The following is a 467,987-nucleotide window of genomic DNA, read 5'->3' as shown; positions in this document are numbered from 1 at the left end:
AAACCATTTATTGCTTTTCGCCCACTTCACGGTTCTTGATCATATTAAACTCCATTAATATTTGTGCTTTAATAGGCTAACAGGTGTGACGACCATCGCATCATACGAGTCATGTGATCAACAACCAGATGTTACCACCGGCAGAAAAGACGAAGAAGGAAACAGGAAGTAGTAGGAAGATGATGGTGCAGCATGTTTTTTAATGACGTATTGCATGAACAAACTTATTCACATGTGATTTTTATTGCATTGCTTCTTTAATGGGAACATCACAATTGCAAAATAGTGTCTTTTCAACATTAAGGGAATATTGACAAAGATTTGCACACATTTGCATTGGAAACGCAGCTTGTTTCCAATGCAAATTTAAATGCAGTTTGAAATTTAAGCATGTAGATTATTTCTACCAGCTCAATAGCTTCGTTTTTATTACAAATGTGCTCAAAACTTTGTTAATATTCCCCTAAAGTTGAAAAAACACAATTCTGCAATTGCAGTTTTACATTAGACAAGAAATGCAATTAAAATCACACGTTCATGTGATTAGTCATTAAAAAAAAAACAGGCAGCGCCATCATTCTCCTACTACTTCCTGTCTTCTTCGTCTTTTCCGCCAGTGGTAACATCTGGTTGTTGATCACATGACTTGTGTGTCACAAAAGAAGTCATCCAAGCAAAAACCATTTGAGATTTTTTATATTATTATTATTATTTTTAATTGATGTGTTTTCATTAAGCAAATTTAAGCAAATGTCAAATTGCTTTTAGTTTTAAGGTCAATGGAAACGCAGCTACTGAGTTCAGTCAAGTAAAAATTGCAGCTGCTTCACCATCACTGGCTGCTGTAGTTACTTTCCAACAATGACCACATGAAACCCAACGGAGTAAAAGCACATTTCCTGTAGAAGGTAAATGATATTTCTAAAACGCCTCCCATCACAGAGTTCAAAAGTATTTCAAATCATTCAATAGAAGAAGGAAATAATTTGTCAGTGCCAAGGCTGCACCTTTTTAATGTACTGATGGGATTTTTGATGAGAAAAGGCGGTGTGGGGACGATCCATAACGGACGCGTCTGATCTACATTTACATGTCAGCCATTTGGAGCAGAGCTGCCTTTTTCTAATTTAACTGACATGCTTCAATTTCCTCCTGCCCATCTGCACGTCCCCCACCACAACAACCCTGCAAGTCATTTCCATTTGACTTTTCTCTTATCTGCACAAAGAAAAAAAAAAGAAAAAAAAAAAGCATTTCCATCTCGTAGCCGGCGGGTGTTAATGTGAAAGCGGGGTTTAAATTTTATGTGGCAGGGCCACATTTAAACATTTGACCAGCGCTTGTTCTCCAGGCTGTGGATAGAAAACTGATGATAGATACGGGACCAAATGTCACTGAAGAAATGGCTTTTGCCATGAATGTTTTATTCAACCCTGCGTCGCACTGATCACATTTATACAATAGAAAATGTAAATGTTATGCACCGCGCTCAAAAACTCTATATATTTTATGACCTTCCACAAAGGAGGGTGAAATGATTTTCAATCTAAATATGTGTAAAGAAAAAAAATGGCGCACATGTTTAATGGGAGAGAAAGAAAAGGAGTGTGCGGCTCCTTCTGGAGGCAGAGGGTGATATTCACTTAACCTGGCGGCTGCGGGGGTTCAGCGGCTCCGTCCTGAACACATTTATATCCGTATGGTGGCGATGCCCGTCGGGGAACAAACGGAGCTTTCTCTGTGTCTGAAGCTACCTTCACACAGAAGGTCTAGGTCCTCAATTCCGATTTCCTTAACCCCGTGAAACCGGATTTTACAGTTAATCCTGCCAAACTCGAGCGCAACGAAACTTCTGTGCTAACGGCTAACGTCCCCAAAGCTAGCCGCATGCGCAGAAGAAGAAGAACGTTGACGTCATACAGCAGCGCTCCGTTTGTGAATCGGTTTTAAAATGTATTCAGCAATAAGAAGCGATAGAAATGTTACAAGATTATAAAAATACGAAGGAAGTTGATAAAAAAAAGCAGAACTACTAGCAGCGGCTTTTTGTTTAGAATTGACTGCAAATAGGAAATTCTGTTGGGATTCGTAGTTGTAACTACAGGAGCTGTTGCATTCAGCGGCATTTCCACTGACCAGCAAAACAACTCTACGGAAATCAATGTTCTTCATGGAAGCACGCCAATTTTGGGGAAGAAAAAAAAAACGTTTTTTGATTTTAAACAAAAACTTTTGCGTTAGGATGAGGTGTTTTTTTTTAGCTGCATCAAAATTAGTTTATTTTGCAAAACTGAAATGGAAGCACGTCACACAAGTCACGTGATCAACGACCTGTTGCCACTGGCGCAAACCACAAGAAGACGATGACGAGGAGGATGGTGGAGGTCATGTTTTTAATGACTTATCTATTGCGTGAACAAACTTATTAATGTGTGACTTTAATTGCATTTCTTATTTAATGAAAACACCAAAATTGTGAAATTGTGTTTTTTTCGAAATAAGAGGAATATTGACAAAGTTTTGTGCGCATTTGTAATAGGAACACAGCTAGCAACAGACATCTTTAATAATAATTTTTATAAATTGTTCACCTCCTGTTTCATCTCATCTAGCTTCTTCTGGTGCAGAATCATGATGCATGTTTCACAAAATGCGACTGTTCAGACTGCAGGCACTTTGAAGACAATCAGATTCGAAACTGCATTAGTTCCACATAAGGAATTGGCACAGATCGGATTTTTGGGGGGTTAAACAAATTCGAATTGTGTCGTTCAGATTGCTGTGAAAAAGGTTGCATGTGGAGAAAAAAAGCTGATTTTGGTTGCATTTGCCTGCTGTGTGAATGTATCTTGAGTGTCCCATCCTTACACAAACAGAGTTTGTTTGTTTTTTAAATGTTAATGTCATTCAGATTTATGGGAGGCAGAGAGGTGGAGGCTGAGCTGGATACTGTTTATGCCGGCAAGATACACACAAGCACAAGCAAAAACTGTTTGCCTCTGAGCTTCTGCTGCTGCTGTAGGCATGAAAAGTGTGGAGTACATCCAAGGAGTTTCTCTGATTTTGAACCTGAATATTTTTAACAAGTCGGATCTAGATGTGCTTTCATGCGATGGCCAGGAAGAGGAGAGGTTAGGCAGAAGAAAAGCTCTCTGGCATTAATTCTCCTCCCGTTCTCCTGCTGGGTTATGATGGACTCGGTAATATGCAGGCTCACTTTCTATGCCAAAGGCTAGACGAAGCCGGCCGGAGTCCGTCTCTTTCTGCTAAACGGTAAAAATAAAACAATCCCTTTACTTTCCCATGAGATGCAGCTTCACCCGCAACCCTTCAGCAAAATCTGTGCTTCTTAGCTTCCTCTCTTTCTCTTTCTGTGTGTGTTTCAGCATTTCTCACCATTTTCCAACAAATACTGTGTTGTGAGGACCCACTGCTTCCACAGGGGCACAAGAACACTGCACAACCCAAAATCGTACAAGTATTTTTGTCTAGTTTCTAGTGAAAATATCTTAGTACACTTGAAATAAGACAAACTAACTTGCAGGTAACAGCTTGTTTTAAGCCAATAATTCCTTAATATTGATGAAAAAGTTCTAGTTCCACTGGCAGATTATTTAACTTAAAATAAGACATTTTTCCAATATTATAAGTTAAATAATCTGCTGATGGAACTACTACATTTCAACTAGAAACTAGAGTAGTAACTGAAAATACTAGGGAATAATTTGTGTTTTTGAAGTGTATGTATAAGTTGTGTTCTTTCACTGGACTTGTAAAGCACAGAAACAGCTTTAAAACTTGTTTTCATTTTATGTTTAATGCATAAATTTACATCAATTCATCTCAAGGAAATAAATACAGGGAAACATGGCTGTCTAGTACTTTTTGACCAATTTTAAGGAATTATTGACTTACAACAAACTCTTATATCATGCTGAAAAGTTACCTAGTTTGTCTTATTGCAAGTGTACACATGTTTTCAGTAGAAACTAGACAAAAATACTCAGTACAATTTTGTGTTTTTGCAGTTTAACATGTGAATGGAGTTTAGGATAAGAATTAGGCTATAGAAATTAATTAAAAATGAATGGAAGTCAATGCCAAGTCCTTGTGTAGATAGAAAGACATGCTTGTATGTATGTGTGTGTGCGTGTGTGTGTGTGTTTAGCAGTCAGTGGTGTATAAATTAAGGAGACCACTAAGTCTGCCGTCCACGTATAGTGACTGTGTGTATTAAATCACGTTAATTGATTAGGCAGAGTTCACAGAAGGATGACTGCAGAGCTGCACTTGGTCCTGTTAGAGTAGTTCATGCTCCGCTACGGAGATGACATTAGCACCTACACTCTCAATTAATCCACGACGGGGTAATTGTCTTCATCACCTGCTTGCTTGGACTTTCAGGTGCAGCTGAAAGAGACTGGGGGAAAATTCATCCATCAGGTTATGACCTTAAGCTCTTTAGTTACGCAGCAGAACAAGGAACCAAAGTACACCAGCAAGTCCACCTACCTGCTGCCATGAACAGTTTAGGTCTGTGGCCTATACAAAACATGTTAATTACACTTTTTTACACAAAATCATTCTTAGATAATGAAATTTCAGTTCTGCTTATTTTGAGCTGTTTTAGGGCGTCTTATCACTTTAAATCCAAATAAGCTGCTGCTGGCCACGCCCCCCTACTCAATGTTTACACTCACAAATGAAAATGGCTGCAAACAGATGCAATTATACAACCGTACATCTTTGAAAAGCACAAGTGGAGCCTCCTGCACATCAACAACAATACAGCAAATGGTTTTTGGATGGTAAGACAACAACAAAACACTTGTCTTTTCCAGAAGCCATTGTACAGTGGATACAGCGGTAAAACCAGCTGACCAAACATAATGGAGCTCAGCTTGGGTTGCTTGGCCCTAGGCACTGGGCCGTTGCTAGGTAACGGCCCAGTGCCTGCTGATTTGTGACATTACATCCAGAAGGTTTTTGAAATGGCTTATTTTCCAGACACCAACAAACATTAACTTATTGCCAAAAATGGCTGGATAGTTTTCTTAAGTGCTCAGGGCGGTGATTAGAAGCGGTTGAGACCCAAATGGACGTAGAAAAACATGGGAAACTGGAGGTTACGGTACCAGCTTTTATTATGAAACCAAACATGAATACATAATTAGGACTGCAACTACTTATTATTTTAGAAACTGATTCTGTCAATTAATTGATCAACCATATAAAAAATGGGACATTCAACAGATTTTTCATTTAACCACTTCAGTCTTATGTATTCAATAATAGAGATGCATTAAGAGATGTAAATAAATAATTAAATTATTTTTTATACAAGAACACAAACTTTTTATTGCCTAAAATACAACATGCCATTCCTTTAGTAAATCCAAACCAGGCGAAACTAAAACTGATATTTGAAGAGTTTTGGCTAAAGCATATTTACATAAAAAGGTGTTTTTACCTTAAATGTAATATGTTTATATTATTTGTAAAGTCCTGGCTTAATTACTGCTCTGTACACTCTTGCTCGCGATTAATTGATTACTAACTTAGTTGACGGTTATTGCAACATTCGATTAATCACGATTACTCCAATTAATTGTTTCAGCGCTGTAAATATTCAGTGAAACAAATGTAAGTTGGGTTAAGAAGCTGTTTCTTTAGCTCTGTCCCTCCAGTGCTTGTTTCTGAAAATCAGTGAGAGTGGAAGGAGGAAATCGCAGTTGGATGAAAGGAAGTCATCGGGTCAGACGGAGAAGGCTGAACTTGCAAACACAGAGACTCACCCAGAAAAACAGAGCGACAGAACAAGGGCAGAGGCATTGGATCAAAGATGATGAGCTCGACAAGCTGGAGAGACGGAGGAGGAGAAGGAGCAGAGGGAAGAGGAGGCGCAGTGGAGCGACGAGGGAAGCAAAAATATGGATGAACAGATGAAATGGATCAGACGAAAGGAACAATCCACACTAAAATATTTAGATGCACACATTGGTTCAGTTTGTTCTTTTCAGTACATACACAGACAAACACACATTCCTTTTTTCAGCCGAAGAAAGCATTGGTCTGTCTTAGATTTGAGTAAATTACTAATTAATCAGTTTTTAGGCACCATAAATCTGGAACAAACTTCCACAAAACTGCAAAACAGCTGAAACACTGAGATCCTTTTAATGAAGACTAAAAGCCCACCTGTTCAGAAATGCTTTTAAAACATAATAAATTGAACATTAACCAACAGATTTCATGTGTAATGATGATTTTGGTGATGTCATTCATTAAAATGTAATGTTTTTTACTATTTTCTCAATTGTTGACTGAATGGTGCTTTTTAAGACTTTTTATTTTTGTGTTTTTATGATGTAAAGCACTTTGAACTGTCTTATTGCTGAGATGTGCTATACAAACAAACTCAATCGATTGACTAATTGAAGAGTTTTTTTCTTTCTGTATTTTGCTCACAATTCATCGCTGCATGTGACGTTTTTAATCAATTCGCGGGAATATAGCAACGTTCAGCGAGCAAACTGATTCTGTTGTGAAAAACATCTGTTATGGAAATAATTTTTGTTTCACTCTACTGTATATCCATGCATACTTTTAGATTTTGATCTGTATTTAACAAGTCATAACAAAACACATTTGAACAGCCAAATATCTCCTTCAGTGTCTTTGGAAAGCAAAAATATCTAAACTGTACATTTAAAATCGGTCGCTTCTTGTAGTTGTATTATCATTGTTAGTAGTTCAAATGCTAAAACAGCGACCAGTGCCGCCATTTTGGATGTCGCAGTTATGACGCAGTGGAGCAAGTCTTACTAAATCATCATTTACAAAATTAGTTAACAACTATTTGAATAAGTGCTTAATTACGATTAATCGTGATCACTCTGATTAATCGTTTCAGCCTGATTGTGTTTAACTACTAAATTAATTGACAATTTCAGTAATAAATTAATTACAATTAATCACAATAAAGCCGATAAATCATTTCAGTCAGATGAGTTTTAGTCAATTTATAGTTGATGATTATTTTAAAAATCAATAACAATTACTCACGATAAATCTGGTTAACTGTTTCAGCCTGGTGTTTGTTAGTCCAATTATAGTTCACGATTACTTAATCAATTAATTACAATTAATCACAATAGATTGTTTCAGCCTGATATGTTTTAGTCTATTAATAGTTGATGATTATTTCAGTAATCAATTAACTACGATTAATCACAATAAATCTGATTAATCATTTCAGCCCAAATGTTTTATGGGAAATGTTTTGCCTCAAAATGCAACATGACCATTTTTTTTTACATTTGGCAGACTATAGATCAGAGAAGTATGTCTTCTGTCTCACTTTGCTTTTTCTAATTAAGAGGAAAGTGACACAAAAAGTAAATTTAGCATCTCTGCAGAATATAAATGCTAAATATGTCTTCAGTAGTTTCTCGTCATCAATAATCTAAGTCTGATTTGTTGTTTCAAACCTCATCAGCGTTTGATGCTTTGACTTATACAAGCTCCTACATCTTCTTATGGGATGTGTGTGTGGGTGTGTGTGCGTGTGTGTGTGCCTGGTGCAGTAGTCTGGGATGCGTTTCATTGTCCTGCTCCCTGCTGTGAAAGTTGATGGGGTTTCCCACTGAGATCGTGTGAAATGATCCTGGCAAGTTATTTGTGTGTGAGACGGAGAGTCTGACTCGGTGTGTCGCCGCGGCCGCTATGTGTTGCACGCGTGCGTTTTCGTGAGGTAGGAAGCAACTGATTGAAAGCCCAGGCGATGAGGACTCACGCTGCGGCTCTTATTTTATCTCACAACTGCTTCAAAACCCATTTGATTGTTGCTGTGTGACTCGATTCGATGTCTGTCAATTTTTCTGCACTCTCCTACAGGTCAGATATCCCTCTCAACTACGCTGTGGAGCAGGGGCAGAAAACTGATTTTCATTTGGGGCAACATCAGGATCGTGGACGTACGGAAGGAGATTAGTGCCAAGAAGAAGAAAAAAAGAATTTAGGTTTTTTTAATCTTAGAATTCTCACTTTAATCTCAAAATTTTGACTTTACATTTACAATTCTGAGGTTATGATTGTAAAAAAATAAAAAAATTCAAGTCAGAATCCTGAAACTAAAGTTATAATTTTGAGATTAAATTCTCAAAAGTTTAAAACCTGAATTCTTAGATTACAGTTACAATTCTGAGATTAAAGTCAGAATTCTAAGATTAAAGTCAAACCTGTATGAATCACTAAAATTGGGCTGAAATTTGTGTTTTTTTAGAGGAATTTGAAGCTGTCTGTGCAACAGGAGGAATGAGGAGTCTTTCAACAGATGGTATGGCCCCCACTGAGGTCTGATCTCACCATCCTGGAGTCAGTCTGGGATTACACTGAGAGACAGAAACAAACCAGACAGAATAAACGGCTGCAGCGGCTCAGCTCTCTAAGCTCCCTCTCATACCGCAGTGATCTCACTTGATTTGGGAAGGAAGGGCCTTATTTCATATTCCTTAAACACACATGGCAACAAAAAGAAACACTGGGCAAACTGGTGCGCATTAATGATTTATATGCACTAAAAGCACATGAGGAGTTAAAGAGCGGATGACAGAGCCAGTTTGAAAGAAACCAAAGGGATCATTACCGCAGAAACAAAATGACTTTTATAGAGACAAAACTCCAGACCACCAGGCGCTCTCGGTATCTTTTGAGCTGGTTTTGGTTTCAAAAACGTTCAACACTTTTTCTGAAAGTCGCAGATTTTTATGCACAAATATATTTTGTACACTTCTTAAAAGGGGCCTATTCACTATTTGCAGGTTTTTATTCTTCCATTTTCTAGAAGCAGCCCCAAACCTGAAAAAAACACACCCAGCGGTTTTTGGCAATAAGACAAGGTTTTTTTGGTGTCTGTAAAATGACCCATTTAGAAATGAATAACACTGCACCGTTACCTAGCAACCCCAGCAGAGTCCAACCCTGTTACCTAGCAACACAAATGGAGTTCCAGAACATTTGGTCAGCGGATTTTACCACTATATGCGCTGTACAATGGCTGTTGAAGAAAAACAAGCGTTTTGTTGTTGACTTACCATACAGAAACCATTTGCTGCGTTCCTGTTGGTTGTGCAGGAGCCTCCTCTTCTGCTTTTCAAAGATGAACAGTTGAACAGTTTTATAATTGCGCATTTGTTTGCAGACATTTTCATGTACGAGTGTAAATGTTGAGTTGGGGGGGGCGTAGCCAGAAGCAGCTTATTTGAATTTAAAGTGACAGGATGCCCTAAATCAGCTCAAAATAGGCAGAACTGAGCAGACTACAATGAAAAAGTTCTTGTGTTGTATGTGAAACAATCTGCCAGTGGAACTGGAACTGTTTTGTATCAATATTAAGGGATTAATAATTAAAACAGACTCATATAGCATATTGCATCACTTCATGTCCGTACATCTCATGGAAAAAAAATAAACGGAAACATGGCTGTTTCAATATTACGGAATTACTGACCTAAATCAAGCACCTATATGTTAACAGTGACTTGTAAGTTAGTAGACTTGAATTAAAACCAAACTAAGATATAAACTAGACCAAAAATACTTTAGTGAGATATTTTCTTTCAATTAATTTTCTTCTGGTTTGTACTTTGTGTAACCTGACGTCTGTTTTGAGACGCTGGTTAAATAAACCCTGTGCGTCTGTGGAGGGAAGCGGATGGTGTTTTCATTAGGCTGGACGTCATTCGGGGCGTTTCATAGAGTGGATTGGCTGCAGAAGGAAGTAGGAGTTTAGAGCAGAGAGTCGGTGAATTCATGTTTTATCTTCTGTCATGGAGCTTTCAGTGCCCAGCTACGCCTTTCGCTGATTTACTGCCACGCTGTCGCCGCACTGAGGGACTTCTGGGCATGTGTGTGAAACTGCAGCAGCGAGTGTGAGAACATAAAGTATGCATGGTGAAAAAATTACCTCCTGAAATATTCAATTTATTTCAAATATTTCCCACTATTACCAATTCAGATTTGCAAAATGTAATTTTAGCCATGGAGTGAAGTTATGATACACTGAAGGACTTTAATGTGATTTTATGCTAACCTCAATGTCAGAAACTTGTCTTCTGTTTCATAACAGTGCATTTCAGTTATTGTACGATTAATGAGTTTCAACCAATCTTTTATTACAGTGAAGGACAGAGGGACAGACAGTAGCAATGATGTCACCCAGACAAAAAAATGCTACATGGCAAATAATAGGAAAGCTACAAGGGCGCAGTGACAGCCGCTGCAGTGGTTTTACTGGGATTAGCCCTCAAATAAAACTAACTGTGATGGAACAGAGGGGGGAGGTTTGGGTCAGGGTTTTATGAAATGTTCATTTTTCTATTTAGGCTTTCTGCCTCAAATGCTTCAGCTGCACAATATAGTTCACAATTCATGATTTTAATGTAGATCTCTAAACATTTTTCACCTCTACGCTGCAGAGTAAAAGTTCAAATCATTTACTCTGCAGTGAAAAGACATTTGTGTTTATGGAAGAGGGAAAAAATCTGACTGGTGACTTTTTCTTAGAATTTTTTTGTTTTGACATTTTTAATAAGAATTCAGTTTTTTTCTCAGACTTTTTTCTCTCAGTTTTTACTTTTTCTCAGAATTTCAATTTTTTAAATCAGAATTCTGAATTACATCTCTACAAAATTTCTCTGAAAAAATTTTTCTCAGATTTTTTTCTAACAAGTTTTACTTTTTTCAGAATTTTTCATTTTTTATCAAAATTCTACATCTACAACTCAAAAAATTGACTTTTTTCCTCAGAATTCTGACTTTCAATTAAATTTTTTTTACTTTGTCTCTCAAAGTTTTGGCTGAGTCAGTTTTTTTAATTGTATTAAGACATTCACACTAAAAAGTAGGCCAAAAATATTTGATAAGATTTTGTGTTTTTGCTATACGCAGTGCATGTAATTGACTGTGTAATTGAATCAATATTAAGGAATCATTGATTTAGAAGGAGCTCTGATGTCTTGCTCAATAGTCACTTCTTTGTTATTTTAGTAATTTTTCAAGTGTAGGAAGATATTTGCATGAGAAACTATACAATAATGCCTGGTAATATGTTGTAGTTTTGCAGTGTAATTTTAACAGGAACGATGCTTCAGGTTGGTTGTATTCCATATTTTACGCATTAAACTATATTTCTCATACCTGCTGCATTTAATTCAGTTTTTTTTGTTAGGTTTTTGCTTCCTGACTGCATCTCAGTGTAGCTTGCTCAGTCAACATTCGCTCTTCCTCTCTGGTTCCCAGTGAATCAGATTGACTGCCCAGCCCCCATGAAGAGATTACACAAATTTATGCAAAGCCTGTAAATGATTTATAGTGCGCAGAGCAACAAAGGCCGTTTTTTACAACACAGAGGACAAGACGAGGAGCGAAAAAGCAAGGGACGCTGCGACCAGCAGACGTCCGCCACCCAAATCCATCAGCACTGCAATGTTAGACATGCAAAAACATGCAACAGAGTTTAAAAACCCAAATATGAGGTAGTACTTTTATTGAAAATGAAAGGAAGGTGCCTGATTCTCTTTTTTCCTTCCATACAGGCAGCAGTGATGGAGCTCCATTCAAGAGCCACCGCACTCAATGCTGGCCTTGGGCTGCATTTACAGGGAGCTTTTAAGCACTAATGTCTTGAGTTCAGTGGAAAAAAAGAAAAGAAATCAGCGTACAGCGACTACATGTGCATGCAGATTTGTCATGTGTGTCTACAATCTGTTTGCATAAGTAGGAGTACTTTGTCGGAGGGAGGAGATAAAAGGCATAAATGTGTTTGAGCTCTTTACCACCTCCTGTGGCAGCGTCGCCCTTTCGCCCCCGAGGATCCAGCGTGTGGCTGGGTTTATGCACTATTCATAAAGTCGACTGTGTCACGGAGAAATGCTCTCATTATTCCCAGGCAATGATGGGATATATTTGCTTTGTGGGCATTGCAGTGATGGATGTGTGCAACATACAGTAGATAATGTGTTTAGGTGCTAACGGAAAGGATGGCGGAGTCAACTAGAGGTCAGGTGTTTTCCAACTGTTCATATAAGATGAATTAAATCATCTGTGTGATTGGGATAAATGTTTAAAGTGCTCAGATGTAATTCACCCTAACTCCCTAAACACACCATTTACTCATTTAAAAAGTGAGCTACATTTGTTTTTCAAAGGAGCAAATCCATCCAACACAGGCGACTGTAGCTGTGTTTCCATTACACATGCGCAAAACAACGTCAATATTCTGTCATGTAAAAAAAAGCAATTTCGCTGTTTCCATTAAATAAGAGATTAAATTAAAATCACGCGTGAATAAGTCATTAAAAACACACCACGCAATCATCTTCCAACTGCTTCCTGTCGTCTTCTTTGTATTTTCTGCCAGTAGTAACATCCTGTGGTTGATCACATAACTCGCGTGATATGAAAGAAGTGCTTACATTGCAGTTTTTCAATACAGCCGAAAAAGCCACCTCGTCCTAGTGGTTATTCTAAACTGCCGTGTTTCCATTGAGCAAATTTATGTTTGTAGTTCCAGTTTGTGCAAACTGGAACTACAAACAGCAGCTGCATTCAATGGAAATGCAGCTGCTGACAACAACACTCGCACATTAAAATGGCCGCAAACAAATGCGCAATTATACAACAGTACATCTTTGAAAAGCAGAGGTAGAGCCTCCTGCACATCAACAACAATGCAGCAAGAGGTTTCTGGATGGTAAGTCAAGAACAAAACACTCGTCTTTTCCAGCAGCCATTGTACAGTAAATACAGCAGTAAAACCAGCTGACCAAATGTTCTAGAGCTTGGGTTTGGGTTGCTAGGTAACGGGGCTGTGCCTGCTGATTTTGGAGGTTTTGAAACAGCTCATTTTCCAGACACCCAAAAACATGAACTTAATGCAAACACCCACCAGGTGTTTTATATTAAGCAGTCTGGGCTGTTTTTTTTAGAAGCAACTGAGACCCAAATGGAAGTTCAAAAATCTACAAAATGTGAATTTTGAATAATCCCCTTTACGACCCAAACAGACAACTGCTAAAACAACGACATGCACTGAAAACAGTCTGCATAATGCTACTCCTTTTGTCTATGGATGCAGAAAGTAAGTTAAAACATAACATAATGTCATCTGAGGTCAACGGTTGGGTGGAATATATCCAGGTTTTGAGGGAGTTTGTCCTCTGATTTCCCAGAAACCCCTGCTGACTATTGAATCAAAGCCTCAGGTCAGCAGTCGCCTCAGCTCCTGAAAACCACCATAGCTGACCAATGGACTGTAACCACCCTGCCTCTCCCCCAGCACGTCCACCTCAGATCCATGGAGCTACCAGGTGCTGCGTCGCCCCCTCCACTGTCCTCCCGGCCTGTCAACTCTTCTCCTGCATCCACCCCCTTTAACACTGGCCTTCAGACTGCATTGTCTGTGTGAACAATGGAGTCATTGTTACCTCAAGGTGGTGTATTGTGAAGGTTGCGCACCAGGGGCTGCAGAGGTGACCCTGACATTGTGACTCAGTCCGTCCGCGCCGAGCCTCGGAAACTCACTCGCACACGGTCAGTGATTCCCAAACTCTGCTGCTCCGTCACGGCTTCAGGTCACAAGGTGACGAGCAGAAAAACAATCTTACATCTCACAGTACCGACCCAAAGTTCACGCCGATGCCTGGACTATTCAAATAACATCCACTTAAAATCCACTTCTGTTCTGATGATAGTGATTTAATAAAATCTAGTTAACTGGAATGGTAGTTTAGTGGATGACGCTATCATAATCGGGTAGTTAGATTCACTCAACTACATTTACTTGAGTAACTTTTTTTTAAAATTACTTTTAGGAGTATTTTTACTACGCTGTACTTTGAGTAATTTTATTCTAAGAGTTGCTACTCTTGCTTGAATACATTTCTGGATTTTCTACCCACTGAATGAAAAACAAACATACTTCAACCAAAAATTCACCAGACACACACCTGCAGTTTATGTTAAAGTTTCATAAGTTTTTTATTGAAAGAAACTGATTTTCTTTTGCCTGATTTTGATATTTTTATAAATTATTGTCATTTTGATCCTTAAAATACCAAAATTTCCACTTAGCTATATTCTGATCAGTCTCATGGTGTATTTTTTAAATATTAAATGATTAGTAATTTAATGAGTTACTCAGGACTTGAGTAAACTTTTTACCGAATACTTTTTTACTCTTACTTGAGTAATTTCTTGGACAGACACTTCTTACTTTCACTTGAGTAAAAATATGTTAAAGTAGTGTTACTCTTAGTTGAGTATAGTTTTTGGATCCTGTAGATGTAAGAGGGCTGGGTGTTAAAATAAGCTCATATTTCTACCCACTCCTTTGAAAGTGTAACTTACTACTGTTCTTCTTTTGTTTAAAATTCATTTTCTATGTATATAACTTTCTTTATTGTGTTATTACACTATGTTCAATAAAGTCAAACTCAAAAACATTTGAATTTCAACTTAAGCTAAAGTTTTAAAGTTCCACCTTGTGAAAAAAAAATCTAAACATCATGTTTAGATTCAACAGAAATCAAAAGTTTATCAATATCTGTGACCCCTAAATTTAATATTTTAGAAAAAAAACAAACAAATAAAACCAAAAAATTGGGGATGTTACTGTGGACAAAACTTTTCTGTTTCTATCTTAACCCACTTTCTGCTAATCTGAACCAGAGAAGAACCTGATTGATTTTATTGGTGCAATCATGAATAAAGTGATGAAATAAACATGGCCGTATAAAGAAGCACGGCTCTCCTCCCAACTCTACTCCAGTGATCTAAAGGGAGTCACAGTCTCACCAAAAGCTGGGGCAGCTACATGTGCTCAGAATAAAACAGAAAACATAATAAAACGTGAGCAAAAGGTTTCCTCATTTCAAACAACGGCTTTCAATTTTGAAATATCTCATCTCAACAATTTGATATTTTCTTCAGTTCTTTTGTAAAATAAGCAAATCGCGAGATAATAGTAAATCCTTGAGATCTTTTGCTTTTAATTAAAAATATCTCACCTCTCACCCAGTTTTTAAAATCTGCATCTTTTATGCTCATTTAAAACTCCTAGCAGCAGGACAGAGAACTGTTTCCCCAAAGAAGCGTTAATCAATCTAATCCAGCTGCTGGTCTTGGCTGGTATCTCAGTCTGTAATGCTCGGGTGTCGATGGATAACCCATCTGCAAGACTACTGGGCGATCACCTTACAAACACAAACTGCATCTTTCTGTCAGACAGAAACAGATTCTTTGTTAGCCTTTATCCAACTGGTTTGTGAGAACCAGTGCAGACCCTGGCATTTAGCTTGTAAAAAATATCTATTTTTATTGCTTCCTAAGTTTCATGGCGTTAAAACCGAACTGAAAAAATGTCCAGCACAGCAATGCAAAATACAAATGAACTACTCAGCCTTTTAGGTCAAACCTTTGCACATAATTTACCATCACCTGCTCTGTCTCTCTGTCTGGTTTAGAAGCAACTGATAAGACAATGACATAAATGAGCCCATAAAGACAGCAGGTGCAAGCGAGTTGCATTCTTTTTGCATCAGGTTACAGTTGGTTTGATGCAATAAAAATAAGATTTTCCTTTTTAAAATGCAGAAGAAAAGAAAGTAGGAGATGGTTCATTGAACCATTAGTTTCTCCAAGCGAAATCGTGGAGAAAAACATTAAATTAATGTGGATTTCTGCCAAAATGTTAATCAACTTCAGTCAATTTTAAAAGAAAAACTGAAAAAAAGGCCGTTCAATGACATGGCTGAAACGATTAATCAAATTAATGGTGATTAATCAATTATTCAAATTTAGTAATCAATTAATTGCTACTTAAGTATATAGTCTCAAAAAAATGCTAATTACTGGGAAAAAAACATATCTGGAGCAATAATTAATCAAAATCTGTAAAAAAAAACAAAACAACAAACATGCATTTTGCATTTAAGATGAAGAAAACTCTTTTCTTCATCTTTGTCTGTGAATATGTTTTAGCTAAAACTCCAAAAATCCCCAAGTTCTAACAACTGACAGAATCTACAGAAACCCTTTACGGAGACAAAAGCTCAGAGTTTCTGTACTGGCCTGAATTTGAGCCAGGACTGAAACAATTAAGGATTCATCTTGATTAATCGATGGTTGAAATAATCGCCAACTAATTTAGTATTAATTGTTAACTAGAGTATACTGTCAAAAAAAGACATTTACTTGAGAAACCTACATACAGATCATTAACCTAAAACTGTTGAAAAATATATTCATTTTGCAACATAAAAACACTTTTGTCTGTAAATGTATTTTACCCTAAACTCCTTGAGTGTTCGTTTTAGATTCACCTGGCTCAGATTTACTAAAGGAATACTGTAATTGCATTTTTATTATTTAAAAAAGGAACTGAGTTATTTGTTTAGCTTTTAATGCATTTCTATGATTGGATAAAAAATAGTCAAGTGGTTTAGTGAAAATCTGTGGAATGTGCCCTTTTTTTCCCAATTAATCATCAGAATAATCGATAGAATAATCAGTTACTAAAACAATCATTAGTTGCAGACCTAGTTTTTCCCAGCAAAAGTTTGAATTTGTCTCAGTGACGGGAATCGAAAGGCGTTTAATCGCTGATGTTGGCACGTGAGCTCACCGCCGGGGCCGCTGAGGTCACACAGGGTGTAACGGATAAACTGGAAGGAGATGAGGTCAATAGCTAATTATAGCTCTAAAACAGTGGCCAGGTCAGCAAGGTCGAATGACATCACAAGGACACATTAGAGTATTGTGCTGAGACGTCTATTGAAGAGGACGGTGACCTCTGACCTGCAGTAAAACAGGTGATTAGCTGGTTTGGATCATCAATAAGTCACAACACAATTCTGTTGTTTTTGATCTCCATCAAATAGTCACAGCGATGGTCCTTGCATGTTTCAAATGTATAAACTCGTGTTTAAAAGGATTGTTTTAAGCTTTTGCAGAGTTTTACATTTTATGCAAAAAAGAAATATACAGTATGTATAAAACCAGTTGTGAAGTAAAAATCTGTAAAGACTATCACACTAGCAAAGGAAGTGGCGCTCCTGGATTGATTGGCTGCTTTGCAAATGCCAACTACTAGCGTGTCAAAAAGCAACAAACAATGCAAAACCTCTGAGAAACCTGTTCCCGTCCTCGCCTGTGGGGGCGCTGTACCAAGAACCACTGAAGAAAACAACAGGGAAATCTCTGAAGAAAACATAGAGCACAACTTCCTTCTTCAGCAAATGTAAAAAACAATGGAGTGGCGTCAGATTTTAGTGGTTAGTAGAAGGATTTCTGTCTTGTCTTTAGTAAAAGACCAAGAGTCATTTGTCCCAAATCGAACAGGACTATCAGGTGTGAGAACACCCTAAAAAACTTCACAGAATCATTCTTACAGGATGTATCTGAAAAACAGGAGAAATTAATAAAAAAGATATGCCTCTAGTTGGCTTAACTGGCAAAGTCCTTCAATCTCAAGTCCAGAGAGACATGGAGTTCCAGATGGGGACCCATCAGATGCCTGGATCACAGGATCTCTGGGACCTGCCAGGGACATATGGGTGCAGAAAGCCTCTGATAAAACCTTGTGCCTGTCTCTGAAGAGCTCTCCAAGTCAGAGAAAGAAGCTTAATTATAGGTTAATCCTACAAAAGACTGCCAATGTACTTTTCGAGTCATAGAGACAACCTACTGTCAGTTTGGAGCTAACTGGTTCAGACAAAATATAAATGTTAGCATAATCTCAAAAGATCAAATTCACTCCGGAAGATATTCATGCTACAAAGAAACTGCAAATGCCTCTGCAGAAAATGGTAATTTGAGATCAGGACCGTTGGGCACAGGAACAACGTGTTGACTGTGTCCTTCGTCTAACAGCCTCTCCTCTCCCCAGCATCAGCCCCCCAGGGGAATTTGAAGCCCATCTTTAGTTTGGAGCTCATTAAGCCGATTATACTCGTAATCTCTCTGATGGCAGCCAGAATAAAGAAGTGCACACTAATAATTGCCAGCTTACAAGTTGGTTTGTTTGGCCCTGTTGACTGCTGAGACGCTGGGTTATCTGTTCTACGGTAGGCAGGTGAGCGACTCTAAACATCATTAGCTCTTAAAAGCGTCGGGTTCAGGTGTTTAAGGGCGACTTATTATGCTTCTTTGAACAGGTTACAACATGTCTATGTACAAAATACATATATATAAAAAAAATATACAAAACATGTTCATTACATTTTGATCACAAAATCATTCTTAGAGAGATTTCAGTCTAAGTTCATAATGAGCTGTTTTAGGTCATCTTGTCTTTTTAAATCCAAATAAGCTGCTGCTGGCCACGCCCCCTAACTCAACGTTTACACTCACATGTGAAAATGGCTACAAACAGATTCGCTATTATATAACCATACATCGTTGAAAAGCAGGAGAGGAGCCTCCTGCACAACCAACAACAGTGCAGCAAGTGATTTCTGGATGGTAGTCAACAACAAAACAGTTGTCTTCTCCAGCAGCCGTTGTACAGCACAAACAGCAGTAAAATCAGCCGAGGAAATCTTTACCAAATCTGGTAAAATCAAGCCCTCGCTGTCTACAGCAACCCAGAAAAGGAATTAGAACAAACTTAGAATACAGAAAAAATTCCTCCAGAGCAATAACATTTAGTTTTTATTATTACTTAGAAACTGTGGAGTACTCATTACTTTTACAAACTTAGAGCATACTTAGAAAGTACAGAGAATACTTACTTATACTTATCTAGCAATCCAGAAGTCCAGAGGATACTTAGCAACCCTGAACAGGAGCACCTAGTTTACATACTTTAGCTCAACATTAGATTCTTTTTCTTCTTTTGCTCTTTCCTTTGTTTTGTTATATTGTTTGTATTTCCTTTTAATTCCTGTAAAGCACTTTGTATTGCTTTGTTGCTGAAAATGTGCTATATAAATAAAATTACCGTTACCTTTTTACCTTTACAATAGCTCACTGAAGACTTTGAATTAGTTACAAAAAATTTAATTTCCCTTTGAGATCAATAAAGTATTTTTGAATCTGAATTTGAAACGTGCTGGAACTCAGACAGTGTTGCTAGGTAACGGGGCTGGGCTTAGCTGGGGTTGCTAGGTAACGGTCAGCGCCTGCTGATTTGTGACGTTACATTCCAGAGGTTTTTGAAATGGCTCAATTTCCAGACACCAAAAAAACAAAGTTATTGCCAAAAATCTTTGGGATGGATTTTTTTAAGTACTTGGGTTGTTTTTGTTTTTAGAAGCAGTAGAAACACAAGTGGATGATTTCAGTACAAAAACCATGAAAATGTGAATTTTGCATGATGGGTCTCTTTTAATGAAAAAACACAAAATAAGACAACGGTAGAAACAGAAAATCTCACTCTTATCTCTTTATTTCCCGTCTTTCCTTCTCTCAGTCGCTTCTCATCACTATTCACACCACACACACACGCACACACACTCCTTTGTCTGTCTCTTGTCAGGAGGTTCGCAACATGACTGACAGCTCTGACACCGCCAATCAGTTGCAGCTCTGCAAGGTCACCCGCCATGTCTTGACCGTGATTGGCTGCAGTGCGTCTACCTGTCGCCTTTGTCTCCTTTGATCACTGCAAGTTGGTGGACATCTGTGTGTGTTGAGTTTATGTGTATACACTTGTAGAAATACCTACAGCATGCTCCTATCGCCTCACTTGGCAGCTTCCTTGATGTGTGTGTGTGGAGGGGCGGCGTGAGTGTGTGTGCGTGTGTGTGTGTGTGTGGTTGCAGGAGACATAATGGGGTTAAGTTGGGAGGGAAAGGAAGGTGGTGTAAATTCAAACTGAGACAGGCTGCTAATGAAGCTAATTAAATCAGAGGAAAGTCAATTAAAAATGTGTGTGTGTCTGCTGAACAGATTTGGTGAGGCTAAGTGGTAGAACAGAGGTGTCTTTGGGAATCATTTGATTTTTTTTTCATGTTTATTCTCCCACATACTGACACCACCAAGTCAAAATGTTGATTTAACTGACATTTAAATGTATTCACTCATATTTTCAAAGAATTTTTCAGCCTATTTATGTGCAAGACTTGTTTTTACCAAAAAAATCCAGCGTAAACAACTGTCACTGATCAGAAGACAGAGTTAACTTGATGATTTCAGTGTAAAACATTTTCAATCTACAAACTATTTGTTGTTGTGCTATGACTTGGATGAATGGAAAAAGATAAACATGAAGTTTTCCTCACAAGGTTGGTTTGTCAGTTCTGGTCAGATAAGATGAAAATGTAACTTTTTAGTCAACGTGGATTTATATGACAGAAAACACATCACACCATGAACACACATCCCTGTGGTGAAACATGGTGTTGGCTGCATCATGCCTTGGGAATACCTTTCAGCAGCGTCATGGGAATTGGTCAGAGGTGATGGATTGAGGTGTAGCTGTTATTTTATCTTCGACACTTGAAGATAAAATAACAGCTACAGTAGGACGGTTTGTATCAAAGCCCATTCATGCGTTAAGGCTTAAAAACTGATGTTCACAAATGGCTTCAGTCCCATTTAACTGAGACTAATTTGTACAGAAGAAGGTACAGACCTGCAAAAAAAAAAAAAAAAAAAGAAGGTATCATAATTTTTTTATTTGCAGCCTTCAAAGCGTCTTCAGTCAGCCATGGGACTCTTCAGAGCGATTCACTCCCCTGCCGCCAGATTCTCCCTGTGCCTCCACTGCTGCCTTGACCTATCTGACCCCGCTTGATGACCTTTGACCTCTCCCCACATGATAAGTGTCTGCGACCTTTGACCTGTTTGGATAATTAAAGAGGCATGACCTCTGGGAGACTGCATTGGAAATGTGTCGTTGATGATTAGTATGTCAGTATGAGGTAAGAGGGCGGAAATAAACTCTTTTCTTTCTTCTTTTGGTGCAAATGTTTATGTAATCCATACGGCGGTATGAATGCTTTTTATGTCGCTTGTTTACTTTATTATTTTTGCTACTTTAACCAGTTGAAAATGTTTGCTGTTTGGATCTGAAATGCGATCTGATCTGATCCACTGTGGTTTCTGTGCAGCCGTTCAGAATCCCCTGTGGGACTGATGACCTTTTCACATTTTATCCCCGGTTGTTAATGGTCAGAAACCCAATTACTTCAATACTACAACTTTTTAATGGCAATAAAATGCAAAAAGACAGATTCTGTGGTAAATAAAGACCAATAAATCTTAGCAGGAGAGGGAATTAACATGTTTTCTTTGATTCAACCTATATAGGTGAGGATATAATACTTCTAGAGACGATTTGTTGAGATTAAATGTTTTCAGAGTAAAACTTTGGTTTTGGGAAGATTTGCTTGGTTATACATAACTCCCTGTTTTCCTAGGGTCTTTGTAAGTATAATGTGGCATAGGGAAACTATTTTAATGACAATGAATCCTAAAATTGCAACCAGGTAATATCTACTCACCTAAACCTTTTAATATTTATACCTACATACTTGGATTTAGGAGACCCTAAAACATCTCATTCTGACTAAAATCTCATTATCTAAGAATAAATTTGTGCACAAAAAATGTAATGAACATTGTGTTGTTTTCTGAACTTGTTCAAGGAAGCATAATAAGTCACCTCTAAGAGGTGAACCTATTTGTTTTCCTCCAATTAGATTAAATCCGAGCTTCTTTGCTACAAACATTCTAAGCTAGCTATTTGCAAAATCCAGTGCACAAAGTAGCAAAAGCTATTTTCATAAAAGTTATTCGATGATGAAAAAATTACCTTAATTTATTTTGTAAAATTTTCTGTGTTATTTCAGATAATTAGCAGCAGTCAGACTCCTGCTCTGCCTCCATGCAGAGAGATCCTCTGCTGGACTCTTTAGCAGAACGTCATGGTGACAAATGGGGCAATTCAATTTAATTAAACAATTTCTGATACTGAAAACTGCTGTTCCACAAACTGACGTATTTAGATGCAGCATTCCTGATTTACACTAAATGCAGCTCTGATTTTATGCAGCTGGTCAGCACTGCCGCCTGACTAAAGGGTGAGGTTCAATCTTTGCAGAAGGAGATTCAGAAAACTGAAATTATCCAAATGAAAGGGATAATCATTATTTGATATGCATCAGACTGAGAAAAGAAAAGATCAAAAACATATTTTTTCAAAGACTGAAAGATAACTCTGGTCAAAGATGGTTAACAGTGAAGTCTCAATGTTTTCCAACATTAAAGAATTTAATCTGAGGCAGAGAAAGAAGAGCAGTAAAATCTCCAAAGATGAAAAAACACAGATCTTCAGGAGAAGGTTAACAAATCTGCTACCACTTTACTTTCATATCAGTAAAAATCTAAATGCTTCTGTTTATTAAACCATTAGGAACACGCTTTGTGATGTATATACAAGTTAGTACCTGCATATATCGTCATATATATATATACATATATATATAATGTATATATATAATCATCACAGGTACAGGTGCACCTCAGTAAATTAGTGAGATAATTATATTACTTGGATAATTTGATGTATCTGAATGTGATAAAGAAAAGTTGAGTGGAAAGAAAAAGTCTGATGGAAAATGTGCAAAAGGAGCAAAGATGGCAGCAGCGCTGAGATGAGTGAGACATTTTATTTGATGGACTCATTCTCAGTCAACATGTTTATTGCTGTTTCCAAATATCATGAATTTTGTTTCATCTAAATTTAGTGGTGATTTATTTTTTTTGTTCAAAGTTTGAGTTTTTCATCTGTTGTGACCGGCTCCCTGTTGTCTCCAGGACAGAAGATACTAGTATCATCTGCAAAAATAATGTATTTTAACAAATCTGACACTTTGAATATTTAATTTATATACAAATTAAAACATTTTGGGACTGAACACTCATCCCTGTGGCACCCCACAAGTTATTTTTAATAATGTTACCTATTTACAAACTGTTACTTTGTCCAGTGTAGCTTCTAAGCTAGTTTAATGGAACCCACTAATTCAATAGTGTCAAGCTTTTTTAAACACACTAAAATAGCATGTTTGATTCCCATCCACCAATCATGGTAGATCGATATCGACTGGTTTCACTGCAAAACTTTACCAAGTATTTTTGGTAAAGTTTCTAGTGCAAATATTTAAAATAACATAAAACTAACTTTTCAGCAAGATATACACTGAAAAAAGAAAACTAATCCAACGTTTAAAAAAATTGTGAATTTATTACAATTTGTCGTTAGTTAATTAAGTTATGTTAAACAAATGTAAATAAAGTAAGTTTTACAAATTTAACTGAATTACAAGGTAAGGTACTTTTATTAATGTAGAACATTTCAGTAACAAGGCAATTCAAAGTGCTTTACATGAATTAAAAGGAAATACAAACAAAATAACAAACCAAAGGAAAGAGCTAAAGAAGAAAAATAATCTAATAATGTTGATCCAAAGTGTATAAATTAAATACAAATTAAATGAACTCAGTTTTTTTTTCAGTTGGAGCTTCATTCTCTTTTTTCAGTGCAGTAGCTTGTTTTAAGCAAATAATTCATTAACAGTGTTTTTTTTTTTAAATACATAGTTCCACTGGCACTTGTAATAAGACATTTCTACCATTTTATAAGTGAAACTAATACTTTCTTTTAATAAATATTAAGGAATTATTTTCTTTAAATAAGCTTCTATTGGTTGCTGAGACATTTACACTAGACACTACACCAAAAATACTTGGTAAGATTTTATGTTTTTGCAGTGTTCACGACGTACATCAATTGCAAATGTCCCTTTTATCAATACTGTCTATGATTTCATCTCTTAACTGCATCAATGACGCTGATGTTAATCTATTTTCTCTGAAACCATGTTGACAGTTTTACTCCTGCAATAACACAATGTGATGTTTATTTTCCATCTTCTCTCATTAAAAGTTTATTGTTTCCCTTAAAAACTTCACCTCACCGGTTTGGCCGGATGGAAACGCGCGGACGGTTTCCAAGGGGAGGATCGCGTTGGAGACGGTAACCTCAGGTCACCAGGTTAACCTCACTAAGCTGTAATTCTTCTGACATTTTCACATGCGCTTAATTGCCGCTCATTCTATAATAGAGCACATTGTGCTCATAATGGCAGGAAATGTCAAGTCAGCTTTTAAAGGGGAGGATCTCTGCAAATTGCTTTGCTTTTAGATGAAAATATACACCTCGGTCCTCAGACGGGGCTCCCAGGCGGCTGTCGGCTGTGTTGACACGTGTGATTTTTCTACCTGATTCGTCGGAGCAGAGGTTGCGCATGCTGCAGCTTTATTCGCGACATTTCGCATGCACCTCTGTCAGCGCAAAACATATAATTTACCACACGCTCTCATTTAAAGGTGAGGGCCGCTGGCTGAGTTAGATTAACGGGAGTTTTATTATTTTCCACGTTGTCTGATGTTCTCTGCAACACTTGAAGTCACCTTTTGAAGCGTTTTTCAAACTTTTTGACACTTTGATTAATACGGAGAGTGATGCTAAAGATGGGAAAGGACAAAGAAATTATGATAATAAACACTTGGCCAACCTGCGCTCATGTTCTGTAAGAGATATAATTAAAGACTGCCTCTTTGTGAAGTAGAGTGACTCACGTCTGTTATAAAAGTTCTGCTTAATGCATTTCTTAGGTTTTTTTTAATACCTGTCTTAGGTGACAAGAAGCAAGAAGCAATACTTTCCATCTGGTTCAAAGAGCAACAAAAATGCTGTGACTTAAAGCAATCAAAATGCCTCAAAAACTGCTCAAAGATCACCTTGAAAGACAAGAAACAACCCAAGAAGCAACGAGTGGAACACAAAGAAATTATTAGGACTCTGAAAGGAAGAAAAGAGAGAAGAAAGGTGAAAAAGGAGGGGAGTAAATGACATTTGGGGGCCACCTTGGCCACCTGATTGTTCCAAAATGAGAGCAATGACCGACCCAAGAACGAAGAGAGAGAAAAATCAATACAGTGCAATTAAACACAAAGCAAGCCTCAGTGGAGTTGAAGGGAATTTGTTATTTATTAAATCCACTCCCCCACAAAAAAAAAAAAGCCCATAACTCCCCTCGGTCTGTAATGCATGAGCTAGCCCTTCGTCTTGTGTCCTCTCTCCAGGTAATCTGACCTTTCGCGGTTCAGACCGGACTGAAACGAGAGCGGGGAAGTCTGGAGTGTTCTCGCCTATTGATCCAAAAACTGAGAACTGAAACGTTTTCTAAACCTCAGTGGCCACATGCCAGGCTTTTTTCAAATCTAATTTTAAAAAAACAAACATGTAATTTATTTTTATTGTCTCCTAATTTAAAGTAAAAGTAAATAACTTTTACTCTTTGCATTTTTTCAAAGACATTTGCTGTTTAAGGAGCCAACACGACTCAAGGGAAGTAGATATTATAATGAGAAAAACTGAAATCAAAGCAGAAATACAGGAAACAAGAAACTAACTATACACAAAATGCAAAAACATCAAATTTTACCAAGTATTTTTGGTCAAGTTTCTAGTGTAAATATCTTAGTACATTTGAAATAAGACAAACTAAATTACAAGTGACTTTTCATCAAGATATGAGCTTGTTTTAAGTCAGTAATTCCTTAATATTGATGAAAAAGTTCCAGACTATTTTTCCAAGTATTGATGTCCTTGAGATGTATTGAAGTAAAAACTATTTGAACCTGAAATGAAAGTCAATTTCAAATCTGCTTCTACTTTTTACAAGTTCGATGTAAAAAACATTTCCAGAGAAAACCAATTTAATAACTTTCATACGTTTTATCTCTAAACTGTCAAAAAAAGAAGCACGCAGTATTAAAGTGTGGCTTAAAAAACAAAACAACAGATTTGGTTAAAGCCTGTACACTGCAAAAACACAAAATCTTACCTAGTATTGTTGTCTTGTTCTAGTGCAAATATCTTATCTTATCTTGAAATAAGACAAAACTAACTTACAAGTAACTTTTTAGCATGACATTAACAACAGTACATCTTTGAAAAGCAGAAGTGGAGCCTCCTGCACAACCAACAATAATGCAGCAAATGGTCTCTGGATGTTAAATCAACTACAAAACACTTTTCCAGCTGCCATTGTAGAGCACAGACAGCGGTAAAGCCAGCTGACCAAACATGCTGGAGATCTGCTTGTGTTGCAAGGTAACGGGTGTGGGCTGGGCTGGGGTTGCTAGGTAACGGGTGAGATATTTGTACTAGAATCTGAATAAAAAATACTAATTGTGTGTTTTTATTGATGTTTCACTGTGGAGTTGAACTACTGTGACAATTTTCAAACATGCTTCATCTGACCTGAATACTTTTCCTCTACATGTTTTCTATGTTTCCTGCAGAACTTGAGGCAAACTACTAACATGGCTTCCTCTGGTTTTCTTTCGAAATGACTTATTTTAAAAGCCGGATCTGTTGTCAGGTTTATATGGAGATTAAATTACATCTGGGTGGAATTAGTTGACTAATTATGTGGCTGAAAATAATCCATTGCACAGGATTTTATTCAGTAAAGGCACTAACTGCAAATATGTGCTACGGTTTTCAGATTTCTTAGTAAAAAAATATGAAAGTTCATGGTTGTAAAACTTGAAAAAGTTCAGAAGGTATTTATGTTTTTGAAGGAACCATTTCTGTATACTCTGGCTTCATACACGACCCTCCGTTCACAAAGAATATTCACAGTTTAGCTCTTTTTCCCTCCACACAAAGCACTTTGAATCTTGAATTTTCTCTCATCTGTCTGTATTTTGCAGCTGTCTTTGTGTCTGAGCAGAATGCATCTTCGAAGTGAAAAGCTATGAGAGAAATGTGGGAGTTTATGTGATGTGCAAACATTTCTAAGGATTATTAAGCTTCCAAAGTAAAGTGACATTGATAGAATGCCGCTTGTGCTTTGAAAGCTTCTTGTTTAGAGGACGTTTCATTCTCTACAGCTCAGTCCTATCAAACGGAGGCTGACTCTAACAAAGCCAACTCTATTTCTAAATGACAAGAAGAAGTCAGTTAAAAGGGTGAAAGTATTTCTTAAATGTTTTCATTAAGGAGGAATTCTTCAGATTAAAAGAAATTCCTGAAACGTCTGGAGAGGAGGAGGGGGAACCCAAGGTTGTTTCTGGCCGAACCAATGAAGGTTTAATCACTATCTGTCTTTGTTTTACCTCCCCAGTCAAGTTGCCTTGTTAAGCCCTCGTCCAGCAGTACAATGGATCACCTCTGCCTCTTCTCCCCCGTCAGTGGTGACCTTCGGTGGGTTTCTGATGCAGCGGGACGTCACGGAGCAGCAGTGGGGACCCTGTTCTTCAGCTGCCGCGCATTTATCACGCAAACAAACGGCTGCTTCCTTGAGCAGCGACGCGGGAATACATCAAACTCCAGCGTAGCAGCGGGTCACTGAGGCAGGTGTTCTGCCAAGTGCAGCAACAAAAGGTTGCTGATCTACACTGTGTCATGGATAGCACAACTTTCGCAAGAAAAGTTCAACAGAGACATGCACTTTATATTCACCAGAAAAGGCCCAAATTTCCTAGAGTTCAGCTTTTGTTGCCAAGTGTTAAAGGGGCAGATTTATGTGAAATAAAGTCATGTTTTAATGTGATTTCCTCATCAAAAACATACCTCGAGTGTTGCCTTGATTCTTTCATGCATGTTTGAGAAGTCCTTTAATCTCCCTGGCAACCATGCAACTGTGCAAAACGTCTGGTTGGACCTAGCCCCGCCTTCGAGACGCAGCCCAATTGGGTGTAAACCCACCCAATCTGGCAACCCAGCTAGGACCGCCCCTGCAGATATTATATAAGTGAAGTAAACATAAACGAGGTGGGATCCCTGACATTCCTCAGTCCTTGCGGTCTCTCAGTTAGCCTCACAACCCCTCAGTTCAGCCGGGGGTTGATAAACTTCCCATGATGCCTCGTATGATTAATGATGTTTAGCAGAATTGAATTAAGGTTAAGAGAGACATGGCTCCAGCGGGGGGGCGGTCAGAGGGGAGGGAAGGGGGCAGCATGGGGTTGAAGGTAGTAGCAAGTGAGGTAAATAACTTCTTTAGAGGAAATATACGACAGCCCCTCCTCTGCGCACTCGCCGCCATGCCAAGTAATTACTCGCCCCGGCCTCCTGTAATAATTCCTATTACAAGCAGAACGGAAGAGTCGGTAACTCAGCGCACGGGACAAGGTGAAGGCAAGGCCACAGAGCAGCAGATCAATATTTCATTTACTCACCCTGCCTCGCCATCCCGGCCGCGGATCAAATGCAGAGAGAGAGAGAAAGGGAGAGAGGGAGAAGAAGAAAAAGAGAGAGGGGAAACAGGGAAGGAGGAAGAGAAGAAACAAGGTTCCACTGAAAACAACCACACCAGGTTTCTGATTTCCTCTGGGTTTAGGGAGGTGGAGGGCAGGAGGTGGGCATGTGTGTGTGTGTGTGTGTGTGTGTGTGTGTGTGTGTGTGTGTGTGTGTGTGTGTGTGTGTGTGTGTGTGTGTGTGTGTGTGTGTGTGTGTGTGTGGAAATGTTTGAAGTTTCTCCCAAATCCCCGTCTACACAGACAAACTTACGTAAAGTAATTTAATTTCTTGTTTAACGCTGCGTTTGCCTTTTAATTTTGAAAGTTAGATTAGTTCTGTTAGCAGTGATGCTGCTATAAACAAGATGGCCGACCCTTCAGCTCAGGTATTGGAAAATAAATCTGAGCAAAAGGAAGAGGTCTGAAAACAGCATCCAACCATCTGTTCATCCATTCGTCCATCCATCTGTGTTTCTAAAAACATTGTGTGCTGGATTTTTATCTGTTTATAGACCAAAAAATGTGAAAATGTAACTAAATTGGGTTTTTACAGTGTTTCGGGAAAGTTGTGTTCCTTAATTGAACTTGTAAAAAGTAGCAGCAGCTTTAAAATTTGTATACATTTTATATTTAAATGCATTTTTATTGTTTTTCATCAGTGTAACACAGGACACAGTAATTGCCAATAATACATATCCAGGAAATAAACAAAAGGAAACATGTCTGTGTCTAAATATGGATTATGTGGGCAAATTTCCCCTTTTTATCCAGTTTCCAATGTATTTATGTCTCAGCAAATTATGTGTGTTTTTTTTCAGTTTAGCTTCATATTTCTGATCTTGAGGAGAGACTCGGTGTGTTCTCTGCTGTCGGGTCGGATCACCTCAGTGTTGGGTGTGTTGCTTGTTCTGACCTGTTTCTCCACCCCGGCACATTTGTAGCGAGTGGCAGTTTGAGCTACCGTGGACTTCCTGTCAGCCGCTGACCCCTCTCATCAGCGAGGCGTTTCCGTTCACTGAGCTGCCACTCTGCTTGGCTTTTGTTTGGCGTCAACTCCAGTGATTGTTGATCTGAAAATGCAAAAAACAAAAAACAAAAGTTTCAGAAACACTCAGAATAGCAGAGATGAGCCTAAATCTGAGCTGATGTTACTTTTATTTATACCATCTTTCTGGCTCGTTAGATGCAGTTGAAACTCCTGTAAAGCTTTTTTTTTAGACATTTTTCACATCCATCCGACACACAAACAAGTCCAAACAGTTCTGACCCCAAGCCTTTAAGTGTTACGTTAGAACGATGAAGACAAAGAGGAGTTTCATTTCGCAGCATCACAGAGCTATTATGCTTCCCTGAACAGGTTGGGAACAGTTTATGGGCGACACGAAACATGTTCATTACAGTTTTTACACAAAATCAATCTTACATAGTGAGATTTTAGTCTGTTTTAGGGCCCTTGTCACTTTAAATGCAAATAAGTTGCTGCTGGACACGTTCACAGTCACACGTGAAAATGGCTGCAAACAGACGCTTTGCAACAACCGTGCATCCTTGAAAAGTAGAAGTGGAGCCTACTGCACAATCCGCAAGAGGTTTCTGGATGGCAAGCCGACAACAATACACTTGTCTTTTCCAGCATCCATTGTACAGTGCATGCAGCGGTAAAACCAGCTGACCAAACATGCTGGAGCTCACCATGGATTGCTATTTAACAGGTGTAACTCTGCTGAGGTTGGAAGGAAATGAGCAGTGCCTGCTGATTTGTGACATTTCATCCTGGAGGTTTATGAAATGGCTCATTTTCCAGACACCAAACCCCCCCCCAAAAAACATCAAGTTATTGCCAAAAACTGGCGGGGTGTTTTTTTAAGTGCTTGGATTGTTTCCAGAAGTGGTTGAAACAAAAATGGAAAAACAAAAACATGAAAAATATAAATTTTGCATAATGAGTCGCCTTTAAACAAAGCTAAGCACACCATCACTTATTTTTCCTCGTGTTTTTGATGTCTGGTGACTGATTTGATCCCTAACGTTGTTTCTACACAAATCACAAACTGAAGATCTCAAAGAGATTCTCCGTCCAGACCCTGAGGACCCGGATGGAGCCTTTCCAAGCCGTCCGCCTCTAACAAGATCAGACCCAGCCCTTTTGAATTCTATTACCCCACCACTCTATTACATTACATCTCCATTTACGGACCTTAAGCAGCTCCGAGCACGGCTGGGGCTTCGACCTTGTCAAAGAGGAGAAACTCTGACAAGATCAAGTAAAGACAGAGGGAGGAGAAAATATGGAATAAAAAAAAATATTTGACAAAAAGGCCGAACTGTAGTAAGTGTTTGAGAAGACAGGGAGAGCTGAACGAGCAAAGAGAGAAGGGAAAGAAAGGGAAAATAGAAAATCAATAAGCCAGGAGAGTGGGAGGATGAAGATTGAAGGTTGATGTGGATGGGATTTGGAGGCTGGGGAGGAGGTGCCATTTAGGGGAGATTGGGAAAGAGCTCCGGGCTCAGATGCTGATGGCCGCTGCCGAATGTCTATTGATGAAAGGGACTTGAGATGTTGGGAAGAGAAAGGAGCTCTCAGAGGTGAACAGAAAAAAAAATCTCTCAGGTGACAGCTTTCATCTGAAACTGCTGCTGGTTTTGACCTCTATTGTTTTATTTCTTCTAAACTTGAGAGATTCTTCTTGAACAAACACTTATTTTTGTAATTGCTTGACATTCTTGACATTGACTTTTGCAACTTTGCAGGGGAACACACAAAACTCTCATGCAGGTCAGGTAAAAACCCTGAAATACACATTACTTTAACCCTGTCAGATCTTCGGCAGAACAAACCTACAGGAAAAACACGCAGATCTTAAAGCCGCAGTTTGTAACATTTATAGAAATAAAATGTTTTTTACACATTTGCTAAAACTGTCACCATGTTGTGATAATCTGTGAAAAAAATAAATCTCCACCTTCCTGAGCTACTATTAGTGTCTGAGGAAATTCATCGTTTCTGGTCAAAAATAACCAATCAGAGCCAGGAGGCGGGTCTTAGCGTTGTTAATCAAATCACAGATAAAATGTACAACAGGGTTTAAGACATTTATGTTACAAATAATTCATACACATGGCAGGATCATGTGTGTTTCCATTACAAATAAATGCAAAATTCTGTCAAAATTTTCACAATTGCGTTCTTTCCGTTTAATAAGAACATCATCCTCCTACCACTTCCTGTTGTCTTCTTTGTGGTTTTCGCCAGTAGTAACACCAGTTGTTGATCATGTGACTCATGAGATGCGAACAAAGTGAAATACAATAATTTCAATATGACCAAAAACCATCTCATCCTAAAAACTTTCTATAAAAAAAACGTATTTTTGAAATTGTCGTGTTGCCGTTAAGCAAATTTATTTTTGCAATTCTGATTTGCACATTTATATGGTAAATGGAAATGCAACTACTTATGCTGAAGTTAGTCAGAGCTGAATACAGCCAGACCTAGATTGAACAGAATGGCCTAGTTAAAGTTCATACTTAAATTCAATTGAGGAAGAGTTATTTTACAAGCACAGGTTCTGCAAACTACTGACTCCAGGGAGAGACAATACGAATGTGCAGCTAATTTTTAAGGCTTTTACTTGTAAAAAATATTTAACCTGACAATTGCGCACTTATCTCTGTTTCTTTATCCCGTAAAATCCCAATAAAATACTTTGAGATTTGTAGTTGTCATAAAAGTGCTTTAGCGAAGCGTTGTTTGGTAATGTTGCGGTTAAATCGTCAGTTTCTCTTCCTTCCCAAGACACTTTGATGTTGTAAACGATAATTTATTGGAGGAGTCGTAACGCAGCAGCTCTTTTTGTTGGTTCTCTGCTTGTCTGCAGGCCAGTAAAGAGACTCGTATGAATTACTCCCCATTTGTTGGAACGAGTTATTGTAAATGTATCAGTTTGTGATGATGATGCATTTCCCCTCCGTCAGTCCACGAAATGACTAGAACTCTCATTTGGCTCTCATATTACATCTCTGGAAAGCTTACCAGAGCTCAGGGCGTGCATTACTTACAAACTAATGTACCCACCAGGCCCAGATACGTTATCGCCGTGCCCTAATGTTCCCGGCTGCTCCATAACACGGCCATTATTTCCCAACTAACGGATGTTCTCTCATCATGTTTGGTAACAAAGGGATGTGCAGGCGAATAAACACCAACACAAATTGTTGATTTTCCATTCGACTCCGTCTCAGCCTCCATCCATCATTTGCCTCTCAGGCTTTCTACATTTCTGAGGGGGACCTAATGAATATTTCCCTTTGAGTAGGGGGAGCGTAAAACAAACATGAGCCTGGATCTCCCTTCCCTTTTCGTGTTTCCTCGGAGGCGAGAATGTGAGACGCATTTAAAGCCCTGTGAGACAGAAGCTCATCCAGCATTTTGGCATCAGCGATGCTTCTTCTCCCCCAACCAAATCCACTTCAGTCCTCCGATCATCACGGTAAACAGCAGTGGCAGAGACGCAGAGATGCTGGCTGTCGGTGGCACTTCGCCCCGAAGAGAGTGAGACTGCTTGTTTTATGTTCTGGGAGGAAAAAACAACTATTATAATTTTCTATTGACTCTTTGCAACTACGTCACTTAATCATTCGAGGAGCCATGACAGACGTCGGAAGTGAGGGACGGGAATATTGCGACTGAAATTGTTTTTCATAGTTGTTTATTCATGGCTTCTACTTGCTCGAGTAAAGCTATTTGTGAATGTAACAAGCTCCTGTTTCTTGGTGAAAAGTATTTTTTGTCTTATTTCAAGAGTATTAAGATATTTGCACTAGAAACTAGACTAAAAATACTTGGTAACATTGTGAGTTTTCGAGGTGTTGGCTCAAAATCTACAACTAAGTTCAAATCCCAACTAATGAGTTTCCCTTTGCTTTATACCAGGGGTGTCCAATGTGTGGCCCAGGGGCCATTTGTGGCCCTTGAACTGATGTTGTTTGGCCCCCAACTGCAGTTCAAGAATGGCACAAAATGTGTTTCTTGAACTTTTTATTTTTAATAAGGGTAAAATATTTCAGACATAATTTTCTTACAATGGAAACTATTGATTTTTTTATATTCAAGTTTATGAAATAAGTAGAACCATGATTATTTAGAGACTTTTACTGAAAAGCCCTGAAATCAACTTTTATGTAATTTATCAAACTTGGCAAACCTTTTGAAAGAAAGTGACCCAAATCCTACACTTATACTTAGATAAACTTGTTCAATCGAGCCCCTCAAAGTTTGAGAACTACATGCAATAGATCTGGAATGAATAACATTCCCTTCCTATAATAAACAAATAAACCAGACTACTTGACGTGCTTGATTTTTGTTTTCTTAATTTCTTGGCTCAGGACAACTTTTGATGTGATGATTTTTCCCACGTAACAAAAAGTTTGGACACTCCTGCATAATACTCTGCACAGAAAGAGCTTGTTTTCCAAAATGTTCTTCTTTTATTTCTTATTAAACTTGTAGCAGAACAAATGTTTTGCAGGACTAAAAGAATCAACAGTCAGTGGGTTATATGATAAACAATAATCTTATGTCAGTTTATTTCTATTTCAGGATGAAAAGCGCTGATATGTGTCCAGATATTCAGTCGACTTGCAGCTCAGCGTAAATCCAGCTCATGTTTACTCTCTGCTTCTCCCTTTGTTGGATCTTTGCGTTGGTTGCTGTCTCTCGTGGCGCAGCAACTCCGATCAAACGCGGGGGAGATTAACCGGGGGAGCGAGAACTTCATCCTGGGTTTCTGCCGGGCACAGATGGCACACGCAGCGAGGCCGGGAGCCCGAGGCTGGAGCTGGTGAGGAGAATCAGAGGGTTGCAGCCGCGCTGATGCGGCTGTCTGGGGAGAAGAGCCCCCTGGCCGCTGACGCTTCATCCAAATGGAGGCAATTTTACAACCCCTCCAGGGAACGGCTTGCAAATGTACCCGCTCCATCCTGCCTTACTTGCATGCCTCCGTCTCGCCCATGTGATGCATGAAGGAAGCCAAACGGGAACGAGTGCGAGGGGGTGGGGTTTGTTTGGTGGAGGCAATCTCTGTGTGTCCTTTGAAGCTTGTCTTATAGCATTTTTCTGTCAGGTTTTTCTCCAGGGACATGCAGCAGATCTGGTTCTGGAAGGCAGCCATACTCTCAAAAAAGAAAAAAAAACCTGGAGACGATCGGCATTACGATGTACCAGGCAACAACAGGGGAACATGACTTTACAGAGCGTAGCTAAAGTAAAAACCCATGTTCTCCGAGAAAGGAGTGGAAATAAATAAAAACATTTTCTCCCATTTTTGCTTTGACTTCATCAACTTTTTGTTGCATTGTTGAATTTATTTATTCAACTTTTTATATGCTGTTATTTTGTTCTTGCATGCATAACTTTTTGTTAGTTACTTAATTTGATCATTGCTGCAGCTTCCAAGCTTCTGCCTCACTCGGCTCCTTCAGACTAGCCAGCAGCAATTAGCAAACACCTGGTGGAGCTGCTGAACTCATAGGAGCTACTTCTCAGTGAAACGCTGGTAAAAACGTTGTTAAAGGGTTACTACAGGAGCAGTGCTGTGATGACTTTCTGAAGACAGAGCTTCAGAAAAAGTTTTTAAGGAGACAGAGGCCCAATCGCAAAGCGTTAAATTGCAACGTCAGATTTCTTTAGTCATATATACAGCAGTTTTATAACAACTCAAGGAAGCATAGTTACTTTATTGTGTTATAAAGTGGAATTGTGTGCCTGGAATATACATGATCTGCTTACATAAACAATTTTAAGATTTAACCTAAAACCTTTCAAGAAAATCTTCATCTGCCAAATGTAAGGTTGAGCTAACGCCAGTTTAGCTGATTTTTTTAAGGTAAGTTCAAAGAACTGGGCAAATAGGAGCTGAATTCCCAAAACAAATCTGTTATCAATCAGACAGAATCAGTGGGAACGTCTGCAGGACATTGGGTTTAAACTCTCCAAACAGCCTGCAGTATGTTTTTGTGCATTTCTGCACAGGTCTCCAGTCAAAAGCCTATCTTTAGCCTGCTGCGTGATTGTGGCAGAGCTCTGCAGGCCTTGTTTAGTCCCCCAGTGCAGAACTAATGTGCTTCAGATCAATAGCAGCTCAGAGGCTAGGCTGAGATCAAGTCTGGCCTTTGGGAACAGTAACACAGACACTGTGTTCCCTCTGCAGCAGAGACAACCTCGCTCTGGGTGTTGCTGCGCAGCTTAAAATGCCTCTGACATAAATGGAAATGCAGTGAATATAGCTGTTTTTGTGACATATTTTCTCTGCGCTGATTGTCTTTTCTTCTTTTATATTCCAAGAGGCAATTCATGTTCATATTCCTCAAGCTCGGTCAGCATTAAACAGCCTTATCTGCGGTTGCCGCGTGTTCGGCACGTCAGAGATGATTGTTTTCGGAGGACATCACAGGCAGATAGCCAGATACAGCCATATGCCGACGCCTTGTCACTCCTCAGAGTGGCAGCATATGCGTTCACTCTGTGTTATCAGGCGAGAGATTGATTTCTGCGTCCATCTTGTTTGCCCTTCCCTTTTGTGTTTCAGAGCTCAATTTGGAGAGCCGTGTGATGTATCGATGCACACCGCCTGAATTACCCTGCTAACAGATGCAAGTGCACAAAAAAACACATCTTGCAGATGTTTCAGAACCACAGACACTCAAGGTTCAACAAAAAACCGACACATTGGGCTTCTGTTTCCTCAGCTTTTATTTGCTTTCCTGCAGAAGACAATCAGGGTTGCCAGATCTGATTGACAGTTTCCAGCCCAAACACAACAGAAAACAAAAATACATATTTATATGTGTGGCACTAACATAGTGCCACACATATAAATATGTATATTAGGGCTGAAACAATTAATTGTGATTAATCGATTACTGAAATAACCATCAACTAATTTAATAACTGATTGTCAACTGAAGTATACAAACTCAACATTTATTTTCTCTCCTGCAAAAAACAATCAAGGTTGCCAGATCTTATTGACAGTTTCCAGTCCAAATACAATGATATTAATTGGATTAATCGTGATTAATCAAATAATTATAAACTAATTTTTATAATCAATTAATTGTTAACTGGAGTATACAGTCAAGAAAGGCCATTTGCTGAAAAAAAAGGATTTTCACAAAGGAATTAAGCCAAAACTGTGCAGAAAAATATAAATGTTGCATTTAAGATAAAAACCCATTTGTTTGTAAATATGTTTTACCCAAAACTCCTCAAGTGGAATAGTTTTAGCTTCACCAGGTTCAGCTTTACTAAAGAAATGATATGTAATGATATGTATACACCCTGTGCATGCAAAATGACAAAAAAAAGTCAGTCTACGTCTAAGTAATTGCATTTTTGGGCAATAAAATGTTTGTTTTCTTATTTAAATAAGAAACTGAGTAACTTTTTTATTTGCATCTTTTAACATAATTCTAGGTACGTTGTGACATTTGATTAACCAATGACTAATCATTGCTGGTATCACATTACCAGCAATGATTTAAATTAACCAGCAGTTAATTTATTTTGATAATAAATAAATTAACTCAAAATCAAAATAAATTTACTAATTTAATATGTGGCATAACACAACATTTTACAAAAGGTTTTGTGCTTTTCTGCCACACAATGACAATTATTTCAAAACTCATTTTCCTCTTAATACTTTATAAAAACCCACCAAATGTTCTGAAAAGTAGCCCAAATTTTAACCAGCCCAAAACTTTTTTTTTCTGCCAAATGCGTTCAAAAGTTGCCCAATTGAGCATAAACTCACCCACTGAAGACAATAAAACACACATCTACCGTCCTCTGGTTTTATGTGCACTTCTGGCTCCTACAGGTGCAAGAAAACAACTGTCAATAAGCAAAACATAACTGCAAACGAATAAATCAATAAACTAATAAATCATTGTATTGATGTTTTTGATTATTGCACTCGACAAAATGTGATGTTTGTTTTGAAACTGATGACTGTATGATGTAATTGTGACTTTTTGTTTTTGTGTTTTAACGATGTAAAGCACTTTGAACTGCCTTGTTGCTGAAATGTTATACAAATAAACTTGATCGAAAGCGCAATTACAGTAACCCGCCACAGGGGGGGGCTAGAAATGGCGCCCACTGAACACTAACGGGTAAATGTAAATATAAACGTCGTTAAGCGTTATATTTACGCCCAAAATTACTATCAAGTGTCACCGTAACATTTACGAATACATCGTGAACAATATCTACCCTAGTTTACAACAAAAAAATACATATATTTACAAAGAAAATACCGAAAAAGCACCAGCAGCGTTTCCAACGGATGTTATGTGAGGGAGAGGAAGTCACGCGTACGTGACACAAAACTGTGCCTTCAAAATAAAAGATCAAAAGATAAAATTCACAGATTTTAAGAAAGTAAAATAAATAAATAAACTTGTTATTTAACAAAGTGCATTTTAACTCTTACACGGGAGGGGGGGAGGTTCTGGTCTTCCTTTTGTGATGCCATCTGTTGCTGATCAGAGCACGTCTCGCTCAGATGCTAACGTTTGTCAACCAACTTCTGACTGCGACAGCACTAACTAGATCAAGCCACTGCAAAATAAGATGTCAATGGTGACTAATATGAAGAAAGTATTCGCCTTGTGGCGAGGCTTTTCGCCTTACAAACACATTCATCACAGCGCAACGCAATAAATGAACTAACGCCATCACTCCCGGCAGCAGAAGCCTGACGTCCCGATGAATACACCCACACAAACACACACACTCCATTTTCCCACTCTCCGTCCATAAACACAGGCCTTTATTTCATTACCTCAGCGGGCCGTTTGTAGGCCTCAATGCTGCACATCTAATTAAGAAACTTGCTTAATTAAAAAAGGAGCAATAAGCCCTTAATGGTGACTAAAAATAATGACTGTGTCAGCGAGGGAGCCTGTAATGACCAAATGAAAAACTTATGCATTGTACACAAAACCAAGCAACCTCCTTTCCCAGAGCCCTCAGTTGTTGTTTGGTCATGAGGACAAATGGGACAGTTAGTGGCAGTAATAGATGTGGCTGTAAAAGCCGGCGCGGCTGTATTAGCTCTGCTCTCTCAGCCATCAAGAGCCGAGCACAATATCAGCCACTAAAGGCCTTGAGGAGAGGAGACACGTCTCCAGCATACAGAGGAGCATCCAGATAAATGCCAGCGGGCCACAGTCAGTTATCTCCCCTGTAACGTCTTCTGACTATTATTATGCAAATCCGCCCCTCTGTGTTGTGCTGATCGGGGAGTTCAGCAGTGTCAGATGGGGGCTAATATTGTCAATTGTTGGGTTTTTGATGCTAATTGTCAAACATTTGACTCTGTCCCCTTGAAACTGAAGAAATAACTGAAAAACAAAAAGGACCTGAAAGTTTAATAGCAGCGTTTCAGAGATTACAGCCTAATGCAATTTCATTCTGATTATCCTAATTACATGTAAATCTATGTGGGGAACTTACGCAATGCCAGTAAAATCCTTGACCAATATGAACAATGCTGGTCATCTTTACTTTCTGACTTATCTGTTGACCTTCAAAGGGGATCTATTATGCAAAATGCATATTTTGTATGTATTTATACTTCCATTTGAGTATCTACTGCTTCTAAAAACTCCCCAAACTCTTAAAAATAACACTCAACAGGTTTTTGGCAAGAAGTTTATGTTTTTGGTGTGTAGAAAAAGAACCATTTCAAAAACCTCCTGAATGTAAGTCACAAATAAGCAGGCACTGACTGTTACCTAGCAACCCCAGTCAAGCCCAGCCCATTACCTAGCAACCCAAGCCGAGTCCCAGGACAGTTGGTGCAGTGTTTTGTTGACTTACCACTCAGAAACCATGTGCTGCATTCTGGTTGGTTTTGCAGGAGGCTCTACTACTGTTTTTCAATGATGTATCATTGTATAATTGTGAATTTGTTTGCAGCCATTTCCATGTACAAGCGTAAAGGTATAGTTGGCAGCGTGGCCAACAGCAGCTTACATGGATTTAAAGTTACAGTCGTCCTAAAAGCTCGTTCTGAAAGGAACTCAAAACAGGCAGAACTGAGCAGACTAAAGGCAAATTGAAAGTACATATATATATATATATATTTATACATAATTCCACAGAATAAAAACCAATAGTTATAAATTTAATGTCTAAATTGAGTCTTATTTTTGTGAGACCATATTTCTTCCATAAAAAATGTAAACACTCATCTTGACATTAGAGGTTATTAAAATATTTGATTCCTGGTTCAGACCCAAATATTCAACCAACAGCTACTGGTTGGTTAGAGGAAACGTGTTCAAATGTTTTAAGTTTAGCTTTGTCTCATTTTCTACATCTTAAAACCCTGGTATTTTAACAAATGTGTAAATCTTTTAAATCTATTTGTCTTCAAGTTTGTATGTAACAAGTTATCTACTTTATGCTAATTTGCAGCTAATAGCTCTTTGTGAATGGCTTAATTGAAGCCTAAATACTGTTTTAAATAATTTGTTATTATTGGTCAAAAAGTGTTAGTTTTTCATTTGTTACAAGACATTTTTCTGATATTACAAGTCAAATAATCTGCCAGTGGAACTAGTACTCTTTAATCAATAGTAAAGACTTATTTACTTAAATCAAACTCATATGTCTTGCTGAAAAGTTACTTGTCTTATTTCAGGTGTGCTAAGATATTTGCAGAAAAAATAGACCAGAGAAACTTGGCAACGCAACACACAACTTTATCTTTTTGGCTCTGTTTTAAATAAATGACATATACTTTAATTTTAAATAATCTATATGTCATAGATTGTTATAAAACAGATTATCCCCTGATACATAAAACCACTTAAACAAAATACGACATTTTAATTTTTCCAGAGAAAAAATTAAGATTATAGCCAAGAACTGGTCTTCACCCATTGAAGGAAAGCCATTATAACTTGGGAAGGTGCCATAACTTTTCTTTAAGCTGTGTGCAGTTTAACTACCAGGCATCTTGGCTCTGAAATGCATGTAAATACCTTCATGAATGCTAATAGCACATTTACAATACAAAGCAGCACAGTGAAGAGGATGAAGGAGCTCAAGCATCATGCGTTTGCTGCAGAGCAGATGGTTACACGGGGCTGTAAATTTTCCTCACACGAGGCCAGCGACGCTGCTACGATGTGACCCAGCAAGTGAGGAGAATTAGAGGAAGACGAGCTGGAACAAGATGAAGTCAAGGACGAGCGGAAACAACTCGCAGGTAAGGATGTAAACAGTTAATCGACTTATGATTAACTGTTGATTACTGATTTATTAGATTAAAATTATTTCCAATCGATTGACTAAGAACGTCCACTTAGACCTTCTTTTGTTGTTGTCATTTGGCCGCCATCCAGCAGAGGGCGACGCTCGTCTTCCTTAAGTGGAACCAGACAAATGGCGGCAGAGAAACGGTCCGAACAGTCTGGAGAAGGATAAAAAATTTATTTTATGCTGTACTGTAAACACTTGACAAACTCCTCAAGTTATCACTGTACTTCTGTTTGAATATCTCTCTGTTCATGGGGGATTAAATGTTTCACATATTTTATTCTTTTCGTCTGCTTTTTCCTACTCAGCAACATAAAAGGTTCTTGTTTTGCTATTTACCCCAGTAAATGTAATTGAGTAAATGTAACTAGTTACTATCCAACTCTGAAAATCTGTTGTGTGTCAAGAAACTAATCAACCTGAAGATGCCACCCAAACGGTAACACCTGGTGGCAGCATCATGCTAAAGTTGAAGGAAGATGGATGGCGAAAAAGAGACTTTAGAGTGTACCAGCAACTGATTAAAATATAAAACTAAGTAAATTAAACAGCAATCTTAGAAATTCCTGTTTCCAAGTTTTACTGTGAGGCAGGACTGGTAAAAATCTCTAAAGGAAAAGCTTGTAGAGGCGTTCTCCAAAGCTCTAATTAGATCAAACATTGCTCTGCAAAGTAAACGACACACAAATACATGCCGCACCGTTCAGATTTTATCAGTCAAACAAAACAGCAACAAAAAAATACATTTACAGCATCATTTATCTTCCACTTCACATTTATGTGCTATTTTATGTCTGAAAAGTTCCACTACATAAACATGTGACTGTATTGTGAGAAAAAAATGAAAAGTTGCAGAGTTAATGAATTTCCAGGACATTTGTGTGATTAAATTTGAATTACTCATTTTATTTGGGGATTTTGTTTCACTATTGGCCTTTATCTGACAGCAACCCAGCAGGAGGAGAATAAAAATAAAATAATAATAATTAAATGAGCATCAGAGGATGAGTAATGAGGGTTTCGAACAGAGTTGATTTCATTTAGAAGTAGGCATCTCAAATAGATTAATCACATATAATTTGACTTTCTGGACTTAAATGTGTTTTTTCCTTAGAATTAAACTATTTTCAAACTAATTTAATCAAGTTCTTCTATTTTTAGATATATTTTTATTGTCATTCAAAGACCAACTAAGTCTGTCTGAATTGTATAATAATTGAGTTAAATTGGAATCTTATTGTTTTGGATTGAACATAAACTAGCAAACTGAATTAAAATCTGAAAAAGATATTTTCAAATACAGATTTAAGTTCTGTAATGCAAGTGTCCCTCAATTTTTTTTGTCATTTTGTAATTTCCTTCTTGGAAGGGCACACAAAATCAGTCCACAGCCCAGAAATGGCTCCTGAGCCACAGTTTGAACCCCCCTGGTTAATTCGCTCAGATAATAAGCTTGTTTTTTTCATGGCTTCAGACACACTTTCATTCTTATCTCTAGAAAAAGGTTGTTTTGTGTTGTTAATTTTTGTGTATCACTTAAATATCTAATCCATAAATAATGAAACTGCAATTCTATAAAAACAAAAAGAAACAAATCCTAAATTAATTACGTCTTCTTCTGTACAAATAAAGAAAATCAGGGTTGAGAGCCAGAACCAGTAATGAGCAAAAAAAAAAAAAAAAAAAAACAAGTTCAGTAGATAAGCAACATTTCAGTGAGATAATTATTCTGAATCAAAGCTGAACCTGCTTTTTGTGAGCGTGTCACTGCCGGAGTAAATGAGCCAGAACAGATGACAGATCTGCAGCCGATGATAAAAAGAAACGGTCTGACCTTAACAAGGGGAAATAAAAAGAACAACAGCGCTAACGCATTGCATCTGTAAATTAAATGCTCACACCTTTCAGCTGAAATGTCCTGAACGGTTAAAACTCAGGGTTTCCCCACTGTGCTGGACATAAACGGAGTTAAAATTCACCTTTTATACATGTTTATTTTGTTCGTTTATCCTGTTGATAGCAAAGATATTTGACATCTGACAGGGTGAAGAAAATATGGGATTCAATAATTAATGTCCCATAAAATGGTTAAAAACCGCCAAATTAAAGAGATTTTCATTTTTATTTGCTTTCTTTCTTGTGACATGTTGTAGTTCTGACTTGGTTTTGGTGATTTACAGAACAACAGAAAAAAAAAAAAAAAAGAAAAACTCATTGCAGAATCAGGGAAAATAGGTTTAGCACTGAAAGCATATGGAATAAAATATAAACAATCATCAAATTAACAGAAGATGAGAGCAGGAACTAAACAGTCTGAGTTAATAACGAGGAATATATTTTCTTAGTACATTCTCTGGGTTATTTGGTATCAGCCAAATAATATTATTTGGTTATTCAGAAAATATGAACGAGAAGCCATCCAGTGGCTGAAATAAAGTACTACATCTAAAACACCTTAATAAAGAAAAACTAAACTACAGGGATGAAAACAAATAATTAAGTCTTTTGTACACCCTGGGACGCTGTGCGTTGTACTTCCCTACCATTAAGGCGACGATCACTTCCGGTTCAGACATGTGAGAAGTACGTATTAAATTTATATTCAAACATGGTATTTAACTGTAGTTTAACCCTCTGTCTTTACACACAAATGAATCTCCTGGCGCCATGTTTGATTCCAAACAGGAAGTCATGAATGTTTTAAAGGATTGTGATTGGCTGACAGGTTTTAGCTTAGCGTTGTACTGCCCCCTATTGGTTTGGCATGTTTAAAACAACAGGACAGGATGGCTCAGCCGCGAAATTCAGTGGGTGAACACTTCTCTTAAACTGATCATGTGTGGACAAGTTTATTTTATAAAATCAGATGTTTCAAAAAGTCCCTGCTATGTTTGGACTAGGCCTTACAGTCTAGAAAATACATTTCTACTCAAATGTAGAGTAGACAGGTGTACGGAGCCTGGTGCCAGAAGCCCATTAAAATGCATCTACATCGTTTTAAGCTGTGTGATTGTGAGCGTGAGTGGGAATAAAAATAGCAACAGATATTTTGTTCCATATAACACGGTAGGAGTGTAACAGGTAAACCTTCATGGATGCAAACTCGACTAAAAACCCACCTGCTTAGGATTGTATTTGAAACGTAATCAATTACAAATTTATTGATAGAACTTGACTTAATGTCGTGTTTTGATTATTGATTCTATGTTGCATTGTGTTTCTGTGTTTGTTATGATGTAAAGCACTTTGAAATGCCTTGCTGCTGAAATGTGCTATACAAATAAAATTTGATTGATTGATAGAAATGTTTTTTTTTACCCAACAGGAGCATTCGTGTTTTGCAGAAAACTGACTTTCCTCTGCAGGAAGTGTTTCACCATGTAGTCCACACTCCCACCAGTTAGTTATGCACATCAGTTTCTTGGAGTGATCAGTTTTAATTAAAAGAGCATCTAATCAGGAGCAGTAACAGGAGGGAGTCCGCGCTGACAGTCGGACAAAGGCAGCGTGAGGAGGCGAAGCCGCGGCGGGCAAGTTGTTTAAATGTGTGTGTTTTATTGTGTGCTTGCAGCTCCGCTTTCCCTCGCTTCAGACTTGTGGGCGTCTAATTAATATGGATGGAGCATTAAGCCTTTTGGACTGCGGTACCTCTCGTTTCATGACTATTAATGATTTTAATGAACTGGGCTAATAAGGCCGTTTTTCTCCGCTGAGCTCTGGAGGGGCTGTCCGACACACGCCGGGGTCAGGAGGACGAGCCCCCGCCGCCCCCCACATGGGAAATTAAACCGGCACTCGCAAACCTATTAACGCTGCGTTGTCCGAACACTCATCAGACACTCGAACAGTGAGAGCGCCGTGTGAAACTGTGGAGGGATAAAGATCTGACCAGCCGGTTAAGAGGCTGCAGGAAGGAAGGAAACTAAAGCTCATTTTAACTGGTTTGAATGGTCAGTTAATTTCTACTCACTGGTTTTTGAATGGCAGGTGGAAAAAGCCACACAACAAATGTTGATTTATTTATTTAGACGTATAAATACACCAAAAATAAAAGGATACAGACTAAGTAGTAAGAACACGGTAAAAACAAATAATCTTACCAAGAATTTTGGTCTAGTTTATAGTGCAAACATCTTATTACACAGAAATGAGACAAAACTAACTTACAAGTAACTTTTTAGCAAGAAATAGGAGCTTGTTTTAAGTCAATAGAAGCAGTATTACATGTTTTCCAGGCACATAGTACCATTTTACAGCTTAGTCCAGTAACTGTGTTAACTTCAGCTGTTTTAAAAATATTATGTACATTCAGTCTGACTTCAAATAAATACAGTACTACTTCATGATTTAACTTCTTGAAATTGGTTCTGTGTCTCTTTAAAAACTCCTGTTCTTTCTGAAGCTCCGCCTACAGGAAGTCATCCCAACATGGCTCCTCTATTAACCCTTTAACCTTTTTTTTACCAGCATTTCACTGAGAGGTAACGAACTCAGCAGCTCCACCAGGTGTTTGCTAATTGCTGCTGGCTAGTCGGAAGGAGCTGAGTGGCGGAGGAGCTGCGCCTCGAAGGAGGGGCTAAGTCCACCCAGGCGTTTTTTTTACAGCAGAATGGTTGCCATGGAGATGAAAGGATTTCTCAGACATGCATGAAAGAATCAAGGCAACGCTCCAGGTTTGTTTTAGAAGAGGGAACAACATTGTAACATGATGAAAAGCTCAAAAGAGTTTATTTTACACAATACTGCCCATTTAGTATTGATGACAAAGTATTAGTTCCTCTGGTAGATTATTTCACTGATCACATTTTCCCCTTGTTACATGTAGTAACAAAAATGTACGCTACATATCCATCTTAGCTAGCAGATAAAAGCTACATTAGCCAAGCTAATTTTACTAGTTCAGCAGTAAGTACTTCAGTAAATATCACCGATATTTACCTTAGTATTACACAGAGATGGGTAGAATACTCAAACAGTTTTAATGTATTTATTTTGTTTATATGTTAAATAGGAACAAGGAGAGAGCTGGTTCTAAGCTTGTGGGTTGTTTATTGTTGTCATAGCAACTCTATAGCAACTGCCTGCCAAGATGGCTGTCAAACTTCATGGAAGTGTGACGGTAAATTATGAATTAAAACGATTTTTATTTGTCATTATGTTACTGTAACATAAAACTGCAATATATTACCAAATATCTTTGGTCTAGTTCCTACTGCAAATATCTTATTACTCTTGAAATAAGACAAAACTAACTTACAAGTAACTTTTCAGCTTGTTTTATGTGAGTAATGCTTTAATGTTGAGGGAAAAGTGCTAGTTGAACTGGCAGATTATTTCACTTATAACATTTTTCCAGTGTTAGTGAAATAATCTGCCAATAGGAATTGTTTACTTAAAACAAGCTCTTGCCAAAAAGTTACCTGTAACTTAGTTTTGACTTATTTCAAGTGTACTAGTATATTTTTACTACAAACTAGATCAAAAATACTTGGGAATATTCTGCGTTTTTGCAGGACATTAGACATTTTTGTGCAGTAGTTGCCGTTTCCCCTTCATCTCCCTCTGTCCTCCCGGTCCTCTTCCTCTGGCTGTAATCCTCACCGGCCTGCCAGCGCACCGCGCTCCACAGCAGCTACAAGTTATGGTTTGTGGCTGCAGAGCTGACAGCGGTACAGCAGAGGGCGAGATAAGGCTGCGACCTCTCTGGCCGCAAACAATGAGATAAATACATTTACTCTGTGTGTGATGGGAGACCAGGGCTGCGAAGATGAGGAGCAGGAGATACGGCAGGCCGTTTTAACATAAAATCCCTCATGTCTGACTACACGCAATTACATTCTAGAAAAGTTGGGCAGTAGCTAGTTATTTAGTGGAGTAACTTTTTTTTAAAGTACTTTTAGGAGTATTTTTTACTTCTCTGCACTTTTTACTTTTACTTGAGTAATTTTATTATGAAGTATTTCTACTCTTACTTGAGTAAAGTTTCTGGACTTTTGATCCACTGAATGAAAAACAAAAATGTTTTAACCAAAAATTCACCAGAAAAAGACACACACTTTATTTTGCTTGATTTTGTTCGTTTTTGTTACTTATATGAATTATTGTCATTTTTGTCCTTAAAATACCAAATTTTCCACTGAACTTTATATTTCGGTCCATCTGATGATCTAATTTATAAATATTAAATTATTGATAAGTTGATCCGTTACTCTGTACTTGAGTAAACTTTTTTCCAAATACTGTTTTACTCCTGAGTAACTTCTTGTATGGACACTTTTTCCTATTACTTGAGTAAAAATATGTTGATGTAGTGCTACTTTTACTTAAGTACAGTTTTTGGGTACTCTGCCCACCTCTGGTAGCTACACTTACTCAATTACTTTTACTTGTGTAACTTTTTTTTAAAATGTACTTTTAGGAATATTTTACTATGCTGTACTTTGAGTAATTTTATTATAAAGTATCACTAATCTTACTTGAGTACAATTTGTTAAAGTTTCATAAGTTTTATATTTAAAGAAACTTTTCTTTTGCCAGATTTTGTTATTTTAGTTACATTTATGAATTATTGCCATTTTGGTCCTACAAATACCAAAATTTCCACTTAATTTTATATTTTGGTCTGTCTGATGATGTAATTTATAAAAATTAAATGACTGATCATTTGATCAGCTATCTGAAGTCATTTCTACTAATCAAAATATAATTATAGATATCTTAATCTACTAATACGTCTAGTCAAAACCCCTGGATCTCTGGAATCTGAGTGCGGTAGAATCGATTAAATGTTAAAACGGCTTGCCGGAGCCGAGTGCCGTCCCCTGGCGCCACGATGTGCTGCTTCTGGACCGAACAGCGTGGCTGCAGGGAGCGGGAAGAGGAACGGGAGCACAGCAGCGGGTGGAGGAGGGGAAATATAAATGAGAGAGGATCGTCTCCGCTTTTCCCCCAAGGCCTGATACTGGATGATATTCGAAAATCAAGGTCTGGAGCCACGAGGCCACAATTCATCACCTGAAGCAGATCTCAGTGTTTCTGTGCTCCACTGAAGCTCCTGCTCTTTTCTTACACTACATTAAGTCAGCTTCTTAACCAAACACGTCGTATATAATATGTTTTTAGGGTTATTTTCTTTATGGTCAACATTGTGTCTCCATGTTACTGAAAAAAACACCAAATCTTACCAAGCATTTTTGTTTAGTTCCTAGTGCCAATATCTTAATTCATTTGAAATAAGACAAAACTAACTTACAAGTAACTTTTAATCAAGATATAGATGCTATTTTAAGTCTGTAATTCCTTAATATTTATTTTTTTTAAAAGTACTAGTTGCACTGGCAGATTATTTCACTTTAACATGGAAACAATGTCTTGTTATAAGTTAATATATCTGACAGTGGAACTAGATCCTTTTTATCAATATTAAGGAATTATTGCCTTTCATATCTTACTAAAAGGTTACTTTAAGTTAGTTTTTCTTATTTAAAGTGTACTAAGATATTTGCACCAAAAATACTTTGAAAGATTTTGTGTTTTTGTGCCTCACACTGGAAATAAAAATAAATAAAATCTTTTCAAGTATTTTATGTCTAGTTTGTAGTACACCTGAAATCAGACAAAACTAAAACTTTTCAGAAAGAAATGGGAGCTTGTTTGAAGTCAATAATTCCTTAATATTGATGACAAATTTATATTTATACTGGCAGATTATTTCACTCATAACATCTGGAAAATGTCTTGTAATTTTTCATCAATATTAAGGAATTAAAACAAGCTGGAAAGTTACTTGTAAGTTAATTTTATCTTATTTCAGATGTTCCATGACCTTAGCAGTTTAAAGTGCTAATATGCTGGTATGATTTTGTGTTTTTGCAGTGTATTTTCACAGCAGCTCCACCAGTAATTCAGTAAAACAAACCAGTTTGTGAAGCAGAAACATGCAGAACCGCATCAGGCCGAGTCTTTTCATCCCGTCTCTTTGTGCGTTTCCACCAAGGGCATCATTTATCTACCGGCTCAGGGGCAAAAACAACCTGCTGCCAGTATTGATGGCTCCTCCTCCAGTACCGGTGTGGATTGGGGTCAGAGGTCAGCAGTCACAGGCAATCAGGAGTAAATGGAGCCTGTGTAATACCAGACAAATGGCTAGAACAAAGCCAAGGCCGCTGAGTGTGTGTGTGTGTTTCTATAACACACCCTTATTGCACTCAACCTTCGCCTCTGTAACTCGATTAATTCCTGTTTATTTCAGCCTGTTTGACCTTCCTTTATCCAAAAACAATCCGCATATCCGTTTTTTTCTTTTTTCCAGCTCTCCGACGACACATTTCCGATCCTTTTATCTCAGTGGTGAGAGGTTTAACACTTCTCATCCTCTGCCGCAGTCCGCAGGCTAATCCCGCACGGTTTTTATTGTCTTACAGACTCCGAAACGCGGAGATTCATGACAGCTAGTGGGAAGCAAGAGGCTGAGGAGGGGTTCAAACGCAGCTTTTTAACTCACTCTTACATCATCATAAAACATCATCCAATTTACGAGCACTTCCACACAGGAACCAGAACGCATTTGCATAATGCGGTGCCTCCGCTATGCTAATTCGGCCGTGTAAAAAGGACTCGTCTTTTGTGTTTAGACTTACTCCGTCCTTAGCGTGTGCGTGAGTGCATCACGCCATGCGAACATGTGGAGAGCTGTGAAGGATTATGGAGGTAAACGAGGCTCTCCGAAGCCCTTCCAGCTCTTCCTGATGGAAAGGCCGAGGGCTGTAAGCCGCACACAGGGTGGATATGAACGGAGGCTCGGCTTCTTTACCGTTCGCACTGACACGTATGGTTTCCTGTTCATTTTCAGAAGGTGTGAAATATGGAAGATGGTTTGATTAAATTTGTCCTCGGATGGATTCAGACGCCCCTTCAGCTCTGATATGACCTACAGGACAGGAGTCGAAGCATGAGGAGCTGCGATCAGTTTCACCTCCACAGATAATAGTCACTATTTCCATAAAGTCGCTTATAAAGTCTGAATACAAAGTTTTCATTCTTCCATTTCGGTTTCTACTGCTTCTAAAAACAGTTCAAGCATTAAAAAAAACACCCAGCAGTTTTTTGACAATAAGTTCATATTTTTTGGTGTCTGGAACATGAGCCATTAAAAAAACTCACGATTGTTAAGTCACATTCCATGGGCACGGCGCCGTTACCTAGCAACCCCAGAGTTCCACCCGTTACCTAGCAACCCCAGCACATTTGGCCAGCTGGTTTTACTGCTGTATGCTCCGTACTATGGCTGCTGGAAAACAGAAGTGTTTAGTTGATGACTTCAGCTTTAAGCTGGGACTCCATTTAGTAAATAAATTACTCCTCAGCGTTTGCTTTTTATAACTAAAAACTGTTTTGTTCAAATTTACAAACATTTCCCAGGTGCTAACTCTCTGTTTCGTGTCGACTCGAGGAATGACATGAGTTGATCTCTTATTTGTCTTATTTTCTAGTAATGGATGTACTTTGAGTTTCTCCAGTATTAAGTTCCTGCCCAAAATAACTTAGACATTTTTACAAAATGAAGGATTTCCTCTGTGTTTTTGCTCAACATCCACATTCAAATTCATTTTGTTTGTTGAACCTTGTAGTAAAAATAAAAGGTGAGAGTCAGACTTTGGTGTCAGTCTACTTTATGTCTGCTGACTGTCTTACGTTGTGATCCTTCAGTAAAACAAAACATCTGAGCCGTTCAGTTTGATCATCACCACCATTTGTTTGCAAACAGCGACACCTGGAGGCAAAAGGAGAAGCTGCGAGCTGCTGGTGGCGTTGGCCTGATTTAAAAAGGTTTAGAAGTTATTAGGAAACTGTTTATGGTCTGATTACTGATTACATGCGATAATTAATGAGAAAAGTGAACTGAAACGCTTTAGTGTCATATTTTCCAGGTTGGTGTTTCTCCTCACCTTTTCTTTCGGCAGGTTGTGACCAGGTGTGCCGGAGCTCGCAAAGCTGGTTCTACGGCGGCGCATGAGGGACGATGCACATATTGGGAGTGGAGGGGAGGGAGGGGGGGGAGGGGGTTCAACCAAAAAATTCAAAACTTTTGAGATAAATCTCAGCAACTTTCTGGAAAAGACAAGAAGACTGATTAACTTTTTTTTTTTCAGGTTAATTCTGAAGTTAAACTCAACATTTCTGAGGTTTTTTTTTTCTTGTGAATTTTTGACTTTCCAGTTTAGGAAATTTGAAGACGAATTTAAAAATTTCTGAGTTTTTCATAGCAAATTTTCCGACTTTTGAAACTCAAAAATTTGTGTTTTCTATAAAAATTCTGAGGTTAATCTCAAAATTGTATCTTTTTTCTATACAATTTTTGACTTAAAACTCAATAAATTTACAGTTCTTTCTAGAAAATTTGAGATTAAATAAAACAAATTCTGAGTTTTTTATGGCAACGTTTCGAATTTTCAAACTCAGAAATTTGCAAGTTTTTTCTATAAAAATTTTGAGTTTTTCCTAACAAGGTTTTCACTTTTCAATCTCATAAATGTCTTTGGAGGATTTTGTGTCGTTTCCTTCAATGAAAAAAAACCATGTGTCAATTTCACACAGTGAAATTAGTGAGGAGTAAATTACACAATATGATCCCAAAATGTGAGTTAATAAAGATAAATCTGAATATTTCTTAGTGAAACTCGCATCATTCTGACACAAACTCCAGTAAAGATTGATGAGATTATTCTAAACCTGCTGTGAAGGGAAAACATTTTAAAACATATCAATTATGATCAAATGTTAGTCTTTCAAATTTATTCGCTGCATCTGAAGGAGCAAAATGTGGAAAAGATGTGGAGAACTTCAACCCTGAAGAACTGCATCGCCATCTGCTGGACAATCCGCATCATTACAGCTGGACTGATTACAGTTTTCTGCTAATTTTGAGAGTTTTTACTGTTAATTTCTGCCTTTTTGCAGGAGAAGAGGCTAATTTATCTTCTCAGATTTATTTTAATCTTTCCACAGGAACTACAAACATAATTAAATGTGTAATTTCTGCTTATTCCAAATTTAATAACAAATTAAACATAACAAATTTCCTGCTCAAAAACTTGAGAAATGTGATGAACAATTTATAATTCAAAGACTGTTAAGTATTTAAAATCATATAAATCAAATTTTGCAACTTGAGCCATTTATATATATTTTACATGAATACTGTATAAAATCTTTGCTCCGTTTTTGTTACTGGACCACAAAGCGTGAACTAATCAGCTGTTTATGATCAGAAAAGCCTTTTCTCTTGTAAAATTTAAATGCACAAATGTAGATCTACTTTTTACATTTAACTCAAAATAATGAGCGGTCTGCTTATTTACAAGTACATGCCTCTTGAAGAATGTTATTTTGTAACATTTGGCTTGATTAGAATTATTTGGCATAAAAATAGATGTAACCCAGTACCCAGAATCTGTTTTTTAGTGTATTTTCTGGTCCAAAACCTTTTTCTGTTTTGCATAAATGCTCTTTTTTATGTCATAGCATATAAAAGATCACAAATTAAAGGAGTGTGGCTGATTTTTGTCCTGGTTGTATGTGTGAACAAATGATAAAGTTGGTCCATTTCTGGATGAAGAACTATACAGAATGTGTGGAAACCTTCAACAGATTGACTTTATGTTTTGGTAAAACTAGTTAACACGTTGGATAGATGGATACCTCGCCATTCTTTAATCCTGGAAATGATCTTCAGGTGACAGAAGGCCAACTTTGTAACTGTGCTTCTGTGAATCTGAAGGTTCTGGTCAGAGTTCATCACCACACCCTGATTTAATCCTTTGTTTCTGTTCAGTTGGAGAAAGTTGTTGATTTGCTTTAAGTAGGCCACCCAGGATAACAAGTCTTGCTGGATGATAAATTGTCCCTGAAGAAGTTATCGCGATTAATGATAATAATGCAAGAACACATTCTCAAAGATCAATAACTTTACATTCTAACAAACATTTAACACTGGAAGACATTTTAAATATCCAAAATAAGTAAACAAAACAAATAAAATGAATTATGAAGTCTCTGTAAACCAAATTGACCTTAAAAAAAGAGCTTGTTGGGACCAAAGAACCAGACTGAAGACTTTTACAATCCAGTTTTTGGTAGACAAAGAGATAAAAGTAACAAAAGAAAAATCATGCAAATGAAAATGATTGAGTTTGTTTTAAATTATCATGCAATTAATTGACTTATTGCAGCAGGCTTAGATCAGTGCATAGACATGTTCAGAGTCACCTGATGATAACGTAGAGCTGCGTATCATCTGCGTAGTTATGGTAGCTAATCTTATTTCTTGCTCAATGCTAATATCTAATATCTAGATTTTAAATAAGAGGAGCCCCATGATTGAGCCTTGGGGCACCTCATATATGATTTCTGTTACCTACTGAAACAATAAAATGTCTGTTCTTTATGTAAAATTCAAACCAGTTGCTTTGCTTCATAAAGACGTCAGTCAGTTACAGTTAAACTTTCTTTTCAATAACATCAGGAGAATCTTGGGTAAAACTTTGCAATAAGGCTCCTCTTATAGATGGTCGTTAAATAATTTATAGATCAATTAATCTTTAAAGACTTCACAAGTCATTAATAACTGCTCACTGTGCATTAATTAAGAGTGAGAGGAAAACTATATTTTAAAAAATTACATTTACAAAAGCTTATTGTGCTTACAAGGTCGTCTGAAATGTCCAGTATAACAACTCCAGGTAAAATATACAGGTGGATAAATTTGGCTCACAGTAGATTTTCTCTCTTCACCCTTAATTAATATTTTCAATGATTTATAAAGTATTTAGAGTCGAATTATAACAGGAGCCTTATTGCAAAGTGGAACCAATTTCTGCAGTTCTTTTAGAAAGTATCGTACAATACTTCATTTCTTTATCCTAAACCACTGAGGCTAAATTATTCCACTTATTATTCTTATTATTATAGATTAGGTTATGACTCACCTCCCTCTCCATTTCTGAGAAAATTAGAGGTCGTTTCCCCTTTAAAATATTTGTTTGGGGACTCGTTGACGCGGTTCCAGAGCAGACAGAGGAGGAGGAGGAGGGAGGAAGATGCTACAGAACGACACAGATGTTTGTAGACGGCGCTCTCCCTCTGCAGCAAACTGGGGCTTTTTCCATCATGCCAGCAGACAAACTGACGCAGGAACTGAGCTTTCTGGAGTCTGACTGCAAACACTGACTCATACGCTCTGGATTAGTCTGCAGAATTAAAAAAAGCCAAACGCAGGTAAGCTGCTCTCATCTCTGACGCAGATCTTTGATTTATTTTGCCTTCAGATGAACTTTGTGGCGTTTGATTTATGTAGGTTGTTGTGATATTTGGGTCAGAATCAGACCAGACCTTCTTCTGTCTTTCAGCACCAAGGACAGAATCTGCTGCGCATTTTAAACACCAGCCGCCTCGCTGCGTTTAACAGAGACTCATTAATGTGCAAATTTAATTCTGGTTCAGTAAAATCAGAAATAAAAAAACTTTATGGACTTCTCAAAGGAAAAACACTTTAAATCTGGACAAAATGCTCATCTAAAATCAGTTTTATGGTGTGTAAAAATCTAAAATATTTCCATGTTGTACTGTCTAGAAATCTGGATATTTACAAAAACAAACAAGGTTAATTTTCTCTATTAGAAGCTGAATGGTTGCAGTAAAACATCATGTGAATATTCACTGCAAAAACACAAAATCTTATTTTTGTCTAGTTTCTAGTGCAAATCTCTCAGTACACTTGACATAAGACAAAACTAACTTACTAATAACTTTTCATTAAAATATAGGAGCTAGTTTTAAGTAAATAATTCCTTAATATGGGTGAAAAAGTTCTAGTTATAACAGGAAAATGTCTTGTTATAAATGAAACAATCAGCCACTGGAACTATAACTTTTCCAACAATATTAAAGAATAATCAACTTACAAAAACTAATATATTTTGGTGAAAAGTTACTTCTTAGTTGGTTTTGTCTTATTTCAAGTGAACTGAGATATTTGCAAAACTAGAGCTAAAATATTTTGTTTTTCGCTTCAGATTAAATAATCTGATTAAACAGAATCTGCACCCTGCATGTCTTACGTATTGCTATTTCTATTACTCTGCCACACCTACTAGCAAATTAACTGGAAAAATATCTTTAAGAGTATAAACATCTTTCAAAGGCCTTGCTGTGAGAACGTGTATTTGTGTGTTTTTTAGTTAATGTAGTTCCTGCGTCGTGTTGTCTATCCCCTGATCTATTCCAGATGTCTCATTTCCCCTGATTATCTCCTGTGTATTTAATGTGTCCCCTGCTTGCTGACGGATTCTTGTCCTGAGTCTTTTGTTGTGTCATTGTTCCTCGCTGCCTTTTCCGTTTCATGCTGCTCCAGTGTCTAAGTTTCCTTGCCTCACTGCTGGATTTCTGTTCATTTTTGCCATCATCATTAAAACCATAATTTTTCACTATAACCTGAGTTATATCCTCACCATCAACAAACGTCCACTTATTCTGCTATTCATGACATTTACTTTGTGCATTTCTGAGCAAAACATCTGGTCTTCAGAAACTGATTCAAACCTACTAAAGTTATTAAAGTCAAAGGGGAATTATTATGTGGAATTAAATTGTTTTATGTTTTTTGTACTTCCATTTGGGTTTCTACTGCTTCTAAAAACAAACCAAGTCCTTAAAAAAACCACCCAACCTTTTCTGGCTATAAATTAAAGTTTTTTGGTGTCTGGAAAATAAGTTAGCACGTTACCTAGCAACCCAAGTTGAGTTCCAGCTCATTTGGTCAGCTGGTTTTATAGCTGTATGTGCTGTACAATGGCTGCTGGAAAAGACAAAGTGTTTTGCTGTTGACTAACATCCATAAACCATTTGCTGCATTCTTGTTGTTTGTACAGGAAGCTCTACTTCTACTTTTCCAAGATGTAAGGTTGTATAACTGCACATCTGTTGGCAGCCATTTTCACATGCGAGTGTAAACGTTGAGTTGGGGAGCGTGGCCAGCGGCTGTTTATGTGGATTTTAAGTGACAAGATGCCCTAAAACTGACCAAACTAAACTCTAATTATCCAAGAGTGATTTTTGTGCAAAAAATGTAATTAACATGTTTTGTTTTTAATATTTTTGATCCAGAGTAGTTTATTATGCCTTATTCCTTTAACTTGTACTACCTCACCTTTTATTTCAGTCAGATCTCTCTTACTGGGGAATGATGAATCAGTCTTAATTATTCTCTGCTGATTTACAGGAGCAGAAATGGCAGCAGCAGACATCCTCCCTTTTGCTCTGTGGGTCATCACATTCCTCTCGTCCGTCCTCTGCTGCCCTGAGTCTTGTACCTGCTCAGATAAATACGGGCGCCACTATGCTGAATGCTCCTACAGAGATTTAGCCAAAGTCCCAGAGGGTTTGCCTCCCAACGTGACGACCGTCAGTCTCTCCGCCAACCTGATCGCCATGATCCCACTCGGCAGCTTCGATAACGTCACCCAGGTGACCTCCCTGTGGATGGCCCGCAACGACATCTCCTCCATCGAGGAAGGGAGCCTCGTACCTTTGGTTCATCTTCGCAACTTCGACATTAGCCACAATAAGATGGTGGACTTCCCCTGGGGGGATTTGGTGAACCTGACAGCTCTGGAGATGCTGAAGATGAACCACAACGAGTTGGCCCACCTGCCCAGAGACGCTTTCACCAACCTCAAAAACCTGAGGTCACTCAGACTTAACAACAACAGGTTCGGGACCATAGCTGAGGGGACGTTTGACAACTTGGTGTCTTTGTCGCATTTGCAGATATTTAACAATCCTTTTGTGTGCACCTGCACTTTGGACTGGCTCAGAGACTGGATCTCCTCAACCATCGTCTCAGTTTCGGATCAGAGCTTGATCACTTGCGCATTTCCCAAGGAACTTAAAGGTGAAGTCATTTTAAAACTGCCAGAGTCCAAGTGTACAAGCCCAAATGTCACAGTACTGACTGAACCGCATGTTATCGACATGGTTTTCCACGAGAACTCTGAATTAATTTTGACCTGTGAGTTCAACGGAAACCCGAGACCTCTGGTGGTGTGGAATATTTCCAGCAAAGGCCAAAAACATGAGGTGGTTCTGTCTGTCACTGAGGACAACTCTGCAGAATCTAATGAAGGCTCTGACTCCTTTAAAGTGTTTAACAATGGCACGCTTCTCTTTTCAAGCCTCAGACAAGAGGATGATGGGAACTACAGCTGCTCTGCAACAAATGCGTTTGGCAGAGATGAAGATTCAGTGTCTGTTAAGGTGATTGCACGTCCAAAACCAACACCAATCAAAGTGATGACCACAGTGTTCACTTCTACTCACACCAACCCAACAGTTCACCCACAAACCAAGAGAAAATCAGTCTTTGGTTCTCTAAATCTTCCAGATTTAAAAAGAAAAGACCCAACAATCCCTCCAACTGCTCATATCAATCCTAAATTTTATGAAGACACAACAAGATACCTGATTCGTTCAAGCAAATGTGGCTTAACTGCGAACACAAAGAACATCTCCGGCCACATCCTGAACGCAAGCCTGGACGACGTAAAGCAGTACACCTTCGACTTTGGTGTCATTGCACTAGGAGTGTCAGAAACAGAGGTAACGGTGCGACTCAATCCCCTACTTATACCCCAAGACAGGAGCCCCAGCCGAGCCAAGAGCTTCCAGAGTGACAGCGAGGAAAACTCCGGCTTTCTGGATGTCCTGGAAAACTTCCAATCAAGCGGTTTGTATCTTTGCATTACTGCCGACAGCAAACACTCCGCCGTTCAGTGGTCACAGATCAAGGAAGGCGTCAACACCTACCTGTTCAGTGGCTTACGGCCTGGCACCAACTACTCTCTGTGTCTGACCTACAGAGGGGAGGACTGTGAAGTCCAGGTGCTCTTTGCCACCAGACGGAGGGTACCGAACCTCCTCATCATCATCTCCGTCAGCATCTGCCTGCTCACCGTGTCCACTGTGCCTCTGCTTGGCGCAACGTGCTTCCACCTGGTCTACAAGTACCGCAGTAAGACCTACCGTCTGATCCTGAAGGCCAAAGACCAGTACCACCTGGAGAGGAACCTGAGCATGCACGCTCCCATCACGGAGTCTCAGAGGAAGATAAACGAGTACGAAGTGGAGACGGAGAGCATAGACGACGGGGAGAAGGAGGCAGACACAGAGGAAAGCATCGTCACCGAGTCTTTCACTTGCAAGGGAAACGTAGACGACTGTGAGATGGGATCTGAGTACAGCGACAGGCTGCCTCTGGGGGCCGAAGCCGTCAATATTACCAGCAACTACAGATATCCTGATGACTAATCTGCAAACATGTTCTGACCCAAATCACTCTTATTTCTCGTTGGTTTGGTTTATTTTAAGTCCCAAAGAAGTTCTGCTCTCCTTCACATTGATCTGACATGGATGAAGCTAGATTTGCCTTAAAGCAGAACCAAAGCTGCCAATGTCTGTAGCAGCACTCGAGCTAGACCCAAACGTTTGAGTGAGAATGGGCCAAAACCTGGGATGCAAATGGTTGAGAAATGGGTTATTAGAATCAAATTTGTTTTAATCTATTAACTAATAATTTCCGATTAAACCTTTTTTCAGTGTCGTAGTTTGACCGCCAATACCGAAACAAAGATGGCCGCGCAGGTATCCCAGAACGGGAAAGAGAAATGGTCCAAACAGAGTCTGGTATGCGGTTCTGTTTAGAAATATAAACACTCAACAATAGAGGTGATTCTGCTGATGATGGAGCAGCATCGTCCGATTTACTACGAAGCTGAGAAGGATCTGATGACATAAACGTGAGGCAATAATGCAGAAAAATTGCAACATGACAGAAAAAGTCATGATGCCAATAAGAATGGTTGATTTTGAGGTTTGTCTAAGTTTAATACTGTAAGAAAACCACAATTTTCTATTTATTCAGTGAGTATTTAACACAGCTGATACAAAAATAGTTTAAATATAGCGATGTACTTCTTTTTTTAAGTTCAGCATATTATGAAAAATTTAGCCGGTCGGCCATCTTGAACTTTAGATTAAGTCATTATTTATAAATTTGCAATCCTAGACCAAAATGTTGCACCACAGCATCAAAGCAGTCAATGTCTGTCTTTATTTTATTTAATTGATTTGAAAAGCTGAAGCCGCTTTCATGCCTGATGAGAAACGATGCAGCCAGAATATCAACAAAGACTCAACAAACAACTTTAGAGATAATTTCACTGTCGTCTGTAGAAACACTGAAGATCTGCCTCATTTTCTGTGTTATAATACATTCTGTGTTTTTATGTATATCATGAAAAAAAAACAATCTCTTTAAATGTCAAGTCTTTAAAAACAACATTTGTTTGTACATTAAATGCTTTTTTTGCACAAAACGACGTTATCATATTTATTCTGAGAGAAAAGACTGAAAACGCTTTTTTTTTTAGATAGTTCACAGATTCAATAATTAAATTTGCAAAAGTATTAATAATATTAAAATGTTGTTTAATGTGTTCTTAGGTGATAGACTGACACAGACCAGTAAGGAAATGTGGATTGGAAGAAGTTTTTTTCTTTTTCTCTCAAATAAAAAGCTATAGCATGCATAGAATCAGCCTTCATAAGTCAGCGGCTTATAGAAGGACTTTTCATCATATTTTTGCTCTATTGGTTCTCTACTTTGACTAGGCCACTCTGATACATCCAAATGCCTTTATCTAAACCATCTCACTATTGCTTTGATTGTTGTCCTCTAGTCGTTCTCTATTTGTTCTCCAATAATGTTGGTTGGCCTCTTCCTGCCAAAGGAAAACATCCTCAAAGCATGATGCTGCCACCGCCGTGTTGTATGGTGTGTTCAGGGTATTCTGTGATGTGTTGTTTGTCCTACACACATGGTATTTTGATGTGGGTTACACAACATTTTAAAAAGGTATCAGAGTAAACAGACTAAAAAATAAATTACACTTAGTTAATATTTAGTTTTAGAATTATGCTCCATTTTATGTTGTTCTATCATAAAATCTTAACTAAATATATTTTAAAAAACTGCAAAAACACAAAAGCTTACCAATTATTTTTGGTCTAGTTTCTGCTGCAGATATCTTAGTGAAATTGAAATAAGACAAAATAAACCTATAATTTACTTATCACCACAACATAAGAGCTTTTTCTACATAAAAAATTCCTTAATATTATTTTTCTTATAACAAGATTTTACCCGTGTTACAGGTGGAACTACTAATTTTTTGTCATTGTTAGTTAATTATTCACTTAAAACAAGATCCTATATCTTTTTGAAAAGTTACTTTTAAGTTAATTTTGTCTTACTTTAAAAGTTCTAAGATATTTTCATTAAAAACTAGACAAAAATACTCTTTAAATTGTGTTTTTTCTGTAAAGTGTGAAGATGATTTTGGAGAAGGCTCTTCTGCAAGGCAAGGTAAACGTGAAGCAATTACTGCAATGAAATGTGGAGCTCTCTCTCTCTCTCTGGTGTTGACAAATTATAAACAAAGGTTCAACATCATAAACTGTTTATTTAGTAAATTATGTTTCTCTTTTACAGAACTCTTAGATTAAAATATACAAAAACGCCTGATAAGCTGGTTAAATCTGCTCTCTAGGATCACGATGGAAAAAGTGAAAAATGTTTTGGTCTTACAGTAAATTATAACGCTTAAAAAAACAGTTATATGTGAAAACATGTAATTTTCTGTTGTGATTTTTGTCTCATGAGGAAAACAGCTAAATCTCAGAAATCTAAATTCTGTTGCTCTAAAGGTAATCTGTTTGTCCTGTTTTAATGTCAGGATATTCTGTGAAATTACCAAAAATACTGTAAACTTGCTGTTGGTAGAAATGTATACAAACACTTCAGTATTATGTAATTATGTGTTTTGGGTCCTTCTCCAACGGGCTGCCGTTTTAGAGGCCCTGCATGCTGCCTGTGTTCTCGACTCAAAATTCAACTTTATTTCTGTGCCTCTTGTCTGTTTAACCCAAGTGATAAAGGAAGTTGTCTGTTTTCATACATTCCCATTTAACCCTCAATGTGCTTCAATAAAATGTAAAAAGTGGGATAACTAGCCATTGTTTATCTGTTTTTATTGAAATGTGTGGCTATTTTTTCTGCAAATGCTGGATAATAATCTATATAAAAACAAAACTTTATATATCTATGGGGTATTTTGTGAGATGTGTAAGTGAGAAAGATAAAAATGTTAGTTTAGTTTAACAAATAAAAGACAGAATTTGAATGATTTTAGATCAGAGCCAAACAAACATGGTAAGACTTTAAAAAAAATCTTGATAGTCTGCAAATCATCAGGGAACTGAGCACTAATGAGAGTCCAGTTGCTGTAAGCCGTCAGCGTATGATCGACCCTTCTCTGCTGACACAGATGCTAATATTGATTAGCACTGTCAGCCCGATTGTGGTGAACATCAATATGGAGTTAAAAACTAGCCTCTCAGAGCAGTTAGAGGCACAAAACATGATCCAGCTGAAGATAAATTTCAGCTTCAGCTTGCTGTTATTCATTTGTCTGTTTGCAAAATTCACATTTTGCACGTTTTTGTACTTCCATTTTGGTCTCAGCTGTTTCTAAAAACCACTGAAGCGCTTGAAAAAGAAAGAAAAAAAAACAACCAGACATTTTTTTGGCATCTGGAAAATGGGCCGTTTCAAAAACCTCCTGCTGCACCGTTACCTAGCAACCCCAGCCACGTCCAGCCCGGTTACCTAGCAACCCGAGTTGAGCTCCAGCATCTTTGGTCAGCTAGGCTGTTGACTTACAACAAAACACACAACTTGCTGCATCTTGTTGGTTGTGTAGGAGGCTCTACTGTTGCTTTTCAAAGATGTACGGTTATAGAATTGTAAACGTTGAGTTAGACAGCAGCTTATTTGGATTTAAAAAGTGACAAAAGTCCCTAAAACAGCTCATTCTGACTAAAATCTCGTTATCCAAGAATGATTCTGTGTAGAAATTGTAAAGAACATGTTTTGTATAGACCACAGACCAACAACCTGTTCAAGGAAGCATAACAGGTCACATTTAAATGTGCTGACATTTTAAATGTCTGGCAGATGGGGATTCACTGCCTTGCCACGATTACGTTCCCCTGTTTCTAGAGCAAAGGTCCTCAACTGTCTCCAGGGGGAAGACAAGAAACTGCCTCAGCGTTGGACCCATTTCTCTCTCCCCGTTTCAACCTCACAGAGTACAAACCTGACTGATGCTCCTCAGCAACCAAACGAGTGGAAGGAGGAGAGAGAAACCAGGTCCAGGTAACTTTGAGGTTAAAAGTGTCTTAACTTTAAACTCCATTCAATTGTGGACCAAAATTGCAACATTTGTTACATTTTCAGATGGTGTAGTTCGCTTTCACACAGCACTGAGTCAAACCAAAGAAACCTATTTACCTCAGCAACTCCTCATCTTTTAATACTAAGATGTATTTTGCAGTAAAATGAACTTTAAACACTTACTTTCTTTTTTGAATGCAAATTCCTTCTTCACAAATGTCAATAAAATGGAGAGGCGTCAGAGTTTAGGGATTATTGAATTTCTCTTTTGTCCTTGGTAAAAGACCACCAGCTATTTCTCCTGCTAGCACTAGCATGTTTGTGTTGGTTCCATTTACCCAGAATGCCTTGCGCCATCATCTGCTTCCTGCTTTTAGAGTCCTCTCCGGTCCGTTTGCCTTTGGTTCATTTCAACCTAACAAAGGTTCACATTTGACTTCGGTTACGAACAAATCGGACTTTCTAGACAAACGAGCCAGAGTTTGTTGACATAAATGTGAACATTAAATCCACACTTATTAACTCTGTATGAGTTTACTGACAGATACACAACTTGTATACATTTACTAAATCTAAAAAACGTATTATATTACCACTGTATAATATTCTGCGTAAATTAACATGATAATGATCGAGTCCTGTCAGAGTGTGGGATTTTCACAATAACGAACTTCATTTATTTCTCTTTCTGAACAACAAAAGTGAGGATACCTCGCATGTTTGTGGTCTGTAAACAGAAAATATACAAAGAAACTTATTTGTGTGAATTATTGCTTTCAAAATATCAATAAACAAAAATATTTAACAGCATTTGCCGTATTTATTCAGAATCACTGCACCAATATAATATATAAACGATGCCATCGGCCAAAACACGAACGTTAGCGTTAGCAACATTATGCTAATGGGCTTTTGTATAGTCAACAAGAATGCAGAACAATCATAACTATCAGCGGTTCGATTCATAGACAACACAAGACGTAAAATACAGTAAAATAAATTTTAAAACAACACTTACTTTCTTTTATGAACGCACAAACTCCAGTACGGTCGTGTGTTACATCTAAATAGGTCCGGGTGCAAATCAGGCACCTGATGTCAAAGCAACATTAGTAGGAGGTTCTGGTTCCGGTTGCATAAAGTTTAGAGCCTAAAACAGTTTTTACACAAAATACAGCGACTATAACGCGATGATTGTACTGATAACATCTGAGAATGAGGAGCAGACAGAGTGAGTCAGGGAAATTGTATAAAGGTAGTCGGCCCAAAACTGGTTCCTCATCAATTAATGAGCAACAAAGCTGATTTTATAACCACTACAACGTCTAGCTCTGCATTCAGTGCATTGCAATTTATTTTAGTTGGAGGAAACTGCAGACTCTGTTGTATACGGTGTCGTTTGTAAAGTTTCACAGTGAGAAGTTTATTTGGCTTATTTAGCCTGTCGGAGGAAAAAATATGTTCATTTTCATATTTTCACTTTGTCATTCATGCATTTCTAAAAGTCAGAGCTCCAAACTAAATATTTAATTGTTAGTATTCCATATTTAATTTGGAATATTATATATTATTATTATAGTTTGCTAAACATTCAGATTAAATATTTAGTACTTTAACTAAATATTTAGTTCCAAATTAGATGTTTAGTATGGAAAATAAATATTTTTATTTAGTTAGAAACTAAATACTAAGTTAGAAAAATATTTATTTGTGAACTAAATATTTTGAATGTAAGTTAAATATTTAGCTTCAAATTAAATATTTATTTTAGTTTGAAAATTAAATGTTTAATTTGGAAATTTTATGTTTTGTTGGAAAACAAATATTGAGTTCATAACTAAATATTTAGTTGAAGGATATTAAATTTAGCTCTAAATTAATATTTACTTGATAACTAAATATTTAATTTAGTGAATTAAATGTTTAATTTGGAACTCTGATATCTGTGAAATGTCTAACTTGGTGAAAATGTACCTGAAAATGATCCCAGCCATATCTTTTTCCTTACGACAGGCTAAGTAAACCAAACTCTTGCTGTTCATATTTTACTGTGTAACTTTACAAACTGTTGCACATGATAGCGCTCTCATTCAGTTTCATCTCGACTCGACGTGCCCTCAGAGGACGGGGCGGCCTCGGCTTCCGCCTTTTCCGCCTCCTTCTTGGAGCTGCGGTTGGGCGTGCCGTTCGGGACGCTCTCCGACGTCTGCAGGGTCTGGAAGTGTTTCCTGGAGCCCAGCAGGGACGGGTTGTTCACCAGCGTGTACAGCAGCTGCCAGCGAGCGCGAATCCTCCGACTGCTGGCCGCCTTGTTGGGTCGGTTCTCCTGGGCTCCTGAAAGCAACAAGGAGGAGCTGATCAGGTCAAAACGTTTTGATATACAGTTAGGATATTTAATTGAAGAGTTTTCATAACTTTATAGACTTTTTCTCTTGCACATTAGTGCAAAATAGCTCCTCATTTAGTTCACTGTGCAGATTTAATAGGCAACTATGGTGGAAAAAGGCCAAATTTGCTGCAAACACTTGAATAACGGCTAAATCCAAAACATAAATCCAACAGAAAAACACTGCAAAAAATGCTACAATCACAAAAATGCAAACTAAAAACTACAACTAAACAACTGCAGCAACCACATTAAACAGATTAGATTAGCAGAATAAAGATGCAATTTTAATGGAAGAATGTTTTTAAATTACAATAAAGTCGTTTCAATAAGAAAAAAGCTTCTAATTATTGAGATCATTACAAATTCTAACGTCATAAAATAAAGTTACATTTCATCTTACGAAGTTTTACTACATAATATCAATTTATTCAAAATGTTATGTAGTATAACTTCATAAAGTTTTACTTCATAACTTTATGAAGTAAAACTTTAGCTCCAAATTAAATATTTATTTTGTAACTAAATATTTAGTTCCCAATTAATCAAAATAATATAGTGTTTGTTGTGGAGGAGTTTTTTATAAAATTATTACTTCATTCTTCTGATGGTATGACTTTTATTCTCACTTTGTTTTGATTTTACTGTCAAATGATTGTATTTTCATATTATTACGACTGATTTATTGAAATATTCTAATTACAAAAATAAAAAATCTTAGTTTGACCCCCCAAAGCCTAAATAAACAGAAACTGTAAATAATGTTTGTCGAACAAGATGGCCGCCTTGGCCATGGTGACGTCACTGAACAACGAAAATCCAAGGAGAGAATCGGTGGGAAAAAAATCCAGATTTTCCAAAAATTCGATTAGTCGTTTGTAGGTCAGAATCTTCCTACCTTCTTCTGCATCTCGTGTTTTCTGTCCTCCTCTGCCGAACTCAACCATCACGTCCAGCAGGAGTCCGCAGAACGCCTTCAGCACCGGGTGGGACTGACTCACCTCCACCTTCAGGAACTGGGTGTAGTATCTGTAGGCTGGGTGGCGTCAAAAAAACCTCCAGATTAAAGCTTTAAAAAATCAAAATATTAGAGGAATGTGTTTACCTGGATCGTAGGACTCTGCGGTGCGATGGAGGAGACTGATGTCAATCCGACCGAAGTGGACAATGTTGAACAAGGCCGTTATCACAATTCTCCAAATACCAACAATCAGACCCACAACGACGTTCACCACAAACAGCAGGTAGGTCAGGAGGAAGAGGCTCTCTCTGAAATTTACCAAATCATTTATTTATTATTTTAATTCATTGTGGTATATAGTTTTTTTTATACTAATTCTCTAAAATCCTGCTGAGAAATTGGTGCTAATTATGTTTGAATGGAGGAAATTCAAAATTAGGTGGCAAAACTTTTGCTGAATTTTTTGCTAAAACTGCAAAATTGTTTTGAAACTTGCTAAGAAAACTGGTACCACATATTTTTGAATTAATGAAATTCTAAACTATAAAAAATAAAATAAAAGGACTAAATTAATAATTTTGAGAGAAAACAAACACGAGGCGCCATTCTCTTTAAGGTGCCATTTAATTTTTATTAAATATCTAAATGCTCTCCCAGGTTTAGCGCTTTAAAACATATATTTGAATAAATGCTATTCATAATAATAAGGTTTTCTTATAATAACCAATATTATTTTTTAGCAGTTTATCAGCTTTTAGATGTTTACTTTTTACATAATATTGTACTAACTGCTTTTTTCTTTGTACATAATGACGTATTTCTAAGTAAATCTCATAATATGAGTCTTAATGTGTACAAAAAAACGTATCTTGTCTTTTTTTTAACATCATTACAAAATTAAAGGCTTAATTTCATAAAGTTTATTTAAAAATTCAATACGTTTGCTATGATATGCAGATTATTTCGTCAAGTTTATGAATTGTTTCTAAATCTTTATAACTATACATGCATTAAGCAGAACCCAGCAAACAAACCTGTTGTTTAAATCCCTTGTACCAGAATCCTTTTTGACAAAGAAAAACTGAGCAGTCACATGTTGAAGCACTGTAACCAGTACGACTGTCACCCAAACCGGCCTGAAAAATCACCAGAATGAAAAAAGTTTATCTTCTGATCCAGTTTAGTTTAAAATGGAAAGATCTTAGTGACACACACTCACCATGATTTTCCTGCAACTTCAAAAACGATAATGTTACGGCCATAAAAAATAGGGATGATGATTAAAAACACCAGAAATAAGAAGCAGATGAAAAACACAAGGGTCTGGATGGCCATTCCTGCAGACACGACGGAAATTTAAGATCAATTTATATTTTCAGAAACACAATGCAATATGTCACTTTTATTTTGTAAATATTTACAAGGAAGGAATAGAACGGTTGCATAAATGCATAGTGGTGAAATATTTTAAATAAACTGCAGTTGTTAAGGAGTAGAACTAAATTAATTTGCATATGAACCCATTAATAACCTAAATAAATTGTATAAAACTGCTGAACTAAGCAAAGTTAGTTGCTAGCAACGCAGCTGCACTTTGTTTATGTTGAATAACAGAATACATACATATAAACATGATTTTATTTAGTAAATGTGAAATAATTTAATTCAAAGTACAGCTATAACTTTAACAGATGCAAGTTAAGGAAGCTAACGTTGTTAGCATCGATGCTAGTAGCGCTAGTGGTTCGTACCGCTAGAAGAAGTGCACAAAAATATTTGTATAAAACCATAGAAGATAAATAAATAAAGTAAATAAGCCACCATGGATTAAACAAACGATGCATATATTTATATTTCCTACATCAATTTAAGCTTGAGGACGTTGTTTATTATTGCCATGTTGTATTGTTTAAGGTTCAACGGATTATGTGCCAGAATTATGCTTCAATAAGTTCAAATACGTTCTGTTTTCCTAATTTATTTGATAATATTTAATAATCACCGAGGCAAACGATCGCAGCTTGATATCCGGTTAAACCCATCCAGCAGAAAACTCCACATCTGGACGGACTGATGGTCTTCTGGGTGTTGTAGTTCTTATACGCGTCTCCTTTATACAGCCCTTTCAGGTTCGATCTGAAATTAAGTTAAAGATTAATTAGATTCAGATATAAAACTATGACATGTTATGAGCTGAAAATGTTTCCAAAGAGAAATATTTTTCTACCTGTGAAGAACCATGGACCTCATTAGCATTATGAGACTGACCAAACAAGACAGCGTCATGGCACAGAGGTAGCACACTATTAAAAAGAAAAAACAAAACAAAACTCTTTTTTTAAAGACTTACAAGTTTTTTGAAAATACAAAAATATAATAATAATTTTCTCCACCAACCTTCCAGTAACCAGGTGTAGAAAGTCACGATTCTGACGACCTCCATCCTGTCTTCGGACAGAATAATCCCAAATCCCAGCAACAGGAAGGCGATGTTTTCATCTATTCCTGCGCGGACGATGTGTAGAGTTGGAACCACCAGGACAACCAACAGCAGCGCAGTCTATAAAGAGAAAAACACAAACACTTCCTCACATGTTCACCAACTAAACAGACAGAAAGATTAAATCATAGAGCCGTACGTGATAGATGGCCACACAGGTAACAAAAGACAACACAGCCAGCTTCACTGGGAACTGGAACACTGGAGGCAAAACAGAAAATTATTATTTATACAGGTCAAAGTTTTATGGCTTTAAATAAAATATCTGTATCAGTGTGAATAATCTCACCTTTTTCAGGTAAATAAATGTAATTTTTTGGCACCTCCAGTATTCTCTCCACCAGCGACGGTTTGTCTGTTTCTGAAGAGCTGCTGCACATTATTAACATTTAGTATTTTCACTGCAAAAAACACAGCATCTTACCAAGTGTAAGATGGTGTTTTTGGTCTAGTTTCTAATGCAAATATTATAATATGGAGGACCAACACTGACATAATTAAAAATAAAAGCAGAAATGCATTTATCTCTGTTATTTTGGAGATCAAGATCTGTTTTATAGATTCTTTATACAAATGAAAATGTGTGTGTAAGGAAAAGGAGAAACATTTTTTTGTATGAAGAAAAGAAAAAACAAAAAGCATATATTTCTGCTTTTACTTTTAATTATGTCAGTTTTGGTCCTCCATATATTAGTACACTTCAAATAAGAAAAATTATTTACATGTAATTTTTCAGCAACATATAGGAGCTTGTTTTAAGTAAATAATTACTTTATATTGATGAAAAATTACCAGTTATAAGTGAAATAATCCCCCAGTGGAAGAATTTTTCTCTCCAATATTATAAGTTATTATGTTTTGTTCCAGTCTCAGATTATTTCACTTAATCAGTATTAAGGAATTATTGTTAATCCTGCTGAAAAGTTACATGTAAGTTAGTTCTTTCTCATTTCAAGTGTACTAAGATGTCAGCAGTAGAAACTAGATAAAAAAAAATACGCAAAATGTATTTATCCTACTATTTATTTGTAGCTATTTATTAAAATATATTTTAAGCAGCAAAAACACAAAATCTTTATGAAATAGTGGAACATCACGCAGCCAAAAACACTGAACATTTGAACTTGTGTGTTTACTTGAGATGTTTTATTAAATCCATCAAACTAAGTCTCTGTTTTATCTCCACTCACCTAACGGCTGAAGACTTTTTCTTGAGGAGTGACTTAACGTAGTCGGTGTAGTAGCTGCTGTCAAGATCCTACAAGCAAGAACAGTTTGCTGTGATATCGGGTTTTACCCTTCTGATCAATATTTTTACTCTTTTTTTGCATATAGTGGCAATTCGTCCTTCTTACTTTGCAGCAGCAATTATCTAACAGACCTGTGTTCGAATTGATGTGGTTTCACACATTTATAGTATGAAACATTCTGTTTTTCTCATCTTTACGAGAAAAACTTAATTACTAATAAACCCGAATCCTCACCACGTCAGTCTTTGGTCCTTTCACAAACAGCACAGGAAACTGAACACAGAGATACGCCAGACAGGCCAGCTGGGGCAGACTGGCAAGGAGGGCATAGAACTTATAGATCTGCAAAATTAAAAGAAACAAACATATTTCTAACAAATACTCAACACAAATTATTCTCCAGGCTACGGAAAAAGATTAAGGCCACTAATTTAAAAAAAATCTGAATTTTTTTCTCAGAATTAAGACTTTAATCTTATAAAATAAAAAATCAGAATCCTGAAATTAAAGTCAAAATGCTGAGAAAAAAGTCAGAATTTAGAGAAAATATCAGAATTTCTTTTTATTCAATGGCACCGGTCATCTTCTGTAGTACGACGACATATTATGTTAGAAAAATTAAGATGAGTAAAGTTCTGCCAAAAACTTCTGAATTTTTTTTTTGAAAAAATTGTGAAAAGTTGAAAATTTGCTAGAAAAAAACTCAGGATTTTAAAAATTTATTTTAAGAATTTGTGAGACTAAAACACAGAAACTTCTGAGTTTCAAAAGTTGAAAAGGTTTTTTTTTTAAACTTTGAAATTTTGATGGGTTTTTAAAAGAAATTTTCTGAGAATAATCTAAAAATGTCCAAGTGTTTTTGCAAAAAGTTACTCTTCCTTTTTTGCTCTATGCACAAAGGCCCCAATATGCCTTTGTAGAACAGAGATTGACGTTTGATGCAAAATGCACTTCATGTAGTTCTTGTCATAAGTGAAATAATCTGCCAATAGAGCTAGGATTTCTTCATCAATATTGAGGAATTATTATTAAAACAAGCTCTTTTATACTGCTGAAAGTAGGTGTACTAAGATATTTCCACTAAAAACTAGACCAACAGTAATTGGTAGTATTTTGTTTTTGCAGTGTATAGTACCCTCCTAAAGAGGAAGGCTGTGTATTATGGGTTGCTTCACCTCTGGCGTCTTTGGACAGTCAAATTTCTGCCATACCAGGACCCCAAAGTGAGTGAAGGACAGCAGCGTCCCAAACACGTAACCCGCGTTGCGCTGCAGCGTGCCGCAGACCAGCAGAGGATAGTACAGGACCGGATAGTAGAAGATGGCAATTATCTTCATGTACTCTGCAAAAAAAATGAGAAAAATGTCATTGAGTTGCGCTTTGTGTGATTTAAATGAGTAAAAGTTTTGTTTCTGTCTGATCCGATGACACCTTTGATGTTTGCTGGAGTGTCTGTGATGAAGGGCAGCGGATCCGGGGCGATCATCAGCATGGCCAGCTTACTGAAGACCAGACCAAACACAGCCATGACCAGGCCCTTCTGCTGGGTCTGGTCCAGGAAGTTAGCTGGACTAAAGCAAAAACATGCACAAACTGTTGCATAATATTAGCATTAAAAACAGATAATTTATTCCATATGTTCTCATATTCACCTGAAAATGCTGGATGACCCTCGTGCGAACCCCTGGCACAGTTTGTTCTTCCGGGTGAGAGCTGCCATGATTAGCATCATCACAAACTAAAGGCAAAGAGGAAAATCTGCCACATTATTGCGATATAAAAACTGTATTTAATTCCACATCATGCGCATGAATAAAGAGATTTATTTGCAAATAAAAATCTGAAAAATATGGTTTTGATAGTTTGTTTGCCTAAAAGGTTCGGGTTTGTTTGGGGAGGTGCAAACCGCTCCAAAAGCAGGAAGTGAGTAAATACGACCAAAACAAACATATCAGCTTAGCGCTAGCATTAGAAATTACTCTTGGTTCTTTATGAAAGACAAAAGAAAAATCCTACAACCACTAAAATTTGAGGCTGCTACGTTTTTGTTTACATTTTGTGAAGAAGGAAGTTGTGTTCCGTGTCTTTTTCTGAGGTTTTCCTTCCATGGTGCAGCGCCCCCACAGGCGAGGGGGGGAACAGGGTTTTAAATTAGATTGACCCAAATCGAACCGAGTCTACCGGACTACCGGGAGGGAAAACATCCGGCTCGTTGTTCTGTGGGTAAGCAATCTTTTTGCCCATCTTTGAAGACATTTGTTGACCTCTAATGGGTTTTCTTCTGTCCTTTATTGAGTTTCATCCGTTTCCCAGTTGCTGCAAGAGAAACTTCCATGTTTCAGGGCCGGAACCGTGTTTGGTGTTGGGTTTCCTCTATAACATTTTGTATTTAATGAAATATTTTAATTCTAACCTCATTCAACCAGAACCCCTTCCTCCAAAGGTCTGTGAGATATTTAATGCTTTTATAACCTAATCGTACTTTAAACTTCTCCAAAACCTTCTTCCTGTCTGCTGTGTTTATTGGTCTCCATGATGCTGTTTGCTCGTTATTGTTCTCTCTAACCTCTGAGGCCTTTACTGAGCAGCCAATAGGCAATTTCTGAAAGTAACTGGTTGCGCAAACATTTGTTTTTGTTGTAACAGGGTAAAGGTTGCTTAATACAAAGGTATGCTGTGCTTTTAAACTCTTATTTGTACATAATTTCATATCACTGTTCTTCAACTTCACGATTATGCACTAATTTGTGGTTGTATGACAAATAATGACTCTTGACTGAAAGAGAAAGTTTGCTTTGGAGAAAAAAACCTTTTCAGGCCACAGAGTCTCATTATGTCTGAAGAGTAGAAAAAGTCCTTCTGCAGAAGCTTACATCAATTACAAAGAAAAAACAAGGTCAGGTCTGTAAAACAAAATGTTATCTGACCAAGTTTTTAAATGATTCACTTGTAAACAAATGCAGTCAAAAAACAAGAACCATTATAAACTAAAAGGTTTGACTCACAAAGTTTTACAGCAAAAATGTTATTAAGGCTGAAACGATTAGTCAGATTAATCGTGATCAACTAATTTAATCATCGATGAATTCCTTACAGAACCATGCAGACTCAAAACAAAAGCCAATTCCTGTAAGAACAAGACACTCATAATAACAATTAAGAGAAAAACTATACAAATATACATATATATATATATATATATACAATTTGAATTTAAGATGGAAAAAAACTCCTAAAGTTTTATGTTCAAACTGATTTAATAAGGGCTGAAACGATTAATCGGATTAATCACGATCAACTAATTTAATGATTACTTAATTAATTAATTACTAACAGCAGTATACAGATAAAAAAGAACTAATTGCTGCAAAAACATCATAATCAGACTAGCAATTATGCCAAAATATACAAAAATATATACATGTTGCATTTAAGATGAAAAAAAACTTCTAAAGGTTTAAGTCCAAAATGATGTAACGCTGAAACGATTAATCAGATTAATCGTGATCAACTGATTTTGCCATCCAATTATTCATTGCTTAACCCAAAATAAAACAATCAAATCAGTGCTACTCTGTTTTGATGTTGATTCAAGCTGAAAGGATGAGTTTTTCACATGTTATGAAATATTTTTAGCTGTAGATGCATCCTTTGCTATAAATGATTAAGCTTTCACTAAAACAAAGCTGTTGTTACATTTTAGGCAATAAAATGTTTATTTTCTTCTTTAATTTTTTAAAGAGGATTTCTGATATTGCTTTGCAAAGGCATGAATAAAAAATAGGCAATTTTAAAAATCTGATTAATCAATTAATCATCACAATAATAGATTAATTGATAACTAAAATAATAATAAGTTGAATTTCTAGTTAAAAGAGTTAAGCTACATCTCTCTACATCAACTCAAATATCCTAAAACCTACAGCTTTTCATTAATTAGCAGTTTCTGTCCAATTCCCCTTAACTTTGTACAAATGTTGTTTCTTGCATGTACTTACAGATATTGACAGGATGCATATGTGGAAATATTTCTCATCTGCAGTCGGATCACAGGGTAAAATGACTCTGAGAGAAAAAGGTGGTTAACATTATAAACAGCAAATGTCTGAAAATATTAACTGTGCCTGAAGGTTTTCGTCCTCACTCCTTCGGGGGTTTGGTCGGCTCCGGGTTGGAGTACCAGTCGGCGTAGTCGTAGTAGGAATACTGAAAAGGCTCGAACTCCGGCTTGCTCTGGTTCATCTCGGCTGTTTGACTGGAAGCAAACAGGTGAAGAATGGAAAACGAAGATTTTCCCCTCAGGAAGAAAATACACTGCTGGTGGTGAAACGTGCCTGAGAAAAGTTTGGCTTGTACAGCCTGACACAGCCCAGTGCCACTAAGAGCTCGATGCAACAGATTAACAGCAGAAAGAAAGGGAGGGCAAAACAAGAAAGACTTAAATGAACAGAAACAGAGAGAAGAAGAAGAAAATTATTTTCATTTGTTTTCTTTGTAATACTTCAAATAGCAGTCACTTTAGCTAAATACTGATTATTTTAAAGTACAATATAACCAATTTTAGCTTTAGGACAAACTTTTCTAGTTGCAAAAATACAATAAAACTATTTGTCACTTTTCAAATAAACTAATATTTTTATAATTTATCATAAAACTTTCATCCAATGAGCTGAAAACTAAAATAATTCAGTTTATTACAGTAGAAGCCATATATTTACATCCATTAAATCTTTCTAAACTCGTATTGTTTTGGGTTGGTTGGGATTACAAAGAACATATTTATAGACAAATGTTGTTATTTTTTTATCTTAAATGCAAAATGTAATTTTTTTCCCCAGTTATGGCTTATTTACTGCTTTAAATATGTTGTTGTTTTCAGCAAATTACCTTTTTTCCGACTGTATACTCCAGTTAACGATTAATTGATTACTGAAGTAACTGACCATTATTTTAACAATTGATTCATCAAGATTGATCACAAATAATAATTTCAGCTCTATTTATGTGCGAATATTATATTTTAAACATATCGTAAAAGATGATATTGTTGCTTTAAAACCTCTTGTGGATGATTTCTGCTTGTGTTTAAGGGCAGTATCTCAAATACACTAAAGACAGCTCCAGAAACTACAGCGCAGGGCATTCTGGGTAAACACAACCACAACAAACGCGCTAGCCTAGCGCTAGCGGGAGAAATGACTCGTTGTCTTTCACCAAAGACAAAAGAAAAATCCTACAACCGCTAAAATCTGACGCCACTCCGTTCGTGTTTACATTTCCTGAAGATGAACGTTTTTGCTCAGTTTCTTCTTCAGCGGTTTTCTTGTCGTTACCTTCAGTGATTCTTGGTGCAGCGCCCCCAGAGGCGAGAAGGGGGATAACTGTGTCCTGATAGGAATGCCCTAACATCTGCCAGTAATTTCAGAGATAAATAGATCATTTAAACTGATTGCATGTATATCGATGAATAAATGAAAGAATGTGCTTCATTTGATTCCATTTATTTTATACATTTGTGAAATGCGATATTATTATTACTCATTCCTTTGTTTGTTTTCATCTTGAAACACCAGATTGAGTGATTTCTTGTCTGGATTGTATTGTTATGCCATGCAGATTTTTCTGCAACTCGGCAGCAAAATATATTTGCTTATTGCCTGTTGCTTAAGAAACTAATCCTATAATAAGGTGAAAACCCCTTATTAAACAAAGGGAGGCTTTGTCTGAGTCAAGCTGAGGAAAGGTCAAAATTAGAGCACTGACACGTGAGGAACGGCTTTTCTCCTGTTAGACTAAGACTTTCTGGAAAAAAGACAGACTGTGAAAGGAGTTACACATCAAAATCACACAATCACACCAAGTAATTTTACTTTGGTTTCTAGTGTCAATATCTTAGTACACTTTAAATAATACATAAATACCTTACAAGTAGTTTTTCAGCAAGATTTAGGAGCTTGTTTGAGGTAAACAATTCCTTCAAATCTCAGAAAACGTTTTTGTTCCACTGGCAGAATATTTCACCTATAAAATTACATTTTTCCCATGTTGTAAATGAAATAATCTGCCAGTCAAGCTGATATGTTTTTCCATCAATATTAAGGAATTATTGACTTAAAACAAGCTCAGTATCTTTCTGAAAAGTTACTTAAAAGTTAGTTTTTTCTTATTTCAAGACATTACCTCTGGTAATTAGTTTTTGTCTTTTTGCAGTGTAAAGTTAGAGAAGTTATCTGGGAGATTTTGGTACTTTAAAACAAATCTTTAAAAAAGAGTTTTATGTCTCCCATACTCAGTGCATGAGCTCATTCATGTGACCAATCAGTTTTTAATCACCTGCTCTGGGATTTCTAATAAAAAAAAAAAGCTGCAGTTTATCCACTGGAAGCAACTTCCTGTCCTGAATTAGATTTTAATTACATCCTTGGACTGATAAACTGCAAATTTTTCATTTCTGCTTTTGAGTTTCAGATTCCAGCTCATAGCTCTGAATTTGGAGATGAAAACATGTTTGTTCTCATATCTGAATGTTTCATTCTGTTTAAAGAAGAAGAAGGAAAAGTGAGTGGCGGTTCTTATCAAGCTGACATTTAGCTGAAGTACGTCAGCCGTCACTTCAGTCGCTGTCTGGAGTCAAATCTTATTTGAAGCAGGAATCATTTGTAACCAGGCTGTTTCTGCAAGACATGATATGAAATTAAATTTTACTCTTTTCAAGTTCAAACTACTGTAAACCTCAGTGAAAAAGATTCTCGTTCATTTTAAAGGCAACGTATTTAAAACCACAAATATGTAGATATTAATCCATGCATGTATTTTTAAAATTATTTTATTGATTTTAAAGTTGTTGTTGTTTTCTCCGAAGAGTTTTTGCGACACTAGGCAGACAGGAAAGTGGGGGGAAGACATGCAGCAAAGGTCGCCGGGACTGGGAGTCGAACCTGCGACGTCGAGGACTAAGGCCTCCAAACGTGGGATGATTGATTTTAAAGTTGTTACAATTTAGATTAATGGAAGAAATTCAGACTGTTTTTGTCACATGTAGGCTACTTTCAAATTTACAAATGAATTAACCTTCCAACATGTGTCACCATGAGACCATGTTGGAATACACTGCAAAAACACAAAATATTGCCTAATATTTATTTGTCTTTTAGTGTAAATATCTTAATACACTTGAAATAAGACAAAACTAACTTACAGGTAAATTTTCAGCAAGATATGTTAGCTTGTTTCAAGTCAATAATGAAACAAGAAAAAAAAAAGTATTAGCAGATTATTTCACTTGTAACATGTGAAAAATGCCATGTATGGTGGGGTATCTGTGGTACTGTGGGTCATTTTTCTCTTCCAAAGCCCTCAATATGTATGCATCACATTAAAACCTGGTGTTAGAAACACAAAATGGATTATCACCTGGTCTCTGAAGACAATAAAGAACCAAAACACAATGTCAAAGCAAAAGAAAAGAGATCAGAGAAGTTAATGTTTAACGAAAAAGTTGGGAATGTTTTGGATGTAATTGTCCAATAAGTTAGAGATGCAGTAACTTTCAGTCTGATTATTGTTAGTAAGACATGGAAAATGACTTCTGCTTCTTCTCTAAATGTCTGTCATCCATAATGAACTCTTAAAATAGGCGAACAGAACTTATTATCCTAAACAAGATGCCGGTGAGGTCCAGGAATATACTGCAGTAAATCAGAAAGGACGTCAATCTGATTGTATCTCCCCTCGTTAGAAAGAGATAAAGCAACGGTTCAGGGTGTACACGCATCCTTGAGAAGTCTTAAATTCATGTATCTAACATTGAGGCCTTCAAATGTCTTAAATTATCTTTTTAAGTAAATTGACTTTTAATACGTTAATCATAGGTCTTAAATTTTTTCTTGGCAGGACTATTTAATGTTGTATATTCTATGGGTTTTGTTCTTGCTGGACTTTTCCTTCAGCAGAACAGTTAATAATATGTATCCTTCCAATGACTATTTGAACCGGCATTTTATTTTGAAACCAACTGTTATTTTTACTGCAATGATGGTGCTGAAACAGACCTATTATTCTTTCATTAAGTTCTCTGATGCGTTTTTGCAAGATGTTTTTAAATGGTTATAACCAACTATTTCTTAGCTGGGACAATTCTGTCAGAAAGACATTATTTTTGGTCTTTCTGCAAAAAAATAAACTACCTTTTGGTTAACTCTGTTACTAATCCTTGTAAAATCATACACAAATCCATTAAAAATATCTTAAGTTTTGTGTTTTTCTTATTGTGATTCCGTGCTATGTAAAAGCTATTAAAGTAATGATGAACCCTAATGCTAAGCGACTTCTCAACATTATTCAACAACATAATGTAGCAGTTTTGTAGTCCGAAGTCATCCCGTTTTCAGTGTTTTTAAAATTTATTTTCTCCTTTCTTTTTAGTTTATTGTCCTTTCTGCTCGTGTTTAATTTCATATTTATATTTGAATAAATATTTGGATTACTGCCTTGTTGTTCATACAAATCTGTCAATAATAATACTAACAATAAAGTTAAAAGTTACACTAAAAAAAGAGTCGAGACAGTTGAAGTAAAAAGCCGTCTGGTGGTTAGCTAGCTACTAACTAGCAAAGAATCTAGCTACGTAGTTAGCATCTAGCTTTACTGCGTCATGTGTAACAGCAAATTTATCGACGAAGTTTGTACAATTCTGTGGCGATGTACGTCTTAAATTATAGTCACAATGTTCTTAAAAGTATTTAATTTGAGATGGCGGAAACTGTGCTGTAATTTATCCTTTTCTTCTCGAGGTTTTATTTTATCCAGACAGCAGAGGGCGCTGTTGCTTAGCGTCTTTGAATAACTCACTTTTAATTCGCCATAATGTGGAGTGACGAAGTTAAGGACCAAACTTAGAGGGTTTTTCACTTTATCAACACACAAAAAACACAAACACGGGATTCCCATTAGCGACAAAAGATATAAACAGTTCATCTATGAACAAACGATAAAAGATCTGGGTCACATTTTCAGATAAACAAGGTTTGTCAGCATCTAAATATGATACAAACTGACAGAGGATGAGCTGCATTTTTATCATCCAGAACGACCCAATATGGAAGCAATTAGCCAACAATAAAAGGACATTTACAAAAAAATAAACAGCATGCATAATTATTAAATATTTATACAGAATGAAAAAAAAGCAAATATTGAGTCCAGTTAGGGAGAAATTAGATGACTCCATGAGTCCGATTAGTTTTTGAACATGTCGCACAGGAGTTTCTCCATGGGAGTGTTTCCGATTGTTCTGTGGAAAAACAGCAGCTCTATCCGCTCCGAGTTCACGAAACGCAGCGAGGGAAGGAGGAGAAGCAGCTTTCCGAACCTGAACAGTCAACAAATCATAAAAAAATCAGCATCAGAGGGAAACACAAACCAAATCATAATAAAATACCAACTACAACATCACAAAGCCTCTAAAATAATTATTATGTTAATTATATACGTAAGTCACTTTTATTCATGTTATTTTTATTATTCATATGTTTACTATTTATTTATATGTATTTATTTTATTTAAATATTTTTTTTCTTTATTTAATATTTTACTTTATTTAGACTTTGTGATTATTTGACATTATATAGTTCTTTATCTTTTTTTCTTTAATTTCTTACATTTTTAGTTTTGTAGTAAATAAATTGTTTGGTTGTTGGTTTCCAATAGATTTGCTGTTAAAGGTCACTAAAATTAACATCCACCTCTTTTGTATTTTTGAAAAGCTGTAAAAGAAAGAAAAACGTACCACAAAACTGTTTACCACACTAATTACATAGAATACAGTGATGTGCGCTGTTTAATGTATGACATAAAGCCCAAACTTCAGGCTACAGAACATTAAAATGACAAATACAAAACGAAGTTCTTTTGGGTTTTGGCGCCATCTAGTGGCCATAACGTGTAAAAACCTAAATTAGTGTAAACTATTATTAGTATTTTGATGAAAATATCTAAACATATTGGGTTTTGGGCTTTTCTGATTTAAAAAATGTGCTTTTATATGTATAGATCTTATATTTTTGGTTGCTATTGTTAAAAAGTGATATATTTTAGAGCTACATACAGGACCGAAACAGTTAATTATGATTAATCGATTATAGAAATAATTGTTAACTAATTTTGGAATAGATTAATCCTTAACTGGAGTATACAGGCTGTTTGCTAAAAGAACAGCTTACGAAGAGCAGCAATTAAGCCAAAACCCTACAAAAATATATATACTTCTTACATTTAAGATAAAAAAACATTTAAATGTAGAGGTTCTCTAAATATCTTGTACACAGAACTTTTCAAATGCCAGTTTTTTAACATAAAAAACTCCTATAAAACACCTTCTTCTTTCACTTATTAATCAGTTAATTAAATATTCAACAGATCAGTGCTACACTGTATTGATGTCGAGTCAATCAGAAAGCACTGATCTTTTCTCATGTTGATGTTAGAAATATTTTTATGGTGCAGATGCATCTTCTACCACAAATGATCAAGCATTCATTAAACTTTAGGTAATAAAATGTTTATTTTCTTATTTAAAAAGGAATTGAATTATTATTTGTGTTTTTAGAATCTATTTCAAAAAATGGTTAAACGTAAAGTTGCAGAATGTGACCGGGTTTTATTAATCGATTAATTGTCAGAATGGTAGATTAATCAATGACTGAAATAATCATTGCAGCTATACATTTAAATCAGAACAGTGAGGATTTTACCTGGCTGGTTGGGTCGGGTAATGTGAGCGGATGTGTTGTCCCAACATGACTTGGGACTGGTCCTGGAGGTTCTCCACCTGTTCTGGATCCTTTAAACCTCGAGTCTCTGTTTGCAAAGTTAAACCACATTATTAAATCATTAAAGTTTCACCCAGCTCTTCGTCTGAAAGGCTGATTTGGTTTGACGCTGACCTGGCTTGAACAGCACGATGGCCTTGAGGCAGGCGAACTCTGTGGGGTCGACAGCGAGGGCCTTGAAGCGGCTGAAGGCCTCCTGCAGGAGGCGCAGGTCCAGGGTGGTGTAGCTGGTTTTGCCCTGCATGCCAGGGCAAAGGTCAGGTAGGGAGAGCAGCGGGCAGCTCTCCAGAGGGAGAGACCACTGGATGGCGCAGAGCAGAAACAGCTCGCTCCACGCCTCCTCCAGCAGGATCACCTGAGCGATAAAAACAGGAAGAAAATCTTTAAAATGATCACTTATTAATTATTTTAAGCAGATTAGTTAGTATTGTGTGGAAACTGAAGCTTCCATTGTTGTTCTAATTGAATTAATATAAACTAATTAGTTCCAAAAGGTTCGAAATTTTCATTAAAAACAGAAAAAAAAAATTTGATTATTGTAGGAGTGAAACGATTAATCGGGTTAATCGTGATTAATTGATTAATGAGATAATAGTCAACTAATTTAGTAATAGAATAATTGTTTACTGGAGAATATAGACTAAAAAAAGTAATTTTGTTGATAGAACACAGTCAAAACTGTACAAAAATAAATACATTTCATTGCATTTTAGGCAAGAAAATATATATTTTCATATTTTAAAGAGAAATTGAATTGTTTGTTAATTTTCATATTTCATTGTATTTATGATATATTATTTTAAAAAAGCTTAAGTGGTAAAAAGACAAACCTGGAGAATGTGCAAAATTTATATCCAATTAATTGATTAATTGTAAAATTGATAGATTAATCGATTAATAAAGTATTCGATAGTTGCAGCCCTAAATTACTCTTTAAAAATATTTTATTCCCTATTTGCAAAAAATGTGTTGATCAAATTAACACATAACAGATATTACAATATAAATATGTTGAAAATAAATGTTTTTATATAAATTAAATAATATTAGTTTCATTAGTATTTTAAATATAGTCATATGCTAATAAGAATTTTTTTCTATAATTTAATAAAAAATAATAATTTAAATAGTATTTGGAATATAGTCATAAACTAGGCTTATGTATGCATTTATTTTCATTGGATGTTTTATTGCAATACAGTACAAATTTTATATACATATATTTTTTGACAATATTGGTCTTTGTGTGATGTTCTGCCCTATAAAAATTGCAATAAATTGAATATTTTAAGTAGATTTTTTTCCCCGTCTGCCTGAGAAACTTTAATTTATTTACAGTTTATGCTGTAAAGTTCGGCTTTTAAAACCTTCTACATGAATCTCACCTGGTCTCTGAAAGGAAGGTTGGAGAAAACCGGCAGGTTCTTGGCCCATTTCACCGACATGAAGAGCAGCCTGGCCGAGGTCTCGTAGACGTTTTCGGAGCTGGACGGGTACAGAGCCATGTGGTACTCCGAGGACGCCCTCTCCGGCTCGTTGCTCGTCACGTCAATATTTTCATCAACTGAAAACAAAAAGATGAGCTTTAGACAGAAAACCGGATTTATTTGGCTTATCCAAATAAACCAATCGCCTTTTGATTAATTGTTCACTAATGGTTTATTAGATTGAAATTAGTTTCAATTGATTAACTAATAAGGTACAGTTGGCCCTTATTTTAGTGGTGTAGTTTGGCCTCCATCCAGCACAGGGCGCCGCTGGTCATCCGGAGCCGTTTGAAAGAGAAACAAAGATGGCGCATGGCGCGTTTCTTAAAAGGGAATCGGTCCAAAGTGTCCATTGTGGGATGAAAACTGCTTTTTTTACGCCGGTATGTTCTGAAGTATAAACACTTGACAAGCTCCTTAAATGTTCATCTTAATATCGTTTCATTCAGCCGAGCAACATGACGGTGCAACGGCATCTTATCCAAAAATTACACTGAAGATACAAAGGTGAAGATATGACGACAGAAAAGTGGATCAGATAAAAAAAATTTTAAACATGTTCTAGAAAAAAAAAACCATGACGCCGAATAAGCACGGTTGATTTTGAGTTCACTCTGACTTTAATAAGGTGCGAAAACCACAGTTTCTATTTATCCACTCAGGACTGCAACTCACGATTATTCTGAGGATTAATCGGTTGAAAAATTGTCACATTCTGCATATTTTTCATTTAACCACTTCAGCCTTTTTGTACAATATCAGGAATACATTAAAAGATAAAAATAGACATTTTAGTTCCTTAAAATTCAATACCAGCATTCATTTAGTAACTGTAGAATATATATTTACAAAGAAGTTTTTTAAATTTTAGTATAGATTTGGCTTAATTATGGATAAGACTGTGTTGTTCTTCAGTAAAATGCCTTTTATGAGAGTGCATAAAGTTAATCGATCACTAAATTAGTTGACAATTATTTCAATAATCAGTAAATCACAATTACTGCATTAAAAGGTGCAAGTAAATAATGTAATTCCTTTTTAAAATAAGAAAATAAACATTTTGCTGCCTAAAATTAAGTAATTTATCATTCCTTCAGTGAGTTTGAACTGGATGAGTTTGAACTGGAAACATTTAGAAAAGGAAGTTTTTATCTTAAATGCACATTTTGTACAGTTTTGGCTTAATTACTGCTCTGAATCTGATTTTAAGCAAATGGTCTTTTTAAAAAATCTGTATACTCCAGTTAACAATTAATCGATTGTTAAATTAGTTGACGATTATTTGAATAATCGATTCATGGCAAGGTAATTGTTTCAGATCTAATTCAGTTGGTATTTGATGCAGTATGAAAAATTTTAGACTTTCATGTTACAGAGAAACAGTCAGCCTTCTTGACAAGAGAAAACTCAGGTTTTTAAGAAAATTGTCAATCATTATTGGATCGATAAGATTGCTTAACTTTAGATTAGACTGACTGAGTATTAAAGTAAAGAAGGATTTTTTCCCCCAGTAATATTACGGTAACGTGTTTCTCTTTGTCAGTATTTCTGCCGGGAACAGTTTCCTCCTCACCGTCCTCGGGCTCCAGCTTGGCGCAGGTCTCGGCCGTCATGAGGCTGGCCATGAAGCGGTGGTTGTTCTGGGGGCTGATGCAGCGCGGCGGCGCCACAGAGGAGCTGATGGACATGGAGGAGGTGATGTGGGGCCACGTGATGACAGAGCCGCTGGAGGCCGAGGAGGAGGAGGAAGAGGAGGACAAAGAGGAGGAGGGGGGCTCCCGTGTGGTGGCCAGGTGCTCCTTCTCAGGGTCGACGTCGATGGAGTCCAGACGGACCTGAGCGGTGCTGCGAGGCTGCCGCTCGTTCTGCACGGCTGCAGGTCAGAATCTGGTTACTTTAGGAGAAACTAAAGTTGTCCCACCTTTATTAAAGCTTATGGGGACGTACCATCCTTATTCATGCCCGCCTGCAGACACTTCTTTAGCCGACACGCCTGGCACTGGTTCCGATGGGCTTTGTCAACGGGACACATCCCAGTACCGGCCTGGCACCTGTTAACCCAGTCAGGCTTTTAAAAGGGAGGCAATGGTTTTTCATCCCCCTACTATGTTCATCACTTATTAATAAACAGCTTTAAAGGGGCGGAAGAGGATTAGGGCCACTGAAAAAAAAAAGAATCAGACTTTAATCTAAGAATTCTGACAGTAGAATTCTTTAGAATTCTGAATTCTGACTTTAAAATTCAAAAGAATTCTAAATTCTAAAGTCAGAATTCTGAGTTTAAGGTCGTTTTTCCAGTGGCCCTAATCTCTTTCTGTAGAAAGTGGTATTTCTACTCAGTTTAAATCAATAAGACTAGAAAGACTTTAGATGTAATATTTCTTTAGCTATTTTTATGTAGAAAAACAGCAGCGTCAATTAAGGTCAAATGTCAAATCCAACATCTTCTTATATTTACTGTAAAGACTTTAAACTGCTCCAAATTCAAAACAAATGTTTATAAGCCAGACAAATAAATGTTCAGTATGTTATTTACAGATGTTCATATTTTAAGTCATTATAGGGTTAATTAAAAAAATAAAAAAATAGTAAAGGCCCCTCTGCCCGCCCTTTGGGGCTGCCACTGAGGAATCAATGGAAAGTCTAAAGAATTTATATTTAAGACAATGATAAATCCACAATTTATAAATTAATGTAAAAATTAAACCATTTCACAATATTTTCTGTGAAGTACATTGAAAATGAGAATGTTTTTCTCAGTCAACTTAAAATAAATAAAAACAACTGTAGTTGCACTAATTGAAGTGTCAGGAATAAAATTAAATGTATTTTTATTTTTAAAATTGACTGAAAATACACAAAGGTTGACTTTAATTAGATTAAAGCAACTTTCAGGTTTTTCTAATTAGACTTTTTAACACCATGTTGAAAGTTTTCTGAATTTTATACATTTTCTGTAACCTGTTACACATTTAATGCGACTTTATGAGTTTTCTGCTGTAAAATTGTGAATCTGATAGGACTTGTTGGATAATTCGCCTTATTTTCCCAGCATTCACCAGCTGTATTTCACAGAAACCGTTTCTGATCCGTCCTTGCCTGTAGATGAGCCTCCTCCTCACGCTGCGCTTGAAGAAGCCGCTGCAGCCGTTGCAGGCGTAGATGCCGTAATGTTTGCCGCTGCTGGTGTCGCCGCACACTTTGCACACCAGCGCCGGACTCAGAGCTTTTCCTGGAGCTGGACTCTTGGCTGCGAGTCAAAAAGAAAACACACAAAGCCGCCGGTTCGTTATGGTGCCATTCATCCGCAGGCTGGGTATTGTTTCACACACGAGCCTACCATCTGCACCAACAGCTAGATAAAAACTTTCTGTGTGTCATCTATCATCTATCAGAAATTGAAGAATATTTTCTCCTTTTTTTGCAATAATCTTTCTCCAGGCTTCTCTGTACCTTTAATAATTGTTTAAATATATCATTTTCATAAGTTAATGTTTGATGCAAATGAAAGAGTTGAATTTTTATAAAAACGAAATGGCAGATCAACAACTGCTAATACAAATAAAATTGAATTTGTTTAAAAAGCTCACCTTAAACACTTTACTGTGACACCTTTGCTTTGAGTATTTGAAGTATTTTTAATAAACCTAGAAGATAATGATTAATTTAGTTTTGTTTTAGATGTGGATTTTTTTTTGCATGACAACAATATAAACTTGTGTTTATTTTCAATATTTCCCAAAGGGAAAATCCCAAAGAGATTAATAAAGTTGTTACCTGTCTGTCTATAGTTTCAGTATTTTATTCAAGCTGCAGCAAGGCCAAGCTCAATATTTTAACTGCAAAAAGTTTTTATTTTTCCTGACAGATAAACAACTGTAAACAAATGATGCGGGGTTGTAGAAAAATAGAACAATTAAATCTTTTAACATTAACTTAAAAACATCCAAAGCTTATTTAGACATGTTTTGATTTATATATATATATATATATATTTACTATGAATAAATTCATTATAATAATCTTTTTGGTGTATTAAAGATGTGGAATAAACACTTAAATGTAGGATAAACATGCAATTTTTCATTTTATTAGATGCAATAAAAAACAAAATCTTACACAAAAAACAGAAGTGAGTGGAGATAAAACTGGGACTTAATTTGACGGGTTTAATGAAACATAACAAGAAAGCACAAAGTTCAAATGTTCAGTATTTTCTTATCCTAATATCTTGTTGTATATAAAATTCTAACTCAGAGACGTCAGAAGTATTTATGCTGAGATAAAGTTGTGGCTATTTACTAAAATAGCCACAACGCTGCAAAAACACAAAATCTTACAGAGTATTTTTGGTCTAATTTCTTGTGCAAGTATCTTAATAATAAGATAAAATTAACTTACAGGTGACTTTTGAACTTATATGAACTTATTTTAAGTGAATAATTCCTGACTATAAATGAAAATGTGCAAGTTATTTTCATCTAGCACATGATGAAAATAGTATGCTAGATGAAATAATCTGCCACATTATACTGTAACTTATAATATGGGAAAAATATTTTGTTCTGCTGGATTATTTCACTTATAACTAAAACGTTTTCATCAATATTAAGGCATTACTGACTTACAACAAGTTCCTACATCTTGCTGAAAAGTTACTTATAAGTTAGTTTTGCCTTATTTCAAGGGTTCTAAAATATTTGCAGTACAAACTAAATAAAAAATACTTGGTAATATTTAGTTTTTGCTGCTGACTTCTGGCCTTCGTACCTCCTCTGCTGTCCTCCGTCCCGCCGCTGCCTGAAGATTCAGCTGGAGAAGCTGAAGGCATCATGGGGATCTTCGTCAGGTGATCCTCCATAATTAATCACCAATAAAGACGTTTTTCTCTCTTTTTTACTTTAAGATATAAAAATGAAGACTTCCTAAATTTCTGGGCCTTGTTTAAAGCAATGTGGAGTCAGAGGATCGTGAGTGGCTCCTTGTTGAGCATCAACAGGTCCGTGTGTCCTCCCTGCTGGGAACGCCGCCGCCGTCTGCGTGTCCGCCTCGGCAGCAGGTCCTCAAAAGGGACCCGAGGGGTGGAGGGGTGGAGGATTAAGCCCCAAGCGCTGTGTAAGCAGCATGCCTATTTGTCATCCTCTTAATCTTTACTGTTCATCTACTGGATCAATCAGTCACATTGGCAGAACGATGGTGCCGCTCAGACATGGATCTTTCTGAGGATTCCTGGAGCTGCAGGAGTTGTAACTTTAGACTAGCTCTCCTCGTGTCCTCATCAGTCAACGCTTCGCTGCTCTGTCTGTCATCGACCAGGACGATCACATGAGATTATTAAACATACCTGCCTCTTCAATTTGTCCCAGATTCCAGCTGCTGTATATTTGATCTGTGTGATTGCTTCCCGTTCATGAAGACCCCCAGTGTTTGCAGAGGAGCTGCCTATTAACTCACGTTTCCTCCACTTTTTCCCCTTCGACCTGGTCACGGAGGTAATAATGAAGTTCATTAACAGGCAGGGCCGGCCCAAAGCAGATGCAGGTTCACCAGCTGCTTAGAGCGCCGACACCACCAGGGGCCCCCAACAACACCAAGCTAACATGATAAAATATACAGTATATAGATATTTGAAATGACGTTGAATAATGTTGGACTGAAATGATTAATCGTGATGAATAGATTACTGAAATAATCAACTATAAATGAGTATAAGTTACTCAGATATTTCACCACCATGCCAGAATCTAAAAGCAGAACCAAATTATCCCTTTCAGCTGAAAAGAAGTTGGTTAAGGTCAGGGCTGAGACGATTAATTGTGATTAACCAATTATTGAAATAATCAAATTCAAATGAGTACAAGTTACTTAGATGCTTCACCATCATGCCAGCATCTAAAAGCCAAACCAATGAAAGAAAATTATTTTCCTTTCATTTCGGCTGAAAGGACGTCGGTTAGGGTCAGAGCTGAGACAATTAATCATGATTAATTGATTACTGAAAAAATAAACTGTACATCAGTACAAGTTACGCAAATGTTTCACCACGATGCCAGCATCTACAAACAGAATCAAATCATCCCTTTCAGCTGAAAGGAAGCCGGTTAGGATCAGGACTGAAACGATTAATCAATCATTCAAATAATTGTCAACTAATTTAGTAATCGATTACTCGTTAACAAGAGTATGCAAAAAAACACACCATTAGTTTAAAAGACAACATACTCAGAGCAGTAATTAAGTCAAAATAGTACAACAAATATTTATATATTTTACATTTAAAACTCCTTTGTCTATAAATGTGTTTCACCCAAAACTCTTCAAGTGGCATAGTTTTAGCTTCATCCATTTCAGAATCACTAAAGGAATGCTATATTACTGCCTTTTAGGCAATAAAATGCTTTTCTTCTTTAAAAGATAAATTATTTGTTTATTTGCACCTTTGAATGTATTTCTAATATTATACAAAAAGGCTTTTTTATACAATTAATTGTCACAATAATCAATTAAGATTTATCGATAACTAAAATAATCGTTAGTAACATCATGTTTTGGCTTTTACATAAGAAATTAAACCTATAAAACAAAATATTTCAGCTTTTTTTGAGCATTTTAGGTCTGAATTGCCTAAAACTAGGAGGTAAAACTGTCACTTTTATGTAGAACATATTTACAAAGATGCTTTTATCTTAAATGAAAAAAATTATATATTTTTGTACAGTTTTGGGTTAATTAACTATGTAGTTTCTTTTCATTAAACGGCCATTTTTAGTGTCTGCATATTCCAGTGAACGATTGATAACTGACTAAATTAGTTAACAAGTATTTCAAAAATTGATTAATCACAATTAATCTGATTAATCATTTCAGCCCTGTTTTAATTATTACATATATAGTTAAAATAAATTATTCTACATCTAATTCATCACAGATTTACACATCTGTCATCTTCATCGGTTTCATGCTCATTTAAATCAAAGCAGACCTTTTTATGCTTGTGGAGCATAATTAATGTTGATGTCAGCGTGTTTCAGACCCTCAACAAACAGATCCTCACCATAATTGGAAAAACAAAGTGGAAAGCAGTTAAGTAGATTAGAGTTTGACCACATTTTGTCTGCCGGGGGCCTCGGCCGCCGTCACCAGGAGTAGAAGGGGCGTACAATTAGCTCAAAAGATTAAAAGAGCAGTGAAGACACACAGCTAGCATCTTTAGCCATATGGTGGCTACTCTCTTCATCCTTGGTTGGGACACGGTTGACCTTTGTGAGATTTAACAGTTAATTAGTCGTCTGAGGTCAGCGGTCTGAAGGGGGGTTTGCACAAGGATTCACCCAATTAAACATTGATTGCTAATGTGAATGGTGACTTTGTTTTCTGAAGTAGATACAACTTTCTCTGCTTTAGTTCAAGTGTTATTACTTCTTTTTACCACATAAATAAAATATTTGGGGGCCAATTTCAGTGGTACATGAGTACAAATTCCTCAGATGTTTCACCATCATAACTATCATTTAAATATAGAAGCATAACATATATTTCGACTGAAAGAAAATTAACTGGAACACTGTTGAAAAGATTAATTGTGATTAATCAAATATTCAAAAAATCGTCAACTAATTTAGTAATTAATTAATTGTTAACTGGAGTATACAAACTTTAAAAAAAGGATATTTACTTAAAAGAAAAACATATTTAGAAATATCAAAAATAAAATCATCCTAACTGAATTTTTTATTTGAAAGCTAAATATTTAATATGCAAACTAAATACTTAGCTCGTAAACTGAATAGTTAGCAACAAGTTTTATAGGGAAAAAAAGCTAGTAAGGCGCCTGTCAAACTATGTTCTTAAGGCAAGATGCCAAAGAGTACCAAAGTAACTTTCCGTTTATATTGGACAATTAACATTTGTTATGCTGAAAAGTCCATGCCTGAAAAAATTCGAATGCTCGGTCGAGTGTATGATGTTTTTATGACATTTTTTATGACATTTTGGTTCTGCTTTGTTGCTGAAATGCGATAAAATAAACTTGAATGATTTAATACTGTTGTTACTTCACTAACTAAAACAGGACAACCAGAGTCACTTCTTACATCATTCATTCAGTAAGTTGTCCAGGTTTTCCCTAAGCCTGATTTTCCTGTTTTTCCTACACTCAAACATACCTTGAAGCTGCGTTGATCCAACATTTGCTGAAGGTAAAAGCTGATTGGCTGCACCCACTCTGCATGGACACCTGATTTACAGATAAGCGTTTCAGAAACTCACACAGTCACTGTGACTGAGAGCAGAAAAGGAGCAGAATCAGCTCGACCGAGAAACGTTCTCCTGTTTGATCTGTCTGGATCTACTGAAGGATCCGGTGACTACATCCTGTGGACACAGCTACTGTATGAACTGTATTAAAACCCACTGGGATGAAGAGGATTGCAAGAGGACCCACAGCTGCCATCAAGAAAACATTCAAACCGAGGCCTGTGCTAAAGAAGAACACCATGCTAGCAGCTTTAGTGGAGCAGCTGAAGAAGACTGGACTCCAAGCTGCTCCTGCTGACCACCGCTATGCTGGACATGAAGATGTGGCCTGTGATTTCTGCACTGGAAGAAAACTGAAAGCCATCAAGTCCTGCTTATTCTGTCTGGCCTCTTACTGCAGGAAACACCTTCAGCCTCATTATGATTCAGCTGCTTTTAAGAAACACAAGCTGGTGGAGCCGTCCAAGAACCTCCAGGAGAACATCTGCTCTAAGCATGATGAGGTGATGAAGATGTTCTGCCGCACTGATCAGAAGTGCGACTGCCTCATCTGTTTAATGGAGGAACATAAAGGTCATGACGTAGTGTCAGCTGCAGCAGAAAGGACTGAGAGGCAGAGAGAGCTGGAGGAGAGACGAGGAAACATCCAGCAGAGAATCCAGGACAGAGAGAAAGATGAGAAGCTGCTTCAACAGGAAGTTGAGGCCATCAATCGCTCTGCTGATAAAACAGTGGAGGACAGTAAGAAGATCTTCAGCGAGGACAACAGGAGCAACAAACTGACCTGAGTTAAAGTGGATTAAATTTAGCTTTAAGATCAAGTTCCCGGCCTGGAAAATGGTCCAGTCTGCACCTGGACGAGCTCATTTCAGCCTCCTGGTGGCGTTCAGTTGGTCTCCTGATCAATGATTGGTTGTGATCGACTGGTTGGGAAACCCTGTTTTAGACTAACCTGTACTAACCAACTTATAAGGGCATGTTTTCACTTCTTCTTCATGAATAATGAAACTTTAATTTAAATATAAAGCACTGGTGGCTCCTTTAAATATCTTATAAGCCAGAACTTTTATTGGTTTATTGTTTATTAACATCTGGTGTTTAAACAAAGATTCTCAATATTAAATGTGAGGTGTAATTACTAAACATCATGTGTGGATATTTGATTGGTCTAAATATTAATTTGAACTTCATAAATGTTCAATCTTTTGCTGTTTTGGATGATTTTGTGAAGGTTTTATATGTTCACTAAGGATCTGTTCCCTCCATCCAACATGAGGCTCTCCTCCTGATATTTATTGATGATTTGCAAACTGATTGTAAGGAACAATATTTTGTTGGACAGATGGGAGATTGGTGTGAGCGCTGGACCTCTGTGTTGTGTGATTTTGTGTGGTGATCAGATAAACCACAAGACACCAAGTCTGGATTTGGAGGCAGTTTCCGTTTATTCAACCTGACAATCGGGAGATATTAGCATTAGCGTGTAGCATGTGTTACAGATCTCTAGACTGATCTGGGCAAAATAATGTTAGCATCACTGCACATGGTGGTCATTAACAAAACCAAACTTTTAGCACCATCAGATGTTATAAAGGTGGAATAATGACTTAAGGGAAATTAAATGAAACCTGGAATTGCAGGCATTAGTAATTTAGTGCAGTGCCTCAAAACCACTGGTATTGTGTTTTCTTGCTCTCTGTGGAAATAAGATTAGCTACCATAACTATGCAGATGACACACAGCTCTACATTACAATGTCACCAGGTGGCTCAGAACCATCCAATCATGAACAGAAGCTGAGAACAGATAAATGTGTGGATGTGCCAAGACTTTCTCCAGCTGAACAGAAACAAAACTGAAGTTATTATCTTTGGACCTAAAGAGGAACGATCTAGAGTCAATGCACAGCTTCAGTTATTACAGATGGAAACTAGAAGTCAGGATGAACTCTGACCTGAACCTTCAGAGCCACATTAAGACAGTTACAAAGTCGGCCTTCTATCACCTGGAGAACATTTCCAGGATTAGAGGACTAATGTCTCAGCAGGATCCTGAGAAACTCATCCATGAGTTTATCTTTAGTCGCATCGATTACTGTAACTGTCTCCACAGGTCTGCCTAAAAAAACAATCCTCCAGCTGCAGCTGATCTAGAACGTTACTGTGGGAGTTCTGACTAAAACTAGGAAGATAGAGAACATCACCTAGATCTAAAGTCCTTCCAATGGCACCCATAGCTCAGAGAATAGACTTTAAAGTACTGATGTTAGTTTATAAATCACTGAACAACTTAGCACCACAATACATTAAGATCTGCTGCCGTTTTATCAACCTTCAAGACCTCTCAGGTCTTCTGGTTCTGGTTCTGCTCTGCATCCTCAGAACCAGAACCAAACATGGAGAAGCAGCATTCAGCTTCTATGTACCACAAATCTGGGACAAACCTCCAGAAAACTGCAAAACAGCCGAAACACTGAGTTCCTTCAAATCTAGACTAACAACCCACCGGGATAGAGTTAATTTTGATTAGTAGCAGATGAAACATTGATCAATTTAGTTGATGTGTTTTGATGATTTTGATGGTGGTACTTAACAAAATGTAATGCTTGTTACTGGTTTCACAATTGATGACTGTATAATAATTTAATATTTTTTAAAAATGATTTTATGATATAAAGCGTTTGAACTACCTTGAAATGTGCAATAAAAATAAACTTGATTGATTGATTGATTGCTGTTGTTACATCTCTAAAACAGGATAATCAGATTCCCTCCTTAAAACATTCATTCAGTTAATCATCTTCCAGACTTTCCCTAAGGCTGATTTTTCTGTTCTTCTTGCTCTTAAACACGCCTTAATGCTGAGTTGATCCAGCAGCTGCTGAAGGTGAAAGCTGATTGGCTGCAGCCCCTCTGCACTGACACGTGATTTACAGATAAAAGCTCAAACCTGTTTCTGTTGTCAGGAAGTGAAACTCACACAGTCACTGTGACTGAAACCAGAAATGGAGCAGAATCAGCTCGACCGAGAAACGTTCTCCTGTTTGATCTGTCTGGATCTACTGAAGGATCCGGTGACTACATCCTGTGGACACAGCTACTGTATGAACTGTATTAAAACCCACTGGGATGAAGAGGATCGCAAGAGGATCCACAGCTGCCCTCAGTGCAGGGAGACATTCATACCGAGGCCTGTGCTAAAGAAGAACACCATGCTAGCAGCTTTAGTGGAGCAGCTGAAGAAGACTGGACTCCAAGCTGCTCCTGCTGACCACTTCTTTGCTGGACATGAAGATGTGGCCTGTGATTCCTGTACTGGAAGAAAACTGAAAGCCATCAAGTCCTGTTTATTCTGTCTGGCCTCTTTCTGTGAGAAACACCTTCAGCCTCATTATGATTCAGCTGCTTTTAAGAAACACAAGCTGGTGGAGCCGTCCAAGAACCTCCAGGAGAACATCTGCTCTAAGCATGATGAGGTGATGAAGATGTTCTGCCGCACTGATCAGAAGTGCGTCTGTTATCTCTGCACCATGGATGAACATAAAGACCACAACACAGTCTCAGCTGCAGTAGAAAGGACTGAGAGACAGGGAGAGCTGGAGGAGAGACGAGGAAACATCCAGCAGAGAATCCAGGACAGAGAGGAAGATGTGAAGCTGCTTCAACAGGAGGTGGAGGCCATCAATCGCTCTGCTGATAAAACAGTGGAGGACAGTAAGAAGATCTTCACTGAGCTGATCCGTCTCCTACAGAAAAGAAGCTCTGATGTGAAGCAGCAGATCAGATCCCAGCAGAAAGCTGAAGTGAGTCGAGTCAAAGATTTTCAAGAGAAGCTGGAGCAGGAGGTCACTGAGCTGAAGAGGAAAGACGCTGAGCTGGAGCAGCTCTCACACACAGAGGATCACACCCAGTTTCTCCTCAACTACCCCTCACTGCCAGCACTCAGTGAGTCTACACACTCATCCAGGATCAACATCCGTCCTCTGAGACACTTTGAGGACGTGACAGCAGCTGTGTCAGAGCTCAGAGACAAACTACAGGACGTCCTGAGAGACTCATGGACAAACATGTCACTGATGGTCACTGAGGTGGATGATTTACAACCAGAACTAGAACCAAAGAGCAGAGCTGGATTCCTAAAATACTCATGTAAAATCACTCTGGATCTAAATACAGCAAACAAACGACTGGTACTATCAGAGGGGAACAGGAAGGTGACACGGATGAAGAAACGTCAGTCTTATTCTAGTCATCCAGACAGATTCACTAATAGGGTTCAGGTTCTAAGTAGAGAGAGTCTGACTGGACGTTGTTACTGGGAGGTGGAGTGGAGTGGGGATAAGGTTCGTGTAGCAGTCGCATACAAGAATATCAGCAGAGGAGAAAATATGAAGGAATGTTTTTTAGGATGTAATGACAAATCCTGGACATTGTTTTGTTCCCAAAACAGTTTTAAATTTGGTCACAAGGATATCTGGACCCCCATCTCAGGTCCAGTTTCCTCCAGAATCGGAGTGTACCTGGATCACAGAGCAGGTATTCTGTCCTTCTACAGCGTCTCTGAAACCATGACTCTCCTCCACAGAGTCCAGACCACATTCACTGAACCGCTACTGGCTGGAGTTTGGGTTGGTTGCACTGATGACTCTGCAGAGTTCTGGAAATCTAGATAGATTTTCACTTTGCTTATTGATCAAGGTTCATTGTTCTTGTTCTAATGTTTCTCTGCTCTGCTGTTCTGTTCTTCATTTTTTTGGTTTAAATGTAGATCTCTCTGTTCCAGAAGCCACAAAGGAAATCACTGCAGATGTTTTCTATCATTATTAAGTGACATAAATATTTCTCCACATGAAAATCTGAAATTCTTTGTTTTCTAATAGTTTTTGCTTTAATATTTATATTGATGTATTTGGATGTTCTGGCTTATTTTCCTTTGTTCTGCAGAACAAATATTCTTGCTTAAATCAGTTGATACTGAAATTAACTGAACTTCATTTCCTCTGTTTAGTGTTATAAATAGAGGAAAACTGCAAACAACATCAACTTAAAACTGATGCTGTTTTCTTCCATCAATGAATGATGTGCTGTAACGTTTTCCAGCTGAACAGAAACAAAACTGAAGTTATCTTTGAATCAAAAGAGGAACGATCTAGAGTCATCGCACAGCTTCAGTTATTAAAGCTGGAAACTAGAGATCAGGCTGAAATCTGGGTGTGGTGATGAACTCTGACCTGAACATAAAGAGCCACATAAAGATGGTTACAAAGTTGGCCTTCTATCAACTTTAGAACCAAACATGGAGAAGTAGCATTCAGCTTCCATGCACCATAAATATGGATCAAACTTCCAGAAAATTGCAAAACAGACAAAACATTTGTCTGTTTTGCAATTAGTTTCTTGAAAACTAGACTAAAACCCCCGCTATTTAGAGTTGCTTTTATAACCATAAGAAATGAAACATTGATAAACATGTTTATCAAAATGTAAGGTTTGTTAATGGTTTTCACAACTGTTGACTCTATATTGTGTTTATGATGTCTTTTATGTTTCCATAATGTAAAGCACTTTGAAATGTCTGATTGCTTGTTGCTGAAATGTGCTATACAAATTAACTTAACTAGCAAACTAAATGTCTGCGATTCTGTTTCTTAGGCTTTGTTCAATAAAACAACTTGACTACAAAGAAATCTGGAAAATTCTCTCTTCATTATTACAATAAATTGTGAGTTTCTGTAAAATACAGAAACATTTCTTTCAGAGGGTTTCATGTGATGCTGGAGAAAATCAGATACATAATGAACAGAAGCAACAAATCTGACTTTAGTTAAAGTGGATTACATTTAGCTTTAAGATCAAGTTTTCGTCCTAGAAAATGGTCCAGTTCGCCCCTGGAAGAGTTCGTCTCAACCTGCTGGTGGCGTTCAGTTGGTCTCCTGATCAATGATTGGTTGCGATCAACTGATTGGGAACCCCTGTTTTAAATTAAACTAGACTAACCAACTTATAACTGCATGTTTTTACTTCTAATGCACTGGTGGTTCATTTAAATATCTTATGAGCCAGAACGTTTATTGCTTTATTGTTTAACATCAGGTGTTTAAACAAAGATTCTCAATATTAAATGTGAGGTGTAATTACTAACCATCGTGTGTGGATATTTGATTGGTCTAAATGTTCATTTGAACTTCATAAATGTTGAATCTTCTGCTGTTTTGGATGATTTTGTGAAGGCTTTATATATTCACTAAGGATCAGGGCTCTCCTCTTTATGATAGTAATGATGGTCGAAATGACTGTAAAGAGCAATATTTTGTTGGATGGACAGAGGATTTGCAGAAAACAAAACTGACTGACAACATCTCCACTAGTGTATCAGACTTCAACAGAAAAAAACACACAAAAAACAATAACATTTCCCACACAAAAAACAGAAAATTTAGTCTGTTACCGTATTATGTTTTCAGGCTCGAAGCTCATTTTGTTATTATTATAGGCTGAATCCTCTAGGATCCCCACACAAGTCAAGCCAAGACAATCCAGCATGTTGAATCTCCCCTTCTTTGGATCGGAGAGATTCCGACATCCTTCTGAGCGAACCAGGCTACACCTAAGACACCACACAGACAATAGGAGCATCCTTAAGAGAGAGAAAATTGGGACAAAAGTAACTTTATATTATTATATATTATATTACTTTAAATTATATTTGACCATCACCTTTAATTTTATATTTAACATTATATTTGGACATCACATATTAACCATCAAACAAGTTATAGGATCCGTGCATTTTCAGGCAGTTTGTTTTTTCGTTTGAAATGGAAAATTAAAAAACAAAAATAGACTCGTTTTTCCTTTTTTTGTTTATTAAACCAAAATCGGAAATCGGATAATGGCTCAGCTCTGCTCATTATCCGATTTCCCATTTAGTGCACAAAACAACAATGGAAAAAACAGATAACGAGCGCTCAATTTCGATTTTCATGATTTAAATTTTGACAAGCGGTCTGACCCGGAAGTTCTCTGTGTCCAGCTTACACAGGGTCCATATCGAACATAGACATTATGCAGGCTGCAGACAGACGACCTGGTTCGTTTCAGGCTATATACGGTAGTATTTTCTGCCAGCCGCAAGTCAGTTTAAGTAATGCTCCTGTGAGAAACAAATAATACCGGACATCTCGCCACCGAGAAAAATGGTTAGTCTGAGTTTTGTAGTTTAGTTTTTTATTTTATTATATATATACATACATACAGCATATATATGCTATTCTTTATTTATATATACTGCTCAAAAAAATAAAGGGAACACTTTAAGTGTTAAACACCTGTTTAAGTGTTCCCTTTATTTTTTGAGCAGTGTATATAGATAAAGAATAATGTTTAAAGTAAGACACAAAAAGAGGGCAGGTGAAATAAGTTTGCTTCTGCCTGCCTCCTTTTCAAAACAATAGTTACGTAAATATATGTAATGTTATTTCTATTGTGAATGTGAACAACAATAACTAAACAAATTCTTAAGAAATTAAAACGGAGCCTGCCAAAGTGTGCCCGTCGGTTAGAACCCAGCCTTCCGATGCTAAAAATGAGGATAAATGCTACGGTTAATTGAAATAATAATATTAACAGCCTGTGGAGAATCACAAGCATGTTGACTAACATGGACTTACTCCAATATGTTAAAACTAGTGCAATCTGAAATTAGCCAAAATGCTAATGTTAGCATAAATCCTATCAATGGCATGTGGGGCATCATCTTGTCTTTCTTTAAATTGCTCCACGCAGTGTGCTAAACACACTGAATGAATCTACAGACTTCACAAGTGATTTCAATTCTCTCCTATGCATTGCTATGGCAGGTTCCAATAAATAAACTGAACCTAAAATCTTGCCGTGTGTATTAGGCGTTAGCTACAAGTGTTTTAAACGGTACAATAAAGGAAAGTGTAAAATTTCCAAAGGTTGTTGAATTGTTAAATAAGATTTACTGATCGTCGGAAACAACACGGCTATGTATAGAATAAAATGTATTTGGACTAAAAACACAAGCTTACGGATTGAGTTCAGTTCGACGTCCAACCAGACAACAACCTAGCTCGCGAGCCCGTTGCTATGGAGATGTAGCTGAAACTTGCAATTTGTCACGTACGCCAGGCTTTCGCACGTCAAGTTCCGTTATGTTGCTTGGTCATTTCTTTTAAAAATGTTAAACTCTTGTATTTGATTACATATTAGAGTTTAAACATAGCACAAAATTAAAAAAAAAAAACAGTTTTGCGTTAGGGTTGGAATAACATTCACAAATATAATTTGGATACACACACGAAAAAAAAGATGGCTAGATTAATGAGTCTAAATTATTGCTGTCAAAAATATTAATTATAATTTCTTAAATTATTTTTATAGGACTTCATCTAAGAATTGAGGTTATATCCTAAATTAATTGTAATCTCATCATGACTAAAATGATCAGAAACATTGCTATAATTTGGTGTGTTGCTAATTTTATGTCTCTGGAAATAAGAAAATTAGTCATACAGTCTTTAGTTCTTTGTTAACTTGAATACTGTTCCATTGTGCTTTTGGTCAAGTGCTTAATTGTTACTTTTATACTACTGCCTAGAACCAATGCTCTAAAAAAAAACTATTTCATACTGTTTTCCGCAATTACATTAAGTAATGATCATGTAAAGTTTAAAAACAATTTTAAGAAATTATAATAGATAATGAAATAATATTGAATTGATGGGATGGGTGACTTTATATGTGTGTTCAAAATTGTTTGTTTTTAATTTATCTTTGAAATTATCGACCCAGTTGAGTCCTACTTTTGTGTTTTGAGAAAACTAAAACTGTTGATGCACACCCTCTCAGCAAAATGTGTTGTAAATCACTTATTCTTCTATTGTGGAGCCACTTATTCCAGACTTCTGGCAAGGGAATGTCTGAAATGTGTGACGTAGTAAAACTGTCACCAGGAATTTTTACAGATTTCTGGGAAGATTTTCTTCAAATCAAAAGTTCCACTGTGCACCAGGTTTACCATACTTTATACTGTCTGTATTGTGTTAAAGTAATGCCATCATTGCAACTTGAGTCAGATCTGGACTCTGTATTCAGAAGAAGACTGTGTGACTGACTGCAGCCTGCAGGCATAGCCAATATTAACTGTTTACATAATAATTATAAGCTGTGGTACACAGTGATACCATCAAGTTTTAGGTGAAGACTTGCTTACATGAGCAGGCCATAGATTATGCCAAGACAAATAGATTAGCATGGGAGCAGCCTAATATTAGGATTCAAAGAATGATTAGAAGATCTGTGTTATGTAACGACGTTAATGAATCACTGATGAGACGTTCAGCACAGGTTCAGAGAGACCATATGCATCTCTGTTCATTACTACACCTCTGATAAAACCCTTTGCTTGGTGTTTTACGTATTCTAGAACCTACCTAATTCATTTTAAGTCAGCCATATAGTGAGACGATATTTTATTTTCAGATAAATCTACTTTCCAATCTGATGGTAAAGAGAAATGTCCAACAACGACAGAAAAGTCAAGACAGAACCAAACTTGTTGAATGAATTGAGAAGATCTTTAGTAAAACCAAAAATAGAGAACCAAACTGTTTCAAAAACAAGCTAAAACATAAAAGGAACCAACTGAACTAAAATCCCAGACATCTTGAAATCTTGCTGTTTGCCTTAACTGGAAGAAATGTTTCTGCAAAACTGAGCTGATTTGATTGTTCAGTTTATAATCTGAACCCACAGTTACTTCCATGTTTGTCACATGCTGTTGGATGTTTGATTAAGGCAACCAAAGTTACGTGTTACTAAAATAACCTATTTCTTAATTTCAGTGAAGCAAAACCAGAGGCTTTTCTTTGAATAGCAGTGGAATGTTTTCTAGATTGGACACCAAACAGAGAAAGTATAGAGGAAAAAAGAAGAGGACCAAGAACTGAGCCCTGAGGAACCCCATAGGGACAAAGGGTCCCTCAAAAAAACATAATTTAGTTGGATACAAATAATTTTCTTTAATATTTTTGAATGGACTGGTTCTAAATTTGTGCAAAGGGAGAGATAGTTATCAATGCATTTACAATTGCATGTCTAAAAACATCACTGGAGGCATTAGAGCAAAGCCTAATTTTCCAGTCAAAGCAGAAACCTCTTTAAAAACACATGCAGGGAGGATGTCAGTAGAACAACTTGAAGGTTTTTTAACTAACCACCTGTTTAAGAAATATAAATACAAATGTTTAAGAAGTAAAGGATGCTGGCATATTTTTGAGATTTTCTTCTCTTTTCAGGAAAACCCAGATCTGTAAGAGTTTATGAGACAGCTACAACCTTTACTGCCATACACATCAGCATTTGGGATGGAGACAGATTAAACCAGTAAAACCTTGCCTTGCACTGGTTGACCTTATAAGATTTGAAGATAATCCTCCTAACTGGTTTGAATTATGTTTTATGATTATGCTTCACATCTGCAAATGTCACTTACAGCCTCAGGACTGAGAATTAAAAGAGGTGTTGACGTAATTTTCAATAAATGTAATTACCCATTATGTGGCAAAGGCATCTAATGTATTAAGGCCAAATTTGTTACAATAAATAGCCACACCCGCCAACTCAATGTTTACACGTGCACAATGAAAATGGCTCCAAACAGATGCAATTATACTTTTGCTCTTTGAGAAGCAAAAGTGGAACCTCCTACACAACCAATAAGAAAGCAGCAATGGTAAGTCAGCAACAAAACACTTGTCTTTTCCATACAGTGATAAAAACAGCTGACCAAACGTGCTGGAGCTTCGCAGGGGTTGCTAGGTAACGGGTCGGGCTTTGCTTGTGTTGCTAAGTGACAGCAAACCGCCAGTGGAATGTGATGTCACATTCTGGAAGTTTCCAAAACGGCTCATTTTCCAGACACCAAAAATCACTAACTTATTGCCAAAAAATGGCAGGGTGTTTGTTTGTTGTTTGTTTTGTTTGTTTGTTAAGTGCTTGATGTTTCTGTTTGACCACACAGCTATGAAATAACTCTCATACCTCCTGTTATCACATCTATTGTTTACACATTACATCACCCTCCTCACACTCTGTAACCTCACCGGCCTCATATGAAAGAGGATAACACACACACACACACACATTTACAGGGGATTGTCGCCATGGATCATGAAGGAAACTCAAGGAGGAGTGAGGGGAGGGCTTGAAGGGGAGGTTAAATCTGATCTGGCCAGTGCTGACGATGGCAGTGTGGCTGCATCCTCACATCAGCCTCACATCAGTGTGAGTGTTATATAACAGTGTGATAAAGCTGCCTTTGGGATCTGACTGTGGCTGCTGAGCCTCTTACCTGTGCGTCAGGTGGAAAGATCTGGTGGTAGTTCTTTATCCTCATCATCATCATCACCATCTATGATAATGCTCAGTAGAATAATCTGTGAATAAACCTTTTGTTTCTGTGGCATAAGTATATAGCATAAATTTTAAGGGGGAACTATTATGCAAAATTCACATTTGCATATTTTTTGTACTTCCATTTAGGTCTCAACTGCTTCTGAAAACATACCAAGAGATAAAAAAAAAAAAAACACCCAGGGATTTTTTGGCAATAAACTCATGTTTTTGGTGTCTGGAAAATGAGCTGTTTCAAAAACCTCCGGAATATAATGTCACGTTCCACAGGCACTGTAATATTACCTGGCAACTCCAGCCAAACCTGGGGGGCGTGGCCAGCAGCAGTTAATTTTGATTTAAAGGGACAAGAGGCCCTAAAACAGAATGAAATCTCTTCATCTAAGAATAATTTTCTTTAAAAAATGTATTGAACAACTTATTCAAGGAAGCATAATATTTCATCTTTAAAGGAACATAAACATAATATGGAGATGGGCTCACCAATGCAGCAATAGATATACAGGATGTTTCTGGAGCAACCAGAGGGTCACCAGAAACAAAATGTGCATTCTTGATGCCATAAGAGAAAAATAAATGTACTTTACAAAGTTTTGAGGTTTTGGTAATTTGGGTTTGCATGAGGACAGATGGTTGTGTTTCAGATTATTTCCCTTATAACATGGGAGAAATGTTTTGATATAAGTGAAATAATCTGCCACTGGAACTAGTATTTTTTCAACTTATTGACTGTAAATTTGTTTTGTCTTATTTCTAGTGTACTAAGATATTTGCACTAGGAACCAGAGAAAAATAGTTGGCAAGAGTTTCATTCATGTGAACACAATGTTAGCATAGCCTGGCTCTCTGTACATCCACGTCTTTTTGTCTGTCCTGACCTAGATCTCTGACAGTAAACAGCTGCTTCCTAAAGCGACGTCGTGCTGCCATCAGCAGAATGGCCCGAAGAGATAAATGTCAGATTGGAGCTCAGCTGAGCCTCTTGATGCAGCTCAGGGCCTTACAGTTTGTTTAGGAGATCCACAAGCACTTAGCAGCCAACTGCTGCTGCTGCTACTAGTTTGTTCAGGGTGTTTATTGTTGTTTCGGCTTTAATTAGTCCAGCTTGAATTCAAACAATACACTTTTATTAAAGTGAGGGACTTATGTCTGCTTCAGTAAATATAAATTACTAGGGAAAATACATTTTTCGAATGTTAAATCTGGTGGATCATCTGGATTACTAATTTTGGATTTGCTGAAAACCTGGACAAAAAATTAATAAACTTCAAAAATTTACAAAAGCCCTGAATTTAGAAGAAGAATAAAAGAAGAAAAAAATGTAGAAAAATTACATGATTGCCCTTCACAACTTTAACAATAAAAAAATTAGTTAAGAAGAAAACATTTACAACTGTGTTGGTTGTTTGCTATAGAAATGACATATAATTTTTTTTGTCAAAATATTTAATAACACAACTGACCTAATTTTGTACATTGTATTTTTCTATTCACCCTTCCAGTAAAAACATCTGTAAATATTTGAATCTAGACTGTTCGTATACTCACACATGATGGCATAGATGGAAAAATGAATAAATTTACATCAAAAAGTTCGGAAATTGTTTAGATTGATCTCAGAGATTTTCTAGAAAAAACAAGAAAATTCTGAGCTTAAAAAGTCAAACATTTTCTAGAAAAAAACTCAGAAATTTTGAGATTAATCTCAGAAATGTTTTATTAAAAGGTTGGAAATGTCCAAAACTTGAAGGTTTTTGACTTTTCAATCTTAGAAATTTCCAGGTATTTTTCAAGAAAATTTCTGAGATTAATCTCCAAATTGTTTTGAGCAGAAACGTATTTCTCAGCTTTTTCTATCTGCAATGGCTCTAATATATAGTTGTAATATCTCAAACAGTTAATTTTCCAGTCTTGTTAATACAACCCACAACACACCTCTGCTGAGAATCAACTTAAAGAGATTTGGATAATCCTTTTCAATGTCAGCTATTGTCAAAGAGTAGGATTACAAGTTCTGGATATTTGTTACATATCACATATGCACATACTAAATCTTTAATGTAGTATAATATTCGTTAGATAAACATATTGAAAACACATTAACCCAAAAAAGGAAGATACAAAAACGTTAACATATTTTTTTAGCAATGCTTTATTAAGTTGAAGAAATGCAATCTAAGCAAACAGAATATCTTAAATAACAAAAATGAGACCAGGACAATAAATACCTCCAGCAGTTATGGGTAAGAATAAGAGTATGCCATAGATAAGTTACCAGTCCATAATACATTCACACAAATGAATTAATAAAGAAGATCCCTGGTGAAAAACACAGTGAATCCTAAATATGTTTCTAAACATTAATTGTTGATAAAAATAAATGGTTTCTCCATGATGTCGCAATTCCGGGCACTCATCTTGCAGCTTTCAATTTCATTGATTGCAGGTAAGAGAACTGTACAATGGGGTATTAGGACCATTGTAGATACAAAAAATGAGTACGTTTCCACCAAAAATCTGAGAAATTTCGAAATTAATTTCAGAAATTTTCTAGAAAAAAAAGGAAAATTTTGAGCTCCAAAAGTCAAAAATTTGCAAGTAAAAAACTCAAAATTTTAGACATTTTTAATGTTTGAAACTCAGAAGTTTCCAAGTTTTTTATATAGAAAATGTTTCAGATTAATATCAAAATGTCTGAGTTTTTTGGCAAAATTTTACTCTTTCTTTTATTTCTATCTATCTGGCCCTAATGTGCTGTCGTATTTACCTCCGAGTATGTCTTTTCGTTTCCGCATGACGTCACAGCCCTACATCCGGGGACTCTGTCGCCATCTTGGTTGTACGGCAGTAGCGTTCCATTTCCTTGGTCACAGGTAAGAGAACCGTGATTGTTGGATATTGTTGGATTCATAGGTGCAAAAACAAAATCGATTAAACAGTAAACATAAGTTGTAATTATATTCCGTGACGGTGAGCTAACTTTTAAACGTAACATCACGTTTCGTGCGACGGCAAGCTTGGCTGGATAATATCCAGAGGAAACACAAGCTGCTAGCTGTTAGCGGTAAGGACATTTTCAAATGTTTCTAAAAATAAACTGTTAGTCAATAGCGTTTTGAACAAATGGTTGTAAAAACAAAATGCTTTTATAGATTTGACAGATTCATTTACACAGAGTATGAAACGTAACTATTTCTCTCAGCAAACACAAATGTTGACTCTTTTCACAAGATATCCTATTGCTAGACGCTGAATTACTACAGTGTAGTACAGCCATTATAGATAGAAACTAGGAGTAAATTTCCACAAAAAACTCAGAAATTTTGAGCTTAATCTCAGAAAAAAATATATAACAAATACTTGGAAATTTTTGAGTTTGAAAAGTAAAAAAAAATTCAACTTTTGAAGCTTGGAAATTTTTTTTCTAGAAAAGTTTTGGGATTAATCTCAAGCTTTGGGTTCTCCAGCAAATGTTCAACTTTTGAAACTCAGAAATGTCAAAATTTTTATTCTAGACGATTTCTGAGATTAATCTTACATTTCTGAGTTTTTTTCTGGTGGAAATATTTTTTTGTGTGTGTCTATCTACAGTGGCCCTAATATGGCGTCATTCTTAACTGGTTCTCCCGAAGAGCAGGAAAAACCTTTAAAAAATGTTATGTAATGCTATTTACTGGTAGTTTATCAAAATTATGCTTTTCTGGGTTGACTTACTTCTAGTTCTGCCTTGTGGGAACTTTCTGTCGTTGTGATTTGATATACTAATATCAAATCTAGCCAGCCTTTATTAAAGAAAAGCTAGATGCAAATCTCTTTTTTCAGATCAAACTGAATTTCCATTGTAATCATTTATGTTTTTCTGGAGAGAAACTGATTGTTCTTTTGTGTAGATTAATTTTACACGTTAATTCATGTCATAAATGCATTTTTCCATCCAACATGCAGTCTATAATTTAGACTGGCCCCATATCTGATGCCTTACAGCAGTAGAAATATCTGGATTAAAAGTGAAGTTTTGTATTCACTTTCCAATAATTGACCAAAAGCTAACTCAGAACCTCTCATCTTCTCCTCACCTGTCTTGATTTCCTTTCAAGTAAATATGAACTAATTAATAGATGTGTCTGACAGATGGCTATCAGTCAAAAAACTAATTTGGCTCGACCGCCGCCGCTGTTGCTGCTACTGCTACTGGGGATTAGGTCAGATGACTTTAGATGAGATTAAACCCCCTGTAGAAACACAGAGGAAGCAAGAAGATTACAGCAAATGAGGTAACTGAAATGACTATTGTTTTATTTTTGTAAACTAAAACATAATCTAAGCATCTGCATGAATAGACATAGTGTTATACTTTCTGAATGGCCTGTTATTTAAAGCCGTAATCCAGTGGGCCCCAATACGTTCCGCCTCCAACCAACAGAATAACCGTGACAGAGATTTGCAGATATTCTCGGTTGAGTTAATTAAGCAACAGTTCAAAGACAACACAAACAGTCCCACCAGAAGGTTTTACTGACTGTTAACTGCTGTGAAATATCCTAACTATGAGTGTTTGAATTTGTTTTCTGGAGAATATCTCAAGACACCTCTTAGTGTTTCCATTAACCATAAAACACCAAATGTATGGAAGGTAAGGGATGACAAAATGGAATAAATGAATATACCATGAAGTACATGCGTGTAAATCTTCCACTAGTTAATTAAATCTATTATAAAACAATTAAAAACATCATTGATTAAATTTACCTCTAAATCATTAAAAAGACTTTAGTTTTGTATTTGCGCCCCCATGCCCTCTCCTACAGTAGTCTGTCATGATAAAAAATATTGCTGGACGATAAATTGTTGTTGCGACAAACACTAATATCGATGTTTTCAACAAATATAATGGTAATGGCATAATAAAGCAATTACACATTCTCAAATATCAATAAACTCTGAATTCTAATGAACTTTTAACACTGGAACTGGAAGACATTTTAAATATCCAAAATAAATAAACAAATCAACAACAGCAGCAAATAAGAAGAATAAATTATGAAGTCTCTGTAAACAAATTATTTATTTATTTATTTTTAATGGCAATTGAGACCAAAGCACCAGACTAAAGACTTTTGTCATCCAGTTATTGGTAAAAAGAGAACTTGTTTTAGGTAATCATGCGATTGATTTATTGAGATAAACCTATGCAAGGGAAGCTATTCCTGTTGGTAAGCGAAGTATGCTGGTTTGCGGTTGGTAGGGCTGTACAGTAACATTTTCCATCATGTTTACTGTATCTTTTCATTAACAATGGCGGTCGTTTAGCTGTAGCTGGGCTGTAATACCCCCCGCCGTTTACCCTCCTCTCACCATGGGGCTCATCTTCTGACTGCTGACACAGCCATTACTCACCAGTTTAAAGCAGCTCTTTGGCCGTGCAGCTTAGCTAGCTCGTTAAGATTTTGGTGAGGGTGTGTGGTGTGTTAGACGGGCAGGAGTTCAAAGGGTCAGTCCAGTGGGCAGCTGGGATTACCAGCAAACCCACCATCTGCCACCCAAAAGCTGTGATAATCAGAGTGAGGGAATCAATTGCCTGAGTAAATATCACAGACGTGTAGAGAACAGGCCTGTTTCTTACAAAGGACACTGAAGAAAGAAAACTTTTATCTTTAAGGCTTTTTTATGACTGGTACAGTACAAATATATAGATATTAGAGATTGGGAACAAACACCATCATAAACGCACCAAAAATCAAGTTCAAAGGATGGGTGGGTTATAAATGATTTACCAGTTTTACAACATCTCATAACTGCTAATCTACTTGGACTTTCACCTACATTGACAGGAAGGCACGGAAATTATAGTGCCACAAACACAAATACTTCTCTTGAAAACATTTGTAACAGGCTTGTTTAGGACACCAATCATATGAAGAAGTGTAATTTGTATCACTAAGCTGCACACACTAACATAATAATTTTTTTTCAGTTTTATTGATTATTGTTGAAACATTCAATGAAAAAAACAGTGGAGAAAAAAATAAAAATCCCAACAGTATAGACAGTTTGTGGGGATGTAATCCATTTTTATTTGGGTCAGCTTGTTTCTCCTGTTGTCCCAGTAAACATTGATGTGTCGTAATCTTCCTGAAAAGTTACTTCTAAGTTAGTTTTGTCTTATTTGAAGTGCACTAAGATATTTGCACTAAAAACTAGACCAAAAATACTTGGCAAGATTTTGTATTTTTGGAGCAAACATCAAAATACATCAATAAATATATTAAAGCACTGAGCCAAGACAAGTTCAGATTTTTATTTAGAAACATTTCTATATCACATAATAATGAAAGAAAACATCAGCAGTGGTTATCTTTATGGCTTCTGGAACACAAAGAAAAGAAAAGTTACTCGTAAGTTAGTTTAGTCTTTTTTTGAAGTGTAATAAGATATTAGCACTTTAAAGTAGACAAAATATTTGGTAAGATTTTAAGTTTGTGTAGTGAACATCCAAATACATCCATACAAATATTAAGGCAAAACTATTAAAGCCTAAGCAAATATAGATTTTCATGTGGAGAAATTTTTCAGTAATAGCAGAATTAAACAAAACATCAGCAGGTTTATAGGTTCTGGAACACAGGAAACTACATTTAAACCGGAAAAATAAAGAACAGCAGAGCCGAGAAATCAGAACAATGAACCCTGATCAGCAATGAGAGTGAAGAGAGGAAATCTATGGAAATCTATCTGAGTTTACAGAACTCCACAGAGTCTCTTATCATATGACCAACATAAACTCCAGCCAGTAGCGGTTCAGTGAATGTGGTCTGGACTCTGTGGAGGAGAGTCATGGTTTCAGTGACGCTGTAGAAGGACAGAATACCTGCTCTGTGGTCCAGGTACACTCCGATTCTGGAGGAAACTGGACCTGAGATGGAGGTCCAGATGTTGTTGTGACCAAATTTAAAACTGTTTTTGGAACACTCTAAAGCCCACGATTTGTTATTAAATCCAAATCCACATTCATTCCTCCATCCTGCTCTGCTGATATTCTTGTGTGCGACTGCTATACGAACCTGAAACCTGCTCCTCTTAACCTCCCAGTAACAACGTCCAGTCAGACTCTCCCTACTCAGAACCTGCCAACATCCAGTGAATCTGTCTGGGTGACTTGAATAAGACTGACGTTGATCCATCAGTGTCACCTTCCTGTTCCCCTCTGATAGTCCCAGCTCTGTGTGTACTGTGTTTGGATCCAAAGTGATTTCACATGAATATTTTAGGAATCCAGCTCTGCTCTTTGGTTCTGGTTCTGACAGTAGAACATCCACCTCAGTGACCATCAGTGACATGTTTGTCCATGAGTCTCTCAGGACGTTGTGTAGTTTATCTCTGAGCTCTGACACAGCTGCTGTCACGTCCTCAAAGTGTCTCAGAGGACGGATGTTGATCCTGGATGAGTGTGTAGACTCACTGAGTGCTGGCAGTGAGGGGTAGTTGAGGAGAAACTGGTTGTGATCCTCTGTGTGTGAGAGCTGCTCCAGCTCAGCGTCTTTCCTCTTCAACTCAGGGATCTCCTGCTCCAGCTTCTCCTGAAGCTCTTTGACTCGACTCACTTCAGTTTTCTGCTGGGATCTGATCTGCTGCTTCACATCAGAGCTTCGTTTCTGGAGGAGACGGATCAGCTCAGTGAAGATCTTCTCACTGTCCTCCACTGTTTTATCAGCAGAGTGATTGATGGCCTCCACCTCCTGTTGAAGCAGCTTCACATCTTCCTCTCTGTCCTGGATTCTCTGCTGGATTTTTCCTCGTCTCTCCTCCAGCTCTTTCTGCCTCTCAGTCCTTTCTGCTGCAGCAGAGACTGTGTCATGACCTTTATGTTCATCCATGGTGCAGAGATAACAGACACACTTCTGATCAGTGCGGCAGAAGATCTCCAATAACTTATCATGCTTAGAGCAAATGTTCTCCTGGAGGTTCTTGGACGGCTCCACCAGCTTGTGTTTCTTAAAAGCAGCTGAATCATAATGAGGCTGAAGGTGTTTCTCACAGAAAGAGGCCAGACAGAATAAACAGGACTTGATGGCTTTCAGTTTTCTTCCAGTGCAGAAATCACAGGCCACATCTTCATGTCCAGCATAGCGGTGGTCAGCAGGAGCAGCTTGGAGTCCAGTCTTCTTCAGCTGCTCCACTAAAGCTGCTAGCATGGTGTTCTTCTTTAGCACAGGCCTCGGTATGAATGTCTCCCTGCACTGAGGGCAGCTGTGGATCCTCTTCTGATCCTCTTCATCCCAGTGGGTTTTAATACAGTTCATACAGTAGCTGTGTCCACAGGATGTAGTCACCGGATCCTTCAGTAGATCCAGACAGATCAAACAGGAGAACGTTTCTCGGTCGAGCTGATTCTGCTCCATTTCTGCTCTCAGTCACAGTGACTGTGTGAGTTTCATTTCCTGACAACAGAAACAGATTCAAAGTTTGATCTTTGACTCTTGTCTCAGTGCAGAGAGGCTGCAGCCAATCAGCTTTCACCTTCAACAGATATTGGATCCGTCCAGCTTCAAGTGTGTTTAAGAGCAGGAACATCAGACTTAGGGAAAGTCTGGAAGATGATTAACCAAATGAAAAATACATCCAACAGTCCAGGTGTATTGGGTTTAGAACAAGATAAGAATACAAGTGATAAGAACGATTTATTACTTCTTTTTATATAACTTTGTATGGCTGTGATTGCACAACACAGCAGTCATAGCCCTACAAACACAAATACTGCTCTTGAAAAAATTTGTAACACACTTCTGTAGGACACCAATCACATAAATAAGTGTGATTTGTATCACTAAGCTTCACACACTAACTGAATTTAATTATATTTTTAACTTTATTGATAATTATTGATACTTTCAGTGAAACAAACGAGAAAATATTAAAACTATTAACCCCAACAACATGGACAGTTTGTAGTTATGAGGGACTAAATGTATTTCATTTTAACTCAGGTCAGATTGTTACTACTGTCATATATATTAGACACGTATCTGATTTTCTCCAGCATCATATAAGACCTTCTGAAGGAAATATTTCTGCAATTTTGATGATGAAACTAACAATTTATTGTAACAATGAAGAGAACATTTTCCAAATTGTTCTGTAATCAAGTTGTTTTATTGAAGAAAGTCAAAGAAGCAGATGTTTTATTGAAGAAAGTCAAAGAACCAGAACAGCAGACATTTAGTTTTGTGATCTAAATCCAAAGAATTGAGAAGAGAAACACATCAGTTCTGAGTTGATGTTGGTTCAACTTTTCTTCTCTGGATCACAATAAAGAAAACAGAATCAAGTTCAGTTCACTTCAATCTCAAATGATTTCAACAAAAACATTTGTTTTGCAGAACACTGGACGAAAAACCAGAAAACTGCAAAAACACAAAATCTTACCAAGTTTCCAATCAATAATTCCTTAATATTGATGAAAAAGCACAATTTATTTAACTTGTAATAAGACAAATGTCACAAGTGAAATAATCTACAAGAGGTACTAGTGCTTTTACCATCAATATTAAGGAATTATTGACTAAAAACAAGCTAATATAGCTTGCTTCAAGACTATATCTATGTTATTTTTTTTTTATTGTGCTAAGATATTTGCATTAGAAACTAGACCAACAATACTTGGTAAGATTTAGTGTTTTTGCAATGAACATCCAAATACACCAATGCAAATATTTAAAGCACAGCTATTAGAGCACAGACAAGTTAAGATTTTCTTATGAAGAAGTGTTGCTATGTAATAAAATAATGAATATTGCTAAAATATTAGCAATTATTTCTTTTATGGCTCCTGGAACACAGAAAATACATTTAAACCACTAAAACAGAAATATCAGAACTATGAACCCTGATCAACCATTAGAGAGAAAATCTACTTGGGTTTACAAAACTCAGCAGAACCTCCAATGGAACAAACCCAAACTCCAGCCAGTAGCGGTTCAGTGAATGTGGTCTGGACTCTGTGGAGGAGAGTCATGGTTTCAGAGACGCTGTAGAAGGACAGAATACCTGCTCTGTGGTCCAGGTACACTCCGACTCTGGAGGAAACTGGACCAGAGATGGGGGTCCAGATGTTGTTGTGACCAAAACTAAAACTGTTTTGGGAACACTCTAAAGCCCAAGACTTTTCATTATTTCCAAATCCACATTCATTTTTACCTCCTGCTCTGCTGATATTCTTGTACGCAACTGCTACATAAACTTGTGTTGCGCTCCTCTTAACCTCCCAGTAACAACGTCCAGTCAGACTCTCTCTACTCAGAACCTGCCACCATCCAGTGAATCTGTCTGGGTGACTAGAATAGGACTGGTGTCGACTCATCAGTTTCACGTTCCTGTTCCCCTCTGATAGTCCCAGTCGTGTGTTTGCTGTGTTTGGATCCAGACTGATTTCACGTGAATATTTTAAGAATCCAGCTCTGCTCTTTGGTTCTGACAGTAAAACATCCACATCATTAAGTCTATGTAAGATGTTTGTCCATGAGTCTCTCAGGACGTCGTGTAGTTTCTCTCTGAGCTCTGACACAGCTGCTGTCACGTCCTCTGAGACGGATCAACATCCGTCTCAGAGGACGGATGTTGATGCTGGATGAGTGTGTAGACTTACTGAGTGCTGGCAGTGAGGGGTAGTTGAGGAGAAACTGGGTGTGATCCTCTGTGTGTGAGAGCTGCTCCAGCTCAGCGTCTTTCCTCTTCAGCTCAGTGACCTCCTGCTCCAGCTTCTCCTGAACATCTTTGACTCGACTCACTTCAGTTTCCTGCTGGGATCTGATCTGCTGCGTCACATCAGAGCTTCGTTTCTGGAGGAGACGGATCCTCTCAGTGAAGATCTTCTCACTGTCCTCCACTTTTTTATCAGCAGAGTGATTGATGGCCTCCACTTCCTGTTGAAGCAGCTTCACATCTTCCTCTCTGTCCTGGATTCTCTGCTGGATGTTTCCTTGTCGCTCCTCCAGCTCTCTCTGCCTCTCAGTCCTTTCTACTGCAGCTGAGACTGTGATGTGGTTTTTATGTTCTTCCATGGTGCAGAGAAAACAAATACACTTCTGATCAGTGCGACAAAACATCTTCATCACCTCATCATGCTTAGAGCAGATGTTCTCCTGGAGGTTATTGGACGGCTCCACCAGCTTGTGTTTCTTAAAAGCAGCTGAATCATAATGAGGCTGAAGGTGTTTCTCACAGAAAGAGGCCAGACAGAATAAACAGGACTTGATGGCTTTCAGTTTTCTTCCAGTGCAGGAATCACAGGCCACATCTTCATGTCCAGCATAGCAGTGTTCAGCAGGAGCAGCTTGGAGTCCAGTCTTCTTCAGCTGCTCCACTAAAGCTGCTAGCATGGTGTTCTTCTTTAGCACAGGCCTCGGTATGAATGTCTCCCTGCACTGAGGGCAGCTGTGGATCCTCTTCTGATCCTCTTCATCCCAGTGGGTTTTAATACAGTTCATACAGTAGCTGTGTCCACAGGATGTAGTCACCGGATCCTTCAGTAGATCCATACAGATCAAACAGGAGAACGTTTCTCGGTCGAGCTGATTCTGCTCCATTTCTGCTCTCAGTCACAGTGACTGTGTGAGTTTCACTTCCTGACAACAGAAACAGGTTCAAAGTTTGAGCTTTTCCCTGTAAATCACGTGTCAGTGCAGAGAGGCTGCAGCCAATTGGCTTTCACCTTCAGCTGTTGGATAGAAGAAGGTAAGAATATGAGTAATGATAATGATTTATTACTTCTTTTTATTTAAAATTTGGTATGTAGGTGATTGATAGGTTTATTTTAATACCTAACTAGCAAAGATTCAACCGGAGGCAATTGTCTTTTCTGCAGAAAGGAGAGAATTGAAAGCAGACGCGAAGAATCGCTGTTAAACACTGTCTGGGATCAACTCTGCCAGATCTTTCTCTGCATTTGGCTTTATTAGAAAATACAAGGAAGGAGGTTGGGCCTTCTCACATAGTCACACAAAGAATTTGACCAATGACCTTTTTCTACAGGGTGCTCTGGAACCTTCTGTGGGCATGCCCTTAAAAGGGCATGGCTGACCACAACTAATCAGTTACACATGGAGCTGATAACACAGGAATGTGCAAAGTCTCTAGCCTCCAGGCAAACATCCTACAAATGGTTAATAGTATTTCACAGAAGAAAAGAAGTCAAGTAAACTACACACAATAAGGGAGTAATAATATGAAAACATAACCTTTCAAATAAACTCACAAGTAAATGAACTTAGATAATTTTTCTAACAGTGATTGCACAACAAAGCAATTGTGGCCCTACAACACAAATGCTGCTTTTGAAAAAAATTGCAAATGTGAGTGATGATTTTAGGCTGGTTGACCTCTGATGACCTCTCGAAACTTTTATTATCTTTAAAATGGTAGCGGCACAAAATATTATTTTTCCTGCAGAAATCAGTAAAACGTTTGACACCAATTTTGTTACATTTGAAGAAGGTGGAGAGGCAACTTCACTCAAATGGTGAACCTAGGTTGCATATTTTCACTAAACTTATCCAAGTTTTTCTTCATCATTGTTTGATCCAGTTTGATATTAGACTCAAACTGGACCCAAATCCTGCAACCCAGCTTGAGTTAAATTCAGTGACTAATAATTATGATGTTCTCTGTAATCTGACCAATAATGGTCAGATTTATTTCTGAATGACACAGATGCTGTTCTGAATGAGTAATGCAAACAAAATGCGGAGCTTACGGCTCAGTTCAAACAGATGCTTTTTCCTGCCTTTAATGCATCGCATTGTTGTCTAATCGGCTCAGCTGTAATTAAAGCAATAGCCACCTCCTCGTTTTTAATATCGTCAAATAGCAAAATCCCCAACTGCCATCATCCTGCAGCAGCATTAAAATCATAAAGAAACTTCACTGATGCTCCATGAGACAGTTAGCCAACACTGTATTAACTCAATAGTGAAGTCCAATGTTTTTCAAAGTGGGGCCTGCAGGGGGCGTCGTGAGGCCAAAAAAATCCTGTAGATTTTTTAATGTTTAATTTTTGTTTGCTTTTATTCAGTCTTTTTGTATTATTTTAAAAAAATTAAACATAAATTAAAGTAATTGATTTAATTGCTATATCTGATGCTCATCTTCTGATTGGCTGCCTGTGAAATTTATCAAACTGGTACTTTTCAAACAAGCAACAAATGTAAAAGTTTCTGACAAGAAAAAAGTCAAAGGACTCCTGCTGCTGCTGCAAAAGAAAAGGTCACACAATGACTAAAATAAAATTTGATGTGATTAATATTATATATGTTTTTACAATACAAAGAGGTGATTGTGATGAAAAATTGAAGTATTTACTAATAACATCAAAATATATAATCTGATCAGTTTCTCACCACAGATCTCATGGCCTACTAGAATAAGAAGATATGAAGCAGCATTTATGCTAAATCAGTTTAATAATTGTTGAAGTAAATAAAAAACATTCTAAAAGTTGATGTTTGTAGGCCTGTCACAATAAGCAATAAATCAATTAAAGATCAATTTAAAAAAATATTGTTAAATTAAAAATTTTATTATTTCCATTTGCATGATTTATTGTTTCTCTTGATGGGCTCCCTCCTTATCATGGTGGAGGGGTTTGAGTGACCCAGTGAATGTAGAAACTACTCTGTCTGGAGCTTCATGCCCTTGGTAGGGTCATCAAAGGCAGACAGGCCGTAGGTGAGGAACCAGAGTGCAGCCAGAAGACCCTTTATGATTAACCAAACAGCTGGAAGCAGTGTTCCCTTGCCCGGACGAGGGTCACCATGACCCCACTCTGGAGCCAGGCCTGGAGGTGGTGAACGTTGGCGAGCGCCTGGTGGCTGGGCTCAGACGAAGAGGAGACGTGGATCAACCACCTGTGGGAGGGATGGTGAAGGGTGGTGGCCGAGATCCGGCGATCCGATCCTTGGCTGCAGAAGTTGGCTCCTGGAACATTACCTCTGGTGTGGAAGGAGCCTGAATTACTGTGTGAGGTTGAGAGGTTATAGAAATACTCAGTCTTACCTAATGGATGGATGGATTTTTTCTCTTCAGTATTGTGCTTTTTTAAGGACTCCTTTGTTTATAGAAACTTCATAATTCATTTTATTTGTTGTTCCTGTTTGTTTGTTTATTTGGGATATTTAAAATGTCTTCCAGTTCCAGTGTTAAATTTTCAGTAGAATTTAAAGTTTATTGATCTTTGAGTTTGTGTTCTTGTATTACTATGCCATATGTTATCTGAAAATATTCTCAAAATAACAATATTATTGTTTATAGCAATAACTTCTGGGACAATTTATCGTCCCTCAGTATTTGTTATTGTAACAGGCCTAGATGTTTGTTTACATATTTTGTAGCATTGTCTGTACGTTTGCTAAGGGGGTTAATGCTCTTTAGGGGGAGAAGGCATGGAAAAGTTTGGGAAGCCCTGTCGTAGTAAACAAACATGGCCTCCAGAGGGAACGAGCCTGTCTGATCCGGTAAGGACCGGCAACCCTCTGAGGTCAGCACAGTGGTCATTTATTGTCCTGTTGTCCGGTGTGATGCTGCAGCGCAGCGTCAGTGGAGGATTAGCGAGCTCTGGCACATGTCAGGGAGTGAGAGTGAGGGCTGAGCGTGCCGGTCACACTGAGCCTCATGGGGCTCAGAGCCACCATCACAGGACTGAGCGCGCTCCACACATGGGAGAGGGCAGCACGTCTCCTATGACGCAGGTCAACACAATGTGTGAGGAGTTTCCACACGTGAGACTCACCTTCAGGATATGGTTTGAATAAAAAGTTTAATCCATCCATAATTCCTTAATTCTGAGTCTGACTTTTTCTGACTGAGATTTTTTTGGAGGATTTCTGAATGGCAGTAAAAAGTGTTTTAGTAGATTAGCTTGAATTATTTGGGGGGAAAAAACCAAGAAATGTCCAAATGTCTATGTAGTAAAAGCAAGATGTTTAAAAAACACATATGCAAAATCCATGTTTTTGTACTTCCATTTGGGTCTCTACTGTTTGTATAAGCAGTGCAGGGAACTTTAAAAAAAGTACTAATCTGTTTTTTGGCAATAAAGTAATGTTTTTTGGTGTCTGGAAAAGGAGCAGTTTCAAAAACCTCCCAATTTTTAAGTCGCATGTGCCGTTTCCTAGCAACCGCAGCAGAGTTTCGTCTGGCCAGCAGCAACTTATTTGGATTTAAAGTGACAAGATGCTCTAAAACGGCTCTTTCTGAAGGGAGATCAAAGTAGGCAGAACTGACTCAGTGTCTAAGAAGGATTTTATGAAGTTGAGACCCAAATTGACAGTGACGTGCGGTGAGGTTCATAGCTGGTGAGGCACTGACGTCATCACAATCAGATTTGCAAATAGATGCATAGATTGACAGCAGTTTACAGGTTATGTTTCACTTCTGCATCCTTACACATACAAACTGTAGCTCACAAAACACACATTTCCTTAAAAAACAAAATAAATGTTATTACTGTCTTACCTTTACTTATAAATGAAGTCCATGCGTCGCTCCTTCTGCACAAAAACATCCGTTACTTTGCGATAGAAGTCCTCCTTATCTTCCTTCAGTTTTAAAAGTCTCTCTGTCTCAATGGAGATCAATCTATCGCTGCACTTGACTTGCTTCCCGAATCGTTTAGCCTGGCTCGCTGTCACTTACTCGGCAGTTGAGGAGTGAACAAGACGAACGTCTGGGATCTTGAGCGCCCCCTGCCATGAGGCAAGAGAACTGCCTGCCTCACCTCGAACCTGTTCTCTACCGTTTATAATCGCTCATTACACGAAACACGTTACACAAACAGTTGGTGACAAAAAGCACTGTACATTATATACATAAGCTAAATTATTGGAAATAAGTTCACATATTAAATTTGTTTAAACCATTTTATTGACGCCGTACAGCAACATGCTCTCTCCGCTTAGCAGCCAGCGCAGAGCCAGGGGTTGCGCAATCCAAGGTGAGGCAGAGCTCGCTGCTGCCTCACCGGCATCGCTTCCAAGCATTTGAATGGGAAAATAAGAAAATTCAGCGATTTTGAACAAATAAAAATCAAAATTGGTGAAGCTACATGAAAAATAAATATTTTTTAGTACAAACCACCGGATGAATATAACAATTTAAATTACTTTATGATTATATATTTTCTTTCTTTCCATGATGGCTGGTGAGGCACTGCCTCACCTGCCTCCCCTGACCGCACGTCACTGCAAATTGAAGTATAAAAATGTGAATTTTGCACTATAGATTACCTTTAAAGCTTTTTGGACAATTTTACCTGAGATGGCAATCTTGATTTATTGTTCTCATTACAAAATCAAAAACTGACTTTAAGAGGCAAGCAGCTAAAACTTGGAGCTTACTGAGCTTTTTCCTTTCCTTTTCTTCACCTTGGAGTTGGTTGCTGCCATGTAATCAGGATGGGAACTCGAGCTGTGCTTCATTGGGTCTCAACCTGCCCACTCATTATCTTATCTCCCTTTGTTAACCGGCAGTAATTCCCCCTCTCTTGATAGATGATGTCTCTGTCCGATTACACCAAGACAAAACCCCTGGAAGATCGCCTTTCGCTCCTGTGGCCGACCCCACGAGGTACAACGACCTGCTGGGGATGTCGAGGTGATTTCACGCCAAGTTTGGATTATTTTTAGTGGCAAAATTCAACCAGTAAACAGGAAAATTAATTACAAATGTGTGCCATTGCAATAGAGTAGGGCTGCAAGACTTTTAGTAATCAGTTATTCTTATTATTCTGACAGTTAATCAGTTGGATAAAAAACTGGCAGATGCACGTTTTTAAACAATTTTATACACTTTTATAAATACATTAAAATATTCAAATAAACCAAGTTCAATTCCTTTTTAAATAGCAAAGTAAACATTTTATTGCCTAAAATGCTACAACATTGCATTCCTTTAGTGATTGTCTTATTTGTAGTAAAGAATACATCTGCAGCTAAAAAAATACTTTTATCATCATGTGAAAAACTCTTTCTGTTCTTTATTTCTTTCACTGTAAGAAAATAAAAATAGTTATGAGGATAAAGTTGCACAAGAATAAAGTTGACAAAAGAAATTAAAGAATAAAGTCATATTACTTTATTCTGGTTTTATTATTTTATTCTGAAAATATACATTTATGCTCATGTTATTACAGGTTTATTCTTGTATTGTTTTGACTTTATTCTTGTAATTTTAAGACTTTATTTTCTTATCGTGGCCCTAATACACCATCGTACAGTACAGTATAGGGCTGATAGATTTAGCATTTCTTGGATTAACTGATTAATTAATTGGATAGGAAAAGGTGATTTATTTTCTGTTTTAAATTTTTTCCACAGAATATGAGCCAGGGTTTCTTAAGCATTTCTTGGAATAACAAACTTGCAAACAAAGAAGGTTTTTCAGTCGTATCATTTTCATTGGCTGAAACACTGTGTTGTAGTTGAGTTCCTCATATTTGATTGATCTGTTTGTTAATTTCCTGGATGCACTTAAGGAGACACTGAGCGAAGTGTTCCTGCGCCGTGTGGAGCTCTGCAAACAGCCATAAGAAAGCCACGGTATAAAACATTTAGGCTCAAGGCTCCTCTGCTTCAGATCATATGCCTGGCCTGCCGTGGTCAAATCAGATAGATAACCTGTGCTCTTTTAAAGAGAGACAGTGAGCCTCATCTCGCTATGAGGCAGGTGGCGACAGATGCCTCATTATCCATGCTGCAGGGGACAAAACAGGCCCGGCACTGGAGGACCCCCTCACTGGCGTTTAGTTTCCAGTGAGCAGACACAAGGCAGCCACAGAGCGACACGGACAGCGCTCATCTCTGACCTTAGCGAGCGCAGGTCGCTCGCTGAGTCACATTAAACTTTCAGAGGACCCAAAGGTCCCCGTCAGGAGTGTTAACAGCGCCATTGTTCCTGTTCCCGCTGACTCAAAGGGCCAAGTGTAACAGGGCACCCCACTGCAGTCAGGGCCACCCCCCCCACTCCACTGCTGGAGTTACAGGGACAGCGACACCCTTCAAATCCGCCCGCAGCACATCCGAGTCTGACACCACAAAATTACACAAACTGAAATGACATAAATAAGTCTGCTTAATGGAATATTGAAGAAATTTACATTTTTCAATTAAGTTTTTGAGCCATGTTGAAATCGGTGTATTTCGCAGAACTGCAATGGAAACACTTCTCGCATCACATGGGTCACATGAGCAACAACCGGATGTTACTACTGGCGGAAATGACAAAGAAGACAACAGGATGTGGTTGGAGTCATGGCATGTTGTTTAACGAGTAATTACGTGAAAAGTCTTATTCTCTTGTGATTTTAATCTGTTTTTTTATTTATTGGAAACAAAGCAATTATGAAGTTGTTTATTTGACATTAGTGGAATATCGTCAAAGTTTCACGCACCTTTGTAATGGAAACGCAGATAATGACACCCTTCAAATCAGCTCACAGCTCATTGAAGTCTGTCAGACAGTAGCTGTTTCCTTTGATCAGAAAATTGATTAAACCAATAATATATTTTTTTATAATTAGGATTGTATTGTGTTTATCTGAATGTTATACAATATAATAAACTAAATCTGCAACTCTAGCATATTATCCGACTGCCAGAAACTGCTGCCCTGCCTGCTGTCTTTGGTCAAACAAATTGGCACAGAAATCACCAGTTGCATCTGCTTAGAGAAAAGCCTGTAAGATAATGAGTTTAACCTCCTACTGTTTCAATATGATCGTTTTATCTGGGGTTGTTGGATGTAATATTTGAAAAACAAAGTGCTTTGTGGTGGACAAAGAAAACACCTGCTTCAGATTTTATGACATCACTTCAACAAGCTGCGACTTGGCAGCCGGATGCAGCTGAAAATGCAGAGACATGAATAGAAACAATAGAGAGAGTGATTAAATGCTTATTGTTTTTTCAAATTAGGAATTTTAATGGGGGTGGAGTTGTTAGCTCTGCTTTTCTGCATCATGTTTTCATTATTCCCATTCAAAGAAAATCTACAATTCACAATAATTAACTGGCCGAATATGGACTTGATTGAACTAAAGATACAAAATGTTCAATTGTCAGAGACACTTGTTTTAGGAAAATATACCTAACAGGTCAACAAACAACTGCAACTAGCGATTATTTTAGTAATCAATTATTCTGACGATTAATTAATGGGATAAAAAAAAAAGCACATTCTACATATTTTTCATTCAACCACTTATACCTTTTCATCCAAAGATAGAAATGCATTAAAAGATGCAAAAAAATACTTCTTTTTTTTGGTGCCTAAAATCCAATAACAGATTTCCTTTAAATTCAAAATGTATGTATTTTCAATACAGTTTTGGGTTTATTACTGCACTGAATAAGTTTTTTTTTTCAATAAATTGCCTTTTTTGAGTTTGTATAGTCCAGTTAACAATTAATTGATCACTAAATTAGTTGACGATTACTTCAATAATCGATTTATCCCGATTAATCCGATTCATTGTTTCAGCCCTGCTCGTTTGCCAATAGAAAGTTGAAGCGATTATATTTCTCAGAAGTGAATTTACCGTGCTTAGACAGTTTACAGCAGTCAGAAACGTTTAAAATAATCAAAACTATCCTTGATCTTTATAATGCATAAATCCAAAAATAACCACACTGCTTCAGTGCTTAAAAAGTGTTTTTTAAACTTACATTTACAGCAGCCAAGAAATGCTATAAGCATCACTTCTTGTAGTTTGAAGTTATAATTGTGCAATACAATACTGCATTAAAATATAATTATTTTTAAAATACAAGATTTTTTTGCAAGTCTAAAGGTTAAAAAATTGGAATCCTCTTTGGAATCCACAGAACTTCAAACTTATCAATCTTTATGATCAACTTTTTGGGTTTGTTTAAAACCAAACATGACAAAAAAAATTAAAAAAATTTTTAAATCATGATTTTAAAAAAGCTGAGAATGAAAATGAAAATCTCTGAATAACAGAAACATCTTTGAATAATCCAGACATTTGGCTGCCATCTAGTGGTTTCCACCTGAACAACACAGTAATGAATTTAAATCTCGACTAACTGGAATGTAAAATTACAGCAGCATGTTGCAAACGACAAATAACATTTCTGTTCTCTAGTTCCATAAAAATATAGAATATAAAAATAAAATTGCCTGTTCATTCTTTCTGCCTCTCAGTTTTGCCGAGTTGTCTATATAGCAGGTAAACAAACACGACGATATTCACAAAAAACTCAATTAGACCTATGGAGGCGAGGCCGTAGTTCATGTACAGGAAACCGCCGATGGTCGGTCCGATTGTCCGGACCAGCGACTGAACGGAGGAGCACAGACCCAGCATCGTTCCTGGGAAACAAACAACAACAATCAGAAAGTCACTCAGAATCCCTGAAACATCATCAAAACCCACAGGCTGTTTAAAATCACACACCCAAACCTAATTTAGTTTTTTTCAGCAATTACAAACTTTACTTCAGTCTTCTTGGTAAAACTTGGTAGAATCCATTAGAAGTGTATAAACATCACAGCAGCTTTGCCTCACCACAATTATCTAGCATTGCATGTAAGCTTTTGTGAAACATAAGGATACAAACTTTTGGAAACAATAGATTAATTTAATTAATTGTGCAAAGACTGATGCACCTGAGGTAAATTAAAGCAAATCTTCAGAGATTTTAATGAAATAGTAACCAACGTTTTGCCTTTGGCACAGATTAGTACCAAAACTGGGAATTTAATTTATTTTATTTTTACTTACTGATTGTAATAAACTTATTTTTACATGAGTAAAATTACTTGTTTTTGATATTTTTTTAAAACATTTTTTAAAACAAATTATAATGAAACAATAATTGTTATGTATTTTTATATATGTTTTAAACACCAACATTTATTTTAATCCAGTAATATTATAACAGTAAGAAATTATATTTGGCCATATTTTTGAATACATTTTTATGCAATTATAATAGAAATAATATATATAAATATGCATCCAATTATAATTTAAAATATTTTTTTACTTTTTAAAAACTATTTATTTTTTTCATCCAATCATAATAAAACAATACCATTATTTATATTTTTAAATACTGCGATTTATTTTTTAACACAATGAAAGAAATTTCATATTTTTTTATGTTTTAAATATATACAGTATATAGCCCCATTATACAAAATACAAAAACATATATTTAAGTTTTCTTAAATACCTAGATTTGGTTTTTTTATCCAATTATAATAAATTATTTTTTAAATATAATTATAATAAAACAAGAAATTGCTATATTTGCCTCGAATTCAAGTGTATTTTTTAGAAATATAATGTAAATGAAATAAAAATTACAACAAATTTAGGCACATTTTCCTAAAAATAAACAAATTTTTAAAAAAATAATAAAACCACCAAAATATGTTCTAAATGTTTTTCTTGGCACTACCAGAGCTCCATATAATGTATTTTTGATGAAGGTTCCAGGTCACTGACATCTGTCCTGCTCAACTCAAATGTTGTTTTTTTTATCAGCGTCTAGCTAAGAGTCTGGCGTTTCCATGGATACCACAACAGGAGAGTCTGTATAAAGTCACCTGTGTCAGAGGACGGGACGCTTTTGGTGAGCATGCTGTCGGTGATGACGTTAAAAACGCTGAGAGAAAAGATCCAAGGAGTGACGGTGAGGCAGAGCTGGAAAACTGTCTGCATGTAGGCCTGGAAGGAAAGAAGAAACACAAATGCATAAAAAAACATTTCCATGCATCCTGAAGCATCATCTGGCGTCATCCTGCCAGCCTGTGTGAGTTTATGTTTACCTGAGCCAGACCCACACCTGCAGTAACTCCAATGGACAGAAGAAGAAGAGATTTCTCAGGAAATCTGGACGTGAGTCTACCGATCACTCCTCCCTGAACAACCTGGAGAAACACGCCGATTTCAACTATTAAGCTCCAAATCTGTGTCAGTGGGAATTTATACTGCATGTAGACACATAAAGACGGTTTTAAAGTCGGTCTTCTATCACCTGAAGAACATTTCCAGGATTAATGGACTAATGTCCAAGCAAGATCTTTATTCGCATTAATTACTGCAACCTTAGCTGTGTTTTCATTGACAATTAAATTCCACAAATCTAATTTATGAAAATAAATTTGCTTAATGGAAGCACACCAATTTTGAACTGTTTTTTTTCTGCAAGTTTTTGTATTGTTATAAAGTGGGGTGGTTTTTTGGCCGTATTTAAGTTGGAGTATTTCCAAAAATGCAATGGAAACACTTTTTTCGCATCACATAAGTCACATGATCAACAACTGGATGCTACTACTGGTGGAAACAAAGAAGAAGAAGAAGACAGGAAGTGGTTGGGGGCTGAAGGAGTGGCATGTTTTTTAATGGCTTGTTGCGTGAACAAACGTATTCACATGATTTTAATTGTGTTTCTTATTTAGTGGAAACACTGCAATTGCAAAATTATGGTTATGGTCGACATTAGTGGAAAACTGACTAAGTTTTGCACATTTATAATGGAAATGCAGCTAGTGGGCAGAGAATCCAGAAATTTTACTTGAGTAAGAATAGCGACACTTCATAATAAAATTACTCAAAAGTAGAAAGTTCAGTGCAGTAAAAATACTCCTAAAGGTACATTTAACCCAAAACGTTACTCAAGTAAATGTAACTAGTTACTACCCAAGTCTGAGTATTTAAATCTCACCATTTGAACGATGCCGAAGTACGCCATCAGGTAGCCATTCTGCTGAGCTTCAAGCTTGAAGAAATCCATTGCAATGATGGAGAACATCACCTGAAATATACCTAAGGAACACAAAATGAAATTTAAGGATTTTCCTGAGGAGAAATAAGCTACTATAATTGATTAAAAACCATTTACATATTTGAAATATAGCTCCTCCTAGCATTAAACGTGTAGGAAAATGAGGAATTTACTTCAATCCTTTGCTATTTTTATGCTAAATTTAGTTGGAAATATATATATATATATTATTATATGTGGTAAAATGTGCATTAATTGTATTGCAGATAATTCTTACCTGATGGCAAACCTGCGATGATTTTGATCAGAAAAATCCTCGTTACGCCGGGAAACTTCATCAGTCTTGTGATCTCTCCCAAACTGAACACCTTCTTGTTTTGGTTCTCAGCTGTAGGAAAGTCCAAGAAAACGTCATCAGTGCTTGCTTAATAAATAGTTTCCTTGTTATCAAATAACCACATAAAAATGCCCTGTTCAAAATCTTAAAAGAAATTAGAATAAAACAGATTTACAATAAAAACTCTCTTATAATAGGGCTGCAGCTAACAATTATTTTAATTGATTATTCTGACTATTAATCATGTTAAAAAATGGCAAATTCTGCAGATTTTTTTTTTTTTGCATTTAATCACTTAAGCCTTTTTTATATATTAGAAATATACTAGAGGATGGAAATTATTCATTCTGCATAAAGCTACAATCTATGGTCTGAAATTACAAATAAAACTTTTTTTAAAACCTATTTCAGCTTCTTTTTTTAAAAAACTCCCCTCAGATCTAGAAAGAACAATAACATTTCTGAGTTTAAAACTGGAAAACTCAAACTTTTAGTTTAATATCTAAAATTTTCTTCCAAAAAGGTCATTTATGCGTTTCAAAAGTTTAAAATTTGCTAGAAAAGTCCCAGATGTTTTTAATCTCAGAAATTTTCTGGAAGACGTGGAACGTTTTGAGTTTGAAAAATCAAACCTTTTCTAGAAAAAACATGGGATGAAACTCTCAGTTCAAAAGCACATTTTCAACTTTTCAAACTCAGAAAATTTCTAGAAATTTTGAGATAATTTAAAATGTTTTTCTGACAATTTTTTGATTTTTCAAACCTCCCAAAATTCTGAGATTACCGTAATCTGAAAATGTCAGATTTTTTTTTTTTTTAGCAAATTTCCAAGTTTGCAGACTCAAATATCCTTGTTTTTTTTTCTAGGAAATGTCTAAGATTAATCTCAAAATGTCCTTTATTGGCAGAAATGTGCTCATCTTTTCCATATCAATTGCTCTCACACACCGTTGTAGTGTGTTTGTGTATTTTGTTTTTTATTTATTTCCCTTTTCGATCAATAAAGTATTTTTGTAGTCGTTTTGATTTTCAGTGTTGGATATTTGACTCATTTTTTAAACATAAAAAACAAGCGTTTATCTGGTAGCAACTTGTTTATTGTTACATTTTCTTCCCAGTGATCAATAATTTGGGTTCCATGGAGGTCGCCACCTGCAGGGCATTTGCGGCAGTGCAGAGCCGAATCTGCCTTCACATGACATTTTCATCGCCTTGTTCCGTTTCATCGCCCAGTTCTTGAATTTATCCGTGAGCTTGTCCTTCTGGACGACCGTCATTTCGCACTGCATGCGCTCCATGTCGGTTTGGAAGGCGTTCCGCTGCGATATGGCGGCCCGCAGCTTTTCTTTGTGCAGTTTGAGCGCCGCTTGGCTCTGCTGGTACTGCAGAGACAGATGTTGGAGGTTTCTCTTCAGCTCTTCTCCCAACCTTTGACTCCTTCTCAGCTCTTTAGCCTGTTTGATGAGCTCCAGCTGCATATACTCTGGAGGCATTTGTTTGAGTTTCCACTTTGATTTCTGTTGGATTATTGATGTTCTTTCTGCTGCCATGTTTTCAAAAGAGCGTTGGCTCAAAGTTTTCTCCAGCTTCCTCCTCTCCGTCCACTGTTCCTCAAACCTCCGGACTTCCTGTTTCGTCTCCTCCACTTCATTAACAAGGAAGCTCCTCTCCCTCTCCAGCTTTTGGTTCTCCAGCCTCAGCAACTGGGTCTGGCGCTTCTCCTCCAAGTTTTCGTTCTTTTTCCGGGTCAGGTTTGATTGCTGGGAGTTGATCTTCCCACGCAGATCTGAACAGTCATTTTGGAGGTCGAGCAACTTGCCGCAAAGGATTTCTCTGTCTTTGATGAGGTGCTCCAGTTGGTCCCTCACGGTTTGCTGCTCGGCTCTCTGGTTGGCCGCTTGTTGTTTTACAAACTGCAACTCTTTCTTCAACGACTCCAGCTCTTGCTTGAGGACGTCATTTTTCCTGTGCTCCTTTTTCAAGTCGTTTCCTTGTAAATATATCTTCCTGGCCATCTCCTCCATCTGAATTTTGCACTGCGCCAGCTGGCCCCGGAGGAGCTCTCGGTTTTGGAGAACCTTGGCGGCTTTTTCCTGGTCGGTTTTCTGCGTGTTTGTGTCAATAATCAGATGCTCAACCTTTTTCAGCAGATCCTTCTTTTCCTTTTCCAGAGTTATGTTTTTGCTGCGCAGATGAACGAGTTCCCGATCCACTTCGGGAAGGATGTGTGACAAAACATGGTGCTGATAAGGCGAAAGGATGACTTCCTTTCTTATACGCTTGTCTCGAACTTTAACTTTCAGATTTTGTAAGACCTCCATTTTATATTTCTTTTGCTACCCGCCACCGACTTTCATAACTTTTAAATTCTCTCGTTGCCTCGGTAATCAGGGTTACGGTGACGTGACGTCACGTGGGCAAGATCCGCCAGTTCCGGTGGGTATTTTATATTATTTTTATTAGTGTATTCTGATATTTCTCATTGTGTTAAACACCTTCCATGTAATGTTATGTGTTCGAAATAAAGTAATACATTAAAAACAAACGAACAATCAAAAAAAATCTATCTACAGGTGTTACGCCATAATCTGTGACCACCGGATTTTGTGACCGTATGAGGCGGATGTAAACATATAAACGGTTTTCATCGCAGTCTGAACGGCCCAATCAATCAATGTTTAAACGGATCTGTAAAGGACGTACGAACTGTGAATAACAAGGTTCCGATGCCTGGCAGAGTAAGTACATGTAGTAACATACATATAGGCTACAAGCCCGTCTTAGCTAGCAGATAGAAGCTACATTAGCCAAGGTAATTTAGCTAGTTCGGCAGTAAGTACTACAGTAAAGATCACTGATATTTATCTTAGTTTTACACAGAGGTGGGTAAAGTACTCAAAGATTGTGAACGAGTTATCGTTGTAATGTACAATACTGGTTATAAGTCAGGAACGAGGCGAGAGCTGGTTCTAAGGTTGTGGTTTGTTTGTTGTCATAGCAACTGCCTGCCATGATGGCTGAGTTACAAATGTGACGTCACATGATAACTGCGTTCCTTATTCTCGCAAAGAATACTTAACACTGGAACTATGAGACATAAAGAAAACACAACAGCCAAAAATAATAAATAAAGCGAAAAAAAATAAGTTAATAAAATATAATATGTCTGTCAAAAATTATTAAACCTCAGAATGGAAATGATCAAACTCATTTTAATTCATCATGCGATTAATTGATTAATTGCTTATTGTGACAGGCTTAGTTAAGAATATATTGTTTTTGCCAATTGTTTTCATGCAGTGAACTTGAATGCAACACCATTTTACAGATTCAGATATGAGCAGAAAGTATTCTTTCTTACATTTAGTGGCGCTTCTAGGGGCCTCAGATTTAGTAGACTTTGGTATGAAGTTTAAAACCAGCAGCAAACTGAAGGCACTTCCTGCAGCACCAACACAGGCTGCAAACGTCTCCCTGAAGAAAACACAGAAACATTTCCAGAAATGATGCCAGCATCTACAGTATGTATAACACTCTAGCTGTGTTCACATTGGCCATATAATTACACAAGTTGACATTTCAAAAATAAAATTTGCCACATGGAAACATGCCAATTTCAAAAAACTTGTTTTTCTATGAAAATTTTTGCGCTAGGATGAAGTGGTTTTTTGGCCACATCAAAATAGATGGAGTTCACAAAACTGCATTGGAAACAATGTCTTCACATCACACTAGTCACATGATCAACAATCAAATGTTACTTCTGCTGGAAAAGACAAAGGAGACAACAGGAAGTAGTTGGAAGACAGCTCTTTTTTTATATCACTTGAACAAACGTATTCACGAGATTTTAGTTGTTTCTTAAGTAAATGAAACACCACAATTGCAAATTTGTGTTGTTTCGACAGCGGATGTTTTGAGTACATTTGTAATGAAAACGCAGCTTATGACGCATAGAGTAGTTGTGTTTCTATTAACCATAGAATTGAGCAAGTCGAAATCACCAAAATAATTTAGCTTAAAGGAAACACAGCAGTTTAGAAAAAATTCATGTTTTTTGATAGAGGTTTTATGCTGTGGTTTTTTCAGCCATATCAAAATGTATGCATTTCATAAAACTGCATTGGAAACTATTTTTTTTTCGCATCACACAAGTCACATGATCAACAACCGTTACTACTGCTAGAAAAGACAAAGAAGAAGACAACAGGAAGGAAGTTGAAGGGGATGATGACACTGCATGTTTTTGATGACATCATGTGAACAAATTTATTCACGTGTGATTTTAATTTCATGTCTTATTTAATGGAAACACTGCAATTGCAAAATTGTCTTCTTTCTTTCTTTTTTTTTACATTTGGGGAATACCGACAAGGATTTGCGCACACTTGTAACGGAAACACAGCTGGTGACACTCACCCGTAGCGCGTGCTTATGTTTCCCCCCAATGTGGATCCAGCGATCATCCCGATACCAAAACACAGACCCAGCTTGGACAAAGCTTCGGCCCGTTTCTCCGGCTCTGAGAGGTCTGTAACAACCATCTGGCATGCTGCAGACAGAATATGACAATTACAAGTCTAAAACAATTAATCGGTCTGTTTTATACCAGTTTTTTTGTAGCTAATTTGTGATGCTAACCAGGCAAGACATGCATAAATACTGTAGGTAGTTTGTGGACGAACAGCAGGACGGGATGGTTAGCGACGGCCAGAAGCAGAAAAGAAACTGTGGTTGCTGCACAAGCCAGAGACAAAGCCGCACGGGCCCCAAAAAGATCCCCGAACCTGCCGAAACAATAACAAATAAATTAAAAAATATGAAAAAATAGGCAGCCATTTATGTCATGTAATACTATAGACCTACCTCCCAAACATAGGGCCTCCAATTAGCTGAATCAACCCGACTGTAGTTTGCAAATAACCAAACCACAACGTGTCAAATCCAAGTTTCTTTGCTAAATACTGTGGAGATATAATGAGAGTGAAAACATAAAATATAGAAGATAAAAAAAGATATTCTGTTAGTACAACACATTTTCCTTTTGTCACCATAAACTTTAATATTTAATGTTTTCTTTTTTAACTTAATTTCTCAATTCTAAACCAAAGAGAAGAAAATTGTCTTTCTACATGAATGACAACAAGGTCTGTCACAACAACACATTTTGCTAGAGGATAAATTGTCCCAGTAATTATTGCATTAAACATAATATTGTTTTTTGACACCATATTCATTATTTATTGGTCTTTGAGACCAATAAACTCTTCGTAGAGCACACTTAACACTCAACTGGAAGATATTTTGTGAAAGACTGAATTTCGAGTTTCAGTTAAAATTAACAGAAATATGTCACTATTTGTGCAATCGGGTAAAAATACCAGAAAGAGTGAAAAAGCAGCCAAAGTCCAAAGTAATCTGCACAAATACAATGAAATCTGTCTAATCTGGAGATGAAAATAATATAATTTAAACTATTACGTAGTACTCTAAATTATTTTAAAGATTTGATTTAAGCAAACTACTTAATACTGTACAAAGGGACATGTAAAATGTACTTTTTGTACTTTTTCCAGTGACGGGAAATATATAATATAATACTTTTGTAAGCATTTCTATCAAATTAAATAAGATTAACTTGTAAAGTTACACTGTCTCTGTGACTCTTGTACCAGTTAAATAAAAATTTAAAGCTTTTTATGTAAGATTAACCAGCTCCGAGTCGTGCGCGTTTCAAGGAAATCACGGAAATGTGAGTTTCCCTTTTGGGTACAGTAGAAAAATACTTACTGGGGTAACAGAGAACTGTAAAAACATCCAGGTTACGTCCAAAGAAACAATTATGTACACGACGTAAATGACCCTCATTTTCTTTGATTGCTCTGCGGTGTTGGTCGTGGAGAAACCCGGAGTTCCGGACGGTTCCGCGGTGGTTTCACCTCCCCGTTTCATCCTTAAGGAAACTGTATTTAAACACCTCAGCTACAACTCCAGCAGATCGTCCTACAAATGTCTCAAACTGGAAGAAAGTCAAAGCTTTAGCAGCGTCTGCTTCTCGGTAAAAAATGTCCTTTCACCTGGCGAACTTTCACATAAAACTGGTTTTCTAATCTTCCGGGAGGGTTGCACTTTGTAACCGAGAGGCGGTACCGAACAGCACCGGGCAAACAGTTATGACAATCCAAACCGAAAAGGGTGAGGTTTCCGCTTTAACATGATCATGAACAGCTGAGATTATCCTTAAACTTCACCAGAGTGTTTAAGTTTAGACTTGTGATGTGTTCAAGAACCCCAGGTGTTTGCAGCTGCGGAGAATCTTGCTTGAATTTCCCTTCAGTTTAAATAATTGTAAATAAGAAAGTAAGAGTATTTGTCTTACTGATGAGAAAAAATACAGAATTTTACAGAAGTACTCAGATAATCTCAGAAATTAATAATCTAATTACACAACAGCGCTGTATTACATTTTAGACTTTTACTTGATAATAATCAACCATTTAAATGTATATAATATTAAAATTAAGAAGAAAAAAGAACCAAAAAGAAAGCCGAAAAACATGCTGTATATTCACAAAAGCACAAAAATTACAGAAAATCACACAAATTTATTAGCAGAAGATAAAATTCCCATTAAAATGTAGTTATTCATTAAACCCTATATAGAAACAAATGTATCAATTAGAAAATTTGGAAAAGATAAAATGACATATGGAAAAATATTTCCATTCATCTGTCCATTTTATGGAAGTAATGGTCATTTTTTGTGTCTCTATATTCATACTTTAAATATTTTTATTGCACTAATTTGAGTCCTGAAATTGAACATGAAATGTCTGGATATGAAGAGACAAAATGCCAATTAATTTTTATTTTTTTGTTGAACAATATGTCACACCTCCAATATACTGTAAACCAGAGATTCCTAAAGTCTGAGTTAAGAGGAAAATAAATAAACTAAACTGAAAATGATTGCTGCAGTGGTTGATAATCAAAAATATTTTAATTCAAATGTAACATCTCCGTCTTGTATATCTGATTCTGTAAAAATGACTGAAAATATTAAAATAAGTTAAAAATAAATAAATTTAAAAAACTGGGTGGAACGCTGCAATAACCTCGCAATTCCAGCAGGTGGCAGGAGTCCAACACGTTGACTGTGGGCAGCCGTTTAAAAGCCAAAGAGGAAGAAGACGCTTTTATTTTGAAGCTGCCCAAGTGTTATCTTACTTTGAAATGTGTCTAGGATTTGTTTTCGGAAGTCGATTCCCCCCATCTATCGCTCCGAGTCCTCGGTGAGGACTTCCATGGATCAGTCTGAATGAATTTTCTGCTTCTTCGTGGCGTGTAAATCACCAGTTATCGCAGCGTGGACATGCAGATCCTGACTCCGCAGGTTTTCTGGGCGCAGCGGCACGGAGAGATTTTTCTCCGGGTGGAACTGAGCGATGCTTCGGTGAGGCAGTCCGACCCAACACCCACTAGCTGGCGGTCAACTGGCGGTTAAAGTACCTGCTAAAACATACACATTAATAATTAAAATAATTAGGATTATTCACAGTTTTCTGTGCAATGTTGTTTTCCGTTGTCTTATAGTTCTTTTGTTAGCTAGTGTCCGTTTAGCTAGATTTAAAGAGTCCATGCGCATGACGTCAGCACGCTGAGCAGCAAAACGAGTGCCGACTAACCTGAGACCAAACGAGAGAGAAATAAATAAATGTGTTTTTAAAAACATAATGTGAGAGAAAGTTGAACTCTTAACATTCAGTTGTGGCGACTAAACTAAAACAAGCAATTAAATGTGATTCACGCCAATTTGGGATGTTTCTGAACACGTTGATTTCGACCAAAATGTTCTGGTATTTGAGATGAGGGCGACTGGACTTCTCTTGTTACCTACCTGCCCACAATTAGTCTCTAGTTTTCATCATGGAATGAAAGTTCCAGGTGTAAAACTAGAAGTGTTTTTTAAAAAAAAAAAATCAGGATTTACTTACCCTGAACTTGGAGCTTAATTACCCAGAACTCTGAGTTTTCTTACCCAGAGCTTTGGGTTTACTTACCCAGAGCTTGGAGGTTTACTTACCCAGAGCTTGGAGGTTTACTTACCCAGAGCTTGGAGGTTTACTTACCCAGACCTTGGAGGTTTACTTACCCAGACCTTGGAGGTTTACTTACCCAGACCTTGGAGGTTTACTTACCCAGACCTTGGAGGTTTACTTACCCAGACCTTGGAGGTTTACTTACCCAGAGCTTGGAGGTTTACTTACCCAGAGCTTGGAGGTTTACTTACCCAGAGCTTGGAGGTTTACTTACCCAGAGCTTTGGGTTTACTTACCCAGAGCTTTGGGTTTACTTAGCCAGACCTTGGAGGTTTACTTACCCAGACCTTGGAGGTTTACTTACCCAGACCTTGGAGGTTTACTTACCCAGACCTTGGAGGTTTACTTACCCAGACCTTGGAGGTTTACTTACCCAGAGCTTGGAGGTTTACTTACCCAGAGCTTGGAGGTTTACTTACCCAGACCTTGGAGGTTTACTTACCCAGACCTTGGAGGTTTACTTACCCAGAGCTTGGAGGTTTACTTACCCAGACCTTGGAGGTTTACTTACCCAGACCTTGGAGGTTTACTTACCCAGACCTTGGGGGTTTACTTACCCAGAGCTTGGAGGTTTACTTACCCAGAGCTTTGGGTTTACTTACCCAGAGCTTTGGGTTTACTTACCCAGAGCTTTGGGTTTACTTAGCCAGACCTTGGAGGTTTCTTATTAGGCAGTAATAAGCTGAAAAGTACCTGGTAAGTTCCAAAAATAAAACATAGGTTCTGGAGGAGTGCAGGTAGCGTTCTGTTGTACTAACCTGACTTTCATCAATTAAATGTAATAAAAACACTATACATGACATTGGTGTTTTTAAAGAGACCGTATCTGTGAATCCAACAAACACAGAAGGGAGTACAAACTTATTCTAACTAAAGGATCATATTTATCTGCAGTTTAGCTTAGCTAAGGTCCAGAAGATGTGGTTTTAAAATAAAGATTTCGTTCCTTGTCAATATTTTTTGATTGGCTCTTTGTTTGAATCTTGTGCTCTTCATACCCAGCTGCAGGTTAAAACCTTCTGATCCTGTATCATCTGTTGGATGGTAGGTTTATAAAAAATGCAGGACCTTTCATGGCAGTTCTGGATCTTGTTCAGTCTTTTTAGAGAATGGCTTAATTAAAGCTTAAACAGGCTTCCAGAAAACCTGCTGTCAGATTGCACACATCAGTCATTTACCTCAGTAACACAGTAAAATACAACCGCATGACACTTTCTGTAAGCCTGTAAAGATAAGAAATAACGTTCAACAGAAAAATAATCAAGTATAAAGTAAATATTTCTGTTTTTCCAATAAAATCTACTCTTTATCACCAATTAGTCAAGTCTGAAAAGTGATTTTTGTTTTTGTTGTAGGTTTGGTTAATAGAAAGTCACTTTGTTCTGTGAAATACTGAGACAGTTTAGAAAACAAAAGCTTAAATTTAAACTCCTCCCTGATATTTGGTCCATTTTCCTGGTTTTAATCTTCGGTTTTCTGTGTTTTCCAGGACGTTGATATCAGTTTGCAGGGGCACAACACCCTCCAGTTCAGAGGTTTGTGTCCTTCGTTCATAAATCTTCTGCTTCGGAGATAAATAATCTATAAATGGTTAAAATTTAGTTTCTGCTCCACAGCTCAGGGTCATGGAGCTAAAGGAGACAACCAGTATGAGTTCAACCTGGAGTTCCTGGAACCAGTTAAACCAGAGGTGCTGATACGTTGTTGCTCATTTATTTTGGTTTTGACTTTTTATTTATATCAGAATTAACACCAAAATTGTGTCAATTTATACTTTTAATTCCTTATATCCTTTGATTATAGATCTTAATTACCAGCTACATGTACAAACTTGTTGACTTTTAGTTCAAATATGTGCTTGAAATCTTTGAAAATGCTTGAGTTTCGATTAGATGTTTTCAAGGTTTATAAAATGCTTGATTTCTCTATACAGTTTTTAAAAATGCTTCATATTCAGACTGCATAGTTTTGTTATAAAGTTCAATCTAATGTTTGATTAAAAGTCTAAATTTGGAAAATGTTACTTATAGTTAAAACCTACGGTAGCACATTAGAGCCATAGTAGATAGAGGGGGAAAAGTAAATTTCCACCAAAAGAACTCAGAAAATTTTAGATTAATTTCTGAAAATGTCTAATTGTCTAAAATTTTCAACTTTTCAAACAGAAATTTTTTAGAAAAAACATGTACATTTCTGAGATTCAAAAGTCAAACATGTAGAATTTTAAAACACAGACGTTTGCACATTTTTTCCAGAAAAGTTTTTATTAATCTCAAAATTAGAAAAAAAAAGAAACGTGGAAATTTCCAAGCTGCTAAGGTCAACAATTGGCTAGAAGAAAAATCAAAAAGTATTTTAATATAAAAGATTTTCTAGAAAAAATTTGCAACATTTGAAATTCATTTTCAAGATTTCCCAAAAATTTTTAGATTAACCTCAAAATTTCTGTGCTTTTTGGCAGAAATGAACTTATTTTTAAAGATAATAAAAGGACACATGCACTCTTTTTTCCCCTCCTTGTCTGGAATTAAATCAGACCAAATTTCTCTTGTTTTAGAATCATCAAAATTATTTCCATTTGCTCAATTCCAGAAAATTTAGCAAGAAAATTTTGTCACCATAGTAAATTGAAACTCTTTTTACTTCATTTGTATTGTTTTTATTTGTAAATTTCCTTGAAAATGCAAGAAAGGTTCTTTAGTTTTTCCCTTTAAAGTGTATGAACCCTTTACATATATAACTTTAAAAAAGCAGTATTTAGAAAATACTGCTTTGTATGTTTTATTTTCTATATAGATGTTTTATTCTATTTAAGCTGCCCTGCATTTGTTTCCCAGTGAGGTGAAACTTTTGGTCCTTTCGGTTTGCTGTAGATCCACCAAAAGTTGACGCAGCGCCAGGTGGACATTAAGATCCGGAAGCGGGACGAGCGCTGGTGGGAGCGGCTGACGCTGCGGGAGAAGAAGCCGCTGTTTCTGGCTCCGGACTTCGACCGCTGGTTGGATGAGTCGGATGCCGAGATGGAGCTCCAGGCCAAGGCAAGAACCAGACAAACAACTCTGAGGGAGAAAAGAGGAAAAAATGAAAATCATGAAAGAGAATTCAGTGCTGACAACAACCATCCATCCATCCATCCATCCATCCATCCATCCATCCATCCATCCATCCAACCCTCCATCCATCCATCCATCCATCCAACCCTCCATCCATCCATCCATTCATCCATCCAACCCTCCATCCAACCCTCCATCCATCCAACCATCCATCCATTCATCCATCCAGCCCTCCATCCAACCCTCCATCCATCCATCCATCCATCCATCCATCCATCCATCCATCCAACCAACCAGTTATCCATCCATCCATCATCCATCCAACCAACCAGTTATCCATCCATCCAACCAACCAGTTATCCATCCATCCATCCATTCATCCATCCATCCATTCATCCAACCAACCAGTTATCCATCCATCCAACCAACCAGTTATCCATCCATCCAACCAACCAGTTATCCATCCATCCATCCATCCATCCATCCATCCATCCATCCATCCATCCATCCATCCAACCCTCCATCCATCCATCCATCCATTCATTAAACCAACCAACCAACCAACCAGTTATCCATCCATCCATCCATCCATCCATCCATCCATCCATCCATCCATCCATCCATCCATCCAACCCTCCATCCATCCATCCATCCATCCATCCATCCATCCAACCAACCAGTTATCCATCCATCCATCCATCCATCCATCCATCCATTCATCCAACCAACCAGTTATCCATCCATCCAACCAACCAGTTATCCATCCATTCATCCATCCATCCATTCATCCATCCAACCCTCCATCCATCCATCCAACCAACCAACCAACCAACCAACCAACCAACCAGTTATCCATCCATCCATCCAACCAACCAGTTATCCATCCATCCATCCAACCAACCAGTTATCCATCCATCCATCCATCCATCCATCCATCCAACCAACCAGTTATCCATCCATCCATCCATCCATCCAACCAACCAGTTATCCATCCATCCATCCATCCATCCATCCATCCATCCATCCATCCAACCAACCAGTTATCCGTCCATTCATTCATTCATTCATTTATGTTTATGCATTTGGCAGATGCCTTTATGAAGAGTTATCCCCTTTTTCATTCATTCATTTGTTTAAAATGGACCAAAAACACATTTTTAGAACTTTAATAGTGAATTCTATTAATAAATTGAAATGTACAGTAATTTTATTAATATAGCAGATTTTCACCAACAAACGGAAATACAAACAAAATAACAAACCAAAGGAGAGAGCAAAAGAAGAAAAAATAGACTAATAATGTTGATCTAAACAATGTAAACTAGATACTCCTGTTCAGGGTTGCTAGATAAGTATAAGTAAGTATTTTCTGGACTTTCTAAGTATGCTCTGAATTTGTAAAAGTAATGAGTACTCCATAGTTTCTAAGTAATAATAAAAACTAAATGTTCCTGTTCTGGAAGATTTTTTTTTGGATTCTAAGTTAATTCTAATTCCTTTTCTGGGTTGCAATTATAGGACTCTTTGCATAGTAATCTAAAAATTAATCTAAGAAGTATAATAATGGTCTTAGTAGTGAGTACGAACAGTTTCTAAAAATAAGCTAGAGTGACTAATATAATTCCTTTTCTGGGTTAAAAGTGAGCTCTCCATAGTGTCTACCAGGTAATAATCTAAATAATAACTGGTAAGTAGGATGAAAAGACACCATTGGGTAGGATATGGACATATAGCAAGACAAAAGCAACGACATGCTGGCAACGCGTTGAGATCAGGGAGCGTGTCTGTAACTATGACGTGTTTGCAGATTAGCCCATGTCTCTCACAGCCTGTTCTCCCAAATAAAGTCTCTGATAAAGGAGGAAATATCGAGAGCGAGTCCTTGAGAGTTCAGCCATAAGATGAGATTTTATTTACAGGGCTGTAATTCTTGAAAGCTAGTTCAAATCTACAGCAAGCCATGATTTTTTTATGTGAAATAAATTGACCAATGAGAAGTGTAAACATTGTAAATATGGAGCTCAATAACTTTCTGTTTTTGGAGGAGAAAATCAACAAGATCAGCGTGGAGTCGAGAGTTCGTAAAGATCGTGAGTCGTTTTAATTTCTACCATTGTGTTGCTACTGTTGACCTTTTCTGTCAACATGGACGTTTATTTTTTATTTATGGGTGACGGAAACTTTTCTCTGTCTGTTTCCTCAGCCTACATCAGCCTGAAGAAGGGATACTTGTTCATGTACAACCTGGTGCAGTTCCTGGGATTCTCCTGGATCTTCGTCAACATGACCGTTCGACTCTTCATCCTCGGTCAAGGTTTGTTAATTAAAGAAAAGAATCACACTAAATGCATGGATCGTCTTTCACTGGGCAAAAATCTAATTTAAATGCTTAGTATTCGATTGAAATCAGATGTTTTGGATTAAAAGACAGAACAATTTTTTTTTTCTCTGAGCATTTGATGTGATTCCAAATCGAGAGTCCGGTTTTTATTATTAACTTAATTTTCTAATTCACTATAAATATTAGTGGATCACCATAGTCTGAATTCTGGGGTGGAGGAAAAAAAAAAACTGAGAAAAGTCAAATTCTGAGATTGAAGTCAGAAAAAAACTGAACACCTGGGAAAAAGATGAAATTCTCAGAAAAAGATGAAATTTTGAGACAAAAAGTCGGAATTCTTATTTTTTTCCTCCAGTGGTCTTAATACTCTTGTGTCAAACTGTTATTTAAAAACATTTTTTACTGTCTATAAAAATATCTATAGGCAGAAAAAGGAAACAGGAATCACTTGCAGAGCGTTTGCACTCTTTATCTGCTTTTAAAATTTATGGGCCGCGTAATTAGATGCTGGACCGACATTTTGGTCGAGTGTCGGATCACAAAAACTGAAAGGAGAGCCAAACAATCAGGTTCACGCCGCGATGAAACAGAACAGGAGTCCGGCGGACGCAGCCGGACGCAGAGCCCTGCCGGCCGGGTTGGAGGAGCTTTTCACAAAACAAACTCATTTGAATAGAAGCAGGGACACAACAACGCTGCAGGGATTTGTTTTGCAAATGATCACCGTTATTTGTGGTGCAACGTGCCGCTTAGTCACGTTTGTTCTCGTGTCTCTCGGCCTCCGCAGACTCGTTCTACGACACCTTCCACACCACGGCGGACATGATGTATTTCTGCCAGATGATGGCCGTGCTGGAGGTCGTCAACCCCTTACTGGGTCTGGTTAAAACCGGATTCTTCCCTGCGATGATCCAGGTACTGAAACTAGAGGCTTGAGTTTTTTCTGCTTTTTCTGCAGTGCACTGCCTGTCCCCAGAAAAAGTCCCCACCTGGATTTAACTAAACAAACAGGTCCGACCCCAGTAGAGCTGAAACGATTAATCGATTAGTGAAATAATCAAATAATTAACTAATTGATTAATTATTAACTGGAATATATAGACTCAAAAACAGGGATTGTGTTGAAAGACCAGCACATTCAGAGCAGTAATTAACCCAAAACTCTACAAAATATAACCATTTTGCAATTCTTACTTAAAAAAGATTGTGGGTAAATATGTTATACCTGGTTCAGATTCTGTTAAAAAATCTTTTAAGGTATCTTTAACTATCCAATTGTTAACTAAGCTAATCCAGGAAATAATCAACAGCTCAGCCTCCCCTGTATTTATGCAGAAAGAACTGAGCTTTCCACATGTTGATGTTTGAAATACTTACTTTTTAGCTGAAATGAAACCTTTACTACAAACGATCAAACATTCACCAAAGGAAATGTTTATTTTCTTACTTAAAAACAAATTGAATTCTACATTTATTTGCATCTTTAATATTTTTCTAATGTTGCATAAAAAATCAGCAGAATGGGCCAATTTTTAAAATCCAATTAATCGTCAGAATAACCGATTAATCAATATCTAAAATAATTGTTAGTTGCATCTGTAGTTTTGAAATCTGTTATTAATCTAAAGTTTCTCTTATCATATTAATTAATCCTGATTCTGATAAAGGACAGAACATCCGGCAGATCAGGTTCCTATCATCAGCTAAATGTTTGCAAAACATTCATGTTTTAAAGCATTTTCGCATTTACTGTTGGTAGAAAGAGAAAAAGTGTGCAGCTCTATAGAGTGTGCAGCTCTATGGAACTAGAGCTGCACACTCTAGTATCTAGAGATACCTGTGTACCTCTAGATCCACCTACCAGAAGTTAACGGGTTGTGATTGCTGCTGAAACGATTCTCTGCTTTAGTTGAAGCTCCTTAAAGTGTTTTCTGATCTTCACTTTTCCTACATTCATTTGTATTTTTATATTTGGCCTTCTCTAGGTGGCGGGGAGGAACGTCATTTTGTTCGTCATCTTCGGCTGCCTGGACGAGATGCAGAACAAGGCCGTGGTGTTCTATGTCTTCTACCTGTGGAGCTCCATCGAGATCTTCAGGTGAGTTCGGATCGCCCGGGTTCTGGTTGCTCAGCGGGTCGTGTGTTTCAGCAGCGGCTCTTTCCGTGTCAGATATCCGTTCTACATGCTGGCCTGCATCGGCACAGACTGGAAGCCGCTGACGTGGCTCAGGTACAGCCTGTGGATCCCTCTGTACCCGCTGGGGGTCGTAGCTGAAGGTTTGTGACCTTCGACCTGTTGAAGCCGCCGTCAGCGGTGGGTTTTGGTGGTTTAGAGAGTTTGTTGTTGTTTGCAGCGGTGGCTGTGATCCAGTCCCTGCCCATCTTTGACGAGACGCGTCTGTTCAGCGTCCCGCTGCCCTCCGCGCTCGGACACTCGTTAAGTTTCTCCTACACGCTGCAGCTCTACCTGGTCGTCATGTTTCTGGGTGAGAAATGCATGTTTACCTGTGAAATACTGAAGAATCGCACGACTTCAACATATCTTTACTCAAGCAAGAGTAAAAGGTATTTGGTAAAAAGTCTACACAAGTCCTGAGTAACCTATCCAATTATCAATCATTTTAATATTTAAAAATTACATCATCAGATGCACCTAAATGTAAAGATAAATGGACCTTTTGGTATTTTAAGGACCAAAATGACAATAATTCACATAAGTAACACAAAAAAAATGAGGCAAAATAAAACTTTCCAAATCAGTTTCTTACAATAAAAACTTTTAAATCTTTAACAGAAACTGCAGGTGTGTGTCTGGTGAATCTTTGGTTAAAACGTGTTTATTTTTCATCCAGTGATAGAAAATCTAGAAATTTTACTCAAGTAAGAGCAGAAATACATCATAATACAATTACTCAAGTAAAAGTAAAAAGTACAGCGTAGTAAAAACTCCTAAAAGCGCATTTCTTCAAAGAAGTTACTCAAGTAAATGTAACTAGTTACTACCCAACTCTGCAAATAATCATCATTCTAGTTATCGATTAATCAATTATTTTGACGATTAATCAGTTAATCAGATACAAAAATTTGGCTCATCTGATTAATCATTTCAGTGGTAAAAAATTTTTTTAATTCTTTTGAAAGCTACAAAATATTCTCAAGTTTTCTGGCATTTAGCAAAGAGAAATAATTTTGGTGATTCAAACTGACTTAAAACAAGAAAAAAAAGTCTTTAGTCTGAAAAATGTCTCTTTACTATCTTTGAGCTTATGGTTTCAACTGTAATTAACTTTTCTAAATTAAATTTTGAGTTTTATTAAAAAATTTGAATGTACTTTATTACAAAACTGAACCGTTTGAATATCAAGCACTTTCCAAACCTTGAAAACACCTACACAAAATTCAAGCATTTTCCAGGATTTCCAGCGCCTGGATGGTAACAGACGTTGTCCTTGCCTGCAGGACTCTTCATTAACTTCAGACATCTGTACAAGCAGAGACAGAGACGCTACCGATCCAGGAAAAGGAAAGTCCACTAACGGATCCACTTCCTGTCTTTGTTCTCGCCTGACCTGATCGGGTTTGGTTTCGCTCTCAATGCCTTCTCTTCCCATCTTCCACTTCACACTTTATCTTGTGAAATCCTGCTTTCACTGATAAGTTGTGAATTTATTGGTTATTATTTATTTAAAGGAGCAAATGCTAAGTTTAAAACCCACTGATGGACATAATATAAGTTTTTATTTTAAATATGACAATCTGATTGTTTTAGGTTTTGACAAAAAAACTTTTTGTTAGAATCCGATCCGATGCATTCTGATTTCATAACACAAAAATATGAAAAATGAGAAATTTGTTTCATTAAAAACTAAGAAAAAAAATTGTTCCACAATAAACCAGACATGCAGTATTTTAATAAAACGCATTAGGTTGTCATTTTTCAGGGAAAAGTTTGTGTACACTGCAAAAACAAACTCTTACCAAGTGTTTGTGGTCTAGTTTCTAGTCCAAATATCTTCATATCATTGAATTAAAACAAACCTAAACCTGTGTTAAGTCAATAATTCCTTAATATTGATGGAAAAGGTTCTAGTTTACCGGTAGATTATTTCACTGTTAAGTGGAATAAGTGGAAGAAGCACTTTTTCATCAATATTAAGGAATTAGTTATTTAAAAATCTCCTATATATGCTGAAAAATTACTTATAAGTTAGTTTTGTTTGATTTCAAGTGAACTAAAATATTTCCACTAATAAATAGCCCAATAATACTTGGTAAAATGTTATTTTTGCAGTGAAAATCATCATAGAACCAAAACAAAAAGAATGTTGAAAGCTTGCCTTATTCAAAGAAACAAGTTTTTTCTCGTCTGTTTGGATCAACAGCGGGATTTGGATCAGTTTCTCTCTTTGACAAATTTAATAGATTAACTAGATTTGAACGAACCGAGATCTGCTTTTGGTAAAAGTTGCTGGATAAATTTTTTTTAAAAATTAAGGAACATAAAAGCATCAATACTTGCATTTTGAGATTTTAATATTTCAGTAATAATTTTGCTCTAATTGAAAAAAAGAAATTGCACTTTGGACACCCCTGATCTTACAAACGTTTGTTTTGCACAGCTTTAAAACATTTGTTACACATATATATATATATTTTAACTTCTGAGACATTCAAACTCTCAAACATAATTATTTGAATAAAAAAAACCCACAATTTGCACCACTGTTGAATAAATGGTATATATAAATAAAAAATGATTGAAGACAGACAAAAAGAATCAGATTTTAAAATAAAAAGCAGATAATTTATGCACAATAACGATGTTAATGACAATTTTAATAAGTAAAATTGGTTTTAGCTACTTTTTTGTAAGAAAAAAGTAGCTAAATAAGTAGCTCATTTACTGGTTTTATTTTGTTTTTATAACTTTTGTGCAGAAACTCATACAGTCTGGTTTAATTAAGGGCTTGGACTTTAACACATTAATTTTATTAATTAAATGTGGAAAAATAAACACATTTAATATGTTTGGTTGAAAAAAGTAAAGCCAGAACATCCCAAATGCTTTAATCCAAATTTTGTGTGCTTATTGATTAGAAAATACTTAAATATCAGTTTGTACTTTAACAAATGTTGGTATTTGATGGAAATGTGATTTACTGATTATTTTATTCTGCACGTATCTTTTATTTTGGATATAAATTATGGTTTCTGCATGGGAAAAGACCAATGCATGATTTTATTAGCTGTTCTTCTGCAGCACCATCAGTTCAGTAACAATCATGCCGATCTCTGTGGTGCGTTCAAAGACGCTGTGTTTTTGACAAGTCAGAACATTTTGTAATATTTAAAATAAAAAGAGTTGGGATAAAAGCAATGTTGAGATTTTTTTATGTAACGTTTATGAACCTCAACTTTTAGCTGCATCAATTTCTTCATCCTAATCTGTGATATTTATCATATTAATATCAATTCACCAAATTTACATGATTTTTTCAGCTAAAACAGAACCAGAGCATGAACATAAAACAGACTTAATCTAAAGGATAATGTTGATTATCTTTATTAATTAGTCAATATTAATTCTCAAACTACTAAAATCTTTGGGAAACAGCTCAACGAAGAGGTGAATTTTGCATTTTCTAGTTTCAGTGAAATTTTAACAAGCTGTTACTCCAGTTAGCTGGTTTAAAATTTCCTTTTTCGGGTCTGAAACTTGAACAAAACCGTAACAACTGGGTCATATTGGAGCAACTGTGGGCCATATTACTTTGGTCCACAGTATTATATTTTCATTAGAATATTAATTAAATCTAAAGCAAATGCCCATTTTGCTTTAAAAACTAGTAAGTGTAAAAGTTTTATTAGCAGCTGTTCTTTAGCTGTTGACATATATGAATACTTCACATTTTCAGCAATTAAAACCATTAAAAGAAACGCAACTGTGTTCCTAAACTTGCAGTTTGGACTTTCTCCGTTCCTGAGCTGAGTTGCGTATTTTATGACCAATAAAATACGCAATTAGCAACTGTTTGCTAATGGCTAAGTTTTTATTATTATTATGTTTTATCTCTAGGCACAATGTCTGCCATGCCACCCTGAAGAAAGAGCCATATGACCCATATTAATATACTTTTTATGCTTAAATACGCAGCTGCTTTTCTGCGTTCATTTTCTGCGCATCTTAGTCCATCAAAACGGCGCAAAAACACCGGTATCGCAGTTTAGCTCACCTGGAATCAGTGAAAGGAACAACGACGACGACAGAAACTCCGATCAGTTTAATGGCCGCACACATTCACGTAATAAAGCTAATTATTATGTCTCTAGCCGCTCAGACCGCCTCCATCTGCCGCAGTGCCTCTTTTATTTTTAAATCTCATTTTCGGAGATTCTTCCTCATCATCGGTCGCCATGTTTGCTGTTCCCGGTTAAATACTAGCTAACTCAGAGCTGCCCTCTAGTGGCTGCTTGGTTCCACAACAACTTGTTAAAAACAAAAGCATGAAGGCAGTGGCTCTTTAAAACGTTATATAAGGTCGGACCTATTTAGACGTTTTAAATAACTTTATAAAGAAGAATAAAAATAAAGTCATAAAATTACATGAATAAAGTTGAAATAACACAATAAAATCATAGTATTATGAGAATATTGCGTGTTTATTCTCATAATATTAAGACTTTATTCTCATTTTGACTTTATCGCGATTGTATTTTTTCCTTAGTGCTGCCTTAATACTCAAAGCATTTTCTGAGTGTCTCTATTTTTTCTCTCCTGTAAAATAGTGTTTATGAATTTTTGCTTTCCACACCCTTAAGTGATACGTCAATTTGAATGTTTCTGAATTCAGACAGTTTTTACTTTAAAAAGCAAAAACAGCAGAAGAAGAAGAGAACGTTTGAGTTTTATCCCGTCGCGGTGAAAACCTGCTTCTCAACACATTTTTACTGATTTTTAACTTATCAGTTTGTTCACCTGTATATTTTTTATTTTTATTTATAAATATAATCCTTATAGACTGATTGCTCTTCTGTGACTACTAAGATCTGTACTTTTGTGTTTTTCTTGGACTTTTATGCTGGAAGCTTTGGACCAATGGTGTGTCAGGCTTCTTAAAATAATGAAGAATATTTTCTCTTGTTCAGATTCCAAGTTTTCTTTTGTGTTTTGTCTTTCAAATGGTTACAAAGTTGTGATTTAGGCGCCAATCATGGCGCCAAGAACAGTGTGACGTTCGGTTGGGGAACCTTTAGCAACCGGATGAACTGAAATAAAAACTACTACTGAAAATGAAGCAGCAGAAGAGGAAAAAATATGTTTTACTTTTATTGTTTCTCTCAGATTACTTTGAGTGTTTTTAAAGTTTATTTTACAACATGAAAATGTTTGAGCTGTGAGCCTTTTCTGGACTGTTTTCTGATTTATTTTGTCTTTTCATCCAAGGCTGTTTTTTTATTTAATGTTCTCTGTGATATAACTTCAGCAGTGTAAAATAAAGACATTTGAATAATAAAATGTGTAGTTACATTTAATTAAATTTATTCTTTTTGTTATTTTATTGTATTAGACGCTGAAAGATATTGCTGAGGTTGTAGAGAAGCCATTTAATATAATATTTACGATTTTCAATGGAGATTTTAATTAAATATTATTTGCTTTTTTTGCAGGAAGCTTTAAACTTTTCATGTAAAAACTGATTCCTGGATGAGGTCATGAAATAAACTGACCCCCAAATATAGATTCGTCATCAGACTTCCATGTTGAATACCAAAATGGCTGCCAAACATTTTTACTAAATTATGGTGTTTAATAATTTATTACAGCTGCATTTATAACAAGATTAAATTACAGATTTACTTCTGAATGATGGATTTTATTTAAGGGTATCAGTTTAAAGTAGGATGAATACAAATGCACTATCAGCAAATATCGTACAATTAGAGAAGCATTATTTTAAATACAACTTTTAAAGCTTTTGTTGCATTTATTTTACTGCTTTCTATTAAGAACAAAAAGGTAATACATGCATTAATAAGTTCATATGCGTTCATAGCTAGTTGTAGAAGTTTGGGGTTTGAAATTTGATCATAGTGTGACATTTGGGCTACAAAACGATCTTTGTTATATTGTATTTGCAAAAACGTGACGGAGTGAACACTCTTATGAGCAAACTATCTTTGACGTTGTTTTTCTCCGGTAACCATGTCAACAAGAATTTAGGCAGATAGAAAATAAACGACTCGCGTTTGTAAGTATTTGTGTTTTGGAAGACACTTAAAACATGTTTTATTGAATTCTATTAATAAAATGTAGAGCGATGTACATAATATTTAATGTAGCATTAAAATGAGTGTATTGACATAAAGTAACATGTGTTACTATATGTTTTAGTATAGTCACATATAGTAATGTTATATTTCAGTTATGAGTTTAGCAGTATTACACAGTCACGCGTTGTGAGGACAGCACAATTATCTTATCCAACTTAAGTTGTTTTTATCCGGAGTCAAAATGTTGTTGTTTTTTCAAAACACAGTTTGTCATCTGTGCAGGTTTTATTCTATAAAACCAAAGCAATTTATTTTATAGTTTGTTTTTCTTTTCTCCATCTGGACCACCATAATTTACGACAAGACATTTAAATCAACAAATGTTAAGTCAAACAGTGTAGTCTTTATACTCACATGTTAAAATGCACCATAAGGGACATTTCTATACATTTTTGGCATCTAAATATGGTTCCTATTGAAAACTACCATACTTAACCCAGTCAAACCTTTTCTATAACTAAATGAAATATAATCATTTAAAACCGGTCACAATCTGTAAATTATAGCAATCAGAGCTAAAACAATTAATCGTGACAAAACGATAGTTGAAATAATTGTCGACTAATTTAGTAATCAATTAATCATTACCTGGAGTATGCATACCTAAGAAAAGCAATTTGCTTGAAAACTACATATTCAGAGGACTAATTAAGATAAAATTGCGCAGAAAATATAAACATTTTGCATTTGAGACAAAAAATTCCTTTATCTGTAAATTTTTTCTAGCCCGAACCTACGTTGGAGTTTTAGCGTCAAAAGAAAAAAAGTTATATTAAGCGGGTTTTGCATTAAATTATTAATAAATTAGACCAAGAAAATGATCAGATCAGCGCTACACTGCTGATGTTAAGTCCAACAGAACCGGTTGAACATTTCACATATTTAAGCTGCAGAAGCATAATTTGCTTAATGATCAAACATCCACTAAAGGACGTTACTGCATTTTAGGCAATAAAAATGTTCCTTTTTTTATTTAAAAAAATAAATTGGACTGTTTACATGCATTTTTATGTATTTTTAATATAGCATAAAAAGTTGTTTAAATTAAAAGTCTGCCGAATGTAATTTTTTTATCCGATTAATCGTAACAATAACGATAGATGCGATCTGCAGCAATAAGTACGTGTTTTAAAAAAAAAAATACATTCATAGTTTTACATGTTGAAAATGTCAGTTCTAATTATCTCACTGTAGCTTTTAAAAAAAAAACATCCTTCAAACTTTTACTCCACACACAAAAAAGAGATTTTAGCGTAACAGGAGTCTGTTACTTGTTTCTCCTGGCAGACCGGACAGAAATATGTTTTATCGTTTTGATATTAGACATCATTCAATGAGGCAACACCTGGTGACCACACCCAGCCCGACGCGCGGTCTCCTCCGGACCACCATTGCGCATCCAGCCGCCGCTGGCAGCGCATCCTCCTGAGGGAAGGGGAAGGTGAGAGGCGCTTCTCCTGATCTAATCCGCTTAGCGGCATTATGCTGAGCTCCGGCCAAGCCCCGACAGCCGCTGCGCCCTTGTAGCTGCCCAAAAGCCGGAGTCAGCATCTCTTGCGTCTGAGGCGCACAGCTGGAGGGGTCGGTCCGCGGCGGAGAGGAGGCCCAGCAGCCGGCGGTAGCTGCAGGTAAGCAGACACTTTCTCTCTGCGCAAAAAGCCGCTTCGTGCTGATTTTTAAACATTTTATTAAAGAAAAAAAATACCGATAAGAAGAATGGTGAGAAAAACTGCGTCATGATCCGCGATATTAAACCCGACTCTCTGCTCAGCTGTTCGGCTTTCATCACTTTCTGCACATGAAGTCTCCTGCTGTTGGCTGCAGCGCCGCAGAAACAAAAAACACCAATTTGAACTCCTTCTCCGTTATAAATGTGCTGTTTTAACACGCGGACCGCGTCCCACTGGGCTCATGTTTCGTGAGAATCCGCAACCTGAGTGATTATGTAGCCATAGCAACAGGTGGCTGTCTGCATCCTCCATCAACCCCACCAAAAAAAAAAAAAAAAATAACACTCACCCCTCTGCCTCAGATCGACACACAGAGAGGGGAACCCGCACATGCTGATGGTGGTTTCTCTGCTCTCAGTCCTTCCCCAGGTTGAAAAGATGAAACCCCCTCTCCTCCCTCCGTGGATTCTTCTCGCCACATAACGGCGCAGGAGCCGCCGCTGGGGGAGAGCAATGCACCTGACCTAACTTCCTGCAGGGACTCCGGACGCTGAAGCATGCAGTCGCCCCAGCGGAGGAGGCTGAAGCGCAGCCGCGTCCTCTTCTTCGTGTCGGGCGCGCTGCTGTGTTGCATCTATACTCTGAGTCTGAAGACCAGGCAGTCTCCAGCCCCCGGCAGGACTGATGCCGGGGGCGGCCACGGCGCCCTGGAGGTCAGACTTCGGGAGGTGAGGGCGTCCAATGAGTCGCTGGAGAGCACCATGCCTCCTCTGGTGATGGTCGTCAACAGGACGGATCTGGAGCAGTGCGTCTACGTGGATCCCCGACTTGCCAGAGCGCCTCCAACTCCCCCGCTGCTGACCACCACGGCCCCTCCTCCTCAAGACCCAACCCAGCCCCCGCAAAGTCAGGGGGACTACCCGGAAGACATCTTCTCAGTGGAGCAGAGGCGCCGAGGGTGGGTGGTCCTCCACATCATCGGGATGACCTACATGTTCGTTGCCCTGGCCATCGTCTGCGACGAGTTCTTCGTCCCCGCGTTGGAGGTCATCGCCGCCAAGCTGAAGATCTCCGACGACGTGGCCGGGGCCACCTTCATGGCGGCTGGCGGCTCCGCCCCGGAGCTCTTCACTTCCCTCATCGGGGTCTTCATCTCCCACAGCAACGTGGGCATCGGCACCATCGTGGGGTCTGCCGTCTTCAACATCCTGTTCGTGATTGGCATGTGCGCCATCTTTTCCCGGGAGATGTTGCACCTCACCTGGTGGCCGCTCTTCCGGGACGTGACCTTCTACATCCTGGACCTCATCATGCTCATCGTCTTCTTCCTGGACAACGTGATCTGGTGGTGGGAGAGCGCGCTGCTGGTGCTGGGCTACATGAGCTACGTAGTCTTCATGAAGTTCAACAGTCAGATTGAACAGACGTTCAAAAGCCAGCTCAGCAAACACGTGAGCATCGTCAAGGTGTGGAGCACAGCCGAGCCGGAGAAGGTGAGTGGGCGGCAACTTTCGATCAAATCTGGGTCGGAAGAGAAATTCGGGCTGGTTCTGTAACTGTGTTACCATAGAATTGTACAAATTGAAATCACAAAAAGGAAATTACTTAATGGAAACATGCCAATTAAACATATAAAGTTTTGTGTTAGGATGAGGTGGTTTTTGGAAGCTAATTGCACGTGATTGTTTACGTCCAAAGATTTCGCGCATGCGCACAACGCTGGAGGGCAAAAAGGATTCTTTTACATGTCATTCCGTGAACTAAATGAAACCTGGAGATGTAGGTATGATTAATTCAGTGCTCTGCTCCATACCGAAGGAAAAATAAACCATATGAACCGTGAAAGAAAAACTCAAAATCACTTCTTTTTTTTTCTCGCTCTCCGCATCGGCTGCGCTTCTCAGACTCGTTGCCATAGCAACTGATAACGCCAACGGGATTCAGTACCAAAAGATGCTCAAAACATTTCCCACACTAAGAACATTCAGTCCGTGGCAGTATTATGTTTTTAGGCCTGATGTTTATTTAGCGATTATTACCAAATGATTGCTGTGGTCGATTAGCTGCTATTATCTAATGTAAGAGTAGTTAGTTTAAACAGCTGATCTCCTGATTTTCTGTCAGAGTTGGTGTTTATGTCGCCTTTTGTATTTTTTTTAACTGAACACAGAATTTCACATTACATCTACATGTTAAGGTTGTCAGAGTCACGCAAGAATAATTGAACTGAACAGATAATCTGCATCGTTATCCAGATGAATCCATTTAACTTTTTCTCTGCAGTGAAGAAGTTTAGAAATCAGGTAACATTTCACCAACTGGAATGATGATAAGTCGGCAAGATTCTCTGAAAGTTACGTGTTAATTAAATTATACAAAACATTTTAGTCACTTTTGGCGTTTAACTGTGATCTTTAAGTTTAACATAAACCGGAAGCCGTCATGTTCGACTGAGCAAACCTGATTGCTTTGCTCAAAGCAAAACAACCGTAGCGCCAATAGGACCGGGCCGGACCAGGCCGGGACCTGCAGTGCATAAAGGTTCTTTGCACTTCTGGTCCATGACTAACGTCTGTCCATTCTGGCACATCCTGCATCAACCCAATCCCGTCATATCCCGTATCATCCAAGGGCCTGGCGAGTTTCGGATGCTTGGTGGGTTTTCTGATCCTGTGGAGTTGTTTCCTCTTTTCTGCTTTTCAAGATAGATGAGTCGTCTTTAACCCAAAGATTTTCAGAAGCTGATGTTTCTGACCCATCACAGCGATGGAGAATCATGCATTGTTGACAGCAATGTGAACTATTTGCCTAAATATGGTCAGGTACCAGCGGTGACCACTGAGGTGTGCTGCAGAGCATTCATCATGTCTGCCAAATCTACTCCTTCCATGTGAGTGCTGTACTCTGACACAAGCGTTAGCATGGCACCACTTCTTCCTGCTCCTCAGAGAAGCGTTGCACTTGGCCAACAGCGTTGACAGAAACATGGGGACTTGCATCGAGCTCAGCATCATTGTCCACACGGACAGAAGATCTTTGTGATCTTCCAGTTTGCATCCCATCAGCTGGTTCTTCCTTATGGTCCCAGATTTCTGAAACACATTGGTGCTTTCAGATGCAAAACATTAGTTAAAGTAGACAATATAGTCCGAGGGGTTTCTGCACAGCTGCAGAACAACATTTCCTCCTAAGCCAAACTCTTTGTCATCAGTTTGACAAACGCAGAACTCCCAGTGTGAACGATGAAGTCACAGATGCTCCTGCTCACACGAAGATTTTAAAACCTTGTTTCTTTAGGTCTGCTGGGCAGATACTACCTCAGACCATCATCCCATCAGTTTCAACATTTAAGCGTTTGCTTCTCGTGTCGTCAAGGACAGGCCTGACTTTTGCCAGTTGATCTTTACTGGAGATCATATTTTATTGGAAGTGAATCATTGACAAACATTTAAATCTTTTCAGTCTCTAATAACAACAGTAGCTACTATCAGTTCCCCAGTAATTCTCCACAGCTCGCATTCTTACCACACAGATGATGAGTCTCAGTCCAATCAATGCCTCAGTGCTCGCTCCTTCCTTCCTTCCTTCCTTCCTTCCTTCCTTCCTTCCTTCCTTCCTTCCTTCCTTCCTTCCTTCCTTCCTTCCTTCCTTCCTTCCTTCCTTCCTTCCTTCCTTCCTTCCTTCCTTCCTTCCTTCCTTCCTTCCTTCCTTCCTTCCTTCCTTCCTTCCTTCCTTCCTTCCTTCCTTCCTTCCTTCCTTCCTTCCTTCCTTCCCTTGCTCTGCCGAATTAAATCCCAACATGTCGCTTTCAGGTTTGTAACCTGACAAAATGCGGCACAACGGGAGTGAATACTTTTGCAAGGCGCCTCGATTGTTTCTGGACCAACTTCTGTCCTTTGTTGCTGGTGTGTTTTGCATCCTTTCATCTTCCGGACTCGGCCCACTCAGACCCACTGACCGCGTTTGTGTGAAACCCTTTGAAGCTGAAGGGACTCCAGGTGTTCCTGCCGCTGAAAATGTCACTCTGGTTTTGTTGCAGTTCCTGAAATACCTACAGGGGCCCAATCTGATGAATAACTATTCAACACAGTCCAGAACCATATCTGCTGCAGAACCAACATCAGAACCAACATGGAGGTTCTGCCTGAAGAAAAACACAAACCAAAACGAAGCGTTTTATTAGTTTAATGTTGAGCTTTATCTACAGAACTAATATATATATATATGTTTATCTCTCAATAACAAACAATTTAATTTAAAACTGCATTTTGTATAATTGTGAATTAGGGCCAAAAAAGACAGGAGAAAATTTCCACCAAAAGTCTTAAGTCGAAAATTTGCTAGAAAATTTTTAAAAAAATGTTCTTGTTTATTCTAGAAAACCTAAAACTTTCTGTTTTTTTCTAGCAAATTTTCACCTTTTCAAACTTAGAAATTTAAATTTTTCTTCTTGATTTCTGAAATGAATGTAAAAATCCGAGTTTTGTTCTAGGAAATTCTCAGCGATTCAAGCTCAGAAATTTTCATTTTTTAAAGAAAATTTATGCCTTTGAAAACTCAGAAGTTTCCTTGTTTTTTCTATTCTCAAAAATTCTGTTTCTTCTAACAAATTTGTGGCTTTTCAAATTCAAAAATGTTATTTTTGTTTCTAGAAAATTTCTTAGATTTATCAAGAAATTTCAAAAACATTTTCAAGCAAATTTAAAACAAAACAAAAAAATGTTGGGCGGAAATGTACTCGTCCCTTTTTCATCTACATTGGCACTAATGGGGCGTCGTAATTATGTGTCTACTTATCTTTACTTGACTAATATTTAAATAATGTGACAAACAGCAGCAAGAATAAGAAATCAGGAACAAGCGAACACTTTCACACCACTAAATTATTTACAGGCTGCTCGTTTGTTTCTCTTAAATATTTAACAAACCAAGCCAGTTAAATCTTAATGAATTCATGCAGAAGAAACACCATGGGATGCAGGAATCTAATTAGGAGGCTTCAGCAGTTTAGCCCTGGTGTTTTAATGCAAAACATTTTCACACACAACACTAATTGTTTAAGGAATATTCCTTTTGTCAATAGGTTGCAAACTGATGTCCTTTTTGTAAGAAATGTGTCTAAGTCTTGATGATTTAAGGTTCAGGTATTTTTCTAGGTGTAGAGAGAATTTTCTCCCCATAATGCATGAAATCATAATTTAAAAGCGGCTTTCTGTCTTCATTCAGATGTTTTTTTATCTGATATTGAAATCAGTTTGATCTAAAACAGCTTTCAGATCAGCGCTGTGTGTGTAACTGAAACTCTCTTTTCCAGGACAGTGAAGCCGCTCCTCCTCCTCCTCCTCCTCCTCTTCCTCCTCCTCCTGCTGCTCCTCTTCCTCCTCCTGCTGCTGATCCCCAAAAAATGGAAAACAAACCGAAACCTGAAGCTGCGCCGGCTGCAGCGGGAAGCCCTGAGCACAACAACCAGCAGCCAGAAACTCAAGAGGACAAAGATCGGCTCCGGGTAAAACTAATCCACACCCTGAATTCATTTTTTTATCATGTTTGGCCATAAATAAAGCATAAAAAAAACTAAAGTTAAGGCACAGATAAACACCTGTCCTTTACATTATACTTTTCCAATCTGTTTTCAGAAGGTAAATGAGGGAATAATGAAATCTGACTTCAAGGAACAGAGATTAATTCTGAATCTGCTGCACATCAGGCTGATTTCGTCTCGCAGGCCCTCACTGCTTCAGTGTTTCCTGAAAGTTTCGATTCTGACCACGTCTCTGCTGACCTGCAGGTGCGTCCAGTTTTACAGCGAGGCGGCAGCTCGGCGTCGCTCCACAACACGTCCCTGAGGAGCACCATCTTCCAGCTGATGATCCACACACTGGATCCGCTGGGAGAAGGTAGATCACGCTGGTTTCTGCTCGGTTTGAGACCGAAGTACCAACAAAAGTTTCTTCACTGCAGAAACACAAAATCTTAGTGTTTTTGTCTGTTACTGATGCAAATGTCTTAGAAAACTTGAACTTGTAACTTGGAAAAAATGTGTTAGAAGTGAAATAATCTGCCAGAGCAACTAGTTCTTTTTCCGTTAGGAAAAGGAATTATTGATGTGAAACAAGCTCCTATATCTTGCTGAAAAGTTGCTTGTAAGTTAGTTTTGTCTTATTTCAAGTATAAGATATTTGCACTAAAAATAAACCAAAAATACTTTGTAATATTTATTTTTTGCAGTGAAAGACAGAGACTTTGTTAGTTTTCAACAACTTCCTTCAGCTTTTTCCCCCAGAATACTTTTTGATTTTTTCCCCCTTGGATTAGCAAGTTTGTGTTTAATACTCAGAGTATAGAGTTATTACTATACTCTGACATCTAGTAATAAAACTTTACTATATGTCAGAGGTGTAAAACTCATTTTCATTTCGGGCCACATCAACGTCATGAAGGTTTTCAAAAGGCTCGTTATGGCAGAATGTGTTGATAAAACAATATTTAAAACTGTTAAAAGAGCATAATTTTCTCTATTCGATGAGTACTTCCTAAAATTAATCAGTATTTAAAGTAGATTTACTATGAAAAGTTTAGAAAAATGTTCTAAATTTACATTTTGTATGTTTTTGTACTTTGGTTCTCTAATGCTTCTAAAAACAACCACCAGCCGTTTCTTGGCCATAAGTTGATGTTTTTTAGTGTCTGGAAAATTAACCGTTTCAAAAACTGCCGGCATGTCCGTCATAAATCAGCAGGCACTGACCGTTACCTAGCAACCCCAGCAAAGCTCAGACCCGTTACCTAGCAACCGCAGTGGAACTCTGTTCCTCAGATTACTTCATTGATGAGAAAAAATGAGAAAAGTTTATTGTTATAAGTGAAATAATCTGCCAATGGATCTTTTTTCATCAATATTTAGGAGATATTTACTTAAAACAAACTCCTATATCTCGCTGAAAACGTTTCTTGTAAGTTAGTTTTATTTTATTTCAGTGTATGAAGATATTTGTACCAAAAATTAGACCAAAAATACTTGGTAAGACAGATTTTGTTCCTTTTCATCAAACTCCTCTTCTTTGCTTGGATTGCCAAGTTTGTCTTTAATACAATAAAACTTTAGGTGTATGTATATATTTACGGGCTTACATTGTGGGAAAACTTAATCAATAAATCTGAGCAGCAGTCACCGTTTAGGATCATCACAGAAAGAAAACAAACCCTTAAATTTGCTTCCTAACTGCAGCTCATCACGCTGCCGGTGACTCAGCTCTGACCGCGGCCAGATGAACCGGTGCGACCTTGAGCCTGTCCTTGGACTCGGCGTGCCGCTGTTCCCTGCTCCCGCTGCGCTGCGGCCACCGCTGATCCTTAATCAGCTTTCCAATACAGGCTAATAAAAGCTGGATAGGAGCCGGCGTGGCGGTAGCTGTAACTCTGGGGAACCAGCTGAGTCCAGCTCTCTGCAGCTGGACCGAGGAGTTTACTCTCCTGGATGAATAAAAACTGACCCTTCAAATTTGTAAATCTGTTTTGCTTTTAGAACTAAAAGTAAGCATACATTTAAAATTTGATTCTTTGTTTTCTTAAAGGTGACTTATTATGCTTCCTTTAACGGGTTAGGGTTGATGTATCGGTATACAAAACATGTTTGTTGCATTTTTCTGCACAAAATCATAATGGCTGCAAACAGATGGACAATAAAAGATTTGTACATTTTGAAAAGCAGAAGTAGAGCCTCCTGCACAACCAGCAAGAATGCAGCAAGTGGTTTCTGGGTGGTAAGTCAACAACAGAACACTTTTCCAGCAGCCATTGTACAGCGCACAGAGTATAAAAATAACAAAATCAAGAGAATTATGGACAAACCTGACCTTCCTCTTCATGAGACTATTTTGGTGAAACAAAGTGTCTTCAGTCAGAGGCTTCTTAACAATCTCTGTAATACAGACGTCTACAAGAGAATCCATCACAATCTACAATAACTCTTTGAAGACTCTTAATGAATTACAACAACATTTAATTTCCCTCTGGGATCAATAACTTTTGTTTTTGAATTTGAAAACCAGCTGACCAAACATTTTGGAGCTACCTAGTTGCTAGGTAACGGCATTGGGCTTTACTGGGGTTGCTAGATAACAGGCAGTACCTGGTGATTTATGATGATACATTCCAGAGGTTTTTGAAATGGCTCATTTTCCAGACACCAAAAAACTTGAACTTATTGCCAAAAAACGGCTGGATGTTTTTTAAGTGTTGGTCTGTTTTTAGAAGCAGTAGAAACTAAAACGGAAGTATAAAAACATGCGAAATGTAAATTTTGCATAATGGTTCTCCTTTAAACTAAAACCTTTTGGGTTGTTTATGCCGTGTCGTACCTGTGGTTCTTAGAAGCAGCCCTCCGGGGCGCCGCCAGAACCGGTCGGCCAAAGAAAATCACAGAAGGTAAGAGCGGCGAGACGCTACCTGGTTGTGCCGTTTCTCATCGTGTTTCTGTTGTGGTTGGCAACTTTTCACGCTCACTGCCGCTTCGTGTCGGGAGAACAGAGAGAGAATTTATTCAAACTAAAATAAACAAGATAAAAATGTACCACATGTCAGGGTTATGTTTGTAGTACTTTAGTAGTATTAATAGTAGTAGAAAATACACAGAAGTTCTGCTCATGTTTCTAATCTTTGGATTCTTGGTCCCAGCTTCATTTGTGTCCATTTTATGTCTGAAATGTATAAACTGAAAGTTGGAAGAGCAGCTTAAGTGGTTGATGATTTCGTCTATTTCTGCCAATCAGAAACGTCCTTTAATGGTGATGTCAAAGGGGAGGGGCTTGTGCAGAAGAAAGGTAAGCTGCAGAAATGTTGGCGGCATCTTTGTTTCCAAACTTGGTTCCATCATGTTTAGTCTGGTCTTTCTAAGCTCTTCATTGTGGGAAAGTTTTAACCGCCTCCTATTTCTTGATGCCTTCATCAGAGGTTCTCCAGACTTTTTGAAGGTTTCTCCTCATTTTCCTTTCACCTTTGGCTGCGTTTCCATTTTCTGTTATGCTTAACCTTAACGGACAGGTAAACTCCTGGTGACACTGTTGCTGTTGATCCTAAAATTTTTAGTTTGAAGCAAGCTTAGAGCTAAATGCTCCAAGTTAAATATTTAGTTTGAAGCTAAATATTTCACTTACTATCTAATTTTTACTTTATAGCTTCGTGCAGCTTATAAGCTAAATATTTATCTCCAAACTAAATATTTAGTTTTCTATTTAGTTTAGTTCCACACTAAATATTTAGTATGAAATTAAATATTTAGTATGGAATTAAATATTTAGCTTGCTAAAAATGTTTAGTTTGGAACTAAACAATTAGCTCCTCAATAAATATATAGTAAGAATATTTAAACTTTAGTTTGAAGCTAAATATTTAGTTTGAGGCTAAATGTAGCTGTAAGATGCATATTTAGCTCTAAACTAAATGATTAGTTAGCAAGTTAAATATTTAACTTTCTACTTTTGTGATTTAGAAACAGTGGCCTTTGTAAATGAATGAATAACATGATGAAAATATGACTTTGAAAAATCCCTCCTCATTTCCTTATTTTGTGACAGGATAAACAACCCAAATTATTGCTGTTAATTTTCACAGCAGTAACTTCATAAATGCCACCTCAAGCTTCCAGGACAAAAATCCTCTACAGCTGATCTACAGGCTGGGCCACAAGTTTCCATACAAAGAAAAAATAAACATTTGGGACTCTGTGTAATCGCTGCACGTCTTGGAACCACTTCATGGTTGATCTGCAACATTTCCAGTTTTCTGAAATAAATTTTGCCCAGTGTCGTGTCGTGTCTGATGCTCGTACCATGTTTTCTGTTAAAGCTTCGTGCAACCATGCAACTGCTTTCCATTAGTATAATTTCAATTCTCTGCTCTTTTGTCAAACGCAGCTTCTTGGGTATCTGAAATATTTCTTTTATATTTTACATTCTCCTTTGTATGGAAACTTATGGCCCACCGTGTAGAAGGTTTTAAAGGACCTGCAGGAAATCTGGAGAACTGCTTCTTTGGAATAATTAAATCAAATTAAAAGTGCTGCTGCTGTAAATAGTTGTGGTTTGCATGTTCCCGTGTTTGGCTTCGTGTTTTCTGTCCTGTGGATGCAGCTCTTCTTTTGCTTCGAGGCTGTCGTGTTCCTGAAGTTTACAAAAATGAACCTCAACTGCAACAACTTCACACGGCCGTTGCATAACTCCATTATTTGCTGGTTCTCGCATGCAGCTGGCAGACATGTGGGCGGATGACTCACTTTATCCGTAATGAATTCAGCACTCGTGTCTGATTGAGGCTCATTACTCTGGTTGCTGTGTGTCGAGGTCAAAGATTCGGTGAAGTGGTCACTCTGAGCAGCTAGAGGAGAAAGATGGGGGATCTTCGTCTCTCTTGTTAAGTTTGTATAAGTGACGGTTCTCTTAATTGCAGCAAAGAACAAAGTAAAACCTCTGGATGTCTCGGTGACAGAGAAACAGCAGAACAAGTCACATCACCAACGCGCTGAAGGTGAGTGAGGCGCCGCTGAAAATCTGACCGCTCTGTGGGAATAAAAACACAAAAAAACAGAGAATGAAAATCTGACATTTTATCTGACGGGCTGAACATCAGGGAATAACGTGCTAGCTGGCTGCTTGCTCAGGTCGCCCATATCAGAAACTGCCACTGGCCACTGCGGCGTTACCTAGCAACCAAAGCTGAGCTCCAGTATGTTTGGTCAGCTGGTTTTACCACTATATGTGCTGTACAATGGCAGTTGGAAAAGACAAGTGTTTTGTTGTTGACTTACCATCCAGAAACCTCTTACTGCATTTCTGTTGGCTGTGCAGGAGGCTCCACTTCTGCTTTTCAAAGATGTATGGTTGTATAGTTGTGCATCTGTTTGTAGCTATTTGGTCCTGTGAGCTTAAACGTTGCGTTGGGCGGCGTGGCCATTAGCAGCTTATTTGTTTTTAAAGTGACAAGACATCCTAAAACAACTCAAAATAGGCAGAACTGAGCAGACTGAAATCTCATTATCTAAAAATGATTTTGTGCAAAACGTGTAATGAACACACAGCAAAAACACAAAATCTTACCAAGTATTTCTGGTCCAGTTTATAGTGTAAATATCTTAGTTCAAGTAAAAGAAGATAAACAAACTTACATGTAACTTTTCAGCAAGATATAAGAGCTTGTTTAAGTAAATAATTCCTTAATATTGATTTTTAATAAAATACTAGTTACATTTGCAGATTATTTCACTTATATCAATATAGTTTGCATGCTATTAAAATAATCTGTCAGTGGAACTACTTTTTCATCAATATGGCGAAAGTATTGACAAAACAGGCTACTATATTATGCTGAAAAGATACTTGTAGTCTTATTTCAAGTGTACCAGAAACCAGACCAAAAATACTTGGTAAGATTTTGTGTTTTTGCAGTGTACGTTTTTAGGGCCCATAGACTGATAAGCTAACAGGTAATAACCCCTTTTAGTCCAAACACCGACAGGAAAAGTATTAAAGTCAGTTGATTGAAGAATGCAGTGAAATCCTTCCAGATATGACATCGGTTCTGTTATAAATTAAAATTTAAAATATTTCTGTGAGACACAGCTGAAGGAGGGCGTCCTCTACAATCAGCGCTGACTCTTAATCTCTGTGTTCCTGCATCACATTACGCACTAATGACCTGCTTCAGACTCAGAGCTGCGCGGCAAAGACGCTTTGAGAGGCCTCAACGAGGCCGAATCAATCAGCTCCCCGGGTTAACATGCAGATGGGAGGCTCCTTCAGAGGAGAGTGTTTATCTGCGAACACTCAAATCTCTCCCACTCCCACTCCGTCCAGCCCACGCAGCTCAACGCCACAAATACGGTCTGCTTTACATCAGAGGGAAGAGCAACTTTATCTCATCTGGTTCTCAAGACAACTGTTTAGGAGTTTTATTGACGTGAAACAGAGCTGCTATCAAACAGTGGAGGAGAAAGTTCCTCTTTTTTCAGCTTCATGTTTTGGTTGGCTGCATGTTGCTGATCAGTTTGCAGACGTTTAAAGTTTATTTTGTTTTGTCTTAACTATAATTTAATGCAGTTTATTTACATAGCGTCAATCCACAACAAATATTGCCTCTGGGAAAAAAAAGTTAATCCAGTCATACAGATTCCAAGTCAAACTGATTCTAGTTTTCTAACAATGCAGTTAAGTTCAGATTATTATTCAAGATCTTTGATCTAGGGAAAATTAATATTGATGAAAAAGTACTTGTTCCACTGGCTGATTATTTCACTTTTAACAAGACATTTTTCCCATTTTACAAGTGAAATAATTTGCAAGTGTAACTTTTTAATATTTTTTTTCAATTATTGACTTAAAATAAGCTCCCTAATCTTGCAGAAAAGTTACTTGTAAGTTTGTTTTGTTCCTTTTAATTGCGCCAGTTGACATTTTGTAAATAAATTTGCCTTTAGAACTGCTGCAATTTCAAAAAACCTTGTTTTTTGATTAAATGTTTTGCGCTAGGATGAGGTGGGTTTTCTGGCGGAATCAAAATGTATTAATTTTGTAAAACTCCAAATGAAACACTTCTTTCACATCACACAGGTCACATGATCAACAACAGGATGTTGCCGCTGGCAGAAACCACGATGAGAATAACAGGAAGTAGATGCAGGATGACGGAACAACTTTTCACTTATTCACGTGTGATTTTTAATTGCGTTTCTTATCTAATGGAAACACCTCAATTGCTAAACTTTTTCAACGTATTGATAAAGTTCTGCTCTCATTTTGTAATGGAAACTTATTTTGATGCAGCCAAAAAAACCCCACCTGATTCTAGCACCAAATCTTTTTTATCAACAAAACAAATGATTTATTTTTTAAATGTCAAATTGTGTCATTGTATGGTCAACAGAAATGCAGCTAGCTTCCTCTAGCAGAGAGACTTGGTTCAACACTGACAGACAGAGTCTGGGGTAATGTGTTGACAGCAGGAAGTCAGGGACTGTTTCCCTTTTGAGATGGCTTAAATGTTTGGAGGTATAGTCGGTTCACTTTCATTCCTGCAGAATCTGCAGTGTAATTTCTGGTACATGTGCAGCTCCTGGAAAGGTTTCACACTGCTCCAGCTTTTAGGTTAAACTGCCAAAATAGAGCCATGTAGATGACTGACGTTGTTTTTTTTTTTTTTTGTCTGCTTTTAAGATGCGGGTCACAAACAGAAGTCAGAGCAAATTGCTTCTGCTGGAACACCAGGGGGCGCCGCAGCTCAGCCGTCCACCTCGCAGCCTCCAGCAGAGGAGACTCCGCAGAAAACCTCAGAGGAGTCAAAGGCAAGACTTTTAAAATCTTCTGGTTCCTTTAGGTAAAACACTAAAGGGCGATTTAACACCATCACTTTTCACAGAGTTTTGCTCAAAAACTTAAATTTCTGTGGCGCTGTCTTTGTGCCACCAGTCTGAGTGCTCAGATAAGTTGTCTGAAATGTTAAATCACTAGAGCTGAGAATACTTTTTTATGGCTTAATCCTTCGTAGGTCAAAATTAATAAAACATTTCTTATAAAATGCTGAGGCGATGGATGAAAACTAAAACAGTCCTGACAAAAAATCCCTGAATTACCATCGAATAAACTGAAGAATTGTTATCAGGACTGCTTTAAAAGATTACTGTGTTAATTGGAAACAAACCAGAATAAAAAATTAGCAGAGAATGAATCAAAATATAAAACAGTCAGATTAACAGATGGAAGTTTTCGTAGCACATCCGTAATTTTTGGTTTAACAGTTGAAGGCTGAATGAGCGTTGTTACTGTGAAACCTAATGAGGTTGTCGAGTTTATATTATATTTTAAAAACAGAGCGGCATGAAGTGCTTTGTTCTCCCCAAAGCCCGAGTCTGTTTGGACTGTTTCGCCGCCATCTTTCTTTCTGTATCAGAAGGCTGCGCTAACAAGGATTACCAGCGGCGCCCTCTGCTGGACGGTTGCCAAACTACAACACTGAAAGAAGATCTCAGCGGCCATTATTGGTCAATCGATTGAAACTAATTTTAACCTAATGAGCCATTAATTGACAGTAAATCATAAGACTTATTGTTTGCATCCGTAGTCTGGTTTCTGAGAAGCAATCTTCTGTCTGCAGGCAGCAGAATCAGCTGGAGAAACTGGAGGATCGCAGGACAGCGTCCAGGAAGATGGCGGCGAAGACGAAAGCGGCGACTCTAGTGAGAGCGAGGAAGAAGAGGAAGAAAAGGAAAACAAAGAAGCAGAAGAACAAGAGAAGGAAGAGGAGAGCACGCCGTTGTCCTTGGGGTGGCCCGACATGCCGCGGAAACGGGCCACATACCTGTTCCTGCTGCCCATCGTGTTCCCGCTGTGGCTCACGCTGCCGGACGTCCGCAACCAGGTGATCAATTACTCTTCATTTCAATCATCACAACAGTTGAAACTTTCCTAAAGCTGGATTTCTGTTGGTTTTAATCTGAGTCCGTGACAGATTTTGTTCAGAGGCTTTAGGTTTTGAAAATGTTAACAAATGGTTTTCCAGGAGTCCAGAAGATTCTTTATCATCACGTTTATCGGCTCCATCTTCTGGATCGGCATCTTCTCCTACCTGATGGTGTGGTGGGCGCATCAGGTGGGTCCGTTTTTACTGAATATGAACAATAGTGCTGACCTTTAAAAATGATCAAGTGTTAATAATTGTTGGTGAGTCCTTCATATGCGAACAAGCAGCCCAATCTCAATTGGGTTTAAGTGAATACTTTGACTAGGTCTTTCTAAGCCTTCATGATGTTATTTTGAGCTATTCTCTATAGGTTCTTGTTTTTTTTGTGTGTGTGTGCTCTCAGGTAGGCGAGACTATCGGCATTTCTGAGGAGATCATGGGCCTGACCATCCTGGCGGCAGGGACGTCCATCCCAGACCTCATCACCAGCGTGATTGTAGCTCGGAAAGGTTTGGGAGACATGGCCGTCTCCAGCTCCGTGGGAAGCAACATCTTCGACATCACAGTTGGGTAAGAGATCCATTAACTGGAAGTTCAAAATAAAACTTTCCAGTAAACAACAGTGAATGACCTGGGCACTGAAAAATGTTTGGTTCTGTGAGGTGGACATTTCTGACTTTCAAAAGTCTCAAATTTTCAACTTTTCAAACCAGAAAATTTAACAGGTTTAACATTTAAACCAGATGGCATGTTTCTATTCTGGCTGTGATTTCTCAACAATAACTAGAATGAACATTAATTTCTGGTAAATAAAAGCATGAAATCGTTAATAATCAACTAAAGCGCTCCTGCCCTGTGTGGTTCCAGCCTGCCCGTCCCCTGGCTCATCTACACCGTCATCTACGGCAAGCCGGTGGCGGTCAGCTCCAACGGCCTGTTCTGCGCCATCGTGCTGCTCTTCCTCATGCTCCTCTTTGTCATCATCTCCATCGCCGCCTGCCGCTGGAAGATGAGCAAAAAGCTGGGCGTCACCATGTTCGCCCTGTACTTTGTGTTCCTCATCCTCAGTGTCCTGCTGGAGGACCGCATCCTCATCTGTCCCGTCTCAATCTGACGGCAGAGACTGCCTGGACCGGACTGGTTCTGAGGGATTTATGTTGGGTCAGAGGGTCTACAAGTTTGTGCAGAAATATATCAGTTATCCAGATTCCCTCATTATGTCTCAGTCCCACTCAGCAAGAATAAATATAATTGTTATATTTACAGTATTTATGATCTGATCCTTCAGAAAAGCAGCAGAACAATAATCTATAACTTTGCAGTTTCTAGATTTCATAGATATCGGCTTCTGTTTGTAAAGTTACAGTCTAATATTAACTGCAATAATTTGAGTTATTTAACCCATCAGAAGAAAAAAAGGGATTTAATTTTTGTCATTTCTCCATGTTTACACATTCAGAAATAAACTAAACATTTAGGTTGGAACTAAACATCTAGCTCCATACTAAATATTTAATTAGCAAGTGTGACAGTATGTTGAGGTCATTGTAGATAGAAAAAGGAAGACTTTTCTGGCAAAGAAAAAAAAACGTTTTAGATGAACAGAAGTTTGAGATTTTTTTTTTCAAAATTCAAAACATTTTGACTTTTGAAACACATTTTTTTAGATTATTCTCAAAATTGCTTTGTTTTTTGGCAGACATTTATTCCTTTTTATTAATTTACAGTGGCCCTAACACCTCCGTAGGCAAGCTAAATTTAGTTTGAGATTAAATTCTTAGCTTTCAACTACATCTTACGCTAGCAAGCTAAATATGTAGCTTACAAGCTACATATTCCTAAGCATTAGTTATTCACTATAGCTATCATAATAGCTAGAACATATATTACAACAATAGGTATTATAGTAAATATTTCTAAATATTAGCTATAGCAGGCAAAGTGCTAATTAGCTTGTCGATAGCCGGAAGTGGACTACCAAAATAAAGCTGGTATTTTCGAATCTTTAAACCTTTGCTGGCGTGACTAACTCGCTTTAATGTAATTCATGACACTTTTTCCCCTCTTGACATGTGCAACATTTCGCCTTAAACATAGGACGAGTCTTTTTAATGACTTCTTCTAGAAATGAGCAAAGCGCGAGCTCACATGCGGGTGTTAGAAAAAACGGAGCTTTTATTTTGACAGCTCACTTCCGGTACATGGTACTTGAAGTAGCATATTAGTTAAACATTTAGCAGAGATAAACGTAAATATTTGTAGTTTGGGTTTCACACTACAAATACTTAGCGTAGTAGCTAAATATTTAGCTTGCTAAATAAATGGTTAGTTCAAAACCGACTTTTTTCTATCGCGACAACAGGCTAAATAACGAATTATTGCAGTTAGTTTTTGACTCCATTCATAGCGCCTTAAAACTGCTGGTCTCCTAGAGTGTATTTTATCTACACTGCAGGTGCCAGTTTAATGTTATTTAGTTCAATAAAAACTCAAAAGTCTAAAAATAGCTACTTTCCTGCAGCAGGATCCAATGTTTGTTGGAATTTGGGTGGCACATGTAGAGAAATATAAAATAAAAACGGTACTTTTGACGCACCTTATCGACATCTCGGCTTGTAAAATATGTGGCACCAATACTTCTAGTAACGACCACAAGATGGCGCTCATTTACTGTTAGAAAGGCAGTTACATCGCCAGAGAAGGAAACTCTAGTCAGTAAATGTAGTTTTACTAATTACAGATCCTCATTTTCTTCCAAGGTAGCAGTATTCCACTTCCTGTCCTTTTATGGCATTTGAAGTGGGAGAAAATGTTTATTATTTACACATAATTGTTAAATGATTGGTAAAAGAGATGCAGAATAGCTTATTCTGACTCCTCCTCAGATTAATAAAACAAGATAATTTAGAGGAATTTCATGAACTCTGGTTTATTGGAGCTGTATTTTTTTTATTTTACCAGGATGAAAAGACGCTACAATAAAAAAATAATAATAAAAATGGTGCAGCAGTTTGAATATGTGTGGATTTTCTCTAATAGAAAACAATACAGTTAATGGTTAAGCTTCTATTAACAGTGAGCTGAAAAATTGTACAGGTTCTGCAACAATCATTTGAGATAAAACCAATAATTTTATGATTTATCAATGCAGAAAAATCTAATATTTATAGGAAACCCACCATAAATCCAAACTTTTGCACCTTTTTTTGTTGAATCGTTCCACACTTCAAAACATTTAGATTCTCTGTGGACTATTTCTGACCTCTAACTTCTGTTTGTTCCTGTTTTGATGTAGAAGGAAGAAAAGTCGTTACCTGTGCGTCAGATCGTCGTAGCTGTGAGGAAAAAGTCGAGCGTTTCCCTTTGTCCCGATACTGTCGTGTTAAACGCCGTTTTTGTTCTTTTTTTTATCAAAATGAATGCAAACATGGATCAATTTTAAAAAGTGTGAGATGGTAATTCCATGCTGCAATAAATTATTTTTTTTAAGAGTGACTGGTATATTGATGGGTCAAATGTGAGTTTTGGAAACATTTTTAAATCTGAACTCAACAACAAACTTTTGTGTCTTTAGGACAAAACCAAATATTTCTACAGTTTCTTATGTGATTATTTTAAATCGTGCTCTGCAAAACACTTCACTGACATTCACCAATTTTTATTTTCTGGTGAGTATGTGAAGGTAAAATCCAACACTTTAAAAGAAATTGATGGAAATGAATCATAATTTATTACATTTAACATAAAACTAAATTTTAGAACAAATTAAAATTGCACTTGAATAGATATCAGTAAAACATTAGGTAGCAATGAGCTGAGTTTTTACTTTTTGCACTGAGCGTTAAATATCATCACCTTCCTGAAATAATGGCCTACGTTATTTTTTGCCAAACGTGATTAAAAAGATAAATAAATAAAAAAATTTTTTGGTAAACAAAAAAATAAATAAAAAAAGCTATTATTTTATGAAGGTTTGATTTGCCTGATTTTTTTTTTTTTTTTACTGCATATCGCATTAAAGAGTGACTGATAAATTTAAAGCCAGAGTTTTATATTTTGAAATTTTAGCATAAATTAGATTTAATTCTTAAAGTTATAATGTTCTTGTTAAAACAGAATCTTGTATCAGTAAAATAATTGAGAAAAAAAAACATTTTAATTCCTAAGATTCACCAATTATGTTAATATTGAGTGGTAATTCTTCTACTTTAAAAAATAAAGACAAGTCAACAGTGAGTGTTAAATGGTTTTATTTACAGTTCCAGTAGCTGTACACAACCTTCTACACCGGTAAAAGAACCTGCTGCTAGAAAATGTGATTTTTTAATTCTTTGTTTTACAAATAAAACATTTATTGACTTGGTTCTGGAAAAACTTTTCTTTTCAAGCAGCAGAAATCCCGGTTCATCAGGTATTTGTTTTCTGGTAGGTTTAAAGTGCAACTTGTTCATTTTTTCCAGTTTTGGTCTCTTCCGCAACATTTGGTCGACGTTCATGAAACCCTCAAGCTTAAACTCGGGAGTCCTCCTTCAACCAAATCCACAAACAAACATTTATGTGACTCCAGGTCCAGAAGTGGGACCGGTACCGTTCATTAACAAACATAAGATAAAATAAAAACACTGATAAGGTGTTAGCATCAAGTTCTGTCCAGTTCGTTTGGTTCTTCCCAACAGAATCTCATTTAGTTTACAACTTCATTAAAGTAAAAATATCAGGAAAGTTCTGTATCAGAAATATTTAAACATCGTGCCTTAGCAGTGATCTTTATTTTTTTAGCCATTGATAGATTTTGGGCAAATTTCATGTTTTCTAGCAACGGCGACAGAAAATTTAGAGAAAATTAGTTTTTTTCTCTAAATATGAGCAAAGATCTCGTACAATCTAGAAAAATCTGGTGAGAAAAACCTGAAGAAGTTTGACTTCATTCACTGTAAAAACAAATATTACAAAGTGTCTTTGATCTGGTTTCTAGTGTAACTATCTTACAACACTTGAATTAAGACAAAAACTAACTTACAGGCAACTTTTCAGAATGATTTAAGTCAATAATTCCTTAACATGAAATAAAGGAAGTTCCACTGGTAGATTATTTCACTTATAACATGACATTTTTTTACATGAAATAATCTGCCAATGCAACTAATACTTCTTTAATCAATAAGGAATTATTGCCTATATTTCTCTGAAAAGTTTGTTGTAATTTATTTTTGTCTTATTTCAAGTGTGTGAAGATATTTGCACTAGAAGATGGACAAAATAATCAGATTTTTTATTTTTGCAGTATTCAATCTTTTAAAAATATCTGAAAATTACATTAAACATTGAAAGGATTTTAAGAACATTTTAATTCCACGTAAAGAATTAAAGTAGCCTTAAATAAAAAAAATCTGGATATTTAATTTTAGTGTCAGTCAAGTTAAACTTTTTGTGAAAATGACTGAAAATGTTGGAAATATACTGTAACTGTAGAGCAACATATTCTTTGAGAATTTACAACTTGGATGCAAATTTTAATAATTAACTCTTGCTGAATATCAAGAGTTTGTTGAGCTTTTAGAAAGTAGTTTTGACCAAAATTAAATTTTAAGTGCTTTTAAAAATAAACTGTATTTTAACCTACAGTCTACAAAAACTGGGTAACATCTGGAGTATTTTCATATTTTACGTATTTCTGCTCTATCTGCAAAAACACAAAAACTTACCAAGTATTATTTAGTGCAAATTTTTTAGTACACTTGAAATAAGACAAAACTAATTTACAAGTAACTTTTTAACAAGATATTGGAGCCTGTTTTCAGGAAATTATTACTTAATAATCATGAAAAAGTTCAAGTTTTTCTGCCATTATTTCACTTATTACATTTTTCCAATATAAAATAAATTCTTATGTTTTACTCAAAAGCTTCTTTTAAGGTAGTTTTCTCTCATTTCAAGTATAATGAGATTTTTGCAATAAAAACAAGACAAAAATATTTGGTAATATTTAGTTTTTGCAGTGTGTCACAATGTCTGTGTTGTACTTCCAGGTTTTATATTTAAACTCTGGACTTGAGAACTTTGAAAACCAGAAAAACCAGAGGAGTCCTGATGATGACGCTCCGTTCAGAAGGTGATTAACAAAAAAGGTTTTAAAACAAACCAAACAGAAACATCATCTGGTTATTATGGGAACATTTCAAGTTGTATATGAAAGTAAAATCTAGATTTATTGCTCCTCTCTCATCGAGTCAAGCAGCCGGTTTGCTAGGTCTCTTCTGAATAAAACAGAGAAGTCACTGAATGAAACATTTATGTCGATGTTAGGCATGAAATCGTTTTTAAAACAGCTGCTTGGTGAACAAGCACGGCTTTTAGTTACTTTTCTTTTTTGCTGTTTTGATGCAACACGAAGCGGGTTTCCGTCAGTCTGCAGGCGAGAGCGGTGAGTTGCAACAGGATGCAATAAATAAAGCTAACTTTGTACAAATAGAACTCAAGTTAAAATATTGCTGCAGTTAGTCTCCATGTGATTTATGATTACACAATATAAATGCTGGATTAAAAACCGGCGCTTATTTACAGGGTTTTTTTCTGTGTATTTTGGTTGGATTTCAACAGAAACAAGGTGAGGTGCTGGACGAAGCCGAGCGTTACCACGGCGACGGTCCAGTCCTGCTGCGGGTTCCTGAGCTGGAGGTGAAGCGGTGAGGAGGAGCAGGAGGAGGTGAAGGTGAGCGACTCACAGGTAAGGCTCTCCGAATGTCCGGCGGCACTCCATGACGCCGGCGCCCGGAGGACGGTCACAGTTATGGGTCAGCCTGACCAGCGGGGGCAGCAGGCGGTCGTACGCCAGCTTGTACTCACGATCGAAGGCGTCTGACAGGAAAAATAATTAAATTAGTAATGAATGAATGAATGAATGAATGAATGAATGGATGGATGGATGGATGGATGGATGAACAGATTGATAGATGAAATTAAATATCAATAACTGAATACTGTTTGGTTTTTTGATGGATTCCATTTTAATAATTTAATCAGATTTTTATTGCATTGTTTTGATCATGAATCGATTGGTGAATTCCAACTATTGATTATTGGCTCTTTGCCCAGAGAATCTGGATCAGTTAATGATTCCATCAAAAACATGATAAATTTAACATTCAGCTCAGAAACTGAAAAACTGAAGGTTAAACTCTGACTGACCGATATCGATGTTATCTTTTCCCAGCGCCACCAGGGACAGGAAGAGGATGTCTCTGTACAAACTCCTGACAAACCAAAACAAAACCCATCATTCATAACGTTACAGCATCACTGGAGTCCAGCGGTTTGCCTGACAGTGACCTTTGGCGTTTGACCCCCAGCATCCGGTCCAGCAGCTGCAGCAGCTGCGCCATCGGCCGGCCGACGTCGTTCCTCTGGATGCTGCGCACCACGCCCTGCAGCAGCTCATCCGTCAGAGGCTTCTCCTCATCCGGGACCGGCCGGGACAGAGGGTAGCCCACGTCTACACAGAGAGAGACAGAGAGATCAGGAGCTTCTTGCTGTAGTAATTAGTTACATTTACTCAATTACATTTGAGGAACATTTTTGAAAAAAAACATTTTTTTACTACGCTGTACATTTTACTTTTACTAAAGTAATTTTATTTTGAAGTATTTCTTCTCTTACTTGAGTAAAATTTCTGGATTTTCTACCCACTGAATAAAAAACAAACATATTTTAACCAAACATTCACCAGACACAGACCAGCAGCTCTGTTAAAGCTTCATCAGTTTTTATTGATGGAAACCAATTCGGAAAATTTTTCCTTTGCCTGATTTTGTTATTTTTTGTTACTTATATTAATTATTGTCATTTTCATCCATAATTTCTCCAAACTTTCCATCCATCCATTGTCTGTACAGCCATGTCCCTTAGAGGGGTCAGGAGGGTTGATGGTGTCTCTCCAGCTAACGTTCAGGGCAAGAGGCGGGATTCACCTAACCCTGACCCTGACCCTGACCCTACCCCTACCCCTACCCCTACCCTGACCCTGACCCTACCCCTACCCTGACCCTACCCCTACCCTGACCCTGACCCTACCCCTACCCTGACCCTACCCCTACCCTGACCCTGACCCTACCCCTACCCTGACCCTACCCTGACCCTACCCTGACCCTACCCTGACCCTACCCTGACCCTGACCATAACCCTACCCCTACCCTGACCCTGACCATAACCCTACCCCTACCCTGACCCTGACTCACCCTGGACAGGTCGCCAGTCTGTCGCAGCCAAAAATTCCACATAACTTTATATTTTGGTCCGATTGATGATATAATTTTAAAATATCAAATGATTAATAATTTGATCAGTTACTTGAGTAGACTTTTTCCCAAAGCCCTTCAATATATTTGTTTTGAGTAAATAAATAAGGTATTAAAAATAAGGTATTAAAAAACATCTTTAAAAACATAAGCTTTGCTAAAAATCAGAAAACTGGCAAAATATTTTTAATAAATCAAAGATTTAACGGAAATTCAAAAAATTGTGTATATATTATTACTTGTTCTAAATGTGGGAAACAATATGTGGGTGAAACTAGGAATTCATTGGCAACAAGAATATGGCAGCATAAATATAATATTATAAATAAAAAAGAAACGGAAACAGAATTGGTGAAACATTTCATAGATCACAATTGGAACTCATTAAAAATTTCGGGTCTTCAAAGCAATATTTTATGGAATGATAACGAGAGAAAAAAGTGGGAAAGACGCTGGATCTTTTGGCTAGATACAAAAACTCCACATGGTTTAAACCAAAAATGAGAGATGAAACAGTAAAATAATGAAACAAAAATATAAAACTAAATGAAAGAATAAAATTCTAATTAAAAAGATTTTTTATCCGTCTTTTGGAATTTGAACATTTTTATTCTTCTTTTCTATCCCTAACCTTGCCTAACCTTAACCCTTCCCCTCTTATTTAATCCTGACCTTTGACCCTTACCCTACCTTAACCTCCTGCTAGCCTTGCCCTTCCTTCCTAACCCTTACCTAAACCTTAACTTACCCTAACCTGACCCTTAACCTTTCCCTAACCCCAACCTTTAACCTTCACCTTTCCTAACCCTAACCTGACCCTTAACCTTTCCCTAACCCTAACCCTCCCTAACCTTTAACCTTACCCTTCACCTTTCCTAACCCTAACCTAACCCTTACCTTTATTTCCTCCCCCCTTCCTTCCTTAATCCTGACCTTTGCCCTTTCCCTAATCCTAACCTTTCCCTTTCTTTCCTTACCCTTACTTTGAAATCTATTTTTTAAAAAAAATTTTTTAATTTTTTAATTTTTATTTTTATTATCAACTTATTTTTTCTTTCTTTTTCTATTTAAAAGTGATAAACACAGAGAAAACAACAAAGAAAAAAATAAAAAAAGAAGAGAGTAAAAAGAAGAGACAGAGAACGAAGCTGAACGAAGAGGGAGGAGCCTCGGGAGGAGGAGGTGATAAATAGGAGGGAGCTCTCCTCCTCCTCATTCAGTTGTTGGAGAGCAGAGAGTTGAACACAACACAGAGAGAGAAAAGAGAGAAAAACAAAAGTGCCTGAAGAAGACGAAAAAAAAGTCGAAACGTCGCACATTTCATATAATTTCATTAGCTTAAAAATAAAAACAATCTTTTGATTCGGACTTTTTTATTTATTTTTTTATTTTTTTTATTTTTTGAATTAATTTTTTGGATTTATTTTCATTTTTTTTTAAAAAAACATTTCATTTGGCTTTCCATAAAAAATAAAAAATACAAAAAAATAATAAAAATACATAAAAAAAACACAAAAAAATTAAAAAACATACAAAAAAGTACAAAAAATTATAAACATATCTAACTAACATAAATAAATTAAATATAAACACCTATAACTACTAATAACCTAAACTAAATATATGATTATTGTTTAAGAAATAAAGCTGCCTGAGTAAAGAAGATTAAAAAATAATAATAAAAGACAAAAACTGAAACAACCAGATATAACACACAGGGATGTGGCCGGAAGATGAGTGGAAGGTGGTCCGCTATGGAAGGAGACGGCGAGAGCATCCCCCTGGTCCATCCAACAGATGGGAGGAAGGAACGTGGAGGAGGAAGGAGAGAGCACCTCCTGCTGCCTATAGGGGGCAGGCAAGAGCATTTGGCTCCAACTTACCTCTTCCTACCCCTACCCTGACCCTGACCATAACCCTACCCCTACCCTGACCCTGACTCACCCTGGACAGGTCGCCAGTCTGTCGCAGCCAAAAATTCCACATAACTTTATATTTTGGTCCGATTGATGATATAATTTTAAAATATCAAATGATTAATAATTTGATCAGTTACTTGAGTAGACTTTTTCCCAAAGCCCTTCAATATATTTGTTTTGAGTAAATAAATTTTTTTGTTTTTATCACATTATTAAACTTACACAGCCCTCAGACTCAACGGTGCTTATCGGCATCATGTCTTTTGTTTTTTATATAATGTTAGTTTTTCTGCTTTATCCCTTCTAGCTAATAGACCCTTTTCACAGTTACGTCAATTTCATACGAAGACGTTTTAACGTTGTTTGACTCGAAGCAATGTATCTTTACTTTGACGAATAAAGCGGACAGTCACAGGAGATGCAAACAGAAGCAGGAAGCGGGAATACGGTTCACCATCAAAACACTGAAACTATGACAGGAAGAGGCCGAGTCTGCACAGAAATCACAGCAGCGCATGGAGCAAAGCACACAGAGCAGAGGACGAGCAGGAGAACTCACTCTCTAACAACAGAGTGCAATTAAGCCCTGGAAGGAGAGAAGAGAGCAGGATTAACCGGCGGCCACTGCAGCGCTTCCTCTGTTAATTTCTCCACTCCTGTTTAAATCTTTATTTGCCAAAGTTTCAGAAGAAATGTTCCAGAAATCGTTCTACCAACTGGATCCAGGTTCTGTTCAGGATTAGAGTCACGTCAGGTTTATTTGTGTAGCACGTTCCAGCAACAGGCAGCGCTTTACAAAATCATGAAACAAGAAATAAACATTACATTTTGTCAAATGCCATCATAAAAATAATCACTTATGTTGATTAATTTTCCAGTTATTATGAATCAATAGCAATTCTAACCAGGTGGGTTTTTAGTCGAGACTTAAAGGAAGTCAGTGTTCCAGCTGTTTTTCAGTTTTCTGGAAGTTTGTTCCAGATTTGTGGTGCATAGAAACTGAATGCTGCTTCTCCTTGTTTGGTTCTGGTTCTGGGGATGCAGAGCAGAACCAGAACCAGAAGACCTGAGCGGTCTGAAAGGTTGCTATGACAACAGCAACAGATCTTTAATGTATTGTGGTGCTAAGCCATTCAGTGATTTGAAGTCTATTCTCTGTGAAGACACTGTTGCAGTAATCAATGCGACTAAAGATAAACTCATGGGTGATGACAGAAGGCCGACTTTGTAACAATCTTTATGTGGCTCTGAAGGTTCAGGTCAGAGTTCATCCCGATTTCTAGTTTCCAGCTGTAATAACTGAAGCTGTGCATCGACTCTGGATCGTTCCTCTTTAGGTCCAAAGATAATAACCTGAATTTTGTTTCTGTTCAGCTGGAGAAAGTTGTGGCACATTCATGCATTGTTCTAAGCATCTGTTCGGTGCCTGGATGTGGATCGTCTGCGTAGTTATGGTAGCTAATCGCATTTCTTCTTATAACCTGAGCTGGTGGGAGAATGTAGACATTTAGCAGAATGGGTCAAATATTTGTTTTAATTTTGTTACTTATATGAATTATTGTCATTTCCATCTTCAAAATACCAAAAAATTCCACTTAACTTTCTACTTTGGTTTGTCTGATGATGTAATTTTTAAATATTAAATGCTTGATAATTTGATCAGTTACTCGGTACTTGAGTAGACTTTTTACCAAAATACTTTTTTACTTTTACTTGAGTAAAAATATGTTGAATTATTTCTTCTTCTCTTATTTGAGTATGATTTCTCTGCCCCCTCTGGTTGCCCCACATCCAGGGAGAAGTTTCTTATTGACCCAAAGAAGTCCCTGTTGGCGTCGTGACTCACTGTATGTGTTCCAGAGGATGTACAGAGGCTGGACCGGGTCCTGATGCAGCTTCAGGTTGTCCCATAGGATCTGGATCAGAACATGTTTACTGTCCTCGGACATCCAGTGACGAGGGACCTGACGACGGACAAAAACACTCCTTTACTCTCTCGTCTGGGTCTTTGGGAGCCAAACGGAGGCGAGGAAACGTTTTGGACCTGGGAGTCTCTGTTGCAGTGCTCAGAGGTGAGGATGAGGCCCGGCAGGCTGCTGGGCAGGTCCAGCCGGCGGAAATACCACAGCAGGTTCCAGTAGATGATGGGGTGGTGGTCCACCATGTCGGCCTCGGCGATCACCGGGTCGCCCTCGTTCTCCAGCAGACTCTCCAGCTCCTTCCACAGAACCAGCGGGCTCAGGTACGGCACCGTCACGGGCTCCGGGTTGTGGAGCTGCCAGTCCATGCTGAGCGGGTCCTGGTGACGGATTTACAGGGATTCATCGCAATAAGCAATTAATCAATTAATCGAATGATAAATTAAAACAAACCCAATAATATCCTGAGGCGGGTAGTAACTAGTTACATTTACCTGATTACTTTTACTTGAGTAACGTTTTGGAAAAAATTGCTTGTAGGATTATTTTTACTACGCTGTACTTTCTACTTTTACTTGAGTATTTTTATTATGAAGTATTTCTCCTCTTACTTGAGTAAAATTTCTGGATTTTCTACCCACTGAATGAAAAACAAACATGTTTTTACCAAAAAATCACCAGACACACACACACCTGCAGTTTTGTTAAAGTTTGAGAAGTTTTTTTTATCGAAAGAAACTGATTTGGAAAAAAAAATATTTTGCCTGATTCTCTTATTTTTTGTTATTTATATGAATTTTTGTCATTTTTGTCCTTAAAATACCAAAATTTCCACTTAACTTTATAATTTGGTTTCTATGATGATGTAATTTCTAAATATTAAATGACTGATAGTTTGATCAGTTACTCAGTACTAGAGTTGACTTTTTACCAAATGCTTTTTTACTTTTACTTGAGTGAAAACATGCTGAAGTGGTGCTACTCTTAAGTACAGCTCTGATAATTCCCATTTACATTGTTTTTTATTTCTCTCTTTCTACCAAAACCTGGATGACAAAAGTCTTTGGTTTGGTGCTTTAGTCTCCACCAGCCTCTTTTTGAAGGTTAATCTCCATAATTCATTTTATTTGTTGTTTCTGTTCTGTTGTTTTGTTTATTTGCTTTGGATATTTTAAATGTCTTCCAGTTAAAGTGTTAAATGTCTCCTAGAATTTAAGGCTTATTTAGAATCTGTTCTCGCAATATTATGCAATTAATCAACAATCAAGTTTATTTGTATGGAAACATTTCAGCCACAAGGCAGTTCAAAGTGCTTTACATCATAAAGTTGTAGTTCTACTGCCAGATTCCTCATGTTTCACTTTCAACATGAAAACATTCACTTTCATGTTGAGGAAAAAATGTTAGAACTGAAGTAACTAGAGAAAGAACTAGAACTTCTTCATCAATACTAAGAAATTATTAACTTGAAAGTTACTTGTATGTTGGTTTTGTCTTATTCTAAGTGTTAGAAACTATACCAAAAATGCATAATAATATTTTCTGTTTTTGCAGTGTACATTGATAAAACTCTTTTCCTGCTCCCAGCATCCTCTGACCCCGATCTGCTCACGTCTAAACCGTTTCAGTCTTGCCTTTCTGTCTCGTATCATTTCTGTTTCCTGTCGGCGTTGAGACGCACCGCGGCTTCGTTCAGATGGCTCGGCAGGCTGCCGGACGTCGGCAGGTGGTGGCTGAGCTGAGATTCTTCCTCCATGGGGCTGAAGGCGCTGATGCTGCGGGTCATGGGTCCGCCGGAGGACAGCGCCCCCTGGCGGCGCTCTGTGGGGATGTTGATGCCTTGAGCTCTGCTGGGCCAAGTCCTGAGGAGACGCATCAAATCCAGAAAAAATCAACACTGCAACAGCCAGCATGAGTCCACTGGTTTAAAGGTGATCTAATATAGATCCTTGAACAGGTTAGGTCAGGTCTGTGGCCTATTCAAAACATATTCATCACATTTTTCACTCTGAATCATTCTTAGATAATGAGATTTCAGTTTGCTCAGTTCTGTATATTTTGTCCCTTTAAACCCAAATAATCTGCTGCTGCCCCCCAACCCAACGTTTACACATGAACAAGGAAAATGGCTGCCAACAGATGCGTAATTATATAACCTTACATCTTTGAAAAGCATTAGTGGAGCCTTATGAACAATCAACAAGAATGCAGCAAGTGGTTTCTGGATGGTAAATCAACAACAAAACTGTCGTCTTTTCCAGCAGCCATTGTAGGGTTAACCGTTGCTAGGTAACGGGCTGTGATTGGCTGGCATTGCTAGGTAACAACACAGTCCCCATGTACTGTGACTAAATCATTTTCCAGACGCCAGAAAACATGAACTCATTACCAAATGTTTTTTTAAGCATTGGGTTGTTTGTAGAAGCAGTTGAGACCCAAATGGAAGAATAAAAACATGCAAAATGTGAATTTTGCATTACAGGTTTAAACTAAAAATGCTTTGATATGTGAGGGATTTTCTTTGTTTTTAAGCACCTTGTTTCTTTGTGCTTTTCTAGTTATGTTTCGTAAAATCTGTTGATGTTTTAAAGTCTGATTTGGTTTCAGGTGTAACTGCTTTTTTTAAATTTAACTTGAAGTTTGAAAATATTTAGTTTAAACATAAATACGTGGATGAATCAGGGATGTACCTCCCAGGAGTTTCCTTTGCGGCTGCTGTGGGTGAGGGAGGGAACACGGCTGTGGTGGGACACGGCGTGGACAACGTGGACGTCCCCGTGTCCAGACCCGTGGAGGCGGAGTACGACGAGGTCATGGCGTCATCCATGGACGGGCTGCCCTTCAGGAAGAGCCTGAAACAGGACAGACCGCACGGGCTCATCCTTTACATCTAAATGATCAGGATAAAACTGCATAACAGTGAATATTCTGGTAGATTTTATCATTAAATGTTGAAAATCTTCACTTAATACTTGATTTGGAAAAATTGTCAACAATTAACCTTTAAAACAAATACAGTCCAACATTTTCCACTTCTTTCCTCTCTTTTCAACCTTCCTTCTTTTTATTTATGCTTCTTTACTTCACTTCCATCCCACTTCCTTACTCCACCTCATCTTATTTCTTTACTTTCTTTCTTCCTTCTTCCCAACCTCTTTCAGTTCTCCACTCCTGCCTTCCCCGCTTCTGTTTATGGTCATAAATTCAAAGTAAACTTTTCTATTCATTCCAAAACGGAAACTTGAGTCTGGAAAACGATGTAATTTTGACAGAAAGAGGGGAAGGATCCCTGCTAGTAAGTGTTCACCTCCCGGGTCCTCTCATGTCCCGGATCTCCACGTTGAGGAACGGCAGGAAGGGGTTTCCGCAGAAGGGGCAGGTGGTGTTGAGGTTGGAGTCGTCGGCCGTCCATCCAGCCATGATCTCCTCGTCGTAAACCAGGCAGTCGCAGGTTTTACAGCGAGAGCAGCTGGAGATCAGCAGCTGCAGAGAGAGAAAATAAATAGTTTAGAATTATTTTTAACTACGCTGTACTTTCTACCTTTACTGCAGTAATTTTACTATGAAGTATTTCTAATCTAACTTGAGTAATATTTCTGGATTTTCTACCCACTGAATGAAAAACAAACATGTTTTAACCAAACATTCACCAGACGCAGACCTGCAGTTTTTGTTAAAGTTTCAGAAGTTTTTTTTTTAATCAAAAGAAACTGGAAAACATTTTCTTTTGTCAGATTCTGTTACTTGTATGAATTATTGTCATTTTGCTCCTTAAAATACCAAACTTTCCACTTAACCTTACTTATCAATCTGATGATGTAATCTTTAAATATTAAATGATTGATACTTTGATCAATTACTCTGCACTTGAATAGACTTTTTATCAAATATGTTTTTATTCTTAGCTGAATAATTTCTTGGATACTTTTACTTTTACTTGAGTAAAAATAGGTTTTATTTCTACTCTCACTGTAGTTTCTGCCTCCTCTGGTCGTTATGTGTTTTACCTCCATAGCGTAGTTGTTGAAGATGCTGGTGTTGCTGGTGCAGCGTGACGATCCGAGGTCGGACTTGTCCGGCAGAGAGAACCCGGGCAGAGACAGAGGACAACCTGGAGACACGGGACAACCTGTCAGGGTCCGGGTCTGTTTCCATTTCGGATCAGCATCCAGACGGAGGTAGAGGAAGTTCTCACCAGGAGGAAGAGACGTGGGTCTGCCCAGGCTGCGTCCTGCAGTGGGACTGTCCACCCGGCTGTGGACGGGACTCCTGTGGGGACAGGAGGGACCGTTCTTCTGAGGGGAGACGCCGAGCTGCTCCGTCTCCCCGTACTCCCCTTCGTCCTGGATGGAGCCGTCTGGATCTCCGACGTTGAGGGAGGAAACGCTCAGACGGTCGCTGAAGCCATCCTGGACGGAGAGAGACGGAGAGAGACACAGAGAGAGATGTAGAGATGGATCAAATGTGTCCATCTCTCTCGCTCCCTGTTTTATAGCCGCAGACTTTCTGATGCCTTCAGGTTCACAGAAGAAACCAGCATGGAGACCATCAGTCCCAGTCTGCTTTACTGGTTTTAAACTATAATCACCAAACATAAAAAGGATGGGTGAATAAATAAATGGATGAATAGACACAAAGCTGAAATTCTTTAAAGGTTTGATGAAGGTCTAATTCTGATTAAGCTGATTTTATGAGATTCTGTACCTTTAATCATAAAAACTAAAGGTGAGCATTGAGGCTCTGTACCTTGGTTGGCGTGTTGGACGTGGCGAAACGCGAGTACCAGCGGCTGGCCCGCTCCGCCACGCCCTTCCCAGCAGAAACCACGCTGGTCTTGAAGACGTCGAGCGTCGGGGTGAGCAGGGCGTCCAGGGCGAAGGCGGAGGAGGACGGCGAGGCGAGGCGCTCCCTGAAGGGGCTGAGGCTGGGGCTGGTGCTGGAGCTGCGGCCCGACGGCGACGACACCAACCGCTGGCGGGACGCGGGCCGGGCCGGCGACGCCTGGTGGAAGGTGCGTGAGCGTGGCATTGCGCTGGTCCTGAGTGGAGCAGCGTGGGGCAAACTGGACCTCCGGAAAGCGGCGGCGGCGTGGGGGTGGAGCAGCAGCGGGCTGGCCGGGCCCTGCAGCTCGGAGCTGGACGTGCGGCTGCTCAGCGGCGTGTCCAGGTGGCTCATGTACAGCTCGATCTCCCGGGCCAGATTACGGCGGGCGCCCGGCGCTCCGGCCTCGTCGCCATCCGGGTACGTGGTGATCTGCGACTCGGCGGCCATCAGGGAGAGCGGGTCGAAGCCCGTTTCGATGCCGGTTCGAGTCACGGCTCCTCTGGGCGCCGCCGAGCTCATGCCGCCGTAGCTGGCGCTGCGCTCAACGGGCTTTTTCAGATGTCTGACCCCCAGAGCTGGCTTCTCCAAGTCCAGATCCTCAAAATCAAAAATAGCTTCCATGTTACTCTTATCTTCATCACTGTAGCTTTGTTCCTCCTCCTCCTCTTTGTGATTAAAGCCTCCTAAGTGACGCTTCTGGCTGTAGTTGGTAACGGACAGGATCTTGGCGTCGGCGCCTAGCAGCCCGGCGATCTTATGAGGGTCGGTCTCCGCCTGACTCATGCCGAGGCCGAGGACGGTGGCGCCGCTGCCCGTCGTGTCGCCGCTCACATGGCGGGCCCGCGCCGTCTGCCAGTCCACAATGGCGCTGCTGCCGGAGCTGCCCACCACCTCCTCCAGGGCGCTGCGGTGTCGCCGCAGCAGGCTGTTGGCGTGAACCTCGCCGATCTCATCCAGAGACGTGGTGAAGAGGAGGCCAGCGATGTGGCCTGGCAGACAGCAGGAGGAAAAGAGCTGCTGAAGCTAACAGAGTTATGATGTGACTAAAAAAATAACATTTAATTCAATTCATGGTGGACCAAAGTCGCAGCATTTGTTACATTTTCAGCTGCTGCGTTTCCTTTTACCTTCACTGTGTAAAACGATTTTACATGGTGCCCCTTTTCGGTGCAGCGCCCCCTCCTTGCCTGTGGAGGCGATGCACCAACAAACCACTGCAGGAAATCTCTGAAGAAGACACTGAGGGCAACTTCCTTCTTCAAGATATTTAAACAAAAATGGAGTGGCATCAGATTTTAGCGGTTGTAGGATTTCTCGTTTGTCTTTGGATAAAGACCACAAGCAAATTCCCTCTCTAGCACTACTCTCTCACATTTGTTTTGGTTTTATTTACCCAGAATTCTCTGCTCTGTAGTCCACTTCATGTTTTGGAGCAGACTCCACACTGCTTAGTATTCACATATGCATTCAAACCACAACAGAGATCACTTAAACCAAACCAAGCCCGAGGTTTGGCTACTGAACTCTGGTCCGGTTGGGGAGTCTTTGTCTTCATCCCTGTAGCTTTGTTCCTCCTCCTCCTCTTTTTGATTAAAGCCTCCTAAGTGACGCTACATCCAACTTCTGGATGTAGTTGGTACCAGACAGGATCTTGGCATCGACTCCCAGCAGTCCGGGGATCTTAAGAGGGTCGGTCTCAACCTGACTCATGCCGAGGCCGAGGCCGGTGGCGCCACAAATGAACCGGACATTCCAGACAAACGAACTGGAGTTTGATAAAGTGAACTAAACTGGTGTGAATGCTTGATGCTCTCATTCACACCAACAAAAGCGCCTATGAACCTGTGGTCCGCCAACAGATTTAGGTTTTAGTTCTGTTGAGGTGAACTCTGTTGTAAACACCAAGCGGGCTGAAGGCCGCTCCAAAACAGGAAGTGGAATTCAGAGCAGAGAATTCTGGGTAAATACAACCAAAGCAAACGTGCCTAGTGCTAGCAGGAGAAATAGCTCGTGGTCTTTTACCAGAGTCAAAAAAGAAATTCTTCAACTGCTAAAATCAGACGCCACGTCATTTTTGTTTACATTTTGTAAAGAAGAACATTGCACTCAGTGTCTTCTTCTGAGGCTTTTGTGTTGTTTCATTCAGTGGTTCTTGGTGCAGCGCCCCCACAGGCCAGGAGGAGAACAAGTTTTATCAACTAGTTTGGTTGGTTTGACAGTGCAGTGTGAACGAGAACCGCATCAGCTGAAAATTTAACAAACGTTGAAACTTCCCAAATCGAATCGAGTCTACCGGACTAAAAGGAAAACTCCTCCAAAATTGATTGAAAATGTCCCAAAATCGATTTTGAAAGTAGAAAAAATTGGCCTCTATTTTGTAACTATGTGTAAAAAACACCACAATAAGGAAGAAACTACAAAAATCAAAGAGAGTGATGTACCTGACTGAAATAATATTCGTTAGAGGTGTGCAGAAACAAAATGTCTGCACACATCGGTGATCTCAGTTTTATGTCCTGAATTCAAGAGCTTGTGCTTTCTTTCTTTTCCAAGTTTCTTTTCTGCAATAAAAAACTGAAATAAACCCAACGGAGTTACCTGCGCTGGTGGAGCTCCGGGGTTTCCGGGCAGAATCCCCGTACGGATAGCTGCTCCGAACGATTCCTCGAGGCTTGAAGGAGGAGCCGATCTCCAGGTCCAGCTGAGGCAGGCAGTCCTTGCTGCCCTTCACGCTTTCAGTCTCCGACACTGAACAAGGGAAAACCAGAGTCGGATCGGATGATTAAAAAAAACAAAACATAAAAAACCTCTGGAGGAAAGGAAGAATCATGTTTTAGTTTGAGAGATGCATCAGATGAACTACTGACAGGAGCTGCAGTCGCTCTCCTTCTTCTCGTCTTTGTCGGGGGGAGCGGCGTCGCCTCTACGAACTTCCTCCTTTGACAGAGAGTTGTAACCCAAATCCGACTGATCTCCTGGTAAACCAAAGGGAAAAACAACTGCAAGCTCAAATTTCTCAGAAAAAATAGAAATTTAGAAAAATAGAAAATATCTGGACCAACTATGGCTTTACTCTGTACCAAAAACCAAATCTAAAAATATTAAGAACAAAAAACAAAATTTCTTCCTCAATTTCCTCGTAAGAAAGACAAATAATCAGCCACAGCAAGGATCTACAACTTTCACAGTGGATCTTAATAACTTGGCTTAAAAAAAGCAGAATTTAGCTCTTTTATTTGTTTTTTCATTGAATTGTAATTCATCGTAATTCATCATTCTCTTGATTATTCTGACGATTAATCGGAAAAAAAACCTGCACATTATGCAGATTTTTCCTTTAATCCCTTAAGCTTACTATTAGAAATACATTAAAAGGTGCAAATAAATAATTTGATTTGTTTTTAAATAAGAAAATAAACTTTTAATTGCCTAAAATGTAAACATAATATTCCAATGGTAAATGCTTGATTATTTGTAGCTAAGGGGCTAAAATAAAAAACCATGTGAAATAGTTCAGCTCTTTCTGCTTGACTGATCAACACAGTGTAGAGAAAGTCATTAATTTTTGAATTAACCGATTAATAATTGATAGTAAAAAGTCTTTCACAAGGTTCAAAGCTAATACTGAATTCTAGCTAAAACATATTTACAGAAAAAAGTTTTTCATCTTAAAAACAATATTTGTGTTTTTTGTATAATTTTTGCATAATTGCTGCTCTGAATATGTTTTTCTTTTGGCAAACAGCATTTTTTTTTAGAGTTTGTATACTCCAATTAACTATTAATCAATTGCTAAATTATTTGACAATTACTTCAATAATCCAATTAATCACAATTAATCCAATTAATCGTTCCAGCCCTACACAGCATCAGTTATTTTTTCCTCATTATGTTGGAAACATGATTTTTATTTCCATCATTTCCCAACAATAGAAGAAAATGCATCAGTCCTCTTGTAAATGTTTTATGTTTTCCTTACTTGTAAAACCTAAAAACAGAAATAAAATGGTGATTCTTTTAAAATGACCAAATTTCCTGTAGTAGACGTCCATTAAAAATGTTTAGTTTTGTCACAGAAGCTTTTGTAACATTTGCGGCTCTAAACGGGGAAAAACGTGTCTTTGGTTTGTAAAGGTTGCAGATTCCTGAGGTGGAAGAAAAAACTGCAGATCGCTGAAGTTTCTGCAAGAAAATCATGTTCTTTATTCGGCTGCTGATGAATTCGACAGCAAAACCCTCTCTGGTTCCCAAGGCAACCGTCTGTCTGAGGATTTCATATCGTCAAATCTAAATTAACCATGAGGAGTCGCAGCTTCTATGTGATACAAGCAGGGCTGGGCGATTTGGATTGAAAATAAAATATCTTTTTTCATACCATATCCGATTTTAATTAATTTTTTGCTCATTTTATTTTCTAATACAGAAATGACACAAACATTTTTTCTTATTTCAATCTTCCCTTCTGTGACTATTAGAGCCAGCCTATGAGAAATTTTCTTTACTTAGGAGAATATGGTCGTAATTTTACCAGAAAAAACATCTGAAAATTATTAGAAAAAATGTTTTGAGGAAAAAAAGTGTAATAATCCAGATTAGAAGTGATCAGCTCTGTTTGTGTGGTTCTTTCTTCGACTCAGTCATTTTAAACCCTTAATAATTTGATGCTGATCTATTAAAAGATTCAGTATTTCTATTAAGTATTAACTCTAAAACTATATAGTCTACGTGCAAGTTAGTATAAATACTGTAAAACTAAAATATAACTTCACGAAATGTTCGACATGCCACATTTAAATTTTTTGGGGTACTGTATATTTTGTGTTGACGTTCTGATAAAATAATTACTTTATTCTAATATTATGACTTAATTAAAAAAAAATCTTAGCTTACATTTTGTCATAGAGTTGACTTGAATTCAAAGTCCAAATAAGTAAAACAAGATGGCCGCAACTCTGAAACCCATTTATATTTTGCATTGGTGAAAAAATATAAATTTTCCAAAAATTAAATATTCTAAAAACAAAAATTAGATTAATCAATAATATCTATCTATCACCCAGCCTTAGCTACAAATTAAAAAAACATATTTTCTGCTCTGAAGTAATAGGTGAGCTGCACATCCATCTTGTTTAGCCGTTTCTTCTTTGAGCCAGGCGGCCCGCAGAGACTCCATTATTAAAATGATAATCAAACAGAATATTCCTCTGGGCAATTACACGCCATAATTAACAAAGACAAAAACACTGACAGGGCTGAGAGTGAAGAGCGGGAGAGGAGCAGACGGATGAGTCGGAAAAAAGAATGACAGATCACACGACAAGCTGCGTTTCCATTACAAATGTGAGCAAAACTTTGTCTATATTCCACTAATGTGAAAAAACACAATTTCACAATTGTGGTGTTTCCATTAAATAAGAAATGTAACTAAAACGACACGTAAATATGTTTGTTCATGCAATAAATCGTTAAAAAACATGCAGCACCATTATCCTCCTACTACTTCCTGTTGTCTTCTTTGACGTTTCCACCAGTAGCAACTTGTCATGTGACTTGTGATTAAAAAAGTTTTTTTTTCCATTGCAGTTTTGTGAAACATGCTAATCTTTAAAAAATCCACCTCATCCTAACTTCTAAACTTTTTATTGGAAAACATGAGATTTTTCAAAATTGCCGTGTTTCCATTAAATGAATGTATTTTCATAATTTAACGTAATTTAAATGAAAAACTGATTTTTTGATAAAAAGTTTTGGTGCTAGGATGAGGTGGTTTTTTGGTCGTATCAAAATTGTTTTATTTCACAAAACTACAAGGGAAACACTTTTTTCGCATCACGAGTCAGGTGATCAACAACCGGATGTTGCTACTGGCGGAAACGTCAAAAAAGACAACAGGAAGTGTTAAGAGGATCACATCACACAGTTCATAAAAAGTTGTGTGTCATTTTAACATGTTGAAAATTTTGTTTTTTTTGAAATTGGCATGTTTCCATTGATTTCAATTTGTGCAATTTTATGATTAATAGAAACACAGCTAACAGCAATTCTATGGTTTCCATTAACTGTAGGATTGCGCAAACCGAAATTACAAAAATAAATTTGCTCAATGGAAACACAGCAATTTGGTTTTTCAATATAATGTTTTTGTACCAGGATATTTTTTTTGGCAGTATCAAAATTTGTGTATTTCACAAAACTGCAATGGAAAAACTTTTTTCACATCACACAGGTCATGTGGTCAACAATAGGATGTTACTACTGGCAGAAACGCTGAAGACAGTGGTCCAGCATATTTTTAAATGACTTATCGTGTGAACTATTGACAAAGATTTGCTCACAACTGTGATGGAAACGCAGTTAGTGACTTGGAAAAGAAGTGAGAAAACCCCCGACAGATGCAGAGGAGGATAAAGGAGGTGGGCTGGTTGAGAGGTTTACCTGGGTGGAGAGTGGCCTCTCTGAGCTCAGCGCCCACCCAGGGAGAGCGGGCCGCCACGGGCCTGGCCCCCACGCTGTCGCCCCCGCCGCCCACTGCATGCAACGGCAGCACAGGCAGGGCCAGAGTGAAGGGTTACGCACAGAGCAGAGCAGAAACCACAGCCGAGGAGGAGGGACAGACAAAACGAGCGCCAGAAGGAGGGATGGAGGGAAACCAAGAGGAAAACGAGTGGAGCGGAGTACAAAAGAAGGGAGGATTAACAAAAACATCAATGGGAGAAGAGGAAAGGAAAAAAAAAGATGTGAAACATGAGGACTGCCGGCGGCAGCGAGCGTCTGAGGTGTACCTGTGCTAGATCTATCGTCAGCGGGTTCTACTGGGCTCTGCTCGGCCGGGTTCGGGTCGGCAGAGCTGTCCAGACTGCCGTGACTCACTGCGTCCAGATCACTGCCATCTGCCCAGAAACAACAAGCCGGTGAACAAAGATGGCGCCGCCACCGATCCACGCGCCGGTTCTTTAAAAAACGCCTTCCTGGACTTCACCACATTTACCCAAAACAGAGAAATCAGAGTCGATTCCAGAACTTTGGACCGGATTAAACCAGCTGGGGATAAAAACATCACCAAGAATTTAAGGGAGGGAGGGATGGATGGGTGGACGGACGATGAATGGGTGGACGGACGTACAGTTGGTTGGTTGGATGGATGGATGGATGAACAGACGGTTGGATGTATTTTAAACTGTGCAGCTTTAATTATTTTCTATTATCCATAATTTTTGCTAATGGATTCAAGTCGTATTTATAGAAGATGTAAAGCAGATCATTAAGATTAAGGTTGGATGAAGTGGTTGGATGTAGTGGTTGGATGAAGCGGTTGGATGAAGCGGTTGGTTGAAGCGGTTGGTTGAAGCGGTTGATTGAAGCAGTTGGATGTAGTGGCTGGTTGAAGCGGTTGGTTGAAGCGGTTGGATGTAGTGGCTGGTTGAAGCGGTTGGTTGAAGCGGTTGGATGAAGCGGTTGGATGTAGCGGTTGGATGTAGCGGTTGGATGAAGCTGTCGTCTCTTCCAGTCGATCCTCCAGAACCCAGAGCAGGCCAGAAGCTCCAACACTTTCATGAAAATGTTTATAAATAAACTTTTAACCAGCAGCTCAGAATAACGAGGAGAATCTCAGTTTGGTGTTTAACTGGAGCAACTGGTTCTTTCTGAGTGGATCAGAACCGGACTCGGGTCAGGAACCCACAGCGCCGGCCGGTAACAGGGAGGATCTTAAAAAAGCAGGGATTAGCAGGCTGGGATTATCATGCAGAGGAACAACAGAGACGCTTCAGTTCAGCTAACATTACAGCAGGCTTTTAATTATATGTTGTTTAATTTATTTAACTTTTGTTATAAAGAATGTATATTTTTCAAATCTAAAAAAAATGATCTAAATTTATTTGTGTTTATTTTGACATGCTTAAGTAAAAAAGATACAAATAAAAAAAATTCACAATTAAAAATTCCCAAAAATATTTTAGATTATTTTAACATGCATTTATTTCTTATTTAATTAATTCAGTATATGAATTAGATATTTTTAAAATATAAAAAAGAAAAAGTCTTGAAGTTTATTTTATTAAAAAAATGAATGTCAGTTTATTTATAGTTTATTTTAACACGTAAAAAGACAAAAATCGCAACATCTTTTATAAAATGTTTTTGAAAAAATATATTGGATTATTTAACAAACATTTATGTTGCATTTATTGTATTCAATATTTAAATTAAATTAAACAAAAGAAGAATGCATATTAATTATTAGTTAAGTCTAACGGTAGGTTTTTAAAATAAAAATTTGTTAATTTATTAATTTACCATAATTAATTAAAAAAGCTAAAGAAAGGGGAACAAAAAACTAAATTAAATACAAATAAATTGCGTCTTAAATTACGCATCACACTCTAACAATATAACTTTCTAGGCTTATTATCTTGATTAAAATTTCCCAGAAATATGGAAAAAAATGAATAAATTTTCTCTAAGTTGATCAAAATTTTGTCTCAGATTTCGTTTCTTTTATCCAGACATTAAATGCCTCAAAATCTGAGAAATGCTGTTCAGAGTTACGTCACCGGTGAGAAATCCCAACCAGAAGGATAATTTACGCTTATAAAGTGTGGCTATGTGGAGTATTAATGAGCAGTCATCGTCTAAACTGCAACAGCAATCAGAGCGATTTCAGTTTGGAAAATCAGGAAGAAATTTTATCGGTGAAATCAAGCTAAAAGATAATCAAAGAGGCAGAGCGTTAATTTAAAAAGCAAAAATTCTAGATTTTTACAGTGCAATCTGAGCTGTTGAATATGTTTGGATTTTAATGACGATCAAATAGAAAATATTTTAGACAACTCAAATATTTAACCTGCTGGTCATTTGAAATGAAACTGTGTTTTTACTGTCTGGCCGGCGTTTTCCTGTGGATATGGTAACGGTTGCCGTTGGTAACGTTGACTGGTTGGTTAGTGATTACCTGACAGCGGGCTCTGGGTGAGCGGTCCGTGTCGGCGCAGAGCTCGTTTGAACTGAGCCACGCCCAGAATGACATTCCTCAGCTTCATCCACAGGAAGTATCCTCCTCTGGTGCTGGAGGGCCACGTGCTCTCCAGCACTGCCTGCACACAAAACAGAGGACCAGGAAAGTTTGGTGGAGGGAAAAAACAATGGATATGTTCTATGAGTCTATCAATGTAAAAAAAAAAAAATTGTTGTTTCCAGAGAAAAAAAAAATTTAAATTTAGATTTTTGAGAATTAATTTTACCATTAAATGTCACCACAACATTCTGAAGGATTTAAATTGGGCCTAATTTATTATTGACCCGAGTATGGCTGAAATGATTAATCAGATTAATCGTGATGAATTGATTATTGACATAATCAAATTATTTTTGGGCAGCAGAAAGAGCTGAGTTTTTTTTTAAGCTGCAGATTCATCCTTTGCTACACATGATCAAGAGTTCACTAAAGGAATGCTGTGGTTGAATTTTAGGAAACAAAATGTTTATTTTCCAATTTAAAAAAAAATATTTGTTTATTTTCATCTTCTACTGCCTTTCTAAAATTCTATGAAAATATAAATAATAAATCTGCAGAATGTTCTAAGATTTTTATCCGATTAATTGATAGAGTAAATGATTATTAAAGTAATCGTTAGTTGTTGCTATACTCCAGTAATTTGCAATAATGAAGGAAAAATTAACCAACTGAAGAAAACTTTCAATTTCCAGTTAAGATAAATAAAAATGTAAGTGAAACTGGACAGAAACATTTTAATAAACTCGCTGTTCTTAAATGAAAAATGTCGACTAATTCAAATATTCAACATTTAATTTTTAAATTAAATCTAAATGCTTTTCATGTAAAAATCTGCATCACATTGTAATTGTATTTCTCGTCTCTTGATGAGTTGCTGCAGCCGTTTGGACCGAACCGGGTTTGTCTGCAGAGTGTGATGAAGTTCTGGTGCTAAGATCTCACTGATTATCGCATCACAGCTACTTATTCTGCTAGCGCTAGCCTCATAATCAGGGGTCACCAGGGCTGGGCAGCTCCAGGCCTGGAGGGCCTAAAAGTCTCCTGCAGCCTTTAGATGTGTCTCTACTTCAACACACCTGAGTCAAATAATGAGGTCATTAGCAGGATTCTGGCGAACCTGACTGCACTTGGGAGGTGATTTAGCTGTTGGATTCCAGTGTGTTGGACCAGAGAGACATCTAAGAGTTGCGGGACACCGGCCCTCGAGGACCAGGATTACCCACCTCTGGGTCAAACGCATCACTAATCAACACATCCACACTTCAAAGGGGGCAGGAAGAGATGCAAGGAGACATTTCTGCAAATAAAATTAAGATACTAGGATGTTTGCTGTATAAACAAATCTCCATATTGTTCATTATTATGCAGCAGTTTATGCTAAATATGACTGATCCAACATTTGCTGCTGTGGCCTCGTCTTCCTGACGGATCGCAGAGGCGCGATTCATCTGGACATGAATGAGTGATGACACGATGCCGATCAACCTTGGAGGGAAACTGTGGTGCATTCTGGGTAACAAGGGTGGAGTGATTCAATAATCTGAACATGATTAATAATGAATAAACGATCAACATCAAGGCTGAAATCATCCCACTTCTGATTCCCGAGCTCAATGAGTTCAATCCATTACTCCTTTAATTTCTGCTTTTTATGAAGCAACATCTATTCCTGTCAAACTTTCAGACCTTCAGGTTTTCCCACACATTTCCAGACTCAAATTTACAAATTTTCAGTAAGGCTGAAACGATTAATTGGACTAATTGTGATTAATTGATTATTGAAATAATCTCCAACTGTAGTATATAGACAACAAAAATTCCATTTGAAGAAAGAAAAACATATTCAGAGCAGCAATTAAATCCAAACTGTAGAAAAATTCTGGATAAGATATAAAACACGTTGGTCCGTAAATATGTTTTAGCCAAAACGCCTCACTGTTAGTCTCAAGTTTAAAGAATTAAAAAAAGTCACTTAAATACACAAATAGCTTCACAAGTTTGATCAAACATGGAAAAACTATTTTAATTTGTTCAGTGAGTGAAATTAGGAGAATAACAACAAATTTAAAATAAATAATAAAGAAACAGACAAAAACTGTAGGTTGACTAATTTGGTCAAACAAAGAAATAAAGTTTATTTCAAAAGGTTCACAAAGTGCAATTAGGAACTAAATATAATATAAAATAAATAATAAATCATCAAAGCACAAAGCATAGAATTAAACTGAATAGATCTGCCTTTATTGTTTGGGAGTATTGTCACTGATACCCGATCTAATTTTTTTAAATATCGGGACCAATACAGATATTAATATCGGATCAGTGCATCACTAGTAGAAACCCAATTGGAAGCAAAAACATGCAAAATGTGAATCTTTACATTTGCATATTAGCATAAACTGCTGCATAATAATGAACAATATGGATATTTTAAAGTTGTTTGATCAGATCAGCTCTGTTCGGTGAACATACCTTGTTGTAGTATCCGTAGGTGATGGCGTTGGGGTGAACACCGGCCTTCTTCATCTCAAACAGGACTCTGACCGCCAGGACCGGCTGACCGTACTGCCCACACAGCTGCATCAGGACCCGGTAGCACACCTGCAGGAAAACCTGTGTGACTGCTTTGCTCCGACGCAGCCGATTGGCCGAACAGGAAACGGCTCGTCTACCTCGTCGGGCGGCTGCAGCTTCTTCGCCTGCATCTTCCTGAGGACGTCGTAGGCGGTGCGGAGCGCCCGCACCTTGGAGTGGCACACCTTGACGTACGCCGGCAGGCAGATGAACCACAGGCCGTAGCAGTGACGCAGCAGGCACTTGGACCACAGCTGGGGGATGGACGAATACTTCTTGGCGATCTTCTGCGCTGATTTGATCTCCTGGGGGTGAAAACCAGGAGAAGAAAGCATGAAGAGCTCTAAGCTGATCTGGTAGACGGTCGTGTTGCCTTCAGAACCAGCAGATGACTAAGCGACCCAACTGGCTGCTGTTCTCCCTATTGCTGGAGAACCTTCTCCTATCACACTTTTTCCTTCCACTCAACTTTCTATGAATATGGTGTAGTTTTTCCGTAATATTCAGATTATGTGGGACATCTATTTTAGATTTTCATTCACTGCACTGTAAAAACACAAAATCTTACCCAGTATTCTTGTCTGGTTTCTAGTGCAAATACCTTATTATTCTAGAAACTTTCTGAAATAAATGACACAAAAAAACAAATACTAATTTTTAGATGTATCTGAAAGAGATTTTACAAAATATAATCACAGCAAACACCTCTTCTTCCAGACTAAACCGTTTTTAGAGCAGGAAGTAGGTTACTGCCGCTCACCTGTTTGGTACGTCTGAACATGGGGGCGGGGCTTGTGGGGCAGCTGTGCCGGGCAGCGAGGCGGGAGGAGGGCGTCCGCAGGCCCTCCACCGGGTCGAACAGCTCCAGAGTTAACACCGGGAAACCATCATACCTGCAGGATGAACGCCACAACACGTTACGCCAAAAACGTTACGGAAACGACCCGTCAAAGAAAAAAACGGAGAGTTCATTTTCACCAAAAATCTCATCAGATTAATCTCAGAAATTTTCTAATGTTTTTTTTTAAATCTCTGATCTTTAAAATCAAACATTTTCTATAACAAATGTTCACTTTTGAAACTCAGAAAACTCAAAATTTTTCTACTTTTGAAACTCAGAAATGTAAATATTTTCTAGAATTTTTTTTAAATCAATCTCAAAATTTCTATAAATTTTCTCTAGCCAATTTTCAACATTTCATTCTCAAAAATGTCCAAATTTTTTGTAGAAAATATCTGAGATTAATCTAAAGCTTTGAGTTTTTTGGCAGAAATTTATTCCTGTTTTTCTATGTACAACGGCCCTAATACGCCTTCGTATCTTCAGGCTTTTAATCAAATGTTACATTGCACTTTATTACAAAATGGCAGTTTGAATATCAAGCACTTTCAAAAACTTTATATAGAAATAATAAAATTAAAGTATTTTCCAGAATTTCATGAGCGCTGTACCAAAGTGCCTTTTCCCCCATTTCATTTCCACACCTGACAGACGTTGCAAACCAACTAAAAACTGTCCAGAAAACGGGTGAGAAGGAGAAGAAAGTCCACAGAGACTCAGCCGGTACCTGTAGCAGAGCGGGTATTCCTCCCCGTCGGGCAGCGGCGGCAGCTCTGGAGGAGTGATGAACACCGTGTGCTCGCTGCGCTGCGACTCATCGATCTCGATCAGCCGCGTCTCATCCGGCCGCTCGCCGTCCACCTGCAGGCCGCAGCACACAAACATGGAGAGAGATTCCCGATTTACAGACTCTTTCATCAATCTCAGCTGGTGAGATGGTGATTTGTTTATTTACTTTATTCTAGAGATGGACGATATATTGGTACTAACATCGGTATCGGCTGATATTAGTCATTTTTTAACATATCGGTAAATAAAACCAGGTCGATATTAACGACCAACATTTGTTTTCATCTTGTTGCCATTTGTTTCTGGTTGTTTTCTTTCCAGTTGTGAAAGTAGTGTCTTCATTATTTCTATAATCATTTCATAGCAATAGCTAGCTTTACACTTGCTAGCTGCCTAGCTAGCAAGGGAATATTAGCTGCTTGTTAGCGGTAGCCGTAACCGCTTAGAGTCAAGATGTCTACTTGCAACGCAAAGTTTTGAGAAACAGTAAAATCCCGCAAGAAAAAAACAAAACTACATAGAATGTAATATTAAATTTAAGATCTCTGATTAACATATTTAAGGCAGACTTATATTTTTTCTATAAATTTAAGACGCTTTAAGGCTTTAATTTTAGATACATGAATTTTAAGACTTTTTAAAAATGCGCGCAGACCCTGTATTATGTATCTAATTCCTTCTCCTTTTTATTTCATGCTTTATTTTTAACTTTCTTTCTCATTTATGAACCATATAAACAAAAACACATTCTGTACTGCACAGATCTGGGTTCTATTTATGACATTTTCACACATTTTGTTTTGTTTTTGTGTTTGTTCATGTAAACGTAATGCCTTTATTTTATTTATTTACATCAAAATAAGCTAAAAACCTGATGGAAACAGGAATGTGGCCCTGAGCAGGTGAGTAGCATCCGTCTAAATCAGGATGTCACATGCATGGGTCAGTGTTTGGTGAACACACCAATTAAACTCTTGTACCCAAAAAAAAAAAAAAAAAAAAAAAAAAAACCTTCAGGGTAATTTAAGGCTGTGATGAAGATGAGAGAAGAGGGAGGGCGACAGTAGGTGACCTAGTTTTCTACCTCTGCAGCTTTCTCTGCAAACTGTGACACGCAAAACAAATGACATCCAAATGCAAAGTAAAGCTACAATAAACACATTCACATCCATTACAGAATTAATGATATCACCGGGAAAGAGCCAGCCAGAGAGAAACAGCCCCTAATGAAGACAGATAAAGCTCCTATAATAGGAAACAGGCAGGACAACCAGGCTAAGCTACATTTACAACGAGCTTCCTGCTGGACTGTCTCCATTTCATCCATGGAACAACAAATCATCCGCTGCGGTCAAACGTCGGGGTGACATTTTGCCGTTTTTATAGGTCAGCAGTAAACAGCAAGCAGTAAGCCGATGCGTAAGATCTCAGAGGTTTCATAACCAAAGGAAAAGTCTGATCACAGCTTATAGAAAAACGTCAGGAAAAAAACAGACCAGTCAAATAAAACTAATCTGTCGACGGCAAGAAAAGGACAGTGTTACCAAGACTTACAATCCTGCAGTTTTTGTGTAGGTTTTATTTATTTATTTATTGGCTAAAATTATCTTGGTTTTCAGAAAAAGTGTCTGAAATTTCTAAATAAATTCCAGGTTATGTTGGTAAGAATACATGTACTGGTGAAGTTCGCCTTTATGCAGATGACACTCTGCTTTATTTTAAGAAGAGTTTCCTATACCTCAGCTTTAGACACTGTGGTAAATAATTTGTAGGAATATGTCAGCTGTTAAAAGTTCACCTTTATGCAGATGACATCTTTATTTATTTAGATCATTTTACTTTGAGAAAAGCTGTGTAGGACCTTCAATCGCTCTGTGGCTGCTTCTGATTACTGCTTTCCTTGTCAGAGTGGATGAATAGTAATTTCTTGGCTCACCTTCTACCTTCTTGCTCAATCTATATATTTTTTTCCAGACAATGGATTAAACAATGCCTTGTGTTTCTTTATTTGTATAGCCCAATAAAATACATTGAGATCTGTGGTTACAATGTGACAAAAATGTGAAAAATTTGAAGAGATTTAAATATTTTAAGAGAGCAATATACATGTGAATTTATCTTAAAAGGTATAATTAGTGACCACATATGACACCAAAGCATCAAATCTCTAAAGATTATCAGTAGTGGCACTGAAGGAGAACATGTTTGTGCCTCAGAGATCCATCTTTTACATCTTGTTATAAATCTGGGATTCTGTCAGACGATGCGTTTCGTACAAGACATTTACAATCGCCTCAGCAGGAGCATTAAATACTATAAATTACTGTTTCCAACAGCGACTCTTGACACAAAAGATACAAGGTTACAATCACACACCAGGGGAAAAAGCAATGATCCTGTTTTATTTTCCTGAGCTGCTTAGATTTAATGAGATAACTGCTGCTACAGTGACTGGGGACAGATTGGAGATTTATGGTGGATCTAGGAAACAAGTCACAGTAGCAAGCAGAGTATACTGAAAAGTGCTTAATGAAAGGCTTTAGTTGTGCAGGCGCTGATTTATCCACCGACAGAACCGAGGCGAGGCCAGGTGGGTATTAAAGTTCATAATTTAGCCTGGTTAGCCTGAAGGTAATTAAAAGACTAATAACTAAATCAGTCGAGCTCAAAGTGAGGAAGAAATATTCTTTTTGCTCTTCTCCCTTCCTTGTTTTTATAGGTAGTCATTAAACAAAGCTGAAAATTTGCAATCAGGATTAAAATATATCACTAAAATAACCTTCTTCTCTTTTAGCATTCAGATAAAGTTTTCCGAGTCACTTTAGAAGCTGCAAAGTAATAAATATAATCTTTTTCTTATTGTAAGATTTTGGAAAGATTTGTGTCATCCCAGAATTTCCCTTTCAGTAAATTATTTCCAGAACTTCAGAAAATAGATAATCTGAATCAAATATTGATGCAAAATATCCTCCAGGCGGTAAACTGGCTGACTACTGATGATTAAGGATTAGCTTACAGATTTTCTGCAGCAGCTGTTTTGTACTTCCCAGAGTTATTTGTTTAATTCAATATGAATCAAAAAGAAAAATTTAAAACCCAATTTATTAATTACAATAAATGAACAAAACAACAGAAATAATAAATAAAATTAATTATGAAGTCTCTATAAACACAATTATCCTTAAAAAGTGGCTATTTGGGACTAAAGCGCCCGACTGGAAACGTTTATCATCCAGTTTTTGATAAAAAGAAAAACAATAAATCATGCAAATGGAAATTATTGAGTTTATTTTAATTCGTTGTGTAATTAATTGATTTATTGCTACAAAAAATCCTGATTGCTTCATTTGTCTAATCAAAATAGAAATACATTAGTTGAATATTACATATAGATATAACAAACTTTACCTGAATGATTGCAAATCATGTGCAGAAGGCATTCAGCTGCATTTGTGTTTTTAAAAAAAAATCTTTTCTGTGTTTATTATAAGGATTAATAATTACTAAAAAAAAACAATAGTCACAGAAATAGTGATATTTCTGTGACAAACCGTCTCTCCTTCAGGGATCAATGAACTTTAAGCTGATTTTCCTTCACTTGAGCGATCTCTGAGTGCTGAGAAATGACACAGCCAGAGCTAACAAAGACAAACTCAGGATTTAATCGTCTGTACAGGAGGAGCAGGAGGAGATCAGGACACCCAACTCACCTCACTGCAGCACAGAAAAAGCTCCATGATCATTTCCACTAAACCTAAATTACAGCAGGTCTGAAGCTGCTAAAACCAGTGACCCATAGAAGTGACTCAGGGAAAATGGCTGCTGAAACTGCAAACACATTAAGCTTAACCTTCAACTTACCAACATGAATTAAACTCTCCAAAATGCTGCACACAGAGCAAAAGAGACAAAACGGAAAAAAACCCCTGACTCTAAGGATGTTTTGTGAATTCTCACAACTCTTCAGCTCCACCACGTTTAGTGCAGAGTGCACTGCGGTGTTAAGAAAATATCAAGACCCTGCAAACATGACACATTCTGTTAGTCCATGCTGCACCGTTTATAATGGAGCCAGAAGGCTGGAGTCTGCACACACAGATGACCTAAAACTGTTCTTTCACACATACAAGAGAAACTGCAGAGGCAGCAGGAATAATGCATGCAGTGAATATCTAAATGAACATTAAAAATGCAGAACACCAAGCAGGCTGATGCTGCCTGAATGCAGCCATGTGAAAAAGGGAGGTGAAAATGAGGAAACTAAGGGTGTCTTCACACCTGATCGTCCAGTAGACTTGGACCAAAATTGCAACATTTGCTACATTTTCAGCTGCTGCGATTCTCAAACCAACCAAACCCTTTGGAAACCTGTTCCCCTCCTCGCCTGTGGGGGCGCTGCACCAAGAACCACTAATGGAAACGACTCTGAAGAAGACATGAGTGCAACTTCCTGCTTCACAAAATGTAAACAAAAATGGAGTAGCGACAGATTTTAGGGGTTGTAGGATTTCTCCCTTCACACGTTTGTGTTGGTTATATTTACCCAGACTGCTTTGAGATACATTTTGCTTATTGCTTTTGGTCTCTGGTTCACCGGGAGTCACATATCCAATCAAACTGCACCAGAGTTCACTTCAACCGAGCAAAGTAGTTATAGTTCCAATCGATTAACTAATAACATCTGTTTAGACTTTCTGTGTTGTAGTTTGACCTCCAGCCATCAGAGGGCACCGCTGGTGATCCTGAAGCGGAGTCCAGCTGATAAAGATGGCGGAGATATCCCGGAACGGGAAAGAGAACCGTCCAAACAAAGTCCAGTGTGGGATGAAAAATGCATTTTATGCGGTTTTGTTTTGAAAAATTGTATTTTTAAATTCAGCAACCTATTTTGTTACATTTTAGTTTAATAGCGTGAGCAAACCACAATTTTCTGTTTATTCAGTCAATATTTACCACAGCTGACAAAATATTTTTAATTTTTTTTTTATTTAGCTTTATGAAAATTTTAGCCCTTCATGTGATAGAAAGACAGTCGTCCCTCTTGACACAAGAAAAAACTCAGGTTTTTTAGAAAGTGGCCGCTTATCAATCAACCAACTTTAGATCAACTCAATCAATAAGTTGGATCTCTAGAGACAAGACGTAAGTTTTTAGATGGAGTTTTTTGGTCCACATCAGAGTTAAATTACACATTTGGACCAAATCTTCTACGCAAACAGAATAGAGTTTTATTAAAGTGACTAAACAAAGCTGGTGTGAATGCAGGATTAAATCAGTCCTGAAGGTTTTGAAGGTTTCCTAAAGCAAAACGCAGAAAAGATCAGAACTTCAGGTTAGCCATGCAATGCATTTTCACTCAAAATTATTTGGTTATTTTCGCAGGTAATGCACACCAGGAAGCAAGCAGAACAGGTGAAACGGCAGCTTCCTTACCTTCCCTCCTTTCTCTGCGCTCCGCTCCGAGTTGTAAAGCTGCTCGCAAGAGGAAGCAAGAGGAGACAGAGGAGAAAACTTAACTTGAAAGCAGAGAAAGTTACAGGAGGATCACTGAAACACTCCAACCCAAAGCAGAACCAGAAAGAGAAGGACGAGAAAAGATTGTTTTGTTTATTTTTAGGAAACCAAATTAAAATGTATGAAAACGTGGGAACTCACTTTGTCAACACAGTCGTCAAAGAACGCCAGGCTGGTGTCTTTGTCGCTGACGAACGAGCATTCCTCGATGAAGCGGATGAACATCTGGGTCTTGGTCATGAGCGAGTAAAACTTCTGGTGAGAGCGGTCGCGGCTCTTCAAGAATCCTGCAGATTTAAAACATCCAACTTTAAAAACTGAGCTAATTTCACCGAGAGATGACCGGCTGCGACAGCAGCAATTAACCGACTTCCTTCAAAGGTGTGCGACTTTGTGGCTAAAGACTCCATTATTCTGTAAAAGGCTGTAAAAATATTCTACAACCTCCATTTGTGTTGGTTTGGATAATGCATGGTGTTATTACTGTAATGGCCAATTTGGGATGTACGCGAACGTCGTGAAACGGCTCCATAATAGATGCTGAAAGCAGCTTAACTGGGTAATAAGCCTCGTCTGTTACGAGACGGAGAGCAGGAAGAGCGGCCGCTGGCACAACGCAGAGGTGAACGCAGAGTGTTTCCTGCAGATGATTAATATTTTATTTGTGACAGAGGCCACATGTAAGCAGTACCAGCAATTACTTTCTCAGGTTATACGCTGTGCAGTTTAATTTTTCTAATATAAAAACGCATTTTCTCTGTTATTTCAGTCTCTTTACCATCTGAAATACAAGAATCTACTAACAGCTTAACAAAACTATTCCATAGCAAAACAAAAATGGCAAACTAGCCAATCCTTAATGTGGAAAAATAAATTAGTGAGAAGTCTGTAAATTTATATGAAATTATTTTAAATTAATTGGTTGGAGGTAAAATGAATATTTTAGAATACGTTTTCATCTATAAAGTCAGCTCATCATCGTGTTCATACAAACATGATAGGTTTTCAAATATTTTTGCTGATGCAAAGAGAAAAAATATTTACAGAAAATTGTGGGAAAAACAAAACTGCTTATGTTGTTTTTGCCTAAAAAAAACAGTTTTTTTATTAATTACTAAAGTATTAAACTGCGTGATTAAGTTGCCTTTTAGAGAGCTTAAAGATAATTTTTTACAGCAGAATGTCACTCCATTAATTTGAAGGTTTTAAAAAGGAGAATCCCAGATTTAGGCCCCGTTTTGAATTATTAGTATGTCTACTGTTAAAGTTCGTCTTTATGCAGATGACACCATACTTTATTTTAAAAGGAGTTCCCCAGGGCTCAGATGCAGGCCTTGTTTTGAATTATTAGTAAGAGTTTGTCAGTAATAAAGTCCTAAAATCCTGGTGTTCCTCAAAGTATCAAACTCTCTTTCAGCAGCTGTAAGCTGCCAGTCAAATTTCAGTTTTTCAGAAATCACTTACAAATCTCAGACATTATTCTGCACCAGATAATGACCATATCAAAGTTATACCATCTTACAAATACTCAGACATTTGGCTTAATTTAGAGCGCATATTGACAATTTTGCAAGGAACATATTTTATTTTTAACATAAATAAAAGTAATAAAAACCTTACAGGGTGTTTCTATTATTATTGTGACATTCTACAAAATGTCACATTGTACTTATATTATGTATATGTTTCCTATTTTGGATTTAATCTCATACTTATTGTTGTAACTCTGTGAAGATGACCTTTTACATTTATTCTGTACACTTCTGGTCCTTGTATGTCTCCATGTTTTGGGCACCAGACTTGAATGTCACGTCTAACTGATCAAATCCCCAGAAAAAAAACCCATGAGTTTGATCATGTGAGAAATGAGAAGTTCAGAAGCAACCAAAATGTCACCTTCAGAGATACTGGAGTGGAAACGCTGCAGCTGCAGAATAATCAGAACTGACATTTTCAGCCTCAGAGAGAGAAACTCAAAATAATGTCATTACAGGCATCATTGTTTTTATGTTTTTGTTTTTTATAGTAGAACAAAAAGTGATTCACCCAAGTCAGACTGTATTCATGTCTCACATGTCATCAAACTTCTTTCTTCCCAATTTAACAAATCAATCCAACTTCCTCCCATTCAAGAATATTCTGACTTATTGGTTATTTCTCCAACTCATTCAGCATTTCCACATGACTAAAATTAGCTCTGATTGGATTTAATCTCTCCAAAATATATTTGTCTCCTATTTTATTCATAGTTTATCTTGTATTTAACCTATATTTTTATTTAGTTTGTCTAGTTTCTACTTTTTTTTACATTTCAAAATGTTATTTGTATATTATGCAACACTGTGCATGCAATTATCAGAGTTGGGCAAAAATTGTATTGAAGTAAGAGCTGCACTTCTTCAACATATTTTTACTCAAGTGTAAATAAAAAGCAGCCGTCCAAGAAATTACTCAAGAGTAAAAGTATTTGGTAAAAAGTCTAATCAAGTACTGAGTAACTGATCAAATTATCTATCATTTAATATTTAAACATTACATTACATCAAATGCATCAAAATATAAAGTCAAGTGGAAAGTTTAGTATTTTAAAACTTAGTATTTTAAAACAATAATTCATTCAAGTAACAAAGATAACAAAATCAGGCAAAAGAAAATTGTTCCAAATCAGTTTCGTCTGATTAAAATTTTATGAAACTTTAACAGAAACTGCAGCTGTGTGTGTGTCTGTGTCTGGTGGATTTTTGGCTAAAACATGTTTGTCATTCATTCAGTGGGTAGAAAATCCAGAAATTTTACTCAAGTAAGAGCAGAAATACTTCATAATAAAATTACTCAAGTAAAAAGTCCAGTGAAGTAAACTTTTTTTAAAGTTACTAAAGTAAATGTAATTTTGTAAATGTAACTTGGTATTACTCAGCTCTGGCCATCATTCAGCTTTACTCCTCACCTCCCAATAAAAGATGAAAGCAGTTTCATCTAAAGTGGTCGACTGTTTAAAGTCTAAAGGTTTAGGAAGAGAATAAATAACTGTGTTTCAGCATGCTGTTTTGTATTTTTTCCTCAGGTTTTGGAGCGCCATCAGAGGAAACGTGCCTCATTACTCTGTGTTGGACTTGTTAGGGTTTCTGTGTGAAGACTTTGAAGCAGCTGCATGGAAACAGTGGAGCCGGGTTAATGCATTCAGCCCGCTTCCTCTGGGAATGCGATGTCCGGCTTCACATGCAGCACTGGTTTTGAAGTCGTTTTGATCAGACGATTTCGGCGTGTTACCTTGTAAGTCGAAGAGCGAGCTGGCGTCAGTGGCCTTCTCCGACGGCGCCTGTGTGATGGGCCGCAGGAAGGAGCGGTACCCCTTTAAAATGGCCGCCATGAAGCGCAGGAAGGCTTCCTGGATCTCCAGCTCCAGCGTATGGAGGCTCTTCCCACAGCTCAACTCTTGTGAGTCGCTCATGCTGAGCTCCAGCAGCCCGTCGGAGCGGTACTGACCTGGTGACAGAGCCGTATGTTAGCACAGGGCTTCCCAAACGTTTCCACGCCATGGCGCCCAAACAGCATTAGCTGGACTCTGTTTGAAAACCAGCAAACAATGCTACAAAATATATAAAGAAACTAACTCCACCTCTACTTTCAATAATGATTTAATTCATTTAGCATAAATATTGTGTTGTAGCTTCTGATTTTAGCTGTCCATGCTATGCTAACTTAAGGAGCAAAGCAGCTATTTGACTGTTAGCCAATCAGAAACATGAGCATGTCAAACAGCTTTCCAATTAGACTGATGATAAATTTTTCTGACCCAGAAATTATTGAAATAAATGGTAATATTGTTGTTTTGAGACAATTTTCAAGCAATATAGTGGTAATGGCATAATAATGCAAGAACACATTTTCAAAGATCAATAAACTTTAAATTGTAATGAACATTGAATACTGGAAGACATTTTAAATATCCAAAATAAATAACACAAGAACAACAAATAAAATTAATTATGAAGTCTCTGTAAACAGAATTATCCATAAAAACGGCTGGTTGAGACCAAACCACCCGAGCTACAACCAATCAGATCCAGGAGGCGGGTCTTATCACTGTCAATCACTTAATGTACTCGCTACTAAATGTGTTAAGGGCAGAGAAACAACTTACTCTTAGAGAAAACCCATTTGTCTGTCATCATCAACAAGGTATGCTAACTGCTGCGTAGCAGATCACACACGGAGGGTGATGGACAACACTAAGACCCGCCTCCTGGCTCTGATTGGTTGTTTTTATTTAGCATTGGGAGGGCAGAGGAGCTTGATTATTTCACGTATTTCTCATTTCAAAGTGTCACAACATGGTGACAGTTGTAACAAATATGTAAAAAATATAATAAAAAATAAAAGTTCCCTCCTGCAGGTTTTAAAGTGATCATCTTTGACTCCTCAGCAGTTTAAAATCAGTTTTTCCAACATTGATTTTTCCTGTTGCGAAGCCAATGAGTTCTTCTTTATAAAAAGCGGTTTAGTTGTTCAGATGGCAACTTTATTAATAGATTTAATACCCAGAGAGAAATTAAAGTATTACTACATCAAACTGGATTAGCAATACATTTTTAAAACAATGAAGCTGAAGTTTATACCTGCTTCCCCCAAAAGGACATTAAACTCTCCGGAAAACTTCAAAATGCATATCAATTTCCAGACGTCTGGCAGCGGCAGAGGAGATTTTCAACTTCACTGAATCAGAAAATTCATTTATTCAATTACTGCAGCTGAATAAGCAGCTGTTTCTGCGGCTGAGCCGCTCAGAAAGTCGACAAGAACAGAACGAGACGCTGATTAGGATATTATCCCAGGAAGGATTATTTCTCACTTTCAGCTTGTTGAATGAAGAGGACAAGGAATGAGTGAAGAATAAAAGCTGCAAAAATATTAGAATAATAAAACAACTGGGGATGATTAAAGAAGCACATCAGTTTTTTATTACCCATAATTACCTAGAAAGCTTTAAAATTGCAGCTACAGGCGTAATGTGAGATTAAAGCGCCTTGACACTTTCTATTCATGAAACTTTAAAAACATGTAAAGGAAAACGCAGAGAGTACTCACCGTCAACCAGCTGCTGGTGGAGATTACTCAGCAGATTCATCAGGTTTTTACACGCTTTCTTTGGCAGGATCTTCCATGTCAGAGCGCGTTTATCGTCGTTGCTGCAAAAGCAGAGAAGCAATGAAAAGCTTGGCCAAAGTTCAGACCACCTGCCAAGCTTTCTGGTAGACAAGAAGGTCCACATGTTACAAGAATAACTGCTGACGAAATGTTGAGGAAACGTTTTAAGAAAAGTTCATTCTGGTGATTTTACAAGAAGTCTCTAAATTTAAAAACTCATAAAAAGAAGAAAAAACTGCAAAAAAAATTCACATTTTCTCAAAGTAAAATTCAAACACTTTCCAAACACTTTCAAGGTAAATTTTCAAACCACTTCTACACTTTAGAGACAAAAACAATACAAATTAACTTAAAAAAAGTTTCTACTCACTAATATATGGTATTATCCATTAGTTATTACTAATATCTTGTGATAGTATTTTACATTTTACAGCACGGACAAAAAAACCCTAAAATATAGCAAAAGTTTGTTTTAAAATATCTCTCTCTGCTTACTGGAAGATGGTGTTTGTGTCCAGGTCCACACAGTTCACGTCAGGCGGAGGGTCGTAGAGGTCAAAGTACCGGGAGTCGACGCCAACGATGAACGGACAGGGGGCGCTCAACACGTCGGCCAACGCCAGGGGGCAGAGCGGGATGTAGGGACACGGCCAGTGGAAGGGGAAGATCATCTGAGGTGGAGGAGAACCAAAACAAACGTCACGCTGGTGCTTGACGATTCAACACACAGAAAGTATTCAGACCCTTTGAGACACAAAAACATGTTTTTACATGTTTTAGTTTTACACTAAAACATGTAAAAACTCACATTTTAAAGCAACTTTTTTATGATGTTTTATAATTCTACAAATGCAAACAAATCTGTGAAAAACAAAAACCAACTCCCTAAAGGTGACCTATGACTTCCTTGAACAGGCTGGATAAGTCTAGTGCAGGGATGCCCAAAGCGTGGCCCGGGGGCCGTTTGCGGCCCTCAATCCCAGGTCAGCCTGTTGATGCAGATTTAAAGCTTTCACTGTTGGTAACATAAAGTACAACACAAAGTTTTCATCCAGGTTTTTACTTTAGATTTTATTTATTTTAACAGTAAAAGGAAACAAGAAAAAAACATACAGTGGCTTTAACTAAAGGCGGACCTGTGTTGTTAATAAGTTTGTCAAAATAAAGCCGGACCGGGCCATATTCTTGTCTCTAAAAATACACAAAAAAGTCCAGAAAAGGATGAAAAATTTTGTGTATGGTTTGCCTTTTTTTTTTTTAAGTCTTTATTTTAAATCTACTTCTGGCACATCTGTCGTCTGCAGAAATCTGATTACTTTGCTCCTTTCATTAAAGTATTTAATGTCTATTTGTATTTTTTTTTATCTAGAAAGTAAAAATAATATTAAAAAAATAAGTAGTTTTGCTATAAAAAACTTTTTGCCCTATGCCAAAAGTTTGGGCACCACTGGACTGTGATTTATACAAAACATGTTTGTTTCATTTTTGCACAACATCATTCTTACATAAAGACAGAGAAAGAGTTTAATAAGCTTGCATCATTGTCCAGGTTTCTGGTGTCAACTTACTGACACCAGCGCCTCTGTGACGCTGGTCAGCACCGCCGGCCGTAAAGAATGGACCAGGATTTTATGCTCGGTGACGGCGAACACCAGCAGGGTGACGGCGTTCTCCGGACCGAGGTTATGGAGCAGAGTGGAAAACCTTCCTCCGCTGCGGAAGACAAACGTAAAAATCTTATTTTATTTCTGGTTCCAACAGGAAAATTAAGTCAATAACATTGATAATAAAAAAAATTTAAATAAAAAACAACCACTGGTTCCACTGGCAGATTTTTCTCCACCTGTTTTTCCTGTTTTAAGTGAAATAATCTGTAATTTGTTCTCTATATTAAAGGATTATCGATTTAAAAAGCTGATTAATCTTGCTGAAAAGTGACTTTTAAGTTATTTTAAATGAACTAAGATATTTAAAATGAAAAGCAGACCAAAAATACTTGGTGATGTTTTATGTTTTTGCAGTGCAGCTCTGAATTATTTCAGAAACTGCAACGATCTACAACACAGACCTTAAATCAGAAATAAAATGAGTAAAATCAATAGAGCACTTTTGCCTAAATGGCCATTAAACAGGTGTAAGGTCAATAAGTTGAAGTTTATGTCAGAGGGAAAAGATTTAGATTGGTGAATAAACATTTAAGAGCAGCTGCTCTCACCTGAGCGGTAAGGGAGAACTCACTGGCTGGCTCAACATCAGGCTGTCATGAGGAGAAAGCTGCAAAAAACTGGAGAGTCAACCAACCAAAAACACAAAACACCTGCAATAAATCACTGAAACGTTCATTCATAATGAAGGAGCCGAACACAACCCAGCAGGCAACCAGAGAAATCTCACCAATTTCACTGCTGCAACTAAAGAGCTTACCTGCACCAGGATGCGAGGCCTTTGGGAGGAAGGGAAGGGAACTTTGTGCATGAAGTGAGAGATATGTCTGGGAAAAAAAAGAAGAAGAAGAAGAAGAAAAACGGGGGACGTGAGGCCAGAAATAACAGCAGTGGGTGGCAGAATAGTGTCTTTTATGTGCAGCAGAGGGGGACATAAAAAGTCTGTTTCACATTACCACAGCAGCAGAACTTCAGGAAAAAAAGATCCTTTCTTTCAGCAAAAAACATAAAAATTGCACTTTTTTGTTGTGTGGGGAGAAAATAGACTTATTAAAGTGAAAGAACGAAGGCAGCGCCATCCGAGTCTCTGATTAAGCCAGCAGAAAACTACAAGAAAATCATGGAAAAGTCGGGCTGCTGGGTAAAATATAGACAATATCTGATATATATATATATATATATCTCAAGTAGGCCAGTCATGATCAATTTACCTGGACGACAAATTGTCCCATAAACGATAATATTGTTGCTTTGAGTCCATTTTCAACTAATATAATGGTAATAAGGCAAGAACACATTCTCAAACATTAAATTCTAATGAACATTTAACACTGGCACTGTTTTATTTATTTATCCAAAATAAAAAAGTAAAACATCAGAAACGACAAATAAAAAGAATTTTGTCAGCCAGTTTATGTTACAAAGCCATTGTACAGCGCATACAGCAGTAAAACCAGCTGACCAAACATGTTTGAACTTTGCTTGGGTTGCTAGGTAACGGCACAGTGACAGTCAAATTTGACTTAACATTCAAGAGGTTTTTGAAACGGCTCATTTTCCAGACACCAAAATTGTTAACTTATTGCCAGGAAATGGCTGTTTTTTTAAGTGTTTGACCTGTTTTCAGAAACAGTTGAGAGTCAAAAGCCCTTCTCTTTTCCAAGCCAAACCTGCTGAAGCTGGGTTGCTAGGTAACCAGCTTGGCTGGGGTTGCTAGGTAACACCGCAGTGTGACTCAATAAACAGGAGGTTTTTGAAACGGCTCATTTTCCAGAAATCAAAAAACATTAACTTATTAATTCTTATTTTTAAAGCGGCTGAGTTGTTTTTAGAAGCAGTTGAGACCAAAATGGAAGCACAAAAATGTACAAAATGTTAATTTTTCCATGATGGGCCCCCTTTAAAGCGACAGAGCTTACTTCTCAATGGGCAGCGCGTGCGGGCCGGAGATGGAGTATCGATAGAGGAATGTGAGGAACTTGCGGAAAGCGTCGAAGAAGGGCCAGTGGGACAGCAGGCAGATGCACTTGTTGGTGTAGACTGAGCTGGTGTTGGCGGCGCCGTTTCCAGGATTGATGGCGGCGTCCGCTGCAGAGCTGGATGGAGAGGCGTTGCATTGTTCTGGGCTCAACAGGCCCAACTGGGAGAGCTGCGTATCAGTCAGGCACTCCTGTGGGTAGGGCTCATAAAACTGGATGGCAGCACCGTAAACCTGAAACAGGAGAAGGTGATAAATCACATCCATCTTTTCACGCTGCTGCTCACTGAGACGACCTCCATCAGGACCTCCTCACTGCACAACTCGGTAATTATCCGAGTGAATCCACTGCATATACGTTGAAGGTCCACCAGAGCTGCAACCAACAGTTATTTTAGTAACGATTAATCAGTTATGATGACAATTAATCAATTAATCAGAAAATTAATCAATTAATCAGAAAATTAATCAATTAATCAGGTTTTAAAAATGGCACATTCTGCAGATTTTTCATTTGCATTATTAGAAATATATTAAAAGATGCAAATAAACAACACAATTCCTTTTTAAATAATAAAATAAACATGTTATTGCCTCAAATGAAATAACGTGGCTGTGGAGGACAAGTTAATATATAAAATATACTATTAAAACATATTTGTTTAATTAGTAATTTAATAAGTGCATTTGTTGAGGTTTAGGTAGCATTATTATATTGCATGTAGCTAATTTCATAATGTTTTATTGTGAATAAGTGTTTTATTTTAAGTTTGTATGTTTATAGCTTAATTGGCCACTTTGCAATTTATGCAAATGAGGTGTGCTGCGCTGGAGCGTCAACGAAGGATAGATAGCAGAGCGAAGGGAAGGCGCTGCAAGTAAGATGGACAGAGCTACACGGTTTTTCAACCGTAGTTTGTTTTGTGTTTATCTAGGATTCAATTGCTCTTGTAAAGGATAACGCAAAAAAACTGTGGAATAAATTTTTGCTTTGCATCTTTACATCCGAGCACTGTGGAAGTTTTTATTTTCCTCTTCAAACACGCGAGTAAAATCAGCGAAATTAACCTTGTGGCAACACAATGGCATTCCTTCACATATCCTGACATCAACATGTGAACATCAATATGGTGCAGGGCTGTACTTCCCTTTGGGAAATACTCGCATTACTCTTAAAAGTAAACTTTTCAAAAAAAAAAAGTTACTGAAGAAAATTTAATTGGGTTAATGTATCTAGTTGCTACCCAACTTTGTAGTAACGTTTGTCCAACTCCACAAAAAATGTGTCTTCTTCCTAATAATTTATTTTTGTAACTTTTGTTGATTCAGTTTCATATCTACGCTGTTTGTCAGGTGATTCTCTTCAGGTAAACCGAGTCTTTCCGTCCTGCTGAGCCGAGTTAAAAGTCGAGTCACACACACCTCCAGCCTTTCTCCCAACATAAACACACACACGTACACACAGAGCCTCGACTCGGCAGCAGGTTTCGACACTATTTGAACTCCGACGCTGCTAAACCATCGCTGCACTGTGGAGGTTGTTTGTTTTTATCCCGATTGTGTTTCACCTCACGGTTCAGCGATACGGGTCGGCTCCGGCCTCGTCGCAGCAGGAACTCTTCACAAACCGAGAACCAGAGCGGTGAGGTCGCGTTGATGTTTACAGAGTCAAGAATGAGAGTCTCAGCGAATCATCAGAGAGAGATCTGAAAGCTAAGATGATCAACCGAACTGTGAAGGGCTCGCAGTCAAAACGTAAAAAAAATATTCCTGCTGATAAAACTGGAAAGATGTTTGTGCTACAAATAAATGCAAATCTATCTGTAATTTTCCTGATAACATTTTTATTAAATTAAAAAATTTGTTGCTTTTTCTTCAACTTTACAAATCAAAATTCCAAATATTTCCAAATGTTCAGATTTGAGTAGCAAATATTTCATAAATTTTGTTTTATTATCCAAAATTAACCATAATTCACTGTTTTTAGAGTATCTGGGAAAAAATGATCTCAGTTTGTTGAAAAATCTGCAAACTCAGATGTAAAATTTAAGAGGAATTTTTCTATATTAAATACAGATTTTATTCAGAGGCATCCTTATTTTATTTTCAACCTTATTTATATAGAACTTTAGATAATGAGTTGCACTAAAATGCTGCAAAACAACAATAGATAGAAGCTAAAAATGAAAAGTAAAATATACACCAAAAATAAATTCTAATTAATTAAAAATATTAGACAACATACTGTACTAAAAAGATTTTATTCAGTAGGATCTTTATTCTATTTTCAACTTTATTCATAGAGAACGTTCTGGCAAATGAGTTGCACTAAAATGATGCACAGCAACAAAAAATAAAACAATAGATGGAAGATTTTAATAAAAGTCAATAAAATGTATTTAATTTAAAAAATAAATAAAATATTGTACAAAAGTGTGAAAAATTACTCATAAATTATTAGGATTATGCATCATTTCTGACATCTAAAAAAATTAATTACTGAGCACACAACAGAAATGTTGGACTAATAACTGAAACATCTTTTTAATAATCTCTCTTGCATTTTTAGAGAAAAATAACTAAATGTCAAATATTAAATCTCCAGAAAAGGACAAAATTAAATGGAACCGGCTCACAGTTTTGATGTTTTATAGATTTACAATGAGATTCTTTTGCATAAATTAGAATTAAATAATGTCAACGTCAAAAAGTAGTGTGGGAAATATAAACACATGAGATATTTAATGTGTTGCAAGCGAGATGTTTGTGTTCTCTTTGAATTTGACATGTATTTGCAGAATTGTACCGACTGCAACATGCATGACCCAGTTTTCCTTTAGGGATGCAATACATTTGTGTTTTTTTTAGGTGTGTTTAGTCTGTAGATCCAACAGCTGCATATGTGACAGTTACAGACTTCCTGTCACCAGTGTTTTTTTATCTGATGCAGCAGTGTAGGTGTTTGTGAATAAAAATGAGCGTTGAATCACGTTTAACCAGCTTACCTTCTCTCCAGATGCGCCGGTGAGGACGAAGGTGGAGAAAACAGGCAGGGAGTACTTGGTGTTTGCTGGCCAGCTCTCGATTGTTGCCCCCATGGGAAGGCAGAAGAGAGGGACCGACTCCGGCAGAGGGAAAGACTCGTAGTCCTCCTCCGGATATCTGCTGAATAAACCTTAAAGGACAAAGAAAAACAAGAAAACAAGCTTTAAGGGATAGTGAGGTAAACTCCTCTCTGAAGCAGCAAATCAAAACTTCTTGTGGAGGTGAAATTACTTCTCCAATAGTGCTAAAACCGTCGTTATAACGCACCTCATTGAGTCAGTGCAGAAACCCTGGGCTCTGTAATAATCAATCAGTGCTTTGTAACAAGGCTGTAGAGTAATTAGTCTCTGTCAGCAGGACAGAAATAATGAAACCCTGACTTCATTTAATGAGCTGTTTAAACACCGAGCTGCCGCAAACTTTGGATAATGTACTTGTTCTGAACAATCCAACTTCCATGGGTCTTAAACAGGTTTTACTTTCTGAGCAAGACATCAGGCACATCACTCTGATGGTTTGAGCATTTAGCTGGGATTTATTTTACACAGAAAAAAGGGAGAAAGCTGATTTTTAGATGTTTTTTATTTATTTTCTCTACTGGAAAATAAATAAATGTTTCCCTTAAATTCTTTATGAAAACATGAATGGATGGACGGACGGACGGACAAACAGTCTGGTTGCTACAGTTGCTGTGGTTACTGCAGCTTCATGTGGAAACAAACTGCAGAAATCTGCAGCGTTTTTTTTGCTCTGACTCACTCAAATCGTCTGAGATAGAATCAGTTTCCTGCAGATTCACCAACATGTCGCCCACTGAAGGTAATAAAAACTCAATCTGCCAGAAAAATAATCAATTTGTCTTCTTAGCGTCCAAATCACACAGATGTTTCATGTGAAATAATAATAATAATAATGTCACCATAAAAAACACAGTTTTGATTTAAAGCAAACATAAATACTGACAGAACAGGAGTTTATCTCATCACTCAGGTTTCAACCCAACGCGCTTCAGCGAGTCTCAACCTGTTAGTAAGGATGCAGAGAAAGGGGCGTGCTGTGGTGGCGCAGGGGGTTAGCACGCCCCACGTTTGGAGGCCTTAGTCCTCGACGCAGACGTCGCGAGTTCGACTCCCGGTCCCGACGACCTTTACCGCATGTCTTCCCCCTCTCTCCTACCGTCGAAAAAATACGAGCTACTGCTGCAAAAACTCTTCGGAGAAAAAGATGGAAAAAAAAAAAGGATGCAGAGAAATGCAGGCAGAGCAATCTGCATCCCTGAAGACACAAGCATGCAGGAAAAACAAAAACAACTGAATTACATCGAATAAAATATCAAAATAAACCATGAAGAACCTTCAATAAATGTCGAGGCAAACCATCGGAGCGCTTTAAAGGGACAGTGTTTTCCAGACACACAGTGCCATTTTATAGCACAATCAAGTAAATATGTTACATTCAACTGTAAGGTAACATATTACAATTGTTATAAAAATGCCACATACATCAAATATGACTTTAAAAAAAATTTATTTTATATAACAACACGTTGAAATTGGGCCTCTGTCTCTTTAAGAATCTCCACCTTCAGGAAGTCATCCCAACACAGATCCTCTATTAACCCTTTAATGTTTTTACCAGCGTTGCACTGAGAAGTAGCTCCTATAAGTAGCTCAGCAGTTCCACCAGGTATTTGCTAATTGCTGCTGGCTAGTCTGAAGGAGCTGAGTGGCTGCTGCTTTGTGAAACAGCTCCTTAAAGGCGGAGTTAGTTCCCACCAGCCGTTTAACCAGATTAAAGGATTTCTCCAACATGCATGAAAGAACCAAGGTCAAACTCCAGGTATGTTTTAATGAGGGAAAAACATGATGTAAAGCTCAAAAAAGTCCATTTTAAATAATACCAGCCCTTTAAAATACCACTCAGAACTGGTTTCTCTTGTCTCTGATGTCACACGTTATGAAGGTTTACCTGCCAATGGCGAGAACTAAGAGACACATCTGGATCAGGAAAGCTCACCTGCTTTGTAGGCGATCACGTTGGTTTTGGCCACAGATTTCTTGTAGCACAGGTAAACGGAGGAGCCCCACTGCAGACAGGAACAGAGCAGGAGATTCAGCACAATCAGAGACAAGATCACAAAAAGGGAAGCAGGACAAGGTGAAATAACGTCAGCAGTAATCTATTCATAAAAAAAACAAAGTTATGAAAGCTGGGCTCGGCAATATGGCTTGAAAATAAAATCTATAATTTTTTTTTATATCAGTTCCAATTTCTGGTTCTAAATCTTTTATTTTCAAAAAAAGAGATCAAAAGTGACAGAAAATATATATTTAAAAAACTGCTTTTATTTCAACCATCCCTTTCTGAGACTAATTTTGAGAACAAAGTTAAAATATTAGCAGAATAAAGACACAACTTTACAAGAAAAGTGTCTAAAAATTATGTAAAAAACCCCAACAACTTTGTGATTGCGTTGTTTCCATTAAAGAAACACAATTAAAATCACACGTGAATTTGTTTGTTCACGCGATAAGTCATTGAAAACATGCAGCCATCTACTTCCTGTTGTCGTCATCTTTGTGGTTTGTGCCAGTAGTAACATCCAATTGTTGTTCATGAGACTCGTATAATGCAGAAAAAAAATTCCATTACAGTTTTGCAAAATAAACAAATTTCAATATGGCTGAAAAACCGCCTCCACTTAGCGCAATTATATGGTCAATTGCTACTCTTCCATTACAAATGTGCTAAAAACTGTTGATATTCTGCTAATGTCGAAAATAAAATATCCAATTTTTTGGAGACCGCAATTTTGCAATTGTTGTGTTTCCATTAAATGGGAGGCACAATTAAAATCACATATGAATAAGTCTGTTCACGCAATAAGTCATTAAAAAATACGCCATCATCCTCCAACTACTTTCTGTCGTCTTCTTCTTTGTGGTTTCTGTCAGTAGTAACATTAGGATGTTAGTCATGTGACTCATGTGATACAACAGAAGTGTTTCCATTGCAGTTTTGCTAAATAAATCAATTTCAACACGGCCAAAAAAAAGAAAAAGAAAAAATCTGATGCTAACACCAAAATAATAATATTCCTTTATTTAATCAGGTAAACCCCGTTGAGATCTAGATCTCATTTTCAAGAGGGACCTGAAACAAACTTCACTGCCCGTCGAAAAAAAACGAGGGTTTTTCTTAATTGATATGTTTCCATTAAGCAAATTTCTCCGAAATGTCAAATTGCTCAGTCAATGAAATGTTGTACATCAAAGAATCTTCAGGTGTTAGATTGGTCCAGTCAAAGTCTAGACCAAAATGAAATCATGAACCTGTGGAAAGACGATGCTTTCACCCAATCGGAGCTGAAACTGTTCTAAAAATATAAAATAATTCAGTGTTCTGTTTGAACAAATGACTTTGCATATAAATGACTAAAGTCTGAACCATGAAATCCCTTAAAGAATGAAAACCAGGAGTGTCTGAAAATGTGGGATAAAAGGGAAAATGTTTGGCTGCTGAGACATGCATGTGACCTCTGCAGCAACACAACACAAGGAATGTTGCCACCCAGATCGATACGACCACATGTTCCTCCTGCATTTCCTGCACTCAGAAACGTAACTGGAAACTGGAGTGTGAAAGAAAAAAGCCCTGCATGATTTCTGCTGGACAGAAAAACAAAAAAAGATGAATCCATGTTTCAGCTTTGTATAACAATGAAGAAAGCTTTCCACGCTTTTGATCAGCACAAACTATCTGTGATGGTGCAGCAGAGTGAGTGTCCTTCATCAGTCTGATGTTTTCTACTGGAAGTGTCTATTTGTGAAGAAATCTGGACAAAAACGGACACATTCACTGCAAAAACACAAAATCTTAAGTACTTTTAGTGCATTTTAGTGCAAATATCTTAGTATACTTGAAATAAGACAAACTTACAAGTTACTTTTCTGCAAAATATAAAAGCTTGTTTTTAATATTGATGAAAAAAGTACTAATTTCACTGGGAGATTATTTCACACATAAGATTGGAAAAATATTTTGTTATAAGTGAAATAATCTGCCAGTGGAGCCAATAGTTTTTCATCAATATTACTGACTTAAAACAAGCTCTTATATCTTTTAGAATCTGTATAATTCAGTTAATTAATCAATTGTTAAATTAGTTGATGACTAATATGATAGATTTAAGAGAGGAAAAGCATGACAGTGAATGAAAAAATCCCACCACTACTGGCGATAGCAGCAATGAATTCAGGCATTTCATGAAGCTACTGCTGCTTTACTTTCCTCCAGTTTCAAGGTTTTTCTATAAAAGCTGCATCAGAGAAGAAAGTCTGGAATACATGGGATGCCTTTCATCCACAAACAATAAGATGCATTTTTCTGCCCAGTGCCATAAACACAGAGAATTTACTGCTAAACTTTGATAGGTTTAATCTCTATTAGGAAATACTTGCTGAACAAACTGTAAAGTAACAATTATTTTTGGTAATCGATTATTCTGACGATTAACTGGTAATTCTGGTGATTAATAAAACATTCTAACTGGTAATCAAATAAAAAATGGCATATTCTATTGATTTTTCATTAAACCGCTTAAGCCTTTTTATACAATGTTAGAAATACATAAAAAGATGCAAATAAATAATTCAATTCAGGTTTTCAATAAGAGAATAAACATTTTATTACCTACAATGCAACAACATAGAATCCCTTCAGTAAATCTGAACCACCAAAGCTTCAGTTTGGTTTTGGTTGAAACATATTTACAGTTTTTATCTTAAAACTGGAGGCCCGAGGGCCATTTGTGGGCCCCTGGCCACAAGTGGTGAAAATTTGGCCAACAAAATAGAAAACAAAGGTTGACACCAAAAATTTGGAAATTGTCATTTTTGTTTTCTTTTAATGATGTAACAGTCCCAAAGCCATTTTTATGTTTTGAATCTTTAAATATTGATAGATTTCATAAAAACCAAACAGGGAAAACAATAAAATCATTTTTGCATTTTTAAAAATTAATTTTGTGGTTTAAGTTTTACAGTTTTGGCCTCAGAGGCAAAACATCTGGCCACCACTGTCATACATACAAAACGCATACATTTTATTCACATTTTATGCACAGATTTGACTTAAGAACTGCTCTGAGTTTTCAGCAAATGGCCTTTTGTTGAGTCTGTATACTCCAGTTAATGATTTATTATTAAATTAGTTGACAATCATTTCAATAATCCTTTAATCAGATTAATCAGATTAATCGTTTCAGTAGTGTTAAGTGTGCGGCGTCCTCACCATGCTGCTGTTGAGGTTCTTCTCCACCTTGCAGAAGGTGTGCGGCGGCGTCTCGCCTTTGCTCGGGATGATGATGCAGATGTCGGTGACGGCCAGGGAGGCGTGCGGCTGGCTGTCCGGCGCTCGCCGGTACGTGACGTAGATTCGCTGGGAGGAGTTGCCGCTGATGTTGGCGGGACGACCAGCGGGCGTGGTCTGGATGAGGTGGCAGCCCTGCTTCAACCTCTCCTTCCACTCATACAGGACTCTGCAGGGAGGGAAATAACATCACATGCAGGTGCAGATACCACAAAAAACACAATATTTTACTGGTTAAGGGATGGAGGAAGGGCTGGGAGATTCATTTATTTAATTTATTAATTCAATATTTGATTTTTGAAGATTTAATTAGTGAAAGATCTGGATTTTTTTCTCCAATTGTCTCCTTTGGTTTCCATAGTTCAGAGTGGCGGCCATCTTGTTTTACAGCTTCTATATCTACGACAGATTGTAAGGGTCAGGGTAAAATTTTCTATTTATGAAAATAAAGTTAATGTTACAAGAGCACAGGCGTAGTAATATAATAAAATCTTAATATTATGATCATAAAGCCATGACATGAGGAGAATGTAGTTGTATTTGTATGAGAATTCCAACACAAAATTAATTATCTAAGCTTTTTTCTTCATTAAAATTATTTTTTTCTTATAATTTTAAGACTTTCTGGTAAAATTGAGTCTTTATTCTGCTAATATTATGACTATATTCTCGTAATTAAAACATTTTGTAACTTGATCTCAATACTCCATTACATAACTCACTGAATGGAGGATTGAAAAAAAAACTTTTTAAAAATATTTCCTCTCATTAGTAATTAGAATCAGAAATCAGATTTTTTTTTAAGTCATGTCACCCAGTCCAGCTTTTGTGTGTAAAATTTGAGGAAAGAGATTTTAATACATTGGAGTAAAGCTGCCACATAACAAACAGTGAAGCTCTGTGAAAACGTTCTGGATTCACATGAGCAACACTTTTCAAACGATCTAAAGGAAAAGTTGCCAAGTCTTTCTGAAAGTTTTTCATTCTAAAATTAACTAGACAAACAAAAATACTTAAATTCAAGCTGTGAAACACTGTTGTCTCTACACATAACAGAAAATTTACCTATAATTAAATGTTATTTTAAAAGTTTTCTGTAAAAAACATGACAGGATTTTATTTCAGCTGTATTTTTTACAGGTCTACTACAGTTTTTGTCACTTTTTCTACAAATCTAGAAAACGTACACATGCCATCACAGTCAAGAATAAAGAAAAGACTTAATGTTAGAGCAATAAATGTTAGAATAAAAGCTTAGAAATAGTTTGAAAGCCTGAAGCCTGGTCAATCAGGACCACTTCACAAGAGAACAAAGCCTCAGTGAATGCATAATAGATAAAAACAAAAACTTTTCTTCTCTTACTCATAGCAGCTCATCCATATGGAAAACATTCAGTTTATTAGCAGCAATTTATGCAGAGAAATGGACAGCTCTGCTGCACTGGTGCATGCATATTTCAAACATCACAGGGATCGCAGTTTGATCTGCGTTCAAACCCAAACCAACAGCACGTTCTGGTTGCGGCAAAGAATTATTGAGAAAAGAAAAATTTTCATTCTTCTTTTGTTTGCGGTTTTGACACTGGAATACAGACTGGCATTGATTTGAACATGTGCATATAGTACAAAAGTGTCCTGAAAGACAATACATTTTTGTTTTTTCTTATAAACTCTCTTACTCCTCACTGACTCTTCTGATTGGTCATCAAATCACAACTCAAGCACACCAAGTAAAACTGTTCAAAAACTACACAAGGAGCTCACAGGAGGGTTTTAATGTATAAAAAGATCATTTTTGTACCTTTGTGGCACTAAGATGTCTAAGATTTCCCTCAATCAAACCTCGCAGAAGGCAAGAACTTAAAGTTAAAGCATAAAATTACAGTAATTTTCCCCAACTTATTCGCTTATCCTCCATTACTCTACAGGGATTTGGAAGGAGTATCTGAGAGCAAAGCAGAAAACAGATATTTGAGTGGAAAACTGTTAGATTCATAATTATTTTTCTGCAGGAGCCTTTTTAAGATGCATCAGACCAGAGCAGAACTCATCCATCCATTATTGACTAATGCAGCATTTCAGTCGAGTTTCAAACTGTGTGTTTGCTGAGCGAGGCCTTGAACAAACCCCTGAAAACATCTGATTGTGTAAGAAGGTCAAAGGTTTGAAAAGCATTTGCAGGAACTGCTCTTTATTTTCAGCACTTCTATTAGTTTATTTTTTACAGATCATGGAATCAGCTTTCATTTAGAGACAAAATCAGGCTCTTAGAAAACAGAATTAGGATTCAGGGATCGGCAATACGGCTTAAAATTAAAATAAAAAAAATTTTAAAAACTTTTTTACACCAAATTAAATTTCTGATTATAATAAAAACAAATTTCCATTTTTATCTTAGAAAAGAAAAAAAGACAGAAAATATTTTCAAAAACTGGCTTTCATTTCAATCATCCTCTCTGTGAGTTGACCTCATCTAAAGCGTGTTTTAGAAATGTAAAACACGCTTGTGAAACATGATGGCCGCCCTGGGAATTTGCAATGAATGAAGCTAAAGCTAACACATTTATAGATTTTTTTTTTTACTTTAATTGCAAAATATATATATTTTTGTACAGTTTTGGAATAAGTACAGCTCTGAGTGTGTTGTTCTTTAAGTAAATAGTCTTATTTGTGTCTGTATACTCCAGTTAGCGATTAATCAGTTACTAAATTTAAACAGATTCATGATGATTAATACAATGAATCATTTCAGCCCTACAAAAAATGTACGAGTTTGATATTTTAACTTTTAACTTAATGAAACGTTGAAGTATTTTTCTGATCTTTCTGTTCGTAAGAAACAGGAAAGCTGGGATATTTACTGCTCTGAGTGTGTTGGTCTTTAAGCAAAAAGCCTTATTTGTATACTCAAGTTAGCGATTAATTGATTACTAAATTTCAACAAATTCATCGTGATTAATCGTTTCAGCCCTACGAAAAAATTTACGCTTAATATTCTAACTTCAACTTACTGAGAAGTTGAAGCATCTATCTGCTATTTCTGTTCATAAACAACAGAAAAGCTCTTCATTAAAATAGAAACACCATCCATCCATCCATCTTCTTCCGCTTATCCGGGGTCGGGTCGCGGGGGTAGCAGCTTCAGAAGGGAGGCCCAGACTTCCCTCTCCCCAGCCACTTCTTCCAACTCCTCCGGGGGAATCCCGAGGCGTTCCCAGGCCAGCCGAGAGACATAGTCCCTCCAGCATGTCCTGGGTCTTCCCCGGAACACCTCACCAGGGAGGCGTCCAGGAGGCATCCTGACCAGATGCCCGAGCCACCTCAACTGGCTCCCCTCGATGTGAAGGAGCAGCGGCTCTACTCTGAGTCCCTCCCGGATGACTGAGCTTCTCACCCTATCTCTAAGGGAGAGCCCAGCCACCCTACGGAGAAAACCCATTTCGGCCGCTTGTATCCGCGATCTCGTTCTTTCGGTCATGACCCAAAGCTCATGACCATAGATGAGGGTGGGAACGTAGATCGACCGGTAAATCGAGAGCTTCGCTTTTTGGCTCAGCTCTCTCTTCACCACGACGGACCGGTACAGCGCCCGCTTGACGGCAGACGCTGCGCCAATCCGCCTGTCGATCTCCCGCTCCCTTCTTCCCCCATTTGTGAACAAGATCCCGAGATACTTGAACTCCTCCACCTGGGGCAGGACACCCCCCCTGACCCGGAGAAGGCACTCTACCCTTTTCTGGCTCAAGACCATTTGGAGGCACTGATCCTCATCCCGGCCGCTTCACACTCGGCTGCGAACCGCTCCAGCGAGAGCTGCAGATCACAACCTGATGAAGCCAAAAGGACCACATCCTTCCCAGAGATGAGATCCTAAGGCCACCAAATCGGATCCCCTCAACACCTTGGCTGCGCCTTGAAATTCTGTCCATGAAAGTGCTGAACAGAAACGGTGACAAAGGGCAGCCCTGGCGGAGTCCAACTCTCACCGGAAACGAGCCCGACTTACTGCCGGCAATGCGGACCAGACTCTGACACCGGTCACACAGGGACCTGACAGCCCGTATCAAAGGGCCCGGTACCCCATACTCCCGGAGAACCCCTCACAGGGCTCCCCGAGGGACACGGTCGAACGCCTTCTCCAAGTCCACAAAACACATGTAGACTGGTTGGGCGAACTCCCATGCACCCTCCAGGACCCTGCCGAGGGTGTAGAGCTGGTCCAGTGTTCCACGACCAGGACGAAAACCACACTGCTCTTCCTGAATCCGAGGTTCGACTATCCGACGGACCCTCCTCTCCAGGACGCCTCCATGGGCTGCCACCTTATCGTGGTGGAGGGGTTTGAGTGTCCCAATGATCCTAGGAGCTATGCTGTCTGGGGCTTCATGCCCCTGGTAGGGTCACCCAATGCAGACAGGTCCTAGGTGAGGGACCAGACAAAGCGCAGCCCGAAGACCCCAATGACGAAGGAAAACCTTGGACTTGGTGTTCCCTTGCCCGGACGTGGGTCACCGGGGCCCCACTCTGGAGCCAGGCCTGGAGGGGGGGCACGATGGCGAGCGCCTGGTGGCCGGGCTTTTACCCATGAAGCCCGGCTGGGCTCAGCCCGAAAGGGAAACATGGGCCCCCCCTCCCATGGGCCCACCACCCGTGAGAGGGGCCAAAGGGGTCGGGTGCATTGTGTGATGGGTGGCGGCCAAGGGAGGGGACCCTGGCGGTCCGATCCCCGGTTGCAGAAGCTGGCTCTTGGGAAAATAAAAACACCTTAAATTTAAAAGAACCTGAAACACCAGCTGTGCAGCTATTCGCCACTGTATGGAGCAACAGCTGAAGAAGCGTGTAAATGATGACAGCTCATTTAAACCCATTAGTCCTGTCAGGCTCACAGCAGCCAATGTGCTGATTGTGTCTGAGCAGAGTGGCTGCATCAGTGCCTGAAAAGCGCTGAACTCCGCAGCGTCGGGGAGAAGAATGAGTCCGTTTAGCGTCGTCACCACCTGCCTTAGGTGTGTGAAGATGGAGTATTGACTTCACATAATTCAGGTGATGCTGCTGGGGAGAGACCTGTAACAGTGCTTCCCTTTCACTTTTTACTGCGACAGAAAACGGCTGCTGGCAGAACTAAGCACTCCCTGGAAATAAGAAGACTTCAGCCTTTTAGATCAACTTTAAATGTCCTGAAGCTGTGAACTGGAAGAGCGAAGCAGCTACACTGATAGGAGCAGTGAATCATTTCCAGGAGGGAGACCGCCGGTTCTCAAAAACAGGAGGATATCTGCAGGGCAGGGCTGAAACGATTAATCACATTAATCGTGATTAATCGGTTATTGAAATAATTCTCAACTAATTTAGTAATCAATAGTAATCAACTTAACAAGGTGGTGCCGAAGTGATTAATCAAATTAATCACAATTAGTCAATTATTAAAATAATTGTCAACTAATTTAGTAATTGATAATGACACATGAGGGTAGGACTGACATGATTAACCAATTCATCATGATTAATCGATTATTCAAATGAACGTCAACAAATTTAGTAACTTATAGCACCTGATAGGGTAGGGCTGAAGCAAACAATCAAATAAATCGTGTTTAATCAATTACTGATATAATCATCAACCAATGGATAGTAATGGATAATGATACTGGAGGGCAGGGCTGAGGGGATTAATCAAATCAATCAGTGAAAAGTTACTCACCCCAGGTCGGTGAGCGGCGGTTTGTCGCGGCCTCGCCTGTAGCACAGGAAGATCTGCGGCGCCATGAGGCCGCCGTTGTTCAGATCGGCCAAGTGTCCGCTCGGCGTGGTCTCGATGCACGCGAACCCCGGAGGAACCTCCTCGCCCAGGGAGCGGATCACCACCGCCACGTCCGTGATGGGCGCTTTGGGCTTGGCCGTCTTGTGGCACACATCATCAAAGTGGATCTCCTGGTCCAACGGCTTGGACGGGTCCGTCAGACCGGCAACCACGAAGTAGTCGGCAACACGGGGACCTTTGTCCTCCATCATTTTCCATCCCCACCAGCTGTCCTCTGAGGGAAGAGACAAAAAGACGGAGAGCGAGAGACGCAAACGAATGATTAATTTTTGTCACAGAAGGAAGTGGGGCTTTTATGCTTGTTTTAGCAGTGATATAAAAAATATGACAGATATTAATCTTACTAAAAGGAGTTCAGATGAAGGGCAAATGGAAGGAAGTAAAAATGTGAGGAGGGAAGGAGACATTCTCAGGTAAGAGGCACATAGAGTTTAGGAAGTTAACTGATTTAAAGTCAAACATCTTTACTGAGGGACACAAAGGTCTCTGAGGATAAACCAAACTTCTGTTTACAGTTTTCTAGATCTTAGTGTGCAGTTCTCAAGTCAATATCCCAGAGTTTCCCAAACTCAAATGTTTGAGTCTGAATTCAGCCAAAATAAACACAACAAAAATCAAAATTTATGAGATAGAAAAAGAGAGATACAGAGAGAGGGAGACAAAGACAAATTGAGACAGAGAAAGAAACAAAGATAGAGAGAGAAACAAAAAAACTGAGGTAGAGAGCAAGAGAGAGAGAAAGACACAGAGACAGAGAGAGAAAAGACAGAGACAGAGATAGACAGAAAAACAAACAGATTCACAGAGAGAAAGTCAGAAAGACAGATGGCAAGAGGGAGACAGAAAGACTAAGAGTCAGGGAGAGACAGATGGAGAGAGAGAGAAAATCAGACAAAGAGAGACAGAGAAAGAGAGAGAGGAGAGAAAGAACATTGATGGAGGGAAGAATGGAAGAACATTTGTACGTATGGACAGACAGAAGGACAGGAAATGTTAACATGTTCCCAGATTCTTCCCGTTTCCAGTCTTTCCCAGACCTACAATTATACATTTCATATCTTTCAGACGACACAGAAAGCCTGTCTGGATATTGGAAAAACACGTCTGATTAAACTCAGCCTGGGATCCTCGTGATTTCATGAAGTTCCTTGGTCAGAAATCAACACGAAACCTTCAGAGCCTCATTAAGCCAGGAGCAGCAGGTCAGATATCGCTGCTTTGCTTCTGACCACTGCTAGCTGTGTCACCATACCAGAGGGTATTTCAGGAGGAAGTGGGACAAATGAGGTGGAAACGTGACACGAAACAGCTTCATTTGCATTTAGGAGGAAAATTAATGGGGTGAGGAGAAGCTGATGCAGGAGACGGTGTGTGTTGCTGCAGAGCTTGAACAAGCTGTTATCCTTCAGTTTTATGTTTTTAATCTACATCAATTAGGACTTTCACTAACGATTATCTTAGAAATTTATTAATCGATTAATCAGATAAAAAAACGGGCACATTCTATAAATTTTTCATTTAATCTCTTAAATTATACAATATTAGAGATAAATTAAAAGATGCAAATAAACAAATAATTTGATTCATTTTTAATGCTGCGTTTCTATTGCCTAAAATGAACATATTTACAGACAAAGGTTTTTTTTATCATCTTAATACATTTTTGTACAGTTTTGACTTAATTCCTGGTGTGAGTTTGTTCTATCATCAAATGGCCTTTTTTGAGTCTGCATACTCCAGTTACTGATTAATCGATTACTAAATTAGTTTAAGATTATGACAGCAATCAATTAATCATTTCAATCCTAAAAATAATAAAGCAAGCTTTACAAAAAACTTTCTTCCCCCCCATAAAATCTGTCCTCTGAAGGTATTTCACCCATTTTTCCCCCTCAGTCTTCCAGGGAAACCATGCTCTAAAGTAAACCCAAAATGATTATCCTCCTCCACTCTCTGCAGACTTGTAATTTTTGGGGCGGGTGTGGTGTTGTAATCTCCCAGCATGCCTCACTGTTCACTAACAGAAACCTTCAGGACATGAAGGAGTCTCAGTGGGCTGCAGCGAGCATTCATCCGTTGCCTGTATTCTCCTGGGATGAAGGATGCTGTAACCACAAAACACATTTGGATCATGACAGCTGTAGGATTAATTTGTTGCATCATTCTGAATAAAGCAAAACTTTGCAGAGTTAGTTTAAAATCAAAAAAGGCAAAAACGCAGGACTAGAGTTGCAACTAGCTATTACTTTGGTTGATTTTATCGTCAGAATAATCGATTATTCTGACGATAAAAATGGCACATTCTGCTAATTTTTTATGCAACCACTTAATCCATTTTTATACAATTTTAGAAATACATTAAAAGTTGCAAATAAACGAACTCCCAAATTAATTTTTTACTTAAGAAACATTTTTACTGCCTAAATAGAACATCTTTACAGACAAGATGTTTCGGCCTAAACGCAAAATGTGTGCATATATATGTGTGTGTGTGTGTGTGCATGTGTATATACATATATATTGTTTTGGATTAATTACTGCCATGAATTTGTTGTGCTTTCAACAAATTCTCCTTTTTTGAGCCTGTATACTCTAACGATTGATTAATAAATTATTTGAAATTATTTAATCACGATTAATTCTATTAATCGTTTCAGCCTTTAAACAGTTTATGTTTCACCAGTTGTAAAATGATTTTGGCATGTAAGCACCCAAAAATATTTCACCCTACGGTTAAAAAATGAACTCCAGGTCCAGATAAGTTTGTATCTTCTGTTTCTGGTTGATTCAGTCTAATCTGCATGCCATTCCTCTAATATAATGATTGTTTCTTTGCACACATTTTGTGAATAAAGTGTGTTTGTTGCCAAAATACAACAGTCCTTGCAGGAGTGTAGATTTAAACAGAGAACAATGTGTTTGCTGGCCTGGTTGCCGCTGCTGTGTTATTGACAGATGGTGAGAAAGCGCTGTTTCAGTGTGTTCTGGCTCTGGCGCTCAGATTACGAACACATCTTGCCTCATCATTTCCACACTCTGGGAACGTGACGAGAAAACAGCCACTGCTGATTTACTGCGCCAAGTGATTTTTATACAGCTGGGATAAAGCAGAAGGTATGGGTGTAAAGATTTACAGACATATTCTCCTATTAAATGTACAACCCCCTCTCCACTCCGCAGTTATTGGCACCACTGACCAAAAAAGCATCAAAAGTGCTGAAACACATTAAAATCTTTCAGTCTTAGACAGAAAGAAATGGAAAAATACAGCTTTTAAATTGATTACATTTATTCAGTGTTAAGAAATAATTGTTATTACCAGATTTCTGATGCCAAAATTATTGGCTGATTGATTATTGGCCTTTAAAAAAAATCCTATACCAGCTCATTTCTCATAGCCACTTTTCAAAATGGGAAAGATAGGAATACATATTATTCAAGTGTAGTAGAAGTGATTATAAGTCAGACAGTCTACAGAAAATTTTATTATGAGCCTACATTTGGCCTGATCTACAATCAGACCGTTTATTACAACAACTGGATTTGTGACAAAGTCTGATAAGTTTATCTTTGACGACGGAAAGTAAAGTAACATCTACAAAGCTTCCAGCTAACAGGAGCTTTGTTTCCATCCACTTGTCATGTGAATTTCAAGCAAATTTTTAAAATGTCACAAAAAAAAGCTAATTATGAGTTACCATCAACTGGCTACGAGGATATATGTGTAGAAAGTTAGTTTGAATTTGCCATTTCCATCAATCTTTTCTAATGCCATATTTCAAAATGTGGAAACTCAAAATTATGGAAACTCATTTTAGAGCACGTTGGTGTCACTAAGGCTCTAAAGCAACTACGATACACCATCTACATGCCAACTGGTTGTTTGGGAAAACATAAACACATTGAGCTCATTTAATTTTATTGGGAATTTTAGTACACCAGTGTGTGCTTTGGTCAGATGAGACTAAGTGTGTATTCACACCTGATAGTTTGGTATACTTGGTTTGATTTGGGACTGAAATTGTAACATTTATTAAATTTTCAGCTACTGGGTTTGTCTTTCACACTGCACTGCAACAAACAAACCAAACTAATGGTTTGGTTTATTCCCCTCCTCGCCCGTGGGGGTGCTGCACCAAGAACTGCTAAGGGAAACGTCACAAAAACCTCTGAAAAAGAGATTGACTGCAACTTCCTTCTTCAGGAAATGTTAACAAAAATGGAGTTTTGTTAGCATTTTGCTAAAATCTGCCAGATTTTAGCAAAAAATTTTAGCAAAAAAATTAGGATTTTTTTTTAGGATTTCTCTTTTGACTTTGGTAAGACTATGAACCGTTTCTCCCGCTACCATTAGACTCTTGCATTTGTTCAGGTTGTATTTACCCAGAATGCCCTGCGCTGTAGCTGCTTTTGGAGCGGACTCTGGTCTGCTTGGCATTCAAACAATGCCAGAGTTCACTTTAATCCAACTGAGACCAAGGTTCGTAGGAGGACAAGTGTTCGCTTTTTTGGTCTACATCAGAGTTTGATTGTGTATTTACATTTCCACAAACAAATTGGACTTTCAAGACAAATGGACTGGAGTTTGATTACAGGGTCTGAATTCACCCCAAGACTTATCTTTCTGGCCACAAAAAGTCCAGGTGGGTTTGACCAACTTTGCAAAATGTTGGCAAAAGTGGGGAGTCCAATTAGTTGAATTAAAACACATCTGTTAGGGACACCAAGTCCAAGACCACAGTCAGCGCTCCACTTCCTGTCTGAGCAATAGAAAAGGATTGCAACTGTTCCAAGATCGGAAAACATTGGTGTCAGAGGACGCGCTTTCCTCAGTAAGAAGGGAACAGAATAGAACATGAAATACCCACCAGGAGAGTAATTTACTTGTTAAAAATGTGAGCAAACCGAAGCATTGGAAAGTCCATCAGCTCTGCAACGGGAACAAATGCATGCAGAGAAAAGAGCCTGGCCACACATTCTCTGTTTTTCACTAATATAGCGCCAAGCAGAAATTATGACATACCCAAAAACATGTGGCTCTGTCGTAATGACTTAAAACAAAAAAAGCCATCCTGCAGTTAATCAGTTGAGAATCATATTCAAAGCTGAAGTATAAACTTGCTGGAATATCATTCCGTTCCCGGTTGAACTGGAGGGACTTTACATGAGACTCAGCTTACTATAAAATAGATTATGACCTAATTCATTTCAGTCTTACCGATGAGAGCAGCAGAGACCTCCCACAATATCACCTTTCGCCCCTCAGAGTCATATGACGGGCCTGGAGACTGGAACGCATCCTCGCCTGCTAAAAATATAAAGCCGCAGAAAGCAGGAATACTACGGCTCGTTACATAAGGACAAAGTGCGGCTATATGTGCCACATATATGGGACAGCCTGCTGAAGAACCAGCTCAGTCTGCAGAAATCAACAAGGGAGGACACTGTCGAGACACATGACAGAGAGGGATTTATAATAAATATGTAGGAACCAATCGTGACAAATCAATTATTGAAGTAATCGTCAACTAATGTAGTTATCGATTATCGTTAACTGGAGTATACAGGCTCACAGAGAAGGCCATTTGCTGGAAGAACAACATAGTTGGAGCAGTAATTAAGCCAAAACTTAAAAACATTTGCATTTAAGATAAAAACGACTGTCTGTAAATATGTTTTAGTCCTAAACTCCTAAACCAGCAGTTTTAGCTTCAGCTGGATCAGATTTACTAGATAAATAGAAATACATGATGCAAATGCAGCAACAGTATAAAAAAGGGTTAAGTGGTTACATAAAAATCTGAAGAATGTGCCACTATTTAACCCAATTAATTGTCAGAATTATCGATTAATCAATCAATTAATGAAATAATTGTCAGCTGCAGCCCTATAAATATGATTATGTCCCAGACTTTGAAACATGCACAATCTACAAAAAGATGATCAAGCCATCTTGAAATCATACTAGACTGTTTATGAACTGTTTTCTTGCAGATTTTTCTTCCTACAGGACACCATTTGCATCAAAATCCAAATAAAGGATATTTAGCGTCTCTCAAAAGTATTCAGATAAACTGAAGGTTATGTCATATAATAGTCACCAAATATTTCTCCATTTTGTTTTTATAAACTGGCTCAAAGTCAGTCAGTTTAAGCACAAACATCATCTTTTAAGTACTGTTACAAATTCTCAGACATGCAACGCAACAAGTTGAAAAATGTTCATCTTCTGTTGCTGCATAAAAAAATATACCCTTACTAGCTAGTTAGCTACCAAGGATATATTAGCAGCTAGTTAGGAGTAGCCTCAACTCTTCAGTTACAGAAGAACTTAAACTTTTGCTCAACAGAAAAGTCCCGCAAGAAAAGCAACTATGCAAGAATATGCGATTAAATAATCCTGTCGTGTAAATATTTAAGACCTGTGATTAATGTCAATTTAATTTAAGGACAACTTGAAGGATGCACAGAAACCCTGCATGAGTTCAGAGTTATGTAGAGTGATAGTTTCCTGCCACACATGGTGTTTTGTATGGAAATAATTGGATATCTGTGCCATCTGACCAGAACATTGGTTTCCTTGAGGATACTTTTTTTAATGCATTTGGTTACATAGGATTTTATTTAACAGCATTAGAGTACAAAAGAGCAACTGCATGCAACACTTTCAGATTTTCATTTATTACCACAGTTTGAAAACCATGCATCATTGTCCATTCACTTCTCAGTCTGTGTTGATTTATCGTCTAAAAACTTGACAAAATGCATTGAAGGTTGTGACTAATGGGAAAAATTTGGGGCACTAAACCTAAAACTCTCCTGTAGAGTGCTGCATAATCTCCCTTATTCTACACATGTAAATAATTATTGGGTTCCTCTAAAGGAGCTGCGCCCGCATGATGTAAAGCCGTGACTCACATCGCGTCTGACGTCCACAAATTAAAATCTGCTGCCAAATATTTGAATTTTCTGGCTAACTGCACTTTTCTGAATGCCAACTGACCAGAAACTCCAGGGGAACGCCCAGAGATCGAAGTCGAGCAGATTTCTTCTTTTCTTAATAAAAAGCAGGTATCTGATGAAACAATGAGCTATTCCTTCACACTGAATGAATTGTAATTCATGGATTGCCGAATAATAAATGTCGTAATCCACAAAACTGTGCAGACTGTTTATTCTTTTTTCTTCAGGATATATGAACATTTGGCAACAGTCTGACAAGATTTTAATTGGAGACTCAAACTTTAAACCTTGGCTCCACGACAACGCTTCCCTGCCTAAACTCTCTGACTTATATTCCCAGTTGGAGTTCTGGGAGGAGTGGGATAAGATGTCCAAGACCCTCAGGCCCTCAATCCACGTTCACAAGAGTTTTAGTTTGAGCCAAAGTGACAGGGGGAACGATTTCCAGCTGCCTCAGCTTCATAGAGAGAGAGGCCAATGAAAACCACCGAAGGGACTAAGGATGGAGGTTGTTGCGGGCCAGCCGGCCCGCTCTGCCGCAGCTGAATAGACATCCAGCACCCAGACAGCCGCAGCAGGGCAGACACGTGGAGGTGTGAAGGAATGCGCTCAAGAACATAAACATGAGCCGGTAGGAAGTCCAACATCTGCTTCTAGTTAGCAGAGAGCGGCAGGCCTTCAGTTCCTCTGTCTTCCTGCAACATCAAATCTTTACACATCACTTTTAATCAGATCTTTTTCCTTTTGAAGAAGTAATTTTGGGCTCAATCAACACCCAGAGATGCTGAAATGGATTAGATTCAAGTTCAGGGTAAAAAGTTAAAAGGGATAGAAAACGTCTTTTGAGACAGGCCAAAAAAAGCAACGCAGAAAAACTCATCCAGCTCCTCATGATTGTCTTCATCCCACCTATAATTACATCCATGCTGCATTCATTCAATCCTGCACAAGGGTTGCCAGATCTGGGGAACGAAATAAGCAACCAGGTCTACAAAATAAGCCCAAACGAAGCCAACATACTACACAACTCTGTAATATTCCTCCTGACTTTTCCTTCAAACATAGTCCATACATACATAGTCTTGTACATCTGTAAATAAATATTTATATCTCGTAGAGCACTTCTGGATAGATGCAAACTACATCTCGTTGCTTGTACTTGTGACAGTGCAATGACAATAAAGTTGAATTCTATTCTATTCTAAATTAAGAATAGTAATGTCTATTTAATGTCTGTAAATTTCCAGCAAAAATATCTGTGAAATCTTCTAGAAAAAAACAAGGAATTTCTGAGTTTATAAAGTAAAAAATTTGGTAGAAAAATCAGAATTTTGAGATTATTCTCAGAAATGTTCTAGAAAAAACAAGAAAATTAAAAAGTTTAAAAGGGTCAAATAGTTGCTAGAAAGAAACTCAGAAATTTTGAGATTAATCTTTGAAATTTTACGTTACAGATTCAGCTTTCAAGAGATATTGGAAGTTAAATTAGAAGCGGGTTGAGGGGACTGGTCAAAATTCAGCAGAGTTGCAGTGTTTAGCTGGTCAGAAAGGAAAGAAACACCGAAAACTTTAAGGTGATTGGTCAGATTTGTGGAAAAGCTGCGATGATTGGTGAAAACTGCTAGTCAAAATGTGTGAATTTTGAGTGAATTTGGATTAGTAGTTGCAACATTGCAGCTTCCTGCTGAGTGCAACAGGAGGTCTTCCCATCCCAGTTGTGTGTCCAGTATTAGCCTGGAGGAAATGCAGAGATCTGGGGACATTAAACACAAAGTCTCCATGAAACTCGATCTCACAGTCCAGCCTCGTGGTCTCTAGCTTGATCTTTTAATCTCCCGGCTGCCAGAAACCAGGACTGTAGCATCAATTGAGCCAGTTATTTATGCAAATACAGAAATTAGCTGCCAGCATTGCCTTTCCTTTCTTTTCCCTGAATCACTAGAATTTAACAGCAGGGAATTAAGCTTCATGCTTACAAACACCAGCAGAGGAATACAGACTTGATCACTGAAGAATCCAATAAAGCTCATAAATCCTTCCTCCAAGTGGGGAAAACTGAATCTGAAACACGCCAAGAAAGTCTATTTTTACTGCAGGTTAATTAAAACAAGACATTAATTACAGTCTCCGCATGTTCCATCTTGATGTAGAGATAGTAAAGAAGTATGAGAAAGAATAGGGGAAAAATGCCCTCCACCAGAACCAGAACTAGATTCATTCCCACTGTTTGTGTGTACAGATTATAGACTTTGCTGTTTGGGAAAAATAAAGGATTTTAGGACTTAACAAAAGTTAGATTTCCAATTCAAAAGCAAAGGCCACCCACTAAACAATGATACACCCTGCCTCTCTCCAACACTCTTTATTCTTTAAGCTAATTGCTGTTTGTGGACAGTATTCCCCAGAAACATGTCATCCGATTCTCACTTGTACTTTGGCAGCTTCTCTTTTATAACACAGCCTTTTCTTGGTCAAGATGACGACAAGTAAAAGACAAATCATTACTGTTGACAGCAGAAATGTCTGTTATCATTTCCATTTCAACTCTGCTCCTTAAAAACTTAAGGTAGAATATCAGGAAATGCAGAAACTCCCAGCTGCAGACAAATAAATTGAATATAGACACTTTGCAACATGACGTCACGCGAGCAAGATCCCAAAAAAACTGATGACTCCCATTGGTTTTAACTGCCAAGTTTAAATCTTCTATGTACACTGCAGGAACACAAAATCTAACCAAATATGTCTGTTTTTTAGTGCAAATATCTTAGGAAACTTAAAATAACACAAAGCTAGCTTATAAGTAACTTTTCAGCAAGATATAGGAGCTTGTTTTAAGAAGAGATGTTTAGAATACCCAAACATTCTGCTCAAGTAAGAGTAGAAGTACTTTTACATATTTTTACTCAAGTAAAAGTAAAAAGTATCCATCCAAGAAAATACTCAAGAGAAAAAGTATTTGGTAAAACGTCTACTCAAGTACTGAGTAACTGATCAAATTGTCAATCATTTAATATTTAAAATCAGATGGACCAAAATCTAAAGTTAAGTGGAAATTTTGGTATTTTAAGGACAAAAATTACAATAATTCATATAAGTAACAAAAACTAACAAAATCAGGCAAAAAAATGTTTTTCCCAAATCGGTTTCTTTCCAGAAATCCAGAAATTTTACTCAAGAGTTCAAATACCATATAAAATTACTAACTCTAAAAGTACTTTTTAAAAAATACTCAAGTAAATGTAACTAGTTACTGCCTAACTCTGGTTTTAAGTAAATACTTCCTTAATGATAAAAAGTACTGGTTTATTGGCAGATTATTTCACTTGTAACATTGGAACAATATGTTGTAATAAGAAAAATAATCTGCTAATAGAACTAGTACTTTTTCATCAATATTAAGAAATTATTGACTCTAAACAAGCTGCTATATCTAACAGAAAAGTTGCTTCCAAGTTAATTTTGTCTTATTTCAAGTGTACTGAGACATTTGCTCTTGAGACTAGACCAAAAATACTTGGCAACATTTTGTGCTTTTGCAGTGTACGCATGATGTATAAAAGAAAAACGGATGCAGTACTTTGCCAATAATTGTCAACATTCCAGCTCGATAAAGTCTCAGTGTCACATTTCACAAATCAGCAAAAAGTTTTAATAAAAATGAAAAAATAGCAAGAGAGAGGGAAGTAGGTCTGTTATGCTAACTTTACTTTTTTTTTTTTACTTTATTTATTGGAATTTGGCACTCTTCACTCTCCATACAGAAAAAGTCATTTGCCTTACATCACAGAGGACTCCATTATCATTACTGCAGTTTGTATTCAGTCGTTTGCAGAGTTGTCTCCCTGCCAGCCTCACATAGCGGCCACAGCCATTTGTTTAAACAGAATTAGATTGTAGCATGTTGATACACTTAGAAAGAGTCATTGTTAGTGTTTCTAATGAGTTATCGATCGGGGAAGTTGAAATTTGCGAGGATCTCAGAGAAGCTGCGGCGTTCTCCGTGTATTCGGGGAAACGAGATGCCATGTTGCAACAAACTTGCGGTATAAACAATGATTTCGTTCACACAAATAAACAAAACTGTTTGAACGGGCTGAGAGCTTTGGGTCTGATTAAGTCACAGCGATGATTTTCCCAGAGGAAAACATCCAATAGGGCATCCGAGGCCAAATTCAACAAGACTTCGTTACAATATGTACATTACAAACTATAACCTTGAACCGTCTGTTGTCTTGCTGATTAATCTTAGCTTAACCTTTCTTAATAGCATTTTTCCTCATCTAAAATAAACCAATGTTATGTTTTGGATTAATCACGAATAATCGTGATTAGTCAATAATTAAAATGATCTTCAACTAAGTTAGTAATCGATTACTCGTTTACTGAAGAGTACAGACTCAAAAAGATAAGTTATTTGCTTAAAACAACAATGTACTCTGAGCAGTAATTAAGACAAAAGTGCACAGAAAATAAATACATTTTGCATTTAAGATTAAAAAAAATTGATTGTAAGCTTATCCTACCCAAACCTCTACAAGTGGAATAGTTTTTAGCTTCACCTGGTTTAAATTCTCATTTAAAGCACCTGCTGCCGTCCCATTTATAGGAATTGAATTGCTTGTTTAGCACATTTTAATGTATCTCTAGTATTGTATATAAAAGGCTGTGGTTATGCGGTTAAATGAAAAATCTGCAGCAAGTGCTAGTTTTTTTACTCAATTAATCGATTGTCAGAATAATCAATTACTAAAATAATCATAATGTTGCAGCCCTAGTTTGAAGGAGTCAAAGCGACGCTCCCAAACTTGAAAATACTGTACCAACTGTTAAGCATGGTGATGGCAGCATCATTCTGTGCACCTACAGTAACAGGTAATGATTAATTTAGTTATTGATTATTCTGATTAACCTCTTATTTTTTGATCAACAAACTAATCATTAGATAGCAAATGGCTAGTAGGCGATTTTTTTAACCTTGTGAAATTAGAACATATTTAAAGATTTAGATGTTTTTTTATCTTGACTGCAAAATGTATGTAATTTTTGTACAGTTGGGGCTTATTTATTGTTCCGAGTGTGTTGTTATTTCAGCAAATGGCCTTTTTTGAGCCTCAAAAAAGGCAGTCATTAATTGATTACTAAATTAGTTGACAATTATTTAAAAAGAATCAACTAATCACAACTAATCTGATTAATCGTTTCAGTCCTGATTAATCGTAGTAGTCCAATCATTTTCATTGGACTACTACGATGCAGTAGTCTAATGAAAGCCAAGAGATTTTAGTCTGAAATGTAAATTTGAGTAAATAATACATTTTTTATGCCTTTTGAGTTTCCATAATCGATTAATTTGATTAATCGTTCCAGCCCTACTAGATGTTCTAACACGACAGTGAATGAGAGAAAAATCAACTGTTATTTCAGACTAGTGCAATGAATAGTTTTTTTAAGTACTAAAGTTGTACAGTCATACCATTAAAAAAAATCCCCAAATAGATGTGATATTTATGCACATTATGACTATACTTAGCTATCATTTTCAGACCAGAAATTATTTCTGTTGACATGGTAAATAAATAGTTGGTTTCTAAACACAACAAAATAAAAATAACTGCAAGTTGAAAACAATTTTTCAATCCTCACTAGACTGTTGCTCAATCTCAGCAGTTCTTTGAGCTCCAGCTGCATCCAACCCAGTTTCCTCAGCCAAATTTCTCAGTAATTTTAATAACCCTTGTGTTTTGTTTTAAGCTAAAATTATCACCAGCTAGAACAAGCTGTTGTTGCTTCCACATGGGAATCGCTTTATGGTGTCGCAGTCGTTTCATAACGAGACAACCTGCTGAGAGAGGAAGGAGCTTTCCACATCAATTCTGAATGCGTCAAATGAAAACAAGAGGAAGTTTGATACGAGAGCGCATCTTCTGACCTACAAAAAAATAAAACCCATGCCTGCAATTAAGATTTTTTCATAGCAGATCTAATTTTATTTTTAAAAATGTTCACTTTAATTTCTAAAAAGAAATTACAAATGACAGAAAATATTTTCAAAAAGTGGATTTTATTTCAATCCTTCCTTCTGGGAGTTTTATGACGGAGAATTAGGGTCAGGCTACACATTCTTTTTGTCTAACTATGAGTATAGTTATCAAAAACACTGAAATACTTCGTTGTAGATTTGACCAGAATTAAAGTCCAAATAAACAGAAGATGTAAAACACGTTTGTTAAACCAGACAGCGCCTCTGGAGGCGATGACATCACTCTGAACTATGGAAACCCAAGGAGAGCATTGGTGGAAATATCCCCATTTTCCAAATATTAAATCTTCAAAAACCAAAAATTTGATTAAACGATGGAATCAATTAATCTCCCAGCCATAGTGTTCACAACAAACCTAAAGATGCACCAATCCGATGTATTAGTCCCAATATTGAAAAGAAATCCAGATCAGGTATTTGTGACAATGTGACCAATCTATAAGAGTGGATCTATTCAGTCTTGTTCTATGGTTTGCAGTCTGAGTGACGTCATGCTTTATTATTTATTTTACATTATATTTAGTATAATGCTCTTTCTGAACCATATGAAAGAAGGTTCTTTTTAAGTTTTACCAAGGTAGTCAACCTATTGTTTTTGTCAGTTTCTTTATTATTCATTTACATTGGCTGTTCTACTCCTAATTGCACTGACTGAACAAATTAAAGTTGCACTGTATTTACATGTTTGACCAAGTTTGGGAAGCTAAGCTAAGTGTGCTGTACTGGGGTAGGGTTACCAAATGAATTTGTAACTCAGTACATTTATGTCTGTACTTAAAGAAACTAAATGTTTTAAGTCAACTCAGCTCTATTTTTCTGTATCAAATTGGTATCGGACAATACGAAACTTCAGATATTGGTCAAAAAGGTGGATCGGTGCATCCCTAAACAAACCTCCATGTTTTTTCTTGGAATCATTTTAAAAAGAAACGGGTCCTTTTGGCCCGTTCTGCAGAATGATACTGTGTATAGTCAGCTTGTTTTTCCGCTTTGTTTGTGTTCAGTGAATACTCGGGATGTGGAATAACGTGCCACCGCGCGCCTAAGGAATTAAAACCCATCCCAGCCACCAGAGACGGACAGACAGCAGGTTTTATCAAAGAATCTGGGTTACCTTGAGGCTTCAATTACCTGAGCAGACACAGTCTAGCTGTCTTGCCAGCTTTTTTTGATGTTTCACTCACCGCTGTACATCCTGCACAACCAGGTCAGGCAGTGACATTGCACGCCATTTGGCCTTTTTCAGTCAGACAGCATTCCTTCATTTCCAGTATGACCTTTATTTTCTCTCTGGCATTATAAAAAGACAACCCTCTGCCCTCTGGACATTAACAGTTCGACAGAAGGTCAACGACTTGACCAATGTACAGAAAAGCAACACAATCTTCCAATCTCAATGAGATTAAAAGTTGAAAAACAAAAGGTTTGCATGTATAAAGTAAAGGTTACGTCTTTGAGGTTTTAACCCCTTCAGACCTGATGTCCACTGGAATTGACATGATATATTTCTGGGTTTCAACAAATAAAAAACAGGGATTTTGCCATTTGAGTGATTCTTGCTACTGACTAATTTCTTATTGACCAATGACCAATAAGACATTGGTCAGTATGTCTTATATTGACCACTTGCATTTAACTACTAGTAAATGTCACTAGTTACATTTACTCAATTAAATTTACTTGAGTACCTTTTTTGAAAAAGAACATTTCTTTTAGGAGTATTTTTACTACGTCGTATTTTTACTTTTATTTGAGTACTTTTATTATGAAGAAGGTTTCCCCCAGAAAACTGGCTAACACTAGGAGTACTAGGTTTTCGACTTCTCCCCAGATTTACTGAAACAGATCCAAAAGGCCCTGAGTCCAAACTGACAACTCTGATGGCTCGAATTAGCATTCTTCTGTAGTCGGGGCGCTCGGGGAGTCATTCATCCAGCGGCCCATCGTGTTTTTGAGTTTAAAAATGTTTAAAGTTGACAGGAAACCTGAAAATATCACTTGATAATTATGTCTTATTGGAAGATTAATACCTGAACACCATCTATAAAGTCTTAAAAATGCAAACATTAAAAAAAAAAAACGTGTGCCAGTAATATTAGAATTTGGCATCAGACAAGCGTTGCTCTGAAACCAGAGAAGGGGAGGAGTACGTGTCTATTTTACATTAAAAATTATAAATTTAACTTCATGGTAGCCTATTAAAATTGCTTTTGTAATTTTAAATATTTCCAGTGATAATATTTGATGTTATTTTGAAACTATTTTCCATCATTAAATTGCAGGAGTTTTTTCAAAGCTGAATGTCCATTCCAATGGACATCAAAAGTTGGAGTATACAAACCAACATGCAAAGAAAAAAAGTATCTGTAAACATTTTATAGCTTATTTGCAGTTCCATGAGTCATTTTTCTTTATTTTTATGTTTTGTGAGAGCACAAACGCTGGCTTTCTTAAACTGCTTGTAAAATAATAATTTCTTTTTATTTTAATGCTGAATTGGAGTAAGATTTAAGGTTGTTTTTTTTTGCTCTATTGATAAAAATCAGGTCTAAGTTGAACAGCTGCAGGTTGTTTCCTGACAATACAAGAGATCTGAAAGGGCTTTCCAGCCTGTGAAACATAGAAAAATAATATTAGGCAAATGAGTAAGGAAGGAAACCCTCTGCTCTCTCTGAAGCTCTAAAAGCAGTTTCTGTAACGCCTGATACATCAAACAGATGGGATATTTTCTGCAGGTCCTCTCATCCAGGACAGTGGGTCTTTTGGAATATAAATTCATTTTAAAATTATTTGTTTTTCTTCTTCTATGTCACAATCATATGTTTTGACAAAAAATCACAGTAATATACAATAAAGTTAGTAGCTGCAAAGTGAGAAACGGTGAAAAAGTCCCAGAGTTCGAATACTTTGGAAAAACCCCTTGGGTTAGAAAATTAGTATATTTAGTTCATATTTTGCCAATAGCATTATAGTATTACTTCCTTTTTTAGCCAGTTATGTTACAGAACATTCTTCCTGTTTTAAACTGTGGCTGGAAAAAGGGGGATTTCTCTCTTATTCTGTATTATTTTATACAGATTTGATTATATTTTGATCCTCTAATCAAATTTTGAGCAACTTTATCTGTAGAGAGTGTGAATGTGTTTGGCTGTTTGGGGGGCCAGTAGAGCTCAGCCCACCCAGGGCACCATTCATGTCAGAACCGCCGCTGCTCTAGATTTGCTTCAGTGATGGAGTTGATGAGTTTCTGTTCTGCAGCGCTAATTTGACACACATCTTCAACTTTCACATGCTTACTATTTACTACGCTTAATTTGCATAAATTCCACCCTTGTAATGCATCGCTCCTTTTAGCCCACACCAGTTGAGAGCTTTAAAAATATTGTTTTCCACTCACATACTTTACAGTCTTAGCAACAAATCACTCAACACATGCAATCAGTGCAACTTCTGCACCAGATTACATATTCTCTGACGGGAAAGCTAATGAAAAACATAAAGAGATGTTCAGGTTGTGGAGTGTAGAAAGGGTAAGGGAATATTTGGGGTTATTTTTAGCTCTGATCTGCACGCTTAGCGGGTTTAACACCGGGTGACATCGGGTTTGATGTGCTTTGGCTGCTAAATTTATTGAAATTTAGATTCTCCTAATTGATTCGATTCAAACAACCTGTGGATTAACGTTCGACTCCAGGCTAAACGTAAGAAAGGAGGGCTTGGTTATATAATGAGGATAAAATCAGTGGCACAATGAACACGTCTAAACAAACCGACATCGCTAGCATAACGTGCGTTAGTCCTGAGCCGCGGCGGCAGCTGTTCGGTAAATCCCTCCACAGTCTCCCAGTAACGGTTCATCACTCCCTACTTACCCGCTTGTGAAACGTCAAATCGGTCCTCACACGGAACTTCACTCGGTGGTTTACCGGAGTAGAGGCATTACTGTTGCGGGGTGAAGGTGCGCTGCTCGCGCGGTTGGTTTTATTCTGCTTTCCCTCGGAGTCTTTCCGTTACTCCCGCGGTAAGAGCGGCTGCCTCCTCTGTCAGTCACGGAGCCGAGCCGGCTGAGCGCTCGGCCGCCATCTTGGTTTTGATGGGAGTCCGCCGACACACACACACGTTCATGTTTACATCACTTCAGAGGACATCCCAGTTACCCACCGGCACAGGGGCGAGTATAATGTGCGAGTGTTCGGGGTGCCTTATACCCCCAGCTTCTCAGCATTTTACTTTTTAAACCTGGATCCTTCTGGTCTACAAATAAACTCTGCTGGGAACTTCTTGTTTTGTTCATTAAGGGAAAAAATGCAAACAGTTATTGATCCATTTCTCTAAGCCACCGACTGATACACAGTAATCAATGAAGGTGAGCTGGTCAGATCCTGATGCAGCAAAGCAACTTAAACCCCAACACTTCCAATTCAAGGTTCTTTTTCCTGATTGATGTCTTTGGTTTCTGCCAAATATATCCTCTGTTCTGCTGTTCCAGTAATTCAGCTTCAAACTCATAAATCCAATTCAAGAATATTATATTCTCTCTCAAAAACAAATTCAATCTCCTTCTGATTGTACTTTAGGTTGTTTTTCTTTTTCAATCTGTAAACATCCACTTTTAAAGATTGTGGAGGAACGCGATGTGTTCAGTATTTATATCATAAACATAATAAATTTTGTCAATCTCAAGTAGATTTATTGTTCCCTTCAGAATCAGAAAGACAAATTTAAAATCTCTGAGGCAACTACTTGATATAATTTTTTAAAATTATTGATCTGGTGATCCATCAGCTGCAGCATAATCTCAGCTCGGTTACCTGTCCAGCTTTGGTGGAGGATCATGTCCAGTTTAGCAATGATCTGCACCAGTTGAATGAAAAGTCGTAACCTTAATGCATGTATTTGGACACAGTATCAAGTTATATATCCAAAAGTTTGTTATTGAAGGCATAATTACAACCCTTCCTGAATTATAAAAGGTTTTTATTCTCATAGAATCCTTCTTCCGGGATCACAATTAATTATATACATTTCAGTTTCTAAGCAGCAATAAAATATTACAGTAAACTTCAATGGATTTTAGGAAGCATCTAGACAGTGACTTTGCAGCAATCCCTCCTCCTTAACATGTGTGTAGTTACAGTAGATGGTAGATTGTCAAGTCGCTGACTTTACCACAATCCCCCATACTGAGCATGCACATGATAACAGTGGAAAGGAAAACTCCCTTCTAACAGCAGAACCTTGCGTATAACCAAATAATTTAGCTTCTTTCTTATTCTTTTTTTATATATCTTCTTAAATATTTATTTTATCCTTGTTAGTGTGCTGAATGTTCTGTGAAACATTTACTTTTATAAATTACAAACCATCCGTCAGAGAAATAAAGTAGTATAATATTTTTAGTAAGAAGTCACTTTTGTGCCAAAACATTCATTAGATAAGCAAATCCACATTAACTTAGAAAATAGCTGTAATCTCTGTGATTAATATTGTTACCTGGGATATATCGCTTCTAAAAGGACATTTTTCACATATTTTAAAGGAAACTTAAACTAACTTTACATAGAAACTGTTAGAAATTGTTAGAATAATTCACAAGTCTGCATTTAGTTGTTTGAAACAACTAAATGCTGATTAAAAAACAATTTCAGAATAAAATGTTTTTTTCTCAAATGGCTAGAATAAAGAGCTGAGGCAAAAAAGAACACTTTATGAAGTCTGTTACCACTTAAAAATACAATAAAGCCTGGCTCCTTGAAGACAAAGAAGAAGGCATTTCCAGAGACTCAGAAAACACCAAGTTTTATTTATTTTTTACATTTCTATTTCTAATCATTATTCATGCAACCCAAATGGAGGCTTTCACAATGCTTTTAGTCCAAACAAGACTCAGAATTGCTGTACTGTTGTAAATGAGGAGAAATTCACAGATATAATATTTTATTAGCTGGTGACTCACATTTTTTGTCACCAAAGTAAAGTGATGAAGCTGAGTAATTTATGTCCCCAGCATCTGACTGCACACACACAAACACACACACTTTTTCCCCAGCAGGAGGGAGCTCACATAATCTACCTGATGCTGACAATGAAATTACCTCAAGTCCTATTTGTTAATGAAACTGACCTAATTCTGGGTTTAATTAATGATGTAAACCCAGATTGTGTAATACTTTCCCTTAAACTTGATTTTCCTATTTTAAAGTGACAGATTGTTCCGTGTCTCTTGAGGATAAACAACCCAATCAGTCAAAGGTTTGCAGGATTGTGTCATTTATGCAGACCGTTTCAAAGCACAGCCACAATTTCCAAGGCTCCTTCTGGACTAAGTGCATCAGACAGAGCAGATAAATAAAATAGGAGCGGCTTACAAGGGCAGACAGTGCTGAGGAAAACGTCAGACAGTGAGGACAGCTTTTTCTCATGCTCACTTGTCATTCTGCATCAAAGTAAATGAACCCCAATGTTTGGCATAGACCATCATGACAGAAAACAGAAGTTTTTCCATTTTTAATTTTGGAGCCTCCCTTCTAACAGCAGAACCTTGCGTGTAACCAACTAACCAACCGTGTAAAAATGTCCCATCTGGCGGTTGTGAAGTAAGCAGGACAAACAATAATAGGTAAGTGTAGAGGGATGAAGTTTTGTACGAATATCTAATAAAAAGATTTTTCACATAGTAGCAAATGGACAGTCTAACCCCAGTGTTTCCCCAATGTAGTCTAAAAGTTGTCACACCCTAGATGCTTTTCACTTTTAAAGGTGGCCTATTGTGTTTGCTTGAACAGGTTAGAATATGAGCGATACAAAACATGTTCATCACATATTTTGCACAAAATCCCTCTGAGATAATAAGATTTTAGTTTGATCTTTAAGCTGTTGTAGGGCATCTTGTCACTTTAAATCCAAACAAGTTGCTGCTGGCCACGCCCCCCAAATCAACGTTTACACTCACTCGCAAAAATGGCTGCAAATAAATGTGAAATTATACAACCATACATCTTTGAAAAACAGAAAAGCCTCCTGTGCAACCTACAAGAAAACAGCAAATGGTTTCTGGATGGTAAGTCAACAACAAAACACTTGTCTTTTCCAACAGCCATTATACAGCGCATACAGCTGTAAAACCAGCTGACCAAACGTGTTGGGATTTGGCTTCGGTTGCTTGGTAACGGGGTGGGCTTTGCTGGGGTTGCTAGGTAACGGGGCTAGGATTGGCTAGGGCTTCTCGGTAAGGGTTGTAGTCCTGGTTGGATTGTGACTTAACAGTCAGGAGGTTTTTGAAACACCAAAAAACATGAACTTACTGCCAAGAACTGACTGGGTGTTTAGTTTTTTTTTAAGCATTTGGTTTGTTTTTAGAAGCAGTAGAAACCCAAGTTGAAGTACAAAAATGAGAAAAATGCAAATTTAATCGGTCCCATTTAACATTCCTCAATATATTTTATTAACAGAGCAGCACAAATAACCATATAATTGTGAAATTAAATGAAAAAGATTTATGCTCTTATTTATTTTATACAAAAATCTTAAAAGTGTATTCATGCAGCTCCTCTTTATACTTTGTTTAGGGGGGATTTGCAGCAGGTATATCTGCGAGTCTGTCAGTCATGCCTTATGAACCATGCTCATCTCCGCCTTTCCTGTAACGATAAGTTGTTTCTCTACCAATAGCACATTTAGCAGTGAGTGGATAAGGTTGATTGACTACACTAAATCCTGCCTCCTGGCTCCGATTGGTTGGTTTTGGTTTGCACTGGGAGAAGCCAGAGGACCTCCATTTTTTTTCACAGATAATCTGTTTCATACGATGACGACAAGAGGTGGGCGGAGTACCCAAAGATTTTAATAAGAGTAGAACTACTTACTTACTAATAAGTAAGTAGTTCCTACTACTTACTTGTTAGTAAGTAGTAGGAAGTAGTTCCTACTTCCTATTAGTAAGTAGTAGGAAGTAGTTCCTACTTACTTATTAGTAAGTAAGTAGTTCTATTTAGTAGATAATTTTTATCAAGTAAAAAGTGGCCGTCCAAGAAATTACTCAAATAAGAGTAAAAAAAGTATCTGGTAAAAAGTTTACTTGAGAACTGAGTAATTGATAAGAATTATCATTTAACATTTAAAAATTACATAATCAGACAGACCAAAAATATAGAGTTAAGTGGAAATATTGGTATTTTAAGGACTGAAATGACAATAATTTCTATAAGTAACAAAAGATAACTAAATCAGGCAAAAGAACATTTGCCTGATTTCTTATTGATTTTTTTCAATAAAAAACTTACAAAACTTTAACAAAAACTGCAGCTATGTTTCTGTGTCTGGTGGATTTCTGGTTAAAACATGTTTGTTTTTCATTCAGTGAAAGACAAACATGTCTGGATTTTTCTGGAAGAAAATCAATAAATTTTACTCAGGTAAGAGTATAGATACTTCATAGTAAAATTACTCAAGTAGAAGTAAAAAGTACGTCGTAATAAAAGTATTCCTAAAAGTAAATTTTTTCAAAAAGGTTACTCAAGTAAATGTAATGAAGTAACTAGTTACTATCCAATTCTGGTCACGACATAATCCAAAAATATTTTTCTTTTAGAAAGCTTTAAGTCTGAACAAATCTGCTCTTATTTTACCATAACACTTTTGGAATAAGTGGCCTGGTTGTTGAAGATGTTGGAGACTTTTCCTCCCATCTTGTTCTACCCCGCAGCATCTTGGGAGTGACTCACTGCTCAGGGCTGTTCAAATTAATAACCATAAACGAAAAACTAACAACGCCTTCCAAATGGCCTTCAAGCCCCATCCTGATCAATGCTAAATAAAATTATTGTGACTATTTATGAGATGGTTGGCATGCAGCAGCTGAGTTTATTTTGTGTTGGAGGGCTGTGTGTGTGATGAAGCTGGCTCAAGCAGCTTGGTGGAGGTGGAGTGCTGGCAAAGTCTTTTCACACATATGTGCAGTCATAAATCTATTACATGTGTGCTATATGTTTTGTTCTCAAAGGTTAGATGTTAGAAAAAACTGAGACTGGATTTTCACAGTTTCCACAAGACAAACAATCTGAAATTTTCTGCAAAGGCTGTTTTATTGGAGAGCTGAGCATATTTAGACAAATCTGTTGTGCTGCTGCAGTCATTGTAATCTAAAGATTACTGCTGCCATCTGCTGTCTTCTGCAGCCCAATACATGAAATTAAACTCCACATATAAGGTTTTTGTGAAATGCAATACCTAAATATTGATATTTTCAGGCCTAATATGCCAAATAAACACAGATGCACCAAAAGGTATCTTCATATAACCATGTTTTAGCAGATAGAAGCGGATAAATCATTTGTCTCTATTTTTTACTATTTGTTAAAAAGGTCACTATGTCATGACATCATAGTATGATAATCTGTGAAAAATGTCTATGCCTTCTCCCAGTGTTAACTAGAAACAACCATTCAGAGACAGGAGGAGCCTCTTAGCGCTGTCAATCATGCCCATGTACACACAGGTTTTTCCATAATCAGGTGATGCCTTTCTCTGTCTGATGCAACTTTGTGAAATGTTGAAAAAGAAAACAAAACAATATTAGTAAAGTAGTAACAGTATTGTTACAAATAACTGTCAGTAGGGACTATCATCACAATCTTGAAGCGTCTGGGTGTTGATTTTCCTAAGTTTAAATTTTAATTATCGCCTTGTTTATTTACTTCTGTTCACACACACACACACATATATATATATATATATATATATATATATATATATATATATATATATATATATATATATATATATATATATATATATATATAATGATAATAAAGCTTCTATTTTTATAAGGTAACAGTGACCGGAAATTGTGTATTTTTCACTGCATGTGAGCTCTTGTTGTGAGACACTTGACCGGAAGTGAAGGTGTCTTGCCGTATCAGCTCTAACTTGACAGTTATGTGAAGATGGCGGCTCAGAGTCGCTCTCCGCCGCTACTTCTGCTCGTCTCCACACTGTGTCTCTGGAGCTCGGTAACCGTCCTGGGCCTGAAGGTGGCGAACTCCCCGGCCGAGCCGCCCAAACAATCCGATGTCAGAGCCGTCGACCATCCGGATAGGAATGCACCTGTCGCCGCTGCCGCCGGGGCCTCTCAGCCGCGAAGGGCGAGCGGCTGGAAGCTGTCGGAGGAGGCGGCCTGCCGGGAGGACCTGACCCGCCTGTGCCCCAAGCAGACCTGGTCAAACAACCTGGCCGTTCTGGAGTGCCTTCAGGACCGCAGAGAGGTAAGCGGCTGGTGGACGAGTCTGCAGGGATTCACACCGGGAGGTGATGATAAACATGACGGGCATCTGCTGGGTGTGTCGCCCCCGGTTGGTGGTTAAAAGAGACGCCGGCTGTCAACGTGACATCGAGGCAGAGGGGTCCACACACCACCCGCTGCTGGGTTCTGACCCGGACTAAACCGTAAACACACATTCACAAGACCACAAATATCTGTTTTCCTCAAGAAAACACTCCTCAGACTCCTAAAGAACAAATTATTCTCTAAATAAATGAAAATACAATTAGACCTCTGGGTTATGAACAAGTAATAAGTCACTAAATAGTAATAAAAAAGATACGTGTTTTATCACATTCTAGATGGTTTTACTTCATGTTTAATAAACCACAAGGAAACATAATGAAGTAAAAAAACGAATAAAAAAATGTACATCCAAAGCCTTAGATAAAATCTACTAAGCTGATTCTTATGTGTAATTTCTATGACAGTATGATCTTAGAGAAGCAATTTATATAATTTTTAGATCATCTGAAATATTTTAAACATAAGCAAAACATTCAACTTAGTAATATTTGGTAAGAGTCACAACCACAGATGGGTAGAGGTTACTTTTGTGCAAATAGTCTATTACTTACCCTGAACTTGCATTTCATCTTTCCTTTAAACTTGGTCATATTTTCCTCACACTAAAAGTAACGTTTGTAGAACTAGTAGGGTGATTTATGTACGAGTTTATTGGTTACGTTCCTGGAATATAGAGGTTATTTTTGAAATAACTCACTGGTTACTTTTTCAAAACATTCATTGATTGGTGATTATTTTCCCATAACTTCTTAGTTACCTTTGCAATATTTATGGAGCTTGATTGCTGGTTTCCAGCTGTAAAAACTGAAGCTGTGCGCTGGCTCTTAATCGTTTTTCTTTAGGTCCAAAAATAATTGGTTCAGTTTTGTTACTGTTCAGCTGGAGAAAGTTATGGCACATCCACAAATTGATTTGTTCTGAGCATCTGTTCAGTGGCTGAATGGCCTCAGAGTCACCTGGTGACATTGTTATGTAGAGCTGTGCATCATCTGCGTAGTTATGGTAGCATGTAGATATTAAAGTTGAAGGGGTCCAGTATTGAACCTTGTGTATCCTACATACCCAGGATCTTTTCGCTACCATCTGCACCCTGCAGCCAGAGTAATTCATAATAAATGGATATTTGTTAGATTTTAGCATTTGTATGCTTATTTATGTCAGTATTTTCTCCAAAATGCTCATCTATCAGGAGAAATTCACTGACAATTTTTTGATTATGCTGGCACTGAATGGCAATGTGTGTGTGCCAAATAGGAGTATAGGTGGAGCAGGAAATGATCCAGAGCCATAAAAGACAGACTGGTGGTTTAAAACGCACATCTTGAGCAGCATATTAACTTCCAAAGAGTCATTTAATAGTCAATAATCTACGAAAAGTGGAAGAGTTTCTTCATTTTTTGTTCTTTTTTATGGCGTTTTCCATGTTATATATGAAGTTTTAGGATCCTGGACTCTGCTCAGCTCTGTCGCTCGCAGTGTCTCTGCCTCTGAAATAATTATTGACTTAGTTAGATTGTAACTGAGCAGTCATTCAGCTGTCAGGTGACTTAAAGGTCGAAGTCAAAACCAAACATCCTGCCAGCTTTTTTCTTACATGATAAAAAAAAAATCCTTCCATATTTCTGCTCACGTGCCTTTTGACTGGAGTATCATTGGATGGCCTCTGTTGTTTTGATCTTCACTCTTATCGCTGTAAGCCGATGCTCATCAAACATGGCTGCCGCTTCCTTGTCCGTTAGAGGTCAAAGGATTTGCAGTGACCGTTTGTTCCAACTGAGAAAAGCTTCAACAGCTCAGCTTTTCCCATTCTTTCATGTGGAAACATTATTGTTGCAGTATCTATGTTTATGATTATGCATGTTTTCTTGTATGCCCTCTGTTGCTTCCATTGGATTTCTCTATTGAATTTACTGTCTAGATCAGCGGTCTGCAACCTGAAGCTCCAGAACCGAAACTGGACTTTACACAATTTGGCTAAAAAAAAGAGCAGAACCAACAAATATTTTGAAACTATTAATTGGACTAATTGTGATTAATCATGACTAATCAACTATTGAAATATCGTAAACTAGTTTAACAATCCATAAATTGTTAATTGCAGTACACAGACCCCAAAAAAGGCAATTTGCTCAAACAAAAGCACAGTCAGAGAAGTAATTAGGCCAAAACTGTACAAAAAAACTTATACATTTTGCTTTCAAAACAAAAAACAAGCCTTTGTTTGTAAATATGTTTTGCCCAGAACTAGTGAAGTGGTATAGTTTTGGCTCAGCTGGTTCAAATTCTGTTTAAAAAAAAAAACAAAAACAACTTATTAAGCACATTTTGCTTTCCATTCATTTATTGGTTAACTAAAAAATTAATCAACAGACCGGCCCTACATAGTATTGGTGTTAAGTTAAGCAGATGTATTTCTAATATTGTATAAAAATAAAATGAAAAAAATAAATGAAAATTCTGCAGAATGTGCCAATTCTATTATTTGAATAATCGATTAATCAATAATTACAACATAGAGACTCCAAGAAAAAGGCAATTTGCTGAGAGAACAAACCACTGAGCAGTAATTAAGCTAAAGCTATACAAAAATATTTACATTTTGCATTCAAATAATCAATTACTACAATAATGTTTAGTTGCAGCCCTATTTCGCTGTAGTTATTGTTTTTTGCAGACTTTATTAAAGATTTGCTGCTGACTTTAGGATATTTTTGCAAACAGAAGAGTTCTGGTTTAACTAAAATTTTGCAAAAGAAAGAAAAGAAAGCCCAAATCATCCCTTCTCATGCTTGGTGATGGGTATGAGGTGCTGATATGCTGCGCTTCATAAAAACCTGAATGTTTTCCAGTCTTTTTCTAACTTCATTGTCATGAAATTTGACATTTAAGATGCTAACTGTAGCATCTGCGATGGATCTTTTGTGGGTTTATTTATAGATTTTGGAGTTAATTTTATATAAGATCTGCACTGCATTTGTGTGTGAGAGACTATAAGTGGCTTTTCCCTACAGTACAGATATAAACTACAAAGCACTTTATGAGCGTGTTTGAAAGGTAAGCACATTTTGAAGCTCTTGGTTTCTTTTGCAATGTGAAGTTTTAAAAACGTCTGTTTATTGGGAGGAAGAGGACTATAAAATTCTCTCCGTTGCACATTTACTCAAGGGTTGTTATTCTGTGGCAACACAAGGTCTCTCTCTCTCTCTCCCCGTTTTACTGGACATACAGAGAGCCCCTGTTACACTGTAAAAAATTTCTCTTTCTTTTACAATAAGGCTGCAACTAACGATTACTTTAGTAATCGATTATTCTCATCATTAATTGGATTAAGAAAGGCACATTCTTTGTTTTCAATTAACCACTGACATTTTAAAATACAATATTATAAATACATTAAAATACGCTAATAAACAATTTAATGCCTTTTTAAATAAGAAAATAATCATTTTACTTCCTAAAATGCAATAACATGTCATTCCTTGATAGTTTGTAGCGAAGGATGCATTTGCAGCTAAAACATACTTGTAACATGTGAAAAGCTCAGGATTTTCTGTTTGACAACAATACAGTGTAGAGCTGATCTGGTGATTTTTTTTTTTGTGGATTAACCAAAAATAATTGGATAGAAAAACGATACTAGTCAATTTGAAGAAGAATTTGAACTGGTTGAAGGTAAAACTCCCACTAGAACATATTTACAAATAAAGAAAGTTTGGGATATATATATATATATATATATATATATATATATATATATATATATATATATATATATATATATATATATATATATATACAGTATATATAGACACACACACACACACAGGCCTAATTCCTGCTCCAAATATGTTTCTTTTTCACCAAGTTCCGTTTTTTATTGTGTGTGTACTCCAACTAACAATTAATCAATTACTAAATTAGTTAATTATTATTACAATAAACGATTAATCACGATTAATTAATTACAGTTGCCCCGATTAAGAGTCGGGGCGACTGTGGCTCTTTGGTAGAGTGGTCGTCTTGTGATCGGAAGGTTGTAGGTTTGATTCCAGCTTCCTCCTGCCAATTAACCCCAAATTGCCTACCGATCTGCATATCGGTGTTATAAATGCGTGAGTGCGACTGGGTGAATGTGACTCTAGTGTAAAGCGCTTTGAGTGGTCAAAAATGACTGGAAAAGCGCTATATAAGTTCAGTCCATTTACCATTAATCATTTCATTCCTACACTACAATGAAGTGACAATGATTGACCACTTTTCTAAGAAACACATTCACCAACATGGCTGCTTATCATGCTAATATTTATAGCAGCAATTTTCCTTTTTAAGAACAAAATAAAAAAGGGGATTTTTTAGGTTTCTGTTAATCCCCATGTTGTCATCGTTCCTCCTTCACCGTCACTCTGCAGCCATTAGCGATCCTGAGATAATTGCTTTGCCTTTAAACCCGCTGTGGCCTCCTGGGCAGGCTAATGGCTGCTGCAAATCTGAGGAGAGGAAAACCAGAATCAGCAGCAGAGTTCGAGTCGCTGCTCCACCATCTACTGGGACTCCTGACTGACGGCGTCACAGGAGGTTGTGTTGCTCCAGTCAGGTTTCTGTCAGATCAACGCGTTACTCCGATTCAGTCATGTCTCTCACAGTTTTGGCACCTGGTTATTGATTTTTTATTTTTTTACTCAAAGCGTATCTTTCCCTCTATGAAACATTTTTAACTTATAAATGGCTTCATATTTGGGAGATTATTAAGAAAGAAATCAATGTTAGCTGACCTTGATAGAATTCTGGTTCTGTTTACTTTATCTGGTCTGGAAAGTTGGAATTTCCTGCGGTCATTGAATGCAGCAGTTCCTTAAATGTTTTTGTGGCTTTTTCTAAAACCACCCAAGGTTTAATTAGCTACTGAATAATTAAGAAAGTTGATTAGAGAAACAGTGCGGTGAGTCTGGTTGCTTTGCAGTGTTAGGTCAGATTTTCTCCTTTTCAGAAGATAAAATAAGAAATATTCTTATTAAATAAGGTCCTGAGTGGCTGTATCAGAGCCATGTTTAGTGTGATGAAAGAAATTAGACTGTGATAAGTTATTTCTGATTTTGTTTTTTAACTTTTATTTGCTGTTTAGCTAGTTTTCACCAGCTAGACAGCAAAGCAAACTTAATCTTGACTTATTTTTCTTTTTGTGCTGATTTATAGAAGAATTGCCACCTACCATTTCCTTCTCTTTGACGTCACAAAACTGAAACATTAGCTAACATTGCAAATTAACTTCTTACATGCTTTTTGTAAGCTAGCACAATAATCAATTCATAACTCAAATCTACAAATTCTCATCCCATTTTTATACAAAAAAGAGACAACTATTGTTTTATTTTTCCTTCTTCAAAGTAAAACATTACAGCTTAACACAGGAACATGGTGGCATCACATTCGGCCATTTTGGATCTTCTACTTCCTCTTTTTGGTTTTCTTTTTCAGAGAAACCATAACAATGTTACCAAATAACCACTAACTTAATAAAGTGTAACTTGCAAAAGAAATAACATCGACAGTCTATTACACCTGTACAACTCAATCTGCAGTAAGAAAATAAATCAACCAAATGGCGGCTTTTATAAAATGGAGGCTTGGAATAAATGAATTAAATTGTCACATTTTTAGCAAGGTTCTGTCTTTATGTGTGAATAAATTATTTTCTGTCTGAAAATAATATTTTGTTTTTTGTCCAGGAAATTGAGCTCGCACCCGACTGCAATCATGTGAGTATTTTTCCTAAGTATGCAAGCAGTTGATTTACACTTAATAATTAAATGCAAAGCTGATTGGTCTACTGGTGTACAGCTTAACCAATCACAACTTTGGATCTATTTGAGGAACCGTTGTTGCAGTTTTACTCAGTTACATCAATTTAATCCAATCTTTTGTTGTTTTGATGCATTTATTACATTATATTTACATCTAATTATGTATTTAAATATTAATTTGACAAAATATTTACTGAATTGTGCAGTAATGAATTAGTTCTAAGGTTAGCAGATAGATTTAAGTGTCCCACGCTGGAAAGTTTCTTAATATTGAGATGCTTTCACATCTTAATCGTAGCTTTTCGTTTAGTTTCTTGTGAGTTTTTAACCTTTTTGTGCCCTTATTGTGCTCAGCTTCTGTGGAATTACAAACTGAACCTGACGACTGATCCAAAATTTGAGTCTGTGGCCACGGAGGTCTGCCGGAGCACCATCGCTGAGGTTCGTTGCGTGTTTTTACACGGTATTTCCTGTCCTGATTTGTTTAGTTGACTCTTCTCATTCCCCTCACCTGCAGATAAAGGAGTGTAACGAGGAGGAGCGAGGGCGGGGATACCTGGTGTCCTGCCTGGTGGATCACAGAGGCAACATCAGCGAGTACCAGTGCAACCAGTACATCACCAAGATCACCAGCATCATCTTCAGCGACTACAGACTCATCTGTGGCTTCATGGATAAATGCAAAGAGGATATAAACAGCCTGCGCTGTGGGAGCATCAACGTAGGACAAAAGGTGACAGTGAGTGTGTGTCCAGTGCTTTACACTGTAAATATTAACCAAAATAAAGGAAATTTATTTACGTTTTTCAATGTCAATCTGAAAATCAGTTTTTCTCAAAACTAAAGTTAGTATATTAGATTATTTCTGTTCCTTTAATAGTAATAAATTATAACATATAATAGTGTATTGTATTGTTTTTATCTCCAAGTGTGGCGCTGGAAAAGTTTGAAAACTTACCTTGAAAATGCTTGAAAAGTTCTTTAATTTTACTGTGGGAAACCCTGCATCTCTCCACAGGATACGCACTCGCAGGGCGAGGTGATCTCCTGCCTGGAGAGGGCGCTGGTGAGGCAGGCGGAGCTGCAGGAGCGAGTACATCCGATCAAAGAGGAGTGTCAGAAAGCGATCCTCCGGGTGGCGGAGCTGTCGTCTGATGACTTTCACCTCGACAGGCACCTTTACTTCGCCTGCCGAGACGACCGGGAGAGGTTCTGCCAGAACGTACGGAGACTCTCAAAGAACAACCAGCGGAAATTAATCAAGTTTTCACTTTTAAAACAGCAAATTTCTATTTCTGCACAGGTCCAGGCAGGAGAAGGGAAGGTCTACAAGTGTCTGTTCAACCATAAGTTTGAGGAAGCCATGTCCGAAAAGGTATTCAGAGAGTCGGCGGATTGTTACTGACTGGGGATGCACACAATTATTGGCTTATTAGATTAAAATTAGTTCCAATTGATGAACTTATAATGTCCGCTTAGACCGGTGGTGCCCAAAGTGGGTCCTCGAGGGCCGGCATTTTAGTTCTCTCCCTGGTTTAACACACCTGGATCAAATAATGGCTCATTAGAAGGCCTAAGAAGAACATTGACATGCTGAAGAGGTTGTTACCAGCAGGGCGAGAACTAAAACATGCAGGATGTCGGCCCTCCAGGACCGACTTTGGCCACTCCTGGCTTACACCTTTATAAATAAACTCTAACTCTAACTCTAAGTTTTACTCTAACACATAGTTCTCATGTGGCATCACACATCCGGGAACTTTGTAGCTGACAGCCATCTTGGTAGGTGTCATAGCAACTGTCATGGCAGTTGCTATGGAGTTGCTATGACAACACTAAACAAGCCACCAGCTTAGGACTATTTCTTGCCTTGTTCCTATCTAACTTAGAAACAGTAAGTAAATTACAACTACTTGAGTAATCTACCCACCTCTGTGTAATACTAAGATAAATATCAGTGATAATTATTGTAGTATTTACTGCCAAAAACAAAATACTGCCCAACTAGCAAAATTAGCTTTGCTAATGTAACTTTTATCTGTTAGTTAAGACGGAGATGTAGCCTATGTGTTTGTTACTACATGAACTTACTCTGCCAGTCACCAGATCCTTGTTATTCACGTTAAGAGTTTGTACATCTTTTACAAATTCGTCACAACAATGTTTAAATCCATAAGTTTCAGGCTATGAAGCTCCTCCATTTTGTAAACATTTTCCTGTTCACTAAGTAGTGAACTACATCGTAGGACGAGTTCAGAAAATTAGGATTGTGTGTTTATAATGCGTTAACACAAACGGTGACACGGTGGGCTGCCATAGCGCCTCCACCACCAGGCTTAGGGGGAACCTCTTACTAATCAATAACTTTGCTGACCCATACGTCATGAATCATACTGGGTAAAGCTTGTCCTCATGTTCCTCTCACCAGTGCAGAGACGCCCTGACGACCCGACAGAAGCTGATCTCCCAGGATTACAGAGTCAGCTACTCTTTGGCGAAAGCCTGCAAGCTGGACCTGAGGAAGCAGCGCTGCAGCCTGGACAGCAGCCTGCCGCGCGCCCGCGAGGCGCGGCTGTCCTACCTGCTGCTGTGCCTGGAGGCTGCCGTGCACCGAGGTGAGAGCATGACGACCCGACAGGTTCTCCTCCTTCACTGTTTAACTCCATCCAGCTGTTTCCTGGATGGAGAATCCCACAGCATTATCAGGGTGTGTACGGATGCTTGAAAACTTTCAAAATTCTTGAATTTCAATTAGAAAGTGCTTGATTTCTGTAACAGGGCCTCGACAGTGTTTCATATTCAAACTTTGCAGTTTTGTAATAAAGTGCAATCTAATGCAAATTTTACATTTACAGTTGAAACCAGATATTTAAAGTAATTAAAAGACAGATACACATTTTATTTCTCACTGTCTGAAGTTAAATCAGACCTGATGTATTTTGTTTTAGGTCAGATAGAATCACCAAAATTTATTTAGAAATAAATATCAGTAGCAGGACATTCAAACAATCATCCAAACAACTGGATCTATTGAATCGGCTCTAGATAACTATATTGATGATTTCTTCTCATTTAAAATCTTTCTCTAAATTTTAAGATGTTTTCTTCTGTTAAAATTATTTTCTAATGTTATGACTATATTTTCTCAAAAGTAAAGAATAATTCTCATAGCCTGACCCTGAAACTCCATAGTACAACTCACAGAAGGGATGATTGAAATAAAAGCTACTTTTTGAAAATATTTTCTGTAATTTGTAAATGTGAGGCAGGAAATATTATATTTTATGTGTAAACCATGTGAAAATGGAAAAATTCAAGTGCCTTGAATAGTTTTCTAGGCACTGTATCTCTTTGTTGGTTGCAAATAACCTCAATCCAAAAAAAACATTGTCTCTGTGCGTTTTTGTTGTTTTTATCAGAATATATTCCGATCCGTTTTTGTGTTGTGCAGGCCGTCCGGTGAGTGGTGAGTGTCAGGGGGAGATGCTGGACTTCCGGCGGATGCTGATGGAGGATTTCTCCTTGAGCCCGGAGATCGTCCTTCACTGCCGGACGGAGATCGAGGCCCAGTGCTCCGGTTTGCACCGTAAGGGCCGGACGCTGCACTGCTTGATGCGACTCGGCCGAGGCGACCGCAGCAGCGCCGTCGACAGCGTCTGCCAGAGCGCAGTAAGAACACAACAAATAAGAAAACAGAAATGATTATTTCTGGCTTTTCTAATTTTGAGTTTTGCTGCAGCTGCAAACTCTGATTCAGTCTGCGGATCCTGGAGCCGATTACCGGATCGACAGAGCGCTGAACGAGGCCTGTGAATCCGTCATCCAGACCGCCTGCAAACACATCCGCAGCGGAGACCCAATGTGAGTGTGATGGAAATATTACAATAAGGTCACATCTGCTAGTCATGTTATATGAAATGCTTGTGAACTCTCACCAAAAGAACTATTTGGGTTACATGTAGAAGGTTGGAAGTTGTTTTCAACAGCTGCATCAGAACCAGACTGTCTCGCCTTTGTTTTTAATTCTTTATCTTTGGTATGAAGATAAAGGTGAGATGATGGAGAACACTTTAAGCAACATTATGGTTCCGAAAGAAAAGCTAAAATAAATAGATAATTTAAGAGCTGAACCGTTGCAGACACAGACAGTAAATTTAATGTTATCAATGAGAATTACAAAGCGGTCCTACATAAAATACCAGGGTCCCTTGATTCTAAACATTTTAAAGATTTTTTTTTCTTCCTTTTGAAAATTTATGCTGAGTTACATAAAATAATACACAATAAATTAAATTATTTTTTTTATTGTTAAGAATTACAGATCCTTGCTACTGCAGTGTTTATAATATTTTGGTATACCATATAATATTTAGTTGCGTTTAAATTGAACAAAGAAAAGTTCCTATAAAATACAAAATATTAAAAAAAACTTCTGTCAAATTTTAAAAGGAGGGATTGTGTAAAATAAACTTTTTTAAGCTGTACATGATATTACAATGTTAAAAAACATTTGATTATTTCATGCATGTTTGAGAAATCATTTAATTCTTTTCTAAATTAAATGGTATATTTATAATTTTTTATAACTGAAGGTGACATAGTTACCTTTGTTAGTCAATGTTTTTTTACAACCTCTGCTGACCAAAGGGCTTCACAACAATCACAGGTAGATAAATGATAAAAACAAGAAATGAAGTGTGATAAAAAATAAAATACAAAATACTAAAATTGCAAGTAAAATACCAAAAAATAATAAAAATTAATTTCAGTTGCAGCAATTTCCCAAAAACTCAAATGAATTCCCTCCTTTTTTCATTTTTTTTTTTTTTTGCATTAAATGCAAGCTTGAGTCTGATATTGAACGTTTTAAGTTTTTGTTTCTGGCTCAGTATTTGACAGATTTGTGTTTTTGTAGGATCCTCTCCTGCCTGATGGAGCATCTGTACACAGAGAAGATGGTGGGCGACTGTGAGCATCGCCTGCTGGAGCTGCAGTATTTCATATCCAGAGACTGGAAGTGAGTTGCTTGTTAGCTGCATCGTTGTGAGGATGCAACACCTTAACCAGACCCTCCAGAAAGTTCTGATGACAACTATTAATACAAATTCGCTCAGCATTTGCAAATTTCTTCAGAAATTTGACCAATGTTTTCTGTATTTCCTTATTTTTTGGCCAATCCATTTTACCTAATTTAACTTCCTATTTGATCACACCTCAGATAATGTTAGCTAACTGATGATCCTTTAATCTATACCAGTATTTCATATTAAGCTTGTTAACAAGAATACTAATGTTGTTGTTACATATTATATATTCTATTGCTAGGCAGGTAAAACCAGGTAAAATCCCTTTTTTTGAAGGACAATTTTCTTTACAGAATTATTTTTTTATTTGTAGTTTCAGTTATTTTGTTTGTTTATATTTGATATTTAAAATATCTTTCCAGTTGGAGTTTGAAATGCTTATTAGAATTTAAAGTTTATTGATCTCTAAGAATGTCTTTCTGGGTTATTATGCCCTTGTTACCATTATGTTACATGAAAATGTTTTCAAACTAACAATATCACCTTTTATCACAATAACTTCAGACAATTTATCATCCAGAAAAATGTGTTATAGTGAGCGGCCCAATTTGGATCTTTTCACCCCAACAGAATCCAATCGGTGGAACTTCCATATGTGGAACCGGGTCTGTTTACTTATATTTTGTGTTTTCTGCAGATTGGACCCGATCCTGTACAGGAAGTGTCAGGGCGACGCGGCCCGACTGTGCCACACCCTCGGCTGGAACGAGACGAGCGAGCTGATGCCGCCAGGCGCCGTTTTCTCCTGCCTGTACCGCCACGCTTACCGCACAGAGGAGCAGGGTCGCCGGGTAACAGCAACACTCTCTGACGTCCAAACAGACGCAGCTTTACTGCGACTCAGCAGTTCTGGGTGATAATTTTAGAACTTGTGTCTTTAAATTTGACAGGTGAGACCAAATATGCAGGTAAGAGCTGTCCAGTCTCGACTAAAATCAGGTGAAGGGTTAAATTACCTGATTTTTAATTTGTCTAATGAGTAAAAACGGCAATCTGGATTTTTTTTAGCTTTATTAAATTTTTAATAAATTATCAACCAAAAACAGTTGAAACCAGAAGTTTACATAAAAAAATAAGAGAGCAAACATTTTTTTCTTCTCTTTTTGTAGGTTAGTTAGATTTAGCAAAATTATTCCTCTTTGCTAAATGCCAGGAAATATAACAAGAAGATGTTTTGGACATCCACATGGTCCATATCAGAGATACTTCTCTTTTAGACTGTATAGACTGGGTTAAACCTTTTGGCTTCCCTTCCTCACAACAGTTTGCTGGAGTTCAGGTCCATTCCTCCTGACAGAACTGGTCTCACTGGGTCAGGTTTTCAGTCTGCTAAAACTCCTCTATGGAAATGAGATCAGGACTTTGTGACGGCCAGAACGCCAACTTTATTCTCCTTAATCCACTTTTTAACAACTTTAGCTGGATGTTGAGGGTTATTGACCATCTGGAGCTTTTACTTCCTGGCTGATGTTTTAATATTTCCTCATAATGTTCTTTGCTCATGATCCCTTCTAGTTTATAAACCAGTTCCTCCTGCAGCAAAACAGCCCCACAACATGATAAGGTTTCCCCCACAGTATCATCAGCCTGGCGGACCACCAGGCTTTACTCCCCCCCACCAGGCTAAGCATAGTTTGCCTATTTTAAATTGGGTTTTTATACACCACTAACAGAAAAGATGGATTAAGTAAAGCCTGGTGACCCGCCACCAGGTGGCCCGTTACCGGGGGAAACCCTGATCATCATCTGGGCTTTCCGTCATTGTTTAAATAGATTTTCAAGACATTAATAACTAAATCTCTGACACATTGTCTCTCATTATTCTGGCGTTTAGCAAATAGAAATAATTTGGATAATTCTAAGTGGCTTCAACCAAGAGTAGTTTGGTCTTTAACATCAGACTGAGGAAAAACATATTTGTCTTTGTATTCGGTGTAAACTTCTGGTTTGTAGTGTAAATCACGCAATACTCCTTTACAATTTATTGTGTGTTTGCATTTGATTGAATATGAACCCAATTAAAAGTTTGTACATTTTCTGAGTGTTTGTATGCTAACAGTTTTGCAGCTAAACTAAGAAAAACGAATTAGTAAATTTGCAAAGCAGATTGTACCGCCTTTTAATTTCAAACTGCATGCAAACATGGAGCTAACAAGCTAAAAGCTTAATTCTGCTCTGGAGCAATGTGCAAGCATTTAGTGGAAAATAATTTTATGTTAACTGGAGCCTTAGAAAATGGCATTCTCAAAGACCTGAGCTGTTTGCAACACGCATGTTGTGTTAAAACAATAACATCTGCAGAAGGTTGGTGGTAATCTGGTGGAAAGAGAAGGGAGGATGCCAACAGTACAACATGGCTGCCAGGAAGAAAGAATTGAGCAAATTGCCTTTCTGTGTAAATCTGAAATTTGATTTTGAAGGTGATTTTGTTTAAAATGGGCCAAATAAATCAAAATGAATCACTGACTGAGATTAAAAGCAGGTAGACGCTTTGAACCGGCTCAGTGAAATTATTCCTGATTTTAAAAAATGTATTAAATCTAGAGATGTGCCAATCTGATATTAATATCTCTATCGGTCTCAATCTGATATTAATATCTCTATCAGTCTCAATATTTTAAAAAATTAGACCTGGATTCAGTCTAATTCTATGCTTTGTGCTCTGAGCGACATCATGATTTATTATTTATTTTGTATTGTATTTATAATTCCTAATTGCACTTTCTGAACCATTTGACAGAAGGTTTGTTGTAGTTTATTGTTACATTTTACCAAGATAGTCGACTTGTCATTTTCAGTTTCTTTATTATTTATTTTACACTGACTGAACAAATTAAAGTTGTTTTTACATGTTTGACCAAATTTGTGAAGTTATTGGTGTATTTAAGTGTGCTGTACTGGTGTAAAATTATCAAATTAATTTGTAATTCTGTACATTTATGCCTATGTTTAGAAAAATTTAATACCTGATAACAGTTTATAGAAGTAAGAGTTAAAAGAAGAGCAGGTTGTGTTTGAAGGCAGAAGGAAATCTGCGCTGACATCAGAGAAGCAAGTGTTGCTGCCCGTCAGTTCAGGAAAAGTTTGACGGAAAATATTTAACGGCCATTTTTACAGAAAGAGTTAAAATTTATAATCATAACTGTCATTCATCAGCATGGTGGTGGAGGGCTGATGCTTTGGGCTTGTGAGGAACGTCTGCAGCAGGTTTTTATGTTTGTCTTTTCTTACTGTGTGTGTGTGTGTGTGTGTGCGTGTGTGTGTGTGTGTGTGTGTGTGTGTGTGTGTGTGTGTGTGTGTGTGTGTGTGTGTGTGTGTGTTTTTGCAGTTGTCTCGGGACTGTAAAGTGGAGGTTCAGAGGATTCTCCACCAGAGGGCGCTGGACGTGAAGCTGGACCCAGAGCTGCAGAAGCGCTGCATGACCGACCTGGGCAAGTGGTGCAGCGACAAGACGGACACGGGACAGGTAAGACGCACCTGAACCGGGACTGATGGTGCTATAAAATGGCACATACACAATACTGCTCCTTTAAAAGTTGCTAGCATGTTGTCTGATAAAGAAGTACTCAATTATAATAAACTAAAAGGTTATTAAAATGGTGAGACACAGCAGGATTAAGGGGAAGAACTGTTATTTATTTATGTTCAATGCTATATGTTAGTGCAAGGTCTAAAGTATGAAGACAGAAGTGGTTTGGATTCTGAATGTTTAGTCCAATTTGACTCTGAATGTCAAATTGGACTTGATTTTAACAACTGAAGGTAACAAAGTCTCTTGATTGTGCTATAAAATGGTATTCTGTTCCTCGAAAACGCATATTGTCCCTTTAAAAGGTTAAATGATGCATTTTTGATTAATTGCAGGTAGAAAGATTCTACCAGAAAATAAAAATGAATCTTTTTAGAACCTGTTGTTTGTATTTAGGAGCTGGAGTGTCTGCAGGAGCATTTGGAGGACCTGGTGTCCAGCTGCAGGGAGGTTGTCGGCAACCTGACGGAGCTGGAGTCAGAGGTCAGAGTTCACATCATCTATTTTATAAAACAAACCAGTGGAAGCAGCTGGACGGATGTAAATCTGTGTGTGTGTTTCAGGACATCCAGATCGACGCCCTGCTGATCAGAGCCTGTGAGCCCGTCATCCAGGCCCACTGCCATGTGAGGACGGCCACACAGCCAATCACAGCTCATCGGTTTTACCTTTAAAACACTCACCTGTTATGTTTATTTATGTTCAGGACGTAGCTGATAACCAGATCGATACAGGAGATCTGATGGAGTGTTTGGTCCAGAATAAACACCAGAAAGAGATGAACGAAAAGTGTGCAGTCGGCGTCACACACTTCCAGCTGGTCAGTCTAAGTCGCATTTCTATTTATTATTATTAATATGTATTTCCAATATTTATCGATTCATCTTGCTCAGAAATTTCACTCAGAGTTCGTACAGGTGCTTGAAATCCTTCAATTTCAATTAGGTGTTTTCAAGGATTGGAAATTAGAAAGTTTGTAGCTTTGTAATGAAGTTAAATCTAACGTTTGATAAAAGTCTAAATTTTAAAAACAATTATTTACAGTTAAAACCAGATGTTTTCCATACAACTAATAAAAAACAGACACATTTATTTCTAAAGTTAATTCAGACCAAATTTTACTTGTTTTATGTCAAAATTACCAAAATAATCTCCATTTGATAAAAGTCAGAAAATGTAACAAGAACATTGATGAGAGATTTTTGTAACTTTCTTTCTATATTGAATTTGATCATTTAATTTGACCAAGAAGGTAATTTACCTTTACAATATTAGTTTGGACTGTTTCAATATAATGAATATTTATTACTGATGTGTGTAATTGAAATAAAAGTTATCATATTTTGTACGTTAATCAACGTTACTGGAATTGGAGAAATTTTAGCTAAATTTGTGTTTTGTTCTTGGACCAGTCGAGTGTGTTGGATGTGTGTGAGAAAAACATTTCAAAACGTAAAATGTTGTTTATCTTAGTTCCTAGAAAGTAGAAAATTATCACAAGACATTATTAATAACAGTAATAAATTATATAAAATAATGAGTTGGTTTTATCTCCTGAGTGTTTTGCTGGAAAGGTTTAAAAACTTGTCTTAAAAATGGTTTAATTTTACTGTTGGAAAAGCGTATGAACATCGTCCATTAATTCAGTCTAACTTATTTACTTTTCATTTGTCTAATTTTAGATTCAAATGAAGGATTTCCGTTTCTCTTACAAGTTCAAGATGGCCTGCAAGGAGGACGTTCTGCGCTTGTGTCCCAATATTAAAAAGAAGTGAGAGGAAAATATGCAACTTCACAACTCAGTAACCATATAGACACATAAATATAGACTGTGTTTGTATTTATCCTGGAAATAACTCGACTTTATGTTTTACTGTAAACTGCAGGGCTCCAGCAAACGATTTTATTAATCAATTAATTGGATAAAAAATTGTCACATTCTACAGATTTTTCATGCAACCACTTAAGCCTTTTTATACAATATTAGAAATACATTAAAATACACAAATAAACAAATAATTCAATTCCTTTTTTAATAAGAAAATAAACTTTTTATTGCCTAAACTGCAACAATCTGAACTGGGTTTAGCTAAAACTGCCACTTGAAGAGTTTTGGTTAAAACATATTTTTTACAGACAAAGGCTTTTTTTTTTATCTGTTATCCAAAATGTATTTATTTCTGTACAATTTTGGCTTAATTACTGCTCTAAATATGATTTTTTTTTTCAGCAAACAGCATTTTTTTGGAGTCTGTATTTTCCAGTTAACAATTAATCGATTATTGAATTCAGGCTTATTCTACAGCATCAGTTTTTCATCCCTCCATTAGCTGCGGCTACTTATACCTGCCCTGTTCTTAGTTTTGAAGTATGCAGTGTCATTTTATCCATCCTATATGGATATATTTCATGCATCCTATGCTATAACATAGCATGCAGATTCTGCCATTTATTTTTTTAAATAAAAATGAAACATAACATAATACAGAAGCCGATAAAAGCCTTTGAATTTGCTTTTCAGACCGTCTTTTAAGTCTCTGTGTCCTTGCAGGGTGGACGTTGTAATTTGTCTCAGCACCACAGTGAGGAACGACACGCTGCAGGAGGTCAGAGAGCAGCGAGTGTCTCTGAAATGTCGCAAGCAGCTGCGGGTGGAGGAGTTGGAGATGGTAAACACAAGAACCGGACCGAACGGACCTGCTGTCACCTTCATTTCTATCCAACCAGAATCTCTGTGTTCGCAGAGATTCTGCACAATCCCATCTTTAATCTGTGGATATTTACAGTTTCATTAGAAGGTTACAGGGCTGGGCAATGAGGTTAAAATATAAAATCTGTTTGTTTTTTTTATACCAGATCCGATTTCTTTACAAAAAATGACAAAAAATATTGTCAAAAGTGACTAATTTCAATAATCCATTATGTGAGTTGCACAACAAAATATTAGGGCCAAACTACAAGAATTTTTGTTTAATTATGAGAATTTAGTCACAATATTAGCAGCATAAAGACACAATTTTACCAGAAAAAAACATTTTAAAATGACAAAAAAATTATTTTTAATTAGAAAAAACGCTGGATAAACCAACTCAGTCTGTGATTCTTTCTTCAAAATAGTCAGCTGTTACACAATTGTTTCAAAATCCTGCAATTGGTAATAATTTGACGCTGATGTGTTAAAAGATTAAGTATTTCTTTACCTGTAGAAACCAAAGTATAACTTCACAAGATGCTTGTGAAGTTATACTTCACAACATGTTGGAGTTTTCATAAAATTACTCCTTTATTCTTCTAATGTTTCAACTTTATTCTTGTAACATTATGACTTTAGTCGTCTAATAAATAAAAAAAATCTTAGCTTGGATCTAATATTCTAATTCCTTTTTTAAATAAGAAAATAAACTTTTTATTGTCCAAACTTTTATTGTCTAGTCCAAAGTTTGAATTTAGACTTTGGACTAAATTCAAAGTCCAGATAAAAAGAAGCGGTAAAACATGCTTGTGAAGCAAGATGGCCGCCACTCTGAACAATGAAACCCAACTAGAACATCAGTAAAAAAAAAAAAAAAAAAGAATTTCCAAAAATTTAAATATTCAAAAACCAAAAAACATCAATGAATTAATACAACTGATTCATTACTCAGCCCTAAAAGTTTATAAACATATCATTATCATGGATGTTAGCTTGTTTTATGCAGTAAAGGAACAGATCTGGGATAAATTCCATGTTTTTCACTTAGCTTAAGTTTACACACAAGAATTTCAACACAGTTCCTTTTTCATTATGCATTTTTTCAGTATGTAATGCACCAGAAACAACATCTCAGCATGATGCTGCCACCACCATGTCTCATAGCTGGCGTGTTCAAGTGGAAGTTGCTTGTTTTAGGCGTGTTATATTTACTCCGATACATTTACTTGTGTACGTCTTTGGTGTATTTTTTACTGGAGTATGTTTTTATTACTACTCTTACTTGAGTAACATTTCTGGATTATCTACTAAATAAATGAAAAACAAACATGTTTTAAATAAAAATTCACCAGACAGACACACACCTGCAGTTTATGTTAAGGTTTCATGATGTTTTTACTGAAAGAAACTGATTTGGAAAATTTTTATTTTGCAATTGTGTTATTTACATGAATTATTTTTCATTTTGGTCTCTAAAATTCCAACATAACTTTAGATCTTGGTGCCCCTGATGTTTTTAGATAGATCATTTAAATAATAGATCATTTTTAAATATTAAATAATTGATGTCATTTGAGCAGCATTTTTACCAAATACTTTTTTACTCTTGGTTGGCTACTTCTTACTTTTGCCTTGTAAAAGTAATAATGTAAAATGTAAATAATTTGTTCATTCTGACTCAGTCTGAAGACATTCGGCTGGAACCGGAGCTGTACGAACCCTGCAAGTCCGACATCAGCCGCCTGTGTCCCAACGTGGCGTTCGGGAACGCTCAGGTAACATCTCCAGAACACTGCATGTCTCTTTGTTTACATGCTTGACCTCTGACCTTTCAGCCATGTCTTCCCAGATGATCGAGTGTCTGAAGGAGCAGAAGAAGCAGCTGAGTCAGCGCTGCCACCAGAGGATCTTCAAGCTGCAGGAGGTGGAGATGAGCGACCCGGAGCTCGACTACCAGCTCATGAGAGTCTGCAAGCAGATGATCAAGGTGAGCTGAACATGGACAGGAAATGACGTCACGATGATGTCAACATAGTCGGAGTCAGGCAGTAACTAGTTACATTTACTCTATTACATTTAATTCTGTAACTTTTTTGGAAAAAAAATACTTTTAGGAGTATTTTTACTGCGCTGTACATTTCACTTTTACTTCAGTAATTTCATTATGAAGTATTTCTGCTCTTACTTGAGTAGGAAGGTTTTGGATTTTCTACCCCCTGAATGAAAAAACAAACATGTTTTAACCAAAAATTCACCACACAGCTGCAGTTTCTGTTAAGGTTTATAAGATTTTTATTGAAAGAAAAATTTAAATTTTCCTTGCCTGGTTTCATTTATTTACTATTACTTATATAGATTATTGTCATTTTGATCCATCTGATGTTATAATTTTAAATTCGTTTTCCTCTTGTATTAAAATGGCCAACCGCCTGAATAAAAAAATTTATTTTAACATTATTTTGTGTCAGCTGTGTTAAATGCTGACTGAACAAATTAAACGTTATTAAACTTAAACATATTTATAAAATATAACAAAACTAGAATCGGTAGGGTTGCTATATAGAAAAACGATGAAAAGAATAAAATATATGAAACAATTAATTCCCCCATGAACAGAGAGATATTCATTTAGAAATACCGTCTGTGGGTTCTTTAGAATGAATATTAAAACTGAGATCCATGAAGTGAATTAACTCAAGGCAGCGGTCAAAATCAACCGTAACTTTTATCGCCATGTTTTCCCCATCATGTTACTTTTTCTCCGTTTTTCTGTCGGGGTACATCAGTCATTTTTAGTTGAGAAGTTGCCGGTACTCCGTCACTCAGCTCAGCTGAATAAAGCACAATAGAGATGAAAACTTAGCTTGAGCCTCCGTTTGGACTTCTCTGAACGCCTGGTGTGGCTTTTTGGAGACGAAGCCGCTCCGTTTATTTAAACTCCTCCATGAACGCTGTTGCCGTGACGACGGACTGCTGCTGGGCTGTTTCCGGACGGTTCTGGCCCAGTAACGATTTATTTTGGTACTTTTATCGCAGCTGCTGTGTAATTCGCGTTTGTTTGAAGCAAATCTCATCGGTTCAGAATCAGAAACTCCGAGCCGGTCGTCATGAACATCGCTCCATTTAATTTAATACGAACATTAACTTCACTCCACTTTTTTACTTCGGTGTCTGATTTATTGAGAGTGTTCTGATGACAGCGTATTAGGGCCATTTTACGTACGAAAAGAGGAGTACATTTCTGCAAAAAAAAAAAATCTAAAATTTTTAAATTAAGCTCAGAAAATTTCCAGGAAAATGTTGAAAGTCTCAAAAGTTGAAAAGTTTTTTTTTTAAATTGACATTTGTAATTCAGAAAATTTTCATATTTTTCTTCTTGAAAATTTCTAAGATCAATGTCAGAATTTTGAGTCTTTGCAAGCAAAGTTTTGACCTTTTAAACTAAGGAATACCAGAAGGTGAAAAACTCAGATATTTCCTTGTGTTAATTAGCTTGTCGAGTGTTTATATTTCAAAACAGAATCGCATAAAGAGCATTTACATCCCACTCCGAACTCCTTTTGGACCGTTTCTCTGTACCGTCCTGGCATGGCCGCCATCTTTGATTCTTGTCTCAACGGCTCCGCTAATAAAGATGACCAGCGGCGCCCTCTGCTGGATGGCGGCCAAACTACAACACTGAAAGAGGGTTAAGCGGACGTTATTAGTTAATCGATAGGAATTCATTTTGATCTAATAGCCCACGTATTGACAACTAATTGTAAGGTTGTGATGGACCGAGTTAAAAACAGGAGGAGTCACAGGACATATTACCAAAATAGGTTTTTTTTATTTTAACCCAAAGATTATAAATAACAAAAGATAAACTGAGCTCATAAAAGAGGTCAAAGAAACAAAACTGAACTCAGGCAAAAAATGTAAACAAACTGGCTGCACAAACATAAGTGAACTAACAAAGAAATGACACACAGGGGTTATATACTGGCTGATCAGACCAATTAAGACACAATAGGGTAACTAAACAGAATACAATTACAAATAACACAAAAACAAATAACAGTACAGCTAAGTTTGGCTAAACTAAAGACTCAAAACTGAAAATCAAAAATATTAAACTTTAAATACTAATATTTACTTAAATAGAAAACGTATCTAAACAAAGAAACTACAATTCCCCCTGCCAGCAGGAACTAGTGGTGCAGTCCAATCAGCATTTAAGCCTGCTGAGCCCTGGCCCCCATCCTTTGTCTGGCAACTCCAAGGCAGGTAAGTACCGGTGGGAAAACAAACAGAATTAATCTTAAGCAAACAAAATTAATTTTAAGTTGATATAAATACATATGCTAACTAAATGTGCGCGCTAACAAATAGAACAAATGCATTCAAATCAACTAATAAATGTTTTTATTGAAACTAAAGTGCTGTGTTTGTATGAAAAAATAAACTGTGCATAAAAAAAGAGTTACCGACATCAGAGTGTGGCCATGGATTTGGCCATCACAAAGGTAATTAATTGTTTGCATTTAGATCGCAGACATTCCAAGAACAAACATGGAGCTTTGTGGTTACAGTGTGAGAAAAAGTGAAAAAACTCTAGATATGTTAGTGTGTCAGTATTTCTGATGGCATGTCGTCCCTCCTGCAGCGTTTCTGCACTGAAGCGGATGCCAGGAACGTCCTGCAGTGCCTGAAGCAGAACAAGAACAGCGAGCTGATGGATCCCAAGTGTAAGCAGATGATCACTAAGAGGCAGATCACCCAGAACACTGGTAAGATCACAGAAATACGCGTCTATAAGTCAGATTGGAGTATTGTCCATCTCACTTTTGGCCCTTCTGCAGACTACAGACTGAACCCGGTGCTGAGGAAAGCCTGCCGAGCCGACATCCCCAAGTTCTGCCAGTCCATCCTGAACAAAGCCAGCGAGGACAGCGAGCTGGAGGGTCAGATCATCGCCTGCCTCAAACTCAAATACGCCGACCAGGTGCGAGCCTAACTCACCACTTCAGAAATGACTCAGTAGAAAACAAATTCACTTGTCTGATGCTGTTATACTGTGATTCTGGTTCGGTTTTGGTCCAGAGGTTGTCTCCAGATTGTGAAGACCAGATCAGGGTGATTCTCCAGGAGTCGGCGCTTGACTACAGATTGGACCCACAGCTGCAGATGCACTGCTCTGATGAGGTTAGACTACTAAAAGTATTTCTAATTACTGCACAGCAAAAACAGAAATACTTAAAAAGTATTTTTGGTCTAGTGCAATTATATTAGTACATTGAAATAGGACAAAACTAACATAAATAACTTTTCAGCAAGAAATAGGAGCTTATTTTACGTCAGTAATTCCTTAATATTGATTCTAGTTCCACTGGCAGATTATTTCACTTGTAACAAGACATTTTTCTTCTTCTATAGATAAAATAATCTGCCAGTAGGACTGGTATTTTTTTCACTGCAACCGAACCTAAAAGCTTTTCTTTTAATACACCAAACAATAGAAACGCCTGTAAAATACTTTTTAAGTTTTGGATCTACCATAAAAAAACATCCCTCTCCTACAAAAAAATAAATAGACAAAATGAAAGTTTATTTGCTTGATTTTATTTATTTATTTTTGACTTAGAAAAAACAATTGGACACCCCTGCAGTAAAGGAATGCTATTTGTTGCATTTTAGGCAATAAAATGTAATTGAATTGTTTGTTTATAGCATATTTGTAATGTATTTCTAATATTGTATAAAAAAGGATTAAGTGGTTAAATGAAAAATCAGCTAAATGTGCCAATTTTTTAAATCGGATTAATTGATTAATCATCAGAATAATCGATTACTAAAATAATCATTGGCTGCAGCCCTACTAACCAGCAGTAAAGGAATCCGATGTTGTTGCATTTTAGCCAATAAAATGTTTATTTTCTAATTTAAAAAGATAATTTTAAAGTCTATCTGCATATTTTAATACATTTCTAAAATTGTACTAAAAAGACTAAAAAAAATTGCCAATATCTGATTAATCAATTAATCATCAGAATAATCCATTACTAAAACAATCGTTAGTTGCAGCCCTACTAATTTGCGCTGTTAAGTACGGTGGAGGACCCATGATGCCCTGGGTTTCTTGTTATGCTACCAGGAACTCTCTGAAATGCCAGTAGGTGAAACGGTGAAACGAAGCCGATTTTCCATGTTTTTCTCCTGCAGATCTCCAGATTGTGCGCAGAGGAGGCGGCTGCTCAGGAGCAAACCGGGCAGGTGGAGGAATGTCTGAAAGGAAACCTGCTGAAGATCAAACAGGAAGCCTGCAAAAAGGTGAACCACCACCGCAGCAAAGTCAATCTGTCAGAACATTTTCTAATCAGCTTCATTCACAGGAGGTGCTGAACATGCTGAAGGAGAGCAAGGCGGACATATTTGTTGACCCGGTTCTCCACACGGCCTGCGCCCTGGACCTCAAACACCACTGCGCCGCCATCACACCGGGCAGGGGGCGACGTGGGTGATTTTTATTCTGTCTTTACGCACAATGTCCTCCATTTTAATAGAAGCGCTTGTTTCTCGGCTGCAGAGATGTCGTGTCTGATGGAGGCGCTGCAGGATAAGAGGATCCGACTGCAGCCCGAGTGCAAGAAGAGACTTCAAGACCGCATCGACATGTGGAGCTACGCCGCCAAGGTAACGCCGCCGCTTTTTAAAAAAATCACTTTTCAATTTTTTTGTTTTTTTCTTGAAAATATCTGACATTATTTTCAAGAGTTTTCTAGAAAAGTATTTCCCTGCAAATTTTTGAGTTTTGAAACTCAGAAATTTCAAAAAGGATTTTCTTGAAAATATCTGAAATTAATCTAGAGGGTTTTTTTCTAGCAAATTTTTTACTTTCAAGCTCAAAGATTTCCAAGTCTATTCTAAAAAAAATTCAGTTTTTTTTTTCCAAGCAACTTTTTTACATTTTAAAATAATTGTTTCTTGAAAATGTTTTGGCCAAATTTCTTTTTGCATTTCTTGTCAACATTGGCCCTGGTACGCTGTGGTATAATGTGACTTGCTGAAACCTTCGGCTACCTGTTAAAACGTTGTTTCCGGTGTGGCCTGCAGGTGGCGCCAGCTGAGGGCTTCTCGGACCTGGCCGTGCAGGTGATGACGTCGCCCTCTAAGAACTACATCCTGCTGGTGATGGCGCTGAGCGTGTGCGTCCTGTTCCTGGTGGGGCTGCTGTGCGGCCGCATCACCAAGCGAGTGACCCGGGAGCTGAAGGACCGGTAGAACCGACTACTCTTCCTCTTCCTCCGTCTCCCTCAGCCACCGCTAACAGTGCCAACGCCACTTCCCAACCTGCTCTCCTCTGTAGAAAACCAAATGCTTGCGCCTCCGTTTGGACTTCTCTGAACGCCTGGTGTGGTTTTGGAGACGAAGCCGCTCCGTTTATTTAAACTCCTCCATGAACGCTGTTGCCGTGACGACGGACTGCTGCTGGGCTGTTTCCGGACGGTTCTGGCCCAGTGACGATTTATTTTGGTACTTTTATCGCAGCTGCTGTGTAATTCGCGTTTGTTTGAAGCAAATCTCATCGGTTCAGAATCAGAAACTCCGAGCCGGTCGTCATGAACATCGCTCCATTTAATTTAATACGAACATTAACTTCACTCCACTTTTTTACTTCGGTGTCTGATTTATTGAGAGTGTTCTGATGACAGCGTATTAGGGCCATTTTACGTACGAAAAAAGGAGTACATTTCTGCAAAAAAAAAAAATCTAAAATTTTTAAATTAAGCTCAGAAAATTTCCAGGAAAATGTTGAAAGTCTCAAAAGTTGAAAGTTTTTTTTTTAAAATTGACATTTGTAATTCAGAAAATTTTCATATTTTTCTTCTTGAAAATTTCTAAGATCAATGTCAGAATTTTGAGTCTTTGCAAGCAAAGTTTTGACCTTTGAAACTAAGGAATACCAGAAGGTGAAAAACTCAGATATTTCCTTGTGTTTTCTTGAAAATTGATCTCAAAATTTCTGTTTTTTCATTTTTAACTTTTGAAACTCAGAAGTTACCACTTTTCTTCTAGAACATTTCTTAGATTCAACTCAAAATTTGAGATTTTCTTCTTACAAATTTTAAATTTCCGAAATTCAAATTTTCCAAGTCTAGGATGTTCAACTTTTGAATTTCCGTGGGGGTTTTTTTGTGAAAATTTTGGAGATTAAATTCAAACTAAAATGGCCCTAGTACATATATTCTTATGTTGTACTTTCCTTTAGAGTGTGGAAATATTTCTTCTGCCCATCTGGAAGAACAAAAGCGGAATAACTGAAGCGAACCAAAAATTAAATTGAAACTTTTTGATTTTCACCATAAATAAATCTGTCTAATTAGCTTAATTAATAATTTTATGATATAGAAACAGCCTGGAACTGAGGATTGTAATAAAAATGTAAAAATCAAATGTTTAATATGCTTTAATCTAAGTTCTTGTAGCTAATATTTGCAGATTTTTTACATTAATTTCTCTGAGGGATTAAGTGAATGTGTAGCATGTAAGCTGGTCTATATTCACAGAGGGAAGCTAGCTGGAAGCTAATGCTTAACGAGTTTGTTTTTCATTTTCAGCTTGTACAGATTAAATGGTGAGCAGTTGTTTTTTTTATATGCTATGTATTATGGAGAACAGATTTATTATTGTGACGTCTTATTTTGCTGTACAGATTCAAGTTGTCAATTTAATTAAAAAAATGTCTGCAGTTTTCAGATATTTGGCTGAAATATCTTGTACAATTACTGAAATTATATTAGTGTGTCTAGAATGTTTGACTCCGTTGTAGATGGAAAACAAAAAGAGTTCAGCCAAAAAAATCTGAAATTTGGAGATTAATCTGAGATTATTTTTTTTTTAGAAAAAATTAGTTTGTCAAGAAATTGCTGGAAAAAACCCTCAACTTTTGAAATTGAGAAATGTTCTAAAAAATAAAAAAAATAGACGTGCATTTGAAAAGTCAAAAATTTGCTAGAAATTTTGAGTTTAATTTGAAAAATTTTATAGAAAAATTCAATTTGACTGAGTCAAAAGTTTGAGATTAAGAAATTTCACAGAATAATTTAGATTTTACAGTAAAAGAAATTCTAGAAAATGCTACAATTTTGAGATGAATTAAAAAAGTTCTAGAACAAATGAGAAGTTTGAAAGAGTCAAAAATTTGCTAGAAAAACCTCAGGCAAAATTGTAATAAAAATATTTACATTTTGGATTTAAGATTAAAAATAAAAAACTTCCAGTGACATCTTCAGCTTCGCCTGGTTCAAATTCTGTAAAATAGTAAAAAAAAGTATTGCTATGCAATTATTAAAGAGTTAATCCTATAAATAATTTGATAGAAATTATCAAACTTTCACTAAAGAAATGCTGTTATTGCATTTTAGGGAATAAAAGGTTAATTTTCTAACTTACAAAGAATTTAATTATTTGTATTTTTTAAGTATTTCTAATATTCTATAATATAAGCTTAAGTGATTAAATAAAAATATCCGTGAGTAAAATTACTCAGTGACTCATAACTAATTAAAAGCTCCTGAAATTACAGAATTATACATAAAGATCAGCTTCAGACATTAAAACTCAGTTTCTCCTCTATTATCTACGTACAAGTGAAATAATCTGTACTTTTTCATCAAAATTAAGGATTTACTGACTTAAACTTCCCATCAACTTAAATAAAAGCAATCAAAGTAAATGATAGTTAGTACAGGGGTGTCCAAAGTGCGGTCCGTGGGCCATGTGCGGTCCTATGAAGGATTTTGGGCGGCCACCCCAGACCTGCTAGCATAATTAGTTAATGAAGATGGACGCTTCTTCACCTTTTAGGGATTTTTTTTTTTTTTTTTACAGATACATTTTACAAAAGTTATAGGTCATATCAAATTCTAAAATTTTTGCATTCATCTTAATTTTGGAGCAACTAGAACCACTAATATTAACCCCATTTTAATCAAATAAATGTTTTTTTTCCATCTAAAATTTTTAAATCCATATTCAACAAAAAAAGTATATTGTTGATTTTCATTAAAAAAAGGCACCCAAATCTTTTTGCCATAGTCACTATAAATAACTCCCACATTTTGCAAATATTTAGCTGTAAAAACTCAAAATGCTGAAAACTTTTTCTTCAAATTCACATCTATGCATCACTGTGTTCCTCTGTCACATAAAATGAAATAAAAATACTTAAAAGTTTGTAGTGAAAATTTCAAAAACAAACTATTAACAACAGAAGAGTCTGAAAAGTTTCGAGCTGTTTATTTCTCCCACTTGAAGCTGTACTTGCTACAGGTGCGTGCAGTTTAAACGTTTAAATATCTTATTATTAGCATTTAAACACATATGCAGGTTAGCTGTAGCTACGCTCGGATCAGCAAGACGGAGAAAACTCTCCTCAGAAACAAACAAGAACTTAAAACAAGAAAACCAAATCCCAAGAAAAAAACAATTATAGCAAAATCTAGACTTATTTCATGTGACTGAGGTCAAACTGTTGTGTTCACAGCCAAACAGACTTAAAAAAAACTGGAAGAAGAGTTAAAAGGAAATGAACAATATAAAAAAAAATCTAAGAAAGAAGTGGCAACAATTTATCCAGAAGTTAATATAAACGAACCTCTATTATTATAATTATTCTTTTAAAAAACAAAGAAAATTTTGCATCCAAAACTCAGAATAACCAGAAAAACTAAAAAAAAAGTCTAATTTATGTCCAGGAGTTCAAATAAATGTTTTTTTTTTTCCATCTGTCCGCTCAACAGCAAAACAGCGGAAATTTAAAGATGCAATTCTTTGGCCAAACCGAAGGGCGGCGCTGTTCGTTTACAGGATGTAGTTCCAGAGTCAAGCACAAGGGCAGAAAGAGTAGTACATTTGCAGTTTGGTAGGTCAGTGTAACAAAAAACTGCACTGTTTATTTATTTTTTTCAAAAATATAAAATAAGGAGCGGTGTTGTGGATTTACAGGATGTAGTTCCACAAGTCAACCAGCAGGGCGGCGATGCACATTTCTGGCCTCTTCATCTAAGGCACTGACAGTCTGTAGTTTGGCTTTTCATTTAGAAGGAAATTCTCAGGGGTTTTTTTTTTTAATGGGGTCATGTGAGCTAGTTACCAGTAATCAATATCTTACATTTTGTAGATATCAGAAATTTTCATGTTTTAAGACTATTGGAAGCTAAAAAGAAAGTCAGGCTAACAGCTGGACCTGAGCACAGTTCAGGTATTTAACCAACATGCAACATTTCCAGCAAATGCTTCATCACAGTAGCATGGTGCGTTTTATTTTTCCATTTACATAAGGTTTTATCTCAATTCTCTAAATCCAAATTGTTATAGCTACAACCTCTTGTAAGCAAAAATACTGACTGATAACCTTGTCACATAAATTTAAAAATCCTCATGTTTCCTTTTAAAAGAAAGATCTTGAACATGCAGTACCGCCGATGGCCACTAGGTGCTGGCTTAAAGAAAACTTTGGCTAACAGGAAAGAAAAACACACATGAATGTTGAGCATGTGTGGAAATGGGAACATTTTCTAATTAAAGCTTCTCATGCAATTTTGCAGTTAGCAGAAGAGCTTAGCAATTTTTTAAGCTAAGCTAATTAGCGTCAAGCCGTACCCTTGATTTATCCTTTCTTCTAAATTGATAGAAATGATCCGATGCGACTAAACGTAAAAGAAAAATCCAGTTTTTGATGAGTCTCTTGCTGATTGATTGGTTATCCTCTTTTGCGGGTTTAATGATCCGATCAGAAACTCGTGGTTTTCTGCTAGCGTTGAAGGACTCTGCTAACAGATATTGTAGTTCTGTTCTCTTCCCAATGAGAAAAACAGACTTTCTGAACCACAGGACTCATTTTCCTCGGGTCAGGACGGAAAGCCTCCACTTGTTCCTGGCAGATGGTGTGCAGCTTTCTGATTGGCTCAGTTGACCAGAGGGGGCAGGACCATCAGGAAGCGATGACCTGGACGTAGTTGGCGGGATAAAGGCCCACCTGGCCGCTCCTCAGCCTTCCTTTACACCAGCCCTGCTCGTCTTCCTCACCAAGCTTCATCAGCTCGTCGCCTGAAGGAAAAGGAAAGAATGAGACGTTTTAGGGCGTCCTGTCACTTTAAATCCAAGCTCAACAAACTCAACGTTTACACTGGTATGTGAAAATGGCTTCAAACAGATGCACCATTATATAACCATACATCTTTGAAAAGCAGAAGTGGAGCCTCCTGGACAATCAATAAGAATGCAGCAAGTGGTTTCTGGGTGGCAAGTCAACAAAAAAACAATTGGCCTTTTCCAGCAGCCATTGTAAACCACATAAAGCAGCTGACCAAATGTGCTGGAACTCATCTTGGGTTGCTAGGTAACGGGGAATGGCTCATTTTGAAATGGCTCGTTTTTCAGACGCCAAAAAAAACGTCAACTCATTGACGTTTTTTGAAACATTCATCTTTAGATTAGTCTCTGCGGTATGAAGATTGTTAGTTTGGGTTCATACCTGCTTTAAAGCTGAGCTCATCCGCCTCCTGGCCCGTGTAATCGTACAGCGCTCTCACCGCCACGCCCTCCGCCTCCTCCTTGTCCTCCGCCTCCCTGACGCCGTTCACAGTCACCTTCTTGGGACTCTCCTCGTCTGACCAGTCCGATGAGTAATCCTTCACCCTGGATGAGACCAAGAGACAAAAACTACAAACGTCAAGCAGAGAATCCATGAAAAACTCCGGGTCCGGAGTTTACCTGCAGCTCTGAAGCTGCAACACAAACTTCCTGCCAAAAAATGAAAACCAGAAGTTTTAAAGGTTCAGATGGTGGAAACTGAAATTAGGTTAAAATCAACACGTTGAAACTATGAAATAGTTTAAATTTTACTCTCTACATGAGTTCAGCTTGTAACAAACTTAACTCTAAATGTGACTTCCTTTCCTATACAGGCAACGGTAGAACATAAGCTAAAAACGACCCAAGAAAGTTTAAAAGTTCTGCTAAGAATTATGATTAAATGTTATAAAACTCAATTGTTCCAACAATTAATCGGATAAAAAAACTGGCACATTCTGCAGATTTTTCCATTTAACCTAATTTATTTAATATCAGAATGTCACTAAAAGATACAAATAAATCTGGTTATTCTGATTCATGCAGGGCCGGCTCAATCCTTTTTGGGGACCGAAGCAGGTTTTATCTGGTGCCCAACCAGATTTTTATTTGGTATGCACTTTACAAGTTAGCCAAAGTGATTAATAATGATTACTAACAGCATTAGACTGAGATTAATTTCATTAAATTTTGTAATCGACTGACAGCACTAGTCTCCTAACATTCAGAGAGCTTAAATTTGACGTCGGACATCTCTAACTCGTATCTTTATCCTAAAAGAAGCGAGGGAGCCTCTCCCAGCAGGAGCAGAACATGGACACAGACTCGGCTTTCCAGCTTCTCATTAGACGCTGTTTTGTAGGTTTACAAACCCCCGCAGGGAAGCCGGGAGGTTTAGCAGCAGCAAGCGCTCTCACACGCCCGCAGGACGCTCAGGGGTAATTGTACTCTTCTGTTCACGTCTGGACTAAACAACCCACAGAAACACGTCGTTTTAAAACTTTACACAACAGCAGCAGCTACAACTGACTCTTAAATCCACCTGGAAGGATGTAAAGCTGAGCTCCTTAAAACGAAGTGGGAAAACTCCATAAAAACTCCCAGTTTGGATCAGTTTTAACCAGCAGTTTATTAGCAAACAGTGAATTAAATCCAACCTCAGACTGATTCACACCTTCGTGGAGATCAGCAGCTCTAAATACGCCGTCTGTAACGGAGACAGAAATCCACTGCAGAGACTTCCTGCAAGCTGATTCCAACATGTTGATGGTTGAGCTTTAAGCTGAGGGAAAACACGGAGCAACTAAACCTTCACTCAATTCACAAACTATCCTGCAAAATCTACAGTCTCATCAGGACTGAAACGATTAATCAGCCCAACTTATTCAGTAATCAATCGTTAACTAGACTATACAGACTCAAAAAGGAAATTTTCTGTAAGTTTTAATTACTGTAAAACAAATATATTTTCATTTAAGATGAAAAACCTTCTGTCTGTAAATATGTTCTACCCAGAACTCGAGTGACAGTTTCATCTTGACCTGGTTCAAAATCTGTAAAAACAACAAACATCTTTTGCTACTTAATTATTAAACTGTTAATAGATTATTAATCCAAATAATAATCAGCAGATCAGTCCTGCACTGTTTAGCCAGGCTAAATGGACTGAACTTTTCATATTTATAAGCTTCAGATGCATTCTTTGCTATAAATGATTAAGGGTTCTCTAAACAAATGTTGTATTTTTTTATTTTAGGCAATAAAATATTTAATTTCTTATTTAAAAACGAGGAATTTATTTTGTTTTTGTTTTTTTTTGCATCTTTTCATGCATTTCTAATATTGCATAAAAATGTTTAGTGGTTAAATAAAAAATCTGCAGAAAGTGCCATTATTTTGTCTGATTAATCGATTAATCGTCAGAATAATCGATTAATGAAATAATCGTTAGTTGCAGCCTTATGTAAAAGTTTAGTCTGAGTTTGTGGGTTTTGCAGTTTTAGGATCAGATTCAGGGTTTTAAGCCCGGATGTCGGGGCGCCGAGCAGGTCCACCGTGTTTTTGTATTAAAAGATGTTAAGTTGACAGGAAAAGTAAAAATATTTCTGAGTTACAGGAAAACATCGCCAGTAAACCACTATATAAACCCACAACTAGCCTTAAAAACAACTAATCAAAAAATACAATTAAGATAAATATTAATTATTTGCACTTTTGTTTAATCCAAATGAAGTCAGCAGCACCATAAGACCCCCAGGCTTCAGGGGCCCCATAAATGCTAATATTTGAACACAGACCACAGATACATAAATGTAGCATTGTTTATTGAGATCATCAATTCTGCTACATTTGATTTAAAGGTTTCAGCTTACATAGATTACAAGATTTTAAATTGTTTAACATTTATATGCAAGATTTTAAGGAGGTGGCAAGTTTACTTTGTAAAAGTTCAAAGAACAATATTCATAGGTAGATTGTTTTGTTACCACAGCAACAATCTGATGCTGTAAGTTTAATCTTTGAGTTTGAGCTCTGTTTGTTCACAAATACAAATTAGTAAACTGCAGCATTAAACGTATTGCTTTATAGGGAGGCCAGTTAAACTACTCCCCTTCACATAGAGCTGCGCAACCAGAGCTAAACTCTCACCTTGATGTAGAGTTCTCTAAAGAAACATAATTCCTCACAGGGGGTCGATGTAAATATCCATACGGGTCAGCCTGGGTCCAGTTTGAGTGAAAGGAGGATCTGTGCTGAGCTCAAGCAGCGGCAGCGCTGGCTTCACCGTGCAGATTGGTCCGCTCTCCCGGCTTTAAAAGCACAAACTATAAACTTATCTGTTAGGAATAAATTTGCTCCGCCACTGAAACGCTCAGAGCAATCTGATTTTAACATTAAAAAAAATGTTCTTTTTATTTTGCATTATTAATTTTTCTAATAAAAAAAATAAAAAGCAACGCTTGGACTGGCGGGGGCTGATGGAGCCTGGCGGGCCGCCAGGCTTATAATACACTGGGGGAAACCCTGAGATTTATATATATTTTTAATAATATTTTGTTTGAGTGGAAAAATATTGACCTTCAGCTGTTTGAATGGAGTCAGAGTTCTTGCGCTGTGAAGGATAATTTCACTTCATTTAGGATATTAAGTGATAATCAGAGCGATTTACAGTTCAGATCTAATGTTTACATGATTCCATGGTAATGGCAGCATCATGCTGAGCCAGTATTTCACAGATCATTTCCACCAAAGGATAAATTTGAAGTTTTTATAAACTATTGCAGATTTCTGTTGTTTCAACCAGACTTCACTTGATTTTCCTACCTGCCCATTTCCGTAGTGATGGGGCTGGGAGGTGCGTCTCCTCCACCCGACGACACGATGTTGGTGAGGGTGACGACGTTCTCCTCCGAGTTTCCTCCTCGCTCCTTCCTGCTGATGGAGCGGCTTGAATCTGGAGACCACTCCTGACAATAAACAACACTTTTTCTGTCAACTCTGGCAAATTATTCATTGTTTTACCTGATTTTTATGTTTGAAACAAAAATATCTACTTTACTCCACACTTTAGTCCAAATGTTCAATTAATTTATGTTGCAGAAAAGTCAAAAACTCCACAAGGAACAAGAAGAAAGCAGATTTATAACCAAGCTGAACCTGAGGAAAAGTGAAAGGAGGATTACAATTAAAAAAGATCCCATAAAATGACTAATTTCTCTCTTCTCATTTTAAAGAGGAACCAAAGCTAAACAGAATAGATCCACCCAGACAGAAAACGTGCACGCCCACTATAATAACAGAGTGCAGAAAGAGAGCAGCTCCGGATGAAGTTACTGCTGTTTTTATTGTCTCTGGGAAACTAAAGGAGGTGTGTGCAATGAACTAAATGTGCCTCCAGGTACAAGAACAACATGTAAAGGTGACCCATTATGCAGGTTAGAATAGTTAGATAGGAACGAGAGCTTGTTCTAAGCTTGCTTGTTTATTGTCGTCATAGCAACTGCCTACTAAGATGGCTGCCACGTAAATTCACGGAGGTGTGACGTCATGAGAACGATGTGCTGCCAAAAAAAACAGCTGGATAATTCTTTTTTCTTTTTTAATGTGTTTAGGTTGTTCTTTTAGAAGCAGTTCAGATCCAAATGTTAGTATAAGAAAAACAAGAAAAATGTAAATTTTAAAGTCTGAAAAATGTTTCCTGAAATCAGAACAGATTTAGGCTTAAACACCTGATTTGTAGGCAGATAAAGAGGTGAAGTTGGATAAAGAAAAATGTTCTTGGTGATCTAAATGTAAAGCTGCTGGAGTGTGTGTGAGTGTGTTGTGAACAATGGGCCTCTGTCTGTGTGGCGGCAGCACTGTGGGAACACTGGGAGATTCCTCTGAGGACAGAGATGCGTCTCTCCCTGCCAACTTCTCCCTCTGGACATGTTTTTTGTTTGTTAAATGTCCGGTACAACAACGGGAGATTTTTATTTTTTTACCACATTTTGAACTTGTAAGATCAGATTAAGTTAACTTTCACTTGCATCTAAGTTGTAAGAGATTTTTAGTTAATTGTCAATTTTTCCAGAGCTACTGGTACAATTTTGAAGCTGCAAATGTGGCCAACTAGAATATACTTAAGTTGGTTTGGAATTGCTGAACATACTTGGAGAGTGGTGGAGATGTTTTTGCTTACCAAATGTCCGCTATGATGACAATAATAATTTTTTTAACCATGTTGTTTTATTTAGTTATTTTGTTTATATATATATATTATTATTTTTTTTTTTTTTTTTTTTTTTTAAAGTATGTTTTACAAACAAGTCAAAAGTGTGTTTAAGAAACAAACGGCCTTTTCTTGGAAAATTAGAAGGCCGTGTCAGCCATGTTTGTTTATACCTTCCGTCCTCAGATCCAGAAACATGGAGTATATTCAGCTTTATGATGCACTTTCAGTAATCTACAATCTTCCCATCGAGAGTTTCGAATGCAGGAAAACAAACATTTCTGAGCATTTCAGCGTCATTTGATTCTCTGAAATGAGACGCTGCCGTTCTAAAACACCTCCACACAACAGGAGGTGTGGAGGCTGAAAGGCAGGAATCCAGGTCACCGTATCCCAGATGTACTGCAACAACCAAAACTGCAAATCACCTCAAACACAAAGGAGGAAGAATAATGTTTCACTGCCTACAAGTTGGAAACAAATACAGGAAAAGAGGAGAAAATCCTTTAAGGAGGATTATTGTGGAAAAATACATACAGAATTTGTTAGTTGTCTGTAAGGAGTTTCTGGTTTTGTGCTGCAATGTTTGTCTGCAGAAATTAGGTGAAATCTGCAGATTTTCACAGAAGGATGAATAAATTTGAAACTGTGCGTGTGACATTCCTGACCCCACTCACTGCTCTCCACTATAAAACCAGGCATTCACAGCAAACCTGTTTAATATTCAGCCTGCTGCACACAAACACACATTGGACTCTGGATCGAGTCGAGGCAGAACTTTTTCCTTTATTTACATTCAGTTTACAAACGGAGAGGTATTGATTTAGAGCTTCAGAGGCAACCTGGTTCATCAAAAAAATGACTACTGAATACCTGCTGAACCGCTAGTTTAAATGTTCCCCCTCTAGGGATGAGTTAATTTGAGGTTTATTCATCTTATTGATAGGCTAAAGATTAATTGATAAGCAGACATTTTAAAAATTTTAGTTTTCTCTGGCATCAAGAGGGCTGACAGCCTTTCCATAAAATAAAGGGCGACACTTTTTTTTTTACAATATGCTAAATAAAAAAATTTAAAAAAATTTTGTGTCAGCTGTATTAAATACTGACTGGATAAACAGAACATATTGTTTTTTCACATTATTAAACTTGGATATATTTACAAAATATGATAAAACAGTAGCCACTAGGCTGCTGAATAGAAAAATTAAAGACTTTATCCCCCACTAAAAGACAGATATGAAGGAATGTTAAAACTTTTTTCCATCATGTTACGTTTTTTTCTCCTCTGCTATTCTGTCAACACTCACCTTCGTAGCACAACAGTAGTTTTTTGTTGAAAAATCGCTGCTCCTCCTTCATGCAATTCGTCTGAATAAAGCGCTATTAAAATAAAATTTTACTTAAACAGTTAATCGAGTGTTTGTTTCAAAATAAAACCGAATAAAGTGTAGCTTCCGTCCCACACCGGACTCTGCTTAGACCGTTTCTCTATTCTGATATGGCCGCCATATTTGTTTCTGTCTCAACGGCTCCGCTGATAAGGTTAACCAGCGGCGCCCTCTGCTGGATGGTGGCCAAACTACAACATTAACATAAGGTCTAACCGGATGTTATTAGTGAATCGATTGGAACTACTTTTAATCTAACAATTAACCATTAACCGAAAAAATAGTTACAAGTTGATCGCTTGTTTGCATCCCTATTTTTCACGGTTCGTGTGTGTTTCCACACCTCAAACTGGGGCCAGTTCATGCTCATCCCCGGTCCGTGGGTGTTCCTCCACCACCGCAGGTCTTCAGCATCGCTGGCAGCTCGGATGGTCTGACCCAGATCCTGGTGCAGGTTTTTAAAGCTGTTGATTAAAACCATAAAACCATTACAATAAAGTCCTTCATGTGATTAATCTGAACCAAGTTTTTGTCTTTTTGCACTTTTCTAAAGTCTTAACAATAAAAGATAAAGGTGTTTTTATTAGATTTGTTGTTTTTATTCAATATTTTCACAACTTTTAAGTTCTATTTAATTTTAATAAATTTTTAAAAAATATCCAAATCCCCGATGATCAAGTTTCAGTTTTATTTTGTAAAATATGTTTCTAATACCTCTGATTCTAGAAAGGTTTATTGATTAATTACTCTGAGAAAGTTATATGACAAGGCATATAACCCTAACCCTACTTAGCACATGCTAACTGAGGAAGTTTCACTTTAAAACTGTTTAACATGTAAACACTAGTTTTAGAAGTCAATCAGTTTAGACAAAATTTTAACCAAAAATTGCAAATAAATTAGAAAAAACATTTAAAAATCATCTCAAAACATATGATTGTAGCCTAAGAAACCATATTAATTACTTGCACTTGACTTTTTTCTTTGCCGATTTATATAAACTAAAGAAATGTAATCTAAAATCCTTTTTTTTTTTAGTTGTGACCCAAATAATTTAAAGTTAGCCACAATTTAATCACCTGTTACCTTTTCTGAAACTGTAGGCAGGCAGTAGGGGGCAGCAGAGAGGCCTTTAAGTTTCGGTTTAAATTTTTTAAATAAATGCAGCTGCTTCAGAAATTTTCTGATTAAATCCAAAGAGTTGAAGCTGGGAGAGAGCATCAGAAAACTGCATCAAGATTTAGGACATTAGAAGCAGAACCAGACTCTTTGTTGAAAATATGTAGTTGGTGAAGCTACTTTAAAGTTATTTTGTCCCGTTTACTCGGACTTTACCATGGCAACTTGAGCCTGTTTAAATAACACCAGAGGTCAACAGTTAATGGACGACAGTTCAGGTTTGGTATTAACCTCTGTGTACATACACACATGTTCCCACATGCACCAGGAGCTGCATGCCTTCGCTCTGAGTCAGCGGCCATCACGTTTTCATGTTTCCCCCCCAGAGGAAGTGAACGTCTTCTCACCTGTCTTTGGCGGACAGGTCGAGGTGCGTGTGGATATCCAGCAGGACGTCTTTGAAGAAGCGCAGCCTCTTCCGTTCTGCCTCCTGCGTGAGGTCGAACACCTGCTCCATGTCCTCCATGTAGCGAGGGTTGCAGCGGTTCAGATCCTCCAGGGCCTTAGCGTAGCGCTCCTTTGCCTACAAAACAAACACGCATATAAAGACTCACTTCCTCAGGCTGAAAATGTCTGAATAATCACAACACTGTCATTTTGAGCTACCAAACACCGCCTAAGGTGTTTTTTATTCCCACACATCCCAAGATAAAAATAGAAATCATTAAAAATTTCAAAATAATAAAAATTGACAGCAAATGGCTACTTTTTTCTTTTGAATGCACCATTTCAACGCAAATTTTGGGACAAAAATCAAGAAATATAAACGTTTTATATCAGTCGATATCAAAAATTATTTACTAGTTTTGTGTTTTAAATATCTGAAATAATACCAGAGATTTTTTTGTCCACAGTTTTTACTCCACACTGTTGTTTTTTAGTTTTAAGCAAGTTATGAGGCTTTGGTGGAAAAATTTTAACTGCTGCTGTGCCAGTTACTCAACAGGTTGTTGCTAGGTAACCAAAGGATGAGAAAGTTGCTAGGTAACCAAAGGATAAGTGAATTAGGCTCAGAGGTCTCAGCTTAGCTAGCTGAGAGGTTGAGTCGCTAAATTCTTTCCTCTGCCTACATCTCCCAGAAGGCAGTGCGTTTCTGGATCAGAGTTCAGTGAATATTCTAGTCGATGAATGGACTCTTTGCACCTCAGCTTCCGCGTTCGGGGAAAAGCGGCTCGATCGTTTCCGATCTATTGAAAAAGGCTCTTTCCACTCGGTGTTTGCAGGGCTTGTCCAAGGTAACAATTAATGATGAACATCGATCCGAAGCCTCGACAAGTAGTTGGAGAAAGGTTTTAAGATGTTCGCCTCTTATACACAGATACGAAGGTGAGTTTTACTTTCTTTAAACTTTGTGGCTAACATTAGCTTTAGCTTATGCTAGACATTTTTCTTGTAAAAATGTGCTATTTAAGTATCTAAACATTTTTCCTCATTCATTAACGGACAATGTTTATACCTTGTTTTCAAGTATATTACGTGGTTTATTGTCGTTAGTGTCAGAGACCAAGTAACGGGGATTTTACGGTTCAGGCTTTTTGCTTCTGAAGCACAACAAGCCCATAGCTTAACAGTAGAGCAGCTCTGGTGTCGGAGTTCTAGTTCAGCTGACGGTTCAGGTTCAGTTGTTGCTTTTAGAAAAATATGACCGTGTTCCTTAAGGTGTCCGTGTTATTTCGCTTTATTAGTTTTGCATGTTTCTTGTGAAGCAGGACGGTGTTTCCAGCAGTGTGTACAGGCGGATCAGTAGCTCGGCTGTCTGGCTCTGCTCAGCTCTCTGGTTCCCATAAACTCTTTCAGGCTGAATACAGAAGTGATTCCATGGAAATAACACAGGAGGCTCCTTTACCTTCTGCTTTAGGCTGAACAAGTTGATCCGGAGTGAAGTGAAGGCTGTAAACTTTGCTGTGCGGCGTTAGCTTTAACTGGTAGCGACGAATATTTACAAGCCATCATCTTCTTAATTCAGGACTGTTTGGAAATCCATGAAAACTTAAAAGCCCATTATATTAGGAAGACAATAATGTTCATAGTATTGTTTTATTTGCGTCTGAAATAAGACTTTGTCTTTTCTAGCCGTCATGGTAACTCAAAGCGGAAAAAAAGAGCCGCATTTGCGCATGCGGTTGTGACGTCAGCGCAGCAGGTGCAAAGAGCCCATTGATATTGTTCATGTGTCTATATTGTTAAAGGTGACATATTATGCTTCCATGAACAGGTGAGGATAGGTCTGTGGTCTATATAAAACACGTTCATTGCATTATAAAATAATTTTCAGTCTGGTTTGAGCTTCTTTCAGAATGAGCCTTTTTACGGCCTTTTGTCACTTTAAACTCACGCTGCTGCTGGCCACGACCCCAAACTCAACGTTGACACTCAAAAAATAAAATGGCTGCAAACAGATGCGCTATTATGCAACCGTACATCTTTGAAAAGCAGAAGTCAAGCCTTCTGTACAATCAGCAAGAATGCAGCAAGTGGTTTCTGAACAAAAGCTGGTCTGCAAGGGTTGCTAGGTAACAGGGCTGTGCTCAGCTGGGGTTGCTAGGTAACTCAACAGCCAGGACATTTTTGAAATGGCTCATCTTCCAGACACCAAAAAACATCAACTTATTGCCAAAAAACAACTGGTTGTTTTTTAAGCACATAAACTGAAGATAAAAACATTTGCATGACAGGTTCCATTTAAAAGATCTTTGGGTCCATTTGATCAGCTTTAGTTCAACATCTAAAACACTTTGACTCAACCAGATCATTCTGCAGATTCTTCAAAACTAATAGATTTATGAAACCTTTATTTCCATTGGAAACACAAATTGTGTCTAATAATAATAAATGTAATTTGAAGATCTGGACCAAATAGTGTGAATCCCTTCATTTTGTGGTCCATTTGTTTTCTTCCACCCAGGCTGATCTGATGTTTCCAATTACCATCTTATTTCTTTGTGGCTGTTATGGGAAGTATTGTGGTTTAATTAGTTTATTTTAAAAGCCACTCAGGTTTTAAAAAGCCTCTTTAACAAGTTCCTCAGAGGAAAGGTGCAGTTAAGGATCTGTAACTCCCCTTATGCTCCTAGAAACCGCAAATGTTGCTATGTAAACAACCTGAGTTCTTCTTAAAGTTTCATTTTATCGGGCTGTAGGTGTGGAGGCTCACAGCAACTGCAGACTGAAACTCTTCTGTTCTTACTGCTATAATTAAAATTGTATTCAGTCATTTGTGATTTAGCTTCAGAATAATTAAGTGACATCTGGATGAGAAAGTGTCACCAAGCTGAGTCTGAATTCACCAGATTTCTCAGATTCTTTCCACTCTTCAGTTCTCCGTCCCCGCTGTTGGGTTTGTCCCGAGTCGAAATGAAGGTGATACAAGTCCAGTCTTGTTTTAAAGGCAGAGACACAGGCAGGTATGTTTTACTGGACTCACTGGCACACCCTGACTGGGACGACTGGAGCTCCTCCCGGGATGCTAAGGGTGTTTTTACACCTGGTAGTCCGGTAAACTCGGTTCAACTGGGGACCAAAATTGCAACATTTGCTACATTTTCTGTGTCAAACCAACCAAACCATTTGAAAAACCTGTTCCCCTCCTCGCCTGTGGGGGTGCTGCACCAAGAACCTTTGATGAAATGAAGACACTAGCTGCGTTTCCGTTGTAAATGAGCGCAAAACGTTGTCAATTACACAAATTTGCAATTGTGGTGGTTAAATTAAATTTAACACTACAATTAAAATCTGGTGTGAATAAGCTTGTTCACGCGATGCGTCATTAAAAAACATGCAGCGCCATAATCCTCCAACTACTTCCTGTCATCTTCTTATTCATGGTTGGTGCCAGTTCTGACATCTGGCTGTTGATTATGTGCAAAAAAAGAGTGTTTAAATGGCAGTAATGTGAAATAAACCAATTTCAATGTGGGCAAAAAAACCCCAAACAAACAAAAAAATATATAGCAATGAGTTTTCCTTGTGGCTGAAAATGTCCTATATAAATAAAATTACCTTTACCTTTAAACTGGTGTGTTTCCATTAAGCAAATTTATTTTCAAAATGTTAAATTGACCAATTATGTGGTCAATAAAAATGCAGCAACATTTTTCACAAAATGTGAACAAAAAAGGAGTCGCGTCAGATTTTAGCGGTTGTAGGAATCCTCTTTAGTCTTTTCTCATGCTAGAGCTACATTAGCATGCTTGTTTTGGTTGTATTTACCCAGAATGCCCTGTGCTGTAGTCCATTTCCTGTTTTTTATATGTGAACCTTTTGTGTGGTTCACATATAAATTCAAACCAAACAAGAGTTTAATTCAACCAAACCGACACCGAGGTTTGCAGGCGGACCAGAGTTCACTTATTTTTTGGTCGGTTACGCGTTCACACCTCCCCAAACGGACCAGACTTTCTGGACTGAAGTTTGACTAAAGCGGAGTAAAAAGGACTCCAGATGTGTGTGTTTCAGTTTTGTACCTTCTCGGCCTCTTGGTTGCAGCGCTCGGCCCGGACCGTGAATTTGCGGACTTCCTCCTGGGATTTGGACGGGTCAGCCTTGGCGTGCGTTTCCCTGGAAACGGCCGTCCACTCCTCCTTCCTGGCCTGATGGTAGCTTTTCTTACTGGACTCGACCTTGATGCAAACAGATTTGATTTTTGATTAATTGTACAGTTTTCATGCAAACTGATGTAAAAAAAACACTTTTCATATTTTTAAATGAGAAAGTAAGCATTTTATTATCTAAAATGCAACAACGTAACCAACATTCACATTTAGTGAACACTTGATAATTTGTAGCAAAGGATGAATCTACAGCTAAAAATACACCTAACATGAAAAACTCAACTCTTCCTGCTTCAATACAGTGTGGGATTAATTTGGTGATTATTTTTCAGGTCAACTAATTCATAATTTGATAGGAAAATGTGCTTCGTAGAGAATTTGTTTGCAGAACTTGAACCAGGTGAATCTAAAACTGCCACTTGAGTAGTTCTGGGTGAAACATATTTACAGACAAAGTTTTTTTCCTTTTAAATGTAAAATCTGAAGTTTTTATTAGAAAAAAGTTTTAGATTGTTGTTTTTTCAGCAAATGCCCCTTTTTTGAGGCATGGATGGATGAAAGGACAGACAGAAGCACCTCTTTCAGCTTGCGGACCCAGGGTTTCTGAGCTTTCCTGAACCCGTCGTCTGCGTCCTTCGTCTCCCTGAAGCCTCCCATCATCTGCTTGTGGAAAGCGTCTTTCTGCCAGTCACGGACCTTCTCGCCGTCCTCGCCCGCTAGCCGCTCCCGCAGCTCCATGTGCAGCTCACTGAGGCGGTCGGCCGCCTGCATGAAGGCGTGCCACGCTTTCTCCAGAGTCCCGTACTGAGGGCCTGTTGGTGGAAAAACCGCTAAGCTAACGGTTTATCTTTTTGTGCAATTCTTTTTTTTTTTTTTTTACCCCTCCAGGGGGTCTTTTTGTGGGCTCTAGTGTCCCTTATGTGACAGTGGAAACAGGAAACAGGGAAGGAGAGGGGGGAAGACATGCGGTAAATGTCGTCGGGTCCGGGAGTCGAACCCGCGACGAGGACTCGAGGCCTCCAAATACGGGTCGCGCTAACCCCTACTAAGCCCCATTTTGTGCAATTCTGAACCGAAAAGGTAAAAGTTTCCATTAACTAGTGGTGGACATTGTTAACTATAACATTAGTTGTTCTAACCCTAAAGTACTAAATATAAGCTCTACTAGCGTTAAAGTGCTCTACCAACACGGAATTTAGCATAAGCTAACGCTAAAGCACCAACTTCTAGTCTATTGAAATTCACATTATGGGTTGATGATATGGATTTAAAGTTTTATCACAAAATTTTGTGGTATACTTATAATAATAGTGACAATAAAAACTATTGATTGCTTCTTTAATGGGTAACTGTATAGCTGAGTGAATGACAACAATTACAGCTCTTGAAAAACATTCGCATTCGCTTCTTTAGGACATTAGTCACATAAAAAAGTGTGATCTGTATCACTAAACTGCACACACAAATAGTCTTATTTTCAAATGTATTAATAAATCCATAGTCTCATTGAGCGAACAGTGGAGAAAACAGTAAAACAGTAACAATCCCAACAATACAAACTGTTCTAAAAATATAATAACTAAATTACTTTAAGAAATTTATCACAAATTATAAACAATGTGACAACTTTATCAGAAAAAATTAATTTAGGGGAAGCAAAGTGAGCAAAACAAGCTAAGCTAAAATTTAGCCCTGCTATTAGCACATTACCGCTGTCAGTAATTGTAACTGAACTCCCAGTTTTCTGACATCTAGAGGCATCATCCTATGACCCGTCATTGCTACTGAGATGACGGACCTTTTTCAACGATGCCCCTCCACCTTTTGGACCAGTCGCTCAGCTGAAGAGCGTAACTCTTCTCTATTTTGGCTCTTTCCTGGAAGCAGCTAACGAGCTCGTTGCACAGCCGGTGGCCGTCGTCGATCCGCTTCACCGTCCTTTTATAGTTACCCGGCTGCAGACGCACAAAGACACAGAAATAAAATTACATAAGGGAGCCACAGTTTACGCAAAACCCAGTGACCAGCCCAGAAGCTAAAGGTGACCCGTAATGCTTCCCTGAACAGGTTAGCATAGGTCCATGATTTATACAAAACATGTTCTTTTTTTTTTTTCAGAACGTCATTCTTATATCATGAGATTTTACGCTCTCTAACTCAACATTTAGACTCACGCCTGAAAATGGCTGTAAACAGATGACCAATTGTAGAACCGTACATCTTTGAAAAGCAGAAGTGGAGCCTCCTGCACAAATAACAGGAATGCATCAAGGGGTTTCTGGATATCAACAACAAAATACTTGTCTTTTCCAGCTGCCATTGTACAGCGCATACAACAGTAAAACCAGCTGACCAAATGTGTTTGGGTTGCTAGGTAACAGGCCAAGCTGGGTTCTGGTTGCTTGGTAACGGCACAGTGCTTGGGTAATGTGATTTAACAATTTTTTTTTAAACAAGTTTTTGAAACGTATAATTTTCCAGACACCAAAAAAAATTATTTTCTGCCAATTTAACGAGTTTTCTAAGCTCTTAGCTTTTTTTTGTAGAAGCAGTAGAAACCCAAATGGAAGCATAAAAACATGACATGACAAACAAAGCAAAGCAGTGGGAATGTGTCCTGGTATTAAATGTGTTTTATTTGTACCTCCCAGAAGCTGTCGGAGTTGCCGAGGTCGCTGACGTCTCCGTTGGAAGACATGTTGGGGTCGGCCCTGCAGCACGGAATGATGGCGGCGGCACACGAGACTGCACAGAACGAAAGGGACTCACAGATTCAAAAGTAGCACAATGTTACCTGGTAAGCTCTCTAATGCTGAGCCTCAGTGCTTAAACAGCAAAAACTTAAAAAGCAGAAGATCAACCTGGAAGGAGTTTCAACATAAAGAAACCGTCAAAAAACTTTAAATTGAAAAGCAAACCAGCAGATTATACAAAAAAGGCATTTTCCAATCAATACGAGCAGTTTAAAACTCCTTAAGGAACATTAAGGTGAACATAACTGTCAACAAACTGCTGTGATGCAATATTCCTGGAAAGTTCCTTGCAACAATGTTGAACTTTTTCACATTCTTACCACAAATTTAAAGTAATTTCTAATATGACAGGCAAAAACAAAGTGGTAAATTACTGAAAAGAGAAAAAAAGAATATTGATTATGTTTTATATGGTGTATGTCTAACACTTGGAGGACTTAAGATAACTTCAAAACAAATCTATGCCACAGTTTTCAGATTTCTATTTGTTAAAATGGTATTAATGCGTAATTTTCCCGTTTTGCTCTGCAGTGGAGCAGTTTGGCATTTGTGGATTTTTCTGTGGAGTGAGAAATTATTTAAAGAAAGTTTCATGGATTTGTTTTGTAGAGTATATTTAAAGTAATACAGAGGAAAATGTAATTTGTGACACTGAAACAAAGTTTTTGGGATTTGAAAGCAGCCAAGGAATGAGTGCCATTAACTTTCCTTGGTGCTGATTGGCTGCAACCCACACTGCAAAAACACAAAGTCTTACCAAGTATTTTTGGTCTTGTTTCCAGTGCAAATATCTCAGTACACATGAAATAAAACAAAACTAACTTAACAAGTAACTTTTCAGCAAGCTATCGGAGCTTGTTTTAGGTAAATAATTCCTTAATATTGATGAAAAAGTTCTAGTTTCATTATAACAACACCTTTTCCCCATGTAATAAGTTAAATAATCTGCCAATTTAATTGGGATTTTTTCATCAATATCAAGGCAATATTGACTGAAAACAAGCTCCTATATCTTGATGTAAAGTTATTTGTAAGTTAGTTCACTTGAAATAAGATGAAACTAAGATATTTGCAGTAGAAACTAAACCAAAAATACTTGGTAAGATTTTGTCTTTTTGCAGTGTGAGACAAACGATGGATGTTAGCGTCTGCTAGTTTCGTTTCTGTTGTGCTGCTTAATGCATATTGAGGCATATTTGGTGTTTAAACCATTAAAATAGGCAGCTAAAGGCATTTTTAAAAAGGATCTTAAGTATTTGTTTACTTCTGCAAAAAACAGAAGAGCGTCACCACAGTGACTCTCAAAGCTTATTGTTTGTATGATGGTACAACTGGTGCCTTTGACTGACGCTAATCCTAATCTACTCCCTGCTCAGAACACAATCCTTTTGGAAAAAGTAACATTTCTGTTTCTGTTCATTTTCCTTGAGGCTTTAAGCTTCAGTAAATATCTGTGTTTGTAGGAAAACACAGAATCAGCATTCAGCCTCTACGCACCACAAATCTGGACCAAACTTCCAGAAAACCACAACACAGCCAAAACTCAGAGTTTTTAAATTAAGGCTAAAACCCGACCTGTTGCTTTTGAACCATAATAATGGAACATTGATAAACATATTTGATGTGTATGGCTGATGCATAATGTAATATCTGTTATTAGTTTTGGTAATTGTTGACAAGCTTTAGATACAAATTATCTAAGGCCAACCGCTAATTTGAGCTAGTTAGCTTTAAAAACAAATTAGCTAAGAAACCTGTAATCTGAGTTAGCTGGCTTTGAATACAAATGATCTAAAACCAACTGGTTTCTTCAGAGTCTGTGTAATTCAGACAGTTACAAGAGCTCTTTCCTGCCAACAGCCTTCACTATCTACAATAAGTCTTTGAATAATCTGAATTGATACGAGTTACGACATTTAATTTCCCTTTGAGATCAAATTATCTAAGGCCAATGGTTAAGATGAGCTAGCCATCTTAGAATACAAATTAACCGAGGCCAACAACTACTCAGTTAGCTAGCTGAACAGAGGCCTGACATCAATCCTTTCAAATTGATCAATTCCAATTTTCAGTTGGTGCAGGATGTTCATCTGCAGCAATTTACTCAATTATAGAAACAACAAAGACAAAGTCCAGTCTTTCTGTTTCTCTTTCTTCTTAAAGCTACTGTCTGAGGTGAATAGTTTTTGCATGAGATTGTGTTCTGCAAGGCTCAACTTGACTTCCCGGTTGTTTCACAACGCTCCCTCTCACTGTAAATAACTGCATCTGTGCTGGGAGCAGGCCTTGGTGCAGAAGCGTAACCTTGGTGATGCTCTGCAGGGAACAATGCGCCGGCGGCTGTAAATAAACGCGGATGCTCCTCATGAGTTCTGCTACGACAACAAAAGCAGTCGGCGGCAGAAAGAATGTGGCACCACAAGCGAGAACCCGTGACTCATGGGTAATCATAGGTGTGTCTGTATCTGCAGAGACATGTGACGTCTAAGATTATCCCTAAAAGCTCAGGCTGCACATATCATGGCTCAAAGACGGAGGGTAAATCTCACAGACCCACGGCCCAGTGGGTGTTTTTCCACAGATGGGTGTAAAATATGCCAACAGCTGCAGAGACCTCTCCCTGCAACGTGCTGGAACCTGACGATGAGCTACTGCCTTCACCATGGATCGCTACTCACTGCGGCACAAAACGTTAAAACTCATTCACAACCACTGGAAGACATTACAAATTATTATGCAACATGTTTGTATTAATAGCAACTGAATCAAAGGGAGCTAGAAAAACAGGACTGAACAAATCAGAGCTATTGTAGACTTTTAAAAAGGTGTGGGCGTCTAAACTGACTACTGTTCATTCATTTTTTATCAAGCAGTTTTTATTTTGTGCGACTTTAAATTTGATCGAGGCCGACAGCTAATCTGATCTGGGTAACTCGGATTATTTGTTGGCTTCAGCTAATTTGTTATCAAAGCGTAGCTAGTTCATCTCAACGGTTGGCCTCAGCTCATTTGTATCCAAAGCTAGCAAGATCAGATTAGCTGTTTGCTTGAGCTAATTTGTATTAAACTAGTTTGTATTCAAAGCTAGCCAACTCCAAGTAGTTGTTGGCCTAAGATAATTTGCATTCAAAGTGGCCTCCGCTAATTTGTTTTCAAAGCTAGCTTGGTTAGCTGTTGACTTCAGTTATATCCCAAAATTAGCCAACACCAGGTTGTTGGCATCAGTTAATTTGCGTTGAAAGCTAGCTAGCTAAGAGTAGCCATTGTTCTCAACTAGTCTGTATTCAAAGCTAGCCAACTCTGGGTAGTTGTTTGCCTCATAATCTGCATTCGAAGCTCGCTAGTTCATGTTACGTCCAAAATCCTCCTTTCAGAAGAAAGTGAAGTTTCCTTTTCAGTTTGAAATCAAGATCTCAGAGTTTGGAGGAAAACAGACATCAAGGCTGCGATCAAAGCCACCTGGGTTTTCTCTCCACCTCAGCAGAACCACAGGCTGATCTCCATGCTACGCTGCATTGATGCAGTAACTCATGCAAAAGAATCAGGTAAAAACTGTGTCTAGTCTTTGATCATGTAAAACATGTTCAAACATACCAACACATGGAGAGGTATTTGATGTTGGCCTTCATCATGGAGGATTCCTCCAATCTTCCTCCAACAGAGAGCAACACAAACGAGGCGCTGATCTACCTGATCTCAGAGATTTTCCAGAGAAAATCTGAATCCGAAACGTTTTCTAAGAAACTAGACGAGCAATCTCTGGAATATGAATGATAAACATAACTGAATCACTGAGGTCGGTCAGCCAAGCCATCTCTGAATCGGTTTAAAAAAGTAGAAACTAAATAAAATATGAAAATTTATCCATAGTCTTTTTGCAAAAGTTCAGTTTATCTTTATTTTAAAGACATAGACATAGAAATAAAATAGTGGTTCTTAAAAAATTATAGCTCTCAATGAGTTTCATTTAGCTACTGCACAGGGAAAATGGCTCTTTGGATGGTAAAGGTTGCAGACTCTTTAATTAGAAAACAAGTTGCATGAAATTAAACTCCATGTTGGCGGAGAAACTAAAATAACCGTGTAGCAACTCACATGTTGCTGCAACATCTGAGACAAACAACCTTCAAAAACTGAAGTATGGACACTCAAATGTGTTATTTTTCTAAACTGAAAACACTTTTTCTTTTAAGCAAAAGGTTTTCTATTCATAAATGCTCTAAGTTGGTTTCCTACAAAAACACGTCAAGAAAAGTTCGGATAATGCTTGATTGGGTCACAGATGTATCCTTAAAAAACATCAACATGCTCGCTTTTATCTTTTACTAAAAACAAGCTCCTATATGTTGCTGAACAGTTACCTGCGAGGGTTTTGTCTTACTTCAGGTGAACTAAGATATTTTCACTGGAAACTAAACAGAAATACTTGGTAAAATTCTGCTTTGCAGTGTAATTACTGACCTACAGTTGAGATTAATGCAGGAACAGAGCCGACATTTTAACAAATGTTGGTAATGAAAACAATAAAAGCAGAAACGTGAATTTGAGTTTGTACTTTTTGTGTTGTGCACTGCAAAAACACTTAAAAAGTATTTAACAAGCTCCTGTATCTTGATGAAAAGTTATTTGTAAATGAGTTTTATCTTATTTAAAGAGTAATAAGACATGTGGACGAGAAACTGGATCAAAAATACTCGATATTTGGTGTTTTTGCAGTGTGAAACGCAGTTCCATGTTAAATCTATGGAATAATTATTACGGTAATTTTTAAACCACCGCCGATCAGGAGAGCAAAGCGGATCAGAACCGATTCCAGGTCACAATCTGGAGTGCAACCGGCTGAGGCGAGAGAGAAAGCTGGCGCAGACAGAGATTCTTGTTGCTTTATTGAAAAGTGGGTCAGGCCAGAGAGGAGGAGGAGGAGGAAGAGGAGGGCGCGACGGACTGGACCTCATAAGCTCCGGTGTCAAACTCACAATCTGATTAACGTAAACGAACGTCTCCCCTGCCCTAAAGCTGCGCTGCATTCCTGAAAAAGCTTCAGTATCTACCGATACGGCGACGCGGAGGCTTAAAAATACCCAGAAATGCAAAGAGCAGATGGAACCCGTTTGCTGCCGCCAACAGAACCAGCTGTGGAGCTCGTGAAATTAGAGGCTCCACGTCTGAGGAGAGATGATTGCTGGTGGCAGAAATACTCCAAACTGGACCCTGAATTCAGGCTTCGCTCTAATCTGACAAGAGTGACTGAAGAAGGAGCCGAACATTAAAAACGTTTAATCGCAACAAGCAGAAAAAGCCAGAGCAGGCGATAAATTATCACAGAGGTTATTGCAAAAGTATTGTTGTTTTGAGACCATTTTCAACTAATATAATGCAACATTCTGAAAGATCAATAAACTTAAAATTCTAATCAATATTTAATGCTAACTGGAAGACATTTTAAATATCAAAAATAAATAAAAAACTAGAAATGTAATGAATTATGAAGTCTCTCTAAACAAAACTGTCCTCAAAATAAGACTAAAACACCAAACTGAAGATTTATCATCCAGTTTTTGTTAGAAAGAGAAAATTGATAAATCATGCAAATGGAAATTATTGAGCTAATTTAAATTTATTGCAACGGGTCTACACTGCAAAAACACAAAATCTTACCAACTATTTTTGGTCCAGTTTCTAATAGAAATCTAGTAGTTAGTAAGTTTTCAGCAAGATGTAGAAGCTTGTCTGGAGTCAATTATTCCTTAAAATTGATCAAAAAGTATTTATTGTTTTCTTGTAGAGAAAATGAAAAAGTACTTCTTTAGGAAAACTTTATAATCTTGAGTTAGAGTTTGCTGATTGACAACAAACGGCATGCTAGCATCACGGTTTGTCTTGGCAGATCGACAGGTGTGTCACTTTAAAAGTAAACCATCTTAAAACTGAAAACAAACGTCTGTTACCCCCAGAACAGGTTCTAGTTATGATGCCGCAGTTAGTCAGAAAAAACAAAAGGTACGTTGTCTGAAAACTGTAGCTGTGCGAGAGGTAAATAGTTCACATTTCTCAAAGCTACACGGACGAGAAACCAGAATTACAGTCCCTTCAAATTATTCGCATTTTGTTACGTTAAAAACAACTTTCAATGATAAATCAAGACATTGGAGATGCTTTTCTCCAGCATTGACAGAATCTGGTCAAAATTAATCATATAAATGAATGGAGATACTTAAATACGGGATAAATATAGGACTGGGCAATACGGCTAAAGAACTCATCACAATAATGATAATTACTGATTCGTTTTTGTTTTGAATATCTGAAATATTGCCCACCTGGTGGCTTTTATCCACAGTTAACTCAACACCACTGGTTTCTATTTTTCAGCAGTTATGAGGTGGAGAAACCTGAAACTGCTGTGTCAGTTATACCCAGTAGGTTGTTGCTAGGTAACCAAAGACTGAGCAAGTTAGTTGATTCCAGCGCGAGTAAAGTTGGGAATGCTGCGAAGTTCAGTGAATATTCTATCAGCTGTGTGATCTACTGATATTGACGACATGTCCATCATGATATATCTTATTGATTTATTGCCCAGTCTTAGATAAACGTAGAAGAAAACCTGTTGAAGGTTGCAAAAGTCTTCATAACTGCGCACACATAGCTGTTAAATAAAAACAAATATCTCCGCCATATTGTTTTTAAAAAATTGTATGAAAGGATTTTCATTGTACACATGAAAAAATAAAAGTTTTCATCCACATCAACCTGCCCTTGGACGTTGTTTTTACTATGCCAAACCCATAGGGGGCAGAGCAGCAAAAAGCTAAAACCAATGTAGGCCAATCAGATCGCTTCAAAACAACCACAACTTCCTGTTAGGAAGTAAACATGGCGCCAGGAAATTCATTTGTGTGGACAGATATGTAGGTTGAGCTACTTTTAAACACTGTATGAGAATATAGAGATAAAAAAATATAATAGTATGTGCACCATTTGCCACCATTTTCCCATGTACACACGCAAACAAGTACAGAGTTCTCTCAAATCTCCATCTTTCATAAATAATCGTTTTAGTGGTATAAAACTGAATTTTTGTGTGGCTGAAAGGCCAAAATGCATAAAACTGTTTTAGTTTTCCCAGATGCCTGGCTCTGTGTAGACTAGGTCTTCGTGTTGATGTTTCACATTGGATCTCCAACAAATACATCAAAGTTTGTGGTCATAAAGTGACACATTTATTTTTGTAAGAAACAAGAAGACATATGTTATGTTCACCATAAGATGCACCTTGTTAGATTTAAAACATCACATATAAATAAAAGAAGTAGAAATAAACAGGAGACATGCAACACAAACGTTAGCATGCTGTAGCCAAGTGGATGCCAGAGTCAAGCAGGACTTACCTTATCAGAGACGAAAATACAAATGGACAGATGTCCAAACTGAAGACGGCCCGTTTCTCCAGCAGCCTGAGGCAAAGCGGTCGGGACAGAAGGAGGAAGAGTCCAAAGAGGCAGCGGAGGGAAAACAGAGAGGGTTGTTAGCAAAGCAGCAGCAGCAGCAAGCGGTTAGATTAGCCCAGAATTAGCCGCTGCTTTACGGCCCGGTGCCGGCTGGAGGGTGGCACATTCTGGGAGGCCGAGCAAAATACCACACATGAAGCCTGGAGAGGAAACTTAATGAAGCAGCCAGACAGCAGCAGAGCTTAGCAGCTGAGGTCAGAGAGGCTAGCTCATGCCTCTGGTATGGCAAACCTGCAGGAAGACAACTTCAGGTTGGAAAGAGAGAGCGAGTCGGCCATTTTTTATTAAAGCGTTCACTAAAAACAGATTAAAAACCAGAGCTGCAACTAGTTACATTTACTTGGCTCACTCTTCTTTTTAGGAGTATTTTTACTTTTACTTGAGTAAATTTCTGGATTTTCTACCCACTGAATTAAAAACAAACATGTTTTAACCAGAAATGCACCAGACACAAACACACACCTGCAGTTTTTCTTAAAGTTTCAAAAGTTTTTCATTAAAAGAAACTGATTTGGAAAATGTTTCTTTTGCCTGATTGTTATTTTCATTACTTATATGAATTATTGTCATTTAAGTCTTTAAAATACCAAAGTTTCCACTTAACTTTATGTTTTGATTCGTCTGATGATGTAATTTTTAAATATTAAATGATAATAATTTGATCAGCACTTGGTCTAGTTGGCATGTTTGTTTCTCAAACAGCTTCATAAACTGAGTGGTTCTGCCTGCAGCCCGGCGCTGACCGAATCAAAACAAGAGAAGAAGAAAACGCAGCCGACTCAGCACAGTCCATGAAAAAAATGTACTCCGCTTTCTTCCCACACACACACACACATGTTCCTGAAGCTCATCTCTGGCCAGAACCGCATCACTGGAGCCACTGTGGGCCGGTACCGCCTCCGGCCCGGATAAACTCGACCTGCTGCGGCTGCCAGAGATGAGAGCAGCTCCTGAACAGCCATTTTCACACAGACATGAGATTTGAATCCTCACACTGCAAAAAAAAAGTCTTAAGTATTTTTTTAGTTTCTAGTAGAAATATCTTAGAACGCTTGAAATAAGACAAACGTACAAGAAACTTTTCAGCAAGAAAAGAGAGCTTGTTTTAAGTCAATAATTCCTTAATATTGATGAAACAGTACTATTATTTAACTTATAGCAAGACCTTTTTCCATGTTGCAAGTGAAATTATCTGCCTGTGGAACTAGAACTTTTTCATCAATATTAAGAAATTATTGACTTAAGCTCTTATATTTTGCTAACAAGTTGCATGCAAGTTTGTACAAATATATTTTCACTAGAAACTAAACTAAAAATGCTTGATAAGATTTTGTGCTTTTGGTAGAATCAGCTGGAATGTGCTGGCGCTCTGCTCGAGTTGCTAGGTAACGGGGCTGGGCTCTGGTCGGGTTACTAGGTAACGGGGCTAGGCTCTGCTCGAGTTGCTAGGTAACGGGGCTGGGCTCTGGTCGGGTTACTAGGTAACGGGGCTAGGCTCTGCTCGAGTTGCTAGGTAACGGGGCTAGGTTTTGCTTGGGTTGCTAGGTAACGGGGCTGGGCTCTGCTCGAGTTGCTAGGTAACGGGGCTGGGTTCTGCTCGGGTTGCTAGGTAACGGGGCTGGGTTCTGCTCGGGTTGCTAGGTAACGGGGCTGGGTTCTGCTCGGGTTGCTAGGTAACGGGGCTGGGCTCTGGTCGGGTTGCTAGGTAACGGGGCTGGGCTCTGGTCGGGTTGCTAGGTAACGGGGCTGGGTTCTGCTCGGGTTGCTAGGTAACGGGGCTGGGCTCTGCTCGGGTTGCTAGGTAACGGCGCAGTGCCAGTTGAACGTGACTCAATAATCTGGAGGTTTTTGAAACAGCTCCTTTTCCACACAATAAAAAACATGAACTTATTGCCAATACTAAGGAATTATTGACTTAAAACAAATCTGCTATACTTTGCTGAAATGTTACTTGTAAGTTACTTAAATGTTTTCCAAGATATTTTCAATAGAAACTAAAACAAAAATACTAAGATTTGGTGTCTTTGTACTATAACAGGAGAGAGTATAAAGCGCATCATATTGAAATTAGAGTTGAAATGACTAAAAATGATTAATTGATTACTGAAATAATCGTCAAATAATTTAGTAATCGATTGTTAATTGGAGTATACACTCAAATAAAGACAATTTGCTGAAAGAACAAAATCAGGACAGTAATTAAGCCAAAACTGTACAAGAAATATGTACATTTTGCATTTAAGACAAAAAAGCTTCTATTTTTTTTCATTTGTTCTCCCCAGAACTCCTCAAGAAAAAAATAACCTTTCTATTCTATCCTATTTATTCTATCCTATTAAGCACCTTTTGCCATCTAATTATCCGTTATTCCAAAATTAGCCCCACACTGGATTGATGTTAAGCCAAGCAGAGTATTTTTTTAGCTGCAGATAAAAGTGTTGTTCCTTATTTGGCAATAAAAAGTTTATTTTCATATTTAAGAAAAAATAATTACATTGTTTTCATTTTTAAGTGCAATTCTAATAGTGTATAAAATAAGCTTAAGTGTAAACATGAAAAATCAGCAGAATGTGGCAACTTTTTTATCCAATTAATCATCAGAATAAAATAATCGTTACTTGCAGCCCTGATTTAAATATCCTACCATCTTTAAACATGAAAAACAAAACCCTGTGCAGTTTTTATCTGCATGCAAAATCACAGTCCATTTGTTGCAACTGGTTTGTTTTCAGCATATTTCAAATAAAATACAAATTTCACAATGAAACAAAATATCTTCCTGCCACCAGGACAACGTGATTTTTAATGTTTTGAAGCAGCAGAAACATCAGAAGATCTGATAAAAAGTGCAGGAAAACAAGCTGATAAAACCTGTTAAATGTTCGTACTGAATAAGTTCATGTTTGGATTTAAAATGAAGCCTAAATCAGGGGTGTCCACAGTGCGGTTCAGGGGCCAGTTGTGGCCCATGGATTGCTTTTGTGCGGTCCCAACTGCAATGCAAAAATGATAAACATTTGTCCCGTTGATGCAGATGAATGATTACCAACATAATTTTCAGTCCAAAAGAAACTGAAGGATTTATTACAGCATCTACTGCGGCGAGTCAGGGCCTTAAAAATTTAGATTTCAGCCAAAAAACGAGGAAATATCTGAGCTCCTAAAGTTAAACATTTGCAAGGGAAAAAGAAAAAGTTGAGATTTTGAAATTACTGCCAGAAATTCTTGAAAATTTCTGAATTTCAAATTACTAAAATTTTCTAGAAAATTTCTGACATTAATCACAAAATTTCTGAGTTTTTGGCAGAAATGTACTGCTTTTTTCCATCTGTTGTAAAAAATCCCGTTCAAGTTTAGGATTTGATTTTAGGTTGGGGTTTTGGGTTTTTCAGCAGCTACTCAACAATTTTGGCCCACGTGGCAAAAAATGCGGACACCCCTGTTTTAAATCTATACAAAAACCATGTTAAGTTGATCTTTAACCCGTTTTCTCAGTTAGCTTCATAACTGTGGCAAATGAAGTAACTGTTAAAGGACACAGATCACGATGTAGAACAACAACAAACACAGAAAGCCTTTCTCCAGCCGTCAGCAGAATAAATCCCTCAGGGAGATTTAAAAAGATCTGTGGTGGCACAAAGCCTTCCAGGGTTTTTTAGCTCATTGTTTTTAATTTCAGGAGGTTCGCTGAGCCTCTTTGCTCCCATCAACCACCCAAAAATAAATCTGGAGCTCCCAGGGTTGGAGTTGCTCCTCTTTTTGTTCTGTAACACAGCAGAGAGCGCTGGCAGACAGAGATTTATCAATGTTTAGATTTCATTTGAATTCATCTGCCTACAGATTAATAACTCACATAAAGCCCATCAGTATCTTTGTAAATCTGCATTGCATCAGTTGAACCCGCTCCAGTTGCCCAGAGTATTGACGGCTGCGTCTGAAGCTACAGAGCGATCCGCCATATTGATTCTCCTCTGTCACATAAATGCTGACTGGGCGACTTCTGCCGCCGCCTGAAGAGACGACCATCGATCCGTAAACTTAAAAAAACCCAAAAAAACAAGCTCCAACCTGAATATTTATTGCCACATGTGTTTTTTGTCTATAAGCAAGAACTAGAGGTTAAATAAAAATGGTTAAAGGGACGTTACTGTCAAAACTTTCACCACATCTGAATGAAACTTCTGCTTTGGATGCAAAAACGATATTTAATTTGATTTAGGAGTTTGCATTCCTATGCGAGACAAAATCTTCTGAAAAATTTATTGCAGATGCATATTTTGGTTTGAATGCTCAAGCATCCATGAAAGCAATGTTATGTCATTGCATTCAGGAAATGAGTTATTTTCATTTTTAAAAGCAATTTTGCTGGATAAAAAAGACTTACGTGGATAAATGAAACAGCAAAATGGGCCATTTTTTAATCTGATTAAACGTGAGAATAATCGATTACTTAGATAGTTATTTGATGCCCTAATTTATATTTTAAACTGAATATTTGTTGCTGAATGTGTTTTTTGTATACAACAAACAACTAGAACTTAAATAAAAATACTTAAAGGGAAGTTCCTGTCAAAGTTTGCACCACATTTGAATGAAAGTTTTTGTTTTGGATGCACAAAAGTTTTGAATCAAAGCTAATTTAGTGGAGTTCATGTGTGACACAAAACAACCAAATGAAAACTTGTGCAAAGTGAAATAACCTTTACATCGGCAATTTAAAAGCTAAATTAGTGTTAAGATGGAAGTCTAATCAAATTTGCAGATTAAAAACATAAATCAAGCAGAGCTCTTCTTCTGGAAATGCATCAATCCTTGCAAAAATCTGAAACAGCAAATAATTACCAGAAGTTGCATGTGTCCAACTAATGTGCAGATTCTGTTCTTTTCTATGTAAAAACTACATTAAAAAAGCGTAAATGACTAAACAGCCACAGCAAAAACCTGCTGGACTCAGTTTAGAGGTAGAAACTTAAAACTGTATGTTTAAAGTAAGAGGAAATACAATGAAACATGCTAAATATTAAATAATTTCAAATTAGGGCTTTCAGCTGTGTGCTCAGTTATCAAATCAGAGTTTTTAGAGTTGATTAAATCAGAATAAAGTTTTTTTTTTCTTTGGTTTTGTTGGACCTCAAAGTCAAAGTTCAACCAAAACCCATTTTAAATTTGGTCCATGTTGAGTTGGGATTGTTTTTTTTCCTTCCACAAAAAATATCCAGGTGCTTCTGACCCACCCTGAAGAAAAAAACCAAAACTTCTTACTCTGCTTTGTGGTAATTTAAGTTGATGACATCACAAGAGACAAGAATGGACCTGAAATTAACTTATTTCTTACTTTCCCCTTTCTTACTTTAAATCAGTTAGAAACTGATTTAAAATCTGTTAATCTGTTTGCTGGAGATGAACAAAACACAGTTAAAACCATTAAAAGTAAATATTTTATTTAAAAAAACGTGATAATGATGAAAAAAGCGCAAACTACCAAAGAGCTTGATAATCTACCTTATGTGATGTCATCAGAACGTGGACACATTTTCGGGTCATTTAGACACATTGATTCATGTTTTTATGTTTTAAAAAAGCAAAAAACAAACAGAAATGCGGATCTTGGCATGTTTTATAAGTAATAAACTGCATCCAGAAAGAGTCTGAACAGCTTTCTATCAGAGTCATACTGGCAGCTTTAACGTTTGACTTCCTGAAAGGTTTAGTTTTGAGATTTTCTAACTTTCAGACTCAAAACTAAAACACAAGAGACGCAATGAGGGGAAAAGCTATATGCAGATATCCAGGTGAGAAGGCTTACCTGTTTAACTCCGCGCTGGCGGAACAAACCAAACCAAACTGAATCCTCCAGCAGCCTCAAACGCTTCTTATTTAGCCGCAAAACGTCGATATTCGCCTAAAAGCGCCGCCTGGCTTCTCAATTCACACCTCCACAAACTGCGACATCCTGCAGGTTTTACTCCGTCGACAGTCGGCCCCCTTCAGCCATTTATGCCGACCTCAAACCTCCTCATCCGGCGACAAAACTGCGGAGTTTTCCTCTTCCCAACCGGTTTAAAAAAGAAAAAAAGTCCAATTTTGTGGTTTCTACGGAGATAAAAGAGTAAAAGAAGTTTGTTTTCGTCACAGGGGGAATTAAATGTTGCTTCTCCTGCTGATACTGAGCGTCTTTCCCCTCTGAGCCTGCTGGCGTTTCTGTAATCAGATGCTGCTCACCACAATATCCATTCATCCTATTACAGAGCTTAACCCTTCACTGACTGCTGCAGGGCTTAATGCTGCCTTACAGGACCGTAGGAATTTTCACTTCTCTGAGCTTTGTTTGGAATTACAGAGGGACAAAAATGTTTGTTATAATAAAGTTTCACTTCACAAAAATATAATCTCAATGGAAACGATTAATTTCCAAATAACTAATTCAAGTGCAATCAAACCATTGTCATTTCATTTCCATGTGTATGGAGCTAAATTGGGACAATAAAGTTTGTTCAAAAGATAAAAGAATAGTTATGAAACAGAAAAATGATTTTGAAATCGAAAGAAAAAGATTTGAAACTGAAAAAAAGATTTCAAACCGAAAAAAAAATCTGCAAAAATGTTTTGACAGAAATAAAAATTAACCAAACAAAATGTTGAAACTGAAAATAATTGAGACTGAAAAACATTTTTGAAAGCAAAGATTTGAAACTAGGAAAAAACTTCAAAACTACTTTTCAGATTCAAGTTTTTTTTCTTTTCAAAAACCTTTATGGCCCCAATTTAACTCCGTACAAGTGTTCAGTCTCAACTATAAATGCAATCCAATACGATAGTGACACAGTCTCTGAAAAATACAGAAAATATTTATTGCAGTGTATTGTTTGAAACTACAAAAATTATACTGGATTTATAGCCTGCATAGGTTCATTTCTTCTTTTTTGATTTTTAGTCTGGCATTTCTCCTGACACAAAAATACAAATACAAATTAGGCAGAAAAGGCGGGAGTTTCCATAGCAACAGGTGACTAAACCTTTTCAGAATCTCTTGTTCTCTAACAGAGCTAACAGAAGTTTAGCTAACATGTTGGGTTTTCTGGAAGAAATTTTTGAAACCCCTCAAAATTTCTTCCATAATTTTTAAGATTTAGTTCTGCATTTATAAACATGACATAATGTGTTTGAAAGTGTGTTTTGAAGCAATTATATCATCACTTTTCCCAAATTTCTTCATAGTCAGAAACCATCTCAAGATTAGGTGTTGATCAACAGCAAAAACTAAAAGAAAAAAAATCTGAAAGTTGAAGTTGAAGAAAGTTGAAGAAATCTTCAACTTCTTCTGAAAGTTGAAGATTTCAACTTTCAGATTTCATCAGTTGTTAGTGAACATTTTTGGTTGACCAAAAAAAGATAATTTTGTTTTATATTCTGTTTATAAATATCCAAAATGGATCCGCAGAAAGTAAAGGACAATAAAACCTACTCAAAATCTTAAATAAAATTAAAACTTGACATCTTTAGCTGTGAAAATGTTGTTAATATTAAGGAAAATGTATTAGTCAGTCGTTTTTTAACCATTACTTTAAAAAGATGTCGTTGGTTTAGTTTCTTGAACAACAGCGCCACCCACAGAGCAAAACCATTATTAGACTTTCCTTTAAATCAGACAACATTGACTTTAATATAAGGAGATTTTATTATTGCATAGTCATTTTAACAATATTCTTCATTCTCACTAAAGATCTGCAACTTTTATTTCACACAAGTTAACTTAAAGATCATTTAAATCTCACATAAATCTCAAATTTTATTTAAATTCAACATAAAAAAGCCATTTTTACAGGAAAATATCTCCAGTTAATAACAGCTGAGTCTTCCTCATCACAGACTTTGGTAACAGTCACTACAGCTGGATTAAAATGGGCAGCCATATTGTAGTTTGTAGATCAGGGCCTAAAAAAAAATCCTCCTCGTCATCATCGCTCCTCTGCCAGCAGCGATCTGAAGGTCTTCAGCTCTCTGATGCTCGTGGAAATCCTGAGAACGTTTTACAAACATTTATAAAGAAGTGTGAAGAAACCAATTTAGTTTTACGTTTCAAGAACTTTCTGGAAAAGCGCATTTAAAGGGGACCCATTATGCAAAATTCACTTTACGCACATTTTTGTTGATTCATTTGTGTCTCAACTGTTTCGATAAACAAAGTCATAAAAAAAAAAAAAAAACAACCATGCATCTGTTTTTTGGACAGATTCCCACCTTCCAAAGGCGTTGAGGAGAGAGACGACTTCCTGCCGGCTGAGCTGGAAACTGGGTCGTTGCTCTCTGGACTGGGGCAGCGCTTCAATCTGTCGCTCTGAAAACAGGATCTTCAGAGCCGTACCTAATCCCTGAGTCTGGCCGAGAGAGAGACACAGAGCAAAACAAAAAAAATAACTATAATAGATCCTTTGGTCACTGAAGTTCTCATTGAGCATTTTAAAATGAAATGTACACTTTTTAAGCACAAGCACACCTGTACTTTTCCCCAGACACGACATTTAAAGCAGCCGACGCAGTCCATGATCCTGGAGATGTTGAGAAACGCCAGCCTGATGTCCTCCTGGTGGAAAAAGTGAAAATTCACAAGGTCAACAATTAAATAGATTCATTTACAGCAACATTTAAAGAAAAAAAAATTACAAGTATTAAAACATATGCACAACTGATTGTGTTGGAATTGCAGTATTTTTGTCTCCCATAACGTCGTACAAAGAGCTCCCTCTGCTGGTCAGCACAAACGCTTCTGATACAATGTGATGTTTTATGGATTATTTTCCAACACATTTTCCACATACAAGAAATTTAAAAAACCTCTTATGTTCTCAGGAGTATAAAACGGCACTGACAAGTTTAATTGTTTCTCACCTTCAGTTGTGCTGCTTCTTTTTCATCTCCAGCAAACAGAGAAGTCTCATCAAAGTGCAGAGGAAAAGACCTGGAAGAATAAACGAGAACAAAATAATCGCTGCAACAAAAAAAAAAAGTCATAATGCTCAATAATGTCTCAATGTTGCTTCTGATCTACAGAGAAAGTACAAACGTGAGGCTGTAGGACTCACACTGATTCAGTTTCACCTGAGATTTCATGTTAAAGCGGTAAAATTCAATCAAACAATCAAAAATTGAGATTTTTCAGTGTAGAAGCATCCATCCATGGTTGATTGTTTGGGTCAGAACTTATAAGGTCTGACCCAAATATTCAACGGCGCCCTCTGCTGGATAGCGGCCAAACTACAACATTGAAAAAAGGTCTAAATGGACGTTATTAGTTAATCGGTTGGAGCTAATTTTGGACTAATAAACCATTAATCAACAATTATTATTAAACCGGTTAACTGTAGACTGACCTGGCCAGATTTAGGATCTCTAGAAGCAGCTCTTTGTGTTTCGTGTCCTCCTCTGGTCGACCCGTGTACAACCGGAAGGACGGCTGATTGAAGAACGGCAGAACTTTGGCCAACGCTCTCAGCTCTATCAGGTACAGGAAGTAGAGGTTGCGGAGCCTCTTGGGGCCTTCGCCGGCCGTCAGATCAGAGTCAAAGCGCTGCCTGAACTCAGACACATTGTGACCCCACTTCCTCTGAAACCAAGTGTCTGAAGAGAAAGAAGAGGAGGGTTAAAAAAAACATCACGAACATGGAAATCCAGAAAAGTTAGCATGTCTCACCATCCAGGAGGTACCGTGCGCTCAGATGAACGTTGATGCTGGCGTGGAGACCAGATATCAGGCGGTAGAAAGCTCGCTTCTCCACACACTGACCTGAGACAGGAAACAAACCAACAATAAAGAAACTGGAAAACACTCCAGAACATCTCATGCTGTTCCAGGTCAGGTGGAAACAAAACTTACCTTCCAGCCAGCTGTAGAAGGTCCGCGCTGTGAAGGATACCAGATTGTGAGAACTCCAACAACAAAGCTTATCAGTGACCTATTATGCTTCCTTGAACATGTTAGGATAGGTCTATTGGACATACAAAACACGCTTACTGCATTTTGTGCACTAAATTATTCTTAGATACTGACAATTTCTGCCTATTTTAGCTCCTTTCAGAACGAGCTGATTTAGGGTCTCTGTCATTTTAAATCCCAATAAGGTGCTACTGGCCACGCCCCCACCCCACTGTACATTTACACTCCCACGTGAAAATGGCTGCAAACAGATATGCGGTTATACAACTGGACATCATTGAAAAGCAGAAGTGGAGCCTCCTGCACAACGAACAAGAATGCAGCAAGTGGTTTCTGGAAGGTAAGTCAACAGCAAAACACTTGTCTCTTCCAGCAGCCATTGTACATCACATTTAGCGGTAAATGAGCTCATTTTATTTAATTCATAAGTACTTAAAATACGTTTGTTTATATATATATATATATATACTGTATATATATATATATAATTTTTTTTGTATATGTATTCAATGGGGTGTATTTTATTACTGTGCTGCTATAACAAGTGAATTTTCCCACTGTGGGATTAATAAAGGACTATTCTATTCTAAAACCAGCTAACAAACATGCTGGAGCTCAGCTTGGGTTGCTAGGTAATGGGCAGAGTTCTGTTGGGGTTGCTAGGTAACAGGGCAGTTCCTGCTGGTTTGTGACGTCATATTCTGGAAGTTTTTGAAAGGACTCATTTTCCAGACACAACAAATCATTAACTTATTGCCAAACACAGCTGCGTGGTTTTCTTAAGCACTTGGGCTGTTTTTAGAAGCAGTTAGGACCAAATAAAAGCATAAAAAAACAGCTTACCTTCACTTCCTGAGCTGCTCTGAAAAGGCATGAGCGGTCGCTTGACGGTAAACGGCCTGTAATGAAAAAAAAAACATAGAAACACTGAATGGTGCTTCATGATGAAGCTTCTTAACTTTGATCCAAGTGATCCAAAGAACCAGGTGTCTGCAACCTGCCGCTCTGGCTCTGCCACAATGCACCTGCATGAGTTTGGCTTAAATTTAAAAATAACTAATATTTTTAAAATTAAATTGTTTATTTTATTTGTGCAATATTTGCATTGAATTTTCACCCACCAAGAATTGCACTAAAATTATTCATCATATGTTTTTAGATTTGATTTTCTTGTCATTAGAACAAGAAAAAATATATTTGTTTGATTGTGTAAGAAAAATTTTGTTTTTTTTTTACATAATTTTATGTCTCAGAAAAGAACGATCCATCTACTTTTTGGCATATTTTATTTTTATCTTAATTTTTAATCCTAAAAATAAATATAAAATTGTGGTCAACAAATTTCCTACAGCGTATTTTTATTATAAGTTACTTATAAGTTGTCTTATTTCAAAAAGTTGTGTAGCATTTGCAGCTCTGGACAAGTTTTATTTGGGAATAGAAATAAAGTTATTAAGTAAAAAGAAATAACAAATAGTACATTTTTATAAAATGAAATACATAGAAACATTAATTCAACTTAAAATTAAAAAATACATTTTAAAATAAATTTTAAAACAATTTAACAGATAATAAATAACGAATTTATTTAATAATAATATTTTTTAATAGATAAAATGTTCATGAAATAACTTAAATAATAATGGAGAAAACTGTAACTAACTGAAACTATATCATGCATTTATAAAACTAACAAAAAACATACTGAAATTATGTGTATGATAATCTTTGTTTTCATGATTATTAATCTACTTATTAGCCTTTCAAACTGATGTGAAACTATTATTTTTTCCCCCCCAACAAGCAGTTTACGTCGACTGTCGCAAATTACGGCACGCTATAATTCCCCTGACGGCTGCACTGCGCTACGCTACGCTAGTCCGCAAAATGGCAACGACAAAAGTTGGGATAAAAAGCCAGAGCCGTTTGTTGTTCAACAATAATTTAATAAATTTTTTGAAAATCTTCTGTTTAGTATTCATTACCCAAATGCACCTAAAATTAACCAAAGCAAGACAAAACTAAAACTACTAACTAATAAGAACTAAATATTCAACTAATAAAAACCAGCTAACACACTCTAAAAACTAAAACTAATTTAATTATACAAAAAGTCTAAACAAAATAAAAGTGCAATGAAAAACCTGTCCTTATTATAACTCTGGTAAAGGTTGCAGATGCCTGATCTAGAATATTTTCTCAGCCGTTTAATTTTGCGTTACGGCTTACTTGAAGCAGTTCTCCTCGTAGATGCTGTTCCAGATCTGCCATGCCTCCGGACCTTTGTAGCCTGTGTAACGCTCCGGGTTCAGCAGCAGGTCGACGTACTGGGAGTCCGGTGACTCCTCGTCTGGGAAACGACAACAGTTAGTCACAAACGGTCACAAACTGTCATCCATCTGTGAGTCAGGCCATTTCAGCAACACGAAGAGAGCAAAACTTCTGCAAACAGTCTGCTTTATTCCCACTTACTTACAGTAGATAATCATTTGTCTTGTATTTTCTGCATTATAAATCAATTTGTATAAAATATAGTCCTTTATTGTTACCATTATTATTATTATATGGGCATTTATTTATTTCTGTACCGTCAACAACACAGAAACGCTCGGCCTCGTCGTCGTGTTTGCGCCAATCCAATAAAGCTTCTCTTGTCTTCTCACTGAAAACAAAAGCAGAGGTTATAATAATAAATAAAAAGAAATAATCCTCATTATCATCATCATAGTAATAAATAGAAACTTTATTTAAAACTGGACAATGTAGCTCAAACATAAATGTCACCATTTGTTGTGCTGTGCCACATAAACAAATTCCTTGACAAGTTATAAAAATGACTGTAAATATAATAATGAAATAAAACATAACATAAAACTTCTTCATCCATAACAGAAAGAGTCGAATTGGTTCTGACTCACCTCAGAGAAACATCCACAGCTCCCAGATGTTTCTCCTTCTCACATTCAGTCAGCGGCTGCTGGTTCGCCTCTGCAGAATACTAACAATAAAAAGAACATTTATTATTTATTTTTAAAAAGTAACTTCCATCAGTTTTGTGATATATGAAGTGTATTGACTTTAAACTCTCTCACCTTGTCGTGTGGAACGGATCGGATTCCCTCTGGAACTTCGTTCTGGAAACAAATACAGATTTTCCAAAGTTCAAGTCAAATATTTTCCACTTTCAGTTATTTTAAAAAGTGATTAGTATCTAGGAGAGGATAACTGAGGCAAGTTAAAGTTTTAATCAGTCTGATAGTAGAAACTCCATTTTCAGTAAAGTTTGTGTCCATGTTTTAGAGGAAAACTTTATTTTTGCCTCTATGAACGTGATTCGTAGAGACTTTTGGTGTGAAAATCCATTTTTAAAGTTTAAGCAATGAACTAAACTACTTTCTCCAGAGCTTCAAATAAACAAAATAGAATGATGGAAGGTATTATAATGACAGGAAACTGCTCTGAAACTCTAATTTGAATCAATTGGGATACTCCAAGGCTGATCACTCGGTCCTCTTCTTTGTGTATTTATTATCTCTTACAGCCAAATTTCTTAATGTCAAGAAAACTACTGATTCTATTCAATTTTAAAACTTTTTGAAACTTTATCACAGCATGCAAAGTGCCCTAGCTCTGGCTTTAAATATACAAAATAAGAATGATGGATGGCATTATAAAACTGCCCTGAACTTGTATAATAATTTGAATGAATTGGGAAACCCCACGGCTGAGCATTCGGACCCTTTCTTTTCTAATGTACTTCACCAAGTTAAGCCAAGTTTCCTCACATGGAAATGAAGAAAACTGATTCTGAAGCAATGTTTGAGTTGACAGACTTTGTTTTTGAATTTTCTAAAAGATACAAGTCTAGATTTTCATAAACTTGTTTCATTGCTATGAAGAAGACCTTGTTCCCTTTGCATTTATTGCAGATAGTAACAAAAGCAACGTTTCAAAGTATTTCAAAACTTTGTTTTTTGGTCGTAATTCAATCACTTCATTCAGTCAAAACCTCACAAAATCAAATACTAACTACCCTAACAGTAAAACTAAGTTTCACACTTTTAAGAGTAAAAATTCTGTGACGTCAACAAGAAGCTGAAAACTTCAAACATTATCTTCCAAGCAGTTTGTCACAAAGACAATTGTCCTTCAGCTGAATCTGTAGGAAAGACAGAAGAAAAACAGTTTGCATTAGCTGATCCAGGTGAGACTTACAGGTGAGCAAGGCTTCACAGCGCAGTCTCTCAGACCACAGTGGCTGTCCGCCGTCCAGAAAGGACACGGTTTGTTCAGATTCACCTGGAAAACAGGTCACCAGACACGCTTAGAAACAGATTATTTAATCCGATAATCTGTGAATTACGAGTCCGTCTGCATTACCTTGTAGAACCTGAAGTAGTGGGACTCCAGGAGAGGTTGAAGTTTGGGGAAAATCTGCTCGTTGTTGAAACTGTCAATGGTTTCGACGTCGCATGTACAGTCGTCCAGTTCACCTGTGACCTGGGGAAAAAAATTTTTTTTCTTATTTGACTCATAAATTTCTCAGTTACGTCTAAAAAACTGAATGTCTGTCTCTCAGAAAGAAACTAGGAGCCTGATTGTTGAATAAGTGCCACTTTAACATAAGATTTAAATGGCCTGTATGGACAGGATGCCTCACTGAAATTATTTTACTGTTGTAGACAGAAAAAAAAATCATAATTTTCCATGCAGTTATTACTGAAGCAACAATATACTGCTGTGATCCTGAAAAATTATGAATACAAAAGCAACAAAGACATGAGAAATAATCCCATCTTCAGCTTTCTACACTAAATGATCTACACTAAACAGCAGCGCGTTAATCTAAAATAAGGATTTAACGTAAGAATTTTCTTAAGTTTTAATAACATCCAATTAATTAATCTTCCCCAGGAAAACAACATCTTGTGATTATATGGGTCAGTTGTCTTTGTAAACGTTTTGTTTTTGTTGTTGTTTTTAGGGGTTGGAATAAAACAGTACAACATGTGAAAAGATCAAGTCTCATTCTAACAGCAGTTTATAGAATGAGTCCTACTTATGTATCACATTGTTACATTTAATTAAATGTCTGTTATTCGTTTTCTTGAGAGCCTTAGTTATTATAGTAACACATATTTATTTATAACAAACATTATATGTAAATCTCAATGACAATAAAAGCATTAAAAACAATAAACACAACTTTTAAATGTTAATCAAGCCCTTATGGACAAGAGGAGTGTCTATTTTCCACCTCTAAATAAAAGGAAATGCAAAGAAAATGCATTTTGTTGCATTTGGGGGCTTTTTGATGCCCCCAAAAAGCATTAGTGTTACGGGCAGGGCACCCAAATAGCTAGCAACGCGCCTGCGTTTAATCACGTCAAGGTGTTGAATATTATCAGCAACTCTTACACATGGCAGCACAAGATGGATACAGCGTTCATAGTGTGAAAAGAAAGTAATTTTTTACTTTAAAGTTTACGTGGATTAGGAATAACATTCTACATTTTCTGTTTATGGTGTTATGAACACAAATACCGTCTGGATTTAAAGGTTATTATCCACTGTTGACGAATTAAATTACCAAGTTACCCATAACTGCCAAAAATTCTAATAATAAATACCATCCGGGTTAAAATGAGGCAGGACATCGCTCACCTGACAGAAACACCTGCCGTGTGCAGATCTGGACACCTGGAGGAGGAAGAGAAGGAGGAAGACCATCGACTCCATCAAGATCTGTCTGGGCTTTTGCTCTCACCTTATTATTTACTACAGCTAATCTGAAGCTGCTTTCAGGCTTCGTGTTTTGTTAGAAACTAGGGGAAAAACCGCTTCGGCAGTTGCAGCTGCGAGGAGGCGGTGATCGCATGTGAAGTGTCATTTCCTGATGTTTCCTCATTTCCAATCCGCTACGTGCCGTACGTGACGTCCGGCTGCCGCGCTTGTTTGACTCACATCTGTCTCCACTGTCAACGACTGTTGAGGAAAAATAAGGTTTTGGTGAAACAAACGCGGCCCATGGTTCTCACAGAAGATCCGTTAATAGTGTATTTAAAAACGGATCGGCAGTTTCGTCAAATTCTGTCACTTATCCATGGTGCAATTCCCCTAAATCAGCCACACGGGGGCGATAGAGGACAGATGTATTTTACCGTTGGATTTATCAAAAGTTAACTTTTGATAATCCTACCATTATTTTAAAACTTTTTATCACGTTTTAAGAAGTAAGCCAGTAAATAATTGCATTGAAGCTCAAGTGTCAGAGGTACAGTTTTGGAGATGTCTAAAGAAATTGTTTTATAAATGATCAAGAACCTGGGAAAAAATGTAAAAAAATAAATAAATAAATAAATAAAATAATATATATCTATAGATATAGATATAGATATATAGATATCTATATATCTATATCTATATATATAGAGATATATATATATATATATATCTATATATATATATCTATACAGATATAGATATCTATATATATATAGATATATATAGATATCTATATATATATATATCTATAGATATCTATATATATAGATATCTATATATCTATATATATATATATATATATATATATATATATATATATATATATATATATATATATATATATATATATATATATATATCTTGTGGCAGGAATTATTGAGAAGAAATTGAAGTGAAAAAAATACAAAGGAAGAATAAAACAGAAAAAAGTATTAAATAAATAAATAATTATTACAAAGATGATTAAATAATAAAGCAAATAGATGTGGATGAAATACTGTATTTTTTGCATTTACTTGTACGCTTATTTACTTATTTATGTTTTTATTCTGTATTATGGCAGGATTAGTACTCTACATACATATGCATATTTATAAAATGGAAAGAAAATAATATGTTTTTTTCCCTTAAAAATAGGAAGGGTGAAAGTGACACAATTAAAATAATAAATAATCATTAAATCACTAATTAAATGTACCCAGATTAATGCTAATAATTAGCTACTAATTCAGCAGCCTAAGCAGATAATTGATTACTTATTCTTTGATTACACATATAAACTATTTCAGGTTCCAGTCGGTGGTTCTCACAAAAAATCTAATTTATAAAAACTAATTAGCAGTTTCGTCAAAGTGTTCCTTCTTCATAATGTAATGTCACAAATCAGCCACGCGGGGGCGATATAAGACAAAAGTCTTGATAATCCTTCGCAAAAAGTGGCACCGTTAAGCTCATTTTATTAGGTATCTTAGAATATAGCAATTATACGACGGCCGTGTCCTTGTGGTGTACTAGAAAGTATACCAATTTAATACTTATTCGGACGAATTTAGAAATTTTTTAAGTTGATGAAAATTTGATTATGAGGTCATTTTAAGCAATAAGTTAAACATTAATGTAAACTTTTGTGAATTACTGAAACTGACACATACTATTACTTTCTATTTTAATAGTTAAATTTTTTATCCTGGTGCATACACTTATACATTTTTGATAAGTGTATACACTTATAGTAAGATAAATTTACAAATATATTTGTAAGTTTGCTTAGCATAATATTATTTGTAGCATATATACTTTTTAAAGTGTTCTGAAGGCAACCCATACTGTGTTTACGCTGCAATGTATTTACAGCTTTAGTATATTTATATAACATTTTAAAATGCACCATTCAGTGTATTTAGAAATGCCTACTAATGTCATTAAATGGATCCATTTTGGAACTTTTCAGACTGAGAAGTGAAACAATTTAGACATTTGAACTAAAAAATATTGTTTTTTTCTAGACAATGACAATGATCTCAACATTCCTGAGTTTTACCTAAAAGATTTGGGAGTTTTCTGACTGTATTGAATGAGATTAATCTTAGAAATTTCCAAGAAAAAGCAAGGACATTTGAAAAGTGAAAAATGTGGTAGAAAAAAAAACTAAGAATTTTTGAGATTAATCTAAAAATATCTTTTTTTTAGTAGATTTTAAATTTTTGCCACTCAGAAAATTAAAACTTTTTTCTAGAGAATTTCTGAGGTGAATCTCATATTTTGACTCTTTTTCTGGCAAATCTTTCACTTTTCAAATTCTGAAATGTTCTTGTTTTTTCTAGGATATTTCTGAGATTCATTTAAGAAATTTGAGTTTTTTTCTAGCAAATTTTCAACTTTTGAAACTCAGAAATGTACATTTTTTATAGAAGATTTTTGATTTCTATCTAGTAAATTTGTGAGATTTCAAATTTCCCTGCACTTTCTAGAAAATTTATGAGATTAATCTCAGCACTTTTTTGGACAAATGTTTTACTTTTAAAACTGAGAAAGTTTATTTCTTCTAAGATTGTTTTTATTTTTATTTTTCAGCAAATTCATGACTTTTGAAAGTCAGAAGTGTCCTTGCTTTTTCTGAACAATTTATGAGCTTAATCTCAAAATTTCAGATTGATTTTCTAGCATATCAAACTCAATGTCCTTGTTTTTCTTGGAAATTTCTGAGATTAATCTCAAAGGTTGTTTTTTTGTTTTTTTTACCAGATTTTTTGATTTTTCAAATTCAGATTTTTCCTTGTTTCTTTTTTTTTTCTAGGATCCTGAAATTAATCTCAAAATTTCTGATTTTTCTCTAGCAATTTTAAAACTCAGAGATTTCTCATTTTTGTCTTGAAAATTTCAGAGCTTAATCTGAAAATGTCTGAGTTTTGTGGCTGAAACCTACTTCTGCTTTTTCTACCTATAATTGCCGTATGACGTCACAGTGAACCGTTTTCGGTGAGTTTGGGGGAAACGTCACACTCCGTCGCTTCGCCATGTGTAAGTTTGAGGATTTTAAAAAGTTGTAGATTTCTGACGGACTTCCTGTTTCGGACATTTTTCTCTCTCCGGGTCGCTCCCCCCCCTCCCATCCCAACTCTCTCTGTTTTGGTGCTTCCTCGCGCTGCCAAGCCCCTGACGTAATGCTCCGCTGTTAATGATTAGCAGCGCGAGCCTCCCGGCCTACATCAAACAGGCCGGAAGCTGGCTGGGAACAGCCTTCAAAATAAAAGCCACACGCTCAAATCCACTACGCCTCTGGTACGGCTGTGTAAATCTCCAACATCAAATATTAATTTGATTAATTAATAATTTTTAAAAAAAATTATCTAAAATTGTATCTTTATTTCTAGTTGTTAAGGTTTTTGATAATTTTAATTTTATTTAGCTTTAACTTAACATTTTTAATCGTTTTGATATTTTTTATTTGTTTTTTAAATGTTTAGTTTAACTTTAGTATTAACAAAAAATGTTTTTATTACATCTTCGTTATTTCGCTAGTTTTCATTAACGATAATAACTTTGATACTAAATTGTTTTAGAATAAAACAAAGTAAATTAGATTAAATTTTGTTAAATTAAGTTTTACTTTGATTTTAATTTGAAATTCAAGTTGGGTATAATAAATTAAATTATATGTAATATAATTTTAATTTTAGATTTAAAATGCACTATTTAATTCAACTTAAGTTAAAAATGCTTTATGTTAATCTAAATTTATTTAACATAATTTCATAATAATTGTGTTGTGGTCTCCTTTGTTTTGTATTTGCTGTTTGTACAAATTGTATTTATTGACAAAATTTGTGCATAATCTAAAATCAGCCGATGAAAAAAAAGCCTTTTGGCTCATTCTGCAGAAATGCTAATGAATCTGTGTTGCTCCTGTCAAATAAATTAACAAAATTTCCAATGAGTTTAATGGTGATCCTTCAAAATGAAGCTCCGGAGTTTATTTTGACACCCACGCAGCGGAACATGTCGGCTGCGTCCCGCTCGTCTTTCCAGAAAGCGGGTTAGAGCAGCGCAGCCCGTCTGTTGAACGGACTCAGAGGGAAAAGTTAGGCAAGATGGCAAACCCCGCAGACCCGGAGTGAAAGGGCGCCGCTGCCCCGCTCATAATTAAAACAAGCCGAGCCTGAGTTTCCTCCTGCGGGGGAATCCGACGATGCAAACCGCGCCAGAAGGTAGGAAAATAATAATAATCTAATCATTTAGAAATTCAAACTAAACCTCTTAAGCGCCCCCTTCTCATCTTATATTCCCCAGTTTTCAGGTAGTTGCATTATTTGCATCTATTTATGTGTGTGTAACTATAAAGTTATGAATCCCATTATAAGGAGGATATTGTTGTTTTTCTCGGACGCACACGCAGTCCTATCCGCAGCAGGCTGGGTGCTGATGAAGCAGAGTGACAGTTTTAGACAGCAGATCTGCTCCCACATTTTACTCCTCAGCTTTCCTCTGTGGATCCGGATCTCCCACGCAGACAGCGAGCTCTCTTCTCCCGTGGAAGGCGAACCTATCATTGAAATAATGTCAGGAAGTCGCCGCAGCAGCCGTCGGTAACCCGGCCGGCGTCCTTGGGAAAATTCAGCGCCAGGATCACCGACAGCTGTATTTTTAGGAATGGGTGGATACCAGAAACATTTTTCTTTTCTTTTTTTTGCCTTTATTTTTGTCCCGGTGGTGAATGCCACAAGCCCTATGCTGCATAGGCGACAGCTATAAATGCTCGGTTAAGTTTTCAGAGTCTGGCTTCTTTCAGTTACATAGATACATTTAAATTGTCCCACTGCAGCAGCAACAGGGACGCTGTCGGATCAGGCTGGACACAAGTTTGAATGAAAGAAGTAGAAAGTGACACACAGAGAGTAGTGGCGCAAAACCCACGTTATCAACTCACAGGGGCGCTGTGTATAGGGGGCGCCAGAAAAAGTGTGTAAAAATTATTTCTAGTGGCATTTTCTGTATTTAGAACTGACTTATTATGTTTGAACAGGTTAGAATATGGGTTAAAACATGTACAGAACATTTATTTTGCATAAAATCATTCTTAGATAATGAGACTTCTGTCTGTCCTTTTTCAGAATGAGCTTTTTTTTTTTTTTTACCCCTCCAGGGGGTCTTTTTGTGGGCTCTAGTGTCCCTTTTTACGAAAGTGGGCTGACAGGAATGGGGAAGGAGAGGAGACGGGGGAAGACATGCGGCAAATGTCGCCGGGTCCGGGAGTCGAACCCGCGACGGCCGCGTCGAGGACCCAAGGCCTCCAAATATGGGTCGCGCTAACCGCTACACCACCACGGCACGCCCCAGAATGAGCTTTTTTAGGGCTCTTGTCACTTTAAATCCAAATAAGTTGTTGCTGGCCACGCCCCCCACCCCCACTCAAATTTTACATTTGCATGTGAAAATAGTGGCAAAAAGATGCACAATTATACAACTGTACATGCTTGAAAAGTATCAGTAGAGCCTCCTGCACAACCAACAAGAATGCAGCAAGTGGTTTCAGGATGGTAAGTCATCAACGAAACACTTGTCTTTTCCAGCAGCCATTGTACAGTGCATACATGCTGGAGCTGCTTGGGTTGCTTGTTGGAATGTAACTTAATCTGGGAAGTTTTTGAAACTGATTGTTTTCCAGACACCAAAAAGCATAAACTTATTGCCAGAAAGCGTTTTTCTCTTTCTTTCTTTTTTTGCCTTGGGTTGTTTTTAGAAGCAGTTGATACCCAAATGAAAACACAAAAAATGTGAATACATGCTGGCATTCGTTCTGCCTGTGGAATGTGATTTAACAAGCAGGAGGTTTTCGAAACAGCAAAAAAAAGTCAAGTTATTGCCAAAATAATGGATCTATTTCATATTAAATAAAATATGTATAGATTTATATATTTAAACACGTAGTTTTATTTAATTTCATTTTGGGATCAATATTGTATTTTTTAATTGAATTTGAATTTCTGTTTAGAAGTAGTTGTGACCCAAATGGAAGTACAAAAATGTGGATACATGCTGGAGTTCCTCTGGAGTTGCTAGGTAACAAGGCTGGTGTTCCGCTGGGGTTGCTAGGTAACGGCACAGCGCTCGTGGAGTGTGACTCAACAATCGGGAGGTTTTTGAAACGGCTCGTTTTCCTGACACCAAAAAAACAAAAAAATAGTTTTTAGAAGCAGCCGAGACCCAATGGAAGTACAAACATGTGGAATTTGAACAGCTGTTGTTTTGTGCTTGTGTAAATGACGTGCCTCAGGAAGTACGAGGTTGCAGTTTCCATGTTGAACATGCTTCTCTTCTAATGCCTGACGTCCGCCTGCAGGCCTGACAGGGGATTCCCTGAAGGGAAATGCCACAGACTGATGCTGCTGCGACACAGCTAGAGCTGGAAAAGAGCTGACCCGTCACCGATCAATCCCATCTGAGATCCACCGAGCCGCCAGAAGCAGATCCGATCGCCTCATGCCTGCTTAGAGCCGGAACCGCCTCTCCTCTCCTCCTGTCTCTCACTCTCTCAGCAAAGGAGATTATTGGGAATCGAAGGTGGTGTGGAACCCCCTCCAGCAGGGATTTATCCGCCATCTGGGACATCCCACCGCATCCGGCGGCGCCTCGTCCGTCCCGCCCGGCAGACCATGATGTTTCGGGATCAGGTGGGCGTGCTGGCCAGCTGGTTTAAGGGATGGAACGAGTGCGAGCAGACCGTGGCTCTGGTGTCGCTGCTGAAGAGGGTGAGCCGGACCCAGGCCCGATTCCTGCAGGTGTGCCTGGAGCACTCCCTGGCTGAATGCACGGAGCTGCAGGTCCTGGAGGGAGAGGCCAATAATCCAGGTAGGACGGTTTCTTCTCAGATTAATAGACAAAAAGCCAAAATATGATCAAGTTCTAGTTTCTACTGCAAGTAGTATGCTTGAAATAAGACAAAACTAACTTACAAGTAACTTTTCAGCAAGAGATAAGAGGTTATTTAAGTAAATAATTACTTGTTGGCAGATTATTTCTCTTATAACCTGGATTATAAGGGAAACAATCTGCCAATGAAACTAATTTTTTAAAATCAATATTAAGGAATTACACTGTTAAAAAAGTTGCTGCATGTTGCTGAAAAGTTACGTTAAGACAGTTTTGACTTATTTCAAGTCTACTAATATTTGTACTAGACCAGAAATACTTGGTAATATTTTGTGTTTTTGCAGTGTATGATACGAAAAAAGATGAGTACACTCAAATTAACGCTTCTGCTTTAATTTATTTTCACTACAATATTTTCTTGACCCACATTTGTCACAGCATCAACAAATGTTGGTTCTGGTTGTGCGTTAATATCAGTTATTACACTACAGGTTAGCAATTAAACTGCAAAAAAACCCCAAAATCTAACCAAACATTTTTGTCTTATTTCTAGTGCAAATATCTCAGGACACTTGGAATAAGACTAAACTAATTTACATGTAACTTTTCAGCAAGATATAAACACTTCTTTAATTATTCATAATTTATTCATATTGATTAAAACATTTTCTAGTTCCACTGGCAGATTATTTAACTTGTAACAAAATATTTCCCAATTTTATAAATGAAATAATCTGCCAGTGGAACTAACACTTTTCATCAATATTAGGGAATGTTTTACTTAAAACAAGCTCCAATCTCAATGTAAGTTAGTTTTGTCTTATTGTAGGTTTACTAAGACATTTGCACTAGAAACTAGACAAAGATACTTGGTAAGACTTTGTGTTTTTGCAGTGATTTAACTTCCAATCAAGTGCAGTCAGCTTCTCTGCTCCTGGTTGAGAGAATCATCCCCACAGCATGATGCTGCCACCACATACTGATGTTACTTTTCTTCTTTGGTTTTCTGTCAACAAACCGTTTCTTCGTTGCCACTGCGGTGAGGTTTGTGCTGCTAATGATTTCAAATGTAGAAATGAGTCCCAAGGGAAATTATTACACATTTCAGAGAGATTATTTCTTCCTGTAGAGTCTGTTTGTAGGTGTTTGCTGAAACGATTAATCAGATTAATCGATTATTGAAATAATTGTCAACTAATTGGTTAATCATAGACGGGAGTAAACAGACTCAAAAAAGGCAGTTTGGTGAAAGAGCAACACACTCAGAGCAGTAATTAAGCCAAAATTGTACAAAAATATACATTTTCATTATTTTAAGAAAAACGCCTACAAATATGTTCTACCTAAAATTCATCTAGTGTCAGCTTTAGCTGGTTCAAATTCTTTAAACAAATTATTAAACACTTTTGATTTCAAACTATTAGTCAGTTAATCCAAAAACTAATTAGCCTCACGCTGCATAGCAGAGCTTTGTTATGTTGTTAGAAATATTGTTTAATCTGCAGATGCATCGTTTGCTAAAAATGATGAAATATTCGCTAAGCGAATGCTGTTATTGCATTTTAGGGAACAAAATGTTTATTTTCTTATTTTAAAATTGAGGTATTTGTTAATTTGCATCTTTTAATGTTGTTCTAATACTGCATAAAAATGAAAAATTAGCACAATATGCCAATTTTTTTATTTGATTAATTAATTAATTGTCAGTTGACAACTAAAAGTTTGCATTTCTTTCTCAGTATGTCTTTATTAATGTCTTTCTGAGGTAAATCTGCAGACTTTGACCATTTTTGCTATTTTCTGCTGCTTTTTGACCTATTTTTGGGTTTTAACACATGAAGATGAGCTGATATAGTTTGGATCAACTCACCGGACATGAAGTGGTGAAGAGCTGCTGCAGATTTTACATTTTACAGTCTTGTAGCTCTTCCTGACTTGGTTTTGGGCCAAAGCAACAGGGGAAGCAGAAAGGAGGGGGTTCTGCCTCGGTTTCTGTTGCATCACACTGCAGCACGGCCATGGTAACAGAAACCCTGGCAACCGACTGGGCTCATGAAAAATAGAGTGAAGCGCCGCTGTGATGGAGCGGCACCTGTATCGGCGCATGGATGGGTTATCAGATCTGGGTGAGCCGCTCCTGTCGGGTCACACTCCTCTCTCTGCTCTGTGTTATTGCTTGATAAAACCGGACATCAAAGCTGACGGCATGGAGTTTCCCCCGGAGACCCCTGGAAAAATAAAACTGTGTTTATACTGTCAGAGATCAAAGCACAGCGGGGATATTACTCAGCTGCTGGTTCATCTGGTGCCCATTGTAGGTCAGGAAGAGTCTGAAATAAAACCTGAATGAAGCGCTAAAGGTGTGCAGATGTGTTCGAGAGCTGGTGTTTCTTTATTTTGGAAATTAGTCAATAAAAAAAACATAATTTATAGTGTTAAAGTTTAATTTTCTGCTACCCAATATTATATAAATAATTTTAAAAATCCCAACTGGACCGACCCGGTGTAAATAAGTTATCTAAGGCTGCTTTCACGCCTGACAGTCCAGTGGACTCGGTTTGATTGAGGACCAAAATTGCAGCATTTGTTGCATTTTCAGTTGCTGGGTTTCCCAAACCAACCAAACCCTTTGAGCAACCTGTTCCCCTCCTCACCTGTGGGGGCGCCGCAACAAGAATCTCTAAAGTAAATTACAGAAAAACCTCTGAAGAAGACGCAGAGACCAACTTCTGTCTTCACAAAATGTAAGCAAAAATGGGGTGGTGTCAGATTTTAGTGGATTGAAGGATTTCTCTTTTGTCTTTGACAAAGGTCCATGAGCCATTTCTCCTGCTAGCACTAGCTTAGCATGTTTACTTTGGTTGTATTTACCCAGAATGCCCTATGTTGCAGTCCACTTCCTAATTTGGGAGCGGTTTCTGGTCCGCTTGGTATTCTCATATACATTCATATACAGTTCACTTCTACTGTACCGAGTCCAAGGTTTTTAGGCGGTTTTTAGTGAACGCTAATTGAACGATTAGCATTCGATTAGCGTTCACACCTCACCAACCAAACTGGACTTTCTAGACAAAGAAGACTAAACTAAACAGGACTGGTGTGACCATTAGACGCTGAAGGGAGCGATATTATTGTGATCATTTAAATGTAAAACATGTTAAAGTCACACTTTGACTTTAAAGAAAGATATTTTAGGCTTTTGTAGCAGCTATTACGATTAACCCCGTCACGGTAACACATTTTCCTGGATGGTAAATTGTCTCAGAATTTATTGCGATAAATGATAATATTGTTGAGACCATTTTTGAGTAGCATAATGATAATAATGGCATAATAATACATAAACACATTCTCAAAGATCAATAAACTTTAAATTCTAAAGACCATTTAACACTGGAACTGGAAGACATTTTAAATATACAAAATAAATAAACAAAACAACAAATAAAATTAATTACGAAGTCTCTGTAAAACAAAATTAACCTTAAAAAAGGCTAATTGAGACCAAAACACCAGACTGAAGCTTTAATCATCCAGTTTTTGGTAGAAAGAGAAAAATGATTGAATTTATGATGCGATTAATTGATTTATTGCTTATTGTAACAGACCTAAATATAACCTCTTCTGCATTTTTACAGTTTATATATTATTATTTTTGTCATGTTTTTTTTTATCAGTTTATTTGCATAGCACATTTCAGCAACGAGGAAGTAAAGAAGTTCCTCATACAGTCATCAATTATGATTATTTTTATTATGTAGTAGCTCTAATACCAGCTTTTTTTAAAGGTTTTATTGGCTCTAGTGGCCTTTATTTGATAGCTAATTGACAGGAAAGTTGGTAATGAGAGAAGGAGAAACAAGGCAAAGGTCACCAGGCTAGGAATCGAACCTGCGACGGCTGCGTCGAGGACTGAGGCCTCCATACATGGGTTGTGCTAAACCTCTGCACCACCACGGCACACCCCATAATACCTGCTTATTAGAACTTATTTTATTTACTCACGCAGCTTGGTGAAAAATGACGGGGTTGGTGCAGGTTCACAGAGCGACTCGGTAAACAAAAGAAAAACTCTCAGTCTTAGATAAAACGTGACTCTGCTGCAGGGAGAGAGCTAACAGTTGTGCAACGTGTGTAAACTGTAACTATGTACATACTCCACTCAGCCTCAGACAGTTCTGCTCATTTCTGTTTACAAAACAAAAGACGAGCAGCGGCTCCGCTGAGCAGCGCTTTCGTTGAGCTGCACCACCTTCATACAGGAAAGTACAGAAAATCTTCAATACTCTGCAAAAACACAAAATTTTGGCAAGTATTTTTGGTCTAGTTTCTAGCAGAAATATCTTAATACACTTGAAATAAGATCAAACTGACTCATAAGTAACTTTTCAGAATGTCTCGGGTAAATAACTCCTTAATATTGATGAAAAAGTAGTGCCGTAGTTATTTCACTTATACAAAGATATTTTTTCCCACGGTAGTAGTGAAAGAATCTGCTAGTGGAACTAAAACTTTTTCATTAATATTAAGGAATTATTTACATAAAAAAGCTCCTATATCTTACTGAAAAGTTACTTTTAAGTTTGTTTTGCCTTGTTTCAAGAGTACTAAGATATTTGCACTAAAACTAGACAAAAATATTTGGTCAAGTTTTGTGTTTTGCAGTGTAGAAGCAGCACTAAACAAATTGTATCAGGATGGAGCTTTAAAAAACCCACCCATTCACTTTGATTGCAGACAGTACAGTTCTCTGTCGACCTACTGGCAGCTTGTTCTTGTTGCTCATCCTATTTATTGTAAATTTTTGAAAAGCAAAAGTGGAGCCTCCTGCACGACCAACAAGTATGAAGCAAGTGGTTTCTTGATGATACGTTAACAGCAAAACACAAATGAAAGCGGTAAAACCAGCTGACCAAACGTGTTGGAGTTCTGCTGGGGTTGCTAGGTAACGGGCTCGGCTTAGCTGGGGTTACTAGGTAACGGCATTGCCTGCGGAATGTGACATAATCTGGAGGTTTTTGGAGCAGCTCATTTTCCAGCCACCAAAAAAAATAATTAACTCACTGCCAAAAAAACAGCTGGATGGGTTTTTTAAGTGCGTGGGCCATTTTTAGAAGCAGTTGAGACCCAAATAGAAGCATAAAAACACACAAAATATGAATTTTAAGATAGCTAGCTAGCTAGTTGGAGTTAAAGACAACTTAAAGAATCCAAATGGAAGTATAAAGATGTGAAAAATGTCTGTTTAACTCTTTATTTTGCCGTGAGCATCTATCAGCTGCTGGTGTCCTGCAGCAGCACTAAAAACCCTGGAAGTGGTAAAGCTGCACAGAGCTCGGGGAAGACGGGGAGACTCATCTGGTTGGAAAAGAGGCGCATTCCTGTGGAACAACTGCAACTTTCTGTACCTCCGGAGTGAATTTTGGGCCTCGCTGTTTTCCCTTTCACTTGTGTCAACTTGCGGTTGCCTTTTCCCTTCGCTGATTCAGCTCAGTAAGATTTGAATCAGTGGAGCTGCAGAGTAGACGTGAAAACACATGCTGCAGAGCAGAAGGGGGACGGAGAAGGTTGTGTAGTTACGTGATCCCTCTGGTATGTTGTGGTAGCTTGTTTGAGTGTTTAAGGATTGGGGCAAGGCTGATATATCACTTTGCTTTGTTTCTGGGATCTCATTTCTTTTAGAATGCTGCAGATCAGGAGAACGTGTTGCAGCTTTCTTCAGATAGAGGTTGTTTGAGATATGCATCATGTGTTAAAAACCAGCTGATGAGCATAAAACCCATCACGGTTTGGTTTGCAGATCGGAGCAGAGACGCGCCGGCCACCTCAGGGTTAACTTCCCCAGTGGGACGTTTCGGACTGCGAGTGGAAAACTCTTCGGAAAGTGTTGTACAAATGAAAGGAATCCTCTGTGACCTACTTCTCTGTGCGTCTCAGAGGCGGCTTTGTTTTGGCAGCCAGCAAGCGATGCGACTTTGTGTGCTCCTTGAGACGCAGCCTGAGTAAAACGGGGATCACCGCCTCACACACAGACTTCCACAGTCGTGATTTATTGCGTTTTGATTTTTTTCCTCCTATGTTATTTTTGGATTGCTGGGATTTCCTTGGACTTTAGACTTTCTTTTAAGAAGAAATGTGTAAATTCACATTTAAAATGCAAAACCTGTGTGTTTTTGTACACTTTGGGCTTAATTGCTGCTCTGAACATGTTATTCTTTCAGTAATTAGCCTTTTTTAGGGCTTGTATACTCAGTAACAATTAATCGATTACTAAATTACATGACATGATTAATCGTTTCAGCCCTAATTTATACATTTCTTGTTAAAAGAAAATATGAAGTCCAAGGAAATCCCAGAAATCCAAACGTAACAAGGGAGGGAAAAAAAGCAAAACATAATAAATCACGACTCTGATATGATTATTTAATTGTGTCAAGTAATTTTTAGTAATGGATTAATTGTTAACTGTAGTATACAAACTCTAAAAACTCTAATTACTATTTCTAATATTGTATAAAAAATCTTAAGTGTATAAATCAAAAATGTCCATTTTTAAAAAATCTGATTAATTGTCTGAATAATTTATTAGATATCTTATATTAAGTATTTGTTTAATATCTAATATTTGTTTATTTGCATTTTTATGTATTTCTAGTATTGCATAAAATAGGCTTAAGTGGTTAAATGGAAAATTTGCAGAATGTGGTAATTATTTAATTGATTAATGATCAGAATGATGATTACTAAAAATAATTGTTAGTTGCAGCTTAAATTTGAAACCCAAAACTAAAACAATTAAAGTTCAGATCACTCCATATAAATTGTATCAAAGTTTTTGGCAGATTCCTGATTACCAAATTGCAGCTCAGTCATATTTTTTGTGCGTTATGTATCTTTTTACAGCGTATTTGAGTAAAGGGTAAGTGTTAAACGGGAGGATATTGGAGGAGACTTAAAATAGCCCTCAGCGTTTTCTCTGGAAGATTCCCACTCAGGATGCAGGATTAGTGTGAGGGTGGGGTCTGGGCAGGACAGTGGACCTGCTGTTCTGAATGACTAACATCATTTTAAAGTGCTGCGGCGCTGACTCGGCCTGCACAGCTGTTTGTGCTGGAAACCGGACCGCGAAGAGTTGAAAAGTACACGCAGCTGAACAGACCGAGCCAGAACTCCATAAGATACATTCTGGTTTGAGATTTTTATTATTAATTAGGACTGAGCAATTAATCGATTTTAATCGATATGATTATCGATTAATTGTAATTAATTATCGATTAATTATTTGATTATCGATTAATCAAAATTTTTGGTTTTGGAAAATCTGGATTTTTTTTTTCTTTTTTTCGCCAGTATTCTCGTTGGGTTTCAGTTGTTCAGAGTAGGTCTGGACAATAAATCAATAATATTTATTGCAATAGATAATACATCTGATACAATGTTCAATATTTAGAGTATTCACTGAGCTGGAACCGCACAGCATTCTGGGAGTTTTTCCTCCGGTAAGGCGAGGAAAGACTTTAGTTGCTCAACCTCTCCCGCCAGCTAAGCTAGGTTGGTTGGTTGGTTGGTTGGTTGGTTGGTTGGCTGGCTGGCTGGCTGGCTGGCTGGCTCGCTCACTCACTCGCTCTATGGTTACCTAGCAACAACTTGACTAACTTGTGCAGCAGCAGTTTTAGGTTTCGTCACTTTGCCTCACAACTGCTTAAAAAAACCAGTGGCGTGGAGTGAAAGCTGTGGCTAAAACAGGAAAGGTCACACCACCAGTTTGCTAATATTTCAGATATTTTAAACGAAAAACTAATCAATAATTATTGATATCACCTGATATGAAACAGGTTTTTCAGCCATACCGTGTGACCGTAGTTCAGAGCGATTTCAGCACGCTCACGGCGTTTAGAAAACGGTGAGAAAAAAAATTATTTATTAAATTTTAAAAAAATCTGAGGTTTATTTTTCGGCCACATCACCCTCAATTATTTATTCATTTATTTAAATTGGGCTCAGTTTTACCGATTTCTTCAGCCGTGACAAGCATATAGTTTCACCTTTTTGTAATCCAGACGCGTCTCATCGGTTTTCCATTCGGTATTAAAAATGCCAAATATGTCAAATTCCTTTGGCTAAAAATCCAGGAACTGATCCCAGATCAAAGCTACATTTATTCCGAATGCTCCGAGCTTTTCTCCTACATCTGCTAATGTGGAACAAAATCCATTTCTCTCCACGATGACTAAGGTCTCAGGAAGGCTTGTGTTGTATAATGACTCATATCAGTGAGTGAAGTTCTGCTGCGCTCCCTGCCTAAACTGGGCCTGATGAAAACCTGGCCTGGAAGTCCACATTCCTGCCTGAGGCGCTCAATTGTTCCAGTGTTGGGGATACTGTCTAGGAATGTGGGCCCAGTCTTGAGTAAAACAGGAGTTTTTTTCCAGAGTAAGGAGGTGGGGGTGCTTTCAGTGGAAAGGAAACCGATTCCACCCACAGTGGAGGGAAGGTCTCCTGAGTCCACAGTAGTGTGGAAGAGATGGGTGGGGTGGGGAAGGAAAAAAGATGAACAGCGAGGAGGACTGGTTTCCATTTGGAGCTGAAATTTATCTCACATCCTTCATATATGGATACCAGTTTCCCTATATGAGCTGTTGCAACCAACATTGGATATTTATTTGAAAAAATAGTACAAAGAACTTAGACATGATATCCATTAATGAGTAAATCTAAAGTTGATTCATCGACTAATGATCAATTAATAAGCGGCCATTTTCTTAAAAACCTGAGTATGAAAAGGAACAACCATCTTTCCGCAACATAAATTGGCAAAATTTTCCACCAAACACTGAATTTAGAAAAACAATGACTTGGTAATCGTACCAAGATTTGGTACGGTTTTGTGTTTTTGCAGTGTCATAATCTGGATTTAGAGGTCTGCTAATGGTGGGATTACCTTGACCTAGACTGGAGACCAATTTTCATGCAATAATATACAATTTATTAAAATTATAAGTGTGATTGTTTTTCCTTTTTTTGCCGTTTATAGTCAGAATTAGGGATGCAAGTTATCAATTGATGATTTAATCTAAAGTTGATCGATTAACAATTAATTGATAAGCGGCAATTTCCTTACAAACCCGAGTTTTCTCTTGCATCAGGAGGAACGAACGTCTTTCCATAACGTAAAGTGCTTACATTTTTCTTAAAGACTAAATTAAAATTAAAAAAGCATTTATTTGTTAATCTGACCTAAATTTGGTAATATTTTGTGGTTGTTTGAACTATTAAAATGAGCAATTATAAGCATTTTAAGATGTATAAGAACCGTTTGTGGATTTTGGCGGGTTGCTGTGGTTCCTAACCCTGTGATCACCCGGGTTCAGTGCATGTAAAGTGTGTCCAATATCAGTTATTTGCCATAAATTTCCAGTTTACGTGCATCTCTAAATTAAAAATCTTTTTTTTTTATTTACCAGCATCTTTGGGTCTTTTAATTCATATTTATCTTGGATAGGACACAGCCAACACATTGAAATTGACATTGACAAACACAGAAGAGGAGAGCATTTACTGTACGTTTTACTCTACAACCCATTTAGTAAAATGGTTGTGGTGAAACACTAATGTATCGTTCATGCGTCTAATGTACTTCGTGCTTTATTCTCAGAAACAATCGCTCATGTTCTTCCCTCTGAATTAACAACCCTATCTCTGTTGTTGAGCAGTGTTGTTGAAAACATTTTCATCACTCAACACAACATTTTGGAGGAAAAAACTAAATTCAGAGAAAATGAGACCTGATTTTTCTCCACACATCCCAGTGAAAGCTGTTTATCTGCAGCCTTTGAATGTCTGTAAACCTCCCAGAGATGGGAAGATGGGCGGGTTGAGCCAAAAACCTCTTGTCACTCGTTCTAGAGCCAAACTATTTCATCTCACCCACGCATGAGCAAACGGTTTATTTCTGGAAGTTGACGCCGTGTTCTGTGAACTCCCTCTGAACCCCAGGAATGGGGACAGACTTTTTGCCAAACGATCAACGCAGCAAACATAATAAAGCTAATCTTTTTCACTCCGGATTTCAACAGCAAAGATATTCTCTACCTGCAGGTGTGAAGGAGTTTTCTTTGAAACAATTTGAGCTCAACGGTAAAAGAGACGAGCCGTTGGTGATGGACCAGGCGACTCCTGCCTCATAAATCCTCCAGGTTTAGTTTCTCACTCTGTGCTTCTTGTCTTCAAAACCAGACTGATGCTAATACACTCTTATTGATTACGACTGAAAGGAGAGTCCACTAATGGAGTTTTTAAACAGAAAACAGGATAACGGTAGAGTATTATGTGTTTATTTGAAGCTTGCAATTATACCTCAAATGATTAATCAAATTAATTGTGATTAATCGATTATTCAACTAATCGCCAACTAATTTAATAATCCATTAATTAGTTTACAGACTCTAAAAATAGGTAATTTGCTGATAGAACAACATAGTGAGAGTTGTAATTAAGCCAAAACTGTACAGAAATAAATACATTTTGCATTTAAGATGGAAAAAAACTTCTTTATGTGTAAATCTGTTCCACCCAGAAGTCATCAATGGACGTAGTTATAGCACCACCACGTTCAAAGATTTCCTATTTATTGAAGCTTTTTATTGAACAATTAATTGTCAACTAATTTAAATAATATATTAATCATTAACTGGAGTGTACAGACTCTGAAACTTGGGCAGAAACGATTAATCAATTATTGAAATAATTATCAACTGGAGCCAGGCTTGGTGCTCTGTCTGCCCCATGCATCAGCAGGAGTAAGTTCAGGTTTATTTTCTGGGTCGCAGCTCCATTTTGTTTCCCCCAAAAATATTCTATAACTTCATACTTTTCAAATAGTGTTATTTATATTCACAAGAATCCCAAAATATTAATGTAACTCATCTGGCATGGGTCCTTGAGTTTTGAAACAGGCATTCATTAACAAAAAAAAGGAAAAGGTGTGGCCCAGGGACCCCTGAAATGGCCCCTGGGCCACACCTTGGACATCCCTACAGTCAGTTCTTCCAGCAAAGATCCTTATGTGACAGAAAATGGTCCAGAGATAATCTGTGAAAAAACTGAGCTCCTCTGCCCCCTCCCAGTGCAATCTAGAAACAGCCAATCAGATCCAGGAGGCGGGTCTTAGCGCTGTCAATCACCTGATAAAGAGTAGCCATCAACAAAAAGGAATTAAACATGATGGAAATCTATTATTTTCTATTGTAAAACAGTTAAAAATAGAAGACAGGGATATTATGACCTTTGAAGCAACACATTTCTTTATTTAGCTCCACAGGTGTGTAATGTTGTTGTATCAACAAGCTACAGTTTACATGTACATGTGTAGAGGAGCTGGAGGAGAACAGGTACCAGCCTCTCCTATCTCAACCCGACCAGAATCAGAACCATACGTTTCCCCAGCGAGTCGGTCTGGTCTGCCCGGTTTCATTTCCACCAAGTCTTCAGTGAACCTGTTGTTATACAGCAGACGTTTGTTTAACGGTTCTGCAGCCACCCAGCGCTGCAGGATGTGGATGTAGAGTAAGAATAAATATGCAAGTTTACGTTTAAAAACACTAACGTTCATTTTTATATTCATTACTGCTGGAAAAATGGTTTTGATACACTTCTGGATGTTTAATTTTTGTAGATTTGCTGCTTTTTAAATTCCTTTTCAGTGAAGTTTCCACCCCTGGCTTTTTCACAGCAACTTTGTTAAAGCTGGATTATGTAACTGTTATTAAAAATATATATCTTTTACATGTATTTTGAAATTGTCACTATATTGTGACATTATAGTATTAGTAATCAATTGATCAATTTAGTAATTGTTCACATCTAGATCTGAAGCGGCTAAGAGAGATTAAGATTGATCACAATTAATCAAATTAATCATGATTAATCGATTATCGAAATAATTATCAACTAATACAGTGATCGATTAATTGTTAACTCAAATATGCACACTCAACAAAAAGCAATTTTCTGTGAGAACAACACACTAAAAGCAATAACTAAGACAAAATGTACCAAAAAATACAGTATGTCCATTTTGCATCTCAAACCCAGACGTCCTCAAAAAGCAGCTTCAGCTTCACCCGGTTCAATTTCTCTAAATAAATTCTCCTATCAAGAAAGTTTTGCTATCAGTTTATTGATTGGTTCATCCAACAGATCAGCCCTACACTGTATTGATGCATTCTTTGCTACAAATGGGTAAATGTTCAATAAAGGAATGCTTTTATTGCATATTAGGCAATAGGATGTTTATTTTTTTTAATTAAAAAGAAATTGTTAATTTGCATTTTTATGTATTTCTAATGTTGTATAAAAAGGTTCAGAAATCAGCAGAATCTGGTAATTTTATTATCTGATTCATCATCAGAAGTAACTAACAATTAATATAATAATCGTTATCAGCAGCCCCCGATGTACGGCGCATCTGGAAAGTATTCACAGCTTTTTCTTTTCCACATTTTAATATCTAGTGTCTGAAAATACGAGGAGAACAACATCATCTATAAAAATACATCCTTTTTTAAGATTGAGCTTACTTGGGTTCAGGATGAGGAATCTATCAGAGTCCTGTTTCACTTCATTAGCATGTCTCAGTCTACGAGGAATTCTTCACAAATATTTTTTCAAATACGATGATCTCTTTTGGGACATGACAAAATATACCAAAAATGAAGATGCTTCTACTTCCTTCAATAGACGTTCGGGCTTCTCCCATCCGGTTCTGGCAGAACAGAAGCTCACATTCCCAGCATAGCTGCAGCATTCAGAGCCTCCCCTCCACTCTGGAGCGCTTCTCCTTATGTCCGCAGGTAGACTGCAGACCTCTGCACCGCTTTGTCCTGACCGGAGCGGGAAATATCTGTCATACAAACTAAAAGAAAGCGACTTAGAATGAAAAATGTACATTTTGTACATGTTTTTGGAATTCCATCTGGGTCTCACCTGCTTCTAAAAACAGCCCAAGTGTTTTAAAAAAAACCCAGCTGTTTTTTTTCTTTTGGCCAAAGAACCACATGCTTTTTGGTGTGTGGAAAATGTTTCAAAAACCTCCCAAATGTTAAGTCACATTCTACAGGCACTGTGCCGTTACCTAGCAACCCCAGCACAGCCAGGCCCTGTTACCTAGCAACCCAAGCTGAGTTCCGGCGCTTTTGGTCCGCTAGTTTTAATAGACAGAATATACTTTATTGATCCTCAAGGGAAAATTGCTTATTAGTTGACAAGCCATTTCATACAAAGTGTTAAATATTAGTAAACATAAAATTTATGTAAAATAAAAGCAATAATCCTAACTAATAATCCTTTGAGAAATTTAAGTTGTCACAGTAGAATGTAGACAGAATAAAAGAGCAACAGAAATGAAAAAACTGCTGTTTTTTGTTTTTCTATACTTGTCAGTGTAGGAAAAGAAACATCATATCAGCAAAACTAAAAATATAATTATGAAAATCTCACTATATACACAACATACATACTGTATGTGCATATATAAATATATGGATATGCACACATAAATATACATTTACAAAACATATACATCCAGCTGTGTGCGCTGTATAATGGCTGCTGGAAAAGACAGGTGTTTTGTTGTTGACTTACCATCCAGAAACCTCTTGCTTCATTCTTGTTGGTTGTGCAGGACGCTTTACTAATGCTTTTCAAAGATGTACAGTTGTATAATTGTGCATCTGTTTGCAGCCATTTTCACATGTTAGTTTAAATGCCGAGGTAGGGGGTGTAAAATAAATCTCATTACCTAAGAATGATTTTGTGAAGAAAAAAAAGTAATGAGGCCATATCCTAACCTGTAAAACAAAACAAAATACCTTTAAAAGGAAGGTGTTGTATTTGATTGAAGAGTGGAGCTGTCGTCCGGTTTGTTTAAAGGAGGAAGTGAGGCGTGAACTCCGCTCCGACGGAGCCGACAAAGCGGGATGTGTCCACAGGAGCCTGGATGATGCTTTTCCTCTGTGCTGAAGGGAGACACAAACACACACACTCTCAACATCAACAAACACCTCATTGTCATGCAGGTGCTTCCCACTTTGCAGACAGCTGTTTCAAACATTGAACAGAATAAATAAATAAGTGGCTCAGAGGAAGAGACCTGTTGGCTGAAGAGTTGCACAGAACTTAAAAAGATGAGTGCTGGGGCGTGCCGTGGTGGCATAGGGGATAACACGACCCATGTTTGGAGGCCTTCAGTCCTCGACGCGGCCGTCGCGGCTTCGACTCCCGGACCCGACGATATTTGCCGCATGTCTTCCCCCATCTCGTTTCCTGTCAGCCTACTGTCATATAAGGGACACTAGAGCCCACAAAAGACCCCCTGGAGGGGTAAAAAAAAAAGATGAGTGCTGAGCTTCATTTAATTTTAACAGGTGTGAAACAAAGCGAGGGCTGCTTGACATTTGTTTATTGTTGTTGCTCATAGATGTACAGATGAGCTTCCTTTTCATAGATCGCTGTTGAACTAATGAAAACTAATGTCTTCTTCTGGCCTTTCTGACACGTTCAGGGTACTCTCTTGGCTTTTTTGTATCTCATTATAAGTTTTGTTTTGTGAAAACAGTAGTTTTCAGTATTTTCTACACTTTGCAACATATTTACAAAGGTTTTTTTTAATCTTAAATGAAAAATGCATATATTTTTGTGCATTTTTGCCATTACTGCTTTCATTGTGTTGTATGATGGCTCATTGTAGATTGGAAAAAAGGAGCAAACTACTGCCAAAAAACCGAAACGTTCCTTGTTTTTTGTAGAGATTAATCTCTAAGTTGTTTGTTGATATTGAGAATGAGTGTGTGTGTTTGAACAGTTGCAAATTTGCTGGAAAAAATAAGACATTTTTAGATCAATTTTTATTAAAAGTAAGACATTTTGAGTTTTAATTGTCCTAAATGTTTGACTTTTGGACATTTTCTGAGTTTCAGAAATACATTTTTTTTTTTCAACTTTTGAAACTCAGAAATGTCTATGCTTCTTCTAGAAAATTTCTACGATTATTCTCAAAATTTCAGATTTTTTTTCTAGCACATGCTTGACTTTTTGAACTTGTCTTTGTTTTTTCTACAAACTTTTTTTGGGGCAAGTTAACTACTTGTTTCCCTTTGCAATGGCCTTAATACACCATGGTAATGCTTCACTTAACAATCAGCTGCAAAATTAGTTGATAATTATTTCAATAATTGATTCATTACATTTAAGCCAATTAATCATTTCAGTCCTAATTATAAATGGCAAAACTGCTACCATTACTTGTAGTTTGAGTTCTCTATTTTTAGAAGTTTTCTGACTAAACGTCAATCAATCCGTCTGTGAAATGCTCAGTGTGGCGTCCAGCTGTGTGTTGCACCAAACAAAAAGCTTGTTGCTGACGAGATGCTGCAGACCCACATCGGCAGGAATTTCAGGGTTACTGCAGAGGTCAAGTAGTTCACCACACAAGAGTGCAAATACCAGGCTCAGGTTTGCTTTTGTGCAGGGAGTACTTTCCTGTTCTTCCACTGGTGTTAGCCTGACCATCAGTGATGTCTAAAAGAGAGCTCTAACATGGGCAAGCCGCCATGTTGCAGTTGATTTTATGTCTTTGGGAACCATATCTGAAAAAGTAGTTTAATAAAATTTGGTTATATTGCTTCCATTTTTACTGCTCTAATAATATTTAAAAATTAATTTGACTAGTTTAGCTCATTACACAATTTTAAGAGAAACTTTAAGTCCATATTTTTTATTATTTGTAACTATAACTGAAATGATTAGCCAGATTAATTGTGATTAATCAATTGTTGAAATAATCATCCACTATTTTAGTAATCGATTAATCATTGACTGGGGTATAAGGACTCAAAAAGGACATTTGTAGACCGAACAACATTGTGAGAGCAGTAATTAAGCCAAAACTACACAAAAATACATAAATTTCAAAATTAGAACATCTCTGTCTATAAATGAAGACTCAAAAAAGGTCATTTGCAGAAAAAGACTGTCAGAGCCGTAATTAAGCCAAAACAGAAAAATGCATCAAAATTACATGTAAGATAAGAACATCTTTGTTTAAAAAAAGTTGTTAGATGAAAAATCTGCCAGTATTTTTCATCCGATTAATTGATTAATCGTCAGATTAATCGATACAAATGTTTGTTCTTTTTTTTTTTATCTTCTCTAACTTGATGTTTTCCATTTCTTTCCATTTTCCATTTCTTTGTTTTTTCCCTACTTGGTTTGGTGATGATTTAAAATAAAGTCAGTGAAAGTACATATGAATCAGGCAGTAAGTGTACTTGTGATCAAGAGGAATCTCTCCATTCTTTAGCAGCAGAGCCTGTGGTATGCCAGCACATTCCCCACTGCTGAGCTGGAGAATCCAGTCGGAAAGCAGGAACAAGAACTTTTCGTTCACGCCGCCCAGTCACTACTCGGATTTACTGAAAGAAAGAAAACAAACAAACAAAAAAACACCAACTTTGTTCTCGTCTAGTAACACCCACCACTACAAATTTGTTCCCTCATTCTTTTCAGAAAACATCCTGAATCCATGAATGTTTGTTATTATGATGTTACTTATTAGAAAAGAGGAAGGCAAAATGGAAAAATACTTGGAAAAACTAAGCATATTGATGCATTGATTAACATTACTGGGATTATCTTGAAGATTTTACACGTAATGGTTTAAGAATTTAAATCAGTATTGGTTCTGCTCTGGCAGTTTTTCTAGTTTGCATTACAAATATTCACCAATGTAGAAGTTGCTATTGTTATGTCTTGATACTGTAAAAAAATTGGCTGGAAAGCAGCAAAGGAATCTAAATATTTGAGTCTGCAAAGCAATCCCAGCACATTCGTAAGACTATTTCTTGTTTCCACCCATCATCTTCATGTATGAACTGGGTATTGTGGGATGTTTCATCCCAACTATGTTTCATAACAACTAAAAAGCTCAAAGGAATTTATTCACTGTAAAAACACAAAATCTTACCGACATTTTTGACAAGTTTCCAATATTTTAGTATACTTGAAATAAGACAAAACTAACTTAAAAGTAAATTTTCAGCAAAATATAAGAGCTTGTTGTAAGTCAATAATTTTTTAACATAGATGAAAAAGTTCCTCTGGCATATTGTTTTCACTCAAACTTTTTTAAATGCTAAAAGAATATATACGTTTTCCTCAATATTCAAGAACTATTTACTAAAAATAGGCTCCTATATTTTGCTGAAAAGTTACTTTTAAGTCAGTTTTGTCTTATTTCAAGTGTGCTAAGATATTTGGACTATAAACTAGACAACAATACTTGGAAAGATTTTGTGTTTTATACAGTATTATAATCTAGTTTTAGCACTCAGGTGGTTATGTGGCTCTAAGAGACCAAAATTATTTAATTAATTTGAGGTGAGAAGAGACTGGAGACTAATGCTATTTTTTAGTCATTATGATCAGAATTACGGATGCATGTTATCTAAAGTTAATTAGTAAGCGGCCATTTTCTTAAAAACGTGTTTTCTCTTGCATGAACTTATCGTTTTTCCATAAAGACATATGCTTTATCACTACAGTTTAACATTATTTTGTGTCAGTTGTAGTGAATACTGACTGAATAAACAGAAAGTTGTGGTTTTCCCACATTTTTAAACTTAAGACATATTAATAAAATAAAACATCTTTTCTGACTAGAAAGAAAAAGATGGAACTTAAGGAGCTTGTCGAGTGTTTATATTTCTGACCTGAACCGCAGAAAAAGCATTTTGCATCCCACACCGGACTCCGTTTGGACCGGTTCTCTTCAGGCATCCCCCCCCCGCCGCCATCTTTGTTTCTCGTAGCGACGCCCTCTGCTGAACGGCCGCCAAACCACAACTCTAAAAGTAGGTCAGGCGGACGTTAGCTAATCTATTGGAACAAATTTTACTCAAATAAACCATTAATCGATCATTGTTTGCATCCTCACTCCAAACTAAACTGACTTGTTGACAGTTTTTTTATAGTCTCCGTTTTTGCGCTATTTGCTGACCTGTGTGTCAAATAACGATGTTGACTCAACATGAGAAAGGTTAGCTTTGCTGATAGAGATATGAGGTTGATTCTTAGGTGGATGAAAGCTGTACTGTGACGGAAGAATGTCCCATAAGCCAAATCAGGCGAGGATATTTGAGTGTGGATCACAGAATCGGTGAAGCTGCTGCGTCATTGTCCAGTCTCTGACCGCTGTCTTATCTGTAGCACAGTCTGCCTTGTTGTGGCTTTGCACGCTGTCGACTCGTCTATATTTAGCATGAGCGGAATCATGTGTCTCCACCAGTTTGGCTTGTTGTGTGTGTGTGTGTGTGTGTGTGTGTGTGTGTGTGTGTGTGTGTGTGTGTGTGTGTGTGTGTGTGTGTGTGTGTGTGTGTGTGTGTGTGTGTGTGCGTGTGTGTGTGTGTCGCTGTCCATTCGGGTTTGTTTTGTTTGCATCAGTGTGTAACAAACGAGCTCAAACAATCACACTGTTTCCACCGCCGTCCCTCGTTTCTCGTGATCAGAGTCCGAAATGAAAGGACAAGCGGACCGGATCCGGGTCAGGGTTAAATGTGTTTGCAACAGACTCGGGTTACTTAGAGATTTAATTTGATTTCCACTATTTAATGAGATTTTCACTCGCTTTTGTTGCCGTTCCTGGCTGAAAGATGGACGACTGTTTTTAGTAAGCAGATACAGATTACGATAAATCTCATCCAGATGAGGAAATCTCTCATAACGATTTTCCATCACTCGTTTTGTCAGTTGGGAAGATGATGCAGCAGGGGCGGCTCCAAAAAAGTTCTCAAAGGGGGGCGGGGGGCAGTAACAATCTGCTCTGGCTCTTCGGAAAGTGTTGTACTTATTTAGTCTTTGCTATAAGACTAAATAAATAAAATATTAATAAATCAAACAAAATTTATAAGAACAGAAACATAACTAAGGTATGATTAGTAATAAAACTGTATTTATAGATGATGGATAATGTCTAAAGAAGGTAAAAATAAATGCATTAATAAATAGAATAAATAAAATAAAGCAGACATTAATTGTGTTAAGTGATATAAACTGCCAGTGGAACTAAATGTTCTTAATATTAAGAAATTATTGACTTAAAACAGCCTCCTATATCTTGCTGAAACGTTATTTGTAAGTTAGTTTTCTCTTATTTCAAGTGTAATAAGATATTTGCACTAGAAACTAGACAAAAAAATCCTAATATATTAAGAACATCAGTTCTACCTTAATAACGAGGTAGAACTGTATCTTGAATACAACGTCCACTTGTATTCAAGATCTACAGTAGTTTTTATCTGTGATGATCCACAGGTCAGAGCTAGAATCTAGTTGGAGCAGTAAATCAAGCTCCATTTTCACCAAAATAGACCAGAACAGAACTTTCGTTGCTGAAATCCATCCATCCATGGTCTCCCGTACACCAGGACACTCAAACCTCCTCGGCTGGAGTGACTCAGACGACTTTCCCGTCTGTCTGCCTGCTTTCTGTTTGTGTTGCGCTTTCAGACGGCCAGCTTGTGGCGCAAAAGGTGGCGGGTTTGACCCGAGGGAAACCGACGAGGGATTAGTCACAGGGTGGCGGAGCTGTGTTGAATGCACCGCTCTTGTTTCGGTGCCACTGATGGCGTCAAAGGGCAGCGATCGGCCAGGGTGGCGTGCTCTCTGCGCCAGCAGGGAGCTGCTGCGTCAGCCCCTCAACAGATGACTCCCTGTCTGAGGTTTCACTGGTTCTTTTAGCGGTTCCTCTCAGTGAATCTGGTGTGATTCACCTTCTACTGTTTACCTGTCGCCAGCCTGAAGTTCTGAATTTGAACTGTGATTTTTATTCATGTTTAACGGGACTTGTTAGGCAAAATTCACTGAAGCAAGTTAAGTTCCCAGGGGGATAGATTTATGTGCGACACAGACCAAGAGTGGGCTAAGGGGATTGCACTTATGTTGCTCTACTTCTAGAGTAACGTTTAAAATAAGCAATACTACTGCTTTAACCGTCCATTCTGCATAGTTGGATGAAGAAAGAGCAGAATGAAACATTCACGTTCATGCCCAGGTGTTGTTTTTTTAGGGAATAAATTAATGTTTTTTCTTGTCTGGAAAATGTCCTCTGGAACGTTAAGTCATATTTGACTAGCATTGTGCTGTTACCTAGCAACCCCAGCAATGCCCAGCCGGTTACCTAGCAACCCAAGCGGAACTTTGGTCAGTTGGTTTTAACACTGCAAAGTATTTTTGTCTATTTGTTTCTTGTGCAAATATCTTAGTTTGGTTTTATTTCAAGTGCACTGACTTACAAGTAACTTGTCAATGAGTATGAGTTTGTTTTAAGTTACTAATTCCTAAATATTGAGGAAATTAAGGTAATTAGGTGAGGTAACTGTTTTTTATACAGCATATTTTCAGCAACAAGGCGATTCAAAGTGCTTTTAGGAAATAGTACTTGCTCCACTGAGAGATTATTTCTCTTATAACATGGGAAAAAATTTGCGTTAAACGTGAAATAATCTGCCAGTAGAACTAATATGTTTTGATCGATAAAAGGCGCTTGTTTTATTTTATAAAACAAAACTTTTAAACAATATTTTGCTAAAAAGTTACTTGTGAGTTAGTTTTGTCCTATTTCAAGTGTATTAAGATATTTGGACTAAAACTAGACCAAAAATACTTGATAGGACTTTGTGTTTTTGCTGCATATGGCGCACCCAACAGTAAGACCAGTTGACCAAATGTGCTGGAGTTCTGCTTGGGTTGCTAGGTGACCGGGCTGGGCTGAACTCGGGTTGCTAGATAACGGTGCCCTCTAATCAAATATGACTCAGCAATCAAACGGCTAATTTTCCTGTGTACCATCCAGAAACCACTTGCTGCATTCTTGCTGATTGTGCAGGAGGCTCCAGTTCTCTTTTCAAATATGTACAGTTGTATTATTGCACATATATTTGTAGCCATTTTCACGTGTGAGTGAAAATGTTGAGTTGGGGAGTCGTGGCCATCAGCAGCTTATCAGCAGGTCGCCCTAAAACACCCCATTCTGAACTGAGCAAACTAAAATCTCATTATTTAAGAATGATTTTGTCAAAATATGTAATAAACATGTTCTGTTTCGCCCTCAGACCTATCCCAAACTGTTCAAGGAAGCATAATGGCTCACCTTTAATAGCAGTTGTTGAATGTGTTGAAGTGATGCTCCAGATTTGTCCACCGTTGTAACCGAGCGGATTAGAACCAGATCCATATGTGACAACATAGCACATGTTTCTGTTAGCTGTTGACCTTCAACCTGTGTTAGGTTTGAACTGAGTGATGAAAGCTAGTTCACCGTCAGTGTGAGGTGAACTGCTCCACTTTGACTTGGTGACCTTTTTAACTCTTATAAATCCAGTCAAAAAGACATGAAGTATCATCTTGAGCTTCAGGTTTATGTTTTTTAACCATCCTCTTCTTACTTATTGATGTATTTTCATTTTTTGTGACATGAAAAACTGTCTTGTTATAAATATGCCAATGGGATTAGAACGTTTTAATCAATATTAAGGAATTATTGACATAAAACAAGCTCCTACATCTTGCTGAAAAATATATTAGTTTTCTCTCATTTCAAGATATTTTCACTAGAAACGAGACAAAAACTCTTGGTGAGATTTTGTGTTTTTGCAGTGTGTGGTCTGTTAGGTCATTTTAATCAAATAAAAAATTGTCACATTCTGGAAGTATTTCACTTAACCACCTTTTATACAATGTTAGAAATATATTAGAAGATGCAAATAAACAATGATTTAATTCCTTTTTTAAATAAGAAAATAAACATCGTATTGCCTAAAGTACAACACAACATTCCTGCAGTAAACGCTTTGTCATTTGTAGCAAAGGATGCATCTGCAGCTAAAAATACTTTTAACATAAACATGTGAAAAGCTCAGCACGTTTATCATCTTAAATGTAAAATAAATACATTTTTGTACATTTTGGCTTAATTACTTCTCTGACAGTTTTTTTTTTTTTAGCAAATTACAGAAAATTGCCTTTTTTGAGTCTGTATACTTCAGTTAGCGATTAATCGACTACTAAGTTAGTTGCTGATTATTTCAATAATCGATTAATCACAGTTAATCCAATTAATCGTTTCAGCCCTGGTTTGTAACCCAGACCTGTTTAGGTAGGATTTCTGTTTTAAACACAAACTATGTGGGATCACATCCCGTTTTCATTGCTGTGAAGCTCAGATTCGATGATTTAGAAACTTTTATCAGCTACATTTCACCGTTTAAGTTGACATTTTAAAAACTGGCGGAGCAGCTCTACATTTGAAGTTAGTTTTTCTAGCTTACACTTTTTCTGCAACAAATTGGTATTTTCCAACCGTGAGTTTCATTCATGGAGCAACTGCTGCTCTGAGATAGCCCCAGGATTGCTTCACTCAGAGGAATGAGGGATTGCATCACCCTTGGAGCGCGGCGCAGTGACTCCCTGGATCCGTTTACACGTCTTGCTGCTTAATTCATTCCATTTATTTCCATTCCATATTTTGTTACTTATCTTTACCTCATCTTTTCCTGCTTCCTGGTCCGCAGTATTACATCATTCCTAGATGTGGGCCTCTGGATCTGCTCTACTCTACGACAGGAGAGCTTTCTTTTTCTTTTTTCTTTTTTGAATCTAACCTCAAGCTGTAACGTTTTCCTCCTTTTTTCCAGTGAGCGTTGCTGTTGTCTTTTTGACAGTTCAGACCACAAAACCAAGATGTGAAAAAAATTTCCACACAGAATAAATATTGAGTTAGAATAAATAGTCAAATGTGTTTTTCAGCCCTGAAAAACAAAAGTATTCTTGATACTACTCATTGAAACTAACACCGATTAATCGATTATTATAACGATTAATCAGATTTTTGACAATTACTCAATTAATCGGATAAAAAATTGGTACATGCTACAGATTTTTTAAATCTATACATGTAAGCATTTTCATACGACATTAGATATACATTAAAATATTAAAACATTTTAATATTTTTCTTAAAAACAAGTCAATTCCTTTTTTTAAATAAGAAAATAAACATTTTATTATTTACTATGCAGTAACAGAACGTTACTTTAGTAAATTTGAACATGGTAAAATTTCTTTTTATAAGTGAATTTATCTGCAAGTGGAACTAGTACATTTTACTTTTACTTAAGTAATTTTATTATGAAGTATTTCTACTCTTGAGTAAAATATCTGGATCCACTGAATGAAAAACAAACATGTTTTAACCAAAACTTCACCAGACACACACCTGCTGTTTTTGTTAAAGTTTAAAAAAAAATTATTGTAAGAAACTAATTTGAAAAAATTTATTTTGCCTGATTTTGTTATTTTTATAATGACAAGAATTATTGTCATTTTGGTCCTTGAAATAACAAAAATTTCACTTAACTTTATATTTTGGTCCATCTGATGATGACATTTTTAAATATTAATTGATTGATAATTTGATCTGTTACTTGAGTAGACTTTTTATTAAATACTTTTTTTTACTCTTACTTGAATAATTTCTTGGCTGCTTTTTACTTGAGTAAAAATATGTTGAAGTATCACTACTTCATTGTACCCAGACATTGTACCCAGACATTGTACCCAGACTGGGTCCAACTCTGACGGTTGGATATGAAGACCAGAGCCATGAGGTCTGGCTTACAGCTGGTGACTTTCCGCAGGATGTGAAGTGTTCCTGCTTCCTCTTATGTCCCGTCTTTATTTGTTCGGCTGACTGAAGCTGCCCACCTGACCTGCTGGTAACTATAGCTGTGGTCCAAGGCGGCAGGAATGGATCCTAGCGGCTCAGAGACAACAATAGAGCTCCATGACCTCCAGGTTATGTTCAGCCCAGCCTTCAGGACCTCGGTGTTTACCGAAACAACTAAATGGATCGGTGACTGTAGGCCTGACATCATAGTGAGGTCTTCTATTTTAAAGCTGTGCAGGTGTTTACTAATTACATCGATGAATCACATCTCCAAATGGGAGCTTTTTCTTCCCGTCTGGGTTTCTCTAAACATATTGAAGCACCAATGGGTCGTCATCCTGATGAAGGCAACGAGTCGAATCGTGCTAGTTGCTCCTCAAGGCTTCAAGAGTTTCTGGAATCTTCAACTTAAAAATATTCTTCAATTTATCACATATTAGCTAAATATGCAGGCTAAATAACCCAAATTATAGCTATTAATTTGAAACTTGCTTCCATGTTAAATATTTAGTTTGTAGGCTACATATTTAGTTGGCAAGTTAAATATTTAGCTCCAAAAATATTTAGTTACCAAGCTAAATATTCAGTTTGTAAACTAAATTTATTAAGTTCCAAACTAAATATTTAGTTTTCTAAACATAATATTTAGGCTAAACATTCATTTTATAAACTAAATATCTAGATAGAAATCTAAATATTTAGCTGTTAGCCAAATATTTAGTTAGCAGGCTAGTTTCAGTTTATAAGCTAAATAGCTAGGTAGCGAGCTAAATATTTAACTCTAAATATTCTGGAAAATATTTAGTTTTGAAGTTAAATATGTGTACAGCAAGCTGACATCATGGTGGGGTCTTCTGTTTTAAATCTAAATAAAGGTTTAATTTGAAACTGTCGCATTTATAAATTAATGAATAACGTGGTGAAACTTTGAAATATATCAGGCTAAATAACCCAAATAATTGCTGTTAATTTTTGACTCAATACAGATATGACCAACGCAACTGAATCCTTCTTGAAACTTAACTTTCTTGTGTATTTTTACTTAGCACTGCTTCATGAAGCTTATGGTGTTTGTTTCTTTGTTTGTCACAGGTCTGATCAGTCAGTGGCAAGGCGAGCCTAAGGAGCGGATCATCTCTCTGGTCCTCACCCACCTCCCTCTGCTCAAACCAGGCAACACAGAGGCGAAGAGCGAGTACATGCGCCTGCTGCCGCGCATCCTGACGCACACCATCGAGCACGGCCACCACCTGGAGGAGTCCCGCCAGCTGCTGTCCTACGCCCTCATCCACCCGGCCACCTCCCTGGAGGACCGCGCCGCCCTGGCGCTCTGGCTGAACCACCTGGAGGAGAGGGCCGCCGCACGGGGCGACTCCCTGGAGAGGCCGCCTCCCGCCGCCGGTCCCCACCATCACCACCACCAGTCCACGCCTCCGTCCACCCTCGCCTCGTCGGGATCCTCGTCTTCCACGAACTCTTCATCGTCTGGGAACCTGTACAACCTGCACCACCACCACCACCAGCGCTACGGCTCCGATGACCGCCTCAACGGCTGGCAGAACTCCCGGGACTCCGGGATCGGCGGAGGCTGGCACCAGCAGCAGGGCTGTGAGAACGGACATCTCCTACTTTACCCATCAACCTCGGTGCCGACAACCATCAACACTGTTGGAACCGGTGGAGGAAGCAACACTAGTAAGTAAAGTCATGTTTTCAGCAGAACCGCCTGCTAGTAGCTAAAATCCCGCTATAACTGCCTGTTTTAATAGTTCAAACACCAAATATACATTAAAAACAATCATTAATACACTGCAAAAACAGAACTTTATACCAAGTATTTTTGTCTCATTTCTAGTGAAAATTCATCAGTCTGCTTTGAAATAAGACAAGTAACTTTTCAGCAGAATATAGGGCTTGATTTAAGTAAGTAACTCCTTGATATTAATGAAAAAGTATTAGTTCTACTGGCAGGTTGGGACCGCAAATATTCTCATATTTTTTCATAACTGCATATTTTAGTGCTCACATTGAGACAGGTAAAGTATAGTTTATTGAATTTGCTTCTTGATTAATACTCCGTAGTCAAACATATTTTTTTTCAAGTAAAAGTAAAAAGCAGTCATCCAAAGGATTACTCAAGTTCTGAGCAACTGATCAAATTATCAAACATTTAAGATTTAAAAATTACATGGTCGGACTGACCAAAATATAAAACTAAGTTTTGGTATTTTAAGGATCAAAATGACAATAATTTATATACATATAAAAAAACAAAATCAAGCAAAATAATTTTCTTACAGATCAGTTTCTTTCAATATAAAAGTTATGAAACTAACAAAAACTGCAGGTTTGTCTGTGAATTTTTGGTTTGTTTGTTTTTGAGAATCCAGAAATGTTACTCAAGCGATGCCTCATAATATAATTATGCAAGTAAAATTAAAAAGTACAGTGTAGTACAAATACTTCTATAAATAATTTTTTTCCCGAAAAGCTTACTCAAGTAAATGTAATTGAGTAAATGTAACTAATTACTACCCAACTCTGCCTATTTTTAGTCACTTCCAGAGGTTTGAAACTTCCTGGAGTTTAATCAAAACACCAAACTGAAATAGTCGGCACAGTAAACACACTCTGGACAGTTCAGACCAGCGGCTCCCTCAACAAACCCACACAGCAGCTACACGGCGTCCACATGAAGACGACAAACCGGCAGGGAAGGGCTGTTGAAATTCAGCATAACTATGGTCAGCGCAGGATATTTCCAGACATGAATGCAAGGGCTCTGTGGATTTTTTTCCTTTCTTTTTCTGGAAGATGAAAGAAACAGCTGAGGGGGTTTATAAATAAATGCGCATTTAAAACCCGACTCACTCTTGGATTCTGGGCCTCTTGCCGCCTCGGACCCGGACGAAAACCTCAGGATTTCACAACTGATAAACTGGAGTTTGCCCCGTTGGTTTGGATGGCGAGCAGAAAACAACTACGATAAAGTATTTTTCAAGTACTTTTACCAATTATTATTGGAAAATACCCAGTATCTGATTGATCTATCAGCATTGTGTTGGATTATTGTCCCATCACATGGCCTAGACCAGTCTTTCTCAAACTGTGGTGCCCCCTAGCGGTCCACAAGGTACTGCACGTAAACAGCTGTTTATTTGCTGTGACATGAGCTCAAATTGCGAAACGTACATTTAGTTTACCACAGAATTGTGTTTAAAAATAATAATGGATAAGTGGCTTAAAACCAGGTCACTCAAGAGAAAAACTGAAGATTTCGGTGGAAGGAAAATAACGCCAGGATTACTTACATGTAACACCTACATGTTACTTACATGATCGAAGGAAGTGAAGTCATTTCTGATGTGACGTTTATGAGCGATTCGATTCTTTTGAAGGACTTTATGCCGTTAACGAGTCTCAGTTGGTGAGAGTTGCTCTTCGTTTTTATGACTTTACTTGTTTACAATGGTCTGCCTGCATGTTAACAGCTATTGTTATTTTTACTTAGTTAAAAATGATTGAATTGGCAGATAAACAAAATATTGATAGTAATGGGTAGATAATTTTTAATAGTGCAGAAGAAGATTTTTGTTTCTGCTAAATCAAATCAAATCTATTTTTTTACAATTATGCTTCTGAATCACAAATTAGGAATGCACTGTAATTGATATCCGATATCTGAATTGATATCCAACCGTTACGGTCGATAACTGGTACCTACTGATATTATATATATTTCACTACCGTATCAACACTACTAGGGAAAAACTCCACCAGAAAAAATAAATATCGATTCTTCATATTGACCCAGTTTTATTCATCGGACTGATACCAATATGCTAAAAAATCGGCCAATACTGATGTTGGTGCTGATATATTGTGCATCCCTACTACAAGTAGCCTAAAAATGATATGAATTCACACAACTCAACTTCTTTTTAAATTATGTGTTTGACATCATCAGAAAGTTAAGACTCCACATTTTCAAAATCTTTAAATAGCTCAAATTGCCCCAAGTTGACTGAACAAAGAAAACAATAATAAACGAGTTAAAAGATGTTATAAGATGTTGTGTTATTGCGGGGGAATTTCAAGTTAACTCGTCGTCTACCTGGAAAAGTTTGAGAAACTCTGATCTAACCAACCAGCTTTAGTCCGAGCCACAGCAGCGCATACCAGCCGTCCGTTCCCTTGTAAGGCATCCTTTGTGGCAGACTGTATTTAGAGAAAATAGCTAATATTTAGGGACTGGAACTTGAAATGTTAGCTGGGCATCTATTTTGGACGGTCTTCATGAAGCCCTATACATAGCACCAACAGTAAGAGGACCACATATAGGACTCAGGAGGAGAGACTGGAGAGTTGGTGGCAGCCGACCCAGTCAGAGAGGCGACACAAAAAGCTCTTTGGCTCCGTTTTTATCCTGTTTACCACCTCGAGTTGTCTCCAGGATGCTAGGGGTGTCTTTTATTGTTTTTTTGTTTTGTTTTTACAGGAAAGACTGTAAATCTGTCACTGTGCATGATTGTCTGTCTGCAGGTTTGGACACTTGTAGAAAAGATGTATGTTTTCATCTTTATATTATCTGCCAGACCAAGCCCTGACTTCACCTTCAGTAAAGTCAAGTTTATTTGAACAGAATCGTTGGATGTTATAGTTTACATCCGATTCTTTTACATGATGCATTGCTGCGTTGCTGCGTTAAGAAAATGAAACCTGGAGATGTAGGTACTAATTTAGTGCAGTGAACCACAACAATGGGAAAAAGAAAGCAGACAAACTGTTGAAAAACTCAAATATTCAAAACATATTCTTATTTTTTTCTCACTTTCTGTCAACTCTGCTACACAGATTCGTTGTCATAGCAACTGACTGACAACAGCTCCACTAATGTATCAGGATTTAACACACAAACATTTCCCACGCAAAGAGCTGAACTTTCAGTCTGTTACAGTTTTATGTTTTCAGGCTTGATGTTTATTTTGGCATTTTTAATAAGTGATTGCTGAGGTAGATTAGCTGCCGCTGCTATTAGCTAATCTAACATAACGGTGAACGATTAGCTAATTTAAACCCAAAAGCATTTCAAATCGCTTTATATCATAAAACATCAAAAACCTCATAAAATTGTCACCTGTTGTGAAACCAGAGACAAATTACATTTTGTCAATTGCCATCATCAAAATCATCAATTGATCAGATTGTTGATTAATGTTTAATTGATTATGTATCAATAGCAACTCTAAACAGCTGAGCTTTTAGTCTAGATTTAAAGGAACTCTGTGTTTCGGCTGTTTTGCAGTTTTCTGGAAGTTTATTCCAGATTTGCGGTGCATAGAAGCTGAATGCTGCATCTCCGTGTTTGGTTCTGCTTCTGGATGCAGAGCAGAACCAGAACCAGAAAACCTGAAAGGTCTGGAAGGTTGATGCAACAGCAGATCTTTAATGTATTGTGGTGCTAAGCCGTTCAGTGATTTATAAACTAACAGTATTTTAAAGTCACTCAAACTGGACACAGGCTGACCTGTATGGATATTTACATTAACCCCTGTGAGGAATTTTGTTTCTTTGCACAATTTTTCATCAATTAGGAGTCAAGTTTAAAATTCACCACATTAGCTTTGCTTGTGCAGCTCTATGATATAACTTGACTTTGTGCTTTCAAAGCATTGAGCAAGCGGTGAGAATGATTTATATTTGTGAACAAAGAATTACGTGTGGGCTGCGCTCCCCAGGGAGGCGTGGTGAGGTGCACAAATAATTGTCTTTATTTGTGCTTAACTGATAAACAAGCCTCCGGTCACTAGGTAGCAGCAGTGTTCAAATTAGTCAATAGGCTGCCTGTTCGAGACAGTAGAGCTAACCTACACAGCACTGTTGTAAACAAGCGTGGATCTCTCCTCTATGATGTACCGTCACAGAGGAGAGATGGAGAAATTTGACCGTGAAAAGAAAAACTGCAGCAGAGCTCAGTAAAACAAGTATGACAGAGTTTTATGGTCAGGCTAAGAGATTGTTTTTTTTTCAAATACAAGCATAGTCATAATATTACGAGAACAAAGTCATATGAGCAGAATAGTTATACTATTGATTGAAGAAAGTTGTCAAATTATGAGTAAAAAGTCATTTTAATAAGAAAAAGGGCTCAGCAAGTCTAATCTTTCTTTGAAATAAAAAGTTGTTTAAACAATTAAACAAAGTCCTACAGCTGATTATTTGATTCTGATATGATAAAATATTAAGTATTTTCTTATGTGTAAAACCAATTCTAACTATAACTTTACAAGACCATCAGTATTCCTCATTTTAGTGCAATGTGGTGAAGAGCTATCATAAAATTCTGACTTTATTCTTGTACAGATTTTTTCGTATTTAAAACACAAACCACAAAACGTACTCTGGGCGTACTCTATCGTAAGCAAGTAACTGGTTTGCAGAAAAAGGCCATGAAATAGACAAAGCCTCCCTTTTTACTGTTAATGCAAAATGTCACTTTTAATCTCTTCTGACAAACTGAAATATAAAGTGTTGTTGCAAAATTTGCACAGAAAATGTTAAACTACATATTTTGTGAAAAATAATAGGCTAAAGAAGCTGACTAATAATGTTTACAGTTCTACAAGTTTAAAAAGTCTAAAAATACACATCCCAGTGAATCATTTGCACTTTTTCTCTTTCAGACTGAGTAGTCTTAATTAAATGTTACTGATTGTCTTAATAAACTGAATTTGGAAATTGTTTTGAGACTTAGAACAATAAAAAGCGGTTTTGATAATCAGGTCATACAATGTTGGAGCCAGTGGTGTGTGCAGATAAATTATTAAATATGATCAAATTTGCAATAGTATTTCAATTCGGGGAGGGAATGCCACTGCGGGGGATGGGTGACGTGAAAATATTTATGATCCCTGTTATATTCTGTTTCTTTGGATCACAGTAAATAAAACAGAAGCAACTTCAGTTCCCTTCAGTATCAATTGATTTAATCAAGAACATTTGTTCTGCAGAACAAAGGAAGAGAAACCAGAACATCCAAATGCATCAATATAAATATTGAAACAAAACTATTAGAACCAAGAAAAGCTCAGATTTTCATATGAAGGAATTTCTGTGTCATATCAGAATGATAGAAAACATCAGCTGTGATTTCCTTTATGGCTCCTGGAACACAGAGAACTACATTAAAAAAAAGAAAAATAAAGAACAGAACAACAGAGACATCAGAACTATGAACCCTGATCAACAATCAGAGAGAAAATTTAATTGGGTTTGCAGAACTCTGCAGAGTCTCTTATCATATGACCAACAGAAACTCCAGCCAGTAGCAGGTCAGTGAATCTGGTCTGGACTCTGTGGAGGAGAGTCATGGTTTCAGTGATGCTGTAGAAGGACAGAATACCTGCTCTGAGAATAGAGGTCATGTTCTCTGTCTTCCTGGTTTTAGTCAGAACTCCAGCTGCAGCGTTCTGGATTGTCACATTACAACCACAACCATAAATATAATTGATTGGAATTTAATGTGAAAGACCAACACAGTGTTGTATACAACTGTGAAGTGGATAGAAAATTATACAGAATTCAAAAAAATGTTTGCAAATAAAAAAATTAATAATACTTTGTTCAAAAGTATTCAACCCCCTAAAGAACTGAGAAGAAAACAGCATCAGTTCTAAATTGATGTTAGATTCAGTTTCTTATTTGGATCAAAAAAATGAAAAAAGAAGCTACTTCAGTTCACTTCAATATTAACAAATTTAAACAACATGAGAAACCAGAACATCAAAATACATTAATACAAATATTAAAGTAAAACTATAAGCATCCAGGAATGTTTACATTTTTATGTGGAGATATATCTTTCTGTCATATAAAAATAAAAACATTAGCAGTGATTTCCTTCATGGCTCCTGGAACACAGAGATCTACATTTAAAGCTGAAAAATAAAGAAGAACAGAAGAGCAAAGACACCAGAACCATTAATCTGACCAACAATCAGAGAGAAGAGAAGAAATCTATTTTAGTTTACAGAACTCTGCAGAGTCTCCAGTGCAACAAACCCAAAGTCCAGCCAGTAGCGGTTCAGTGAATGTGGTCCGGACTCTGAGGAGGCGAGTCATGGTTTCAGAGACGCTGTAGAAGGACAGAATACCTGCTCTGTGGTCCAGGTACACTCCGACTCTGGAAGGAACTGGACCTGAGATGGAGGTCCAGATGTTGTTGTGTCCAAAACTAAAACTGTTTTTGGAACACTCTAAAGCCCACGATTTGTCATTACATCCAAATATACATTCATTCCCACATCCTGCTCTGCTGATATTCTTGTGTGCGACTGCTATACGAACCTTATACCTGCTCCACTCCACCTCCCAGTAACAACGTCCAGTCAGACTCTCTCTACTCAGAACCTGCCACCATCCAGTGAATCTGTCTGGGTGACTAGAATAAGACTGACGTTGATCCATCCTTGTCACCTTCCTGTTCCCCTCTGATAGTCCCAGTCGTGTGTGTACTGTGTTTGGATCCAAAGTGATTTCACATGAATATTTTAGGAATCCAGCTCTGCTCTTTGGTTCTGGTCCTGGCAGTAAAACTTCCACCTCAGTGACCATCAGTGACATGTTTGTCCATGAGTCTCTCAGGACGTCCTGTAGTTTATCTCTGAGCTCTGACACAGCTGCTGTCACGTCCTCAAAGTGTCTCAGAGGACGGATGTTGATCCTGGATGAGTGTGTAGACTCACTGAGTGCTGGCAGTGAGGGGTAGTTGAGGAGAAACTGGTTGTGATCCTCTGTGTGTGAGAGCTGCTCCAGCTCAGCGTCTTTCCTCTTCAGCTCAGTGACCTCCTGCTCCAGCTTCTCCTGAAGCTCTTTGACTTGATTCACTTCAGTTTTCTGCTGGGATCTGATCTGCTGCTTCACCTCAGAGCTTCTTTTCTGGAGGAGACGGATCAGCTCAGTGAAGATCTTCTCACTGTCCTCCACTGTTTTATCAGCAGAGCGATTGATGGCCTCCACCTCCTGTTGAAGCAGCTTCACATCTTCCTCTCTGTCCTGGATTCTCTGCTGGATTTTTCCTCGTCTCTCCTCCAGCTCTCTCTGCCTCTCAGTCCTTTCTGCTGCAGCTGAGACTGTGTCATGACCTTTATGTTCATCCATGGTGCAGAGATAACAGATGCACTTCTGATCAGTGCGGCAGAAGACCTCCAATAACTTATCATGCTTAGAGCAGATGTTCTCCTGGAGGTTCTTGGACGGCTCCACCAGCTTGTGTTTCTTAAAAGCAGCTGAATCATGATGAGGCTGAAGGTGTTTCTCACAGAAAGAGGCCAGACAGAATAAACAGGACTTGATGGCTTTCAGTTTTCTTCCAGTGCAGGAATCACAGGCCACATCTTCATGTCCAGCATAGCGGTGGTCAGCAGGAGCAGCTTGGAGTCCAGTCTTCTTCAGCTGCTCCACTAAAGCTGCTAGCATGGTGTTCTTCTTTAGCACAGGCCTCGGTATGAATGTCTCCCTGCACTGAGGGCAGCTGTGGATCCTCTTCTGATCCTCTTCATCCCAGTGGGTTTTAATACAGTTCATACAGTAGTTGTGTCCACAGGAAGTAGTCACCGGATCCTTCAGTAGATCCAGACAGATCAAACAGGAGAACATTTCTCGGTCCAGCTGATTCTGCTCCATTTCTGGTTTCAGTCACAGTGACTGTGTGAGTTTCACTTCCTGAAAACAGAAACAGATTTGAGCTTTTATCTGTAAATCACGTGTCAGTGCAGAGAGGCTGCAGCCAATCAGCTTTCACCTTCAGCAGACTTTGGATCAACTCAGCATTAAGGCGTGTTTAAGAGCAGGAAGAACAGAAAAATCAGCCTTAGGGAAAGTCTGGAAGATGATTAACCAAATGGATGATATAAAGGGGGAGTCTGGTTGTCCTGTTTTAGAAATGTAACTACAGCAATCAATGGATGAAGTTTATTTGTATGGCATATTGCAGAAACATGGCAATTCAAAGTGATTTACATTATAAAAATATACATAAATGTTCGTAAAAACATCATAAAGTGACAAATTTTGAAACCAGAGACACACATTTTGTCCAGTACCATCATATATCACCATATGCCACATATCAGACATGTTGGTCAATGTTCCAGTTATTATTGGTCAAAATTAACTCTAAATTGGTGGGTTTTTAGTCTGGATTTAAAGGCAATCAGTGTTTCATTTGTTTTGCAGTTTTCTGGAAGTTTGTTCCAGATTTGTGGTGCATAGAAGCTGAATTCTGCTTCTCCATTTCTGGTTCTCGGGGTGCAGAACAGAACCAGAAGGAGAAGACCTGAGATGTCTGAAAGGTTGATACAACAGCAGATCTTTAATGTGGTGCTAAATTCTTCGGTGATTTAAAAACTAACTGCAGTAACTTAATGTCTATTCTCTGAGCCGGTGGAAGGACTTTACTGTAGAGCTGGGTCTTATGCTTTGGCTTCCCGGTTTTAGCAGCTTTCTGGATCAACTTCAAATGATAAAAGCATAAGACATTAGTCCTTTAAGCCTGGAAATGTTATTCAAGTGATAGAAGGCCGATTTTGTAACTGTCTTTATGTGACTCTGAATGTTCAGGTCTGAAGATTTTTAATGTGTTCCCATTCTGACTATTGGCCAGAACAGAGGAATTCAGTTTTCTGCTGCGTCATGACATGATAGATCATTGTCTTGTTTTCATTTTGATTTATTAAAGGACCAACTGGTGATTCAGAATTAATTTTTGGAGCTCAGATGATTGTTAGCTGACATAATTGTACAGTGAGTGATGCTGTAAGCTTCATTTTCAGTTCACCGCATCTTGAACCACATGATCCTTACAAAGTCTGCATTGTTTCCTGTAAGATTGGGTCTTTGAAATGCAGTAGAGTGATGTGGGGTATTTTATTGAGCATCATGGAATCTGAAGACAATCAGAAAATTATAAATAAAAATCTGCCAGAACACTAAAGAAAATGGGCCATCAGTTGGTCTTTCACTAGGATGATGATCCAAAAATAAGTCAACACAATAATTGTTAACAAGAAACCAAATCCGTTGTGGTTATTTGCCAACAAGATGGCACCCTTGAATCTGGAGGATGTACAGAGATTAAAAATGGTCAATCTGAAACCTCCATGTTGATTGTATCTTTAAGGGAACCTATTACTCAAAATTCACTTTTGGCACAGTTTTATGCTTCCATTTAGATGTATGAAAGTTTAGAGTTTAGATCTCAACTGCTTCTAAAAGCATCTCAAGCATTTAAAAATAAACAAACATGCAGCCATTATTTGGCAACAACTCAATGTTTCTTGGTGTCTGGAAAACGAGTCGTTTCTCAAACCTCCCAATTTTGGCACTGCGCGGTTGCCTAGCAACCCCAGTCGATCCAAGGCTGTTACCTAGCAACCAAAGTGGAGCTGCAGCACATTTGGTCTGCTGGTTTTACCGTACAATGGTTGCTGAATGTTGTTGGTTTTCCATCCAGAAACATCTTGCTGTATTCTTGTTGGTTGTCCATGAAGCTCCACTTCTGCTTTTCAAAGATGTACAGTTGCATAATTGTGCATTGGTCTGCAGCCATTTTTATGTGCAAGTGTAAACGTAGAGTATATTTTTCTTCTACAGTTCTTTCAAGCGGTGGTGGAAGTCAGCAGCACAGTCCCCTAAAGCGCTCCGTGTCCCTTACGCCCCCCATCAGCGGCCCCAACAACCAGCCTCTGGGCCACGTCTGGCTGTCCCAAGAGGACCTTCGGACGTCCAGAGGCCCCGCCCCAGACCATGCGCCTCTCTCCCCCCAGAGCAGCATCGCCTCTTCGGGCAGTGGGGGCAGCGAACACCTGGATGATGGCGGCTTAGGAGGCAGTTCAAGTCTGCATCGCAATTCCTTCCATGAGGACGGCAGTGGGATGAGGGGTGAGTAAAGCAGAATGTTTTACATGAGGATACAACAACATTATTTGGCTCAGATGTTATCAGGGACTAGCTTTTTGGAAAAGAAAAATTAGCCACTGAGAAATTTAAGATAGAAGCCATTTTTGCACTAAAATCACCAAAGAGGCTCATGTATTTGGTGTCAGATCATTGCCTATCTATTTTGAACCATAGAAATTATATTTTTTTACTTGATCTTGTGCTATATTTTTCAAAATGGCCATCATTGTTTTAATGGATAATATATAGAGCAAACATATAAAATATACTTATATTATGTTTTCAGTAAAATCAGCACAGCTAACCAAAAAGTTAAATTCACTAAATTAATAATTTGCTAAAGTAGAATCTTACTTACATTGACGCTAAACTGCAAAACACATTGAAAACAATTAGCGCAAGCTAATGCTAACCTACTGAACATGTGGAAATTGTGGAAAATAATGCTAAACTGCTAAGCACTTAAAAAACAGCAGAAGCTAATCCTAAACTGTTAAATTAATTTAAAAATGTAACTCTGCTAATGCTAAACTGCAACACGCATAAAAAATAGCAGAAGCTAATATTAGATCACTAAATAAATAAATTAACAGTAGCTAACTCTAAACAGCTAAATACATTAAAATTAGCAGAAACTAACGCTAACTGTTAAAACAACAGTTTCTTAATCTGTCTCATCTTCATCTCCTTCCAGCTGATGGATGAGATTCGCAAAGAGCAAAGTCCTCAGTTTCAGTTTTGGCATCTGATTTTGCTACATATCATTACTTTCATTTTGTATTAATAGGATAATCATAGTTGATGTGACAAAGTTTTATTGAAGTCATGAAAACTGGTAAAAATAATTTGCAGTAATTGGTTGAAAAGGCTCAAAAGCGGCGGCCATCTTGAGAAATAGCAGTCATCCTGAAATTCAGGTGGCTAAACAGAAATATGAAAAACATGAATGTAATGTTTGTTTCCTCACTAGTAATATGCTGAGCTTTCGCTAAAGTCTTACATGGGACTTTTTTTATGTATAAGATACTTATACATAACTTGTGCTGTTTCTTGAATCTGCTTTGAGATCAACGCTTTGACGATGACATCTGTTCTAGGAAGTGTCTCCAGATCTGTGAAAAAGATTTGACAGACTTAGTTTCTCCACAGATGTTCCTGGATGGCTGAAGAGTCTTCGTCTCCATAAGTACGCCGTGCTCTTCTCCACAATGACCTACGATGAAATGATGTCACTGACGGAAGAACAACTAGAAGCACAGGTTCGTACATGCACAGGAAAACAATTAATTTTAACGTTTACACGGCAAAAACACAAAATCTTACCAAGTATAGTTGTCCAGTTTCTAGTGCAAATATCTTAGTTCACTTGAAATAAGACAAAACTTACTTACAGGTAACCTTTCAGCAAGATGTAGGAGCTCGTTTTAAGTCAATAAGTACTAGTTTCACTGGCAGTTTATTTCACTTATAACAAGACAATTTTCTTATGTTACAAATGTAGAAAAAATCTCCAAGTGGAATTTTTATGAATATTAAGAAATGAATTAATATTTTGCTGAAAAGTTACTTGTAAGTCAGGTTTGTCTTATTTCAAGTTTAAGATATTTGCACTGGAAACTAGACAAAAATACTTGGTAAGATTTAGTGTTTTTGCCGTGATAAAGGTAGTTATTTGTGAAAAAGTTGTGTTTTAATGCCATTTGACATCCAATCAAGAGTTTTATTCATACCATTCAGGAATCGCTCATTTAGATCCCATTGCATCCAAATTCTCCTCACTGTTCTCTCGCTATAATAAAAATATCTTCCAAGCGTTAATGCTGTCTGGCTACTGACTTGAAAAGTTGCTTCTGTCACCGAGCAAATATAGCAGCTGCTTTCCTTGTGGATGAAGGCATTGAGGAATCTATTATTAAAGCGGGATGCAGCTAAATTTAATTCGGCTACAGCTGGTCCAGGAAACAGTCTGCTTCCTCCAGGTGCTGCCAGTTCTTTCTGCCCGACTCTAATGTGATGAACATCCACACCAAGACGTCTCTAAATATCTGCCTCATCATCCTGCTGCTGTGGTTAGCATAAAGGAAGCACAGCTACCAATTAAAATATGTTTTGTAATCTTAATCTGTTTTTTTTCTGCAGAAAGTCACTAAAGGAGCTCGACACAAGATTGTAATCAGCATTCAGAAACTCAAAGAAAGGCAGAACCTTCTGCGCAGCCTGGAAAAGGTCAGAAACTGTTGGGATTTTTTCATGCAAGAAATTAAAAGTCATCTAGCTTTGACTTTTATTTTGGTAATTAGGACCTTTTTGTTTAAGTCGCCAAGCCTGTAAATGGCCAAACAACAGAAGAACTGATCCAGAAAACTGGATTTTTGGCCTGATTTCTAGTGCAAATATCTTGGTTCACTGGAAATCAGACAAAACTAACTTATAAGTAACTTTTCAATAAGATATAAGAGCTGATTTTAAGTCAATAATTAATTAAAATTGATGGAAAATGTACTAGTTTCATTTATAACATGGGAACAATGTTTTCCCATGTTATAAATGAGCAGATTATAGTTTATATAATCTGCTCATGGAATTAGTACTTTTTAAAATCGACATTAAGGATTTATTAATTATAACAAACTCCTATATCTTGATAAAAAGTCACTTTTGGCAAGATTTCACTTGTAAGTTATACAAAACTAACTTGTAAGCGGCTGTTTAGTAAGAAAGGAGTTTGATTTAACTCAATAAATCCTTAATATTGATTTTAAAAAATGACTGGCAGATTATTTCACTAATAATGAGACATTTTTGTTACGTGTGAAATAATCTGCCAGTGGAACTGGAACTTTTTCATCAACGTTAAGGAATTATTGAGTTAAAACAAACTCATTTTTCTTGCTGAAAAGTTGCTTGTAAGTTAGTTTTGTTTTATTTCAAGTGAACTAATAATGTTTCATTATAAACTAGACAGTAAATACTGGGTAAGATTTTGTTCTCCACTGAAGGGAAGGTTTTGGGCTCAGATTTGAAACTCATTCTCTCCTCTTTACTCATTACCCTTCAAAGTAGAACAACAACATTAAAGGTCAGGCAGAAGGAGGGACTGAAGCTAATTTCAGGCGTAACCTTTAGCAGCAGCACTGTGTCAACATGGCCGATTGGCAAATGTCTTTACTTCATTTAACACGTTAAAGTTGACCCACTGTGCTTACTTGAACAGGTTAGGGTTGGCCTATAGGAGATATAAAACATGTTTACTACATTTTTAGCACAAATTCATTATTGCATAATGAGATTGTAGCTGTTTTAGAGCCTCCTGTCACTTTAAATTTAAAAGAGCTGCTGCAGGCCACGCCCCCAACTCAACGTTTATATTCATATGTGAAAATGGCTGCAAACGGATGGGCAATTATACAACATAAGTCTTTATCAGAGTGGGGTAGTAACTAGTTACATTTACTCAGTTACATTTACTTGAGTAACTTTTTTTAAAAAACTACTTTTAGGAGTATTTTTACTACGCGTTCCTTTATACTTTTGCTTGAGTATTTTTATTATGAAGTATTTCTGCTCTTATTTGAGTAAAATTTCTGGATTTTCTACCCACTGAATGGAAAACAAACATGTTTTAACTAAAAATTCACCGGACGCAGACACACACCTGCAGTTTTTGTTAGTTTAATTTATTTTTTTAAACAAACTAACTTGGAAAAATTTTCTTTATTTTTTGTTATTTATATGAATTATTGTAATTTTGTCCTTAAAATGCCAAATTTGCCACTTAACTTTATATTCTGGTCCGTAGGATGATGTAATTTTTAAATATTAAATGATTGATCATTTGATCAGTTCCTCAGTACTTGAGTAGTTTTTTTTTACCAAATATTTTTTTACTCTTACTTGAGAAATTTGTTGGACGCATACGTTTTACTTTTACTTTTCGTGAAAACGCATTGAAGTAGTGCTACTTTTTTTTGTTGTTGGCTCTAGTGGCCTTTATTTGAAAGTAGTTCGTCGGCCCGGCAACATTTAACATGCGGCAAATGTCGCCGGGCCGGGAATCGAACCTGCGACCACCGCCATGAGGACTAAGGCCTCAATACGTGGGTCGGGCTTTGCCCCTGTGCCTTGAGTAGACTTTTTGGCTGCTCTGCTCACCTCTGGTTATTGTTTATTTCTCCCAGTTTGGTTGGTGAATGTTTACTTCCTGTTTCCAGGACGTCTTGGAGGGCGGGAATCTTCGCACGCCGCTGCAGGAGCTCCACCTGATGATCACGACTCCCATCAAAGCCTTCAGCGGAGGGGAGGAGTCGTCTCTGCAGCGCCCCCTGCTGAGTCCGCAGAGCAAGAGCTCCGCCTCCGACTCCGGCCTGCCTGGAGGCGGCGGAGGAGAAGCCGAGATCGGCAGCAGTGTCATCGCAGAGGGGGATCTGCCGGGCCAGTTCACCCGTGTCATGGGGAAAGGTGAGCGAAATTCACCTGTTCAGGTGGTTTCACATGGAGATGGAGGAGTTACTGTATGTCAGAGGTGTCCAAACTTTGACTCAAAAGTAGCCGCAGGAGGCCAAAAAAAACCAACCTCAGGATATTTTATTGTCTAAATCAAGCCAATAAAATATCCCAGTGTTTATTGTGGATCCAACAGCATATTAGGACCAATGTAGGTGGGGAAGAAAGGAGCACATTTCAGCCAAAAACTCTGAAATTTTATTAATATCAGAAATTTTCTAGAAATTTCCAAGGTTTTTTGTAGAAAATTTCTGATATTAATCTAAAAATTTCAGGGTTTTTTCCCCTAGCAAATGTTTGGCTTTTCAAACTGTGAATTGTTTTGTAGAAAATTTCTGACATTAAGCTCAAATTTTTATATTTTTTTTTCTACTCCTTTTGGAGCTCAAAAAGTTTCTTTTTTTTTTTTTTTGTTGATTACTTTCAAAATGTCTGAGTATTTTTGCAGAAATTTGCTACTTATTTTCTACAATGGCCTTAATACGCCGCAGTAGATTTTTTTGCTTGGCTTAATAACTTTACTGTCTGTAATAACAGACGTATTTGGGTCACTTTCTTTCAAAATGCTTGTTATATTTAGCCAAGTTTAAGAAAGAAAAAATCAGCCGCACTTTGGGCACCCCGTCTCATGTTCTGTTTTCACGCTGCCCTCAGTTTGCACCCAGCTCCTGGTGTCGCGGTCGGATGAGGACAACATCAGCTCCTACCTGCAGCTCATCGATAAATGTCTCATCCATGAGGTATTTCCCTCCGAATCTTATACACAGGCCTGTCGCAATAAATTGATTAATCGCACGATAAATCAATAATTTCCATTTGCACGATTTATTGTTTTTCTCTTTCTACCAGAAACTGGATGATAAAAGTTTTCAATCTGATGTTTTCGATCTACTTTTTATTGAAATCAGACAAAAGTCTTACTTACAGATTATTTAACTCATAACACATTTTTCCCACATTATAAGTGAAATTCCTCAAAACTAAGTAATTATTGATTTAATTGGAGCTTTTCAGCCAGAAGCTCCTACTTCTGTCTGAAGTAGGAGCTTCTGTCTGTAAAGACAGAAACTTTTCCTACTTCTGTCTGAAAAGTTTTGTCTTATTTCAAGTTTGCAAACATATTTGCACTAAAAAATAGTCAAAATTACTTGACGGAGAGTTTGATTATTTCCTGATTCTTAGCTGCTGCTCTCTCTCTGTGTGCATGGCAGTCCTTCACAGAGACGCAAAAGAAGAGGCTGTTGTCATGGAAACAGCAGATCCAGAGGCTTTTCCGGTCGATCCCGAGGAAAACCCTCCTCGACATTGCGGGTTACCGACCTCAGAGGAGGTACGTTTTCACAAACTGGCCATTTTTTCCACTATTTGTGACAGTACATGTGTTGTTGTTTTTTTAAGCAGCTTTATTAACTTTTTTGATTTCATTCTGACGTTTCTCGTACGTTTCTCGTACGTTTCTCGTACGTTTCTCGTGTCCTGCAGCCGTTTCGGTCAGTCGAACTCTCTCCCCACCACCAGCTGCGTCGGGAGCAGCGTGTCCGCCAGGCGCAGCCTCCACCAGTTCCATATGCCTTCCAGGAGCTTACCGGGAGCCAGACTGGGTTTACTGGGCAGCGGGGGGCTGCTGGGACCCACTCCCCGCAGCTCCAGCAGCACCCCAACCGGTCCCAAACAGGGCAGGCATGTAAGTCAAACTGGACTGTGGAGGATGGAGGAGTTATTCAGCGTTTTTTGGCTGTGTTCATGTTAGCTTAGCTTTAGTGATAGCATTGACTAATGCTGGCTCTATTTTTGCACCAGTTTCAACTTCCACGCTGCATAAACACAAAATCTTACCAAGCAGACATGTGGCCCTGATTCAGATGGGGGTCAGGGAGTGGTAGTCTTCGTTAGCCAGCAGCTTTTTACCCTCCAGCAGGGAGATGGGGGCGTGACGTCACACTGCAACCAAATCCAAATTTTCTTTTTGTTGGTCTGGAAGCCATGGTTCATCTAGGTTTTGCGCTGCGCTTGCCTACCAAGATGGCGGTTGATCTGCGCGGATCACTACAGAGTTATGGGAACTCTGTATATGTGATAAGGGAAAGACACTTTCAGAAGCTTTAGAGTTAAATTGCTTCGTTCTGAAGTCGTATCTTTGACGTTAAAGTGGAAGATTCCCGGACTGAGCAGCGAGACATTCCAGGATGGTTACAGCCGCCGGGGCTCAGCACGTCTTCTCCCTGAAATAGTTTTTCTGTCATTATTCCATGATGAGGATAAGCAGGATGAGTAGTGTGTGTGTGTGTGTGTGTGTGTGTGTGTGTGTGTGTGTGTGTGTGTGTGTGTGTGTGTGTGTGTGTGTGTGTGTGTGTGTGTGTGTGTGTGTGTGTGTGTGTGCGTGTGCGTGTGTGTGTGTGTGTGAATGGAGCTCATAGGCAGGTCGCTCCACATACCACAGACTCTGCGTCAACACTGAAAACGGGCGGAGCCGTGCGGGAGGTTTCAGGCCCGTTCTGCCTCATTTTGGTCCGATCCGACCCATTTCAGAGCGGTTTTCTTTTCCCTTTTCCCCTCCCTCCTTCTACTCATCATCCCTCACAATGGCAGGAAATACCTCAGTTCCTCCTTCTTGTCTTTGGAGTGGAAGTGCCAGGAGAGAAAAAGGGAGAAAAGTCGGCTGGCAGGAAAAGCTGTGAGTCACTGTAGCTGTGAGGAGGAGGGGCGATCGAGGTACAGCGTATATATAGGGGAGAGAGAGAGAGCGCGGCTCAGATACAGTGAGAACAGCGCACAGGCATTTCCTGTTTTTCGCTGGCCGCCGGCGCTGCAGGGCGGTGAGGGATTGGATAATATGCAGGTTACTCTCAGACCCGTCATTAGCTCTACCTGATGTAGGGAGGAGAATCAGGAGAAAACAACGTTTCCTGCTTCCACCAGTAAAGTCTTTCATCTGCAGATGTTGCAGCAAAGCAGCAATTTGCTGAATAAGTAGTAAAACAAATGAAGGAAGCAGGATTTTTCCTGTACACTGCAAAAACACAACATCTTACCTGGTATTTTTGGTCCACTTTTTAGTGCAAATATCTTATTACACTTGAATTAAAACAAAACTAACTTACAAATAACTTTTCAGCAGATATAGGAGCTTGTTTTAAGTAAATAATTCCTTAATGTTGATTAAAAAGTGCTAGTACCACTGACTGATTATTTCACTTATAAGAAGAATATTTTTCTCATGTTACAAGATGAGATAATCTGGACTTTCTAGTGCAAATATCTTAGTTTAGCCTTAATTCAAGTGTATTAACTTACAAGTAGCTTTTCAGCAAGAAATAGGAAAAAAAATCCTTATTATTAATTAAAAACTATTGGTTATTTAAAAGAAATAATCTGCCACTGGAACAAGACAATTTAACTTATAATATGGAAAAAATGTCTTGTTCTTCTGGCAGATTAATTCACTTAGAAGTAGTACTTTTTCATCAATATTAAGGAATTATTGACTTAAAACAAGCTTCTACATCTTGTTAAAATGTTTCTTGTAAGTTAGTTTTGTGTTATTTCATGTGTACTAAGACATTTGTATGAAAAACTAGACCAAAAATACTTCGTAAGGTTTTGTTTTTGCAGTGAAAAAACACAAAATAAGGCAACTAATTTGCGATTAGCAATCTGTTTTTGGAACCAGAATTTATGAACAATCTGCTTTGGCCTGGAAATATCTGGTCTAACTTTTTAAAATAGTTTTTAATGTTTCTATTTCTATTGATTCCGTAGTTTTGATAAGTTTTATTTTACCAGTCTTTGGGGGAAACAACCCTCTGGATTATTCTGGTGTTAGTCTGAACGTAACCCCATTAATGTGTTTTTAATATGGCTAAAAAACGTATCACAACTAATCAATAATAATTTTTTAAAATATCTGAATTATTACCAGACTGGTGGAGCGATCTGTCCTGTTTCATCGAGTTTCCTCTCCACGCCGTTGATACTTTTAAGCAGTTCAGAGGCAGGTTACTGCTGAGTTACCTGCTGCAGTTACTCAGCAGGCTGTTGCCAGGCAACCAAAGTTGGGGGGAACTTGAAACTGCTTCTTGCCCAGCAGGCTGTTGCTAGGTAACCAAAGAGTGAGAGAGTTAGTTGATTCCACCAACCTAGCTGTGAGAGATTTATAAAATATTCTGTCAGACATATTACCTGTTGATAGGTAAAGTGAGAGGAGGCGCCACTCTGTTTTTTATTTGATTTATGAATTTATCACAATATGTATTGTTATTGATTTATTGGCCAGCTCTAGTTTTAAATCACAGTAATGTGTTAACTATTTCTCCTCAGGGCCCCTGGTTTGCCAACCCTGGAGGAAGTAACAGCATGCCGAGTCGGACCCACAGCTCCGTGCAGAGGACGCGGTCGCTGCCGGTCCACACCACGCCGCAAACCATGGTTACGTTCCAGCAGACCGGTGAGGAGCTACCGCTCTGTTGATTTCATTTATGGATTTATGTAACCCTCTGCAAAGCAGCCAGACAGCCAAAATGGCCGACTCTGTGATTAATCGATTCAGAGGACGTGACTACTTTAGTTCCTGTATTATTCAAAATTAACTTGGCTCATAACTTCAGGAATTCATTACAAACATAAAAACAATAAATAAAGACGAAGCCATTGTTTAAAAACAAACGACTGGTTTTTAGTATTTACTTTAATCAAATAATATTAAAAACCAGCTTAGATTATGCATAAAATTTGCCTTTTCCATTTCGGTCGACTGGATATTCTCATTTATTTCTAATTTTTGACCATTTTGATAGGATTATTCAAAAACAGAATCTGACATATAACAAATAAAGTGTTGTTTATGTGTTGTTACACTGCAAAAAAACTAAATCTTACCAAGTATTTTTGGTCCAGTTTTAGTGCAAATATTTTAGTGCACTTGAAAAAAAGACTAAACTAACTTATAAGTAACCTTTAACCAAGATAGAGGAGTTTTTTTGAGTAAATATTTCCTTAATATTGATTTTTCAAACGTACTAATTCCACTGGCAGATTATTTTACTTTTACTGTGGGAAAATATATTTTTTATAAGTGTAATAGTACTTTTTTTTAATCAATATAAAGTAATTACTTACTTGAAATAAGCTACTATATCTTATGGTGAGTTATTTTTAAGTTAGTTTTGTGTATTAAGACATTTGCACTTAAAACTAGACCAGAAATAATTGGTAAGATTTTGTTTTTGCAGTTTATGACACATAAAAACAAGAATACTCGCTCAAATTAACGTCTTATTTCATTTTTTCCTTTATCTGAGCTAATTTAGTCTAGTTCCTAGTGCAAATATCTTATTACACTTGAAATAAGTCAAAATTAACTTTCAACTAACTTTTCAGCAAGATATAGGAGCTTGATCTGAATTAATGATGAAAAAGTTACTGTTTTCTTTTTAACATTACATTTTTCTAAATTAAAAGTTAAATTATCAACCAGTGAACAAGTATTTTTTTAATCCAGGAATTATTGACTTCAAACAAACTCTTACTTGCTATAAAGTTACTGGAAAGTTAGTTTTCTCATATTTAAAGTGAACTAAGATATTTGCACTAAAAAACAGACCAAAAATACTTGGTAAGATTTTATGTTTCTACGAGGAGAAACCACATGCGAGTCCATCCAACATGCAAAGTTTCCCGTTTAGTTACAGGAAATTAAACACATGTGTAACATGTTTATCTACCTACACTAGACATCCAGCAGAGTGGTAGTTTGTCAGGTTGTGTTTTTGCAGTGTACAGTGTGTTTCCCGCGGGTTGCAGCGGCTGTCTGTGTCAGACGGAGTGACCTGCAGTAACCTCCGTCCCACAGGAACAGAGGACGGTTATAGCAGCGACTCGGCCTCCCTCTTTTTAGAACGAGGAGGACAAAACGGATTTAAAAAAAGAAAAGCCAGCGGAGAGCAGGGAAGCAAGGCGGCGGAGGGAGGGAGAGAGGAAGAGAGGGGAGGAAAGAGTGGTCAGATTCACAATGAGGGCCTTTGTGCAGCGAGGACGGGGCTCCCTGGATTCCCTTCCTGACTCTCTCTCCTTTTTCTCCCGTTGCTCCGTTTCTGCCATCCCTCCTCTCCTCCTTTGACGACTCTGCAGAGTCATGCACACACAACAGTCTGGCTGCAGCTGGGTTGGAGCCAGAGTTGATGTGAAAGCGACACATCCTCCCTCCTCTGTTTACATCTCTGATCTGTTCGCTGACAGATGGATTCAGAACAGCTAAGATCAGAAAATAAAAAATATGAAAGCAGAGCCGGGAATTTGACTTTGACACTGCGAAAACAAATTTACCAAGTATTTTTTGTCTCGTTCAAGTGTAAATGTCTAAATAAGGTGAAACTGACTTACAAGTAACTCTTCAGAAAGATAAATGAGCTTGCTTTAATTTTTTCAAAATCCTTAATATTCATTAAAAAAAATATTAGACAGCCATTTTTCCTTTTATTTATTTATTTATTTTGTATGTGAAATGTCAAAAAAATGCATTTCAACATAAAATAAAAGCAGATTTTTAAGTTGCTTCTACTTTTTACAAGTTCAATTAAACATTAGCTGAGAAAACCCAATTTAATAACCATTGTGAGATTTATTTCTAAATAATCTAAAGAATTAGCTCACAATATTAAAACGAGCCTAAAAAAACAAAACAACTGATTTTTTTAATGCCCATACACTGCAAAAACACAAAGTCTTACCAAGTATTTTTGTTGTTTTTAATGCAAATATCTCAATACACTTGAAATGAGAAAAACTAATTTACAAGTAACTTTTCAGAAACATATCGGAGTTTATTTAAGTCAATAATTTCTTAATATTGATTTTGAAAATGTACTAATTATTTGAACTAAAACATTTTCATCAATATTCAGAAATTATTGACTCATGCTGCTGATCCAGCAGTGGTAGTTTTTCAGGTTGTGTTTTTGCAGTGTACAGTGTGTTTTCCTGCTGTCTGTGTCAGACTGAGTGACCTGGTCAATAACCATTTATATCATGACAATTTTAAACATAATCATGCTAATGATGAGTGATTGATCATTAAGGTAATAAATAATATATAACTATAATTATAAAATGTAGATACAGCTTTTTTTTTACCTGGCATTTGATTCATTTTTGAAAACATTACGAGCTTTTCTGGTATTTTGTATCAAAATTCTCAGTTTTACTTGAAGAAATCAGACATATCAGGAGAGTGGACTAAATTCTACATTATTTATTGTTTCATGTTGTTTTTTATTTTGTGAAAATCATTTTGCTTTTTCCACAGATCATCAGTTTCCAGTGACGGAGCCGGACATAAACAATCGCCTGGAGTCGTTGTGTTTGAGCATGACAGAACACGCGTTGGGAGGTACGGCTTTTACTTTCACTGCAACATTTCAAAACAAACACAAACACATAAACAGCACACACACTGAGCGCACTCAAGTGTACGCGCAGTGTGTGTGAGCGCGCGCAGTGTGTGTGAGCGCTCACACACACTGCACAAACACACAGTATGATTTTATACACTTTATAAGTCTGGTTTTACTTATAATGTTTTTAAGGGTAATTAAATGTTAGTATCTGAACTTAAATCAGTTTTAGGTTGGTTAGTTTTGTCAAAATTATTTTTGTTTGCTAAATGCTGGAGAAGTTGGCGAGAACATTTCTTTGTTTTCTTTTTTTACGTTTTATGTATACTGCACTGCAAAAACACAAAATCTTACCAAAAAAAGTTCCACTTCCACTGGCAGATTGTTTCACTTATAAAATTGGAAAAATGTTTTCAGTGAAATAATCTGCCAATGAAACTGTAACCTTTTCTTGAATATTGGGGATTATTGACTTAAATCAATCTCCTGTATATTTTTAATTTCCTCTATTTAACCAGGTAAACCCCGATGAGATCTAGGTCTCATTTTCAAGAGGGAGCTGGGCAGAAGTCTGCAATACACAGCAGATAAAACTAATTAATACATATACACAAGTGTAAAACAATAGAAACAATTTAAAAGCAGTGACAATGTTTAATAGAATCTCGTTGTCTGTTTTTAAGAACCACACAAAATAAATCCAGTCAAATCAACATCCGACATCTTGAGTTCAGACTGGAGCTGATTCAGGCTGAAGGAGCTTCACACCGAATGCTGGCTTCCCCTTCTCAGTTCAAACACGTGGAACATGCAAAAGAAAAATGTTATCAGAGCGTAAAGAATGGGAAATAACAGATCTATGCAATAACAGATCTATGTAATAACAGATCTATGTAATAGATCTATGTATGCTGGAGCCAAGCCGAGTAGAGATTTATAAATCAGGATCATCAGGTGATTGTTTCTCCGTACATGTTGCTGATAAGTTACTTGTAAGTTTGTTTTATCTCATTTCAAGCATATTTGTGCTAAATTAGACCAACTACTATTTAGTATTTTGTGTTTTTTCAGTGCATCCTGGTCAGTTTTCCTTCATTAGAGGCAGCAGCTGTCCGTCTGTTTTCACAGATGTGTCGTTTCCTCAGCAGGACCGTTTGGCTCTTCGCTGTTCAGCACATCGATCTTCAGATTTTAACACAGCGATGCGTCTGACTAGGAACTGGGGAAAAAATTTTGTTTTTCTGTAACTTATGATGTTGCCTCGTTCAAACCGTCATTACTGTAAAATGTGATCTTATTATAACATAATTACATCTCAATAAGACAAGAAGCTTCAGAGCAGAGCGACATAACTGACACAAAATCAGACGAATTACAACTTTATTCCAATGTTATAAAATTTATTCTAATATTATTAGTTTATTCTCTTATTTTTCTTATTATGGCCTTAATACGCCATCATAAGTTTCTGTCTTGTTATTTTATAAATATATCTGAGTTTATTAATGAGATTAAACCAGAATTTTCTGTTTATTCAGTCACTATTTAATACACAGAATAACGTAAATGTTTTTTTAGTCAACATATTTATGAAACATTTTACCTTTATGTTATGATATAAGAGAAAACTCAGCTTTATAAGGAAATGGCAACTTATCAATTAATCAGCTATCAATTAAAGTTGACTGGTTTTGACGATTAAATCCCGATCTTCTCTCCCGGTTAGATGGTGCAGATCGCACATCAACAATATGAGGTCATCGGGGCGCCGCAGGTTCTCCTCAAAGCCAGCCGGAGGTCGCCGGTCCTCCCGCCCCCTCCCCGCAGCGCTCCACCGTTGGACCGGATCGGGCCGGACCTCGGAAACACTCGCAAGTTGGCCGCCACACGGCCAACGCAGCCCATCATCCATCGGGTCGGACAGAAACAGACTTCCTCCTCCGTCCGAGGAGGAACAGCATCAAAGCCAGCAATGGACGGCGCCTGACTGGCGCCCCCCAGTGGAGGCGAGCGGAAGGGCGACATCGGCCTGTGGATCGGGCCGACCGGGTGAAACATGGCGTCTTCCACATCAGTAATGTTACCTCAGACGAGACGAGCGGAGCCGGCGCGTTTGGGTCGGGATTCTCGGACCGATCGAACGTCCAGCGCTTCGTAGACATTAGCGCCGCGACTCTGCGAGTTTTCAGCCGACATCTTGTTTCTGCGTTGTGCGTCCGTATTGTTTACACGACGATGCTGCTGTCGGAGAGCGCGCTCGTTTTCAGGGAGCGCGCGAAGCTTTACGACCCGCAGGCAACCATCGAACCAGTTTACAGCAAACGTTTCCTTTATCTTTACGAAGCGACGGCTAGCTGCGAGGTTTTAACGGAGAAAACGTCGGGAGGAAGTGAAGCAGAGGAAGACGGAGAATGTTGAAGAGCAGCGGCGTCAAACTCACAGATTCATTAATAAAACTACCTACACTGCAAAAACACTAAACGTTACCAAGTATTTCTGTCCAGTTTCTACTGCAAATATATATAAACATGAAATGAAACTAACTTACAAGTAACAAGTTGGCAACATTTAGTTTGTTTTAAGTAAATAAATCCAAAATATTTATGAAAAAGTTCCAGTTCCACTGGCAGATTATTTAACTTCTGACATGGGAGAAATATTTTGTTATAAGTGAAAAAATCTGCCTGTGAAACTAGAACTTTTTCATCAATATTAAGGAATTATTGACTTAAAAAAGCCTCTATGTTTTGCTACGTTTGTTAGTTTTCTCTACAGTATTTGCTCTACAAACTGGACAAAAATCCTTTGGGATTTTTTGATGAATTGTTAAAAGATTGCAGTTTTCTCCCCATTCGATTTCTACAACATAAATTTAAATATTTAACATCTTTTAACAATGATGGAATCCGACTCTATACAAATAAAACTAATTTGATTAAACTGATAAAGTTATGTTTAAACGCACAATTGTTAAAGTTTATTCATTTGGCCCTCTAGAATGTCCAACCTGCAGCTCCTAATAGCTCTGACTAAAACTAATACGATTTAAGATTAGATCAAATAACAGATGCAGGTTTTTACAGCAGTCTATTAGCGGTAATGTAGATATAAAAAAAGAATTAATTTCTGTCAAAAATCTCTGAAATTTTCTAGAATATTTTTATTTTTTACATTTTTAGCTTTTAAAACTCAGAAATGTTCCAAGTGTTTCTAGAAAGTTTGTGAAATTAATCTCAGGATGTCTTAGTTGTTTTGTTGCAAATTGTCGATTTTTAGAGCTCAAGAATTTCAATAATTTTCTTTTGGTTGTAAAAGTTGCAAACTTCTCGTCTAGAGGGCCAAATAAATAGCAACAGCGTGCCGGATTTGGCCCACGCGCCTTGAGTTTGACACACATATGTTGTAGAGGAAGGAATTAAGCTGAAGTGATGCTGAAGAGGGGGAAGCGGATGTTTGAAGAGGCCAGACCTCTGAAGGCGACGGAGGAGGATGATGTCATGTGAGCGAGGGCAGCAGGAAGTGGATTAGTTTGTCTAAATCTGAAGGTTTGCAGGAAAATGCAGGAAATCTTGTGAACGGGAGACGATGGAGCATGTTGGTATGTCGGGCGATCTCATTAAGCCGCATGTCGCAAAAAAGTATTTGTTGAAAAAGTGTGAAAAACAAACTGGTCAATCCATGAAGGGTAGTTCTCCCAGAGATTGTCTGATTAGTGCTTACCTCCACCTGCTGGCCAGACGCAGTCATTGCATCTGTGTGTCTTTGCTTCATCAGCAGAGGCCGTCATAGAATTTGTTTTCTTCATTATTTTGCGTCTTAATATTTATCCCTATTTGCTTCTATCTGGAATAAACTTCCATTAAGGAAATGTGCAAAAACCCTGGTGAATCCAGATCAGTTTATTTAATAATTACACTGCAAAAACTGCATTTTACCAAGTATTTTGAGTCTGGTTTCTAGTGCAGGTGTCATAGAAATAAGAGAAAAACTAAGTGACAAATAACTTTTCAGCAGGAAACAGAGCTTGTTTTAGGTAGATAATTCATTAAGTTCTAGTTATAACAAAACATTTTTCTAGTTCTAATTATAAATTATATATAGTAATTAGTTTTTGCTCAAAAGGTAAAATTATAGCTAGTAGTTATAACTACAGGTGTTTTGCTATTAGCATCAGTTATAGCCACTCACTAGTTATAATTTATTTCTAGCAGTTCTAGAATAATTTATTTCTTTGTTTAATTATTTCACTTACATGTAAGTACATTTTCTTCAATATTGAGAAATTATTTACTTTAAACAAGCTCCTGTTTCTTGCTGAAAAGTTCATGTAAGTTAGTTTTGTCTTATTTCAAGAATACTGAGGTATTTTCACTAGAAACGACTCAATGCTTGGTGATGTTTCGTGTTTTTGCAGTTTAGGGTTTATTGTTGTAATTTCATAGTATTTTCTTTGCATCCCGCACTTGATAATGTGACTCACGTTCAAACGTTCTGAGTTGAACCATCTGAGCTCTTATTATTTTCTCTTCATCTAAACTCTGAGCCTGGAGTTAAACGTGTTTCTTTTGTGTCACGGTGGCCATTTTACCTCTGGTTTGCTCCGAGCTTTAACAAAGTCTCGTCCTGCTTGGATGAAACGGCTTCGTTCAGACGTGGCCAGCATTCGGCCCGCTGATCCGATTTCACTGGACGGCGCTAAATTCAGGTGTGAAAGAATGCGAGGCGGCTCATCCGGGACTATTTTAGCATTAGCTAAAGAAGCTGCAGGCCTGACATGCAGTGGAGAACAAGAGTTTCATTCAGAGCAGCCAAAATGTTCCCTAAGAGTAGCGCAACATTTTTACTCAAGTAAAAGTAAAAAGTATCCGTCCAAGAAATGAATCAAGTAAGAGTAAAAACAAAATGCTAAAAAGTACTCAAGTACTGAGTAACTGGTAAAAATATCCTTCATTTAATGTTTAAATATTACATCACCAGATGCACCAGACATTTGAAAAAAGTCAAATATTTTTAACTTTAAAACTCAGAAATTTCCATGTTTATGATCTCTGCTATTTTTTCTAGAAAATTTAATCTCAAAACTTCTGAGATTTTCTAGAATTTCAGAATTTATCAAAATTGTTTTTTCCAGCAAATTTTCAACATTTTAAACAGAATATTTATTGATTTCCTTGAATATCTTAGATTAATCTCAAATTTTCTGAGGCTTTTACTAGAAAATTTCCAACTTTACAAAATTGTTACATTTCCAAATTTTTGGAGATGAAAATTTAATCTACAAAATTTTCTAGAAAATGTTCAACTTTTGAAACCAAGAAATTTTCTTGATTTTTTTTTACTACAATGTTTTTGTTTTTCTAGAAAATGTTAGACGTTAATGATTTATGACGTGTGAATTACCAGGGACGGATGTTCCTGTTCTGAACGAAGCCGGGACACGGAGACGTTTGCTGCGTTAATGAAAGCTACATGCTAACATGACCTCAAAATAATTAGAAAAAAGTATTTTTTGGACTTCAGTTTGCTGCAAACTAAAAGATAAAAACATTTTTAAATTGTTTGTAGAACAATCTGCAAATTGTTCTACATTTGCAAACTATCTATACAGTTTTGCTCTGAAACAGCAAAAGCTTTTATTTAGACTTTAATTTGTTTTAAGAGGCTGAAAATATTCAGAAACTCCTGAGAGTTTTAAATGAAAACCACTGAACTTTTCTTAGACGTTTCGACTTTCATCCAAACAGTTTCTTCTGTTCTGACGATTAATCAGATAAAAAAATCAATACAGTGATGGGCTGATCTGTTGATTATTATTAACCAATCAATAATTAGATATCAAATGGTGCTTATTAGTTGATTCTTTTTTCCTTTTTACAGAATTTGATTCAGTTGAAGCTAAAAATGTGACTAGAGGAGATTTGGGTAAAACTATGACAGGTATTAGAGATGGGGGGGAAGAAAGCTCAGAATTTTTAAAGAAAAAATTTGGAAATTTGAGTTTGAAAAATTTAAGATTAATTTTTTTTACCCCTCCAGGGAGTCTTTTGTGGGCTCTAGTGTCCCTTATATGATAGTGGGCTGACAGGAAACGGGGGAAGACATGCGGCAAATGTCTTCGGGTCCGGGAGTCGAACCCGCGACGGCCACGTCGAGGACTGAAGGCCTCCAAATGTGGGTCACGCCAACCACTACGCCACCACGGCACGCCCAATTTTAGATTTTTTAAAAAACATTTTCTTTTTTTCTAGAAAGTTTCTGAGATCAATCGCAAGATTTTTAAATTTTTTGGCAGAAATTTACTCTATTTTCTGTTTGCAATATGCAATACCATCATATAGAAAAGATTTACAAATAAATACATTTTTTCACTTATTTAATGCAAAATGCTTAGAATTTTCTTTTACAGTTTTGGCTTAATTAATGCTCGTAGAATGTTGTTCTTGTGGCAAACTGCATTTTTTTCAATCTCTGTACTCCAATTAACAAATTAGTTGATCACTAAATCACGATTAATCATGATTAATCTGGTTAATCGTTTCAGCTTTAGTCCCAAAGTTCGGGTTTCTGTGAAACTGCCTGAGGAGACGAGTCCAGGCTGCAGTGTAGGGGTTAGAAAGATCAAATCTGAGGCTCTTCCATGTTGGTTTTTCATGTTTTACATGAAAATATTCATTTAAAACTCTCAAGATTAAATCCTGAATGACTGAAAATTTGCATCAGCGTGTTCAGAAACTCCCTTCAGATCCAGAGGAAGTAGATTAAACTCTAAACGTTGTTTCTCTATATAATTTCTCTATATAATCTCTCAGCTCCACTGCCATGCATCGCTCAGTACTTGAGTAGAAAATAATAATTTATTTCCTTTTGTTTTCCGTATTTCCTGCAGAGGTAAAACTTGTAAGTGTTTTATTATTTAAGTACCGTCTGTGTTAACGTGTTATGGCTGGTGACCATACATACATCTCAGATATATCGTAATTTTTTGTTCTTGTTTGCTTTTGTTGAGTTGTATTTCTGTTTAAGTTTATCCAGATCCAAACTCTTCGTTTGGTTCTGGAGTCAGAAATGTGTTTGTAGAAGGAAAACGTTTAATACGAGCTGAAATCTGGCTGGTGGTGTTTTCCACCAAGCGGCCATTTTGGGAGGACTATTTTTGCGGCGGATTAACACGTTTTGCCTGGTGGCATTCGGTCATTCAGTTGGAAATCTGCTTAAGAGAAATAAAGATATTTCGGGTGGATTTTATGTTTGAGAAAAACATAAGTTCTCCTTTTAAAGAGACTTGATGCATCAACAAAGTGATGTAATTTGTGTTAAATCAAACCAAATCAGCTCCGCGCAGTATTAGCATTTAACGCTTTGTTATTCCAAAAGCATTTATCGTATTTTACGTTGAGTTATGTATGCTTTTTTTATTTTTTCATAGAGTCTGCAAATCAGTTTGTTTTTTTCAGATGCCAGGACTTTTTTGTTCTTTTTTGGTTGTTTGTTGTTTTTTTTTTGGAAATATGTAACAAAGCGTTACCGCTTGACTGTTCTCCCTTTATTTCATTTAGATTTATTTTATCAAAGAGCCGATGTCCTGTATTGACTGCAGGCTTACTTCTATATTTGAAAAAAAAAAAATTTAAATGTATGTTTAATAATAAAAAGTTGCGAAAAATACAAAAAAATCTAGAAAATGAAAAGACAATTTAAAAAAATGTATTTATATTTTAAAATGCATGCACATGACTGGGGAAGTTGTATTTAGAATAACAAATGGCAGTGCCTTTTTTCTATACTTGACACATCAACATCATGAAAAAGCAAAACGCAATAAATGGTTCTGTATCGATTTTTATGTTTCGGCTTTGGGAGAATGACAGCTGAGTGGAGTTCACGTTCAGAAACAACCAGTTTCATTTTTACAAACTTCCAGTTTATTTTTATGATTATGTTGATGTTGGATTCAGTCCAAAAAGTTTTCATTTTTGAGTTTGCAGTATTTTAGCATCTGCTAAATGTTTAACTTAATATGATTTGACTAAAAAATACATTAGTTCATTCATACTTGATGCAGTTTATCATTTTTAAACCAACCAATGTTTAATCAATTTGCAAACTCCTTGCACCAATAATAAATCTTACTGTCAGCAGTTTTAGCACCTGAATATTCACAGAACTGGTTAAGTTTCATAAACTGAACCTCCAGATTTAGATTTCTTTGATTATCTTTGTAATAAAATAATCCAGATTCGTACAGAAGTTTGAATAAATGAGCGTGAACGTGAGCCCGGCTGCTTAAACTGGTTGGTACCTGTTGAATCCTTGTTGTCTTCACACATATTTCTGGTGTGAAAATTGAATTATTTTGATGTGTTTTGTACTTTTGCTGCGATGTACCAGAATGCTGTGATTTGGCATGCCCCCAATTTATATAAAAACAAACAAAACGCCTCTGGTTGTGGTTTTTTGTCTGATTTTGTAACGAAACATTCAGAACGTCTTGATGCATTTGCTCATGAAATCCTTTGGAAATTAGAATATATCTCTTCATTAAAAACATAAAAACACATTAAAAACTTTAAATAGGAGAAAACAGTCCAGCTGTGGTTTTGTTTTTGACCACAAGAGGGCAGCAGTGCGTTTACAACACCTGTGTGTCAACAGCAAAAATCTGACATTTACAACAAACGGTTGTAAATGGTCATTTATTTCACAAACTTAACATGTAAATCAGGAATAACATTTTTATATTAAAACACACACTCTCTGCCGTCACATACTTTTATTATCTTTGATTAAAAAGTCTTTAAAATGAGCACAACAAATAAACAAGGCCACAGAAACACTTAAAGCGTTTTTTTTCTTCTTAGAATTCATCTTCCAGTTACACCATTAAAACCAGAGAGCGGACATCATGATGCACTGGTGTGCACAGACACAAAACAACAAACTTACAAAACAACAAACTTGTTTTCACAGTGTTCAAATACCAGGATGGAAACTGAGAAGAAAACACACATACATACAAATACATTTAATAAACCTTTCATGGACATAAAATATCTGTTTTGGTTTAAATCCAGAGGCTGGTTGGCAGATAAAGGCAGTTTCTCACAAAGGAATAAAAAATATATATGTTTCAAGGGGAAATGTTGGTTTCATCAAGGATTCAGATATTTTTCTTTTACAAGCTTGACTTTAAAATTTGTTTTTGTTCTAACAATTCAGCTTTTGTTTAGATAAGAGTTTTAAAAAGTGTAAAGAAATAAAAGGGAACGACAGAGTATTAGTAAACCATGGTAGCCTATTTAATGTGTAAAAATAAAAAGATATAAATATGCAGGAAATTACAATGCTTTTCTCAGAATAACATTTTTTAATTTTTTAAAAATCCCATCTTGGATAACTTCATGTATTTATTTAGATATCACTGTGGCCAAAGTGCGTCCTGATGCTATATTTAGAAATTAGCATGTAGCACAGTTAGCTACAAGCTAAAGTCGAATCGTTTCAAAACCGTTAAATACATAACAGACGTAAGCCGTGGCTTCCTTTTTGTGAATTTGCTCTTTTTATCGGTCAAAATCTCAAGTATATATATTTTTTATCTATACGAAACTGGTTGTGTGGTACAAAAAAGACTTACAGCCTAGCAACGCTGTACATCGAATCGGTCAAAATAGACCATAAAACAATGGGAGCAGCCGGAACGTGCTAATGCTAACACCCGGAGATAATTGCTGCGATTTTTAACCTTAATAAAACTCCCCGGGGATTATAAAACCTCAGACATTTCAGAGGTTAGGCAGCTTGTCGGTTAGGCGGCTTGTCTCAACATTATCTGTAGGATTTTAAAGATTAATGAGAAAACGCTGTGACGCTTATATAGAAATTAGCTTGTAGCACAGTTAGCAGGTAACCAGCTGAAGTTGAACCGTTTCAAAGGTATATTGCAAATTAGTGCAAAATAAATTTTAACTGAATTATTTACACTGATCATCATAATTTAATCTTTTACAGAAGACAACATTTTTATTTTTATCTACCTAATTCAGGGATGTCCAATGTGTGGCTCGCGGGCCATTGTCTACCCTGGGGATGATTTTGTGTGGCCCTCGACCACAATTCAAGAATGGTTTAAGTTTGGTTTGCTAACTCAGGCAGTCGATGCAGATAAACATGTAAAAGAAAATGTTTGTGGTGGGGTCAAATCTTAATGATGGGAAGCATTTAAATAAAAATACAAATAAAATCGCAAAATGGAGAATGTGAGGTAAAACACAAAGTATTTATCTTTTGTTAATCTTTTTTTTCATTTAATTTGAAAGTAAATAGGACCAAGACACCTATTATGTTCATTGAAAACCAGATTGGTGCAGCCATTAATTAAATTTGGCCAAAAAGAAAAACAAATGTGATATCCTGCTCTTGTTGATGAAAATACATGTGCAAAATTCCAGACAAATGGTAAGTGGCCTGTACCTGTGCAATGTTTATCTAGTCCAGAGGACTAGAAAGCGCTCAACACTATATGCAGTCATTCTCTCTCACACACCCACACACACACACATTCATACACTGATGGTGGTAAGCTACATTGTAGCCCTGGCAGAGGGGGCTTTGACAGAAGCGGCCCCGTGACCACCAGGGAGAAGGGTCTAGTCCAAGGAGACAACTACTTATCATTTTTCAAATAAAATAAATTTAGCAATTGAAATAATAATGTTTAAAAAATTGGCCCCATGGTAAAAATTTCAGCATACTTTTCTTGTAGCATTGCTCACATTAGCATAGCTAGCATGTACCTCAATTGTCATGTAGGACAGCATTAAGCTCATTAAAATTAACATAATTAGCAAGCAGTACAGTCAATATTGAACTAAATTAGCATGTAGTGTGGTTAATTAGTTAGCATAATTAGCATGTAGTGTGGTTAATTAGTTAGCATAATTAGCATGTAGCGTGCTACAAACTATGTCTAGGTTTTAAAGCTACAAATAAGCTACATTGTAGCAATAGATTATGTTGAAATTATGCAAAAAATAAGTTATGCTACAAGAAAATTGTTCTGAGGACCAGTTTTTAGGAAAAGCTCAGGTGTCTGGTGGCCAGCGAACATCCTAAAAAACCCGCAGGGTAAAATCTGTCAGAATAATCGGGTCAGTCGGCGGCCTTGAGGCGACGCTCCGGCTCATCGGGTCGACAGAGTGAACAATAACAAGGAGTAAACGCCTTTCACTGACTTCGGCGAGACGGAAACACACACACACACACACACACAGCGGCACGGCAGACGGGCCGAGCAGGTGGAGGTAACCGGAGGAAGAAGAGCTTCTTCGTCTTCAGCTTCGGATGAGGGTCAGGAACTCGTCACGGGTTTTGGGGTCTTCCCTAAAGACTCCCAACATGGTGCTGGTGACGGTTTTACTGTTCATCTTCTGGACGCCTCGCATCACCATGCACATGTGGCTGAAGAGACGAGTGGAACGACGCCGTTACGTCAAGAAATACACAGAACAACATTTAAATCTGGAGAAAGGCCAATGCAGGCCAAGATGGCTGCCGCAGCCGGTGAGTCTGGCGCAGAAACGATTAATCGGTTAATCATAATCAATTACTGAAATAATCATCAACTAATTTAGTAATCGTTTAACATAATATAATAAATTAATAACATGGGAATAATTATATTGTTATAAATGAATTAATTTGCCTGTGGAACTAACTTTCTTTTTTCCAATATGTAGGAAATATTGACTTGAAACAATAATCTATGTCTTGATGAAAAGTTATTTGTAAGTTACTACATTTAAAATAAGATATTTTCACTACAAACTAGACCAAAAATACGGTAAGTTTTTGTGTTTTTACAACCTTTCAGCTGGAAAGAGACGGATGTTTTTCTTTAAAGCAAGATTACAACTTCAAGCAGAGATTACTGTACAAATAGAAATAAAAACAACCTGCAGATTTCTCCATAAGTTTATAAAATAATTTGTTGTAGTTAGCTGTGACTTCTGACTGTAAAGATCCTCAGGTTTTGACTTCATTATCCAAGTAAGCAAGGAGAGGAGCGCCCTCTGGTGTCTGTATATACAAACTGCAGGCTGCAGTCAGAAAGCGCGTTTGGCCCATCACATAAAGTTGAAGATTATAGTTTAAACGTGACAAAATAAATAAAATTTCTGCGTCGGAAGAGAGATACATACGTTGCCTCGACAACGACTCCGACCCCGGTGGGTTGCAGGGCCTCGGTGATGGCAACGGCAATCTGTTTGGTCAACCTCTCCTGAACTGGGGAAGCAAGAGACAAACGGAGAAACAAACAGATTAAGGATAACAGAATCTCAAGTTTGGTAAATGAAAAATCTACAAATGTGCCTTTTTAAAAAAAACCTGATTAATCAGTTAACACAGACCACAACACAATAGACTAGTATTATTATAAATAATGCTTGTAAGTAATTAATAAGTAATGAAATAACTATTCATTTTATTAGTTTGAAAGTCTTAAAACAGCTCAAAATAAATTTAGAGATGTTTACAAAATAACAGTTAGTTAAACATTTAAATAAAAGCACCTTGTAGTCGACGGCTGTAGATTTCAACAATCCTAAGAAGGAAAAAAGAAAGAAGGTCAATAAATCATTTGATTAATTTAACTATAACCGAGAAATCGGTGATGATGAAAGGTTGATTTTTATTTACATCATATTTATACACCTAAATGTAACATTTAGTACAGCCACAAAAACGTCAAAGAATATTTTAAAGTTTAAAAAAAATATTTTGTTTATATTTCACGGTTTTAGGAGAGGATGAAAAAAGACTTTTAACATTCTGTTTGAATATTGAATAATCTCTCTCTGAAAATCTGCTTAAAATTTTTTTATTATTATTTTTTTTGTCCAGTTTTTAAAGTTAAAATCCTGGACAAAATTAATAAAAATTTAAATCGTAAAATTCAGTTTTATGTAGTGATGCAAACAATTAATTCAATTACAATCAATTGTTGATTAATGGTTTATTAGATTAAAATTAGTACCAATCGATTAACTAATAGCATCTGCTTAGACGTTTTTATAGTGTTGTAGTTTTGCCGCCACCCAGCAGAGGGCGCCGCTGGACGGGAAAGAGAAACGGTCTAAACAGAGTCCGGTGTGGGATTCAAACTGCACTTTATGCGGTTCTGTTCTGAAATATTAACACTGGACAAGCTAATTAAGTTTTGAGCAACTTAAATACGTATAAGTTTAATAATGTGAGGAAACCATTTTTTAATAAAAGCTACCAGAGCAATCATTAAGCTAATTTTGCTAGTTTCACAGTAAGTACTACAGAAAAGATTACTGATATTTATCTTAGTATTACACAGTATTCTTGGTTAAAAACTGATTTTGAACCACAAGAAATGAAACACTGACCCAAATATTTGATGTGTGGTTTTGGTGATGGCACTTAAAATGTAATGTTTGTTGACTGCCTGCTGTTTTCTTAATAATGTAATGACGCCAACACCGCAGCTGTAGTCCCGCCAAACAGGGTTTATTAGAAATAGGTACAAGCTGCTATTCCTGAGGCTGCAGCTCACGCCTCTAACAAACGGGCACAATCAATCAACTGTTAGCTTCGTTGCTAACTCCCCCCTGAACTCTCCCCCACTTCCGGTCCTGGTACTCCCGCTCCACCGATCCCCCGCCCACATGACAGGCCTATCACATGAGAGTGGGAGCCAGCAGAGTCAGACAGGGAAAGCCCATAACACTCTAACACAGTGGTTCTCAAATGGGGGTACGTGTACCCCTGGGGGTACGTGGAGGTACTGCAGGGGGTACGTGAAGCTTTTCAAAATATCTTTAAAAAATCAGTAGGCTCCTCATAATAAGTCTTGGGAAAAATTATTTTGTAAAAAGTTCGATAAAATATAAATGTGTGTTCATGCACTGAATTTTATATTCAGTATTTAGTTTCAATATCCCTTAAAATAAAACGGTTTGACTGGTTTTATACCTTCCTGGTGGTCACCGTCTTCTGTTTTTCTTTTTTGTTTAACCATGCAATGTTTGCAATATGGATGTATTTGTCAGGTTCACTGATATAAGTTGTTTGGCTTTAATAAATCAGACAGTGATTTTACAGCACTGTATCTCTTTTTAATTCCAAAAATGTTTTGCCCGTGTCAGGGGGTACTTGACTAAAAATATATTTTTAAGGGGGTACATCACTGAAAAAAGTTTGAGAACCACTGCTCTAACAGAAAGGATCACAATGCAACTTATAACAAATACAAATAACCATATGGACCCCAGCAGAACTAAAACACAGAATCGTTACAATAACTTTGTATGCCTTGGTGCTGAAATGTGCTACACAAATAAACGAAATTGATTGATTTGGTTAGAATACTCAGAAACTGATTGAGTAGTAGTTGTAGTGTACTTATATTGTTTATAGTTGTTTATAAGTTGGATAAGAACGAGGCCAGAGCCAGTTTTAAGGTTGTTGCTCGTTTATTGTCGTGATAGAAACAACCTGGTCAGTTAGAAAGTTCACAAGTGTGACGTTACATGAGGACCGCCGACACCAATAATGTTAAAAATAAATGCTTTTATTGTAAAAATGTTAGCCCTTTATGTTATGGAAAGACCGTCGGCCATTTTCAGAAAACGGATGCTTATCAATTAACCATTAATCAATGGATAATTATGTGCATAAAATCGGATGTTTTTAAGCTTGTAACTGGACGGTGCGGAACTAGAAGTGACTGTCCTCATGGTGAAGGTCCATATCGGCGTCGGATGTTCTTCTTCAGTGACGTCATGAATCCATTTGGCGTCGCTAAGCATCCTGGGGAAAATCGACCCGAACTTCACTTTCAACCTGCTGCTCTTCTCTGTGAGCGGCGAACTTTGGCCAACCTGGACCTCACAGACCTCCACGTAAATGCCACAAGACCGAACCCAACAGAGCTCAACAGGAAGGAGGATCTTTTTTTATTTCTTTAATCATTAGTTTTTTGTTTTTGTTTTCTTTGAGGGGGTTACTGGACAAAATGAATGAACAGCAACTATGTTTTCCTGGACAAAATGGCGGACAGCACAGACACGTTGTTAGCTTCGAAATCTTTTATTTGTAAAGTAGTCCGCTGAAACCCTTTAGACTGTTCAAGTTTTATTTTATTTATTTTAACCAGATTCTAAATGCAAAACCAAGTAACCAGTACAAAATATGACCACAGACAACCAAGAACAAAATATTAACTGCTTTTCTCAGTTTGAAGTGAACCTTTTAATCCGACCCCTTACCTCAATTTAATGAAATTTATTACTTACAGACTCAGTGATTATTAGAAAATTAACATCAATCCCCCCCCCCTATTTTCAATTTCTATTCTGTTTCTTTTAATTATCCACAGCTTTTAGGCATCCGGGACGTTTTTTAAAATAAGTTTCTTTGGAACTTCTTACGTCATTTGTTTTAACTTTTCCAAAAGTTAAAACAAATGAAAACTAAGAGGGAAAAAAGAAAACAAAAACAGTTGGATGGAAAGAAATACAATATTATCCCACATTCGACTGACTGAAAAATATCTATAGAATGTTTGTTTTAAACGTCAACAATTTACAAAGTTAGTCATGATAAATAAATTCTCTCTACAACGTGCGTAGTCCTGACATGATTAATCAAATAAATAATTGTGATTAATCAATTACTAAATTTGTTGACTATTAGTTCAATAATTGATTAATCATTAACTGGAGTATTCAGACTAAAAAAAAAGCAAACACAGTCATTGTGGCAATTAAGCAAAAACTACACAGAATATATATATATTTTGCATTTAAGATAAAAAAAACTTCTTTGTGTTGTTGAATCCAGAACTCAAGTGCCATTTTTAGCTTCACTAAATTTATTAAACAACTTTTTCTGTCCATTTACAAATCAAAAAAATTTTTTTTAATGCATTTCAAATATGTGTAAAAATTAGAGGCTTAAATATGCCAATTTTTAACTGATTAATCGTCAAAAATAATTGATACAATAGTTAATTACTAAAATAATCATGCGTTGCAACCCTAAATGTGTGTGTGTGTGTGTGTGTGTGTGTGTGTGTGTGTGTGTGTGTGTGTGTGTGTGTGTGTGGGCGTATGTGTGGGCGTGTGTGTTACGGGGTGTTAGCACAATAAGCCTGAAGGTATTGGGGTCAGTGGGATCTGATGTTTTAATAATCAGCTTAAACGCACTGAGGCAGACGCTCAGATTCTCCATCATGTCGGGTTTACTCACCTGGCCAGCTTGCTCAGACCCAGAACCCGTTTGTTAGGGAGGTAACCGATGTGAACCTGCACAGCAGGAAACAGTAAATCATCACATAATCCTAAAAACACCAGTTTCTCTCATCGGTGGAACAACAGGATAAGGCAGTAATCTTATCGTGCGACACGTTCTGCCTCATCACTGTTTAATAAAGTCCAGGAGTGAAATAAACTTTAAATGTAATATTCAGAAAACTTTGGTTCAGTTTCCAGCCTCACCAGGCTTTTTTAGACACCGTATAAAAAAATTAGACTTTTAGCTACTTCCATTCACCGCTAACAGCTTGTTAATATAAAGTAGGGCTGAGACATTACTGCAATAATTTTGATTTTAACATTGTAAAAATGTTAATGCAATTAATTTTTTATAAAGGCTGAAACTTTTATATTTGCACGTTTCTGGTACACTCGTAAACCTGACGCACAAGTGACATCTGCAAACAGCAGCAATGGATGACAAAAAGGGTTTTGAATTGAAAATGTTGCTTGTTGATAATTGTACTTAATTACAGTTTAAACTGGGTATAAAGTATAAAGTTTCCTTTTAACAGATGCTGGTCAGAACTGGAGCAGAAGTTAGTGTAAATGCTGCCAATATTTCAGATTTTTAAATGACAAATTTTGTTCAACTATTCAGGAGTGAAACAGACTGGAAATGTGTAGAAAAGTGAGACTTTTAGCTGCTGCCATTCACTATTAGTATGTTTTTTAAAGGAGGAGGTTGCAAATATAAAGTATTAAAAAATGCTGGTCAGAACTGGAGCAAAAATGATGTCTACTCCAGTTTGTCCATAATTTCAGGTTTATAATTTGTATTTTTGAATTACAGGCAGACTGAAACCACCGCAGAGCATTTTAAAAATCCTTCAGAAGGAATTTAACATTTCTCAGCATGGAAATTAACTTAACCATTGTGTTCACGTCTGAACTGAGAGGTAAAATGTGTAAAAAAATAATACAAACAATTTGGTCATTATTTCATAGGAATTATTGTTAGTTTTTTCTGTTATTGGCGATGATCGCTGCAGATGAGACCAGATCAGGTGGAAAAGTCAAAAGAATCGGAGTCGGCAGCACGAGAGCCGCTGAGTGGACGGCCGCAGGCTCCGGTTCCCAAACACACAAACATGCCAGCGAGCTTCACTTAAATGTCAGAAGCAATTTGTTGACTGAGAGGAGAAAGGGCAGCGGCAAAAACCATGCAACGATCTCTCTTTTCCACTTCTTTCTTCTCCTCCCTCCGCTCAGCTGCAGAGGCCTGATATAAACATCAAACGAAGTGCTACTTCACTCAGTTTATTTATGTTCACAAACATGACGAGGCTTTTCCAGCCACGTTCAGGTCGGATCAGGTTGAAATAAACTTAGGATGAACAGAAAACCACAGTTTTTCTGAACATCTCATTCATTCGTTTTTCTATACTTGTCATTTTCTCAATACGGTTTATTTAAAAGAGAATGTGAGGACAGGAAATGGACAGTCTTCAAAATAAAAGCATGAATATAAATGTCTAACTTTATGAAGAATTATCAGTTGATATTCAAAACTTCAGCAGAAATGTCAAACCTTATGCAACCTAATACTCCAAAAACAGCTGGGTAAATTAACGCTTTAGAATTTATATGGAAAAATTAATTCAGGGGAAGCAGTAATGTTTCCAAAGTTCGCAAAATGCCAACAGGAAAAACAAAAACGACGGTAACCATTGCAGGTAGTAAACAAAAACAAACAAAAAGGAAAATTCAGCCAAAAAAACTCTGGAATTTGAATTTGAGTTTATAATCTTGGAATTGTGCTAGAATTTTTTTTTAATTTTGAGAATCTCAAAAGATTTCTTGTTTTTTTTCTAAAAAGATTTTTTGAGTTTCAAAAGATTTTTTTTAGAAAAATAACTTCTACATTTTTTGAGTTTTTCTTGTAAATTTGCAACTTTTCAAAGTCAGAATTTTTAAAACAAATCTTAGAAAAATTTGTGAAAATTTCTGAGTCTTTTCAAGCAGATTTTCTAGAAAATAATTTGGAAATCTGAGTTTCAAAAATAAAATCCTTTGACTGTTCAAACTCAAATTTTCCAGAAAAATGTGTACATTAAAAATTTTTTTTAGCAAATTTTCAACTTTTCAAACTCAGGAATGTTTTTGTTTTTTCTAAAAAATTTCTAAGATATTTTGAGGAAATTTACTTTTTTTCCTTCCATTTACAATAATCCTAACTAGCTGTCTTAAATGCCTAATTCCATATCTTTAATCTATTTATTGTGTAATTTTACGTCAGTTTTCCCAGAACAGGTGATAAAATGTCTTTGCTGACTGCAAACAAAAGACAACTTGCAATAAACGCCTCAAACGGCTAAAAACACCCGGCGGCGGCGGCGGCTGATGGTGATGATGATGATGATGATGGGGTGACGGATGAGGAGCTTTATAGACTTGAACAAACGTGTGTTTATGTGCTTCCCAGCTGTCACCAGATCCCATTGACAGCAGTGGAAAGAAAAGGATCAGCTGCAGTCGGCCATTGTTGTGAGCAGCAGGTGAAGATGGAGGGATGGAAAGCAGAAAGAAGCGGAGGATGAGGCGCTTCGTCAGGCTTTAGTGGACGGTAATGATGTGAAGGCTGAAGATAAACAGATCTCAGCTAATCTGATTGTTTCTCATGTTCTGTGCTGCTCAGACCGACGGCCTCCAGACAAACAGAGTTGGGTTAAGATTAGCATCTGCTCAGATGTTTCTGTTTGAGACAAAGATTTTCTGTTCTACACCTAAAGTAAAGCTCGCTAACTCTGCTTCCATTCATGGATCCAGAGTGACACTCAGACCTCCATGTTTTAAAGGGGAACTATTATTCTTCCATTTTTGCACAAAATCATTCATAATGAGATTTTATTCTGCTCCTTTGAAAATGAGCCGTTTTAGGGCGTCAAGTCACTTTAAATCCAAATTAGCTGTTTCTGGCCACGCCCCCCAACCCAACGTTTACACTTGCATGAGAAAATGGCTGCAAACAGATGAGCAATTATACAACCGTACAACTTTGAAAAGTAGAAGTGGAGCCTCCTGCACAACCAATAAGAATGCATCAACTGGTTTCTGGATAGGAAATCATCAACTAGACACTTGTCTTTTCCAGCAGCCATTGTACAGCACATAAAGCAGTAAAACCAGCTGACCAAACATGCTGGAGCTCAGTTTGGGTTGCTAGGTAACAGGGTTGGGCTTTGCTGGGGTTGCTAAGCAACGGCAGTCCCTGTGGAATGTGACTTATCGGGAGGTTTTAAAAACATTTTCCAGACATCAAACAACATTAACTAATTGTTAGAAAACGGCTGGGTGTTTTTTAAGCTGCTTTTCTTTCAGCTTAGACCCAAATCTGGAATATTAAGACGTATGAAATGGGAATTTTAATTTAGCTACCCTTTAATGTTTTAACTATTCCTTGCGGTTCACGCATGTAGTATCCTACCCAACCCAAACCACTTTAAATCAACGTCACCAAAAGAATTATGACTCTTTCTGACGGTTTGTGACTGACAGAGCAGATTTTATTCGAAATGTGCTGGGGTTTCAAAGAAATTTATGAAGGAAAGTCCATTTCCTGACTAAACACTAACAGACATCCTGCCTTATGCCATATTTTCTTGCCTTTCCCATTTTGAACAGTTTTGGCTCAATGGGACGGTTTGTAGCACTGTTGGTTTTCAAAAATCAGATCACGGGTTTCAATCTCCACTAAATGGAGTTTGAGGCTCTCCCTGTACATGAGTGGGTTCTCTCTGGGTACTCCAGCTTCCTCCTACAGATCAGAAACATGACTGCCAGGTTATTTTGTCTTTATAAATTGCCCTTTGAACTCTGGTGTACGCCGTCTCTGACCCAATTACCGCTGGAGAAAGGCTCTTCTAACCTGGCAGAACCTGATGTTTCTGTTTGGAGTGTCCGCTGTCCGCTCACCCGGCCAAAGATGGGCACCAGGTGGTGCTCACACATGGAGAACATGTCGATGTCTTTGACGATCACCATCTCGTCGTGGTCTTCGTCAAAGATTGCGTCGTTCAGCACATCTGTGGACAAACAGGGAGCGAAACTTCAGGAAAACATTTAATCAGCTTTGGTTTTGTTTTTGATATTTGTGAAAATCAGCCCAGGTTCTGTTAGCAGGTTGTTTATTCTCTCTGACAGACATCAGTGTCCAATTAAGGCTCCGTTTTCACCTTCCCGGCGCCGGTTTATTGCGTTTTTTTTGTTCAATAACAGTTTTATCTGTACATGACGACACAGGCGGCGCTCACTACCGTCGCTGCACTTTTTAATTTCCTGACTGGATATCTGCTTGAGGCAGAGCGAAGTGAAAAAGGTGAAGTCAGACAAACAGAAGACACCGACTTGTTGCTTTAGTTTCCAACGCTTTTCTCTGAGTGTAAACAGCACAGCAGGTAAACAGGTCTATATTTAAATGTTTAATTATAATTTGAGCATATTTCCCAGTAATATATTTTAATTCCTAAACCTCATTTTATCCTGTTCCTCTGAGGATTTACACGATTTAGCTAAATCCCACCCCGTTCTGACAGGAAGGAGCTCCAGTAGCAGTCAGTTTTACCAAAACTCTGAAGAGGCCTCTGACAGAAGACTGTTGCTGTATGCCAAGAGCTCAATATGTGGGCAGCAGAGACAATATTTCACAATTAAATGTTCTCAGCTGTTAGTAAAAACTGCTAATCCACATCCTTTGCTTTTGCCTTTTCATTTAAAATCTCTGCTGAATAACTGAAAAAATAAAATATACAAATAAAAGAAATAAGAATTTCATTGACTGTGTTGGGTTTAAATACATTTATGACTTTAGAATATCAGATAATCCTGCTCTTGTTTTTATCTTTTTGTCATGTTTCCGCTGGTCAGAACTGATCAAAGTAGAAAATGATTCTAGAGTCTCAAATTAGCTTTTGTCACGTAGGTGTGGTGAGTTACAGGCAGGCTAGGCTTAAATCTCTGGGTTGGTGTTCCGGTTTGCTATATCTCTAATTTACTGTGACTGTAAAAATATTTCAACTGTGAAAACAAGCATAAAAACATGCTAACTCCTCAGGTTGGATTTTTTTTGTATTTTGCACTTCAATTTCAGGAAGACTGCAATTTTTCAAGATGGACGCCGCGTTACAGTTTTTAAAAACTAAATATTGGCATAAAATGTTTCCCATTTCTCTGACTTGGATGAACTTTATGTCTCACCATACATTTTGACTCTGGTCATCCTATTCATAAAACTTTAAAAATAATAATTTGCAGCAAAACCAGATGGAAACACTGGAACTGAGGACTTTATCGTTCCAGAGTTTTACTCCAGTCAACGGGAAGGAAATGAAAATATGACACAGATACTGAGGGACAGTTGCTTTAGTGGTTAGCGCTAGCTTCCATGAATTCTTTTGTGTTTAGCAAAAAATTGTTTAGTATTAGCATCTGCTACTTTTTAATGTTTAGTGCTAATTTTTATGTGCTCAGGAGTGTAGCGTTAGCTTCTGCTATTTTTTGTATGTTTTGTGTTGGTGTCCGCAAAAAAGCTTAGCTCTTTAGTGTTAGCCTCATGCTAATTTTTTTTATGTGTTTAGCAGTTCAACGCTAACTTCTGCTTATTTTTTATGTGCTTAGCAGTTTAGCGTTAGCATAACTAAGATAGTTGTTTAGGAAATTAGTGGTTAGTGAAGCTAACGTTTTGGCTAGTTGTGCCTATTCACCTGCAGACATATATAATCTATTACAAGCATGGCGGCCATCTTAGAAAATGTCTACCAGACAAATGAAACACAAGCTCAAGACAATTAAATGTCTATTGATCAAACTATGTAGATTATGATTTGACACCAAACACATATAAACACATTACATTGATAATTTTAATGCAAAAATAATTTTTTTGTGACAACCATGGTAGCCATCTTGAAAAATGCCCACCATCTTGAATTTTTCAGTAGATAAGGGTTTTTTCCCCAAAGGTAAGGCTCTGGGAACATATGTACCAAGTTATGATCTTGTATTAACATGAAAGATTAATATTAATTTATCTGCTGCACTATTTGTCTTTAACTCGTTGGTGAAAGTTGCGTCTCAGTCAGATTCGCGTCCTCTGGGGAAACGACGTCGGGTCAATGGTGACTGGATAAATGAATCTGAAGTGGCGTCAGTCAGGTTTGTGACGGAAAGAAAAGGTGTTTATCGGGTAATGGGAGCGTTACTCACAATCAGCCATCATCTCTGCACACAAGCAGACAAACACCATCTGAACTGAGCCGCAACAATTACCCATTCATTCCCGTGCAACAGCGAAATGCGTCGGGTTTTATGTGCTTCCTTTTCTGACTCAGATTTTTATCAATGGTGTAACCCAATCAAGGAAGTGTCTGCTTGGGTCTAAATTTGTTTCAGAGAAGGGCAGCGAGTCCGAATATGCAGCCAGAAGTTTGTCTGGTTATTGCGTCACAGATTGAGCCCCGGGTCAAAGATCCGCTCTGACGACGGCCGATGTTTGAACATCAAATCTCTGTAACTTCCTCTATATTTACACACAGAGGACTCAGATTCACTGAAGCTTTAAATATGTTAAAGTTCTTATTGTGAACAAGCATCTAAAAACATGTTTACGTTTTATTAATCACTCATTTTAAATAAATATGAAACACAACCATATAAATAAGAGTTAAAGATGTTTATTTATTCTTTTTAGTGTTAGTGGAAATGAGGGAAACCCCTTTTATTTATTGCTTCATTATCTTTATTTTTGATGAATATTCTACAAAACAAAAACATCTTGGATTTTAAAATTAAACCAAACAAAATGCATTTTATTAGGATTTTACGTGATAAACAAAACACTGTAAAAAACCAAAATATTGGTAACTATTTTTGATGAGGTTTCTAGTTCAAATTTTTAAGTGCATTTGAAATAAGAAAACTAACTTACAAATAACTTTAGGTAACATGTAAGAGCTTGTTTTAAGTGAATAAATCCTTGATGTTGCTGAAAAAGAACTAGTTCCACCAGCAGATTCTTTCACTAATAATAAATTTGTCCAATTTTATAAGTGAAATAATTTTCCACTTTTTAAAATAAATATTAAAGGAGTTATTGAGTTAAAACAAGCTCAAATGTCTTGCTGAAAAGGTACTTGTAAGTTAGTTTGCTTGAAAAAAGGTAAAACTAAAATATTTTCACCTGAAATTAGACAAAAAAACTTGGTAAGATTTTATGTTTTAGCAGTGAAGGATCATAAATATAAATTCTGAAGTAAAAGAAACGTTCTTCAAAATTTCTCACCAATAAAAATCAGAAAACTTTGCCAGGAAACGTATTAAACCCCATTAATCTGGTAAAATCCAGAGCAATTTATTAATATTTTACATTTAGAATATTCTTTATTTATCAGTGTATTTTTATATTCTAGCTGAATTTTCCTCTTTAATTCCTGCAGCCGACAACAGGAGGATTTAACCTTTGACCTGCACATGCATATGAACAAACATCTGAATACTCCAGCTAAACAACGTGACACTTTCACGTAAAAACAATCTTCAGAAACATCTCTGCGTGTTTTCAGTTGTTCTTTACCTCCCAACAAGGGGAGGGGAGGCTCCAGCTGCAGCCTATCAGCAGGAAGGAGGCGCACCACCTCCATCTTGATGACAGCGGACAAATGCAACCATCATTATCTGCATCACCTTCTGACCCGTCCGAGAGCCGCTTCAGGCAAGATGCTTTCAGGTGAAACAAGACAGGAAAAATAAGAATCACCTGCTTTTCTTGCAGCGCATGTTTCCACCCAACGCATTCCTTTCTTTATAGCTTCGAAACACACAACAACCCCCCACCCATGACGGCAAAACTACGTCCAGATGGGGCTGTGAGGGGGCAGATCCCCAACTCCAGCCACTCCGTAGAGCGCCGAGAAGTCCTCCCAGTTGGACCCAACAACCCCGACCTGTTACACTGCAAAAACACAAAATATTACCACGATTTTTGGTCCAGTTCCTACTGGAAATATCTTAGTACACTTGAAATCATGTGAAACTAACTTACAAGTAGCTTTTAATCAAGACATAGGGGCTTGTTTTAAGTCAAGAATTTACTAATATTGATGAAAACGGACTACAGCGCAGGGAATTCTGGGTAAATTAAGCTAAACAAACGCACTAGTCTAGCGCTAATGGGAGAAATGTCTCATGATCTTTTTCCAAAGACAAAATAAAAATGCTACAGCCGCTAAAATTTGACGCGGCTCCATTTTTGTTTACATTTTGTGAAGAAGAAAGTTGAGGTTAATGTCTTCTTCAGTGGTTCTTGGTGCAGCGCCACCACAGGCGAGGAGGGGAACAGGTTTTTCAAAACGTTTGGTTTGTTTGAGAAGCGCAGCAGCTGAAAATGTAACAAATGTTGCAATTTTGTTCAGGGATTGAAGGGAATCTACCAGATTATCAGGTGTGAAAACAGCCCAGGAGTCTGGATCTTACTGCGTCTCACTCATGCCAACATTTGTAACTCAGTCGTCTGAGATATTTGAGTGGTAAAAATCTGATATTGTTTTCCTTAAACCTTTGAGTTCAGTGGTTTTAATAGAGCTGGAAAAGGATTAAAACACAAAAAACAAAACTAAGCATGTAATTATGGAGCAGAGGGTGGATTTAGGTTGAATGTTCATCTAATCTGATTAAGAACTTAGACTTTTGCTCAAGTTTTGTTGTTATTTCACAAGCCTTAACAGGAATTTATTGTAATGCAGTAATCACAAAACAGAAATGCATAATGCATAGTGGGTACATTTAAATCAGAACAGAAACTCAGGGCTGCGCTGATGGGTTTCAGCAGACCAGTTTGTTTAGTGTAATATGGCTCAGAGGCTTTTCCCCTAAATCAAACAACCGTTTCATTGATTCAGGGGAAAGTCTCTCATAGGTCAACGTCCATTATGTTTTATTAAATTCTTATTAACTGAATTAAACCCACATCTCTGGCAGATTCACACTGAAAGAAATCTTAATTTTATTTTAATTTTTTGCTTTTAAGGTAACTAGAATTTAATTTGCTCTTGCCTAATCTCTGAATCTTCAGTCTGAAAATACATTTAAGAAAAATTTAATTACAATTATGACTAGACAGAACAAAAAGTGAAATCTTAAATTTACTTTATGACTAGTCGTAATTTAATGGTATATTTTTGAAACATATATTTCAGATATCTTGAATTGAAGTCTGTACAAGTCAGTGGTAATTATGACATCATTTATCCTAGTCAGAATAAATGAAGATCTCTCAAAAAGGTATTTTGTCAAGTCAAAATATAATTAGAGGTATCTTAACTTACTAATAAGTCCAGTCATAACGCTATTTCAGATATCTTATGGATTGCAAGTGCAGTGAAACCGATTTTATGTTAAAACCGCCTGCCATACATCCATATAAATCAATGGTAAATCTGACGTCATTTAGAGTAGTCAAAGTATAATTAGAGATGTCTTGTATAACTAAGTTGTCAAGTCATAAATCAATTTAAGATATGTGAAGTCAATTATATGTCCAAACGGTTTGCCGTAGGCATAATTCAATTTACACCTGAAGTGCAGTCGATTTTATGTTACAACGGGATGCCATACCGCGCTCGATCACTTTTTGGCTCAACGCTCTTCCATCTATCTCTGCTCACAAACACTAAATGGGTCAATAAGTAATCATGGAAAATAAAAATGGCCAAATTATGAAGTATTTCATAAACTAAGTGATTATTTGGTTAGTTGAAGAGAGTTTTTCAGAGCTGCTTCACACCTGTTGCCTGTCAGGACAAACCCGGGCTCCTCCGAGCAGCTCTGGGGTTTAAAACAAACTCACCGATAATTTTCTCCTGGTATCCCTTGGTGAAGAACTGCATGGCGGTGGCGGCCCTCCAGGGAGTCTTCAGGAGCCCCTGCCGCTGCGGATCCTCTCCGAGCCCCCGCAGGATGGTGGTGTAGGCAGCGGCCAGCGACGGCAGGCTCATCTCGTTGTCCTCCAGGCTCCGGGTCCGCTCCTCCTTCCAGCTCTCCATCACCGAGCTGGTCGCCCGGTGGGCGCCGGGCTCCGCCGCCGGCGAGGCGACCGCCGGCCGTTTCACCATCCCGTCAAAGTGTCCGTTGAGGACGGCGCCGCCGTCCGCGGAGGAGTCCCTCCTGTCTCCCGAGCCGTACATCGTCTTCTTAGAGTGCTCCATCCCGCTTTCCGCTTCCTTAAGATCCGCCCGTTGAACCAGTTTCTTTATTTTCTTTAGCCAGATGCGAGTTCAGAACCTGCCGAACCGGTCCGGACCAGATCTGGAGTTTAACAGATGCGCGTTTCAGCTGAGAAAGTGAACCGCTCAGCTTCAGCACCGGCTTTATAACGGCCGGATAATCCAGGGAGCGATCCTATTGGCTGAGGAGATTGGGAGGGGGTGGAGCTAACGCATTCATAACCACTAAGGTTCTTAGAAAAACAAAAGAACAAACTTTAGTTTCAAAAGTGAAAAAATCTTTTTTCTAACCATTTTTCTAACTTTTAAAACCTAATTTTCTTTTTTCAGGTAAATGTTGGAATTTAATCTCAAAATTTTAGTTTTTTTTCAAGCAAATATTTTGGTATTTCAAACTAAAATTTAAAAAAAAATTCTAGAAAATTTAAGATTTTTTTTCTAGCAAATTTGAATTTGTTCTCCCCAAAAATTCTGATGCACGTTCAGAACCTGACAAACAGTTGCCCGGTAACATGCTGGGGTTGCCAGGTAACGGGGCTTGCTGATTTGTGACATTGCATTCCAAATGTTTTTGAAACGGCTCATATTCCAGACACCAAAAACCCCCTAACTTATTGCCAAAAACTGGCTTGTGTGTTTTTTTCTTTAGGGTTGTTTTTAGAAGCAGGTTAGACACAAATTAAAGTACAAACAGGTGCAAAATTTTGGGTATTTTTCAAAAGGCACTGTTAATTTGCATCAAAAAACACCATTAATTCACACTAAGTCTGAATTTTAATATTTATTAAATTGCTAAAATACAGAAAAGTTTTTACAAATTGAATATAAAAAAGAACCAGATTGCTATCAATCTGGTTCGTTTGATCCAACACAGAAACAAATAACTCGTCTCAAAACATCTTTTTCCACATTTTTCATGGGTAAAACATTCAGTTTTTGCTGAATGCGAACGCAGACAGCTTGGAGGACGGATCCAGGGACGACGACTTCTTCCTGGCGTTACTTTCGTCGCTCTCCACCACTTCGTTTTCTGCTCTCTTTCTTTTCTTCACGTCTGCAGCGTCTCCGCTTTGTCCTTTCGCTCTTTCTGTCCACGACTGGAACAGAAGACACCAAGACGCTCACGTTAATTGCAGTTTGGGACAAAAACCCAGAGATTTCTACTCATCGTCCAACGCAGGCGGCGAACACCTGCGCGGCGATGACTAACAGCGCACACGGACACTCAGGCGTGCAGCTGGAAATTGCATCCTGTCATGTTTAATCACTATTGACAGGCGGCGTCTCTCTTCCCCCTCGTGATTTTATTTTTTCTCTCTCCTCTCAGAGACAAAAGGAAGCGTTTCCTAGACGTAATAGATCTGGGATGAATCATCAGGCCGCTGAGTGGAGACACACACACACATACACACACACGCGCGCGCACACACACACACCTCCAGCAACTGTCGTTAACAGTAACAAACCAGTCCGGCATGAAAAGCAGCGGATTGTTGCTAATCTGACCTTGGGGTCACAGATGTCTGTATCAAATGTCATTTTTTCACTTCTTGATTGATATTCAATAAAACTTTAAGCTAAAACTTAATTTTACGATGAATTCCAATTTAAATTAGAAATTTGGAATTTTAAACATTTCCCTGGTAAAATAAAAAGTTCAATAAAAGTAAAAGAAGCTCATGGACGGACGGACGGATAAATAGATTGATTGAAAATCTTTTGAATAAATAGATCAGGAATAAAGTCTAGAATTAAAATATTTTTCGACAGTCATCCAGATCTGGAATTGAAACCAAATTCTACAGTTTTCCGGACAAAAACATGGAAACCTTCAAAATACACAACCAGAAATAAAAAATTATGATTTGACCCTTATGGCCGTAAAATACAGTAAATATAACAAAGTTTTAAAGCAAATGTAGTTTATTTAGCTTCCAGACTTTCTGAGGATCTTTCTTGTTTTTCTCTTAGTTTCTTTAAACCAGATATATTTGTAAAGGTTTGTAGGATAATAGCGCTCTGCTACGCTGTGCGCCCCCTGCTGGTCAAGGGGCTCCAATGCAAGTGTTTGTTAATTTTTTTGTATCAATAAATACAGTAAATTTAAAGTATCGAATCCAAGAAACCCCTAAAATTCAAAGCAGCGGATAAAAAGAAATGTCGTCTCCTCTCCTGAACATCAACCAGCTGAAAGCATCATCACAGGATCGTCGGGTTCCCAGGCAACGACCCTCTTCATCCTCCTCATCTTCCTCTCCACCTCCTCTTCGCTTTCTGTTCCGAATGATCCGGTTTCCCGCTGACGGACATGATGTATGCAGGGTCAGGAGCAGGAAGATGAAAAGGTGAAGCGACTCATTTGTGACACAGCTGCCCTCGTTTTTCCTCCTTACTGACCGTCGGTGATACCGTCCAAAAAAGCAACATTTGAATGAATTTAATTTGGAAATATTCTTTAGCTGTGCTCATTTAAAAGATTTACATATGATCCTGGGTTTTAAAATATTAAATATTTGCTTTTTACAAAAATAATTAATTCATGTCTAAAACTCTGTATTTACATGTTTTACCTCTAGGGGATAAAATTTCCTTGTAGAAAGTCTAAACCAGGGATGTTCAAAGTGAGGCGCGAGGGCCAAATGTGGTCCAGGCACCAATTTTTTGTGGCCCTCAGAAGAATGGTGCATATTTCTCCATTTCTTTCTCTGCTTAATAGTATACACATGTTTCCATCTTTTAATAATCATGATTTTTACTTTCTTTTTAACCCATTAGCTACCATGATGACAGTGACTTACAAGTCAAAATATTTTTGACTTAAAATACTTCGACTTACATGGAAGCATTTTGAGGGTGGCACTTAAGGAGTTAATAGTAAAAAGTAAGACAAATTTCCAGTAATTTTAATTCAAAAGCAGATGCAGGTGGACCTTAGTAAAAACGTTTTGGGGCCAATAATGAGTCAACATGCTTTTGATAACCTTCATGCAATGTTAGCATTATAGCTAGAATTAGCATTTTAACTTATTTTAATGAAGTAGCTACAGTTAGCTTACTGAATGGTGCGAGCTCACATCCTGCTGCCGTCATCATGCTAGTACCTCAACATGCTAGTGTTAGCCAACAGCAACACAAAAATTAGCATTTTAGTTAATATTGATAAAATAGCCATGGTTAGCATACTGAATGAAGAGAGTCAATGTTAGTCAAAATGTTAGCGAAAGCCCACATGCTACTGGCAACATTTTAGCTAACCATAGCTAAAATATAGTTGGAGTCACTAAAACAGGGAACTGCTTTTTGTTCTCCAGATAACAGAAATCACTGATGCCATATAAAAACATTCAGAAATGATGTAACCCCATATCACAACACTAACCCCACCGTGCTTTCCCTACTAGGAATATTTAGTTCCACTTTCATACAGAGGCAATACGCTCTCTGGTGATTTCAGTCACCATTTCTCTCATGTCTCGTTTTAGGTTATGGATAAATTAAATTAATATTTTTGTACCAGTCTCTCGTCTGCTGACATCGTCCTGAATCGTCCCATCGCCTCTTTGATGACGTCCGTCTCATCCAGGTCCGGATTATTGGCGATTATGATTTTCCGGTTCTCATCCAGCCACAGCTGGAATCCCGTTTTTGGCCTGAAGACAAAGAGTTTCTTAATTTCTTTTATCTAAACACAGAAGTTTCACTAATCTGCTCTTCTTTCAATATACTCCACCTCTTATTTTCTGTGTTTTCTGCAGGTGGCGCTACAACGTCAGGCTGTTTCTGCAGATCTGCGGCCGGCTCCGCGGCCTCCGGAGTTTTCTTACTGGGCATCTTGTTGCTGGAGATCTGCAGCAAAGTTGACTGAGCCTGTCGAAGAAAAGCACAAGAAATAAAAATTAAAGACCTTCTGTTTTTCTCAAACAGATAAAAAATGTCATAACTTCTGTTTAAAGTCCTAAAAAACACCAAAATATGATCCATATTATTTAAATTTAGCTATGTTAACAAGTCGTAGATATTATTTATTTTAAAGATGATGATGTCACCTTTAGGATAGCAAGTAACGAATCTTTTATTTATGGATTAATCTGACAAATAATTGAATAAAAATGCTTATTCAAGTTTTTCTTTAACAATATTAGAAACAGCTTAATAAATCGATCAATAATCGATTAATCCTGATTAATCCGATTAATCGTTTCAGCCGTAGTTACCTTGGCTTTGGTTCTGGGAGCCAGCGGCTTTAGGACGGGCCCTTTGCTGGGTTTTCCTGCCGACCCGCTGAGCGGCGCCAGCTTCCTGCTGGACCTCATGTTGTCCAGGATGTTTGACGCTCGAGGTTGTCCGGACGAAGACGTCAGCTTGCCAGAATCAGGGACCTGAACGCATTGGATTTAACCCGCAGTTTAACGTTTACACTACAAAACATAACATGGCGAAGAAACGCGCTGCGGTTCTGACCTTGAAGGGGTTTGATCTTCCAACTCGACCAACTGGATCAGAAAGAAGAAAAGATTCAGGAATTTTGATCAGACAAGCGGATAAATGGACATATAAATGGGTAAAGATTTTTTTTTTGGTTTCCTGATGGAATGCAGATGCAAAATTTTGATAAGCCACTTAATAAACAGATTTTTTTTTTTATTTTAACCAAAGAGTTTTATTTCAACATGTCTGAAGTAATTTATCCACAGACAGACGATACTGAAATTAGCAAACAGCGACAACACGCCGGCGGTCGCCTGCATCCTGGACTCACCTGGCGTCAGCGACGGCTTCGCAGGTAAACCCGACTCTTTAGCGAAAGGATTCAAGCCTGAGAATCAAAGGGAACCGTCAGCTGGACTCATCTACGGTTTGGGAAGAACTAGCAGAGGAAAGGAGGTGAAAACTCACGTCTTTTAGTTTCCTCGGTCTCCATTTCCCTTCCGTCCTCTTCCTCCACTTGCTCTTCTTCATCATCCTCCTCATTCTGCCTCGTGTTGTAAGGTTCGCTCTGCCGATAACTGGCCAAATAAAATTAAAGGACGTTTACGGATATAGAAAATAAACAGACTGGAAACATTTGTTCTCTTCCAGATTACAGACCATTTAATCCAGAGCTGCAACTAACGATTATTTGATTAATCGATAGTTCTGGCGATTAATTGGAAAAATGGCCACATTCTGAAAATTTTTCATTTAACCTTTTACATTATATTAAAAATACAATCAAGATGCAAATTAGGAAATAATTCAATAAATTTTTAACTATGAAAATAAACATTCTGTTCCTAAAATGCAATAACAGCATTCCTTTAGTGAATTTGAAACAGGTGAAGATAAAACTGCCACTTACATAGTTTTGGGTAAAACATTTTTACAGACAAAGGTTCTTTAATCTTAAACACAAAATGTATATATTTAATTTATACAGTTTTGGCTCAATTACTGTTCTGAATATAATTTTTTTGTCAGTATACTCCAGTTAACGATTAATGAGTTACTAAATAAGTGCAGTTAATCTGATTAATTGTTTCGGTCCTAATTTTTTTAAAATAAATCTAATTGATTTGTTTACTTTAATCTTTTAATGTAATTTAAATATTGTATAGAAAGGATTAAGTGGTTAAATTAAAAAAATATGTAGACTGAATTTATTATCCATTTAATCGATTGTCAGAATAATCAATTACTAAAATGGAATTAGAGAAAAACTCATTTGTAGGAAAAGATGCATCTGCAACTAAGAAATATTTCTATTGTGTGAAAAGTCAGACCTTTCTGCTTGTCTAAATGCAGCATTGGGCTGATCTACTGATTATTTTTGATTGATTAATCATTTTATAGCAAATGGTGCTTTAGTAGGATAAATTTTTACAGTAATTTGAAACGGATGAAGCTAAAACTGCCACTTGAGTTCTGGGTAGAACAAATTTACATGACATTTTCTTTTCATATAAAATGCAAAATATATTTATTTTCTATAAAGTTTTAGTTTAATTACTGCTCTGAATAAATTGTTCGTTCAGCAAAAAGGCCTTTTTTGAGCCTGTACACTCTAGCTAACAATTTTAGTTGACGATTATTTTAATAATCGATTAATGGTTTCCGCCGTAGGGAGCGATGTGTTCTGATTTACCCCGAGGTGAGTCTGTCGCTGGTGAACTCCGGCTCATCTTCGGGTTCCTCGTCTTCCTGAAGCTGGGTCGACTTCTCCAGCGCGATCTCGCTGAGCCGCTGCGCCAGGTTCATCCGCCTGGATCGGGACGCGTACCGGATCGCCAGAGTCACCACGTTCTGGGTCATCAGCTCCGCCAGCTCCACGCAGCGAAACTCCCGCTCCAGTTTACAGGACAACTGGAACAAACAACGAGTCAACGGTGACCAGTCATGCTTCCTTGAACCGTTTGGGTCGATACAAAACATGTTAATTAATCTTTTTCACAAACTCCTTCAGCAGATTTTAGTCTGCTCAGTTCTGTGTTTTAGGGTGCATTATGAAGTCTCTGTAAACAAAGTTGTCCTCCAGAAAAGATCTGGATGAGACAAAAGCACCAGACTGAAAACTTATCTTCCAGTTTTATCAGAAAGAGAAAAAAATGCTAAATCTTGCAAATAGAAATTATTGAGATTGTTTCAATTTAACATTCAATTAACTGATTTATTGCTTGTTGCTGTTTGAATTATTCTGGTTTTCATTTCCGTTACTCTTGTTCTGTCCATTTTCTGACCAAACTGACCAAAGGTGGTGGAGCTCAGCTTGGGTTGCTAGGTAACGGGCAGAGTTCCCCTGGGGTTGCTAGGTAACGGGGCTGGGCTTGGCTGGGGCTACTAGGTGAAAGGTCAGTGCCTGCTAACCGTTACGTTAGGAAGGTTTTTAAAATGGCTTCTTTTCCAGATACCAAAAAATATATTAAAAACTTATTAAAAACTTGTTGCTGAAAAACAGCTGGGTGGTTTTTTAAAGTGTTTTTTTGTTTTGTTTTTAGAAGCAGTAAAAACCCAAATAGAAGTATAAAATGTGTATTTTAGAGTATAGTTAAGGTTCATGTTCCCTCTTACTTACAGCAAACATCTTCATGAGAAGCTCCTGCTGCTCCTTGTCCGACTGCGTCTGCGCAGCCTCGTCGACTTCGTAGCCGCTGGAGGACAGGAAGCTGTAGTGATTATGGAAGAGGACGGAACGCCAGTACTGCTCCTGCAAACAAAATGGAGGACGGAAAATTCAGGAATTACTTCCTGAAACCGTTCTACTACAACAAACAAGCATGCCTCAGAAACAAAATGAAAAGAGTGAAGCCGTTTCCCAACATGTGTTGGGTTTTTGTGTTTGCGTTCACCTCCATTTGCCCCTTTTCTGTGCTGGTCTGACACAGCGGCAGCTTAAACGGCAGGATGGCGACAGCCGGCCGAGGCAGAGTGGGAGGATACCGGGAGCCTTTGCATGGGATACACCTGAATGCATTCAGATAATAATACAAATAAAATAATCAACTTGACGTCAAAATTTAAACCGTAAACAAGAAAAAAAAAAAAAAAAAAAAAAAAAAGAGTATCATGAAGCTCATGAATTATATAGATTCACTAAACACAGGTGAAATGGAACGGTTTTATTACTGCGAATAAGTTAAAGCAATGGTGTTCAAAGTGTGGCGCCGGGGCCATTTGCTGCCACTGGTCTGATTTTTTGCAGCCTAATACTCCAATTCAAGGTAATAAAAATTGGAACAGGAGGATGTAGAAGAGGGTTAGCGTTACTGAGAATAGAAAAAAAAATAATCTCAATTTTTCTCATAATTTAGATTTTTTTTTCCTAAGACACAATTCAGATAAAAAAGTAAAAGTTCTGAGAAAAAACGTCATAATTCAGAGGAAAAAAACACTAATTCTGATGTGAAGGTCAGAAATCAACAAATTAAGAATTAGGATTTAAAAACATGAAGTTCTGAGGAAAAACAAGCCAGAATCTTTTTTTCATGTGACCCTAAACTTCCACAGATGTTTGATTATTGGAGACTTTTTATTTTTAATGTGACAAAGTTTTTAATCTGATTTTTTTATTAATAAATAGAATAATCAATAACTAAAATAATTGCTAGTTGAAGCCCTGATTTAGACTTGAACATACTTTTTATTTGCTCTTTAAAACATTTTTTTTATTTATTTATCTTGTGTAATATTCTGATATATTGAGAAGCCACATTTTGGGTTTTTACTGTCTGTAAACCAGAATAATAAAATTTACAAGAAAAAAGGTTTTTAATATTTCACTCCATATGTAATGAATCTAAAAGAGTTAAACTTTTTGGAAGGAGTGAAAAATAACTTTTTGGAATTTTCTAATATTTTGAGCTGCACTGCTATTATTTTCAACATAAAAACACTTTATTCTCCATATACAGTCATCTTTTTTCTCAGCAGTAATATATAAAAGCTTCTTCCACTTTACACACTCAGCCTGTGAGTTTTTGAGGTTCACCTGAGCTGCTGGGGGTTCTCGTGCGCCCCAACCACCCAGTAGTGATCCGATTTGCTCTTGCAGGTTTCTCTGGTGTTACAAACTGGCGTCCACGTGTTGCCTAGTGCGCGGTTCAGCATCCGCACCAGCCCGTTTGAATCCACGTAGCACGCCGTGCCTGAAAACACGAGAAAGCGGCTCTGAAACCAAACTTTTCGTCCAGACGTGAGAAACTTCGTCCGGGTTCTGACCTTCGGCGGTGAACCCAGCCCAGGAGAGGTACGACTTGGGGGAGAGGGGGAGCGGTTCGCCGTTCATCAGCTGCCTCTTTCTGCGACCAAACTGCAGCAGCTGAATGCCGAGAGCTTGTTCTCCGTCGAAACCCGTCGCTGAGGGCACGAAGCAAAAAAACATGAGCATCAATACAATTCAAGGGCGGCCATTTTGAGAGCCTGTTCATCTTTGATAGAGGTAAAAGTTTGTACCCATCAAAACCCACAGAGGAGGTGGATAACGAGGGAAAAAGGTAAAAAAAATAAAAATAGCCATTTTCAGATCTGTAACATACTGAGCTCACCTGTCTCCATGACAACCACTAGATGTCATTTATATGCAAAGTGGATCAGAAATGAAGCTAAGAAAGGCTTTTTCCATCCTACCATCACAAACATGAACATGTGGAGTTTGCCAAATACTTCTAGGATGTTAATTAGGAGTTGTGAACTTTAGTCAGATGAGACGCAAACTGAGATTTTCAACATCAAATCTGTTAGGTACGGCTGAAGACGTGTGATGCTGTGGGCCTGTTTTTCTTCCAAAGTCTCTAGGAACATTGTAGAGTGAACTTGGTGCTGCACCTATGATCATTTTTCTAATCAATTCTCCTGAAGATTAACTGATTAATCATAAAAAAAAATTGGCACATTGTTCAGATTTTTATTTAACCTTTTAAGCCTCTTTTATACATTAGAAATAAATTAAAATATGCAAATAAAACATTTCATTGACTAAAATGCAACAACAATTTATTATCCAATTAATTGTTACTAAAATGGTAACAGCATTCCTTTAGTGAAAGCTTCATCATTTGTAGCAAATCTGCAGCTAAAAACATACTATAAATTATTCTGTATTTTTTTTTATTAATTATTGGTGCTTGATAGGAGATTAATTTTACTGAATTTGAACCAGGTGAGTTAAGAAAATTAAATAATAACTTTTGGCAAAAAAAGGACTTTGGACATTATTTTAGGAAGGTGACGATATATTATTCTCTCAGCAAATTGTTATAGTTAATGATTAACCAATAACTAACGTTGTTGATTAATTCAATAATGGATTAATCACATTTAATCGTGTCAGCCTTGCATAAAATTTGAAATATCAGGATATTTTAAAATCTGCAAAAGAATTGAACTCAGGACTTTTCAGTAGGAGGAAATAAACACAGAAATGAGAAAAAATAACTCTGATCTGCAAGAAAAGTCCATCCTGTTGTTTGGACTCAGGGAAACCTCTGTATTTGTGTTTGGGTCGAACCTCGGTGGTAAACCAGCAGCAGCTGCTCCCCGTGGCCGGCCATGCACACCACCGGCCCCGGCAGGCTGAAGATCTCCCTCTGGACGCCGCCGACGGAGAACAGCCGCAGCAGCAGCGCGCTGGTGGCGACGGCCGCCCAGCCCTGACCCAGACACAGCGCCTTCACGTCCTCGCCCTGCGGCAGGTCCACCATCCACTCCTTACTGGTGTCCCAGCAGGAGAAGTGGAGGCACTGCAGCTTACTGGGAGCAAACAGGAGAAGTTAGAGACGCTCACTGGAACTGGAAGAACCCACCGACACATATCACTGGAGAGGACAGCGCCCATTAGCCGCTAAAGCTAGTAACGCGCCTTTACTAGGCCTGTCATGATGACACATTTTGCTGGATGAGTAGTTATTGCAATAAACAATAATATCGTTGTTTTGAGAACACTTCCAGTAATATGACGGTAATGGAATAATAACGGCAGAACATTGTCAAATGTCAATAAACTTTCATTTCTAACGAAAATGTAACACCAAAAGACATTTTAAATATGCAAAATAAATAAACAAAACAGAAACAATAAATAAAAAGAATTATGAAGATACTATAAACAAATCTATCCTTCAAAAAAACAATTAGTTGAGACAAAAGCAGCAGATTGAAGACAAATTTTGGTAGAAAGAGACAAAAGTGGTAAATCATGCAAGTGGAAATTATTACGCTCGTTTACTACGCAATGAGCAATGGTAAAAAAAAAAAATCAGGCAGTTTCATCCTGTGGATGAGCAGGAATCCTTCAAAATAATGGTCGTAGTGTCTTCATTTCTTAACTTTTATAAAACATGGTTTTAAATTAAAGCTGAGAAAATTGCCGACGTTTTAATACGTAAAATATGTATTCTCCCTGGACATAAATCTAATGACAGTTTGGTTTCTGTCAAGATGCAGAAGAGGACTTAGCAAATCTCTCCCTAATATTGAAATATAATTTAATTTGACATAATTCATACTCTGTAAATCGTTTAATCTAATTTTAAGATTGAAACAAAAATGTGAAAATATCCTGGTAGTACACACCTGTCAGACTGACAGGCTTCAACTATCTCTCACTTTGGTTACCGAGCAACACCCTACTGAGTAACTGCTGGTTACCTAGCAACAATCTGTTGAGAAACTTGCACAGCAGCAGTTTCAGGTTTCACCACTGTGCCTCTTAACTGCTCAAAAATAATAAAAAAAACGGCGTGGAGTGAAAACTGGAAGTCAGTTTTTCAGATATTTAAAACAAAAAAGCTCTAATTATCGATATTAACTCATATGAAACGTTTTTATAACAATACGTTTTTCAGCCGCATCGTCCAATCCAGCCTTACCTGGCGAGGTCGTCGGTGCTTGGACAGGCCAGCAGCACGGCCTCCTGGGAAAGGTCGGCCATGGTGTGACCCAGGGAGTTGGTGAGGTGCATGGCGTGGTGGACGGCGGTGTCATGAAACTCCACGTCGATGGCGTTGTCCTGCTCATCGTTGTAGCCTCGCACTATCCCCACAGAGTTCCACATCTGGACAGTGTAGGTTGCATGAGGAAGGAAACCCACAGCGGGAAAATGGAGGTTTGAGTCCGGGCGTCCTACCATGAAGCGGTGAGTGAGGTGAGCTGGCGTGGCTCCAGGCTGAAAGGCCTTCTGGGGAGGAGTCGGCACCGGGCCGTCGTAGACGGGGCGCTGCGCCGTCGCCGGGGCTACAGAGCTGCCGGCGTCGTCATCCTCATCATCCCCAAACTTATCTTGACCAAGTTTTAGGGATCCTGTGTCTGAAATTAGAGCATAAGAACAAAAAAACCTTCAAATTTAACAGTAATCTCACAGAAACATGTCTATGCTGAAACAGCGTTTTGAAATTTATTTAGAATTTAATGTGTTGCATTTAAAAGCATTGTGATTAAAGATACAGTAAGCAGCCAATCCTTCCCCAGACCTTCGTGTTCACTGTGCTGAACACAGAACCACACAGGATCATAAAGTGACTTGTAATCTGGTACTTTCCAGACTGTTCCAAAAATTTAATTTTCAAATTCTAACAACTTGTTTGACTTTGTCTGTTGATGTGCAAGTTCTGAAAAGCAGAACGCAGATCAGTTTCTGGAACTTGCAGGTTATTTTCCCCCCTTAGGAATTTGAGCAATCTGCACCAGTTAGGTGCTGGGAATGTTAAGAAACGTTGAAAAATGCACAACCCAGAATGTAGCATGCAAGTACTTCAAAGTAGCCTGCACATTCTTAAAAAGTAGCACACAAAATCTAAAATGTAGTATTAAGTTCTTTTTAAACTTAATGCTACTTTTTAAAAAGTTGCAATCAAGTTCTGAAAAGTGGCGTAAAATGTCAACAAAGCAGGGTAAAGTTCTAGAAAGTAGTGCACAAATTCTGGAAAATAGCATGGAAGTAAATTCTATAATGTTAGCTTTAATTAACAAATGTTAACCTGCAGTTTTTAGACAAACACATGAAATTCAAGGGATGTAAATTAAACACAAGCTGAACGTTTGGAGCCTATGAGTTTTCTATGGGAACACGGATATTACTAGAGAGTAGTTTGCCATTGCTGAAATGTGTATTGCAAGATAAAAATTGTAACATGTCAGTTTCCGAATGTAACATGCAAGTTCCACGTACATTAGATGCAAATACTGGAATAAAACGTGTACATTTTGAAATTTAACCTCAAAGTCCAGGAACGTAACTGGAAGTTGTTTAAGACATTTGTTCCTGTCTTACAGTTGCGTCTCTGAGTCGTGTTTTCTGTTCTTGTAGCTAATCGGCAGGTACAGAAAACACCTGAAACGATCAGACTCTTCCTCACCCAGCGAGTTCTCATCGTTCAGGATGGCGCCTCTGTTCCTCACTCGACCCGTGGACGGGATCAGGAAGTCGTCATCGTCCTCATCCTCCGCCGCCTTCTTTACTGGTGAATTGGCGTCGCTTAGTCCTTCATCCATCAGCCTGTCATCATCCTCGTCAAACAGGTCGTCGTAGTCTTTAGGTTTCGCAGCTGGAGCCTGAAGACAAAACAGAAATTATATGTAGTCATTCTGTTGGACGGAAATTAATCTCATCGTCTTCAATTAATTGGTGGAACAAACTGAGCAAAGAAGGCGCCTGATAGATTTGGCTAAAAATGAAATAAATAAATAAATAAATTCAGGGATTTAGATAGACGAAAATATATCAAAACTAAATTAAAAAGAACTGAAAAAAGGATATAAAATACTATGTAGTTATCAAGAATAATCTGCCCTAAATCCAAAAGAATCTGCAGAGTAGGATGGTTGGGACAACTTTTAAAAATGTACAAATGTGCATTAAAAAATACTTTTTGTGAAAATTAAACTGTGCAAACAAAAAATTTCTGCTGGTGCAAATATCAGCAGAAACGTTATTTAAAATTAGTAAAACTGCACAAACACTAACAGAAATGTGATTTTAAATGACTGGAGCCATGCAAATACAATCACAAATTGTACTTAAAAGTCATTAAAACCATCAGAGATGTTATTCGAAATTAGGAAAAGTGGAAAAATACTAAGAAATATTATTTAAAATGAGTAAAACTGCACAAATACTAACAGAAACGTGATTTTAAATGACTGGAGCCATGCAAATACAATCATAAATTTTATTTGAACATCAGTATAAATTGTACAAAACCAACAGAAATAAAATTAGCAAAACTGCACAAATGCATCTAGAAATATTATTTAAATGGATAAAACTGCAAGTACTAACAGAAATCTTATTAAAAATTAGTAAACCAGTTCAGGAAGAGCTTCCTGCATGGTGAGGGAGACAGCAGTGAGTGTTACAGCGGAGGTGGAAGGTGGCGGTACCTTGGTGGAGCTGGTACCGGTACCGGAGGTGCCGAGTCCGTCCAGCAGGCCCAGGCAGCCCTCTGTGTCCGTGTAGGCAATCTGGCTGCCGGATGGATGCCAGGCCAAGCTGCACACCGTGAATCCTTTCTCATGCTTCTGCCTGCAGGAAACACATTTCACCTCTAAGAACGACGACGATAAACACGGTTCCTAAGAGATCCGACTCTGGGCCGCACCGTTCCACTACCAGTCGGCTGTTCACGTCCCAGATCGTCAGCAAACCTCCGATGGCGCCGGCTGCAAGGAAGCGGCCGCAAGGGGACCAGGCCGCCACGTTCACAGGCTGCAGAGAAAAAAAAACGCTTCTTTACAGCTGAACCAGTTAGTAGTTGTTATAACATCTTGTGACAATATTCTATGTTCTACAGCATTTTGTTTTGAAATGTCTCCATCTGATTAGTTTGTAAATAAAACACTAATTTAACAAACAAAAATCTCTCAATTTCAATAACTTAATGTAAAATCCAATTTTTAAATATGAGATATTTGCACAAGAAACTACACTAAAACACTTTTTAGGATTTGTTCTCTGGCATTAAGCAAATAGAAATAATTTTAGTGAACCTAACTGACCTAAAACAAGAATATTTAGTTTGATTTAACCTCAGACAGTGAGGAGAAAAATAGTTTGTCTTCTTATTTGGCGTACACTACAAAAACATAAAATCTTACCAAGTATTTTTTGGCAGATTATTTAACTTGTAACATGGGAAAAATTTTGTTGTTTTAAATGAAATAATCCGCCAGTGGAACAAGAACTTTTTTCATCAATATTAAGGAATTATTGACTTTAAACAAAAAGTTTTTAAGATGTACAATGCAAAAACACACAGTCTTACCAAGTATTTTTTATAGTTTCTAGTGCAAATGAATTAGTTCACTTTAAATGAGACAAAATTAGCTAACAAGCAAATTTTCAGCAAGATACAAGACATTGATTTAAGTCAATAATTGTCTAATATTGATTAATAAAACAATACTAGTGGCACTGAAATTATTTCAATTATAAAAATAATTTTTTCCAAGTTATAAGTAAAATAACTTGCTTATGGAACAGGTACATTTTCATCAATATTAAGGAATTATTAAAAAAGTTATTTAAAATCATCTACAAAAGCTGCTACTTCTTGTTAAAAAGTTATTTGTAAGTTAGTTTCGTTTTATTTCAAGTGCACTAAGATATTTGCACTAAGTAAGGTTTGGTGATTTTGCAGTGTATTAAAATATCTAGTTTTAACTGTAAATAACTTTTCCCAAATTTAGGCTTTTAATCAAACATTAGATTTTATTTATAAAACTCTGCAGTTTGAATATCAAGCCCTTTCCAAAAACACCAAACTGAAATTCAGTAATTTTTTACAGCGCAGTAGATGCTCACCTGAGTGAGCAGCTCGTCGGACAGCGAGCCGACGTGATCCCAGGATCCCCGCTCGTACAGGTGAACTCTGGTTTCTACTGGAACAGCTAAAAACTGACATTGAAAACGTTTTTCAGATGATTTGTCTCTTTTTAATCCGCCCGCTCGGCGCGGTGAATCCGGCTGACCGACCTTCCCGGCTGCAGGCTGGAACGCCAAACGGCACAGAGACGTGGCGTTGCTGACGTCGTTCGTTTTCTGCAGCAACGGCCAGCTGATCACCTGAGTCTGAGAGGAAACAGGACAATTACGCTTTCAAAATAAAAAAAAAACAAAGGATGAAAACTGAAGAAACTGCTTATGGAACGGGGTCCACAACTAAAATTAGACCTGCCACAATAAATCAATCAATCACATGATCAATTAAAGCAGGATTTATTGTTTTTCTCCTCTGGATGATAAAAAGTCTTTGGTCTGGTCTTTTGGGCTCAGCTAAACCATTTTTGAAGGACAATTTTGTTTACAGAGACTTCATAGCTAATTTTATTTGTTGTTTTGTTTCTTTATTCTGGATATTTAAAATGTGTTCTGGTGTTAAATGTTCATTAGAATTGAAAGTTTATTGATATTTGCAAATGGATTATAATGGCATTACCATTAGATTACTGGAAAATGATCTCAAAGCAACAATATTATCACAATAACTTCTGGGATAAATTAAAAATTTATTGCCATGACGAGATAAAATTATTACAGACCAATTAAAATCTTAGAATTGAAAACGTTGGCACCGAGTATTCAACACCCAGACTGTTTTTAATGATTTTATTAAACTTAGCTGTATACGTTTCAACAAAATGACCTAAGTATCATTTTTATTGCTCAAATTATACAAAGAATGTTTCATTATTTTCAGTGGAAACATTTGCCTTTCTTTTAATGAGGATCTACAATAATTTATACTTCAATGTTTGTTTGTTTTTTACTATTTTACTCTTTTACTTAAAGTATCCAACCTAGTTTATTGTTGAATAGCGTAAAAAAGTCACTACTTTGTTTCTTTTAGTTATTTCTTTATTGGACTCCAAACCCCTGGAGTTTTTTGACCCATGAAAGTAAAAGTTTGTTCGCCCCGGTCTGACGGGAATCAGACGTACCTGCTGCTCGATGCTCCACACGACGACCGAGCCGTCGCAGCTGGAAGACGCCTGACAGAGACGAGACGGTGCAAACGGATTAATAAAAAAACAAGTTCATCATCTTTACCCCTCAGGGATACCAATCAGTTCAGAATATGGCTCTAAATTTATGTCGAAATAGATTAATTTTATTTAATTAAGTGACATTACGTCCTAATTTGATCTCCAAAACATTTACACTGCAAAAACACAAAATTTTACCAAGTATTTTTCTCTGTTTTCTAGTGTAAATATCTTACTGCCCTTGAAATAAGACAAAAATAACTTTTTTCAGCAGGATATAGGAGCTTGTTGTTAGTAAATAATTCATTAAAATTGATTTTAAAATGGCTGGTTCCACTGGCAGATTGTTTCTCTTACAACAAGACATTTTAAAAGTTATTTTTAAGTTAATTTTGTCTTATTTCAGGAGTACTCTAACATAATAAAATATTAAATAAAATTGTATCATTATGATGATTAATCTGTAATAAAAGCATTGTAACATATTTATTGCACTTGGATTATTATCATTATTCCTAGTAATGATACCATAAAAATAATTAGAAATAATTTTACTATTTCCATCAATATATGTACTAAAATAAAACTTTGCAAAGAAGTTTAATTATTTAATCTTATTCCTGGTAATATATTTAAAAAATTTGTTAAATTATAATGCATTTGTACTATTTCTATATTAATAAATGTACTAAAATAAAATCTAGCAAATAAATGAAATAATTATCATTAAAATAAGAAAAGAACATATGCAGCTAATGTCTGAGTAAAAATCTAATAAAGAAAATAGTTCTGTTTTTTTCTCACCAAGTATTCATCTTTAGGGTCAAAGGTCACACTGAGGACGGGGGCTTCGTGACCCCGCAGTGTTTTCTGCTGGCTGCTGTCTGACACCTCCACCACCTTCACCATGAAGTCACTGAGTAGGAAAAAACAAAAACAGGAGAATAATAACAACTTCATGACGTCATAGTGAGAGAAAACAGGAAAAATAATCCGGACTTCCTCCTCTGGCGGCGGCGAAGCCAGAATTTAAGGGATCGATAACACAACAAGCCTCATTTGCCAGAAAACAGCAACATCGATGCAGCTTCATGTTCTGAGCTTCTCTTGTTGTGATCAAGCTGCTCAAAACGAATCAATTCATGCAGGAAACGCACATCCTGCTCCAATCACAGCCAATCAACCCGAAGAGGCGCTCTCTGTCTGCCAGGTGGGTTTCAGCTGCAGCAGCAGCTGCAGCAGCAGCAGCAGCAGCAACGTGGAATCAAATCTCAGCAGAACAGACATGGATGGATTCACAAAGTAAAACCGACGTGGAAAAATCTCTGGAGCATGAATATAACTCTTTGTGAAGGTTTCTCATGCCCATAAGATTTAATTCTCTATACAAGAAGAGAAAACTCATTTTCATTTTTAAATCTGATTAGCTGTCAATGAGTTAATCTAAAGATGACTGATCTTAGCCGTCACCATTTATAATAACAATCTGAAGAATTTGAATGTATAAGCGTTACAACAGGATTCAATAAAGTATTTTTGAATTTGAAACGATCCAAAAGAGTAATTGATTAGCTAACATTTTGTTAAAACCTTAGTTTTCCCTTGTCAATATGGCCGATATTTCCATAACATATAGGAGCTATTTAATTTAAATTTTACCATTATTTGTGTCAGCTGTACTAAATAGCGACTGAATAAATATGATTTTGTCACATCATTAAATATAAGAGGAACTTCTTAAGTTGCTGAACAGAAAAATGTGAAACACTGACTTAATTCTTCAAGAACAGATATTAATATAAACATATTACTTGTGGTTGTTCCTGCAAGAATAATAAAACTTCGCTAAATTAAGTGCTTTAACTCATGACAGCCATCAAAATCATGTATTTTCCATTTTTCTGGGTAATCTGCATGCAATTTAAGCCAATGGAACTTCTTAAACCAGAACCCATATCAGTTGATTTCTAACACTAACTGGAGAAGTAGCCAGTTGTTTGGGAACAAAACATTCATAATAAAATTATCCCTTGGTCACTTCTGGTGTCGGTCACCTGGACCCGGCGGCGACTCTGGTGCCGCTGCGGTTGAAGGTGACGTGAGTGGCGTTGGTGGTGAACCGCGTCAGGATGCCATCCGGATCGCCGTCGGGAAACGTGTGGATCTGCACCGTGTTGCTGGAGCTCGCCGTCACCAACTTGCCTTTCTACGGGGAAACAAAAGACAAAAGTTTTCCACAATCACACGCTTCGATTTATCAGTTTTAGCGACAACCTGAAGGCTGCAAGCTGACAGAAGAGGCGAACCTTGAGTGCGAGGGAATAAGCCTTTTCCCCAACGGTGATGAACTTTGGATCGTCATCATCCAGGCTTTCCCAAATCCGAACATCGCCGTCGTTTCCACACGTTACAATATACCTGGAAAAATGTTTTTAACTCAAAAATGATCAAATATTTTTCTTTATGACATTTTTGAATCTGATAGTTTGTGGACCATTTTTATGGTCTAACTTTTTTCTCTTTCCAATTCTATTAATATAATTCTGTCCTTAAATTATATTAAGACTCTAGATTAAATGCATAATAAGCACACATTTCAATGTGTTTTTTACGGTTTAGCAAAATGAAAAACCTGACCCGTTCGCTCTTGAAAATTGACCTAAATAAAAGTAAAAACTTTATATATATATATATATATATATATATATATATATATATATATATATATATATATATATATATATATATATATAACAGCCATGCAGACATACAGTAGTTTACTTCAACCTGAACTGCTTTACAGAGAAATACATTGAAATTTATTTTTTCACGTGGAAAGGGCATGAAAACCTTTGCAAAGACATCGACATATGCCACAATTTAGGAGAAATTTTGGGTTTTTAGAATGTTTTTTCTGAAATGTTACCATGCGACAGCCTTTCTGTTTGGTGCCAAAAATCAAGTTTTCTCTTACAGAAAACAAATTTTGTCATTTAGCTCCATGATTGCAAGATTTGTTATTCTTCCCACATTGAAATAAACTTAAAAATGTATTTCTTTTTTTTGTCATCAGTTCTTTTGGATTCCAAATGCTGGGATACTATAACCTACTACATCCATTTTCCGTTTGATCTTGTTTGCAGATCTGTGGACTGTGAGGGAATTTGACGGAGCACATGTCCAGCAGAAAACGAGTCCAGCATCTAAACTGGTCCAAGTCATATTATTTGTGGTTTTCATTTCCACATATTTACAAAAAATGGATAAACTTACCTCCCGGTGTCATCGAAGCAGACCTCGGTGTGTCCCTCCGAGTGGCCGTAGCGCATCGGCTTCCTTTCGCAGGGCATTTTAACCAACCAGACTGAACACGCAAATAAAAGAAATTACTAAAGTACAAACTTAAATACGTTACACAACTGTAACAACTCTGTACAAAACTCTTATGCTAGCTGGCAATGCTATTTCTGAGTTCAGCTAACAGCAGCGAAGCTAACGCTGAGTTTAAAAATATATTTTATATATTTAAAACTTCTTTAAACTGAACGGTGAAGTCCACAAACGGCAGACATTGAACTCAAACTACTTAAAGCTGTTATCCTGACAGTTTAAACACGGTTTCAAACAGAAGTTGGCAAAAGCACTCTCACCTTCCTCCAATGGAACTCCCGCGCTGAATTAAAAACAAGGAAGCCGTGCGTCACAACTCCCGCCGGCTACGTAATGACGTAACAGCATAAGCCCCTCCCACCAAAGGGGAGGTGGTTTTCATGGATATTCTGGACTTTGATTTTCTAATTAGTTTTTAAAATAGGTTAATCAGATGTTTTTTTGTAATAATCATAATTTTGCTAATTTTATTACTTTCTTTTCAGACTAACTAAAAATTTTTATCATGTTATTAAACAGAAACTCAAACATTTTTAAAGTTGATTTAAACTCAATGAAATTGAACTCATTGAATTTAACCCCAGAGTTGGTAAAAATTATTATTTTTTTGTCATAAATATATGAAACGTTTAGTCTTTTTTATCATATTGATTTTGTTGTTTGCTTTTCTAGATTTCTGTTTTTATTAATGCATTCATGGAGAAAAATGAACACTTATTAAACACATATTTATGATAGATAAATAAATCTTGATATGGCAACAAGAAATGCAGTTAATTTATTGAAAATGAATTCAGTTATTATATATTTGTAATTTAGGCATGAAGTACAGACTATCTTTATTTATTTAGCTAGCATAGTCTTAATTAATCAGAACTGAATTTCAATCTTTTCAGTATTTCCAGACGTAAAGATGGCTCATAAAAATGCAAAAATAAAAATAAGGCACATGATTTTGTGTTAACATTTCTATTTAAACATTACATTCTGCTAACTATATTTGTACATGAAAACGTTGATGGTTTAATTTTTTAAATAAATTAAATCCTTCTTAAACCCTGCTTACTGTCTGACTCCAACACAAAGTTTGATTGATAAATCAAAATATAAAGAGTAAATTGTCATTTTTTTCCACATGGATTTCAAATCCATCATTCATCTGGTAATAAATATTAGCTTTGAAATGTGAAAAATTGATTCCGGATCATACAAGGTGCCATAAATATTTCATGTAGAGGTTCTGGAAAATCAATACAAAAGGCTCCTCAGTGTCCGAGACCATGCTGGCACTTAAAGGAATCCCAAAAAAGAATGACTTCTTCATTTCATGATCATATATTTATCTCATTACAACAACGTACAACTTAGGACAGTAGAGTTTTACGAGCTTTATTGTTTTCTCTTAAATATTTATTAGTTTTTGTAAATAAGCGATTTCTACTTACCTAATTTGTCTACATAATCTTAAAAAGATGAAAGAGTGACATCTAGAGGCATAAATTTCTCTTTCAGGCTTTATGCTGCCTTTTATAAATTAAACTGGACCAGCAAGTTTTTGAAAACCACACTGGGATCCCCCTGGTCGATATTTTGTGACATTGTTTGGTGACGCTAAAAAAAGAAAATAGAGATCCAAGATGGTGGAACGTGACACGGAAGATTCCTAAATTAAGCTGATTATTGATACGTTGAGTGTTTCAGACAAGATTTGTTCGTAAGTATTGGTTAATGGTGAAAATAACAATTGTCTCTTTGTTTTGTGTTAATGTGGTGTGAATAATTTGTACATTTAAGTCATTTATAAAAAAGATTTTTTAATTTTTTTATTGCTAATTAGCAAATTTAAGGCAGTGGTCAGAGGCCATTCTTCAATAAACAAGCAAAAAGAAAGAGAAGTTTGGTTATTGGAGCGTCGTTATCCGTCTAGCTGGTGGAAAATCGAAAACTCATGACGAGGACAGAACAGGCATAAAATACGCCTATGAAAAACATAAGAGGCATTAGCAGGATAATCGTTTAATTTATCCTTATTCCACGAAGAAACGTTTTTATTGAGATGTGAGTAAATTAAGAAGTTTTAAATTGTTTTGATTTTTCTGTAAAATGACAATATAAACAGCATAAAGTCCGACAAATGAATAGAGGATAAATAACATTTTTAGTGTTTTGATTTAATGGATTGAGGTTCTGAAAACGTTTAGATAATCATCAAGCTATCTAATCTTTATTCAAAAATGGTAGAAATAGAGCACTCTTTTCAATGAAAGGGGACAAATAAAATCCCTTGAGCTCATTTTTCTATTATGACTTTTTTTTGTGACTCACATTCACAAAAAAACCCTGAATCCCATCAAAAAGCAAATCTTTCATGCCCTTATCTTTCAATTTGCTCCGCCATTTAGAGCCGTCCTTTGCAAAGGAGGGTGGATAAATTGTTTCTTTGTTGTATTTTTGCAGCTAGGTGCTTCTAAGTATCATTTTCCATATCATTAGCTTGTCTGAAGATGACAGCAGAAACAAAAACAAAGCAGGATTCAAGCTGCTGAACCAAAAATGCTCCACAGATGAGAGAAATCCTGAGAAACGATAACAGCACAGAGACAGTGGAAAGGATTTTTATTGGTTTGTTTATCAGTGACGTGAATGTGCCCAAAAATAAAACCGTTAACGCAGTAAACATACAACTGTGTGTAAACTAAAGCTGCTAAACATGATGTTTCAGTGCATGAGGTTTAAGTTCTGTCGCCATCTTGTGGCCGAAAGGCAGAATTACATTTGATTTTATTCCTAAATTCTTCCCAAAAGAATCAGATGACCTACAAATAAACACATTTTATTATTTTTAAAATGCGATAGGAATGTTTTTGCACTATTTTTTATGACAATCTGCTCAAGTGAAAGTGGAGGAATGACGCCATTTTCTGGGGGCGATGGGAGGAAATCTGTTTGAGATGCAAAGCTAGTTTTAGGCAGACTGGGTTAATGAATATTGGGCATCAAGATAATAAAAGTCTAGAAAACAAACTATCCATGTGAAACAACAGATATAACGGTCCGAATGACCAAAAATGTCCAACAATTTAACAATACGTGGAGCGACGAGGGAAGTTTGAGTGGAAAGCAGTGATGAAAGGTGCAGTTTGAATAAGGCATAAGGTGTGATTTTGGGGGAAATGCTACAGGTACATTGCTATACTAAAAAGTATTCATTACCCCTGACCTTTTTAACATTACAAACACGAAGTAGTAAAGTGGAAAAAAAAGATGCATAGCTTTCAAGATTTTTAGAGATAAAAATCTGAACCTTTTTGCTTTTAATTAGTCTCAAATCTTCCAAGTGTTTTCTTGAATGCAAAATATTTGGTACACAAAGTATTTTTTCTTTTAGTAGCCCTTTTTTCCCCTATATTTCAATGTGATAGTAAGAAGGAGAAGCTAATGCTGCAACCGTCGGGCACTAATTTAATTTTGGGATTATATTTTACATGTTATATAATGCCCTTAGATATTGTGTTTATATGTATATCTTGTTCTCTACTGTCCGTGTTTGGTTGTGTACTCATTTTAAATAGTTATCCAGAGGGGAAAAAAGGGAAAGTACGTGAGAGGAGAGGGTAAACAGTCTCCTCCCACTTCAAAATAAGAGTATGAATATAACTACATGAAGAAATCCTAAAAGTCGATAACCAAAAACTTTAAAACAGTTGCTTAAATTTATTCAGCTGAAAGTTTACAAAACAAACAAGTAAATTGGCGTTTTGAAATTGATCCAGAAAAATTAATTTGGAAGAAAGTAAGTGCGCTAAATGTTTTCAAAGTTAGCAAACTTAGCGAGATGAAAAATTTGCTCTGCTATTAGCTGAAGCATGGCCACCATTGATGTATATATTTAATATAAATTGATGGTGGCCACCATGTTGAATACAAATAAATACCAGAAGTTGAAAGAAAAGTTGAAAACCATGTAGCTTATTTTTTACACTTTGATTAAGCACTATTTTGTGTTAATCTATCACATAGAAGACATTATTATGAAGTCTATAAATCAGTTAAGTTATGAATACTTTTACAATGTGCTTCAGTTTATTAAAGTGGCTATTTTGGTGCTTATATTTACAAAATCAATAATAATTTATTAAGTCAGATGTACAGTAGCCTTTTTGTTAAATTATTATAGAGCCAATTTTTGTTTGAAATGGTGATAAAATTGTCCCACAGAATGGACTTAAATTGGAGATGCAAGTTATCAAATAATTAGTTCATTTGAAGTTGATTGACTAATGACGTATTGATAAGCGGCCATTTTCTTAAACGCCTGAGTTTTCTCTTGTATGACAATAGCAGACCATGTTTGCATTATATAAAAGGCAACATGTTCATATGCTGAAGTAAAGAAAACAAAAACATCTTTTAATTGTAACATTATTTTTTGTCACCTGTATTAAATATACATAAATAAACAGAATATTGTGGTTCTCTCACATTATTAAACTTAGACATATTTATAAAATATAACCAAACATGAACCTCTTAAGTTGCTGAAAACTTAAAAGAGGTTTCCAAGTGTTTGTATTTCAAAACAGAACAGCATAAAGTGCATTTTCCATCCCACACTGGACTCCGGACTGTTCTGATTTGCCTGCCATCTTGTTTCTGTATAAACGGCTCCTTAAGGATGACCAGTGGCGCCTTCTGCTGGATGGCGGCCAAACTACAACATTAAAAGAAGATCTAAGCGGATTAGTTAATTGACTAGAACTAGTTTGAATCTAATAAATCAACAATTAATCATAAGTAGATTAGTTGTTAGCATCCCTAACTTATAGCTTCCTCCTCGTCAGTGCAGATCCTGCGTGTTGGCTGCTGTGGGCATCGACACGGCGCAGGCCCCGTCACACTTGATGTGGTACTGTCTGAGGTATTCCCTGAGCTGAGGCGGCAGTGGCAGCCCCTCCACGCCCTGGTAGGTGGTGCAGCTGCAGATTACCACCCTGCACAGGTGCTGCAGAGGGAAAGGGAAGGTCCTGGGCAGCGGCCTGGAGAGCAGCGGCTCAAAGAAGAGGCAGGTGGCCGGGTCACTGTAGTGCCTCAGCAGGCCCGTCACGCTGGCATCCCGGTACATGCACGGGTCGCGCACGTCGAAGCTGAATCGCTTGCCGTTCTGCTCGATGCGCGCGTGCAGGGAGCGGCTGTAGCGGCGGAAGCTGACGGAGAACAGGAACTCGTCCTGGGCAGAGTCCCGTAGGAGGAACGTCCCTTCCGGCTGGCCCTCCAGGAGCTCCTCGGCCTCAAAGCGGTTCAGCACGCCCCAGTAGCATGGGTTGTTGTTGATCTGGAGCAGATCGGGGACCAGGATGTAGTCAGTGTTTGCACAGGCGCCATCCGGTCTGCCGTGAAGGCTGGACGGGTCCCAGTCCTCCAGCGGCGCAGGCGAGCAGCAGATGTCCTCCCAGGAAAGCGGCGTCTGCGGCGGCGAAGTGGAAGACGACACGCGGGGCTTCAGCGGCGTCTCCATGTCCTTCAGGGAACCTGGATGACCCACCTGGTTTTTAATAAGGTGCCAACATTTGGCCAGTTCAGACTTGGGAGAGAACGGACATTTGTCCTGCATGAGTTCTGAAACGTGGATCTTCCTTTTGGACCAGAACAGTACGGAGAAGGGGCGAGACGAGCCGGGTGGGTGGTGGTAATGGTGGTGGTGGTGATGGCGTAGAGGGAGACACTGACCCACGGCGTCCTGAAACTTCTGCCTCAGAGACCGCCGGTGGAGCGCCTTCCTACACACGCCGTCCACGTCTCCAGCCATCAGTGACTCACCCAGAGCGCTGCAGCTGCACTTCCGCTCTCTGCGCCGCCGGGAACAGGATGTGGACCGCATGCCGAGCTCTTCGGAACCGTCCGCCTCTGACCCGCCGGGACTGGATCCATTGCGGGAGCTCCGGGAACGCTTCTTACCCCGCCAGATGTAGCTGTCGGCGCTCCAGCTGCGGAGGCCAGATTTGGGTCGAGTGTCCGCTCCCCGAGGCTTCTTCTCTGACATGGCCGCTGTCTGTCCTCTTCCTGTAAAACATCAGAAAATATCATGCCACACTTATCAGCTTTCATAAAACAAATGTCACCAAGTTTGACTTTGCTTGTCTAAGTTGATCTTAAAACATTTTGTACATTTTTGTATTTAAATTTGTGTCTCAACTACTTCCAAAAACAGCACCAGTGCTTGCAAAAGCATACGTAGCTTTTTTGGGGGGCAGTAAATTTATGTTTTTTGCGCTGTTTCAAAAACCTCAACAATCGGGCACTGCTGTTACATAGCAACCCCAGGGAAGCCCAGCCCTGTTACCTAGCAACCCAAGTGGAGCTCCAGAAAGTTTGATCAGCTGTTTTTACCACTGTTAAATGGCTGCTGGAAAAGACAAGTGTTTTGTAGACTTGTCATCCAGAAAACACTGGCTGCATTCTTGTTGGTTGTGCAGGAGGCTCCACTTCTGCTTTTCAATGATGTACAGTTGTGTAATCTTGAATAACGCATCTGTTTGCAGTATAGCCCTAACTTAACTTGTTCAAGAAAGCATAGGTCAACCTTTTAGAATTCAATGTATCCCACAGGCCAGCCGTCATTAAAACTTACCATTTATGTCAAATTAATCCCAACGTTTCAAAAATTTAAAAAAAAAATCAACTTTTTAAAGTTCCTAGCAGTTGATCACCCAAATTTCAACACATTTGTAATGAAGTTTCAACACTTGGCCACACTACTAGCGGATTAGCAGAAGTGAACCACTGTATAGATAAAAAATCTTATTATAAAGCTTGCTCTGGTTTTAAGCTCATATTATATTAGCTTATTTAGTTGAGTCAAATTTCTTAATTGCTTAGGTTGTAATTTTGATTCCTTTATTAAAACAGGTCTCACTTTTACCTTCCCAGGAGGTAAATGACCCACCAAATTACTCCTAAAACACATTGAAGATGCATATAGAAAATCACAAAAGAATCAGAACGGAAGCTAGCATGCTAATGGACTCACTACCTCAGTTAAAGTTTATGATTCAACAATTAGACTGGAGAAAAAATGAAGTTCTGAAGCCAAAACCACAACTGAACCAAAAGTAACACAAATTATTTCTCAAAAAAGTATCTTATTAATTGCCAAGAGTTTTAGGAAAATATTCTAGTCTAACTTCATGTACCTTTATATCAGCATTTTAGAAAAGAACGTCCTACCAACAATCAGATATGATATAGTATCAGGGTCACTTTGCTGTTTCCAGACCTGAATAAAACCATAAACTTTGTAATCTCTTGGATGCCTAATTTTGAGTAAAAATATGTTTTAGTAGTTTTACTTTTACTTGAGTATAATTTTGGGGTACTTTACTCACCTCAACTTTACATTTTGGTTATTTACAGTCTTAATAAAATTTCCAAGCTGTAGAAAGATAAAAGTTGCTTAAACCTGTTTGTAAATGATTATTATAAGCAAAGGGAGGTTTAAAAAGAAAAGGTTTTCTTACCTCCTAAAATGAATCAGCAGCAGACGTAAACGTCCATGTTAGCCTGAGCCTTTCTGTCCTCTAGCAGACGGCCGCCTGCTCTGCTTCCTATATAATAATGCCGAGTCCCCGGAGGGAGCAGCAGTTTCCTCTCCAGCAGTCTGAATGAATGGGTCGAATGGGCAGAGCGGGGCGGGGTGGGAGGACTGGTGTCAGGTTAATGGGAGCACAGCATCCACCACTCAGCCCCACTTCCACTTTTACACACAAAAAAACAAGAATTAAGATAAAAGAGAAGCAGAGCAGAAAGAAAGTGCTTCAAAGTGAATTATTTCTGCTTGTTTGAGTCGTTTCAACTTCATTAGAGCTTGGAACATCGAAGTGCATTTCTTGAGGAGCTTTAAATCTGTTTAAGCATGACTGTGGAGCAAAAACAGATTGATCCTGAAGATTAACCGCGGCTTCTTCACTCAAATTAATGATTGAGCTCAGAACAGGAAACGACAAAGCTTCGATTATTGACCCAACGACCTTCCAGTCTCTCCCGATTTAAACTTCCAGAAAGTGCAGCTGAACGAAGTCATCAGTCAACATGAGGTCATGCAGGCACTCCTTTGAGCTCAGAGGATTTTGGACAATGTATAATTCATGATTCATATCAGACAAATGTTATTACTCCCAGTGGTTTTTGGGGTGTTCTTGGATCTGCTTCAATGAACTCCTTCTGCTGGAGTCATCAATAAACTCCTATCATCAAACACAATATAGTGACACTCAGCTTCCTCTTAGCTGAATATTTAATGCCGTTCACATTAATACTCTGACCGACAGAATGATGGATGCCACTCGCTCTGGAAAAGAAGCAAATCAATTTATTCGACTGCAAACTCTTGGGATGCGCGTTGTAGAAAGTGAACTCCAAAAAGTTGTGCTTAAAAGGATCATGTTAACTCCACCATTGGTTGATAAGGGAAAGACAAAAGGTTGAGGATTAAACAGCAAAGTGTCATTCATAAAACTGATCAGAAAATGCTGGAAAAGTCCCTTAGAGCAAAAGTGGACTTCATTTGAAAAATATGTACACAGACAAAAGAAAAATCAGAAGACATTTTACATTGTTTTACCAAACTAAATCACAGTTTTGTGGTGAAATAGTTTCTAAAGATAGCCAAGTTGAGAAAAAAAACTGCACAGACAAACCTGTTCCCCTCCTTGCCTGTGGGGGCGCTGCATCAAGAAACATTGAAGGAAACGACACAAAAATCTCAGAAGAAAACACTGATAACAACTTTCTTCATGAAATGTAAACAAAACTGGAGTAGCATCAGATTATAGCGCCTGTAGGATCTCTGTTTTATCTTTGATAAAAGACGACGAACCATTTCTCGCACTAGCGCTAGGCTACTACGTTTGTTTTGGTTGTGTTTACCCAGAATGCTCTGCACTGTAGTCCACTTCCTGCTTTTGGAGCGGTCCCTGTGTCCGCTTGGTGATCATGTGTGCAGTCAAACCGAACCAGATTTCACTTCACCCGAACTGAGACCGAAGTTTGGAGGCAGACCAGAGTTTGCTTTTTTGTTCCACATCAGTGTTTGATTATACATTCACCTCCCCAAACGAAGCAGACTTTATACAGAGAAATGTTCATGTTATTTCCTTCAGTGATTATTTGTGCAGCGCCCCCACAGGTGAGGAGGGTAACAGTTTTTTCAAAGAGTTTGGTTCGTTTGAGAACCGCAGAAGCTGAAATGTAACAAATGTTGCAATTTTGGTCCCCATTCAAACTGAATCTACCAGACTGTCAGGTCACTGAATCAGCTGGTAACCCTTGACCTTTGTGATAGCCAAGAAGGTGGCAGTGATTTTCTCTCCTCTTGTTTGTTCTGCCATGCATAAAGTGTGTCAAGAGGGTGTGGTGCAGCGTTTTGTTCAGGAAGTGCCTCCAACATTGGATTAAGTCGTGATGGCCTCATTAACCTGCTGCAGAGAACAATATCAGTTCAAAACACAGAGGCATTGATCCCTGAACAGTCAGCAGGAGCACCAATGAATAATTCATTCAGCTATGAATGAACAGAGACGCTACTCTGCATGCACCTTTATATACAAATATAAAAACAAATCTGTCTTTGTGTTGCTGCCCAACTAATTTAGTTAATTACTTGCTTACAGGACAAACAGAAGTATTTAGAGAGAGCCACAAGCTCAGGCGATTTTGACAAACAACTTGACAGTCAAGTTTATTTTTGTGATGGTAGCACAGAAAAAAACTTTTTCTTGACGTCATCATTTTGACACTCGATAGGGTTTATGCAGAGGTGTTCAATCGTTTTGCCTCAGGGTCCAAAATTGTCTAAAAAAAATTTACATTTTTAAATGTCTAAAAATTACAAAATCAAATTTATTGTAACAATTTTCAGTATTATCATCTTAATAATAAAGTTAATAAACAATACTCTAGCAAAACCTATAAAATAGTCGGGCTGGATGAAGTGGCTGCTGGGCAAGTTACTCAACAGGTTGTTGCTAGGTAACCAAGGAATGAGTGAGTTGCTAGGTAACCGTAAAGCGAGTGAGTTAGTTTTCTTTTTTTAAACTTTATTTCAGACAAATAAGTGAGTTAATTTGAGTGAGTTAATTGATTCCACAAGCAGTTTATGTTGAAAAGTTATTTAAGACTTATTTTATGACTTTGTATTAACAAAAAGCACTTTGAACTTCCTGGATTTTCTTTTTCTTGTGAATAAATTTACCCAAATTTGGAAATTTAATTTTCTTTTCAGAATAAACTATGCTGCTGCAATAAAACATAATTAATTTTGGGAGTCTTTATTTTCACATAATTTTGTGTTTTTGTCTGCGCTCTAAAACGCATTCGCCTTGAAGTATCACAACGTCTGTGTGTGTGTGTGTGTGTGTGTGTATGCATACTGTCAGAGCAGAGCATCATGTGAATGATAGAGACAGTAAATTGAATCAGCAGTGAGTCTATGTGGCTCCACTGATCTCCGTTGTTTCCATTGATCTCTATCAGAGCTCTCGACTGAGCAGCAGGAACTGCATCGCTCCTTTAACTTCACTGACATGGTGGGTTTGCAGCTGCTGTCGCCCCCAAACACAATTAAACTGCAAAAGATGATCAGCTAACTTCGTCCAAACAAACCCAAACTGGTTCATATGAGTGAGCAGAATCTCTCATTGTTCCCTAATTTTGCTTAAATTTTTAAATTCCCTCTCTTTGCTGTTATTTGTTAAATATGCACTTTTCCCACAGTAAAATTCAAGTACTTTCCAAAACTTTTTAAAGGCAACTTTTCAAACTCTTCCAGCATCACATTTTGGAGATAAAAATAAAACAAATAATAATAGTAAAAAAAAACAAAAAAAAGATTTTAATTCACTTATATCATTTATTACAATAGTTGTGATAGTATTCTACAGCAAGGACAAAGTAAAATAAAACAAAATCTTATCTTTTGAAATGTCTCTCTCACATATATCCAACACACCTGACTGGTTTGAATAAAAAGCACAAATTTAACAAGAGAAATTCCCCAATTTCAATGACTTCGTTTAAAGTATTTCAGTAACACACATCAATAAGTCAGTTGAGAAATTAGAATTAAATATTCATTACATTCAAACAAATCTTGCTAAGGTAAATGACCTTACTACTGCCTACATTTCTGTCAACAAACCCCCCTAAAATGTCAAAGATGCTCAACTTTGGGAACTTAGAAATTTTTATATTCTAGAAAATTTCTGAGCTTGATCTAAAAATGCTTTTGTTGCTAGAAATGTATTCATTTTTTCCTACAATGGCCCAAATATGCCATCATGCCTTTCTGCTCAATTTCAACACAATCTACAAAGAAATACAAAAAAATTCTCTAAAAAATAAAATCAAATTTTCTGGCATTTAGCAAATAGAAATAATTTCGGTGATTCTGCCTGACCTAAAACGAGAAGAGTTTAGTCTAATTTAACTTCAGATATTGAGAAATGTTTATTTTTTCATTAAGTATGTAAAAATATCTGGTTCCAACTATAAATAACATTTTCCAAATGTAAGCTTCTAACCAAACTTTATTACAAAACTGTGCAGAATATTAAGCACTTTCAATAACTTCATACAGAAAACAAGCACTTTCCAAACCTTGAAATTAAAATTCAAGAATTTCAAGCACCCATATGAGTTTAGTTTTTGAATTTTTTCCAGGATTGTCTTCTATCCGTGTATTTTCCCCATTCCTGCTGAAGAAGTATCCCATCAGCATGATGCTGCCATCACCTTCACTGCAAAAACACAAAATCTTACCAAGTATTTTCGTCTAGTTTCTAGTGCAAATATCTTCATACACTTGAAAAAGAAGTTGAAAAAAGTTATAAGTAACTTTTTGGAAATACAGAGAAGCAAAGTTCTGGTTTTATTGGCAAAGTATTGAACTCATAACATGGGAAAATGTCTTTTTGTTAGTGAAAAAGTCTGCTAGGAGAATTTGTACTTTTTCCATCAATATTAATAAATTGTTTACTTAGAACAAGCTCCTATATCTTGCCGAAAACTTACTTGTAAGTTTGTTTTTCTTATTTCAAGTGTACTAAGATATTTGTTCTAGAATTTAAAGCAAAGGTAAGATTTCTGTTCTTGCCATGCACTATGCCGTTACCTAGCAACCCCAGCAGAGTTCTGCCCATTACCTAGCAACCAAAGCTGAGTTTGGTCAGCTGGTTTTACTGCTGTATGCACTATTCTGGAAACTACTAGACCAAATATATTGGTAAGATTTATGTATTTTTGCAGTGTAGCTCCCCATGTTCACAGTGGAGCCCATTCTTCATGATTTTAGTGTCTGGGTTACTTCACTGAGGAAAAGTGTTGAAACTCATCGCTCTAAAACACCAAAATAAATACATCATTTATGTCCATGATGAGTGGACTTAAAACTTCTGACCAGAGCTGTAACCGTTTCCTTTTTCAGGACGTAAATGCACAGGCCGATAATCTTCTAAACGGGTTTCCTATGTAAACACAGGAAATGGGTAAAAAGCCTTGCAGGCGAGTTCTGCAAACCACAACTGGATAAAACCTGATATTTTATGCAGCCTTATCTCTGTCCTCTATTACTACTTTACAGCTGCAGTTGGGTGATCACAGATAGCTTCATATGTTTTTACACATATTACTCTGCAAAACCACCATTTTGCATAGTTTCTAGTGTAAATATGTTAGTACCAACTTGTTTTAAGTAAACAATTAATATCAATAAAAAAAATTACCAGTTCCTCTGGCAGATTGTTTTACTTATAAAAAGATATTTTCCCATTTGCTATAAGTAAAATAATCATTAATATTAAGGAATTATTTACCTAAAACAAGGTACAATATCTCACTGAAAAGTTACTTGTCAGTTAGCGTTGACGTATTTGAAGTGTACTAAGCTATTTGAACTAGAAACTAGACTAAAATACTTTTTGCTTTCCAGTGTAATTTACAAATAAAGTAACAAAACCAAAATCTAAAAAAATGTGCTCATTAAGTTTTCTGGTATTTATCAAATAGAAATGCATTTTGTAATTATAACTTATCTAAAACAAGAACATTTTGAAAATGTATTGTCTGATTTAACTTCAGAGAGTAAGAAATAAAAGTCTCTTCGTTAGCCTGTGTAGCCGGTTAAATCACTAAATATTACCAAGTTTTTTCTTGTGTAGTTTATTTTGCAAATATAATTATATCTTGCTTTGCAGCAAGATCTAAGAGCTTGTTTTAAGTCAATAATTCTTTAATATTGAGGAAAAAGTTCTAGTTTCACTGGAAGATTATTTAACTTATAACATGGGAAAAATTTCTTGTTATAAGTGAAATAATCTACTAATGGAATTAGTACTTTTTCAATCAATACAAAAAAATATTGATTTAAAACAAACTCCTATATTTTGAAGAAGTTATTTGTAAGTTAGTTTTGACTTATTTGAAATGTACCAAGATATTTTCTCTAGATACTCGACCAAAAATAGATTTTGTGTTTTTGCTGCGAGTTTCTTCGAAGTGAGTGTTTCTGCAGCAGTGTTGTCATATTTCTATTTCTGCTTAAATATGCTTGTGTATCAATGCTTTGAAGCCATTAGGATGCAGATTGGCCTGGATATTCATCTGCTGCCGACATGCGAGCTGCAGTATCGACTTTCCTCTGGGGAAATTTATTTATGCCTGCAGCCGCCCGGCTTCCCGCAACTAAGGCACATTGGCCGAGGTTTCTGTGCTGCTCCTTATTAGCGAGAGCGTAACCTAAGCCCTGCGGCTCAGCGCACACCGGGTTTCAGGGTACCCAATATATCTAAGCAAGTACAGTGAATATGCAAGCATTTCCCTTGAGACGCTCTTAAATGGGAAAAGCCTATGGACTAAAGATAAAGAAAATGCCACAAAAACAGCAAACAAAAAAAAAACATAAGTATTTTACATTAATCTGGGTAAGTTAGGTAGATGAAAAAGGGATTGAATTTCTGCCAAAAATCTCAAACATTTGCGAGAAAAAAACTCAAATGTTGAGATCTCAGAAATATTTTGCAAAAAATATAAAAATCTGAGTTTCAAAAGTGAAGAAATTGTGAGAAAAAAACATACATTTTTAGATTAATCTCAGAAATCTTTATATACCGGTATATGTAACTTGGAAATCAGAGTTTCAAAAGTCAAAAACTTGCTAGAAAAAAAAGTTCATTTTTAGATTAATCTCATAAGTTCTCTAGGAAAACTTGGAAATCGGACATTTCAAATATTGAAAAAGTTTTATTTTTGGAAATTTTGTGAGTAGTCTCTGATTGAAAGACCCAATGAGACTACCCAACTCTGCTTCTTCTCTGTCTTCCTAAATTCATAACTTGTTTTGAATATACAATAAATGAAACTGAAAGTATTTTAACATGAATGTTATAGAGTTTCCCCTCCACGGACATTTTTAGAAAGTGATCGACTAAAGAAGTCGGCTCATTTCCTCCCGACCTCTAATACACACAGAGGAGGGAGCTGCAGTGAGGGGATCGTTTGGAAAAGCTTATATGTCTCTTCCAAGTCACGTTAACTGTTGCGAACCCTGCTGTTTGCAATCAATATGAGTGAGGAGCGCTTCCTGTAACTCAAAGTGTGCATGCAGCTTGTCTTACAGGGGTGGGTGTGCGACACAAAAGTCCAGAGCCATGAAGCACAAGGTCTGGATTTACACCTGGGGTTTAAATAAACAGCTGAGCGAGGAAAAATTATGCAAAACCAGTTCCCAGTGGATTCCAGAAAAATGGACTTGGACAAAATGTTTTCATTTATAAAACAGATACTATCTACCTGTGTTCATTACTTATAGTGAACTTTTTCATTTCTATTTTGAAAATATAAATTCAAAATAATAAATAATAAATATTTTACATTAGATTTTCTATAATGTAAAATATCCAGATGAGGAAACATAAAGTAATAAATAATAATGAACCTTTAATTTAAATTTTAAAGTTAGTCATTTTATCCATTATGTTGCTTTTTTACTGTGGCTCCAAACTTATTCTGCACTCTGTGGGACTGGGGTTTACCATACTCTGTTCCTGATGTAGGACTTTTTATTTTACTTTTTTAAATCAAAGTTGATGATCACTCACATAAAAGATTGATTCCTAATGCAAAATGTAAGAATTAGACATAAAAATGGAAGTGTATGTTGTTATTTTTGTTAAACCAGCGTAAATGTGCATTACCAAATTTGCGTGCTGATTTTGTACATACAATAAAAATTTATTATTCAGGGTTTTATTGGCGCATATTTTCAATCCCCATGTAGATGTAAATTAATTTACAAATTAAAATTTTCACATTTTTCTAAGGTGAAACCAACTGTTAACTCTGCAGCAGTTAGCCGCTGGTTGACAGTTAACCTACAAGGATTGTTAAAGGTATTTTGTGAGCATTTATTATTGGTTGAAAATGTTTTCCTCCTCAGGACACCCTGATTTTTGGTGAGTAAAAATAACGTACATTTTTAGTAGAAAAGGCTGCGCGCATTTTACTCTTTTACCAATCTAAATATGGAAGAAATAGTCTCATTACAATTATATATACAAATATTATATATTCATGTATTTTGATTTCATTTAGTGGTGTTTGTACCAATAAACTGTTCCTTTTGAATTTTTAACAAAATTCATAAATGTTCGTATGCATTGGAAAATGCTTCCCATATTAATAAATTAGCATTTTCTTCACTTACTTATTTTTTTTTTTATGTTTTATTGCATTTTTACTCAATAACTTTGGTGTAACCACAGCTAAAACCAGAGGAAGAGCTAAGCTTTTATTAAAGGAACATTTCATGTTTAAAGTTGGATCAGAAGATAAATTCCTGTGAAGCTCACACGTCTTGGTGAAAAAAAGAAAACTTAAAAAATGTAGCGCCAATAAATCTATAAATTTCATTTTATCTGCAGACATAAAGATGCTGGGTTTATGTATTCAATCACCTGGTGAAATGATTGATGATTGAAATAAAGCTTTAAATCTCTGCAGATGACAATACTAAACTTTAGAAATCTTAAAGAGAGACGTCACTTCAGAAAGTATCTCCATTTTTCAGTAAGAGATCAAGAGAAAATTAAAGCTATGCAGTGATTTTTTTCTAATTTGGGAAAAACTAAAATAATTTGTTTGCTTATTAGCTAATTAATAGGTTTAGAAATCAGTAGGCCTGTCACGATAGCAAATTTTGCTGAACGATTAATTGTCTCAAAAATTATTCCGATAAACGATAATATTGTTTGAAGACCTTTTTACACTGATTTAATGGAAATGACGTAAGCTGATAAACAAAATAAACAAAACAACCAAAAATAAAATGGTCTCCATTAACAAAAAACACACTTGAAAAAAAACCTAAACAACATAAAGTAAAAGTGTAAATAAATACTGCATTCAACCAAAAGAGTGCAGATTATGAAGTTTGTATATTATGTTGCCCTTCACTAATAATTAGATTTAAATAGAGAAGATGGGCACATCAACTACCTGATGCAATAATTCACACTACATGACTTTTTGCTCCTATTTTTCCCCTTACAACAATCTTAAAACGTTGGTCTTTCTAAGATTGTGTGGTGTGTTACGGCTCCGATCTAAATCAGGGTTTTTCCCCGACTGGGATCGTTAACTCCACCTGTTGAATGTGACAGGCAGCCAATCAGAAAGCCCGGATTCTCCTCCTGGCTTTCTGAGAGGGGAATCCCAAACAGCTGACACAGCGCAACCCGAAGTCCAGCTGACATTGGAGATGATATGTGGAAACAACATTAATGTTTATTCAACATGCAAAGAATATAGAAATGACAAGAGGAGGAGTTGGAGCGAAATTGCTACCGCAGTTGATAAACCCGGTAACTTTTCAGCTGTTCTTCGTTAACGTGACGTAAACAGGTTCTAATGATTTTCATTCAGTCAGGACTTTACGCTGACACTAGCCACATGCATTGCAGGTAGATTGTAGTAAAGCATTGATTAATGCCTGGTTTTAAAATTAGTTAACTGGACTTGTAGCCATTATTTTGTGCCCATAGTTGGACACCACACGGCAGGACCGAACCCGATCGAACCGTTATAGCTAGGATTTCTGTCGGCTAATGTTTGGTCTCAGGTTTTGAAAATGAGCCGACAATCGGCCGACAGCTCTAAGATCGTGTCGTCTGCGCTGGGCTTTACACTAAGGAAATGAGGAAGGGAGGATCAGTGGAGAGCACCGGAGTTGAGCCTTTTTTCATTCAGTGTCATTAACAGAAAGAGAAAAAGGCCGGTAGAGACGATAATGCCGATAATAAAAATGACGTCGATAGTTTTAATTTATCGATTGATTGATTTACCGTTTATCGCGACAGGCCTAGATATACATATAATCCATGATGTGAGAGTGATATACTGTTATCAGGCTCCAGGGTTTATTTGTGTTAAACACAATGGTGGAAGGTTAAACTGTGATTTAATGCATTCACTTAATTAAAGTAGTTTGAATTCTAAGATGGTTTTGCCAGTTTACAACAACTGTAAGATACATGCCCATGAAATATGTCACTGATTAAATATGCATATAAAGTGCAGTGAATTGAAGGTACATGTTACCTGAGGGAATTGTGACAAAATATGATGTTATGGGATTATTTCTGGTTTAAGGAAAGCTAATGTTGATGTCTATGATGGAATATGTCTAATGTGTACAGTAAGTTACTGAACTATAAATTGGACTGTATTGACAGTTAAATGAGCTGGTTTGTTCAATAAATAAGCTGAGAGAAATTGGAGTAACACAGAGTGCGTCTCCCTTGTGCTCATTTACATGCTGTTTATCAGCTTCATCTGCTGCTGACGGGTCCAGAACCCTGGTACCCGTTACCCTAGTCTGAACTAAATATTTAGTTCAGAGACAAATATTTGTCTTGTTAGCCAAATACTTAGCTCAGAGCTAAGTATTCAGCTTGCTCAAAGCTTATCATTTAGCTCAATATAATATATATAGCTTGGTCACTAAATCTTAAGCTTAAATAAATATTTAGCTTAATGCTAAATGTAGTTTGTAAACTAAACATTTATTGTTTAGACTGACAGGGCCCCATGGGTTAAAGTCTGGCCACCAGGCGCTTGCCAACGTGCCCCTCCTCCAGGCCTGGCTCCAGAGTGGGGCCCCGTTGACCCGCGTCCGGGAGAGGGAACACTGTTTCCATTGGTGGTCCTCATCATAAGGGGTATTTGGGCTGCACTTGGTCTGGTTCCTCACCTTGGACCTCTCTGCATTGGGTGACCCTACCAGAGGCATGAAGCCCCTGACAGCATAGCTCCGAGGATCACTGGGACACTCAAACCCCTCCACCACTATAAGGTGGCAGCCCATGGAAGGGATGTGTATATGTGTGCATGTTGGGGTGTGTGTGTGTGTGTGTGCATTTATGTATGTGTGTATATACAGTATATGTATGTAACATTTATTATTTAAGAATGAGAGAGAACGAGAGAGAGAGAGCAAGAAAGAGTTGTAATTTTTTCTTTTTTTTCCAACATGAGGAAACGAGCACAATGTGGTGGCAGGTACATTTTTAGTTTTTTATTCTCTAGTGGCCTTTATTAAACAGTAATTGAACAGGAGATTTGGAGGAGAGAGAAGGGACTGACATGCAGCAGATTACCCAAGACTTGGAATTGAACCTGGGATAACTGTGTTGAGGTCTACAGCCTCTGTAGATGTTGAGCATCCTGTCGTTCTTCTCTTTTATACCAGTAGATTACACATTAGCTCAACAACACATAGGTTTCTATTTATAGCAATGTATTCATTTAAGAATCGATTTTCCTCACTAACAGTAATAATTTCTGATTATCTTCTCTGTTTCATGGATTGTGCTTCGTTTTAACTTTTTCTACTCAGTTTTTCATGTTAAATTGCACTTTTTTTATTAAGTTTGTTATATTATATTGAATACATTTTTCTAATGTATTCAATGTAGATCACATTGTTCCTTTCATTTTTGATAAAGCCTGTTTTTTCTTATAACAAACAAACCAGATAGAACAAGTTTGGGCTTCTTCGGGGTCCAGAGTATTAAATTATGATTACAATTATCATCTAATATTATGTACAGATGTAATTCTAACCTTAATTTAACACCCGGGGACCCTGAAGAAGTCCAAACTTGTTAAATCAGCTTTTTTACGTTTGGTATAAAAAAAAAACAAACACAGGATTTATCAAAGAAACCAAAAGATGAATGGACTGAACTTATGTAGTGCCTTGCTAATCATTTTGACCACTCAAAGCTCTTCACACTACAGTCACATTCACCCATTTACACCGATATGCAGATCGGTGAGCAACAAAAGTGCCTTGCCCAAGGGGACCTCGACACGTGGCAGGAGGAAGCTGAACTCGAACTTACAACCTTCTGATCACAAGACGACCACTCTACCCACTGAGCCACAGTCACCCTGAAATCTTTTTTTAAAAAGCCACTGCATGATCCTTCTGTTAACCTTTTTTAAATTCCGGATTTAAACACATTTCACTACAAAAAAATGCAAGTGCAACATAAAATGTGAGTAGAGAAGGTAAAATAAAGGACAAACCATAAAACTACAAAAACAGAGAGAAAATAAACAGAAATCATTTCTATTACAAGAAGAATTTTAATTCTTAAAGTAATCGGTTGCTATAAATATTGAGCTATGTGTTGTTGTGGCACTGTGCCATCTGCCACTAAAAAAGTGAAGGGAAAAGGGCTAAAGCAGAGGAAGCAGCCATCGCTGGGTAAGGAATAGTCTTAGATTTAGTGCTGATACCTCAAGACTTTTAGGTGATTTTTAAAGCAATTCTCGCAGTTTCTTGAACACTTTTGGGGGGCAATTTACATTGACCAATTGACCTAACCTACATGTTTTAGGAGATGTGGGGGGAAACCAGAGCACCTGGAGAAAACCCACGCAAGCACGGGGAGAACATGCAAACTCCACACAGCAAAGATCTGACACATCCTCCCTGTGAAGCTGCAGTGCTAACCACTGCATCACCGTGCTGCCCGCTTTTTTCTATTTCAAATTCATCTTAGCGTTTGATTGTTTTTTGAATTGGGTTAGGAAGGGATCTTTGTTCTAGTTGGTTAATGGGGGGAAAAACTTGCCTTTTTAATTTTTGTCATGACGGAGCGTCGCATGGCATGATAGTTAAAGTGAGACGTCTTGATTTTCATTCACTCTTTTCCTTCTTTTTTCTGTTTCTTCAAACACAGAATGTTTTGTAGTTTTTTCCAAATTGAAAGCTTTGGCTTTTTCCTTTTACCATCCTGCATGGATTTAGGATCTGGGTTGTCCACATTCTCCTGGATGGTTTCTACAGCGAACTCCGTCTTTGCTGTGGATTCCAAATCCGTGGAACAACCTGATGAGGTTTCTTCTGAGAAATCCTCCTCAGAAGAAACCTCTTGAATTAAAACTTCAACCTGGTCAGGTTGGCTCTCTGAATCTTTCTCCTCCTCTTGAAAATCTGTAAACTCTTGTGATATTTTTTGTTGTAGGTCTTTCCTCTCATCTCTCAGAGAGTTGGGAAGCTGAAGATCCTCATCTTCTCTTTCCAATTTAATAATCCTCTCACTACTTACTTGCTGATAGTTTTTTGCTTGTTGTGTTAGAGCAGCAACATCCATTTCATATTTACAATTCAGCTCCTGGTACAAACCTTTAATCTTCGCTAACTCAGTCTGTGCATCCCTTTCCTTTTCTTGCAGGATTTTCATATCATTTGCTGTGTTTTCCTGGAGGTCGGCATTCATGGCTTTTATTTTGTGGAGAAGAGCCAAGTCTTCCAAGTGAGCTTTTTTCTCCTCAGTTATTTGCACCTGAAGATTTTCCACCTGCTGTTGAAGTGAAGAATGGCTTGTTTCATGCTGGCCTATATTAGATTTTAAAAGTTTTGTGAGCCCGTTGAATTTCTGCTGCAGAGTCTGGAACTCTTCCGTCATTGTTTCATAGAGATGATTTTGCTCAGCTTTCAGTTTGTTGATTTCCTCAAGGTCTTTCTTCGCTCTCTCTGAACTGGCTTCTCTCTCCCGATCTATCTCTTTCTTGTATGTTTCTACTTGGGCTTTAAGTCCAGAAACATCTCTATCATACTTCCCGTTGAGTTCTTCATATGAACGTTTGACCTGTTCCAATTCGTCCTGCAAACTTTTCTCGCTGCTTTGCAGAAATTTGATCTCTTTTGACATTATTTGAAACATATCTTCCTTTTCAGCTCTTAGATTTTCAAGGAGCTGTTGTACTTCACTATCCCTCTCTTCACAAAACGTTTGCATCTCAGCCTCCTGCCTCACCAGAGCAATGTCGGCTTCATACTTACAGCAAAGCTCCTCGTAAGAAGTCTGGAGTTTGTCCAGTTCTTCTTGGAGGGCTTTACCTTTTTCTTTCTCAGCCTGGATTTCTGATGAAAATGCTTCCTGGCTGAGGAGATGGGCCGTCTTTAGATCTACAAAGTCTTGTTGCAGCATCTTCTTATTCTTATGTCTCACGTCGTTGTGCACCTTGGAAGCAAGAATCGCAGCGCTGACAACTGCTGGATCACTAAGCTTCTCTACTCTCTCGAGTTCCCTCTTTGACTCTTTGGACTTGTTGATGAACACTTCTTTGATAGCTTTCTGCCTTCTTAACTGGAGTTTGGTTTCTTCCAGCTCTTCTTCCATGTGGGCCAGTCGTTGGTTGTCTTCAAACCTTTGGGCTCTCTCCATTTCCAAAAAAGCACGCAGCCTTTGGATTTCCTCATGCAAAACATTCGGGTGCACAGGAGGGAACCTGCCTTGGGAGTTGTGCTGGAATCCCCTTCTCATCTGGGGTCCCATCTTTCCATTGTGGTATCTTGGGTTTTGATGAAACATTTTCCCTTAAATATGTTCTCTAAAATCAGTCGGTTTCTAAATTACCTGAACGGTATTTGAAAGAGCTTTGAGTATGTCTGAACTGGTCAGCGATATAGCAAGCAATGAAAGATATGCAGAATTGTGTTCTGTACATATATGTCTAGTTGATGACATCACACAGACTGCCTCACTAGTGACATCACAGAATCTTCTGCTGGTGGTGTTACATCATCTCACCAGTAAATTTCATGCTTTTTATTCTTGTTTATATTCAAAATAGTCTGATTCACTTGTTTTTTCCCGCCATATGTGATCATTTCTTTTGAACATTTTTCAATATCTATTCATTAGAAAGTTAATTTTGCTTCTTTAGTCAAACATTTATTTTCTTGTTCTTGTGTCAGCAAACATTGGAAAAAGAGAGTTGGAAAGAAAATTTGTAATAAGTAGATGAGGTCTGGAAAGTTTGTTTCTTTTATCAAACATTTATTGCTTTTGTAGTTTTTTTTGCTTTATATACATATATTGATGTGGGAAGAGGTAACATTTTGCTAAGTTAATGCCATGAGTAGAAATAAATATATAAATATAAAATCCTTTAATAAAATGAAAAAGACAAGAACTAATTAAAAATAATAATAATAAAACAATTGAACTAGTCGGGGATGAGCACAAATAAAGTTGCGAGATTTACCCATGAGAAAACCAGGGATCTCAAACCCATCCCACCATGCTTGACCACCACAAACTCAGTGTGTGCCACAGTAAATGTTAAGCCTAGTTTATTTTCAGACCTTTGCAAATGCATGATTTTTCTTTGTATGCCCTCATATTTAGGTCCTCTCTTCCATGATCTACCATCTTGGATGGTAGATGAAGACAAACCAAGATCAACTGACCGACCAGCAGGTGGCGGTAGTGTACCAACTTGTTGTTCAGTGTCATTAACAGAAAGAGAAAAAGGCCGGTAGAGACGATAATGCCGATAATTAAAATGACCTCGATAGTTTTAATTTATCATACGATTGATTGATTTACCGTTTATCGCGACAGGCCTAGAAATCAGTGATTTTTGTGATTGAAATGTTTCAGATTTATTAAACCTTGTTTGAGCAACAGACGGTGCATTCAAGTACAGCTCAGAAACTACAAAACACATGCTGAACTCTTTATAGGATATACATTTTTTAAATTCAAACAGAGAGACATGTTTCTAATTCGCAGGATAAAGGCAAAATTTTTATTTTAGAGAAAAATAATCAGAGCAGGGATAATCACTGTCAGCTTCCACAGTTTTCAAATTGATAAGTTGGGGGAAAACAATGCCATTTTCCTTAATATGTAATAATAATATAATATACATGTTGATAAGTGGTCAAGTATAATCAGGTGTTTTGTAGCCATAGCTCAAACTGACATTACACTTTAAACAATAATAAAAAAGGCTATTTTTTTTTTATTTTTTAGTTTCACTGTGATTAAGTAAAACATTGTGTGTAGAATAGCTAACTTTTTAGACAAAGGTTAGCCGTAAAATATCGGACGTGTGAATATACCTGAATTTTTACGATTTAACCAAAAAGATTCTGTTCCATGAAAGTAAACTGTCACGACGTTATAAACAAGCAATATTGATGGCAACATTGCCAACAGACCGTTTTGTTGCCTCATTCATAAGGAGTTTCTAACTCCTGCAGCTCTCTCCTGCCTCCTAAACACTTAAGCCACTGCGTTGCGCCTTCAAAATAAAAGCGCGAGTGGAAGATTTCAAAATCAAACACTTTTCGCAACAGCGGTGAAGTTCATGGGTGGGACAAATGCGCATGTCTCCAATATTGGGGAGGACACGCTCCCCCCGTTCATTCGCCTATGAGTGGTACTGCCCTTGCAAACCGGACCATTACAGCACCGGTGTAAATTCTTAATGAGCGCTCTCGTGGTGTCAATCGAGAAAGGATTTATTTATTCAAATGGGTTCATTTTTCTGACGGATAAATAGTGGGGGTATTGTAATTTTAGTAATTACATCATTACTCATAATGATGTGAACTCTACTTTTGTATTTTTAACTATCAAAAAACTAAAGTAATTTGATAACACTGTTTGTTTGCAACAAGAAACTTTTTCAAATCAACTTTACAAAGCAAATAATATAACCATTGATTAATCTGTTTTTAAATAAGTGTTTAATTAACTTACCAAAGGGAGCCATGAAGAAATACCCAACCGCTCCGACAGGACGGTAATCTGCATGGGCTCACACAACGGCTGTTTATGGAGAGCCATTAAATTCACAATAAAATAAATAAATACTTTTATTAAAAAATATTTTAAAAATTTGTGACACTTTTATTCTCTAAAGCTATTTTATGTATTTTCCGTTTTGGGGCAATGTGGGCAACTCAAACATGTAGCACAAAATATTTTCTGTTGAGTGGTGATAATATCTATTCAATATCCACAAATATTTAAGCCTCTCAGGGTTTTTTATTTTTGTGGTACACTGATTAGTCAATAATTAGTCAGTTGGACAAATAGATATTGCCTATATTGAGTATAGGTGAGCTGATTGATACAAAATATTGATATTGATACCAAGATCAATACTGACGTAATGACACTGATACTTCAGTTTAAGATTCCCTCTTGAAATTTTATATTATGTTGTAGTTTTTCAATTCTACTATTAGAATATTTAGCTTTGATTTGATAAAATTATTTTTTATACTTTACCTTTACAGGAAACAATGCACAAACATTTGTTTTGGTATTGACACTTGTTACTTGCCAGACGTAATGAAAGCTGACTTACTTCACCAAATCTACCTAATGTTATAAATAAAGTTGATTGACTGATTGCCATAAAGGATTCTGAATAATAAGAATCCATAGCTATGTTGTTTGATGACTAAAATGAATAACAATTTATTATTGAATTTAAAAAAAACAAACTAAAAGATCAATCAAATTAGTTGTACAATTAAGTCTTTATTGTAAAGTGTTACCTCTTTAAAAAACATATTATTTAAGCCTCTGCCTCAAACATCTTCTTTCTACCATCCATCCCAGCTTTATCTTCAATATTCTTCCTCCAGTCGCCTGTCTGCTTCTCCTGACAGCAACATAAACACAGCTTTTATAGTTCTGTCATAAACAGTCTTTCTGTTGAAGTTGCCAGCATCTGCTGCACTCACCTCCTCTTTCAGCTCCTTTTTCACCTGCTTCAGGTTGGCTCTCAGGTCTAGGGACACTTTATGTTTGGAGCCCAGCAGGGCAGCCAACATGGCGTCAGCCGACATCCTGACCCTCCTCAGAGTGGGCTTCTTAAACCTGCCGTTCAGATCCTGGACCTTCATCTTCAGGTCATCGATCTGACACAGATAATACTCAGTCAGGTGTTGACAATCAGTCCAGATGGACCTTTTAAACCAAAATGTAGGCATCTAAATGATCCGGTTTGACCATTTTTTTCCCATATGATGTTAAATCTAACAGTCTAAATGATTAAAAATATTTATTTTTTTTTTTAAAATGAAGAAACATTAATATAGAAAAATGTATTTATTAAATAGAAAAACCTCTTTGTTGCATTTCTTTACTTTCGTCTCCATGTCATATCGTTCCTCATCCACCAAATCGATCTGCTTGTGAAGTTGCCGACACAGCTCCTGGTGAAACAGAGCAACAGTGAGCTTTATGGTCCAAAAGTAAGAAGATCAATCCTCTGAATAATTTATGCCACAGCTTGTTTAGATATCTAGTAACAGCCAATACAAATATTGGTTAATAAGCACAAACAGGATTAGGGTTGTCTTCAACTATTTGGTGTTAAATTCATGAAAAATGTGCTGATTATTTATTTAATTGTCACAGATTAGGCACTTTTAATGCCTAAATCCAACTTTTTAGCAAGATTTAACAATTACCTTCATTTTGACATTCACAGCATGTTGGGAATTTAGATTAATACCAGTTGCATTAGCTTATTTGGCTAATAAGCTGCTAATGCTTATTTAGCTACTTTAACTTGCTTTAGCGTATTTAGCTAATGTGTATGAGGTGTACAAAGTTGGAAATTATTTACAGATACAGACAAAAGGAGAAGGTACAGGTATTTCACAATTTTATTTTGAAAAAAAAATTCAAAATATATATATTTTTTATTTATTTCAATTCACCTTGAGTAAAAAGGCAACAAATTACTTAAACTTTTTAAATGTTTTAAGTGTTTTTCAACATTTATTCAGAACTATTCAGAGTTAATGGGCTAAAAAAATATATCCTGAAAATGGTTGAAAATGACTGAAAATGCAATCAGTCACAGAGAAATGCTTAAAGAGCATCAGAAAAACTGGACCACTTTGAAAAATTACACAAAAATCTGTCATCCGTTTCAAGAAATGTATACATCCGATCTGGATTACAAGATTTGCGCAACTATATTAATGACTGCAGCTGTAAGCGAAATAACATATCCAATTTGTTTACCTGAAGCTCCAGGGTGCATTGTGGGAAGGAGAGGGTGGGGCAGTTCTCCCTTATGTACGCCATTTTCTCCTCCTCGGCCTGCCGGGCCTCCTCCTCCAGCATTTCTTTGCCAATCTGGAGCAGCAGACTCTGACAGGAGAAATGGAAACATGCAGCTAAAATTGTCCAGTCACCCGTTCACTTATTTACAGAGAGGTCAAAAATTCCCATTTAGGTTTCTTCTCCATTTGCTTTAATGTCGAACTTGAATATTTCAGATCATTAAACAGAATTTGTCTCAGACATCCTGAGAAATTTTAATGATGATTTCATCTAACAATTAAAATAATGGTTAATAAGGGTTTAACCTAACCTTAATAATTAAAAAGTACCGTGTTGTCATGGCAACGGGGCTGCATGTAGCGTAGTCGACACAGAGAACAAGAAAAAAGAAGAGTATGAGGTTTTGTACTGTTTCTCAACTATTTCTCTGCTTTATTTTTCCCTTTACTGTGGCGCGCTGCAGTAAATATATAATACCTACAACTTCAAGTTAATTTTTTGTTAAGAAAATTGTTCCGCAGATGGATGGCAAGTAAAAGAATTGTATTTTTGCAAAATTTTCAGATGTAGACAAAAACTGCTTCAATTGTTAGTTTTTCAGAGTTGATGCACTTTTGGAGTAATTTTAGTAGTCTAACTTTTAATGGGAAGATTACTCTGTTTCTTGTTTTCTGTTTTTTATAACATTTTGTGGAGGTAATTGGTTTTTATAATTTGATCAGGATGGTTAATAGATATTTTAATTGCCTTAAAAAATCCTGTTGTGAAATCTGTTTCTTGAATTTATTCTCTTCTCTAATGTGAAAAGTTGTTTGATGGGTTGAAACATACGATATTTGAGCCATTGTAAATAGAAAAAAAAAAGTAGTAAACTTCCACCAAGAATCTCAGAGATATTGATACTAATAAATAATAATAAAATTGAAACTTACTCCTTTTTCTCTCCCTACAATGGCCATAATACACTGCAGTGGAAATATTTAATTATGAATTAAAATAAAGTTAAAACCAGAATTCTGAAAGGATTCTTTATTCCCATGATGAAGTATGAGTGGTACATAAATGCAAAGGGGGCAGTCAGGCTAAAGGTGCATTACACAAAATAAGTAGCAGCAACTGACTGCAAGCATACACACTAATCAGAGGTGTCCAAAAGGCATCAGTTTGTATAAATTAATATTTCTGACCTTTAAATGTTGGTTTGATTCACTATTTGCATCCTAGAAGTAAAATAATTTCAAACCTCTGAGGATCAGGCAGATTAACACCAACATTAGAAATACCTTGAGATGATTTCTGCGGCTCAGCGACATCTTCTTCCTTTCAAAACAAAACGGATAATGTGAAGCTTTGGAACAGATTTTCGGGGCTTTATTTTAAATCAAAGACATCCTTAAACAGAGACTTACTCAGCCATCTTCCCTGCAGCTGATTCCTTCCTGCTGTTTGAGGGTGAAAAGAGATGAATTAAACCTCCACGGGTTTCTGGTGTCTTTATAGACGTTGGGTTCAGTGTGTGTGTGTGTGTGTGTGTGTGTGTGTTTGAGATGAGACAGAGCCAGTTGTCTGAAATCAAGGCCCAAAGTTTGACTGCAGCAGCTGAGCCTGAAAGAAACATTTGAGGAATTTCTTCTCTGCACAATAGTGGAGCATCGACTGATTTAGCTCAGTTTAGTTAAGTAATCTGGGCAAAGTTGAAGGAAAAACTGCTTCATGACTAAATATGCAGAGTGAGTCCTCAATTATCCATGATTTTTATGATGTTTTCCTTCCAATTGGTGGGAATTTCCTGTCATTTTTTTCCTGACCATTAGTGATCCTGACTATTTGATGGTGTTTCTTTTGGAGCGGCTGGCTGCTGGTGGACCAGAAAAGCCTCCAAGCAGCTGTCATGTCTAAACTTGGAGGATCTTTTTCCTGTTTCTGGTTCTCACATTAAGCAGCTGCTCAAACTGCAACCTGGGAGGTGAAGGAAGATTGGAACAGCTACGCATTTTCACTGTGCTGCCCTGTAACGTCTGATGTTCGATGACTATGAGTTCTGTGGCGGAAAATTCTGTTATCAGATATTACAATTTTTAACACAATTCCTTTCTATTATTATAATGAAATATGCAATATTTTATGTTACACTATCATATAAAATATTGCAGCACCAAGTGCTTTATCTGGTTCAGTATTCTGGTTCTAATCTTTACTATTGATATTTAATTTACATAATTTTTGTTTGATACTAATTTAATTAGGATGCTTTATTTTTTAGCTGTTTCATTCTAAAATAAATGGATATTATTGATAACCAATTAATAAATAAATATGTAAATGTCCCTTGTGAAATAAAAGTTTAAATATTTTTTTAAAGTTTTAAATGTGGAGCTTATTTTGTCAATCACAGTTTTTTTATGTTTAATTTTGTCGCTTTCATTTTTAAATCTTTATCCACCCTTATATCTATAGCTTTTCATTTTAAACGGGTAGGTTATTCAGGTGAAGGAAGTGATCTTCTTGTGGTTTTGTCGTGTATATAAATTGTTCCAATGCTATGCTAAGCATAACTCCTAAGCTTAACTATTACACTGTGGGATAAAGGACCAATTTTCCCTACGTTACTATGGACTTCTACAATACATACTTTACTATAATTGAATTACTAATTTCAGATTTGTAAAGGAAAAAGGTAGAACTTTCTTACTGAACTTAAGATTTGTTAAATAAAAAAAAAACTTTAAGGTTCCAAGATTTGCAGACTTGAAATCAAATTAATTAATTGTGTGAAAATAAAGTTGCCCCAGTGTTTACCTTCAAAGTTTACCATTGTTCCCAATGTTAAGTTTTAGCCACCAATGGTTATCGTTATGTCTGATGTTTAACATTCAGTGTCATTGTGGCTGTTTAATGCAATCCAGGATGTTTAACTTTATCTCCGATGTTTAGCATTTAATATCCAGAATATTTAATGTCTGATTTTTTATTTAATCAAGGATCATGCTTAATGTTATCATTTATGTTTAACATTATTGCCAATGTTTATCAGATGTCAAACTTCATCTCCAGACTTTTTTTTTTGCATTAAACATAAAGTAAATAATTCCAGATACAGTAAACATCACCTATAACTTTACACATCAGGGACAATGCTAAGCACTGGAGATACAAAATAAAAATTGGGGACATTAAACATCCTGGACAACTTCAAACATTGAAGATAACATTGTCCAAGATGTTTAATATCAAAGGAGTCTTCATGTCGAATCTCCACATTCAAAGACAAACTTCAAGAATTTTCTGGTTTTATTAACAGATTGTGAGAACATCCCTGTAAAGAAATCAAAATGGTCACATAATTCCCGATGGATGAAGTTCTTCTGGGTCTGAAAGCAGCTTCTCATCAGGACTGTAGAGTTAAATCCTCATTTTCTTCTCTTAGATCTGCCAGCAGTAGAAGCTCACTGCGTCTCCTCTCTTCCAGCCTCCATCGGCTCAGTGTGACGTAGCGACTCAAATTAACAGGTGAGGCCGTTTTTAGGCCGTTTGATCTCAAATCTCCCCCCACAATGGCGCCTCAGATAAGCGAGTCGTAGTGACACACGGGCGACCCGTTTGGCTCTTTACTTACGGTACCGGAGTCTGATTCCACCAAGCTGCAGTAGGACACCTGATAAAACTCTCCCACTGCTCAGGCACAAATAAAAATGAGAAACACGAACCCAGAGATGAATTACTTTCATCGACATTTATTATGTTGTTGTGATGGAAAATAAAAATGCAACTGAGAAGAAAGAAGCTGCTGAGTGGAAGACCAAAGGGAAGAAGTTCTCTTCTTTCTCGAACTTTAAATTCTAATGAACATTTAACACTGGAACTGGAAAACACTTAAAATATAAAAATAAACAGAAACTACAAAATAAAAGGAATTATGAAGCCTCTGGTCTCAACTAAACCCTTTTTGAAGAACAATTTTGTTTACAAAGCACCAGACTAAAGACTTTATTCATCCAGTTTTTGGTAGAAATAGAGAAACAAACGGAAAGTCGGAGGTGCAGGATCAGGCATCAAAACTCAGAAATAACAGAGTGTGAAGCCAACGGGCAACTGATGGCTTCACAACTCCTGTCAGTTCAATGCCTCAACTATAAACCTTTACTGTAATTTGTCTTTACTGTCACTGATGTAGAAAAATCCCCATTTAAAATAACAACCCATAGCCCGGTGGGGGGGTGGGATGCCTGGTGGGGGGAAATAAAGCCTGATGGCCCATCAGGCTTATAAAACACTGGGAGGGAGACCTTGACTTCTGTCTGTAGCTCTGGTTGTAAGTAGTCTTCTTCCTGTCTATATCGCCATCTCTAAACAGGTACACTCTGTGTTTACATTTCTAAGCGATCTTTGGGCTGCTCTTGGTCCCATCCCTCACCTAGAACCCGTTTGATCCGGCAGACCCGACCCAAATAGAGGCATGAAGCCTCTGACGACTCCTAGGATCACTGGGACACTCAAACCCCTCCACCACGATAAGGTGGCAGCCCACGGAGGGGAAAAAACAAAGCCAGAAACAGTTCCATTCTCTGACCTGAACTGAATCTGGAGAGAGGCCAGAAGGTGACACTCTGGTGTTTCTAACTAAACAAGAAGCTTAGTTAGAAACTAAATCTTTTCTAACTAAAAAATTTAGTTAGAAACTAAAGTTTTTGTTTTCTCAGTTATTTTTCTTTCCATAGAAGCTGCACCTGGTCTGGCGTTCTGATTGGCTGTGGTTGGCTGAGTTCACGAACATGGACAGATCTCCTGATCAGTTGAGCTGCTGTTGTGTCTCTGCTCTGTCTTCTCTCTCCTCCAGTCGGTCGTGGCAGATGGCTGCTGGTACTGAGCCCGGTTCTGGTTCTGCTGGAGGTTTCTTCCTGGTAGAGGGGAGTTCTTCTTCTCCACTGTCGCTACATGAATGCTCTGTATGAGGAACTGCTGTAAAGTCAACAACTCAACACAAGCGATTTACTGTCGCCCCCTGCTGGTCAGGAGGAGTGAATGGCATAAGCCATGACTCCATACAATCTGCTGGGTTTCATTTGGTACAAACTTTTTAAACTAGTTTATAGTAAACTGAACCTAAAGAATTTACAACTTGAATCAATAGTAATCTGACTGAGTTGAAACGACTTTTCATAAAATGCCTCGACAACATTGCTGTGAATTAACGTTATTGTTATAAGCTTTGAACATTTTGGTATCTATTTTTGGGGTTTTGAACATTTTGATATGTACTTTTGGGGTTTTGACTGTTTTGGTATCTACTTTTGGGGCTTTTAACTTTTTTGTATTGGTTGTTGGGGTTTTTGTTTGATTTTATTATATTGTTTATTATTTATTTGTGGGGCTCATTCGTTACTTTGAAAGTTAAGTTTTATATATTGCCAATTCACAACAAATGTCGTCTCATTGCACTTTAATTTTAGTTCAATCACATGTACTCCAATTGCTAATACAGTAAGTTAAGTTGATTAATAAAGTAGTTTAAAAACTTTGCACCAAACGAAACCCAGCAGATTGTATGGAGTCATTACTTACAGCATTCACTCCATCTGACCGGCAGGGGGCGACAGCAAATCGCTTGTGTTGAGTTGTTGACTTAACAGCAGTGCCTCATACACAGCATGCATGTAGCGACAATGGAGAAGAAGAACTCCCCTCTACCAGGAAGAAACCTCCAGCAGAACCAGAACCGGTCTCAGTACCAGCAGCCATCTGCCACGACCGACTGAAGGAGAGAGAAGACAGAGCAGAGACACAACAACAGCTCGACTGATCAGGAGATCTGTCCATGTTCGTGAACTCACGTCAGCCAATGCCCTCCTCCAGGAAACAACCACAGCCAATCAGAACGCCAGACCAGGTGCAGCTTCTATGGAAAGAAAAATAACCGAGAAAAGAAAAACAGTTGACATAAATAATGCAGTAGAAACAGAAAATGACAAACAGGAGAATAAATACAAACAGATCACAAAACAATCCAAGCCTTTTCATAATCAATGTCATAACCATGGTAACACCAAAATGATGCAAGGACACATTCTCAAAAATCAATAAATATTCAATTCTAACATTTAACACTGAAATTGGAAGACATTTTAAATATGTAAAATAAATAAACTAAAATAATAAAGTCTCTAAACAAAATTGTCCATTTAAAAAAAAAAGAAAAGAAAAAAATACAATGACTAGATGAGGCTAACGTACCAGACTGAAGACTTATCCAGTTCTTAGTAGAAAGAAAAACTTTAAGACTTTTCCATCCCCCTTGTCGGTTTTTATCGTCACTGCTATGTCATTTTTATTACTTTCTTAGTAATTTTTATAATGGATTCCATACACAAATTTGACTGAAAAACGTACGTTTGGTTGGTTAGTTTTTACACCTTTACTGTCGGGAGGGTTCGTTCTCACACAAACCCGACCGAAGGGCAACCAACACCTTACCCGTCGGGAGGGTTCGTTCTCACACAAACCCGACCGAAGGGCAACCAACAACTTACCCGTCGGGAGGGTTCGTTCTCACACAAACCCGACCGAAGGGCAACCAACACCTTACCCGTTGGAAAGGTTCGTTTTCACACAAACCACACCGAAGGGCAACCAACACCTTACCCGTCGGGAAGGTTCGTTTTCACACAAACCCGACCGAAGGGCAACCAACACCTTACCCGTCGGGAAGGTTCGTTTTCACACAAACCCGACCGAAGGGCAACCAACACCTTACCCGTCGGGAAGGTTCGTTTTCACACAAACCAGACCGAAGAGCAACCAACACCTTACCCGTCGGGAGGGTTCGTTCTCACACAAACCAGACCGAAGGGCAACCAACACCTTACCCGTCAGGAGGGTTCGTTCTCACACAAACCCGACCGAAAGGCAACCAACACCTTACCCGTCGGGAGGGTTCGTTCTCACACAAACCCGACCGAAGGGCAACCAACACCTTAGCCGTCGGGAAGGTTCGTTTTCACACAAACCCGACCGAAGGGCAACCAACACCTTACCCGTCGGGAAGGTTCGTTTTCACACAAACCAGACCGAAGGGCAACCAACACCTTACCCATTGCGAGGGTTCATTTTCACACAAACCCGACTAAAAGGCAACCAACACCTTACCCGTCGGGAGGGTTCGTTCTTACACAAACCCGACCGAAGAGCAATTAATCCCTTACCTGTCGGGAGGGTTCATTTTCACACAAACCCGACCGAAGGGCAATCCTGACCCTTTGGTACTCATCAGTTGAGTTCGTTTTCACACACACCCTTTATGGGTTTGGGTTCAGAACTTCAGATTAGAACTCCTATGTTTCCTGGCGCTGGATTCACACTCCTACCTTTCACAGCCTTAGGCCATCTGGTGTCTTCAGAGTCGTCGTTCCATCTCAACAAAAACTGTTGATCGGCTTCTATATCTTCCCAGTCCATATACCATGTGGTGTTGACAAGGCCTTATGTTCTCAACCATGAGCTCAAAACTATCATCCACCATCATAAACACTGAGTTAACCCCTTACATGTTGGGAGGGTTTGTTTTCACGCAAACCTGACCGAACGGCAACTAACCCCTATCCTGTCGGGAGGGGTTTTCATGACTTTACCTTTTTGTAACCAAGATCAGAACTCCTGCCTTTCAAATAGCCTACGGTGTTTTTCATGCGAGGAGCATTGTGCAAGGAATAGATCGACCCTTCATTGTACTCGTCTGTTACCAAAGTCCTTGAACTCATCCGATGATTTCATAACCTTGAGGAGAGGCTAGCAGAAGTAACAAACCACATTTCCTGGCACTGGATTCACACTCCTACTTTCACAATCCGAGGCCTTCTGGTGTCTTCAGAGTCGTCACTCCATCTCAACAAAAACTGTTGATCAGCTTCAATGTCTTCCCAGTCCATATACCACTTGACAAGGCCTTAAATTCTCAACCATGAGCTCAAAACTATCATCCACCACCATAAACACTGACAATGCACGTGGTGACAGTGGGGAGAAAACCATTTCCTTTAACAGGAAGACTTTCCAAACGAAGTTGACACTGCCAACTTAAATTTGTTAAGTTACACAAGTAAGCTTAGGCAATGCCTCATAATGAACATGCATGTAGTGACAGTAGAAAGGAAAAGCTTCCCTTTAACAGGAAGACTTTCCAAAAAAATAAATAAATAAAAACAAAAACCGGTTATCAAACATTGGTTAAAATCTATGAAAGCTTAAGCAATGCCTCATGTTGAGGATACATGTGGTGACAGTGGAAAGGAAAAACTTCCCTTTAACAGGAAGACTTCCAAAAATAAAAACTTCCCTTTAACAGGAAGACTTGCTAAAATAAAGCTAACACTAGACCACTTATTTAAATTCATTAAAATTGAAGCTAAAGAAATTACTTGCACTTAATACCCATCTGGTGACAGTGGAGAGGAAAGACTTCCCTTTAACAGGAAGGTTTCCGAAAAGTAAGACTTCCCTTTAACAGGAAGACTTTCCAAAAAAATTAACACTGCACCAATTACGTAAATTTATTATAAATAAGCTTAAGCAAGGCCTGCTACTGAGGATCCATGTGGTGACAAGAATGGAAAAACTTCCCTTTACCAGAAGGATTTCTAAAAATGAAGGCTTCCCTTTAACAGGAAGACTTTACAAAATAAGGTGATTTCACGAGACCAATTATTTAAATTGGTTAAAAATTAAGATAAAGCAATGACTTGTACTAAATATCAATTTGGTGACAGTGGAGAGGAAAGACTTCCCTTTAACAGGAAGACTTTCCAAACGAAGTTGACACTGCACCAACTTAAATTTAAGTTATACAAGTAAGCTTAGGCAATGCCTCATAATGAACATGCATGTAGTGACAGTAGAAAGGAAAAGCTTCCCTTTAACAGGAAGACTTTCCAAAAAAATAAATAAATAAAAACAAAAACCGGTTGCCAAACATTGGTTAAAAGTTATAAAAGCTTAAGCAATGCCTCGTGTTGAGGATATATGTGGTGACAGTGGAAAGGAAAAACTTCCCTTTAACAGGAAGACTTCCAAATAAATGATCACTGCACCATTACGTAAATTCATTATAGAGAAGCTAAAGCGATGCCTCCTACTGAGGATCTACGTGGTAACAAGAATGGAAAAACTTCCCTTTAACAAGAAGACTTTCCAAAATAAGGCTAACGCTGCACCAATTATTTAAATTGGTTAAAAGTTAAGATAAAGTAATGACTCATACTGAGGATCCCATCTGGTGACAGTGGAGAGGAAACCTTTCCTTTAACAGGAAGACCTCCAAAAAATTAACACTGCACCAATTATTTAAATTCATTAAAAGTAAAGTAAGCTTAAGCAAGACCTCCTGCTGAGGATCCAAGTTGTGACTGTGGAGAGGAAAAGCTTCCCTTTAACAGGAAGACTTCCCAAAAAGGTTAACACTTCACCAATTATTTAAATTGGTTAACAGTTAAGTAAGCTAAATCAATGCCTCATACATAGGATGCATGCAGTGACAGTGAAGAGGATAAACTTTCCTTTAACAGGAAGAACCCTACCAGCAGAACCAGGAGTTGGCTCTATGAAAGGCCATCTGTCACTACCCCCAGGGGATTTGAAAGGACAGAATAAAGAGAGAGACAGAAAAAGAAAAAGAGCTGCTCCAGGAGTGTTTCTATAGGAGAAAAGCGGGTTAGTTGTAGTAGAAGCTCCTTCGGTGGCTTCATCTATGAGAAAAAAACATAAGTTATTTGCAGCAAAAAGGTCCGCCAGGTCCCAGTCGATCCTCTCCGGAAGGAAAACATGGAGTTCAGCTGAAAACCTGTAAAAAGATGGTGGATTACAGTGTGAACATTACCTCTGTGGCCTCCAACCTGCAGCTCCAGCAGATCTTTCCGTTGTCATCCAGAAGAAATGAAGCCGCATGACGAAATTGTACGAGGCCACGCGATGTTTCAGCGCAAAAATGTATCGGTTTTCACGATTAAATTGAACGTAAATTAAATTTGTTTGAGATATTAAATTATTAAAGTATGGACCCTAAATTTCAAACTAAATATTAAGTAGGTACAAAAAAAGGAAAAAAATTTATATAAAGACCTCATCTTCACCCAAAAACACAGTGATAATCTTCACTGGAATTATAATTATCCTAATGCAGCTATAATAATGTCAGCATACCAACATTATATTAGCACTAATAAGTAGGTAGGTTATCAAGGTTTATTATAGTGATATTTACACAGCCTAAGCTGAATCACTTCCTACAGCCTCTAAACTGCATTTGCCAAGTCCTTGGCAGCCATCTTCCTTTCAGATCACAACTGACTTTAAGTCAGGAACTTCAGATTCTAGTTATACCTAAACCTTCACAGGTCACAAGACCATAGCAAGTGCTTCAAACAGCACTAAAAAACCCAAATACAGAAGGATTTATAACAGCAGAATCCTTCTCAGCTCTTTGACTCTCAGCAGAGAATCAAACAAAATCAGCACACCAAGAGGCCTATCGTTGGCCTTCAACAGCACTAGCATCAGCAGCGTAGCATAGCAAAACCCGCAACAGCTCCTACCCTGAGATGTCTTCTGGACCCGCCATTGGAACAGTTCTTTGACTTAACCAACCTTTGATGGGTTGGGCGGATCCGCCAGGCACCTTGTAGGGAATCCTCAGCTTGACAGAAGCGATCCTCAGCTTGACGGAAGCGATCCTCAGCTTGATTGAAGGGAATCCTCAGCTTGATTGTAGTATATCCATAATCGATCAACTGCTGGCTCCAGATGTCATTATATCTCCTCAGATGTTTCAGGGACGCCAGCAACCATACAAGCCGCCGCAGAGAGGCCATGGTCGGGTCTCTCCTTGTGTGCCGCTCTATTTAGACACAAAAAATGGCTTCACTAAAGTTATCGGTGGAAGGTAAGGTAAGGTAATTTTATTTGTATAGCACATTTTCAGCAACAAGGCAATGCAAAGTGCTTTACAGGAATTAAAAGGAAATAAAAACAAAACAACAAACCAAAGGAAAAAGTAGAAGAAGAAAAATAATCTAATGTTGATCTATCCAAAGTATATAAACTAGCTACTCCTATTCAGGATTGCTACATAAGTATAAGTAATTATCCTCTGGTCTAATTCCTTTTCTGGGTTGGAAGAATAGGAGTCTAAAAAGTAGTTGCTAAGGTAGTTTTTCTGGATTCTAAGTTTTTTCTAATCTCTGTAAATAAATGTAAGTAAGTAAGTATCCTCGGGACTTCAGGGTTGATAGATAAGTATAAGCAATTATTCTCTGGACTTTCTAAGTATGCTCTAAAGCTGCAAAAGTAATGAGTACTCCACAGTTTCCAAGTAATAAAAACTAAATGTTCCTCTTCTGGAAGATTTTTTTTCTGGACTCTAAGTTAATTCTAATTCCTTTTCTGGGTTGCAATAATAGAAGTCTCTGTGCATAGTAATCTAAAAATTAATCTAAGAAGTATAATATTGATCTAAATAGTGAGTACTCGACAGTTTCTAAAAACATAAGCTAAAGAGTGATTAATAAACTCGACAATCTGGATTCCAAGTTTGCTCCAATTCCTTCTTGGGTTAAAAGTAAGTTTTCTAACAAAATGAAGTAAAAAGAGGAAAGGACACATTAGGGCACATAGCAACATTCAGACAAAACAAAGACATGAGTGACATCACACGTCATGAAAGTCCTCAGCTGGGCTTTGAGTCTCAGGCAGACTCACATCCAACCTGCGTCAATGTCCACACTAACAGTCTGAATGTTTGCTAGTTCGGCCAAGTCCGTCACAAATTTATCGATAAGCCAGGTATCCGCAAGCTCCAAACAGCAGAAATCATATTATCATGAATAAATCTAGGGTGTATCTCCCAGCGTGGAAAAAGACAAACTACTTAGAATAAGGTTTCCAAAAAATAACTTACCAAATAACCAACGCAGCGATTTCAAACATGGCGCTCCCGCGGCCTACTTCCCATCACTACGGCCTTCTTCTACAAGGCGCCAAGCTAGGCCTCGATGAACACTGACACGATTTCAAACGGATTCACAAACGTTTCAGTCATAAGGCTGGGCGTCCACTCGGATTCCGCGTGTTGGGAGATCAGAAAATATAATTTTTAATCCCAAAGTTCATGAATAACAGTCCGACAGTTTCGTGTCTCCGTCCGGCCAGGTGACAGCTGCTTCATTTAAAAAAAAAAAACACTCACGTAGAAGCTGCGTCATATTTCTATCCAGTATGGCGCATGCGCGTCACGCTCGCTGATCAATAACAAAAATGGCGCCATTCGCCACCGTTGCCAGATTTGACATTTTCCAGTCCAAACATGGGGTAAAACTAAACCTATAAAACCTGCCCAAATGCAAAGAAACACTACGAATCTAAACCTCTAATAAAACCTGTGTTAATAGTTAAGAACAAACTAATATAGTTTTAGAAAAATTTTGAGAACATTTATTTATCCATAGTTTTTAACCCTAAAACTATATGAGGGATGGACTTGCTTTTTATATTTTCAAAGCTTAATACCAAACTGCTGCTCCAGTATGTCCTGACTCTTATGGAGGGTGAAGAGTGTCAAATGACAATAAATAACTTATGTAATAATTATTTTAGTGTGCCATTAATTTATTAAAACTCTCCATAGATCTGTTTTTGATTTGTCTTTAAATAATATACGTTTATTCATAAATTATTTAAAAATGTACAATAAAGCTTTGTAAAATAAGTCTTTCTTTATATTTGATTAATTTATGTAAAAATAAGTCAACAAATCTTAATAAAAGGTTCAGCTTGGATTTAATTTAAGTGTAAATCATGAACTTCTTGTCGTTTTGATGTTTATGAACTAGATAAACTTTATTTACTTGTCAGAATCCAGAGCTGTGCAGATCATTACCAACTTCAACTGTGATCTCTACAGAAACAGAGACGCTCAGCCTTCAGTGAAACCAGTCAGATCCACTTTTCTGTCGAAAAATCATCTAGTTTTAACCATATTTATTATCTTTCAAGTCCCTTACTCAACTATGGGCCATTTATGTAAAGAAAGTTGTAAAATTACAAAATAAAAAGTGAATTTTCCTCTACTTTTCAATTTTCTCTAATGTGCTTTGAAAAACAATTAAACTTAAAATAACAGTAAAGCTGAACTGATAATGTGCAGTGGTTGAATAAAACAACATAGTGATCAAATTGTGTATTAACATGCAAGACAACAGTTCAGTGTGGCTGCAACCCCTAAAAACTTTCTGTCAGCTGTTATCCTGAATTATGTTACGGCGTCATGGCAGCACGGAGCTTCCCATACATGGAGGGGAAAAATAATAGCAGTCTCTCAGTCCAGTGAACAATACAGAATATAAGCAAGCAAAGAGCTTATTTATTATATTTTTATACCATCATAAACCACAAATAGTGTTAAAATGTACATTTTATGTGTGAAACTAATGTCACATATTTTATACATTATACTAAAACAATAACTATGGTTGGGTTTAATTCTCTTTCATGCTCAGTCTTTAGTGTAAGACAATTCAGGACGCCCCCTTGTGGACTTAAATAATCCCTTCATTAGAGCCTGAGATTTATTGCTGGTGTGCCATGTGATGCTTTTTCAAAGAAAAGCAGCACATGGAAAACATTTAAAACCCATTACATTAGAGCAGTAAGCTGTCATATAACAGAAGCATGTTTTCTGATTGCTGGTTCAATACAAATACAAGTTTCAGACAAAACGGGAAGATTTCTGAATTAAAAGCTCCTGTTCCATCAATTTTCCGCAGGTAAATCTGTAAATCTAACCATCAAAGGCCAAACAACAAACTCATATGTTATAAACTCAAAATGCGGATTTCACTTTACGCTGATCCAGAAGAAGAGCTGTTGAATACAGTCATTTCCGACTATGAGCTGATCTAATTGATTTTGCAACATTTTTGTGTTGGATAATAAATTAAGGAACAAAAGAAAAAATGAAGAGCCGCTGTGGAGTCGGAAGAACCGATTCTTTTTAGTGATCCAAGCAAAAAGAGCCGGTTCTCTAAAAAGAGCAAGAATTCCCACGCTGCCGTGAGTCCCGCCCACTTTCCCGAGTTCTGGGTCAGTCCGACTCCCACAGTAACCTGATTCAGAAAACCTCACCTGCACACAGAGACCCCACCTTAAGGAATAAAATTAGAAACTGATCTTAAAGTTTTCGGTTCCCGGACGAAATATTGGCTAAAACAAAACCTGACCTACATTGTTATGTAGAATTATCTTTCTCTGATATACATTCTGATATAGATTTTTATGTTTTTCTTGTTTATACTCGCAGAAGTGCAAAGTAGGTGTCTGTGTATACATGAATTTTAAACTTTTGATATTACTGTCTCTAAATAAAGGTACAAAAGAAATTAATTTTCCCCACAGCGAGTCACGTGATAGAGCGTGACGTCATGAGAATCCTGTGATACCGAAGTGAAATTAGGAAGGAGAATCATCGCTCAGACTAGGCGGTTACCTAGTCAAAAATAAAGACGAACCCCTGCGGTTTCGCTGTGAACAGAACCGAACCGGGTTTTGGAGCCACTGGACCTTCCAGCTACCGAGCCAACATGACGGCGGCGGTGTTTTTCGGCTGCACATTCATCGCCTTCGGCCCAGCCGTGTCCCTGTTCCTGTTCACCATCGCCCGGGAGCCGCTGAGGGTCATTTTCCTTATAGCAGGGTGAGAAAGCAGTTTCATTTGAGGTTTTTGTTGGTGCTAAAATAGTTTATGGAGTATTTTTCTGTCAGCTTACTGAACGAAATAAAATAAAAACGTCCTAACGATTGCTGCTAACCGGATAGCTAACTGTCTTGGGCTGCTAATGATAGCCTTTGTTTACTTCCCGTTTAAACCCAAGTGCATGGATGTATTCACCCACTATTAAAAAAACATGCGTTTATCATGCTTATACTCAAAACTCTATATTTACAATCAGAGAGAGTAATTTAATAATAAAAATTTATGCATTTAAAAGACACGAGGCAAGCTAACAGTTTGTCCGATATTGGAAATAAGCCTCAGACAAGATATCCTTTATTCAAGTACAAGCGACCTAACTGCTTGTACCTAAATATCAATCCTTGCTGTTTAGTGTCGTGCATGTTTTTACATGTTTCTAGTCACGAGGGAAATGCAGCAGTTATTGGGAAGTGATCTCATTGTATAATACCAAAATTTGACTTATTGATCTAATTGCAAAAAGCTTTACTAGAAAACTGGCATTGCGAAACATCCAGAACACATTACGGTATATTACACTGCATGTTTTACTTTTATTTGAGTAATTTTATATGTGTTCATTAATGCTTGCATCTTGGAGGTTACAGCTGAGATTTTTCTCATCTTTTTGTGTTTGTTTTTCCTCTCAGGGCATTCTTCTGGCTGGTGTCGCTGCTGATGGCCTCCCTGGTGTGGTTCATCTCGGTTCAGATTAGTAACAAGGAGAGCGTGTCGCAGCAGAAGGGTCTGCTCATCTTCGGTGTGGTGCTGTCCGTCCTGCTGCAGGAAACTTTCCGCTTCGCCTACTACAAACTGCTCAAGTAAGCTGCTTCAGCGTCTTCCCACCACACCGACTCCATTCTCTGTTGAACAAAATGGGACATTTTCACTTTTTTTCCGGCTTGTTTTTGAAAATATTCTCGACAAAAGTGAGAGAAAATGTCAAATTCATTAATTTTTTTCCTGCAGGAAAGCAAATGAAGGCCTTCTTGCTTTGAGTCAAGAGGAAACGATGCCAATATCTATACGACAGCTTGCCTACGGTACGGACCAGCTGCGCTTAGTTTGGACTCAGGGGCATTTAAATAATAATTAGAGGTGAAACTTAATTAGAATTACTAATCGATTGTCTGTAATTAATTTAGTTTTAATCAAAAACCATAATTGACAACATAAGCAACACTTTCGATTCAAAAACGATTAAATATATAGACATCAAAGATATTTATTGTTTTTAATCTTTTATTTAGGTTATTTCACCATCAACTTGGTGCAAAGTGCTATTCTAGATATTTAGCTTTCCAGCGTTGATCATTCATTGAGCTTCTTTAGAAATTAAAATTGATGACATCAGTGTCACCGTCTGCTAGCTGCTACATGTCTAGCATTGAGAGCATTTTAGGTTTAATTAGCTTTGTTGATTGGCTAACTTCTTTTAGCACAACTTGAATGTAATAATAGTTTTTTTCCGCCTCCTATCAGATTGTTTTTTGAAGCAGAAATTAGCAAAATATTTGGTTCATTTTCTTAGATATTTATTTATTTATTTTTATCCATTACAACTGCTTGTTTTGCTTTTGCACTTTGAGATCTAATGGTATAAAAGGGATTATAAATAAAATCTATTATTATTATTACTGTTGCTTGTGCGTCAGATTGATGGGCGTACCTGAAACACAATAGAAAAGTTCCGGCTAGGATTCTTCTATGTAAATAAATAAATAAAACAGTTTTACAGAGAGAAATTTTGGTTATATTAGGTTTCCAGAGGGATATTTTTATGCTTTGTTGTTGTTTTGTATCAGTGTCTGGCCTCGGCTTCGGCTTTATGAGCGGAGCGTTCTCTGTGGTCAACATCCTGGCCGACTCTGTGGGTCCAGGCACTGTGGGCATCCACGGCGACTCTCAACACTACTTCCTGTCATCAGGTACCACTTCCTGAATGCTCCTTATTTAGTTAGCTACTTCTTTGTTTGTTTTACCCACTGTAATACATTCAAATACACATTTTAAACTCTGAAATTAATGCCTACAAATGTTTATCTCATAGAAAACCTGAGATCAAATTGAGACATTCAGACTTATTTTTCTGACTTGAACTTTTTCTGTTTTATTACAGAATTTGTTGTTATTTTATATAAACATAATATTAAAAATGCCATTGAAAACTAAACCAGAAGTTTAACTAAAGCAATTTATTTTTAATAACCTCCATTTGTAGATAATTTAGGTTTTGAGGGTTCTGTGAATACTCTGACACTGTAAAAACACAAATTCTTACCAAGCAATCTTAGTTTAGTTTCTAGTGCAAAGATCTTAGCACATTTAATATAAAATAAAACTAACTTATTAGTAACTTTTCAGCAAGATATAGGAGCTTGATTTTAATAAGTAATTCCTCAATATTGATGAAAAAGTACCAGTTCCAGTGGCTTATTATTTCACTTAATACAAGATAATTTTTAAGTGAAATAATTTTTAAAATGTTTTATTTAATATAATAATCTTGTTTTAAGATTGTTTCACTTAAAACAAGATAGTTTTTAAGTAAAATAAAATGCCAGTGGAACTAGTTCTTCCTTTATTTAATATTAAGGAATTATTGACTTAAAACAAGCTCCTATACTTTACTGAAAAGGTAAGGTATAGGAGCTTGTGCATTTGTCTTATTTAAAATCTACTAATATATTTGCATCAGAAACTAAACCAAAATTACTTGGTAATATTTTGTTTGATTAGGTTTGTCGCAATAAGTAATAAGTCAATTAATCAAATGTTGTTTTTCTCTTTTCTTTCTTTCTACCAAAAACTGAATAACAAAAGTCTTCAGCTTTGTGCTTTGGTCTCAACTAGCCTCTTTTTTTGAAGGACAATGTTTTTGTACAGTCTTAATAATTCATTTTATTTGTTGCTTTTGTTTTATATATTTTGGATATTTAAAATGCCTTCCATTTCCGGTGTTAAATATTTAGATGTATAAATATTTAGTTTATTCATCTTTGAGAATGTCATACATTATTATTATTATTATTCCATTACCATTAGATTAGTTGAAGTTTGTCTCAAAACATCAATATTACAGTTTATTGCAATATCACAAAGTCTGACAGAGTATTTTTGTGTCTAGTTTCTAGTGCAAATAACTTAGTATACTTGAAATTAGACAAAACAAACTATTCAGCAGTAAATAACTCCGTAATATTGATGAAAAGTGCTAGTTCCACTGTCAGGTTATTTCACTTCTAACATTTTTTCCATGTTTGATTGTGTCTGGGAAATGAGTCCTTTCAAATGTTAAGTCACAGTCCACGGGCACAGCGCCGTTACCTAGCAACCCCAGCAGAGCCCAGCCAGTTACCTAGCAACCCCAGCAGAGTTTATTTTTTACTTTAATCAATCTCCTATATCTTAAAGAACAGTTACTTGTAACTAAGTTTTGTCATATTTCAAGTGTACTAAGATATTTGCACTAGAAGATAGACCAAAAATGCTTTATTAGCATTTTCTGTATGTTTTTTAATGCTAGACTCCCCAACCAAACAAAGGATTTTTAAAATATTCCTCACATTTGTTTTTAAATTCCTCAGCCTTCATGACCATGGCCATCATCCTGCTTCACATGTTCTGGGGCATCATCTTTTTCGACGGCTGTGAGAAGCAGCGCTGGTTAGCCGTAGCTGCGGTCGTCGCCAGTCACCTCCTGGTTTCCTGCTTGGTGAGTAAACCTCTCTCCAAATAAATAACTATTTACAATATTTACAGTCAGATTTATGTAGTTATGGTTTGGGATAGTTATGTTATTGTTGAAATGTGTTAGACTTTTCCACAAAGACACATTTCCAACATGACCACTAAATTTCTAATTTTTTTATTATGATTCTTGTTTGTGATTTTATTAGTTATTGTCATAGTATTAAGACATCAAACTAGTAGTTAAATAGAGTTATGCAAAATGGCCCATTTTACATGTTGGTCCAGTTTTCCAGAGCTACTACTATCCTCCTGCTCCTGAATGTTTCCTTTCTGCATGTATGGAGCTAAGTTGGGGCCATAAAATTTGTCAATAAAAATGTTTTAAGCAGAAAATCAATTCAACAGGAAAAAAAATGGGGGGGGGGGGGGGGGGGGGGGGGGATTTGAAACGGAAAAATTACAGAAGTGAGGGGTCTGTGTAGAGGTGTGGAATCATGGTTAACAGCCATGGAGCTAAATGTGGGCAATAATGTATTGCTTTTTTGTGTGACCACATTAGGGCCATTATAGATAGAAAAGAAAAAAGGAATACTTAAAAAAAACTTCAAATATTGAGACTGATTTTCTTGAAAAACATAGGAAATTCTTAGTTTCAAAAGTTGAAAATTTTAAACTTTTCGAAATTTTATGAGTTTGAAAAGTAGAAAATTGATGTGTTTTCTAGAAAGTTTCTGAGATTAATCTAAAATAATCCAAACTCAGAAATGCCCTTGCTTTTTCTAGACAATTTCGGAGTTTGTTCTTTTTTTCGGCAGAAATTTATGCATTTATTTTCTATGTACTGTGGCCCTAATATGTTGTCGTAGTTCTAAACTTTCTTTTTTTTAGTTTAAAATCCATTTTTTGTTTTTCAAAATTGTGAGTTAAAAAATAAATAAATAAACAAACTTAATGGCACCAATTTAGTTCCATATACTTGAATCAAATTAATTGCTTGTTACCAGGCCTCCGTAGAGCTAAATGGAGAAATTGTTTATCACTTACCAATATTTTTTCCCCTTTTATTTGTATGCAAATAATTTTTTTAACATCCATTGTTAACATCTTAATTTTTCAGAGTTGAATTAAAATGAGAATTTTAAGAAGTTTTAATGAGAAATGATTAATTTGTAAATCGTTCCCCTGCAGACCTTCCAGAACCCGCAGTACGTCTCCAGCCTGGTTCCCACCTACGTCGTCATGTTCTTCATGGGCGTTTGGGCGTTTTACACCGCGGGCGGCTCCCTGAGGAACCTCAAACTCTGCCTCACCTGCAAAGACAAGGACTTCCTGCTGGCCAACCACCGGCCCAGATAACGCCGCGAGCTCATCGGTTTACAGGACTCAATCCAAAGCTCTGCACACACACTATGAACCTTTTTAATTCGCTGTTTCACATGGCCGCTTACTTACTATGTTTAGTCTGTAAAAACATAAATTTTTCAAGAGAAACAGGTGAGTTACACTGCAAAAACACAACATTTTACAAAGTATTTTTGTCTAATTTCTAGTGCAAATATCTTTGTACATTTGAATTAACTTAAAAGTAACTTTTCAGCAAGATACTTGTAGGATTTGTTTTAAGTCAAATCCTTAATATTGACTGGAAGATTATCTCACTTATAACAAAACATTTTTTCTCTAAGTGAAATAATCTGACAGTGGAGCTAGAACTTTTTCTTCAATATTAAAGTATTATCTACTTAAATCAGATTTTATATCTTGCTGGAAAGTAACTTTTTAGTTTTTGTATTATTTTACTTGTGTACTTGGATATTTGCGCAAGAAATTAGACCAAACATAATTGGTAAAATTTTGTGTTTTTGAAGTGTATGCACAGTGTAAACTATCTTAGCATTACAGCTGACTTAACTGCAAAAACACAAAATATTTCCAAGTATTTTTGTCTGGTTATTAGTGCAAACATTTCAGTATACTTTAACTAAAACAAAATACAGATACAGGAGCTTATTTTAAGTCCATAATTGATTGGTATTAATTAAAAAGTTCTTGTTCCACTGGCAGATTTTTTAACTTGCATGGGAAAAATAATTTCTTATCAGTGAAATAATGTTACTATATAAATAAATAAATTATTGACTTAAAACAAGCTCTCATATCTTGCTGAAAAGTTAATTCAAGTGCACCAAGATATTTTCACTATAAACTAGACCAAAAATACTTGGTTCAGTTTTGTGTTTTTGCAGTGCATATCAGGTCAGTTTCTGCTTTTTTTTCTGCTGATTCTGTAGAAAAACTTTGTAAAATCATTTAGGTTCTGCTCAAATGAACAACTCTGAAGACGTCATGTGCCAGATGTGTGAAAACCGACTAAATGTGGAGCGATCCATATGTGGAAAACTCATGTATATAAGGAAACATTTCTGAAAATAATGATTTTGTTGGAGCTGAGATGAACACATGGTTGGTATTTATGTGTTTTAACTAATCCAGTTTTACTAACTTGGGGTTGCTGGTCCACTTCCTTCATTTTTGTTTGTTGTTTTGCTTTAGCTTGAAGTTGAATCTGGAGATTTCCTTTCAGCTGATTGTTTGAACTTTTCTATAAACTCAAACGCAACAAAGTGTTCGCTCAATGATCTTTGAGCGATCATTGAGTGTTTCTCTCAATGAGAAAAAACTCTTATTTTGTTTTTCTCAAAATAAAAACAAAAGAGTAGATGAATGTCTACTCTTCAGAGTAGTAGACATTCATCTACTCTTATTTTGTTTTTATTTTGAGTTTGTATCAAATTTCTCACTGAATGTTTTGTTTTTCCATTGCATCTGATTTTTATGTTGATTTATTTTTTATGTGCAGTTTGTAAAAATCGAAAGCGTAACGTAAATAAGATGGAAGCTGGATGAACATGCAGGTCATGCATGTTTAGCTGGTTTTAGTCTGCGAGCGAATCAGAAAATTGTGCAGGTGGAGAACCTGATGGGTACAGACCGGCAATAATAAATTTAGTTATGTTAAAACATTTTGTTTCAAAGCTTCATGATTTTTTTTTATCATTGTCGATTTAAATAAAAAGTTTTTGGTTTGCATAAACTGAAATAATGTACTAGAACTTTTATATAAATGATAAGGATTTGGTGAAACAAGCTCATATTTTTCACTGAAAAGTTACTTGTAAGTTTTGTTTTAATGCAAATATCTACTGCACTAAGATATTTGCAGTAGAAACTAGACAAAAATACTTTAATATTTTGTGTTTTGCAGTGTACTAATATGTGTGAGTACAACAGCTCGTTTCAGTCTGCAAATTTATTCATACTTTTCAAATGCAGCTTTTTCCTTTAGTCTCTAGAAATGCTAAGATATTAGTTGAAGCATATGGAAGAAAATTAAGTCCAAATTTCCTTTACTGATGTAGTTTTGCATAAATCGTAGAGCTGCACTGTGAGTGTTTTTGATTTTCTCGTTCCTCTGCAGCCTGGCTGCTCTCTGCAGGTCGACTTTCCGTTTTATGAAATCAGATTCTTCCTGGTTTTCCACACAAAGCATCTGAGGTCTCTGAGGCGTCAGTCCAGCTTTTTTACCCAGACTGGCTGACTGACGGACACAGAAACTGTTTCCTCTGCCGAAAAACACGCTTTCACATGCAAATGCAGATGTTTGACACCGGGGTCACGCTGATGATAGTACCACTCTGAAGTTTCTGTTGCTGATCATAAAAGTACAACGTGTTAGGACGACATATTAGATATGGGGGAGAAAAACTAAGAAATGTTTGAGCTTGAAGAGTCAAAGATTTGTAAAACAAAAACAAACATTTTGCGAACTTCTGAGCTCGAAAAGCAAAATGTTTTGATTTTTGAAACTGAAAATCTAAATGAATATTATTCATGCAATTAGTAAACCAAACTATTTTATCTAGATAGTAATATCAATTTATTTTTTCTAGATACTTAGTAAATATTTAGCAGTTTTTGCTATGAAATTGATTTGGATTTACTCAACATTTGTAACATAACCCAAATTTTTTAACCAGTGATTTAATTATTTTCCATTTAATACTTTTATTTATATTTTTTTTATTAAATCAGTAGTTTTTACTCAGTGTTGCCATTTATGTGATGTTTTCATCTAACAACATAATATCCACTAGAAGGCGCTGTCTGCTGCTCAAAGCGCAGCATGGTCATTTTGTTTCTAAGAAATTATAGAAACAAACACATTTTAAATAAAACAGCTGATTTCTGAGAGTAAATATTTGCATTTCCTACATCAGAGGTGTCCAAAGTGCGGCCTGGGGCCCATTTGCTGCCTTCTGAAGGATTTTGGGCGGCTCAAAGGGATCAAAATCCTCCATTTGTTTAAACTTTTTCAACATTTTTTTTTTATTTTTATTTTTTACAAATTTATAACATCTCCTTAAAAATACTAGGTATAGAAAAATAGATTCCCATTTATTCATGAGATTTTTGCATTCATCTATAATTTTGGTGACTAAAACCACAAATGTTGACCTTCTTTTTCTGAAAAGCAAATCTTACTTCTCATTTAATCAACACAAACAATTTAGAAACTTTGAGCCTTTTTTTACGGTTTGCATGTACACATCCATTTTCTACAAAAATCTGACCATTTTGTTCATTTTGATAAAATTGTAATTGCTAAAATAATAACAATAAAACACACCAAAACTTTATTTTAAAATTTTATTTTTAAAATTTGTGTGGCCCTACTTGCTTTCAAGTTAAAGGAGTTTTACTCTGTCCGATAAAGAGTGCAGGACAGATTAGACTCCGCCCACCGGTGCATATTTTATGCTAATGAGCAGGTGCGGCGGTTCTTAAGGCGCGCGGCGGGCCGCCGGAGGCTGAGCCGATGGAGCGCTGCGTGGAGTCCAGTCGGAGGGTTTTCACCAGGTGATCCCGACTGGTACCCTGACCGGATCACGAATGGATCCCGATTTATTCACGCGCAGCTGGAAGAGGCCGCTTCACTCTTTAATAACTGTTTACGTCATCCTCATTTATCAAGGTGAGTCTCAGGTGCAGCGACCGGAGATTTTTTCAAGACGCAGCTTCGCGTTTTCATTCTCATAACTTACTGTACCTGGTCTTGTTTTACTTTTTTGATTATTTAATTTCTGCATCATTTGTGATTGTTATTACTATTTATTTTTGTTTTATTTCAGCAAATCTTTCCAGAGGTGTTGAAAGATCAAACGATTCAAACTGGGAGCCTTTAAATAAGTGAGTTAATTAATATATTTATATATGTATAAGCATTGCTTTTAAACAGAGAAAATAAAAACGATGCTCAAATACAGTTGCACTACTTCAATATTTAAAAAAAATAGTAAAAGTAAAATTAAAAAGCAAGAGTAAAAAAAGTATTTTGCAAAAAGGCAACTGGAGCTCATCATAACATCTCATTTAATATTTTCAGATGATGTAATCAGATATAAAAGTACAAAGTTATGGATAAATTGTGGTATTTTATGTCATACAAATATTTAATACATTACAGAATAACAAATGTATGGAGAAAAAGCACTTTTTAAAGAATAAAACATATAAAACTAATATAGTAGGTAACATGTTTGAAGGGCGTCTTTTCCTGTATCAATATTGGAGCAAAACGTTAGAAAAACAAAGATTGATTAAAAACAGGAAGTCTCACTCTGATGTAAAATGTATGTTTATGTTTGGGTCTGATGCATTTCTGGCTGAAACATGTTTTTTCTGCATTTGTTGAAGTTACGCCCAGATATCTTACTGAAATAAGAGTAGTACTACAAAAGAAAAAGTACAAATTTTTCCAAAATATTACTTAAGTAAATGTAATTGAGTAAATGTAGCTAGTTACTACCAACTTCTGCCTTTCAATATCTGATTTATCCCAAAAAAGATCTTTAATTGAACATTTGTTTATCAATGGTTGTTAATGCAGTTATGTAATAAAGATAAGGCTGACATTTTTGATCAAATTAAATGAGCATTAATGTACTTTTATTGAAACGATTTGATGGTCAGAAAAATACAGAAAATCTTGAAATGCTAATGGAATATTTTACCATTAATAGTTTGTATTGTCATACAAGCCAGGAATACCACAAGGCTCTGTTCTTGGACCATGTTTTCATTTTCTTTGTGACATCAAACCTTAAATTTACTGACAGCCATTAGGAAAAATTTTTTAACATTATTGCTAAAAAAAAAAAAAATTGTCTTGAGGACGAATATCTAACAATGAAAACATTAACTTAAACTTAATTGAGTTTGACTAAAAACAAGCTCCTATTTCTTGCTAAAAAGTTTCATGTTAGCTAGTTTTGTCCTATTCCAAGCATACTGAGAGCTTGGCATTAGAAACTAGACATAAAATACTTAATATTTTGTGTTTTTGCAGTGTAATATGCAGCGTGATATTTGGTATGGATGAAAAACCAGAGCCAGCGTTTGTTGATGCGTGTCAGTAAATGTTGGTAATTTAAAAAATGGAAGCAGAAATGTGAATTTGAAAGTGTACTCTTCCTTTTTTGTGTGTCATGCACTGCAAAAATACAAAATCTTACAAAGTATTGTTGTCTAGTTTCTAGCACAAAGATCTTAGGAGACTTGAAATAAATCCAACTTATAAGGAAAATCATATTACATGAATTTTTTTTTCAATTAAAATAGTTTTTGCTTAGTTTGTTGTTGAGTATAAAAACACACACATTTAAGTGATTTTAATGATTAAAGTGAAGTATATTTGGTCCAAATATCCAAGTACACATTTGAAATAAGACAAAATTAACTTATAAGTAACTTTTCAGCAAGATATAAAAGCTTCTTTAAGTAAATAATTCCTTATTTTTGAAGAAAAAGTTCTAACTCCACTGCCAGATTATATCACTTGTATGATAGGGAAATGTCTAAGTGATAATAATAATTTTTCTTCTATATTAAGGAACTATTTACTCAAAACAAGTTCCTGAAAAGTTACTTGTTAGATAGTTTGTCTTATTTCAAATGTGTACTAAGATATTTTCAATAAAAACTAGACCAAAAACACTTTGTGTATCAACAAAACCTGCAATTTAACCAGTTTTAACCAATTGTTTAAAAATATCAACATTTTCAAATATTGCACTGCAAAAACACAAACTCTTACCAAGTATTTTTGATCTAGTTTCTAGTACTAATCTCTTAGAACACTTTAAATGAGACAAAACTAACTTACAAGTAACTTTTCAGCAAGATAGAGGAGTTTATTTTAAGTAAATAATTCCTTAATATTGATGAAAGAGTATTATAATTTATAAGTGTCAATCTCACTTGTAAGTTAGTTTTGTCCTATTTCAAGTATGCTTAAAATGTTGTGTATTTTCAGTTTGTTAATTATGCATATTTTGAGAGTATCTGTGGTATTAGTTGTTTTGTTTTGCTGTTTGTTGCACGGCGGGGATGGTTCCTGGGTCGGTGGTGGGTTTCCACTGTCTAGTTGGGGGGGATCGGTGAGTGAATGCTTCGTCAGCAGGAACAAACGTCTCGTTGTTCTCTCTGTCCCTGCAGCGGGAGCAGCAGGATAAAGCATCAGAAATGGGACACCGCTTCCCAGGGAGGGCAGGTAGGCCGCCGCATTGATCACTGATGCTGATGGAGCCGCCTGGAGCGGCGAACACACGGTCACAGATCACAGAGAAATCAGCCCGGCTCGCATCTTCAGAGGCGAAACGCTCCCTTCGCTGCAAAAACACAAAATATTACCAACTGCCTCTGGTCCTGCTGCAAATATCTTGAAATAAGACAAAACAAACTTACTAGTAACTTTTCTGCAAAAATATAGAGACTTTTTTAAGTCAATAATTCCTTAATATTGATGAAAAAGAGCTAGCTCCACTTGCAACATGGGAAAAATGTCTTGTTATAAGTGAAACTAGTATTTTTGCATCAACAACTTTTAAGCAAAATATAGGACAATAATTCCTTAATATTGAGGAAAAAGTACAAGTTCCACTGGCGGATACTTTCACTTTTAATAAAACATTTTCCCATGTTTTAAGTGAAATAATCTGCCAGTGGAACTAATATTTTCCATCAATATTAATAAATCATTAACTCAAAACAAGCTCATATTTCTTGCTGAAAAATTACGTTTTGTCTCATTTCAAGGGTTCTCAGATATTTGTTCTAGAAGCCCGACAAAAATCCTTGCTAACATTTTGTGTTTTTGTAGTGCAACGTTCGCTGACAGATGCGCTGTTGTAAATGCATGAGATCCCAGACAATCAATCAATCAACAATATATATTGCAATAATCACGTGATCAGTATCAATAGATAATAGATCTGAAAGGATAGATTCACTGAACTCCCATCCAAGCTAGGTCGGTGGAATCACCTCACTCTCTCACTCTCTGGTTGCTTAGCAACACAACCATTCTTTGGTTACCTAGCAACCACCAGCTGAGTTAGCTTGCACAGCAGCAGTCTAATGTTCTGCCACCATTCTTCATAACTGCTTAAAAAAAACAGCGTGGAGTGAAAACTGTGGATAAAACAGGAAAGGTAACGTCACCAGTTTGACAGTATTTCAGATATTTAAAACAAAAACACTAATCAATAATTATCAGTGCCGACTGATATGAAAAGCTTATATCGTGATATGTTTTTGAGCCCTAAAATACACATAAGAATGCGAATCATAAATACTCGGCTAAGGTTACACAATATTTAGAGGTTAAAGGTTACAAAAATATGTTTTTTCCATATTTGTTAAAACTGCCACCATGTCGTGACAGTATGAGACAGATAAAACAAGATCAATCTGCTATGTGTTCTCTCTAAGCAGTCTGAGAAATGTGCTGCTCCAGGTTATAAACAAGCAATCAGAGGCAGGAGGAGAGTCTTAGCGCTGTCAATCAAGCTTGTGTATCCTGCTTAATAGTATACTAGAAAAAAAACTTCTTACATTAAACTTGTGAAAGGTGGAAGCAACTTTAAAATGTGCTCTCCTTTTATGTTTAAAATCATTTTATATCAATACCTATCAAGGAAGTAAATAAAAGGAAACATGGCCATGTCTAGTACGTTTTCATCAATATTAAGACATTATTTACTTAGAACGAGCTCATATTTCCTGAAGAAAAGTAACTTGTAAGTTAGTTTTATCTTATTTCAAGTGTACTAAGATATTTGCAGTATAATTAGACCAAAAATACTGTTAGATTGGATGTTTTTTGCAGTGCGGTGACATTTGCTCCTCAGCGGTAGACATGTCAGCGTGTCCCAGCAGGAATATTCAGTAGCTGCTCTGTTGTCTCGCTCTTCCTCCGCCAGAGCAGCTATCTGGTCTCCCTTTTGTTTGACCTTCCTTTGGTACCAGGAGGCGTGAGAATCCGGTCCAAGCCATGGGAGCTCCTTCATGAACAATGCAATTAGCAGCAACGGGTCACAGGTCAAAAGCTCGTCAGGATCTCTGAGCCGAACTGTGTGTGTTCTGTTTCCAGATCTCCGATGCTGATCAGTGATTAATAATTCGTGGTCACGCTCCCACCGCGGCCCCCTGCCATCTGCTTTGTTCGTGCCCATCGAGATGAAAGCCTAGTTTTAGGGCTCAGGTATCGAGGGAAGCTCAAACTGTTGGAACAAGGCTGTCAACGAAAGCTGAAAATCTTTCCAAACCAAATCTGATGATGATTTCAATTCTAACTTTGACAAATTTCATACCCAATTATTGCTTCTGTATCCCTGGCAGTTCTGAACGATTCCCCGCAACCGAAAACATCTCATGATTAGAAATTTCAGATGATCACACACCTGATTATGCATCAAAATAGAGAGCGAGGCTCAGATGACCTGGATGAAAAAGAGTATAATCAACAAAGGCTTCTCCTTCTTTTAAGCCTTTATTTCACAGACCTGCTTTTGTGTCTCTTTTAGTCTGCAACATAATTCAAACAGGAACATTTCCCCAAATGCACGTCTGTAGAGGAGCTATTTTAATCACAAGGCGGAAACAATAAATCAGATTAATTCATTATTGAAATGATTGTCCACTAATCTAGTAATTGATTAATTGTTAACTGCAGTGTACAGACGCTGGAACAGGACATTTGCTGAAAGAACACATTCAGAACAGTAATTAAGCCAAAACTGTACAAAAGTTACAGCTAAATAACACTGGACATATATTTTTCTGCACTGAAATACTGTATTGTAAATAGTCTATAGGCCTGTCATGATAACAAATATTGATGGACAATAAATTGTCCCACAAATTATTGTAATAAACGATAATATTGTTGTTTTGAAACCAGTTTCAAGTAATACAATGATCATGGCATTCTCAAAGATCAATAAACTTTAAATTAAATGAACATTTAACACTGGAACTGGAAGATATTTTAAATGTACAACATAAA

At 37.3% G+C, this 467,987-nt stretch overlaps 21 protein-coding genes and 2 long non-coding RNA genes across 32 annotated transcripts; 8 read left to right on the top strand and 15 right to left on the bottom strand.

Annotated features, from left to right (window-relative positions):
* Positions 1 to 53,724: 53,724 nt before the first annotated feature.
* LOC102220621 (immunoglobulin superfamily containing leucine-rich repeat protein 2-like) lies at positions 53,725 to 60,780 on the top strand. Its single transcript, XM_005807521.2, has 2 exons — positions 53,725 to 53,932; positions 55,935 to 60,780. Exon 2 carries the CDS (start codon positions 55,943 to 55,945, stop codon positions 58,016 to 58,018), a length of 2,076 nt encoding a protein of 691 aa, XP_005807578.1. The 5' UTR covers positions 53,725 to 53,932; positions 55,935 to 55,942; the 3' UTR covers positions 58,019 to 60,780.
* Positions 60,781 to 63,890: 3,110 nt separating this feature from the next.
* Positions 63,891 to 73,463, bottom strand: LOC102223224 (receptor for retinol uptake stra6-like). Of its 2 annotated transcripts, none has more exons than XM_023332033.1 (17): positions 73,245 to 73,463; positions 73,099 to 73,165; positions 70,753 to 70,838; positions 70,532 to 70,671; positions 70,276 to 70,442; positions 69,335 to 69,442; positions 69,041 to 69,108; positions 68,140 to 68,222; positions 67,990 to 68,051; positions 67,748 to 67,910; positions 67,578 to 67,653; positions 67,353 to 67,486; positions 66,570 to 66,687; positions 66,385 to 66,486; positions 65,495 to 65,658; positions 65,288 to 65,425; positions 63,891 to 64,337 (listed from the first exon to the last, which is right to left on the bottom strand). In XM_023332033.1, exons 1-17 carry the CDS (start codon positions 73,340 to 73,342, stop codon positions 64,090 to 64,092), a joined length of 2,022 nt encoding a protein of 673 aa, XP_023187801.1. In that variant the 5' UTR covers positions 73,343 to 73,463; the 3' UTR covers positions 63,891 to 64,089. The 2 variants fall into 2 exon arrangements, with proteins under 2 accessions (XP_023187801.1, XP_023187802.1); XM_023332034.1 differs by having other exon boundaries at positions 68,140 to 68,219.
* Positions 73,464 to 77,941: 4,478 nt separating this feature from the next.
* LOC102220885 (photoreceptor-specific nuclear receptor-like) lies at positions 77,942 to 86,429 on the bottom strand. The gene is made up of 8 exons (XM_023332782.1): positions 86,188 to 86,429; positions 84,517 to 84,667; positions 83,365 to 83,468; positions 82,991 to 83,290; positions 81,316 to 81,494; positions 80,045 to 80,285; positions 79,853 to 79,958; positions 77,942 to 78,470 (listed from the first exon to the last, which is right to left on the bottom strand). The coding sequence occupies exons 1-8, from the start codon at positions 86,276 to 86,278 to the stop codon at positions 78,338 to 78,340; spliced, it is 1,305 nt and encodes a 434-aa protein (XP_023188550.1). The 5' UTR covers positions 86,279 to 86,429; the 3' UTR covers positions 77,942 to 78,337.
* On the top strand, positions 86,370 to 90,461 carry LOC102223487 (tripartite motif-containing protein 29-like). The gene is made up of 4 exons (XM_023332321.1): positions 86,370 to 86,416; positions 86,834 to 86,958; positions 89,709 to 89,807; positions 89,863 to 90,461. Exons 1-4 carry the CDS (start codon positions 86,370 to 86,372, stop codon positions 90,459 to 90,461), a joined length of 870 nt encoding a protein of 289 aa, XP_023188089.1.
* A 2,180-nt stretch (positions 90,462 to 92,641) lies between these two features.
* Positions 92,642 to 94,837, top strand: LOC111608355 (tripartite motif-containing protein 16-like). Its single transcript, XM_023331961.1, has one exon. It carries the CDS (start codon positions 92,678 to 92,680, stop codon positions 94,343 to 94,345), a length of 1,668 nt encoding a protein of 555 aa, XP_023187729.1. The 5' UTR covers positions 92,642 to 92,677; the 3' UTR covers positions 94,346 to 94,837.
* Positions 94,838 to 107,394: 12,557 nt separating this feature from the next.
* On the bottom strand, positions 107,395 to 109,634 carry LOC102236228 (tripartite motif-containing protein 16-like). Its single transcript, XM_005817628.2, has one exon. The coding sequence runs from the start codon at positions 109,508 to 109,510 to the stop codon at positions 107,840 to 107,842; it is 1,671 nt and encodes a 556-aa protein (XP_005817685.2). The 5' UTR covers positions 109,511 to 109,634; the 3' UTR covers positions 107,395 to 107,839.
* A 616-nt stretch (positions 109,635 to 110,250) lies between these two features.
* LOC102223738 (E3 ubiquitin/ISG15 ligase TRIM25-like) lies at positions 110,251 to 112,740 on the bottom strand. The gene has a single exon (XM_023333036.1). It carries the CDS (start codon positions 112,691 to 112,693, stop codon positions 111,608 to 111,610), a length of 1,086 nt encoding a protein of 361 aa, XP_023188804.1. The 5' UTR covers positions 112,694 to 112,740; the 3' UTR covers positions 110,251 to 111,607.
* Positions 112,741 to 119,396: 6,656 nt separating this feature from the next.
* On the bottom strand, positions 119,397 to 130,597 carry slc22a18 (solute carrier family 22 member 18). Its single transcript, XM_005807524.3, has 10 exons — positions 130,038 to 130,597; positions 129,114 to 129,211; positions 128,889 to 129,034; positions 128,667 to 128,799; positions 127,609 to 127,721; positions 124,188 to 124,298; positions 123,851 to 123,951; positions 122,952 to 123,053; positions 122,730 to 122,850; positions 119,397 to 121,487 (listed from the first exon to the last, which is right to left on the bottom strand). Exons 1-10 carry the CDS (start codon positions 130,197 to 130,199, stop codon positions 121,300 to 121,302), a joined length of 1,275 nt encoding a protein of 424 aa, XP_005807581.1. The 5' UTR covers positions 130,200 to 130,597; the 3' UTR covers positions 119,397 to 121,299.
* A 753-nt stretch (positions 130,598 to 131,350) lies between these two features.
* On the top strand, positions 131,351 to 141,770 carry LOC102221140 (very-long-chain (3R)-3-hydroxyacyl-CoA dehydratase-like). Of its 2 annotated transcripts, XM_023332054.1 has the most exons (11): positions 131,356 to 131,700; positions 133,836 to 133,881; positions 133,963 to 134,036; positions 135,220 to 135,384; positions 137,444 to 137,489; positions 137,603 to 137,713; positions 138,528 to 138,655; positions 139,726 to 139,838; positions 139,911 to 140,017; positions 140,095 to 140,226; positions 141,200 to 141,770. In XM_023332054.1, the coding sequence occupies exons 1-11, from the start codon at positions 131,620 to 131,622 to the stop codon at positions 141,274 to 141,276; spliced, it is 1,080 nt and encodes a 359-aa protein (XP_023187822.1). In that variant the 5' UTR covers positions 131,356 to 131,619; the 3' UTR covers positions 141,277 to 141,770. The 2 variants fall into 2 exon arrangements, with proteins under 2 accessions (XP_005807580.1, XP_023187822.1); XM_005807523.3 differs by lacking the exon at positions 137,444 to 137,489 and having other exon boundaries at positions 131,351 to 131,700; positions 135,220 to 135,451.
* A 6,506-nt stretch (positions 141,771 to 148,276) lies between these two features.
* On the top strand, positions 148,277 to 163,762 carry LOC102224001 (sodium/potassium/calcium exchanger 1-like). 2 transcript variants are annotated; one of them, XM_014471911.2, is made up of 11 exons: positions 148,277 to 149,234; positions 153,056 to 153,247; positions 153,530 to 153,638; positions 156,115 to 156,168; positions 156,513 to 156,563; positions 158,188 to 158,265; positions 160,947 to 161,074; positions 161,884 to 162,147; positions 162,289 to 162,378; positions 162,593 to 162,759; positions 163,057 to 163,762. In XM_014471911.2, the coding sequence occupies exons 1-11, from the start codon at positions 148,299 to 148,301 to the stop codon at positions 163,301 to 163,303; spliced, it is 2,316 nt and encodes a 771-aa protein (XP_014327397.1). In that variant the 5' UTR covers positions 148,277 to 148,298; the 3' UTR covers positions 163,304 to 163,762. The 2 variants fall into 2 exon arrangements, with proteins under 2 accessions (XP_014327397.1, XP_023187821.1); XM_023332053.1 differs by lacking the exons at positions 156,115 to 156,168; positions 156,513 to 156,563; positions 158,188 to 158,265.
* Positions 163,763 to 166,422: 2,660 nt separating this feature from the next.
* LOC102224255 (C-myc promoter-binding protein-like) lies at positions 166,423 to 237,997 on the bottom strand. Of its 4 annotated transcripts, XM_023332505.1 has the most exons (35): positions 237,781 to 237,997; positions 220,783 to 221,116; positions 215,004 to 215,250; positions 211,728 to 211,797; positions 209,672 to 209,841; positions 206,608 to 206,900; positions 205,449 to 205,515; positions 205,240 to 205,298; positions 204,593 to 204,737; positions 203,520 to 203,695; positions 202,965 to 203,065; positions 201,147 to 201,362; positions 198,018 to 198,163; positions 197,796 to 197,834; positions 192,301 to 192,434; positions 191,493 to 191,625; positions 190,831 to 191,037; positions 190,631 to 190,759; positions 188,096 to 188,237; positions 185,928 to 186,035; positions 185,581 to 185,673; positions 182,013 to 182,120; positions 181,744 to 181,893; positions 179,068 to 180,134; positions 178,517 to 178,730; positions 178,329 to 178,432; positions 177,629 to 177,804; positions 177,012 to 177,173; positions 176,003 to 176,183; positions 174,447 to 174,701; positions 174,249 to 174,366; positions 172,962 to 172,988; positions 169,519 to 169,681; positions 169,378 to 169,442; positions 166,423 to 169,047 (listed from the first exon to the last, which is right to left on the bottom strand). In XM_023332505.1, the coding sequence occupies exons 2-35, from the start codon at positions 221,091 to 221,093 to the stop codon at positions 168,911 to 168,913; spliced, it is 5,913 nt and encodes a 1,970-aa protein (XP_023188273.1). In that variant the 5' UTR covers positions 221,094 to 221,116; positions 237,781 to 237,997; the 3' UTR covers positions 166,423 to 168,910. The 4 variants fall into 4 exon arrangements, with proteins under 4 accessions (XP_023188273.1, XP_023188274.1, XP_023188275.1 ...); XM_023332506.1 differs by lacking the exon at positions 172,962 to 172,988; XM_023332507.1 differs by lacking the exon at positions 185,581 to 185,673.
* A 5,822-nt stretch (positions 237,998 to 243,819) lies between these two features.
* On the top strand, positions 243,820 to 269,004 carry LOC102224506 (Golgi apparatus protein 1-like). 2 transcript variants are annotated; one of them, XM_023332509.1, is made up of 27 exons: positions 243,820 to 244,170; positions 249,980 to 250,009; positions 250,409 to 250,495; positions 250,572 to 250,787; positions 251,073 to 251,276; positions 251,358 to 251,429; positions 252,483 to 252,669; positions 253,506 to 253,723; positions 253,794 to 253,915; positions 254,970 to 255,071; positions 255,776 to 255,929; positions 256,029 to 256,046; positions 258,467 to 258,604; positions 259,064 to 259,150; positions 259,231 to 259,293; positions 259,374 to 259,487; positions 260,350 to 260,438; positions 261,219 to 261,336; positions 263,042 to 263,134; positions 263,209 to 263,346; positions 266,005 to 266,128; positions 266,201 to 266,343; positions 266,442 to 266,543; positions 267,561 to 267,668; positions 267,731 to 267,851; positions 267,925 to 268,031; positions 268,452 to 269,004. In XM_023332509.1, the coding sequence occupies exons 1-27, from the start codon at positions 243,853 to 243,855 to the stop codon at positions 268,617 to 268,619; spliced, it is 3,441 nt and encodes a 1,146-aa protein (XP_023188277.1). In that variant the 5' UTR covers positions 243,820 to 243,852; the 3' UTR covers positions 268,620 to 269,004. The 2 variants fall into 2 exon arrangements, with proteins under 2 accessions (XP_023188277.1, XP_005807592.1); XM_005807535.2 differs by lacking the exon at positions 256,029 to 256,046.
* Positions 269,005 to 271,613: 2,609 nt separating this feature from the next.
* Positions 271,614 to 302,280, bottom strand: pacsin3 (protein kinase C and casein kinase substrate in neurons 3). Of its 2 annotated transcripts, XM_023332145.1 has the most exons (11): positions 301,873 to 302,280; positions 295,947 to 296,012; positions 288,450 to 288,550; positions 287,604 to 287,760; positions 286,382 to 286,617; positions 285,719 to 285,874; positions 281,603 to 281,778; positions 280,420 to 280,540; positions 277,299 to 277,441; positions 273,877 to 274,040; positions 271,614 to 273,449 (listed from the first exon to the last, which is right to left on the bottom strand). In XM_023332145.1, the coding sequence occupies exons 3-11, from the start codon at positions 288,501 to 288,503 to the stop codon at positions 273,334 to 273,336; spliced, it is 1,323 nt and encodes a 440-aa protein (XP_023187913.1). In that variant the 5' UTR covers positions 288,504 to 288,550; positions 295,947 to 296,012; positions 301,873 to 302,280; the 3' UTR covers positions 271,614 to 273,333. The 2 variants fall into 2 exon arrangements, with proteins under 2 accessions (XP_023187913.1, XP_023187912.1); XM_023332144.1 differs by lacking the exon at positions 295,947 to 296,012.
* A 1,461-nt stretch (positions 302,281 to 303,741) lies between these two features.
* On the bottom strand, positions 303,742 to 312,060 carry ero1a (endoplasmic reticulum oxidoreductase 1 alpha). The gene is made up of 15 exons (XM_023331929.1): positions 311,665 to 312,060; positions 310,381 to 310,500; positions 310,216 to 310,299; positions 309,093 to 309,134; positions 308,919 to 308,998; positions 308,589 to 308,662; positions 308,230 to 308,350; positions 306,844 to 306,899; positions 305,941 to 305,967; positions 305,758 to 305,850; positions 305,438 to 305,684; positions 304,956 to 305,025; positions 304,564 to 304,650; positions 304,308 to 304,444; positions 303,742 to 304,085 (listed from the first exon to the last, which is right to left on the bottom strand). Exons 1-15 carry the CDS (start codon positions 311,737 to 311,739, stop codon positions 304,025 to 304,027), a joined length of 1,374 nt encoding a protein of 457 aa, XP_023187697.1. The 5' UTR covers positions 311,740 to 312,060; the 3' UTR covers positions 303,742 to 304,024.
* Positions 312,061 to 315,858: 3,798 nt separating this feature from the next.
* Positions 315,859 to 368,093, top strand: samd4a (sterile alpha motif domain containing 4A). Its single transcript, XM_023332853.1, has 13 exons — positions 315,859 to 315,992; positions 318,125 to 318,633; positions 343,523 to 344,125; positions 354,083 to 354,370; positions 355,538 to 355,647; positions 356,528 to 356,614; positions 358,600 to 358,846; positions 359,546 to 359,631; positions 360,103 to 360,221; positions 360,374 to 360,575; positions 363,209 to 363,335; positions 366,192 to 366,275; positions 368,006 to 368,093. Exons 2-13 carry the CDS (start codon positions 318,438 to 318,440, stop codon positions 368,032 to 368,034), a joined length of 2,178 nt encoding a protein of 725 aa, XP_023188621.1. The 5' UTR covers positions 315,859 to 315,992; positions 318,125 to 318,437; the 3' UTR covers positions 368,035 to 368,093.
* LOC111608450 lies at positions 330,531 to 332,891 on the bottom strand. Its single transcript, XR_002752670.1, has 3 exons — positions 332,804 to 332,891; positions 332,523 to 332,669; positions 330,531 to 331,567 (listed from the first exon to the last, which is right to left on the bottom strand). It is a non-coding gene; the product is annotated as an uncharacterized LOC111608450 (long non-coding RNA).
* Positions 350,247 to 352,138, bottom strand: LOC111608448 (tripartite motif-containing protein 16-like). The gene has a single exon (XM_023332854.1). The coding sequence runs from the start codon at positions 352,112 to 352,114 to the stop codon at positions 350,447 to 350,449; it is 1,668 nt and encodes a 555-aa protein (XP_023188622.1). The 5' UTR covers positions 352,115 to 352,138; the 3' UTR covers positions 350,247 to 350,446.
* LOC111608449 lies at positions 360,508 to 361,588 on the bottom strand. The gene is made up of 3 exons (XR_002752669.1): positions 361,327 to 361,588; positions 360,728 to 361,113; positions 360,508 to 360,590 (listed from the first exon to the last, which is right to left on the bottom strand). It is a non-coding gene; the product is annotated as an uncharacterized LOC111608449 (long non-coding RNA).
* Positions 368,094 to 375,034: 6,941 nt separating the features above from the next.
* On the bottom strand, positions 375,035 to 392,955 carry gch1 (GTP cyclohydrolase 1). The gene is made up of 6 exons (XM_005812847.2): positions 392,461 to 392,955; positions 386,535 to 386,644; positions 382,555 to 382,610; positions 378,849 to 378,880; positions 378,477 to 378,561; positions 375,035 to 377,736 (listed from the first exon to the last, which is right to left on the bottom strand). Exons 1-6 carry the CDS (start codon positions 392,816 to 392,818, stop codon positions 377,610 to 377,612), a joined length of 768 nt encoding a protein of 255 aa, XP_005812904.1. The 5' UTR covers positions 392,819 to 392,955; the 3' UTR covers positions 375,035 to 377,609.
* A 667-nt stretch (positions 392,956 to 393,622) lies between these two features.
* wdhd1 (WD repeat and HMG-box DNA binding protein 1) lies at positions 393,623 to 412,982 on the bottom strand. The gene is made up of 26 exons (XM_014474028.2): positions 412,936 to 412,982; positions 412,559 to 412,649; positions 411,592 to 411,703; positions 411,340 to 411,491; positions 410,090 to 410,201; positions 409,241 to 409,291; positions 408,276 to 408,371; positions 408,105 to 408,197; positions 406,903 to 407,009; positions 406,685 to 406,826; positions 405,661 to 405,856; positions 404,433 to 404,611; positions 404,176 to 404,360; positions 402,816 to 403,057; positions 401,528 to 401,665; positions 401,298 to 401,454; positions 400,159 to 400,273; positions 399,885 to 400,016; positions 398,958 to 399,175; positions 397,733 to 397,842; positions 397,596 to 397,652; positions 397,298 to 397,329; positions 397,051 to 397,215; positions 396,567 to 396,703; positions 396,351 to 396,486; positions 393,623 to 393,933 (listed from the first exon to the last, which is right to left on the bottom strand). Exons 2-26 carry the CDS (start codon positions 412,633 to 412,635, stop codon positions 393,766 to 393,768), a joined length of 3,309 nt encoding a protein of 1,102 aa, XP_014329514.1. The 5' UTR covers positions 412,636 to 412,649; positions 412,936 to 412,982; the 3' UTR covers positions 393,623 to 393,765.
* Positions 412,983 to 417,187: 4,205 nt separating this feature from the next.
* Positions 417,188 to 418,715, bottom strand: LOC102232061 (suppressor of cytokine signaling 4-like). The gene has a single exon (XM_005812845.2). It carries the CDS (start codon positions 418,713 to 418,715, stop codon positions 417,513 to 417,515), a length of 1,203 nt encoding a protein of 400 aa, XP_005812902.1. The 3' UTR covers positions 417,188 to 417,512.
* An 18,842-nt stretch (positions 418,716 to 437,557) lies between these two features.
* LOC102231808 (troponin I, fast skeletal muscle-like) lies at positions 437,558 to 440,657 on the bottom strand. 2 transcript variants are annotated; one of them, XM_023332788.1, is made up of 6 exons: positions 440,529 to 440,657; positions 440,403 to 440,439; positions 439,078 to 439,206; positions 438,168 to 438,257; positions 437,784 to 437,960; positions 437,558 to 437,701 (listed from the first exon to the last, which is right to left on the bottom strand). In XM_023332788.1, exons 1-6 carry the CDS (start codon positions 440,534 to 440,536, stop codon positions 437,615 to 437,617), a joined length of 528 nt encoding a protein of 175 aa, XP_023188556.1. In that variant the 5' UTR covers positions 440,537 to 440,657; the 3' UTR covers positions 437,558 to 437,614. The 2 variants fall into 2 exon arrangements, with proteins under 2 accessions (XP_023188556.1, XP_023188557.1); XM_023332789.1 differs by having other exon boundaries at positions 438,189 to 438,257.
* Positions 440,658 to 453,549: 12,892 nt separating this feature from the next.
* On the top strand, positions 453,550 to 459,121 carry aph1a (aph-1 homolog A, gamma-secretase subunit). Its single transcript, XM_005812837.3, has 6 exons — positions 453,550 to 453,850; positions 454,540 to 454,710; positions 454,859 to 454,932; positions 455,695 to 455,817; positions 457,477 to 457,604; positions 458,771 to 459,121. Exons 1-6 carry the CDS (start codon positions 453,738 to 453,740, stop codon positions 458,936 to 458,938), a joined length of 777 nt encoding a protein of 258 aa, XP_005812894.1. The 5' UTR covers positions 453,550 to 453,737; the 3' UTR covers positions 458,939 to 459,121.
* The last annotated feature ends 8,866 nt before the right edge of the window (positions 459,122 to 467,987 follow it).

This window comes from Xiphophorus maculatus, chromosome 4 (assembly GCF_002775205.1).
Source record: "Xiphophorus maculatus strain JP 163 A chromosome 4, X_maculatus-5.0-male, whole genome shotgun sequence".
NCBI lineage: Eukaryota > Metazoa > Chordata > Actinopteri > Cyprinodontiformes > Poeciliidae > Xiphophorus > Xiphophorus maculatus.
The sequence above is the reverse complement of the archived record's forward strand: the minus strand, read 5'-3'. Positions and strand labels throughout refer to the sequence as shown.

What these genes read in the sequence shown, in the direction of transcription:
- slc22a18 (XM_005807524.3), bottom strand. Translation starts at nt 130,199, where the DNA reads ATGAAACGGGGAGGTGAAACCACCGCGGAACCGTCCGGAACTCCGGGT. An exon ending in ATTTATGCATGTCTTGCCTG is followed by an intron (nt 128,800 to 128,888) that starts GTTAGCATCACA and finishes TTCTGTCTGCAG; the next exon opens with CATGCCAGATGGTTGTTACA. An exon ending in ACTTCGGCATCGTTCAAATG is followed by an intron (nt 123,054 to 123,850) that starts GTGAGATTTAAA and finishes GTGTTTCTCCAG; the next exon opens with GTTGTTCAGGGAGGAGTGAT.
- aph1a (XM_005812837.3), top strand. Translation starts at nt 453,738, where the DNA reads ATGACGGCGGCGGTGTTTTTCGGCTGCACATTCATCGCCTTCGGCCCA. An exon ending in GTCATTTTCCTTATAGCAGG is followed by an intron (nt 453,851 to 454,539) that starts GTGAGAAAGCAG and finishes TTTTCCTCTCAG; the next exon opens with GGCATTCTTCTGGCTGGTGT. An exon ending in ACCTCCTGGTTTCCTGCTTG is followed by an intron (nt 457,605 to 458,770) that starts GTGAGTAAACCT and finishes GTTCCCCTGCAG; the next exon opens with ACCTTCCAGAACCCGCAGTA.
- LOC102224001 (XM_014471911.2), top strand. Translation starts at nt 148,299, where the DNA reads ATGCAGTCGCCCCAGCGGAGGAGGCTGAAGCGCAGCCGCGTCCTCTTC. An exon ending in GCACAGCCGAGCCGGAGAAG is followed by an intron (nt 149,235 to 153,055) that starts GTGAGTGGGCGG and finishes TCTCTTTTCCAG; the next exon opens with GACAGTGAAGCCGCTCCTCC. An exon ending in ACTGGATCCGCTGGGAGAAG is followed by an intron (nt 153,639 to 156,114) that starts GTAGATCACGCT and finishes TGTGGTTCTTAG; the next exon opens with AAGCAGCCCTCCGGGGCGCC.
- LOC102221140 (XM_005807523.3), top strand. Translation starts at nt 131,620, where the DNA reads ATGCAGATCCTGACTCCGCAGGTTTTCTGGGCGCAGCGGCACGGAGAG. An exon ending in AAATCATGAAAGAGAATTCA is followed by an intron (nt 135,452 to 137,602) that starts GTGCTGACAACA and finishes CTGTTTCCTCAG; the next exon opens with CCTACATCAGCCTGAAGAAG. An exon ending in ACTCTTCATCCTCGGTCAAG is followed by an intron (nt 137,714 to 138,527) that starts GTTTGTTAATTA and finishes CGGCCTCCGCAG; the next exon opens with ACTCGTTCTACGACACCTTC.
- ero1a (XM_023331929.1), bottom strand. Translation starts at nt 311,739, where the DNA reads ATGGAGTCGATGGTCTTCCTCCTTCTCTTCCTCCTCCAGGTGTCCAGA. An exon ending in ACGGCAGGTGTTTCTGTCAG is followed by an intron (nt 310,501 to 311,664) that starts GTGAGCGATGTC and finishes TTTTTTCCCCAG; the next exon opens with GTCACAGGTGAACTGGACGA. An exon ending in GCTGTGGATGTTTCTCTGAG is followed by an intron (nt 308,663 to 308,918) that starts GTGAGTCAGAAC and finishes TTTTGTTTTCAG; the next exon opens with TGAGAAGACAAGAGAAGCTT.
- samd4a (XM_023332853.1), top strand. Translation starts at nt 318,438, where the DNA reads ATGATGTTTCGGGATCAGGTGGGCGTGCTGGCCAGCTGGTTTAAGGGA. An exon ending in CGGTGGAGGAAGCAACACTA is followed by an intron (nt 344,126 to 354,082) that starts GTAAGTAAAGTC and finishes TTTCTTCTACAG; the next exon opens with TTCTTTCAAGCGGTGGTGGA. An exon ending in GGTTACGTTCCAGCAGACCG is followed by an intron (nt 363,336 to 366,191) that starts GTGAGGAGCTAC and finishes CTTTTTCCACAG; the next exon opens with ATCATCAGTTTCCAGTGACG.
- LOC102232061 (XM_005812845.2), bottom strand. Translation starts at nt 418,715, where the DNA reads ATGTCAGAGAAGAAGCCTCGGGGAGCGGACACTCGACCCAAATCTGGC.
- LOC102224255 (XM_023332505.1), bottom strand. Translation starts at nt 221,093, where the DNA reads ATGATGGAGGACAAAGGTCCCCGTGTTGCCGACTACTTCGTGGTTGCC. An exon ending in GAATACCCGCTCTGCTACAG is followed by an intron (nt 191,626 to 192,300) that starts GTACCGGCTGAG and finishes TTCATCCTGCAG; the next exon opens with GTATGATGGTTTCCCGGTGT. An exon ending in GCCATCTGAACGAAGCCGCG is followed by an intron (nt 174,702 to 176,002) that starts GTGCGTCTCAAC and finishes ATCCGTCACCAG; the next exon opens with GACCCGCTCAGCATGGACTG.
- LOC102231808 (XM_023332788.1), bottom strand. An exon ending in AATGCACCCTGGAGCTTCAG is followed by an intron (nt 438,258 to 439,077) that starts GTAAACAAATTG and finishes CTGTTTCACCAG; the next exon opens with GAGCTGTGTCGGCAACTTCA. An exon ending in AAAAGGAGCTGAAAGAGGAG is followed by an intron (nt 437,702 to 437,783) that starts GTGAGTGCAGCA and finishes TGTTGCTGTCAG; the next exon opens with GAGAAGCAGACAGGCGACTG.
- LOC102236228 (XM_005817628.2), bottom strand. Translation starts at nt 109,510, where the DNA reads ATGGAGCAGAATCAGCTCGACCGAGAAACGTTCTCCTGTTTGATCTGT.
- wdhd1 (XM_014474028.2), bottom strand. Translation starts at nt 412,635, where the DNA reads ATGCCCTGCGAAAGGAAGCCGATGCGCTACGGCCACTCGGAGGGACAC. An exon ending in CTTATTCCCTCGCACTCAAG is followed by an intron (nt 411,492 to 411,591) that starts GTTCGCCTCTTC and finishes GTTTCCCCGTAG; the next exon opens with AAAGGCAAGTTGGTGACGGC. An exon ending in TTCTCATGAAGATGTTTGCT is followed by an intron (nt 399,176 to 399,884) that starts GTAAGTAAGAGG and finishes TGTTTGTTCCAG; the next exon opens with TTGTCCTGTAAACTGGAGCG.
- pacsin3 (XM_023332145.1), bottom strand. Translation starts at nt 288,503, where the DNA reads ATGTCTTCCAACGGAGACGTCAGCGACCTCGGCAACTCCGACAGCTTC. An exon ending in GAGGGGCATCGTTGAAAAAG is followed by an intron (nt 286,618 to 287,603) that starts GTCCGTCATCTC and finishes TTCCACCAACAG; the next exon opens with GCCCTCAGTACGGGACTCTG. An exon ending in GCAACCAAGAGGCCGAGAAG is followed by an intron (nt 281,779 to 285,718) that starts GTACAAAACTGA and finishes TTTGTTTTGTAG; the next exon opens with GCAAAGGAGCGCTACGCTAA.
- LOC102223487 (XM_023332321.1), top strand. Translation starts at nt 86,370, where the DNA reads ATGTGGAGTCAGAGGATCGTGAGTGGCTCCTTGTTGAGCATCAACAG. An exon ending in TCCTTGTTGAGCATCAACAG is followed by an intron (nt 86,417 to 86,833) that starts GTCCGTGTGTCC and finishes CCGTTCATGAAG; the next exon opens with ACCCCCAGTGTTTGCAGAGG. An exon ending in CCGGCCCAAAGCAGATGCAG is followed by an intron (nt 86,959 to 89,708) that starts GTTCACCAGCTG and finishes GACTGAGAGCAG; the next exon opens with AAAAGGAGCAGAATCAGCTC.
- LOC102223738 (XM_023333036.1), bottom strand. Translation starts at nt 112,693, where the DNA reads ATGGAGCAGAATCAGCTCGACCGAGAAACGTTCTCCTGTTTGATCTGT.
- LOC102224506 (XM_023332509.1), top strand. Translation starts at nt 243,853, where the DNA reads ATGGCGGCTCAGAGTCGCTCTCCGCCGCTACTTCTGCTCGTCTCCACA. An exon ending in GCCTTCAGGACCGCAGAGAG is followed by an intron (nt 244,171 to 249,979) that starts GTAAGCGGCTGG and finishes TTTTTTGTCCAG; the next exon opens with GAAATTGAGCTCGCACCCGA. An exon ending in TGACGGAGCTGGAGTCAGAG is followed by an intron (nt 259,151 to 259,230) that starts GTCAGAGTTCAC and finishes TGTGTGTTTCAG; the next exon opens with GACATCCAGATCGACGCCCT.
- LOC102223224 (XM_023332033.1), bottom strand. Translation starts at nt 73,342, where the DNA reads ATGAACCAGAGCAAGCCGGAGTTCGAGCCTTTTCAGTATTCCTACTAC. An exon ending in TATGCATCCTGTCAATATCT is followed by an intron (nt 70,839 to 73,098) that starts GTAAGTACATGC and finishes CTTTGCCTTTAG; the next exon opens with TTTGTGATGATGCTAATCAT. An exon ending in CACTCCAGCAAACATCAAAG is followed by an intron (nt 70,443 to 70,531) that starts GTGTCATCGGAT and finishes TTTTTTTTGCAG; the next exon opens with AGTACATGAAGATAATTGCC.
- LOC111608355 (XM_023331961.1), top strand. Translation starts at nt 92,678, where the DNA reads ATGGAGCAGAATCAGCTCGACCGAGAAACGTTCTCCTGTTTGATCTGT.
- LOC111608448 (XM_023332854.1), bottom strand. Translation starts at nt 352,114, where the DNA reads ATGGAGCAGAATCAGCTGGACCGAGAAATGTTCTCCTGTTTGATCTGT.
- gch1 (XM_005812847.2), bottom strand. Translation starts at nt 392,818, where the DNA reads ATGGAGCACTCTAAGAAGACGATGTACGGCTCGGGAGACAGGAGGGAC. An exon ending in GGTCTGAGCAAGCTGGCCAG is followed by an intron (nt 378,881 to 382,554) that starts GTGAGTAAACCC and finishes TTTCCTTCTTAG; the next exon opens with GATTGTTGAAATCTACAGCC. An exon ending in CTACAGCCGTCGACTACAAG is followed by an intron (nt 378,562 to 378,848) that starts GTGCTTTTATTT and finishes TTGCTTCCCCAG; the next exon opens with TTCAGGAGAGGTTGACCAAA.
- LOC102220621 (XM_005807521.2), top strand. Translation starts at nt 55,943, where the DNA reads ATGGCAGCAGCAGACATCCTCCCTTTTGCTCTGTGGGTCATCACATTC.
- LOC102220885 (XM_023332782.1), bottom strand. Translation starts at nt 86,278, where the DNA reads ATGGAGGATCACCTGACGAAGATCCCCATGATGCCTTCAGCTTCTCCA. An exon ending in GGCGGGCATGAATAAGGATG is followed by an intron (nt 83,291 to 83,364) that starts GTACGTCCCCAT and finishes TCTGACCTGCAG; the next exon opens with CCGTGCAGAACGAGCGGCAG. An exon ending in CATCGTGCTGTTCAAGCCAG is followed by an intron (nt 79,959 to 80,044) that starts GTCAGCGTCAAA and finishes CTTTGCAAACAG; the next exon opens with AGACTCGAGGTTTAAAGGAT.